The sequence below is a fragment of the Bufo gargarizans genome, chromosome 3, assembly GCF_014858855.1.
Source record: "Bufo gargarizans isolate SCDJY-AF-19 chromosome 3, ASM1485885v1, whole genome shotgun sequence".
Classification (NCBI taxonomy): Eukaryota; Metazoa; Chordata; class Amphibia; order Anura; family Bufonidae; genus Bufo; species Bufo gargarizans.
The window spans coordinates 269795984-270331048 of NC_058082.1; the positions used below are offsets into that span (position 1 = coordinate 269795984).

Sequence of the window (535065 nt, forward strand, 5' to 3'; positions counted from 1 at the left end):
ACAGCCAGGCCCCGAAGCCCTGAGGCAGACAGCCAGGCCCCGAAGCCCTGAGGCAGACAGCCAGGCCCCAAAGCCCTGAGGCAGACAGCCAGGCCCCAAAGCCCTGAGGCAGACAGCCAGGCCCCAAAGCCCTGAGGCAGACAGCCAGGCCCCAAAGCCCTGAGGCAGACAGCCAGGCCCCAAAGCCCTGAGGCAGACAGCCAGGCCCCAAAGCCCTCAGGCAGACAGCCAGGCCCCAAAGCCCTGAGGCAGACAGCGAGGCCCCAAAGCCCTGAGGCAGACAGCGTGGCCCCAAAGCCCTGAGGCAGACAGCGAGGCCCCAAAGCCCTGAGGGAGACAGCGAGGCCCCAAAGCCCTGAGGCAAACAGCCAGGCCCCAAAGCCCTGAGGCAGTCAGCCAGGCCCCAAAGCCCTGAGGCAGTCAGCCAGGCCCCGAAGCCATAAGGCAGCCAACCAGGCCCCAAAGGCACACACACCAGCCGCAAGAGCCAGCTGGAAGCCCCAGACCACCATCGGCTCCTAGGGTCCTGTCAGCCCAACATATGGGCGATAGACCCCAGCAGGTATGTACCTCATAGCTCTTCAGAGCATCTCTGGGACTTTCTTGCTATGGGTAAGAACCTGAAAGAGAAACTACAGGTCTCCCACTCCCGGGACAGGAAACCACTGAGGTGGGAGAGAGGCTCCACTTTTTTATTATGCAGGTTTCTTGTCCCTTGGGGCGGATCCACTCTCTCTGTGGTGCTGTCGTAGGGGAAGGGAAATATTATGTTACTTGTGCTTTAGGCTTGCATTTATAGCATTTAAAAGCGGCTCTGTCACCAGGATCAACCCTATTAAACCAGACATACTAGCTGGTAGGGCTGATCATGCTGATTAAAACCATACCTTCCTTTTGTCTGTACGTTAAACTGCTGCAGATAAATGTGCGTTTTTATTCATATGCAAATGAGCAATTTGAGCACTCATAGGCGGGGCTGAATATTCTGAGCACTGCTCTATAACACCCCCTGTGCTCTGCACACTCCCCTTGACTGACAGGGCTAGACATCAGGCTGAGCTGTGACCTGGCTTATACATATCTCCTGTATATATGCATATTATGCACACACTGTAGTATAGCTTCATCACAGTGAGATCTGCTCTGAAAGCTAATCTACATATCACTGCTGTATTCACAGGCAGAATGTATGAAGACACCTGTGCTATGAGTTTATAAGCATAAAAAAATGTACCTCTATGTGGTAATGCTATAGCTTGGTGGTATAGTGATCTGCCTTGAATATAGACATAAAGAGAAAGGTAGTAAAGGATGGCTCACCTTCTAACTGATGATGTATAGGTGCTCCAAACTAGTGTTACACCCTATTCACCAAGTAAAAGAAAATTATTAAGATGGATGGGCACTTCCCTAAAATTGAGCGTTGCGACACGATGTGCCATGTACACTGGACGCTATGGGGTTGTCTCGGATTGCCAAGTGCAGATGGGATACTGGGTTGGGATGTGCCATGAAGACATAGGGAACAACAACGTATTGCAACAGTATATCGTCACTGCATAACAAATGTATATCTATAGTAGAGGACATTAATGGTGACCTATAGCCATTGCCCTCGAATTAGAGTTATATAGCTTGACACCATCCTTTCACAGATATCCAAAACCGCAATAGAAACGCAATGGTATGTTCACCTTATTCACACATAACATATTAATGCCTATCTACAATTTTCCTCAATTAGAGTGATCTACATATAATATATCTTGGATAACCTATTCCCTTACACTGACTAACTTCACAAAACTATATCAGTAACGTATGATATCGATTAATTTTTCCAAAGCTATACCTGACTGTAAAACATCATTGTAAGATTAGGATAATATATACCTGACTACAAAACATCAATGCAAGCTCAGGGTAAAATATAATATCAAAACCTAATAGTTTATTACTATTGTATATTGACTGTATGCTAACACCGAAGCACACCAGTAGCCCTTATAGACTAAATCCCCGGATTAGAGTAAAATATATAAGGTATGCTCCTATAGACAATATTGTAACACCCTACACTGAGAGATACAGGCATCTGGACACTGTATAAAATACCGGAGTGGTGTAATAGCTGTTATGTTGCCTTTTATAATAGTTTTTATGAGAAACTTTTTAGCATGCAGCAGTTCATCATTAATGCAATGTGTCTAGCTGAAAATAAAACATAGAAACTCTACTACAGCCGATGAAGACGTCATAGACTAAAAAACGCATAAGTTCACAAAAAACGCATTCAAACCGCAAGAGAACCGCAATGATAAGAAATTGCCCAATCCAGTCCACTTTTTCCAGACATTCTGGAGAGCAGACATATAAAACCAGTCTGCCTTTCCAGACCAACCATAGCCACTGAGGAAGGAGACAGTAAAGTCCCCGAAAAGCGTCTGGCGTGGACGACATACTTGGTCATTAGATTGAACAGCCGGATACATGTTTGTAAACGTTGACTGATGTATTAACAAGTGAAGCGCTTCACCGAAGGTACCTAACAGTGGAAACCTGTAACCGGCACCACTATAGGAACAAGCACTCAGCCAGCTTACTCCCAGCACTTGGGCTCCGGATATCCCAAAACACGTGGGACGCCCAAGAAACAAAGCTGACAGTGCAACAAGTTGAGACACCGGGACAACGATCATTCAATAGCATGGTACAGTAACATACCTCTACAAAGTAACAGAGGAACATACCTGCTACACAGACGATTCTAGCGTAGGATTCCTACATTGAATAAAGCCGTAGGTAAGCTTACCTTTCAGCCATTCCACGTGGGACGCCACGAATGAAAGTTGAATCGTGAGTACCATCTACCTGTATTTTAAGTCTGATCAAATAGCCTGAGCAGTGATTGCCTATTGAAAAATATTCAACTCTCAGAGAAACACATCAATATTACAATCAAAGTGATACCTTGTATAGGTTCTCTCCACTCTAACCATCAACATGAGACACAAGGTTTGAGAATAAAGACTGACACTCTGTGATCACTATTCTTAAGATTGGCATTGCTGTACATTTTGGAACATACAAACTTTATCCCACCTCATACAGGAAGACTCATAAATCCCATTTAGGGGCCTTTTGCTCACCATATGTGCCTTTGCATCAAGGCGTTTTTTTTTTGTTTTTTTTTCTCATCATAAGATCAACCAGGCTGTCTGAATACTGCAAATATCTGGACCCAGTCCTCTGTAATTTTTGGATATTCTGGATTTTATCCTGCACTTTATTTTAGAAAGGACGAAGCAATCTTCAATTTTCTTATTTATATTTATTTTAAATTTTTATACCTTTTTTTATATATATTTTATATCTCATGTATTATATATAGGATGTCCTTTTGAAATGCAATTTTTTGGTAAGGATTTTTTATCTAGTATCTACATGTGTATTATTGTGCTACTGCTTATATTAAATATTTAATTGACCAATTTGAAATCTATGTGATCCCATCTATCAGAGTGCCCATCCATCTTCATAATTGAATATAGACATCCCTAGTTTAAGTACCAGGACAGGTATATGTTTTATTTTTTCTTTTCTTTTTTCTTTATTTAAAACCATATTAAAACGCTATACTATAATAAATATATAATAATAATAATTATAATAATAAGGCCTTACTATATTGAGAATAGTGTATTTTTTTTCTAAAACCTGTTACTGCTTTATTCATAAAGACAATACATGATTATGAAGAAACCATTAATATTTATGTGTTTTATAAAAAAAAAACATTCTCAAAATAATAAGGACAAAAAAACTATCTTAAGAAAAAAAAACTTAGATGTATCTACTAAGATTCAAACCTGGGATTAAGGTATAAGCTAACACATATTGCTAGTATCTTTATAATCATACATTCTGCTTGTAAATAATGCAGCAATTTGTAAATTAGCTTTCTGAGCAGATCTCAGTGTGGTGAAGCTATAGTACAGAGTATTGATAGGGTTTAATAGGTAGACTGGCACACTGTATCTGGTGATCAAGTGGAGGACAAACAGATGAATGTTGAATTAAATGATTGCTTTTACTATATTAGGAATAAACTATCTGAATATATAAAAAAGAAATGATGTGTAGGTGTCACGGCTGAGGATGGGGGAAATCCTCAGCCGTGCGATGATGTAAGATGTCCGGTCGCTACTAGGCCAGGACCACAGAATTAGGGAGCTGGTCACCTCCTAATGCGTCCCTAACGCTGACCCTGTCTCCTGTCTGCATGAGCCGACCTTGATGGTAGGAGGGCTCATACGCTGGAACCTTATAGTCCCTACAAGCCCTCAAGTCGGCCCTGAACTAGAGACAGAGTAAGACAACCCACTCCTCCTAGACACGGAGGAGCAGGAGTCTCACTGGCCAAGCAGCATGAAGAAAGGGAACATAAACAGGTCTATGGATAAGACAGGTGAACCCACACAGTTCCACACCTACCTGTCTCAGCCTAGCTGACTGGATCCCTGTGCTGGCATGCTGAAGATCACCACGCATCCACACACAGGGACCCAGATCCATAGCTGCACTAAAACACAAGGAGAGATGGGACATCAACAACACATCAAAGGAAATAAACTTATGACCGGAAGGGTGGCCCTTACAAGAAGGATGGAATCCACAGGAGGCTGCCTCAGCCAAGCATGACTGAAAGCAACCTACTGAGCTGTGCTCCAGACACAGGCTTTATAGGGCAAAGTGGCCACACCCACCGGTCAACCACACCCAGTGACACAACACACACACTGGGAAGGAAGTTAACCCTTCCAGCACACAGAAGGGAAAATACACATACAGGGGAAGTGACCAACCTGATCACCCTGTGGCTGTTGCCGCTGGCAACGACATGGGTGGCAGCCGTCCTGGGAGACAGCCCGAAGACCGAGACACTGCCACCACATGTACATAATACCAAACGTTGCCACGGGCAGCCACAGTGAAAGGACGATGTCCGTGCGCACCAAACAACAACAAGTGCACACCAGACATACAAACAAAGTGCATCCACACACACACACAACTCCCCGGGAACCGCACACATAGCTGTTGTCCGCGGCAACCGCACTGAGGCCGACTACAATATGCCTCAGCTGCAGTTGAAACAACAACCACAACCGCGGGCAACTGTATGCGGCTCCCAAGGAGTCACGACCATAACCGTGGCCGTGACAGTAGGATATAATAAACAGTATCAAAATAAGGTCACAAGGATATAAAAATCTAAAAAATATATAAATGTATAAATAGAGTCACACAAGAAAAATGTGGGGTAATCAGAGGGTTAAAATGGTGATAGTCAATATGTCCACAAAATGGTAAATGTTCAATACTCCTTTTAAAAACTCAGTAGACTCAGTAGCCAATGTGGTAACAGATGGTTATTGTTCAGTATTCCTTTACAAAAAAAAACTCAATAAATAGTTGATACGGCCACAGAGGGGTTAATAGTCAGTCCTCAGTAGGTCAATTCAGCTGATCAGTAATAAAGCATAGAAGATAGAGCACTCCTAAAACATTTGCTAGAGAGCTGTGACCCCCACAAGATTTCTTTCCAGGTAGCACGGGATGTGTATACCAAGTTTCATTGAAATCAATGCTTGGTTTTTGAGTGATGGCGGAACATACACACACACATATATATATACACTCACCTAAAGAATTATTAGGAACACCATATTAATACAGTGTTGGACCCCCTCTTGCCTTCAGAACTGCCTTAATTCTACATGGTATTGATTCAACAAGGTGCTGATAGCATTCTTTAGAAATGTTGGCCCATATTGATAGGATAGCATCTTGCAGTTGATAGAGATTTGAAGGATGCACATCCAGGGCACGAAGCTCCCGTTCCACCACATCCCAAAGATGCTCTTTTGGGTTGAGATCTGGTGACTGTGGGGGCCATTTTAGTAAAGTGAACTCATTGTCATGTTCAAGAAACCAATTTGAAATGATTCAAGCTTTGTGACAAGGTGCATTATCCTGCTGGAAGTAGCCATCAGAGGATGGGTACATGGTGGTCATAAAGGGATGAACATGGTCAGAAACAATGCTCAGGTAGCCCATGGCATTTAAACGATGGCCAATTGGCACTAAGGGGCCTAAAGTGTGCCCAGAAAACATCCCCCACACCATTACACCACCACCACCAGCCTGCACAGTGGTAACAAGGCATGATGGATGCATGTTCTCATTTTGTTTACGCTAAATTCGGACCCTACCATTTGAATGTCTCAACAGAAATCGAGACTCATCAGACCAGGCAACATTTTTCCAGTCTTCAACAGTCCAATTTTGGTGAGCTCATGCAAATTGTAGCTTCTTTTTCCTATTTGTAGTGGAGATGAGTGGTACCCGGTGGGGTCTTCTGCTGTTGTAGCCCATCCGCCTCAAGGTTGTGCGTGTTGTGGCTTCACAAATGCTTTGCTGCATACCTCGGTTGTAACGAGTGGTTATTTCAGTTAATGTTGCTCTTCTATCAGCTTGAATCAGTCGGCCCATTCTACTCTGACCTCTAGCATCAACAAGGTATTTTTGCCCACAGGACTGCCGCATAATGGATGTTTTTCCCTTTTCACACCATTCTTTGTAAACCCTAGAAATGGTTGTGCATGAAAATCCCAGTCACTGAGCAGATTGTGAAATACTCAGACCGGCCCGTCTGGCACCAACAACCATGCCACGCTCAAAATTGCTTAAATCACCTTTCTTTCCCATTCTGACATTCAGTTTGGAGTTCAGGAGATTGTCTTGACCGGGACCACAACCCTACATGCATTGAAGCAACTGCCATGTGATTGGTTGACTAGATAATCGCATTAATGAGAAATAGAACAGGTGTTCCTAATAATTCTTTAGGTGAGTGTATATAAATCATGGAGGGGTCTGAAATTTACATTGTAGATGCATTCCCACTCAGACAGAATAAAAATGTAAAAAAATTCAGGAAATCGCATTGTATGATTTTTTAAGAATTTGTCTTGCACTGCTGAACATAAGTATTTGAACACCTGAGAAAATCAGTGTTAATATGTGGTACAGAAGCCTTTGTTTGCAATTACAGAGGTGAAACGTTTCCTGTAGTTCTTGACCAGGTTTGCACACACTGCAACTGGGATTTTGGCCCACTCCTCCACACAGATCTCCTCTAGATCTGTCAGGTTTCGGGGCTGTCGCTGAGCAACACGGAGTTTCAGCTCCCTCCAAAGATGTTCTATTGGATTTATGTCTGGAGACTGGCTAGGCCACTCCAGAACCTTGATATGCTTCTTACGGAGCCACTCCTTGGTTATCCTGGCTGTGTGCTTCGGGTCGTTGTCATGTTGGAAGACCCAGCCACGACCCATCTTCAATGCTCTGACTGAGGGAGGGAGGTGGCTGCTCAAAATCTCACAATAAATGGCCGCATTCATTCTAGCCTTAATACAGTGCGGTCGTCCGGTCCACTTCGCAAAAAAGCACCCCAAAACATGATGCTACCACCCCCATGCTTCACAGTAGGGATGGTGTTCTTGGGATGCAACTCATCCCTTTTCCTCCAAAAAAAGACGAATGAAGTTCTACTCTCTCATCTGACCACATGACTTTCTCCTATGCCTCCTCTGGATCATCCAGATGGTCATTGGCTTTCACTTCAGACGGGCCTGGACATGTGATGACTTGAGCAGGGGAACCTTCCGTGCAATGCATGATTTGAAACCATGACGGCGTAGTGTTCTACCGACAGTGACCTTTGAAACTGAAGTCCCATCTCTTTTCATGTCATTGACCACCTCCTCCCTTGTAGTTCTGGGCTGATTCCTCACCTTTCTTATCATCAGTGATACCCCACAAGGTGAGATCTTGCATGGAGCCCCGGTCCGAGGGAGACTGACAGTCGTCTTTAGCCTCTTCCATTTTCTAACAATTGCTCCAACAGTTGATCTATTTTCACCAAGCTGCTTGGCAATTGCCCCGTAGCCCTTTCAGGCCTTGTAGAGGTGGACTTTTTAAAAGGCACAGTAACAGGTCTTTGAGAGCCAGAATTCTTGCTGTTTCTCAGGTGTTCAAATACTTATGTTCAGCAGTGGAAGACAAATAAATTATTTAAAAATCATACAATGTGATTTCCTGAATTTATTTGAAATTCTGTGAGAGTTGGAATGCACCTACAATGTGAATTTCAGACCTCTCCATAATTTTTAAGCGGGAGAACTTGCAAAATCACAGGGTGTTCAAATACTTCTGTTCCTCACTGTATATACAGTATGTATAAGCCAGAACACAGCTCTGCCCTCAGCCTGATGTCTAGCCCTGTCAGTTAAGGGAAGGTGGGCGTTACAGAGCAGTGCTCAGAGGTTTCACTTCCGCCTGTGAGTGCTCGAATTGCTCATTTGCATATTAATAAAAACACAGATTTCTCTGCAGTCGTTTAACATACAGATAAAAGGAAGGTATGGTTTTAATCAGCATGAGGAGCCCTACCAGCCAGTATGTATGGTTTAATAGGGTCGATTCTGGTGACAGAGCCGCTTTAAATGCTATAACTGCAAGCCTAAAGCACAATGACAGAGCCTCTTTAATTCTGAATTCAACAAACAGGATAAAGCACTGATTTTAAATGTAATTCCCATACATTGGGAAGAGTCATAAAGACTCTTCTAGGAATCAGTGGAATAGATTACACTAACCAATTCTTGATAGTATGGCTTTATTTTGCAAAAAGCTTGGATGGATCAACTCAGTTCACAGGTATCAAAGTGTCAAGACAACAGCTTGTGCAGAAAGAAAAAAAAATAGCTTGGCATGCAACACTAAATCTGTGCCAAACTGGTATCATGAATAAGATCATTAAGCAGTCCTCTGCAGGATGGCAGCGGTCGTGTTCATCTCGATTCACATTTCCCTGCTTACTGATCATTACTATTGTCAAAGGCCTCTCATATTAGCTAGAGATCAATGTGACAACCCTATATGAAAACATGAAGTATTCTATAGTCTGTTGAGGTGCAGACATAAAAATGTATAAGATGCTTAGCTCTGGCAAGGAAAATTTGCAATTGACCCGCTGCAAGAGAGAAGCCAACAAAAGTCTAGAAATGATGAAAGACAAAAGCTTTTAAAATGTAATGTCTTTGGTAGAAAAATTGCAGGGAAAGTCAATTTACTGCTAATATCATGGTTTGAAGGTAGAAGGTAGAATTTAGGAAGCATAAAGTAATCGGAAAGCCTTCAGGACTGACCCTCATTCATTCTGCACCAGCCAGACCAGCTTATACGGATACAGAAGGAGAAATTATTTTCTGTCACACAGTTATACAAGGTTATGTGAGATACATATTAATAGGGGTTTCTTCTTAGATGGGTCCCCAAACCATTAGCTGACCATAGGGTGTCCTACTGATAGACCTCCAATGATCTGCTGTTCTCTGTATGGAAAACTAGCCACTCATGTCACCATTGAACCCAAATACTCACCTCAGCAGAATATGACATGAGACTGTTGAGGACAGTAATTGGCTGCAGCAGTCACATGGGGTTTACAGGCACATCTGATGCCAGTAGATAAAAGATATGCCGGGCATATTAAAGGGGTTCTGCACTTTCATTTAACTGATGATCTTTCCTCTGTATGGATCATCAGCTTCTGATCGGTGGGGGTTTGACACCCGGGACCCCCGCCGATCAGCTGTTTGAGAAGGCAGCAGCGCTCCAGCAGCGCCGCGGCCTTCTCACTGTTTACCGACGGCCCACTGACATCACGACTATTATCAAATACCATGGGCGGGGCTAAGCTCCATTAAAGTGAACAGAGCTTAGCCCCGCCTACACTAATTGATTCTAATCGTGACATCAGTGGGCCGGCGGTAAACAGTGAGAAGGCCGCGGTGCTACTGGAGCGCCGCTGCCTTCTCAAACAGCTGATCGGCGGGGGTCCCGGGTGTCGGACCCCTGCCGATCAGAAGCTGATGATCTATCCAGATGATAGATCATCAGTTAAAACAAAATGATGAACCCCTTTAAGCTTTCCAAAGGCCTCGGACTGTTGCTCTAGCTTTGGCGCTATTCTTTACGGTCACTTTACCATGCTGACACTGTATATGCAACTCTCAACACATACATCAAACAAAGCCATAGGCCTCCATTGATCTGATGGAAGCCACGAGAGTGCCCTTGTGAACTTTTTTTTTAAAGCTGTATGGAATAGCGTAATCTACTTTAATAATCCACACAGAGGGAGAGTTACAAAAAACATACACTGCAGTATACATTATTTTTTTTTAACATAGAAGTCTATGGTCCACAGTGTTTTAGCAGACTGCAGGGCTTTTCATAGAATACAGTTTTTTGGGGGGGAGGGGGAGTTTTGAATTTTGAATTGTTATTCATTTAGGCAGTACTATGCCATTGAATATTAAATACAAAATACGGTCCTTCTGTAGAAGTCAACACAAATGATAAAGCCTCCTTTATAGACTGGCAATTATCAGTTTGCTGCTGGGAAGATGCTAACTGAAGGGTAATCCTCATGATAATAGTAGATATAGAATTTGGATAACAGCATGGCTGCTCTCTTAATAGGCATACAGAAAAATGTTATGCTCTAATTGAGTCTCTACAGGGGATTTCTCAGTGATGGTCTGAAAGGAAGTTAAGAAGTCCAGGAAGTTAAAGAGCCAGGACAGGAAGTAGAATACATGGCAAGACTTAAAAAAAAAAGTCTGCTAAGTGTTGTGCAAAAAAAACAACCAAAAAACTGTTAGTTACATATATTTCACTGTAGTGTTAAACCAAGAAGAAAAAGGGGAGCACGGACACACAGAATAAATGTCCCCCCACACACTTTTTGCTTGGACCCCTAAACGCATGGCTTTGGTGTAGGACAAATGTTTTATTTTACTGCATACCGAACGTCATATTGTGCATTTATCTGTCTAAAACCGTGCAGTAATTTTTATGCTTAAAGTGAAACTGTGGTTTTTGTTTTGTAAAGTGTAGGGGGAGTGATACTGACCATTTTTGTTATCTATTAGATCTATCTATGTTATCTGTTTTGTTGTCTATTAGAAAAAAAAGCTCTAAACTGTCCTATTTTGAGCTTTAGCAACGCTCCTCTGTCTTCTGTTTACATAACTGTGGAGACTTGCGCAACACTAACTGTGTTATGTAAACAGAAGACAGAGGAGCGTTGCTAAGGCTCAAATGGGCCACTTTAGAGAAATTTTTCTAATAGAAATGTACAATTTCAATAATTAAGGTATATTACAAAAAATGGTCATTATCACTGTCCCTGCACATTACAAAAATAAAAAAATAGTGACAGCTACACTTCAACCCCGGGCCAGTTTTCACCTTCCTGCCCAGGCCATTTTTTGCAAATCTGACATGTGTCACTTTATGTGGTAATAACTTTGGAACGCATTTATTTATCCAAGCCATTCTGAGAATCTTTTCTCGTGACACATTGTACTTCATGACAGTCATAAAATCGAGTCAATATATTTCACCTTTATTTATGAAAAAATCCCAAATTGACCCAAAATGTTGAAAAATTTGCAATTTTCTAAATTTCTATTTCTCTGCTTTTAAAACAGAAAGTGATACCTCAAATGATTTATTAATTAACATTCCCTATATGTCTACTTTATGTTTGCATCATTTTGTAAATGTAATTTTATTTTTTGGGGACGTTAGGCTTTTTAAGTTCAGGTCTGAAGTCACTTTGTGGGGCTTACATAATAGAAATCCCCCATAAATAAGCCCATTGTAGAAACTATACCCCTTAAGTTACTCAAAACTGATTTTACAAACTTTATTAACCCTTTAGGTGTTCCACAAGAATTTAACGAAAAGGGAGATGAAATGTCCAAATTTCACTTTTTTGGCAGATTTTCCATTTTAATCCATTTTTTTTCTTTAACACATCGACGGTTAACAGCCAAACAAAACTCAACATTTATTACACTGATTCTGAGGTTTACAGAAACACCCCACATGCGATCGTAAAATGATGAAAGGACTGCGGCATGGTTTTTGGCAGATTTTGCTGGACTGGTTTTTAGACACCATGTCCCATTAGAAGCCCTGATGCACCCCTACAGTAGAAACTCCCAAAAGTGACCCCATTTTCAAAACTAGGGGATAAGGTGACAGTTTTATTGGTACTATTTTGGTACTATTTTGGGGCACATATGATTTTTAATCGCTCTATATTAAGTTTTTTGTGAGGCGAGGTAACAAAAAAAATGGCTGTTTTGGCACAGTTTTTATTTTTTACAACATTCAACTGGCTGGAGGCGAGGTAACAAAAAAAATGGCTGTTTTGGCACAGTTTTTATTTTTTACAACATTCAACTGGCTGGAGGCGAGGTAACAAAAAAAATGGCTGTTTTGGCACAGTTTTTATTTTTTACAACATTCAACTGGCTGGAGGCGAGGTAACAAAAAAAATGGCTGTTTTGGCATTTTTATAGAGCAGGTGATATCAAATATGTCTACTTTCTTTGTTTCAGTTTTACATAAAGCATTTTTGAAAAAAAAAATATGTTTTTGTGTCTCCAGTTTCTGAACGCCATATTTTATTTTTATTTTTCTGCCAATAGTCTTCTGTAGGGGCTTATTTTTTGCAAAAAATTGCTTATTTAGTGTCTCCATGTTTATTTTTATTTTTTTGGGCGACTGTCTTATGTAAGGTATCATTTTTGCGGGATGAGATGACTGTTTGATTGGTACAATTATGGGGTGCATCTGACTTTTTGATCGCCTAATATTACACTTTTTGTGATGTAAGGTGAAAAAAAAAATGGCTTTACACCTTTTTTAATTTTTTGGGCGATTGTCCTGAATAGGGGCTGATTTTTTGCAGGATGAGGTGACAGATTGGTAATATTTTTTGGGGCATACGCCTTTTTGATTGTTTGGTGTTGCACTTTTAGTGATGCAAGGTGACAAAAATTGCTTTTTATTTGACAGTCTATTTTATATGGTGTCTATCGGACAATATATCTGTATTGTAATGCATTGCCTGTTAGTGTATTACGCTGGGTAATACACTAACAAGTTGCCTAGGAGACCCAACCTGAGGCTGAATCTCCTGGGCACCCGTAGAAGACAGGTCCTGAAGCCCTGCAAGGCATCGGGCTGCCTTCTCACCCATCGGGTCCCCGTCACAGCAGCGCGGGGACCCGATGGGCTCCCTCACCCACCGCAAATCCCTTCTATGCCGCAGTCAGCGCTGATCGCGGCAAGAAGGGGTTAATACGCTGGCATCGGCTTGTACAGCGATGCCGGCGGATACAGCAGGGGCCCGGCTACCAGGCCCCTGCAGTGATCGGGCGCACACCGCTCGGGCAAGTAATAGTAAATCAAAATGTGGGAATGCACCTGCCGCCATGACGTACTTTTATGTCATATATCGGGAAGGGGTTAATCCAATGTTGGTTTGGGTTTTCTTCCTTTTTTGTACATGGTTTGAATCCTTCTGTCTCACAAAGGGTTATTGCATACAGTATTTAAAGATTTGTTTTTTCTTGGCCTTAATAAATTCATTTAGGCCTCTTGCTCACAAACGTTGTGCATCCGTTCCTTAAATTTGGGGGCCGCAATTTGTAGTCCCCAATGCACGGGCAACCTCTGTGTGGCGGCAGGGACGGATCAAGACCAAGTCAAGTTCTTATTGTTTGCGGTGCAGAGGCACGGACAGAAACCCCACGGAAGCACTCCGTAGTGCTTCCGTGGGGTTACGATCCGTGCTTCCATTCTGTATCTTCACGATTGCTGTTCCCATTCAAGTGAATGGGTCCACATCCGTGATGCGGAGTGCACATCGGCCGGTGCCAGTGTATTGCGGATCCGCAAATACAGATAACATCCATGTGCATTCCGTATTTTGCGGAACGGAACAGCTGGCCTGCAATAGAACAGTACTATTCTTGTCCGTAATGCGGACAAGAATAGGACAGGTTATATTTTTTTGCGGAACGGAATGCACACGGAGTACCTATCGTTTATTTTGCGGACCTATTGAAATGAAAGGTACCGTATACGGTCCGCAAAAAAAAAAAAACTGAACAGACACGGAAAGAAAATGCGTTTGTGTGCAAGAGGCCTCTGTGACAATCTGGATGTGCAACTTTTTCTCTGTCAGCTCGGCTTGTATCTTCTGGTCCCATTGTAGTGTTAAATCTCGGTAACTGAATCTTCAATTTTGGCAGTTACCACTCTAACCTAAATTCGCACTGCTGACACATGGAAGATATCTCATTTCAAACCAAGTCACAATGTGTTGCTGCAATTTCACTCACGTCTAAAACCAAATGACAACTGGCTGCTCAAACACATTACATGTAACTTGATGTTTGATAACAGGGACATAACTAGATCGTGGCAGCTTTAACAAGGCATCATACAAATGTTAGATGTAATGTGATAGCAGTAATAATACAATGACATCTCTCTAATCTGGCATTTGATAAACCACAAATGTAATAATCTGGCACTCGTCTGTGGCACAGCATGGTGATAGTGTGGAATTTAGCAACGCCAGAAGGTAGATCAGAGAAAACCAATTAACCCCTTTAGTGACCAGCCTGTTTTGGGCCTTAGGCCTCTTTCACACAAGCGTGACGGATTGGCTCCGGATGCATTCAGTGAAACTTGCACCATTTTTGCAAGCAAGTTCAGACAGTTTTGTCTACGATTGCATTCAGTTTTTTTTGGGGCACGGGTCCAATGCGTTTTGAGGCGTTTTCCACACGCGTGATAAAAAACTGAAGGTTTACAAACAACATCTCTTATAATCACCTAAAGGTCCTAATTACACAAACAGATGAAGTACACCGGTACACTCCTCTAATAATCCTTCTGAATACTTGTGAAATTAGGGAAGATAGGCAATTCGTAATAATATTTGTGATCCTGTGCGTTACGGACCCGCAGCTAAATCATATGATGCACACTGCAATCAATAAAACACTGTAAAGCCACCTATAACCGTTCCTAAAAGTGACAGATCGGATGCCGATCTATGTTTCCCATAAACCCACAATAGAAAGATCAGGTACACATACCTAATTGAAAACGGAGGGTGTAGAGGCCGTGGCGCTCCTCGACGCGCATTTCGCGTGTTATGGCTTCCTCAGGAGGAGTCATCAACAACATCTCTTAGCAACCATCAGTGAAAAACGCATTGCATCAGCACCTGCTTGCGGATGCAATGCGTTTTTCACTGAAGCCCTATTCACTTCTATGGGGCTAAGGCTGCGTGAAAAACACAGAATATAGAACATGCTGTGTTTGTCATGCAACGCAGAACTCATGCGTGAAAAAAAAAAAAGCTTATGTGCATACACCCATTGAAATTAATGTGTCAGGATTCAGTGCGCATGCTATGCGTTCACATCACGCATTGCACCCGCGCTGAAAGATCTCTCGTGTGAAAGGGGCCTTACTGACCAAGCATTTTTATTCCTTTTTTCATTGTCACCTTCCAAGAGCTATAACTTATTTTTCTGTGTATGTAGCTGCATGAGGGCTTATTTTTTACGGGAAAAGTTGAAGTTTTAATGGCGCCATGTTGGGGTACACATAACTTTCTGATTAACTTTTATTAAGTCTTTCTGGGAGGGAGTTGTTAAAAACAGCAATACTGCTACTGAGTTTTTACGATATAAATTTTGCGGCGTTCGTTTTTCGGTATAAAAAGCATAATATCTTTATTCTATCTCCTATTATATTTATAAATTTTTTTATAAAATACATACAGTACAGACCAAAAGTTTGGACACACCTTCTCATTCAAAGAGTTTTCTTTATTTTCATGACTATGAAATTGTAGATTCACACTGAAGGCATAAAAACTATGAATTAACACATGTGGAATTATATACATAACAAAAAAGTGTGAAACAACTGAAAATATGTCATATTCTAGGTTCTTCAAAGTAGCCACCTTTTGCTTTGATTACTGCTTTGCACACTCTTGGCATTCTCTTGATGAGCTTCAAGAGGTAGTCACCTGAAATGGTTTTCACTTCACAGGTGTGCCCTGGGATTTCTTGCCTTATAAATGGGGTTGGGACCATCAGTTGCGTTGTGGAGAAGTGAGGTAGATACACAGCTAATAGTCCTACTGAATAGACTGTTAGAATTTGTATTATGGCAAGAAAAAAGCAGCTAAGTAAAGAAAAATGAGTGGCCATCATTACTTTAAGAAATGAAGGTCAGTCAGTCTGAAAAATTGGGAAAACTTTGAAAGTGTCGTTACAAAAACCATCAAGCGCTACAAAGAAACTGGCTCACATGCGGACCGCCCCAGGAAAGGAAGACCAAGAGTCACCTCTGCTGTGGAAGATAAGTTCATCTGAGTCACCAGCCTCTGAAATCAGGTTAACAGCAGCTCAGATTAGAGACCAGGTCAATGCCACACAGAGTTCTAGCAGCAGACACATCTCTAGAACAACTGTTAAGAGGAGACTGTGTGAATCAGGCCTTCATGGTAGAATATCTGCTAGGAAACCACTGCTAAGGACAGGCAACAAGCAGAAGAGACTTGTTTGGGCTAAAGAACACAAGGAATGGACATTAGACCAGTGGAAATGTGTTTTGGTGTGATGAGTCCAAATTTGAGATGGTTCCATCCACCGTGTCTTTGTGCGACGCAGAAAAGGTGAACGGATGGACTCTACATGCCTGGTTCCCACCGTGAAGCATGGAGGAGGAGGTGTGATGGTGTGGGGGTGCTTTGCTGGTGACACTGTTGGGGATTTATTCAAAATTGAAGGCATACTGAACCAGCATGGCTACCACAGCATCTTGCAGCGGCATGCTATTCCATCCGGTTTGTGTTTAGTTAGACCATCATTTATTTTTCAACAGGACAATGACCCCAAACACACCTCCAGGCTGTGTAAGGGCTATTTGACCATGAAGGAGAGTGATGGGGTGCTGCGCCAGATGACCTGGCCTCCACAGTCACCGGACCTGAACCCAATCGAGATGGTTTGGAGTGAGCTGGACCGCAGAGTGAAGGCAAAAGGGCCAACAAGTGCTAAGCATCTCTGGGAACTCCTTAAAGACTGTTGGAAGACCATTTCAGGTGACTACCTCTTGAAGCTCATCAAGAGAATGCCAAGAGTGTGCAAAGCAGTAATCAAAGCAAAAGGTGGCTACTTTGAGGAACCTAGAATATTACATATTTTCAGTTGTTTCTCACTTTTTTGTTATGTATATAATTCCACATGTGTTAATTCATAGTTTTGATGCCTTCAGTGTGAATATGCAATTTTCATAGTCATGAAAATAAAGAAAACTCTTTGAATGAGAAGGTGTGTCCAAACTTTTGGTCTGTACTGTACATTTTGGAAAAATTTGCAATTTTCTAAGTTTGAATTTCTCTGCTTTTAAGACCGATATTGATACCTCACAAAAGTTATTAATATTCACTATATCTCTACTTTATGTTGGCATTTTTTTAAATGTCTTTTTTTTTTATTTATTTTTTTAGGATTTTAGAAGGCTTAAATTTTAGAAGCAACTTTTCAAATTTTTAAAGGGAACCAGTCACCATGGAAATGCAATGTAAGCTACAGACACCATGTTATAGAGCAGGAGGAGCTGAGCGGACTGATATATAGCTTTGTGAGAAAAGATTCAGCAACTTAAAAAGATTAAAATAGATAAATCGCCGGAAGCAGATGGCATACACCCCCGTATCCTAAGAGAATTCAGTAATGTCATAGACAGACCCTTACTTCTAATACTTAAGGAATCCAGGGAATGTTCCACAGGATTGGCGTTTATCAAAATGTGGTGCCAATATTAAAAAAGGGGTCAAAAACAGAGCTCGGAATATATGGCCTGCTAAGTTTAACATGTGTGATGCTAGCTTGGAGAACCTCAATGAAAAAAGCAACCACCACCATATCAACATGACTTAATGAGGGATTGGTCATTTCGCACTACTTTAATCAGTTTATATGAGTAGGTAAGTTCTAGACTTGATGGGGGGGGGGGGGGGGGGGGTCAATGGATGTCGTATCTTGATTTCTCCAATGCATTTGATTAGGGCTGCAACGATTAATCGATAATATTCGATAACTGGATTAGTTGCCGATGAATCCAGTTATCGAATAATCGTCCGATTCATTGGCGGCGCCGTTTACCCACTTTCACCCGCCCCTCCATCAGACTTACATACACATCGCCATCCGCAACGGCCACCTCAGCCTCTTCCTCCTCGCTTGCTGCAGACTCCGCCCACCGACGCTGAAGTCATGTGACACAGGGCCTCTGAGCGCAGTGTGTGAGCTGCGCGAAAGTCTCCTCAGCTCAGTCCCATTCCCTCCGGACTGGCCCTCAAGGTAATGTCTGCATGTATGATGACGGGCCCCAATTATGTCTGCCCTGTCCTCCATGCTCCCTGCCTGCGTGCAACTAGCTGCAGGCACCACCACTGCAAATTTGAAATAGCAGGCAGTGGGGAATGGGGATGAGTCACCGACTGGTAGCAGACAAGTGACTGCCATGGGCGGTGGCAGACGCAGTGAGTGCACTAGTGCAGCACCTACAGTTACTGTATGAGGGGACCAAAAGGACTGCACTGCAGACATGATATGAGGCACATGCGCAGCAGCCACAATAGGAGACAGTGGGGGCAACAGCCACGCAGACGGTCTACTGGTATACTGTATGGGGGGCCACAAGGAGACATATTATGAGGGTAGCAGTCTGTACGTGTCTGCTGACCATAATGTCTCTACTCTCCAGTTGAATCATGTCTCCTTGTGTCCCCCATATACAGTAATATCTTGTTGTGCCTCGCTGCCTGCCCAATGTGCCCATACAGAATATGGTGGTGCCGCTGCTATCCAATCCAGTTTAGTTTATGGAGCCTCAGCCTGCCCTGGAGGACTTCACCCGTACTACCACGCTCAGCCCACCTGGCGTCGGTAGGCCAGTTGCCCGCTGTATAATGTGCCCTTTTCAGAGCTCATTATGTCACTGCTGCTTTTTCTGTCCCTATTAGGTGACAGTCTAGTAGGGTCTACTACTTCCAGAGTCCAGTGGCGTAGTACGAGAATTCCCCTGAGAGACATTGCAAGGTGAGGAAGGGCTGTGGTGGGTCAGGTGTGGGGAGTCAATAGTGGATAAATTTTAGTTAATATGCTGCTGCTCTTTTTTCTGTCCCTATTAGGTGACGGTCTAGTAGGGTCTACTACTTCCAGAGTCCAGTGCAGTACGAGAATCCCCCTGAGAGAGACACTGCAAGGTTAGGAAGGGCTGCGGTGGGTCAGGTGTGGGGAGTCAGTAGTGGATACATTTTTGTTAATATGATGCTGCTCTTTTTCTGTCCTTAAGTCTACTACCTCCAGAGTCCAGTGGTGCGGGACTGCGGTTGTGAGAGACAGATGTACACAGCTCTGCTGTGTAAGTTTTAGTTGTGTAATGCTACTTACAGGTTTCCTGCATATCCTAGTACTAAACCCCTCTCTCCCAACAGCACTAATTTTAAGCATTTGCTTCAACAGAACTGCATTATGGCTGATGCTGGTGAGACTGTGACCCCTGATAAAAGCGGGCGGACAAAGTCATGCAAGGCATGGGAGCACTTCACTCAACATCCGTCCAACAAGTTGGTTGTGTGCAAAATCTGCAAAGCAGCGTTGATGTGGCACAGAAGCACAACCGTGATGAACGAGCACCTGAGAAGGAAACACGTTGGCGTCACAGAGGAAGGAATAACCCCGTAAGTAATAATAAATGATGTGTATTATTTTATGAAGGTAAAAAGCTCTTTCTGTCAAACTTACTCATTTATGTAAGTTAGACAGAAATAGATTTTTACCAATATATTTCTTTTTCAATCATTTTCAGTAAGAAGCAGCGCTCCATGAGTGAATTTGTGCATGTAAATCCCCAATGTACACCAGCACAAGCTTCTGTTCTCACAGATGCTGTATTAAAAATGTTAGTCACTGACATGCGACCACTGTCCATGGTTGAAGACAAAGGATTCCAGAGCATGGTCAGTGCACTAAATCCTTCATACAAGCTCCCATCAAGAACCCATTTCACCACACTAATGGAGATGAAGTACAGACCTTTCAGCATGTGACGGATACCATTCACCATAATGAGAGCAGAATAGCGTTGACCACAGACATATGCACCAGCGTAGCAACTGAGGCTTACCTTGGCATAACATGCCACTACATACCATGCCCCTGGAGGAGAGACACACAGCTGCACACATTGCAGGTTGGTTAGAGCAGTGTTTCCCAACCAGTGTGCCTCCAGCTGTTACAAAACTACAACTCCCAGCATGCCCGCACAGCCAAATGCTGTCCAGGCATGCTGGGAGTTGTAGTTTTGCAACAGCTGGAGGCATACTGGTTGGGAAACACTGGGTTAGAGGAGGTTTTGGAGAGACTTCAAATTCCACCTAAAACAATTATTGCCCTTGTCCATGACAATGCTGCAAACATGGTGGCTGCTGCGAACATCCTGGAGGAGAAGCATGGATGGTCCAGTATCCGGTGCACTGGCCACACTTTGCAGCTTGTTATTAATGGTGCAATGAAAAATGCAGGTATTGATAGAGCTGTCAGAGGACTGGTTGAACACTTTTAAAAAAGTGAATTTGCCAGCACCAAGTTGAAAGAGAAGCAGAAGCGTACAGCAGAACATAAGCTTGTGCAAGATGTCAGCACCAGATGGAACAGCACTTACTTTATGGCTGACAGACTCCTTGAGCAAAGGTGTCCAGCTACTGCAACCCTGTCAGACCTATCAGTTACCATAAAGGCCCAAAATTATCGGGATCTAAAGACAGACCAGTGGACTGTTCTTGAGGAGCTTTGTACGGCACCTAAGCCTTTTGAGTGTGCCACTGTGTTCATGAGTGGGCAAGAGTATCCATCCCTATCTTCACTGCCTGCAATTGTCAAGGGGTTGTTGAGGTCCACTGAGCGTGCTTACTTTGAAACTGCGGCCATGAGGACCTTCCAAGCTACAGTAAAGGACCAGCGTCACAGCAGATGGCATGATATCCTATCAGAACAGGTTCTAAATCCTGTCATAATTTCCACTGCACTGGACCCATGATTTAGGAAGCTGAAGTTTCTGACACCTGAACAAATTATAAATGTGCAGGCAAAAGTGCAGACAGAGCTGCTTGCGCCAAGAAGAACCAAGATCCTGGAAGAGCAGCAGGAAACTAGCACATCTACTGCGACAGCTGATGCTGAGCCAGGACCTTCAACATCAAGAACATCCATACTGGAGATTCTCCTTGAGTCTGGTGGCAGCAGTGAAGAGGACACAAAGGAACAACACATGTAAGAGGATATTGTCAGAAATTAAGTACAGTCCTATTTTGCTGAGAAGCCTCTTCACAATGATGGCAACCCTTTGAGCTGGTGGAAGTCTAACGAAGACCGGTATCCTACATTGGTTAAACTTCCAAAATCATACTTGTCTATCCCAAGTACATCCACACCATCAGAACTCCTCTTCTCAGCAACGGGCAACATAGCGTGTAAGAAGAGAGCTAGCCTCAGCCCTGACCATGTGGATGTGTTGTCTTTTTTACATTTTAATGCAATTTTTTTATAATTATGTAACTCATAAAATTGTTTTAATATATGGCCTTTATACATATTTTTTCAAGTAAAATGACAGAATCCCATTATTTTGTGTTTTTGTTGTTTTTTCCGATCGTAGAAATTATCGTCAACTAATCGATTATTCAAATAATCATTAGCTGCAGCCCTACATTTGATACTGTGCCACATAATAGGTTAGTATATACAATGAGAATGCTTGGACTGGGAGAAAATGTGTGTAAGTAACTGGCTCAGTGATAGAAAACAAAGGGTGTTTATTAACGCTACACACTCAGATTGGGTAACCATTACTAGTGAGGGTAGCACGAGGGAAGGGGGGGATGAGACTGAACTGGATGTACAGATGTCTTTTTCCAGACTTATAAACTATGCGTTTTATTTAATTTCCTGCTCATTCTGGGCTTTAACGTCAAGAAGGTGGTCCTATCAGCCAAGGAGCTATCTCTGTATACACAGTCAGAGGAAGGAAGGATGTCAGTCACTGATAGGACCCCCTCCTGGACTTCAAAGTCCAGAATCAGCAGGAATTTAAATGAATGAATGAAACACAAACTTTACTGAATCTTTTCCCACAAAACTATATATCAATCTGCTTAGCTCCTCTGGCTCTAACATCCTGCCTGCAGCTCAGACACCATGTTCAATGTGACAGGTTCCCTTTAAGAAAATCTCCAAAACTGACTAAGGACCAATTCAGTTTTGAAGCGACTTTGAGGGACTTGCATAATTTAAACCACCCATAAATTACATGTGTTACGCAAATTAGCCCCATGGTGCAAATAGGGCATTGCTGTTAAACCCAGAAGCTCCGCTCATTTTCCCTGCCAGCCAAACCTGCACTGCCTTAATTGACAGGGCTAGGCAGTGTAGAATCTGTGCAATATGCTCAAGACTGTGCATTTTGCAATTTTCTCACACCTTACACAAGAACCACCTATTTTTATCCGCAAAACAGACAAGGAAAGGACATGTTCTATAATTTGTGCAATTGACACATGGATGCAGACAGCACATAGATGACATCCATATGCTGGATGTGGACCAAAACAAGTCATGTGCACAAGGCTTAACTTCCTATGAATAACTCAAAGGCAATATACAGTTGCAAGAAAAAATATGTGAACCCTTTGGAATTATATGGATTTCTGCACAAATTGGTCATAAAATGTGATCTGATCTTTATCCAAGTCACAACAATAGACAATCACAGTCTGCTTAAACTAATAACACACAAATAATTTAATGTTACCATGGTTTTATTGAACATACCATGTAAACATTCACAGTGCAGGTGGAAAAAGTATGTTAACCCCTAGACCAATGACATCTCCAAGAGCTAATTGGAGTAAGGTGTCAGCCAACTTGAGTCCACTCAATGACATGAGATTGGAGGTGTTGGTTACAGCTGCCCTGCCCTATAAAAAATACACACCAGTTCTGGGTTTGCTTTTCACAAGAAGCATTGCCTGACGTGAATGATGCCTCGCACAAAAGAACTCTCAGAAGACCTATGGTTAAGAATTGTTGACTTGCATAAAGCTGGAAAGTGTTATAAAAGTATCTCCAAAAAGCCTTGCTGTTCATCAGTCCACGGTAATTGTCTATAAATGGAGAAAGTTCAGCGCTGCTGCTACTTTCCCTAGGAGTGGCCGTCCTGTAAAGATGACTGCAAGAGCACAGCGCAGACTGCTCAATGAGGGGAAGAAGAATCCTAGAGTGTCAGCTAAAGACTTACAAAAGTCTCTGGCATATGCTAACATCACAGTTAGCGAATCTACGATACGTAAAACATTAAAACAAGAATGGATTTCATGGGAGGATACCACAGAGGAAGCCACTGCTGTCCAAAAAAAACATTGCTGCACATTTACAGTTTGCACAAGAGCACCTGGATGTTCCACAGCAGTACTGGCAAAATATTCTGTGGACAGATGAAACCAAAGTTAAGTTGTTTGGAAGAAACACACAACACTATGTATGGAGAAAAAGTGGCACAGCACACCAACATCAAAACCTCATTCCAACTGTGAAGTATGGTGGTGGGGGCATCGTGGTTTGGGGCTGCTTTGCTGCGTCAGGGCCTGGATGGATTGCCATCATCGAAGGAAAAATGAATTCCCAAGTTTATCAAGACATTTTGCAGGAGAACTTAAGGCCATCTGTCCACCAGCTGAAGCTCAACAGAAGATGGGTGTTGGAACAGGACAATGACCCAAAGCATAAAAGTAAATCAACAACAGAATGGCTTAAACAGAAGAAAATACGCCTTCTGGAGTGGCCCAGTCAGAGTCCTGACCTCAACCCGATTGAGATGCTGTGGCATGACCTCAAGAAAGAGATTCACACCAGACATGCCAAGAATATTGCTGAACTGAAACAGTTCTGTATAGAGGAATGGTCAAGAATTACTCCTGACCGTTGTGCACGTCTGATCTGCAACTACAGGAAACGTTTGGTTGCTGCCAAAGGAGGTTCAACCAGTTATTAAATCCAAGGGTTCACATACTTTTTCCACCTGCACTGTGAATGTTTACATGGTGTGTTCAATAAAAACATGGTAACATTTAATTCTGTGTGTGTTATTAGCTTAAGCAGACTGATTGTATGTTATTGTGACTTGCTGAAGATCAGATCACATTTTATGACCAATTTGTGCAGAAATCCAAATCATTCCAAAGGATTCACGTACTTTTCTTGCAACTGTATAAGACATTATAGAGTACTGAGCAGTATTGGTGTGAATAAGGCAGCTGGGTGAGACATATTGAGCACTATTAAATGGTGTGCTGCAGCCTGTGTCAATGTCTCTCTGCCTCTTACTTAAGCTCAGTACTCTTCTTTCTCCATAGACTTTTAAAAGCAACTGTAATTTCATACTTCAGTTGATGACAATCTGTCTGGGTCCTCAAGACTGATTTAGCACAGAATTTAGAGGGAATGTTATGTTGCTTTAAGCAGGGGAGGAGGGAAGAAACCTGGAATTTTTCTCTGATAAGATATATTACAAATTTTCTTATATTCACAAATACTATTGATTTACACAAAGTTTGCAGAAATTTTTATAGTAAATTATTAAAATTTTAGTCCATTAACACAATCTCTTACATGTACGTCATTATGCTTAAGGGGTTGTATATAGAGCAGACTGCTGCACTGAGCTCCCACCATACGCAGCAGATGCTGTATTTAGTCATTAAACCCCCTAAGAGGCTGCGGTCAATAGTGGTTACTGCAGGTAACCAGCAGTTTATCATTTAAAAAAGGTTCTCAACTTTTCCTATATTTATGACCTATCCGCAGGATAGTGAAGAAAAGCAGATTGACGGCAGCATCTCATGAAACGTAATTTATTCAAAGTGGGTTCATATGACACATGCAAAATTCGCAAATAAAAGGCTAGCAACAAGCCTTTGTCAAGCATACAGAGTAAATAACAAGAATATAAATACTATACACAGTACTGTCCCTAGGTGGCTTCAACCAATGGTAATCACGTATTATAAAAACAAACCACTGTTCCTTAATATCCACCAATAAGGTGTAAAATTCATGTGCATGTCCCCTCAATAGCCCAATAAAAAAAGACCACTATTCATTACCTAAGAGGGGGTGGCAGCATTCGGAACACCAGCATCATGCATATCGCCATTAGCGTCCCTCTAGTCCAAACGCGCATGTCCAGAACTTTATCCTATCAGCATAGTGATACCTAGCAGTCACGTGTTCAGTCAGTGGTCACCTGACCTAACGCATCATCAAAAGAGCGATCACCTAACTTCTCTGCACAGTCATGTGGCCACAAAAAGATTCTCTATTGCCATGGAAACTAATATATACGTTAAATATAATGATATATATCGTTAAAACAACTTAATAGTTACCAAATTGGCTTTATACTAGTAATGACTAATTAATCTATGCCACTCACATTAAATTCAATATTTAAACCGTGGTGGTGTAATGTTTTCAAAGTATAGTTCCACTTCAATTCCTTCCTTCTTAAAATCATCTCTCTACCGCCCCCTCTTCTCAATTTTTTGGGCGCTGATCTTTTTAGCGCAATCTTTTTATATCACCCAATACTTGCAGATACATGCCCTTTGATTGTAACGTTTGATTATACAAGGTTGATCAACCGATGATTTTTGTATAGATCCTTTGTTGATATTTTAGTTAGTTTCCATGGCAATGGAGACTCTTTGTGGCCACATGACTGTAGATAACACGTGACCTGGTCTCCATGGTGTGTCATACACACTTTGTAGGCATGTGGGCGGAGAAGTTAGGTGATGCGTTCATGTGTCCAGTCAGGTGATCGCTCTTTTGATGATGCGGTAGGTCAGGTGACCACTGACTGAACACGTGACTGCTAGGTATCACTACTCTGATAGTTTTGAATAGAGGGACGCTAATAGCGATAAGCACAATGCAGGCGTTCCGGATGCTGCCACCACCTCTTAGGTAGTAAATAGTGGTCTTTTTTTATTGGGCTATTGAGGGGACATGCACATACATTTTACATCTTATTGGTGGATGTTAAGGAACAGGTGTTTGTCTTTATAATACGTGATCACCATTGGAGATGTTGCCGTCAATCTGCTTTTCTTCACTATTCGGATGACCAAAGTGGATCTGAGGTCGTGATGGGCTGATGCATTCCGGTGTATGTCTTCACTGTACTGAGTGCTGCTCTGAACACATATCACTATCCTCAGGATAAGTCATCAATATCAGATTGGCAGTGGACCTGACTGTCGGCGCCCCATCGATCAGCTGTATGATGAGAATGCAGCATCTGTATGAGAACTGTGTACTCTTGAATATTTATCTGCAAGGACAGAGCCGTCCCATTGAAGTGAATGGGACGGAGGAGCAGTAATTACACTAGTTGCTGCTGCAAGGTCGATGACGAGCAGGTAAAAAGAGAAGAGAACACGGCGCTTGTATAAATTTGGGACATAAAAATTACATGTAGCCATGGCCTTAAAGTGAATGACCTCCATGTCTTTATCATTCTTAAGGTTTTTTTGTAGATAAGCTCTTATCAACACAGGTATTGTTAATTTGTTAACATTCTGCTCAGGACAAAAAATAAACAAACAATCTAGTAATTATTTTTTTCAGAAATATTACAAAAAAAGTAAACATATCCGATTCAACACAGTCACAAAATCTTAGCTTTATTTTTTAATTTGTGGGTACAACAAACTTTAATATTTTCCCCAGAGTAAGAGTAAAATAGAATCATTAAAAATAGCTATAAAATAATAAAACAATCATTTCCCAATGCTCAAAGAACCCACTTAAAAAAGTTTCATCAAAAGACATTCCCCCTACCAAAAAGATGCATTTACAGCACTGTAGTTTGACCTATAGTCGGACAGATTCCTTTTTGGGAACAACTGGTGTTTCACCTGAAACTAGAAAGTATGAAATTCATAGCTTTGAAATTTGCATGGTTTTCTAAAGTCTGTTTTCCTAAACTTTAAATGAATGGATAACACACAAAGTATCTAATAGTAAAGTGAAACTTTTTCCCACAAATGGCTCAATTACTCAAAGACCACGATTGCTTGTTAGCACCCAGAGATGTCCTTAGTTTTATTTTTACGTTGAAAACGTGTATCTACAGGATCAAAGCCTCTCTCATTGGAACCAAACAGAGCCCAATTGGGAGTTTTTGCCATGTAGTCCAAGGCTGTAAAGGTCTTGGTGCCTCCACTTTTCTCATATGTGCGAATCAGTTCTTGAAATCTCTCATAATCGATCCAGGTCCACCACTCATTCTCAATCTTGAACTGGAGGAGACAAGTATTATAGCATTAAGATGTGTTTGCAGAGGAAAAGAACCTAACTAGTGCCTCTAGAACACTGTTAGAATTTTTTTTTATTTTTTTTATAGTAATACTAGAAAATTTAACAACACAGTTTTTTCTTCATTAAAACATAATATAAAAAAACATGGCCACAGAATACGAAACAAGTGTTTTTTTTAAATAAGGTTTAAGAAGTTGAACCCAAATTCACTTTTTTCTAATTTGTGTTTACATCTAGTAATGCAGAAAACGAGCGATGAGAGCACTCTGCTAAATATAGCTGGTAAAAAGGTTCAGGCTGCAAGATAAATAGCATTATCTTCACAACAGAATAAGGCTACTTTCACACTGGCGTTTTGGTTTCCGTTTAGGAGATCCGTTCAGGGATCTCACAAGAGATCCATTCAGAATGCATCAAGGGCAAAACTGATCCGTTTTGGACAAGGATCCGCTCAAAATGCATCCATTCTGCTTTGGAGGCGGACGACAAAACGCTGATTGCAGCGTTTAGGTGTCCGTCTGACGAAGCGGAGCCAAACGGATCTGTTCGGACACACAATGCAAGTCAATAGGGACGGATCCGTTTTCACTGACACAATATGGCACAATAGAAAACAGATCCGTCCCCCATTGACTCAATTTTTTCGGCTATGTTAGAGATAATACAAAAGGATTGTGAATATTGGAAAATTGTGAATTGAAACAAAAAACTAAACAAAAACAAAAACCAAGCACAAGTTCATGAGAAATTAGGCCAAATTGCTTTGATGATAAACCTTCTGCTTCCAAAATATAAGCACATTGCTGGGAAATGTAGAAATAAAAATTAATGCTGCAATGAAACGTTAAAGAAAATAAAACCGTAAACATTGTGTATGTTGACATGGGAATTACACTGCAGATTTTATGGCTGGATTTAGTCAATGGAAAATCCACTACAGTAGCAGCAAAGTATATGAGATTTTACCAAATTTCATCCACATGCTGCTGAGAAATCTCTTTGGAAATCGCCCTAGAGACCAGAACTTTAATCTGCAGAAAGCTGGTTTACTGAATTTTCACTGTGGATTTTACCCTTTACAAAATCATAGGATGAATCCAGCATCAAATCCATGTGAAATCTGCAATAAATCTGAATGCAACTCCAGTGGAATAATCTAACTCCAAAATCCAGAAAATGTTTCTCCTGAATTTGCATTCTGTGTTTGAAGTACCCAAAAAGGTATCAATACATGCATTTAGATTTAACATTTCATGTAACATACTGTATGCACAAGAGAGCCTTTTACTGTATAAGATATTGAAAAGCCCCATAATAACTCATTTCTCACTGGGATGGCATCCTTCTTTCTATGAGCATTGGGCCTGATCCTACATACTAGCTTTTTTGCATAGCTTAGAAATGCATAATACTTCCTACTATAGCTTTTTAGTGGTGGATTTACGTATGAAAACTGTAATGGGATGTTAAAGGGAAACTACAATATGAAAAAAGTTTTTTTCTCTCCTCTCTAATGAAAAATTAGCTGTTCAGAGCTCTAGTAAATATTTTAGCCACGCAGTTTGACGTGGGGTGTCATAATGATTAGCCTTTGAGCTGTACCTGGCAGATGACCATTTTTAAAGAAGACCTTTCACTCCTTCTGACATGGTTGTTTTAATAGCTAGATGCATTCCCTATGTAACCATAATTCTGGAACATCTATTCTTATGGCTCTGTGTTGTGCTATTCCTTTATTTCTTCTACTAGAAGTTATATATGAATTGCTAGCAGTCTGCAGTAAGGGTACAGAGGGGAGGTAACAAGTTGGGGGGGGGGGTGTCTCTGCACAGTCTGAAAACGGCAGCACTGACTGGATAGAGTGACTTTGTGCAGGTACACACACCCCCAACTGGTTACCACCCCTCTGTACCCTTACTGCAGACTGCTAGCAATTCATTCATAACTTCTAGTAGAAATAATAAAGGAATGGCACAACACAGAGCCATAAGACTAGATTCTCCATAATTGTTATTACATGGGGAATGCATTAAGATATTAAAACAGACATGTCAGGAGTGGTGACAGGTCCTCTTTAAATATCCACATATTGTAAATACTGCCATTTAAGCTTAGTCTTCCTGGACTGTGCCACATTGCTAAAGATTTAAAAGAGATTGTCCGGGATTAGATCATTTCTAACAGGTGCCGGCATCCTACCTCCCCTACTGAAAGGATCATGCTTACCTGCCCCCAGCAGCTCTAATATACTGTGCTGGCTCCTGCGTCTCCATCTTCCGGTCTGGGGTTTATTTTCCTCCTCCCAGCCATGGTCACCTGATCCTTTTCAGCCAACCGCTGGCTTTAGAGGGGATACGTCTCTTCTGCAGAGGATCAGGTGACTACACCCATGCCGGGGGAGGAAGAAAGCAAACTGCAGACCAGAAGATAGAGACCAAAGCAGCAAGGAGCAGGTACAGTATATATGATTCTTTCTGTAGGAGAGGCAGGCTGCTAGCATGTTACAAGTTTTGTATTCGGTGACAATTAATACATTTCCAAAAGAATCTCCTATTAGTCTTCAGTGAAAAACAGACGCAACACGGATGTCTGTCAGCGATTTTCACGGATCCATAGACTTCAATGGGCGTTCTTGGTCCGCATCACGTATCAGAGTAGTACATGTCCCCGTCATTTTTTCACTGACCGGTGGTCAGTAAAAAAAAAAGAAATACTGAAGTGTGAACACACACACATTTAAATCAATGGGTCCTGTACGTGTACTTACTGCAGAGGCTCATCTCCCTGGAGAACAACAGGACCAAACTTCATCTGTTTTGAGAGAGTCAGGGGCTCCCTATGCACATATATATGTTATATTAGAATGTCAGCTGGTCTCACCAAAAACAGCGGGTTCGGCCAAAAATAGCTTAATGTGTATGGCGGCCTTTAAACAAAGAGTTTATATAGCAGACATGCTTTCTTCTGTAAATTGGGTCAGGACCATCGAATCAGGCAGCCAATTTGGAGGCTGTGGAGAGCTCTCCTTCCTCACCCATTCACAGATGCAACAAATAGGCATATTCCTGCTCTGTCTTAGCCCTATTTCTTCTTTCCTATTCCCTTTTCTGACAATTAAGACCTCATGCACACGACCATTGTTTGGGTCGGCATCCGAGCCACCGTTTTGGCGGCTCAGAGGCGGACCCATTCACTTCAAGGGGGCCGCAAAAGCCGCATCCGTGGCTCAGTTCCGCTGCCCCGCTAAAAAAAAAATATAACCTGTCCTATTCTTGGCCGCGCTTTGCGGACAAGAATAGGCATTTATATTGCCGGCTTCCGTTTTTTGCGGATCCGCGGTTAGTGGACCGCAAAAAAACGGTACGGCCGTGTGCATGAGGCCTAACAGCAAGACCTGGATCTGAGAACCCCATTTCAAATATAATTATACAGGTACGCAAAACATCTCTATCATCAATGTATAACAATTGATATGTAAAATTCCTAAATACCCAGCATATTAAAAAAATTTCACAAGTCTCCTAAAAGAGGGAGCAAATAACTCAAGAGCCATGGATTGCCATAAACCACATTCGACCCACTACAAACCTATGCACTTTAGCATTTAATCATCTGATTACAAGCGACCTATGCGTCTTCAGACTTTTGTCATGGGTGTTGGCTGCATTAAATTCAAATCTCTTAGGTCCCTTTCACACGGGCGAGTATTCCGTGCGGGTGCAATGCGTGATGTGAACGCATTGCACCCGCACTGAATCTGGACCCATTCATTTCTATGTGGCTGTGCACACGAGCGGTGATTTTCACGCATCACTTATGCGTTGCGTGAAAATTGCAGCATGCTCTATATAGTGCGTTTATCACGCAACGCAGGACCCATAGAAGTAAATGGGGTTGCGTGAAAATCGCAAGCACCCGCAAGCAAGTGCGGACTTGGTGCGATTTTCATGCACGGTTGCTAGGAGACGATCGGGATGGAGACCCGATCATTATTATTTTCCCTTATAACATGGTTATAAGGGAAAATAATAGCATTCTGAATACAGAATGCATAGTAAAATAGTGCTGGAGGGGTTAATATTTTTATTTTATTTAACTCCCCTTAATCCACTTGCTTGCGTAGCCGGCATCTCTCCTGTCTCTTTCTTTGCTGATTGCAGTCAAAGGACCTGTGGTGACGTCACTCCGGTCATCACATGATCCATCACCATGGTAAAAGATCATGTGACGGACCGTGTGATGACCAGAGTGACGTCACCACAGGTCCTTTGCCTGCAATCAGCAAAGAAAGACAGGAGAGATGCCGGCTACGCGAGCAAGTGGATTAAGGCGAGTAATTTTATTTATTTTTTTTAAACCCTCCAGCGCTATTTTACTATGCATTTTACATAGTAACATAGTACATAAGGCCGAAAAAAGACATTTGTCCATGCAGTTCGGCCTGTCATCCTGCAAGTTGATCCAGAGGAAGCCAAAAAAAACCTGTGCTATTATTTTCCCTTATAACCATGTTACAAGGGAAAATAATACAATCTACAGAACACCGATCCCAAGCCCGAACTTCTGTGAAGAAGTTCGTGTTTGGGTACCAAACATGCGCGATTTCTTGCGCGCGTGCAAAACGCATTACAAATGTTTTGCACTCGCGCTGAAAAATTGTGCGTGTTCCCGCAACGCACCCGCCTGTAAATAGTGCTGAGCCCACTATATACTTCTCCTGGAGCCAAATGGCTACTGGTAGGCGCTATGAAAGCAGACTCACTTTTATACTGACTTTAAAACCAGCCTTCAGGGCAGACTAACTGGTCAGCCCTGAAGGCTGGTTTTAAAGTCAGTATAAAACAGAGTCTGCTTTCATAGCGCCTACCAGTAGCCATTTGGCTCCAGGAGAAGTATATAGTGGGCTCAGCATGCATGTTGGCACTTGCATCCCTGGATCCGATGAAAGCTGTAATGGCACCGGACAGGGTTAAAAGCAGAGTGTGCTTGGCGTGCATGCTGTACCTGCGCTCCCTGGACTTTGTGTGGCTGTCATGGCCCATAACAGGTAGGAACTAGTGTTAGGGACCACTCAGAGGCGACCTTGACGTGGTGAGTGGCTTATTACGCTTTGGCCAAAATGTACACCAATGCCTCATTCAACATCCAGCATAGAGGCAGGGCAGAGTGCTGGTTGCAGAGTGTGATTGCATTTGTGTTTTTGCGTTTGTATCTGTATTTCGCCATAGCAATGTGCACCTGCATACAGGGTTGTGCTGATTGAACCCCACACATTTTTTTTTTCTAAATATGGATTTTGCTGACCTGAATTGGCAGACAAGGATTTTAGGTGTCAAGTCGCAATAAATTAATTCCTGAGGTCCCCAGAAATGAAAAACCCCAACAGGTGACCCCATTTCGGAAAAAAACACCCCCGTACGAACATTTTAAGTGGTATAAAGGGTACTTTTCAGCGAACAGATGTCTCACAGATGTGTGGCCCTTTCTCAAACATAAGACACAACACACCTTTTTCCTTCCCTTCTATTTTATTAATCAAGCTTCTGTATAACTTTATACATGCAATGCCTCCAGAAGTTATAGGCAGCTATGTGTTACTTTGTCATATTTGATCAAGGTTTCCGTACTCAATCTTTATGTTCTACCTTATGTAAACGTGCTTCATTTCCCCTCGATATTGTTCTCTGTTCATTGATTATTGTTGGCATTATATATGGATGTAAGTCCATGCTTGTTATTCTATTTATGAGGACTAAATAAAGTTTGATTTAAAAAAAAAAAAAAAAAAAAAAAAAAAAAAAAAGGGGACCTGTCACCTCTCCAGACATCTGTTTCACTAACTACCTGCATTCTCCATGTAGTAACAATTCTGGAGAATCTACTTTTATGACAGTGTGTGGATCTAATATTACTCCTGCTGACGGTTAATGACCAATTGCACTAAACGTCCAACTGGATCATGTTACCAGTTGGGGGGAGTGTCCCTGCAGTCTGACATTATCCAAATAGTGCTCACAGAATCAGATTGTTCAGGATCTGGTAACACCCAGCTGGACCTTTATTGCAGACTGCTGGCAATTCATTCACAAACTTCTAGAGTAAACGACAACGTCATAAGAACAGATGCTCCAAAATTGCTACGACATGGGGAATGCACGAGTTACTAACAAAGACACATCGTGAGAGGTGGCAGGTGCTCTCTAAATATTCAGAACCATCTTTCCCATTGTTTTCAGGTCCAGTGCAAGAGGAAGTAGCCAAAATGGAGGAAAGTAGCTGAACGAAAGCAAGAATTAATGGACAGAGCAGGAAGTCCATGTGGTGCAGTGATGTCAAAGAGCAGGTACTGTTTTGTTAACCCAGTAACCTGGAGTGGTGGACAGTACTGTGCTCAGAGCCTTGCCAACCTGCATTTGGGGTAACACCTGGTATGGCCCATTTCACTAATTAAATAATTTGCCCAGACTTTCAGCAATCCTAAAAGGACGACACAGGCTAACCAAGGAACGATTGGTTGGGGGGGGGGGGGGGTGAGCCACCAAAAGAAATGGATAAACAGATAATACCATCCAAGGCACAGAGAACAGTAAGCAGAAGTCAAGAAAATCGGTAAAAGCAATAAACCTGTTCATCCACTGTAATTCTCTATACATATGGAGAGACAGAGGTAAAGAAGAGCAGCGATTTTGTACTGTGTAACATAATGTAACATTTGGCTAAGAGAACAGCACTCCATCCTAACGTTTCATCAATGAAGAGGAAGTAACAGAGACGGCCTTTATGTGTGTCAGCGAGACCCACACAAGTAACCTGTGCTACATTTACTGCATAACCAATCTCTCAATAACATTTTATTAGACAACATTTTACATAATGCCTCGGTAATTGCCCCTCTGAACGAACAGTCTATACAGAAGATTTTGTATTCCATTTAGAAAAGCCAAATCATTTGAAAAGTAATAAGAAGGATGCTGATAAATTCAGGCTTTACACAGGAGGACCATTGTAGCCAAGCGGATAATAGACAGAGTGCTTACTTAGCTACCACATAAATAGCAAAGGCCTCTAAGAGCACAAATGTGAGGAAGGCTTGGCAAGATCTTGGCTCTTTCCATTAGGGCCATTCTGAGATGTATGCCAAAAATAATGGAACTGAATATTATCAGGAGAGTGGCTGTGACATTCACATTGTGAAGGTGAAATTCCATTACTGGACGCCAAATAGTCACCCTTCACGCTCTGCCACATTAGTTACAAAGCCAATGCCAATCCAGAATTTATCTACTAAAGATGTAACACAAATACATAAGGTATACAAGCTTTATGTTATGTTCAGACATGCTGCACATTTGTGTATTGCAAATCCTTAAAGGGTTTTTCCCAGGCATGGAATTCAGCCACTTCCTTAAGGTTCTCCAGATCCGGTTGTTATAATTACAGACGGATAGGAGAACCGTGTTACCGGCTGAAACCCGATCCGGTGCTCTGGCGATAGCAGCTGGAGATGAGCGCTCCCATTCGATAGTTTAGTTCCTTAGGCTTTTTAAAAGTTGGGTGGTATGTGTGTAGTGTATATATGGTGTATTTATCTGTATGTGTGTTGCATATATATGGTTTATGTATATGTAAACATGTATTGAGATGCCGCGAGTCCGCCATTGAGTAGGGAACCTGTTAAAAATTTGAATCCCGTTGTAGACATACCTGGCATAGCCATAACTGGTAGATGCGAGTACCACCTCTGGGCCCCACAACTATCTTTAAAACGGCCCTGCCCTGCCTGGATGCGGCTGGCAGAGGTGGACAGGACTACAGCGGAGCAGACTGCGCTAAACTGTGTTCTTATAAGAGAGCCTTATGACGTAAGACAACTCACTAGAGTACTGGCTGCTGCTTCCAGCAATGTGTACAGAGGTATTCAAAAGGACATTCACATGCATTGTGCTGATTTTTGGTGCAGAAGCCACAAAGAAGACCTCAACAAATGAACCATGTATATGCATTATATGACATGCCCATTGTACTAGTGAGTGCTACTCTGGTTCTTTCTGAATTAACCTGCCACACTGCTGAGTAAAACTAAAGTAACATGAATGACCTTGTTCTTAATCATTTTGATATTAAGGGCTTTTCTCATCAACTTTAATTACTGGAATATATAAAAGCTACTACAAAAGAAAAGCTATAATAAAATGACAACACGGAAAAATCCCAGACACCATCATTAAAGAGGACTCAACCTTCTAAAGCTCATTGCTCCAGAGCTTTAAATCTAGCATATTAAACTTGAGCTTTCATGAAATCTAGTTTTAATAACTGCTATAGCACAGGAACCACTGCAACACAGTATTCTTACAACTCATTTCTCCCATTAATTGAGTCTGTCTTCAAGAAATAGACCATGTAATAATATATCACCCCTCCCCAAATATGCCATGCGGCACTGGACAGACAAATAATGGCTAAAATCCTCTACTGCTAATGCACTGCATCCGACTCCTGAACAGCACCCACTGCATCTTCCTTATCCCGGCGAGTATCTTCATATTGGATGTCACTCACTGTATTTGATGGAGAAAGTATACTGTGAAACCTGATAACCGATCAATAGTTCTGTAAACTGTCACTTCTAAGGAAGATACCGATCAAACAATAATTCGTAGAGGCTACAGTAATGCGCTTGAACGTGCAGCACAGCATTTGCTGCTATCTTATAATTTCTAGGTTTTTATTTCCATTTAGTTTTCTTTAAAGAGAAAAATGATTTGATTCTTATCAGTAGTTTATGGTAATACAAGAGACGACAGAGGAATGTATTCTCCGCGATGCTCGCCACTGGATACTGGAAGATTCTCTTAAATGATATTACAGCCGTCAGTCATTGTACAGTTACCGTTAAATGAATAACCGCATTAATTCAATAGCTGCAAAGAAATGAGGTCTCACGTGGACACAGAGGACAAAAAATAATAAAAAAACTCAAAATGCACAGCAGACAAAAAGGACTATAATAGAAGTAACTGCATTTCAGATGTGTTCATTTCTCATGTCCATGGGAGAAGCTGCTGGTTCTCAACTACAGAAGTAGTGCAGTTCGGCATACGTCATGTGTCCCAGCACGGGTCCAGCAAGGGTCATCAGTGGAAGAGCCTGCCTGCCGCATAGACATCCTTCTCCTGTCCCAACCTCATTCTACATCCTACAGATGCTAGACAAAAATGAAATCTAGGGAATTTGGAGATTAAGTCAAACCTTGAACCCTTTGTCATGTTCCGTAAACTATTCCTGTTCTGGGATTTTTATATCATAGCCACCAGAAACGTCTTTAGGCAACTGTGCTACAGTAGTTATTCTGTGAGGTTGGACCTGACAGGCCAACTTTTCTACCCCAAGTGCATTAGTCAGTCTTGGCTGCCAATCACCCTGTTGCCGGTGTACTGGTTGTTCTTCCTTGGATCACTTTTGTTACGTATAACCACTGCATACTAGGAACACACTACAAGACCTTCCATTTTGGGGATACTAAGAGCCAATTGTCTAACCATCACAATTTGGCCTATGGCGAAGACGCTCATAGCCATATGCTTAGACTACATATATCCATTGTGAACTGTATCGACATAGGAGAACGTCACCACACACCAGCAAATCCCCACCAACTATAATGGAATTTTACAGGTTTCGGCATCAATGCCTGCTTTCGGCCAGACAAACTTTGCTCAATGCAGTGGTAAGTGCCTGGTCGAAAACCGGCTAAGACCCTGGAGACCCGGATTCTAATTGATGGGGATCAAGCAGTATCAGCTATACCAATACAGTGATTCCGGTAGTCTGTCCCTCTGCCAAAACAGACTACTACCGGAGTTCACTACCACACATGTGAACCTACCCTTATCCATTCTTCCAGTTTCTAACACATTAACTTCAAGACTATTTACTTGATACAAATCTCACACACAACGAATACATGAACACATTCATACTTACGGCCACAAAACGCAAAGTATATTTAAAGTGCTCTTAAATATAGTATATTCTTTAATTTTATGGTATATTTGGAAATAATTCTCTTTAACTTTGAAGTGATAGTTTGGGAAAATTTACATTGGTATAAGCAATTCTACACTCAGATCGTGAAATCAGCCATGAAATTCAATCTAACTTCTGGTTAATGGCCAAATTGAAGCTCATTTCAGTTCCTGACCAATCTCACCAGTGCCACCAAGTATTATAAAAAAGAACACACACACAATAGCTGACCACATTTAAAGGGGTTGTGCAGTAGCATAATTTTGATGACCATCACGTACATGACCCGGGCCGACTGCCAAGGGTCAATCTATTTCACACACTCAATCTCTCGCGCCCCTACACACAGGCCTCAGATTGAGCCTCGATCACACCCTGATACAGCCTCTCATGCACCCCAACACGCTGCCACCATCTATGACATTTAAATCAATACACAGATTAAGGGCTCATAGAAAACCCCACAGCGCCCCACTCGCAAGCAGGATCACAGTAGCACAGGCCGCACGTATAGCAAATACGCGGTAATGCAAACCGCACTCAAACACTTAAGAAATGGAGGTTACTGGGCTTGTTCAGGGCACAAAGCAAAACCATTAAAGATGTGCTTTAATGTACTAAAAAAAAGGTACAGTACTTATAAAAAGTTGAAAGAAATAAGACATACATAAAAGTACACAAAACTGTATAAAAATAAAAGTATAAAAGGCAGAGATGTTCCTGCTTGTTTGGTCAGAGTTCCTTCTGGTTTCGGGGGAGAGGAGAACACAACCCAATGTTGATTGGATCACCAAATTGTGTCCAAGAAATGTTCCCAATAGTTCATTTTTATCCCCATTCGGCAGAGGGTGGAGCGGAGAGAAGTCTCCCTTCTATTCTGTCCCAGCCTGGGATGGCCCTCATTACCTGTTCATGCTCTACCTCTCTCACTCAGCTGGCAGACATGAAATATTAATAAAACATGGCTTCCCGTCCACCCTAATGGATATTCGGGACCCATGTTTTAATAATGTATATTCTATCCGGCTGATAATTTTGATACCACACATGACCGGTGTGGTTTTTCCAGAAGGCGAGATACTGGTTATGTGAGAATGCTGGCTGTCACGGATGGGATGTATAGAACCCCTACAATGCCCACATCACGCGGAATGCAATGATAATTATTAATACACGAGTTGTACCAGAGATGAGTTATTGCTTATGAGATATTCTTCATCCTCTGGCACTGAATTTGAAAAGATTCTGGACCCCCTGCTGGGTGAGGCTCCATGCTGTCTGAGTGTCTAAATTTCCATTACCACTTGCAAAAGGCCAGTTTTTTTAACATTCAGGTGATAAACTGATTTCCTCCAAGGGAAGTGCGTATTCCACCTGCAGGCCCAGACGGGACGGCACGTACAATCACAGAATGTCATTAACATATATGGGATCACACGACAGGTATAAAACATACACAGATAATAAAAGTTATGAGAATCGTTGTCCATTTCTTACAATGATCTATACCTTAGGTGATTAATATCAGATCGGCGAGGGGTGTTACTACCGAAACCCCCGCCAACCAACTATTTGAAGGTGTCACGGCATTCATGTGAACACTGGTTCCTCTTCAAAATTTACCTACACACTCTGTCCCTTGCAGCGACAGCGCTTGTCCCATTTACTCCAAATCAATATTACGTTGCTGCACACCAATAGCCAATACAAATACATTTATAGTGGCCCTGAACTAGAAAAGGACTGCAAGGAAGCTACGGAACATAGTTTGGCATTTTGTTTTTTGCAACCAGACAACAAAAATCAAATGAAAAAGAAAATCAGGGAAGACCAGCACCAGCAATATGAAGTTATCACAAATAATGCAGCTACAAGATAGAGTAGCTTAAAGGATAACTGTCACACTTGGACCCTAATTTCAATTTTCATATACAGTACAGACCAAAAGTTTGGACACACCTTCTCATTCAAAGAGTTTTATTTTCATGACTATGAAAATTGTAGATTCACACTGAAGGCATCAAAACTATGAATTAACACATGTGGAATTATATACATAACAAAAAAGTGTTAAACAACTGAAAATATGTCATTCTAGGTTCTTCAAAGTAGCCACCTTTTGCTTTGATTACTGCTTTGCATACTCTTGGCATTCTCTTGATGAGCTTCAAGAAGTAGTCACCTGAAATGGTTTTCACTTCACAGGTGTGCCCTGTCAGGTTTAATAAGTGGGATTTCTTGCCTTATAAATGGGGTTGGGACCACCAGTTGCGTTGTGGAGAAGTCAGGTGGATACACAGCTGATAGTCCTACTGAATAGACTGTTAGAATTTGTATTATGGAAAGAAAAAAAACAGCTAAGTAAAGAAAAACGAGTGGCCATCATTACTTTAAGAAATGAAGGTCAGTCAGTCCGAAAAATTGGGAAAACTTTGAAAGTGTCCACAAGTGCAGTCACAAAAACCATCAAGCACTACAATGAAACTGGCTCACATGCGGACCACCCCAGGAAAGGAAGACCAAGAGTCACCTCTGCTGCTCAGGATAAGTTCATTCGAGTCACCAGCCTCAGAAATCGCAGGTTAACAGCAGCTCAGATTAGAGACCAGGTCAATGCCACACAGAGTTCTAGCAGCATACACATCTGTAGAACAACTGTTAAGAGGAGACTGTGTGAATCAGGCCTTCATGGTAGAATATCTGCTAGGAAACCACTGCTAAGGACAGGCAACAAGCAGAAGAGACTTGTTTGGGCTAAAGAACACAAGGAATGGACATTAGACCAGTGGAAATCTGTGCTTTGGTCTGATGAGTCCAAATTTGAGATCTTTGGTTCCAACCACCGTGTCTTTGTGCGACGCAGAAAAGGTTAACGGATGGACTCTACATGCCTGGTTCCCACCGTGAAGCATGGAGGAGGAGGTGTGATGGTGCGGGGGTGCTTTGCTGGTGACACTGTTGGGGATTTATTCAAAATTGAAGGCATACTGAACCAGCATGGGTACCACAGCATCCTGCAGCGGCATGCTATTCCATCCAGTTTGCGTTTAGTTGGACCATCATTTATTTTTCAACAGGACAATAACCACAAACACACCTCCAGGGTGTGTAAGGGCTATTTGACCATGGAGGAGAGTGATTGGGTGCTGCGCCAGATGACCTGGCCTCCACAGTTACCGGACCTGAACCCAATCGAGATGGTTCGGGGTGAGCTGGACCGCAGAGTGAAGGCAAAAGGGTCAACAAGTGCTAAGCATCTCTGAGAACTCCTTCAAGACTGTTGGAAGACCATTTCAGGTGACTACCTCTTGAAGCTCATCAGGAGAATGCCAAGAGTGTGGAAAGCAGTAATCAAAGCAAAAGGTGGCTACTTTGAAGAACCTAGAATATGACATTTTCAGTTGTTTCACACTTTTTTGTTATGTATATAATTCCATGTGTTAATTCATAGTTTTGATGCCTTCGGTGTGAATCTACCATTTTCATAGTCATGAAAATAAAGAAAACTCTTTGAATGAAAAGGTGTGTCCAAACTTTTGGTCTGTACTGTATTTAGTTACTAATAACATGATATTCCAGAATCAGTTACTATTAGACTGACTTACCCCATATTTAATAAGATTCAGCCCTTAGCAACCAGTCTGTATAAAACTGCAATTTCACTATTCAGTTAAGATGGCCGCCACTGCCCTCACCCTGAGGCTAATCCCGCCTGCCCTCACTAGCCAGTAACAATCGCCCCCCAAAAGTGTCAGTAACCAGAGCCCTCCCCCCTAAAGGGTTAATCTCCTGCAGCACAAAGGGGTCCTCTTACCACATGTTGCTTTCATTTATACACTGAGCAGATGGCAGATCTCCCTTCCCTGGTCTGCGCTGATTCAACTCTGCCTTCTCCAGCTCTGCTGAGTGAGGGGGCGTCTGCCAAGCGCAGGGACAGGGAGAAGTGCACACAGCCCAGGCACTGTTATCAGATGCTGCGGAGGACCTGGCTTTAATCATTTACTTACAGTCCCTGGCTGTCAGTAATGTGACCTTGCACGCTGCGTGCTCAGTCTATTAACAGATGGACGGACCATGCCTAGCAACCTTATTTTAAGCAGAGGTAAAAGTAGGCAGTACAGGGAACAAAACTGTGGAATTAGGGGGTAATTGAATACACAGTGAAAAGTTTAAATAGGGCCACCAAGGAGATATTAATCACCACAATCCAATACTCCAAAAAAAATATGACAGTTATCCTTTAACAATGTAATTCTACATATTGTGAATGTCATCTATTATCTATGCTATTATGTAGTCTAGGTCATATCGTCAAAAAATAGTGAATGCAAAAAATCAGTTCACCACATTTTATATTGTCACATTGGGTGCACTGTTATCAATGCCAGGTTTCAGTACAATGTATTACAGAGCAGAAATAGTGTAATGGGAAATGAACAGAAAGATTTAGTTTAGATTTAACATTAGAGGGGTCCTCAGTATCCGGGAAGCTTCCAGTTCTCATATTTCAGAAGGCCTTTGGAATATAATTGGCTGCTATGGGAAACCCAACTTCTCTATCACACTAGTTATGATAAATATCCACCAGTAATGTTTAAATTGAAACCCAGCATAAAAAAAGAAATATAAAAGGCTTAATCAGAACTTCAGGAAACCAATATATATTGGTCTAACAGGTCCCCAATGATTTTAGGATTTATTGTGCATGTGGAAACCTGAAATAAATGCTTTACAACTTATTTCCTTCTGTACCTTGCACTGCTCTAGTTGAATCATCATCACTAATACTTTACAGGGAAGAAAATAACCAGAGAGCAATCTGTGAAAAATGCCTATTCATACTGCCTACAGGGTGGGCCGAATTGTTAGTTAGGTCTAGGAGCTTGCCCTCTTACTTTCTCCAGTACAATCAGCAACAAGTCCTACCTATTTCCCTCTACTAGTCACAGCCCAGCTTAAAGGGGTCAGCCCCCCAAAAACACATACTACCCATAGGATAGGTGATCACTGGGGGGTCTTGACCGCTGGTTCCCACATTACTAGAACTAGTCCCAATCACCATCCTGAAGTGTTTAAGTTAAGCTGCAGTCACTCATGCAGCAAGCAATATGCATGGGGCTAATGGAGGTGAGCACAGCAGTTTCATAGACATTGAATGGAGTGGTAGTACATGCAGTAGTAACTGTTGCATGTATCGCTTTGCTTAGATCTCTGCCAAGATCTCAAGATCTGTACCAAAGGAGGCCACAAAAGTTTTTATCCGACTGCGAATTTGTGCTCTCTCTACCTAGCAGGAGCAGTCTGCGACTACCTCTGCCAGAAAGATTTCAGATGTTGTCAGTGACAGTATGGCTCCAGGCATACAGTACGTGCCAGCATGCTTGAAGAATGATTCTCCATGGCAATCATGTTTTGTCCGGCCAATGAAGACTAAGGTTATTTTCACACCTGTGTCTGGCTCTTCCGTTAAGAGAACGGTGGGAATCGGCATTTGCCTGGCCGATTTCTGACATATGGTATTGGTCAGGGAGAAGACTGATCTCTGCCAGATCCCATTATAGTCAATCCAGCTATTTGTTCAATGCCAGAACCCCCTGCCGGAGAGGCAGATGCAGGTGTGAAACTAGCCTGAGCTCCATACCCCTTTTAGGTTTGGGGTCTCTATGATCACACAAAAGATTTCTGGAGAACAGTAAATAAATAAAGGTTTAAATAAGGCTGAAAATGTTTTTAGGAAATCTAGAAAGTACCTACCTTTTTATGAGCAATCAGCATACAATTTGAATGCTCGTGTTCACATGCTATTTCGTAATCTGGAAGCATATCTGCCAACTCTTGGACAAAATGAACAACCTCTTCATGCCAAGGCACGTTTGCCATAGTTAAATTGCTAGCGGAACTCTCTCCACAGTAGGTCACACCCTATAATAACATAGTAGAAATGAATACAAGAACTCAACCAGGAATAAGTTCCATCAGTCAATTTTAGTGCTTTACAGGTTAATTATACAAGTCATACAAAACCTCTTCACTCACATAATTACATAAAACATAAAAAACACAATTGCAACTAATCAAGTATAAAGAACGCAGGAGTCGTCTGAAATTTACTGCACTGATTGAAGAAGCAGATATCACAAAACATGTAATGAAAATAGTTACATGAAACCGTGAGATAAGAAATTTAGTGAGCGAGCTTATAGTGGCTCTTGTATTTCAATGGAATTGTCCAGATGAGAACCTTACACCAGAAAAGAACTTGGTTCAGATTAATGAGCAAATAGATCATGAGGGCACTTTCCTCTACCTGAAGAGCTGCGTTGTATTAAAATTTCTAATTTCAAATAGAAAAATCCACAGTAAGGTGAACTCTCATAGAAGAGCACCCCTTTATTGGCTCATATATGGAAAGAAATATGCCATCTTAAACAATATGTGGTTCCAGTGTGCTGGTGTCAAAGCTCCCTGCAAAACAGAAGCAAAAACGTAGGAGATTTTTAGGCTAGTGAAACAGATGACTACCCGTCTAACACCGTTTGTTTGATTTTGCTTACTAGATAATAATTACTGTAGTCAGTGGTTGTGTCTGAGGTCTCCCAGAAAAATGGAAGAGCTGACCGCAGACAAAATGGCATGGCCCTTTCCTAGTGCTGCCATGACTTTGCTCTAGTGATCGTCAGGGGTCACAGTAGTCCGTTCTCTGGCGTTCGGATATTGGTGTTATATGCTAGCAATATCTTTGATGACAAAACCATTTCATGTAAGGCCCCATGCACACGGCCGTGTTTCACAGCCGTGTGCGGGCCGTGGAACCGCGGCCTGGATCCCTCCTGAGAGCAGGAGCGCACGGCGTCACTGGTTGCTATGACGCCGTGCGCTCCCTGCTGCCGCCGCAATACAGTGATACACTGGTATGATCTATACCAGTGTATTACTGTACTGTGCCGGCAGCAGGGAGCGCACGGCGTCATAGCAACCAGTGACGCCGTGCGCTCCTGCTCTCAGGAGGGATCCAGGCCGCGGTTCCACGGCCTGCACACGGCTGTGAAACACGGCCGTGTGCATGGGGCCTAATACACATGAATTTTACTGACTGAACTTCTCAGAGATCTATACTTTTAATAGAAGTTCAATAAACTTGCTGATGTGCAATATTCTGAAAACTCCATGAACTGAGAAGACAAGGCAGCTAATTAATTACCCTCGTCACTAAACATGCGCTATTTCAGTTTAAAGCAAACAATAATAATTACTCCGCTGGTTCTGCTCTCCATATAAAACTTGCAATGATTGCAGAATATTGACAAAATAAGGCAAAAATTATTAGAACATCAAATGTTGGACAAAATGTTTGCAATGATACGATTTTTCTTTGTCAGCAAGAGCATTGCTCTACAATAGAGGTACACATTTTCTGGTGCGAGGGCCACAATCATAATGAACAACTTAAAAAAAAAAAAAAAAAAAAGGGAAAGCAGTTCTTGTCCATATGAATCCCAGAATCCCTGGAAACTGGCCAAATCCCCCCTGGGTCCCATTAGAGTCAAAGGCCTCTGGTTGTGAACAGCAGTATTCAGCTATGCCGCTACTATGAACTTCGCCTCTGCAGGAACAGCCTGCCAGGTAACTAACCCATATGTGAAACTAGCCTTAATGGGGTATTACCACATTTATGGCATATCAAAAGTGCAGGTTCCACTTCCAGGACTCGCACCTATTTAGGAAATTTGACCTTCAGAGGGAGGAGACCTTGCATGCATGTATTTCACTAAACTGAATACTATGGGTGTTGCGGTAAGCGCCTAGAATTTCACAACTACCATAAACTACAATGGAGAGAACTGCATGCACAGATGACCACCTCTCTAATCCATATAGTTTCTGGAGCATCAAATAGGGGTCAAAATACTCCTTTCTCATGATATATAGGGACCCAGAAATGGATACACCATTAGTACTTTCTTATCCCTGCTGCTGGAGTTTGTCACTTCTCTTCTTTTGTGCATTGAAACTACATGCACAATATACATTTTTGTGTGTTAGATGGTTGGGGGCTGCAAAGAATGGCACTGAGGGTACCATGTGGCACCCATGCCGCAGGTTGTAACCCCTGCTCTACAAGCTAGTCACTAGATTTGCAATGTATCTTTTCCTAAATTAAATTTGCTTAATATTGCTGTTATTACTGCTTGCCATCACAGGAACTTGTAACCATAGGCTTTGGACAAAGGTCTTTTGACATTCAAGCATCTGTTGTATCCACCCTGATAATTATCAGTGTGGATACAACAGATGCTTGAATGTTAAAAATTTTATCAAGAGCCGTTTTGGTTATTCCACGTAATCTTTTGGTTTTTTGGTGCGATGAATCCAAAAATGACCTCCATTTTGTCATAGGACATCACGTTTCGTGACAATTTAGGTAACTATGTTAAATAAGGCAATACCTTAAAATAAATGGAAATAGACTTATAAAATTAAAGTTTCATTACAATTTTTTGCATGAAAATTCTTTTTTGAACTGAAATGAGCTCACCTACACACACTAATTGATTCGTCTTCCCTGTGAGGCTCCTCTCGGTGCATTTACGCTTGTGAGTAGCATCTGGAATGTGTCTCTGAAACATCCAACAGTAGTCTGCCATCATTGTAATGCTCCATTTTCCCTGGTATCTCTTTTCCATCTATTTAATGTCTTGGTGGAATCGTTCACCTTGTTCCTCATTCACAGCTCCCAAATATTCAGGAAAGTAGTCAAGGTGGGACTGGAGGAAATGCACTTTCAAATTTATCAGGCAACCTAAAGCTTGAAATGCTTTCAGCATTCGTCCGACGATCTTTTTGTAGTGAGGATCTTTGTTATTGCCTAAACATTTCTGTACGACTTCTTTAAATGCAATCCACCCTTCTTTTTGAGGATCCTTCATAGTATTGACAAACTCTTAATCAACTATAAGCCTTCTAATGTCTGGACCGACGAACACACCTTCCTTCAACTTTGCCTCCGACAGGCCTGGAAACTTGATGACCAAGTATTTGAAGCATTCTCCATCTCTTGGAAGCGATTTTACGAATTGCTTCATCAATCCCAATTTTATGTGGAGAGTTGGTAGAAGAACTTTATGGGAAGATACTAAAGTTTCTCAGAGGAATTTTTTTTCACTGACTGTTAGCACCCTCGGCTGCCGACTCTTCTTGGTCCAGCGATTTTGTCCCATAGACACAGAAAACAAGGGTTTTTGGTATACCCAGCTTGTTGCCTGAGCAGCATTCACAAGACCTTCAAGTCCCCACACACTTGCCAATCATAGTCTTCATATTTAAGTTTACGAAAAACCAATTCCAAGTTCTCGTAGGTTTCCTTCAAGTGTACGGAATGACCTACAGGTATAGAAGTGTAAAAACCACCGTTGTGGAGTAAAACTGCTTTGAGACTTCTATTTGAAGAATCTATAAAAAGACACCTCCTGGCAACAATAAATTCCTGCTTTTCAACCTTGATCCGAGTAACTCAGCGGCATCTTTGGGCTGATTAAAGTCTCTTACCAAATCATTAATCTCCTCCTGAGAAAACTATTTTGGTCTTGTATCATCTTCAAAGTCAGAACTTGATTCGTTATCTGGTTCAGTATGACTACACCTTCATCGGAGCTAGGCATCTCTTCCAAGGTAGCAGGGGGCTTGGGTACTAGTATATCTGTGCCATTGGGGATGGGACGAATTGCTGAGTGAAGATTGGGGTATGAAATGGAATGCTTCCATTTGGAGTTAAACCCTTTCACATCGCATGAACAAAAGTAACAGTCGTCCGGTCTAACGGATGACACCCCACCGTAGCAGGGAGAGAAGAAAAAAGGTAAAAACCGAAAAAACAGGACTAGGGAACCCAGAAGAGCTCCCAGCACCTCTCTGGCATTCCTTCCTTGACAGGACAGGAAAAACACTGGCGATGAGGGGTGGGGGTGGGGTTTTTAACCTCTGTGTGCTTTTTCCTGTCCTATCAGAGGAAGGCAACCTCAGTCTGTGCTGTCATGGAGACTGGGGAAATATATATACACACACACACACACACACACACACACACACACACACACACACACACACAGGTATACTTGTTGATCAGCATGAACCAGCACACAACATAAAAGAATTCCACCAGGGATCAAGTGCTGGAGTTCACCCAAATATATATCCATAGCCTGCTATGCTAATTTGAGTAGGACACATCGGATTGACCTTGCTCATCTACAATAGGTTATCTTGCTACAAAGCAGACTGTCTGAAAATAAAAAGTATCAAGCAATCAATGTTTTATTTGGGACCCTGTCCGGATTTCTAATGGATATGGCATGGATAAAATCAGTAGTCTAGCCTGCTAGTGTGAGTGTCACTATTTCCTGTCTTGCAGGAAAGATTACTGAATCTATGAAGTTTATGGACATGTGTAGAATAAATGCAGACACATTCAAAAGGTATTATTCCGTTTTATAAAAAAGAAGTTTGAACAAACAATTCTGACTTCTACCTTTCCACAAAAGCTCCTCATAATTTTTTTTTAAAATAAAATCAAAATTAGAGCTTAGGCTTTCCTGAAAATACTCCTCCTCTCGTGTGTCGTCACTCTTCACCTTGTGTTGATCTCTCTAGCTTACACTAAGGTCTCATGTACACAACCATATCTGTTTTGCAGTCCACAAACTGCAAATCCTCAAAACACAGATACCGGCAATGTGCATTTCGCATTTCCCATTACACATATTCTGCCCCATGTTAAAAATGCCTATTCCTGTCGGCACAACGGACAAGAATAGGACATAATCATATCTTTTTCACAGGTTGGCAGAATGGACATATGGATGTGGATACCACATGGTAAAATTGATGGGTCTGAATCCGACCTGCAAAATACAGTCGAGTGCATGAGGCCTAAAGAAGCCAGTTCTTCATGATTCCTCTGTGGACTCTAGAGTCCTTCTGATCCACGGAGCCCTGAAAGATGAAGCTGTTGAAGGATCAATTGCTGGAGAAAACAGATTGGAGCCTAAGGCCCCTTGCACACGGGCATCACGGTTTTTGTCCGGATGCGTTGCAGGTACAGTGCGGCAAACCCGCGAGAGTAGGCACACAATTTCCGTCAGTCTTGTCTGCGATTGCAATCCGTTTTGCACGCGCATGATAAAAAACTGAATGTGGTAGCCAAACCCGGACTTCACTGAAGTTCGGGTTTCGGTTAGGTGTTGTGTAGAGGTTATTATTTTCCCTTGTAACATGGTTATAAGGGAAAACAAAAGCATTCTTAATACAGAATGCTTACTAAAATGTCCAATGAGGGGTTAAAAAACAAAACAAACAAAAAACTTGCCTCATCCACTTGATCGCGCAGCTGGTATCATCTTTTTTCTTCCTGCAGGACCTGCAAAAGGACCTTTGATGACATCATCGCGCTCACCACGTGATGACGTCAGCGCAGGTCCTTTGCAGGTCCTGCAGGAAGAAAAAAGATGATACCGGCTGCGCAATCAAGTGGATGAGGAGTTTAATTTTTATTTTTTAACCCCTCATTGGACATTTTAATAAGCATTCTGTATTAAGAATGCTATTATTTTCCTTTATAACCATGTTAGAAGCGAAAATACAGTGAATTGACTTTAATGGGTTCCAGGGTTGCTCATTGCTATTTACTAACATCTCTTAGCAACCAAGTGTGAAAATCGCACCGCATCCGCACTTGCTTGTGGATGCTATGCGATTTTCATGCGGCCCCATTCATTTCTATGTGGCCTGCGTTGCGTGAAAAACGCAGAATATAGAACCTGCTGCGATTTTCACGCAACGCACAAATGCGGTGTGAAAAATAACGCTCATGTGCACAGCCCCACTGAAATTAATGGGTCAGGATTCAGCGCAGGTGCAATGCATTCACGTCACGCATTGCACCCACGCGGAATACTCGCCCGTGTGAAAGGGCCTAAAGAGAAATTCATACACAGTGTTTTTGTAGCATTTTTGCTGTGCATTATTATTTTATTTTTTTAAATGACAAGAGTACAGAATTGCAAAGATGGCACATGTGGACAAGCTACCTTTTGTCATCATAATTAGAGATGAGCGAACTTCCGCTTATGAAATTCGTTCACACTTCTTTTGTTGGTTAAAGGTGAATTGCGTTATGGATTCCGTTACCACAGACCATAACGCAATTCTATGACGGAATGCCTTTAGAGGCATTCCGTCATAATAGAAGTCTATGGGCTGCAAAACGGATCCATCCCGTTTTCGTTATGCATGGGAGGACTCTAAAGGCATTCAGTTATGCATTCCGTCATAGAATTGCGCAATGGTCCATGGTAACGGAATCCATAATGCAATTCACCTTTAACCAACAAAGTGTGAATGAAATTCAAAATATGAAATTCGCTCATCTCTAATCATAATGTGTTTGGGTCGAAATTCTGGCTTAATCATTTCGCAACAGTGGTCAAGCATTACCGACTGCTTAAAAGTAGTTTTTCAAGACCAGGAACCCCTTTTCATGTGTATAGGCAGGGTACCAGAGGCAGAGAGGAAGGGAGCTTGGAGATGGAACTGGAGCGTTAGTGACAGGCGAGTTATTTTTTTTGTTTTTCCTTTAACCATTACACTCTACATGCACAACAAATTGGGTTTCTGGTCTTTGAGAACCTTCTCGCCTATATTACTATTAGTAACATTATGATATGTCTAAAGATAACTAAAAGGGGTTGTCTGACCAAATTTTTTTAACATAAAATTCCCAGATAACCCCTTTAACATATAGAAAATTATAATAAGGCAAGGCAGATTTGTTGCAGAAATTTCTGCGACAGTCTTATTCACTTGAATGGGGCATACAGAAGTGGATGCAGGTGCGGCGGAAATAAAGCTGTAGGGAACAGATTTTCAGTCAAAAATGTTCTACAACAAATCTGCTGTGTGAGAACCTACCCTTAATAAGTATATTGATGTGGTATCTTACCTTAACTTCTATGAAGTCTGGATGTCCTAGTTTCACAAGGTCTGCATATGCTTTTAGCTCATCCACATTCCATGCCTTTACAAGGGTCAGCCTGTATACCGTCCGTTGTTGCTATAAACAAATAAAATTTATTTTTATAAATAAATGATGCATTTGGGTACAGGGAAACAAATAACATGTACCATACTACTGCAACAATATAAATGATCACTAAGTTACAAAGTTAGTTTAGGCCTTTGGACACGGACCCCTTGATTTCTGCGGGACCGCAAAAAATAATTATAGAACACGTCCTATTCTCAGCCATTTTGCGGACAAGTATAGGCATTTCTATAACAGGGACTATGGAAGGTGTGGGATGCACAGTCAGTATCCATGGTTTGCAGACCAAAAAAATACATACGGTTGTGTGCATTAGGCCCAAGTACAATAGAAACAGAAGAATGATTGCAGAAAAAAAGACCATGAGGTTCATCTAGTCTGCCCTTACATTACAGTATTTCTTTTTCATTTTTCTATTAGGACAGATATGTTCTTCCCAGGCATAAATTCACTTACTGTTGATTCTCCAACCACATCTGCTGGAAGTTTGTTCCAAGTATCTACTATTCGTTCAGTTAAATATTTTGTGACATAGCTGCTGATCTTTCTCGCAACTATTTTCAAATTGTGCCCCCTTGTTCTCATGGTCTGTTCCATATTAAAGGGATTTTCCGGAAGTTAAATACTGATGACCTATCTTCAGGATAGATGATAAATAACTGATCGGTGGGGATCCGACTCCCAGCACCCACAGCAATCAGCTGTTGGACATCGCGTCCATCAGTCACATAGCCTTTGTGCAGTTCAGTTGAGCTGCAATACCAAGGCACAGGGCTATTCAATGTATGGCGCTGTGTTTGGTATATGATGAAGAGGCCGCATAGCTTGTCAAAGTACTGTGGCCTCGTCAAAGAGCTGATTGGTGGGGATCTGAATACTGGCACTCCACCAATCAGATGTTGTTGATAGGTCATCAATATTTAATCCCAGAAAAAAATACTTTGGCTCCCCCCTCCACTTGGCCAGACCTGTAAAGGAAACATACCATACCTGTTTACAGGCGCCAGCTACTCACTACTATCCGGTTTGACACTGCCGCAGCCAATCACTGGCTTCGACAATGACTGGCTTCCATTACACTATGACAAATGGTCACATGATGCAAGAAGGTTAGGCCACCCGCCACTCTTTCACAACTACTTTAAAGATTTAAATCATATCCTCCTATCGCTTGCCCACAACAGATCGTGCTGTGTAAACAGCATCTGCTGCCGGCAAATGACTAGTCAGAGCGATGGCATTAGCAATCACTCCCTCCCATACTGTGGCGGAGATTGCGGCATGTAAATACAGTGGCCTCTTCCACCAGCAAGCAGGCAATTGTCAGGAAGGAACACTTCCTTCCCGACAATCTGCTGCTGTATCGTCCCATGTAAAGGGACCTTAAGTGTCATGTTTGGAGGAAACCAGGCACTTCCCAATACTATCCTTAAGCCTCCTGCAAACGACCGTATGGCTTTTTTTGTATTTTGCTGTTCACAAAAAACGGATTGGCAAAAACTACGGATAACATCCGTGTGCATTCCGTTTTTTGCGGAACGGGACATCTGGCCCCAAATAGAACAGTACTATCCTTATCCGTTATGTGGACAATAATAAGACATGTTCTATCTTTGAATGGAACAAAAAATACGGAAGCGGAAGGCATACGGAGAACCTTCTGTTTTTTTGTGTGGATCCATTGAAATGAATGGTTCCATATACGGAAGGCAAAAAACAGAACTGAAAAAAAAAAAAAAAATGTTCGTGTGCAGGAGGCCTTACAGTGAAGCTTAGTGGTCGCAGCATCATGCTGTGGGGATGTTTTTCAGTAGCTTGGGCAGGGAGACTGGTCAGACGTAAAGGAAAGCTAAATGGAGCAAAGTACACAGATATTCTTAAAAGGGGTTCTCCGGGAATTAAGAAAATAAAAATACTTAAATATTACTTTAATATAAATATATTCCCAAATACCTTTCATTAGTTATAATGGTTAATTTTTTCTGGGGAGCAATCATTAGGAGATATAAAATGGCCACCGTCCTATTAACATATACAGAACCTGGCCTAGTCACAGAGGAGGACAAGTTACTTCACAACACTGAGCTAAAGAGCTGCCTACTCCTCCTCTCTGCTCCACTTGTCAATGATTATAACCCTGAATACAGCTGATAAGATCTTCAGCTGAATCTCTAAGAATGGAGTTCATGTGGCGACATGAAGTACAGGGAGGACCGACAGCTGTGGTAATGGAGACTGCATACTAGGGCTTCTGATCATTATCTACACCCCCACTATCCTCTCTGTACTTAATGTCTCCTAATGAACTCCATTCCTACAGAGATTCATCTGATCATCATAATAAACTGCATTCAGGATCATAATCCCTGACAAGAAAGAGAGGAAGATAGCGCAGATCTTTAACTTGTCCTCCTGTGTAATTAGGACAGGTTTGTGTGGACTAGTAGGATGGCGGCCATTTTATTTTTCCTAATGATTGCTCTCTGGACAAAATTTGCCATTATAACTAATGAAAGGTATTTGGTGATATATATTTATAATCAAGTAATATTTAAGTATTATACATTTTCTTAATTCCCGGATAACCCCTTTAATGAAAACCTGATCCAGAGTGCTCTGGACCTCAGACTGGGCCAAAGGTTTAACTTCCGACAAAAAAATTACTCCAATCTCACAGCCAAGAGAACTAAGGCGTGACTTAGTGACAACCTTTTCAGTGTCCTTGACTAGACCAGCCAGAATTGAACACACAATTGAACATCTCTGGAGAGACCTGAAAATGTCTGTCCACGGATTGTCCCCATCCAACCTGATAGAACTTGAGAGGATCTGCATAGAAGAATCCCTAGAAGAATGGCAGAAAATCCCCACATACAGATGTGCAAACCATGTGGCATCATACGAAAGATGACTTGACTGTAATCGCTACCAAAGGTGCTTCAACTAAGTACCAAGTGAAGGATCTGAATACTTATGTCAGGACAAGATTTAAGTTTTTCCTTTTCAATAAATGAGCAAAAGATTTTGAACATTCTGTTTTCACTTTCTCATTATGGGGTATTGATTGTATAAGGTGAATGCCTTATATGCAATCCAAGATAAACACTGCATGGATGTTGAGCCTCTCAAGACTCAGAAAGAGATCAGATAAAGCATCATACAATGTTCCGTCACTGCTACAGCTGAGATTTTTACATTTTCTGACATTTTTAAAGTGGGAGAAGACCAGTCTGCTGGGAACCCTCTTAATGAGTTTCATAAATAGGCAAATATATTCAGCTTCATTCAATATAAAGATTTAAATTTACCGCACTGTATTAGCTTAGTTATGCGTTCTGCTGTACTTTATACCTGTAGCAAGTTTGTCAGAGACAGGACAGCATCTGGCATTTAATGACAAGTTTCCTCAAATTGCTGCTATCAACAGGGATCTGCAGATTGCCTAAGGCAGAGTCTGAGATGTCAGCTGCTGGGTATTTCTGCCTTGTCATACACAACTGCTAAATGAGGGCTCGCAAACTGATCCATTAGTAAAACGAACGCAAGAGCAGCTTTCAATTTTGAGATTTTAGAGTAATGCGGATGGAAGGAATAAAAATAGTTGCCCTCATGATAAATTAACTATGCAGACCAACAAGGACTAACCCAAGTCTTCCATGGAAATAATTGTAAATGTGATCATTTCAAATAAAACCAAAAGGCAGCCATCCAAATGTTAACCGGAATTGTAGACTAAGCTACCATATAGAAAATATTTCCACTCACAATAAAAACTCACTAATCACAAGCCAAGGACCTAAAAGTCAGTTTTTCTTCTCGTTTTATGAACCATTATGCCTACTTACAATCAAAAGATGATCACAGGTAACCTACACCATAGGCTACTACAATGGTTCCCTCAGGCTACAATATAAATTGGTTCTGAGATGACCATTGTAAGTTGAAACCATTGTAACCAGAGTCCATAACTATGGAAAACCAGTAATTTGTTCCCAAAAGTGTCATCCCAAAATATTTAAGTCACTTTCTATGGTGAAGACAGGAACTTCTTCAGGGCCTTGAATAGTACATACACGTACCAAAAAACAAAAACAATATCCAGAGCAGTTAATCCTGGTACACATATGTAGTACCTCAGCGGAGCTGCAACCATTAAAAAGGTTTTACTAGTGAAACGGCCATGTTCATTGGCTGGATCTGATTCCAAGGTATTTAATGTAAAGTCCAATTTCAGCTAAACAATAGACCAAAAAACGCCACTGTACGTTGAAAATATTGTATCCTAAGGCCATTGTATCTTGTGGGATAGTTCATCATGGAATGCATCCCTGGGGTGATATAGCTCTTCCCCTCCTTACTCCAGGTACCTCTGCTGAGCTGGTCAGTCACCTGCTGGTTTCTCTTCCTGTGTATACTCTACCATCTGCTACGGGTTGTGGCAACTTTGTGAGCCTTGCACTGATAATTGCGCTAGTAATGGTCACAAAGAGGTTCTCAGCAATGCACTGTATCCAAAGATGGTAATAGATGGGGACACCTGATCCATCTTCCATGCAAAAAAGTCTCTCCCTTTGCCATGCTAGCTCAGCAGTGCAGTATGTGCAAAGTGGAAAGCAGACAAAATAAAAGGCAAAAAAATAAATACATTAAAAGCTATCATCATGAATAAGAGAGCGGCTCATAGGGCACAAGAACAAGTTATTTGTTAATAAATCTTTCTTTCTACGTCCATCCTTTAATGTTTAAAGTGTACTTTAAAATGTTTAAAGTGCAGTTTTCAGAAAAGTTTGCATAATGGCTGTGGTTTGTACAATCATGTGAAGGATTAGTTGTGTTCGGGTCTCCCTAAAATTTCTTTCAGATGCACAGCTAGATGCTTTTCTCTCACAAGCAGTGGATTCTCCCTTCTGACTGCATACAGTGACCTCACTTCCATTACCTCCTACTAGGTTTGTTTTCTTCTATGGAGCTTAAAAAAAAAAAAAAGAAAAGAAAGAAAAATCACTAGGGCTACGTGCACACAACCTTATGTGTTTTGCGTTTGCAATCAGTTTTCTTTTGCAGATCCATTGCAACAATGCCTAAAACGGACAAGAATAGGAAAAATTAAAAAAAAAATTGCGAGCTACGGAACGGACATACTGATGCGGACAGTACACGGTGTGCTGCACGCATTTTTTTTGGACCCATTGAATTGAATGAGTCCACATTCTATGTGCATGTAGCCTTACTGAAAAGCAAGATGCACCTGTGGTGTTCAGGGACACTGAATAGGTAGTGCTTCTATCAGACTCTGAAGCTCAGCTAGCATTCACACACAAAAAAAGAGAGTCTTATTTGTTACAACTTCAGAGACATAAGCCTATTTCATATTCTGGTCCAGTCTTGACGGTACCCGCAGGGAGATGCTACTAGTAAAACATTCACACATTTCTGTGGGGCAATAAGCTCTTTTTGGTAATTGAAGAGAACTGATCATGATGTATAATGCAGTCCTGTCTATAGAAAGCATGTTATAGAGCAGAAGGAGCTAGCCAGTATTTTCATATTAAAAGTCCTATCCTCAGGGAGACTGTCTTCTTGGACTCCTGCCGATCAGCTGTTTGAGGGAACCGCAGCGCTCAATTTGCGGAACGGCACGGACAGCCTTAAATATAACGGCCTATTCTTGTCTGCAAAGTGCGGACAAGAATAGGACACAATATATTTTTTGCGGGGCCACGGAACGGAGCAACGGATGCGGACAGCACACAGAGTGCTGTCCACATCTTTTGCGGCACCATTGAAGTGAATGGGTCCGCATCCGAGTCAACCAATCACATGGCAGTTGCTTCAATGCATTTAGGGTTGTGGTCCTGGTCAAGACAATCTCCTGAACTCCAAACTGAATGTCAGAATGGAAAAGAAAGGTGATTTAAGCAATTCTGAGCATGGCATGGTTGTTGGTGCCAGACGGGTTGGTCTGAGTATTTCACAATCTGCTCAGTTACTGGGATTTTCACGCACAACCATTTCTAGGGTTTACAAAGAATGGGGTGAAAAGGGAAAAACATCCAGTAAGCGGCAGTCTTGTGGGCGAAAATGCCTTGTTGATACTAGAGGTCAGAGGAGAATGGGCCGACTGATTCAAGCTGATAGAAGAGCAGCGTTGACTGAAATAACCACTCGTTACAACCGAGGTATGCAGAAAAGCATTTGTGAAGCCACAACACGCACAACCTTGAGGCGGATGGGCTACAACAGCAGAAGACCCCACCGGGTACCACTCATCTCCACTACAAATAGGAAAAAAGGCTACAATTTGCACGAGCTCACCAAAATTGGACTGTTGAAGACTGGAAAAATGTGGCCTGGTCTGATGAGTCTCGATTTCTGTTGAGACATTCAAATAGTAGAATCCGAATTTGGCGTAAACAGAATGAGAACATGTATCCATCATGCCTGGTTACCACTGTGCAGGCTGGTGGTGGTGGTGTAATGGTGTGGGGGATGTTTTCTGGGCACACTTTAGGCCCCTTAGTGCAGGGCTCCAGATGCGACTTAGAATTTACAAATGGCGACAAGACTTTTTAGTCTTGTCGCCATTTGCGACTAGACCCGGCGCCGCAGCTCTGCCGTTGAATACAGCGGCGGGGCACAGGAGATGATCGTTCTCTGCCCCGCCACCGTCGATGTTCTTCTCAGCAGCGCAGTGGAGAAGGAGTCTCTTCCTCCCCCCTGTGCTGCTGTTGCCGCCACCGCCTCCGCCACTAAGAAGAGACGGGAGGAGGGGCTGTGGCCACTGCGCCACCAATGAAGAAAACTGACCTGTAATACAAATACAGGAGGCGGGTGCTGGAATCAAATAGCCAGCACCCGACCTTTGTGACAGCTGCAGTTCAGTTAACCCTTCAGGTGTGGTACCTGAGGGGTTAACTGCCGCTGATCGCAGCTCCCTGTACCAAAGATCAGGTGCAGGATATTTGATTCCAGCACCCGCCTCCTGTATTTGTATAAGAAACATTGGTGGCACAGTGCGCCCCCCCCAACACCCCAGTATAAGAAACATTGGTGGCTCAGTGGGAAGTGCCAATGAGGGTTAAAAAATAATTTAAAAAATAAACTCACCTCCTCCAGTTGATCGCGTAGCTGCCGGTCTCCTGTTCTTTTTTCAGGACCTGTGGTGGCGTCACTGAGCTCATCACATGGTCCATTACTATGGTGATGGATCATGTGATGTATCATGCGATGAGCACAGTGATGTCACCACAGGTCCTGAAGAAAGAACAGGAGACGATCAATTGGAGGAGGGGAGTTAATTATATTTTTTAACCCTCATTGGCACTGCCCACTGCGCCACCAATGTTTATTATGTTGGGGGGGGGGGGGGCACAGTGCGCCACCAATGTTTATCATACTGGGGTGTTGGGGGGGGGGGGGGGCGCACTGCGCCACCAATGTTTATTATATTGACCTTCTACTATGCATTCTGTATTAAAGAATGCTATTATTTTCCCTTATAACCATGTTATAAGGGAAAATAATACAGTGAATAGACTTTCATCCTAGCAACCATGCGTGAAAATCGCACCACATTCGCACTTGCTTGCGATTTTCACGCAGCCCCATTAACTTCTATGGGGCCTGCGTTGCGTGGAAAACGCATAACATAGAGCATGCTGCGATTTTCACGCAACGCACAAGTGATGTGTGAAAATCACTACTCATGTGCACAGCCCCATAGAAGTGAATGGGTCCGGATTTAGTGCGGATGCATTCCGGTATTTTGAATGCCAGATCTGGCACTAATACATTCCTATTGGGAAAAATGCTGGATCCGGCATTCAGGCAAATCTTCTGTTTTTTTCGCCGGAGATAAAACCGTAGCATGCTGCGGTTTTATCTTTTGCCTGATCAGTCAAAATGACTGAACTGAAGACATCCTGAACGGATTGCTCTCCGTTCAGAATGCATGGGGATATGCCTGATCAGTTCTTTTCTGGTATAGAGCCCCTAGGACGGAACTCCGTGCCAGAAAAGAAAACCGCTAGTGTGAAATTACCCTAAAATATTACGTTTAAATCCCCCCTTTCCCAATTTTACATATAAAATACATACGGTAAACAATAAACATATTACATAGCGCTGTCCAAACTATTAAATTAAAAAATCTCCTATGCGGTGAGCATTCGCCATTTTTTAGTCACCTTGTCACCCCAAAAAATAGGATAGGACTGTTCTATTATGGGCCGAATGTTTTATAAAAATGCGAAATGCACGTGGCTTTTTTTGCTTTTTTTTTTGCGTGGTATTGAGTATCGCAATACTTTTTTATGGTGATTAAAGCAAATCAAAATTTTGGTATCAAAACAACCCTACGCCGATCTGATCGGTGTAGCGTTGTCACGATACCAAAATTTTGATTCGGTTTCGATTTGGCGACTAAAAATTTGATTTGGCTCCTAAATTTTTCAGTTCAGGAGCCAATGGCTACTAGGTATTTTTTTTTGTCTGGAGCACTGCCTTAGTGCCAATTGGCCATCGGTTAAATGCCACAGGCTACCTGAGCATTGTTTCTGACCATGTCCATCCCTTCATGACCACCGTGTACCCATCCTCTGATGGCTACTTCCAGCAGGATAATGTACCATGTCACAAAGCTCGAATCATTTCAAAATGGTTTCTTGAACATGACAATGAGTTCACTGTACTAAAATGGCCCCCACAGTCACCAGATCTCAATACCAATAGAGCATATTTGGGATGTGGTGGAACGGGAGCTTCGTGCCCTGGATGTGCATCCCTCAAATCTCCATCAACTGCAAGATGCTATCCTATCAATATGGGCCAACATTTCTAAAGAATGCTACCAACACCTTGTATAAATATATAAACAGAAAAAGTAGGACTGCACTCCAAGATACTGGTGAAAGCAAAAAAGTTTTATTCACCCATAATGTGGCAAACCTTGCTAGATTTGCCACATTATGGGTGAATAAAACTTTTTTGCTTTCACCAGTATCTTGGAGTGCAGTCCTACTTTTTCTGTTTATACTATTGGGGCTTGCCGTTGCCCCATTTTGGACTCTGCACCGACACCTTGGCTGGTGCTCCCGCCGGACTCTTCCATACAGTGAGGAACAGAAGTATTTGAACACCCTGCGATTTTGCAAGCTCTCCCACTCAGGAATCATGGAGTGGTCTGAAATGCACAATGTAGGTGCATTCCCACTCTGAGACAGAATAAAAACAATTTAAAAAAATTCTGGAAATCACAATGTATGATTTTTTAAGAATTTGTCTTGCATTGCTGAACAATTCTGGCTCTCAAAGAACTGTTACTGTGCCTTTAAGGACTCTTTCACACGGGCGAGATTTCCACGTGGGTGAGGTGAACGCATCGCACCTGCACTGAATCCGGACCCATTCATTTCTATGGGGCTGTGCACATGAGCAGTGATTTTCATGCATCACTTGGGCGTTGCGTAGAAATCGCAACATGCTCTATTTTGTGCGTTTTCACATAACGCAGGTCCCATAGAAGTGAGGGCTGCGTGAAAATCGCAAGCATCTGCAAGCAAGTGCGGATGCGGTGCGATTTTCACGCACGGTTGCTAGGAGACTATCGGGATGGGGACCCGATCATTATTATTTTCCCTTATAACATTGTTATAAGGGAAAATAATAGCATTCTTAATACAGAATGCTTAGTAAAATAGTTTTTAACTCACCTTAATCCACCTGTTTGTGCAGCCCGGCTTCTCTTCTGTCTTCTTTGAGGAAAAGGACCTGTGGTGATGTCACTGTGCTCATCACATGGTCCATCACATGATCCATCACCATGGTGATGTATCATGTGATGAGCACAGTGATGTCACCACAGGTCCTTTGAAAAGTCCTGAAGAAAGAACAGGAGACTGGCAGCTACGCAATCAATTGGAGGAGGTGAGTTCATTATTTATTTTATTTTTTAACCTTCAATTGACCTTCTGCTAACCATTTTGTATTAAAGAATGCTCTCATTTTCCCTTATAACCATGTTAAAAGGGAAAATAATAAAATTTACAGAATACTGAACCCAAACCTGAACTTCTGTGAAGAAGTCCGGGTTTGGGTCTGGGTACCAAACATGCCAATTTTTCTCACGCGGATGCAAAACGCATTAAAATGCTTTGCACTCGCGGGGGAAAAATTGTGCATGTTCCTGCAAAGCCTGTGTGAAACCAGCCTAAAGTCCACCTCTACTCCACTCATTAATCTAACTTAGTATCACCTGTCTGTGCTCTTTAAAGACACCTGTCCACCCCACAGTCAGTCAGATGCCAACTACTACCATGGGCAAGAGCAAAAAGCTGTCAAAGGACACCAGAGACAAAATTCCACAAGGCTGGAAAGGGCTGTTCTTCTCTAGGTATGCCATTTTCATGCATCACACTCTTATCAGCATACCAGCCATGCTCCTGTTAGAGTCCCACAGCACTGTGCTGTGCGTGTGAGTCCCAAAAGGCTGATGACAGGTTCCCTTTAATGGCCCTTTAATCATTGTGCAATCCAGTCTAATGCTACCCTGACGACTGTACTGATGAAACAAATGGAAGATTGTTGGAAACCAGCACAGCATAGTTTTGCCCTAAGCCAAAATCAATGACCTTATAATTCCTATTTCTACATGGAGTCAAAATAACTTAACGGTCACAGTGAAAATCAATACTGCAACATAAAACAAAGTAGATTTACAGATTGGGTGGGAGCCGCAGCACTACCCCTATATACATAATACTGCTTATCCCCCGAACTCCTACATGTGATAAAGCAATTGCATAAGGAAACACAATTAGAACATTCTCTGGCTTTCATAGATCGTAACCCTGGTGTGCTTTTCTGCTTCTTTTGTTAGAAAAGCAAGATCATAGGTTCCAGTTATAGAAGTACTGGTCAAAAGGGAAGAAAAAAAAAATTAAAAAAAAATTCTGAGGCCATGAAGAAAAGAACAAAAAAATCCAGCATTGTTAATGCATTTCGCAGCACTAGCACGCTCATAATGGTCTGTTCACATATGAGTCACAAATTTTACCACAGGACATTGGTAATATTTCTGAAGCCTTGTTCATAAATAATCACCCTATGCTGGAGACGTGGGTGGAAGGCAGTGAAAAATTTCTGATGTGGGATATTAAAGCAGCTAGTGAATGCTTTATTGCAAGCCGCCATGGAATCTTTTCACTAGAGTACATGCTAGAAAACAATTACATCTGTGATACTATACGAAAAAAGCAACCAGATATTTTCTAAATGCTCACCTTATAAGGGTCTATTCACACGTCCGTTTTTTTCTTTCCTGATCTGTTCCGTTTTTTGCTGAACAGATCTGGACCAGATCTGGACCCATTCATTTTCAATGGGTCCTGAAAAAAAATCTGACATTGTGCTGTCCGTTTTTTTTCAGGACCCATTGAAAATGAATGGGTCCAGATCTGTTCAGCAAAAAACGGAACAGATCAGGAAAGAAAAAACGGACGTGTGAATAGACCCTAACACGCAGGACTTTTTTGTTCAGACTTTTCAACTAAATCTTTGATGGAGGGCCCAAAGCAGATGTGAACTCGCCTTCACATTGAAGGGTATATGGCAAAGTGGCAGTCTGCGATGAAAAATCCAGCAGGTTTGGATTGTTTCTACTGTTATATCGCCACACGACAACATTCACAATCATTACTTTCAATGGTACAATGCCTCTTTATTGTTCAGCAATCAAAATGTGCTATGTAAGTTCAGCCTAAAAAGGAGTAAAACATTGATGACCAAACTTCAGGAAAAGTTATCCATATCAGATAGGTGGGAGTCCGACTCTGGGCACCTCCGCCTCTTTCCATCATGTTCCTTGGTGACATGACCTGACCTAGGTCCCGCTCAGTCATATTTAAGTGAACGGGCCTGGGCTGAAATACCAAGCACTCCGACTATACAATTTACAGCACTGTGCGGAGGACACGGTGCTCTCCTGAGCACTGCATCCGTTTCATACATCCGGTGAAGGAATTGTAACCCTACTGATTTGATATTGATGACCCATCCTAAAGCAAGCAGCGTTTTGGTGTCCTCCTCCGGAGCAGAATGGAGACTGAACGGAGGCAAACTGATGCATTCTGAACGGATCCTTTTCCATTCAGAATCCACTAGGGCAAAACTGATCCGTTTTGGACCGCTTGTGAGAGCCCTGAAACGGATCTCACAAATGGAAACCAAAACGCCAGTGTGAAAGTAGCCTAAATTGCAGCACACAAACACATTCTACCAGACCTCTTCTTGCTATTTGGAGAGGACAGAAAAGCTGCAGAATTTAAATCAGCCAAAAGAAACCGTACGCACTCTTTGATAAGGCTTATTCTCCCTTGTACTTGTTAATGGGGCTCCAATATAAAAGGAAACTACAAAATAGATGGACAACCACAAAAACAGCACAAACCTGCTGTCCAGCTACATTCTGCAATAAAACTGGATCTTTGTTTCAAATCCGAAAAAAAAAGGCTAAATCTTTGGATTCATATAAACATAAAATGTGACTGCAACATATATGATGATAGATTTCCCCACAGAAAAGATTCTAAGAAAATGCCAGATGTTGAGAAACAATAAAAAAATAAGGACAACAAATCCACAAGATGCTTGAACATTATTTCTTATTCCCTTTATTTTTAGGATCCTTGGTAACACAGATGTGTTAGTACGATTAACAGTCTGCTTCAAACATTAATGCACCACAAAATTTACTTGGGAAAAACAAACCAAAAAGAAGTGAAACAGAACTTTCTAATTATCCCCTGAGCAGTCAAAAAGGGTAGAGACATAAAAAAAAAAAAAAAAAAGTGGTATCTGCCTTTAATACATTTAACAATTTTTGTTCCACTCTTGATTTGGGTTTTAGGATGTCCATCAATAAACCTGCATGTATGGCAGCACCTTCACTTAAAAAGGTTGTGGGAAGTATGAAAGTTATCCCTTAGGCTGTGTTCACACCGGCGTTGCTGGTAAAGATGCGGGTGCGTTGTGGGAACATGCAAGATTTTTCCACGCGAGTGCAAAGCGTTTTAATGCGGTTTTCAGGCGTGTGAGAAAAATCGGCATGTTTGGTACCCAGACCCGAACTTCTTCACAGAAGTTTGGATTTGGGTTCAGTATTCTGTAAATTTTATTAGTTTCCCTTATAACATGGTTATAAGGGAAAATAATAGCATTCTTTAATACAGAATGCATAGTAGAAGGTCAATTGAGTGTTAAAAAAATAATTAACTCACCTCCTCCAATTGATCGAGTAGCTGGCGGTCTCCTGTTCCTTCTTCAGGACCTGTAAAAAGGACCTGTGGTGACATCACTGAGCTCATCACATGGTCCATCACGCGGGGAAATCTCACCTGTGTGAATGAGGCCTTACTCATGCTTTATGGGACTGCAGGCGATAGTACAGCACTCCCATACAGAATGACTAGGGCAGCAGAGTGCGTGCCACTTCATCAGGACAGATCACACAGTTTTACGCAAATCAAAAAAATGAATGAATCTAAAAGAATCCAAAAAAGGTAAAAAGCAACTATTACAAATTCTAATGGGGAACCAACTCTGCATAAAGATGTAAATAATGTTTGTAGCAAACGGTAAATGGACATGGAATGCGTTACATACCATTCATTTCAGTGGCCTGTAGGCAGGGCCGGCACCTCCCATAAGCAGAGTAGGCCACCGCTTAGAGCGGAGTCCGAATCCCAAGCAGTAGCTCCCTGCCGCCGCCCCCTACTGACATCTCCTTCTTTCTGTTCTTGCCGGCCAGATGCGCTGCGAGTATGTTCAGTCACTTCGGGCAGAGCGTTCGCATCAGTTGACACATAGCTACGAGATCATTTAGAATGCCTTTCAGAAGTTTGTCCTGGGATTCGAACTCATGACCTCTACACATCAGAGGCAAGGCATTTACCCTCACAGCCATGAAAGCTGTCTAGCTAGTTGGTTTAAAAATAAATAAAAATAAATAAGACTTCTACTGATACCTAGTGTACTGATACCTAGTGTACAACCATACACAGTATACGCTGTCATGTGTATGGTTGTACACTAGGTATCAGTACACTAGGTATCAGTACACTAGGTATCAGTACACTAGGTATCAGTACACTAGGTATCAGTACACTAGGTATCAGTACACTAGGTATCAGTACACTAGGTATCAGTAGAAGTCTTATTATTATTTTTTTAAAGCAACTAGCTAGACAGTTTTCATGGCTGTGAGGGTAAATGCCTTGCCTCTGATGTGTAGAGGTCATGAGTTCGAATCCCAGGACAAACTTTTCTAAAAGTGTTTTTTATTATTATTATTTTTGTCTTTAAATACCGGACTGTTACTTTACTGCCACGGGGAGGGGGGCTATTGGCGCCATGATACTGGCACATGAAGGGGGGGAGGAGAGAGGCACTTGATACTGGCACATTAGGGGACAGAGGGAGAGGATGGCACTATGATATTAGCACATGGGGGGGCAAGAAATGGACATGAATCATGAGGGGCAGAAATGTGAAATGATTGGGGGGGGGGGCAAGAAATGGACATCAATCATGAGGGGCAGAAAATGGACATGAATCATGGTGTCAGAGGCTGCAGGACAGTGACTGGCAGCAGGGTGGCACACACTTGTGTACAGGGGTCAGGGCACACCTGCTGCTTGACTAGGGGCTATAGATTCTGACTGTAGCACAGTAGCAGTAGCACATGGAGCCTAATAGGTGGCACAGACTGTCTAAAGGGCTATGAATGGGACAGGGTGCAGGACAGTGCCAAACTGGCAGAGGGCACAGGGCAGCATACTGTTTTATGTTGCCCTGGTGGCATAGGATTTCAGACAGTGGCTGAATGGCGCCTGGCAGTGAATAGGTGGCACTGCTCGTGTTTGGTGTGCCAACCTGCTGATCACTGGGATGGTACAAGGTGGCAGACAATGGCTGGATATTACATATACATGACCATAGTCAGACTGGCACAGGGTACACGACCATAGTTAAATGTTACATGCAATAGGTGGCTGAAAAATGGGCGGGTAAAGGGGTGTGGTCAATGGGTGGAGTCAAGGGGTGGCAAAAATCCTTGCACCAGCCCTGCATGTAGGGCATGAAAGGACATAGGTCACTAGGGCTGCAGCTACTGATTATTTTAGTAATCAAGTATACTACCGATTAATCCAACTATTACTCGAGTACTCTTATAAGAAAAAACTAATTAAAAGAACGTTTTCTATAAAAAAAAAAACGCATCAGCCCCAGTGCCATCAGCTTTACCTCCCTTGTGCCATCAGCTGCTGCTCTCCAGTTCCCCCTTCAATTTCACAAGCTCCGCCATGTCATCAGTTGCTTGCCCAATGCCATCAGTTTCCCCACTCTCCCTCCTAGCCATCAGTGCCCAGCCGCAGTGCCAGTAAACTAAAATGTCCTGACTATGTGTGTACGTTAGGATCCAGTGCAGCATTGTGCGGGCAGGCGAGTGACCACGGAGCGTGAGTAATAGCAAGCTCTTCACTCACACTCCGTGGTCACATGGCACAAACAAATGATCGATGCCAAAAAATTGCATCGAGGATTTTCTGTGTCGAGTTAATCGATTAATTCGAGTAATCGTTTCAGCCCTTAGACAGTTTTATGCTGTTCTATCTTTGAATACAGGAAGCGAGCCGTCTATCATCCGCAGGGACAGCTCATTAATATAAAGATTCCCAAGCTTGCACTCTGTATTGAGCTGCACAATAGTGATTTTAGCAAAACGATTGCGTCAAATCAAGTAAGTGGCCAGCATTTTACTAAAGGTTCTCTGTGAGCAGTATAAGCTTCCCTCAGGATAAGGGCTCATGCACACGACTTTTTCTTCAGTGTGCGATCCGTATTTTTGGGCTAATAGCACACAGACCCAACCTTTCCTATGGGGCCATGTACATGTGCACTTTTTCAGGATCCATATGGCTGTTCTGCAAATTACAGAACATGCCCTACTTTTGTCTGTACGAAAATTGTCCCATTTCTATAAATGGGACAGAGAAAAATGTGGAGGGTATCCTTATTTTGCATATACACAGCTTGCAGACCGCAAAATCGATACAGTCGTGTGCAAGAGACCTAAAAGTTAAGACAGATTCCTTTAAGTGTCAATTTAACATGTGTTGCATGTGTGGCAAATACATGACAGTCTCTCTCAGTTCACATACAGTCATCCAATTTGTCCAAACCAAAAGGACCACCGCTACTGTGGATCCTGACAGAACCCCGATTGTGTGGTCTAGAATTTACATGATCCAAAAGATGGATATCCAAGGAGGAAAGAATTTGTGCTACTTTCTTATTTAGCAGAAGAAAACAAAATAGAAATGCCCCCATTTGAGGTTTATGTAAAGGCGACATAATACACTGAACTTGTAAGAAATTGTATTCGAAGCTGCAAACTAAGAGCAATTTAGAATCACTTAGAATTTACACAGAAACCGTTCTTCACAATTTCAGCTCATTACAACCAAGTAAGCAAATAGCATAATAACCATGGTGGGAGAGAACAGCTCAAAAGCGGATCATCACTCAGTAGTGTGGATAGAAGCATTTGTGAGTCCTCGTCGGAAGATTCTGCAGCACACTTTCCAAAAGATAAAGGACACATCTGATTGCAGGTGCCACAGATGATACCAGAATCCAATAGAAAAATAAAGTGACAATTACTTGATCAGTTCTCCTAATTAATTCATGAACTCTATTATCCTGGACACAGCTGAGATTCATACCCAGGAGAACTCTGCATGCTCAACATTCTGGTCCATTCTATAGACTAGATCCTAAATAATCATTGGAATTTTACAGCGAGTCTCATGACACCTGAATCCACTTAGTGGCAACTAAACCACAAATAGCATTTGATTTTTCCTAGCATTTTCCTGCATGACAAAAAAAAGAAAAAATGAAGTGGTTCCCTATTCAGATGATTGGCATCTACAAATATTTAAAAGGCTACGTACACCTTTGGGAGCAATTTTTTTTTATTATTGCTCTGTACTCATTTTGAGCTAAAAATCTTTTTTTTAAATGGCCTTAAAAATTTTGAACCACTTTCTTTGTGCAGCCTTGAGCTTCTCTAGTAGCAAGATCTCAATTTTTACTTTGTTCCATCAAGCAGCTCAGCTGACGAGCTCCTCATCTCTACCCTTCGGCTCCTTTCACCCAAGCCAGTTTTCCGCACGGCTGCAGTGCGTGACGTGAACGCATAGCACCCAAACTCAATCCTGACCCATTCATTTCAAATGGGTCTGTGTACACGAGTGTTTTTTTTTTCACGTTGCGTGAAATAAGCAGCATGTTCTATATCCTGCATTTTTCACGCAGCCCTGGCCCCATAGAAGTGAATGGGGCTTCAGTAAAAAAAAACGCATTGCATCTGGAAGCAAGTGCGGATGCAATGCGTTTTTCACTGATGGTTGCTTAGAGATGTTGTTTGTAAACCTTCAGTATTTTATCACATGCGTGAAAAACGCACCAAAACACATTGCACTCGTGCGGAAATTTTTTTACGCAACTGCAGAGAAAACTGACTGAACTTCCTTGCAAAATGGTGCGAGTTTCACTGAACGCATCTGGACCTAATCTGTCACGCTCATGGCACATCATCTGAATAGAGAGCCACATTTTTTATTTTTTTTTGTCATGCAGGACAAATATTAGGAAAAATCGAAGGCTGTTTGCGATTTAGTAGGGCCTTCTAGACACTTCTAGCTCAGTTCTTCTTTTATTGATAAGAATGTGGCCTAAATAAGTGTTTATGACCGTTTATGAAACGTTTAGCGAGGTTTATTAAATGATTGGCACAAAGTGAAAGTAATGCCTCATGCACAAGGCCGTTGTTTTGGTCCACATCTGAGCTGCAGTTTTTGCGGCTTGGATCCCGACCCATTCACTTCAATGAGGCTGCAAAAGATGCGGACAGCACTCCGTGTGCTGTCCGCATCCGTTGCTCCGTTCCGTGGCCCCGCAAAAAAAATAATATAACATGTCCTATTCTTGTCCGCGCTTTCCGGACAATAGGCAGTTATATCAAAGCTGTCCATGCTGTTCCGCAAATTGCGGAACACGCACGGACGCCATCCGTGTTGTGTGGATCCGCAAAACACATCACGGTCGTGTGCAGGTAGCCTAAAAAGTACGATTCACACAGCAAGAAAAAACAGGTAACTTTTTGTAACGGAACTGCTCAATAATTTATTTTTATAAAGACTAATTTGAAAAAAATAATGTTTTAGCCCAAAATAAGTAAAATGCAATTATAAAAAAAAATTGACCCCCGAAGGTATACATAGCCTTTAAGATGGTTAAAGAGGCTCACAGTCCACTTTTCTAACCTTAAGGCTATTTAACATAACCATCTCCGAGATGTGTACAAACTCTACATTTCCCAAAAAGAAGTGTTTCCCTACTTACCAGATGTGACGATTACCACACCTTGTGCCGGCTTGACGTCACTTATGTCGAGCTCAGAGACGTGGTATGGTCACGAGTTACCAAAAACGTGACGTTACGCCCTCCAGAGGAGCAGGTAAGGTCAGCTTGGTACAGTTTACACAGACACCTCCTGTCCACGCGGGCAGAGAGGCAACAAGCTGAGAGCGCCTTTTCACTGCCGCAGTGAAAACAGCGCTGTCTCAGCCCGGGAAATCTGCCACCAGCTCTCATTTGATATAAGCATGGTCCACTAACAGGATTATATAGGGTGAGAAACCAACCCGCAGTAGCTTATAACTAGGCCAAAACACAGACGTGGGGATTCGTGATCAAGATACAAGACAGCACAAGATTAAATTATATATTTAATCGCCGTAAGGGCTCACTAGATATAACACAATATACACAGAGAATATATACAGTGGTCTGAGGTTACAGATACAGGTGATATAGGTACAACAGGGTTAAGCAGAGTAAAAGTCAGTTACCGGATAGATGAAAGTTCCTTTGGGTCATAAGGGTGGAATAGTCCTTGGCTGCAGGCACGTGGGGGCAGTGAGGTCAGCTGGTTCCTGGTCTCTACAAACACATTGGCACAATGTGACCCCCAGAAAAGACACGGCCCTCTGGCTTGCCTGGGCTTATGACCTGTAGCCAGCCGCTCCCCTCCCCGCCTATGGGTAGGGTCTAGCCCTCCTTCTCTGGTGCTGGGAGCAAATGACCCATAGCCCCAGACCAGAATGTCGCAGGAAGATGGTTCCGGGCCTAATTGATCCGTCTGGGTTCCGGCTACAACTAGAGTTCAAACATGGTACCGTTATTTGGTTTCTGTGGGGAGATATGGATATCTCCCTTCCCTGGCATGCCCCCATCAAACAAAGCCTATGGGCCTGTTCACCATGGCCCCCGGGACAAAAATATGTATGCGATTTTCACCTGCGATGGCCGGGCGATTCATAACTCCTTATGAAATGTAGGTGCCAACATGTCTGGGAGGTAGCATTGATCCTGGCAAGGGCTTATACCTCCTGCTGGGGGAGGTTTTCCTGCAGGATTTAGCTTGCTTCCAAACTGGCTGATTGAGGTGCGACATTCTCCACCTGGGGCCTCCTTGAAGCTTGGACCCCTGAGGCTTTCTTCCTGGCTAGCTGACAATCAGATGGCTGGGGGGGTGGGAACTATTTGCATGCACACTGATGTACATGCCAAAAGGTGAATCAAATGACAATCAGGGCTGCCAGTAAATAATAATCCATTTTCCTCACACCAGACCAGAAGACATCACAGATTTAAAAAAGGACACAAGTCATTTACAGTATTCTGATCCTTTGTAAGCATAAAAAAATAAAAATAAAGTATACAAATTAGCTGTACTTCACAAGAAAGAATACCACTCTAGCAAGTAAACGTCCAACCCATTCAGTCCAACCCATTCAGTCCAACCCATTCAAAAACCTTAAACATACTTTACACTTGTGCTATTCTGCCAAATGCATTACAAACTCTACTCCTAAATACTCTTGGGCTCATTTATTAAGACCGCAGTTTTACACGCCAAGCCTGTCTGTGCAGCTGGAGGAAACGTCAAAGTTATGTTCAGGCACAGGCCTCTATATAAAACTTTGCCGCTTCCTCCAGCAGGCCATGTGACAAACTTTAGTCTATATCAGCCCCCTTGCTGGCATAGATTTAAAGGGAACCTGTCACCAGGATTTTGTGTATAGAGCTGAGGACATGGGTTGCTAGATGGCCGCTAGCACATCCGCAATACCCAGTCCCCATAGCTCTGTGTGCTTTTATTGTGTAAAAAAAAACGATTTGATACATATGCAAATTAACCTGAGATGAGTCAGAGCTTGAAAATATGACTCTTCTCTGGTCACACAGGTAAGATATGACTCTTATGTTAATTTGCATATGTATCAAATCGGGTTTTTTTTACACAAGAAAAGCACACAGAGCTATGGGGACTGGATATTGCGGATGTGCTAGCGGCCATCTAGCAACCCATGTCCTCAGCTCTATACCCCAAATCCAGGTGACAGGTTCCCTTTAAGCCATTTTCTATGCCAAAAACTGGTGAAGTAAATGATGAATGAGACAGGAATGCCAGCCTGCCTTCATCCCTGTCCACACCACATTCCCTTTTCTCGATCTGTTGGAAAAGTGGTGTGAGCGGGAAAAGTCACAGATTTTGCCGTAAAATGGCTTGTGACAAAAAATGTGAATGATATATGCCACAAAAGAGGCGTATATCAGTTCATAAATAAGTCCCTTTGTGTTCTAAAGGATTCAAGTGAAGCTCCATCTTTGGAGCAACTTTTAGGCCAAGTTTACATGTTGCAGCTGTTGTATGGTTTTTCAGTGTGATTTTGCGCAATCGCAGCAAAACTGTAGTATACTGCTGTGATCGTGGGAAACCACAAAATAAAAATTAAAAATAAAATAAAAATAAAAGACGACCACATTTCAATTCTACCATCAGGAGTAAGGTTTTTCATATGCTCTTCTTCGATATATAGATGTAACTGACATAGCAGAGACCCGGTAACTATAAACTGCTCTTGCTGTGGCTGACCCGGGTTGTCACTATATTACATGGCTAGCACGTAGACGCAGCGTCCCTCAACAGTAACCGATGGCTCGGTTGGCTTTAATTTACATTTGTGTTACAAGAGCCATTAGAGATTTGACACAATCAATTCCTTGATTGGGCTGGATCAGTCAGATTTTCATTAGTTACAGAATTTTTCAGCTGGATACAATACTGCAGCATGGTACGCTGTGTGTTCACAAAACGAACACAACAGGAGCACTGGATCCAGGAAATGACGGAAATAAACAGCTCCTGAGGGACCCCATTGACTATAAGGTGATCCACTAGGTTTCCATCAGTACTTTTTTTTATTAACCTTCTGGAAACAGTTGAAAGAATACTTTTTAAAGACTGAATACATGCTAATTCCATCAAATAAAAGAATTCTGCACGTAACCGTGTAGTCAGTGGGCTATGGTAAAATCTGTAGGGAAGAACGCAGACTTAAAAGTTGCAACCACAGATGAATAGGAAAACAAAACTAGGAGCTGAAAAAAGGATAAGGAGCAATAGCTCCCTCATTAGAACATTGCCTTCAAAGGTCACAGTTGCGAACTGTGACGGCTCATTTCATCTGTAACATGAACAGCAAAATGCCCCATTGATAATCAGCGTTTATCAAACTTGAAGCGGCTCTGCCTCAGCTGGATTCATACATCTCCGGTAATCAGCAATAGTAATAAAAACATAACATACTATACGCAAGGACACTGAAGGACAAGTAAGCAATGTGTTTGGTTAGTGCCCACAGGTCACTTGGGGAAGAGACGAGGCTTAAATATTTCATTCCCATCACTAAAACAGTAGTGCAGTAAAATACAATAGATGGAGGCTCAGGATTTATTTGACACAGCCGGGACATATATAAAAGGGTAACAATCCAACAAATAGAGACGTCAGATTAAAACAAAACAAAAAATGTGGCATTTGCAATAAAAAATGAACAGATAAAAATGAAATGATGTAAGTTAGTCTTTTTCATTCTGCCAATTTAAAGGAGAGAGAAATAAAGAAGTTTACATATCAACGCTCACGTATAAGACCCATTCGGCTGCCGGTACACAATGTAGTCTGGCAGCAGGAGCCACATGTGGACCACCACTAACTGCCGGGTAGCACCTGTACTTGTCAGCTTGCTATCTGTACAGGCTATCTAAAATAAAATTTAGTCAACATTTGAAATATTTGGCTGTAGCAAAAGGGCAGTTTGTTTCCTGTAGGGCTGGTGAGTGGTACAATAATGACTGTTTGCAGGCAAAATGAAGTGTGGTTAAAGTCCTTGCAAGAATGGGGCTGCATTTCAGCAAATGGAGTTGGGGATTTAGTCCCGATTAATGGTGTCCTTAATGCTGAGAAATACAGGCCAATACTGTACTTGTCAATCATGAAACAGCATCAGGAAGGTGTCTGGCTCCAAATTTATTCTGCCACAGGACAACAACCCAAACATACAGCCAATGTCATTAAGAACTATCTTCAGCGTAAAGAAGAACAAGGAGTCCTGGAAGTGATGATATGGCCCCACAGAGTCCTGATCTAAAAGTCATGGCAGCTGTCTGGTATTAAATGAAGAGACAGAAGGATTTGAGCAAGCCTACATACACCAGATCTGTGGTTAGTTCTTCAAGATGTTCGGAACAACTTTCCTACAGAGTTTCTTCAAAAACTGTGTGCAAGTGTAAGCAGAATTGAGGTGGTTTAGAAGGCAAATAGTGGTCACAACATACACTGATTTACTGTAGAATTCTCTTTTGTTCATTCATTCAAAACGTAACATACTATCCTTATGTGTCTATTATTTGCTCTAGTTTCATTAGAAATCACAACTAGAGACCATGAAAAATTAACTAGAAATGCAGTGCACTGTTCTCTCAGGCTGCAGCCATGTCTACGGTGCTGCGTTTTATTGTTCGGCCGCCTCTCGGCATGTTTGCCGTGCTGCGGCTGCATCTCCAACCAGTCCCCCATTATAGTCACACATGTGTGCTAGCGTTAGTGTGTACCTAGCAGGGTGTTCCGGCAGGACAATCCTAATCAGGGCTGTGGAGTCGGTAGATAAATGCTCCGACTCCGACTCCTCAGTATTTTGTACTTCCGACTCCGACTCCGACTCCCCGACTCCGACTCCTCTGTATTTAATATGCAAATGTATTTTATACATTCCTTGAAGGAAAGAAAGAAGTTCTTCTAAGCTCTTCTAGCACAGAGAGGTAGTTGGGCAGAAGCTGCTACCTTCTCCTTTGTGTGCTGATCTTCTGCTGAAGATAGGGCAGTGGGAGGATCCAGGAAGGGACATTTATTTTAAAACATGATTTCCCTAGAATAATCCCATAGTCATGTTTAAAGTTTAAGATAACATTCTGAGTTTACACGTTTTATAGCCTTAGGCCCCATGCACACGGCCGTGTGCGGGCCGTGGAACCGCGGCCTGGATCCCTCCTGAGAGCAGGAGCGCACGGCGTCACTGGTTGCTATGACGCCGTGCGCTCCCTGCTGCCGGCACAGTACAGTAATACACTGGTATAGATCGTACCAGTGTATTACTGTACTGTGCCGGCAGCAGGGAGCGCACGGCGTCATAGCAACCAGTGACGCTGTGCGCTCCTGCTCTCAGGAGGGATCCAGGCCGCGGTTCCACGGCCCGCACACGGCCGTGAAACACGGCCGTGTGCATGGGGCCTTAGCTGAATGACAGCAGTTTTTCCAATGGTTTACAGCTTCAGTCTTGAACTATTGACCCTCCATTCCCTTCACTTATACAAGTGTCTCTAGTCCTGCAAAACACATATTTACTTAATCCCTTATCAGTGAGAGGCTAGGTAAACCATGGGCATTGTGTTCCCTGTAACATCAGAACACAACACAATGGAAAGTATATGTATTGCCACTCCAAATTATGCATTGCGTGCCATATAGTGAAGCATATGAAAAGCATGCTTCTTCACATCACTGAACGCGTTTGTTTTGCGGTTACATGAGGCATGCATTGGCCTTTATTCTTACAGTAGAGAAGTCATTAATTATAACTGTTTATGAATTCGGACATTTAAACTTGCTTTTTTTTTTTTTTTATTCCAATTTAAATTTAGTAGGAGTCGGAGTCGGTTCATTTTTTGCCGACTCCGACTCCGACTCCAGGTACCCAAAATTGACTCCGACTCCGACTCCTCGACTCCGACTCCACAGCCCTGATCCTAATGCTAATGTGAAAGTAGCCTTAGGTGTGTGCACCATGTATGTTTGTTTTTTCAGGGGTTAGTACCCCATTAGTTCCATTTTTTTTAGGGGTTAGTTCCATTTTTGAAAGCATTTTGCACAGTACTGTAGAATCCATAGGGACATTAAAAACAGAAGTTTTTACTACAGGTGTGTACCCATGAAAAATAGAAGGTGGCAAAGACTTCTATTTCTCAAACCACATTGCACAACTACACATCAGCTTAGAAAAGACATAACTAAGGCTACTTTCACACTTGCGGCAGTGTGATCCGGCAAGCAGTTCTGTCGTCGGTACTGCCCACCAGATCCGCCGATTTGGATGTGACTGAAAGCATTTGTGAGACTGATCAAGATGCGGATCAGTCTTACAAATGCATTGCAAGAACGGATCCGTCTCTCCACTGGTCATGCGGACAGACGGATCCATCTTGTATTTTTTTTATTTTTTTACCGGTCTGCGCATGCGCAGGCCGGATCCGGCATTCCGTTATTTTGAATGCACTAATACATTCCTATGGGAAAAATACCGGATCCAGCATTCAGGCAAGTCTTCAGTTTTTTTCGCCGGAGATAAAACTGTAGCATGCTACGGTTTTATCTTTTGCCTGATCAGTCAAAACTACTGAACTGAAGACATCCTGATGCATCGCGAACGGATTACTCTCCACTCAGAATGCATGCGGATATGCCTGATCAGTTCTTTTCCGGTATAGAGCCCCCTGTGACGGAACTCTATGCCGGAAAAGAAAAACGCATGTGTGAAAGTACCCTTAAATGGAAAATCATTAGGTGAACAAACAGAAAAAAATATAGGGAATAGAAAATTAGTGCTCAGTAAGTTAAAATAAAGTTTCTGCAGAAAACAGTTTGAGAAGACAAGGTGGATAATGTGCACTGTATATTAACGTATATTCGGGTTACCATGGAAATACATCGGACACCGCCAGATGTGACCGTGCAGCTCCCCGTTCTGATGATGCATTTAGTCATATCAATTTATATTTACCTTTTTTTTTACTAAAACGTGAACATATTGATTCTACAGTGTTGGCATAAAAGGTGGCACTGCCATACCCTGCAGGTCCCATGCGCAAAAGTGACAGGCCAATTAGTTGTTGAGCAAATAAATATTTACATTACGATTTAGGTTTTTCAGCCATCAGACCTTTCTGACATGTGGAACTCTCCTTTAAAGGGGTTGTCCGGATCCAGAGCTGAACCTGACATAAGCTCTCCTTCACTCATTTAGCATGGACAAGGGCAGTTTGTTTACTGCCGGGGACGTACCCAGCTTTTCCTCAGTAGGTTAGGTGGAAGCTTCGCCTAGCAGTTATTACAGTCATGTTACTAGCACTAATGGGCAGTCTTTAGTGCTGCCCGAGCTTGTTTTCACACCATCCATTAGTGCCATTGACGTCACCGGGCTCAATGCTAAGCGGAAGCCTCAAACTAGCATACCCATTTGAAGCCTGGTACATCACTGGTAGAAAAGAAAAAACCCCTTCCCTGTGCTATGCAGCGTAGGGCAAGGGGGAGCATTGAAGCAACAAATGCCCTAATGCCCTACTCCTACATGCTTAATGAGTGAAGGGGAGCTTATGTCAGGGTTCAGCTGCCCTACTCCTACATGCTTAATGAGTGAAGGGGAGCTTATGTCAGGGTTCAGCTGCCCTACTCCTACATGCTTAATGAGTGAAGGGGAGCTTATGTCAGGGTTCAGCTGCCCTACTCCTACATGCTTAATGAGTGAAGGGGAGCTTATGTCAGGGTTCAGCTGCCCTACTCCTACATGCCTAATGAGTGAAGGGGAGCTTATGTCAGGGTTCAGCAGCCCTACTCATACATGCTTAATGAGTGAAGGGGAGCTTATGTCAGGGTTCAGCAGCCCTACTCATACATGCTTAATGAGTGAAGGGGAGCTTATGTCAGGGTTCAGCTGCCCTACTCCTACATGCCTAATGAGTGAAGGGGAGCTTATGTCAGGGTTCAGCAGCCCTACTCATACATGCTTAATGAGTGAAGGGGAGCTTATGTCAGGGTTCAGCTGCCCTACTCATACATGCCTAATGAGTGAAGGGGAGCTTATGTCAGGGTTCAGCTGCCCTACTCATACATGCCTAATGAGTGAAGGGGAGCTTATGTCAGGGTTCAGCTGCCCTACTCCTACTTGCTTAATGAGTGAAGGGGAGCTTATGTCAGGGTTCAGCTGCCCTACTCATACATGCCTAATGAGTGAAGGGGAGCTTATGTCAGGGTTCAGCTGCCCTACTCATACATGCTTAATGAGTGAAGGGGAGCTTATGTCAGGGTTCAGCAGCCCTACTCATACATGCTTAATGAGTGAAGGGGAGCTTATGTCGGGGTTCAGCTGCCCTACTCCTACATGCTTAATGAGTGAAGGGGAGCTTATGTCAGGGTTCAGCAGCCCTACTCATACATGCTTAATGAGTGAAGGGGAGCTTATGTCAGGGTTCAGCTGCCCTACTCAAACATGCCTAATGAGTGAAGGGGAGCTTATGTCGGGGTTCAGCTGCCCTACTCCTACATGCTTAATGAGTGAAGGGGAGCTTATGTCAGGGTTCAGCTGCCCTACTCCTACATGCTTAATGAGTGAAGGGGAGCTTATGTCAGGGTTCAGCTGCCCTACTCCTACATGCTTAATGAGTGAAGGGGAGCTTATGTCAGGGTTCAGCTGCCCTACTCCTACATGCTTAATGAGTGAAGGGGAGCTTATGTCGGGGTTCAGCTGCCCTACTCATACATGCTTAATGAGTGAAGGGGAGCTTATGTCAGGGTTCAGCTGCCCTACTCCTACTTGCTTAATGAGTGAAGGGGAGCTTATGTCAGGGTTCAGCTGCCCTACTCCTACTTGCTTAATGAGTGAAGGGGAGCTTATGTCAGGGTTCAGCTGCCCTACTCCTACTTGCTTAATGAGTGAAGGGGAGCTTATGTCAGGGTTCAGCTGCCCTACTCATACATGCTTAATGAGTGAAGGGGAGCTTATGTCAGGGTTCAGCTGCCCTACTCCTACATGCTTAATGAGTGAAGGGGAGCTTATGTCAGGGTTCAGCTGCCCTACTCCTACATGCTTAATGAGTGAAGGGGAGCTTATGTCGGGGTTCAGCTGCCCTACTCATACATGCTTAATGAGTGAAGGGGAGCTTATGTCAGGGTTCAGCTGCCCTACTCCTACTTGCTTAATGAGTGAAGGGGAGCTTATGTCAGGGTTCAGCTGCCCTACTCCTACTTGCTTAATGAGTGAAGGGGAGCTTATGTCAGGGTTCAGCTGCCCTACTCCTACTTGCTTAATGAGTGAAGGGGAGCTTATGTCAGGGTTCAGCTGCCCTACTCATACATGCTTAATGAGTGAAGGGGAGCTTATGTCAGGGTTCAGCTGCCCTACTCCTACATGCTTAATGAGTGAAGGGGAGCTTATGTCAGGGTTCAGCTGCCCTACTCCTACATGCTTAATGAGTGAAGGGGAGCTTATGTCAGGGTTCAGCTGCCCTACTCCTACATGCTTAATGAGTGAAGGGGAGCTTATGTCGGGGTTCAGCTGCCCTACTCATACATGCTTAATGAGTGAAGGGGAGCTTATGTCAGGGTTCAGCTGCCCTACTCCTACTTGCTTAATGAGTGAAGGGGAGCTTATGTCAGGGTTCAGCTGCCCTACTCCTACTTGCTTAATGAGTGAAGGGGAGCTTATGTCAGGGTTCAGCTGCCCTACTCCTACTTGCTTAATGAGTGAAGGGGAGCTTATGTCAGGGTTCAGCTGCCCTACTCATACATGCTTAATGAGTGAAGGGGAGCTTATGTCAGGGTTCAGCTGCCCTACTCATACATGCTAAATGAGTGAAGGGGAGCTTATGTCAGGGTTCAGCTGCCCTACTCCTACTTGCTTAATGAGTGAAGGGGAGCTTATGTCAGGGTTCAGCTGCCCTACTCATACATGCTAAATGAGTGAAGGGGAGCTTATGTCAGGGTTCAGCTGCCCTACTCCTACTTGCTTAATGAGTGAAGGGGAGCTTATGTCAGGGTTCAGCTGCCCTACTCCTACATGCTAAATGAGTGAAGGCGAGCTTATGTAGGGGTTCAGCTGCCCTACTCATACATGCTTAATGAGTGAAGGGGAGCTTATGTCAGGGTTCAGCTGCCCTACTCCTACATGCTTAATGAGTGAAGGGGAGCTTATGTCAGGGTTCAGCTGCCCTACTCCTACATGCTTAATGAGTGAAGGGGAGCTTATGTCGGGGTTCAGCTGCCCTACTCATACATGCTTAATGAGTGAAGGGGAGCTTATGTCAGGGTTCAGCTGCCCTACTCCTACTTGCTTAATGAGTGAAGGGGAGCTTATGTCAGGGTTCAGCTGCCCTACTCCTACTTGCTTAATGAGTGAAGGGGAGCTTATGTCAGGGTTCAGCTGCCCTACTCCTACTTGCTTAATGAGTGAAGGGGAGCTTATGTCAGGGTTCAGCTGCCCTACTCATACATGCTTAATGAGTGAAGGGGAGCTTATGTCAGGGTTCAGCTGCCCTACTCATACATGCTAAATGAGTGAAGGGGAGCTTATGTCAGGGTTCAGCTGCCCTACTCCTACTTGCTTAATGAGTGAAGGGGAGCTTATGTCAGGGTTCAGCTGCCCTACTCATACATGCTAAATGAGTGAAGGGGAGCTTATGTCAGGGTTCAGCTGCCCTACTCCTACTTGCTTAATGAGTGAAGGGGAGCTTATGTCAGGGTTCAGCTGCCCTACTCCTACATGCTAAATGAGTGAAGGCGAGCTTATGTAGGGGTTCAGCTGCCCTACTCATACATGCTTAATGAGTGAAGGGGAGCTTATGTCAGGGTTCAGCCTTGCAGCCATATCGTTCCCCCCCATTGCTAGTGCACATGAGCCAGGAAGTTTAGGTGGAAGGGGCTGGGCTCTGTCTGGATAAAGTTTGTCTACTCGGGGAGCGTGGCCATTTTGTTGGACGGAATCTCCTAGTTACTAATAGTACAAAATAGACTTGCTAACAGCCCTAGCCATAGTTCCAACTGTAGTATATACACAGACGAACAAAAGGGTAACAATGTTTTAAACTTTTGACTTTTAGACTCCATAGCTCACCATCCACTACAGCTTTGAAGGTGAAACTACCATCATTTTATAGACAAGGATGGATTCTCAATGTTGAGCTATAAGCATCATAAAAAAAAAAAAAGTGTTATTTTGCACACTGGAGTACTATGGGTATGAAAAGGACGACAATGTTCCAGCAGGACAACGACCTGAAGCATACGTCGAGATTGGAGAAGAAATTGTTCAATGACAATTAAGTGGAGGTGCTGGATTGGCCCCCCAGTCACCAGACCTCAACCAAATTGAACACTTGTGGGCAGAGTTTAAGAAAAAGCTGTATTTGTACCCAAGTGAGTTGACCAGTGTGCACCAACATTGGGAACGTGAAGAAGAGACCTGGGAACAGATTTCGGTGGAGACATGCTTAAATCTGATCGAGAACATGCCCAGAAGGATTCAGGCAGTGCTGAAAGCCAAAAGGGTGAATTTTCAAAATACTAACAAAATAAAATGTATAATTTTAAAAGCAAAACAGTAACAATGCAGTTACATAACAAGAAGCTGCATAACTAATCATATGCTAAATAGTTCCAAGTCCAATTTATATATGAGATAGCCAAGATAATAGTCTATAAAATGATAGTAGTCTCACGTTTAAAGCTGTAGTGGATGGTGAGATATGGAGCCTGAAAGTCAAAAGTTCATCGTTACCCTTTTGCTCATCAGTGTACACAGTACCAGCCATACTACATACAGCTAATCTGATTAGTCCCATCTATACTGCATTATTGTGTAGATTTGCCTTTTAGCAGTTTTAGAAAGCTAGGTAGCATTTGAAGGTACGCTAGAGACTAGGGATGAGCGAATCGATTTTGGACGAAACATCCAAAGTCGATTTGCATAAAACTTAGTTTATAGGGTCCATTCACACATCCGTGTGTGTTTTGCGGATCCACAAAACACAGACACAAGCAATGTGCGTTCCGCATTTAGTGGACGCACATCACCGGCACTTGCAGACAAGAATAGGACATGTTCTATTTTTTTCGGGATTGGAATTGCAGACCCGGAAGAATTTATTGAATATTATTGTACGCAGGAGCTTCATGCAGTATTAGAATGTATTGGCTCCGATGAGCCAAAGTTATTACTTTGTGAGGTATCGCGAGACTTCGCATAATAACTTCAGAAATTGATTTATACTGTGTAAAAAAAATTATAAAATAAAAAAAATAAACATTTCCGCAACTCTGGTTCGGTTCTAGGGTACAGAGTTTGGGAAATGTTTTTTTACAGTACAAATTTATGGAGTTATTGGGCAAAGTCTCGCGATAATTGGAGCCAATACAAAGTTTTATGCGAATCAACTTTGGATGTTTCTTCCAAAGTTGATTGGCTCATCCCTACTAGAGACCAAACTACATATATGTTGCCAATTCCGGTTTTAAGATCCGGCAAAGGATCTCAAAAGCAGAATTAAACAGATCCTTGCCATTTAATACATCCGGATGCATCCATTTTGTCTAAATCTGGTTGTATTAAATCAAAACTGAACAAACTGGATCCACTATGAAAAATCATTGTAAGCACCACAACAACAACAAAAAAACACAAAGGATGCATACTTATGCATCCTGATCAGTTTGTCCCCATTGACAATGAAAGGGGACAAAACGGAACTGTTTAATTCTGGTTTTGAGATCCTCTGCCGAATCTCAAAACCGGAAATGAAAACAGGGATGTAAAAATAGCATAAGCCCACTGCATCCACTATTGGGCTGCTCCCAGCGGTCCGATCGCAACAAACAGATAATTTGATCTATGCCAGACTTGACAGTATAACGTACTATAATTCAGCAGTATAAATACAGAAACCACATGCTGTGCACATATTTACTATCACTACCATAAAGCTTTTGTGGTTATTGGACAATATGATTCACAATCCTTTAGTCCAGAGAAACCCATAAATATCCATTATCAGAGCAGCAGGAGATCCTGAGATCTAATTAGTAACTGGGAACACTGCGTGCGTAAAACAGATTGTGCTTTTGTAAATTGGTTTTCAAAAATGCCACACAGCTTTGTAATCATGTGTTTTCTGATGCTTATTTTAAATAGAAAAGCTTTGCTTCAATCAAATCTTTCTTTCTGCAGTTTGATTGCTGTCCAGCACCCATTTATTCCTGTTCCAAAAAACTGAATATGAATCACTATACCCAAAACTTGAAAGGTCAGCTCCCTATTAAAGGGATAGCTACTTTTTAACATGTAAAATATATACTCCAGTTTGTGGACTGCTAGTTCACATCTGTTCATATAAGCCAGGATTAATAAAAGAATAAAGAAAATTATTGCAAAAGACTAAACCGAGTTAGGGAGACTCCTTAGTAAAGCCAGAGAGTGCTCAGTGTCATTGGAAAAAGTAACAATTAATAGACAAATCTTTCCCGTCTGAAGCATGCCTAGGAAGAGCAAATTAATTAGCCACAGAATCTATATAGTACATGTGCCCGTTAAAGCACCTACTTTCACATCTGCGGCATGTATTCAGATAGGCTTTACCGGCAGATAACAGCTTGCTAGAATTCTCAGGAACCTGCACTGCTGGATGTAACCAGAATGCCCGCCGGCCCCATAAAGTATAATGGGGTCTGGCAGAGATCTGATTTGCATCTGGCTGATTCCCAGCATTCTCTGCCAGAACAGGTGGCCGGATCACAGTGCCACAGATGTGAAAGCAACCTAAGGCCTCTTTCACACGGGCGTCGCGTGTGAGGGCCAGATAGGATGCATCGAGGGGAAATGCACGATTTTTCTGCGCTGGTGCAAAGCGTTTTAATGTGTTTTGCACGCACGTGAGAAAAATCGGCATGTTTGGTACCCAAACCCGAACTTCTTCACAGAGGTTCGGGTTTTGGATCGGTGTTTAGATTTTAGTATTTTCCCTTATAACATGGTTATAAAGGGAAAATAATAGAATTCTTAATACAGAATGCAAAGTAACTTAGAGATCGAGGGATTAAAAATGTAAAAAAAAATTTTTTTACTCACCTCATTTGCTTGTTCGCGCAGCCCGGCTTCTCTTCTTTCTTCTTTGAGGACCTGGGAGAAAAGGACCTTTGCGCTCATCACATGGTCAATCACCATGGTGATGGACATGTGATAAGCGTGGAGTCATCACATGGCCCATCACCATGGTGATGGACCATGTGATGTGCGCAGTGACATCACCAAAGGTCATCAAAGAAGAAGAAAGAGGAGAAGCCAGGCAGCGCGAACAAGTGGATGAGGGGAGTTTAATATATATTTTTTTAACCCCTAATTTACTTAGCATTCTGTATTAAGAATGCTATTATTTTGACATATAACCACGTTATAAGGGATAATAATAAACATTGGGTACCCATCCCGATCGTCTCCTAGCAACCATGTGTGAAACACCACACCGCATCCGCACTTGCTTGCGATTTTCTCGCAGCCCCATTCACTTCTATGGGGCCTGCGTTGCGTGAAAAAAAAAAAAAAAGGGATGCACAAGTGATGAGGGAAAAAAATCACAGCTCATGTGCACAGCCCCATATAAATTTATGGGTCCGGATTCAATGCGGGTACAAAGCGTTCACCTCATACCCAATAATCTGCCCAATAGTAATCTGGTGTATAGGAATCTTAAAGGGGTTGTGCAAGAACAGAGTGGTTTTGGGCAAACCCCCACACTTGGCAGGACCTGTAAAAGGAAGCTTGCTTATCTACTTCTCAGCACTGACCAGCCGCTCCTTTGCCTGGCCTGCCATGCTTCCCGAAGCTGGCTCGCTGCTCCTTCTCCTTTTGGCCGGTGATGCACAACTGGGCTCCTTTGCTGAAAACTTAAGGTTTGACATGGCTACAGCCAATTGCGGTGACCAGCTTCCTTACGTCATAACAAATGGCCACATGATGCAATGAGATCCTGTCACTGCTGCTGCAGCCATGGTCTACTGGATGTTTTCAGCAAAAGGAGCCCAGAAGGGCATCGCAGGCCAGGAGGAGAAGGAGCAGGGAGCCGGCGCTGGGAATCAGGCAAGTAAGCTTCCCTTTATAGGTTCAGCCAAGCAGGGAGGTTTGCCAACCTTACCAGAATATAAGAGCGCTATTATTTTTAACAAGATATATATCACAAAGCTTATCTTTGATTGTACTATTGATTTATGAAAAAAAAAGTGAGAAGTTAGTTACTCTTTAATGGAAAAAAGGGCAGTTATTACATTAGGGAGTGAACAAAGACAGGAAAGTCCATTTAAGGGTCCATTCACACGTCCTGTTTTTTTTCATCCTGAAAAACGGTCCGTTTTTAGCGGATCCGTTGTTCCTGAAAATGTTTCCGTATGTCATCCGTTTTTTGCGGATCCGCAAAAAACGGAAACATGTATACATTTCAATAATCAAATAAAGTTGTTTGGATTTCTTTGAAAAAAAATTGAAAAAAAAAAAAATAATAATAATTTGTTATGTGTTTCCAGGAACGGAATCCGCAAAAAACGGATGACATACGGAATGACATCCGAATGTCATCCGTTTTTTGCGGATCCATTGACTTTGTATTGTACCAGGATCCGATTTTTCAGGACAAGAATAGGACATGTTTTATATTTAAACGGACATGCGGAACGGAACAACGGAAACGGACAGCACACATTGTGCTGTCCGATTTTTTCCAGGACCCATTGAAAATGAATGGGTCCAGATCTGGTCCTGATCTGTTCCTGAAAAAACGGAACAGATCAGGAAAGAAAAAACGGACGTGTGAATGGACCCTAATAGTAATCAACCCCAATGCAGTGCTCCATTTGTCACAAATAATATTCTATCAAATCCTTCTTGGAAGACTATTCTGTACAGAGTGATGCTGCAATAATTTACAGTCATACTGAAACTATTCTGGTTCTTAAGCTTCAAGGTTTACATCCTGTGTCTTCAAAAATAAATGTCCTCCTGATGCGGAAGGCTTTCAATGTTTTGACAGGCCCAGAATGAAATTGAAAGTTCATCAAATGATTTACGATACCATGTACACAACTGCTCCATGCAGACATAAATTCAAAGTGTGTATCAAAGCAGACAAAATGACCTTGCTAAAGTGAACAGGAACAATTACATATACATAACAGTTTGGTAAAGGAAGGTAGTATACTCTGTGTGTGCAGAAGACCAGATATTATCCAGAGATGAGCACATTGCAAGTCTACTTCCTTTCGTAAATTATGATTTGCAGATATGGCAAGCCTCAGTAATATCCATTTTTTTTTAGGAAAGTAACATTATTGGTTGCAAGATCAACTTTACTAAGTTTGAAAAGAGAACTATTGTGCTTGTAATGCCTTAAGTAATTAAAAGGGATATCTTTCTACCAATTAAAACCCAATAGTGACGAAATATTCTATTTTTTAAATCTGGTTTTATTTTCTGATAGTTACATGGTTAATAAGGTTGAAAAAAGAGTTAAGTCCATCAAGTTCAACCAAGGGATAGGTGGGGACGCGAATCCCAGAAGGAATTGAAACTCAGGTGATTTCTACACATTTTCATAAGCATTAATGCTGTCCACTGTTCCTGCTGTGACCACTTCCTGATGAAGTCTATTCCACAGCTTCACAGTTCTTACAGTAAAGAAGTTTCAACGCTTCCAGAGACTGAACTTTTTCCTCTCCAATCGGAGGCAGTGCCTCCTTGTCTTTTGAGCACATTTTACATGGAACAGTTTTTAACCGTATTTTTTGTATGGCCCATTTATATATTTGTAAAGGTTAATCCCCCTTAGACGTCCCTTCTCAAGATTAAAATTAAATTATTTTAATCTTTCTTCATAACCAAGACCCTCCATGCCCCTATCAGTTTAGTTGCTCTCCTCTGTACTTTTTCCAGCTGCAGTGCCTCCTTTCTATGGACTGGTGCCCAGAACTGAACTGCATATTCCAGATGAGGCCGCACCAACGCTTTGTACAGTGGTAATATTACATCCCTGCCCTGCAAGTCCATGCCTCGTTTAATGCATGACAATATCCTGGTGGCCTTAGAATAGGCATGTCCAAACTGCGGCCCTCCAGCTGTTCCAAAACTACAACTTCCAGCATGCCTGGATAGCTTACAGCTATTAGGGCATGCTGGGAGTTGTAGTTTTGCAACAGCTGGAGGGCCGCAGTTTGGACATGCCTGCCTTAGAAGCAGCTGATTGACATTTTATGCTGTAATGTAATCCACCATCCACAAGGACACCCAAATCCTTCTATATAAGTGACTCTCCCAGTGCTACATCACCTAGGACATATGAAGCACAGAGATTATTACTACCAAGATGCATAACTTTACATTTGTCCACATTGAACCTAATTTGCCAAGTTGATGCCCAATCACTCAGTGTTTTCAAGTCAGCTTGTAGTTTATGGACATCTTCCATAGACTGTACAGTTCTACACAGCTTAGTGTCATCTGCAAAATTAGAAATGGTGCTATTAAAGGGAACCTGTCACCTGGATTTTTGGTATAGAGCTGAGGACATGGGTTGCTAGATGGCCACTAGCACATCCGCAATATCCAGTCCCCATAGCTCTGTGTGCTTTTATTGTGTAAAAAAAAACGATTTGATACATATGCAAATGAACCTGAGATGAGTTCTGTCCCTGACTCATCTCACGTACAGGACTCATCTCAGGTTAATTTGCATATGTATCAAATCTTTTTTTTACACAATAAAAGCACACAGAGCTTTGGGGACTGAGTATTGCGGATGTGCCAACGGCCATCTAGCAGCTCATGTCCTCAGCTCTATACCCAAAATCCCGGTGACAGGTTCCCTTTAATCTCGTCCTCGATATCATTAATAAATAAATAATAGAGAACCCAGCACTGTACACCACTTATAACCCAGGACCATTCTGAATAGGAATCATTGACCACAACTCTCAGGACACGGTCCTTCAGCCAGTTTTCAATCCAATTATAAAACTATACTTTCCAAGCCTATAGACCTTACTTTACCTATTAAACGTCTATTAGGGACAGTATCAAAAGCCTTTGCAAAATCCAGAAACACTACATCCACAGCCACCCCTCTGTTCAGGCTACTACTCACCTCCTCATAAAAACAAATCAGGTTAGTCTGACAACTTCTGTCCTTGGTAAACCCATGCTGGTTATCACTTGTTATTTACAGTCACATACTCCTGTATGTAGTCCCTTAAGAGTGTTTCAAACATTTTTCCCACAACAGAAGTTAAACTGGTCAATAATTACCGGTCAAGGACATTGATCCTTTTTTTAATATGGGCGCCACATTTGCCTTGCGCCAATTACTTGGCACTGTACCAGTACCTAGAGAATCTTTAAAAATTATAAACCGGGGCACAGCAATGACTGAACTCTAAGTACTCTTGGGTGTAATCCATCTAGAACTGGACCCTTGTTCACATTTACCTTATTTAACTTGTCTTGGACCATATCTACACTTAGCCAATTGAGTATATTAATGGATATACTAACAGTCCCAGCACCACATATATCAGCTCCTTTCTGTTCTTTTGTATATACAGAGCTAAAAAAAACATTTAGTAACTCTTTTCCTTATCTTCAGTGACTAACTCCCCTTTAGCATTATTTAGTGGACCTACCTGCTCAGACCTAGGTTTTTTTAGCATTTATATTAGGGCTGCAGCTAACGATTATTTGAATAATCGATTAGTTACAGATTAATTTCTACGATTAATCGGGAAAAACGACAAAATTACAAAACAAAAGAGGTTTATATGATTTTACTTGAAAAATGATGTTCAAAGGCCATATTAAAACAAAATTGTGGACGACACTATTATGAGGAGGATCTGTGGACGGCACTATTATGGGGAGGATCTGTGGACGGCACTATTATGGGGAGGATCTGTGGACGGCACTATTATGGGGAGGATCTGTGGACGGCACTATTATGGGGAGGATCTGTGGACGGCACTATTATGGGGAGGATCTGTGGACGGCGCTGTTATGGGGGGGATCTGTGGACTGCGCTGTTATGGGGGGGGGGGGATCTGTGGACTGCGCTGTTATGGGGGGGGGGATCTGTGGACTGCGCTGTTATGGGGGGGGGGGATCTGTGGATGGCGCTGTTATGGAGAGGGGGATCTGTGGATGGCGCCGTTATGGAGAGGGGGATCTGTGGGTGGCGCTGTTATGGAGAGGGGGATCTGTGGATGGCGCTGTTATGGAGAGGGGGATCTGTGGATGGCGCTGTTATGGAGAGGGGGATCTGTGGATGGCGCTGTTATGGAGAGGGGGATCTGTGGATGGCGCTGTTATGGAGAGGGGGATCTGTGGATGGCGCTGTTATGGAGAGGGGGATCTGTGGATGGCGCTGTTATGGAGAGGGGGATCTGTGGATGGCGCTGTTATGGAGAGGGGGATCTATGGGCATAACAGTGCACAGATCCCCCTCCCCATAGCAGTGCCATACACAGACCCCAATCCCCATAGCAGTGCCATAGACCGATCCCCCTCCCCACAACAGCCCCGGCCCCGCTGCTTAGTCGGACTAATCACATTCACTGCATCTTTATTTTACCTTTTACAATGACCCTCCAGTAACAGGCAGAGCGGACGGCGGCGTAACGTCACTTACTCACGTGATGCACCTGCTCCGCCCACTTTATGAATGAAGGAGGCGGAGCAGGTGCGTCACGTGAGTAAGTGACGTTACGCCGCCGTCCGCTCTGCCTGTTACTGGTCCTGGAGCGTCATTGTAAAAGGTAAAATAAAGATGCAGTGACCGCCCGCCCGCCTGCCCGCATAGCAACGAATCGGCGATTATTCGATAACTGGATTCGTCGACAACGAATCCAGTTATCGATTAATCGTTGCAGCCCTAATTTACATATTGTGGGGATTCGCTCTAGTAGACAGGGTGTGCAGACGCAGTACAGAGGCAAATTACCAGTTCTTAAACTTCTGTGTTTATTAACACATAAAGCAAAAACAAAACTTCACTTTGCAGTCTTGGTTTTAGTACACAAACAATGGAAAGTCCACGTAGCAGTCTTTTAGGACGGCCAGTTTCTCTTACAAACGGGTCTCAGCCCTCCAGCACGACAAGCCTCAGATCCCAGCACACATCTCCTGAGCTCCACTGTAAGACTGAGGTAATCTTCCCCACCTGGCAGTGCTGGCTGGTAGGCCTGGCAAAACCCAGCATGGAACATGGGGAGTAGTCACCCATGCAGCACTTTGACTACTCCCAGTAAAAGCAGTCCCGAATCGGCTATACAGCCATACTAAGTATTAAAGGTGTCAAACAGCAACTGCTGCTGACACATAAAAACCGTCTCTTACTCCACCAAGGCCAGGAACCTCGGTGACACGTACCTATCATTCATGATGATTCCTTGTACCTTCTTACAATATTTAAATAATTTTGGGGGATTTGTTTTGCCCTCTTTTGCTACCTGCTGTTCGTTTTGTATTTTTCCTAATTTTATCTCCTTTTTAGAGATTTTATGAAGCCCTTGGTAATCTTCAAACACCACAGCTGACCCAACAGATTTGCATTTTTTAAATGACTTTTTGTCTTTTATTGCCCTTTTTACAGTAGCTGTAAGCCATGGGGGGAGAGGGGGGTTAATTTTAGCCGATTATACTTGTTACCTAAAAGAAAAAAATTTTTAGTGCAATTAATCAATGTGGATTTAAAGCTCTCCAATTTATCCTCAGTATTTTGTGACAGTAGCTGCACCCAGTCTATGCCCTGAAATCCTGCCCTCAACCCAGGGAAATTAGCCTTTTTGAAATTTAGTGTATTTGCTCTGCCTGGCAGAGTTTGCTTCTTATAGTTTAGGGGCAATATAATTCTATATTGTGGTCACTATTACTTAGTGTTTCTCGAACAGCAACATTTCCAACAAGCTCAGCATCATTAGAGATTACCAGATCCAACAGAGCATTGCCCCTAGTGGGAGCTTTTACAAACTGGCCCATAAAGTGGTCCTGCAGCAAGTTACATCTACATGAAGTTTGTATGTTCTCCCTGTGTTTCCGAGGGTTCCCTCTAGGTACTCAGTTTCCTACCATACTCCAAAGACATACTGATACTGGAACTTGATGCCAATATCTGTAGAGCTCTGCAGAATATAGCAGCGCTTTCTAAGTGCGTAAAATAAATAATTATGCCACCTGATACACCCCAATATTCCAAACCTTCAAAACCTTACCACCTCACTATAACATTATTAACTGTAGAAATTGTTTCTCTCCTTAAAGTACTTATAGACATCAAGTCAGCTGAACCTGCTAGACGTGTACAGGGGGCTTCAGACTCGCTTTCAAAGGGAGATGTTGGGGAATAGAGTGATCAGGCATGTTGAATTTCAACATGACCAATCCTTTGTTCCTAGAGGAGATACGGTACTGACAATCTCATAATGCCTCAAACATAGCATTTCATGAGCTGAAGCAGCAAATACCATCTCTGTGAGCTGAGAATGTCCTTCACTCAATAGTTGTTAAGTATAAAGTCAGGGAGGCTGAAAGGTGACCTCTATAATAACTGACAGGAATTGGTCTAAAGCAACACCAGTAACTGTGACAGAAGTAGAATAAGTAGCCAGGAAGTAAAAGGACTAAGTAGGAAAAATGATATTCCAAGAATTTTTATTCATTAAAGGGGTTGTCCAAGTTATATTTATTGATTACCTATCCTCAGGATAGGTCAACAATATCAGATCGGCGGGGGTCCATCACCCAGCACCCCCGCTGATCAACTGTTTGAAGATAAGGCGCGTGCTGTGCCAGCGCTGCCTCCTCTTCACGGTTTACCTTCTCGCCGTTGCATCTGCAGAGGTGAGCAAGTGTAATTACACCTAACCGTCTCATTCATTTCAATGGGATGGCTCGTTCCTATACAGCGATCCGTACCATTGAAATTAATGGAATAGGCTTGTCAGGGTTGTGAGCGAGTGTGGAGTTATGCCAGAGGCAGCGTGGACCACCCTCTCTCTCTCCCCGTGCCTCCCTGTGTCCGCATGGACAGGAGGTGTCTGTGTAAACCGTACCAAGCGGACCATACATGCTCCCAGGGAGGGCGTAACGTCAAGTCTTGGAAAGCAGTGACTAATCTGTATCTCGTGAGCTCGACGTAGTTGACGTCAGGCGGGGCTGCGAGGTGCGGGATTCATCACACTGGCCAACAGAAGACACCAGTCTAATACAACCAAGAACAACTAGGTACACCACAAATGGCCTAATACATTTGGTGAAGAAATGTATAACCCAAACTCTATTATGCCCCAAGCAAAGAATTAAGACCTCTGAATTCATCTAGATCTGCCAGTTTGTATCAGTTATTTGCTTTCTATTTATAACATTGGATTTAACTTTTGTTTCCTTTAGCATTCTTTTCTAGCTATTCTTTAAGTCAGAATACTACTGTATTTTGCCAGAGCCACTGGACTTGCATCAGTTTGTACAGTAGAAAAATGACTGACTTAAATGCACATAAAGAAATATAAAAAATAAATTGAAATTAAAAAAAAATATATATACCCAGAGAGCCAGAGATTTTTTTTATCCTTCTAAATGTAGAATTTGCCAGTAAATATAGAAGGGAACTTACAATGATGGGACTTTTTGAAGACCGTTTGCTTTGACTTGGCAAAAGGTGTACCAGATTTGTCAAAAGTTGCATGAGGTTCGTAAAATTTGGCGCATCTTAAAGGGTAATTAAACCTTTGATAGAAAAAAAAAAAACACAACAGAAGAGCTGCTCAGGGCACTCTGCGCCTTTGTTTTTCATCATTTCTAGTGACATTTCAAGCATGTCAAGAACAGATCCCATAGGCTTTCGATGAATCCATATTCCATATGCTCCAAAAGCTGAGCCAATGCAAGCCAAAAGGGTCAGAGCAATTTGAGCAGCTATGTTGCCCCTTAGTTTCCTTCATTAAAAGGTTTAGTTACCATTTAAAACCTTACACTTGGTCTAGAAAAGCTACGCCACATTTGCTACACCACCCCCTTACTGCTGTGATTTTGTGACTATAGAAAGTTGCAATGATAAACACGTGAGGACCTTTTTCACTAAACCTAACGATGCCCATTTTTAACCCAATACTGAAAAGTGGTGAGGGTGGTGTAAAATGGCAAAAAGTCAAACACTAGTGCAAAATAATACGCGAGCTAAAAAAAAAAAAAAAAAAAAAAAAAAAAAAAAAGAAAAGCCTGAATTCAAGTCAAAATTAACATGTGTGTTTACCACAATATCTACAGTCTGTTGGTCTGCAGGATTTTCTTCATGTTCCTAAAACAGCGTGGACAAGTTTATCCCATTCACCCTCAACATAACTAAGCTAAAAAGAGAGGCTATAACTGCTCATAGATATAATATTCCAGCGATTGGCCCTCCAAAAGCACATCTCAGAGTTAGATTTATCACAGAACGTCTGCAGACAACTCTAAAAACAAGCCTCCTGATGACATCCTAAATTATGAGCGACATTTCCATGAAGCGAGCACTTCTACCACTGCTTCACTGCCCTAAAAGTCATGTTATACGAGGGAAGTAAGAAAGGACACCAGAGTTATAGATTTATTGGTGGCATCAGCTCTGATGCCCATCAACACTTACTATGGCTTTGAGGTTTCGAGCCATGGTTTTTCTTCTACATTTATGAATATGCTTACCTAATTATATATCTGCAAATGACAAAATAATGATTCATCATCAAAAGGGCATCTGTCAGCAGATTTGTGCTAATAAAAAACTGGCTGACCTGTTACATGTGCACTTTGCAACTAAAGGCATCTGTGTAGATCCCATGTAATATGTGCCAGCATTGCTGAGAAAAACTAAGTTTTAGTATATGCAAATGGCCTCTAGGAGCAACGGGGGCAGTGCTGTTACACCTAGAGGCTCTGCAACTGTCCTAACCTCTGCACTTTGACAGGGCCAGGCAGTGTAAACATGATCATGCCTGGACCCAACTTCTCCTAAATTCAAAATGCAGAGGGCATGGCAGTTGCAGAGAAAGCGGAGCCTCTAGGAGTATGGGCAACACCTTCATTGCTCTTAGAGATTCATTTGCTTATATTAAAACATAATTTTTGCGGGCACATATAAACATGGGACCAACACAGATTCCTTCAGCTGCCAAGTACACATGTACCAGGTCAGCCAGTGTTTTGGGTACAAATCTGCTGACAGATGCCCTTTAAGGCTCTATAGATTTACTAAACTGTAAGCTCGAGTCTGGATGAGTAAACATGCAATTTATAGTATGATTTATGAAATGAGAGAGTTTGACCAATTGAAAATATTTAACACTTTGGCATTCGTAAAGGTTCCTTTTCTAGATTTTTTTAGCGTTCAGTTTAAGTTACTGTATTGACTCGAGTCAATGGACTCCTGTAATTCAACAACTGTATGAACTACATGCCGAGCTTAGATTCCATGTGATAGAGCCTGTCTCCTCGACACTACAAGATTATATAGAAGCAGGATAGGATGGGGCTAATATGAATGCTCCTAAGGCTACATGCACACGTTCAGGATTCATGTGCGGAGAATCCGCACTGAAATCCGCAGGTGTTCGCAGGCAAATCTGTGCGGTCAATCTGCATCAATTGGTGTGGATTTTCCGCATGCGGATTTCACTAAGTGAATGAAGAAAATCCGGTCAGGAAAAAAATAAATTAATTGACATGTCGCAGATTTTAAAATCCGCACCACAGGTCAAAATCCGCGCGGAAAAAAATCAGCGCGGAAAAAATCCGCATCGTGTGCATTGAGAATTTCAAATTCTCATAGAATACAATGTACATGACAGCGGGCCAGAGGCAAAAGCACCGTGAATGCTGAAAATGCTACTAAATTAATAAAATGGTTAACTCTCTTAGGGCCCCTTGCAGACGAGTGTATCCCGCGCGGGTGCAATGCGTGTATGCGAACGCATTGCACCCGCACGGAATCCAGACCGATTCATTTCAATGGGTCTGTGCACATGTGCCCTGGTTTTCACGCATCACTTGTGCGTTGCATGAAAATCGCAGCATGTTCTATACTCTGCACGCAACCCTGGCCCCATAGAAGTGAATGGAGCCTCGTGAAAAATCGCATCGCATCCGCAAGCAAATGCGGATGCAATATGTTTTTCCACAGATGGTTGCTAAAAGATGTTGTTTGTATACAGTTTTTTTATCACACGAGTGAAAAACACATTAAATCGCATTGTACCCGCGCAATAAAAACTGGATGCGTAGACGCGCTCGTCTGCAAGGGGCCTTATTGGGGAATCTAAACCATCTTTGAGTTAGGACACCCCCTTCAACCAAGAACATTCTCACTTGCATAAAGAAATTACAGACAAGTTACAATTTATTTATTTTTTTGGCACATTGCGTCTCTCCATCTCCTAATAAATGTGTCTTTCAAGTAGTTAAATCAACGTCTTGGGGAAGATAAAGTTAGACGGTGTCAGACAACCACACAAATGATGATGCATTTTGGAGCAGATGTCGCTGAGGAAATTGGCCTCCTTATGTTCATATCATCTCATAATAAGCCATGCACCTGCTCAGGCAATTGACCACTTCTCCACTTTCTGCTCATTTGGATAATGGTAACAGCAATGAAAATAAAGAAGAACACCTCTAATTAGCTGGCTCATTTAGAGTTACTTAAGCCAATTTGGAAGTGTGACGCAGCACTGACAGCTGGAATAAACTGTGCAAAATTGCTGAATATTCCAAAAGTTTTTGGGGAGACAATGGCAGATGCAGAGTACAAACGTGCCACATTTTACTCACAGTTCTCCTCTAGGACTATTCTAGCAGATCTGCTTGCAATAAGCAGGACATACGTAATATTCTAATGCCACAGACCAATCATTTCTACAACTTGAGCAACAAAAGGTCACGCTTTCTGGCACCTCCTAGACAAATGGATGCGAGACTGAAAACAGAAATGCTGATTAATCAGAAATGAAACATGAGACTATAGCTGTAACTTCTAGCCATAGTAAAGTGCACCAAACACATTGCGGCTATTGTGCAGATAAAGCATGTACACAATCACTGGCATTGTTAAAGGGATTTTCTCAAGAATATATATTCGTTTAATGCGAGAGATCAGGCAAAAGGTAGAAAGTTTCCGATTAGAACCATTGTGCAGATATCGCTGTTACACACTTGTTATGTCGCCCCCTGCTGTTCTTTTGATGTAAACATACACAAAACAAGCTGTTTCTCCCAGCTACATTACAGCAATAATCAAACGCATATAAGGCGTCATCTTCAACATATTGTTCAGTTTTGGAGGGCTGACTGTAAAAGAGATATAAAGAGCCATGGGTAGTGCAAAGATGGGCAGACTAAATTACTGACTTGAAAGAAGAGCTTTTAACCCCTTCCACCAGTATGCATTTGAAGCCTTAGTGACCAAGCAATTTTATTTTCAATTTTGTCATCATTGCATTTTAATCACTAGCTGTATCAGGGCTGTCTTTTGGGGGACAATTTTTTTTTAACTCTTAACTGTTTCGATGCATGGTCGCTATTTACGGCGGCATACTAGTGGGTTAAACAACCCAGATCAGTGCTTCTGTTGATCCAAGCCATGCCCCTGCCCTCCTCTGCACAGGAGACCTGTGCAGCACTTATAAAGCCCGTTAATGACCACTGTAAAAATAGGTACTGGTAGTCATAAAGGGGTTAATCTGGACCGAGGAACACTCACTCCCGATAAATGTCCCCTGTAAATAAGCTGACGATTAGTCAATCAAGAAAAATACTAGTTTGTCAGATAATCAGTCATTTATATACAACACATAAAATCCTAATTTGTCAGCAGCTCATCATTCTGTAACAGATGTGCCGCCAACAAATAGTGATGGGGATGATAGATCATAGTAGATATGACTGCTGCATGTAACCCAAGTCATACAAGCACACATGCTTCATTTCCAATCGTCGCCATGTGTTTCGGCTCATGTAAAAGGATAGGTAGAAGTGAAAGGATAGAAAAATTAGGCCTGTTCCTCTTCGGAGGCAGATGCTTGAAGTTGTAGACCGTGCATGCCAGTGAGATCCAAGGGGATATCGGAAATGGACACAGAGAGCACTCTTGCCAACAGCCAACATGCACCGCTGAAAATACTTTTGTGCCACTTTTTCAGCCAGGCTGCTGCTCACAATGCTCCTCCCAACTGACCTTTCTAGCTGGATACAAGGTACCGAACCAAAACTCTGGTTCTGGCAGTTGAATAAGTGGAGCTTCTGGCACCCCTTACAAAGCCAAGTACATCTCATCAACAAGAGTTCTTCACTTGTGAGCGGCTGTCCCCACTGCTGAAGAAGTGCCCCCTGCTGCTTGCTTGACAGGTCCGGACATTTCAGTGGAGGGGGAGCGTCTTCAGCAGCCCATTGCAGGTGAAGAACACTTGTTCATGAGGCACAATGATTTGGTCATCACTACCTTCCACAATCAGAACACTAAGGCTAGAGGGCTTAGATCTTGTTATCATATTAAAAGGCAAAATCTGTTGAATGATACCAGCCTCAATACTGTAAGTCCAATTTTTGGGGCACGGTATGAAAATGTTTAAGGTGGTGGCCACACACATTAAAGTTAATAAAAATTGCCTATTTTACCCAAAACAAAATGTTTGATGGTTGAAACTGAACGAACGATGATACATAATCTCTTGCAAAGAAGTCAGCCGGGTTTAACATTTTTATCCGTTAGTCAAAATAAAAATCTTTCATTCAAACAAAAATGGTTTATGAACGAAAGCTTTTTTTGAAAGAATGTTCCCAGAAAGATATTTTGTCCATTGCCCCGTTTCACTGAAAGTGTACAGTATGGGTGATTTGAACAACAACAGGTTTGTTCATTCAAGTACTGTTCAACCATCAACCAATTTGTATCTAATATGCATAGCCACCTTTAGTGTGTGTATGTCAGTGGCGGACTGGCTATAGACCCTAAAGGGCCACAGAGCCTTCCTCAATACATCCAAACAGGTAACTAATGATCTGACGGTCACCTCCTGACTCTTTAATACAACTGAATTGCCGTCCTGAAGCAACTGGAGTAGGACGACAGAATGTGGCAGCTGGCACTGGCCACCACAGAGGGCAGTTACTGGGGAAGTATTTTGTGCTGCACTGTGGTATTTGGCTCTGCTGGGGCGGTATTATGTGCTGACCTCGCCTACTTGTGTTGGCCCTGCCTTCTGTCAAATTGGACCTGCCTACAACATGGGGCCATTAAGATTTTTTCCAGGGCCACTTTAAGTTCCCAGTCCACCCTTGGTGTATGTGTATGGCCACCTGTAATGTGTGTGTGTGTGTGTGTACACACACACACACACACACACCAGGGACGGGTGGGAGAGGGAATTTGTAAGCGACAAAGTGAACTGTAAAAACAGGCCAATAAGTTCACATGTACAACAAAGTAGTTGACTGAGGCACCTTGCTAATGCAGACAGACAACCCACCTAGCCTAGCCATTACTCACAAAAGAGAAAGAGTAGGGGAAAGGATTAGTGTTACATATGATTACAGGATCAGGGAACAACACAGCATAGGGTTGAGATATAACAGGATGGTTGTGAAGAAAGACTGTCTGCACTGGAAGTTAGACCCCTCATATAGGGAGCATGTGTCCTGGTATCGAACACCTTTGAGTGCAACCTTTTAACACAAGCATGGGTCAAATGAGGTCCTTAACCACTCCAGGACCGCCGTACGCAGGATTGCGTCCTGCCGGCGGCCCTGCTCTTCTGGGTGGACGCATATACGCGTCCTCCCGCGATACCCGAGATTTCCTGTGAACGCGCGCACGCAGGCGCGCTCACAGGAACGGAAGGTAAGAGAGTGGATCTCCAGCCTGCCAGCGGCGATCGCTCGCTGGCAGGCTGTAGATTTGATTTTTTTAACCCCTAACAGGTATATTAGACGCTGTTTTGATAACCGCGTCTAATATACCTGATACCTGGTCCTCTGGTGGTCGCTTTTGTTTGGATCGACCACCAGAGGACACAGGTAGATGTGTAAAATAGCACCAAACACTACACTACACTACACCCCCCCCCCCCCCTGTCACTTATTAACCTCTTCTGAACCCATGATCACCCCATATAGACTCCCTGATCACCCCCCTATCATTGATCACCCCCCTGTCAGGCTCCGTTCAGACTGAATGATTTTTACGGATCCACGGATACATGGATCGGATCCGCAAAACACATACGGACGTCTGAATGGAGCCTTACAGGGGAGTGATCAATGACAGGCGGGTGATCACCCCCCTGTCATTGATCACCCCCCTGTCATTGATCACCCCCCTGTCATTGATCACCCCCCTGTCATTGATCACCCCCCTGTCAGGCTCCATTCAGACGTCCGCATGTGTTTTGCGGATCCGATCCATGTATCCGTAAAAATCATTCGGACGTCTGAATGGAGCCTTACAGGGGGGTGATCAATGACAGGGGGGTGATCACCCATATACACTCCCTGATCACCCCCTGTCATTGATCACCCCCCTGTAAGGCTCCATTCAGACATCTGAATGATTTTTACGGATCCATGGATCGGATCCGCAAAACACATGCGGACGTCTGAATGGAGCCTTACAGGGGGGGTGATCAATAAAAGGGGGGGTGATCAATGACAGGCGGGTGATCAGGGAGTCTATATGGGTGATCACCCCCCTGTCATTGATCACCCCCCCTGTAAGGCTCCATTCAGACATTTTTTTTGGCCCAAGTTAGCGGAAATATATATATTTTTTTGTTTGTTTTTTCTTACTAAGTCTCATATTCCACTAACTTGTGTCAAAAAAAAAAAAAATCTCACATGAACTCACCATACCCCTCACGGAATCCAAATGCATAAACATTTTTAGACATTTATATTCCAGACTTCTTCTCACGCTTTAGGGCCCCTAAAAAGCCAGGGCAGTATAAATACCCCACATGTGACCCCATTTCGGAAAGAAGACACCCCAAGGTATTCCGTGAGGGGCATATTGAGTCCATGAAAGATTGAAATTTTTGTCCCAAGTTAGCGGAAAGTGAGACTTTGTGAGAAAAACAAAAAAAACAATTTCCGCTAACTTGTGCAAAAAAAAAATAAAAAATTTCTATGAACTCGCCAGGCCCCTCATTGAATACCTTGGGGTGTCTTCTTTCCAAAGTGGGGTCACATGTGGGGTATTTATACTGCCCTGGCTTTTTAGGGGCCCGAAAGTGTGAGAAGTAGTCTGGGATCCAAATGTCTAAAAATGCCCTCCTAAAAGGAATTTGGGCACCTTTGCGCATCTAGGCTGCAAAAAAGTGTAACACATCTGGTACCGCCGTACTCAGGAGAAGTTGGGCAATGTGTTTTGGGGTGTCATTTTACATATACCCATGCTGGGTGAGAAAAATATCTTGGTCAAATGCCAACTTTGTATAAAAAAATGGGAAAAGTTGTCTTTTGCCAAGATATTTCTCTCACCCAGCATGGTTATATGTGAAATGACACCCCAAAACACATTCCCCAACTTCTTCTGAGTACGGCGATACCAGATGTGTGACACTTTTTTGCAGCCTAGGTGGGCAAAGGGGCACATATTCCAAAGAGCACCTTTCGGATTTTACAGGTCATTTTTTACAGATTTTGATTTCAAACTACTTCTCACACATTAGGGCCCCTAGAATGCCAGGGCAGTATAACTACCCCACAAGTGACCCCATTTTGGAAAGAAGACACCCCAAGGTATTCCGTGAGGGGCATGGTGAGTTCCTAGAATTTTTTATTTTTTGTCGCAAGTTAGTGGAATATGACACTTTGTAAGAAAAAATAAATAAAATCATTTTCCGCTAACTTGTGACAAAAAATAAAAAGTTCTATGAACTCACTATGCCCATCAGCGAATACCTTAGGGTGTCTACTTTCCGAAATGGGGTCATTTGTGGGGGTTTTCTACTGTTTGGGCATTGTAGAACCTCAGGAAACATGACAGGTGCTCAGAAAGTCAGAGCTGTTTCAAAAAGCGGAAATTCACATTTTTGTACCATAGTTTGTAAATGCTATAACTTTTACCCAAACCATTATTTTTTTGCCCAAACATTTTTTTTTTTATCAAAGACATGTAGAACAATAAATTTGGCGAAAAATTTATATATGGATGTCGTTTTTTTTGCAAAATTTTACAGCTGAAAGTGAAAAATGTCATTTTTTTGCAAAAAAATAGTTACATTTTGATTAATAACAAAAAAAGTAAAAATGTCAGCAGCAATGAAATACCACCAAATGAAAGCTCTATTAGTGAGAAGAAAAGGAGGTAAAATTTATTTGGGTGGTAAGTTGCATGACCGAGCAATAAACGGTGAAAGTAGTGTAGTGCCGAAGTGTAAAAAGTGCTCTGGTCATGAAGGGGGTTTCAGCTAGCGGGGTTGAAGTGGTTAAAGAGGTCCGGTCACCTCCGCTGACATGTCTGTTTTATTAACTACTTGCAGTCCTCTTTAGAATTCTTGAGCATATATTCCTATCACCATGTTGATTCTTTCCTACATTATTCCTACCATATGGTAATGAATGGACAGCAGTCCATTAGGGGTGCCCCTGAAGTCTGCCACTATCCAGTAAGTGTTGCCAGTGGCAAACAGTACAGGGACACACCGCCAACTGGTAAAACCCAGCTGGATCTTTGTTGCAGGCAGCTGGCAAATCATTCACAAACGCCAAGTAGGAATAATACAGGAATAGTAAAACAGTCATAAGAACGGATGACCCATAATTGTTATATCATAGGGAATGCAAGTACTTACTGAAACAGGAATGCCACAAGAGGTGACAGATCCTTTTGAATGCTGGTTACAAGCATCATATTCAGTAGCCCGCTAGTACTAAAGAGCTACATTTTGTGACTCAGCTGATAACTTCCAGCCCAAATCAACCACCCACTTGCAAACAGAGCAGCTGACGGCAAGCCCAGGCCTGGAAGGATAGAGGAGAAAGTTAGTGCCTCGGCAGTGCCGGGTCTGATGACAGCACTGTCCAAACAGGAGGAGAACCGGACTTGAGGGGGGATAACAAAATGAACGTGATGTAGCGCAGTATTAAGTAAAATAGACAACACAACAGAATAAAAAAGAGAATAAAAAAGCTTTATGACTGCTAAATATGCCCTTTTTCTAACTCAAATATAACCTACACAATAGGATATTATTGACGCACATAATTACCAATAATTATCGATAAAGCCAATTAACGTGTGCATGACAAGAACATTTCTTTTTACGATAAATCTAATACCAGACAGATTGACAGGACAGGGTGATCTGAACATCTGGTCTATTTAGCTTTTGCTTAAAAATACAGCCATATAACTAAGGTTACATACACAGATGCCAAGAAGAGCAAGAAAACAGCTACTTACGGTACATTTGTGTCAAGTAGGACCCTGTTAATAAAATCCCATATTTTACCTTATCTGCCAAAGCCGTCAAGCTGTCAAGAAACCTTTGCCAAAAATCCTTAAAGAGTGGGCGATCAATTTTCTTAAGGCTGTCCTTAGTACTCGCATCCACACTCACATACAACTGTGTGACTGGCTCCAGAGACCTGAGTTACAAAATAGGGAAATAATCAAGATTACTAGTAATATAATAACCCATTATTATACATAAATATCTTAAACTGCATTCATACATACATAGCTAAGATCTCATCCGTTCAGGAAATTACTGCTTTGTAGATATGTTTAATAGATACCTTGAATTACAAAGCCATGCATTTACTAAAACGCAGTCTACTTCATAATACACATACTTCACCAATAAAAAAAATGAAAAACATCCCCTTGCTCGGATCAAGAAGAAGACCTTGATACAAAGTCTGCAAGGTGAGCTAAGGCAATTTCTGTATTCATTGTGTTTCCTAATGGCCACACTAGACACAAACACATTTACTTTACACCGTCAGCATAACCATAATAAGGAATGCAACATTTAATCGAGGAAAAATGGACCCCAATTTGTCTGAAACTCATCTCTGCAGCTCAAAGGAATCTGCGGAGTAATGAAAGGCATTCTTCAAATGATTGAATATTTTGTTGCTGAACTTTGATCTACAAATTTAAGGGATGCTTTATTAAACGGAATTATGTGAAGAAATACCCTAAATAAAGCAAGCCTTTTTCGAAGTCAGTATTAGGCAACTTTCACACTTGCGTTTTTGCCTGATCTGGAAGGGATCCGGTTGTATTATCTTTAAAATAGCAAGACTGATACGTCATGAACTCCATTGAAAGTCAATGGGGGATGGATCAGTTTTCTATTGTGTCAGAGTAAACGGATCTATCCCCATTGACTTGCATTGTGGGTCATGCCGGATACGTTTTGCTCCACATCCCATGACTGAAAGAAAACTGCAGCTTGCTGTGGTTTGCTCTCCGGTATCGGAACGCAACCAAACGGAACACTTTTTGGAGCATTCTGTTCGGTTACGTTTTGACCCCATTGACAATGAATGGGGACAAAACTTTATTTCCTCCGGTATTGAGATCCTAGGACGTATCTCAATACCGCAAAATAGAAACGCTAGTGTGAAAGTAGCCTAAAAGCCATTGAAAAGCAGGATGTGCAAGTCATTTCAGCAGTTGTGATGTAGCTGGCAAATTTTACATGTAAAAGTGGACATAGAAAAAAAAGGGGCTTACATGTAGTGCACCAGCATATAGTATCACAATCAAAGCATTTCCGATTATTAATCCTCCCCAGATATTGGCTGATTAAAGCGATCTACCCCACAGTTCTTTGTAGAGAATTTAGGAACAGGGTGGTTCATTGAAAAGAGACCACAACCCTGAAGAAACATCCCCATTCCAGAATCCAATATTCCACAGCACAGACCTCATGTAAATCCAGTGGCTGAATAGCTCAGTACCTGATTTCTTCTGGGAATTGAGCATTTGTAACCAGAAAACTAGATATTTTCTTGTTATGAAGTAATTTTAGAAATCTGTTGATCTCAGGATACATAATTGGTTCCCCCACTAAAGACAAGGCACAGTGCTTAATGGCCATGCCTTCCTCAAACCGTTCAGCCTTCACACCAGGTACTCCTGCAGGAAGAGAAAGAGAAAACTTCAAACTAAAAATGTGTTATCTTATATTTAATGACAAATGACAGGCTTTCAGATTCTATTCATTTCAGATTCATTTTCAAATGGGACCGAGTTGCAATATCGAGCACAGACATGGCCTCCTCAAACAGCTTGTCAGGCGGTGCTGGACCCCCAGTGGTCTGATATTGAAGATCTATCCCGAGTATAGTGCATCAATATAAACATTTCAGAAAAACCCCTAATTATGCTGGAACATTAGAGGATGAAAGCATAAATGACAGTGACTAAAGGGGCACAGGAGGCCTGGGAAAGCTAAAAATAAGCAGTTCCCTCCATCTTGCCAGTTCTTCCTTTATTTTTGTATTACTTTACATAGTCAAAGTTAAATATCAGACCCCAGTGTTCCAGATAGAAACCAAAATGGTTGCCAATGCGACTTAGAATTTGCAAATGTTGGGACACCAGGATGGGGAGGTTGTGTTGACAAGGTGGGGAGGTTGATGGGAAAATTGAGAAGTCTAACATGTCTGTGTAACAAACTCTGCAGAGACAAGACGCTGCCGAAAGAATGTCATGGAGGTCTGGGTCAAATGGAGGCGATGAGGAAAGAGAACATCTACAACACAGGAGATGTCACTGGATGCAAGAGGTACAGTAGATATAAAAAGTCTACACACCCCTGTTAAAGTGTCAGGTTTCTTTGATGTAAAAAATGAGACAAAGAAATATTTCAGAACTTTTTCCACCATTAATGTGACCTATAAACTGTACCACTCAATTGAAAAACAAACTGAAATCTTTTAGGTGGAGGGAAGAAAAAAATAAATAAATAATGTGTTGCATACGTGTGCACACCCTCTCAACTGGGATGTAGCTGTGTTCAGAATTAAGCATTAAGAAATCACATTCAAAATCTTGTTAAATAGGAGTCAGCATACACCTGAAATCATTTAAAGTGCCTCTGATTAACCCCAAATAAAGTTCAGCTGCTCTAGTTGGTCTTTCCTGAAATTAACTTAGTCGCATCCCACAGCAAAAGCCATAGTCCACAGAGAACTTCCAAAGCATCAGAGGGATCTCATTGTTAAAAGGTATCAGTCAGGAGAAGGGTACAAAAGAATTTCCAAGGCATTAGATATACCATGGAACACAGTGAAGACAGTCATCATCAAGTGGAGAAAATATGGCACAACAGTGACATTACCAAGAACTGGACGTCCCTCCAAAATTGATGAAAAGACAAGAAGAAAACTGGTCTGGAAGGCTACCAAGAGGCCTACAGCAACATTAAAAGGAGCTGCAGCAATATCTGGCAAGCACTGGCTGTGTGGTACATGTGACAACAATCTCCCGTATTCTTCATATGTCTGGGCTATGGGGTAGGGTGGCAAGACGAAAGCCTTTTCTTACGAAGAAAAACATCCAAGCCAGACTACATTTTGCAAACACATCTGAAGTCTCCCAAAAGCATGTGGGAAAAGGTGTTATGGTCTGATGAAACCAAGGTTGAACCTTTTGGTCATAATTCCAAAAGATATGTTTGGTGCAAAAACAACACTGCACATCACCAAAAGAACACCATACCCACAGTGAAGCATGGTGGTGGCAGCATCATGCTTTGGGGCTGTGTTTTTCTTCAGCTGGAACTGGGGCCTTAGTTAAGCTAGAGGGAATTATGAACAGTTCCAAATACCAGTCAATATTGGCACAAAACCTTCAGGCTTCTGCTAGAAAGCATCTTTCAGCATGACAACGACCCAAAGCATACATCCAAATAAACAAAGGAATGGCTTCACCAGAAGATGATTAAAGTTTTGGAATGGCCCAGCCAGAGCCCAGACCTGAATCCGTGGGGTGATCTGAAGAGGGCTGTGCACAGGAGATGCCCTCACAATCTGACAGATTTGGAGTGTTTTTGCAAAGAAGAGTGGGCAAATATTGCCAAGTCAAAATGTGCCATGCTGATAGACTCATACCCAAAAAGGCTGAGTGCTGTAATAAAATCAAAAGGTGCTTTAACAAAGTATTAGTTAAAGGGTGTGCACACTTACGCAACCATATTTTTGTTATATATTTTGTTCTTCCCTCTACCTAAAAGATTTCAGTTTGTTTTTCAATTGAGTGGTACAGTTTATAGGTCACAAAAGTGGAGAATTTTTTTTTTACATCACAGAAACCTGACATTTTAACAGGGGTGTGTAGACTTATATCCACTGTGGTGCTGTATTCTCCTGTATGTTTCGTAGTGCTAGCAGGCAGTATGCTGTAAACAGAGCTAGCCCACTACTGTGATCTGCATCTCAACCCCTACTCAAAGTCTTTTTTTAATTACAGTCCCCGACAAAAGTCTTGTCGCTTGTGTACAAATTGACCTGAAGTGCCACAAATATATTTCTAATCAAGATTTTGTTACAAGAAATGGGTTATTTTAATCCCAACAGCTTTTGTAATAATCTTTCAGTGCAAAACAAAACTGACAAAAAGTATTCTAATATTCACAGCTTGGTAAAGCCCATTGAGTACATTTTTGCCAAGACATAAGTGTTGTCGCCTTGTCATATGAGCTTCACCTGTGACTAATAATGGATCAATTAGGTCTCAGGTGTGTATAAAAAGAACCCCAGTACGCTAGACCTTCACATCAACTGCAACTAGACCTCTGCGAACATGCCTAAGATTCACCCGGAGACTAAAGTGTCGATTATCAAGAGGCTGAAAACCAGATCCACTGCTGATGTGGCAGACACCTTCAATGTGTCTCAGCATCAAGTTCAGAAGATAAAAAAAAAAAAGATTTGAAGAGACTGGAGATGTTTTGGACAAGGCTAGGTCAGCCCGACCCCGCAAAGACAACTGCTCGAGAGGACAGTTTGTTGGCTCGAAAATCCAAGGCCAGCCCATTTTCCACTGCAGCAGAGCTCCACGAGACCTGGTCACCTGAAGTCCCTGTGTCAACCAGAACAGTTTGTATGATTCTGGCTCGAAATGGCCTCCATGGTCGAATCAGTGCCCATAAGCCAGCACTAAACAAAAGACAATTGAAAAACCGTGTGGCATTTGCCAAGGCCCACAGCCTGCTAGAAGGATGGATGCTGGAAAAGCGGCAGAAGGTGGATTTTTCAGATGAATCACACCACAGTTGCCGCAAATATTGCAGGAGACAGAGATTTACCCAGAAAAACAGTGAAGTTTGGTGGAGGCAAAATCATGGTCTGGGGTTACATCCAGTATGGGGGTCAGTGGCGTCGCCAGGGGGGGGGGCCCAGAGGGGGCCATGGCCCCCCTTACATCATGCTGTGCCCCCCCCCCAACTAAAATGCCCCCCTCCCAAGTGAGCCGCCGCCGCACTGCTGCAGCCGGGCACAGGGAGATGAGCGCTTCCATTGCGTTCATTTACATAGTAATCTGCCTGTGCCAGCGGCGGTGCAGGGGAGGGAGAAGTGTGTCCCTTCCCCTTTCTCTGATAGCCTGCCGGCCTAGTGCCTGCAGCCTATCAGAGGCCGGCGCAGGCGGCGCAATGTCATCGCGCCACTTGAGCCATACAGAGTGGGACACAGGCCGGAAGAGGCTGCATCACATCGCTGACATGGAGTTAAGTATTAAGTGTTTTTTTTTTTTTTACAATATTGTTACAGGCACAATAAGGGGGGCTCTTGTTACAGGCACAATAAGGGGGGCTCTTGTTACAGGCACATGATGGGGGGCTCATTACTGGCACATGATGGGGGGCTCATTACTGGCACATGATGGGGGGCTCATTACTGGCACATGATGGGGGGCTCATTACTGGCACATGATGGGGGGCTCATTACTGGCACATGATGGGGGGCTCATTACTGGCACATGATGGGGGGCTCATTACTGGCACATGATGGGGGGCTCATTACTGGCACATGATGGGGGGCTCATTACTGGCACATGATGGGGGGCTCATTACTGGCACATGATGGGGGGCTCATTACTGGCACATGATGGGGGGCTCATTACTGGCACATGATGGGGGGCTCATTACTGGCACATGATGGGGGGCTCATTACTGGCACATGATGGGGGGCTCATTACTGGCACATGATGGGGGGCTCATTACTGGCACATGATGGGGGGCTCATTACTGGCACATGATGGGGGGCTCATTACTGGCACATGATGGGGGGCTCATTACAGGCACATGATGGGGGGCTCATTACAGGCACATGATGGGGGGCTCATTACTGGCACATGATGGGGGGCTCATTACTGGCACATGATGGGGGGCTCATTACTGGCACATGATGGGGGGCTCATTACTGGCACATGATGGGGGGCTCATTACTGGCACATGATGGGGGGCTCATTACTGGCACATGATGGGGGGGCTCATTACTGGCACATGATGGGGGGCTCATTACTGGCACATGATGGGGGGCTCATTACAGGCACATGATGGGGGGCTTATTACAATACTGGCACATGATGGGGGGGCTCTTGTTACTAGAACATTGGGGGGCTCTTATTACTGGCACGTTATTGGTGGGCACTATAGGGGCATCTACTGAGGCCACAAAGAAGGGGTATTTTATATGGGGGGCTCTGTACAGTAGCATTTTATACTGGGACACATGGTGGGTACTATGGGGAAGGGGGAGAGGAGTACTATGGAGTCATCTATGGGGGGCACTATGAAGGGGTATTTTATACTTGCAAATTATGGGGGCACTAAGGGGACATTACAAGGGGGTATTTTTTGCAATGTCACATTATAAGGAGAATTATTTTTACTAGGGGACATAATGGTGGGCTTTATTACTCCCCCATGGTATGACCCCCTAGTAGCAGCACCAGCCTCTCTTTGCTCTGCTATCCCTCTGCCCCTTCTACAAATCCTTATTATGAAAGCTTTCTCATTAGGATAAAGCAAAACATCAGCTCCGCAGAGCCCCCAGCCAAAGTGTTGAAGTGGCGTCCGAGATCCCCAAGGGCCAAGCCAAGTAACTAAGTTTTCATGTGAAATATGTTTGTTATACACATATAGCATACACTGTGCCACACAATATACAGTATACCTCTACACTGTGTAGTCTGTTCTATAAGCACCCTTGTTCTGTGGCGGCGGACAGAAAATAATCTGGAAGTGCCCCTCCCGAGACCAGGCTCTGGATCCGCCACAGTTTAGAAATGTCAAATGTACACTCCTGTGAGAGGCGGGGAGGGAGATCTGTGGATGACACTGTTATGGAGGGGGAAATGGGGATGACACTCATGGGGTGGATCTGTGGATGACACATAGCACAAGATGTTATATACAGTATGTGGCATCCACAGATTCCCCCCCCCCCCATAGCAGTGTCATCCACAGATCCCCCTCCCTATAAAAGTGTCATCCACAGGCAGCTAGGACATGTGGAAATCTGAGTGTTTTTTTTTTTTTAAACCACGGACAGCGGGAATTTTCTTCCCTGTGTCGGTTTTAGGAATTGGGTAAAGTATCGCAGCATTTCTAAGCGTACTTGTGTAAATATATCGTTGTTATAGCTGCCCCCCCTACTTTTGTCCAGGCCCCCAGTGTGCCCCCCCAAAATTTGAAAGCTAGAGACGCCACTGATGGGGGTGTGTGCGAGGGATCTGCAGGGTGGAAGGCAGCATCAATAGTCTAAAATACCAAGAAATCTTAGCTACCTCTTATATTCCCAACCATAAAAAAGGCCAAATTCTGCAGCAGGATGGTACTCCATCGCATACTTCCATCTCCACATCAAAAGTTCCTTAAGGCGAAGAAGATCAAGATGCTCCGGGATTGGCCAGCCCAGTCACCAGACATGAACATCATTGAGCATATGTGGTGTAGGATAAAAGAGGAAGCATGGAAGACGAAACCAAAGAATATTGATGAACTCTGGGAAGCATGCAAGACTGTTTTCTTTGCTATTCCTGATGACTTCATCAATAAATTGTATGAATCCTTGCCAAACCGCATGGATGCTGTCCTTAAAGCTCATGGAAGTCATACAAGCTATTAAATTTGGATCTCACAGCACCACTACTTAATTTGCTGACATATTTTTGGATTTGCAGTAAAGTTGTTCAATTTCTGTATAGGCGACAAAACTTTTGTCTTGCCAAAATTTGACCTGTCTTGATTAAATGATAAATCTTTTTTCAGTGAAACTAATTTATTTCAGTGCATTAAACATCATTTGGGAGGGCTTTAGCTTTTCATATGATTTATTTCTAATACCATTTGATTAATTAAAAGTCAGGTTAATAGCAGGAGTTTCTACAAAATAGAGAAGCGACAAGACTTTTGTCAGGGACTGTATAATTATATGCATTTTAAATTTGGCGACTAATAATTTGATTTGGCTCCTATATTTTTCAGTATAGGTAGTTATTTAAGTCTGAAGCACTGGACCCATATTCCTAGACAAACCATAATAAATATTTAGAAAGGCTCCACCAGCAAACTACTGGAGCTCAGCCTTTCAGTTACCAGCTGAAAAGGAACAAATAAATCAATAAATTTAGGCTGGCTCAAAGTATTTTTGCATATAATTTTTTTTATTAATCCACCAAATATTAAACAAGACTTCATTATCTCCAAATAAACCAATGTGTCCACTTGCCAATCCTGAGTGATGTAGCCTTTCCACATATCTTCCAAGTTCAGAAAACCATTTCACACTTCCCCTTATAATCTTAAGCCCTTAAAATAATCCAAATTCTGTCATTACTTTTAAAATCGTTTTATTAGAGTTATCACAATAATTATCATACAGTAATCCACAAGAAAGACTGATCTTCAACTCCTCGTCCTGTTACCTATTCTATTACTCTGTAACTCCATAGAGTCTCTCACAAAATTTGCCAAGTGTTTAATAGCGAGATTGAGCAACTAGGCTGACAAAGGACACCCCTGTCAAAAAGAATGTCACATCAGCAATATTATATTGGACTTCCAAATCTATGCCCCAAGTCTCTTTTACATAGATAAGGTGAAACAGACTATCTTGCCCTTACAGCTATTCTGTCTATTACCGCAAATAGCCAAGACCAGATGACATTATTGAAGGTCTTTTCTGCATCCACAGTGGCCAAGATTTAACTCTAAGGCCACTTTCACACTAGCGTTTTTTTCCAGATCTGGCAGGGCAAAAAAAGCTTCCACTACTGATAATACAACCGTCTGCATCCGTTATGAACGGATCTGGTTGTATTATCTTTAACATTGCCAAGATGGATCAGTCATGAGCTCCACTGAAAGTCAATAGGGGATGGATCAGTTTTCTATTGTGGCAGAGAAAACAGATCCGTCCCCATTGACTTGCATTGGGGGTCATGACGGATCAGTCTTGCTCCGCGTCACAGGACGGAAAGCAAACTACAACGTGCCGCGATTTGCTCTCCGGTATGAGAACGGAACGGAATGCATTTTGGAGCATTCTGTTCAGTTCAGTTTTGTCCCCATTGACAATGAATGAGGACAAAACGGAAGCTTTTTTTTTCCCTGGTATTGAGCCCGTATGACGGATCTCAATACCGGAAAACTTAAACGCTAGTGTGAAAGTAGCCTGAGCATTCTGAGCTCAAGTCAACTTCCATATTATTAACATCCACTCTGCCCTTTACAAATCCTGTTTAGCTATGGGGAAAAAAATGTGGCATTTCTGTGGCCATTATTTCGTCCAGTATCTTTGACAAGTATTCTTTCAACTTAAATTTCTTACTTTAGATCTTCACATTCTGGAGCATCTTTTCTTATGACTATGTTGTGCCATTCCAGTATTATTCCTGCTAGAAATTCACAAAGGTACTGCTGGGTGTTATCAGTTGTGGGTGGGTCTGACTCTGTCCAATCACCCGAACTTGTAACACTCAACTATACGTATACCATTCAACTTCGATCATATGTGGCAAGAAAGGGAGAGGCGCTCATAGGGTAGTACGTTTTTCTGATCGATTGGTGAAAAATATAAATACTCGAATAGGCAGGTGGTCGGTGTTGCCGGTATCATTTAGTCCTCGATTGTGGAGTTGCCAGTACTCCGGAAAAGTGATCTAGTAGACAATGGAGAGATGTGGACAAATTGAGTCCACAAATTTCGATACTTCCTGTCGCAAAAACACAACCTCAGTGGATTGAAGACTATTCCTTTTATTGAAATATAGGTGACAACGCATTTCGTTTCGTATGAACCGTGCTCCCTGGTGCAGAGGGCATCATACAAACTTGAAAAAGGAGCGTGTCAGCCCCGAAACGCGTTGTCACCTATATTTTAAAAAAATTAATCGTCTTCAACCCACTCATTCAACTTCATGGAATGGCACAATGTAGTGTCAAAAAGCGTAGAGTCAAAACATTGGATGCTCCAGAATGGTTATTACATGTGGACTGCAAGTAGATACAACAGACAAGTCTGGAGACGTGAAAGGCCCCCTTTAAGTGCGCCAACACATTTATCCTATAGCAAACACACTGACACAATAACCAACAGGTTGAGCAAATTTTAAGTGCTGCATTTATATTACAGAGCTCGACTTGGTTTTCTTTCCATAAACCTCTATATCGTGGTGAAAGTTATATTTTGTGCACACCAGATTTAATTGATAGTCGATCCGATAATGCCCTCTGCTAATCCCCCCATCACCCCAGTTCCAACACCAGACTCCACCAGATGGTCTCTGCCTCCAGGTCTCTCAACGCACTCAGTGGTTGCAGCAGTGACCTACCTTATCCAGTGACTGGATGAGCAGCCATTTCTTGTGCGTCAAGGGACGCCAGAAAGCAGATTCATGCAAAGGCATGGTAAGTGTTGAAACTAGAGCAGCAGAGGAATAGTGAGAAGCATATCCCTTCTTTATTGTATAATTCTGAGCCTAAATAAATATCATCTGGACAACCCCTCTAATTATTTACCACGGGAGCAGTAAAATGGAATCCAAAACAAGTAGAATAACGCATTTTTCGCCGTATAAGACGCACCGGCGTATAAGACGCACCTAGGTTTTTGGGGAGGAAAATAAGAAAAAAATATATTTTTGAACCAAAAGGTGCGCTTTCGAACTAATTGGGATCTGTGGGTGACGCACTGCTATGGGGGGGATCTGTGGGTGACGCACTGCTATGGGGGGATCTGTGGGTGACGCACTGCTATGGGGGGATCTGTGGGTGACGCACTGCTATGGGGGGATCTGTGGGTGACGCACTGCTATGGGGGGATCTGTGGGTGACGCACTGCTATGGGGGGATCTGTGGGTGACGCACTGCTATGGGGGGATCTGTGGGTGACGCACTGCTATGGGGGGATCTGTGGGTGACGCACTGCTATGGGGGGATCTGTGGGTGACGCACTGCTATGGGGGGATCTGTGGGTGACGCACTGCTATGGGGGGATCTGTGGGTGACGCACTGCTATGGGGGGATCTGTGGGTGACGCACTGCTATGGGGGGATCTGTGGGTGACGCACTGCTATGGGGGGATCTGTGGGTGACGCACTGCTATGGGGGGGATCTGTGGGTGACGCACTGCTATGGGGGGATCTGTGGGTGACGCACTGCTATGGGGGGATCTGTGGGTGACGCACTGCTATGGGGGGATCTGTGGGTGACGCACTGCTATGGGGGGATCTGTGGGTGACGCACTGCTATGGGGGGATCTGTGGGTGACGCACTGCTATGGGGGGATCTGTGGGTGACGCACTGCTATGGGGGGATCTGTGGGTGACGCACTGCTATGGGGGGATCTGTGGGTGACGCACTGCTATGGGGGGATCTGTGGGTGACGCACTGCTATGGGGGATCTGTGGGTGACGCACTGCTATGGGGGGATCTGTGGGTGACGCACTGCTATGGGGGGATCTGTGGGTGACGCACTGCTATGGGGGGATCTGTGGGTGACGCACTGCTATGGGGGGATCTGTGGGTGACGCACTGCTATGGGGGGATCTGTGGGTGACGCACTGCTATGGGGGGATCTGTGGGTGACGCACTGCTATGGGGGGATCTGTGGGTGACGCACTGCTATGGGGGGATCTGTGGGTGACGCACTGCTATGGGGGGATCTGTGGGTGACGCACTGCTATGGGGGGATCTGTGGGTGACGCACTGCTATGGGGGGATCTGTGGGTGACGCACTGCTATGGGGGGATCTGTGGGTGACGCACTGCTATGGGGGGATCTGTGGGTGACGCACTGCTATGGGGGGATCTGTGGGTGACGCACTGCTATGGGGGGATCTGTGGGTGACGCACTGCTATGGGGGGATCTGTGGGTGACGCACTGCTATGGGGGGATCTGTGGGTGACGCACTGCTATGGGGGGATCTGTGGGTGACGCACTGCTATGGGGGGATCTGTGGGTGACGCACTGCTATGGGGGGATCTGTGGGTGACGCACTGCTATGGGGGGATCTGTGGGTGACGCACTGCTATGGGGGATCTGTGGGTGACGCACTGCTATGGGGGATCTGTGGGTGACGCACTGCTATGGGGGATCTGTGGGTGACGCACTGCTATGGGGGATCTGTGGGTGACGCACTGCTATGGGGGATCTGTGGGTGACGCACTGCTATGGGGGATCTGTGGGTGACGCACTGCTATGGGGGATCTGTGGGTGACGCACTGTTATGGGGGATCTGTGGGTGACGCACTGTTATGGGGGATCTGTGGGTGACGCACTGTTATGGGGGATCTGTGGGTGACGCACTGTTATGGGGGATCTGTGGGTGACGCACTGTTATGGGGGATCTGTGGGTGACGCACTGTTATGGGGGATCTGTGGGTGACACTTATGGGGGATCCTCTCTGGATGGCACTGTTATGAGGATCTGTGTATGACAGTTATGGGGGGGATCTGTGGATGACACATATATAGCATCTTATGCTATGTGTCATCCACAGATCCCCTCCATAAGTGTGGGGGTCACATTTGCTTTTATAATGGGGGTGGGGGTCGCATCTGCATTTATAATGACAGCGGGGCCCGTGCAGTGACTGTATTCTACTACACGGGCCCCGCTTACTGTATAATCATATCCCTAATAGTTAATTGTTGTGTGCATGTAAAAGCATAATGAGCGATAATGATGAGCGCTGTCTATTACTTACAATTAGAAGCGCTCGCCGTTCGGAGCAGAGAGGGAGGGAGGAGGCAGGCCGGGAGGACGGGCACTGGCAACGTGAGTCATCCGTCATGCGCCCACGCCGCCTGCTTCGGCGCAGGCGCGTGACGTATGACTCACGTTGCCAGCGCCCGGCCTGCCTCCTCCCTCCTCTCTGCTCCGAACGGCGAGCGCTTCTAATTGTAAGAGACAGCGCTCATCATTATCGCTCTTTGTGCTTTTACATGCACACAACAATTAACTATTAGGGATATGATTATACAGTAAGTGTAGTAGAATACAGTCACTGCACGGGCCCCGCTGTCATTATAAATGCAGATGCCGCCCCCAGCCCCTCCTCCCTCACAGCTGATACACCCGCCGCATGGCATCGCGGCGGGTGTATCATTGAAAACTAGGCAAAATAGGCTACATTCGCCGTATAAGACGCACTGCTATTTCCCCCCCACTTTTGGGGGGGAAAAGTGCGTCTTATACGGAGAAAAATACGGTAGAATACTCTGTTATAGGATCCTCTTGCAAAAAAAATAAATAAATGGCGAGTCTAAATGCCAGATTATGGTTGCGAAGTCAATCAAGATCAAGGCAAACAAGTCAATCTACACAATTTTTAGTTCCTTAATACTGCAAAATATGATCCTTTACTCTACTCTTGATTTGTGACAAAGTGAATTGTTTAATGCACATGAAGATCCATATTCTAATGCAATATTATACTTAACCATGACATTTCAATTCTTGATGACTAAATAGCAAATAGAAACCATAAATGAAAGAATGGATCCAAAAATGTTAAATATGCAAAAGTCATCTGCTGGAAGTCAGAGTGGTAAACGGCCACAGCTTGAACAACATTGTTATTCTGCATCATCAAGGCAAACACTAAAGTCCACGCGTTGTGTATAAAGCAGATTTGATATCAGAAAATCCACAGAATAGTACAGTGCCAACAAAGCACATGCAATTCTAATAATATTCTGCTCCAATCTAATAATATTCTGCTCCAACTGAAAGGCAGTGTACATTTCCAAATCTGCAGCATGTCGATTGTTAAAGGGGTTAGCCACTTTCTGGTTACCGTTGCCCATTGTGTTTATAAGATGATTATATGGTACTTACTAATATACAGTATTTGATTCTGAACCTTGAACCGGCACTCCCGGAATATTATGGTGGCCATTATGGCACATAACACGTAGTATTTAGTGTTAAGTTTCCGTCTTATAGAGATTGCCTTGACGTTTGGCAGACGGACCCAAATAATTTTGTACAAAATATATTTGCCAATAATCTAAAATATGCAAATTAAGCGTAGCATTTGCACCAGAATGTTTTCTATAATTATGGCATTATTCATTTTACTTTATTTGTGTTTGCTGAGTGCTGCTGCATTGTCTTTTTTTCTGTGCGTTTCTAGCCATGGCAGCATGCACCTGCACATTCGGATGTGCTGACTGACCCCCTTCTTTTGCAGTTGTACTTTTCATTGCTTATGCCACCCTTAAAAGGGGTTGTCCAATGAAAAATATGCCACAGTTTTCAAACCAGCACCTGGATCTGAATACAAAATGTTGTATAACCACCGAGTTACTCAAGAAAACAGCCATCTGCTGATTTATTATTTATTTATTTTTTCATTTCCTTGTCTAGTTCACTGAGAAGGCCGCACATGCTCAGTTTCATATTTCAACTGCCTCCTAAACTATGATGGGGAAAGCATAGCCACGCCTCCTGCACTGTGATATGGAGCGCATGGACACGCCTCCTGAGCTGTGATAGGGAGAGCATAGACATGCCTCCTGAGCTGCGGCAGAATTCCCTTGAGCTGTCAGGTTGATATAAATCTAGCAGAGGCATCCTCAAACTGCGGCCCTCCAGCTGTTGGAAAACTACAACTCCCACAATGCCCTGCTGTAGGCTGATACCTGTAGGCATGCTGGGAGTTGTAGTTTTGCAACAGCTGGAGGGCAGCCGTTTGAAGGTGCCTGATCGATAAATAGGGAGATCTCTGGATCCATGTGGGGGACATGGCTGGTCCTAACTTTGTTAGGGCTCGTTCACACAAACTTATTTTGCGTTCCGTATACGGGCCGTTTTCTGCGTTCCGCATACATCCGTATACGGAACATTTCATTTCAATGGGTGCGCAAAAGATGCGGGCAGCACTCTGTGTGCTGTCCACATCCGTTCCGTTGCCCCGCAAAAATTATGAGTCCTGTCCTATTCTTGCCCGTTTTGTGGACAAGAATAGGCATTTCTTTAATGGGCCTCCTGTTCTGTTCCGCTAATTGCGGACTGCAAAAAAAGAACTTCATGTGAACGAGCCATTAGAAAGCAATTGTCTTGTACTATATGATGTCTGATTTTTATTTTTACATTACTCATGGGACAACCTCTTTAATACATAGGGTGAATTCCATAGCAAAGCTGCAACAAATTAAAGTGTAACTGCACGGTGGCTCAGTGGTCAGCACTGGTGCCTAGCAGCGCTAGGGTCCTAGGTTCGTATCAGACCAAGGGCAACATCTGCATGGAGTTTGTATGATCTCCCTGTGTTTCTGTGGGTTTCCTCCAGGTACTCCGGTTTCCTCCCACACTCCAAAGACATACTGATAGGGACCTTAGATTGTGAGCCCCATTGGGGACAGTTTGATGCCAATATAGTAGTGCTTAATAAGTGCTTAAAATAAATAAACTGCCATTTCACTACCAAAAATGAAATTCCTAACATATGTGATGCTGAAGGGAAGATATTCATGGAGCTTTATTTTTCAGTTAATTCGGTATTCAGCCCTTAGCAACCCTAATTCTCTGTGCCTCTATTTCAGCATCTTTCCAAGATGGCCTCTGCTGAAATTTCTGTAGTGATCTTTGCCAAGTCCTTTAGGCATCCTGTATTTTCCTCACTTCCCATAAGCCCTTGCTCTCCCTCACATGAACTAGCAGGATCAATCAGAATGCAGATAACCTCCCCCACTACCTCAGAGCAGTGTGCATCCTCTTGAATACAGCTAACCAGAGACAAACCCTGCAATTACATGAAATCAGTAAGCATTTGTTTTAGCCTTTTAATAGTTACCTGTCAGCTCTGCAGCTGCTCCCTCATTCTCCTCCACACTGCCAGGGAGGGGGGCTGCTTTAGCTGCTCATGTCTTTGGTCTGGAACCAGCTAGAGATATGCTTAGCATTGGCTGAAAGCTGACATTCCAAGCTTTCAGACAATACCAAAAAGACAGCAATATGTTCAGTACAGGGGATGACATCACTGATAGAAATCTGGATGCTGTGAATGCTGCTGAAAGTGAATATAAAAGCAGATTTTACCTGCGATTCTTGTCTTGTATAAAAGCCTGGAATGTCAGCTTTCAAACAAGACCAGTTGCATGTTTCTAGCTGCTACCATTCAGGAGCTATCACCATCTAAAGCAGCCCCCCTCCACATTCTGCCCGAGCCCAGGCACACAGGGCTGTGCTCCTCCCAGTGCTCTCCCAGGCTCTTGTTTATGTCAGAGAGGAGACAGCTGCACATGACAACGCTGCGAGAAGAGGCTGAAGAATACGAAAGTAGCACACATTTCTGGGAGTGAACAGGTAAAACTGAAAATGGATTACATTTTTAAGCACAAAAGCTTTTATACAGCAGGATGTACTATACAATTAGGGTATAAAAAAAATGAAACGGCAGTTACACTTTAACCATGTAGCACATGCAGATTCTGCTGCAGACTCATTGAAATGCAGTGAAATCCACATGCAAGTCCATAAAGAAATATAAAGAACATCTGCAGGTACCTACAATGTTATGTCACCATTTTAACATTTAAAGCGTCTGTGGTGACTTTTCAGAATTAGCTGTAGTGTTTAACACGAGGAGTAACACTATATCTGACCATATGACTTGTATTGGGCAGTTTTAAACATTTTCCCCTCTGTAAGCTCCATCTCTAATTGTAAGTTTTCTATCAGCTAATGGGTGAAGACTGGCTGCTATAATGTCTCCGCGTGGACACAGAGAAAGAGTAGGCCCTGCTCCATTATCTCTCTAGCACCCCCCCTTCCCAGAAGCAGCAGCATGGAGAACATTATACAAGAGTACTGGAGAGTGTGGATGTAAAGCCAGCACTGGAGTGAGATAGAAACCATAGAGCTAGTAGCATCTCTGTGTGCACCTGTCTTTGTCTCCCACCAGCAGCTCACTCCTCACCCTCAACTCTCCATAAACTTCCATGAACAGCATGGAACTTGATCCGTCAGAGTTTATAGTGAGTTGGATCTGGTCATTCAAAGATGTTTGGTATGAACAGAGGCTGAATGATAAGTTCAGGTGGCAAGTGATAAGAAGTGGCTCTAAAGAGGCAAGCCTGGCCATTTCCCTAATAACATCTCACAAACCTCCTTATATTTGTGAGTAATATTATTAATTTGTGCTAACTTTCAAGAAAGTACATTGACAATTTAGGATTTAAAAAAAAAAAAAAAAAACACACACCACAGACAAAAAAAAAAATACAGAGGAATCCAAAAACGTAAAAACAGAGACGAACCTCTTCAGTTAAAGTTGGAAAAATACTATATAGAAACAGATGGAACCGCGGCCTTGGCCTGCAGTCAGTGTCTGCAGCTCAAGACAAAGAAACATTGCTTAGGTGGACTGGGAATAAACAGCAAGCTGAAGTAAAAAAAAATCACTAGTAAAGTTCAATCAATTATCTAGTCTTCAGCAACCAAACAGAGTATGTAGTCAATAAGATACTGTTCATCTGTTACACTGATGCACATCTCCCTGACAATTATTAATACCTCTAACAGGCTGAAAGAGCCCCTCAGGAAGCAAGTCATCCAATTTCACAAGTCAGTGAAAGGCAGATCCCAGAACAGTTCCATTCAGATTTGCGGCTCTGTACTGTCATCAGCAGCGCCAGTGAGATTTCTCAATGATACCCTTACAAGCACCCACAAACCAATACTTCTGCATGCAGAGCAGGCACCGTAATTAACTGGATTTACATAATTCAATAACCCCAACCATCAGCTCCAAAATTCATTAACGGTAATTGTGCTGGAAGATGCAGAGATCTTCGAAACCATTTAACTGATTTAAGTTTAAGAGGACCCGTCGGCTCTCGTGACAAGTCTATTTTAGTAAATACTTGGAGAATACTTTTTTTTTAACCCCATGTTGTTCCCCATTATTCCTCCTACACATTTATGAATAAATTGACAACTAGAAGTCACCATTCCCACTGTACATATCAGAGGGAGGAAATGTGCGGAGTCCCACTACTCATTGGTTACTACCTACCAAAAATGGTCTAAAGAAGGTCAACCTGTGAGGTGGCAAAAGGGTCATGGGCACTTGAGGCTCATTTATGCACACGTGTTCCTAACCTAGCCCATCTGTTCTGATCCAACAGAGGAGCTACTATTCCACAAACTGCTGAAAGAGTTAATGTTGCAGACGGGGTCGTGTAGCCACAGACCAGTCAGAATGCTCACCGACTTGTCCACCACCAAAACACCTAAATGGGTAGTTAAGCGCCAGATTTGAGCCAGGGAAGAATGCAAGAAGGTAGCCTGGTCTAATGAATCATGCTTTCTATTACATCATCTGGAAGGCTGGCATCGTGTATCTAACCTACTTGGGGAAAAGATTGTACCAGGGTGTGACGGCAAGCTGACGGAGGAGCTGTGATGCCCTGGCAAATGTTCTGCTGGGTCCTGATCTAACAACAAAGAAAAAAGCTTTCTACACCTCAAAATAAAATAAAAAGTAAAGGCTTGACATTTCTCTTTAGAAGCCCTGTTTAAAACAAAGCAGTAGTGCAGCCACGTGCATCATTTATATCAGTGCGGACATGTACAGCTCACGCCGCTGCAATTTATTTTTATCTATAAAATGAAAGAATATCTTAGCGTTCACTCAGACTCATCGTTGCTTCTCCACCTATACAGGACTTTGCCCTCACTCTTTAGTTCTAACTACAGCTCGGACGCACAGGTCCGCACATTCAGAGCAGGGAAGGAAACAGCAGTGAGCATTCATTTAAACACATATAGGAGACTCGCTATTGGAAGTGATTTAGTGCTTCCGGGCTACTGTCAATCCATCATGATCCAGTTCAAGAAAACCAACTCCTCTGCTCCGGACAGTTTCCTCTTTATTCCCAGAATGGATTTGTTATAACTTATCAACTTAAAAGTTATGGACAAAAAAAACTTCAACAAACAAAAAGTACATTAACGCAAATACATTTTTTTCTATTTGCATTTGTCCTCTGCAGCCCTCAGAGAAGCTGCCCGACCGCTCGGTCTGCAGACATTATCTCTGCTCTCCCGAGAGCTCATACATAATCATTCAGGCCTCATGCACAACACCGGATTTTGGATCCACAGCAGATTCACATTTCTTGCAGATGGCACACAGACCCAAATTACAGTTGTGTGCACGAGGCCATTCTTTTTCATGGGTCAGCAAAACGAAAATGGACTGAACATAGACGCCTTGTGTGCTGTCCGCAACCATTTGATATCAATTCAGCTTAAAGGGAATGTGTCATCAGAAAATAACCTATTGTTTATATTCAACATACTGTATTTTTTATTTTATTTTTATGGTTACTTTTAATTTTCCTTAAAATCCAGCAGTTTTTGCACTGGCCAATAAGCCTAATAGGTACACAACTTACTGGCCTGTGCAAATGCACTTTACCTGCTTATCTGTCATTCTGATCCTGCCTGTAACGATATCACCTCTGTAAAGAGAACACAGGATCCACCATTCACAACTGGTCAGGTATGGCCAACCTGTGGCCCTCCAGCTGTTGGAAAACTACAATTCCCACCATGCCCTGCTGTAGGCAGATAGCTGTAGTTTTGCAACAGCTGGAGAGCCGCAGGTTTTCCATCCCTGCAATAGGTCACCGTCAAATCTTATCTATTCTTTTCTTGTACAACGCCCTCTGCCTATAAGACTCTCTCATAAGTCAATGAGGTCCCCTCCTGACCATTATGTCTATGGACCTGGGGGCTGCTGTAAATACATTTTCTTAATACTTTCTAACTGCTGTTAACAGCTCACACAAGATGGCCGCCCTCATAATCATGTTCAGGAAATAGAGTTAAAAAAAAGTGCAATCAGAAAATAAAAAGAGATTAGATGTGAAGGATCTAAGAGACCAGAGAAAAGCATTATAGACTGATGGGTTCTACTGTGAAGGAGAAAAACAAACTGGCAGCATTGGCAGTAATGGACAATTGAAATGTGTTGTTTTTTTAAAGACCAATTAAATATGGTTTTTAAACCAAAATAAGTTAAATGTAGTCGAATGGGGCCCATAGTCAATAATTTGTCGACGGGATCTGTTAAAGGGGTTATCCTGGAAAAGATAATGACAACTTAGGCCACTTGCAGGTTTCGTTCAGTGAAAAACGCGCAATTTCGCAAGCAAGTTCATGATCGCATTCAGTTTTTATTGAGTGCAAAGCGATTTGATGCGTTTTTCACATGGGTGATAAAAAAATGAATATTTGCAAACATCTCTTAGCAACCATCAGTGAAAATGGGGCCAGCGTTGCGTGAAAAAACGCAGACTATAGAATATGCTGCGATTTTCATGCAACGCACAAAGTGATGTGTGAAAAACAATGCTCATGTACACAGACCTATTGAAATGAATGGGTCCGGATTCAGTGCGGGTGCAACGCGTTTGCATCACGCATTGCACCCGCGCGGAATACTCACTCGTGTGAAAGGGGCCTTAGGCCTTGTTCACTCAGTTATTTCCATCAGTTATTGTGAACCAAAACCAGATGTGGGTCAAAAACACAGAACAGGTGCCGATCTTTCCATTATACCGAATCTCTGAGTAGCCTCCACTCCTGGTTGTGGCTCACAAAAACTGATGGAAATAACTGACGTGTGAACAAGGCCTTATACTCAGGCTAGGACATCATCATCACATCAGCGGGTGTCCAAGTCCCGACATCCCCACCGATGAGCTGTTTTAGCTCAAGCGCTAATGAGCGATGCAAGCTCCTGGCAGCTTTCACAGCACAGCGCTGTACATTGTATAGTGGCGCTGAGCTGCAATTAGGCCATGTGACCGATGTACAGTGAAGTCACTGGCCTATGAAGAGGCTGCGGCGCTCAAGCTGATCGGCAGGGGTCACGGGTGTATTATAACATCAATTTTGTCAACAATACGGGCACATATGAACAGAGGACCAACACAGATGCCCTTCAGCTGCCAAGCGCACATGTAACAAGTCAGCCAGTTTCATAGGTACAGATCGGCTGATCAATGCCCTTTTAAGCTTGGTTCACACCTTCTCCGTAATTTCCACTTTTCAGTCCACTTATGGTAACAGAAAAGCAAAAATTTTTAGTGTAGGATCAGTCATGTGACAGACACCAATGGCAACAGACAGAACCTAATAACTACGATGTGGTCAGTCACATTTCTATTTTGGTGTCTGCCATGTCCTCCTGACTAACAATCTATGATGGGGGCCAGTAAAAGAACCTCAGAGATGTAACAATCATAACTAGATCCTACCTCTAAATTGTTTGATCAGGTTTTGGTGATTTTCAATGGCCTCCTGTATAATCATCTCCGGCTGGTCCATCTTCCATCTCCATTCAGTTCCCACTGGATTGGTATGATGTCTACAATGTAAAGGTAACGGCAAAATTACAAGTAGCAAGCCAATAAGTAAAAAACTTCACGGCCGTCCCTGATAATTCTAATCTTAGAGATTGCTGAGGTTGAGCAGCGTACGGTTCAGATAACAGAAATTACTCCATATTGTATTTTCTCAATCAGTGAATATACGTACGGTATACATAATCCATAGACTCAAAGATAATGGTTAATTATCCAAATCAATTTATTGATACAATAATAGATTCCTCTCAAGTCAAAAATAAAATCTGCTTCAAGAGAATCTGTCAGCTCCAAAACACCCCCCAAACTACAGTAAGCAGTGTATAGTGTAAGTCAGGCATCTCAAACTGCGGCCCTCCAGCTGTAAAACTACAACTCCCACAATGCCCTGCTGTAGGCTGATACCTGTAGGCTTTCCGGGCATGCTGGGAGCTATAGTTTTGCAACAGCTGGAGGGCCGCAGCTTGAGATGCCTGATGTAAGTGATGCCACGTCCAGTTATGTCATTTTTAGGCCCCATTCACAAGACTGTGTGATGGCCTTATCCGTTTTGCAGACCACAAACCACAGGCACCGCCCGTGTTTATCCCGCTTTATGCATCCATTGAAGAGGCATCCATAGGAGATACAGCCAAAGATAAGACATGCTCTATCTTGAGTGCACACCGCCATGCTGGGTGAACATGGCCGGTGTCCATGTTTTGCGGATCCAGTTTGTGGCCTGCAAAACGGACACTGTCACCGTGAATGGGGCCTAATCTTCATACTCCATTGCATTCCAACGCTGTGCTCCGACAAACCAGGAGGGGACTCCTGTGCTCATGCACATAATGGCGAGGACTTAAGGAGTCCACTCAAAGCTGGTTTGTGGAACGCAAGTTAGTATGAAGATAAAAATTACATAGTAGGACTCAGCACCGCTTACTCTAGTTGGGAGGGTGTTTTGGAGCCGACAGACTCCGGGTATTGGTTTGAAGATTATCATGAGCGATGGTGGAAGAATTTGTTGTGAAGCGGGAATGCGCACACACTACAGTCATAGGGTTAGCTATGCGGCTCTAGTATGTGCACTTGAGGGTACGTTCACACGACCGTATATGTTTTGCAGTCAGCAAATTGCCGATACGCAAAACATGGATGCTGGCCATGAAAGAAAAAGATCAGCCCAGTGAAAGAAATGCCTATTCTTGTCCAAAACAGCAGACAAGAATTGTACATGTTCTCTCTTTTTTGCGGGGCCATGGAACGTTGATACGGATGCGGACAGCACACTTGGTGCTGTCCACATCTTTTGCTGGCCCATTGAAATTAATGGGTGCACATACGTTCTGCGAAATTGCGGAAAGATGCGGACCCATAAATATGGTCGTGTGACTGACGGAGCAGTTGCAGTTACACTGAGCTGTTGCAACAATGGAGATAATATGCACCACAATCGCTTTGAATAGCTAATCTGATACTGATAACCTATCCTGAGAAAGGGTCACCACGGCGGAACCCCTTTAAATGTCTACAGGTACATTTACTACACCAATGGTTACAGGAACCTGAAAGAGCAGGTTTACACCACAAAGTGTCCTTTGACTTGGGGAATACCCACTGATTCACTCCAGTAGAGGGCAAATGTATGGATAAGAATGTAAGCAAAAAAAGTAAGATATCTTATTTGTAGACTAGGAAAATGCTGCAAAAAGTTAAACAAAATCTAGCTAAATTTATTTATGCTTGATTAGCACAAGAATGTTTATGCATCTAGCCCGCCTACCTAGAAACATGCCTGAAGGAGCACATTTCTTAATCTTCAGATCATCTTAATTTACTGCAATGACTGCATATTAAAAACAAATGATAGATCACTGCAGGCTGAGAACGAAGAACGTTGGATTTAAAGCTCAGGTTTTATGTCCGTACTCCTGTTCTGACAAACTTGTCTTAGACTGGGGTGCTGCAGAAAGCAATGAATTGCTGTTGAAAGATGACTCTGAAGAACAAGGAAACATTCTTCTATTTGCCTCAGCCATCCGTGTATTAATCAATGTGTCCTACGCGTGAACTATTGGTCTTCTCATCAGATCAGATGTCTTCATGGCACTCTCCCAGAATTATCATGAGTTGCAAGAATTACTGCACAAAGCCAAGTTAGTGGAGGCCTCTGAAAACATTACACCGAGCGGTATTCATGGCTGGTTGCTTGAAATATACCCTGCAGCAACTGTCAGAAAGGAGGTAACTAACAGGGACTGAATTATTTATAGGAGTATCAATATGTTATAGGTATGTATGCTTTGGATTGGAACAAAGACAAGCAAAAGTTTTTTTTTTTTAAGTTTTTTTTATAAATAGAGAATATAGTTAGTGTCAATGTATTTAAAAAAATATGCGCAGAATTCTTACATAAATGTGGCGTATAATGGGTGTATAAAGCACTGTATTTATGGGGGCTCTCCATTTTAGACAATGACTTATTACAAGGGACTTGTAGGCTATGGCTAAACGACGATGTGTGGCGCGACAATTTTTAGAATGATAGTCTATGGTGTAGCACTGCGACACAACAGTAGCAAAAAATCCATCCAAGATTAATTTTTCTGCGACTGTCACGTCACAGTGCGACACCATAACCTATTATAATAATTGTCGCGCGACAAATGTTGCAGTCTAGTTGTGCCCTAGGTGTCACGGCGTCGTGTAGCACTAGCCTTAACAATCAGTAGATCACCGAGTGTCCCTCTGCTGAGATCCCCCAGTGTTATCTATGGAGTAACCTGGCAGTATGGGTAGAAACAAGTATTGGCTGCTGCTATTCAGCTGAGATTCAGAAGCAATGCAGCCGAAAACATGGCATGCAGTATTACAGCACACTGGCACAGGTTTTAATTGATTGTTTAAAGGGTTATTTGAGAGTGCTAAGTAATTTCCAAGGGTCCGGGCATAGTGTGGACTCACCTGTTCAAAAGTTTCCAGGTTCAGTGCTGAGCTCCTGTCTCCGCTGTACCTGAAGTGTGACACCCCATCAGCCAATCTAGGGCAGGTTAAATCAGATATACATAGAACTAACTGCTGTGGCATGGTTTCTCAGCCTGCCTCTAATAAATGCGCTGTTTTATATATAAACTATATTTAGAGCAGTTATCAAAACTGTCTAAAAGACCATAACTAATTATATATATATATATATATATATATATATATATATATATATATATATATATATATATTAGGCAATGTGAACATTGAGGTGTTTTCCCAGGTTCCAGTCCGGGACTTGAGGCATGCTCATGTCCAGGGATCCTATTTAATCCCGCTACTGGATCTTAGGTGGGGCTCACTCTGGAGTGTCTTATGAAGCAGAGTCCTGGTGAGGCTCTGTGCGAGTGGTCTCGGCCGGGTGGGCTGAGGGGCTACGAGGCTAGGAGATAGCCTGAACTTTGGGGGACGCAGTGACGCCTGTGAAACAAGGATCACGAGGCCAGAGTCGGGAGGACTACTGGGCCACAATCCCCCAAAAGGTATTGAAGTGTCACAGCCTGGAGGTTGCTGGACTGAATGGCTGAGGAAAGCCGCATTTGTGTTCCATGTGTGAACAGGGCTCTCTAGGTGAGTCAGGGGTACGCTTATGTGTTTAGTTAGAGCCTAGCCGGGCAAGGGTTTGTTATTTTGTGTGGATGTCACACGTGATAAGTTGAAGCTGCGACTTCTTAACCTGTGCTTTTGCTGAAGTGTCTGAAATAAAGCAAGGAGTTTGGACATTATAATCGTGTCTGCGAAGATAGCCGTGAGTGTGACCCCCTGAAAAGAGACGATCCCTTACAATATATAAATAGATTATCATCTCTATCTGAGTGTATGTAGGTGTGTGTGTATGTATGTCTGCTAAAGGAATCTGCACGGTCGCATTTACAATCACAAAATTTGGCACACGTACATCAGGTGTCCGGGAAGGTTTTAGAGCAGGTCTCAGCTCTCTAGGACATACCATTCTTGAGATATACCCCCAAAATGCATAAGCCAATAGAAGACTGGTCACATGACCCTTATCAGCCAAAAGAACCTCGCAGGTCCTTAGTCTCCACATACACAGTTTTAAACCAGGTTTCCATAACAAAGCCATTTTTTTTTTCACTGCTGTAGGTCAGCCTAAAGGGGAAGGGTGCTGTGGATGACACTGTTAAGGGAGCGGAGTGCTGTGGAGGTCACAGTTCAGAAGCAGGTAGGGTAGCCATTCAGGCCACCCTCAAAAGACAGACTTACAAACTCCACCCCCGCTAAGCCATGCCCCTGTAAAAATCAACTTCTGTCAGCTTCAGGGGTGGAGGGAGGTTGACTTTCTCCCTGCAGCTCAAGCTCAGACAGCACAGTGCTGCTGTCTGAGAGTGAGCTGTAAAAAAGGACATTCCAGTGTCCATCCAGGCCCTGTGCCAGATGGAGGACAGGAAGTCTGAAAGCCGGACTGTCCGGCACTAAAACCGGACCTCTGTCCACCCTAGGAGCAGGCTGTTGTGGAGGTCACAGTTAAGGGGACGATCTGCTATGGAGGTCACTGTTAAGGGGGCGGGATGTTGTGGAGGACACATTTTAAGGGAACGGAGCTCTGTGGAGGTCACTGTTAAGGGGATGGATATTGGTCAGGGAATGGTGCAGGTCACAGTTAAGGGGACTATAATCTATGGTCAGTGTTAAGGGGCGGTTGCTGTAGAGGTCACTGTCAAGGGGATAGGTTGCTGTGGAACTCCCTGTTAAAGGGGCAAGCTGCTGTGAAGGTCAAAGTTAAGGGGGTGGGCTTCTATGGAGGTCCCATTTTAAGGAGATGTGGCACGGTGGGGTCAGTGTTAAGGGGGCGGGGTACTGTAGATGTCCCTATTATAGTGGATACTGTCGATATCTTTAACGACACACACAAACATTAGGTGAAAGATTAAATTTATATATCTTTATTTATATTAAAGACACAAGTCCACTACTTAATACACTTCTTCTCTGCTACAGCATGGTGTGTTTTGAGTGGCAGGCTCAAAAGACAGTGTGCCAGTATGGGTGTAGAGCAGGTTACGATGTGCTAGTAGAAGGGAACCAAGTAGTGGATGCTCCCAGCGTGGAGAGAAGAGCGGGTTGCCTTGCGATCCTTTCTTTAATAAGCGAGTCGTGAGTGGGTGGAGGGGTCTATTACTGGAGGTCAGTGTGTCTATATAGTCAGTTTAATAAATATGAACATCCAAAAATAAATAAAATACTACGAAGCAACACATAAAGGCAGGCCCACGTCTCCTCCCTGGGAGGATTATCATCCTGCACATGCTTCATGAAAAATGAAAGAAAAGGACCAACGAGTTTTCTAGAGTGCATTGTATTTGTTTGCAGAGTGGTGATACACAGGGGACAGCAATGGCATACAGGGGACAAAGTGGTGGCATCCAAGCTGTGAAGATTTCTAGAATCTGGCATTTTTTCACAAAACAGGCTTTATTGCTAGCTATGTAATAAGCTACTGTACATTAAAATGATTTTTCTAAATTTGAAATAAACTGCAATGTTTACCTCCAGCAGAACACACATTTGTTTGCACAAGCCAGACTGGGAGTAGTTTCCATACATCTGTGACTTTCAATGCCATAGAATGTGTGCTTATAACAACCTCCTCTTCCTCTCAGCATTGACTAGGAGAGAAAAGAAAAGCAGTTGAGCAACATCATACTAGACAAGGGGTATACAAGTGTTTTATGTAAAGGTTCACATACCTAGGTCTGTTAGTTTTTTTTTGTTTTTTTTTACAATAAGCCACACCTCTAAGCCTACTTTCACACTGGCGTTTCGGCTTTCCGTTTGAGAGATCCGTTCAGGGCTCTCACAAGCAATCAAAAACGGGTCAGTTTGCAGCGTTTTGTTGTCCGTCTGATCAAACTGAGCCAAACGGATCAGTCCTGGCACACAATGCAAGTCAATGGGGACGGATCCGTTTTCACTGACACAATGGAAAACTCATCCGTTCCCCCGATGACTTTCAATGGTGTTAAAGACAGATGCAGGCGATTGTATTATCTGTACGGATCAGTCCATGACGGTTCCACACAAAACGCGAGTGTGAAAGTAGCCTAAGCCCACTTAATCTCTGCCAACCGCACAGTAATAGTGTTAGTTTCATACTAGTGCTGAGAGATACAGCAGGCTACTCCGGATACCACTGCGTTCCCATCCGGACCTTCTGAACATACAGGTGAAACTCGAAAAATTAGAATATCATGCATTTATTTTTTGTAATGAAACTTAAAAGGTGAAACTAATATACGAGAGACTCATTACATGCAAAGCGAGACATTTCAAGCCTTTGTTATAATTTGGATGATTATGGCTTACAGCTTATGAAACCCCAAAGTCACAATCTCAGGTCCCCTTTGCTCAGGGGGTATGGATTAATTAGCCGACTAGAGTGTGAGACTTTGAGCCTAAAAATATTGAACCTTTTCACAATATTTTAAGTTGCATTACTGAAATAAATTAACTTTTGCAGGCTATTCTAATTTTTTTGAGTTTCACCTGTAATGGGGATAGGTGGATATCCGGCAGCAACCATGGCGAGAATCAGCCAGATGAAAACTGCAGAGCGAAACAGCCTGCTGGTGCTAATAACGTTGATGTGAAAGAAGCCTTATATGAATTAAATCCAAAAATGAGATTTTCATTTGGTGCCTTGCACCCAGTTGGGTACTACAGTATGCCCAACCAAATGCAAAATGAACATTGAGGATTTTGTTTTGTTGTTGCTGCTGGTGAAGGACCAAAGAAAAGTATGTGTATATATATATATGTATATATATATATATATATATATATATATATATATATATATATATATATATATATATATATATATATAAAAATCAATAAGCAGAGTGGTTCAGGGGTTAAAACTGTTACAGCACTGGGGTCCTGGGTTTAAATCTAACCAAGGACAGCATCTGCTGCAGTCTGTATGTTGTCCCCTTGTTTGCGTGGGTGTCCTCCGGGTACTCTGCCATTTCCTTCCACAGTTCACATTGAGAGGTTACGTAGTTTACCATGAAATCATTCCGATGTTGAAAAGTGTTGCCAAAAATTAGAAAACACATTTTATTTGTTACATCTGAAACTTGTCGTTTGGTCCTTCACGAGCAGTGCTCGTTTTTGTTCTCTGGGCTCATCAGATGCAGCCATGGTGAAATACTGCAGCAAGAAGTACCCTGTGTGAACATGGACCAATGGTGTAATGGTCATTGAAACAACATACCTTTGTCCAGCGGCAAAGCTTGACACCTGAATGGCTTCCAATCAGCCTGTAACCTGGAAAGCAGAAGAAAGAATTCAGTGCAAAAATTGCAATTTGCTGGATAACCACTAAGCAGCTATTACTGGCTCCCAAGGTCAATCAATTATCCCGGCACTTTTATCTCTCCTCTTCTGAATTAAATCTGCAGAGCTCTTGGATTTAGAAGTGATACAATTCTCTGCCATTATTTTAATGCGGCAGTGGGAGTGACACAATCAAAACAGAGGAGAGAGACTTGCTATAGAACGCCTATGGAAGTGTCAAGATGAGAAGTCATTAGTCATGGGCCTAAATGAGTTTTCAGTATCAGCATATCACTACACAAAAGTTGTACAACTTATTACCGGTAAATCATATGGTTAACAAAAGAGAATTTGATGAAACGCTGAGGGGCTCTGAGGAAGAGAGCTGGGGGGCGCTCCTCCAGCGCTTCATACATAAGTCATGAACAGCACGTCACGCCAATTTAGATACGGAGGGCGAGCATAAGAAACCAACATCTGGATAGAAAATGTGAGTTACCGCAGCCTTGCTTTATTTAATACTGCCCTGACATTTACACATCTCCTTAAAGGTTACTTCCATATAATTATGTCACCCTTCCCCAATAAAATCATTCTGTTGTAATGGAGCCATTGTTGATAAAGTAATTATAATTCTTCATTAAGCATATGCTATGTCTGTGCTTTCCACGAAAAGCTAGGTAACCATTAGATGTGGAAAGGGCAATTCTCTCCCTCAATACATATAGATGACGACCTTAGTGGTGACTGAGGGGCAATAGGGAAATGAGACCAAAGAGGCCATAGCCATTCTTTCCCCTTAATATGATAAACTGTCTGATCTTTGTCCCGTGAATCAGAGTGTTGCATACATAAATATGTAATTCCAATGACATGAATGGTTTTAGCCAGAAAACTGGAGAAGACCCGGGCAAAAACCGAAAACTATCACTTGCTCCGAATTTCCCGTCTTAAGTTCATCACCACCAAAAACGTGTAAATGTGCGTAAAGTGTATCTGACAGTACGAAGATATTTCACCAACACTAGCAAGATCACAGATTACCCAGTATTAACGCCTAGATTACAGCGAATGCCCAAAACATCTGAGGCGGATTTGATATTCAGTCAGTCGTAAAGCAGATAATTGGAAAAGTGTCTGTACAGTGAAATAATGGATAGCATAGAGCACATTAGAGGCATTACGCAGACTTCATTAGAAATGCTCCACACTTTCCTTAATTAACTAGAACATGGCAAAGTGGGTGTAAGAGCAGTTTAGTAACCCATAATGGGGGTAAAATAGTTAATTAAAAGATAATTACCACTGTTCACTACACACAGAAATAGTGTTCTGCTATAGCCGAAAATTAACTATAGAAAGGTAGCAATCAAGCTTCATTTGGAATGTATTTAAAGCCTAAAATGATCAGGCAAAACGCAGATGATAAAATAGCACTTGTTACGGAATAACACCATGAGGCAGGAGCAGGGGCGTGGTACAGAGAGCTCTTGCCTCCATTCGCTCCACTACAAGACCTGCAGTGAGCGCAGGCAGGAGCGGGGACGTGGCACGCAGAGCTCCTGCCTCCATTCGCTCCACTACAAGACCCGCAGTGAGCGCAGGCAGGAGCAGGGGCGTGGTACAGAGAGCTCTTGCCTCCATTCGCTCCACTACAAGACCCGCAGTGAGCGCAGGCAGGAGCAGGGACGTGGCACGCAGAGCTCCTGCCTCCACTCGCTCCACTACAAGACCTGCAGTGAGCACAGGCAGGAGCGGGGACGTGGCACGCAGAGCTCCTGCCTCCATTCGCTCCACTACAAGACCCGCAATGAGCGCAGGCAGGAGCAGGGGCGTGGTACAGAGAGCTCTTGCCTCCATTCGCTCCACTACAAGACCCGCAGTGAGCGCAGGCAGGAGCAGGGACGTGGCACGCAGAGCTCCTGCCTCCACTCGCTCCACTACAAGACCTGCAGTGAGCACAGGCAGGAGCGGGGACGTGGCACGCAGAGCTCCTGCCTCCATTCGCTCCACTACAAGACCCGCAGTGAGCGCAGGCAGGAGCAGGGGCGTGGTACAGAGAGCTCTTGCCTCCATTCGCTCCACTACAAGACCTGCAGTGAGCGCAGGCAGGAGCGGGGACGTGGCACGCAGAGCTCCTGCCTCCACTCGCTCCACTACAAGACCTGCAGTGAGCACAGGCAGGAGCGGGGACGTGGCACGCAGAGCTCCTGCCTCCATTCGCTCCACTACAAGACCCGCAGTGAGCGCAGGCAGGAGCAGGGGTGTGGTACGTAGAGCTCTTGCCTCCATTCACTCCACTACAAGACCCGCAGTGAGCGCAGGCAGGAGCAGGGGTGTGGTACGTAGAGCTCTTGCCTCCATTCACTCCACTACAAGACCCGCAGTGAGCGCAGGCACATGTGATCTTGCTAGTGCACAGCTTATCCCTGATCCTGCTTGTAAATGTTTGTGAAAGCCTGAAAAAGCACACAGTAACGTCGCTTACCAAGGCTCCATAGTGGGATCCGTACAATGGTGGACGGATTCCAAAGCGCGACAGACACCTGAACTTCAGGGGTCTATTTTGTAAAGAAAGCTGCAAGAACAGTACATTATCAAAAGATTATCAAAATTAGGGTTATTCACCTTAGAAAAAAGACGACTGAGAGGATATCTAATAGCTATGTATAAATATATCAGGGGTCAGTACAGAGATCTCTCCCATCATCTATTTATCCCCAGGACTGTGACGAGAGGACATCCTCTGCGTCTGGAGGAAAGAAGGTTTGTACACAAACATAGAAGAGGATTCTTTACGGTAAGAGCAGTGAGACTATGAAACTCTCTGCCTGAGGAGGTGGTGATGGTGAGTACAATATAGGAATTCAAGAGGGGCCTGGATGTATTTCTGGAGCGTAATAATATTACAGGCTATAGCTACTAGAGAGGGGTCGTTGATCCAGGGAGTTATTCCAATTGCCTGATTGGAGTCGGGAAGGAATTTTTTATTCCCCTAGAGTGGGGAAAATTGGCTTCTACCTCAGTTTGTTTGTTTTTTGCCTTCCTCTGGATTAACTTGCAGGATGACAGCCGAACTGGATGGACAAATGTATTTTTTCGGCCTTATGTACTATGTTACTATTACAAAAATTTAGTTTTTAGTTTTTAAATACCTTTTTCAAAAGTTTAGGTACGGTTACAGTTGAAAACCAGACAAGTCCATTAAGCTCAACCAAGGGATGGAAAGGGGAGCGAGACCTAGGCTTCTACACAATAAACACATTCTACAGTCAGTTTCACAAGAGCCTGCATTGATGTAATGTGCAGCAAATTTATAAAATGTTGCATCTTTAAGGCCCCTTTCACACGGGCGAGTATTCTGCGCGGGTGCAATGCGTGAGGTGAACGCATTGCACCCGCACTGAATCCTGACCCATTCATTTCTATGGGGCTGTTCACATAAGCTGGGATTTTCACGCATCACTTGTGCGTTGCGTGAAAATCGCAGCATGCTCTTCACGCAACGCAGGCCCCATAGAAGTGAATAGGGCCGCGTGAAAATCGCAAGCAAGGATGCGGTGCGATTTTCACGTATGGTTGCTAGGTGACGATCGGACTGGGGACACGATCTGTATTATTTTCCCTTATAACATGGTTATAAGGGAAAATAATAACATTCTGAATACAGAATGCAAAGTAAAATAGTGATGGGGGGTTAAAAAATAAAATAAAAATTTAACTCACCCAGTCCTCTTGATCGCGTAGTTGCGGATCTCTGTCTTCTGTAATGTTGAGCTGCCGGCTAAGGACCTGTGGTGACGTCACATCACATGATCCAATCACATGGTCCCTCACCATGGTGATGAACTATGTGATTGGACCATAGTGACGTCACCACAGGTCTTTTGCCAGGTCCTGAAGCTATGGAGCAGGTAATTTTTTTTTGTTTGGTTTTTTTTTAACCCCTCCATCCCTAATTTACTTTGCATTCTGTATTAAGAATGTTATTATTTTCCCTTATAACCATGTTATAAGGGAAAATAATAAAATCTACACAACACCTAACCCAAACCTTAACTTCAGTGATGAAGTCCGGGTTTGGGTCTGGGTTCCAAACACTGCGTTTTTTCTCACGCGCGTGCAAAACGCATTAAAACGCTTTGCACTCGCGCGGAGAAATCACGCATTTAACCGCAACGCACCCGCATCTTATCAGGCCCTCACACGCCACGCTCGTGTGAAAGAGGCCTAATAGAATAGAAAAAAAAAATCCTACATTTACTGTGGGGGTGGGATATAACAGGGATTTTATGTAGGTAACTGCTGTATTTCTCATTAATTGGTGAGGCTGCAGTACAGGAAATTGGGATTTTTTTAATATAAATTTGTGCCTACAGATATGCATATGTGCATGCGCCGCTCATGGCCCGGAACAAGCAAAAAGTTGGCAAAAGCCAGGGTGGGGCTTGACAAACAGCGCCTTCTAATATATTTATATGCTTTGCATACTTATGTTTGTGAGTATGGAGAATAAATGACCCTGCTCTTAACCCATCCATACTGTCTACACTATCGATGTTCTACGTTTATCACTTAGCGGTTGAAGATTATATCACTTGTGAAGTGTATCTGGTTTACCTTTACTCCCATGTGTGGGATAAGTTTGAGAATTTGGAGCCTTGACGGAAAGGAGGATACGTTTTTTTGGACTGCTAGAGACCTATTGCCCACTCAACCTGGTCGGGTAGTGATGAATTGACCGACTTCTCTGCTGCTCCTCTGCTTAAATGTGGTTGGACATTTACAATTTTCTGATCCGTTTTGGACCAGTTCTGAGTTCAACTTGCACCATTTTTTGCATAATTGCAGATTGTGCCAGTTATTTTTATTGTTTGATGTATTGGCAGACCACTCAGTCTTTGTAAAGCTCACAGAACAAGTCAGGGTAATAGTCCATAACAGATCTTAGTTGTTCTAGAACTCAGTCTCTGGTCAAAAAGACCACACTTGGTAAAGGAAGCATGCTGGAAGTGGTTCAAAACAACTTGCGGGATCCACAGGGCCTTCTCTTCTGATGCCCAGTGGTGAGATGTCCAGGCACAGCAAGACTGTGGGAGTCATATAGGAGAAATACCACAGAGAACACTTTAACTCAGACAAACGTTTAAAGAATCCTGCCGAGCCTGGCCTCCACCTTTTAGTGATGTATACTTGCCAGTCTCAGGTGTTTTCTCCAGATCCACTCCAGTTCTCTGCTGCCCTATCAGTCTCATGTACAACACTCTTACGCTTCGCAGGCACTCAGGACTTCACTATACACTCTTTAGGAGGCTCACTACTCAAGATCATGAGGCGCATCAAACACCTTATATAGTCTGGTTTCACCTTGGCATGGAGCCTATGCAGCGCTACACCTCTGTATCTGCACATCTGACCAGAGACTTGTCAGGCCACTGCGTCTGCCCCATCCAGTGCAAAACATAACAAAGGCACATGAACAGCAAATGATATGATATTGCAATACAACATAAGTGTCCAAGTGGAGTGTTAAGTACAAGTGCAACCTTTTGTAAGGGTGCCGGTCAATCAAGGACCACCACCTACAAGGTTCTCTGACAGCAAGGCACAAGATTGTGAGAAGGAGGTTGGTATAAAACGGCTGATCGCTGTGGATGCAATCTCCTATTATCCTATCTATCATTATACAAAACCACTGGGTATGTGGAGAGATTCCCATCATAGTCTGGTGACAACCTCTGCAGCTGCAACATCTTCTCTGCTGGTCAGAGGGAATATTGTGCAAGTGCAGAGAGCGAGAAAACATTACTGTCATTGCATTTGCAGCCCTCCTGAGCGGCCAGAAGACACTGCAGCTTCAGAACTAGAAGGCTCACCACACAACTTAAGGAGCAGAGAGCCTGAGCATGTGTGTCCACCTCGGAACATCTACAAACGTGGACACAGGAAAGGCTATTCAATTACATGACAGGTGTCACTATGCTAAAATTTTTGGAAAATGTGATGATATAAAGCATTGTAAAAGAGTAAATACAAAAATTTTTTTTATATATATATATATATATATATATATATATATATATATATATATATATATATATATATATAATTCTGAGCTGGATTTATCGGCAAACAAAATTCTTCCTAGGATTACTCCTTTATAACTTGAAGACGACCAAAGGTCAATTACCGTACTATAATCCTTGTTATCCTCATATAGTATCATATTATCAGTGACTGCCAGACTATGGCTCCGTTCACATCTCATTTTTTGTACATCCAACATGTACATTCATCCCTCTAGGTATGACACTTGGCACAACTGCTGTAGTGTGCTTACGTCATAAACCTACGCTGGAACTCTATTTCATGAAAAAGGTTTAGTGCTAATGCAGAAGTAGTAGCAAGCTTGGATCATTGATCAATGCTAAAATAATGAGCTTCCAGTGGCTTTAGCAGCTGGAATAATGACTGCTGTGTGACTACCAACTTCCAGATCAACTGGGAATCAGATAAAATCACTGAGAGTGACTTGCAATATATTACCATTTCAGACACTTTCTAACTCTGATAACCTGGACCACAAACACGCACACTGCATGGTAAATTGCAGAATGCTTTTTTATTTTTTAAAATAGGAATGTGACATAGCTAAAGTGAAAAAAAATAATAAAAAAAATAAATTAAACTGCACACTCTTCTCAATGTTTCAATTAAAACATGTAAGGTCTTTACTAGCATGCAGTAAGAATGATCGAACATACTTTATATATTTTTAGGAACACAACCCACAATTATATAAATTATACCATACACCTACTAGAGCGGTGTTTGTTTTTAACAGGAAAAGTCACCAGATTTTCCAATAGAAAAAGCATACATCATTAAATAGATCTCATAGACCTGATGAGGCTGGTGGTAACATTCCATGTTAAGATGTCTGCACAAACTTTTTGCAGGTTTTCCTGCTTGATATTAAAATGAGCAGCAAGAAGAAGTTCATGAGTCCATCGTATTCATGAGCTAAACTTAAAGAGCAACTACATTTTTGATAACATACTTGTTAAAATGTCCCTAATGCCATAATAACACTTTTTGAAATATACTTTATTATTGCTTTTAGTATTTTTAAATAGTCTTCCCCCACCCCACCCATAAAAGCGCAGATTTCCCTGTGTGCTTAAATTGACTTTTCAGTACAGCGCTGACTATTTAGCAGTGTACGGAGTACGGACTCTACACTTTATGAATGGGGCCAAAAAGAATAAAGTACGGGTAGGAGCTGACATGCAGGACTTTAAGCTTAACGAAGCAGGAGCCTGCTCCGCTCAGCTAATCCTGGCATAGCACATGGTTACAGGCAGGAGCAGTAATGTGCACTCCTGTCTGTATTCTATTATGGCATTAGGGACATTTTAACAAAAATGTAATTAAAAGTTTAAATAATCACCATAAAAAGACCATAAGACACTTTGTAATATATCTTATCAGAGAGAAATGTCTTTTTCTAGAGTGATCAGCTGTCCACCCCCTTTATTTTTCAAAAATAATGGTCACAGATTTTTACACACAATCTGTCTTGGGAGACCAAGATAGCTGCCTACTCACTGAAGGGTCATATTACATCATCCCATACAAGTCTACAGTGGAAAATGGGGGGGGGGGGGGCTGATCTGGTGTTGATTGAGGCAGGACTCCAAGAAAGACACCAAAGATACTACCAGCTAAATTGACCTTTTCTATCTCTGCCCAAGTGCTTTACTGACCTCCATATGGGTCCAGTACTTTAGAATGTCCTCCATGATACTGGTGCGATTTCGGTGTGAGTTAGTAAGTGAGATAACTAGTTTCTCCTCTACTTTCTGGGTGCAGTAGATGGGAGCTACCCTCCACCCACCAGGCCTGGGAACTGCATAGTAACTAACAGCAACATTAAGATCCACGCACAAACACTGATTTGTGCAGTCTGTTGAAAAGTTAGGTATGCTTTAAACTCTGCAGCAGCGGGGGGGGGGGGGGGGGGGGGAGTAGACTGAAAAAAAAGATAGTTAACTAAACTGTAGGTAGGTACAGACTGAGTTTAGCTTGTGAATACACTGGACTCAAGCCCGGGAAAAACTCCAAAAAGATTATACAACCATTCTAATGCATGCGGTTTGTACTGTAAAATCTGTTGACAAATCCTATAAATAGGAGGTCTGACAGTGGGTCATCTCTCTCTTTACACTCTTGACTTCGGTATTACTAAATTACAACATTTATAGTTCCATATTAAAGAGGACCTGTAGCCAAAAAATGCAATGCAATCTGAAAGCTCTAGGTTATGCAGGAGAAGCTGAGCAGATTGATATATATTTTTGTGGGAAAAGATTCAGGAAAACTTCTAATTTATACATTTATATCTGCAGCCCTGTGAAGTGCGAGAGGGAGGTGTTATCAGTGACTGACAGCTCTCTCTCTATACACACACACACTATCACTGATAACCCCTCCCTCCTGTACCGATAGCTGTTCACAGGAAGTAGAAAAAGCAGAGATGTAAATGTGTAAGTTACAGCCTTTACTGAATCTTTTCCCACAAATATATACATGAATCTGCTTAGTTTCTCCTGCTCCATGACATGGTGCTTTCCGATCGCATTGCATTTTTTGGCGACAGGTCCTCTAAAGCTGTTATTACTCAAAAATGCAAAAAACTAATAAAACTGACCTTCATTGACTGTAAAGACCAACCAAAAAATGCAGTCTAATGCATATGGCAACAATGTCACCGTTTCGGAGAACCCCTTCAAATGCTAAACTTAAAAATTATAGAATATTGTAGCATATTTTACAACCAGTATTCAGACCTGGCACAGACACAAAGTGCATGGGGATTCAGGAATCATAACTGTAAAATTAAGCCTTTTTTTTTTTTAAGGAAAATTAAGTGCATTACAATTCCCTTCCATAACAGAGCATCTGCTTTGCTTGCAAGTGATTGATGTAAAATCATTTAAAATACACAAGCAGGTGTTTTCACTGGCAGAAAAAAAAAATTAAGGTAGAGGAGAATTAAATCTAAGGGGGAAAACTGAAAATATGATCATAATGAGATCATAACAGCATAAGACACTGGTCTACCGAGTTTTATAGTTATTACATTGTACAATGTAAATTCCCAAATCACAGATATGTTGAACCAAGAAAACATTCTCCTAATTAAAAAGGCAAGATGTCTCTATATGCGTTCATTTGTCGTCACTTGCAAGGCTATAGAGATCTGCATGTCACTTAAGCAAGAGCGAGACTGGTTTTCATTACTGAAGATGCAGACAACAACAATCGCATCACTGTTGGCTACAGTAGAAAAGATGACAACTACACTCAGTTTCTATATAGAAGGAATATTGAAAAACATTTTCTACCCCCATTTTTATAGAAAAGCCTGTATATTCCAAACTATCAAAATGTACCCTTGTGTTCCCAGATCTTTACGGTTCTAAGTAGTTTGCCTTCCTCTTAACAACACTTTTCCGTATGCTGCATTTAGGAGACTAAAACTAGTCTTTCTATCTCTACACCACCACAAATAATACCCATGAAACCACTAGTCACCTGGGATACTTTTTATTCAGACAATGAATCACCAAAGATAAAACTGTGGATTGCCAGTTATGGATACCAAAAGAGGCAGACATCTGGAGAAGGACACAAAACATCAGGTTGGCAGTATTTTTATATAGACATTATTGGACAAATTTTTATTGAAAGCCCAAGAACGTGACTTTCTTCAGCTCGAGCAACTAAAGTGCCGTGTGCCACACAAAAAGGGCACTAGGATGCAGTCTATCACAGGACCTCTCTGTAAGACCAATAAACCAATTCCCAACACTCCAGGCCAGAAGGCTCCTGCAAGGGTTGGGACTGGTGACCATCCTTAGCCAAAGTAGAGAGCCTGTCTTGCTTCGGCTTCCACCAAATCTGCCACTGCAGGTGTTTGCCAAGAACCGCAGTCGAGGTTTGTAGGGACGGGGGGGTGAGGAACTAGATGACCCCCCCTTCCCACACCCACACCCCAACCCACCCACCATGGTAAGGGTGCCGCAACCCTGGGAGTCCTAGTGACAAAACAAAAATGTGGAAAGTGAACCAACCGTTAACAGAAAAAAAAAAAAGTGAATGTGTGCCTTTACAGCCCAGACATTCTGGCCCTGGCAGAGGTGAGCATGCCCAATATTGAAAGTGAAGTGCATGTAAATATGCCAAGTGGGCTCTCACCCCAAGTGAGTTCAGGCAACCCAGGGTCACCACTTCTGGGTCACTTGTGGACCTTGGGCTTTCAAACATCTGGGCACATGACTCCTATGCAGAGGTCTGAGGTCACCTACGGGTGGCAATCATTCAGCCACCAGCGTATAAATCCAGTTAACCTCCATGTGTTTCTTTGCGCCATCTCAGGGGCTCTGTTCTACCACTGATAAGAACAGATACTCCACATGATCCAAGTCATAAGACCGAGAAGCCACCTTAGCACGGGAGAACCATCGTATGATTGTACTTTTTAATAGCAGGGATAATTAAAGATTGTACATAGAAGAAACAATGCAATCAAGGATAGAATATGCAAACATAAATCCACCATCCGTACTGGTAATCTTCTACTGCCTATCACTCACCACTTTCACAGCTCCGATATCAAGTGATTAAGCAAGTAAAGCTACCCAGAAGGGGTGTGGCATTAAACGTCTACTCAAAAGGGAGACCTATTGGACAGATAGCCTAGGCACACTATACTCATGGGGTTTAAATAGAGACTATGAGATTGGACATATAGATTATTGAGACACTGGTTGATTATAATATTTAGTTTACAGAGCTCGCTGCAACAATGAATTAAAACATGAACCTAAGACTTTGTAGTCTTGTCGGCATTTGCCTAGAACCTCCGCTGCTCTGCCTCTTAAAGAAATGTCATCCAGCAGACACACGCTGCTGGGTGAAGATCCGCCCGCCCCTCACACTACCCTGCATAGAAGGTGGTCGGGGCTTGGGTTCCCGCATCTTGTGCTCCCGCTTCCGGCAATTTTCCGCTTCCCAGCCATAACTCGCACGGTCACCGCCCCTTTACGTGTATTCGCTACTGCACAAACACTTGTTTCTATTGGACGGTTGCAAGTCTCCTCCTGTGTCCTGCTCGCTGATTGGCTTGCGAGTGTGGTGGGTGGAACAAGCGTAGCCTTGTGTAGTCCCGGCTGGCGTGCACATAGATACTGAGAAGGGAACTGGCCATGTCATGTGCTGGGTCAGTGTTTGCTATGCAAATAAAGTAAGGCTACTTTCACACTGGCGTTTTGGTTTTCGTTTGCGAGATCTGTTCAGGGCTCTCACAAGCGGTCCAAAACAGATTAGTTTTGCCATAATGCATTCTGAATGGAAAAGGATCCGCTCAGAATGCATCAGTTTGCCTCCGTTCAGTCTCCATTACGCTCTGGAGGCGGACACCAAAACGCTGCCTGCAGCGTTTTGATGTCAATCTGACGAAACTGAACCAAACGGATCCGTCCTGACACACAATGCAAGTCAATGGGGATGGATCCACTGACAATCTGGCACAATAGAAAACGGATCCATCCTCCATTGACTTTCAATGGTATTCAAGACGGATTAGTCTTGGCTATGTTAAAGATAATACAAACAGATCCGTTCTGAACGGATGCAGACGGTTGTATTATCTGAAAGGATCAGTCTATGACGGTTCAGCACAAAACGCGAGTGTGAAAGTAGCCTTACATGTTCTTGTGAAGGGATATGCTTGCAGTAGCCTATACGGTGTACATCGACACTGACCAGTCCAGACAAACCTTTATCTTCAAAATGGAACTCCCTACCCTTCCTCTTGTTACACTGCATCAAACTGAAGAGGTCTGTTTGCTGTTGGTGAATGCAGACGCTCATGCTTACATCCAAAACCTGCAATCTAGTGGTAACTGCCATGCTTTTTCTACACTGATAAATTGGAACAGAACCTCAGCTGTAATAAGTATAAGGTTAAGATAGCTTGGTGCTCCTGGTTGAGGGTAAGAGGGGTTGTGCCCCAGTGCCTCTTAGTGGTTAAAAGGTTGAAGAGGAGAACATAGCATCCAAATCTAAATTATGTGCTTTAGGGCTTATGCACACAACCATATGCATTTTGCTGGCCCCTAATAGAACAGTCCTATCCTTGTCTGTAATGCGGACAATAATAGCACATGTTCTATTTCTTTGCGGAACTGAAATACGGACATACGGAAACCGAATGCACACGGAGTGACTTCCATTTTTTTGCGGACCCATTGAAGTGAATAGTTTGTGTGCATGAGCCCTTACTCTGTCAAGGAAAGTTTTTGTTTGGATGAGATTCTTGAAAAAGCAGACAAGCAGCGGATTCCTGGGAGCGAATGAGCCAGGACCCAGCACCTAGGGATTACCAACGCAAATCGGTTGTCTAGTCTGACAGGTCATGGAAATGAGTGCACAACCCCTTTAACTGCATGTAGCTTAGAAAACCCCATGCCCCTAAACATCCCAGCTATATTATATGTATTTTAAATTTGGCAACTAAATATTTAATTTGGCTCCTAAATTTTTCAGGTTAGGAGCCAATGGCTCTGATATTTTTTGGAGTCTGGAGACCTGCTAATACAATGTATCCTTTAGTTCTGAGTTGTTAAACATAATAACAGAATGGACCCTGGTGAGGAATCACCTAGAATGGACTCCATTCCAGGTTTTCGATGTTCCCCTGAGCGTCTCATTTACAGGAACTTCTTTGCTGTGACCTGTATATAATGTGATTGTAACATTGTATCTTTATCAGTTGAAAAATGGCGACTGCGTCCTGTCCGTAATCTAGCATGATATGGAATAAACACTACTGAAGAATATAAGCGCTGCTGGGCTTTTCCTTATACAACGTGACTGCGCTATTCCCGACCGAGTCCTGGGCCGTTTCCGTTTTAGTGGTCAGTCAAGCTCTGTATGTTACACGTGACTAAACCCTTCCAAATACCAAGGATGGCAGGAAAGACTGGGGCACTGTTTACAGCACTGACGAAACCACATAAGCGCAAGTGCAAAGGTTCAATGTCAAGATTTGTCCTCTGCTTTTGGGGTGGGTCCTCCTTAATACATGAAATGGTAACAAATTCCACTTCCAGCAGCACTGAAGCATTTTTGCAGTAAAATGTCATCATCTCACTTTCTAAATCAAACCTAAGAGACACTACTTTATTAGCAGTGAACTTCCATCCCCATCCAAACCAGAACACGTACATAATTTCACGCATCATAAAAAGGATCTTAAACATCTACCTTGATTTATTAAATCACAGTATTGCTGTGGAAGTTGAAAAAGTTAGTATACCAACTAGAAAATCTATACTTTAAAACTAAAGCAAACCTGGCATCAGTTTAATGGTGGTCAAACCACAGACAGCAGGAGATTCTGGCTGGCGCCCTCAGTGTTTCGTGTCAGAGAAAACTGCTTTAAAATTGAGCTGGGAACAGGGAGCAGAGTCAAAGATTGCTCCCCATCAATTTCCCCCTGCCTGTCTCCGCCTGACTGACCTCTCTCTATTTGCATATAGCAGGGGTACTGTCTGGACCCCTGCATGTCCCACATTCAACTCGGTGTCCTGAGGACATAGATCCAGTTGAATAGAATGGTGAAGCAGAGAGCAGTCCGCTTCCTGCTTCATCATTCATGTGATGTACAGAGTTTTTACACCGGAGGCATTACTCAGAGGAGCTACATAACCCTTGGGGGAAGGTGGGGGCATATGGGGCGGCATAATCCTTTAAAGGACATCTAAGTGGCAAAACTGTGAGGGGGGGGATTTTTTACAAGGCATAACTGGGTACCTAAGGTACATAATTGTGAGGGGGCACTAAAAGATGCATAACTATGTGTGGGGGCCATCTAAGGGGTCAATTTATGAGGGGGGCAGCGCTGTGTTTGGGGCGCCACCTAAAGGGGCATCACTATGTGTGGATGCACTTGAGGGGTCAGCACTGCGGGGGCATAATTATGAGGAGGTGTCTAAAGGTGTATAACTCTGTGGGGGCCACAAAAGAGGCATAACTGGGTGGGGAGCTGGGTATAGTTCTGTGAGAAGGACCCCTAATGGGTGCATAATTATAAGGCAGGCATCAATATTTGTGGGGCTACTTAAAGGGGCATCATAATGTGTGGGGGACATTTAAGGGGCATCACTGAGGGGGAGCATCCATTTTAAACACGGACATTCAACCCTTCAGATTCCACTGCACTACACTACTTTCACCGTTTATTGCTCGGTCATGCAACTTACCACCCAAATGAATTTTACCTCCTTTTCTTCTCACTAATAGAGCTTTCATTTGGTGGTATTTCATTGCTGCTGACATTTTTACTTTTTTGTTATTAATCGAAATTTTTTTTTTTTTTTTTTTGCAAAAAAATCGTAAAAGACATTTTTCACTTTCAGTTGTAAAATTTTGCAAAAAAAAATAAAAAAACGACATCCATATAAAAAAAAAATTCGCTAAATTTATTGTTCTAAATGTCTTTGATAAAATGTCTCGCTAAATGTCTTTGGGCAAATAAAAAAATGGTTTGGGTAAAAGTCATAGCGTTTACAAACTATGGCACAAAAATGTGAATTTCTGCTTTTTGAAGCAGCTCTGACTTTCTGAGCACCTGTCATGTTTCCTGAGGTTCTACAATGCCCAGACAGTACAAACACCCCACTAATGACCCCATTTCGGAAAGTAGACACCCTAAGGTATTCGCTGATGGGTATAGTGAGTTCATAGAACTTTATTTTTTGTCACAAATTAGCGGAAAATGATTTTTTTTTTTTCTTACAAAGTCTCATATTCCACTAACTTGTGACAAAAAATAAAAACTTCCATGAACTCACTATGCCCATCACAAAATACCTTGGGGTGTCTTCTTTCCAAAATGGGGTCACTTGTGGGGTAGTTATACTGCCCTGGCATTTTAGGGGCCCAGATGCGTGAGAAGTAGTTTGAAATCAAAATCTGTAAAAAATGACCGGTGAAATCCGAAAGGTGCTCTTTGGAATGTGGGCCCCTTTGCCCACCTAGGCTGCAAAAAAGTGTCACACATGTGGTATCGCCGTACTCAGGAGAAGTTGGGGAATGTGTTTTGGGGTGTCATTTTACATATACCCATGCTGGGTGAGAGAAATATCTTGGTCAAATGCCAACTTTGTATAAAAAAAAAAAGGGAAATGTTGTCTTTTGCCAAGATATTTCTCTCACCCAGCATGGGTATATGTAAAATGAGACCCCAAAACACATTCCCCAACTTCTCCTGAGTACGGCGATACCACATGTGTGACACTTTTTTGCAGCCTGGATGCACAAAGGTGCCCAAATTCCTTTTAGGAAGGCATTTTTAGACATTTGGATCCCAGACTTCTTCTCCCGCTTTAGTGCCCCTAAAAAGCCAGGGCAGAATAAATACCCCACATGTGACCCCATTTTGGAAAGAAGACACCCCAAGTTATTCAATGAGGGGCCTGGCGAGTTCATATAATTTTTTTTTTGGCATAAGTTAGCGGAAATTGATTTTTTTGTTTTTTCTCACAAAGTCTCACTTTCCGCTAACTTGGGACAAAAATTTCAATCTTTCATGGACTCAATATGCCCCTCAGCGAATAACTTGGGGTGTCTTCTTTCCAAAATGGGGTCATTAGGAGTTTCTGCTATTCTTATATTGAGCATACAGGTAATAAGATTTTTTTTTTCCGTTCAGCCTCTGGGCTGAAAGAAAAAAACATGAACGGCACAGATTTCTTCATTCACATCGATCAATGTGGATGAAAAAAATCTCTGCCAAAAAAAAAAAAGAGGGGAAAGGCGTCTGCCAGGACATAGGAGCTCCGCCCTACATCCATACCCACTTAGCTCGTATGCCCTGGCAAACCCGATTTCTCCATTCACATCAATCAATGTGGATGAATAAATCATTGCCGGGATTTTTATTTCTTTTTTCTTTTTATATATACAAAGTGTTTGCCAAAGCATATGAACACCGCCACCTCCTCAGCTCATATGCCTCGTCAAACGTATCTTACTGCAGAGGAGAAATCTCGTCTTGCAGCACCGCATACACCGACTTGAGTGTAATCTGACAGCAGCGCAATGCTTCTGTCAGAATGCACATCAGTGCTGCAGCTAGTAGATCGTTTAGTCCACCTGGAAGGTAAAAAAAAAAAAAAAAAAAAAAAAAAAACAGGCCGCAATGCAATAATTTTATTAACTTTATAATAACTTTTGAACAGACCATATAAACTTTAACTTTTTGAACTGAACGTTAACCTTTTTGCTTACTGGTGATTTTTTTTTTGTCTTTTGCCTTTTACCTTTATAGGACAAACCTCTCCTTCCCCATGGGACAATGTGCAAAGCGCAAATTATGCACTTTGTCCCAGGTGAAAGGAGAGGTTTGCAGCAGCTGTGTGTAAACAGGCCCTAATAGCCCTGTGTGCCTGTCCTGGTGAGATGTGATCCCTATGCTAAGTGTACCTGTGTGTGGTACTTCTGGAAACACTCCCCTAAGCATTGGGCAGGATGGTCAGGGCAGTCAGGGCAGAAATAGCGGGTGTCACGCCTTATTCCACAACTGCTACAGACACTACATCTTTTTCGGGGTGACGGTTGGGTTGAGGTACCAGCAACGACATTAGGGAAATGTCGCTCATGTAGACGGCTAACTACACTGGTGGATGGGGCCACGGAACCTCCTGGGTACAGGAGGTTCTCAATCTCTTCCTGAAATTTGAGGAAGGATCGTGTTCTCCCAGCCTTACTGTAGAGAACAAAACTATTATACAGAGCCAATTGAATTAAATAAACTTCTTATACCAGCGTCTGGTGCGGCGGGACACTAAATACAGAGACAACATCTGGTCATTGAAGTCCACCCCTCCCATGTGAAGGTTATAGTCGTTGACTGAGAGGGGCTGTTCAATGACACGGGTTGCTCGCTCAATTTGGATTGTCTTGTCTGCGTGAATGGAGGAGAGCATGTAAACGTCACGCTTGTCTCTCCATTTCACCGCGAGCAGTTCTTCGTTACACAAGGCAGCCCTCTCCCCCCTTGCAAGACAGGTGTTAACGAGCCGTTGGGGAAGCCCGCTCGACTAGTTCGCGCGGTGCCACAGCAGCCAATCTGTTCTAGAAACAAATGCCTGAAGAGGGCCACAATTGTGTAGAAATTGTCCACATAAAGATAGTACCCCTTGCCAAATAAGGGTGACACCAAGTCCCAGACTGTCTTCCCACTGCTCCCCAGGTAGTCAGGGCAACCGACCGGCTCCAGGGTCTGATCTTTTCCCTCAGACACGAAATTTGTGGGTATAGCCTGTGGCCCTTTCACAGAGCTTATGCAATTTTACCCCATACCGGGCGAGCTTGCTTGGGATGTATTGTTTGAAGCCAAGGCGCCCGGTAAAATATATTAGGGACTCGTCTATGCAGATGTTTTGCTCTGGGGTATACAAATCTGCACATTTCTGGTTGAAGTGGCCTATGAGGGGCCGAATTTTGTGGAGCCGGTCAAAAGCTGGGTGGCCTCTGGGACGGGAGGTGGTGTTGTCGCTAAAGTGCAGGATGGTCTCAAATAGTGTCCTGGACATAGCAGCAGAGAACATGGGCATGTGATGAATTGGGTTCATGGACCAATATGACCGCAATTCATGCTTTTTAGTTAGACCCCATGTTGAGGAGAAGGCCCAGAAAAAAAAATTAATTTCGGAAACTTGGACTGGTTTCCACCGGAAAGGCTGGGCATAAAAGCTTCCCCGATTGGCGGTTATAAATTGTGTGGCATATCAATTTGTTTCTGCCACAACTAAGTCCAAGAGCTCCGCAGTCAAGAACAGCTCAAAAAATCCCAGGGCCGAACCGATCTGAGCTGTCTCAACCCAGCCTCCAGACTGGGCGGTGAAAGGGGGAACTACAGGTGCGGCTGAAGTTGGGGACTGCCAATCAGGGTTTGCCAGCACCTCAGGGATTCTAGGGGCTCTACGGGCCTGTCTGTGCGGCGGCTGCGATGGGGTAACTACTGCACGTGCCACCGTACCAGCTTCAACTGCCCTTCTGGTGCTCGCCACTTCACCATGTTGTACGGCAGTGCTGGTACTAGGTCCAGGATGGGCTGCGCTGCTGGTGTATGCCTCACCACGTAATCCGACAGCGCCAGCGCCACTCTGCGCAGGATCAGCTTCAAGGGCAGCAACCTGTGGTCTAGCGACACGGGGCCGGGTACTTTGAGTCAGACTGCCACTGCTTTCTACAGGTTCATATTCTGACCTGCTAGATTCATCAGATGAGGGTTCCCATTCCTCATCCGACTGGGTCAGAAGCCTGTAGGCCTCTTTAGAAGAATACCCCCCGTTTGACATTTGGGCAACTAAATTTAGGGGTATTCCCTGAGACTACCCAAGAAAAAAAAAAGCAAGCCCGTCTCACAAATGGGAGGCTAGCGAAGTACCGGAGGCCGCTGCGGTTGATAAAAAATATCAAAACTGATTTTTTTTATCGCCGCAGCGCTTGTGAAGTGAATGTGCAGTGATCAAAAAATAAAAAAAATTTGTCACTGCGGCGGGACGGGCGTGGGTGAACGCACGTGTGGGCGACCGATCAGGCCTGATCGGGCAAACACTGCGTTTTGGGTGGAGGGCGAACTAAGGTGACACTAATACTATTATAGATCTGACTGATCAGTTTTGATCACTTACAGATACTATAAAAGTACAAATGCTGATTAGCGATACGCTAATCAGCGAATAAGTAACTGCGGTGCGGTGGGCGCTAACTGATCGCTAAACTACCTAACCAAGGGGCCTAAACTATCCTAAAACCTAACAGTCAATAACAGTGAAAAAAAAAAAAAGTGACAGTTTACAGTGATCACTTTTTTCCCTTTCACTAGTGATTGACAGGGGCAAGAAGGGGTGATTAAGGGGTTAATTGGGGTGCAGGGGGGTGATCTGGGGCAATGTGTGCTGTTTGGTGCTACTCACTGTGAAGCCTGCTTCTCTGCTGGAACCAACCAACAGGACCAGCAGAGGAGCAGGAAAGCCATTTAACACATCATATTTACTAATATGATGTGTTAGATGGCTTCTGATTTGACATTTTAAAAATCGCCAGCCCGCCAGCCATGATCATTGGCTAGCAGGCTGGTGACGAAATGGTTCTCGTTCTCGCGAGATAACGCACGGATGCGTCCAGGAGGAATGAATCGACCACCTCCCGGACGCATCCGTGCGTTAAGAGGTCGGCAGGCGGTTAATATGTTGCGTCACTCGCTCCCATTCAAAAACACATGGGGCTGATATGCAAAGTCACATCAATTTTACAAAGGATGGAACCAAATTCTAGCTTAGAGAAAGAGCATCTTTCACTAATAAATATACAAGTGCGTAAAAAAATTAAAAAATAAAAATATTAGATTAGTGACCTCTCACAATTAATATTCGACAAAGGGAACTACAGTAAAAATGTTCTGAATTATTTCTGCAGCTATTTAAAGCTAAGCTTTAGTGTATGCTCCCAACATGGCCCACAACTGTCAGCCATTTACCATAACCCTTACTGGCTACATGGGTGGAGCCTCACTGGTCCTTAAAGGGAATCTGTCCCCTAGAGAGTTGATATTAAACTAAAAGTACATCCTTATAGTACTTACCATCTTTCCATAGTTTTTTTTTCCCCTTTGGAGCTGGTATTATATCTTCATAAAATCCACATTTATCTATATGCTAATGAGGCATTAAGGTGTCCAGAGGGGTGTTATTTTCACTTAAAGGTGCCCAGGAACACCCCCGTCAAGTGCCCAGGCTGACTTCCCCTACAGAACCCAAGCACGCCTCTCCTCTGCTCATACACTACACCTAAGCAGCGCTGTCGCCCCACCAACGTCATGAGAGGCTGATGACCCCGTCCATTCTTTCCCTTCAGCATAGCTTACAGACGCAGCGCCGAACACTACATGTGCCTGCGCTCTTCCAGTTCAACTGAGGGCATCAGCTTCAACTGTTTCATTGGGAAGTTTGCTGTCCGCATCCGTTCCAGCCCCATTTAAAATGAATGGGTCAGCACCCGTTCCACAAAATTGAAGAACGGATACGGATCCAAGTTGCGGACATGTGAATGGACCCTTACTCTGCCAGATGGCTATTTTTCCCAGCTGGGGCAAAGCACTTATGTGTTTTCAAGGGGACAATAAGCTATTGTAACACATTTCAAGCAGTGGATTATCTCCTGTGCACAAAAAAATAAAATAAAAGATCAGGCATGTTGAAATACAAATTGCCTGATCGTCCTTCTGGCCAAAAACTGCTATGGAGTGAGAGCTAGAACTTATATTGAACAATTGCTAACACTAGAAGTAATGTCATTTGATCATGAAAAAGACTAAATACCAGAAAGGGTCATAACAGCGGAAAATGACCACCTGTGTTACACGGCATATGTTCCAGCTGTTACATGAGCATGTTTTTCGCCGAAGTTGTCCATCCTGGTTAATATTCTTTGTATACCCAATGAAAGTCTAATGTATGTACATGACATTTTCCCACTGACCACGACGAATGATACAGCAGTAATACAAGGACCAATGTAATAAGAAACGGTACGCAGTTGTATCTTCTAGTGAAACAAAGTATGTGTAGAGGGAGTTGGTTCATAAGACTGGTCTTCACCATTCATCAGTAAACATTAGGCCATTCTGTGTAATATCTGGCCTAGTGCATGGGTCATGTCCAGTTAACCCATGTGTTTTTTTTTATAGTTAACATACCTTGCTTAGTTAGAGCCTCCTGGAGAGCAGGCGTAATCATTTCTCTTGGTTCCTCATTTGCTTTGTCAGAGTTTTGCAAAGATCTCCCCACAATTCCAGCTTCTCCATTTAATTCCTGGTCCTTCTGTGGAAATAATAATCAGTAGTGAGATGCTACAAAGCCCCCTTCTCCCCACTCTGGGTAAGAGCTAGAGTGGACTCTTGAAAATATGTTACATCAGTCTCTCTGAGCAGAGGGGAGTCAGTGAAGCTCTATATTCCGGACACTTACAGGAGCAGAATAAGGGTGCCTTCATGTATGGCGTAGAACATTTGCCAGAAGATACACAGGTGTGGATTTTATCCCCCACTGAGATGAAGGTGGAGATGAATGGTGACATTCTGCTTCAGAAAAGCTGCAGTACATCATTATGTATACTGTAGAATGTTATTTCACAGGGGGAACACATGGCAGGGGTTGAAACTTTAACCCCATAGAATATTTAGGGGGAAGTCTTTATGGCGTATTTTGTGCCACGTGTGAAGGCACCAGTTAGGCTGTCAGCCTGTGCCTACTACAACTGTCTGGACCTTCTGGCCTTCCAAAAGGGCTCAGCCACAGAACTCCATATTCCACTTAGTGCTGTAGGCCAGGGTCTGCGCTTCCTTGCCTAGTCTCTCCATTCTGCTTATAGGGCGCACTTTGCTCTAGCTTTAAGAGCCAGGGATACACCCTACTCTTCAACCGATGGTTAGTTAGCCCTAGGGAATGTGTTTCTAGCATGCCAATTCCTGCAAAAGGTGGTGTTCTGTTCCATATGTCTGCTCGTGTACAGATTCCCGCCCTTGATCACTGTATTGAACCTTTGTTGTCTGCCCTTATTTTTTAACAGATTTGCATATACTATGTCCGCCCTGACCTTGGCCTGTTACTGCCTACGAGTTTGCCCGATTTCAGTGTAGGCTTAGGAAAGTCCGAGAGGCGGTATATTAGTGTTGGGTACCAGTCTGCGGAAGCCACCTTGACGCCTGGTAGATGGGCCCGACACACGTTTGATCAAAAATGTGCACTAAGAGCTTCCATTTTTTCATTTATATTAGGCATGATACCACTTTAAATTAGAATGATCCCCATTTCTCAGCTCTATTGTTTGTATGTGTAAAGTTGTGCAGCCATTTTTTTTTTTTTTTCTTCATCAACTCTGATACCAGTAGGTCAGTTGTCAACCACATAGACCTCAATGGGCAATACCTGTAACTTGATGCCCCAGTGAAGCTAAAAACTGGTCTCATCTCTATCCCTCTCAAGATAGATTTTAGCAGTAAACACAGTAAGTGATCAATGCAGAATGCGGTGGGAGAAGAAATGGCTCATAGGAGGAAAATGACGCAAGATATATGTTAGGCTACTTTCACACTTTCGTTCGGAGCGGTTCCGTCTGGTATCTGCACAGACTGATCTGCTCCTATAATGCAAACGATGGTATCCATTCAGAATGGATCCGTCTGCATTATATTTCAGAAAATAAATCTAAGTCTAATTGTTAGTCAGACGGATCCGTCCTGACTTTGCATTGAAAGTCAATGGGGGACGGATCAGTTGGAAATTGCACCATATTGTGTCAACGTCAAAACGGATCCGTCCCTATTGACTTACATTGTAAGTCTGGACAGATCCGTTTGGCTCCGCACAGCCCGGCGGACACGAAAACGCTGCAAGCAGCGTTCGGGTGTCCGCCTGCTGAGCGGAACGGAGGCCAAACGGAGCCAGACTGAGGCATTCTGAGCGGATCTGCACCCACTCAGAATGCATTGGGGCTGTACGGGTCTGTTCGGGGCCGCTTGTGAAAGCCCTTCAAAACGGAACTCACAAGCGGAACCCCGAACGCAAGTGTGAAAGTAGCCTAACAAGATTCTGGGTCGGAAGACATCAAAATGTACAGACCGGTGGGGGACAAGGGAGCATCAAAATGATGGCCGGAGGGAATTAGGGAGTCATGATTTTTTATTAGTTTTAACCTACAGTATCCTAAGGCATTTATAAATATCTCTTCAAGTGGACAACCACTTTAAAGCAGATACCGTAATTACATCTGTAAACTCTGAAAATCCATCCTACTGATCTTTATAAAATACAGAAACTTTCAGAATTGTAGATGGGCTCCTATAAATACTGAAGTTATAACTATAATATGTAATCTGGTATTAGTCCTGAGCCCACAGTTCTTCTGAAATACAAGCAAATTTAGACCACATGTTTTAGTGAAAGAAAATTAATGGACATTTGCTGTTGCTTGCAGCCAGATTCTATATATCTAGGTTATTACAGATATCCACAAAAGGCTTGCCAGCGTTTTCGAACATATTTTCTATCTCTGTAAAAGATATATGTGCTAGCTACAAGTACAAATTAGGAAGAGTTAATGTTTCACTATAAATCCACAGGAATACCAAGTTCTTACTAGTTTACTATGATAAATAAAGTACAGAACAGTTCTAAACAGAGTCCCTGCTGAAATATACATTCTGGAGCATGTCAAAGTCACAACCATCCTCTTGTAGATTCCCAAACTATAAATTTCCATATGTATGCCCATGCCTGAAACACCACAAATGTGTTAAGACTAAGCACAATTTCCACTTCCTGGGGGGGGGGAATAAAAATTCTGTTCATATTTCCGTCGTAATTCAAGGAGTGTCCATGCCTCTTGGAAGACATGGATCCAGGATATTAGGGCAATGCTTCCCGGGAGAAAGTATGAAAAATAGCTCTCTTCCAGAAGTAGGAGAAAAAGGTTTTCTGCATATAATTTTAAGCCACTCCATGTCCTCTCCTTCCTGTCCTGGCTATTAACTTCTTCCTTGTTTCGACTATTAACATGCCAATTAGCCTGACTAGACTTTCAGAGTCAGACCACTCACTGCGACCAGAGTGAACCTTATTGAGTAACTCAATAAGAACATCACACATTGCATTGATAATTACAATGCTCTTCTGTCAGCATCTTTACCTAGGCCTATCAACTGAACTACAGAGCAGTCATACTATCACAATGCTATCAATCTACTATTATACTAACAGATAACATCTTCCCCTCACAGCAGCAGTAAACTAAATAATCGATTACCTATCTATATAGGAGTTCTCTCTGTGCTGAGCCAGATAATATTTTTTATTTAATTTTTAATGCTATGGCAGTGCGGAAAGGGGGGGGGGGGGAAGATTTTTTATAAATATTGACTGCAAAAGGAGAGGCCAGGGAGCTACTGGGATGGGATCTGGGACAACACCATCCATAAAGATATGCCACCACTTTACAAGATGAGAATAACCTGCTAGCACATCCGCAATACCCAGTCCCCATAGCTCTCTGTGCTTTTATTGTGTAAAAAAAAAAAAAAAAAAAAAAAAAAAAGATTTAATACATATGCAAATTAATCCTGTCCCTGACTCATCTCACATACAGGACTCCTCTCAGGTTAATTTGCATATGTATCAAATAGTGGATTTTCTTTACACAATAAAAGCACACAGAGCTTTGGGGAATGAGTATTGCGGATGTGCTAGCGGCCATCCATCAACCCATGTCCTCATCTCTATACACAAAATCCTGGTGACAGGTTCCCTTTAATAAAACAGGGCAACAATCTAACTATAAAAATTGATGCTTCATTTTCTATACAAGGCTTTGAGAGTGCACTCACTACTTCTCAAATCTGCTTTATTAGATGTGTAACAGGACTATGAGGACTCATTGTCTGGTAACATATCTGCAAGTACATCTGTATTCATTCATTTCAAACACTTTCATTCAGACCTAGTTTACAGAACTGTTGTTTCCATAGTAACAGAAAAACACTTAAAAATCAGCCAAAATTATAGAGTCGGCTGGGGATGAATTTCAGCATTAGGGACTTTTTCTCGCTAACAACAGGATTTATTTTTAATGCACATTGTGAAAAAAGAATTGCCCTTTCCTAATTTCTTCTATTCTTGCCCATTTGTTACACTTCAATAGAACACAACATTCTGTTCTTAAAGGAATTATCCCACGATTAATGTTTTAAATGAAAAATCTGACATCACACTGTAGATGCCAGTCAAGATCTAACAAAACTAGAACCAGCCCTGTATCTCAAATGGATCCAGAGATCTCCCCATTTATTGCTTCAATTGCTCTTCTAGATTTATTTCAAGAAGGCAGCTTAGGGGCCATGCTTTTTCTGCTGCAACTGTGGCAATTGAAGGTTGGAACAGAGAATGTGCTTCCATCTCAGTGAGCAGGACAGAGAAATTAGAAAAACAGCAAACAGCAGGTGGCGATATATAGATAGCTACTGAATTATTCAATATAATCTATAATACATTTTTATTACAAGCAATTACAAAAGTACTATGCTGGTTTGAAAAATGTAGAATATTTTTTGTGGGACTACACCTTTAACCCCTTAAGGACACAGGGCGTACAGGTACGCCCTGATGTCCTGGTACTTAAGGACACAGGGCATACCCGTACGTCCAATGTAGTTCCGATCACCGCCACACGACAGTGATCGTAACGGAGTGCCTGTCGAATTCATTCAGCAGGCACTCTGGCACAATGCCTGAGGGGGTTCCGTCCCCCCCCCACATCAGCAATCGCAGCAAACCGCATGTCAATTCAGACCTGCGGTTTGCTGCGTTTCCGGGTGATTCGGGTCTCTGGTGACCAGATAACCCGGAACAGGATGGTGATCGTGGTGTAATAATACACCACCAATCACCATCCTTAGATCCTGTGAGGTGATGGTGACATCACCTCACAGGACCTCTTCTGATTGGCTGCACAGGCGGGTGGGGGGTTAACTCCCCTGTTCTCTCCTCTCCTCCTCCATTCGGCCATTGGACTACGCAGAGAGAGCAACCTGCTGCCCGATCTCCAGACTACACCCCCTGATCTGTGCCCAGCACCCCCTCTTTCGATCCTCCACAATGCCATCTGGCACTAAAAGATAGGTTAGGGACAGGGTAGGGAAAGGTTTAGTTCAGGCAGGGAGACTTTAGGGAAAGTAAAGGTTTGTAGTGCTGCATCATCCTCTTAGGGTGTCTGGGGTCCACAGCACAGCCCACAGAGGTGCCCCCTTGCAAGCTTTTGGGGTGGGGTGCAAGCTTTTTTTTTTTGCATACGCTTTAGCGTCAGGCCACCGTTGGTGCATCGCCCACCCCACCGCTGATCAGCTTCGGACGGATGATCAGCGAGTTTGAATTTTTTTTTTTACATTTTTTGGGGCTCTTTTAGTTAGGTTTAGGAAAAAGTCCGGAAACACCCGTGCCCCCACACACACACCTAATAAAGATTTATATACACACACACACACACACACTCCCTATGGCACGCCGGACGTTCTCGGCCGAGGAGGCATGCGCCCTCCTTGTCTCGAGTAAGAGAGCCCCAGTGAGGATGAAGAAGACCCCACGTTCCTTTTGTCATCTGCGTCGTCCTCAAGCGATGATGAGCTTCCACAGCGGCGGAGACGCCGCCAGGCGGATCGAGAGGACCCCCGTGCTAGGGGCCCTGTACCCCAGTACGAGCAGCTCTGGGGCTCATACTAGTTTTCCAGCCCACCAGGTCAGTCCACCCGCAGGTGAACTTGGCTGGTGTACTCCAAAGCGATTTGAGCCAATGTTTCCTGATTTTATGGGACAATCAGGAATCCAGATTTACACAGTGGGCTTCACTGAATACAACTTTTTTAGTCATTTTTTCAGTGACCAACTGGTAAATCTAATGGTGGAGCAGACGAACCTGTACGCCCAACAGTGTGTCGCTCAAAACCCGGGCTCCTTTTTGGCTAGGCCCGATGGCTGGACCCCAGTCAGTGCAGCAGAGATGAGGACATTCGTGCTGCACATGGGCCTAGTCAAAAAACCTAGTGCCAGGCTGTACTGGAGTGGGGACGTCCTCTACCAGACCACTTTACAGTACGGCCATGACACGCTCCCGGTTTGAGGCCATCCGGAAATGCCTGCATTATGCAGATGATGCAGCCTGTCTCTCTCTCCCCCCCCCCCCCCCCCCCAAAAGGTGATCCTGCCTATGACCGCCTGTACAAAATCAGGCCGGTCATCGATCACTTTGGGGCCAAATTTTTGGAGGCCTACGTACTTGGAAGGGAGATTGCGGTTGATGAGTCTTTCATTGCATTCAAGGGGAGACTCATTTTCCACCAGTATGTTCCCTCAAAGCGGGCGAGGTATGGCGTGAAGCTGTACAAACTTTGTGAGAGTACCTCAGGGTACACTTACAAATTTTGTGTGTACGAGGGGTGAGATTCCCGTATTCAACACCCAGAATGTCCCTGCACTCTGGGTGTTAGTGGGAAACTTGTGGTGGACCTTATGCACCCACTGCTAGATAAGGGTTACCACCTTTACGAGGATAACTTTTATACTAGTATCCCCTTGTTCAGGACCCTCGCCGCCAGATCCACATCCGATTGTGGGACCGTGCAGAAAAATCAACGCGGCCTCCCTGCCCACCCCCTCCAGGTACCTATCACCAGGGGTAAGACTCGTGCCCTTACCAGTGAAAACCTGCTGTTTGTCAGATATAAGGACAAGAGGGATGTCTTTGTACTGTCCACAATTCACGGTAACAGCATCACCCCTATCCCTGTGCGAGGTACCGCGGGAACGGTCCTCAAGCCCGATTGCATCTTCGACTACAATCGGTATATGGGAGGAGTTCACTTCAAAATACAAACAAACAAATACATACAAGGCCATCCATAACCTGTCCCCTCCCTATATCTCTGAGCTACTTTCCCGATACAACCCCACACGCACTCTCCGATCCTCACAAGACCTCAGTCTCTCCTCTCCTCTTATCGCCTCTTCCTACAATCGACTCCAAGATTTCTCCCATGCATCCCCCATACTCTGGAACTCGCTACCCCAACATATCAGACTCTCACCTACAGTGGAATCCTTCAAAAGAAACCTGAAAACCCACCTCTTCAGAGAAGCCTGCAACCAGTGACCCTGCTGCCTCTATACCGCCATGACCAACTTAACCTGCACCTACTGTGTCCTTCTCCCATACCAAGTAGATTGTAAGCCCTCACGGGCAGGGCCCTCTCTCCTTCTGTACCAGTTTGTAACTCGTCTTGTTTATGATTAGTGCAATTGTCTGTATTATGTAGGTGCACCCCTTATGTCCAGCGCTATGGAATGAACGGAATACTAATAACACTAATAATAATACTAATAACCTCCAATCAAGAAGACCCTTAGGGTGGGTTGACAGCCCAAAGCACTTTAGTAGCGAAGGTTAAATCAGAAGAAGAATCTAACTGTAACCAGTAATGTCTGAAAAAAAGAGTGTCCGGAGAAGACCATACTGCCGCTTTACAGATATCCTCAATAGAGACAGAGGCCCTTCCAGCCCAAGAGGTAGAAAGAGCTCTTGTAGTATGGGCCCTAAGGCCTTCTGGAGGAGACTTTCCTGAAGATGATTAAGCCAAAGATACTGCTGACATAATCCATCTAGCCAAAGTATTTCTGGATGTGACATGATCTTTACTTTTTCCCTGAAAGACTACAATTCCGTTTTGGACAAGTACTGTATCAAACATCTCCTAACATCAAGACAATGAAAAGACTCTTCCTTCTCTGTAGTTGGTGTGTCATGAAAGGTTGGAAGAGTAATCACCTGAGACCTGTGAAACTTAGAAGCTACCTTTGGAAAGAATGCTGGATCAGGCCGGATGATTACCCTATCCTCTAAAATGTTAGTATAAGGAGGACTAATAGAAATGGTCTGGAGTTCACTAATTCTACAGGCCGAAGTTAAAGCTACTAAGAGACATAGCTTAAATTATAACATCTGATAGAAATCTCTTCAGTAGGTTCAAAGGGAGGTTTTGTTAAAGCCTTTAGAACCACATTTAAATCCCTATAGCTACCCTGGGAGAAAAATTCAGTGAAGATCTGGAAATTGATCTAAAAAAAATAGAAACCCATGGACCTAATGACACATTCTCATTAAAACAGGGCAGAGACTAAGTATAAGAATAAGTGCAATATTTGAGATGTTTCAGGTCTTTGCTAGACTGGTCGGAATAATAAATGTCACTCTTATCTAGGTATTGCCCAAAAACGAATACTTTGACGAGCGCTTGTTATATATGACTGTTTTTCTGTATTTGCAACTATGTGAAAAAGAATATATAACTTTGTACTATTCTGCCAAAAAAAAATAAAAAATCTGACCCACCGGAGCCGGGGAAGAGAGGTTCCTAAAATCTAAACCAGTAAAGCTCCAACCTTTTCCAGACCCTGGCATAAATGAAAATTGTAACCACCTTTCTACATTTTAGAAGAGTATTAACCAGATCTGAAGAAAACCCTTTATTGGTCAGCAAGGAACCTTTCAAATTCCATGCCGTCAGATGGAGGCCCTTTATCTGCAGATGAAAAACCGGACCCCGAGAAAGAAGGTCGTGGACTTCTGGAAGGATCCACGGGTCAGTCACAGACAACTTTGTTAACCAGGTGAACCACATCCTACTTGGCCAATAGGGAGCTATCAAAATAACTCTTGCGCAAGTCTCGCTTATCTTTTGCAAAACCCTGGGATTCAAGGGAAGGAGGGAAGGCATAAGCCAGAGGAAAATCCAACTGTGGAGGAAAGCATCCAGTCCACATGGGAATCCTTCTGGAGACAGGGAAAATCATTTGTTCACTTTCTTGTTCTTGACTTGCAGCAAAAAGGTCTATTGAAGGGAGCCCCCAACTGTCTGTAATCTTTTTGAAAATCCTGATTTAGACTCCACTCTCCCTGGGAAATCAAATGACTACTTAGAAAATCTGCCTGAACATTTTCGGTTCCCTTGAAGTGAATCGCCGAAATGGATCTGCAATTCTGTTCGGCTAACTGGAGAATCTCTCCCGTCATTAGCATCAAACTTCTGTTCCTAGTACCTCCCTGTTTGTTTATGTAAGAAACTGCAGTCCTGTTGTCTGACATGACTAATATGTCTGTTTGATACTAACGGGAGAACTTCCAACATCGCAAATTTTACAACCATTAGTTCTTTCATATTTGAGGAGGCTGACTTCAGACTGCCCCTCCAAAAACCCTAAATGGACTGGTTTAGACTGGTTGGCCCAGGGGCTTGCATCTGTTGGATTCTTCCTCCAAGGAGCCCCCGATTAAAATTGTCCTTTATCAACCACTATCTTAGATTTTGTAAAGTCCGATCCGATATTACCATCTTTGTGTCTAGAGATTTTTTGCCTCCTTCCCATGCATCCAGCAAGTCCCACTGCAGATCCCTGGAATGAAACTGGGCCCATACAATAGCGTGAATGCAAGATGTCAGGCTACCCAGAATCGACATGCCTTTTCTCAAAGATATCTTTGTGCTTTCGGTCAAGTCCTGTATTTTTCCCTCTTAGTTTTACAATCTTCTCCTCCATCAAAAAACACTTCTGTACTACATGAGTAACCCCAAAAAAATGCTGACTCAGAGGGTTCTGGTCTTGATTTTAATTTGTTCAGAATGCATCCCATCTTCTCCAGAATCTGAGACGCCCCCTGTACTGCTCTTCTGCAGGACTCTCGTGTTTCTCTTACTATTAAAAAAAAAAATTGTCTAGATAAGGGATAAAAAGAATGTCCTACTCTCTGATATGAGCCCTCATTTCTGATATCCCCTTTGTGAACACCCTTGGTGCCATTGACAGTCTAAAATGAAAGGCCTGAAACTGTAGATGTCCAACGACTCACCCTTAGGCTGAGTTCACACGGGCAAGATTTCCGCACGGGTGCAATGCGTGAGGTGAACGCATTGCACCCACACCGAATCCTGACCCATTCACTTATATGGGGCTGTGCACATGAGCGGTGGTGATTTTCACGCATCACTTGTGTTGCGTGAAAATCACAGCATGCTCTATATAGTGCGTTTATCACGTCAACGCAGGCCCCATAGAAGTGAATGGGGCTGAGTGAAAATCGCAAGCATCCGCAAGCAAGTGCGGATGTGGTGCAATTTTCACGCATGGTTGCTAAGATGACAGTCTATTCACTGTATTTTCCCTTATAACATGGTAATAAGGAAAAATAATAGCATTCTTTAATACAGAATGCTTAGTAGAAGGTCAGTTGAGTGTTAAAAAATAAAAAATTAACTCCCGTCCTCCTCTTGATCGCATAGTTGCCTATCTCTTCTTATTTCTATCATGAGCTGCCGGCTAAAGGACCTGTGGTGACGTCACATCACATGGTACAATAACATGTCCATCACCGTGGTGATTGACCATATGATTGGACCTTGTGATGATCTCAGTGACGTCACCACAGGTCCTTTGACAGGTCCTGAAGAAAGAACAGGAGACCGGCAACTACGCGATCAATTGGAGGAGGAGAGTTCATTTTTTATTTTATTTTTTAACCCTCAATTGACCTTCTACTAAGCATTCTGTATTAAATAATGCTATTATTTTCCCTTATAACCATGTTATAAGGGAAAATAATTACATCTACACACCACGAACCCAAACCTGAACTTCAGTGAAGAAGTTTGGGTCTGGGTACCAAATTCAGGTTTTTATCACGCGCGTGCAAAACGCAATGCACCCGCGCGATAAAAACAGAACGCAATCGCAGTCAAAACTGACTGCAATTGGGTACCTACTCCCGCGAGTTTGCCGCAGTACACCCAGGACGCATCCTGAACAAATCAGTCACGCCCGTGTGAACTCAGCCTTACTTTACCACTACTCGGAGAAACTTTTGATAATCCTGATGAATAGGGAGATGAAAAAAGAACTTCTTTTTAGTCCAGTACCACCATGAAGTAATTGGGAAAGAGCAGATTTATAGCTGATCTTCTGGCCTCCATTTTGATATTTTTTTTTTTTACGAGCAAGAAACAGTTTAGCTTTTTTTAAATGTATAATTCTTCTGTAGAAACAGTCTGGTTTTCTCCCTCCTGACCACTAGGAAACTATTAGAATTCTCTTTTTATCAACTCTAGAACCTCTCGTTCTATAGAGTCATTTCCCCCTCCAGCAGTCTTTGTGACCACAAACCTTACCAGAGGTGGAGTACGAAACTCCAGCTTAACCCCTGACATATGGTGTCTAGGATGCAAGTACTGTTGGAAACTAGTTGCCATGCAGGAAGAAAATTTGCTAACCCTCCTACATGGAATATGGCATCATTGCTGGTCGGACTTTTTCTTTTCACTCAAGGATTAACTTTAGAAAAAACTCCTTCCGCCTCTCCTTTGTGACCTAAACTTAAATCCCTTGTCTTTTTTATCTCCTTCTCTGCTACCTTAAAAGGAATGAAAGGGACGGTCAAAATTTCCCCTAGAAGAAAAAGCCTGAACCAGAATTTTTGTTTTTTATCTGCTGCTTTCTCTAAAAGCTCATCTAACTGAGAACTGAATAGATACTCTCCCTCACAGGAAATGGCACATAACCTCTTTTTTTAAAGTAAATCTCCACCCCAGCCCTTTAGCCATAAAGCCCTAGGGGCAAAATTTGCAAGGGCAGAAGGTCTAGCTGCTAACCTAATAGAATCCGCCAAGGCATAAGCTAAAAGGTCTGCTGCTTTTTTAATGGTGGGAAGCCCTGCTAAGATTTCCTCTTTGGTCCTCTAAATCTGAATACCAAATAATTAAGGAATGGGCTGTACAAGTTGACGCAATAGAGGGTCAGGCCCCTTTTAAGAATTCATCCGCTTTTTTATCTAACGGGTCTCTAAGAGAACCCATGTCTTCACAGGGAAGTCACGCCATTGTTACATTGTTTCTCTTAAGGTTTTAACTCTTCCCAATCTAAGACAAGTCTTTAGATATGACTCCCATAGCCACTGGGTTTCTGCTGTTTTACACAGCAGACAACCAGACCTAATGTCTGCAATTGGAGAGAACATCAATTGCAGACATTTAACCCCTCAGATGCCATGGTTAACTGTGACCACAGCATCTGAGAAGGCGATTGGGGGAACCACACATTGTGGTAACTTCAATCTTTCTGAAGAACCTGAGGCTACCTGCCGCATTGGAATGTATTGAATACCCTATAGGTTGCAATGGCAATTTATTGTAGTCTGTATATTGTGTGTGTGTGTGTGTATATGTATATATATATATATATATATATATATATATATATATATATATATATATATATATATATATATATATATATATATATATATATATGTAGAAATGGACAGCACATCCAATAGAGAAATATGTTCAAAAAATTTTTTTATTCAGCCACAGTGGCACAAGAGGCGACGTTTCGGCTCAAAATCCTGAGCTTGAGAAAGGCTCAGGATTTTGAGCCGAAACGTCGCCTCTTGTGCCACTGTGGCTGAATAAAAAAATTTTTTGAACATATTTCTCTATTGGATGTGCTGTCCATTTCTACATACAAAGGTTGGGTAAGCAGTGATAACCCTGGACATAGCACCCGTCACTTTGTTATGTTTTGGTGCTGCCACATTTTTCCTTTTTATATATATATATATATATATATATATATATATATATATATATATATATATATATATATATATATATAATCTATATCTCTCATTTAAAAAATATACAAATTCAAAAACACCTCATTTGCCCATTAGAAATAAAAACAAACATTAAAAACAAAGATCATTTTGCACTGTGGTGTCCCAAAACAACTAATAAAATCTGAATGTATTTATCCCCTATGGTGAATGCTGTACAGTGAAAAAAAAAAAAACTAAATGGCCAATTGAAAGAAAAATTGTATACGGGCATTATACCTAGGCCCACCTATATTTATATATTTTTTGGAATAAATATATAGTAATTTGTATATGTCTATATACACAAGTGTATTTTGAGATAGCAATATCGCAGAGATGTCTCCTTTAGCATACGACCTAATCGCAAACAGATGGAGAGAATATGAAAAACCGCATACAAAACGCATTGATGTCCAGGAAATAGGAAAAAAGCCGATTCCGGTCCAGATTTTCGTCAAACCCAGGTGAACTATAAAAGGAAGTGATATCTCAATGGGGGTTGAGCCACTGAGGAAGGGGAGAGCAGTGCCTGAAACGCATCTGGCAGAGTTCACCCCCATAAAGAAAGACCCGGATCAACTGTACAGGACCGAGGACTATATAACTTGTGGAGCGCTCCATATAAATCTTTCGAATTGATATTCGTGCGAAAGACCGGACCAAAACAGGCAAGTCCCGCGAGACCAATACCACGTGATGCGGAAGTCTCGGACGAGGACGCCAAGCGGGAGGAGAAGACGCTGGTACAAGGCGGTGAGTGGAAATTGAAGTGGCGTTCCCAATACAACAGGGGTAAGGAACTATTTCACGCCCTATCCACCAACTATACCCAACAACTACATAAACTGGCATACTAAGGTAACGCCCCCCCCCGACTTCATCCACAGTCCGTGCTGTCCCTATTTTAGGGAAAACCATCGAGGGAATGCAGTGATATTCAAGTAACTGATGTATACAAGTCTATTCTCTCCAGTCCTATACCTGGACTTATTTTCTATGAACCATACGCGATTTTATAATCCATCCAATTGAAGGACCAGATATATATGTACTTTATCTATTTCCATCAGTGTGCATATAATCTGCAATTATATATATTATTTTATTTTTAGTACTGGATTTTATTGTATGTTTATAAATGTGATTTTACATTAATGTATTGCTGTAATAAATTGCCACGTTCTATGTGATAATTCTATGTGATAATAAAGAGTCTGTAATTGGCCATTTTTTTCAGCGATTTGCCCATTTTTTTCAGCGATTTGGTCAAAGTCCTGAATGCTATGGTACGCGAATAGTAGAAGTTTTGGCCTAGTAACCAATTCAGATTTAAACAAATTTGGCACTCTGTGTTGAGTAATGTTCAGGGTATCCTGCAGCTTCCATAACCAGCTCAACTGCCAGATCTCTTCCCAATCAAGAATGTCTAAAATTGGATGGTGTGACTGCTCTCCCATGAACTACAGGACCAAGTTAAAAAGAGCTTGGAGTGACATAGCACAGGAGGATATCCAGCATCTGTATGACCATTACCATGCTAGAGTGGCAGCCTGCATGACAGCAAGGAGAGATGCCAGGGCTACACGGCAGTGTTGGATTTCTTGCGACTGGTACAGTAATCCCCCATTAATTTATATGGGATCACTAGGACGCTGCAATCCTGGCCATGACCAGTATCATTGTGTAGCTGTAGCCTTGATGTGATCCTGCATCAACATATACCCTGCTGCAAAACCCAAAATAAAGAGTGCACATGTTCGGCTGTGTGACCATTGACCAAGCACCACTAGCAGTGTCAATCTCAGTTCAATCACATTAAAGTTTTCCAAGTGTACTTCATTCATTTTCAGGTAGTGAGGTCCAAAGCTAATGTCACCATAAGACCAATCGCAGACATTTAAGCCATCAGATGCTTTGATCAAATGTGCCAATAGCAGTTGCGCGCTCCCTCTGCAGTATCTGCTTCCCCCAGCTGAGAATGGGAAAGCTGTTACCTTGTAGTGATAGGCATTGGAGCCTCAAGCAGGCTCTGGCCTATCAATGGTATATGCTAATACAGGCCTGCAGGTGGCAGCATTGCATTGGAATATACTGAATTTTGCATTCTTCAAAGAGGAACTTTCATGTTTTTTTGTTTTTGTTTAGATAAATACCTTTACTGATGATAAAATACCATTACAGAATACAAATGGCAAACTAATGACTACTTTTTATAGTCACCTAAGGTGGCAAAGTTAAAGGGGAAAAAAAAAAAGTCAAAAATTTTAAAATATTTGAAGGAAAAAAAAAAATTAACATAGGCATCATCACATTCAAAAACGCCAGTAATACTAAAATATAAAAATATTTATCCCATACGGCAAACTTTTTAACTGAAAAATAGTCTAAATAGCCAAAGTGAACAGTCATACACACTCCAAAATGTTGTCAGTGAAAAGTAGAGATCGTCCCACAAAAAACAGCATCGGGTTAATATATTAAGATCTATCACTCGCTTCCCTTTGACAGAATCCAGGGCAGAGCAACTGCTATGTGGTCAGATTTCGCCTCCTTAAAGAAGCATATCAGAGGGGAAGAAGGAACTAAGATGGCAGATAACCTATATGGCACAATAACTAAAACAGGTATACACATTTTTTTTTAATAGTCTATGCAGCAGTATATAGGCAAAACAAACTGCGAGTGCTTCTTTAACACAAGCTACTGACTATAAGCATCCCATTTTACTATGACTGCCTATTTATTTAGAAACCTTTTGTCTTTTAATGTATCTCACTCATTAACATTGGGATGAATTAATGTGCACAATATACTGAATGTTTTTCATACTTTGGTGCACAGGCTAAAAAAAAAACTATTATGTCACAGCACACTAATAGCAAACCAAATTGTACTTCAGATGATGGAATGTTTTAAGGAAAGTCATTCATTTCACTGCTGGCAGTTTTATATTGCCCTAATCCTAGCTGGTGAGCAATGCAGTCAATGCCATTACCGTCTGAGAAAGCACGCTGCAGTTATTCCATGTCTAGTGGCATCTAGTGGTCTAAAACCAGTACTACAATCCATTTCCTCAAATTTAAAATGGAGACTGCTCTTAGGCATTACACGTCAGTACAACAGAAAACGTTGTGTGTTGCCTTAGCCCCTGAATGGTGCATAAAAGAACTGTGCAAGAAAAGGCAAATGATCTAAAACAAAATAAACTACAATTACCTCTACAATCTCCTTCAGTCCCCTGCCAGCCATGACATGCTGTACCCACACAGTTACTGCAGCCATTCAGTGGTTGCATACCATATGTACTAGCATTGCAAAGCAATAAAAGCAAGTTGTGAAACACTGTTAGGGATAACCATTTTTTCAGCATCACATTTCTACTTCAATAACATAAGGTTGTCGTCAACGGGGGTGGGGTGTATAGGTGAAGATACATTCTAAAAGGTGGAACTTTTATAGCCATGGCTGCATAGATAAAACGCTGCGATCAGAGATATTGGTCTTCCGTTTTTCTTACACAACAAGTCAGGCTTTATGACCGTATCACATACACCTATCAGTGCTACTTACTTTAGCTTTCTTCATGCTGCTCATTGCCTTTCCCAAATCTTCAACATCTATAAGACCACCACTTCCTGGCTCCTTCTCCCCTTCCGATTCGGATTCGCTGGTCGTCTCATACAGTTCTTCCTGTTAAACATGTACTGGTTAAAGAGAAGTGCTTAAAGGGTCATCATCCTGTTGTAAACATTTATGGGATATTCATAGGAATGCCATAGATGTCTGACAGGCATGGGTCTCTTTGTGTATACACTAAATATTAGGGCCGGGCGATAAGGCCAGGGATTTACATGCACAGCTAGTCATTAATGTATTCTCATAGACTCTCAGAGTGGCCTAGGTCCTCATCCTTTGGCATTACCCCAAGGCTGGGCTCGAACAGGCACACAGCGCAGGGTGGTGGCCCAGCAGGTGTGAGAAGACATGCTCTCTGGACATGGTGGCAGGACTGAGAGTCTTCTTCCTGCACCATGCTAGACTCTCTGCTCTGTACAAGGTGGGGAGGGTGTGCAGCACAGTGAGGAGCCTGCAGTCTGGTGGTCTCAACACCAGGCAGCAGCTTCACTGTGGAGGAGCCTGCCCAGACCTGCTGCTCTCCAAACAGTGGGTGAGGCCAGCCACGGGCTTCTCCCTGCAGCCAGCTGGACTCCATAGCAGCCCCATCCTTAAGCACCCGGTCCACTGACGTGTGGAAAGTGGCTAATAACACAATTCTGATAAAAATCTGAATTGTGCTTCACAGAAAAGGCAAATGCATTCAATGAATCGCCCAGCCCTAGGTTTAGTGTATTGAACAGCTAATAACACAGATGTATCTGACCAGATTTACCTCAGATCCTTCCTGTTCCGACTCTCCATGCTTGCTCTGCTCTTCGTCCACAGAATGTGTGCCATCCTTCTTTGTCTTACATTTTCCTTTCTTACATTTACCACTACAGTTCTTTTTCTCCCCATTCGCCAGAGCCTTCAACCTGCTCAAGAACTTTGCCTTCCAGGCACTGAAGTCTGCTTCTATGCTGCCATGCTTACTATTCACTACGTTACAGTCTCCCTCCGCACGGGTCATCACCCGGCTGGCACTCAGCATCCACAGCCACTTATCAATGTTTTTACCAACCTGTTAAAGAAGCAAAGCAACCATTAGTAAATGTATCAATCCTACGACAATGTACATCTCATCACGAGAAGCTTTATACTAGGGCTGCACGATATGGAAATTTTGTGAGATTTTACCACATGACAGGAGGCTTCGTATTTTGCATTAAACTCTCTTTACTTACTCCACAGCAGTAAAGAAACAGTTAAAACAGTAACCAATCAAAATGCAATAGGAGGTAATATATTCTGAGCCGTGAGACTCCTCCTCCTCTTTCTTTACTGCTCCATCAGACAGACAGGTCAGAGTTTCTGCTCTCCCAATTATAAGGCTTTTGGGGTTACGTATTTCCATTTGAATGTTTTTCTATCTATCCTTGTGGTAATATTTACTGTCTACTACTACATTTTGGGGGGTTTGTGGCTCAAGCAAAAAATTTTCTCCTCAGTTTGGTCTCCCGTCCCTGTCTGGCCTTCTCACTCGGACGTGGAGGATAAGCTTTACTAGCCAATTTATTTATTTATTTATTTACTAGCACCCCCTTCCCCCCCCCCCCCCAAAGGATTATGGTAAGGGGTAACGTTCACCCCATCTGCGAATATCGCGTCGCGATTTTTTTGCCGCGATTTTTTCGCCGCACAATTTTCGCTCGCGGCAACGGCGGGAATTATACTCGCATCTCGCGAGAACTGTGGCCGCCATTTTGGATAGAGACTCCATGTCCTCAGTGCTCGGTTTTTGCGGTAAGTCCATTATAACCATTTCCTCTTACTATTTGATATTGTGCTCCGTGTCAGAGCCCTCACTGTGTCTCTCCTCCTTCACAGCTCGGATTGCATAAGCCTGTCAGACGACCAGGCAGGGCTCTCAAATCTGTGGCCGTTTGTCCAGGCCTCACCACTGCAGGGTTCATTCCCTGGGCTTTGGGGTGTCGCCCCGAAATTGCTGCTGCTACAGAGGTGTCAGACATACATCCTCTATTCCTGGGTGCTGCCCAGTGTAGAAATCCCAATTTACCCTGCTGGGGTTATAGGTACTGCTGGTACCATCTCTATACATCCTCTATTCCTGGGTGCTGCCCAGTGTAAAAATCCCAATTTACCCTGCTGGGGTTATAGGTACTGCTGGTACCATCTCTATACATCCTCTATTCCTGGGTGCTGCCCAGTGTAAAAATCCCAATTTGCCCTGCTGGGGTTATAGGTACTGCTGGTACCATCTCTATATACTTTATACTACCCTGTGCCGGGGTGTTGTTGGACAATGGACCAGAACGCTGCACAGCTTCAGGCCATGATTAATGAGGCAGTTGCTGCCTCGATGGAGAAGGCTTTCTCCAGAATTCTGACGGCGGCTGATGGGCCAGATGACCTCGCTGAGGTCCCGCAACAGGACTACGATTCCGAGGCTTCGGAGTCACAGGTTCGTGCCGACTCTCGGCCACAAAAACGCCATTGGAAAGGAGAGAAGGGCTCTGCTAATCCAGACAGGGGCAAAGCCCCCGCCAAGCGCGACAAACCGTCTCCTCTCGCTCCCTCGCCTGAACATCAATACTCCTCGGACGAGGAGGATAAGCTTTCTCCGTCCATGAATATTCTGGACTCGTGGCAGGCCGCGGACTCCGACGTTCCGGAGGACGCCTGGGGCTCAGATGAGGGCGCGTTTTCCGGTGACCAAAAGGGCACCTTTCTCGAAACCGCCCAGCTACCCGACGACTCGGCGCCACTGCTGGAGGATGAGGAAACCATCCTGGACCCCTCCGGCCAAAGTCTCTTCGATCCGAGAAACATCCGTCATCCACGTTCTGGGAACTGGACGCCTCCGGATCACCTCGCAAAGTTTATGCACCTATGGCTACGCAAACCTATGGACAAAACGATTCGCAACCGTTTACGATCCGAATGCCCTCGCCTTCTGTTACCCGACTTCGTGGCGCAAACTCCGGAGTTCGACCAGATCATGACCATCTTTATGTCTAGGGGTGGTCAGGACCCTCGCAAAGGGGTTGAGAAGGCATTCCACGGCGTGCAGGATAAGCTGTTGGACTCCATTGGTCCACTTTCCCGCATTTTGTATTTGGCGGATGATGCCCTAGCGCGATCAGAGGAGTTTGACGCTAATATGGTTCGTGAATGGGCTCACGACATTAGAGAATGGGCTCAACGGTGCTTCTGCTTTGTAGGCAACGCCAACGTAGCCCTCTCTTCTGAGAGGAGGAAAGCAGCATTACTCCGTCTTGACGGAAAATCGGTGGAATTGGGCACCAAAGAACTAGGACCTCTGGCACAGGGCAAGCTATTTGGTGAGACTTTTCTGAAGGAGCTCAATAGACATGTGAATGTCTTTACCTCGCTTAACAAAGCACAGACCTCCATGAAGCGGGTCTTCCGAGCCAACTCCCAAAGGGGTGTTTTTGGAAGGGCTGGCCGCCACAGAGGCCGAGCAGCCAGCCGATTCTGGCCTTCGGGCCCCAGTTCTCAAAGGCCTCAACCGTTCTACCCAGAAACAGGCTATAGACAGCCTTTCTCCTTCACCAGAGGAGCCGACAGAGGTCGTGGATCACGTGCCCGGGGCAGGGCTCGCTTCAACTCCATCGGTAAGTCGTCACTGGTTGCAGGTACCTCTTCTCACTCATACAGCAGGTCGTATTTCCCTTTGATTTCAGAACTGGGCGGCTATATCGTCGGACGCATGGATACTCCAGACGGTACAGGGTTACGTCATAGACTTCGTGGGACGTCCAGACCAGTCGATCCTGCCGCATCATTTTCTCTGCTCCGCAGAGGACTACAGGTTGATAGCAAACGAGCTACTAGACCTCCACTCCAAGGGTGCGGTGGAGCCCGCACACGATCAGGGAGGCTTTTTCAGCAATCTTTTCTTGGTGAAGACAAAGACCGGGGATTTCAGACCAGTCAAACTTAAAAAAGCTCAACTCCTACGTGCGATACAGGCACTTCAAGATGGAGGGCATACACCTTCTGAGGGACCTCCTTCGAGACGGAGATTGGTTCACGAGACTGGACCTCAAAGACGCGTACTTGTCGGTACCGGTCCACTCGACCTGCCGACGTTTCCTCAGATTCCTGTGGCAAGGTCGACCATGGCAGTTCACGTGCCTCCCTTTCGGCCTCAGTTCAGCCCGTGGTGTTTCACCAAGTTGCTGAAGCCTGTGGTCGCACATCTTCGTGCTCAAGGGATTCGGTGCATTATATACCTGGACGACCTGCTTCTGTTTTGCGACGACAGGTCCGGACAGACTCGGCACACACGTTTTACCGTCGACTTCCTGACCTCCCTAGGGTTCGTGGTGAACTTCTTGAAGTCGGAGTTGTCCCCGACTCAGACTGTCCAGTTTCTGGGATTCGAGATAGACTCCAGGTCCAGCACACTACGCTTATCAGCGACGAAGATCGCGGCTATCAAGAAGGAATTGCGCAGAGTCATCCGCTGCTTCTCCATTCCACTCCGTACTCTGGCTCGGATCGTAGGTCTACTATCCGCTTCCATTCAGGCCATTTCTCCCGGGACCGTTGGAACGGCCGAGCCATCTTCGGGAGCTCTCCCAACGTCGTTTTGGAGTCGGACGCCAGCCTTTGGGGCTGGGGCGCGACGGGCGGAGGCAGATCAACAGGAGGCGCCTGGACCGCTCAAGAGAGTCTTCTGGTGGCTTGGGCTCTTTCCGGGGAGCCTGGCAGACCAGCGATTTATCGCAGGCAGCTAGAGACCTCATATGGGACTCCTGGGCTCCTGGAACTAGAAGATGTTACTTATCAGCTTGGGGTTCCTGGTCCTCTTGGTGCTGTGAACGGGACTTCGATCCATTTACGGCACCTGTGACCGCCATATGGAATTTTCTGTCACATTTGTTCTCTTTGGGCCGCTCCTATCGTTCTCTCAACGTGGTGCGCTCCGCTATTTCGGCGGCGCACGTTCCCTCTCTTGGTATCCCAATCGGTAGGGATCCACTTGTTTGCCGTTTACTTAGGGGTATAAGGTTGCAGAGACCTCCAGACCCCAGATATTCTCGGCTCTGGGATGTGGCCTTGGTTCTTCGTTTTCTGAGAGATTGGCCAACTAATACCTCCCTCTCTCTAAGACAACTGTCGGCCAAGTTGACTTTGTTACTTTGCCTCGTTTCCTTTCGTCGAGTTTCGAACGTACGGGCTTTCGACGTCGACGCCTTTTCGGTCTCTCCGGAGGGAGTTACCTTTCGGGTGTCTAGACGTACCAAGTCCAACTCTACGTCGGTCTTTTATCCCTTCTTTGCCTCAGAACCGCAACTTTGTGTCGTTTCTACCCTTACTCGGTACATTGAGGTCACTTCCGCGCTTCGAACTTCTGCCTCGGGACAGCTTTTGGTGTCCTACCGAACGTTCCCGTCTCAACTACTACACTCGCCAGGTGGATACGGTGGCTTCTGTCTCCGGCGGGCGTGGACCCCTGTTTTGGGGCACATTTAGTTCGTGGGGCGGTTGCTTCCTCGGCCTTCTCGGCAGGCGCTTCTCTGACAGACATCCTACATTCGGCGGACTGGTCGAGGGAGTCTACCTTCAGGACATTCTACTTTCGTCCAAGCACGGGGGCGGCTAAGTGTCTTGTGAATCAGCGTTAAAAATGCAAAATACGAAGCCTCCTGTCATGTGGTAAAATTGAAGATTATGCTAGCGCTAGTGTACTTATAATCTTAATTTTAGTAATGACAGGAGGCGAGTATTTTCCCACCTCTTTCCCACCCTTGGTAAGTGCTCGTGGGTAAGTATATGGTTTCACTCCCTTTTGCGTTTTAGCAGCCAAGATCCTTTTAAGTGATGTCATTTACTGTCATTTTATGTGGGTCATGCCTGCAAGCAGGTTCAGTTTCGGTTCCTAACCCATTTCACATTGTTTTTCAGTATAAATGCTTGAGGTTTCCGGTCCAACTTCAGGGAGTTTCTTCGTGTCGATCGGACTTCGTCTCACGGAGATCTGAGTGCGGACAGAAGGTCTTTTGATTCCGGTTACAGTTCACTCCGGATTTTCGTCATGCTTTACAGTTACAGGACAAGGAGTTCGTTCGGTGGTTCGTGGTTTAAGAGACATTGACTTTAGTTTGTTCAGTTTTTCTGATGTCGCATGCGAAAGAGGAGGAGGAGTCTCACGGCTCAGAATATATTACCTCCTATTGCATTTTGATTGGTTACTGTTTTAACTGTTTCTTTACTGCTGTGGAGTAAGTAAAGAGAGTTTAATGCAAAATACTCGCCTCCTGTCATTACTAAAATTAAGATTATAAGTACACTAGCGCTAGCATAATCTTCAATTGTGATTAGGGCCCTAAAAATTGCGATAACGATATGCGATGCAATATTTTAAGGGAATTGTGCTAGAGGTCTATTTGCTTGGATTTTCCCATATGAGCAGCTGAAGCGGCTGGGTATGACAGTTGTGGGGGGGGGGGGGGAATCTGTGGAGGACGCCGTTATATGTGGGGGGGGGGGGACCTGTGGAGGACGCCGTTATATGGGGGACGAACCTGTGGAGGACGCCGTTATATGGGGGACGAACCTGTGGAGGACGCCGTTATATGGGGGACGAACCTGTGGAGGACGCCGTTATATGGGGGACGAACCTGTGGAGGACGCCGTTATATGGGGAATGTGTGCTATGACACATAGGGCCATGAGGGGGGCCAGCATAAGACATATAGCATCTTATGCTGGTCCCCCTCATGTGTCCTACACTGCGCACATAACTGGTTTTGCGTGTAAAGTATTTTACTAGTGTGTGAAACAATCTCTCTCCTATTGATAACAGGTCCGGCCTCTGTACTCAGTGTCACTATGAATGCACTGCAGCGAGCGGCGCGTGACTGACGTCACTTAGTAACGCTCCTCCCACTTCAGGAAGCAAGGGCGTTATTAAGTGACGTCAGTCACGCGCCGGCCGGCCCGCTCGCTGCTGTTCGCTGCAGTGCATTGCATTCATCGTGACAGTGAGCACAGAGGCTGGACCTGTTATTAATAGGAGAGCGCTTGTTTCACACACTAGTAAAATACTTTACACGCAAAGGCAGTTATGTGCGCGGGGCCCCTTTATATATAATCGCGGCATTTTCAGGTCGGCCAAATTGCCATATCGCATTTGCCGCTTATCGCGATTCAATTATTTCAATTTATCGTGCAGCCCTACTTTATACACACATCAACACTGCACTGTAACAACTCAGCCCTGGATTTACATCTAAAAGCTGGCACTACTGATAAATCCAGTGAAGATTAGAAAACTGCCAGTGCAGCGAGACGTCACACAGACGTCGCCTACATTTTGCTGGATGTAACTTTGGTAATTAGGGGGACAAATATGGACGCAGAGTTCCCATACATGAAGCTGGCTGACCTGCTGCATGAGCACTTGGCAGCGGAAGGCATAGTCTTGGTCCCATAAGTGCATGTTCTTTCAGGGGGTGTGTGCCCTTTCTGAACCAGCTGTAATGGTCACAACTCCTATCAGTAGACGTGGTCCGTAGCAGCTGAAGGATGGAACTGAGCGTTTGTCACACATGCTCAATGATTTATCTTTTTTTTGTCGCCATATTCTGACCCCATAACACTTTTATGGTTACGTCTACAGAACTGTGTGAAGGCTCTTTTTTTTCAGGACGATCTTAAGTTTTCAGTATTAGCATTAAGGTTCAGTAAATCGGTTTCAGATTGCTGTATCCGAACCCCATTCATTTAAAAGCCTTGTTAATAATATGGGCTTCATACTACTGCAAAATGCATGTCCTCCACATGTTTCCGAAGTCTCTGCAAATATCGAAGTCTCGCGAAACTTCACATAATAACTTGTAAAAAGAAAAAATCCCAAACTCGGGTTTGGTTCCAAGTGGTACTTTTTTTAAAGTGGAAATTGATTTATGAAGTTATTATGCGAAGTCTCATGAGACTTGACGTAGCAATAAACTTTGGCTCATAGGAGCCAATACATTCTAATACTGTACAGAATTCAAATGAAGTAATATGCGAAGCGACTTCGGATGTTTCATCCGAAGTTGATTCGCTCACCCCTGCCCAAAAGTTCAGGGATTTCTATCAATAAGTTACAGGTAAAGCCTCATTCACACGTCAGTGTTTCACGGACGTGTTTTCCACAGACAGCACACATCCCCATTCATTTTCATGTGTGTTTTCAGATATCCGTGTTTTTAGCATGGATGCATGCTCTATTTTGTACATGTTCACGGATCCATCACTTCCATTATAGTCTATGGGTCTGTGAAAACCACGGATGCAATCGGTGTTTCACGGATCATTAAGAAGAGATGCTTTGAAAATTATTTTTCAGCTGTTCAGTGTCAGTGAAACACGGATGCCACACGGATAGCAAAAAACGGACACACTGACCCAACATGGATCCTTCACGGACAGCTTCACGGATGTATCACTGACCACCTGCTCATGGATTTGAGCATGGACGTGTGAATAAGGCTTTATACGGAATCTGTTTTACATGCAACTGTGTACCAATCTTCTTAGCACTTCCTGCTTGAAAACATTTACGGTGACATGTCCCCTTAAAATTCCAATTTTTTTTTTTATTCATTTAAATGAAGCACTGCCACTCTCACTCAATACACAGGACACTCAGACATTGCTCAGAGGGTGGCTCTAGAGCAGCAGTTCCATAGACTGTTAAGTGACAAAGCAGGGACAGAAATAAAAAAAAACATAACCCGGAGAACCATTTTAAAGGGATATATAACGACAAGAGACCCACAAAGACCACAACAAAAAAATACAAAAAGTCAAATATTACCGTGTTGAAATGGCTGCTGTATACAGAGCTCCCTAATCCAAACACTGCATATCTCAGGCCTTTAAGGAAGGTTTTTCCAAAACGAAAATCATTGGAGGCTTCTTCCAGCCATTTGGAGAACCACTCCGCACCTTCAGGAGGCAATCCATCAGTGTAAGTAGCAACTAGGAAGACACAAATGTTTCTACTTGTTGTCTACAAAAGGGGGAAAAAAAAAAAAAAAAAAAAAGCAAATATTATATGGGTTAAATACTCAGGGTCTTCTTCCTAGGTTTAACAGAACAACAGTACTATGTAGAGTTGTATGTACACACAAAGAAAACCCAAGAAAAACACACAGCAACTAAAAAGAATTATAATATCAAATGGCATTATAATCCTGACAGACATGTGCGAGCATGACTGGGATGGGATCCAGAAGGCATCTGGTAGGAGAATGGACAGGAATAAAGCATTAAGCCATCTGTATAGATGGCTCACAGGACAGGTCGTTGAACTGAGTTATTACTGAATATTACACACAAACCTCCCAGGAACCATGCAGAATAGTAAAGGTCTATGCCCTGAAGAAATAGAGAAGTAACAAACTGAAGACATTGTGGATTGATGGGTAATGAAGAAGAATGAAGAAAAGTGCATCCAAAAGGTTTGGGAAGAAGCCTATGCAAGGAGAGTAGGGGTTGTCCGGGTTCAGAGCTGACCCCGGACATAGACATATTTTCACCCAGGCAGCCCCCCCTGATGTTAGCATCGGAGCATGTCATGGCTCTTATTTACAATAACACACTGCCTGTCAGAAGCTTCCGCCCAGCAGTGTATTCGGTGACGCCACTGGCTCTGATGGGCAGGCTTTAGCGCTGCCCTAGCCGTTTTACAAGCTAGGGCAGCGCTAAAGCCTGCCCATCAGTGCCCGTAACGTCACCGGGCTCACTGCCAGGTGGAAGCATCCGCCTAGCAGCCCGATGGACTGCTCCAATGCTCGAGTCAGGGGGGCTGCCTGGGTAAAAATGGGAATATGTCCAAGTTCAGCTCTGAACCCGGACAACCCCTTTTATACCAAGTCAAGCAACTCTGTATATGGGATCCAGTTGAGATATTGCCATCTATGAATGAAATCTAATATTCTGCTCCAAAATCTGTACGTAGAAACCAATATTTAAGCAAGAAAACTAGAAGCCATTTTTGCTCAGTTATTCCATGCATCTTTATGGAGAGAATATGTATAGGACATATAAAATATCTAATATCAGAAAATACTCCAAAATAAATAGAAGCGGTGTGTGATCTTAAATATGTAGACTATAATCAGGTCTGCCTGTATGGTGCCATGCACTGCACGTGTACTAGCTTCCAATGCCGTGCACAATGCTAGTCAATGGAAGCCACCGATAGGTGCGACCAGTCCTGTCAATCTCCTAAACAGAGCCCCGCAAAGTGGTGACTGGAGGATTTAGGTCTGGCCACCACCAAGCGTTCTCCCTATAGAAGTGAATGAGAACGCAACTCGTATGACCGGCCACCACTTCCATTCGCTTCTATGGGCCCGACGGAAATAGCCGAGCCAGCACCCTGGTGGCCCCATAGAAATGAATTGAGGGCGGCTGCACATGCGCAGTGCGCCCTCCACCACTTTCGGGGTTCCGTTCTTGGTATAGCGACAACACCTTTAAAAGGGGTTCTCTCATGACTAATGGAAAAAAAAAAAAAAAGAAAAATCAGACATCATATAGTACATAGTAGCACTGGAGTGGATAGCTCACCTCCTTTACAGTATGGAACTGGTGCTCTAGTCTGCAACTGATCACCCAATCAGTAAAGGAAATGATTAGAAACAAATGGTATGAGACTGGCACTCAATTATGTGGGTCATATAGAATGTGGCAATTTATTACAGCAATTAATCACACTTGAAAGGGTATACAATAAAATACAATTGCATACAATAGAATAAAATCTTACATAAAAAATGGTAATAAAATCAATACTGTAAGATGGAACCGCAGGGAAAAAAAAAAAAAAAAAAAAAACACTGGCAACACTGAATCAAAGTGTGTGCTATATGTCCTTCAATTAATGGAGTTTATGCGTATGGTTCATAACTGGAAAATTCCGGGTCCAACACTGTTTTTTGAAAAGACGGTTACTTCCTTAATGGTCACAATATTCTCTCAGAAGTATTCCCTTGTTTAGGGACAATAAAGACAGTAGTAGAGTCCAAAAAACGGGACCTTGGTATTCCGGTAGATATTAGTATAAACTAAACGTGGTGAGTAAGGCGAAAATTGATCCCGATACAGCAGGGGTAAGAGAACGCCGCTTGGAAAGGACTTGTCTCAAGTCTCCACTCGCCACCTCGTACCGGCGTCTTCTCCCGTTTGGCGTCCTCGTCCGAGACTTCCGGGTCACGTGGTATATGTCTCGCGGGACTTGCCTGTTTGGTCAGGTATTGCTTACGAATATTAATTAGAAGATTCTTGTGAAGCGCTTCACGGATCAAATTATCATCGGTCCTCTGCAGTTAGTCCAGATCTCTCTTTGTAGGGGTGAACTTACGCCAAACGTGTTTCGGGGACCTCTCCCCCCTTCCTTGGGGCCACTGACTAACTGCAGAGGACCGATGATAATTTAATCCGTGAAGCGCTTCACAAGAATCTTCTAATTAATATTCGTAAGCAATACCGGACCAAACAGGCAAGTCCCGCAAGACATATACCAAGTGACCCGGAAGAAGACGCCGGTATGAGGTGGTGAGTGGAGACTTGAGACAAGTCATTTCCAAGCGGCGTTCCCGATACAGCAGGGGTAAGAGATCAATTTTCGCCTTACTCACCACGTTTAGTTTATACTAATATCTACCGGAATACCAAGGTCCCGTTTTTCGGACTCTACTACTGTCTTTATTGTCCCTAAACAAGGGAATACTTCTGAGAGAATATTGTGACCATTAAGGAAGTAACCGTCTTTTCAAAAAACAGTGTTGGACCTGGAATTTTCCAGTTGTTATGAACCATACGCATAAACTCAATCAATTGAAGGACATATAGCACACACTTTGATTCAGTGTTGCCAGTGTGTTTTTATCCTGCGGTTCCATCTTACAGTATTAATTATTGATTTTATTACCATTTTTTATGTGAGATTTTATTCTATTGTATGCAATTGTATTTTATTGTATACCCTTTCAAGTGTGATTAATTGTTGTAATAAATTGCCACATTCTATATGACCCACATAATCGAGTGCCAGTCTCATACCATTTGTTTCTAATCATATAGTACATGACAATCTCTTTCTAACCAACCTAGAACCAGCTTTGTACCTCACACCAAAAAATAAAATAAAAATTGCTATGCTTCTAGGAAGGCAGGGAAGAAAAAAAAAAAACAATATGAAAAAATTTATAAAAACAGCCTATTCCTTAATGGGTTAATGTAAAAAAAAAAAATCTACATTTCAAATGGCAAACAATAATTGACTCAAAAACAATTATGTTTGCTGCTTTCTGACACGTAAAAGGTGCTTTGTTTATATAATCAGAACACGCAAATTAATTGGAGCAAAGACAAATTACCGTCCACTTTTATTATCACAGGCAGAGAAGCTCATTATCAAGGCAAGGTCACGTCAGGCCAAACACAATGCAAATGCTAACGTGCCATTAAATTCACTGGCACTACTGGCAATTTCTAGTCCATAAAAATTCAAAAATGCGAAACTAAATCAATTTGGCTGTAGACAGCTGATATGTAGGTCAGGTGAGATGTGCCGTTCAGAAGCAGAAAAGCGATAAGCAAGTGCTGACGCACCACAGTAACCGTTTTAGTTGAAAATGCCTAAAGCTAAAAAGTTTTGGTTTACTTTTGATACGCCATTTTTGTCTCTCCGCTAGCCATATGTTAAACTTATTCTCATTTTCTCATTCTTGAATTTTCTATTTTTACTACTTAAAAGTAGTACATTTCTTCCTTATTGGATTTTTCATGACAGCACAGTTTTTTTTCACACCACATGTCTTGCTGATATTTGGAGTCCACCCCATGAAGGAGTAGTTGGCGCTTAGTTACCATTGTGGTACTAATAGAGCCCTTTAGGGTGTAAATATATTATATACAGTTCGTTCCAAGCCAGATGACAGTGCCCTGTGAAATCTGCTTAGATCCCTGGTACAGTCGAATCGGGGGGTCCGGTTCCCATATCCCTGTACATCTCCTCCCCGGGACAGAGTGGGTGCCCCATAGATCATGGGTGACACCCTCCTGTCTACTAGTGAGATGTTAGGGCCACATTGATAAGTACCTTCCCATTATCCCTAAATTAACTGTATATAAAACCTGTATTAGACCTGCAGATTTTGGAGGCAATTGTCAGAAAGGAAGTGTTCCCTCCCAGCAATCGTCTGCTTGTTAGTGGAGTAGACTGCTACTATAACATGCAGCAATCTCCTCCTCAGTATGGGAAGGAGTGATCGCTGATGCCACCGCTCGTGCCCATACAGAATAATTTGCCAGCAGAAGCAGATCATCATTGGACAGCATGATCTGACACCGGCAAGCAATGATTTTTAAACCTGCCAAAAGATTGAGATTGCGCAATAAACAGGCGTTTGTGCATTCATCGGGTAATCGGCGGGAGAATGACAGAGGGAAATCAGCGCTATGATATGCCCAACAATCGGCTGGTGCAATACAGCCTTTACCAAATGCTGATGATACAGCACACTTGCCCTGTATGCCCTCAATCATGGTGACTGATGATCATCTGAGTGCCCTTACTTGCATTATGGTGGTTCCTAAATCAGTCTGTGGGCAGCACAGTGGCTCAGTGGTTACTAACGGTGCCTTGCAGCACTGGAGGTCCAGGGTTCAAATCCAACCAGGGACCTGCATAGAGTTTGTATATCCAACCCAGAGGAAACCCACAAAAAACAGGAAGAACTCTGGTATCCTCCCACAGTCCAAAAATAGGTAAACTAGCTTCCTATGAAATAGACCTTGACATTGAGTGTTGAGGTCGGGGTGCCTATATGGAAGCCACTGACATCCCAGGGAGGCGCCCCGGCCACACAACTATCTCTGCTTTGAGTCCCTGTGAGAAAAGTGCATTACAAATGTTTGTCTTTGTTATTATGCTCTCATTTCCACTATGAATTATATGATTTGATCTGCCCAATGTTGTTCTCTTTATATGTCATTTATACCTGGATACTGCGATTCTGCACTTTGCCCATAGACAGATTCCCTCATTATGCCTGGTAACATGAGCTCTGCATTTTGCTTATAGATAAGTGTCTGATGGTTAGATAATGAGTATCCCGTATACAAACATCTGTATACTTATTGGGATCGTATCATGCCTTTTAGTAACGGAAGTTCAGTTTGCACACATGAAGAGGGGAGAAACCATGTCGTGTCGTACAATAAAATATTACAGTTCTTTAACCCTTTTATAATAAAATCCTTGGGCCATCAAGTGTTCTGATATATCTAGTAAGGATTGTTTAACGCTAATATACACTGAGGTGACCATCACTTATGCATATACATTGTGAGATTAAAAGGGATTCTCCAGGAATTCATCAAATAAAATTACTAAATATACTTAAATTATAATTATATTACCAAATACCTTTCATTAGTTAGAATGGCTTGTTTTGCCTAGGGAGCAATAATCGGAGGAAATAAAATTGAGGCTTGCTGTACCAAGTGGCTGCTGATTACCAAGTTTTTCGCTTTACGAGATGCACTTGATAATACGCACCTAGATTTTTGAGGAGGAAAATAAGAAATTTTTGAACTAATGGGGGACCTGTGGGTGACGCACTGCTGTGGGGGGAGAAGACCTGTGGGTGACGCACTGCTGTGGGGGGAGAAGACCTGTGGGTGACGCACTGCTGTGGGGGGAGAAGACCTGTGGGTGACGCACTGCTGTGGGGGGAGAAGACCTGTGGGTGACGCACTGCTGTGGGGGGAGAAGACCTGTGGGTGACGCACTGCTGTGGGGGGAGAAGACCTGTGGGTGACGCACTGCTGTGGGGGGAGAAGACCTGTGGGTGACGCACTGCTGTGGGGGGAGAAGACCTGTGGGTGACGCACTGCTGTGGGGGGAGAAGACCTGTGGGTGACGCACTGCTGTGGGGGGAGAAGACCTGTGGGTGACGCACTGTTATGGGGGGGGGACTTGTGGATGATACACATATAGCATCTTACGTAATAGGGGTCACTATTCACACAGGGACAATATACTGTGACACATATGATACTGTGACCAGCATAAGATGATCTTATGCTGGTCACAGTATCATATGTGTCACAGTATATTGTCCCTGTGTGAATAGTGACCCCCCCCATTACACCACAGGGCACACAGTAGACTTTATATGCAAAATCTTTTAATGGCTCTGCTTTCTTCTATAACAGTACTCTCTATAAAATCACCAGTGCGGCCAGCACGTGACGTCACTCAATCACGCTCCTGCCAGCTTCATTAATGAAGTGGGAGGAGCATGACCGAGTGAGTGAGGTCACAAGCCGGCTGGACTGCTGCTTTCATAGTGAGTACGGTTATAGAAAAAAAGAAGAGTGTAATGAAGCAATTTTCATAAGTCTATAATCTTCAAGCAGTGTCTCTGCTTTAAACTAGGGCAATCCTCTGTAGTAGTACAACTCACTATGAAAGCGGCAGGCAGGGCGGCAGCGTAACCTTGCGATGCTCACTCATTCACGCTCCTGCTCCTCCTTCATGAATGAAGGAGGAGCGTGAATGAGTGAGCATCGCAAGGTTACGCTGCCGCCCTGCCTGCCGCTTTCATAGTGAGTTGTACTACTACAGAGGATTGCCCTAGTTTAAAGCAGAGACACTGCTTGAAGATTATAGACTGTACATATGAAAATTGCTGTGAGCGGGACCCCACGTATTACAGTACAGTGACTGCATCGGGCCCCGCAGCGAGTGTTGCCAGCCTCCGTCCCCTCCCCCCACCCTCTGATACATCACAGGCCGCAATGTATAAGCGTCACCAAAGTAAACATGGCAGCGTTCGCTTTATAAGACGCACTGCCATTCACACACACACACACTTTTGGGGGGGGGGGGGGGGGGGGGAGAGTGCGTCTTTTAAAGCGAAAAATACGGTAAATGAGTTTAAAGAATCAGAGTTTAAGACAAGGAGCAAGAAACTAAGGTTTGATAGGATTTCCTTGTGTGTTGTTGGCTTAATTCTAGCTAGTCCTCCAACTACAGCAGACAGGGTCTAATTCTATATCATATTTACTGTTTTCCTTCTTTATTGTTCATCCCCATTTAAACATGTGCGCCATGGACAATGCTACTAAGTATGTGTCCTATGCGATGTATGCGCGCCTTGAAGAGCCTTTTGAGGGTGAATACATTTGCACTAGATGCAATCATGTTGCATATTTGGAAGCCCAGATCTTGGATCTAAAATAGCAGCTTGAAATACTGAGGAGCATTGCAAAACTGGAGAAAGGCTTAGACCTCACTGTGCAGGCACTGACTGGGGTAATTGAAATGGAGGTGGGAAGAGGAGGGCAAGATCAGGACTATTAGGTGAGCAATTGGGTTAATGTAGGAAGGGGTAAAGGGGAAAAGTGCCAGGGAGAGTAGTCCTGAGCAGGCCCTAGGAAATATGCCTGTATGAAAGCCCAGGGCCAGCAACACTGCAGCAGGGCATTTCTCCTAGCAACCAGGAGGATGACTGATGTAGGAACGATAGGAAAAGGAGTGCAGCAAAGGTCAGGCAGATGCTGGTGGTAGGGACTCTAATTATTAGGAGGACAGACAGGGTCATCTGTCACAGAAACCATGAATGCAGTGTGTTGTCTTAAGGGTGCTCGGGTTCGGCATATTGTGGATCGGATTGACAGATTGCTGGGTGGGGCTGGGGAAGACAAGTCAAGGTACACATTGGCACCAAAGACAAAGTCAGTGGGAAATGGAAGGTCCTTAAAAACTATTTTAGGGAACTAGGTGAGAAGCTCAAGTCCAGGACCTCCAAAGTAGTGTTTTCAGAAATACTACCAGTGCCAGGAGCGTCACCAGAGAGACAACGGGAGGTTAGGAAGTTAAATAGGTGTCTCAGAAGCTGGTGCAGGAAGGAAGGGTGTGGGTTCATGGAGAAATGGGCCGGTCGGTTACAGGATCTACAGTAGGGATGGGCTGCACCTTAATGGGGAAGGTGCAACTGCACTAAAATGGTTAAACGGCTGGAGGCGCTTTTAAAACTAGGATCTGGGGGGAGGGGATCATACTAATAAGGGTAAGATAGTGGGTGGGTAGTCGGGACCTTATGTGTATATTAGAGGGGGCGGGAATGCATGGGGGGAGAGATAGGGTCCTAATTATTGATCTTATGAAGAAAGTGTGGGCGACGGTGAAGCAACTTAGAGGTGTGGGTGGTGTTGGTGAGCTTTCCCCAATATGGGATAATAATCTATTGTCAGAGTTCACTTCACTGTCAGGACTTAGGAACTGGGAGTCTAGGGAGGTGATGAGGATAGGTCAATTACTTGAAGGCACGGTATTCAAATCCTTTCAGGAAATGCGGCATGAGTTTAATGTCCCAAAGAGATGGTTTTACCAGTATTTGCAATTAAGGCACGCTTATGATGTCACGGTAAGGAAAGGGTGTCGTATAGCTAAAATGGATGTGGTACAGAAGCTTATTCTTTCAAAAGGTGGGAGGAGAGGACTGATTTCACAGGTGTATACGTTATTACTGGATAAGTTTCTGGATGGGTTCCCTAGGTCACGGATGTTAAAGTGGGAGAGTGATTTGGGTGCAGTTTCGAAGGATCAGTGGGATGCTATATTAGATGCAGTTCCCAGAGTGTCTCTGAGTGAGCAGGCGAAATTATCACAACTCTTTATCATCCACAGAGTTTATAAAACACCAGTATTTTTACGAAAAATAGGAGTCAGGACTGATGATAGGTGTCCGAAATGTATGAAGGAAGGACCGGATCTGGTGCATATGTTGTGGTCGTGCTCTGTCATAAGTAGATATTGGGATGAGGTGCTGAATATGATTAACTGTAAGCTGGGGCTGAAGTTGCAAAATGATCCTAAGGTGTGTGTGCTGGGGTATGTGGCAGAGATTGGAGGAAGCGAGTTGGTTAAGGTGGCGGTGGGAAGACTGTTATATGTGGCCAGGAAACTGGTGGCGCAGAGGTGGATCCAGGGGAGTCCGCCAGCGATTGAAGAGTTTGAAAGGAAGGTGAACGACATGTTGATATTGGAGAAGAGTGTGTTTGTTAAGCGTGGCTGTCCTCAGAAGTTTGACAAGTTGTGGAACGAATGGATGTCACATACTCATCTAATGCTATAAGCTAGGTTAGAAGGCTTCTTACTCCTTTCATCGGGGGGGGGGGGAGGGGTGTTAACATGTTGGTCTAGGGAGCATCGTCATGATTAGTGGTCTTAGTGGGTTATGGGGGGTGTATTTTATGGCATTTCAAGTACTCGAGATTGTATAATGTGTGACATTGTAATAGTCATTTTTGCCAATTGTGAGATCTATGATGGTATTGTATTATGATGGTGGTAATGGCATATTGTGAACCCTGATATTGCCTTCTTAATAATTTTCAATAAAAATGATTTGATTCAAAAAAAAAATAAGGGTAAGATAGTGTAGTGTAGATAGAGAGTGGTATATAGGAGGGGATAGTGGGGATTTAGTAGGGGCTTGGGTTAGCAAGGAAAACAGGGAGAAGACTGGGCATAACTATACATTTATGAAAAATAGAACTGCTGGTAACAAGAACCTGTTAAATACAAAAATCAACCAAGGTAACCCGAAAATCCCAGATATTCATTTTACAGGTAATAGTAATTTAAAATATATTTTCACAAATGCCAGAAGTTTAGCCAGCAAAATGGGGAAGCTGGAGGCTATGGTACTAGAAGAACACATAGCTGTAGTTGGTGTGGCTGGTTGGACTCTTCGCATGACTGGGCTGTAAATATTAAGGGTTTTTACACTATTTAGGAAAGACCGGGTCAATAAAAAAGGCGGTGGTGTGTGCCTGTATGCGAGGAGTGATCTGAAGACAAGTGTGAAAGAGGCCGTTGTGGGCGAGGATGTGGAAACCTTATGGGTGGAAGTTCAAAGGGATATAAAACACTGAAAAAAATAATACTTGGTGTAATCTATAGACCCCTAACATCACAGAAGAGATAGAAACGCAACTGTATAACCAAATAGAGCGGGCTGCACAGGCTGGTACAGTGGTCATAGATTTTAAAGTGAGTCTTTCACACAGATTCACCCCATTAACCTAATAACAGTGTTATGTCCACGCATCCCCCCTATTAAAACGGTGCTTACCGTTTGTTCCTTGCTAGCATCGTTGCGGAGAAAAACACTTTTAATCCGCATGCAAATTAGTCTGTGAAGGTGCCCAGGGGCAGCGTTACAACGGCCGGTGCCCAGGACCTTGGGCATACGAAGGCATATCCCCTCCACCGCATCTGCCAGCCCTTAGTCTCTGTTCTAACCTCCCTCCTCCCGCCCGTAATCCCGCGCATGCGCCGATTAACGCAATATCAGTACGTGCGCATTGAATGAGCACTGTCAGGCCATCGCAGTTTAGCATGTGCGGGAGGAGGGAGGTTAGAACAGAGACTAAGGGCGGCAGACACGGCGGAGGGGGAGTGCATTCATATGAAAATGACCCAGGGGCCTGGGCACCGGCCGTTGTAACGCCGCCCCTGGGCACCTTCACAGACTCATTTGCATACGGATTTAAAGTGTTTTCCTCCACAACGATGCTAGCAAGGAACAAACGGTAAGCACCGTTTTAATAGGGGGGATGCCGTGGACATAACACTGTTACTAGGTTAATAGGGTGAATCTGCGTGAAAGACTCCCTTTAACTTCCCAGACATTGACTGGGGTCACAGTTCTGCCTCAACCGCAAAGGGGAGAAAATTCCTCAACTTGCTGCAGGACCACTTTATGGGCCAGTTTGTAGAAGCTCCCACTAGGGGCGATGCTCTGTTGGATCTGGTAAACTGTTGAAGAAACACTAGGTAATAGTGACCACAATATAATTATATTCCCCCTAAACTATAAGAAGCAAACTCTGTCAGGCAGAGCAAAGACACTGAATTTCAAAAAGGCTAATTTCAGGGCATAGACGGAGCAGCTACTGTCACATAATACTGAGGACAAATGGGAGAGCTTCAAATCCACACTGAGTAATTGCACAAAAAATGCATCCCTTTAGGTAACAAGTATAAACCCCCCATGGCTTACAGCTACTGTAAAAATGGCAATAAAGACAAAAAGAGCATTTAAAACACAAATCTGAGGGGTCAGCGGTAGTGTTTTAAGATTACAAAGGGCTCAATAAAATCTGTAGAAAGAAAATAAAAATTATCAAAAATAAAAAATGAACAGCAGGTAGCGAAAGAGTGCAAAACAAATCCCACAAAAAATCTTTAAATATATAAATGCTAGAAAACCTAGGTCTGAGCAGGTAGGTCCACTGAATAATGGTAAAGGGGGGTTAGTCACTGAAGATAAGGAAAAGGCAGAGTTACTAAATAGGTTTTTTAGCTCTGTATATACAAAAGAAGGGAAAGGAGCTGATATATGTGGTGCAGGGGCTGTTAGTACATCCAGTGATATACTCAATCGGCTAACTGTAGATATGGTCCAAGATAACTTAAATAAGGTAAATGTGAACAAGGTTCCGGGTCCAGATGGATTATACCCACTCAGTTCAGTCATTGCTGTGCCTCTGTTTATAATTTTTAAAGATTCTCTAGGTACTGGTACATTGCCAGGTGATTGGCGCAGGGCAAATGTGGTGCCCGTATTCAAAAAAAAGGATTAAAAGGTCCTCCACAGGTAATTATAGACCAGTTAGTTTTACTTTTATCGTGGGAAAAATGTTTGGAGGACTCATACAGGAGTATGTGACTATAAATAATATTACAAGTGATAACCAGCATGGGTTTACCAAGGACAGAAGTTGTCAGAGTAGTAGTCTGGACAGAGGGGTGGCTGTGGATGTAGTGTTTCTGGATTTTGCAAAGGCTTTTAATACTGTCCCTCGTAGGCGCTTAATAAGTAAAGTAAGGGCTCTTTCACACCTGCGTTCTTTTCTTCCGGCATAGAGTTCCGTCGTCGGGGCTCTATGCCGGAAGAATCCTCCATTCTGAATGGAGAGAAATCCGATCAGGATGTCTTCAGTTCCGGACAGGAACGTTTTTTGGCCGGAGAAAATACTGCAGCATGCTGCGCTTTTTGCTCCGGCCAAAAATCCTGAAGACTTGCCGGAAGGTCCGATCCGGAATTAATGCCCATTGAAAGGCATTGATCCGGATCCGGCCTTAAGCTAAACGTCATTTCGGCGCATTGCCGGATCCGACGTTTAGCCATTTCTGAATGGTTACCATGGCTGCCGGGACGCTAAAGTCCTGGCAGCCATGGTAAAGTGTAGTGGGGAGCAGTATACTTACCGTCTGTGCGGCTCCCGGGTGCGCTCCAGAGTGACGTCAGGGCGCCCCACGCGCATGGATGACGTGATCGCATGGCACGTCATCCATGCGCATGGGGCGCTCTGACGTCATTCTGGTGCGCCCCGGGAGCCGCACGGACTGTAAGTATACCGCTCCCCAACTCCCCACTACTACTATGGCAACCATGACTTTAATAGAGTCCTGGCTGCCATAGTAACACTGACAGCATTTTGAAGACGGATCCGTCTTCAAAAGCTTTCAGTTCACTTACGTTTTTCCAGATCCGGCGTGTAATTCTGGTAAGTGGAGTACACGGCGGATCCAGACAACGCAAGTGTGAAAGAGGCCTAAGGTCTATAGGCTTGGAAAGTATAGTTTGTAATTGGATTGAAAACTGGCTGAAGGACCGTGTCCTGAGAGTTGTGGTCAACGATTCCTATTCAGAATGGTCCCAGGTTATAAGTGGTGTATTCCAAGGTTCAGTGCTGGGCCCTTTATTATTTAATTTATGTATTAATGATATTGAGGACGGGATTAATAGCACCATATCTATTTTTGCAGATGACATTAATGAGGTTCAATGTGGACAAATGTAAAGTTATGCATCTTGGTAGTAATAATCTCTGTGCTTCATATGTCCTAGGTGATGTAGCACTGGGAGAGTAACTTATATAGAAGGATTTGGGTGTTCTTGTAGATTAAATTACAGCATACAATGTCAATCAGCTGCTTCTAAGGCCACCAGGATATTGTCATGCATTAAGCGAGGCATGGACTCGAAGGGATGTAATATTACCACTGTACAAAGCGTTGGTGTGGCCTCATCTGAAAAAAGTACAGAGGAGAGCGACTAAACTGATAAGGGGAACAGAGGGTCTTCATGATCAGAACAAGGTGCCAGCTCAAATCATTGAGCAGGCACCATGGGACAATGCGGAGGGAGTCCCATGCCCCGCATCGGTGATCGCCACAAATCGCAGGTCAAGTCAGACCTGCGGTTTGTGGCGGCGTTTAAGGGAGTTGCGGCGGGCAGTCGACAGTGCAATCGGGTCCCCGTGCGGCTGTAATGGGCGACCCGATGGCATGAAAGGCAGCTGCCTTCCGGTGGACCTGTGGTGACGTCACTGCGCTCATAACATGGTCAGTCACATGATCCATCCACACTTTCTTCCAGATTACAATGTGTCTTTCACTGAAGCCCCATTCACTTCTACGGCGCCAGGGCTGCGTGAAAAACGCAGAATATAGAACATGTTGAGTCTTTCACGCAACGTAGAACTGATGCAAGAAAAATATAAATAAATTCTCATGTGCACAGACCCATTGAAATGAATGGGCCAGGATTCAGTGCGGGTGCTATGCGTTCACGTCACGGATTGCTCCCACGCGGAAAACTCAATTGTATGAAAGGAGCCAGCATAGTTTTTTTAGTTTTTCAAGTATTGGTGCCACACACTGCCCCCCTTAGGTCCTGCACTAGGCATAACATAGGGCATTAGTGCTGAATGGATAAAACAATTTAGAGTTTGGCTGGCACATATTCTGTACAAGTAGCACTTTCCTTTACAATTGCACTTACAAACTTCTGGGAAATAGAAAGCCGGATTGCTGACTTGCATGTGTCTTGTTTGACATCATGATAATGACATTTCAGTATCTCAGCAGAGAACAGAAACAAACGTGTGCTGCCCCATTTCATAAGAAGTTTTTAAAAAGATGTCATTGACCACCTGTCAAAAACCAAGGCACTTAAACAAAATAAAATAAAAAGGAGGGGGGGGGGGGGGCGGGGGCGGGGGGGTTTGGTCTAAGGCAAATAGATAAATGTTAACTACTACAACCCACGTTCTACACCCTTTTAGGCTGGTTGCTCACTAGCGTTAGAGATGCGGCAGGCTGTATTGGTTTTCAAGGCTCCGTACAGCCCCATTCACTATAATGGAAACTGGCAGAGATCTGTCCGCATTCCGGCAAATATGTCAAGACTCGGGCACGCAGCAGTTTTCTTCGATTCTCAGCATATTTTCCGGAATGCAGCTGGATCTTCACCGGTCCCCATTATAGTGAACGGGGGTCAGACAGACCCTTACAAACCTCAGCCAAAACAGCCTGCCGCATCTTTGACGCTAGTGTGCAACTAGCTTCAATCATCACCATTAGATAAAGGAAGCCCCGTTTTCTACCATAATGACATTTTTGGGTAGGGAGGCTCCATTGGGCATATATGGCACAAAGAGCGTTCCTATTCCAAGAAAGAAAAAAAAAAAAGTGATTAGGAATCCTCTGCCCATTGGGCAAAAAACTATTCATAAAAAAAAAAAAAAACACCACACACATCTTGTTGGAAGTCCAGAATTTTGGCTCCCAACTTCAGGCCTTTACAGCATAGTGGAATTGGGCCATGAATACCCTAGAAACTCTCCCACAAGTCTTACGTGCTCAACAGACAAGTGACACTGAGAAGTGATGTAAATTATGCTGAGAAGCCGTTATTAGATAAAAGCATAGGATTGAGGATGTGCAATCCAGTTTCACTCCTATATTTTACATGTCCTGTAGAATCTATTCTTTTTTTCCCCCCTCTTGGTTACCAGCACTCCTTCCCATTCGGCCCAGGTGATTTTTTTTTCGCAGAAGCCTGCATGAGGGTATCAATTCCTACCAGCTCTCAGTTGGAGTTCCTGAGAGCATGTGATAAGGTAAGCTTTGACAACTGTTCACATGGTGTGGTGCTGTGCGGCGGCCATTGTTGCTATGGTGCTGCCAGACAGCAGGGGCGTTGTTTGGCTGCTGGGTTCCGCTGCCTGCTGGTGCAGTGCTGCAGCGCCGGTGGTCACCGCACAGTGCCACACCAAATTTAGAGTAGGTTCCTACTCGAGGAGGCAACCTTGTCAAGGTGAGTGGGCCTATACTTTTTGATCAAATTGTATACCAATGCCTCATGTACAGTATGCAACATAGGGGTAGGTATACTATAAATTGCGCTGAGAAGCAGTTATTAGCTAAAAGCATAGTATGGAGGCTATTATACAGACAATAGACACTGCTGTTTAATCTGGAAAATCAAGAATCACCGTGCCTAGCAGACAATACAGGGCCTTGCCCCCTGTGGAGCACACCTGTGAACACGTGATTTCTTTATGCTTCCAGACCTGGGGGGGAGCCACGGCCTGCGGTGACCTGTTCTGCAAGTCTGCTTGACCTTCAGAGGAAGAACAGCTCAGGACTCAAGGATACCACCTACAGAAAGGTGTAACCGCTACAGAGATGTCTACACACTATAAATGAGCTGTGATGATTGGCCAAGAGGTGCCTGGGAGGTTTCCAAAGCACCGTTGGGCCCTGTATGGGCTATGTTTGTGTGTGTATGTAAGGCTAGTATATAGATAGCTAGTTAGGCACTTCCCACCTAATTCATTATGTTCCTATCCTTTAGTTAGTAAACCCTTCATTAATAATCATTTAGTTAGTAAACCCTGAACCATTAATAATTCCCTTTTTAAAGATCCACTACATACCTTTGTCAAGTTACAACTAATTGGCACCCCAAGACTCTACATCCTCATGAACAGACACAAAGACATAACATTACAACCATCGTATAGTATTGTACTGTTAACCCTATAGCCTCCAAAACAACTTGACACGTTGAGGCATGGGCCACATGAACTCTGAAGATGTTATTGTATCTAGAACAAGACGTTAAAAGTAGGGGCTTCCATGGATTGTGTACGTTCAATACATTTGAGTTATGGAGAATTTAGAGGCTAAGTCAACACTTTGAAGTTGTTGTCATACTTCTTCAATCATTCCTAAACACATTTTCAGTATGAGAAAGGGTGATTCCATGTACACCCGAAACGTGCTGCTGATGTTTTATTCCACCTCATATGGCTGAACAAAAAATAAATAAAGAAATGCATATTTAAAAATGCAAAGTTGAAGTGCCTTCCCAAGGGTGGAGAGTGCCTAAAAAAGGGACGTGCGCCCAATAAAATCCTCCTTTGGATGAGTGCTGTGGCAATGCCAGTTTAATGATTGCTCTTGCTTGGACCACTTTTAAGAACTACTAACTACTGGCTAAAACAGTCTAGACTTTAGTAACCGGTTGACATCAGATTTAGTGTTCATAGCAACTTTTCATGCCACAAAGCTATGAAACAGTCCTTCCTGACTAGCTCTACCACAATGCACATTTGTCTGGGGCATTGCAGTTTTGAGACTCACCTCTATAAGCCTCTACTGTAAGAGGTGGCAAAAAAAAAAAAGAAGTTAGAAGAGATATCATTGGATCGCCAGGCCAAGTTGTCTTGATGAAAAGGAGAAGAGGATATTACTAAAACAGAAAACTGTTCTATAGAAGCTTAAAGGGGTTATCAGGGCTCAGCGCAGGTCAAGGGGGAGCACAAAATGCTCCGATGCTCCACTCATACATGGTAAATGAGTGAAGGGGAGCTTATGCCAGGGGTCAGCTCTGAAACTGGACAACTTCTTTAAACTTATATAGTTGGTATAGAAAATGTTTGGCCATATACATATAATTACTATGAGAGAAAGCAATGGACGTCAAATTATTTTATGTACATATTTCCTCACCTCTTCGACCAAATGGTCGTCTGGATCATAGTCCTTCATGTTTAGAATTTCAACAGAAATGTTCTGAGAAGTGATGTCTTCAGCAAGAGCACTGGCAAAGCCCTAAAACAAATCACATTACGTCACTTTATTCACAATCTTATGTGCACTTTCAATTATACGTCCTTCTAGAAATGACACGCAGAGATAATGACCCATATAATAACTACAGTATATACATCTTTTTAACTGCATCCCATCAGAATTAAAAGAAATGGATGAGGATAAAGGATTTAGGGTAAGTCGAGCTGCAGGCTGAATTATCCACGTTCCATGTGGATTTGGTCAAGGATTTGCCGCTAATTTTACTGTGTAACCCACTGGGTAAATCCAGGCTATTCTGCAACATATTCAGAGACAGATTCTTTCTGCTACATGTGAATGGGGTTTTGGGTACATCATGTATTGTACTGTAAATTGCCACAGGTTTGCAGAGCAGAATCCATACTGCAAATACATGGCAATTCTGTCGCATCTGGACCCGGGTTTGCCTTGCTAGGATTCCTACATCAGTGTCAGAGTGTCTTCCATGGAATACAATTCTAGACGGTAAAATATTTGGGCCAACAGGCCACTTATGGTTTGCTCCTTCTCAAGAGATCATAATTATATTTTCTTTAACCTACCTTGGCAGTACCAGTCTGAGAGCCATAGAAGATCTTGACACCTGAAACAAAGACTTCTTTCTCTTTACGTAGATCAGAAGCGCTGTTTTTAACTGCTTTACTTGTCAATGAGGGCACGTCACTGTGTGACAAGTTTTCTACCTGTTATGATAAAAAAAAAAAAAAAAAAAAAAAAAAAATTGTATATAAATAAATACTGGGATCAGTATAACTTACCACAAATAGTACCCAAGTCTCCCAGATATAATTGCAACTAGGAGTCCTGGCCACATTACCATTTAGCCAATGCAAAGGAGATATATCTAAGAATCTAACCCAAAATTCTGCTCGGAATCCATTGTGAAATGATCATTCCAGAATACTCTATCCCACTGGTGCAGGGGCGCACAACCTTCACCTAGTAATGCTGTTCTCTGAGGTTTCCAACCATATGGACATACATACAGCTGTGTTCTATTCTAGAGATCGACAGATATTGATTTTTTTTTTACAGCCAATACCGATAATCTGTAAACTTTCAGGCAGATAGTCGATAATTTATACCGATATTCTGTGCGTTTTCATTTTTGAAAAAAAATAATGCCTGCACAAATCTGCTGAAAATGAAGCTTTTTTTGGAAAATCTCTCTTTTTCAATTATACTTCATATTTTTTTTTACTAACCATTAGCCCCCTTAGGGGCTAGAGCCCTTGTCCTATTCACCCTGATAGAGCTCTATCAGGGTGAATAGGACTTCACACTCCCCCTGCTGCCCTGTACATAGTGCACACAGCAGCAGGGAGCCGACTAATGGCAGCCAGGGCTTCAGTAGCATCCTGGCAGCTATGGCAACCGATCAGAGCCCCAGGATTATACAACTGGGGCTCCAATCAGAAGCTGCCACCAATGAGGAGGAGGAGGGGACCCTGTGGCCATTGCCACTAATGACCAATACTGGGGGGCGCACTGCGCCACCAATGTTTTTAATACTGGGGTTGGGGGGAGGGGGGGGCGCACTGCGCCACCAATGAAGATAATTCGCCCATTAATTAAAATACAGGAGGCCGGAGCTGTCTGCTGAATCATATAGCCGCACCCGACCTCTGAGTGGTAACTGCGATCTGCGGCAGTTAATCCCTCAGGTGCAGAAGGGGGTTAACTGCCGCGGATCGTAGCTACTTGTCAGAGGTCGGGTACAGCTATACGATTCTGCAGCCAGCTCCCGCCTCCTGTTGAATTTGAATGAATGAGTGAGTTAACATCATTGGTGGCACAGTGACCACAGCTCATCCCCTCCTCTTCTCTCTCCTCTCATTTGTAGAAGCGGCACCGGGGGGAGGGAGACACTGCTTCCTTCTCCTCTGTGCTGCTGAAGGAACATGGATCTCACCGACAGCAGCTGATCCATGTTCGCGATTCGTTATCGGCATATCGACAAGGATAGATGCCGGTAACTTTGAAAATCCCGAATATGGTAAAACCGATAATCGGTCGATCCCCATCACCTAACTGCATTCAAACAATACAAAGCCCATATCTCTATCTGCTACCTATCCAGGGATATGAGCAGTTAAAGTAGCCAACCTTCCCCCCCCCCCCCCCCCCCCCCCCCTTCAGTCTGGAGGAGGAGGTTGGTAGTTAGGTAGCCGACAGCCTGCAGGAGAAAAGAAGAATTATTGTGGTATAAAAATTTGTCCTCATCATTTTACTGACCACATAATAAAAGGTATGTTATTTAAACCAAAGTGAAGGCGGTAAATAAATATTGCTCTTTCCCCCAAAGTTAAAATAATATTTACTACACTATATACACACCACAAAATGGTTTCCAAAAAACCTACAACAAAGCCAGCAAAATAAAAAGAAAAACATTTTGAAGAAAAAAATAAATACAAAGAGAGATAGATAGATATATAGATAGATATTATATATAATTTAAAAGTTTGAATGCTGGAACAAGAGAGAACATTTTTCTAGTCCTTAAGGCCTCATGCACACGACTGTTCCGTTTTTTGCGGTCCGCAAACCGCGGATCCGCAAAGAACGGAAGCCACCGCAATTTTCAGAACGGGCGGCCCATTGTAGACATTCCTATTCTTGGCTGCAAAACGGAAAAGAATAGGACATGCTATATTTTTTTGCAGGGCCTCGGGACGGAGCAACGGATGCGGACAGCACACATCTTTTGCGGCCCTGTTGAAGTGAATGGGTCCTAACCCGAGCCACAAAAACTGCCGCTCTGATGCGGACCCGAAAAACGGGCGTGTGCATAAAGCCTAAGACTAATATTATGTAACTAAAGGGGTTAAAAATGCAATTGTGTGCCATGATTTACTTCAGACGCATATTAAAAAGCTACAATAAAAAAAAAAAAGTTACATTTTTGGGAGGGTTTTTCCAATTTTAATATGACGGGCTCATCTTGCACTTTAGTGGCATATCGCTAGAGGTGGGATCCACACCTCTCTCTATACACGAAGGAGAACGCTTCAGGCATACACTCCAGTCACTTCTATGGGAGTTCCAAAATGAGGCGAGAGCACAGGCTGGGCTATTTCCAGAACTCGACAGAAGGGAATGCAAATGCTGCCACATCTCCATTAACCTCTATGGGAGTTCTGGAAATAGCCATACCAGCACTCTGCCATTTTCGGCACTCTCACAGAAGTGAACGGAGGGTGGCCACGCTCCCATGGTGCACCCTCTTTCACTTTCGGGGCCCTGTTCTAGAAACAGATGTGGGTCCAAGAGGTGGGACCACACTTTTAGGACACTGGTGACGTATTGGTAGGATATGCCACCAAAGTGCGAGATGAGCCAACCTCTTTAAGCAACTTAAAAGGGAACCCTTCACCTAGAAAATGCATATAAAATGCGCCAGCATTACCTTATTGTGGTTTGTGATTACAAAGTTGTTTGTGTCTTTGTTGTTTGATGTGCCAAAAGTCTGAAAAAAATGTATTCAACAACCACCCACACGCTAGCCTGTGCATCGAGCCGCTGAAAACTAGCTAAAAGGGGCAGGGAATAGCGCACAGACGTGGAAATGGTAGAGACATGACGCATGCGCAAGGACTACATACTGGCGTCCAGCATTGAGGAAATGAGAACTTCTTCAAGATGACAATTTACATAGCGCAGGCAGATGAATAAGTCTTTTATCAGACTTTTGGCACATCAAAACAATAACCTAATGCTGACGGTTTAAAATGCGTTTTCTAGGTGCAGGTAAAACGGTCACTGTGTCATGCTAGTGCAGACTATTACTGGCATCCCCTCTGAAACCTTACATCATGCACTAGGCATAAAACAGTACGTACGTTTCACCCATATTTCTCCTTTTAAAAGATGTGTTACCTTCTGCATCATTTATGGCATATGTACAGAATATACTGGAAATGTCTGATCAATTTGGCACTAGAGAAGGAAAGACAAGATGGAGGAGCATGCCTGTGACTACCTTAATGTAGCTTCTGGGAGTTTTCAACTGCTAAGCTATTACAATATCTTCCAACTAGAATGGCCAACTCGTCTTCTCCTGCCAAGCACCTTGTCTATCAGACATTTGTAACATACTGCTGATATGCTGGGTTTCGGATGGGATTACTCCTTTAGGACTCTTTCACACGAGCGAATGCTGAGTGGGTAATCCGCTGCGTGAAAAAGAGAGCCAAGCCCCGCTCGGGACAGCAGACACACGGAGAAGTAACATGACTGATAATGTTCTGTGCCTCTCTGCGATCTTTTTACTACAAAATCACAGTGAGCGTTGTCGCCATGATTTTGTAGTAAAAAGATCGCAGAGAGGCACGGAGCATTATCAGTCATGTTACTGCTCCGTGTCTCTGCTGTACGGAACGGGGCTTGGCTCTCTTTCACGCAGCAGATTACCCGCTCATGTGAAAGAGTCCTTAAAGGGAACCTGTCACCAGGATTTTGTGTATAGAGCTGAGGACATGGGCTGCTAGATGGCCGCTAGCACATCTGCAATACCCAGGACCCATAGCTCTGTGTGCTTTTATTGTGTAAAAAAATAATTATGATTTGATACATATGCAAATTAACCTGAGATGTGTCCTGTATGTGAGAGGAATCAGGGACAGGACTCATCTCAGGTTAATTTGCATATGTATCAAATCGTTTTTTCACACAAAAGCACACAGAGCTATGGGGACTGGGTATTACAGATGGGTTGCTAGATGGCCACTAGCACCCCATGTCCTCAGCTCTATACCCCAAATCCTGGTGACCGGTTCCCTTTAAGCTTAATCTAACAATGTGGCCCTTGAAACAGATAAGTTTAGCACCCCTCCCCAAGAGTACTGGAATTTGATTCAGTATGTGGATACAGAACATATCCATCCCCAATGGGTTAATCCAGTTACACCTTTATTTTTGACGTCCAAATATGGAAACTCTCCATACAAATATCTTGACGTTAAGGGTTAATTAAAGTACTATGTGAATTGCAGAGAAATATTTTCAACACTTCCTCTCCCCAAAGAGTAATCTGTCCAGCAGAAGTGATTGCACTGAACAGCACATAATCCATTTATCAGGTCCTTTGTATTCTCTAATAATTGCTTCATTTCCTACACAAAGGACGTATTATTCTAAGGGATGAAAGGAAAATACTTCCAATTTATCACCTGAGGTCTTCTGAACCAATATTTTAATTCATTGGCGACATTTTGCTTCTACAGCTCACCAATATAAAAATCAAACCAGCTACCTCATGAAACCATTCACTGCACATGCCAGAGATGTCATGGTCTATGACAGGTTTTCTAATTGAAATGTCCTGCTAGAAGTCCCCAATTCTCTCTGATGTTCCTTCTGGTGGTCCATTGTTGGTCCTGCTTGAATCCAACCTGGCCTGCCCTCAAAAAGGTGGGCTTCCAAACCCATCACTAATTTATTCCCTCACCGATTACCTCACACTCTGGCATTACAAAGAGATTATAAATCTACAATCTTCTCCAGTTAACCCTTTGCTAGGTAACCCTCTTTTTATATAGGGTCTTTAGACACATGATTTTAAATGATGGATGTTCACCAGATAACCGTCATTGCACAGTTTATGTCTGAATCTTACTTTGTGACTCAAATTCAACCTCCTTTGGCTGAATCTTAAAAGAGTAAAACTATTTCTCTTCTGGAACTTAACTTTAGGATCCCATATAGAGGTGGAGTATACATTTTACACATGCCTGAAAAGAGAGGACTTCTAGCCCTAGTTCATAACTCCATAAATGAACGCCCTCAGGATGTTAGACTGCCTTTTATGCTGCATTGAGAGGAGGACATCCACCTGAAAAATGGACGATGTTATCCCTAGAAGAAACCTCACTTAAGACGCTACATAGGCCATAGGCTCCAGGGAGGCTTCATGTTATATACAACTGCTGTCTCAACATTATGTTTTAGAGACTGCTCAGAAAGGCCCCTTTCACACGAGAGAGTTTTCCGCACGGCTGCAGTGCGTGACGTGAACGCATAGCACCCACACTGAATCCTGACCCATTCATTTCAAATTGGTCTGTGTACATGAGTGTTTTTTTTCACACATCAGCTATGCGTTGAGTGAAAAAACACAGAATGTTCTATATTCTGCTTTTTTTTTCCCCGCAGCACTGGCCCCATAGAAGTGAATGGGGCTTCAGTGAAAAACGCATTGCATCCGCAAGCAGGTGCAGATGCAATGCGTTTTTCACTGACAGTTGCTAGGAGATGTTGTTTGTAAACACATCAAAATGCATGGCACCCATGCGGAAATAAAACTGAACACAATCGCACACAAAACTGACTGAACTTGCTTGCAAAATGGTGCGAGTTTCACTGAACGCACCCGGAGCCAATCCGTCACGCTCGTGTGAAAGAGGCCTAAGTGGCAAGATACCTGGTGGTCATGTCCTATTGAAGCCAGTTTTTGGACCTGTATAACAAATTTACTAGTTAGGCCTCATGCACACGGCCGTTTTGGTCTGCATCCGAGTCGCCAAATTCAATGGGGCCACAAAAGATGCGGACAGCACACGGAGTGTGCTGTCCGCATCCGTTGTTCTGTTCCGTGGCCCCGCAAAAAAATATAACATGTACTATTCTTGTCCGCGCTTTGCGGACGATAGGCATTTATATTGAAGGCGGTCCATGCTGTTCCGCAAATTGCGGAACGAGCACGCACGCCATCCGTGTTTTGCGGACAGCAAAACACACCACGGTCGTGTGCATGAGGTTTACGTCACATGGTGTTCATTACCAACTAGACCCTGGGTTTGGCTTTATTTAGGATAAAACCATTATGATGAACAGAACAAACAAAACATACCTTACTGGCTGCTAAATGGAAAGCACCCATCCTGCAAGTACCAGTTGTCATTTCACGTATAAACCCAACCATGTTATACAACAAGTTACCTGCTCCAACTCTTGACCTGATCAAGCATTTTAATAGGGTATAGTCGCCCTGGATGTCCTCGCCTCATGCTCCTGATATCCAATGTTAATGTAATTATATGGTCAGGATGGCATATACTGATATTCTCTGCTGGTAGACTGGTCTTAAATTCTATATCTAAACAGGTCAACAGATTTCAATAGCGTGAAAACCCGTCCTGCCAAGTGCACAGCGTCATTGGTTGCCATGACGCTGCGCGCTTTGTGCCACTGTACAGTAATACACTCATATGAGCTATACGAGTACTACTGTACAGCAGTGGTGGCACGCAAAGTCATAGCAACCAATTACGCCGTGCACTCAGCAGGACGGGATTTCACGGACCGTGGTCTGTGGAAATCCCCGTATGTGTGAATGAGGCCTTAGGTTGGGTCACTTAATTCCAGTGGCGGGATAACTTAAAACTACAGTATCTAAATTCACAAACCATTCCCAATACAAAATTGTAGGAAATAAAATACAGACCTGTTTTTTCCTCCCTGTAATCACCTGACTGCAGATCCAGACAGTGAGACCAAATGCAGCAAATGAATAAATGTAGAACCTGTTGAGCCATACCACCATCAAATATGTATGGAGAAGATCCCATGGTCCAGCGGATCCATCTAAAAACAAGAGACACACAATGGATGTTAAATGCTTCCTTTAGGCCTCATGCACACGACCAGATCAGTTATGTGGTCTGCAAAACACAGAAGACGGCAGTTTTTAGCTTCAAATATTTTTTTTTTTGCTTTGTCTGGCTTTTTAGCCCCATAGGCATCCGTTTTTTCTTTTTTTTTTTATCCCCCTGCTTGAAAAAAAGCAATGTGTGTTGCTTTTTATATCAAGGCATCACTGTATATATATCATATATAGTATGACATTACACCCCTAAAAAATTAAAAAATATTTGTGCAGAAAAGCTGGTGTCCATTTTTTGCCTGTTTGAGCATTACTATTTTTGGTGCATTTTTGTATGCCAATTTTTCAGTCAGAAAAATGCCAGTTCCAGATTACATGGACGTCTACTGGAAATATTAAACACAGCACACTAGTGTTTTTTTAAACAAATGTATGTGCTTTTTTACAAGAGTACACTACCGACATGTGGCTGGTCTGCACCTCGTCATAAACTAATGCCTACTCTGGTGGCACAGGTCCCATCAAGACTAGCGTAGCACACTGCTGTCTGGATACATCAAGGACCCGGGTTCTTACAAGGTCTTAAAATTAGTTCTCATGCACAGAACTGTATTTTTGTTCCGCAGACCCGTTCATTTCAATGGAGCCACACAAAAAAAATGTGGGCCGCACACTGAGCTGTCCGCATCCATATGTCCATATATATAGGAATCCATATTTTGCAGATTCGCAGTTTGCAGACCACAAAATACATACAGTCATGTGCATGAGGCCTTAGGTAAACCCAACCTCAGATGGACACTACATGACAAATTACAGTGTGTTATAACGTATAACAAAAACTAAGCCAAAAGGCAGAAGCTGTGTGTGAAAAATTAAAGGGCTTGTGCAGCCAGTACATACTGAAGACCTATCCGAACCGATTGGTTAGGGGGTCCAACTCCCAGCACCCCAGGCAATCAGCTGTTCGAAGAGATCGCAGCACTCGTGTAAGCACTGCGTTCTCCTCACTGTTTACCTGTTCACCATCAACTTCACAGTGGTGAGCGGTGGAATTATAGCGGATCCATCCTTAACTACAACTGCTCCTTTCCAATTAAGTGAATGGGACAGCAGAGTCGCAATGTCACTGCTCACTACAGTGAGTAGATAAAAAGTGAAGAGAACGTAGTGTTTGCACGAGTGCTGGGCTCTCTTCACACAGATGTTCCAATCTAATATTGATGACCTATCCTGAGGAAGTCAGACAAGGAGGAAAGGCATCAGCAACGTTCCTAGAGAAACACTTCTTGCTGCCCATCAATCTAGGAGGGGCTATAAAAGCTCTGTACTCTATTTCGGACCACCCCCTCAGTTCATTTCAGGACGGCTCCACAGGATTTGAGGCCCCCACTGATCTAATAGTTAACTCCTATCCTGTGGATAGGGGATTACTTGATATAACCAGAATACCCTTTTAAGTTTTCAAAATTGCATCTAAACAAACCACAAAGCTTTAGGAGTAATGTTTTTTGGACAGACGAGATGAAAGTGGAGATGTTTGGTGAGAAGCAAATACTGCATATCAGCTGAAACACCAGGCTTGGTGGTAAAGGGGTGATGATTTAGGCTACTTTCACACTTGCGCTTGATCGGATCCGTTCTGAATGGATCTGATCATATTAATGCAGACGGAGGCTCCGTTCAGTACGGATCCGTCTGCATTAATAACTTAGAAAAATTTCTAAGTGCACAAGATGCCTGAGCGGATCCGTTCAGACTTTCAATGTAAAGTCAATGGGGGACGGATCCGCTTGAAGATTGAGCCATTAGGTGTCATCTTCAAGCGGATCCGTTCCCATTGACTTACATTGTAAGTCTGAACAGATCCGCTCGCCTCCGCACGGCCAGGCGGACAGCTGAACGCTGCAAGCAGCGTTCAGCTGTCCGCCTGGCCGTGCGGAGGCGAGCGGAGCGGAGGCTGAACGCCGCCAGACTGATGCAGTCTGAGCGGATCCGCTCCATTCAGACTGCATCGGGCTGGACAGAGGCATTCGGGTCCGCTCGTGAGCTCCTTCAAACGGAGCTCACGAGCGGACCGACGAACGCTAGTGTGAAAGTAGCCTTAGGCTGACTGGTTGTGCAGCCACAGGACCTGGACACCTTGCAGTCAATTGAGTCAACTATGAACTCCTCTGTATCCCAAAGTATTCTAGAGTCAAATGTGAGGCCATCTATCCAATAAGCTAAAGCTTAGCTGACACTGGGTCATACAATAGGACAATGATCCCAAACACACCAGCAAATCTACAACAGGGTTGCTGAAAAAGAAAAGATTCAAGGCCTTGCAAGTACCCCGTCAAGTCCATACCTCAACCCAACTGAAACGCTGTGGAGGGACATCAAAGGGGTTGTCTCACTTTTGAGCAAATGGTCCTTATCATGTAGACAAGCTTAACACAAGGCACTTAGGGTTGTTTCGGGTATCGAACTTTCGATACTTTTATGCCAGTATCGATTCAGTATCAGGATGTTAATTTTTCGATACTCCTCTTATGGCGCTCACGCAGCAAGGAGGGAGGGGGTCCCTCCCTTCTATGACGCAGCTGTGCTGAGCCTAATGAAGTGAGCAGGCTCTGAAGTTGCCCGCACCACTACCACTAATGAATGTGCCGCTATTGAAGCAGGAGGCGGGACAAGGGAGGGAATACACCGCTGCGCCGTCTGAGCTAGGCGAACAGCAGCAGCCTCCTCCCGAGTGCCCTCCCCAGTCAAGCAGCTAGCATAGCAGGTGCCTGGCCACTGTGCCACCAATGATAATTAACCTATAATACAAATAACGGAGGTGGGTGCCAGCAATACCCACCTCCTGTATTAAAGGTTAATTATCATTGGTGGCGCAGTGCACCCCCTCCCCCCCAGTATTACAGTCATTGGTGGCAGTGGCCCCGTCCCCTCCTCTTCAATCAATGGTGGCAGTGGCAGTGGCAGCTTCTGATGGGAGCCCCAGCAGTGTAATCCTGGGGCTCTGATCGGTTACAATAGCAGCCAGGACGCTACTGAAGCCCTGGCTGCCATGGTGAGCTTCCTGCTGCTGTGTGTACTATGCACAGGACAGCAGGGAGAGTGTGAAGTCCTAGTCACCCTTATAGAGATCTATCAGTGTGCATACGACAAGGGATGAAAAGATCCCAGGTTCTAGTCCCTATGATCCGCATTTTTGCGGAACCATAGACTTGAATGGGGCTACGGAACGTTTAATGCGGACAACTATAGAACATGCGAGTTTATTTTTGCGGACCCCGCGGAACGGAACTACGGCTGCGGACAGCACACGATGTGCTGTCCGCATCTTTTCAGAGCCCATATAAATGAATGGATCCACATACCATCCGCAAAAATGCGGAACGGATGCGGATCCGTTCATACGGTCGTGTGAATGGGCCCTAAGGCTGGGCAGGCTTAGGCAGTTAGAGTGAAGTCCGGCCACGCCTCTTCATGACATCACACTCAGCACTCAGTCCTTGCGTGGTTGTTCATGTGTCTCCTATGGCCACTGCTTCTCTCCCGAATCCCCGGGCCGCACTTGCGCCGAAGACATGTTTTTTTTCACCCAGCCGGCCGCTCATTGCAGTCCTGAACATGCACACTACCGCGCATGTGCAAAGCTTATTGTTTTAGTGCCGCGTCTCATACAGAGCCGCGCTGAATACAGGGCATGCGCAGCTCTGTATGAGACACGGCACTGAAGAAATATACCTTGCGCATTCAGGACTGCAATGAACGGCCTGCTGAAAAAATAAAATGTCTTAAGCGCAAGCGCGGCCCATGAGTTCAGGAGGCGAGCGGTGGCCGTATCTATGGGATAGCATATTACAATGAGGTATGAGGGAATTTACCAATACAATATATTTACAAAAATGATCACTGGCACATCATTAACAGATTAAACAGTGATTATTGTGATGAGAATACCCCTTTAACCACCTCCTGTCCGTCCGTTGACTATAAACGCCCGGGAGGTTGATCTTAGTTTCTAAACGTTCATTCAGAGATGGCAGCTGCACGCTAACCGTGCAGCTGCAGAGCGGGTTGCCCGCTGTCAGTGACCGCAGGGCAACCCAGAGAGAAGGCAGGGACAGTTCCCAGGTGTCCCTGCCCTCTAGATCGCTGTATACATAGCGCTCACTGAGCGCTGTGTATACAGATCAGGAAGTGCTAAGCGCTTCCTGTCCCGGCCGTCACGTGGCATATAGACATTTGGTATTGCCGCGTCCGCGACTGTCTGCTCTATAAATATATCACTTGATCCACCCAGTCCGATAAAACACCATAAAAAAAATTATGAACAGCGTCAAAAAAAAAAAATAAGCTATTTTCGTCATCTTACATCACGAAGTGCAACAACCAAGTGATCAAAAAGGCGTACAGTTGCAAGAAAAAGTATGTGAATCCTTTGGAATGATGGATTTCTGCACAAATTGGTCATAAAATGTGATCGGATCTTCCTCTAAATCACAACAATAGACAATCACAGTCAGCTTAAACTAATAACACACAAAGAATTAAGTGTTACCATGTTTTTATTGAACACACCATGCTTTGGGTCGCTGTCCTGTTGCAACACCCATCTTCTGTTGAGCTTCAGCTGGCCTTAGTTTCTCCTGCAAAATGTGTTGATAAACTTGGGAATTCATTTTTCCTTTGATGATAGCAATCCGTCCAGGCCCTGACGCAGCAAAGCAGCCCCAAACCATGATGCCCCCACCACCATACTTCACAGTTGGGGTGAGGTTTTGATGTTGGTGTGCTGTGCCTCATTCTCCACAAATAGGGTTGTGTGTTTCTTCCAAACAATTGAATCTGTCCACAGAATATTTTGCCAGTACTGCTATGGAACATCCAGGTGCTCTTGTGCAAACTGTAAATGTGCAGCAATGTTTTTTTTTTTTTTACAGCAGTGGCTTCATCTGTGGTATCCTCCCATGAAATCCATTCTTGTTTAGTGTTTTACGTATCATAGATTCGCTAACAGGGATGTTAGCATATGCCAGAGACTTTTGTAAGTCTTTAGCTGACACTCTAGGATTCTTCTTCACCTCATTGAGCAGTCTGCGCTGTGCTCTTGCAGTCATCTTTACAGGAAGGCCACTCCTAGGGAGAGTAGCAGCAGTGCTGAACTTTCTCCATTTATAGACAATTTGTCTTACCGTGGACTGATGAACAGCAATGCTTTTGGAGATACTTTTAGAACCCTTTCCAGCTTTATGCAAGTCAACAATTCTTAATCGTAAGTCTTCTGAGAGCTCTTTTGTGTGAGGCATTATTCACATCAGGCAATGCTTCTTTTGAAAAGCAAACCCAGAACTGGTGTGTGTTTTTTATAGGGCAGGGCAGCTGTAATCAACACCTCCAATCTCATCTCATTGATTGGACTCCAGTTGGCTGACACCTCACTTCAATTAGCTCTTGGAGATGTCATTAGTCTAGGGGTTCACATACTTTTTCCACCTGCACTGTGAATGTTTACATGGTGTGTTCAATAAAAACATGGTAACATTTAATTCTTTGTGTGTTATTAGTTTAAGCAGACTGTGATTGTCTATTGTTGTGATTTCGATGAAGATCAAATCACATTTTATGACCAATTTGTGCAGAAATCTATATCATTCCAAAGGGTTCACATACTTTTTCTTGCAACTGTATGCCCCCCAAAATAGTACCAATCAAAACTGCCACCTCATCATGCAAAAAATGAGACCCTAACTAAGACAATCGGTCAAAATAAATAATAAAAATAAATATGGCTCTCAGACTATGGAGACACAAAATTTTTTTGTTTCAAAAATGCTATTATTGTGTAAGACTTAAATAAATAAGAAAAAGTATACATATTAGGTATCGCCACGTCCGAAACGATCTGCTCTATAAAAATGTCACATGACCTAACCCCTCAGATGAACACCTTCCTCCTATAAAGTGTTATAATGAATGATCAAAAAATTATATGTACTCAAAAATGAAACCAATAAAAACGTTAACTCTTCCTGCAAAAAAAGTAAAAAAAATAAAAAGCCATTCAGAATATGGAGACACAAAAAAAAATTTTTTTTTAATCATAAATGCTTTATTATGTAAAACTGAAAACAAACAAAGTAGACATATTTGATATCATTGCGTCCGTAACAACCTGCTCTATAAAAATAGCATATGATCTACCCGTCAGATGAATGTTGTAAAAAAAATGAAAAATTAAAAACAGTGCCAAAACAGACATTTTTTGTTACCTTGCCTCACAAAAAATGTAACCGAGCAATTCAAAATCATATGTACCCCAAAATAGTACCAATAAAACTGTCACCCTATCCCCTAGTTTCCAAAATGGGGTCACTTTTTTGGGAGTTTCTACTGTAAGGGTGCATCCCGGGGGCTTCAAGTGGGACATGGCATCTAAAAACTAGTTCCGCAAAATCTGCCTTCCAAAAACCATATGACACTCCTTTTCTTTTGCGCCCTGCAGTGTGCCCTTACATCAGTTTACGACCACATGTGGGGTGTTTCTGTAAACCGCTGAATTGGGGAAATAAATAGTGAGTTTTGTTTGGCTGTTAACCCTTGATGTGTTAAAAAAAAAAATATGAAAAATCTGCCCAAAAAAGTTAAATTTAAACATTTGATCTCCTTTTTCCTTTAATTCTTGTTGAACACCTAAAGGTTAACAAAGTTTGTAAAATCAGTTTTGAGTAACTTGAGGGGTGTAGTTTCTACAATGGGGTGATTTATGGGGGGTTTCCACTATGTAAGCCCCACAAAGTGACTTCAGACCTGAACTGGTACTTAAAAAGTGGGTTTTGGTAATTTTCTTAAAAATTTTAAGAATTGCTTCTAAATTTCTAACGTACTAAAAAAATAAAATGACATTTACAAAATGAAGCCAACATAAAGTAGACATATGGGAAATGTTAAGTAATAAATATTTTATGAGGTATCACTTTCTGTTTTAAAAGCAGAGAAATTGAAATTTTGAAAATTGTAAATTTTTCCAGATTTTGGGCAACTTTGGGATGTTTATTTTATAAATAAAGGTGAAATATGTTGACTCAAATTTATGACTACCATGAAGTACAATGTGTGACGAGAAAACAATCTCAGAATGGCTTGGATAAGTAAAAGCGTTCCAAAGTTATTACCACAAGGTGAGATATGTCAGATTAGCAAAATGAGGCCTGGTCAGGAAGGGGGCAAATAGCCCAGACGTGTAGTGGTTAAATAAAATATAAGAAAAAATAAATAAAAAGGTATCGAGTATCGCAATACTTTTTTAAGGTATTGAAACAGAATCAAAATTTTGGTATCAAAACAACCCTACAACTTACTAATGTATTGTATTATCCATATTATCATATTATACACTGCTCGTTTCCAGGGTTACGACCACCCTGTAATCCAGCAGTGGTGGCCGTGCTTGCACACTAAAGAAAAAACTGCTTGACTATGCGCACACTCACTATCCCAGCCACCGGAGCGGTCAGCGCTTTTTTCTATATTGTGCACGTATGGCCACAGTTGCTGGATTGCAGGGTGGTTGTAACCATGGAAACGTGCAGTGTATAATGTGATGGAAACGTGAATCCATACAGCAAAGGAGGCAATATGGGTAATAACAATACATTAATAAGTGCCTTGTATTAACTTTCTCCACATTAGGCCTCGGTCACATTTCCGTTTTCACTAACGTGTGCTGTCCGCATGTTGCACGAACATCACATGTACACATTTATTTTAGTGTGTCTGGGCACACACCAGTAAATTTTTTCAAATCACTACTACTTTGGTGCGTGAAGCAGACCAAACACGCCTGTTGAAGTCTATGGGTCCGTGATTATCACACGCGGCCACAACTGCCGTCAAGGGGTGGGGTGGGGCACACGCGGCCACAACTACTTTGTAGTGGCATAAAGGAGAAATAATTGTGGGGGCATTGAAGGGGTATTCCCATCACAGACAATGGATATTGCCACCATTGTCTGCTAGGTGCAGGTCCCACCTTTGGGACCCAGCCCTACTATGAGAACGGAGCGGGGAAATGAACAGAGGGCGCACTGCGCATGCGCAGCAGCCCTCCATTCAATTCTATGGGACCGCCGAAAATAGCCTTTCCGTCTGCCCCATAGAAATGAATGGGAGCAGGAACCACGGTGCACTCCCATTCACTTGTATGGGAGCAGCGCTTGGTGGTGGATGTACAGCATTCCCCACTCCGTTGTCCTTGTAGGTGGGACCCGATCAGATAATGGGGGCATGTCACTAGAGGACCTCCATTTGACAATTGTTGTTGTTTTATTCATATTATTTCCTTGTATGTCTATACTTAATGCATGAACAAACTGTATGCATTTCAGCAATTATTCTTTAATGTAACCAGATGCTTTTACGATGATGAACATATTTTTCAATAAAGCATTTGAAACATAATGGAGGCATGTGCTAGCGATATGCCCCCATTGTATGTGATGGCAATACCCCTTTAAGATTGGGTGTATACAGTTATGTTTTGGTCAGTTAGATGCCTACCCTAGTATGAAATAATCTGCACCGCACATTTGGGCTTTTCAAAAGTTGCGAGGCATGGCTTCACCTTTGCAAACTCCTCCGTGTGAATATAGGGTTAACAGGGAAGAGGCTGCAGGAGAAACAGAACATGCAGCCTGCCTGGTAGCTGTGAGCTGAGACACAGGCGTCCACACGGAGGCCTCGGTGACTGTACCTACCTTCCTCTGGCTGAGCGCTCACCCAGGCCGCTGACAGCAGCAGTACCAATGTCTCACACCCGCCCGTCATCGTAAACTAAACCCGCAACGACTAACACAAGACCGGCAGCTCAAACGCCAGAGCTCGGCATGAACTTCCACACGCTCATGCCACACTGGGGGCAGACATATTTGTTTGCTTGCGTAAGCCTTCGCTTTTTTTTTCTTTTTTTTTTCTGACTTTAAACTAACTTTATTACACACACACGAACAGTGTCTTTTTAGCCTATGAGGAGACGCGCTTCCGTTAATCCGTCGCTGAATGCGCATGCGTATAGAGCGGCGGCCGAAAGTGAAGAGTTGCGGGGCTACATCAGTCCCTGTACAGAGCAGCAGCCTTAAGGTGTAGTTAGAAGAAGGTGCAGACGCGACCATGTCCATATTCACACCCACTAACCAAATCCGCCTGACCAATGTGGCCGTGGTGCGCATGAAGAAGGGAGGGAAGAGATTTGAAATCGCCTGCTATAAGAACAAGGTTATGGGCTGGAGGAGCGGAGTGTGAGTATACTGCGTCATGATGGTGGCAGTCCCCCAGAGGAACACTGCAGAGGGTTAATTATTAGTGAAAGGGGTTGTGCAAGAATGTGGAGATTTTTGGCAAATGTTTAACCCGTGCCTCCCCTCCAATTGGCCAGACCTGTAGAGGGAAATTTACTTGCCTGCTCCTTCTCCTCCAGACCTAGGATACTCCGCTGGACTCCCTCGCTGTAAACATATTGAGACCCCTTACGTCTCGACAAATAACCGCATGACAAAAGGGGTCCGGTCACCCCCTTGGCTGCGGAGTTGTCCGACTGCATGTTTACAGTAAGAGGGACCAGTGTAGCATTGCAGGTCTGGAGGAGAAGCTGGTAAGTAATCTTCTCTTTTAAAGGTCCAGACAAGTGCCCCCCCCCCCCCCCCCCCCCAAATCTTGTCACCTTTTGTATTGGATTAGTGTCACATGTGCTGCTGCAGTCAATGATGTCAGTGACTTGTCCCTCAAGTGGTACATGATCCAGTGACATGCCAATTGTGGACGCATCACTGCTGCAAACAGTGACTGGCTGTAGCGGCACACATGAGAGTTGGCAAGCAGGGATCCCAAAGAAGGCAATCCAAAGGAACCAGAACCGAGGAGTGGGGAGCAGGTAAGTACGCTTCCCTCCACAGGTCAGGTGGGGGGGCTGCCAAAAACTGTTTCAATGCTGGAGATAGAGTTGTTGCGATACCAAATTTTTTATTTGGTTTCCATACCATGAAAAAGTATTGCGATACTTGATAATACCACGCGAAAAAATAAACCAAAAAAGCTACGTGCATTCCGCATTTTAAAAAATGGCAAATCGTGCAGTTTTTATCTATTTTGTTTCTGTTCTGGCGTTCACCGCATATATATATTTTTTTATATTTTAATAGTTTGGACTTTTTTGACATGGTGATATGCAATATGTTTATTTATTTATACATTTTATATGTGAAATTGGGAAAGGGGGTGATTCATACTTAATATTTTGGTGTTGTGTATTTTTTGTACTTTTTATTTAATAACTATTCCCACCCCTCCTCCGCCCCTCTCTCCCCATTGGTGGCAGCGGCAGCACAGGGGGGAGGGAGAGACAGCTTCCTTCTCCCCTGTGCTGCTGAGGGAACATAAGCGCGCTGACAGCAGCGCGCTCATGTTCTGTGATACTAGACTGCACAGCCCAGTATCGAAAAAAATGAAAATCCCGGTAGACAAAAGTATCGATTGGGTATCGAAATTTTGATACCCGCAACAACCCTAGCTGGAGAACCTTTTTAAGAACTTGTATCCACTAATATAAAAGCTGCAGGAGAGAACAGTTTACTTGACCTCTGGGCCATGCTGTGTGATTCTACATCCCTCCATCTGTTCCCATATTATAGCGAGCGGTGAAGCTAGTAGTGTGGGATGGTGTCAGCGTGCCTGCTCGGCCATCAGATGGACATTGATGATGTGGCAATCCACTTATGTCAATTATTAATATACTGGCATTTTCTTTTCCAGGGATAAAGATATTGATGAAGTCTTACAGACTCACTCTGTATTCATGAATGTGTCTAAAGGGCAGGTTGCTAAGAAAGAGGATCTTCTCAAAGCATTTGGGACAGAGGATCAAACAGAAATCTGCAAGCAGGTACCGGAGAACGCAAAGACAAAATGTGATCTATCCCCTTGTACTTACTGATATGAATCATGTCTGGGGAGACGGGGCTACTTATCACTGACTCATGTTCTTTGTCTACTTTTATCTGTCACTTCTGCTGTCCCTTCATTGCATCTAACATTAGACATGCCACAGATTCTATGCATGTCATACTACACATGAAATTCATTTTTAGATTTTTATTTAATTTTTTAAACTTTTTTTTTTTTTTTTACTTTTTAAGTCCCCCTATGCGATATGAACATGCAATCATTAGATTGCTTCTCACCTACACTACTATGAATTAGTAACATATGTGTAATTCAGTATATTCCAATGCAGTACTGCCTAGAGTTGCACCGGGTATCGAAGTATCAATACCCAATCAATACTTTTAGACACGGATCGATACGATACTGGGTCTAACTATTTACCGATACTAGGCTGGGCTGCTGCTCCGCCTAGTATCAGTTAGAGAACATGGCACATGCTGCGCCCTCCCCCAGTATTATGAATTCATTATTGGTGGCACAGTGCACCCTCCCACCGCATTGTTGTATTCATTGGTGGCAGTGGCCACAGGGTCCCCTCCCCTCCTCTTCATCGGTGGCAGTGGCATTTCCAATCGGAGCCGCAGCAGTGTAATCCTGGGGCTCCGATCGGTTACAATGGCAGCTAGGATGCTACTGAAGCCATCCATGGTAAGCTCCCTGCTGCTGTGTGCACAAAGCACAGGGCAGCAAGGAGAGTGTGAAGTCCTATTTAAATTGCCCCTTTCCCAATTTTACATATAAAAATGTACAAACAATAAAAAATAAACATAATACATATCACCACGCCTGAAAAAGTGCAAACTATTAAAATATAAACGCGGTAACAGCAATAAAAACATGCGATTCGCCATTTTTAGTCACATTGTCCAAACCCACCCCACCCCCCAATAATTTTTTTTGCATGATATCAAGTATCGCAATACTTTTTTTTTTATGGTATCGTAATCGAATCAAAGTTTTGGTAGCGTGACAACCCTAGTACTGCAACCTTCAGGCCTAGGTTGGAATATAACTGATAGGCCTGATAGCCTATACAGGCTCCAGCATAATACAAACCATGAACAGCTTCCCCGAGCTCGGAGCAGGGAAGCTGTCCAGGCCCCAGTTGCACAGCGTTTCTGGGGAAAGCCAACTCGGATGCTTTGGCCCCAACTGACCAAGGCATCTTAGCAGTTAAATGTCTGCAATTTGTGTTGTTGCCGGTCACAAACATTAGCCCAGGCTAACTGCTGTGTGAATTAGCAGAAACCTAGCTGCTATGGCACCTGCTCCAGAGCGAGCACCATCTTTAAAAACATGAACTGCACCATTTGTGTATGACACAAGTCAGGAAGGGGTTAACACAATATACATTAAAGGGGTTATGCCATGATTGATATAAAAATTGACATCAGACGACATATAGTACATGACACTCTTTCTAACAAAGCCAGAATTATCCCTGTACCTCACAGATCTCCACATTCACTGCTGCAATTGCTCTGCTAGATTATCTTCAGCCTGGCAGTTCAGGAGGGTGTCCTTTCTGCTGCGGCTCACTACCTGTAACTGCCACAGCTTCTAACAGAACATATGATTAGTGACAATTGGAGATTTAAACTGCGCAAGTTAGAACAGCTCAGTGAGATGGACAAAAAATAAGGAAAAGAACCAACAGCAGGTGGCGCTATACAGATACATTTTATTGAATAGCTCACTGACTTTAATACATTTTTAACTACATGCAATTACAAAAGTATTCAGATTCAGGTGCTGGTTTGAAAAATATAGAATATGTTTCATGACACAACCCCCTTAAATTAACAGCTTTTCGTACATATTTGTTACAAGCATCGTACAATCTTAAATCTTTTTTGTGACAGATTTTGTCAAAGGGAGAGTTGCAGGTCTCTGAAAAGGAGCGGAGTACCCAGCTAGAACAAATGTTCCGGGATATTGCGACCATTGTAGCAGAAAAGTGTGTAAATCCAGAGACCAAGAGGCCATACACGGTCAACCTGATTGAGAGAGCTATGAAAGACATCCACTACTCGGTCAAAGCAACCAAGAGCACTAAACAACAAGTAAGTGGACGTCCCCTTCCCCTTGTATGCTTCTGTTCCAGGTACAAACATTTGGGGTCATTTATCTGGTATAAAGTAGAATTGGCCTAGTTGCCCATAGCAACCAATCAGATACCAGCTTTCATTTTCCAAAGGAGCTGTCAAAAATGAAAGGTGGAATCTGATTGGTTGCTCTGGGCAACTAAGTCAGTTCTACTATACACCAGTTTCATAAATGAACCCAATTATCTACAAGAAATCACCACCAAATATCTGCTGCTCTGATTGTGAAGGTCCGCTTGCTTCGAACCTCTTATAAGATGGTGATATACCGCTAAGGCCGGCGATTGGCTGCAGCCAAGCGAACAAAGCAGCGGATTGGTGGCACTGGAAGGGAGGGGGTCTTAGATGTGAGTATTGGTTCTTTAGGTATTTTCTCATATTGCCCAAAGAAAGGTGAAAGTCATAAAACGGAAAAGGGGTGGAGGCAAAAATTGTTAAAAAGCTGGAGAATCCCAATAAAAGAAATGCAAATGACCTGTTTATATAAGTATTTGTGATAAAGGGAGTCAGCCACCAGGTAATTCACTGTTAAAAAGAACCTGTTGCCTGCACGGTGTGACAGACCCGCTGACTTCCGTGGTCTGTTATGGCAGTCAGTACTTTCAGAGTATTGACATGCTGAACCCTGCATCACATAGGAAAGAAACCTGTCGCTGTAATCTTCGGGAGGTGTGCTAGAGCAGGCGTAAGCGTCGTAGGACTCATCTCCTTCTCAACGCTGGGTGATTTGGCCTGTCAGGACATGAGTCCTGTCCATTATGCTGGAACCGTACAGCAGTCCGGACTGTCTGTTTTAGTGCAGGTAGAAGGAAAAAAAAATAGTGACATGGACTCCTTATAGTCCAGATGACCAGGCACGATGCCTTGTAGGGCCTGCTCAGCTGAATGGAATACCTTTCACTTGGCGATCCATTACTTCATTCTGGAGAAAAAGCATTTTTAATCCATATGTAAACAAGCAGTTAAGTTCACTGAGGGTGGGCCGAATCCATTCTGTGCACCCTTACTCCTTCTGCCATCTCCTCCCTCACAGGGCCATTAAACATGACTAAGGGAAAAATGGGTCCGCATCCATTCCGCAATTTTGCGGAACGGGTGCGGACCCATTCATTTTCAATGGGGCCGCAAAAGATGGGGACAGCACACTGTATGCTGTCCGCATTCGCACTTCTGTTCCGTGGCCCCGCAAAAAAAATAGGACATGACATATTATTGCCCGCAGCCACAGACAAGAAAAGCTATTTCTATTACCCTAAGTTCACACCTGAGCGTTTTACAGCGCGTTCAAACGCGCTGTAAAACGCTCAACACATGAAAACCAATGCTTCCCTATGGGAATGGTTCTCACCTGGACGTTTTACAGCGCGTACGATCGCGCTGTAAAACGCCCGACGCTCAAACAAGTACTTGAGCTTCTTTGGGGCGTTTTGACGCGCGTTTGTGGCCATAGGACACTGCAGTCAATGACACAAACGCGCGTTTACTATTACAAAAAACGCGCGTCAGAAACGCGCGTTTGACGCGCGTTTGGGAAACGCTCAGGTGTGAAAGCAGGGTTATAGTGCGAATCGCAAAACGCTTGCGGACATGTGAATGGACCAAAAGGCTAGTTTCACACTAGCTGAACAGCCTATCGGAAGACATTGTATCCAGCATAGCAGGAAAAGGTCTGAGCATCATTAGGCCCCTTTGACCATAATGGGACTCAACGGGGATCAAACCTATTTCCGGCATTAGTACCCTGATTTGGCCGGACAAATACCAGTACAAGCGGTTGTTTTTGTCCGGCCAAATCTCCGCACTAATAGCAGAAAGAGGTTGGATCCCCACGAGTCCTATTATAGTCAATGGGCTGCAGGTAGTATCCGGCTATGCTGTTCAGGCAGAGGAACAGCCTGCCAGAAACCTTTATCGCTAGTGTGAAACTAACCTAAGCAGAAATTGTGCCCTGTCAATCAAGACGTAGAGAAAGAGGCTGGCAAAGGATGCAGGAGGATTGGATTTGGCCCACCCTTGGTGCACTTAACTTCTCTATGGCATTCAGATTAAAAGTACTTTCTCTCCAGAATAAATAGAGATGAACAAATTTCCCAAAATTCTTTTCCAGTCTGAATAAATTTCATCCGAATCAAAAGTGCCCCAGTTGCCCTGAAAAGTTGTGGATGACACAAAGTTCTCCTAGAACTGGATCCAACCCCTTTCGAGCATTTTTAACACCAAGACAGCATGATATATGGCTATGTTAGACAGAGAGTAGCTGGTGGTAATAAAAGAAAAAACCTGTTTACACAGTACACACTGTTCTTTTTTTTTTTTTTTATTAAAAAATGGTACAAAAATGAGACAGGAAGGAAGCGTCTGTTTATTATAACATTTCTTATATTTTCTTGTACTATTCATTTATGAAAAAAAAAAATTAACAAGTTCCTCTCTAAGGGAATACGCTTTTAAAAGAATTGGACAATAGATGACTTTGAAATCCCATGGAAACAAGAATGATGAGAGTTAGGCCTCATGCACACAACCGTTGTTTTGGCCTGCATCCGAGCCGCAGTTTTTTGCAGCTCGGATGCGGACCCATTCACTTCCATGGGGCCTGCAAAAGATGCGGACAGCACTCCATATGCTGTCCGCATCCGTTGCTCCGTTCCATGGCCCCGAAAAAAAAAAATATAACCTGTCCTATTCTTGTCTGTTTTGCGGACAAGAATAGGCAGTTATATCAACGGCTGTCCGTGCCGTTCCGCAAATTGCGGACCGCAAAACACACCACGGTCGTGTGCATGAGGCCTTATAGTAAATGTATTACAATGTAAAATCCTTTGTATCATTAATAATCGTTATGTCTATGACAAGCCTTCATATATGCACACATTTTTTTCATAAGGCACTGGAAGTCATAAAGCAACTTAAAGAATCCATGCAGATCGAACGAGCTCATATGAGGCTGCGTTTTATCCTACCTGCCAAGGATGGGAAGAGGTTAAAAGAAAAGTTGAAGCCACTGATGAAGCACATAGAAAGTGAAGACTTTGACCAAGAGCTGGAGATTGTAAGTAATGCAAATCCTACATTACAAAGCAGACTACACTTCAGTAGTTAATTTTATAATATGACTCCCAGTGATTTCTTATTTTTGACCAGTCCTTGATTTATTTGGAGAAGTGGCTATGTATGCACACTCGCTTTCTATTGAAATGAATATAAGTTAAAGTGTAATGCAGAAATGACTCAGTATAACTTCTTCTGAAGAGGATATGCAAATGAGCTCATGGCAAGCTCCGCCTCTAATGCTACCGTATGTAAGGTAGCTATCCTATAAGTCAATGTTCAGCCTTTTAAACAGGCCTGGAGGCATGACTTGGATAATAATTAAGCCAGCATCTCATCTGCTGATGGCTGTTTCAGGGTGATTGGCCCTCATCAGTGCAGAGCAGAGAGTACTGGCTTCTTCCAGGACTAGTATGGGTAGCGGTAGAGTTGTAGGAGTGAATGCCTTGGAAGTAAGGTGCAATAGTGCTAATGTTATAAAACGGGCTCCTCTGCGCCTAGTAGAATAGTTGAGACATTCTGGATCTGTTCTCCTGCATCTTCACTAAAGGGTCTCCAATATGGACAGAGTTAGGTTTGACCCCATACCGAAACTTCAAATGGAGCTGCAGACAAACTTGGTAACTGCCGTTCCCTTCATTCTCTCTGGAACTGCTAGATATCTCCTAAAGTCCCATAGTGAATGAATGCAGCAGTAGGATTGGGGCTTGACTGCCACTCTGTACATTAGGGAAACTTGGGAGCCCCTTTCTTGTGATCTGTGGGGTCCCAGCGGTTAGCCCCCACCTATCACATTTATGTCTTGGGACAACCCCTGTAATGGTCACAAATTATATGTCTTGGCCCCTGGCACACTACATAAGGCTAAGCACTGGAGATGCCTACAAGCAGAATTCAGAGGTTGCCTATTGTAGGTCTATACATAGCTAATATGGCACGGCCTCGTAGTACAGCTCATGATTATTGTTTTTTATTCAACTGTTAGAATAATTATATATGTATTTCTGATCCATGTTACTAGGTATGTTTGACTGATCCTGGCTGCTTCAGAGAAATTGATGAGCTGATACGTTGTGAAACGAAAGGGAAAGGCACCCTGGAAGTTCTCAGTCTGAAAGATGTTGAAGAAGGAGATGAGAAGCTGGAATAAGAACACTGACATAAAGATCTGCCCCATGAGACTGGTTTTGTAGTAAGACTGGTTTAAACCCTTCTTCAGCTAACAGCCTTTGTATTCACGACCACTAACCTTTGCTCTTCAAAAAGACATGTAAACAGTGGGTATGAATTATTCACTTCTAAGTTTCTAATATGGTGTCAAGAAAATAACTACAAATATTCTACTTTTTTCTGTAAGTTTGCTTTGCAGCTTTCCAAATACTTAAAGACCTTAGCAATCTTACATTCAGAGCAATTGAGGGATTTTCATAAAGGGGATATACTGTATATATGGCATACTGCTATTTATACTGCTTTATCTTGAGGTGTGGTGGGATGAACTGCTGGGTGCAACGATTGCCCTATTTACAGGTCCCAGGACTGAAGTTTTGATGGAGGCCGTATAATGTGCCACACATGTAGGCTGTAAAGGACATTTGCAAGGAGCATTGTTATCAACATTGCGGAGAATCATTGAGATAATAGCAAATGATAGCAATGTTCCTCTGTTATGCTCTTCTCAGCTGGATGCACACACTAGTTCAAAAGGAATGTGTCATCAGATAATGACCTATCGTTAAAATGAAGTTTTTATGTTAGGCTACTTTCACACTTGCGTATTTCTTTTCCGGCACAGAGTTCCGTCCTAGGGGCTCTATACCAGAGAAGAACTGATCAGTTTTATCCCCATGCATTCTGAATGGAGAGCAATCCGTTCAGGATGTCTTCAGTTCAGCCTTATTGACTGATCAGGACAAAGATAAAACCGCAGCATGCTACGGTTTTATCTCCGGCCAAAAAACTGAAGACTTGCCAGAATTTTTTTCCATAGGAATGTATTACCGGCATGCGCAGACCGAAAAAAGGTGAACAAAATAAATGCCGGCTCCATTTTTCCAGATGACACCGGAAAGACTGATCTGGCATTTCAATGCATTTTTCAGACTGATCAAGATCCTAATCAGTCTTACAAATGCCATCAGTTGGCATACGTGTTGCAAGATCCGGCAGGCAGTTCAAGCGACGGAACTGCTTGCCGAATTATTCTGCCGCAAGTGTGAAAGTAGCCTAAAACATATTTTTTATGATATTGATTTGTTGTTTTTTTTCATGCTACAATCTTTACAATATTACAGTTTTTTTCACTATGGCTTCACAACAGGCTGACCCTTCCTGTAGAGATCACATCTCAGGAATCATCATTATCATCACAGGCAGGATTACAATGAAGGGTATCACCTACAGTATGTATCAACGACAAAGGATCACAGCATTCACAATGAGTGACAGTTTACCTACTCCCCCTTCCGTTACACATGTCAAAAAGCCTTTCTAGAAAACTCTGCTATAGACGTCAATTACCGTCTTGAAGGCAGTGGGTTCCTATGTCCATGTGACTGCTGTAAAGCATGTCTCTGAATATTGTTAACAGCAGCTCAGGCAAGATAGTCACGCCATGATCTTGTACAGAACATCTACAATCGAAAAAAAAAAAAATTCCAAAAAAGAATACTGACTATATTCTCTGCTGCTAATTAGTAAAAAGATATAGGAGATAAATTCCCTTTAAAGAAGAGCATCTATAAAACCGGCATGTGTCTCTTGACCGCGTATCTTTAAAATCGTATCCTTGCATACGTAGTATCTGGATGGAAAAATCTGATTGCTCTGTGCTTTTATCCAAATTTTAGACTGAAATTGCAGGCTGCTGTAATGGTAATGTATAATGTATGACTATTCTTATAAGTTCTTAACAAAAGTATAGATTTATATTTGTATGGAAATGAGCATTATTTAATTTGTGTCGCCGCTGCATGAATACCCCCTTAAGAGATGGGGGCTGATAGTTGAAGGAATCGGTGTTGGAGGAGTGCACTGCCCTTTAGAGAGACGGCCTGGTGACGCTGGATCGCAATGGTGTTTTTGCTTCATACGAGATGACAATAGGATGTTATTAAGAGGAGCATCTTGATCTAGTTCAACAAAAGCAGTATGTGTTCTGAGCGCTTTGTAATCCTGCTTGTCACAAACACTTAATAAACTGATGAATTCACAAATTGGCTTTGTTCTGGCTTTTTATTAATGCATCTGTTAAGTGGTTTTACCGGGTGTTTAATATTGATGGCCTATGGGGGTCGGACTACCGATCAGCAGTTGAAAAGACCGTAGCACTCTAAGCTTTGCGGCCTCTTCCTAAGCCTATGACATCACATGGCCTAGGCACAGCTCAGTCCCATTTAAGCCTGAGCTGCAATACCGAGCACAGCCGTTAGGGACTGGATGCCGCTGTGCTTGGTAAGTGGTAAGGAGACCACAGCCTCTTCAAAAAAGTTATCAGCAAGGGGGCCGAGTGTCGGACCTCCACCAGATGTTGATGACCTATCATGAGGATAGTTCATCATTGTTGAACACCTGGAAAACCTCTTTAAGGGTCCATTCACATGTCCGCAATTCCGTTCCGCAAAATGCGGACCCTTTCATTTCTATGGGGCAGCACATTGCTGCCCGGATACAGAATTGCGGACCCCCACTTCCGGGTCCGCAATTCCGTTCCGTTCCCGAAAAAAATAGAACATGTCCTATTCTTGTCCGCAATTGCGGACAAGAATAGGCATATTCTATTAGTGCCAGCAAAATGTGGAACGCACATTGCCGTTGTCTGTGTTTTGCGGATCCATGGATCCTCAAAACGCGCTATGGACGTCTGAATGGAGCGTAAGTTTCAATCTATCTTTTGGTTTTGACAACTGCAATACTGTGTCTTTTGCTGAAGATTTCAGGCCACTCCTTTTAAAATCAGTGTGTGTTTATATCCTTAAAGATATGATGTTAAAATGTGGACAGTCACTTTAGGCTGGGGCTATACAATGACATGAGAATCTCATCATTGAGCCATTGCATATATTGATTATCAATGGGGTTGTGATGCATCAGTCGAAAAGAATCCAACATTTTTGGGTTTTTGGTCACAAGTCTCATACCACCATAGACCAATGGGTGTCACGTGCAGTGTGCGGCTTAGGCTACTTTCACACTCGCGTTTTGTGCCGATTCATCATGAACAGATCCGTTCAGATCATAACCGCATGCATCCGTTCAGAACGGATCTGTTTGTAGTATCCTTAACATGGCCAAGACGGATCCGTCTGGAACACCATTGAAAGTCAATTGGAGGACGGATCCGTTTTCTATTGTGCCAGATTGTGTCAGAGAAAACGGATCTGTCCCCTTTGAATTTTACATTGTGTGTCAGGACAGATCCGTTTGGCTCAGTTTCATCAGACGGACAACAAAATGCTGCAAGCAGTGTTATGGTGTCCGTCTCCAAAGCAGAATGGTGACTGAACGGAGGCAAACTGAGGCATTCTGAGCGGATCCTTTTCCATTCAGAATGCATTAGGGCAAAACTGATCCGTTTTGGACTGCTTGTGAGAGCCCTGAACGGATCTCCCAAACGGAAAGCCAAAACACAAGTGTGAAAGTAGCCTTATCTGTATTTTACAGCTAAATCACAGTTTTAAAATAGTCCCACAACAGCAAATTGCAGCCAAGTCGCACAAATGTGTTTTTGTTGCGCAACATTTCTGAGATTTAATGTTGTCCTTTTAAGGGATTCTGTCACCAGTTTTATGATACTTTTATCTGAGGGCAATATAAACTGATGACAGATACCCTGAGTAAAATGCTGGATCACTTGCTTAAAACTGCCCCACTCTTTTTCTAAAATCTACATTTAGCAGTGTGAAGCAAACTCTGCAGTCTGCTCAGTACAGATCACATGCTAGTGAGTCCTGATATTCTTGAGCTCCCCGTTCCTCTTCCTGTTGCAGTGAGCAGGGGCGGAGAGAGCCTGGAGCTCATGAATATCAGGACTCAGGTAATGGTCACCATCTTATTTATTTTCTTGAGTCTGTTCTAGAATAGATTATCTTCCACTGCTCAATATTAAAAGCTTACGTTGGCTAACATAATTTTTAAAAGAACATGAGTAAAAGACCATCTTATAGAAGTCCAATTACAGTGAATAGTGAAATAACAGTACCCTCAATAACTTCTGGGATATGTAGATTTATTTATTTTTTAGCTGGCCTCTTTATTGCATGCACTTTATGTGCATTCTCCGTTTTCAGAACAAATTCTTGGTGGTAGAAACTTTCCTTAGGCCAGTTTCACATGAGCATATCCAGTCCACAAAACCTGATGTCAAACATAATGACCTATGATGCCGTCAGTTCCTGCCTGACCTTGGGGCTTCTGTCCAGTTAAGGAGACCCACAGTCGGGCAGGAATCCACAGCATCATAAAGCATTGAGGCTGAGAGCTTGTGTCAGAGCAGAAGTGTTCAATCCAGGAAATTAAACAGTCTCATGTGAAACTGGCCTTAGGACGGTGTCACTCACAGCTGTTTCTGGCCGTTTGTGAGCCAAAGCCAGAAGTGGCTCCATCAGTAAGAAGTAGAAGTCCACATCTGCCTTTGGCTCCAAAAAACTGCCACAAAATGCTGTGGGTGCACCACCCACAGGGCAGTTGCTCACATATTATTATTATTATTATTTTTTTTTTTTTTGTTGCTCCTATGAAAAAAAAAAAAGCCACAGCCAGATGTTACATGTTGGTCAATGGGAAAGTATAAAACAATATACAAACACTACTTTCTTTGTAGTGGTGTAGACTTCTCTATAGAATGTTTGCATCACCCCCAACAAAACACTGGTGACATATTCCTGAATTTCATGGCAGTCGGGCAGCACCTGAGAGGGCATGTTACTGAGGCATCACAGCGTTGCTAAAGATCAGCTAACGGCACACTGCTGCAAAACCGTCATTCCACATTATAGTGCATTTTTGACACATCTCATTTTAGATGCATTTATAAAGCAAGTAAGCCAAAAACGATAATCCTCCACGCCTGTCTGCCGAGGGGTATGTGGGAAAGGGGCATGGCTTCAGGAGAAAAGTGACTTAGGATGGAACATTTTGTGCCAAACTCTGGCTCAAATATTTTTTCATAAAGTTAGCCAACCAATAATGGTATGAAGTTAGATTAGACCATCGGCAGGGGCCCAGCATCATCCGGCACTGTGATAAATTGTTCGGATCTTGCCTGTTGTGTGATACCTTGTTAGTCAGAAAAATCCCTGTGATGTTTAAATACGGTACTTTTGTATTAAAAATGGGAAAAGTATTAAGCAGTGATAGCTTTATTGGCTCACCCAAAAAGTTCTGTTTGCAAGCTTTCAGAGCACCAAGGTTCCTTCAGGCTTTTGTATACTGCCTGATGAAGGAGCCTCTGTGCAAACAGAACTTTTTGGGTTACCCAGTAAAGCTATCACTGCTTAATACTTTTCCTATTTTTAACACAAAAGTACTGTATTAGGCCTCATGTACACGGCCGTGACGTTTTTTGCGGTCCGCGGATCTGCAAAGAAATGGAAGCCGCCCGTGTTGCCTTCCGCAATTTGCGGAACAGAACGGGCGCCGGCAATATAAATGCCTATTCTTGTCCACAAAGCGCGGACAAGAATAGGACCTATTATATATTTTTTTTAACGGGGCCGCGGAATGGAGCCACGGTGCAGACCGCACACGGAGTGCTGTCTGCATCTTTTGCGGCCCTATTGAAGTGAAGGGGTCCGCATCCGAGCCACCAAAACAGCGTCTCGGATGCGGACCCAAACAATGGTGTGCATGAGGCCTTAGGAAGATTTTTTTATTTATTCCATTTAACAGGTTAAGGCCTCCCTCACACGACCATATGGCTATTTCAGTGTTTTGCAGTCCGTTTTTCACGGATTCGTTGTTCCGTTTTTTTTCTTATGGCATATACAGTATACAGTGATGACATAGAAAAAATTGGGCTGGGCTTAACATTTTCAATAGATGGTTTCGCAAAAACGGTACGGATACGGAAGACATACGGATGCATTTCCGTATGTGTTCTTTTTTTTTTTTGCGGACCCGTTGACTTGAATGGAGCCACAGAACGTGATTTGCGGGCTATAAGGGTCCATTCACATGTCCTCAATTTTCATTCCCCATTTTGCTGAACGGAATTGCGGAGCCATTAATTTCTACGGGGCAGCAAGATGTGCTGCCGGATCCGGAATTTGCGGATCCGCACTTCCGGGTCCGCAATTCCGATCCCGGAAAAATAGAACGTGTCCTATTCTTGTCCGCAATTGCGGACAAAAATAGAACGTGTCCTATTCTTGTCCGCAATTGCGGACAAGAAAAGGCATTTTCTATGAGAATGCCGGTGTCCGTGTTTTGCGGATCCACAAAACGCACACGGACGTGTGAATAGACCCTAATAGGACATGTTCTATCATTCAACGGAACGGAGATACGGAAACGGAATGCATACAGAGTACATTCCCTTTTTTTCTCCGGAACCATTGAAATGAATGGTTCCGTATCTGGACCGTATACGGAACGCAAAAAACGGCCCGCAAAACGGAAAAAAAAAACGGTAGTGTGAAAGAGGCCTAAATAGGGCAGATTCCACCTGTGACAGTTTGCCAGACATGCTATGAAGAATAGATATATCTGTTCCACAATGTGTGCAATGACCATATTAAACCATTACTTTAAATTGGTAGTTTATTATGCTTTTGCATTGATCACATGGGCAATTGCATCTTAAAGTGAATCTGTTGCCACTCTTACTTGCAGTATTACATAGATAGTACTGCTGATAAGGAGTCTGTTTCCTACTGCTCCCATGTCCCCCGGTGCCAGATCTCAGCTGTGCTGAAATACACGGTGCAGACTGCTGTGGTGGCACATGCATGGTGGTCCCAACGGTGTATTTCAATGTGGCTCTGAGCACTGAAAGCGGGGAACTGGGGGCAGTAGGAAAATGAAAAAAAAAATAGTGATCCAGACTCCTTATCTGCAGCACTACTCATGTATTACTGCAGATGATAATTCCTGATCATGTTGTCAGATTCCTTTTAAAGGAGTTGTCAGACTTATTTGAAGGCGTCTGTATAGTCTTTACAGTCTTGTTTGCTTTATGCAATTGACACCAAGATCCAGTATTGATGTAATCTTCATCCTCCAGATGGATGTTGTGCAGTTGCGCTTTGTTCATATTCTTTTATGTTTAGTCTTCTGATCATCTAGGCTTTGGCCCACAAGAATAGTATAAAATGACATTATTTACACTATATACATTATCAGAAGGGCACATTTACAGTCGTTTTATGTGGTCAGTCTTCGTACCACTCCACATTTTGCTCCAAATTACCGATTCTTCCAGAAGAGCTCATCTAAGGCCTAGCAACACACCAACTCAACCAAAAAGTGCTGTTTCGCTTGCAATTAGGCTGAAAAATAAGATAAATATTAAGCAATTTATTATTGGTTCACTTTAATCTAAATCATGTCATCCTAAAGGGTAAAGATAATTTTCTCAACACTGAAATTATTAAAGGGGTGTTCCAGGTTATACGTATTGATCACGGAGGAGGGGGTTCCAGCACCCCATCGTTCATCTGTTTGGAGCAGCCCCTGGCACTGGAATTGACACAGAGAACAAAGCCATATCTGCATTCTGTGTCTTGGCTGTGCTGGGTTCCTGCAATAACCAGGCACATTCACGACACAGAGAACAGACCCGTGCTTCCAGCTCCGTTTTCTGAGTTAGTTATACTGCAAACATCTGATCGGTGAGGGTTTCGGGTGTTGGACTCCCCGAGGACATGAACTTATTTAGCGTCTTGTGCAGTACACATGGTGCACCAGAAATATTAAATTCTCCAAAGAAGCAGCTTACTCCGTACATGTAAAGCTCCAATGACAGATTATAATCTGGGTGGCAGCATGATGCTCCCAGGGTGCCTATGGCTGGCCAAGCACAATGCAAATTGTAGTTTTATTTTTGTTTTTTACGGGAATCTCAAAAACCACCAAACTGATTTGTGTGATGCTCACTGACCCCAAGTCTTAAAGCACAGCTTTTTACTGTAGCTACAATGTGGATAAGGTTTAAATCTGACCCACAGTCCACAAAATCAGTGCAAGACCTGAGTGCAGTACACATGGTGCACCAGAAATCTAAAATTGAACTGCAGTATAGGTTTTAAATGTACATTTATGCAGTTGTGTTGCGCTGCAGATTTCACCCTTTGCCATTCATAGTGTCAAATCGACTGACAATCCAAAGAACAATTCTCATAGAAGCCATGCAGGTTTTTGTTTTCTGATGTGGGTCCATGGCTAAGTACAGAAAGGTGGTGTTGCCTGTGGATCCTAGGCTGCTGGGTGTTGACACCCTGAATTTACAGACGTAAACGTTCTTAAGTATGGTATTGTCAGACTAAAAGGAAAAAAACTGGAAGGAGATACTTACCAATCTAGAAATATTCCTTGTGCTAGGAATCCTTAAATATATATGATGTCTAAATTGCATTTCTCTCCCTATAATGATAGAAGAAATCATGTATTACTCTCTTGTACTAATAGCTTATAATGGTTCCCAGGTTCACAGGTGCTGATGACATAAAGGGAATGTAGCCGTTACCTTCCTGGCATGCTGTTTTCTTTCGCTTCCATTAATGTTGCTCGGTAATGTGTGTACCATGCGGACAGGAGCACTATAGGGTATCCGTTCTGGATCCATACAACTATGAATAGGGCTAACTGGAGAAACGGAGAAAGGACTTGCTGGTTCCCACTGGTATGCCTGCGTCAGGAAGGTATGCTTGAAAGAGAAGACCATTCAAGATATAAAAGGATCTAAAACATTGATGGGCAAAACATTTAGGGCACACCATGAATGTGAGCTTGCCCTATTGGTGTTGTAATTGTGTCAATTTCTGGACCACTATGAGATGAACTTACACTTCCATGTATATTATATTGGGATCTTAGATTGCCGTTCCAAAGGCAGGGTGTATTCATATGCCGGTCCTCCTGTTTCAAGGTCTGAATTTCTAATTTGAGTTCATTTAGCTGATTTTCAAGCCGTTTACTCTTTTCAATGTAGTCCATTCTGCACAAAGCATCAACATAGTTCACTTGGTTATGTAGGTTGGAAAAAGTCAAACATTTCAAAGAGCTTCTTGACCTTCAGACAATTTCTCCAGATTAAATAAATATCATGGCTTGATATAAAGTTGACTATACACCTTCAATAGGTGTCAACCGGACGTTCAGTTGGTCGACAGCTATCTCTCCCTTGACTCCCCCATACACATGCAAACTAGGTTCATTTGTTTTTAATGGGGATAGAGGAGAAAGCTGCTGCCAGAAACCTCTGATGGTGGCTTTTCTCCCAGGTGAACTACATCTGTCGGAGGAGAGTCAAGAGCTTCCTGTACACTTTAGATCAGGCATCCTCAAACAGCGGCCCTCCAGCTGTTGCAAAACTACAACTCCCACTATGCCCGAGAAGCCTAAAGGTATCAGCCTACAGCAGGGCTTTGTGGGAGTTGTAGTTTTACAACAGCTGGAGGGCCGCAGTTTGAGGATGCCTGCTTTAGATTGTCTGCTGGTCCCACAAAAACAGCAGGCTCACCCAACGATTGTCTAATGTGTATAGGGACCTTTATTTCCTGTCTGTAATGACCCATTTAATTTTAACTTTGATTCTTTCCAACAAAAATACTGTGTATTATTAATATTGTATAATTACTTTATGGAAATTTCTGAAATGGTCATACAGTATAAGTAAATATCATATGTTCTCTCAATGTAAGCATATTTATCAAAGGGTGATAAATAGGATGTTCTAGCGGCCATTGGTTATCACGTGTGCTTTGTTCTCACCCTTGAGACAATTAAATACCCAATTGATCAGCCTACTATTGAGCAAAAGCCCATTTATGTGGGCATAAAAATGCTCGCTAGTCAACATCACATTGCCCCGTGTAAACAGGGGTGCTGCTGACACCATACTAATGATAACGCATCTCCCTTTCAGTTTGCATTGGCTGATGAGAAGGCCCTTTAAATGAGTTCTGATCGGCTCATTATATCAAGTATCTTCATGCTTCTGCTCCAATGCACTTCATTATAATGTCTAATTCTGGGCTGTATGTGCTCCATAGTAAAGTCCTATCTAAGTGGCCTGATTATTTACACGATGGTGACAAAAAGCCCATTAGAAGTGGGAGAAATGTGTGTAGAAACCAATAATTATATGCAGCAATATAATAGACACCGTACAATTGCATAGGTCAGGGCTATGCAGAGGGCATACCTCTCCCTTTCTATTTCCAGTGATAACCTCTTGTATTCAGTATCTACATCTCGTCGCACCATCTTATTGTCATAACCATTTTCTGAAGTATCCTGAGGAAGACTTTTTGTTGGTAACTAAAATAGAAAGAGAAATTATTCATTTTAACATTACAACTAGAGATGAGCCAATTTCATATTTTGAAATTCGTTTGCGCTTCGTTTGGTGGTAAAAGCAAAATTGCGTTATGGATTCCTTTCCGTTACCACGGATCATAACGCAATTCTATGATGGAATGCATAACAGAATGCCTTTAGAGGCGTTCCGTTATTCATTCCGTCATAATAGAAGTCAATAGGCTGCATAACGGATCCCGTCCTGTTTTTGTGTGAAAGTAGAAAGTATAGTGACTGTTTTAGGAGTATGGTCCCATAAGCAAATATGAAATCTCTATGTAAAGATGACATCTTTACCGTTGCAGCTTTTACCACAAGCAGATCTTTATTAAAACTAGTTGAGTGCCCCGGGATAGGGTATGGTAGCAGAAACAGTCTTATTAAGGCCTCATGCACACGACCGTTGTTTTGGTCCGCATCCGAGCCGCAGTTTTTGCGGCTTGGATGCGGACCCATTCACTTCAATGGGGCCACAAAAGATGTGGACAGCACTCTGTGTGCTGTCTGCATCCATTGCTCCGTTCAGTGGTCCGCAAAAAAAAATAATATAATCTGTCCTATTCTTATCCGTTTTGCGTACAAGCATAGGCAGTTATATCAATGGCTGTCTGTGCCGTTCCGCAAATTGTGGAGCGCACACGGACGCCATCCGTGTTTTGCGGATATGCAATTTGCGGACCGCAAAACACACAACAGTCGTGTTCATGAGGCCTAAGTCATATATGCAAGTAGTACATTTATTTATCTTACTTATATAGCACCAACATGTTCCACAGCACTTTACAGACATTGGCAATGCTCCTGGTCACATTGGGGCTCACAACCTAGATTCCCTATAAGTATGTCTTTGATGTGCAGGCAGGCAGAGACCATACAAACTCCATGCATACTTTGCCCTTAGGGCTTGTACACACGACCGTATGGCTTTTTCAGCATTTTGCATGCCATTTTTTACAGATCTGTTTTTTGTTTCCGTAGTGGTTCCGTTCCAGTTTTTCCGTATGGCATATACAGTATACAATAATTACATAGTAAAAATTGGGCTGGGCATAAAATTAGCAATAGATGTTACGCAAAAACGGAACGTATACGGAAGACATACGGAGTACATTCCGTATGTGTTCCTTTTTTTTAAGGACCCATTGACTTGAATGGAGCCATGGAATGTGCTTTGCGGGCAATAATAGGACATTTTATATCTTTGAACGAAACGGAAATCCCAAAACAGAATGCATACGGAGTACATTCAGTTTTTTTTGCGGAACCTATTGAAATTAATAGTTCCTGTATAATATACGGAACTAAAAAAATGGCCCGCATACAGAACGCTAAAAAAACGTTTGTGTTCACGAGCCCTTAGTCAGATTTGAACCCAGAACCCCAGTGCTAACCACTGAGCTAATTATCTTGGCACATTTTATTGATTTCTTAATCCACTCCTACTATTAGGACTCTACAAAGCCCCATTCATGCCCAGTTGAACATCATCATGTCTACTTACAGGTTGGCAAGTAGTGCCATGTTCTAGAAGCCTTTGCTTTGCGATCCGTTCAGCTTCCCTGGCTTTCTGTAACTCCTGCTCTAACAGCTCAGCTTCCTTCGCTCTGTCAATAAAGCAAGAATAACATTTAGAATATCTAATATATAAAGCTGACTGTATGTGTGTGTATGTATGCTAAAGGAATCCACACAGTCGCATTTACAATCATGAAATTTGGCACACAGGTACATTAGGTGTCCGGGAAGGTTTTAGACTGGATCTCAGCTCTCTAGCATGTACCGTTCCTGAAATATTCCCAGAAAAATGCAAATATGGCACATCACATGTCCTACATTAGCCAATAGAAGCCTGCAGGTCTTTCGCTTCATATCCCAACTGCCATACACACGGACACGTCCCTTAACAGCCAATAGAAGCTCTCAGGTCCTTATTCTCCACATACACATAGTTTTACACCAGGTTTCCATAACAACCCAGTCATTTTTCTTCACTGCGGCAGGTCAGCTTTAAAGGGGCAGAGCGCTGTGGATGACACTGTTAAGGGAGCAGAGTACTGTGGAGGTCACAGTTCAAGGGGAAGGTAGGGTGGCCATTCAGGCCACCCTCAAAAGAGGGACTTAAAGACCCTGCCCCCAGGTCCAGCTAAGCCACGCCTCCTCCTAACCAATGGGGACTGAAAAAATTAAGATAAAAATCTACTTCTGTCAGCTGCAGGGGTGGGAGGGAGGGTGACTTTCTCCCTGCAGCTCACACTCAGACAGCACAGTGCTGCTGTCTGAGAGTGAGCTGTTCAAAAGAACATCCCTGTCCAGGCCCTGCGCCGAACAGAGGACAAGGAGTCTGAAAGCCAGACTGTTCGGCCTAAAACCGGACCTCTGGCCAGGTGCAGGCTGCTGTTGAGGTCACAGTTAAGTGGACGATCTGCTATGGAGGTCAATGTTAACGGGCAGATTTCTGTAGAGGCCACTGTTAAGGGGCCAGGGTGTTGTGGAAATCATTGTTAAGAAGATGGGGTATTGTGGAGGTCACTAAGGGGCGGCCGCTGTGGAGGTCACTGTTAAAGGGGCGGGATGCTGTCAAGGTCACTGTTAAAGGGACGGGCTGCTGTGGAGGTTACTGATAAGGGGGTGGGATGCTGTGGATGTCACTGTTAAAGGAGAGGGTGCTGTGGATGTTACCGTCAAGGGGGCAGGCCTCTGTGGAGGTCACTGTTAAAGGGGCGGGGTACTGTAGATGTCACTGTTATATTGGATACTGTTGACATCTTTTAACAACACACACAAACATTAAATTAAATAGATGAAATATACCCGTGCGAAGCCGTGTCCTTCTGCTAGTTAATAGAATATAAATGGGTTGGGTGACTACATAAGTCTGCATGAACCATAAATTACATTTCTACTGCAGCAAAGGGAAGTAATTATATGCAAATGAAGAAATACTAAGCCTATGACAAGGAATCATGAAATTAAAAAGATACTGCACATAATATACCCACATGCATTCTATTCCATGGGTATTTAAAGGAAAATTCTGGGTTACAATGATGTACACCTGTTTATGCTTACTATTGGAATAGATCCAAAAAAGGAGAGGATATGTATATCAGCATATATATTCCTCTAGTAGTAAAAAGCGCCACGCCCCAAATAAAATACTAAGTACACAAATAAAATTCCAGTGAAGTGGCTATTTAAGATAGAAGATAAAAATTAATCATAATGATTAAATACAAACAGTATTCTGTTATGATAGAATATAGCTATGAGGAGTGAATAGAAATAATCATATGGTGTTGCGGTCCGCAACAACAATTTAATTGTTCACTCACTTCACTGGGGAGTTGTCCACAGGTTAAACTCAAGACGCCCGTGACAATATCCCTGCGGCCAGGATCGCTTAGTAGGTCTAAGGCTGGGTTCACACCTGAGCGTTTTACAGCGCGTTCCTACGCGCTGTAAAACGCTCAACAAGGAGAAACCAATGATTCCCTATGGGAATGGTTCTCACCTGGGTGTTTTACAGCGCGTACGCTCGCGCTGTAAAACGCCCGACGCCCCAAGAAGTACATGAGCTTCTTTGGGGCGTCTTGTCGCGCGTTCCCGTACATAGACTTTCGGGAACGCGCGACAATGGGCGTTCGCTTGTCCCTGTATGCGCGATTGCAAACGCCCGTACAATCGCGCATACAGAGCGCTCCATCGCGAACGCTTAGGTGTGAACAGGGTACAGGGTACCCATGTACTATGCGAGGAGTTAGTAATCCTCTGGGGTACAGGCAGGAGCAGCAATTTGCGCTCCTGTCCGTACTCCCTGCGCTGCTGCTGAGTTTTAAGCGCACACTGAGTGATGACTCCTGGTAGCTGCAGCATTGCAAAGCAGCGGCGATTTCAAGTCGTCTGGAATAGAATTATCAAGGAAAAAAATAAAAAGCTTAACACTCTGCGAGGCATTGGCAACTGGTAAATATTCTAATCGCACATTTATTTAAGATATAAAGTCACAAAATTACCTTCTGTCAGATTCCTGGAATAGTTTCATGGTGATCATATCAGATTCTCTCATCTTTTTCTCCATCATCCGCATCTCCTCCTTACTCTTGCGCACTGCCAACTCAAGGCGTTGCAGTTCTTGCCTGGCCTCCACTGCATCCTGAGCTAGTAGCTTTGCTTCATCCTCCACAATCTGTACTTTTTCTGCTAGTAACTCAGCTGTTTCATTAGACCGGAGCTTGGAACATAACCCAAAAAAAATAATTTCAGGCATACGGTCTCTTATGGCAGCTAACAAGTAGTCATCAGGCACATTACCAAATCTTGGAAAGGAGGCCCATGGTACCCAGACCACCATTCAAGATTTACTATATATTCCACTGCCAAATCCACTCTCCTGTTCCATCATGCACAGTAATCACTGCTGGTGATGGCCCTCCCATAACTGCTGGCCCCAAGAGTAGCTGTTATAGATGCTACACAAGTAAATGCGTTTCCCAAAGAAGAGAAGACTTGACTTAACCTAATGTATATACTTACCAAAGCATCATTGGCTTGCCTTGCCTCTTCTTCTACCTGGAACAGCTTTCTCTCAAGATCTTCTTTAGCTCTCTCTGCTTCTTCCCTCAGCTGTTTTTCCATCACCAGTCTCTGATGCTCGTTCTGTTAAACCAGAGTCTGTTAGTTTCTAATGTTAATATGAATGTTGTACCATTAGAAATGAATGTCAAAAATAATATTACATATTTATGTAGCAATTAAGATGTTAACAAAATGAGATAGATAGATAGAGTCTTGCCCAAAGTTGTTACCTTTTTCCTAGCTCTTTCTTCTTTGGCTTGCATTTTTATTTGCTGCATCTCAATTGAATCCACCTTCCTTTTCGTTAAGAATAAATTGTGATTTTCAATGCAGAGATGCAGAATCTACATATTCATAATAATAGGTTAAACAAACTTTTCATAATAATTACATGTTCAAATAGATAACTTTATCATATAGTCCTGATAATAAAAAAAATAAAATCATAGAAACTGTATAACAGTAAATCCAAATTTATGGTCAGACAGAATAGGTCAGCGTTCAGGGCTGTAAGTCTGAAGGAGGCATCTGTTTGTGAGGTATGATGCATTTTTCTGCACAGAGAATTACTGTATTTCCACTATAGGTTCTTGGGGAGCTCAAGACAACCAGTGCTTGGGACCTGAAAGAACCCACCCCGCCCCTTCTGTACGAAGACCACCATAGATCTCTGGAGTGATAAGCATAACTTTGGGAGAATAACTCGGGACAAAGTAACATTTTCTGTTTTTTCTCAGATGAAGACATTTTTTGAAACCTTTCCAACATGAATGTTTACTATTGCACAATGATATACAGTTGTTACTATTTTAGCAATAAGTGCTTTTTTGAAGCAGTAAAGCACTTTAGTATAAAATACAAGTTATCTTCTGGTCTTCTTATCAGATTGTATCTGCAGGAACTTTCTCTCTTTAGTTACGGTACTTGGGGAGCAAAGAAAATATAAATATACTGAACATTGCATTTGGTCTGAAAAATGGAAGGCCACACTACCTTCTAATATTCATACACAGAAATCTCTATAGTGAACACTTTTTTAATGCATCTATGGATCCTACTGTGTTGTACACTTTCATGAAATGACTCAATTAGATGATATCTCTTACTGTCCCAGTGTCCTGTGGAACAATTTTTCAGGAAGTTTGGATCTAAGATGTTGTCATTTGTCTCAATGAGTCTAAAGGCTGGAGCTTCAGTCATGGATTTGACAAATTACATTGACTGTGGCATCACTCGCCCCCTAATTTGTGGGTTGAGCAATGTTTATTTGAGCATTATATGATCTACCATAATGAGATACCACACAGTGCACTAACCAACCTAATGCAGGTTGTGGGTCCAGAAATGAGATTCAGGAGGATCACGGTGTGAGTTCATAGTCCAGAATATAGGTATTATATCATTCTAGTAGGATTTGTGCAAACTCTAACATGCTAGCTTTCTGTCTTACATTTTATATTGACTTACCAGTTTATTCACATTTTGCTCTTTAGAATAGAATTTGATAGTTTCAGCTTTTTTATCAACTGGTGTAAACTTCAGCTGAAATATAAAGTAGTAATATTGTACCATCAGTAGCATTCATCCACATTTCAACTTTTCTATACACTAGAACAGTCTGTATCCATCTAACAGTCTAACTTTGTTTCATATAGATGTTTTGGGATTAGAATAGCCAATTATTTCACTAACTGTACAGATCAAATTACCTAACAATCCCTTAATAAATGCTAGATAGTTAGATGTACATTATCTTTATATTAATTGCAACATATGTTTACTCACTTTCTTGGAATTATAAGAAATATTTCGAATGTCACCCCATTTGAAAGACTTTAATGGGGATATTTTGTTATTTCTACTGTAAATATGGATTCCTTTGGCATCTACTCCAAGCAGCATATCAGAATCATTCTTAGTTTGCTGGAAATAAAAAAAAATAAACAACGTAAATATCAGTATTTCATGACATATAGAATGATCATGATAACCATGATTTTTTTTTAAAACTGTTAACAAAAGAAACAATGAGAAGATGAATTTGTCTAACTCTGGGTTTCTCAACTCCAGTTCTCAGGACCCGCCTACCGGTCGGGATTTGAGAATATCCCACAAAATATATACCTGTGGTAATGCATGGACACTAATTATATCACCTGCTCAATACTAAGGAAATCCCGAAAACATGACTGGTAGGTGGGTCCCGAGGACCGGAGTTGAGAAAGCCTGGTCTAACTGCATTTACCAAGTGAAACTCCTGTTCCATCATAATTTCTTTCGGATTTTTATTTTCCTCCGAGTGGATTATTTTCTGGTTTGAAGAAGGAGTCTAATCATAGAATATGCTTTTGATACGAGTGCCGCCAAGAAACAGCTTATTTTGCTGCAGGAAGTTTTTGTCACCTGCGCAATATAGTATTGAATGCAGCTGGTTAAATTTAGATTTAGTCATCGACCAGAGCAGGAAGTCACTGCTTGTTAGCAGTGCCATATTCTGGCTTTTACAGGGGGTCCCAAGTGGAGGACCCACCTCTATGACATCCAGATACCTTAAAAGCGAATATGGAAAGGGATTGTCAGAATGAGACAACTGCTTTCACTTATTTGTATAGCCAGTACTGTAAAAAATATTAATAAAATAATGGGACACTCACTGAAATAGGAAAGTAGTTCATGCCATACATGTCCAGGTCTTGTGCAATTTTTAAGTAATTCATCTCTGCTTCATCTCTAAAAGATTATAAACAGCATAAAAAAGAAATCATACTTTAGGATATTCCTTGGACCATATAACAACAATCAACTATTTCATAAATACATTATTTTTAACAACACAAACAAGTAGCATGATCAATGTGATGCACTGTTAAATATTGATATTGACCTCAAAATATACTCAAGATTAGCATAGAACATTGCATAATAACAGCTACAAATAGTGATAATAACCAGGCCAACTCTTCTTGTGACTGCTTCTGTTAGGCCTCTTTTACACGGGCGTCAGTTTTTTTGCCCGGATAAGAGGCGGGTGCGTTGCGGGAAAATGTGCGATTTTTTCCGCGCGAGTGCAAAACATTGTCATGCGTTGCACTCGCGTGAGAAAAATCGCGCATGTTTGGTACCCAAACCCGAACTTCTTCACAGAAGTTCGGGCTTGGGATTGATGTTCTGAAGATTGTATTATTTTCCCTTATAACATGGTTATAAGGGAAAATAATAGCATTCTGAATACAGAATGCATAGTAAAACAGCGCTACAGGGGTTAAAAAAATAAAATAAAAATTTAACTCACCTTAGTCCACTTGATCGCGAAGCCCAGCATCTCCTTGTGTCTCCTCTGCTGAACAGGACCTGGGTGAGCTGCTGCATTAAATAGAGGTTAAGGACCTTTGATGATGTCACTCCAGTCATCACATGGTACGTCACATGATCTTTTACCATGGTGAGTCACCATGGTAAAAGACCATGTGATGACCGGAGTGACGTCATCAAAGGTCCTTAACCTCTATTTAATGCAGCAGCTCACCCCAGGTCCTGTTTAGCAGAGGAGACACAAGGAGATGCCGGCTTCGCGATCAAGTGGACTAAGGTGAGTTAAAAAATTTTTTATTTTTTTTAACCCCTCTAGCTCTGTTTTACTATGCATTCTGTATTCAGAATGCTATTATTTTCCCTTATAACCATGTTATAAGGGAAAATAATAATGATCGGGTTTCCATCCCGATCGTCTCCTAGCAACCGTGCGTGAAAATCGCACCACATCCGTTCTTGCTTGCGGATGCTATGCGATTTTCACGCTTCCCATTCACTTCTATGGGGCCTGCATCGCGTGAAAATCGGACAATATAGAGCATGCTGCGATTTTCTCTCAACGCACAAGTGATGCGTGAAAATCACCGCTCATGTGCACAGCCCCATATAAATGAATTGGTCAGGATTCAGTGCGGGTGCAATACCTTCACCGCACGCATCGCACCCGCACGGAAAACTCGCCCGTGTGAAAGGGGCCTTATAGTAGATCCACTGGACACGTGTCGTGTCACACTTTTTAGTGTATGTTAGCCATGAGTATTAAATAATTGTTGGCTGAAAGATCTGGTACTGCTTATCTTGGGAGTAAGAACTGGGCAAGGAAAATGGGAATTTGCTGATAGTGACCATAAATACTAGATTATTGGTAGACCAATCAGAATATGTATTATAAATGGTTACGTTCAGACACTTGAGACTGGAGGACAGCATTTTACCAGTTTAGCAATACAATGGTGTAGCTCCAGTTCTTGTATTTGTGCTGTTGCTTTGACATTTTAAACTGAAAGAAGATACTGTATATGATAACAGACTTGTTCACACAGGCATCCGTTATTCCAAAACACAGGTTCCATTATGACAAAAAATTATTACAGATATGATGGGTCGTTACTCGTTAGGACAAATCTCATAGACTTACAATGGGTCCATAAGATTTTATCACGTCACAGAAAAAGATGGAAGTGTGAACAGTCTTAGAGATGCTGGAGCATTTTTTACAAGTGAATAATTTCCAATGGCTTTAGAATAACCACTTCCAAAAGTTTCCTTGGCATACCTAGCAATTCCTCTGTGTTCTGCATACCATGCAGTTATTTTATCCTGCCACATTTCTGATGTCATCTGATATTGTTGGAGAACCTACAGAAATAATTCCATTCATATTAGTATAATCTGTGCACAGGATATATTACTAACGTAATACAATATATATATTATATATGTTAGCAAATATTATAGTATATACTTATAGTATCTTAGATGCCTGATGCACAATATAATGTCATTGAAAACAAAGATCCCAATAATTTACTCATATGAAGTTTGTATTCTTTCCCCATGTTAAGGCCACTCAGGCCGATGCAGCAGTCAATTATTGGGAATAATCTGTTCATTCCTGATAACTGCCTGCTCATCAGAAGAAGTGAGAGCTGCATCTACATGTATCAATCACCTCCGCAGTATGGGAAAAAGGGATCACTACTGCAATTGCTCATTCCCCAAAGAGAATCATTGTTTCTGGGCAGCAAATCAATGTTTAGGGTGGACAATCAGCTGCCAAGAAATTGTGCTTTAGGTGACCGCATCAGGGATGCCATCAGCCTATTAATGTTTGCTCATTCATCGGGTGATCGGCAGCACCTTTACAAAGGGTAATGATTTGGGCTGAGAGTTCCTAGGCACGGTACTTCGCAATATTTGCCCCAGTCATTAGCCTATGTAAAAGACACTTAAGATATCATACTGGTAGGTTAATTGGCTTCCTATATAGTTGACCCCTGCACCTGTGTGACTGAGATAAGAAATATTACATTGTTAGACCCATTGGATGCAGGGACTAATGTGTGATGGCAATCTACTGTACACAGCTGTAGACTATGCCCCAATACTGAGTTATGGCACCTATGCTCCTTCACAGGGTTTTACTAAAATGGTCCTGTATCTGTCGATGTACATTCAGTTAAAGTAAAAAATATATATTTGTACCGTGTTCTTTACCACAAACCAACTAGCTGCACAACATACCTCAGATGGGATAGTTTCCACCTCAAACACATAAAAATGTCCATCATCTACAGTCAAGCTATCACATACAACCGCAAGGAAAAACACTTTAAAAAACCTCAAAAATAAATTTTTGAGTCAGGGATACCATCCAACTACAGTGGAAAACCAAATTCCCAGAGCCACCAGATTACCAAGAAGTGAGCTCCTACAATACAAAAAAATATATATGAAAATCATCGGGTAGTCACCTACAACCCAAATCTGGAAATTCTAAGGAGGGTTGTTCTGAAGCTACATCCAATGATACAAAAAGATGACTGTTTAAAATCCATGTTTCCAGACCTCCCACTCATGTGCTACAGACAGCCCACTAATCTCAAAAACATCATTTTAAGAAACTCACTGTCCTCTTCAACAACAGGAACATTCCCACATACCAAATGTAAGACCTGTCCATACATAATGACCAGTGACAAGGTACAGGTCCCCAATACACGTCAGGACACCAGTACGTTGCCAGGTACGTCAACCTACTCCACGTCAAATGTGGTCTATTTGATTGTATGTACCAAATGTCCTACTGGCGGTCTCTGTGTCTATAAAACTGGTCAAAAACTTAGAACAAGAATGATCGCTCATCGCCACACAGTAAAAGAAGAAAGGAAAGATTTGCCTGGACCTAAACCCTTTTGCAGCCATGACCACAACATGACAGACATGACAGTATTGATACTAAAAGGCAATTTCAAATCTCAGAGGGACAGGAGAATCTGGGAATACAAGTTTATGACAACCTTAGACACACAGATCAGGAATGAATGTGTCTTATGGATTTATGTCCTTCTACATCTCTTAATGATTGTGCCCCTTAGACCTCTTGGATTCATTGCATTCATGGACTTATTCTCTATTAGAGAACAATACAACTTTCACACTGCTTATCTATAATCCTCATGTATAAGTGCTCCAACAATTTACTGCTACAAATGTTTGATTACTCCTCCACTCATTCATCTGCTTTACATCACTTGTCTCATCTACCTCATCATGCCTATGTACTTTGGTGTATAAATATGTGAATCTTCAGATACTGTCTTAAGAGACGCCTGAAGAAGAGGCCCAAGTAGTCTCAAAAGCTTGCAATTTTGTCATCATCTTTTCAGTTAGGCATTAAAAGGTATCAACTACTGAGAAATGTGCATTTATTAATTTGCAGAGACCCGGGTGATCATTGTGATCAAAAAGGTGAAGCTATTACTAATGCTATAGTATATCCTAATTATATGCTAGAACATTACTAGATGGGTATACCCCTTTAACCAATTCATCCTAAACTGTCAGGAATATAAGGTGTTAAAGGGGTCGTTGAGGGGAAAATATCTTAAAAATGGCTGTACCTGGTGTAAATAAAAAAAAGACATACCTCACCGCCATTCCTCCTATGAGAATGCCCAGTAATAATGCCATCCCAACACAGTGGCCTGTGAACACTGCAGCCAATTAGTGGCTATAGTGGGTCGCCCCAAAAAAGCACCACAGGTAGAACCACTAGAGATATAAGTTACTGACCTGTAATATACTCTAGACCACTAGGGATATTCCGCCATAGACTGCTACTCTTTTTTATGTGGTGTATGTTGTCTAGATTCACCATGTGGAGTCTTCTTCGTGCAGGTAATCTGACATATCACACTACAATCCATTGGTTGTCACTCAAGTAAAAGTAATAGGCCGCTGTCTGCATTGCTATAGTACATTTTATTATCCACAAAATGTGATTAATACTCACTCTCTTTGGTAATAATTCTTCTTGAGACAGAAATCCAGGCTGGTGAATGTTAGGATTGTAATTGCCATACTACAAAAGACACATAGGTTAAATATTCCTAGTTTTTCTGTTCAAAAAGCACTATATGTAAATGATATTCATGAAGGAAGGCAGAACAGCATTATGTAATTAATGTGTATTATATCCTACTATACAATGTACTGTACTGTATATGAAGTATAGTAAACATGTATATGCATAAAGTGCCAAGGAAATTAAAGGGGTTTTCCAAGATATTAATACTGATGACCTATCCTCTGGAAAACCCTACGGTAAGTGATTCCAATCTGTGTACAGTGATGTTGAATACTATTTCATTCAAAATAAAATAACTGGAAAAAAAGAATTGACCAACCTCATGTGTATAAAATGCAAACACTTTCCAGCACTTAATATGGGCACTAACCAGTGCTCTTATAGTATAGACTTTAGATGGTATTGACCAGGGATGCTCAACCTGCGGGCCTCCAGCTGTTGTAAAACTACAACTCCCACCATGTGCTTCTGTAGGGTGATAACTGTAGGCTGTCTGGGAATGATGGGAGTTGTAGTTTTGCAACAGCTGGAGGGACGCAAGTTGAGCATGCCTGGTATAGACTTTAATCTTATTAGTAAATGTTCCTACCTTCGCTTGGACAGCATATGATGCTAGAAGAACTGATGCCTCTGGAGAGCAAATGATTTCTTCATCCAGGATTTGCTTTTTAACCTAGTGCAACATACAACAGGGAAACTCATGTAAGTCTATCAGATGTAAGTCTACCAGATTGTAAAGCCAACGAAAAAAATTAATAAAACATTTCAACACCATTCCTTTCATCAATATTAATTGTACCATACCATTTCCAGCTATTTTGCATACTAATATGTCTCCTACATTATCCCCTTCTCCCACTTGTTGCAATGCCAAACTTCCTGGATCATCCTGGAGCATCTTCCTTCCATCTTCCCTGCAAAGCTGCCATTACCTACAAATGCCTCTTAGTGTCTGAGGATTAAATCGTTCATGTGATTGCAGCCCCTTTAGCGGAGGTACCTGATGACGTCCCCAACACAAATGGGGCTGAGCTGCAGCCCACCATGCTTATGGTAACATGATATGGGGGTTATGTTGTCATGCCATAGGGGGCTCTGGCTCCACTTCGCGTTGGGTGAGTTCTTCAGTGCCAGAATGGGGGAATCATGGTGATCATCTGTCAGTAAGTGTTATATCATGTCATTTTAAAGACATAGAGAATTTATTTTTACTGACCAGATAACCCCTTTTAATGAGAAACATATTACTGTTTTGTGTATATAGCATGTAATAGCTTACAGTCATGTTCGACTCTCTTGTATCTGACCCCTGCATCTCATTCTCAAAAAGCTGATCGGTCATCAGTATCTGATTGCCGATCAGCTGTTTGAGAAGGCACCAGCACTTCTGTGAGCACAGCAGCCTTCACTCAGCTCACCAAGCACAACGCTGTACATTGTATAGCGGCTGTGCTTGGTATCGCACCTCAGCCCCATTCACTTCAACGGGGCTGAGCTGCGCCTCGACCACGTGACCGATGAACGTGTCTTCACTGGCCTACGGAAAGCTGTGATAAGGCAATGGAGCTACTGCAAGCGCTGCTGCCTTCTCAAACAGCAGATCGTCTGGGACCTGGTTGTCGGACCTCCACTGATCTGATACTAATGACCTATCCAGGGGATGGATCATCAGTATTTAAGTCTTGGAAAACTAATTTACAACACACAGTAAAAGAGGGGCACATAGAAGAGAATACAACTGACTGCAGGATCAGACACAATAGTCTGCTAGCATAGAGACACATAGGTCTGAATAGGTCAACAGCATGTGATTGGTGGGGGTACGATACCTGGGACCATCACCGATCATCTGTTTGAGAAGGCAGCAGCACTCACATTAGCGATGCGTCCTTTTTGCGGCTTCCCACGGGCCAGTGTCATCACGACTATAGGTCACGTGGCCTGGGTGCAGCTCAACCCCATTGAAGTGAATAGGACTGAGCTGCGTCCAGGCCACGTGACCTATAGTCGTGATGTCACTAGCCTGTGGGAAGGCCACAGTGCTACTTTTGAAACAGATGATCGGGGATGATTTATCCAAAGGATAGATCATCAGTAGGTAAAAGGCAGACAACCTCTTCAAGTTTATGTAGATTGTGTGCAAGGCCATAAATATTCTGTACAAGTTGCCAGAACTACAGATACATTTGCAAACTGATGAAAATCCAGTGTACTGCGTATTTCAAAACACTGGCAAATCAATAAAAGGAAGTTACTTTATATCATTTAACCTACATAAGCTTTATGTTGGTCCAGAACAAATCACAAGAGGCTTGCACATCCTGTATGGGTGGTCGGGAGCTGGATAAGCATTTAACCGGGTTATCTGCACTCCCAATATTGATAACCTATCCTCAGGATAGGTTGTCAATATCTAATCATTAGGGGTCCTACACCTGGCGCCCCCACAAATCAGCTGTTCACTGCAGCCGCTGGAACTACCACTTTGAACAGAGCTGGAAGCATACTCCATTCAAAGCAGCTCCCATTTAAGTAAATGGAATTGTGCTTCTGGCTCTGATCACTGCGGGCTGCAGTGAACATCTGATCGGTAGGGGTGCTGGGAGCTGAACGCCCACCAATTGGATATTGATGATTTATCTTGAGGAAACATTGCACTGCATGGAATTCTAGCGAAAGTAAAGTGTACAAAAAAAATCAAAAAAATCAGCAATGAGTGAAATTTTTCACATCCACAAATCCCCTAAACAGTGCCATCCACAGATCCCCTAAACAGTGCCATCCACAGATCCCCCTCCCCTAAACAGTGCCATCCACAGATCCCCCTCCCCTAAACAGTGCCATCCACAGATCCCCCTCCTTTAAACAGTGACATCCACAGATCCCCCTCCCCTAAACAGTGCCATCCACAGATCACCCTCCCCTAAACAGTGCCATCCACAGATCCCCCTCCCCTAAACAGTGCCATCCACAGATCTCCACCCTAAACAGTGCCATCCACAGATTCCCCTCCCCTAAACAGTGCCATCCACAGATCACCCCCCCCCCCCTCCCCGACGCTCACAGGAGTACATTTATAAACTAATCAGTAACTTTAACTTTAATCAAAATGACTTGTTTGCCCCTTGTAACATCCGTCTTATATGCCGGTATACTCAGAAGATCCGATGGTATATTCTAACCCCCAGGCGTTCCCATGGTGACAGGGACGCTTGCCTGGGGGTTAGAATATACAGGGCCACGCCGCTCACAGGAGTACATTTATAAACTAATCAGAAACTTTAACTTTAATCATTGCTTATCTCTTTACTTGGATACCTTACTCTGTCTTAGCTCCGGTAACAGCAGGCAGTGCGGGCGGGCGGCGCTCACTCACTGACGTCACGCGCCTACGTCGCCTAGTGGGAGGAGCAGGCGCGTGACGTCAGTGAGCGCCGCCCGCCCCCCGCACTGCCTGCTAAAGTTTCTGATTAGTTTATAAATGTACTCCTGTGAGCGGCGGGGCCCTGTATATTCTAACCCCCAGGCAAGCGTCCCTGTCACCATGGGAACGCCTGGGGGTTAGAATATACCATTGGATCTTCTGAGTATACCGGCATATAAGACAGATGGGACAAGGGGCAAACAAGTCATTTTGCCGCCCCATTGGCAAGTGCCGCCCTAGGCAAATGCCTTGTTTGCCTCGTGATAGATACGCCACTGCCTATAATATAGGTAGGCTGCTAATCGCGCAAGTAGTTGCTAACATGCAGTCCAGTGGTTTACACAAGCCTTAATTACATATTAAGTATCCGTATCACGTACTAATACTAACAAGTTTATAAATCAAGTTAATTTGCACTTACAATAGTTACAATATGTACGTTTTAAATATATATTTAGTATTTAACTGGAAAATTTAATTAAACTTTATGATCAAGTATTGAAATCCCCTTTGAAAAAGAACAATATAAACGCCTTAGGATGAATAATATGTTCTGCATGAAGCAGACACTTTCAGTTAATCATTAGCTTTCAGAGACGCTAAATTAGTCTACAGTTACCATGCACAGTTGATATTTCCAGTTTACTGTCAAATATTAGCAACAATTTTATGGCTCATTAGCAGCCGGTGTTAGAGTACAACCAAGCGGATGAATGCAGAGCCATAAAATACGTTCATTAAAAGGTAATTACGCTGTGTTCAAAAACCATATCGAGACAATATAGGCCTCTCCCAGTCCTAGGAACCATGACAAATCTGACCAATTCACTGAAAGTTCTGCATTATGTAATATCTCCCCTTAAACAATACATCATATATAGATAATATAATGGCAAAATAAAACGTTTCTGTAAATGGAGATATATTTGTTTATTTGCCAGTGCTTATAGAGCACCAACATATTCCATAGGACTGTACAGAGATTGTCACCATCCACATAAGTCCCTGAAGCTCACAATCAAGCATACTAGGGACCATTTTAAAGACAGACAATTAAGCTACTGCTATGTCTTTAGAATGGCATGGGAGGAAATCCATGTGAACATGCAGTAAACATACAAAATCCTTGTAGATGTTGTGCGTAATATCTGCTTTGCATTTGGACAATATTGCTACACCCAGCTTTCCACAAGCCTTAATTATGCAGCTTTCATCTCCTCTGGTATAGAACTTTGCATATTCATCAATGTATACTATTTTCTGCATGTGTGATATCCTTGTCATTAGTCCTAGAGATGTTCTTCCAATTGACCTGTGATTTATGTGACTGCTGTAATGCTTGTGATCTGTAGTGATTTTACAGCCCATCCAGATCCATAGCTTTGTTTGTTTGCCTATATATAGCATCTCTTCTCATGTGCCTTACTTCAGTGATTAATTGATTAATGAGCTAAATTACCCCTAGTTCTCTGATAACACGTCCTATAAATATAGACCCAGTCTAAGGGGAAGCACGAGCCAAAAGCACCATCTCTGCCAAAGCGCCATTTTTCCTATACGCTTGGCAGTTAATCATGGCAGTTAGACAGGGCAGGAGACGGAGATGCTATGTGTACTACTCCAGCACAGGTATGCTACAATATTGTCTCACTCAGGCTCTGGCTGCTCTTCTCATCACTATGGCTGTCTACTTTCAAATTCAACCACACCTTCCACCCTCTGTCCCTTCTCTCCACATCAGTCATTCCTTCCCTCACCCTTGTTCAGTTCCCATACACTTTATATGATCATACATTACACTGACCCATCTTCCTCCACGGTGCAGCATAAAAAACACCAATATAAATCTTTCACCCACTTGCTGTCTCTTCCTGTTCTCCTGCTACTAGCTGCAGGGGATATTTCACCAAACCCTGGCCCTCCGTCTGTTGCTAACTTCTCCTCTGCCACACACAGAAACTCCAAAAATCTGATTAATGTTAACTGCACATCCTCTCCAGTCTCTTTTAACTGCGCACTCTGGAACACACGGTCAATCCGTAATAAACTACCCACAATCCATAATTTCTTCCTCTCACGCTCTCTGAACTTGCTAGACCTTACAGAAACCTGGCTTCAACCCTCTGACACTGCTTCGCCTGTTGCCCCATCCTATGGTGGACTTCACTTCTCCCATACCCCCAGTCCTGATGACAGGAGGAGTAGGCATACTACTTTCTCCACAGTGCACATTTCAGGTCATTCCCCCTGTACCCTCTCTCACATTCCCCTCTTTTGAGGTTCACAACATTAGACTCTTCCATCCATTCCCCCTGAGAGTTGCAGTTGTCTATCGTCCCCCAGGCTCCCCCCACAAATTTCTGGATCACTTTGCAGCTTGGCTTCCTCACTTCCTATCTTCTGAATCACCAACTCTTATTATGGGTGATTTTAATATCCCCATTGATGATCCTATCTCCCCATCAGCTGCTCACTTTCTTTCTTTAACCTCCTCTCTTGGCCTATCACAACTTACTTCCTCTGCCACGCATGAACAGGGCAATATACTTGATCTAGTCTTCTACCGTCATTGCTCAGTCTCAAACTTTAGTAACTTATCCTTCCCACTTTATGACCACAATCTTCTTTCATTTACCATAAAGACCTCTCACTTTTATCATGGTAATCCTACTTTTCACACTTACAGAAACCTACATACCATTAACGACCAACAACTTATTAACACCCTATAATTAGTTCTTACCCCAATCACTTCCCTCCCCTGTCCAGACTTGGCTGCCAGTCATTACAACCAGACCCTCAAAACCACCCTAGATGAAGTTGCTCCAATATCAATCCTTCCCTCTCGACACAGAACACGGCAACCCTGGCACACACCTGAAACACGTTTTCTACAGCACTGCTCCAGATGTGCAGAACGCTTATGGAGAAAATCGCGAATATCAGCAGACTTCCTCAATTATAAATTTATGCTCAAAACATTTAATTCAGCTGTCAACATAGCCAAACAAAAGTTCCTCACCTTTCTCATCTCCTCTCTCTCTCAAATAACCCAAAACAACTCTTCATTCCCTTCTAAGCCCTAAAGTTCCAGAACCTGTCACTGACCTCTGTGCTGATGGCATGGCTACTTACTTCAGAGACAAGATTGGACGTATCCTGCAGGAAATAATTTCCCAGTCCCCAAATAATTTCAATCCTCCTCCCTTCAATTCCTCCACATGCTCTCTCTCCTCTTTTGACCCTATAACAGAGGAAGAAGTCTCCAGGCTTCTCTCTTCTCGACCCACAACTTGTAGCAGTGATCCTATTCCATCACACCTCTTCCAGTCCCTCTCCCCGGCTGTCATCACTCACCTAACCACAATTTTTAACCTCTCTCTTTTGGTATCTTTCCCTCCTCTTTCAAACACTCTATTATCACCCCACTACGAAATAAACCATCTCTTGATCTGACCTGTGCTGCTAACTACAGACCTGTTTCTAACCTCCCCTTCATCTCCTAAACTCCTTGAACATCTTGTCTACTCTCGCTTAATAAGCTATCTCTTTGCAAACTCTCTTCTTGACCCCGTACAATCTGCCTTTCGCCCTCTTCACTCTACATAAACTGCCCTTACTAAAGTGTCTAACGATATCCTAACAGCAAAAAGAAATGGTGACTATTCGCTATTGATTCTGCTGTATCTCTCTGCAGCGTTTGATACCATAGACCATAAACTTCTCCTCACTATGCTCCACTCAATTGGCCTTAAGGACACTGCTCTCTCTTGGTTCTCTTCATATCTCTCTGGTTGCTCCTTTAGTGTATCATTTGCTGGCTCTTCTTCTTCTCCTCTTCCTCTTGATGTTCCTCAGGGCTCAGTACTAGGTCCTCTACTCTTCTCCCGCTATACAGGCCCCATCGGACATACTATCAGTAGATTTGGCTTTCAATACCATCTCTATGCTGACGACTCCCAACTATACACTTCATCCCCTGACATCACCCCTGCTTTACTCCAAAACACCAGTAATTGTCTGGCAGCTGTCTCTAACATCATGTCCTCTCTGTATCTAAAACGGAACCTTTAAAAAATTGAACTTCTTGTCTTTCCCCATCTACTAACTCACCTAAACTTGATATTTAAATTTCGGTCTGCAGCACTATCATAACTCCTGCGCAACATGCCCACTGTCTTGGGGCCACATTTGACTCTGATCTTTTATTTGTTCCCCATATTCAATCACTTACACACTCTTGTCGTCTGCACCTCAAGAATATCGCCAGAATCCGGCCTTTTCTTATGGTGGAAACGGAAAAAACTCTTGTTGCCTTGATTCATTCTCGTCTTGACTACTGCAACGCATTTCTAATCGGTCTCCCTCTCACTAAACTCTCCCCCCTTCAGTCTGTCCTAAATGCTGCAGCCAGACTCATCTATCGATCCAACCGCTACACTGATGCTACTAGTCTGTGCCAGTCACTCCACTGGTTGCCCATCCACCACAGAATACAGTTCAAACTTCTCACCCACAAAGCTCTCCACAGTGCTGCATCTCCATACATCTCCCTAATTTCCATCTATCACCCTACTCATGCTCTCCTTTCTGTTAGCGACCTAATATTAATAACCTCCATAATTCGTACCTCTCACTCCCGTTTTAAAGATTATTTTTCTCGAGCTGCACCTACTGACTATTCCCCGACTAAACCTTCCCCCACCAATTCCTCTGGCCTGAACTTGATTCTCTAGTGGTCCCAAACCCGAAGCAGATCGTCCGGCACCACTCTGGTCAGTTCAATAATGGCTCAAATCCTACTTATCACAATCAACTACCTTATGTGTCACCCCCAATTCCTCATAGATTGTAAGGTCGTGCGAGCAGGGCCCTGACTCTTAGTGTTTCAGTTGCATATTAGCCAGTTACTTTTGTTTTGTACATGAACCCTATGAATTTGTAAAGCGCTGCGGAATATGGTGGCGCTATATAAATATTTTTTTTTATTATTATTATATTAATATGAATCCAACAAAATGTGAGCACCATTGTAATCAGGTGAGAAATACCTATTTAGCACTGGGCTTGGTTGCATAAGGATGTGATATGAAGTAAGTTCCTACGTTAATGCCAGAAGGATTTGGAGCCCCAGGCTGAGATCTGCACAGATATGCTGAGGATTGGTTATTGCTCCTGGCCCTTAGACAAAATCTGAAAAGGGTCTCCAAAATATTTTATAGCACTGGTGTCATCATATGGGGCATTTGGGGCCTCTCAGACTTCACCCGGGAGGAATTTGCAACCCTTGCACCCCTTATAGTCTAGTTACAACTATAGTTACTCCTCCTGGTTCTTAGTACTCGGAAAGCAGTTTCTGAGCCATTCAGGGAAAACATTGTTAATGTATATCATAAAATTCCTTTTGCCACCACTAGGGGCACTCACTGCATAGTAATTTATTGTTCAGGGAGGGCTAAACCACACTAGCCCACCAGGAGCACTACCAGAATACTATAACTAACTCCTAAACCACTCCATGTAACACGTGAAGAATATGTTTAGAAAGGTGTCAACATGAGTAGGACTAGTGAATTTTATTGTCTCCAACTCACTTTGGAACAAACTGACAATAAAATCTTTTAGTCCTCCTCCTAGGTGGCCCCAAAGCAGCCGCTTTCCCTATAGCTATGCCCCTGAACACAATGTGCTGTAAGTAAACTAACAGCACATGAGCAGCTGTACCTTTCATATCTTTCCCTTAGTGCTTTGGAATGATCTTAGCAGGATGTGGACTCCTAGGGAAAGTAGCAACAATCTTGCATTTGTGGATCATTTGTCTACCAAATGACTGATGTATACCCATGTATTTAGTGAGGCTTTTGTAGCCTCTTCCAGCTTCATGCATTTCTATAACAAGCCTTCTAAGGCTAGTTCACACGCAGTGTTTTTCTTCCGGCCAATTCTGAGCATATTTGCTAGCTTACAGCCGGATCTTTGCCAGTCCCCCTTTATAGTTAATGGGGTCAGACGGGAACATTAAAGCTTCCGGCAATGCCGGAATGCAGAGAGATCAGGCAGCCTGATCCCTGCCGAAGCACTCTGCTCCCTAGTGCTAGTATGAAACTAACCTTAGTTCTTCTGACTATTGTTTGCATCAAGGCATGGTTCACAATAAGCAATCTTTCTACAGAAGAATAGATATTTCCGTAACCAGGCTCTGTGTGCCTATATTTAATGGGCAGAGCACTTGTAAAACTTCATACTGTCATACGTCCAACTGCATCTCCTTGATTCAGAAGAAGAAGAAGAAAATCCCTTTATTGTCCCTCAGTGGGGAAATTTTGGCATAACAGAAGTAATCACATTCACAACAGGAGCAAAATAAGAGTAATTAGAAATTAAAGAGTAAAATACAAGAAAAACATAACACAGAATTTACTTAAAAAATTCACTACTGGGTTTCTGGGAACAGTGGTGGTTATAAATCCTAACCGCTGCTGGGAGGAAGGACCTAGGATGCAGCAGTCTGTCACTGAAGGAGCTCTCCAGCTCCACAACAGCTTCGTGCATGGGGTGGGAGACATTGTCTAACAGTGATGTTATTTTGCTAGAGTTCTTCTGTCACCCACCTCTTGCACTGGATCAAGGGGATAACCTAGGACAGAGCTGGCCTTCTTAATGAGCTTATCTAATCTTTGTCTCTCAGCCACAGATAAGCTGCTCTCCCAACAAATCACACCATAGAATATGGCTGATGCCACCACTCAGTCAAAGAAGGTCTTCTGGAGCGTCCCCTGCACTCCAAAGGACCTCAGTCTCCTCAAGAGATAGCGTCTGCTCTGACCCTTTTTGAAAAGAACATCAGTGTTATGGCTCTAGTCCAGTTTGTTGTTCAGGTGAACACCCAGGTACTTATAGGAGTCCACCACCTCAATGTCCGTTCCCTGTATGTTCACCAGAACCAAAGCAGAGGGCCTGTGCCTGCAGAAATCCACCACCAGCTCCTTGGTTTTGCCCGCGTTGATCTGGAGCTGGTTCCGCTGACACCAGTCCACAAAATCCTGTGTCCCCTGTCTGTACTCTGAGTCGTCCTCACCTGTGATAAGGCCGACTATAACAGATTCAAACATCTTTTCACAATTAGCTCTTGGAGAGGTGATTACTTTTACTCCCTGCACTATAATTGTGACTTAGGGAACAAACTACATTTAATAGTAATCAATGTGGAAATCCAGGTAATTTTATAGGGTTCACCTACTTTTTCTTATAACTGTAGATGGTAAATGATTTATTTCCTACTGACACAAGTCCCCGAGTTTGAAAACAAACCATGTAGTTTTACTAGTATCTGTGCCTGGACAAGCCTTTTGCTTGTAGCACTGAGATGTCACACTCCCTCTCAGAGCAAGTCTCAATCTGCTAACCTGGAAATTGGAATAATGTATTTGCATTCCTGTACAACTATATTTACATTAAGGTCCACTACGCCAGTAACACAAAATTAAACACATAGGCCCACATACAGTACAGACCAAAAGTTTGGACACACCTTCTCATTCAAAGAGTTTTCTTGACTATGAAAATTGTAGATTCACACTGAAGGCATCAAAACTATGAATTAACACATGTGGAATTATATACATAACAAAAAAGTGTGAAACAACTGAAAATATGTCATATTCTAGGTTCTTCAAAGTAGCCATCTTTTGCTTTGATTACTGCTTTGCACACTCTTGGCATTCTCTTGATGAGCTTCAAAAGGTAGTCACCTGAAATGGTCTTCCAACAGTCTTGAAGGAGTTCCCAGAGATGCTTAGCACTTGTTGGCCCTTTTGCCTTCACTCTGCGGTCCAGCTCACCCCAAACCATCTCGATTGGGTCCGGTGACTGTGGAGGCCCGGTCATCTGGCGCAGCACCCCATCACTCTCCTTCATGGTCAAATAGCCCTTACACAACCTGGAGGTGTGTTTGGGGTCATTGTCCTGTTGAAAAATAAATAATGGTCCAACTAAACGCAAACCGGATGGAATAGCATGCCGCTGCAAGATGCTGTGGTAGCCATGCTGGTTCAGTATGCCTTCAATTTTGAATAAATCCCCAACAGTGTCACCAGCAAAGCACCCCCACACCATCACACCTCCTCCTCCATGCTTCACGGTGGGAACCAGGCATGTAGAGTCCATCCGTTCACCTTTTCTGCGTCGCACAAAGACACGGTGGTTGGAACCAAAGATCTCAAATTTGGACTCATCAGACCAAAGCACAGATTTCCACTGGTCTAATGTCCATTCCTTGTGTTCTTTAGTCCAAACAAGTCTCTTCTGCTTGTTGCCTGTCCTTAGCAGTGGTTTCCTAGCAGATATTCTACCATGAAGGCCTTATTCACACAGTCTCCTCTTAACAGTTGTTCTAGAGATGTGTCTGCTGCTAGAACTCTGTGTGGCATTGACCTGGTCTCTAATCTGAGCAGCTGTTAACCTGCGATTTCTGAGGCTGGTGACTCGGATGAACTTATCCTCCGCAGCAGAGGTGACGCTTGGTCTTCCTTTCCTGGGGCGGTCCGCATGTGAGCCAGTTTCTTTGTAGCGCTTGATGGTTTTTGTGACTGCACTTGGGGACACTTTCAAAGTTTTCCCAATTTTTCGGACTGACTGACCTTCATTTCTTAAAGTAATGATGGCCACTCGTTTTTCTTGCCATAATGCAAATTCTAACAGTCTATTCAGTAGGACTATCAGCTGTGTATCCACCTGACTTCTCCACAACGCAACTGATGGTCCCAACCCCATTTATAAGGCAAGAAATCCCACTTATTAAACCTGACAGGGCATACCTGTGAAGTGAAAACCATTTCAGGGGACTACCTCTTGAAGCTCATCAAGAGAATGCCAAGAGTGTGCAAAGCAGTAATCAAAGCAAAAGGTGGCTACTTTGAAGAACCTAGAATATGACATATTTTCAGTTGTTTCACACTTTTTTGTTATGTATATAATTCCACATGTGTTAATTCATAGTTTTGATGCCTTCAGTGTGAATCTACAATTTTCATAGTCATGAAAATAAAGAAAACTCTTTGAATGAGAAGGTGTGTCCAAACTTTTGGTCTGTACTGTATATCAATAGTGATGGCATTTTAGCCACTGCCCATGTTTAAACTTGGCTAATTTATTGACACATTTATGATGGCATACATCACTTAAAGAGGTTTTCCGAGATTTTTTTTCTGATGACCTATCCTCAGGATAGTGAAGACAAGCAGATTGACGGCAGCATCTCCAGAAACGTAATTTATTCAAAGTGGGTCCATATGACACGTGCAAAATTCGCCAATAAAGTGCTGCAACGTTTCAGCTAGCAAATAGCCTTTTTTTTGTCACTTTTGTCACCTTACATCACAAAAAGTGTAATAGCGAGCGATCAAAAAGTCATATGCACCCCAAAATAGTGCCAATAAAACCCTCCTCTCATCCCGCAAAAAATTAGCCCCTACCTAAGACAATTGGCTAAAAATATTTAAAAAACTGACTATCTATGGAGATACTAAAATGTTTTTATTTTTTTGTTTAAAAAAGGATATTATAGTGTAAAACCTAAATAAATTTTAAAAAGTAGACATATTAGGTATTTGCCGCGTCCGTAAGAATCTGCTCTATAAAAATAACACATAACCTAACCCCTCAGATGAACACATTCAAAAAAATTAAATAAAAAGCAATTTTTTACACCGTTTTTATTTTATTTTTTTTTTGACTGTGTTTATTTATCTGAGGGGTTAGGTCATGAGAGCCATTTTTTTTTTACTGGGCGATTGTATGTGGCCAAATAGAATTAAAATTGGGGAAGGGGATTATAAATTTAGTACTCCATGGAAGTGTGGTTCTCCCTGACGCAACCGTCAATGCAGAGGCCCGGATGATTGGGGTCACACTGAGTGGTGGTATCCTTCCGTATACCCCTCCTGTGACACACTCTGCACCTGGAAAGTGTTGGCCAGGGACGATCCGGGCGCCTCCAGTTCCCGATGTACTCCGGCCTGCTCTTTCCCGCTCAGAAAAGATCAGGGCCTTGAGGACTGCCTCATAGAACTACAGGAATTTCCCTGTGTTGCCAGCGCTCCGGGACAGCACAAAAGAGTTGTACAAGGCAACCTGTACCAAGTAGACTGCAACTTTTTTGTACCATGCCCGGGTTTTGCACATGGCATTATATGGCTTGAGGACTTGATCAGAGAGATCAACTCCTCCCATATACCTATTGGTATATCGGGCTTGAGGAACGTTGTCGCAGTACCTCGCACAGGGACAGGGGTGATGCCGTTACCATGAATTGTGGACAGTAGAAGGACATCCCTCTTGTCCTTATATCTGACCAGCAACAGGTTTCCACTGGTAAGGCCATGGGTCTCACCCCTGGGGATAGGTACCTGGAGGGGGTGGGTAGGGCCACGTTGATTTTTCTGCACGGTCCCACAAGCGGACGTGGATCTGGTGGCGAGGGACTGGAACAAGGGGATACTAGTATAAAAGTTATCCACACTCAGGTGGTAACCCTTATCTAGCAGTAGGTGCATAAGGTCCCACACAAGTTTCCCGCTAACACCCTGAGTGGGGGACATTCTGGGGGTTTAATACGGGAATCTCGCCCCTCGTACACACGAAACTTGTAAGTGTACCCTGACGTACTCTCACAAAGTTTGTACAGCTTCACGCCATACCTCGCCCGCTTAGAGGGAACATACTGGTGGAAAAAGAGTCTCCCCCTTGAAAGCAATGAGAGACTTATAAACAGCGACCTCCCTTCCAAGTATATAGGCCTCCAAAAATTTGGCCCTGAAGTGATCGATGACCGGCCTGATTTTGTACAGGCGGTCATAGGCAGGATCACCTCGGGGGACATGCTGCATTATCTGCATAATGCAGGCATTTCCGAATGGCCTCAAAATGGGAACGTGTCATGGCCATACAGTAGAGTGGGGTCTGGTAGAGGACGTCCCCACTCCAGTACTGCCTGACACTGTTTTTTTTGACTAGGCCCATGTGCAGCACGAGGCCCCAAAGCGTCCTCATCTCGGCTGCACTGACCGGAGTCCAGCCACCGGATCTAGCCAAAAAGGAGCCCGGGTGTTGAGCAATGAACTGTTGGGCGAACAAGTTTGTTTGCTCCACCATCAGATTCACAAAGTGGTCACTGAAAAAAAAAACTAAAATAGTCATATTCAGTGAAGCCCACTGTGGGATTCTGGATTCCTGGTTGGCCAAAAAAGTTAGGAATCACAGGCTCAAAATCCTCTGGGGTACACCAGACAAGTTCACCAGTAGGGAGCTCAGGTGGACTTATCTGGTGGGCCGGAAAACTAGTACGAGCCCCAGGGCGGCTCATACTAGTGTGGGCCACAGGGTCCCTGGCACTCTTGCTCCGCCGCCTTGGGGGCTCATCATCATCACTAGATGATGAGGAGGACGCGGATGACAAGGGGAAAGTGGGGTCATCCTCATTCCTCACTGAGGCTCTCGGAGTCGGAGGCAAGCAGGCCGTATGCCTCCTTGGCCGAGAACATCTGGCAGGCCATAGGGCATGTGTGTGTGTAAAACTTTATTTAGTGTGTGTGGGGGGGGGGGGGGGGGATGGATGTTTACCTTCACTACCGTAACCCACCCTAAACCTAACAGAAAAAAAAATTAAAAAAAATGAAAGCCTCAAAAATGTAAAAAAAAATAAAAATAAATTCAAACTCGGTCCGAAGCTGATCGATGCGCTAACAGTGGCCAGAGGCTAAGAGTGCCGGCCACAGTCAGCGCACGCATAAAAAAAACACCAAAAAAAAAAAACGCTGCACCACCCCTGGGGGGTCTAAGGTCGCACAGCTCAATGTGTGCTGTGGACCCCAGACACCCGATCAGGGTGAATCCCAAAAATAAAACTTTTTTTTCCCCTAAAACTATCCCTCAGTCCCCCTGCCTAATCTAACCTTTCCCTAAACCTGTCCCTGCAAACTTTGGTGGCTCACGTGGAGGGTGCTGGGCTCAGTGATGGATGGACGGACGGGCTCCTCTCTCCACGGAAGCAGTGTGGAGGAGGAGAGCAGAGCTGGGGGAAGCTAACACCCGCCTGCCCGCCCAGACAATAGGATGCGAGGTGAGAGAGGTGATATCACCGCCACCTCTCAGGATCTAAGGATGGTGATTGGTGATGTATTATCACACCACCGATCACCATCCTATCCCGGGATATCGGGTGTCCTCAAGGACTCGGACATCATGGCGTACAGGTACGCCCTGTGTCCTTAAGAGCTTAAAGGGGTTGTCTCACTTCAGCAAATTACATTTATCATGTAAAGAAAGTTAATACAAGGCAATTACTAATGTATTGTGATTGTAAATATTGCCTCCTTTGCTGGCTGGATGCATTTTTCCATAATGCTATACACTGCTTGTTTCCATGGTTACGACTTGTGATGGACGAACATCTGCCGGGACGGTTCGCGATAAAATGTTCGCAAACCACAAGTTCGCGACAGTTCCCATTCATTTTAATGGCAGGCGAACCTCAAAAACCTTCAGCTCATATTTGCAGCCAAGAAATAATTACTAGACGTGCACAAATAGTCCCACAACATGGACAGTGACATACCAGATTTGATATTCGAATTTGCGATCTCCATTCATAATTTTTTTCAATGCGAAATATCGGCAATATAGTTTTCGCATACGCGCATGCGCAAATGCACTATACAGCACCCAAATGCACTATAAAGAAAGTATATTGGTATATAACACCCCGCTTCAATCAGTTTTTTGGGGGGGGCGACTGGTATATGACACCAGTATAAATTATTTGTTTCAATAACGCTTGTCCCTCTATATACCTGCAGTATCGCAGCAGAACCGCACGCCACTGCCGCACAATACAAATGCACTATAATATACTTTCTAACATAGAAAGTATATTATAACATTGTACAAGGAAGGCAATCCATTAGAATATACATAAAGATAAAACATAACCTTTAATAATGTTACTATGAGGGTCCATTCACACGTTCGTAACTGTTTTGCGGACCGCACATCGCCGGCACTATAATAGGAAATGCCTAATCTTGTCTGCAATTGCGGACAAAAATAAAACATGCTCAATTTTTTTTCGGAAACGGAAGCACAGATGTGGAAGTGCAGATCCGCAAATGCGGATGCGGACAGCACTTTCCGGCCCCATTGAAAATGAATGGGTCTGCACCCGTTCCACAAAATTGCAGAATGGATGCGGACCCATTTTGCGGAAGAGTGAATGGAAAAGATATCCCTCAAAATGAAAATAAATTTAATTATTAAAGTTAAGCAAAAAGCATAGAAGTGGTAGGCAATAACAAGTGCTCGTCGGCACTAAATCAGGTGCTCAGTGGCACCAAATCAGAAACCATATGTCCTACCACAATCCGGGGGGTTCCAGTGCACATCCATGAATCCCGGAGGGAAAGCAAAAAACATCTATTCCTGGGCTAGATGATGATGTGGTATTGAAGGACAGGGTGGGCAAAGAACTGTCCCTGATATTGCCCTACAGGGGGGTGCTATTCTGGCCCTGATAGCCTAACCACAGACCACCCGCCCTGATAAGAGCGACCGCGTTCGGAACCTTACCCTATATAAAAATGGCCCTAGCCCCCTGACTTCCAGGTGATCACTATATAGATCTATGTGTTTTTGACTCAGTATAAAAGTATATTATAAGTATATCGCACCCCTCTGTGTATCACACATATCGATAGCACACCTATACCAGTCCTTAAAAGGACTTTTGTGGCCCTATTAGCTAGCGTTTGGTGTCCCTAACAGCCTGTCCCTGCTCCACACAGCAACCTCTCCCTACACTGGCAAAACACTGAACGTAAAATGGCTGGCAGATCGGGTTTATTTATAAGGTAGGGGGTATGTCCATGTGCTGAAACGTCTCAAATAGCTGTCCTGTACCACCTGATGGATGTGTCATGGGTCAAAGTTCTTCACAATGTAAAAGAATATGGGGGGCCCGAATATCTCCATATGTTCGCATGTTTGGCGAATCGCGAACACGCAAAGTTTGCCGTGAAACAACCGCCGGGCGAACCGCAAGACCATCTTTAGTTACGACTAGGGATGAGCGAACTCGAACTGTATAGTTCGGGTTCGTACCGAATTTTGGGGTGTCCGTGACACGGACCCGAACCCGGACATTTTCGTAAAAGTCCGGGTTCGGGTTCGGTGTTCGTCGCTTTCTTCGCGCTTTTGTGACGCTTTCTTGGCGCTTTTTGAAAGGCTGCAAAGCAGCCAATCAACAAGCGTCATACTACTTGCCCCAAGAGGCCATCACAGCCATGCCTACTATTGGCATGGCTGTGATTGGCCAGAGCACCATGTGACCCAGCCTCTATTTAAGCTGGAGTCACATAGCGCCGCCCGTCACTCTGCTCTGATTAGCGTAGGGATTGCTCACTGTTTTTAGGCTGCCCAGACCGTTTGTCAGTCACATTTTTCTGGGGTGATCGGCGGCCATTTTGTGTCTTGTGGTGCGCCAGCACAAGCTGCGACCAAGTGCATTTAACCCTCAATGGTGTGGTTGTTTTTTGGCTAAAGCCTACATCAGGGTGAAGCTGTCACACCAAGTGCATTTAACCAGCAATAGTCTGTTTATTTTTTGGCCATATACTACATCAGGGGCAAGCTGCGCCTGTCACCAAGTGCATTTAACCCTCAATGGTGCGTTTGTTTTTTGGCTAAAGCCTACATCAGGGTGAAGCTGTCACACCAAGTGCATTTAACCAGCAATAGTCTGTTTATTTTTTGGCCATATACTACATCAGGGGCAAGCTGCGCCCGTCACCAAGTGCATTTAACCCTCAGTAGTGTGGTTGGTCAAGCTATCACACCAAGTGCATTTAACCAGCAATAGTCTGTTCATTTTTTGGCCATATACTAAATCAGGGGCAAGCTGCGCCCGTCACCAAGTGCATTTAACCAGCAATAGTCTGTTCATTTTTTGGCCATATACTACATCAGGGGCAAGCTGCGCCCGTCACCAAGTGCATTTAACCCTCAGTAGTGTGGTTGGTCAAGCTATCACACCAAGTGCATTTAACCAGCAATAGTCTGTTCATTTTTTGGCCATATACTAAATCAGGGGCAAGCTGCGCCCGTCACCAAGTGCATTTAACCAGCAATAGTCTGTTCATTTTTTGGCCATATACTACATCAGGGGCAAGCTGCGCCCGTCACCAAGTGCATTTAACCCTCAGTAGTGTGGTTGGTCAAGCTGTGACACCAAGTGCATTTAACCAGCAATAGTCTGTTCATTTTTTGGCCATATACTACATCAGGGGCAAGCTGCGCCCATCACCAAGTGCATTTAACCAGCAATAGTGTGGTTATTTTTTGGCCATATCCCAGTCTAATTCTGTCACTAAATCCATACCGGTCACCCAGCGCCTAAATACTAGGCCTCAAATTTATATCCCGCTAAATCTCTCGTTACCGCTGTCCTGTTGTGGCTGGGAAAGTTATTTAGTGTCCGTCAAAGCACATTTTTTGTTCTGGGTTGAAATACAATTCCCAATTTAGCAATTTAAAAATTTAGTGGTTTCTGCTGTATCAGAGCTATTTGAAATCTATCCCTAAAAGGGTATATAATATTCAAGGTGCACATAGGGTCATTCAGAATAACTTCACACACCCGCTACTGTGCATTTCCAAGTCTAATTCTGTCACTAAACCCATACCTGTCACCCAGCGCCTAAATACTAGGCCTCAAATTCATATCCAGCTAAATCTGTCGTTAGTGCTGTAGCTGGGCGAGTTATTTAGTGTCCGTTCAAGCACATTTCTTGTTCTGGGTTGAAATACAATTCCCAATTTAGCAATTTCATAATTTAGTGGTTTCTGCTATATCAGAGCTATTTGAAATCTATCCCTAAAAGGGTAGATCATATTGAAGGTGCACATAGGGACATTCAGAATAACTTCACACACCCGCTACTGTGCATTTCCAAGTCTAATTCTGTCACTAAACCCATACCTGTCACCCAGCGCCTAAATACTAGGCCTCAAATTTATATCCAGCTAAATCTGTCCTTAGTGCTGTAGCTGGGCGAGTTATTTAGTGTCCGTTCAAGCACATTTCTTGTTCTGGGTTGAAATACAATTCCCAATTTAGCAATTTCATAATTTAGTGGTTTCTGCTATATCAGAGCTATTTGAAATCTATCCCTAAAAGGGTATATAATATTCAAGGTGCACATTGGGTCATTCAGAATAACTTCACACACACCCGCTACTGTGTATTTCCAAGTCTAATTCTGTCACTAAACCCATACCTGTCACCCAGCGCCTAAATACTAGGCCTCAAATTTATATCCTGCTAAATCTCTCGTTAACGCTGTCCTGTTGTGGCTGGGAAAGTTATTTAGTGTCCGTCAAAGCACATTTTTTGTTCTGGGTTGAAATACAATTCCCAATTTAGCAATTTCATAATTTAGTGGTTTCTGCTATATCAGAGCTATTTGAAATCTATCCCTAAAAGGGTATATAATATTCAAGGTGCACATTGGGTCATTCAGAATAACTTCACACACACACGCTTCTGTGCATTTCCAAGTCTAATTCTGTCACTAAATCCATACCGGTCACCCAGCGCCTAAATACTAGGCCTCAAATTTATATCCCGCTGAATTTGAATACAATACATTGGGCCAAATAATATATTTGTTGTTGTGGTGAACCATAACAATGAGAAAAACATCTAGTAAGGGACGCGGACGTGGACATGGTCGTGGACATGGTCGGACATGGTGGGTGACGTGAAGCCTCATTCTCTGCTATGACATGCAGACTGATTCTCTGCTGTCATGAAGCCAGATTGTCTGTTACGGGACCTCTCTGCTCTGCCTGTGTGCTAGGCCTAAATATATGCCAATGGACTGTTGCAGTGGTGGGTGACGTGAAGCCTCATTCTCTGCTATGACATGCAGACTGATTCTCTGCTGACATGAAGCCAGATCGTCTGTTACGGGACCTCTCTGCTCTGCCTGTGTGCTAGGCCTAAATATATGCCAATGGACTGTTGCAGTGGTGGGTGACGTGAAGCCTCATTCTCTGCTATGACATGCAGACTGATTCTCTGCTGTCATGAAGCCAGATTGTCTGTTACGGGACCTCTCTGCTCTGCCTGTGTGCTAGGCCTAAATATATGCCAATGGACTGTTGCAGTGGTGGGTGACGTGAAGCCTCATTCTCTGCTATGACATGCAGACTGATTCTCTGCTGACATGAAGCCAGATTGTCTGTTACGGGACCTCTCTGCTCTGCCTGTGTGCTAGGCCTAAATATATGCCAATGGACTGTTGCAGTGGTGGGTGACGTGAAGCCTCATTCTCTGCTATGACATGCAGACTGATTCTCTGCTGTCATGAAGCCAGATTGTCTGTTACGGGACCTCTCTGCTCTGCCTGTGTGCTAGGCCTAAATATATGCCAATGGACTGTTGCAGTGGTGGGTGACGTGAAGCCTCATTCTCTGCTATGACATGCAGACTGATTCTCTGCTGACATGAAGCCAGATTGTCTGTTACGGGACCTCTCTCCTCTGCCTGTGTGCTAGGCCTAAATATATGCCAATGGACTGTTGCAGTGGTGGCTGACGTGAAGCCTCATTCTCTGCTATGACATGCAGACTAATTCTCTGCTGACATGAAGCCAGATTGTCTGTTACGGGACCTCTCTCCTCTGCCTGGGTGCTGGGCCTAAATTTATGACAATGGACTGTTGCAGTGGTGGCTGACGTGAAGCCTGATTCTCTGCTGACATGAAGCCAGATCCTCTGTTACGGGACCTCTCTCCTCTGCCTGGGTGCTGGGCCTAAATTTATGAAAATGGACTCTTACAGTGGTGGGTGACGTGAAGCCTGATTCTCTGCTATGACATGAAGACTGATTCTCTGCTGACATGAAGCCAGATTGTCTGTTACGGGACCTCTCTCCTCTGCCTGGGTGCCGGGGCCTAAATATCTGAGAATGGACTGTTCCAGTGGTGGGTGACGGGAAGCCAGATTCTCTGCTATGGAACCTCTCTCCAATTGATTTTGGTTAATTTTTATTTATTTAATTTTTATTTTAATTAATTTCCCTATCCACATTTGTTTGCAGGGGATTTACCTACATGTTGCTGCCTTTTGCAGCCCTCTAGCCCTTTCCTGGGCTGTTTTACAGCCGTTTTAGTGCCGAAAAGTTCGGGTCCCCATTGACTTCAATGGGGTTCGGGTTCGGGACGAAGTTCGGATCGGGTTCGGATCCCGAACCCGAACATTTCCGGGATGTTCGGCCGAACTTCTCGAACCCGAACATCCAGGTGTTCGCTCAACTCTAGTTACGACCACCCTGCAATTCAGCAGCAGTGGCCGTACTTGCACAATATAGGAAAAAGCATTAGCCTCTCCGGTGGCTGGGACAATGAGAGTGCGCAAAGTTCAGCGCTTTTTCCTATATTGTGCATGCACTGTCACTGCTGACGTGCAGGGTGGTCATGACCATGAAAACGAGCAGTGTATAATGTGATGGAAAAATGCATCAACCCAGCAAAGGAAGCAATATGGATATTCACAATACATTAGTAAGTGCCTTGTATTAACTATATCTACATGATAAATGTCTTTTGCTGAAATGAGACAACCCCTTTACACCTGCTCACTGCGATGGTGAGCAGGTAAACAATGAAAAGAAGGCAGCACTCTTATGAGCACTGCCTTCTCTTCAAACAGCTAACTGGTGGGGGTGCCAGGAGTAAGACCCCCGCCGATCTGAGGATAGGTCATTTATATAAATAAAGCTCACAACCCTTTCAACGTGCCTTTCAAAGGTACATGTGGTCATGTGACATGAGGTCGTGAAACCAAAAATTGTGTGATTTGTTGGCTACTATTTTATGTGATTTGACTGTCAGGAAAAAAAATGCTAATATGCTGCATGTAAGTCACATACAACTTATTTTGGGTTCTATGCTAGAAAACTCACATGTGACTTGTGACCCGCAACCAAAAATCCAGCCGGGTTTGTTTTGTGTGCGACCATCATGTCACGGTTCCGTTATAACATGCGTCAGAACACAACCACATTGACAATGATTATGTGCAATGTTGCAAAGGCAACACTGCGTATATGGCGCAAAAGGCCCAAGCCTATGGCACATATGGTTAATAAGTATATTGCTGAGCTTATGAAATACTATTTTAGATGCACATTATACAAATATATATACAGACCGATGCTTTTTAAGTACATCAGCGACTTAAAAAGATTAAAATAGACAAATCGCCAGGACCGGATGACATACACCCCCGTATCCTAAGGGAATTAAGTAATGTCATAGCCAGACCCTTATTTCTGATATTTGCAGACTCTATACTGACAGGGAATGTCCCACAGGATTGGCGCATGGCATATGTGGTGCCAATATTCAAAAAGGGGCCAAAAACAGAGCCTGGAAACTATAGGCCGGTAAGTTTAACATCTGTTGTGGGTAAACTGTTTGAAGGTTTTCTGAGAGATGCTATATTACAGCATCTCAACAGAAATAAGCAAATAACGCCATATCAGCATGGCTTCGTGAGGGATCGGTCATGTCAGACTAATTTAATCAGTTTCTATGAGGAGGTAAGTTCTAGACTTGACAGCGGCGAATCAATGGATGTTGTATATCTGGACTTCTCTAAAGCATTTGACACTGTACCACATAAAAGGTTAGTATATAAAATGAGAATGCTCGGACTGGGAGAAAACGTCTGTAAGTGGGTAAGTAACTGGCTCAATGATAGAAAACAGAGGGTGGTTATTAACGGTACACACTCAGATTGGGTCACTGTCACTAGTGGGGTACCTCAGGGGTCAGTATTGGGCCCTATTCTCTTCAATATATTTATTACTGATCTTGTAGTAGGCTTGCATAGTAAAGTATCAATTTTCGCAGATGACACTAAACTGTGTAAAGTAATTTACACTGATGAGGACAGTATACTACTACAGAGGGATCTGGATATATTGGAGGCTTGGGCAGATAAGTGGCAGACGAGGTTTAACACTGATAAATGTAAAGTTATGCACATGGGAAGGAAAAATGCAAGTCAACCGTACATACTAAATGGTAAAACACTGGGTAACACTGACATGGAAAAGGATCTAGGAATTTTAATAAACAGCAAACTAAGCTGCAAAAACCAGTGTCAGGCAGCTGCTGCCAAGGCCAACAAGATAATGGGTTGCATCAGAAGGGGCATAGATTCCCGTGATAAGAACATAGTCCTACCACTTTACAAATCATTAGTCAGACTACACATGGAGTACTGTGTACAGTTCTGGGCTCCTGTAAACAAGGCAGACATAGCAGAGCTGGAGAAGGTCCAGAGGAGGGCAACTAAAGTAATAACTGGAATGGGGCAACTACAGTACCCTGAAAGATTATCAAAATTAGGGTTATTCACTTTAGAAAAAAGACGACTGAGGGGAGATCTAATTAATATGTATAAATATATCAAGGGTCAGTACAGAGATCTATCCCATCAGCTATTTATCCCCAGGACTGTGACTGTGACGAGGGGACATCCTCTGCGTCTGGAGGAAAGAAGGCTTGTACACAAACATAGAAAAGGATTCTTTACGGTAAGAGCAGTGAGAATATGGAACTCTCTGCCTGAGGAGGTGGTGATGGTGAGTACAATAAAGGAATTCAAGAGGGCCATGGACGTATTTCTGGAGCTTAATAATATCACAGGCTATAGCTACTAGAGAGGGGTCTTCCTCTAGATCAACTTGCGGGATAACAGGCCGAACTGGATGGACAAATGTCTTTTTTCGGCCTTATGTACTATGTTACTATGTTACTATGTATAAATTATCTATGGAAAATCTGTGTCAATTGACTTACAAATGTTTGACTATTACCAAGTAAATGTGAAGTTAGCCAAACTAGTGTTTTGGAAGTAAATGGTTAATTCTTTGTGGTTGTGTAGTTAGAAAGATTGACTAACCAAATGTGTCTAGGAAGAATTTGGTCCCCCAAGCCCACCACCCGACACCGGCAGGTCACAGGGAGATGAACGCCTCAGGACAGCGATACAGATGGCTGTGCTGTGGGGAAGGGGAGGGAGAGGCATCTCCCTTCCCTGTTCCTCTGATAGGCTGCCGGCACAAGTCCCGCAGCCTATCAGAGGCCGGTGCAGGCTGTGCAATGATGTCATCGCGCCACCTGAGCTGTACAGCACAGGACACAGGCCGGAAGAGGCCTGCATCGCATCGCTGTGTGATGGAGGTAAGTATAAGTGTTTATTTATTTTTTTATACTGGACTTTTACTGCCACATGGGGGAAGCGGGAGGCACATAATACTGGCACATGGGGGGGTTGGCACTTGATCCTGGCACATAGGGGGGCTTGGCACTTGATACTGGCACATGGGGGTGGGGGGTATGGTACTTGATACTGGCACATGGGGGGGTTGGTACTTGATACTGGCACATGGGGGGTTGACACTTTATACAGGCACATGGGGGGGTTGGCACTTGATGCTGGCACATGGGGGCGGTTGGCACTTGATACTGGCACATGGGTGGAGGCACTTGATACTGGCACATGGGGAGGCACTTGATACTGGCACATGGGGGAGGCACTTGATACTGGCACATGGGGGGAAGAGAATAACTTGTTACTGGCACATGGGGGGGTTTGACACTTGATACTGGCACATGGGGGGTTGGCACTTGATTCTGGCACATGGGGGGTTGGCACTTGATACTGGCACATGGGGGGGTTCGGCACTTGCTACTGGCACATGGGGGGAGGCACTTGATACTGGCACATGGGGGGAGGCACTTGATACTGGCACATGGGGGAAGAGAGGCACTTGTTACTGGCACATGGGGGGTTTGGCACTTGATACTGGCACATGGGGGGTTGGCACTTGATACAGACACAAAGGGGTTGGCACTTGATACTGGCACATGGGGGGTTGGCACTTGCTATTGGCACATGGGGTGGGGGGTTTGGCACTTGATACTGGCCCATGGGAGGTTGGCACTTGGTACTGGCACATGGGGGGTTGGCACTTGATACTGGCACATGGGGGGTTGGCACTTGATACTGGCACATGGGGGCGGTTGGCACTTGATACTGGTACATGGGAGTTGACACTTGATACTGGCACATGGGGGTTGGCACTTGATATTGGCAAATGGGGTGGGGGGTTTTGGCACTTGATACTGGCCCATGGAGGGTTGGCACTTGGTACTGGCATATGGGGGGTTGGCACTTGATACTGGCACATGGGGGGTTGGCACTTGATACTGGCACATGGGGGCGGTTGGCACTTGATACTGGCACATGGGGGGTTGGCACTTGATACTGGCACATGGGGGGAGGCGCTTGATACTGGCACATAGGGGGAAGAGATTCACTTGCTACTGGCACATGGGGGGTTTGACACTTGATACTGGCACATGGGGGTTGGCACTTGATACAGACACATGGGGGTTGGCACTTGATACTGGCACATGGGGGGTTGACACTTGATATTGGCACATGGGGTGGGGGGTTTGGCACTTGATACTGGCCCATGGGGGGTTGGCACTTGGTACTGGCACATGGGGGGTTTGCACTTGATACTGGCACATGGGGGGAGGCACTTGATACTGGCACATGCGGGGGAGGCACTTGATACTGGCACATGGGGGAGGCACTTGATACTGGCACATGGGGGAAGAGAGGCACTTGTTACTGGCACATGGGGCGGTTTGGCACTTGATACTGGCACATGGGGGGTTGGCACTTGATACTGACACATGGGGTTTGGCACTTGATACTGGCACATGGGGGGAGGCACTTGATACTGGCACATGGGGGAAGGCACTTGATACTGGCACATAGGGGGAGGCACTTGATACTGGCACATGGGGAAGAGAGGCACTTGTTACTGGCACAAACAATCCTCAAAAGGAAACAACAACAGGAGTGAACTGGAGATCCAACACCTCCACAGCAACTCCAACTCCACCAGAGGTCAGAATAGAAGATCTGGAAAGAAGGTCTATATCTGGCAACAAGGGAAGCAGAAAGGGAGAATATATAGTAGCTGGGAGTGGCTGACAGAGAACAGCTGAAAGGAAAAGCTTCAGATTCCTAAATGTGACAAAAAGAATTGCAAATCTAGGCAGGAAAACCTGGACCGGAATCCATTCCCACCACTAGGTCATGGAGCGATCTCTTGAAACAGAGTGAGTAGCCACCTGCTGCGACCTTCTGACCCCAGGCACAACAGGGTTAGCGATAGGTCGTGACACCCTCGTGACAATACACCTATATTAGGCGTATTTCTGGCACAGATTGCAGCACAATGTTTATTTGCATCGCAATCTGCGACTTTTCCCCGCTCAAGCAAGGTCTAAAAAAGTGGGTGTGGGTTTGGAAGTAGGCGGGGCAGCAGACACGTCTCATTTATCATTTTCTACGCTTGTTTTAGGCATAGAAAATGGTCTAAGTGTAAGCCAGCAAGGAAGCGTCTAAAATTCTAGTCTTAATAAATGACCCCCTATATCTGTCATTTAATGGCACAAAAGAAAGGTCTAAGGTGTATCATGAAAAATAATGTCAAATACATGTAGGTTGGCTCAGAAATTAATTAGTTATTCTCAGTTAGGTAGGTCCATTGCTAAAACTGAAGAATTGGCCTAGCAAGGGGGTAAAACCTCTGGTGATGAAGCTAAAATATCTGCCCCAGTGTTGTAGAAGTGTTGGAAGAAAGCCATGGTCAGTTATGTACTAAGTTCTGTGTAGCTATGAAGATGAACTGTGTACAGAAGTTTTCATACAACCATATAAGAAATATTAGCCATAGGTACTACTGTACAGTCGTGGCCAAAAGTTTTGAGAATTACATAAATATTGTAAATTGGAAAAGTTGCTGCTTAAGTTTTTATAATAGCAATTTGCATATACTCCAGAATGTTATGAAGAGTGATCATATGAATTGCATAGTCCTTCTTTGCCATGAAAATTAACTTAATCACAAAAAAACCTTTCCACTGCATTTCATTGCTGTCATTAAAGGACCTGCTGAGATCATTTCGCCTTGTTAACTCAGGTGAGAATGTTGACGAGCACAAGGCTGGAGATCAATATGTCAGGCTGATTGGGTTAAAATGGCATCAACAATTTATAGGATCATCAAGAACTTCAAGGAAAGAGGTTCATTTCTTGTTAAGAAGGCTTCAGGGCGTCCAAGAAAGTCCAACAAGCGCCAGGATCGTCTCCTAAAGAGGATTCAGCTGCGGGATCGGAGTGCCACCAGTGCAGAGCTTGCTCAGGAATGGCAGCAGGCAGGTGTGAGCGCATCTGCACGCACAGTGAGGCGAAGACTTTTGGAAGATGGCCTGGTGTCAAGAAGGGCAGCAAAGAAGCCACTTCTCTCCAAAAAAAACATCAGGGACAGATTGATCTTCTGCAGAAAATATGGTGAATGGACTGCTGAGGACTGGGGCAAAGTCATATTCTCTGATGAAGCCTCTTTCCGATTGTTTGGGGCATCAGGAAAAAGGCTTGTCCGGAGAAGAAAAGGTGAGCGCTACCATCAGTCCTGTGTCATGCCAACAGTAAAGCATCCTGAGACCATTCATGTGTGGGGTTGCTTCTCATCCAAGGGAGTGGGCTCACTCACAATTTTGCCCCAAAACACAGCCATGAATAAAGAATGGTACCAAAACACCCTCCAACAGCAACTTCTTCCAACAATCCAACAACAGTTTGGTGAAGAACAATGCATTTTCCAGCATGATGAAGCACCGTGCCATAAGGCAAAAGTGATAACTAAGTGGCTCTGGGACCAAAACATTGACATTTTGGGTCCATTGCCTGGAAACTCGCCAGATCTTAATCCCATTGAGAACTTGTGGTCAATCCTCATGAGGCGGGTGGACAAACAAAAACCCACTAATTCTGACAAACTCCAAGAAGTAATTATGAAAGAATGGGTTGCTATCAGTCAGGAATTGGCCCAGAAGTAGATTGAGAGCATGCCCAGTCGAATTGCAGAGGTCCTGAAACAGAAGGGCCAACACTGCAAATACTGACCCTTTGCATAAATGTCATGTAATTGTCGATAAAAGCCTTTGAAACGTATGAAGTGCGTGTAATTATATTTCACTACATCACAGAAACAACTGAAACAAAGATCTAAAAGCAGTTTAGCAGCAAACATTGTGAAATCTAATATTTGTGTCATTCTCAAAACTTTTGGCCACGACTGTACATCTAATTTATATTTTCTCCGAAATACTTCAGACATTATTATACAGAATTAGAATGCGGAGAGGAGAGAAGAAACATTTTATGTCAAATAGTACATATTGCTCTTAATTTTATTTGAATGAGTATTCTTTTTATTATAATCTATAAGACACGATGTAAACAACGCAGTAAATACAGTTGAAACTCGAAAATTTTAATATTGTGCAAAGTTCATTTATTTCAGTAACGCAACCTAAAAGGTGAAACTAACATATGAGAGACTCATTACATGCAAAGCGAGATATTTCAAGCCTTTGTTATAATTTGGATGATTATGGCTTACAGCTTATGAAACCCAAAAGTCACAATCTCAGGTACCCTTTGTTCAGGGGGTATGGATGAATTAGCTGACTAGAGTGGGACACTTTGAGCCTAGAATATTGAACCTTTTCACAAAATTCTAATTTTAAGCTGCATTAATGCAATTCCTTTTAGTTTTAATTACTGAAATAAATAAACTTTTGCTGCTTGCAGTCCAGTGCTATAGTCGGGCCTATCCCCTCACAGCTGTTATCTGTCAGCTAGGGGGAGGTCCAGACTACACAGCCTGACTGCTATTCAGCAATCTACTTTTTTATTTTATTATTATGACCAGGAAATGATGTAAAGGGCTTGTCCCACCATTACATTAGCTTTTTCTTTTAGCTGCTCTGCAGTGATCGGAGGAGATCGGAGATGTAGCTGTGGGGATGTTGACTGACCATTGCTATACACTGTGAACACCAGATGGCACTATAGTTGTTCAGTAAAAGACATAGCACTTTACTCGATGTCTTTTTAACAGCATAACAATGGCAAAAGTGCTTCATGTTTTATCATTTATACAATGAATATGATATGTAATGGTAGGATCTTTAAATGAGTCTATGAACCTATACTTTGCAGTCATACATACATCTGAGATCCAGTCAAATAAATTACCTGAAGGAAAAACAGATGCTGAGTTATGTCCTGAAACAGCTCCTCAGACACATTCTCTGGGTAAAATCTGGCCAAAAAGCGGAACTTCAGGGGATCTTCCTTAGGAACATCCTGTTGTAAAATCTGATGGTATAATATGTAAAGTTTACTTTGTCAATCTGATTTTTTTTTTATTAACTATGAAAATGGTTTATAATGTTAGTATGAAATTTTCAAAACATTTGGTCTAGCCATCCATCCTAAATATTATCCAAAATAACAACATAAGGGTTCACGCACACGGACATATTTTTTTCAGTTTCAGTGCAGTTTTTTTTTGCGGCCCGTATGCAGAGCCATTCACTTCAGTGGGGCAGCAAAAAAACGGAAATTACTCTGTGTGCATTCAATGTCTGTATGTCTGCATAGCCGTTCTGCAAAAAAATAGAACATGTCCTATTATTCTCCGTATAACGGACAAGAATAGGACTGTTCTATTATAGGCTAGACTTTCAGTTCCAAAGAATGTGGAATGCACACTGGCTGGTATCCGTGTTTTGCGGCTCACACAGAGTTCACACAGTCAGTGTTCGGTCAGTGATTTCCATCAGTGATTGTAATTAGAGATGAGCAAATTTCTAAAAAAAAGATTTGCCGGTTCGCGAATCCCGTTAAAAATCGGCTATTTCCTGGCTGCAGAGAGCCTTTATAGTGGTATAGAACACTTGTGCCTTGCAGTAACATGCATAGGGAGTCTGCTGTGGTAGTGAAACAATACTGTGAGTCAGTATGACATGTAGATGACAGGGGTCACTCTTAGAATCACTGCACACTTCACTTATTTGGGCAGTCACGGGGCAAAAACTGACCAAATAACTCAAGTATGAACTCAGCCTTACAGGTCAATGTTAGCGCCAGGTATAAAGAACCGTGCAGAGCCTACTATACTACTATAGCATGAAGGAGCACGCTCCTTTTAAACCAATTCACTGATTCCACATAGATTTCTACAGAACCTGTTCTATTAAACACTTATACAACTAGAGACCCCCGACAGAGTGGAGAGGGTGTCAGCAGTAAGTTTGTGTTGACGTCACTGATTATTTTGCCCTTCCTCTGATCCTTCAGAACAATAAGCCCCAAAAAAAGGATCGTGTCTGTGGAGCATCCGCCTTCATTCGGTCAGCATTTGGTCAGTAATTCATCAGTATTGCTAAAGCTAAAAAAAAGCTGGAGTGGAGCCAAAGCAGAGATGACACTTGAATGGAATATTTGCATGTGTTCTGTGTTTTGTACCCACTCCTGCTTTTGGCTACCAAATCATAAGCCAATTCTGATGGGACCATACAGGCCTTACAGCTTTTACATAGACAGGATCCGATGTGCGTCTCATTTTTCCTTCCTTCTGACAGATCAGAAGAAGGGTCAAATAAATGACGATGTTAGCCAGGCCGAGAAGCAAAATAGTGGTCCAATCATGAAGTGAGGAGGGTGGGAACAACATGAGAAGTCCACAGAGTGGCCCTATGACATAGTGGTGAGGTGGAAGCAGCATGAGGAGACCACAGAGTGGCCCAATGACAGAGTCTAGAGGTGGCAGCAGCATCAGGAGGAGGCCACAGAGTGGCACAATGACAGTGTGGAGGTGTCGGCAGCAGCAGTATCAGGAGTAGGCCACAGAGTGGCACAATAACAGTGTGGAGGTGGTAGCAGCAGCATCAGGAGGCCACAGAGTGACATAATGACAGAGTGTGGAGGTGGCAGCTGCAGCAGCATCAGGAGGAGGCCACAAGGTGGCACAATGACAGTGTTGAGGTGGCAGCAGCATCAGGAGACCACAGGGTGGAACAATGACAGACCGTGGGGGTGGCGGCAGCAGCAGCATCAGGAGGAGGCCACAGGGGGTGGCACAATGAAAGTGTAGAGGTGGAAGCAGCATCAGGAGGCCACAGAGTGGCACAATGACAGAGTGTGGAGGTTGCAGCAGCAGCATCAGAAGGAGGCAACAGGGTGGCACAATGACAGAGTGTGGAGGTGACAGCAGCATCTTCAGGAGTCCACAGAGTGGCACAATGACAGAGTGTGGAGGTGGTGGCGGCAGCAGCATCAGGAGAAGGCCACAGGGTGGCACAATGACAGTGTAGATGTGGCAGTAGCAGCATCAGGAGGCCACAGACTGGCACAATGACACAATGTGGAGATGGCCGCAGCATCAGGAGGAGGCCACAGGGTGGCACAATGACAGTGTGGAGGTGGCAGCAGCATGAGGAGACCACAGAGTGGCACAATGACAGAGTGTGGAGGTAGTGGCAGGAGCAGCATCAGGAGGAGGCCACAGGGTGGCACAATGACACAGTGTGGAGATGGCTGCAGCATCAGGAGGAGGCCACAGGGTGGCACAATAACAGTGTGGAGGTGGCAGCAACAGCATGAGGAGACCACAGAGTGGCACAATGACAGAGTGTGGAGGTGGTGGCAGCATCAGGAGGATGCCACAGGGTGGCACAATGACAGTGTGGTGATAGCAGCAGCAGAATCAGGAGGCCACAGCGTGGCACAATGACGCAGCACGGAGGTGGCGGCAGCAGCAGAATCAGGAGGAGGCCACAGGGTGGCACAATGACAGTGTGGAGGTGGCAGCAGCAGCATCAGGAAGCCAGAGGCTGGCAAGCTGACATAGTGTTGAGGTGGCAGCAGCATCAGGAGACCACAGAGTGGCAAGGTGACAGTGTGAAGGTGGCAGCAGCATCAGGAGACCACAGAGTGGCAAGGTGACATAGTGTGGAGGTGGCAGCAGCATAAAGAGACCACAGAGTGACCCGGTGACAGAGTGGGGAGGTAGGTGGCAATACCAGTACCAACTGAAGATGGTGGGTGAAAGAAGGAGCACTTGGCATCAGATGTGTGGCATCAGGCGGGTGGCAGCAGCAGAATAGTAGCTGAGGCAGGTAGCCAGAAAAAAACGGTCTCTTGTCAAGTGTGTGTTGATGTGGCACCATGGATGATCTAGTCTGATGCATCAGGCATTGGTGGGTGGAAATCCTGGCTGATCCACGCCTGATTCATCTTGACAAAGGTCGGTCTCTACACATTTTGGGTGGACAGGCGAGTTCTTCTTGGGGTAACTATTGCCCCCGCCGCACTAAACACCCACTCTGATGCCACACTACTGGCCCGGGCAGGACAGTTTTTCCAGGGCAAACTCTGCCAGTTGTGGCCACAAATCCAGTTTGGCTCCCCAGTAGTCCAGCAGATCTTCAATGTGGGGTGGCAGGGTGCTGTCCAAGTATGCCACCACCCGCTGGTTCAGGTCCTGCTTCAGGTCTATCTTCTGCTGGTGAGTAGTCTGTTCACTAGTCGAAGAAAGAAAGCTGCTCATCAGCGACTCTAGACTCAAGTTGCTTCTGATGGAGCTGGAACTGCTCCTACCCCACCACCCTGCCACAGCAGCTATGGCTGAGGAACATGAGCGCAGAAGGTCCCTCAACGTGAGCGCAGAAGACCTGCGATAGGATGGATGATAGCGCAGATAGGCAGCGGTCAACTGACTACATAGGATGTCTCTATAGTAGTTCAGTTTGTCCTTCCTTTTCAGCGGGTGTAAAAAAGGCCCCCATTTTGGACCAGTAGCGAGGGTCCAACAATGTGGAGAGCCAGAAGTCTTCCCTCTGCCGAATGCTGACAATTCGGCTGTCACTACGCAAGTAAGTGAGCATGCATCGGGCCATTTTTGCAAGTGACTCGGAGGGACTCCCTGCCTCCATCTCCACTGCATACTGCCACGGTGTGTCTGGGTCCTCTGCCTCATCTTCCTCATTGCCCTGTAGCTCCTCTGGCTCCTCCTGCTCCTCCTCTCCTGTCACCTGTGTATAAAAACCACCCAATTCGCTACACATTGCTTGTGCTCCAATGTCCTCCTCCTCCTCCAGTTCACCCCCCACAGGGCTCATGTGACCGTGAGATCTAGGCACCACCTCTCCAGTCCCCTGACCAGCCAGATCCAGATTTACCAGCATCTGTTCCAGGACATGAAGCAGTGGAATGACGTTTATCCCGTAGTCCTGGTGACTGACAAATAACATGGCCTTCTCAAAGGGCCTGAGCAAACGGCAGGTGTCACAAATGAGCTGCCACTGGCTGACATCGAAGTTACACAGGGGAGTACTCCTATCCGCTTGAATCATCAAGAAATCGTTTATGGCATTTCTCTGTTCATATAGTCGGTCCAACATATGAAGGTTGGAATTCCAACGGGTGTAAACGTTGCATATCAGGCTATGTTGGGGGATGCCGTTTTGCCGCTGCAGCTCAAGGAGGGTGTGCTTTGCGGTGTACGAGTGGCTGAACTGCATGCAAAGTTTTTAGGATGTCTTGCAGATGGGTGGAAGACTTCCCAGATTGAACCCGTGTGCCATGCAGGGCGCATGGCTCAGCCCTCCTTGACGCAGCGACAACACCATGTTCTTCCTGTTGTCGGTCACCATGCTTTCAGTTTTGAGTTGTCGCGGAGAAAGCCAGGATTCGATTTCTTGATGAAGGACACGGAGCAGTTCCTACCCTGTGTGACTCCGTTCGCCCAGGCAAACGAGGTGCAGAACAGCGTGACACTGCCGTGCCCTACACATGCGGTATGCTGGAGCTGCGCTGTGAATTGTCCCTGCAGTGGAGGCTGAGGACACGGTGGAGGATGAGGAGGCAGAGGCGGACATTGTCGCAGGACCAATGGCATGAGAACATGGAGGCAGAAGCGGCATCACCTGGCCAAGTTGCTGGTGTGGCTGTGCAGGAACCACATTCACCCAGTGGGCCGTAAAGGACATGTATTGTCCCTGACCATAGTTACAGCTCCACACGTCGGCACTGCCGTGCACTTTGGCAGACCCTGACAGGCTCAAGGACTGGCCCACCTTCTGTTCTACATACGTGTGCAGGGCTGGTACTACCCTTTTGGCAAAGAATTGACGGCTTGGGACTCTCCACCTCGGCTTGGCACAAGCCATCAGTTCTCTGAAAGGTGCAGAGTCCACCACTTGCAAAGGGAGGGACTGCAGCACCAGCAACTTGGACAGGAGCACATTCAGCTTCTGCGCCGTTGGATGAGTGCACACATTCTGTTGTCTTTTGGCAATCGCTTCAGTGACTGATTACTGACGAAATGACTGACGTGGAGTAGGAGGAGGAGCAGGAGCATCAGGACCAGCAGATGATGGGAAGGACAGGCAGTTCCCTTCGGCTGAGTTGGTGGAACCTTGACTGCCTGAAATCGGGTGCGTGCCACTGGATGATGCAGTGGTTGCTGCGGCAGGCTGGACCACCACATCGGAGCCACGGTTCTCCCAGGCCACTTTATGGTGACACTGCATATGTTGACGCAGGGCCGTGGTGCCAACATTGGCACCCTGGCCACGTTTCACCTTCTGCCCACAGATTCTACAAATGGCCATTTTCACCTCCTCCGGCGGCTTAACAAAAAACTGCCACACCGCCGAGTAGGTGATTTCACCCCCAACACTCCGCACTGACTGCTACTGCCGCTGCTTCCGTGAACCCCTGCACCACTACTTTCTGGGCAGGTAGGCTCCTGCGCAGTGGGTGGTGTACCCCGGGCACGTTTGGCTCCCGACCTCCCACTGCTGCCACCCTGCTGGCTCCACCGCTGCCTCACAGGCAAGCTGCCTCCCTATTCTCCCGATGATGGGGAAACCCCTAATTCACCCGGCTCCCAAGTGCAATCAGCTACATCATTATTATCGAGTACTGTCTGCACATCACTGATGTCCTCCTCAACGGTCTCTGGGTCAGAAGCCTGACCACTCGCAACACCAGCTCCCACGCCACTATCCTCATTACTACTTGCCCGCCTACAGGAGGAAGTGGCGGATGTCTCCTCCACATCTTGGCTGGTCAGTAATTGCTTACTGTCCTCTAGTAGCTCGTCCTCGCTGTATAGTGGAGCTGAGCCCACAGCATACAATACTTCTCTGGCTAAGGGAACAGAAAAGGACAGAGGCAGGTTGAGGACAGGTGAGGGCACAGGGCCTGCTCCTGGGCCATGCCAACTAAGAGTTATGTATGATGAATCCATCGACTCTTGGCTGGGTGTGTCTGATGTCATTTGGGACGAAGTGGATGACCTAGTCAAGCATTCAAGAACCGCTGGGTTGCTGGTCAAGACACAACCTCTAGATGACACCTGGAGCTCAGGCCTCTCGCTGCAACTCCTGCTGCCACGCCCCCTTACTCTGCTGCGACCTGTGCCTGCGCCAGAAACATTTAGGCCTCTGCCACTCCCCGGTGCATGGCCTGGCACTTCTCTTTCTGACATACTGTTAGATCAAACAAATAAATAAATAAAAGGAAATTAAAACTCCCCAAAAAAGTCTGTAATTTTCTCACTTCAACACACAACAGCTAATAAGCCCTTTTTTTCACTAATACACGCAAAAGAAGGCTTTAGAACATATAACTGCACCGCTGAACGGCAAATAGGTCTTTATTTTTTTCCACTTATACACGCCACAAAAGGCTTTAGAACATATAATTGCACCGCAGAATGGCAAATATATATTTTTTTGCCACTAATACAAACCAAAAAGTGCTGTAATTTTCTCACTTCACCACACAACGGCAAATAAATTTTTTTGTGCCACTAATACATGCCCAAAAAGGCTTTAGAACATATAACTGCACCGCTGAACGGCAAATATATATATTTTTGCCACTAATACACGCCAAAAAGGGCTGTAATTATCTCACTTCACCACAGAACGGCAAATACTTTTTTTTATGCCACTAATGCATGCAAAAAAGGGCATTAGAACATATAAGTGCACCGCTGAACGGCGAATAGGCCCTTACTTTTTTCCACTTATATACTCCAGAAAAGGCTTTAGAACATATAACTGCACCCCTGAACGGCAAATAATATATATATTTTTGCCACTAATACACGCCAAAAAGGGCTTTAGAACATATAACTGCACCGCTGAACGGCAAATAATATATATTTTTTTGCCACTAATACACCCCAAAAAGAGCTTTAGAACATATAACTGCACCGCTGAATGGCAAATAGGCCCTTATTTTTTTCCACTTATACACGCCACAAAAGGCTTTAGAACATCTAACTGCATATAAGGGCTGTCATTTTCTCACTTCACCATACAACGACTAATAAGCACTTTTTTCCCACTAATTCAAGCCAAAAAAATGCTTTGGAACATATAACTGCACCGCACAAGGGCAAATAAGACATAGAAATATTTCCTTGTAAAAAACCCTGTTAATGGCCTTATCAAACAGCACTTGCACCCCAATAACAAGAACGGTTTGCTGGAATGACAGAGCTGTATAATGGCAATTTGGATCCCCAGTCAGTGCAGCAAAGTGTAATAGGATTGTTCCTAATACCCAGGCTGTAACCTCCCCTACTGAACCCTGTTCTGCTTCAATACTGTGGAATGAACCCTCCCTATCCTTTCCCAGCAGGAAAATGTATTTATTTGATCTAACAGTATGTCAGACAGAGAAGTGCCAGGCCCTGCACAGGGTAGTGGCAGATGCCTAAATGTTTCTGGCGCAGGCACAGGTCACAGCAAAGTAAGGGGGCATGGCAGCAGGAGTTGCAGCGAGAGGCCTGGGCTCCCGGTGTCATCTACAGCAAAATAAAAGTTTTAAAGTCTTTTCTACTATTGTCCCTAGCGCCTGCTGACGTCTCTCCTGCACTAAGTACACTGGAAAATGGCTGAATCCAAGATGGCTGAGGCTATTTATAGGGCTGTGGCATCACAGGGCTGGCTGGCTGCTGATTGGCTGCATGCATGGCATTGTGGGTGATCCCTCGTTCACAGAGTTCCTTGCCTCATGTCCTAACGCATGCAGCAGCCATTTTAGGGAAAAAATGTGATTCGTTACCACAAAGAGTGAGGAAATTCAAATTCGCTGCGAATCAAATTTTTCCTGAAACTCGGGTCGAATTCCACTTCGTCAACTTCGATTTGCTCATCTCTAATTGTGAGCCAAAACCAGGTGTGGGTCAGAAACACAGAAAAGGCGCAAGTCTTTCCATTATACCGTATCTCTGTGGAGGCTTCACTACTGATTTTGGCTCATAATAACTGACGGAAATAACTGATCAAATAACTAAAGTGTGAACTAGGGCTAGGTTCACATTAGCAGAGCTTTCGCCATGTTTATGTTCCTGTAAAGGAGCACAAAATCAAAAGGGAAATGTTGTATCCAGCATACGTTAAATACCAAAGACACCCAAAGGATTCCATTGTTTGTCAGAGTCTCCAACTGGAACATCTTCCACAGATGTGAACATAGCCTAACAGTTATATTTCATTTCTACTATGTGCAGTGTAGAAAAGTCGTAGGTTCAATGCTGTTGATAGATCTTATTATGATATTGATCAGTAATGCATAAATCCTTTAAAAGTATTTATTTTTATTTATGAACATCCAAATATAATGCTACGTATACGAGAGCCTAAATACTTCTATTGAGTCCTCTTTAACTGGAAGTTTACAATGTTGACGAGCAGCAAGTAGCTTTTTGTTGGTTTCTAGTTAGGAATGCCTTATTGAACAAAGTGAAAACAGTAAAGATATATATATTGCAAAGATAATAGATCTTCTTTATCTTATATCTGCACACCTACATGCTCAGCTTGTGTTAATCAAACATACTTTTTCATTTTTAAAGAGGTTAATTCCTGTTTTTGAAAACACCATAGCAACGAATATAAAGAAATGAGAACATTAGAATACACCGTGCAATAACAGAAAACCATCCAGCCGCCAGAACATCAAAGTCCTGAAAAAAAACCTGACACGCTTTGGGCAGGATGTTCTAAATCATGTCTGCACAACTTTATTTTCTGTGCTTTTCATGCACCCACAATTGCCCGATATTGCCCTGTAATGGCACTTTCTAACTATTTCCCCCTAACGTCTTAGCCATTAGCAATTATTCAATGTCTAAAACCCATGAAATCCATTTCAGGTGACTACCTCTTGAAGCTCATCAAGAGAATGCCAAGAGTGTGCAAAGCAGTAATCAAAGCAAAAGTTGGCTACCTTGAAGAACCTAGAATATGACATATTTTCAGTTGTTTCACACTTTTTTGTTATATATATAATTCCATGTGTTAATTCATAGTTTTGATGCCTTCAGTGTGAATCTACAATTTTCATAGTCATGAAAATAAAGAAAACTCTTTGAATGAGAAGGTGTGTCCAAACTTTTGGTCTGTACTGTATGTATACAGTATGTACAGCATGTACATGAGGTGGAATAAAGAAGAGTAGTATGTCTAACTTACCTACCCAGTTAGTAAAATATATCATGTTCCTATGATATTATGCACAACCTAGATTGCAGTTATGTGTGGTCCCCAATCGGCATGTCCGTTTGTGCAGAGAGTGGGTAGACATGGCATATAGTGTAGTTTATTGTAGTTGTGAATGCGGCACGTTTATATAACTCCCGTTAACTACAGTGGTGTGGGCAGTCTCCTCCTCTTTGGATTGCACAGGGGAACAGGGTACCCACATTCTACATCCAATATGTGGCAGTCCCAAAAGTGAAACATCCACCTATCAGACATTTATGGCATACACTGCTGATATGCTGTAAGTGTCTCAGAAATGGCCAGGAAATGTGCCCCTCTGACCAGATAAGGTTATGCCTTATGCTCAATTAGGTATATTTTGGGCAATATGAGCCCTCATCACAGTCACACAAACTGATGCACCCTACAACGGTAATGTCCAGTGTTCTGAGAAAATTATAGTTGCAAGTCAACTTTTGTTGATACTTTTTAAACAAAGGTATATATGAGCCCACCAAAGCAGAGGCTATAAGGTGGACACAGGCTGTAAAACAGGGACAGGTATATACACACAAGTCCCTGCACTGATACAAATACATTTTGCAATGTATCCGTGCAGGGACTTGTGTGTGTGTACCTGTGTGGTAGGTGGTTCGTCTTCCTGATTGCGGCCACAGATGCATGGGGGTACTGTGCTCATGTTTTAGTACAGGCATGCCCAACCTGCGGCCCTCCAACTGTTGCAAAACTACAACTCCCAGAATGCCCGAACAGCCTACAGCAGGGCATTGTGGAAGTTTAAGTTTTACAACAGCTGGAGGGCCGCAGGTTGATCATGCCTGTTCTAGTACATGCAGTGAATGTACCATTCTGGCCAGCATGTTTACAGAGCCAGGTATGTTGCTCTGCTGCCCTCCTTCCCTTATACTAACCATTACCACTTCACTGCACGTCCCTGCTTTATAGCCTGTACCTACCGTATAGCCTCTGTTTGGTGGGCCATTATATACAGTGCCATTGGTTAATCCAGTATTAATAAAGTTGCATTTTAACTGTTTCCTTCCAGGCTAGTATTTTTCTACATTGTATTGGAAATCTCTTTTCACATTACTTTGTTAGTATCAAATGCATTTACCTTTTTATCCAGCTTTAGCCAGGTGTCTACCCCACTTGCCATATATTGTAGACCAAAAAACCAAGTCTCTTTCAGTACCAGATGTTTGCACACCAAATCAAAGAGGTCTTTTCCCTTCCAGTCCATCTTAAGAAAAAATAGATTATTTTGTATGAAAATTTCACAAAGCAAGTATAGAGTCCATAAAAAAACTTAACACAAAGTTACTGAATTCAATGATATAGCCACTTACACTGTTTCTCACTTTCTGTAGGGACATTATTATAATTTCCATGATGTCTATTAACAATTCAACCTAAGCCATTATAGGGATTGTCTAGGATTTTTTGAAAATTTCTACCACCTTGTGGATCCTGTGAAGAGAGTTATACTTACCTGCTCCCTGCCACTCCGTTTGGGCTCCGTGGGTCCTGTGTACATATGTAAACATTCTGCGTGGACAGAGTCATGTATACCTCTGCATCCAATGACTGGCCTCAGCGGTGACATGTCCCCAAGCTGTGTCATGTACCACTTTTGGACATATCACCACTGAGACCAGTCATTAGCTGCTGTGGCACATGTGACCCTATCCATGCAGGAAATTTACAAGTGGGCCCCAGAAGTCCATTAAAGACAGCCCAAGAGCCATGGAGTCCAAATGGCAGCAGCGGAGAGCAGGTAAGTATGGCTCTCTTCATAGGTCCCGTTGGACGGGAAAATGGATGTTAAAAAAAATCCTGGACAACTCCTTTTATTTTAAACTTTGTGTCTAAATTGTCATCAATCCAGTTTACCTTACTATCTCACAGAATTGCCTACTGCCACTGAGCCAGCCCATTGCTACTAGCATCTAAAGGCTTCATGTAGAGTTGGTGTAAACCTACAGTAGGTCTTTCAGTTGTTTATTCAAGTTTTAACAATTTTCAAGGGAAACCACATTACAAAAGACAGGAGCCCAAACTTTGCTAAAAATGTGATATGTGGGGTTCAATTTTTTGCCCATGGTTGGTTGAAAATACATATGTATGATCATTTGCCACTCTGTGCAGTCCACTGTGATGTCTTCTTTTTCTGTAAGCCGACTCCCAGTTTAGTCTGGCCTGTGGCTGGTGAGAATGGGTATATGAACAATGCCAGGTATGATTGACCAGCTTAGAGGTGCCCATACAGTTTGAATAGCTATTGGCTAAATGCTTGTTCGGCCAGCAGTCATCCCTGTTGACTTCCCCCACAGTGGCGTAGCTAGAAATGACTGGGCCCCACAGAAAATTTTTGAATGGGGGCCCCCCTCCCCCAGTAATTTTCTTTAGTGACCTCTTTCTTTCATGCCGCAGCTATTCCTGTGGCTAGTAAAGATCGCTCTCTCAGACCAGGCCAGGCAGCTGTTCCATCTGTCTACTGTCACTGTATATCATTTCATTGTGTAATATTGTTGAGGGGGCCCTGACAAAATCTTTTAGTCCTCCTCCTCCTGGATGGCCCCTTGTGGGTCAGGGCCCCAAAGCAGCCGCTTCCCCTGCTTCCCCTATAGCTACGCCCCTGCTCCCCCATACATATGCATGCTTGGCTTATCTGAACATGTAGGCCTATTCAATGGGGAGAGAGGAGAAAGCTGCAGCCAGACACCTCTAGCGGTGGCTTATCTCCCAGGGGAACAAAAGTATCAGGTGCTGAAATTCAACTCGGCAGACCATTTTGAACCCAACATCATCTGCCAAGGGAGAGGCAGGGGCTCCCCATACACATCGGATTGTCGACTGGTCTCAAAAAACAGCAGGTTAGGCCAACAGCAATCTACTCTGTATGGGGTCATCAAACAAACGATGAATTGAAGGTCATGGCAATAAAAGGTTACGTTACTTCTCCAGTACAATGGCACATCTCATTTGCATTTATGAGGACAGAAGACTGTGATATCCATCCTAGGTACAGAAGTAAAAGTATATCTAATAAAACGCCATTAGCTCATTAGTAAACTGTAATGCACTAGTTTAGCAATTGTGACAGATGTTGTGTAGTGTAAATCTACGCGTTTCAGACCTTACAATCCTGGTCCTTACTCACATGAGTAAAATCCAAAACGCGTAGATTTACACTGTATTTTGCCTATAGATTTTACTGCTTGAAATAAAGAAAATTGCATTTCAAAGAAGCTGGACTTCATCTATTTGTTTGAAAGTTGTATAAAGGCTGAGTCCAGACTGTGTCCGTGCTTCGGAAGCATTTAACGCAGGTGAGAGCTGCAAAAATATTCTTGTGTTTTGATACATATTTTTCATGTCTAGTCATGCTTCCTCTCAGTAGGTGGATCTTTAGATTTTGGTTTATTAATCTTTTTTTATCCGGTAGGACAATTCTGTCACAGAGTTACTAATCTAACGCCAAAGATCAGAGTAATATCATAATGGTATTTTTTTATGATCTTTTATGAATTGGCTTCAGGGCCTGTCAATGGTGCCAACAAGCAGCTTCGTACAAGTCAACAAGTGTACATGTTTTAACAGGTTGTAATGTATTACAGAAAGCCAGCAGAAAAAACATGTATTAGTCATGAAGAGAAAGTTAGGGATGGAGCACGTCCTATGTCATGACAGTGCTTTGTGAACTTTACAAAAGTGATATCACTCTCTAGTATGAACAATGAGATCTATGTGGAAGACATGCTGACCTTTAAAGGGGTTGTGCCACTGGTATAAATATATCATGTCCAACAGATATCCCCAAATACCACCATTTATCAAAACTGCCTTATTCTAAAGTTGGTAGCCTACCAGTGCACCCTGCTTAGACTTTAGTTACGTCATGCACTGGAGACTTATAATGTAGGGAGCAGGAAGCCTCATTGGTAAGATGGAAAAAATAAATGAGTTAAATTTAAAAAATAAAATCCAAAGGGTTTTCCCAGAAAATAATACTCTACAGTTTTCAAATCAGCACTTGTATCTGAATACTTTTGTACTTGTATATAATTAATAATTAAGTATAGCCACTGGGTTATTCAATGAAATCTATCTGTATAGCGCCACCTGCTGTTTGCTCTTTTTGAGGTGGACGCACATGCTCAGTTCTACCCTTCAACTTTCAACTACCACCAGCTGCAGCAGACAGGACATGTGTCCTAAGAAAGGATAACTGCCTTAACTGCCAGCTTGAAAAAAATCTAATCCTCAGAATAGATTATCAGATTATCAGTCCAACACTTGGACAACCCCTTTAAAGATGTTTTCCAGGAGTTTAATATTGATAACCTTAGGGCAGTTCATCTGTATCATATTAACAGGAGTTTGAATCCTGCCACCCCCACCGATTAGCTGTTTGCATGAGTTACTGTACACCGGAACACACAGCTCTGTACACTGTGAATGGGAACAGCTCTCAGTAACTCCTGCAAACAGGAGTCCCTGGAGTTGAACCCACATTGATCTGATATTCATAACCTAAGGCAGGGGAAATGTCCCCACCTTGAATACAGCGCCATTTGCCCATTGTCCTGAGCGCTGCTGCCACTCTGACACTATACTGCTCTCTCTGCCAGGAAATAGAATGGAAGGTAATGATGGCCCAGTCACAGTTTGTCTACTGGATGGTGATGTTGGCCCATTAATGGAGCTGCTGTTCAGTTTCAGACCCCCTTCTAATGACAAAAATGGGCTGGACCTTTCGAATAATGAGCAATGACATGGCTAGTGCATCATCCACTCATGGAAGACAGTAGGCAGAACCTCATATAAGTGTTGGTGTGCCAGTCATATGCCACATGGTGCACTTCCGTCTCCGGCTGGGGGTGGGAGTAAAGTGGATCCTGCTGCAGTGGTAGGTGTGGCAGAACAAAACAGCAGCTGAAGAGTTGTGACAGTCAGACATAGGAAAACAGCATATCCTGCAAGAAGGTGTACTCTCCTGCTGGGATGATGAGTGCACTGCAAAGCCCAACAAAGGGTGTGCCAGAGTATCTGACAAACTGCTGAGAAAGTATTATAGGAGAGCCAGAGGCTGAGTGCAGCCCCCAGCCAGGGATTCACCAAAGATTGGGCCAAAGTTCAAGCCCAGATGCACCGGCTGCAGGCCAGGCCTAGAAGCAAGGTCCTGACTGGGACAAATGCTGGCAGTGTTGATCAGGAGACAGTCACAGGAAACTGAGCACCACAGTGGAGTCTGCAGGAAAATGGAGGAGAATGTCCAGCAGACTGTTGGGCTGGTAAGATACCTCCAGTCTGCCTGCACTATGCCACAGTTAGCTGCAAGAGAATGGGTGCCCCTGCCACAGGGAGGTCCCCTCAAGACTCATGTATGGACTACATTGGGTGACAAAGAACTGTACCTTTTGATGAGCACCATTGTGAGTGCCATGACTCCCATGAGAGTGACTGTAATCATGAAATGCCCAATGTGTTCAGAACCACCGAGTATATATGTTTCTGCAACTGCCCTGACCTCTGCACTTTGATATACAGGACCAGGCAGTGTACAGGTGATCACGCCTGGCCCTGACTTCTCCTTAGTCAATCAAAATGGAGAGGGTGCAGCAGTTGCAGAGAGAGCAGAGCCTCTAGGTATGACAGCAACATCCCCATTGCTCCTAGAGGCTAATTTGCATATACAAAAACATCATTTTTCTCAGCCACGCAGACACATATGAATATGGACCAACACAGAAGCCTTCAGATGCCAAGAGAACATAAAACCGGTCAGCCAGTTTTATAGGTACAAATCTTCTGACAGATGCCCTTTAATGTTGTATTTAAATACATGCTTCCACCTGCCATTTACTCCACACCATTCCTCACCTGCTCCTTACATAAGTCATAAATATTAAAGTCCTGGATAAGCCCTTTTATGCTATTTAATCTAAATTGGATTTATAGAGGTTGATTTTCTGATGCATTGCTCCAATCCCATGCTTGTAGTGGTGTCAGAAAGATTCTTTACTTTAACTACAACTTTATTACTGAATTTCTCAGAGGGAAGTTTATGGGTACGAGGAACCCCTATCCAAGTGTACCCCTGGTTATATAGTTTCTTGATTAGCAATTTGCTCTTCATTTGTGGAAATGACACTGATTTCAAGCCAACTATAATGATTTTGTCCTCTTAAGTTGCCTTTAAACACAATTTTTTTTTAACCATTGACAAATTGGTAGTTCAGAAGATCATTACCTAGTTTTCCAGGATGATCCTGACAGCCAGCAGGGAGTCATCCCCCAATACATTAGACAAGTAATGTCATAATTGCCTTACGACAGCTCTTGTGTGATCCACGCACTACAAAGCAATGGCCATTATAAAGGTAAATGCTGCTTTGAGGTCCATTTACATTTATAGATTGTGTTGCTGATAGTTTTATTGTTTATTGTTAACCAGGTCCGGATCGCCCATAGACTTTAAATTATCTCTGCAAAGACGTTTCTGAAGTTCTTTCAGAAAAGGCAGCTGCACACAGATTGTTTAGTTGCAAGAACCGGTTGTCAGTGAGAAGTCAGACTTGTTTTTTTTTTTACCATCCTTGCCTTCCTCATTGCTCTCTACAAAGTCTTTGATGAACACTGTGTATGCAATTCAGGAAGTGGCCATGTTGCTTCCAGCTCTGGTCCTACTGATCATGTAATCTCCATCGCTGGGTAACTATAGGACCTGCTGGGTCTTAGCAGATCCAGATTAGCTCTACAGTGAGACCTTTGAAGCTGTATACCCCCAGTTACAGAAAAAAAATCTGCAAAAAGAAAATGTAACTACTCCAAAGGTCAATGTGTAAAAAAAATAAAAAATTTATGCTACCACTACATCTTCCAACCCTGACAATAAATGATATATTCCCAATACCAAAAACACTGTAATGGAAAGGGGACTCAATTTAAAAATGTGCTACAACAGTGTGAAAAAAAACACTATTTTTCCCAGGTATAAAAAAAAAAAACTAAAAAAAACCCAGTAAAATAAAAAAAGGAATACAGAAAAATGAAACTCATGTACCATTGAAAAAAAAGAAGCAAAAATTAAGTGATAGAGAAAAATAAAAAAAGATCTAGACTGTCAAAGCTGCATGTACTGAAAAAAAACAAAAATGTACATGGTCGTGAAGGGGGAATGGCCCGATCTTGAATTGGTTAATCTTCATTTGCACTAGTTATTTGACTAAATGACTTAACTGCGAGGTAATGTTTATACATGGCGGATCTGCAGAATAGGCAGAAAATCTGCAGCATATTACAGTACTAGCAAAGTGGAGGACATTATGTCACCATCCACAGAAAAGTCCATGACAAATCCACATGTAACACATGCAGAAAATCCACCCCATGTGGCCGTACCCTAAAGCCTCTTTATACTGACCAATTGTCATCATGTCCACTTATTTAAGAGTAAGTACCTCACAATGTAACTCCATGTCTGTTTCCATTGTGACAATCTTCACTTTGAAGGTCTTCTGCTGCTTCTTTTTCAGACTCCGGATGGACATATTGTAGCTTATAGTATATCACTAAGTCCTGCAGAAAAAATAATATGAAATCTACAAGTTTACAAATGCTTATATCAAGCTGAACATTATTTTTTTACCTCACAAGCATTGTGAGTTCACATATACGTTACTTGTGTTCTGGCCACAAGTTTACCACAATTGCTAGGTGTCATGTACGTACATTTAACCCTTAGTGATATGACAGGTGTCAGTTATCCAAAGAGATGAAAATCCTGCTACTTTGCCACCATAGTGTTACTACAATTTATTCATGCCTCTACAGGTTGAGAGTACGGCCACATGGGCAGGTTTCCTGACGCAGATTTGGAAGCCAAAATCAGGAGGGGATCATAAAAGGAGAGAAAGTACAAAGGACAGATACATAGTATAGATTTATAGTGGCTCACCCTTCTAATAGCTAGGGTAGGTGCTCTAATTAAGGTGTGGTTCAGGTATAGCAATAGATATTGAGTGCCCACTATAACATACCTATATCTTTCAAAGGACAGATACATCTGATCTTTTTTGAATTCACTTTTGGTTTTGGCTTCCAAAACTGCATCAGGAAACCTGACTGTGTGGCCGCACACGAAAGCCTTGTGCACATGATCGTATTTTTCATTCATGCGCAATCCGCATTTTTTGCAGATAGCACACTTATCCATTCATTTCTATCGGGCTATGCACTTCAGTGTTTTTTGTGGATCAGTTTTTCAGTTCTGTAAATGATAGAACATGTTGCATTCGGTCAGTTTTGGTGGATGAGGATAGTCATTTCTACTGATAGGAGTGCGAAAAATACAGCATGCACACAGCAGCTATTCGTACATTGCAGATCCTTTGTTTGCGGGCCGAAATATGTACACTGTCGTAAGCATGAGGCATAGAGATCCCATAGTAAAACGAGTTAAATGTATTATGATGGTTTCTTTATGCATTTTGTTAAAGGGGTTATCACACAAAGAAGTATTACTGTGCAATGACTAGGGCATTTAAAATAAATGATTGCAATATACATGCAATAACAATATTCTTGTTTTTATGTTTATTACAATTTCCTCTCTGGTAGCGCCCCCTGTGGTTCATCCTTCGGCTCTACCTTCTCCTGCATTCAGTGGTGGACTACCATGCTCAGTATCTTCCCCCCTGCTCTCTTCTCCTCCCCTCAATGCTGGTGCATTGCTCTTATAAAGGGGGGATAAGCAGCCCAGACACCTCTAATTCATTCATCCATACTTCAAAATGTATGGAAGCATTACATACCACATGGATGTGAGGGACTCTTTTGTATGCGGGGAGGAAGGGCTTAACAAGAGCTAACTGCAATACATCCTGGGAGATGTAAGTGCTTGATGAGCTGCTGCCCACCCACAGAAAGGGAAGAAACTGCACCAGATCATTGAGTAAAGTGTAAAAACTTTAATATCAAAGCCTTATATCAAAATGGCTGACAAACAGATACTGTATACTTTAGCCAGGCTGCCTGAGCCTTCCATATGTTTTGACTCACTTAAAGTTTGGCAGGACTCATAGAACATATAGGCATGCAGTGTATCTGACCAAGCCTATAAACTAGGTAATGATAAATGACTAAACAACCAGTAGAAAGTATGCCAGTCATTTAATACAACATTCCTATAATGCTGGTAGAATGAATCATAAGATGAAATAGATTCATAGTTGAAATTGCTCTCGCTGTGCAATATCATTCGTAATGAAGAAGATTAAAGGGGTACTACGGACCGGGAAGTCTTTTTCATATATGCAGGCAGGGAGCAGTGGTTAAGAAAAGACTCTCCTGTCACCAGCGCCTTCGCTGTACTTTAAGTGTTACATGCCAACCTATGGCAACAACAGCCCAATGGTAATGTCGCTGTTAAGGCCATTGATTGGCTGTCAAAAGTAACCTGTATGTAGATGGTAGATCACGCATTTGGCCCAGCAGGAACCAAAAGAGGTCGAGAAAGGAGTGCTGGACTTTGATTTAACCCTTGCACCCTGCCTGCATAAGAAAAGGTGTTCTCAGTCTCTAAGAACCCCTTTAATACTCTCCTAAGAGGGCTGTCCAGTCTACTGATGCCCTATTCTTAGGATAGTCCATCAATATGTGATTGGTAGGGGTCCCAGACATTCAGCTGTTCCCGAATAGCTCTCAGCTGGTCCACTGTGTCGTGGATGAAGCTGGTTACTGCAGTGCGGCTCTTCTTAGGCCTAGTCCACAGTTCAGTGATTTCAACCAAAACAAGGAATGGAGTCTCCATAGATAAGGTAGAATGGAAAAATCTGCACTTGTTTTGTGTTTTGGACCCGCACCTTGTTTGGGCTGAAAATCACTGATGAAAATCACTGACCAAACACTGAAGTGTAGACCTTAAAGTGAATGGGAGCAGCACTGCAGTAACAGACAGAGCTGTGTAGATCAGGTGCCTATTTTTGACACTGGAGCTACTGAAAAACACCAGCTCCTCAGGGTTGCTGGGTGTCGGATTCTCGCTGATCTGATATTGATGAGCTATCCTAAGGATATACCGTGAATAAAAAAGTCCTGGAAAAACCCTTTAAAGGGATTTTCTGCTTTCCCCATATTGATGCAGCCTCGGGTAAGTTTAGCAATATCAGATCAGCGGGATCCGACTCCTAGTACCCCCGTCAATCAGCCGTATGAAAAGAACGCAACGCTCAGTGGCGAGCCGGTATAATAACCGCTCCTCCATCCTATTCATTTCAGTGGGGGTCTCTGTCCTTTTCAAGAGACCAGGAGGGAGCCTGTAATTAAGGGAATTTATTTTACTGTCGACAGAGCTGTATGAGGGGTGTTTTTTATTGATACCTTTTCTGGGCTACATACATGTATATTGATTTTATTTTAATGATTTTTTGGGAAGGAAGAGGAGTAAAAATTTTTTACATTTTTTACCAAATTCCTCATGGGACAAATAACGCATTCATTTAACTGGTTGTTATGGTTACAAAGATACTGATTATGTATTTTTTTGTTTTTGTTTTATTTTTACCATAATAAAATATTTTATAAAGGAAAAAGATTTTTTTAAGCTTTGGGTTTATTTATTTTTTTAAACATTTTATTTTACTTTTGTTTCCAAAAGGTACGTAACAAGCTGCCTTCTCCTGTATTGCATTGTATTATGCCTGTCGATAGGTGACAGAGGAAGCTATCGAGCACAGTATCAGAGGGGTTAAACTGCCAGGATTGGTGTTGTGTTACAGCTGCCGTCCGCTGACTACGCCATACGTTTACGACGCTTGGGGCAAGGTACTAAAAATATTTTGAGCAAAAAGTTTGTGCTTAAACACTTGAAATGAGTTACTTAGACTAATATAAATAGTGAAGAAATAGATAAGTATGGATTTTGACAATTTCCTTCCAATGTTCCTTCATTTCAATCATTGTGTTAAAATGCCATTTTTTCTTGAAGTAGAAGAGCTTAGGTCCTGTTCACACCATATGTATATGATGAATATACCCATAGACCTCTGTGTGTCTGATGCCCTATACTAGTTTTCCAGGATTACAGTATTGATGGCCTATCCTCAAGATATGTCATCAATATCTGATCGGTGGGTAAATAATACAAAATAAAGAAAATTTAGTTAACATTTTAATCATTGCATAGTTAATGTTTTTCTATTTTGGCAAATTTACCATAATTCTCTTCTTCAAGAGACGGTATGTACATATTGTTTTCTGGTACTGAGGGGAAATACAGCAGCACCCTGGATAAGTGGTGCAACATTCCCCAACCACTTGTCTGATACTAGATAAATTACATGATAGATAGGTAGGTAGATAGAAAAGAGACAGATCTAATATATAAAGCTGAGTGTATGTGTATGTCTGTTAAAGGAATCCGCACCGTCACATTTACAATCATGAAATTTGGCACACGTATATCAGGTGTCCGGGAAGGTTTTAGACTGGGTCTCAGCTCTCTAGCACGTACCATTCCTGAAATATTCCCAAAAAATGCAAATATGGTACATCACATGACATTAGCCAATAGAAGCCTGCAGGTCTTTCTCCTCATATCCCAACTGCCATACACATGGTTACATGTCCCTTATCAGCCAATAGAAGCTCGCAGGTCCTTAGTCTCCACATACACACACTTTTACACCAGGTTTCCATAACAATCCAGCCATTTTTCTTTACTGATGTAGGTCAGCTTTAAAGGGGCGAGCAGCTGGGTAGGGTGGCCCCCAGTACCCACTAAGCCCCGCCCATGATCCAGTTAGTCCACGCCCACTCCCACTCCACAGCCAACAGGGATTGAAAAAATGAATGTAAAAATCAACTTCTGTCAGCTGCAGGGGTGGGAGGGAGGGTGACTTTCTCCCTGCAGCTCACACTCAGACAGCACAGTGCTGCTGTCTGAGAGTGAGCTGTTCAAAAGGACATCCCTGTGTCCGTCCAGGCCCTGCGCCGGACGGAGGACAGGGAGTCTGAAAGCCGGACTGTCTGGCCTAAAACTGGACCTCTGGCCACCCTAGGGGCAGGCTGCTGTGGAGGTCACAGTTAAGGGGCCGGGGTGTTGTGGAAACCACTGTTAAGGAGATGGGGTACTGTGGAGTTCACTAATAAAGGGGCGGCAGCTGTGGAGGTCACTGTTAAGGGGGCAGGATGCTGTGGAGGTCACTGTTAAAGGGGCGGGTGCTGTGGAGGTCTCTGTTAAAGGGGCAGGGAACGGTGGATGTCACAGTTAAGGGGACGGTCTGCTATGGAGGTCAGTGTTAAGGGGCGAGGTGCTGTAGAGGTCACTGTTAAGGGGGCGGGGTGTTGTGGAGGTCACATTTTAAGGGATCGGAGCTCTGTGGAGGTCCCTGTTAAGGGGACGGGTTATTGTGAAAATCACTGTTAACGAGAATGAGTACTATGGAGGTCACTAATAAAGGGGCGGCCGCTGTGGAGGTCACTGTTAAAGGGGAGGGTGCTGTGGATGTTACTGTTAAGGGAGCAGGCCACTGTGGAGGTCACTATTAAAGGGGCAGTGGGGTACTGTAAGGTCACTGTTAAGGCAGCAGAGTACTGTGAGCTCACTGTTAAGGGAGCGGGGCACAGTGGAGGTCACTGTTAAGGCAGCGGGGTACTGTGGCAGTCACTGTTAAAGGGGCAATCATTGTGGAGGTCTATGTTAAGGGGGCCAGGAATGATGGAGGTCAGTTAAGGGTACTGTAACCTATGGTCAGTGTTAAGGGGTGGGTGCTGTAAAGGTCACTGTTAAGGGGGCGGGCCCTTGTGGAGATCATTATCAAGGGGGTGGGGTGCTGTGAAACTCACTGTTAAAGGGGCAGGCTGCTGTGAAGGTCAAATTTAATGGGGTGGGCTGCTGTAGAGGTCCCATTTTAAGGAGACGGGCACAGTGGGGGGGGGGGGGGGGTCAGTGTTAAGGGGTGGGGGGCTGTGGAGGTCACTGTTGAGGGGGCGGAGTGCTGTAGATATCACTGTTATAGTGGATACTGTCGATATCATTTAAAGACACACACAAACATGAAATGAAATAGATGAAATATACCCGAGCGAAGCTGAGTCCTTCTGCTAGTATTAGATATAAGATAGCTAGACAGACAGACAGATACCGTACATATGAGATAGATAGGAGAGAGATAGATTAATAAATAGATAGATAGATAGATAGATAGATAGATAGTAGATAACTTAATAGTAGATAGATAGATAGATAGATAGATAGATGACCGACGGACTGGCCCACCAGAATACTAAGAGGATCCTCCAGTGGGCCCAGGCTCTGATACCATAGTGGGCCACAAAGGTCCAGGGGAAAAAAAACATTTGGCTTTGATTATTTCCCCCTAGGGTTTATTTCTTTGATTTTAAATGATTAGACTTTATTGATGATATGAGTGTTGGGTGGGCCAAGGAACCTCAGTCTGACACTGATTAGATGATCAGTGCATCGCACCAAAAGTGGATCCGGAATGTAATGTGTGTGGCATTTGCAAGAGCTGTCTAGTAACAAATGCAACCACTGGATGAATATGCAGCATTCTCAAGAGCAAACCATTTTATCTGAAAATGAAAAACATAGCTTCATGAGGTTTTTGTGCGTATGTTAATAGAAACAATTAGATAAAAAGTTTAATAGCGTTCCTAAGCTTAGTGATTTATAGGGGAATATTATAATCATCTAACTATTTTCATACAATCAATCAGGGAGCAAAATAAATATGTTGTATATGTATATACAGGATTATGACCTAGAACACAGGGGCAAAGCTGGGAATAGGGGCTAGTGGGTAAATTTCCCAGGGGGGCACAGAAAATCCACTCTTAGCCAGGGTATATAGATATAGAGTCAGAGCAGTATATTGAATCTTTGCCCCAGGTGAAGTCACAAGACGTATATGTCAACGGGCTTCCCCTCTCACAAGAGCAGACAGGGTAGGCAGTAAATAGGAGACACGTGTAAACTACTGGTAGGACAAAGTCCTGCTGAAAACAATGGCACAGGTACATGACCCATGCTTAGTATCTAAAAGAATGACTTCTCGAGAGGAGTCCAGGAACAGTGATTCGTTTTCTCAAAGGGGTGACACTAAAATGCACAGTACCTCATGACTGATGGATGTTATACATATATATATATATATATATATATATATAATCATTATTAGTAATAAGATAAGTATTCCCATGTGTAGCACTGACCCACATGACTCATAGACACTGGTATTCTCTAGCATTGCCCTTTGATGTCGTTCCATCAGTGAGGCTACATAATAGGTAATATAGAAAACAAATATAAAAAAGCCCTAGTCATTGCTGTTCTTTATAGTCTGAGGCTAGACGGTTTACTTTACCAGGCTTCACAACTGAGAGAGGTTAGTAGTTGTTCCATGCAGCATATTCAGCGGGGACGTGCCCTCTTCATCAGCTCCAGTATATATTACATTCAGGTAATCCAAGTCCCAGTTCCACGGTATAATCTTCAATGGTCCCTCAAGTTGCAGTATATAAAATCTTATCCTGTGCTGGACTCTTCAGGTGATTTCAGAAAGTAGACTCGATGACAAAGAGCCATTTCTCAAGTTCTGGCTGCTGCATATCATTCGGATAAATCCATTGTACCCAACAAACTGGCAATCTAATTTAAAATATGGCTTTAAAACGATATCTTGTGATTCCAGGAAGTTGCGTCTTATTGTGCTGACAGGAGACTGCACACTGCTTCCCACAGTTGAGGAAGAAATCCATGACACATATGTAAAGCCAATAATGGCAGGAGTGTCAGCCAATGAAGGAACGGGGAGGAATCTGTATAACCTGAAAGGAATGATAGGTGAGTCAGGCTGCGGCGCAAGGAATGCTTCTATTGTAAGCATGTCATTAGCTCCAGCAAAGTAGGGGGTCCGCAGGCAATGGCAAACACAGCTAGAGATAGCCTGTGCATTATAGAACTGCTCATGGTTCACCGGAATATATATATATACACACACAATATATGTAGACATCTCTGTCCTGACACATTACTCTCACAGTACTGAATGTACAAATGCTCACACAACAGTGCCAGCCACAATGGTATCTACCTGTACATACCACCTGCAATGCTCCTAGGCGGGTGCCAGCTACTGTGCCCCTCAATGGTATTTCCAAAAGAGTGCCAGCTAGTGTTCGTACATAATAATACCAGACAAAGCACTTCAATAAAAATGTGCCAACCACAGAGCTTTCACCTATCCTAGTTTTTCCGGGAGTCACCTAGGTTTTGGGCCCCCTCGCCTGTGCACCCAGTCACTGAGTTGATTCATCCAGTACCCTGCATTCAATTGTCTCTGCGTCCACGGCACTCTGATATACTTAAACATCTGCCTCAGCACTGGTAGGACAGGGGAACTACCTTCCATTTGGTACTTTTTTGTGATGCAGGCAGCGTGATGAAAAGAGGCAAGGCCTGCATCGCTGGATGACAATGTGGGATCGGGAACAGGTGAGCATCATTTATAGGCAAGAGTCACTGTATAAAGGGGGCACAGACTATATTACAGGGGGCTCAGAGCAAGAGGCACTATCTATAGGAGGTAAAGACTACTATACTCGAAGCTCAGGGGAAGAGTCACTGTATAAAGGGGGCACAGACTATATTACAGGGGGCTCAGAGCAAGAGGCACTATCTATAGGAGGTAAAGACTACTATACTCGAAGCTCAGAGGAAGAGTCACTGTATAAAGGGGGCACAGACTATATTACAGGGGGCTCAGAGCAAGAGGCACTATCTATAGGAGGTAAAGACTACTATACTCGAAGCTCAGAGGAAGAGTCACTGTATAAAGGGGGCACAGACTACATTACAGGGGGCTCAGAGCAAGAGGCAATATCTATAAGAGGTAAAGACTACTATACTCGAAGCTCAGAGGAAGAGTCACTGTATAAAGGGGGCACAGACTATATTACAGGGGGCTCAAAGCAAGAGGCACTATCTATAGGAGGTAAAGACTACTATACTTAAAGCTCAGCGGAAGAGTCTCTGTATAAAGGGGGCACAGACTATATTACAGGGGGCTCAGAGCAAGAGGTGTGCCGGCATACATACATAATTCCTCTGGGTAGCCATCTTATATGCTTCTGGCATATGTAAAAAAAAAACTGTGAACTCTCATCTTCCTGAAGCCTGGGTCACATATGATATAGATGGACACTTTCATTACCACTACTCTGTGAGGCCGGCTATAAAAAGGTCATAAAGACTATACCAGGCCCAGCTCATCCTGTCCTGTAAGATAAGATCAGCTCGCTGTCAAGCCTGGCTGGAGCGTGACGTCATTAATTTCCAGGTCTGGTTTGAGGAGAGCTAATAGCCCTTAATTAGCTCTGGGCATAAAACCAGTCCACTTTCATATTTCATTTATGAATCAACTTATGCCCTTTCTGACACCAGATCCAGGCTCTACAGAGTATTGTGGTTAATTGGGTATCAAATATGACTAGAGGATGTGATTCTGTAGCTGACCTATGGGTGGTAGAAGAACTACAGGTCCCAGCATTACCGTGTGTGGTCTCATTCTGTAGGTAAATAAATAAGGATCGCAAATATGTATTCTGTATAAAAATATGCTGATGTATCAAGGAGATACGGGCTTAAGTATAATCCTCATTGTAGGAACTGAACTTTGATGGGGTCATAAAACACTTGGAGGCCAATCCCTAGGATTGACAGTCACTCTGCTGCCATTGGCTGACAGGAGTAAGTCTCCTGCCCACGGGAGAGTTCATAAAAATCCATGCACAAGGACAGAGGAGGGAGACCCATGGAACATCACCAGACACTTAATTGGACATTGACGGCATATCCCTGTATCAGAAGAACTTTGAGGGTCTCCCCTGATACATACTGAAAAGGGGTTTGCAAGGATTCAAAAAGGACATATGAACGACCATCTGAAACCCTCCAGAGAAACTAAGTATTCTTTCATCTTTTTCCCTTTCATTTGAACTGTCGTGATTATTTATATTATTATTCTGTAGATTTATAGTCATTTTCATTAGACTTGTATGCACTGCTTTTTACCGCTTATTAAAGATTATAAAATCTAAGTGGCCAAGTCTTCCATATTCTAAGCTGCTGAACAACGTACCTTGCCTTTGAAGAGACGTTACCAGGTAGTTAGTCAAATTGCATTTAGGAATTGTAGTTGGGGGTGATTGACTGCGGTTGGTCAGTAAGTGATATCCGGTTCATCCACTGATCTGTGTGATAGTGAATTACCCGGATAGTCGGCTCGTGGACCGGGAACCCACGTGGTGGCAGTTACCGAAGTGTAGTGGGGGGTGTTAGCCGGATGGTAATACCCCGGTCACGTGGGGTCTCTGTGTGTGCGCAGACTCCGTCACAGACCACTACGTCACAGCTGTGGGATCCGGAGCGATCGGATCCATAGTTCGTGACAAGAGGCACTATCTATAGGAAGTAAAGACTACTATACTCGAAGCTCAGAGGATGAGTCACTGTATAAAGGGGGCACAGACTACATTACAGGGGGCTCAGAGCAAGAGGCAATATCTATAGGAGGTAAAGACTACTATACTCGAAGCTCAGAGGAAGAGTCACTGTATAAAGGGGGCACAGACTATATTACAGGGGGCTCAGAGCAAGAGGCACTATCTATAGGAGGTAAAGACTACTATACTCGAAGCTCAGAGGAAGAGTCACTGTTTAAAGGGGGCACAGACTATATTACAGGGGGCTCAGAGCAAGAGGCACTATCTATAGGAAGTAAAGACTACTATACTCGAAGCTCAGAGGATGAGTCACTGTATAAAGGGGGCACAGACTACATTACAGGGGGCTCAGAGCAAGAGGCAATATCTATAGGAGGTAAAGACTACTATACTCGAAGCTCAGAGGAAGAGTCACTGTATAAAGGGGGCACAGGCTATAACACAGGGGTCTCAGAGCAATTGGCACTATCTATAGGAGGTAAAGACTACTATACTCGAAGCTCAGAGGAAGAGTCACTGTATAAAGGGGGCACACACTATATTACAGGGGGCTCAGAGCAAGAGGCACTATCTATAGGAGGTAAAGACTACTATACTCGAAGCTCAGAGGAAGAGTCACTGTATAAAGGGGGCACAGACTATATTAACAGGGGGCTCAGAGCAAGAGGCACTATCTATAGGAGGTAAAGGCTACTATACTCGAAGCTCAGAGGAAGAGTCACTGTATAAAGGGGGCACAGACTATATTACAGGGGGCTCAGAGCAAGAGGCACTATCTATAGGAGGTAAAGACTACTATACTCAAAGCTCAGAGGAAGAGTCACTGTATAAAGGGGGCACAGACTATATTAACAGGGGTCTCACAGTAAGATACACTATATAGAGATGGAACAGAAACTGGCACTATATATAGATGGCACAGAGCATGAGGCACTATACAGGGGCGCAGAGTGTGTGGCACTACCATTAGGGGCACTGTGTGCATGGCACTTTATTTTCAGGGGACATAATATGTGGCATGATTGTATTCAGGGACACAGTGTATGCTACTGTTATATTCAGGGTACAGCATGTGGCACTGAGAGGAGTTTTTGTTAGTATATAGGATGCAGATATGTTGGTAAAGCAAGAATCTGAAGACATCTGGTCGGCAAACTCTGCATAGACAACTCGTGCCTGAGAGAAAACATCATGGTGGTCTGAACTAGATGGAAAGCATAGCTAGACACCACAAGTAAGTCACTGAATGTAAATGTTTATTTTGCCACTGTGTTAAATTGGCAGTCCATGCATGCCAATATATCTCTGCTCCCCATAGGCACAGCCTCTGGAACCTTTACCTGTCTTTCTGCTCCAGGTCTTCGGTGGTCTGGACCAGCCAGTGTCCTTCTCTTCCTGCTTAGTGGGCCCAGCGACTGAAGCAGAACTCTTTGTTCACTCCACACAGGCTGAAGCCTGCCTCCTGTCTGCACTCTGCTTCCCTGCCCATAGGGCACACGCACTTACCCTAATCTTCCCGAGCCTTTAGCCTTCATACCCTGGTTCTAGTAGTCTATTATCTTGGTTTTGTGGCCCATGAAAAAGTAGCTGGCCTCCAATATTTCCAAATCAAACTGCCTAATATTAAATCTGTCTTAGTAGTCCATAGAAACTAAACAGAGCTTAGCTTTCAGTTCCTACAGTGGTCTGAAAAATAAAAGCTGAGCTCTGATTGATTGCTATGGACAACTAAGAGTTACTGTTAGGCAGTTTGATTTAGAGATTAGAGGCAGGCTACTTTTTCGTGGGCCACCCTGTATAAAGGTACACTATTTGTCTTGTTCTTTTTCCTGTGTATTGATTTCTGCCTATCTCCAGATTTGACCCTTTGCTGCCTGAACCGACCTCTGCCTGATCCCCGGACAGACCATGAGCTGCCTGCCTTGATACTTGGACTGACTGTGGCCGGCACAATCTCTGCCTGCTCTAACTTCCTTATGTCAATGTATTGCTGACTAAAATTTTGCCTGCAGTTATAAAAGAAAAATCACAGAAAATAACACACTAACACAATAGATGTAAATATTATATATGGACTAAGCCCTCACTCTGATATGATAAAATCTGAGACTCTCAGCCAATAAAAGATTTGTCAGGGCCCCTGCAACAGTATTATTACCGAGCCTTGTCTGAGAGTGCAATCTTAACTAGCCACAGTAGTGGGGGTTGCATGTGAGTTGGGGGTTGCAAAGAAGTTTCTGGCGGTGGGGGGGGGGGGGCATTCAAACATTTGCTGTGTGGCACAGTGAATTGTAGTTATGTCAATGGTTGCGCGACTTATTCGCCGCGTAGATCTTCCCTTATACTATCTGAACACATATGTAAATATGTATTTACTGTTTTATAGGCAGTTTCAAAAATTTGCCAATTTTTGGGAAATCAGCGCATTTGGGAATTCTCTGAAGCGATTTTACAAAGTAATCAGCCGCAAGGAAGAAGTGTTAACTTATTATTTGTAGTCTGTATCTTATTCAATATGGCCGCTGTCATCTTGAGACACTGCTTGTGATGTCATCATTAGAATCCTGGCAGATGATTCACCTACTTGTGATGTCATAATGGGGTATATATTGAGATGACGCACTGACCCAAGCCTCAGTCTCCTGGGCTGGCTCTCACCATTAAGGGTCGTCTGACGAGCAGCACAGACCATTTCGGGTAAGTTTGGCCGTTTTTCTCCTCGGGTTTGGGAATTGTTTTACTGATCTTTATTTTATTTCTCTTCCATACAATCTGAGATCTGTGTGTGACCCACTCCGACCTCCAAATATCTGCCTGAGGTGAGACACTCAACCTACTTCAATGGAAGAAGAAGGAGGAGCCACAGAAATCCAAGACCATTTTATAATAAATAAAGGTTTTTGTGTGTGTTTATTTAAAAAATAGGATAATTGTGTTTTGTTTTGTTTTTAAATACTAAATTGTGCCATTTCTACTGCGCCTCTATAGGTATCCTAGGGGTGTGTTAAAGGCTTACAGGGCTGAACCCTTGAAGGATGGGTAACCAATAAACCCTAGAGAAGAAATTTATTAAAGGGATATTGCCATCAGGGACATTTATGGCGTACTGCTAGGATATTTCTGTGCGACTGTCGTGTCGCAGTATGTCGCACCATTGGCTATCAAAGAATGTCATGTATTATTGGTGCGACATGAATTTCGCCATGTACTTCTTCCTTTATACTATCTGATCAAATATGTAAATACAGTATTTCCTGTTTTATAGGCGGTGTCCAAAATTTGCTAAGTTTTTGCAAATCAGTACTTTTCGGAATGCTCTGAAGTGATTTTACAAAGTAATCAGCCACAAGGAAGAAGTGTTAACTCATTATCTGTAATCTGCATCTTATTACAATCAATATGGCTGCTGTCATGTTGAGACCCTACTTGTGATGTCATCATTAGAATTCTGGCAGATGACTCACCTACTTGTGATGTCATAATGGGGTATAAAGTGAGATGATGCACTGACGCAAGCCTCAGTGTCCTGGGCTGGCTCTCACCATTATGGGTCATCTGATGAGCAGCACAGGACCAGATCGGGTAAGTTTGTCCACTTTTCTCTTGTTTGGGAATTGTTTTGCTGATCTTTATTTTCTTTCTCTTCCATACAATGTGAGAGCTGCATGAGGTGCGAGACTCAACCTACTCCAATGGAAGAATCCCAGGAGAAAGTGAAGAAGGAGCCTCCACCTCCCTTCAAGGGCCAGAGCCACAGAAATCTAATTCCATTTTATAACAAATAAAGGTTTTTGTGTGTTTCTTTAAAAAATATGATTATTGTGTTGTTTTTTTCTTAAAGGGCTTCTACCACCAGAAATACTGTTATGTAGCTGACTGACATTAGCGATGCGCCCATGTCAGCACTACATAACAGTATGTTTCTAACATTTGTCCCTGCAGCCGTTTTTGTAAAAAAAAAAGCACTTTTATTATATGCTAATGAGCCTCTAGGTGCTATGTGGGCGTAAAATCAGCACCTAGAGGCTCCGTCTACTCACGCTTTATCCTGCCCAGGTCCCCTGTTCTGCCCACCCAGCTCCTCTTAATTGATGCCACGGTCCACCGCATCGTTGACGAAATCCCGCGCCTGCGCCGTTCACTTCTATATTCGGCACAGGCGCAGTGAGTGAATGATTCGCTCCTGGTGCCGGATTCCTCACTGCGCCTGCGCCGACTTCGCCACAGTGTAGAAGCCGGCATCAGGAGAGCGGCCTTCACTGAAGACAGAAGTGAACGGCGCAGGCGCGGGATTTCATCAACAGACCGTGGACCGTGGCATCAATCAAGAGGAGCTGGGCGGACAGAACAGGGGACCTGGGCGGGATAAAGCGTGAGTAGACGGAGCCTCTAGGTGCTGATTTTATGCCCACAAATGTTAGAAACATACTGTTATGTAGTGCTGACATGGGCACATCGCTAATGTCAGTCAGCTACATAACAGTATTTCTGGTGGTAGAAACCCTTTAAATACTGTACTAAATTGTGCCATCTGTCCTGCGCCCCTGTTTTCCATGAGTATCCTAGGGCTACTTGAATGCGTACAGGGCTAAACCCTTGAAGGATGGCTAACTAATAAACTCCAAAAAGGAAATTTATTAAAGGGATGTTGCCATCAGGGACATTTATGGTGTACAGCTAGGATATGGATCCATGGATTTCTGTGCAATGCAACACCATTGACTATCATTACAAAAAATGTCATGCGTCAACACATGTCGCATGGAGTTGTACCCTTTTTGTTGCACGCAGGGGGCGTAGCTATAGGGGAAGCAGAGGCTTTGTGGCCCAGACCAACATGGGGCCCCTCAGGAGGAATACCAAAAGATTTTGCTGTCAGTGCCCACTCAAAAGTATTACACAATGACATTATATACCAGGCCTTGTCTGAGAGCTCAATCTTGACTAGCCACAGGAGTGGGGTTTGCACGTGAGTTGGGGGGTACATTTAAAAATTTGCTGTGGGGCCCAGTCAATTATAGTTATGCCACTGGCACCATCCATAAGAAACAGAACTCCAACCAAGGCCTCCCAAGCAAATTTTTTTTTTTTTTTTTTCTTTAGCTCTTCTAAAAGGTAGTTTCCCAGAAAGAGCTGGGTTACTAGTATGAGGCACTTTTTAAACTGTTAGGGACATAGGGTGTACAGGTACCCCTGATGTCCTGGTACTTAAGGACACAGGGCGTACCTGTAAGTCCTGTGAAGTTCTGATCACCGCCACCGGCGGGCGGTGATCGGAACAAGGTGCCTGCTCAAATCATTGAGCAGGCACCTTGGGTCGATGCGCGGGGGGTCCCATGACGGTCAATTCAGACCTGCTGTTTGTGGCTTTTACTGGAGGTTGCGGCGGCGGTAGGAGGTACCATCGGGTCCCTGTGCGGCTGTAAGGGGGACCCGATGGCATGGAAGGCAGCACGATGCCTTTCTTAGGCATCGGCGCTGCCTTCCGGTAACGAGCCTGTGAGATCTAGCCGCCTGGATCTCACAGGCCGGAAGCTGTATGAGTAATACACACTGTATTACTCATAGAGCCAATGCATTCCAATACAGAAGTATTGGAATGCAGTGTAAAGGGGATCAAACCCCAAAAGTTGAAGTCCCAAAGTGGGAAAAAAAAAGTTTAAAAAAAAAGTTTCAAGAAAACAAAACAAAAAAACAACATAATTTCCCCCAAATAAAGTTAAAAAAATTGGTAAAAAATAAGGAAAAAATAAAAGTTGACATATTAGGTATATTTTTTGTTTTAAAAAGCTGTTATTGTGTAAAACTTAAGTAAATAAAAAAAAAGTATATTAGGCATCGCCCCATCCGTAATAACCTGCTGTATAAAAATATCACATGACCTAACCCCTCAGATGAACACCGTAAAAAAATAAAAATAAAAACGGTTAAAAAAAGCCATGTTTTGTCACCTTACATAACAAAAAGTGTAATAGCAAGCAATCAAAAAGTCATATGCACCCCGAAATAGTGCCAATCAAACCGTCATCTTATCCCGCAAAAAACATACCCTACCCAAGATAATCTCCCAAAAACTGAAAAAACTATGGCTCTCAGACTATGGAGACACTAAAACATGATTTTTTTGGTTTCAAAAATGAAATCATTGTGTAAAACTTACATAAATAAAAAAAACACGTCTGTGAAAACATGCTCTATAAAAATGCCACATGATCTAACCTGTCAGATGAATGTTGTAAATAAAAAATGGTGCCAAAACAGCTATTTCTTGTTACCTTGCCTCACAAACAGTGTAATATAGAGCAACCAAAAATCATATGTACCCTAAACTAGTACCAACAAAACTGCCATTCTATCCCGTAGTTTCTAAAATGGGGTCACTTTTTTGGAGTTTCTACTCTATGGGTGCCTCAGAGGGGCTTCAAATGGGACATGGTGTCAAAAAACCAGTCCAGCAAAATCTGCCTTCCAAAAACCGTATGGCATTCCTTTCCTTCTGCGCCTTGCCGTGTGCCCGTACAGCAGTTTATGACCACATATGGGGTGTTTCTGTAAACTACAGAATCAGGGCCATAAATATTGAGTTTTGTTTGGCTGTTAACCATTGCTTTGTAACTGGAAAAAAAAATATTAAAATGGAAAATCTGCCAAAAAAGTGACATTTTGAAATTGGATCTCTATTATGTAAGCCTCACAAAGTGACTTCAGACCTGTTCCTTAAAAAGTGGGTTTTTCAAAATTTCTGAAATATTTCAAGATTTGCTTCTAAACTTCTAAGCCTTGTCACATCCCCAAAAATGTATTATAGAAGTAGAGAAATTGAAACTTAAAAATTTAAAAATTTAATATTTTTTTTGTAAATTAGGTATTTTTGTTAAAAATAAAAATGATTATTTTTTACTCTATTTTACCAGTGTCATGAAGTACAATATGTGATGAAAAAACAATTTTAGAATGGCCTGGATAAGTCAAAGCGTTTTAAAGTTATCACCACATAAAGTGACACTGGTCAGATTTGCAAAAAATGGCCTGGTCCTTAAGATGAAATATGGCCTCATCCTTAAGGGGTTAAGAGAAGCATTATTTGGGGTTGCAGACACAGCAATAGATAAAAATAGTATCACGAAAAAGCACTGATTGAACACTTTGAGGCTACCACCTGGGAAGAATCTTGTTATGAAAAAGCACTGATTAAAGAATTTGGCTACCACCAAAAGCTTAGTGGGGAAAATCTTAGGAGAAAAATAATTTATGAAGTACAAGGAGATATGTATAAATATGCATACAAGAGATGAGCAAGTCAATTTTATTATTTGGAATTGATCCTGAGTGTACCAAAAAAGATTGTGTTTAACTAGAGATGAGCAAACATCTACAAATTTGCTTCAGGTCCTATTTGTCACACATTTTGAAACTCAATTCAGACCCGAATCAATTCTGAACTAATTAATTAGGCTCCAATTAACCTAAACATCAGTCTAGTCTCCTAAAACCTCAGCAAATTAACTTGAGTCTAGGAGAAGTGAGAACTTTCAGTTAAATATTATGTTGGGAGTCTCTCTCTTTTTTGTCTGGAACAAATCCCACAAATTTGGTCTTATTAAAATCTAAATTTTTTGGGGAAAATTTGTCTGAATTCCAAAATGGTAGAATGAATTTGCTGATCCTTAATTTTAACAAACCCAAATATTTTGTAATTCATTTCAGGGAAATAAAGAGACATCCAAATGTGAAAAACATGTGCAATTGAGCTTTCTTTTCAAAAGGATTAAAAAAGCTGAGTGTTTCACAACTACGGCATATCCATCCAGTTATTGCTCACCAATTTAAACTTACTTAGATAGCAAAACTAGGAAAATAGCAAAGCCTGCCTCATATCTGCAACTAGCTTTTATTAGGATAAAAGCCATTTCTCAGAGCAGCTTTTCTACTAGAAAGGCCTTAGAGGAACCTCTGGGTGGGTACTATTTCTATTATAGAGACAAGTTAAAGGGAACCTGTCACGTGGAAGATATTGTCTGAGCTGAAGAGAGTATGGTATAGGGTAGGAGGAGCTGAGCAGATTGATACATAGTTTTATGGGAAGACCTCTGGGTGGGTACTATCTGATGCCAGCTGATGTTAGAGATGCTAATTTGCATATATTTTTCCCGGAAACCAAGACAAGCATTGCATAGCCTACAATAGTCATCACATATACTAAGTGGTCTCCATAATAGAAATGGTACCGAGCCAGAGGTCCCCCCAAAGGCCTCTCAACTAAAAAGCTGAATAAAAAAAACTAGGGTTTGTAACTTAGAATCAGAACTTTTTGGGAAATTAGGTACAAATTCCAAACCATTAGAATCAATTTGCTCATCCTTTATAGACTTCTCAACTTTGAAAATTGCAATAAAAAGTAAAAGTCGTGGAAGTATGGAAATCACAGGATCGATAGACATTTTAACCCCTTCCCGCAAAATCACATACATGTACGTTGGGGAATGTGGTGCCTTACCGCATTCCCACGTACATGTACGTGATGGGATTGGGCGGGTGCAGGAGCTGCACCCGCCCATTCCGTAGCACGGGCCCGGCTGTTACTGATAGCCGAGCCCCTGCTGCATCTGCCGGCATCGCTGTATGCGGTGATGCCAGCGGATTAACCCTTTCACATGCTGTGGTCAACGCTGACCACAGCACATGCGGGGTTTAAGAGGGAGGGGGCTCCCTCTGACTCCATCGGCCCCCTATTTCCCAAAATAAAGTACTTTTTTTTTTTAAATAGGAAAAATAAGAAAAGTAGACATATTTGGTATCACTGCGTCTATATCGACCAGCTCTATAAAAATATCACATCACTTAACCCCTCAGGTGAACACTATCAAAAAATAAAAACTGTGCTAAAAAAAATCATTTTTTTGTCACTTCACATCACTAAAAGTGCAACACCAAGCGATCAAAAAGGCGTATGACCCCCAGAATAGTACCAATCTAACTGTCACCTCATCCCGTAAAAAATGAACCCCTACCTAAGACAATCGCTCAAAACATTTAAAAAAAACGATGGCTCTCAGACTATGGAGACACTAAAACATGATTTTTTGTTTCAAAAATGCTTATATTGTGTTAAATGTAAAAAAGAAAATTAAAAGTACACATATTAGGTATCGCCGTGTCAGTAACAACCTGCTCTATAAAAATACCACATGACCTAACCCCGTAAAAAATATAAAATTAAAACGGTGTCAAAAAAGCAATTTTTTGTCGCCTTACATCATAAAAAGTGTAATAGCAAGCGATCAAAAAGTCATATGCACCCCAAACAAACCAAACCCCAAAAAGTTGTCATATTTGGTATTGTCGCGTCCGTAACAACCTGCTCTATAAAAATGCCACATGATCTAACCTGTCAGGTGAACATTGTAAATAACCAGAAATACAAACGGTGCCAAAACAGCTATATTTTGTTATCTTGCCTCACAAAAAGTGTACGGTAATATAGAGCAACTAAAAATCATATGTACCCTAAAATAGTACCAACAAAACTGTCACCTTATCCCGTAGTTTCCAAAATGTTTTTTTTTTATGGAGTTTCTGCTCTAGGGGTCCTCAAATGTGACATGGCAACTTCAAATTATCCCAGTGAAATATGCCTTCCAAGAACCATATGGCGTTCTTTTCCTACCATGTGCCCATACAGCAGTTTACGACCACATATGGGGTGTTTCTCTAAACTAAAGAATCAGGGTAATAAATATTGAGTTTTTTTTGGCTGTTAACCCTTGCTTTGTTAGCCAAAAAAAATGGATTAAAATGAAAAATTCTGAAATTTCATCTACATTTTCCTTTAATTCTTGTGCAACACCTAAAGGGTTAACAAAGTTTGTAAAATCAGTTTTAAATACCTTGAGGGGTGTAGTTTCTAAAATTGGATGATTTATGGGTGGTTTCTAATATGTAAGCCCCAGAAAGTGACATCATAACTGAACTGGTCCTGAAAAAAATGGGTTTTGGAAATTTTCTTAAAAATTTTAAGATTTGCTTTTACATTTCTAAGCCGAATGTCCCCAAAAAATAAAATGTCATTTTTAAAATGATCCAAACATGAAGTAGACATATGGGGAATGTAAAGTAATAACTATTTTTGGAGGTATTACTATCTATTATAAAAGTAGAGAAATAGAAATTTTGACATTTGAAAATTTTTCCCAATGTTTTATAAATTTAGTATTCTTTTATAAATAGAAATGAAATATTTTGACTAAATTTTGCCACTTTTTTACTATAACACAGTCAGCACTCCGCTGTCTGTTGTGTGGTGCGCGTGTCCAGGGTCGGCGTCCCATATATTTTACTTCACGACATATGTGGCAATAAATACACAAGAATTGCATTCAATCTGCGAGTGCCGGTCCTCTTCTTCTTATACTTTTAATTTTGCCACTGTCGTAAAGTAAAATAGGTGACGAGAAAACAATCTCAGAATTACCTGGATAAGTAAAAGTTATTACCACATAAAGTGACACATGTCAGATTTGCAAAATTAGGCTGTGTACTGAAGGGGTTAAAGTTATGCAAATGTAAGAAAATGAAAACAAAATATAATTTTATTTATTTATTCAGTATCGTGTATGAGAAATACACACACTTACATACCTTGGAATGCTATCAATGAGGTTAATAATGGTCATTTGAAGAATGTTCTGCCATGCTGATTGCGCTTGGGCATGCAGATCATCAAGATTCAAGATTCGCAGGGCTCTGGTGGAGCTGCTAATAACCGTGCATTGTGACTAGGGTGTCTGCCTGCAGGCTTCCACTGTCGCAATTCAACCCATTAACAACAGCGCAAATTCATTGGATCGGTAGGTCTGTGCAACTGCAAATCAAGGTGGCAGCCTCCAGAAAATCAGCATGGCAGCTCCATGCTAATTTACTTTGATGGAACACTGCATGTCACAGCAGGCTCCCACAGCATCCAGGGACAATGACATCACAAAGGACCCTCCTTCTGTGGGATTTCATACATTTAATAGATTTTTGGGCCAGGCCGATAAAGAACAAGCCTGATCAGTCAGACCCACAAACTATGCTGGTAGGGCATCTCCCCAAAACCTTTGCACTCGCCCTTCATTCTGCAGGTATCTGAAAGCTGGATCCACTTCCGTGGTTGGAAAGAGCTTCAAACAGCTGTGTTTGGTGAATATGGCGCCTGCTTAAGTGCTTCCCCTGTCACAATACAACCCATTCATAACAGTGCTAATTCAAAGTGGCAGCCTCTAGAAAATCTGTATGTCAGCCTTTTATAAAAATTTGCATAGATGGAATACTCCACTGGCCGCAATGGGGCCCCTCAGCATCAAGGGACAATGACATCACAAGAGAGCCTGTCTACCAAGCTCGCTGCAGACATGATGGCTTCATTCGTCAGTGAAGTATGTCTGGAACCATGGACATTAGCAGGTAATGACGTGTGTGTGTGCGTTCATGTGTCACCTGTGGGTGTGCGTCAATGAAGGGAGGAGAGTAGTCCGAAAAGGGGGTTTTGTGCAGATTGTAATCCTACTGCAGGCTATTTTGGCAAGCACAGAACAGACAAGAGGCTTCACCTGTTTGTGACAGGAAGGCCCTTTGGGTTGAAGAAGGGACCATGTGCACCCACTCTGGCTTGATGGGGTAAACCAAGAGGCCACTGCATGTGTAAAACCATTTCTGGCTCTTAATTCTTAGCCTCTAAGTTGACTGCTCACATCATCCTCCTTCTTTGGAATACCATACGTTCAATCGATTTTTGAGCCAGGGAGATGTTGAACAAACCTGATCTGTTCGATCAACACACTGAAAGCAAGATCCAGTCCAGCACTCCAGTGGGGCTGCAAACAGCCATGTTTGGAGACATTGGTGCCTGCTTAAGTGCTTCCGCTGTCGCAATTCAACCCATTCATAATAGTGCCAATTCAGTGGATCAGCAGGTCTGACCAACTGCAAATTAAAGTAGCAGACTCCAAAAATCAGTATGGCAGCCTTTTTGAAATGTGCATAGACAGAACACTGCAGTGTCACAATGCGGACCCTCAGATCCAGGGGTAATGACATTACAAAAGGGCCCTAGCTGTCTACCACCCTTTCAGCAACCATGACAACTTCATTCATGGGTCCAGTGTGCAGCTACATCAAAAGCAAAACTGATGTTAACCTGCAACTTACAGTCTAAGAAGCAACAACCAGAAATAGGGCCCTTTGTGATGTCATCGTCCTTGGATGCTAAGAATCCCAACATGATACACAGAGTGTTCCATTAATTATGAGACACACAGTGTTCCATCCCAATTATGACACACAAAGTGTTCCATCAATGCAAATTTTCATGGGGACTGCCATAGAGATTTAATGGAGGCTGCCACATTGATTTGCAGTTGGCAGACCTGCCAATCTAATGAATTAGCACTGTCATGAATGGGTTGGATTGTGACAGCGGAAGCTAGTAAGCAGACACCCTTGTCTAGGGTGCCTGCTCACGATCTTCCATTGTCACAATTTGTCGTTCTGTGGGGAAACAATACGGTCGATGGATTTTTGGCCCAAGGAGATGGAGAACAAGTCTGATCTGTCTGATCTACGCACTGTGCTGGTACAATACGTCCCCAGGACTGCTGAACCAGCCCCTCCTGATCCAGGTTATTGAAGGCAGAATCCAGTTCAATGCTTCGGTAGAGCTGCAAATAAATGTGTTTGACGACAAAGGTGCTTGTTTGCTTCTGCTGGCGCTCCTTCAGCTTCTGCTGGCGCTATCCAACCCATTCATGGCAGTGCTAAATCACTCGATTGGCAGGTGAGTCCAACTGCAAATCAATTTGGCAGCCTCCATTAAATTAGTATGACATCCCCAATGAAAATTTACATAGATGGAACACAGCACATGTCACAATGGCGCCCCTCAGCATCCAGAGAAAATGACATCACAAAGGTTTTTTTTATGTCCACCCCACTGGCAGCAGCCACAATGGCTTCATTTGTCAGTCAAGTGTGCAACCATGTGTCCATGAGTGTGGGTAAAGAAGCCAGCCGGCACTCGCTGTGTGCACGCCGCACGGGAAAGGAGCGGACTCCAACGTTTAACATATAAGGAATCCCAGCAGCTGTGTCTAGGTTACTTGTTGTTTGCCGAAACGCGTCCTGGCTGATTGTAGGACACACTGAGAAAATATTACAATAAAAGAATATATGTTTAAAGACACAGCTGCTGGGATTCCTTATATGTGTCCATGAGTGTGTCTGCCCAGGGTGGGCATCCATGCATATCAGCAACTAAAGGCGAGTCTACACTGGACGGGTTCCTTCCCGACAGTCAGCTGCTTGTACAGTAAAGGAGACCGCTGCATTTATAAGAACGAGGGACAGCTATAGCGATCCCTCGTTCCCATACAGAATCATTGTTTCTGGGCAGCACGCCATTACTTCAAGGGAGGTGCCAAGCAGCCACTGCCAATGTGGAATCTTTTCTATCTATTGCTTTTTCTGCGCTGCAGGTTAACATCAGTTTACTGTTTGAATCATCCCCCCTCTGTTGGATATCATATGTACAATGAATTTTTTGACGCGAGAGATAGAGATGCTAATACAGCATTTCTCCTAGGACCGCTGCACCCACCCTTCCTGCTCCCGATATTGAAAAGCAGAAACCTCAGGTTTCGCTGCAAACACATGTGTCTAGAAACTAGGGTGCCTGCTTACGAGCATCTGCTCTCCAACTCCAACCCATTCATGATAGTGCTAATTAATTGGATTGACAAGTCTTTCCTACTGCAAATCAAAATGTCAGCCTCCAGAAAATCTGTATGACATCTCCCATGAAAATTTGCATAGACGGAACACTGCTCATGTCACAAGAGGCCCTTTCAGCTTCCAGGAATGATTACATCACAAAGGGTCCTTGCTGCCTACCACCCTGGGTTCATCAGCAGGAGAGAGTGTGTATGTTTGTGTTAGCTGAGGGTGTGTGTCCATAGAGGGAAGGTAGTGGTCTGAAAATGCTGTTTTTGCACATTTAAATTCTGCTGCAGCATATATTGGCAAGCACAGAACCAACAAGCCCCCTCAACCATTTGGGACATGAAGGCCCTCTGTTCTGGGGGAGTGCCCACATGCACCCTCCCTGGCTTCAAGTGTGACTTCAAGTTGCTACTGCTGGTTCAAGACCATGCCTTGTTCTTGCTTAGCAAGATGTTGCTGGAACACATCAGTTTTGCAATCCAAAACATTCATGAAAGTGCTAATTCATTGGGTTGACAAGTCTGCCAAACTGCAAATCAAGGACGATGACTTTATTCACCAGGTCCATTGGAAGAGGGTTTTATGCAGATTGAAATCCTGCCACATGACTTTTGGCAAGCATAGAACAAACAAGCTACCTCACTACCTTGTGACAGGATGGGCCTCTGGGCTTGGGAAATGCCCGGGAGCACCAAGCGGCCACAACTGTTGCAGAACCTTACTGGTTGTTGTTTCTTGGTGCCTGCAGTACAGAGTGATAAAAGCTTAGCGTTTGCAGCCTTCCCTTCCCCCTTCCTTGGGATACCATAAGTTCAATGGATGTTTTGGCCAGGGAGATAAGGAACAAGCCTCATCTGTCTGATCCATGCACTTTGCTGGTACCACACTTTCCCCAGGACCTCCTCAACTGCCTTTCCTGCTGGATCCAGCCTGGCACTCCAGTGCAGCTGCACACAAGTGTGTGTGCAGACTAGGGTGCCTGCTTGCAGGATTCCTCTGTCTCAATCCAACCCATTCATAATAATGCTAATTGATTGAATTGGCAGGTCTGTCCAATTGCAAATCAAAGGGGCAGCCTTTAGAAAACTAGCAACCTTGCAAATTTGCATAGACAGAACACTGTGTATGCCCCAATGGGGCCCCTCAGCATCCAGAGGCTATGGCTTCAGAAAGGGCCCTTTCTAGTTACCTCTCAGATGGCAGCCATGATGGCTTCATTCATTGGTCAAGTGTGCATCCATGCACATCAGCAGGTGAATGTAGATATGTGTGTGGCATTGTTTGTGTGTGTGTCAGCAGCAGGTGCAAGACCATGGAAGGAAGCAAATGGTTTGAAGAGGCAGATTAGTACAGAGTGGAATCTTGCCACAGTGTATTTTGGTAAGCAGAGAACAGACATACTGTACCACCTCCCCTATTTGCAACAGGGTGACTTTCTGGGCTGTAAGAGTGCCAGATGCGCCAAGCCCTCACCGTCAATGCGGAATCACTTGCTCCTGGGCTTCTGCATTACAGATACACATCGTTGTACCTACCCTTCTTGCTCTAGGGTTTCTGAAAGCAGAATCCAGCCCAGTGCTCAGGTGCAGCTGCAAGCAACCATGGGAGGAGACTAGCGTGTTTGCTTGCAGGCTTCCACTGTCACAATCCAACTCTTTCACCACTGCTAATTTATTGAATTCGTACGTTGGTTGAAAAAAATCTGTCTTTATACAGATGACACTCTTCTGTATTTAGTCTTTCCTAAGCCTTTCCATCAGCTCTACATATAAAGAGAAGATATGGCATAATAAAATCAATTGGAATAGGTCTACTCTTGCCAGTTGATATAGGAGCACCCTTTCCAGTGTCTCACTCCCTTCAATGGAGCTGGGAATACACTTATCCAGATCAGTTTCACATTTTTATGCTGTCAACTTCCTGCCCCAACTAGACTTTGTCAAAAATAAGATATGCATGGTCGAGGTGACTTCTGTCAGTCCCTGCCTGAGACCCCTTAAGGTTTTATGCTTAGTACAACTGCCCTCTGTGTACAGTATATTCTTTTTTTAATTTCTTAAGAAAAATCTACATATTAATTAAGCTTCCTTTAGTCATTACTCACCTTACATTAAGGCAGGTTATCTTAGTTTGGACCTGGCTTGCTACTTTGACTGTAGGATAGGGTTTAACCACTTCAACCCCGCTAGCTAAAAAACCCCTTAATGACCAGGCCACTTTTTACACTTCTGCACTACACTATTTTCACCGTTTATTGCTCGATCATGCAACTTACCACCCAAATGAATTTTACCTCCTTTTCTTCTCACTAATAGAGCTTTCATTTGGTGGTATTTTATTGCTGCTGACATTTTTACTTTTTTTGTTATTAATCGAAATTTAACAGCGATCGCCCCTGGCAGGCTGGAGATCCACTCGCTTATTTTCAGTTCCTGTGAGCGCGAGCGCCTGTGTGCGCGCGTTCACAGGAAATCTCGGCTATCGCGAGATGACGCGCGGATGCGTCCAGGAGGAATAGATCAACCACCTTCCGGTCGGGAGGTGGTTAAAGGGCTTCTGTCACCCCACTAAAGTCATTTTTTGGGGGGGGGCTAGTTACATTCCTTATAGTGCGATATATGAGAATATAATGGTGTTACTTACTTTCATTCGGCCGTTTCTTATAAAAATGAAGTTTTATAATATGCAAATCAGGTCTCTACCACCAAGTAGGGCGTCTACTTGCTGGTAGCCGCCGCAAAAAACCGCCCCCTCGTCGTGTTGATTGACAGGGCCAGCCGCGATCTCCTCCTCCGGCCGGCCCTGTCAGCATTTTAAAAATCGTGCACCTCTGTTCATTTGGCGCAGGCGCTCTGAGATGAGGAGGCTCGTCTCCTCAGAACTCCCTCAGTGCGCCTGGGCCGATGACGTCTTCTCTTTCGGTGATGTCATCGGCGCAGGCGCACTGAGGGAGTTCTGAGGAGACGAGCCTCCTCATCTCAGAGCGCCTGCGCCGAATGAACAGAGGCGCGCGATTTTTAAAATGCTGACAGGGCCGGCCGGAGGAGGAGATCGCGGCTGGCCCTGTCAATCAACACGACGAGGGGGCGTTTTTTTGCGGCGGCTACCAGCAAGTAGACACCCTACTTGCTGGTAGAGACCTGATTTGCATATTATAAAACTTCGTTTTTATAAGAAACGGCCGAATGAAAGTAAGTAACACCATTATATTTTCATATATCGCACTATAAGGAATGTAACCAGCCCCCAAAAAAAAAATGACTTTAGTGGGGTGACAGAAGCCCTTTAATATTTAGATTCCATTTGTGGGATAATCCTCCCCTTGGCGAGTTACTCTCTCTTCCCTGTGCTATTATATGGGCAAGGTATGACCCGGGAATGTAATCAAATCCTTTCAACAACTTAGGTACAATACTCCAGACCTGGGGGTATCTGCAATTGTTATACGTTGTGTCATGTTTTGCATTGTAATGAGTTGCATTGTAATTGTTATGCATGTACACCAAATAAAGCGGTATGGTTGGCAGTGACAGGGTTAGCCACTCTGTTCCTCCCCTCTTGGTAAGACTGGGCTGGTCCTGCTTCCTGCCAGGAAGGGGGGGGGGGGGCTAGTCTAGACTGTGGAGGAAGGAAGCACATGTTTGAGCTCCTTCTCAAAGAGACCTTATCCAGATCTTCTGTGAGGTCACTACTTCACTACTTCTTATAAGCACACTTAGTCAGCACAGTGACCAGCAATCTCAGCATTAAAGCCCCTGCTCCATAGTGAGGACAATTATCCATAAATAACATGGAACAGTGGTGAACCTTCTCAGGAGAAGCTGGCCTACCAGAATTGAATTGATCATTTATTCAAGGGATGGTGATAGTGGTGTGGTCTGGCGCTGCTTTGCTTCTGCAGGGCCTGGGCAACTTGTCGTAATTGATGGAACTATGAATTCTCCCCTCTATCAGAAAATACTGAAGGAGAATGGTCATTTAAAGCACAACACCCATCGTCACCCACTCTCATCACAGACTGTTTTACAAGAGATAATGACTTTTTGGGCAGATTGTGGAACCTGTGAAGCAATACTGTAACCATTATATTTAGGAACTATTAGTACATGAATCTGTAGAAAATGAGGCAGAAATTTAAAGCTGACCTTGACATTTCTGCTGCAGATTAGCATTTGGTAATTTTGCAGATCTGCACATGAGATTTAGCCCCATTCAATGGGATTAATCCACTTATTATTGTCAGCCGTTGTTTCCATACATAAACCAAAATAGGTGAGCTACAGTGCAGATACACATAAAAACAATGCAAAGTTTATGTTAAAGGGGTTGTGCAGCGAGTACATATCCTTAGTATAGGTCATCAATATATGATCGGTTGGCATCCAACTCCCGACACCCCTGCCAATCAGCTGTTTGAAGATGAGGTGGCACTCATAAAAGTGCTATTTCCTCTTCAAGATTACACTTTGTGTTGTCTCAGAAGTCTCGACGGTGCAGTGTCATTAAAAGTGCTTGTTCCATTCATTTGAATAGAACTTGCAATTACACTGCGCCGCCGCTGCAAGCAAGACGACACACATTGTAATCTTGAAGAGAAAGTAGCACTGAAGTTGGACCCCCAACCATGAGATATTGATGACCTATACGGAGGACAGGCACATAAAACACACGAACATCTTTGCCAGAAATCCGCCTTGTGAACATACCTAAATCAGCATTTTGAATACTACTACTATATAAATTAATAAATTCTTTATTTAACATTTCAAACATACAGACAAATAATGTCAAAAGAATGTGTAAAAACAGGAAATACAAGCAAAGACCAGGACTGGGAAGTCCTAGCACTTAGTTACATAGTTGTTATGGTTGGAAAAAGACAAAAGTCCATCAAGTCCAACCGGTAATCCTGCTATATTGATCCACAGAACTAATCCCTGGATCAATGTCCATCTTCCTTTTAAAAGGGGGATGGACATAAGGGAAAGGGTGTGTAGAACATGAGTTCTATACATTGTTATAAGCCTCAAAGTTATTTTGAAATAAAGTAATCTAAACCTTTTTTGAAGCCATCTACTATATTTCCTGTGACCAACTCCTGTGGCAAGCTATTCCAGAGATTCACAGTCCTTACTGTAAAGAATGCTTGCCGCCTCTTGTGACTGAATCTTTTTTTTCTCCAGGCATAGGGAGTGGCCCCTATTTTTTTTTAGGGGGTTTAACACAGAATAGCTTCCCTCGATATTTTTTGTATGGTTCGTTTATTTATTTGTACAGGTTAATCATGTCCCCCCTTAGATGTCTTTTTTCAAGGTTAAACAAATTAAATTAGTTTAATCTTTGCTCATGGCTAAGATCTTCCAGGCCCTTTATGAGTTTAGTTTCTCTCCTTTTGCACTTTTTCTAACTCCAGAGCATCCTTTTTATGAACTGGTGCCCTGAACTGAACTGCGTATTCCAGGTGAGGCCTTACCAAACCTTTGTATACTCACAATATTACATCCCTGTCCCCGCGAGTCTGTACCTTTTTTAATACAAGACAAAATTCTGTTGGCCTTAAAGGCAGCTGACTGGCATTGCATGCTATTAGTTAGTCTATGATCTACTAATACACCCAGTTTTACTCTCCCTAGGACATATGCTGCATGCAGATTATTAGCCCCGAGGTGTATAACTTTACATTTATATCTATATTGAAACTCATTTGCCAAGTGGAGGCCCAAACAGTAAGTTTGTCCAAGACAGCTTGTAACTTATTAACATCTTTCACTTCCACTATACCATATTACAAAGTTTGGTGTCATCTGCAAAAATAGAAACAGCACTATTAATCCCATCCTCTAGGTCATTAATGAATAAGTTAAATAATAGAGGACCCAGTACCGAACCTTGGGGTACACCACTTATAACCGAGGACCATTCAGACTAGGAATCATTGACCACAACTCTTTGGATACTTTTCTGTTCTTAGTAAAACCATGTTGGCTATCACTTATTATATGTCACGATCAGTGTGGGGGAAAAACTCCACACTAAACACAGGAGGGAAGGGGAACAGTAACTGGCCCTGGAAACTAGGGAAGAAACAGGACACCTCCTAAACAACCCGAATCCGGGCCCTAACTACCTATCAATATGAATAGACCTTGAAGGTAGGAATATTCATATGCTGTATACCTAGGCCCTTATATCCCTATAAGGCCCTGGAATGAGGTTAGTACCAGAGACAACCCATTCCTTCCCAGATGAACAAATGGAAGGCTCTGTCTTAGGTCCAGATACAAACAACAGGGAATATAACAAACATATAACAATAAGAAAAGACAATACTTATCTGATATGAATAGACCTGCTCACATCTTTCACAGCCGTATGAGGGTTTATTTGTTGTACTTTCTAATGGCACCAATTACGGTGGCATACAATGTAGTGGGAAGTGGGGAAAAAATTCCAAATGTGGTGGAATTATAAAAGAAACACTGTTAGTTCCATTCTCTGGGTCAGATTAAAATACCCCACATGTAAGTTTGGAAGAAACACATTTTTTCTTTGCATCACCATATTCTTACCACCACAACTTTTTATCAGAGCGATCTGTACTTTTCATTAATACCATTCTGGGGTATGTATGACTTATTGATCACTTTTTATTCAATTTTTTGTGGGAGGTGAAGCAATATAAAAAACAACGTATTGGCCATTTGGACTTTTTTCCATTTCGCCATTTGCCATAGGGGATAAATATTTTTATATTTTAGTAGAACAGGTGTTTTCGCACGTGGTGATACCCATAATGTTTTTTTTTTTAAATGTACTTTGGGGAAAGGGGGTGATTAAAATTTTTATATTTGCTTTTTTTTTTTTTTCAAAAACGTTTTTCTTTTTTATAGTTCCCTAGGGAACTATGGCAAGCAATCAATAGATCAATGCATTATCATTGGAGTTTATAAGAATTACACTATGTTCCTATGGAGCCATGCCACAGGCAGGGGCTCCATGGGAACTAATGTGCAGCAGCCTCCTTTCACACAGGAGGACAGGGAATGCCACACACACACTCCGGCTCCCCCGATCTCCGCCTCCATTTTGCACCTGAAGGGTTAAAAGTCCGCAATCAGCATTACCGCTGGTCGTGGACATGAGTCCCAGATGACTGCTGTTTAAAACCGTCCTGATCGCCGACGTAAGTATAAGTAAGGCGGTCAGGAATGAGTTAAGCTTCTTATGGGCCAACAAAAGAGCATTCCGAAGCGCATGAGACCACTTATGAAAGCGTTCAGGCGAAGCAATCTCACTTAAAGGGGTTGTCCAGGTTCAGAGCTGAACCTGGACATACCCTTATTTTCACCCAGGCAGCACCCCTGATGTTAGCATCGGAGCATCTCATGCTTCAATGCGCTCCCTTGCCCTGCGCTAAATCGCGCAGGGCACAGGCTCTTTTGTTTACAATAACACACTGCTGGGCGGAAGCTTCCACCCGGCAGTGTGTTCGGGGACATCACCGGCTCAGATTGGGCATTCTTTAGCGTTGCCCTAGCAGTTTTACTGTCCAGGGCAGCGCTAAAGCCCACCCATCAGTGCCGGTGACGTCACCGGGCTTTCTGGCAGCCCCATGGAAAACCCGGTACGTCACCGGAACTCTTGAAAATGCCTTTGCACTGTGCGATTTAGCGCAGGGCAAAGGAGAGCATCGGAGCATGAACTGCTCCGATGCTCAAGTCAGGGGGGCTGCCTGGGTGAAAATGGAGGTGTCCAGGTTCAGCTCTTAACCCAGACAACCCCTTTAACCCCTTCTATAGAAGGCTAGTTTTCACCTTCCTGGCCAGGCCTATTTTTGCAAATCTAATTGCAAATTTATTTATCTAACCGATTCTGAGATTGTTTTCTGGTGAAATATTGTACTTCATGTTAGCGGTAAATTTGCAACAATATTTTTTTCCTTTATTTATTAAATAAAATCAAAATTTACTGAAAATTAGAAAAAAATTCACAATTTTCGAAATTTGACTTTCTCTACTTTAAAGGGATTCTGTCATGACATTTTAGGCCTATAATCTAAACATATGGCCAGGTCCGTCCAAATAGCATGAATCCGAAACTGTACTTATTAAATGTGCCTGTGGCTCTATTAGCACATAAAACAGGTTTTTATAACCTGTCATTCACCTACCTAAGGTGCCCAAGGGGACGTCGCTTCATACAGGGTGCCCGGCTGCAGCCATCTCCGTCTGGTGCCCAGCGCCGCCTTCCCACTAGAAATCGCCGCCCTCCCTGTCTATAGTGCCGCCTAGTGCAGCCTCTGCAATCGTCCGGGTCTAGTGGGAAGGCGGAGCAGGGCACCAGACAGAAATGGCTGCAGCCGGGCACCCTGTAGGATGCGACGTCCCCTTGGGCACCTTAGGTAGGTTAATGACAGGTTATAAAGACCTGTTTTATGTGCTAATAGAGCCACAGGCACATTTAATAAGCACAGTCTCGGATTCGGTCACGGCTGAGGATGGGGGAAATCCTCAGCCGTGCGGTGCCAGGAGATGGTAGGGTTACCCCTTGGCCGGGACCACAGAGTTAGGGAACAGGTCACCTCCTATTGCGTCCCTAACGCTGACCCTGTCTCCTATCTGTATGAGCCGACCTTGGTGGTAGGAGGACTCATACGCCGGAACCTTAAAGTCCCTACGAGCCCTCAAGTCAGCCCTGTACTAGGGGACAGAGTGAGACGACCTGCTCCTCCTAGGCACGGGGGAGCAGGAGTCTCAACGGCCAAGCAACACAGGGGAATACAATAACAGAACTTATGGCAGTGACAGGCAAATGGGACCAACACATCACTCACCTGCCACAGACAACAAACCCTGGATCCCATGTGCAGGTGCTGCGGTTCAGACACCAACGAACACAGCACACACCAGACATCACACAGGAACCCAGGACCACAAGCTGCACTAACATAAAACCCCACACACACCTGGAACACCATGAAACATAAGATTTACTGACAAAGGTTTTATGACCAGAAGGATGGTCCTCACCAGGCAGATGGAGGAGACAGGGGGCTGCTCCAGCCAGCATGGCTGAGAGCAACCTACTGAAGCCTGCAAGAGACTCAGGCTATATAGGCCAAAAGGCCACACCCACCAGTCAACCACACCCAGTGACATCACACACACTGGGAAGGAAGTTAACCCTTCCAGCACACAGAAGGGAAAACACACATATAAGGGGAAGTGCACATAATACATAACCCACACCAACCCACTCACCTGTTACCGCCAGCAACGGCATGCGTGGCCACCATGTACTGGGGAACAGCCCGCAGGCCGAAACCCTGCCACCACATGCTTACAACAACAGACGTTGCCGCGGACAACCACAGGTGAAGGGAGGTGTCTACGTGCATACAACACATAACCTCGTGCACCACAAAACGACAAAGGGAGTGCACATAAAACACGTTGCCAAGGGCAACCGCACGCATGCCTATTGTCCTCGGCAACCGCACCTGAGGCAAACAACTAAGTGCTCCCAGCTGCGGTTGACAACGGCAAACCGCGGGCAACAGCATGCGGCTCCCAAGGAGTCACGACCATGGCCAAGGGTCGTGACAGATTCATGCTAGTTGGACGGACCTGGCATATGTTTAGGTTATAGGCCTAAAATGTCATTTACGGAGAATCCCTTTAAAGACAGATAGTAATACCTTATAAAATAAAAAAAATCAACATTCCTTATACACTCACCTAAAGAATTATTAGGAACACCATACGAATACGGTGTTGGACCCCCTTTTGCCTTCAGAACTGCCTTAATTCTACGTGGCATTGATTCAACAAGGTGCTGATAGCATTCTTTAGAAATGCTGGCCTATATTGATAGGATAGCATCTTGCAGTTGATGGAGATTTGAGGGATGCACATCCAGGGCACGAAGCTCCCGTTCCACCACATCCCAAAGATGCTCTATTGGGTGGAGATCTGGTGACTGTGGGGGCCATTTTAGTACAGTGAACTCATTGTCATGTTCAAGAAACCAATTTGAAATGATTCAAGCTTTGTGACATGGTGCATTATCCTGCTGGAAGTAGCCATCAGAGGATGGGTACATGGTGGTCATAAAGGGATGGACATGGTCAGAAACAATGCTCAGGTAGTCCAGGGCATTTAAACGATGGCCAATTGGCACTAAGGGGCCTAAAGTGTCCCCAGAAAACATCCCCCACACCATTACACCACCACCACCAGCCTGCACAGTGGTAACAAGGCACGATAGATACATGTTCTCATTCTGTTTACGCCAAATTCGGACTCTACCATTTGAATGTCTCAACAGAAATTGAGACTCATCAGACCAGGCAACATTTTTCCAGTCTTCAACAGTCCAATTTTGGTGAGCTCGTGCAAATTGTAGCCTCTTTTTCCTATTTGTAGTGGAGATGAGTGGTACCCGGTGGGGTCTTCTCCTGTTGTAGCCCATCCGCCTCAAGGTTGTGCGTGTTGTGGCTTCACAAATGCTTTGCTGCATACCTCGGTTGTAACGAGTGGTTATTTCAGTCAACGTTGCTCTTCTATCAGCTTGAATCAGTCGGCCCATTCTCCTCTGACCTCTAGCATCAACAAGGCATTTTCTCCCACAGGACTGCCGCATACTGGATGTTTTTCCCTTTTCACACCATTCTTTGTAAACCCTAGAAATGGTTGTGCATGAAAATCCCAGTAACTGAGCAGATTGTGAAATACTCAGACCGGCCTGTCTGGCCCCATCACGTGCCAGTAACAAGAGCCCCCTATCACGTGCCAGTAATAAAAGCCCAGCCCCCCATCACGTGCCAGTAATAAAAGCCCAGCCCCCCATCACGTGCCAGTAACAAGAGCCCCCCCAATGTTCCAGTAACAAGATCCCCCCCAATGTTCCAGTAACAAGATCCCCCCCAATGTTCCAGTAACAAGATCCCCCCCATCATGTGCCAGTAATAAGCCCCCCATCATGTGCCAGTAATAAGCCCCCCATCATGTGGCAGTATTGTAATAAGCCCCCCATCATGTGCCAGTTATAAGCCCCCCAATGTGCCAGTAATAAGCTCCCCCAATGTGCCAGTAATAAGCCCCCCCAATGTGCCAGTAATAAGCCCCCCAATGTGCCAGTAATAAGCCCCCCAATGTGCCAGTAATAAGCCCCCCAATGTGCCAGTAATAAGCCCCCCAATGTGCCAGTAATAAGCCCCCACAATGTGCCAGTAATAAGCCCCCCAATGTGCCAGTAATAAGCCCCCCACCCAATGTGCCAGTAATAAGCCCCCAATGTGCCAGTAATAAGCCCCCCAATGTGCCAGTAATAAGCCCCCCCCATGTGCCAGTAATAAGCCCCCCCAATGTGCCAGTAACAAGAGCCCCCCTTATTGTGCCTGTAAAAATATTGTAAAAAAAACCAAAACACTTATACTTACCTCCATGTCAGCAATGCGATGCAGGCCTCTTCCGGCCTGTGTCCCGCGCTGTATGGCTCAGACGGCGCGATGAAGTCATTGCGCCGCCTGCGCCGGCCTCTGATAGGCTGCAGGCACTAGGCCGGCAGCCTATCAGAGGAAGGGGAAGAGACATGCCTCTCCCTCCCCTGCACCACCGAAGCACAGGCAGATTACTATGGAGATGAGCGCAATGGAAGCGCTCATCTCCCTGTACCCGACTGCGGCGGCTCACTTGCAAGTGGCATTTTAGTTGGGGGGGCACATGGGGGGGGCACAGCGTGATGTAGGGGGGTCGTGGCCCTCTCTGGCCCCCCCCCCTGGCGATGCCACTGAGTATACAGCACCCCACAGTATACAGTAGCTTACAGTATATTAATATAACAGCCCCTGTCACCTTTTCTTGATGTAATCTTCACAAAAAAAGCTCCACAATTCTGTCAAACTTCTCCTGCAGCAACACTCTTGGTAGAAAGGACCTTTGATTACCTCATAGCCATGTGACCAGTAATATTGCTAGGTTACTGGTCACATGGTGATGATGTCATCTAAGGTCCTTTCTCCTAAGCGAATCACAGCTCTCACAGTTCTCTCATTGGTACCATTTTGGGTTACATATGACTTTTTGATAACTCAATGTTATGCATTTTGTAAGGTGAGGTGACAAAAGAGCGAGCTTCCAGTTTTTCAGGATTTAGATGCTGTGGGCGGTGCAGGAGCTGTAACAGAGACAGAAAAAGTACATCATGGGTTTGGTTGGGTACATCAACAGGTATTTCTACATACAGGGGGATGATGTACATCAGGTAAGCAACTACATAAACATATCTGATTATCTGATAAAAAAAAACACGCTAAGAGGGACAGAAGGACATTGGTCAAAAGCAGGAAATGCCACATGGCGACACTTGGACGGTGTGGGTTAGACATGCCCTTTAATACAAATCTTGGAAAGGCTGCACGATACGTCCCCATTTAGCGAGACAGTCCCAGATTTTGTCGGCGGGCCCATGAGGGTTGCAGCATGCCCTGATTTCAAACTGTATCTGCATCCTGCATGATGCAGTGACGTTATCGCGTCTGATAAGCAGAGCAGGAGAGAGCTGATGTGCTCCATTCATTGGGGGAACGGTACTAGGTGAGTATTGCTTTTTATTTTATGCAAACTATAGGGGCTTCACTATTGTAAGAGTGTATTAGCACTATTTTAACCCCTCAAGGACAGGTTCAATTTTTGTTTCTCCCCACTTTCCAAGAGCCATTATTTTTAACATATTCCATTCATATAGTAATATAAGGTCTCTTTCACACTTGCGTTGTTAGGATCCGGCGTGCACATCCGTTGCCGGAAGTGCACGCCGGATCCGTAACACCGCAAGTGAACTGAAAGCATTTGAAGACTGATCAGTCTTCAAAATGTGTTCAGTGTTACTATGGCAGCCAGGACGCTAGTAAAGTCCTGGTTGCCATAGTAGTAGTGGGGAGCGGGGGAGCAGTATACTTACAGTCCGTGCGGCTCCCGGGGCGCTCCAGAATGACGTCAGAGTGCCCCATGTGCATGGATGACGTGATCCATGCGATCACGTCATCCATGCGCGTGGGCCGCCCTGACGTCACTCTGAAGCGCCCCGGGAGCCGCACGGAAGATAAGTATACTGCTCCCCCGCTCCCCACTACACTTTACCATGGCAAACAGGACTTTAGCGTCCCGGCAGCCATGGTAACCATTCAGAAAAAGCTAAACGTCGGATCCGGTAATGCGCCAAAACGACGTTTAGCTTAAGGCCGGATCCGGATTAATGCCTTTTTTTAATGGGCATTAATTCCGGATCCGGCCTTGCGGCAAGTGATTTTTGGCCGGAGCAAAAAGCGCAGCATGCTGCGGTATTTTCTCCGGCCAAAAAAATGTTCCGGTCATGAACTGAAGACATCCTGATGCATCCTGAACGGATTTCACTCCATTCAGAATGCATTAGGATAAAACTGATCAGATTCTTCCGGCATAGAGCCCCGACGACGGAACTCTATGCCAGAAGAAAACAACGCAAGTGTGAAAGAGCCCTAAGGGCTTAATTCTTACAGGACAAGGTGTATTTTTAGTTTCATTTACTATAGCTTGAATTGGAAAACAGGAAAATATTGTTTGTGCCACTATTCTGCCGTGGTTTTCTAGTTTTTTTGTTTATGGTATTCATTGTGTGCTAAAAATAACGGCTTCATTGTGTGGGTCGATACTATTACGACAATACCAAATTTATATAGTTTATATTATGTTTTACTACCTTTAAAAATATATATATATTAAAAAAACACATTTTTACTTTGCATCGCAATTACTTTTTTAGACTTCTGTCCACAGAGCTGTGTGAGGGCTCATTTTCACAGGCCATATGTCCCGAAGTGGCTTTGATCGTGTGCACGGGAGTACACAGCATCATAGAATACAATGATGCTGTGCACGTCAGGCCGCCCGCGGGACAACAGACGGGACAACAGACCCACGGGTGCCCGATGTAATCTATGAGGCTGTGTACTCCCGTGCGCATGATCAATGGCGCTCCGAGACATATGGCCGGCTCACGGAGGACGTACGGTCGTGTGCAAGGGCCCTAACCCCACAGATGCAGAGGTTGCTAGTGGCAGCAGCATCTGATGGGTTAAATGACTGGAATTGGTGTTTTCTCCGGTCTCTGTCACTGCCATCAGGTGTCAGCTGTATTATGCAGCCGGCATCCACCACGTATGGCGCACAGCGTGTGAGCCCCCTCCATACAACCCCCTAACGTCAATCACATACATGTACATAATTATGTGTTAAGGTGGCACTAAGGGAGCAACATTTTTTTAATTAGAGCACTAACTAAGGGGGCAGTACTACAGTGTGGGGGCACTAAAGGGGCATTCTATAGTGAAGGAGGCACAAGGGGTACTGGGTGGGATTGGGCAGATGGGAACTGGGTTGAGTTGAGGCATAGCTTAGTGTTTAACGTATTGGCACAGCGCACTGCTGATATTGTCCCTCCTTGGGCTTGTCAACATTTGTGCCAGTCCCCACAGGTCCAGTATCACTGTGCATGGCTTGCAGGTTGGCATCTATGAATACTATAACATCCAGTCTGTTATCCATATAAAACCTAAAAACAACCCAAATTTAACATGGAACAGAATTACAGCTACCACATCTGTTCTCTTTACATGAAATAATACGCTTCCATAAAGTTCATTGCGCCGCAGGTTTCTAAATGTAAAACATCATGACGCCAGCAGAGGGCGATGTGGGCAAGCTGCTATGTAATGGTCTCTCCAGCTGAATGCGGGGCCATAGATGCCGCTGACGTCATCTATGCGACAGAGGTCGGAGGGACAGGAAGTGGCGGCTGGAGGTGAGTGGCAGGCAGACGGGAATGGTATAGTGGTGTGCGTCCTGATCGTTACAGTGTATCAGCCTCTGGTAGTGTGGCGTCCTCTGCTGCCTCATACACTGCTGCTGATGGCTCTGGCTGCGACCATACGTCCTTACAAAGCCAGTCATTTTCTCATTGTAATGTGTATTTCTGTAAGCAGCTGCTCGGCTGTAATTCTATAATAGTCCACAGGGTGGATGTTCAGTTATAGATACAAGAGGAAAAGCCCACCTATGAAGATTGACATGGTCGTTGTGGTACATGGTTTCATTAGCTAGAGTTTCAGCTCTGCCACTTCCATCCTTCATAAGGAATAATAGCTGCAAATATAAATAAAATCTCCTAAATGGGGTTATTCAAGACCAATAGAGTGCCCCCCATGGTGGTGATCATACTTACCTGGTCCCCGCCACTGGGTTTGGTCGCTATCGATCCCGGACTATTCCTCTCTCTCCAGCGCTGAAAACATCTGTCAATGGGGTGGGGGACACGACTGCTGTAACCAATCACAGGCTGCAGCAGTGACCTGGTCCCCTTGTGTCACATGACCAATTGTGACCGAAGAGGACCAGGTCACCGCTGTGACCTGTGATTGGTGGCAGCGGTCATGTCCCCCACCCCATTGACAGATGTTTTCAGCGCTGGAGAGAAAGGAAGAGCCCCGGATTGATAGCGACCAAACCCAGTGGTGGGGACCAGGAGCCGGCCACTCTGGGAGGTCTTTATTAGTCCTGGATATCTCCTGTAAGGGGATTGGCTACTTCAGGCAGATCTTAAGAAATGCATTGGAAACTTGAGTTTAATAAATGTATTAATATGTCATTATCAGAAGTTCTGCCCCGTTGTCACGTGTGGTCACACACTTCTCCACTGTGGCTATTATAGGCCAGAGCTCTATTTATTTGTAAAAACCGATATAAAAGAAAACTGGCTTAGTTGCCCATAGCAACCAATTTAGATTTTGTCCTTTGGAAAATAAAAGGTGGAATTTGAAGCCAGTTTTCCTTTATTCCAGTTGTTATTTCTATTCCGTGCATTATCACAATTATGGTGATCCCAAATTTCGATTATATATTGTTTGTTTTATCAGTGGCACAAGGTATGTAATGTAAAGGGTTTCCTGAAGCTAACCGTAGAATAGGTTATGCCGTCAAAACAAAAACAACCTTTTGTTAAGACCAGATTGACAGGAGAGCGTTCAGTCCGGGAAACATGCTCTGTGTGATGGCCGGATTTCCCAGACCAAACACTGCTCCACTGACCCAAACTCACAGCCTACCCTACTGCCATAATGCCTTGACACGGCAGAGTAGCACCGAGGTCAGGCAGCAACTCACAGAATCATAAATGATTAGGATGCTGTGAGGTTGGTTCTGTGGAGCGGGAAATGCCGCTGTCACACACAGCATGTTTCCCAGACTGAACACACTGGTGTGAAAATAGCCTAAATGCCCCACCACTCCAGAGTTTGCTCACCTTGCTTCAGCCATCATGTGCCCTACAGCTAGTCAGTTACGTCAGTGGTGATGCTTGTGTCTATAGCATGAGACCGCTGAGGCCACTGACTGGCTGCATTGGTCACATGGATGCACAACACATCACAGCAGAATAGAGGACGATAGGCAACAGATTATCACAGGTGAGTAATGGTGGTTTTTATTTTGTATAGCCTTTTCGGCTAATTTCTAGAACTCGCTGGCGACCCCTTTAAATGTAAAGGCATTAGCGGACATGTCAGTTCTGAAATAGTAGTAGGCGTGGAATGTGTAATTCACTATGAGCGGTCTCTCCTGGTTTAGGTGCCCTTAATCATCGCCATGTCGGTTGTGCGCACCTCTGTTCATGCCAGATGGATTGTAGGGAAAGTAATCGGAACAAAGATGAAAAAGACGGCTAAAGTAAGGGTGACGAGGATGGTGCTGGATTCCTACTTGCTCAAGGTAGGTGCAGCTTTTGTGTTCTTTCTCTTCAGATATTACTATTATTTTCTCATGTACATTAGGATATTTGTGTTATTCTATCGCTGCTCCTCACTGGTGGAAATCTAAAGTGTACTGGCCAGGAGAAAGTCATTTAAATAGAGATATGCTGGCTAGGGTTGTCACGATGCCAACATTTTGATGCCATTGTAACTGATCGGAGCCCCAGGATAACCCTGCTGGGGCTCCGATCAGAAGCTGCAACTGCACCGCCAATGAGGAGGAGGGGAGGGGACCCTGTGGCCACTGCCACCAATCATTTTTATACTGGGGGGAGCAACACTGCACCACCAATTATTTTAATACTGGGGGGTTGAGGGGAGGGGGCGCACTGCGCCACCAATGATTTTAATGCTGGGGGGGGGTTCAGGGGAGGGGGTGCACTGCACCACCAATGATTTTAATAATGGGGGGGGGGTTCAGGGGAGGGAGCACACTGCGCCACCAATGATAATTAACATTTAATACAGGAGGCGGGTGCGGCACCTGAGGGGTTAACTGCCACTGATAGCAGCCCCCTGCCAGCACCTGCCTCCTGGATTTGTATTAAACGTTTACTTTCATTGGTGGTGCAGTGCACCCGCCCCTCTGTCTCCTCATTGGTGGCAGCGGCACAGAGGGGAGGGAGAGAGTGCTTCCTTCTCCCCTGTGCTGCTGGAGATCACTAAGCACGCTTCGAGCAGTACACTCCATGTTCTCTGATACTAGACTGCACAATAGTGAAGCCTAGTATCAAAAAAAGGCAAATCCCGGTATCGAGGTCGATACCAGACAAAAGTATCGATTGGGTATCGAAATTTACAAATCTGAGGACCTTCTCAAGATGGCTCCTCTGCTAGTTCTCTGAGGACAAAACTGCTTTCCCACACTTCCCATACACACTTGCTGTAGCCAGCAGCTCCCTGACATCCAATCAGATTGGATTACTGGGAGACACGCCTCCTCACTCTGAAGCCTAATGCAGGCATGCAGTGTAAAGGACCGCCCCTCTGTCTTCCTAGCCGGAGACAGATGACCCATAGCAACTGTCTTTTAAGGGAGCAGTGGAAAGGGACAGGAGACATTAATGAAAGCTGTTGTTATAAGGTAATTACGGATCTTTTGACAATCATTGACAGACTAATACATGCCTATCTCTAATAAACTAGCAAATAAAAATATGACAGTTACACTTTAAGAAAAAAAAAATCTGACTAGTTGTACTTCAACATGTTTCTGGCTCAACTGCCTTTTAAAAGGTTTTTCCAAGAGTTTGATTTTGAACATCGGTCACATGGCCTAGGTGCACCTCAGTCCCATTCAAGTGAAAGGGAATGAGCTGCAATAATAAGCACAGTGACTTCCTATGAGTCAAGATCCTGACTTGGCTATATTCTCTTGTCAAATCCCAAGGCTTGTTGGAAATTCAGATCTTGACTCTTAGGGGGCTGTTTCCAATAGGTGGCGCTGGCGAGGTGGTTCTCGTTCTTGGGAGATACCTTTTTGTATGTTCGTTTCCCATGGGGCATTGCCAGTAAGTCTCTCCATACCATGGAGTATTTCCAGTAAGTCTCTAAACAGGACTGGTCTCTTTTAAAGGCTATGCACACATTTGGGGGCAGTTTTTTTTATAGCATTTTACTCACTTTGGGCTAAAAATCAATTGGTCTTTATCAAAATATATTGAGCCGTCACAAAGGGTTAACTATTTTTTTAGCTGTGTGAATCCTGTTTTCACTTTGTGCCGGTCATCTAATAACACTTATCGCTTAATTACCTAGAGGCCGTAAAAACACTTATTTAAGGCCTCATGCATGTGGCTGTCGTGCAGCCGTTCCTTGTATTGGGGACCACAATTTGAGGATTGAGGTTTGATAAGTGTTTATAAGGTGGGAGATGAGGAGGGTGCTGATGAAAAAGAGAGAAAATTCAGGTCCTGCTAATAGAGCATCTCAGCTCTGTACAGAGAAAAGGGCTCCATATATTTAATGAAGACTAGTTCAAAAAATTATTTTTTGCCTAATAATGAGTACAATGCAATAATAAAAAGAAAATGCCTCCAAATGTGTACATGGCCTTTAACAGCACCCTACCTAACCTTCACACTTTTTTTTATTTCCTTTTGCTAGTGTTTAAATGCTTTATGAACCTCCCTCAGGGTGTTGCTTTACTTTACCCTTAGAATTCTACCGTACTAGTTCTGGCTCTCCTCCTGTATTAGTGCATGTACATACGTAAAGGAAACTTAATGTCCTTTCTTTTATTCTAGTACTACAACAAGCGGAAGACTTACTTTGCTCACGATGCAGAGGAGAAGTGCACAGTAGGTGATGTTGTGCTGCTGAAAGCCTTACCTGAAAGAAGAAGCAAGCACGTCACGCATGAACTGTCTGAAATCATTTTTCAAGTCGGCAGAGTGGTCGACCCTCTAACCGGGAAGCTATGTGCAGGCAGCAAATTTCTGGAAAGTTTAGAGGACGTTAATGTAGATGATCTGGATAAGCATCTCCAGAGTCTGCAAATTTCAGCTGGAATAAGTGAAGAGAAGAAAGCGGATTCATGAAGAAGTACAGCTCTTCTCTATGGAAGCTTTGTGTATTATAAATGTTACCTCAGACAGGATTCATTAAAGTTATTGCCTTTTTTTACTTTTGCCTTAATTATCACAGAAATATTTGTCCTAATGATTATTTTATTACTTTATCAGAAGCTGCTACAAATTATACAATACCCGTGATATTATAACAAGGTACATTGATCTTCAGATTCCCATCTACAGGTAACCACAGCTATGCATATAGTGGGTCTAAGGAGAAAAGCATCCCCCATGATGTCCATATTGCCCAATATAGGATATTATGTCCAGTTCAATACCAAGGTTGCTAAGCTATTGCTCAGCTTAGTAGAAGTCCCTATAACCCTAAGTTCACACCTGAGCGTTTTACAGCGCGTTCAAGCGCGCTGTAAAACGCTCAACACGTGAATCCCAATGCTTTCCTATGGCCCTGGTTCACACTTGAGCGTTTTACAGCGCGTTTGAACGCGCTGTGAAACGCCCGACGCATAAGCAAGTTCAGGAGCTTTTTTTGGGGCGTTTGACGCGCGTTTGGGCCATAGACTCTTTGGACAACACTGCTGTCAATCACCCAAACGCGCGTTTACTATTACAAAAGACGCGCATAAAAACGTGCGACAAAAACGCGCGTTAAACGCGCATATAAAATACGCTCAGGTCTGAACCCAGGGTAAGTGAACATGGTGCATGCATGCTATGGCCACAGCCTATGTACATAGATCACTCACAAGTGTCCGCTGCTGCAGTTGGTGAGCTCTACTGTGTGCCATTGATCTTCGCTATGGTGGGTTTCATGGATCTTCGCTATGGTGGGTGTCGTGGATCTTCACTATGGTGGGTGTCGTGGATCTTCACTATGGTGGGTGTCGTGGATCTTCACTATGGTGGGTGTCGTGGATCTTCACTATGGTGGGTGTCGTGGATCTTCACTATGGTGGGTGTCGTGGATCTTCACTATGGTGGGTGTCGTGGATCTTCACTATGGTGGGTGTCGTGGATCTTTCTTTACTATGGTGGGTGTCGTGGATCTTTCTTTACTATGGTGGGTGTCGTGGATCTTTCTTTACTATGGTGGGTGTCGTGGATCTTTCTTTACTATGGTGGGTGTCGTGGATCTTTCTTTACTATGGTGGGTGTCGTGGATCTTTCTTTACTATGGTGGGTGTCGTGGATCTTTCTTTACTATGGTGGGTGTCGTGGATCTTTCTTTACTATGGTGGGTGTCGTGGATCTTTCTTTACTATGGTGGGTGTCGTGGATCTTTCTTTACTATGGTGGGTGTCGTGGATCTTTCTTTACTATGGTGGGTGTCGTGGATCTTTCTTTACTATGGTGGGTGTCGTGGATCTTTCTTTACTATGGTGGGTGTCGTGGATCTTTCTTTACTATGGTGGGTGTCGTGGATCTTTCTTTACTATGGTGGGTGTCGTGGATCTTTCTTTACTATGGTGGGTGTCGTGGATCTTTCTTTACTATGGTGGGTGTCGTGGATCTTTCTTTACTATGGTGGGTGTCGTGGATCTTTCTTTACTATGGTGGGTGTCGTGGATCTTTCTTTACTATGGTGGGTGTCGTGGATCTTTCTTACTATGGTGGGTGTCGTGGATCTTTCTTTACTATGGTGGGTGTCGTGGATCTTTCTTTACTATGGTGGGTGTCGTGGATCTTTCTTTACTATGGTGGGTGTCGTGGATCTTTCTTTACTATGGTGGGTGTCGTGGATCTTTCTTTACTATGGTGGGTGTCGTGGATCTTTCTTTACTATGGTGGGTGTCGTGGATCTTTCTTTACTATGGTGGGTGTCGTGGATCTTTCTTTACTATGGTGGGTGTCGTGGATCTTTACTATGGTGGGTTTGTGGGTTTGGTGGATCTGTACTATGGTGGGTTTGTGGGTGTGGTGGATCTGTACTATGGTAGGTTTGTGTGTGTGTGTGGTGGATCTGTACTATGGTGGGTGTGTGTGTGTGTGTGGTGGATCTGTACTATGGTGGGTGTGTGTGTGTGTGTGTGTGGTGGATCTGTACTATGGTGGGTTTGTGTGTGTGTGTGTGTGTGTGGTGGATCTGTACTATGGTGGGTTTGTGTGTGTGTGTGTGTGTGTGTGTGGTGGATCTGTACTATGGTGGGTTTGTGTGTGTGGTGATCTGTACTATGGTGGGTTTGTGTGTGTGTGTGTGTGTGTGTGTGGTGGATCTGTACTATGGTGGGTTTTGTGTGGTTTGTGTGATCTGTACTATGGTGGGTGTGTGTGGTGGATCTGTACTATGGTGGGTTTGTGTGTGTGTGGTGGATCTGTACTATGGTGGGTTTGTGTGTGTGTGGTGGATCTGTACTATGGTGGGTTTGTGTGTGTGTGTGGTGGATCTGTACTATGGTGGTTTTGTGTGTGTGTGGGTGGATCTGTACTATGGTGGGTTTGTGTGTGTGTGGTGGTGGATCTGTACTATGGTGGGTTGTTGTGGGTGTGTGGTGGATCTGTACTATGGTGGGTTGGTGTGTGTGTGGGTGGATCTGTACTATGGTGGGGTTGTGTGTGTGTGGTGGATCTGTACTATGGTGGGTTTGTGTGGTGTGTGTGTGTGGTGGATCTGTACTAGGTGGGTTGTGTGTGTGTGGTGGATCTGTACTATGGTGGGTTTGGTGTGTGTGGGTGGATCTGTACTATTGGTGGGTTTGTGTGTGTGTGTGGTGGATCTGTACTATGGTGTGTGTGTTTGTGTGTGGTGTGTGTGTGTGTGGGGGATCTGTACTATGGTGGGTTGGTGTTGTGTGTGTGTGTGTGTGTGGTGGATCTGTACTATGTGGGTGGGTGTGTGTGTGTGGTGGATCTGTACTATGGTGGGTGTGTGTGTGTGTGTGTGTGTGGTGGATGTACTATGGTGGGTTTGTGGGTGTTGTGTGTGTGTGTGTGTGGTGGATCTGTACTATGGTGGGTTTGTGTGTGTTGTGTGTGGGTGTGTGTGTGTGTGTGGTGGATCTGTACTATGGTGGGTTTGTGTGTGTGGTGGATCTGTACTATGGTGGGTGTGGTGTGTGTGTGTGTGTGTTGTGTGTGTGTGTGGTGGATCTGTACTATGGTGGGTTTGTGTGTGTGTGTGGTGGATCTGTACTATGGTGTGTGTGTGTGGTGGATCTGTACTAGGTGTGGTTGTGTGTGTGTGGTGGATCTGTACTATGGGTGGGTTTGTGTGGTGTGTGTGTGTGTGTGTGTGTGTGGTGTGTGTGTGGTGGATCTGTACTATGGTGGGTTTGTGGGTGTGTGGTGGATCTGTACTATGGGGTTTGTGTGTGTGTGGTGGATGTACTATGGGGGGGTGTGTTGTGTGTGGGTGTGGTGTGTGTGGTGGATCTGTACTATGGTGGGTTTGTGTGTGGTGGATCTGTACTATGGTGGGTTTGTGTGTGTGTGGTGGATCTGTACTATGGTGGGTTTGTGTGTGTGTGTGTGTGGTGGATCTGTACTATGGTGGGTTTGTGTGTGTGTGTGTGTGTGTGTGGTGGATCTGTACTATGGTGGGTTTGTGTGTGTGTGTGTGTGTGTGTGTGGTGGATCTGTACTATGGTGGGTTTGTGTGTGTGTGTGTGGGTGGTGTATCTGTACTATGGTGGGTTTGTGTGTGTGTGTGTGTGGTGGATCTGTACTATGGTGGGTTTGTGTGTGTGTGTGGTGGATCTGTACTATGGTGGGTTTGTGTGTGTGTGTGGTGGATCTGTACTATGGTGGGTTGTGTGTGTGTGTGGTGGATCTGTACTATGGTGGGTTTGTGTGTGTGTGGTGGATCTGTACTATGGTGGGTTTGTGTGTGTGTGTGTGTGGTGGATCTGTACTATGGTGGGTTTGTGTGTGTGGTGTGTGTGGTGGATCTGTACTATGGTGGGTTTGTGTGTGGTGGATCTGTACTATGGTGGGTTTGTGTGTGTGTGTGGTGGATCTGTACTATGGTGTGTGTGTGTGTGTGTGTGGTGGATCTGTACTATGGTGGGTGTGTGTGTGTGTGTGTGTGGTGGATCTGTACTATGGTGGGTTTGTGTGTGTGTGGTGGATCTGTACTATGGTGGGTTTGTGTGTGTGTGTGTGTGTGTGGTGTGTGGTGGATCTGTACTATGGTGGGTTTGTGTGTGTGGTGGATCTGTACTATGGTGTGTGTGTGTGTGTGTGTGTGTGTGTGTGTGTGTGGTGGATCTGTACTATGGTGGGTTTGTGTGTGTGTGTGTGTGTGTGTGGTGGATCTGTACTATGGTTGGTGTGTTGAGGCTGCATGTCTGTCATTGGAGCTGGGTGAAAGCACAGGAGCTGAGAAGGCTGCAAGGATCAATGATAGTGAGAGTGTAGGAATCAAGGAGGCTGTGGGGGTGAGATGGACTTTATATTTTGATACTTTACCTGTTATCGAAATTGACATTCAAATTCGGGTATCATGGCAACCCTATCCCTAATAGGGCATATGGGTAGGGGTTGTCCTGATGAGACAACATCTTAATGATGGAATCACACATGCAATATTTGGAAGGGTTTGTGTGGTGGATCTGTACTATGGTGGGTTTGTGTGTGTGTGTGTGGTGGATCTGTACTATGGTGGGTTTGTGTGTGTGTGTGTGTGTGTGTGTGTGGTGGATCTGTACTATGGTGGGTTTGTGTGTGTGTGTGTGTGTGGTGGATCTGTACTATGGTGGGTTTGTGTGTGGTGGATCTGTACTATGGTGGGTTTGTGTGTGTGTGGTGGATCTGTACTATGGTGGGTTTGTGTGTGTGTGTGTGGTGGATCTGTACTATGGTGGTTTGTGTGTGTGTGTGTTGGTGGATCTGTACTATGGTGGGTTTGTGTGTGTGTGGTGGATCTGTACTATGGTGGGTTGTGTGTGTGTGTGTGGTGGATCTGTACTATGGTGGGTTGTGTGTGGTGTGGTGGAATCTGTTACTATGGTGGGTTTGTGTTGTGTGTGGTGGATCTGTACTATGGTGGTTTGTGTGTGTGTGGTGGATCTGTACTATGGTGGGTTTGTGTGTGTGTGGTGGATCTGTACTATGGTGGGTTTTGTGTGTGTGGTGGATCTGTACTATGGTGGGTTTGTGTGTGTGTTGTGTGTGTGGTGGATCTGTCCTATGGTGGGGTTTGTGTGTGGTGGATCTGTACTATGGGTGGGTTTGTGTGTGTGTGGTGGATCTGTACTATGGGGTTGGTGTTGGTGGTGTGTGTGTGTGTGGTGGATCTGTACTATGGTGGGTTTTGTGTGGGTGTGTGTGGTGTGGTGGATCTGTACTATGGGGTGTTTGTGTGTGTGTGTGTGGTGGATCTGTACTATGGTGGGGTTTGTGTGTGTGTGTGGTGGATCTGTACTATGGTGGGTTGTGTTGTGTGTGTGGTGGATCTGTACTATGGTGGGTTTGTGTGTGTGTGGGGGATCTGTACTATGGTGGGTTTGTGTGTGTGGTGGTGGATCTGTACTATGGTGGGTTTGTGTGTGTGTGGTGGATCTGTACTATGGTGGGTTTGTGTGTGTGTGGTGGATCTGTACTATGGTGGGTTTGTGTGTGTGTGTGGTGGATCTGTACTATGGTGGGTTTGTGTGTGTGTGTGTGTGTGTGGTGGATGTACTATGGTGGGTTTGTGTGTGGTGGATCTGTACTATGGTGGGTTTGTGTGTGTGTGTGTGGTGGATCTGTACTATGGTGGGTTTGTGTGTGTGTGTGGATCTGTACTATGGTGTGTGTGTGTGTGTGTGTGTGTGTGTGTGGTGGATCTGTACTATGGTGGGTGGGTGTGTGTGTGTGTGTGTGGTGGATCTGTACTATGGTGGGTGTGGTGTGGTGGATCTGTACTATGGTGGGTGTGTGTGTGTGTGTGTGGTGGATCTGTACTATGGTGGGTTGTGTGTGTGTGTGTGTGTGTGTGTGTGTGGTGGATCTGTACTATGGTGGGTTTGTGTGTGTGTGTGTGTGTGTGTGTGTGGTGGATCTGTACTATGGTGGGTTTGTGTGTGTGGTGGATCTGTACTATGGTGGGTTTGTGTGTGTGTGTGTGTGTGTGTGTGTGGTGGATCTGTACTATGGTGGGTTTGTGTGTGTGTGTGGTGGATCTGTACTATGGTGTGTGTGTGTGGTGGATCTGTACTATGGTGGGTTTGTGTGTGTGTGGTGGATCTGTACTATGGTGGGTTTGTGTGTGTGTGTGTGTGTGTGTGTGTGTGTGTGTGTGTGTGTGTGTGGTGGATCTGTACTATGGTGGGTTTGTGTGTGTGTGGTGGATCTGTACTATGGTGGGTTTGTGTGTGTGTGTGTGTGTGTGTGTGGTGGATCTGTACTATGGTGGGGGTGTGTGTGTGTGTGTGTGTGTGGTGGATCTGTACTATGGTGGGGTTTGTGTGTGGTGGATCTGTACTATGGTGGGTTTGTGTGTGTGTGGTGGATCTGTACTATGGTGGGTTTGTGTGTGTGTGTGTGTGTGTGTGTGGTGGATCTGTACTATGGTGGGTTTGTGTGTGTGTGTGTGGTGGATCTGTACTATGGTGGGTTTGTGTGTGTGTGTGTGGTGGATCTGTACTATGGTGGGTTTTGTGTGTGTGTGTGGTGGATCTGTACTATGGTGGGTTTGTGTGTGTGTGTGGTGGATCTGTACTATGGTGGGTTGTGTGTGTGTGTGGTGGATCTGTACTATGGTGGGTTTGTGTGTGTGTGTGGTGGATCTGTACTATGGTGGGTTTGTGTGTGTGTGTGTGTGGTGGATCTGTACTATGGTGGGTTTGTGTGTGTGTGTGTGTGTGGTGGATCTGTACTATGGTGGGTTTGTGTGTGGTGGATCTGTACTATGGTGGGTTTGTGTGTGTGTGTGGTGGATCTGTACTATGGTGTGTTTGTGTGTGTGTGTGTGTGGTGGATCTGTACTATGGTGTGTGTGTGTGTGTGTGTGTGGTGGATCTGTACTATGGTGTGTGTGTGTGTGTGTGTGTGGTGGATCTGTACTATGGTGGGTGTGTGTGTGTGGTGGATCTGTACTATGGTGGGTTTGTGTGTGTGTGGTGGATCTGTACTATGGTGGGTTTGTGTGTGTGTGTGTGTGTGTGTGTGTGGTGGATCTGTACTATGGTGGGTTTGTGTGTGTGGTGGATCTGTACTATGGTGTGTGTGTGTGTGTGTGTGTGTGTGTGTGTGTGGTGGATCTGTACTATGGTGGGTTTGTGTGTGTGTGTGTGTGTGTGTGTGTGTGTGTGTGTGTGTGTGTGTGTGTGTGTGTGTGGTGGATCTGTACTATGGTTGGTGTGTTGAGGCTGCATGTCTGTCATTGGAGCTGGGTGAAAGCACAGGAGCTGAGAAGGCTGCAAGGATCAATGATAGTGAGAGTGTAGGAATCAAGGAGGCTGTGGGGGTGAGATGGACTTTATATTTTGATACTTTACCTGTTATCGAAATTGACATTCAAATTCGGGTATCATGGCAACCCTATCCCTAATAGGGCATATGGGTAGGGGTTGTCCTGATGAGACAACATCTTAATGATGGAATCACACATGCAATATTTGGAAGGAAAATAAAGGACCTTTGCTTCCACTCTCTCTTATACATTGAAGAACGAAACAGCTGGCCCCTAATAGAACAGTACTATCCTTGTCTGTAATGTGGACAATAATAGGACATGTTCTATTTTTTTGCGGAACGGATATACGGAAACAATGCACATGGAGTAACTTACGTATTTTATTTTATTATTTTTTTTTTTGAGGACCCATTGAAATGAATTATTCTGCATACGGTCCACAAAACAAAACCGGAAAGGACCCAGAAAGAAAATACGTTTGTGTGCATGAGCCCAAACACTAAGGCCTTAGAGCACAAAATAGATTTGGTTGTGTGCTTATATCTTTTATGCGGAATGGACACACATACAGACAGGACACAGATGACATGTGCGGTCTGTTTTTGTGTGGACCCATAGAAATGGATCGGTCCGTGTGCAATCTGCAAAAAAATGCGGATCGGACACGGATACAAAATATGGTCGTGTGCATGAGGCCTTTAAACAAATAACCTTAAAGGTAACCTGTCACCGGGATTTTGGGTATAGAGCTGAGGACATGGGTTGCTAGATGGCCACTAGCACATGTGCAATACCCAGTCCCCATAGCTCTGTGTGCTTTTATTGTGTAAAAAAAAAAAAAAAGATTTGATACATATGCAAATTAACCTGAGATGAGTCCTGTCACTGACTCATCTCACGTACAGGGCTGTGCTAGCGGCCATCTAGCAACCTATGTCCTCAGCTCTATACACAAAATCCCGGTGACAGGTTCCCTTCAATACAACTGTGAGCAGGAGCCATACATTTAAAGCCAAAAAACAGATGTCGTCTACCATGGCTTTGTTTTTTTTTTTATAGTAAATGCTTTTAAGGTTATACATGATAGGGTCCAATCTCATTTGGGAATCAACACCCCACAGGCTTCAGGGCAGCTGCAGCTTTCTTGGTGTCATGGCTTAATTCCATCAGGTTTTCATTGCTTCTTAAGTGGCAAAATTGTGTGTTCTGCTGGATTATTCTGCTCAGTAAGGAAAGCAAAAAGAAAACACCCATTATATAGACCAGGGATGCCCAACCTGCGGCCCTCCAGCTGTTGCAAAACTACAACTCCCATCATGCCCAGACAGCCTACAGCAGGGCATGTTGGGAGTTGTAGTTTTGCAACAGCTAAAGGGCCGCTGGTTGGGCATTCCTGATATAGACCAGTGATGGTGAACCTTTTAGAGATCGAAAGCCCAAAATGCAACCCAAAACCCACTTATTTATGGCAAAGTGCCAATACGGCAATTTACCCTGAATACTACAGTCCAATACAGTATATCTTCCATGTACTTTATCATTTAGCTATAATAGCCTGCCTACATTCAATGCTCTGCCTGTGCCGTTCATAGTGCGTCCTTCGCTGATGAATGGCAGGAAAAGTCTAAGGCTTATTGGTACACCTTGGACTTTTTCTTAGTGGAAACATGGCCACATGCAAGCGTGCTACCTTTTCACTGAAGTATTTGAAGAATGCAGCGGTTGGAAATTTGTGAACAGTGGTCTGGTAATATTTGCATGTAGCTGTACAGGGGACCCCCAGAGTCTATGTAGATCAGATATTGCAGTCGCTTGCGCAAAGCCTGCCCTCATGTATTAGAGACACTGGTGACCTTCTTACAAAACTAGAAGGCATTACAGTGGAACCAAACTGGTTTTTAGCCTCAATAGATACTGGAAGCACTTTATTCTTCAATCCCACATGAGGCAGGGATAATATTAGCTAATGCTAATTTTTTTAAGGCTAGAGGTCAACAATTTGTAGCACACAATGCTTTTGTGGAGCTCTTGAGATTTATTCTTTTCAGAAACTACTTTCTCTTCGATGGACGATTCTACCACCAGCTCAGGGGTGCGGCGATGGGCAGTTCTTGTACGCCAATTTACTCCTGGGCTGGTGGGAGGAGACCATGGTTTTTGGTGAGGTCCCCATCGAGGGGTTAAATAATGTGGTTCTCTGGTCCCGCTTCATGGACGACATTTTCATCATTTGGAGAGGTAGGCTTTGAGGATTTTGTTACAAAACTAAACTCTATGAATTTGAGGTTTACTTCGGTATTAATGAAAGACTGTCTACCATTTCTGGACATACTGATTCATAAAAATGACCAGGGAGTCTTAGAGACTACCATATATCGGTAGCCCACCACGACAAACTCATTGTTAAAGTGGGAGAGTAACCACCCAACCCCAATTAAACGCTGAATACCCATTGGACAGTATTTGAGGATGAGACAAAATTGCTCTGAACAAACAATTCTACGTGCGTCTTGCCAGCGATCACTACAACAGACACATACTACCCTGTTGCACCCACTGGTCAGCCTGGCCAGACAACACCTGATGTGATAAGACTGATAGGGACATTTGATGCAGCAGCAGTAGAGGTTAGGAATATTATCCGTCACAAATGGGATACTCTATTGATGGACCCAGACCTAACGGACATAGTGGGTCCCCAACCGGCCATCACATACAGAAGGAGCAAGAGTTTGAGGGACCATCTTGTGCATAGTCACTTCACCCCACCGGATAGACCACGTTCAGTACATGGCTCGATAATCCAGTGAAAGGAAGCTTCAGGTGTGGCAACTGCAGTTTTTGCAACTATGTACAACCTGGAAAATCCTTTTCTGGTGGAGGGATGGAATATGTCCACCTCATTCATGATTTTATCAACTGTCGCACTACGGAAGTCATATACTTAATAATCTGCGAATGTGGTATACAGTACATAGGAAAGACATGTACAATAGAGAGATCCCGATAGCTAGACACGTCCATGCGATCCATGATGGACGTGTAACTTGTGCCATTCAATTTAATGGGATTGAACGTGTCCACAGGTCACCACACGGCGGCGACTGGGAGAGACTTATATTACAAAGGGAGAGCTGGTCGATTTTCAAATTAAATACCTCTAGTCCCCTCAACGAGCGGCTAAACTTTGGTTTCATTTGAGACATTACCCTATATATGTGTCCCTTCAGACCTATGTTGGATTTATCATATTTTGTATTATTTATTTACCTTTTCCTTTATTACATATGCATCTTTTAATTTCAATTACTTCATTTGTTGGGACTTGTTAGTCAGAGGACCAGCCTGTAAATGTCCAATTATTGCCCAGAGCGCTTGTTAAGTAACTAGACAAATAAACGCTCATTGACACCTAGCCCACATAAATGATAGGGTCTAAGGATGTGAAAGGGAGGATTTTACCATGGCACAAGTGCTGCTCTCCCTTTACCCTATTATGCAGACGGGTTAACACCTTGGTACAAGGGTGTCCCCGACCACGCCCCCTCCCGGCTTCCTCCAACCGCTATGCTCATGCTCCAACGTGACGGGGAAACGTGGTGACGTCACGTGATGGAGCGTAAGGCAGGTACGTTTGGGGCTTTGGGGCCGTGGTTTCAGGTACTGCCAGACACACAATGTGCCAAGCAGGGGCACTATAAACCAGATATCGCACGCTATCATCCTCAATATAGAGTAGGGATCGTGACTCTATATCCCCTCTGTGGTTCTCATTTTTGGTCTCGGTCACTTATACTTCCCTCCCCTACTAGGGATCACATTTGTGAGTTGCAATGTACCCAGTACTGATGTACTATACAATATCCTTTTTTACATAGGACACATTTTAGCCCCATGTCCCCTGATGAGTCTGGGGCTTGTAACAATTGGATAAAACGTGTTGGGACACTACATTTTTGTTTTTGCATTTTTTGTTTGACTTTGTTTGAATTTTGGCAGTACTCCATAGCATTTTCTTTTTTTTTTGTTTTGCCCCCCAGTTAGTGTATCCACGCATAGTGATAGGGCTCTCCAGGGTGTATTAGGAGGTCATCAGGGTATACTAGCCTGGTTAGGGCACACTAGGGACAGGACGGAGCCACTGATCATCGAACCTGGCCCAGATCTACGTCTACCCTGTGCAGAATCATTGGACCAGTAAGATCTATCCATATTCTACCAGTCCACCCTACATCCCTTTATTTAGGGTGATTTTTTTGTGTATACAGTGAGGAACAGAAGTATTTGAACACCCTGCGATTTTGCAAGTTCTCCCACTTAGAAATCATGGAGGGGTCTGAAATTCACATTGTAGGTGCATTCCTACAGGTGCATTCAGGAAATCCCATTGTATGATTTTTAAAGAATTTATTTGTCTTGCACTTCTGAACATAAGTATTTGAACACCTGAGAATTCTGGCTCTCAAAGACCTGTTACTGTTGCTTTAAAAAGTCCACCTTTACTCCACTCATTAATCTAACTTAGTAGCACCTGTCTGAACTCTTTAAAGACACCTGTCCACCCATAGTCACTCAGACACCAACTACTACCATGGGCAGGACTAAAGAGCTGTCAAAAGACACCGGAGACGCAATTGTGGACCTCCACAAGGCTGGAAAGGGCTACAGGGCAATTGCCAAGCAGCTTGCTGAAAATAGATCAACTGTTAGAAAATGGAAGAGGCTAAAGATGACTGTCAACTCCCCGGACTGGGGCTCCATGCAAGATCTCACCTCGTGGGGTATCACTGATGATAAGAAAGGTGAGGAATCAGCCTCACCAGAACTACAAGGGAGGAGCTGGTCAATGACATGAAGAGAGCTGGGACCACAGTTTCAAAGGTCACTGTCGGTAGAACACTACGCCGTCATGGTTTCAAATCATGCATTGCATGGAAGGTTCCCCTGATCAAGTCATCACATGTCCAGGCCCTTCTGATGTTTGCCAATGACCATCTGGATGATCCAGAGGAGGCATGGGAGAAAGTCATGTGGTCAGATGAGACCAAAGTAGAACTTTTTGGTCTAAACTTCACTCGTCATGTTTGGAGGAAAAAGAAGGATGAGTTGCATCCCAAGAACACCATCCCTACTGTGAAGCATGGTGGTGGTAACATCAAGCTTTGGGGGTGCTTTTCTGCAAAGGGGACAGGACAACTTCACTGTATTAAGGAGAGGATACATGGGGCCATTTATTGTTACATTTTGAGCAACAACCTCCTTCTCTCAGTCAGAGCATTGAATATGGGTCGTGGCTGGGTCTTCCAACATGACAATGACACAATGTCACGGGAAGTACGGGGAATGAAAGACAACCAAAGGGAACCACAACTAAACAACAACAGACTAGGCCCCAAACCTAGGGAACAAAGAGAACACCTCCTAGCAATCCTTGAAACTCTCCCTAAGCTGCTAACAACATGTGCAAAGGTAGAAATGCACATGCACAGGAACCTGAGACTGCTGAAACACTGCACCAAACCCTCAGCTTAGGTAACAGGGAAAAAGGCAACCGGCTCCTTCCAAACTGAAGGAGCTAGTGTCTCCCTGAGGCCTAGTCAGAACAGACACACCAGGAAAAGGGAAAAGGACTTAACTTGAGATGTAACTGGAACTGGAGAACCACCACACAAGCAGAGCACTCCACAGAAGAACTATCAGCCGCAGGGAAACAAGTGAGAGGCGGAACATATGAACAGCCACCTGACTGATAATGAGCAGCATCTGCGAAGGGGTGGAAACCTGTCAGCAAAAATGAAAACAAGAGAGATCTGTCAGATAGACTCCTGAGTCTTTCGTCTATCTGAACTTCTAAGATCTCTCCCACGGCCGACAGTGACACCCGAAGCACACAGCCAAAATAACCAATGAGTGGCTCCGTAAGAAGCACATCAAGGTTCTGGAGTGGCTTAGCCATTCTCCAGACCTAAATCCAATAGAACATCTTTAGAAGGAGCTGAAACTCTGTGTTGCTCAGCGACAGCCCCAAAACCTGACAGATCTAGAGAAGATCTGTGTGGAGGAGTGCCCCATAATCCCTGTGCAGTGTGTGCGAACCTGGTCAAGAACTACAGGAAACGTTTGACCTCTGTAATTGCACACTTATTTTCTCAGGTGTACAAATACAGTACTTATATTCAGCAGTGCAAGACAAATACATTCTTTAAAAATCATACATTGTTATTTCCTTAATTTTTTTTATTTATTCTGTCTCTCAGAGTGGGAATGCACCTTCATTGTGAATTTCAGACCCCTCCATGATTTCTAAGTGGGAGAACTTGCAAAATTGCAGGGTGTTCAAATACTTCTGTTCCTCAGTGTATATTCTGTGTATTTTTATTTTATTTTTTGCTTTGGATTGGGGGTTCGTGTTTCAGGGGATTTTCATATTTCACTCCCCATTTTTATTTATACATTAAAAGTTACGTTTTATGAGTTACTACTGCTCCCTCTTTATATAAATATTTTACTGATGTACCCTAAGCACCTCAGTCCAACACTGAATATGGGTGTTATTTATTGCACTATTTCAGTAAAAGGTATGCCCACTAGTGACAGACCACCCCATAAGGAAGAGTGGTTTGGGTCCATAAGGTAGCGGTGCGCATCACAGTGACCCATGAAGGCCCTTGTAGGTAGCATAGTACAAATTTTCCAAAAATGTGCCTCACCCCCATTTTATCAGCTTCTATGAATGGTCACTAAACATTCATAATTACATTTATCATACCCATAATATGCCAACCACTGCATACATATAGGTAGGTTTAGGTGTCATTTAGCTCTGCCATTACCACCTTTTTTTATGTTGCTACCATGAATTTCCACAGTCCCTATTAGGTAATATCAGTTACAATATGTTCCTTATTGTGACCAATAAAGACACTCTGGTTTGATTTACAAGACACTTTGAATTACACTAATTCACACAAATATAACCCAGAAGGAGTGTGAATGTAATGATGAGATATGTAAGTGATTACAAGATTAGAGCGAAAGGATGTTTTTTGGGGAAAACTGTACAATAGAAAGGAGGCTATAGAACACTGTGGGGCCATCTCTAGCCTGGATACAAGATGAGATACAGTTGGACATGGGGGCATATAGTTCTGTATGGCATCCTGTAGCACATTTGCCCACAGATGGGCCTGTAGATCCTGCAGCCTCGTAGCTCGCTGAAGCTGATGAACCAGCTGGTCCTATAAATGTTTGATTGGCGATAACTTTGGAGACTGTGCAGGCCAAGAGAGTGTTGTAATCTGGAGGAGACATTCTTGGGAAACACCAAAAATTGACTTTCCACACCCTATAGAAACACAGAATTTTAAGCAATCAATGAACTGCAGTAGCAGAAACATCATTCACCTGCTCCAATGCCCTTGCACCCACTACTATGATGGCCGCACCACACAAACCCTCCGTGAATGCATGAACTGAACACCGATCCTAAATCACCAGGAAGATTCAAACACACAGGGCCAGATTTATCATTAGCTCAGATCAGAATAATGGAGTGAAAAAGTCCCCCAAAAAGTCCCAAATGCTAAAATTTGCATTTTTTTCTGCTCTGCACTATGCTCGCCAGTTTTCTGAAAGTGGGCGTGTTTTCTTATGTAAATGAATCTCTAGACAGAATTACTATTGGACTATAAAAAGTGGCAAAAAAGTCGCAATTTCACTCCAGTGAGGACCATGCTTATCTTATGAGACTTTTTAATAGAACATGCGACTTTTTCGTAAAGATGTGCGACTTTTGTAAAGCCGCTTACTGACGGATAAACTGCTACCGTCAAACCACATTTATTACAGTCTTAAAGGGCCGATCATAAATCTGACTTGGCTAAATCTGACTTTAGCCATATGTGAAAGTGGAGTGAGCTGTCAGAGTCATGATAAATCTGGCCCACAGTATATCGCAACACTTCTCTCTAGCACATGAAGGCAACCCCACTGGCCTTACCCTAAGTTCACACCTGAGCGTTTTACAGCGCGTTCCTACGCGCTGTAAAACGCTCAACAAGGAGAAACCAATGCTTCCCTATGGGAATGGTTCTCACCTGGGCGTTTTACAGCGCGTACGATCGCGCTGTAAAATGCCCGACGCTCAAACAAGTTCTTGAGCTTTTTTTGGGGCGTTTGTTGCGCGTTCCCGTACATAGACTCTCGGGAACGCGCGACAATGGGCGTTCGCTTGTCTCTGTATGCGCGATTGCAAACGCCCGTACAATCGCGCATACAGAGCGCTCGTTTCAGAACGCTCAGGTGTGAACCCAGGGTTAGGGTAACCCCTCTCAAACAGGTCACATTGTGTTTTCAACAGCTCTGCCAGAAAGAGATGTTTGGATCTATTGCCTGAACACCTTCACCCCCTTTGGCCTAAATGAAATGTTGGAACACACTAATTAATAATGACAATACATACAGTCCCCCACCGCCTTTTTACTATCACATACAGATCCGCTCTGAATCGGAGTAACATACCCTGACGTACGTGCACCCATACACACTTCGTCCCAACACCCAACATCTCACTACCACTTAGTAATTTTTCACATACATCCATGTTTTAGGGCTCTTTCACACTTGCGTTCTTGTCTTCCGGCATAGAGTTCCGTTGTCGGGGCTCTATGCCGGAAGAATCCTGATCAGGATTATCCTAATGCATTCTGAATGGAGTGAAATCCGTTCAGGATGCATCAGGATGTCTTCAGTTCCAGACCGGAACGTTTTTTGGCCGGAGAAAATACTGCAGCATGCTGCGCTTTTTGCTCCGGCCAAAAATCCTGAAGACTTGCCGCAAGGCCGGATCCGGAATTAAAGCCCATTGAAAGGCATTGATCCGGATCCGGCCTTAAGCTAAACGTTGTTTCGGCGCATTGCCGGATACGACGTTTAGCTTTTTCTGAATGGTTACCATGGCTGCCGGGACGCTAAAGTCCTGGCAGCCATGGTAAAGTGTAGTGGGGAGCGGGGGAGCAGCATACTTACCATCCGTGCGGCTCCCGGGGCGCCCCAAGCGCATGGATCACGTGATCACATGGCACGTCATCCATGCGCATGGGGCGCTCTGACGTCATTCTGGAGCGCCCCGGGAGCCGCACGGACTGTAAGTATACCGCTCCCCCGCTCCCCGCTCCTACTATGGCAACCAGGACTTTAATAGCGTCCTTGCTGCCATAGTAACACTGAAAGCATTTTGAAGACGGATCCGTCTTCAAATGCTTTCAGTACACTTGCGTTTTTCCGGATCCGGCGTGTACCTCCGGCAAGTGGAGTACATGCCGGATCCGGACAACGCAAGTGTGAAAGAGGCCTTACACAAATTCATTTTTTCCAATGCCATCCTCTGTCAGTATCCCTCACGTTATATAAACCCTCGTATGTGCTTTATATTTTATATCGTACACATTTTTATTATTTATATATATCTACATGTCTATTTCCCTGTGTAATTTTAATTTTAATTACAATTTTACCTATTCATCTATTTATTTTTACATATATAGTTATTTACATTTCCTTTATTACCCCCATCACCTTTCTTCACCCCCACAGGTGGTGCGATCACACTCATGACCAATATACAATTATAATCATCCATCCACAGCTTATAAAATACACTCATTTCCATATGGGTCACCACCATGTTCCGAACACCCTTGCCAGTCCTCATTTCCACCCCTAAATGACAGGCTTACTGCCACCCCACCCTTAATTCCCAGTACAAGCGTCCTCCGGGCAGATTCTGACAGCTGCGGCGTCACTTCCGGTACATGCGTTCCAACCTAGAACTCATAGGGCCAGATTTATCATGACTCTGACAGCTCACTCCACTTTCACATATGGCTAAAGTCAGTTTTAGCCAAGTCAGATTTATGATCGGCCCTTTAAGACTGTAATAAATGTGGCTTGACGGTAGCAGTTTATCCGTCAGTAAGCAGCTTTACAAAAGTCGCACGTTTTTATGAAAAAGTCGCACATTTTTATGAAAAAGTCGCATGTTCTATTAAAAAGTCTCATAAGATAAGCATGGTCCTCACTGGAGTGAAATTGCGACTTTTTTGCGACTTTTTAAATAGTCCCAATAGTAAATCTATCTAGAGATTCATTTACATAAGAAAACACGCCCACTTTCAGAAAACTGGCGAGCATAGTGCATGTGCAGATTCTGACAGCCGCGGCGGCACTTACGGTACATGCGTTCCAACGTGGAACGCATTGTTCCCAGCCACCACTTCCGGACATGCGCAGTAGGCCCCAAATGCGCTACGGTCTTACAAATAACACACAGAGAAGCACCTCACCTCTGACGTCAACACAGGTGAAGCAATCTGAGCGGCCGAACACGCCCACTTACTTTGTCGCCTTTTCTGACCACTCCCTCATCTTTTTGGCGCTTTTTTCCCCTGTTTTAGCCCACTACCCAGGCCATATATAGCCCCCACCTTCCACACCACATGCAAACTGCTCCTAATGAAGGGAAATCGTGTCCCGAAACGCGTTGAGACGGATTTTACACAATAGCATAAAAGAAAGTTGAACAGAAGCTTCCTGTCTGTGGCTGCCTTCATCTTCCACCATCTTGAGGCGATCCTGGCTGAGGGGGTAGTGGTTTATCTGTGTATTATGCTTATCCGAGTAACCCCCCCCCCCCCTTCCCGTGAAGTGAGTAGAATCTCATTGTCCATATATACACAGAAGAATATTTTCTCCCACCACCAGTGGGAGTTTTTTAACCTTTTATACATTGATTTTAACCTTGTATATTCTTTTTATTTGTAAAATATAAGAAAAAGAACTGGATCGCACATCCTCAAGACTATGCTTTTATCTAACTGCTTCTCAGCATAATTAACATCGCTTCTCAGCGCAATATATCGTATACCTACCCCTATGCTAAACACTGTACATGAGGCATTAGTATACAAAGTGATCAAAAAGCATAGGCCCACTCACCACGACAAGGTTGCCTCTTTGAATGGGACCCTAACCTAAATTTGGCGCAGCACTGCACGGCGACCACCAATGCCACAGCACCGCCCCAGCAGGACCCAGTAGCCAAACAGCGTCCCCGCTGTCTGGCAAAGCCACCTTGGCACCGGGCCCCACCAACCCATCAGGACAGCACCAAAGCAAAAATGGCCGCCGTGCAGTACTGCACCATGTGAGCAGGTGTGAAACTCACCCTATCACACACTCTCAGGAACTCCAACTGAGAGGTAGGAATTTATACCCTTATGCAGGCTCCTGCTAATTAAAAGCACTTGGACCGTGGTGGCAGCCTTGTCGTGGTGAGTGGGCCTATGCTTTTGGATTACTTTGTATACTAATGCCTCATGTACAGTGTTTAGCATAGGGGTAGGTATACGATATATTGCGCTGAGAAGCGATGTTAATTATGCTGAGAAGCAGTTCGATAAAAGCATAGTATTGAGGATGTGCGATCCAGTTATTTATCTTATATTTTACATTCTTTTTATTTGATCTATTATTTCCTCCATATCATATTGTTTTGCACATTATTGTACCGCATTCCAACCCCTCCTTTGTTAGTCCTACCAGCCATCACACCCAGTAGATTGGCGCTATCCCAGGGTCACCTTTCCGGGATATTGGGGGTGTCCACACACCCAATTCCCCCACCCTTTTTGCAATCTGGAGAAGACATTCTTGGGAAACACTTGCTATGTGTGGGCGAAAAAGTAACACTCAGCTCTCAGCTTCTTGTACTAAGGCGTTTTATGTTTAAACAGCACCCAGCAGTTCAGACCTTTTTTTCTGCTGGAAACCCCCTTTAAACTTTATAGTACCTTAAACAAAGCGTTTTTTAAGGGGGCTTTGTTTTGTGTTTAAATGTTACTAATTATTTTCTAGAATAGTAAAAATGCTCTAGATATGGCAGTTTTATCCATACGATTTGAATAAGCCCAGAAAAAAACTCATGTTTACAATGTTAGCATAAAAACCACAGATAAAAACACAGCCAAAAGCACATAAAAATTGCCACGAAAAGTGCTAAAAACACAACCCCCCCCCCCTCCACTTCCCCCCCAAGAAATACATGTGAAGAAAGCAAATTTGATCCAAAGCCAGTAGATTTGAATGCAGGGGTGCCCATCCTGCAGCCCAGAGCCCACATGCAGTCCTCAGCGCCATTCTGAGAGGCCCCCTAACATCTGGTCACAGATAAGCTTCTGTGTGTCTGGTGGCTGTTCACATGTATTTTCCATGTCAGAGAGAAGAGAAATGGGTGCAGTTTTGGATCACAGACAACTGTGTGCCCATATCTAGCACCTAGATATTGGCAAAATGGGGATCTTGTGACCCCTGTATGGCTCTTCAGGAAAGCCAAAATCAGAAGTGGATCATAAAAGGAGAGAAAGTATAAAGAGCAGATACAACTTATCTGCCCTGGTTTTGGTTTCCAAAACTGCACGCAGAAACCTCACCGTGTGGCCGTACCCTAAAATAAAGTAGTTGAGGTGGAGTAGTAGCCGGACATAAGTGCGGCTATCTTCAGTGTAGTTTATGGAGAAGGAAAACACTCCCATACATAGCCTCCTCTTTTCTTGAGTGTGAATGGGCCTCTTCATTCTCTACATAGGTAGGTTTCCAGAATCTGTGGCAGAAACCTGAAGCTGACTCTAGGGATTTTGCCACAGTTCTGCATTTTAAATGTGATGGGTCCCCCTCATCTCCGTCCAGAGGGGCTAAGGCTAGGTCTACATGCCAAAATGTGTCACTGAAAATTCCCGTGCTATTTTTTGTAATCATAGTCAATGGTGTCACACTGCAAATTGTGATAGGCTGTGACTGCAATGCGATAGTCACAAAAAATCCATCCAAGTTTTTTTGGGGACTGTTGAGTCGCAGTTGCAGCATGTCGCACTGTGACACCATTGACCATTATTACAAAAAATGACGTAACCCTAGCAAGATCCATGAGCGGACACCCACTGTGGTTTCTGGATGGAGACTGCACTTGGAAAGGACATCTCCTTTCCTGACGCAGTCTGGAAATAATCTGAAGTGGTATGGACAGAGGCAGTGGTGTGCCACGGGAGTGTGGGGCGTAATCCGCCTCGGGTACCAGCTGTCAGTGGGGTATCAGATGCAATAGACAGGAGCTGAGGTCCTTTGACTTACTGACCACTCAGCACCCTGTGCTCCTCCCCTCCTCCAGCCTTCTGCTCCCCGCTCCACCATTCAGCCCTGCAGAAATAGATCACACTGTCAGCCTGTGTGGGAGGAGCCTGCAGGCTAGGAATCTTCCAGTGCTCCTCCCACACAGTGCTGCAGCACTATCTGTGCCTGGCTGCCTGCAGGGGAGAGCTGGATCTTATCATCAGGACAGTGGCGTAACTGCAATTGACTGGGCCCCACAGCAAATATTTGAACGGGCCCCCCCAACCCCCAACTCACATGCAAACCCCACTTCTGTGGTTAGTCAAGATTGAGCTCTCAGACAAGGTTCGGTATATAATGTCATTGTGTAATACTTTTGAGGGGGCCCTGACAGTAAAATCTTTTGGCATTCCTCCTGAGGGGGGTCCCTTGTGGGTCTGGGCCACAAAGCCTCTGCTTTCCTTATAGCTACGTCCCTGCGTGCAACAAAAAGGGTACAACTACATGCGACGTGTTGACGCATGACATTTTTTGTAATGATAGTCAATGGTGTTGTACTGCGCAGAAATCCATGGATCCATATCCTAGCAGTACACCATAAATGTCCCTGATGGCAACATCCCTTTAATAAATTTCCTTTTTGGAGTTTATTAGTTAGCCATCCTTCAAGGGTTTAGCCCTGTACCCATTCAAGTAGCCCTAAGATACTTATAGAAAACAGGGGTGAAGGACAGATGGCACAATTTAGTACAGTATTTAAGATTTTTTTTTTTTTTTTTTTTAAAGAAACACACACAAAAACCTTTATTTGTTATAAAATAGTCTTGGGTTTCTGTGGCTCTGGCCCTTGAAGGAAGGTGGAGGCTCCTTCTTCACTTTCTCCTGGGATTCTTCCATTGGAGTAGGTTGAGTCTCGCACCTCAGGCAGATTTTCGGAGGTCGGAGAGGGTCACACGCAGCTCTCACATTGTATGGAAGAGAAAGAAAATAAAGATCAGAAAAACAATTCCCAAACAAGAGAAAAGTGGCCAAACTTACCCGATCTGGTCCTGTGCTGCTCGTCAGACGACACTTAATGGTTAGAGCCAGGCCCGGACACTGAGGCTTGTGTCAGTGCATCATCTCACTTTATACCCCATTATGACATCACAAGTAGGTGAGTCATCTGCCAGAATTCTAATGATGACATCACAAGTAGTGTCTCAACATGATAGCGGCCATATTGATTGTAATAAGTGTGGGGATTTGCTCTGGTGAACAGGCTAGCAGACGCAGTATAGAGGCAACGACAACGTCTTTAAGTTAAACAGTTTGATGTTTATTAACACATAAGGATAAGCAAAACAAAAAGTCAGTTTCCAGATAAACTGTCACCTTGAGTCTGGTGTTTGTTCACACCATGCAGCAATGCAGAAGTCCTTGGACCTAGCAGAAACCACCTGCTCTCACGCCAACAAGGTAGCAGGCCTTTACCCAGGCCCAAACTCTCAGGTCCCATCACAGAGACTGACAGAGCTTCACTGTCAGAGAGGAGTAAATTCTCTCCACCTGACAGCGCTGCCTGTGTTTATAGCCCAAACCAAGACCCGCCTGGAACGTGGGAAGCAGCCACCCACCGCTCCCAGTAAGAGGCGGCCCGGATCGGCTTTACAGCCATACTAAATAGCAAAACCATGTCAGCCAGCACTAGCTGCCGCTGTCACATGAAATTACCGACTCTTACCTCGCCGAAGCCAGGAATCTCGGTGTCACATACCTTCCGTCAATGACGGACCCTTGCGCCTTCCTACATACGATACAGACTACAGATAATGAGTTAACACTCCTTCCTTGTTGCTGATTACTTTGTAAAATCACTTCAGAGAATTCCGAACTGTACTGATTTGCAAAAATTTAGCAAATTTTGGACACCGCCTATAAAACAGGAAATACAGTATTTACATATTTGATCAGATAGTATAAGGGAAAAAGTACATGGCGACATGTGTCGTGCAACAATAAGTTGCGCAACAAAAAGGGTACAACTACATTGCGACGTGTTCCGCGACATTCATGTCGTACCAATGACGCATAACATTATTTGATGGTGTTGCACTGCGACATGCTGCGACAGTCGCACAGAAATCCATGGATCCATATCCTAGCAGTACGCCATAAATGTCCCTGATGGCAACATCCCTTTAATAAATTTCCTCTCTGGGGTTTATTAGTTACCCCTCCTCTAAGGGTTCAGCCCTGTAACCCATTTAACACACCCCTAGGATACCTATAGAATACAGAGGCGCAGTAGAAATGGCACAATTTAGTATTTAAAAAACCACAATAATCATATTTTTTTAATAAACACACACAAAAACCTTTATTTATTATAAAATGGTCTTGGATTTCTGTGGCTCTGGCCCTTCCATTGAAGTAGGTTGAGTGTCTCACCTCAGGCAGATATTCGGAGGTCGGAGTGGGTCACACACAGATCTCAGATTGTATGGAAGAGAAATAAAATAAAGATCAGCAAAACAATTTCCAAACCCGAGGAGAAAAACGGCCAAACTTACCCGATCTGGTCCTGTGTTGCTCGTCAGACGACCCTTAATGGTGAGAGCCAGCCCAGGAGACTGAGGCTTGGGTCAGTGCGTCATCTCAATATATACCCCATTATGACATCACAAGTAGGTGAATCATCTGCCAGGATTCTAATGATGACATCACAAGCAGTGTCTCAAGATGACAGCGGCCATATTGAAAGTAATAAGATACAGACAAATACTAAGTTAACACTTCTTCCTCACGGCTGATTCCTTTGTAAAATCCCTTCAGAGAATTCCCAAATGCGCTGATTTCCCAAATTTTGGAAACCACCTATAAATCAGTAAATACATATTTACATATGTGTTCAGATAGTATAAGGGATAAGTCGCGAAACCAGTGACATAACTACAATTCACTGTGCCCCACAGCAAATGTTTGAACGCCCCCCCCCACCCACCCCGCCCGAAACTTCTTTGCAACCCCCAACTCACATGCAACCCGCACTCCTGTGGCTAGTTAAGATTAAACTCTGACAAGGCCTGGTAGCCTCTACATCCGTTTCCTACAGTGCCCATGTATATAATCATTGTATATTACTGTTGAGGGGGCCCAAATCTTTTAGACTTCCTCCTGAGGGGACCCCTTGTGGGTCGGGGCCCCAAAGCAGCCGCTTCCCCTGCTTCCTCTATAGCTACACCCCTGCATCAGGAACAGGACAAGATGAGTAGTTAACAGGTTTTTTTTTTTCCCCCTTCATTTTATTAACACTGAGGGGCACAGAGAAGGCATTATTACTGTAAAGGAGGCACAGAAAGGGAATAGGAATAATTACTGTGAAGGGGGCACAGAGAGGGCAATACTACTGTGAACGGGGCACAGAAAGGGAATTATTACTGTAAAGTGGGCACAGAAAGGGAAATACTAACAGAAAGGGAATTACTACTGTGAAGAGGGCACTGAGAGGGCATTACTACTGTGATGGGGGCACAGAAAGGGAATTATTACTGTGAAGGGGGCACAGAAAAGGGAATTATTACTGTGAATGGGCACTGAGAGGGCATTACTACTGTGAAGGGGCACAGAAAGGGAAATACTAACAGAAAGGGAATTACTACTGTGAAGAGGGCACTGAGAGGGCATTACTACTGTGATGGGGGCACAGAAAGGGAATTATTACTGTGAAGGGGGCACAGAAAAGGGAATTATTACTGTGAATGGGCACTGAGAGGGCATTACTACTGTGAAGGGGCACAGAAAGGGAATTATTACTGTGAAAGGGTCACAGAGAGGGCATTACTATTGAGAAGGGGGCACAGAAAGGGAATTATTACTATGAAGGGGGCACAGAAAGGGAATTATTACTGTGAAGGGGCACTGAGAGGGCATTACTACTGTGAAAGGGGCACAGAAAGGGAATTATTACTGTGAAGGGGGCACAGAAAGGGAATTATTACTGTGAAGGGGCACTGAGAGGGCATTACTACTGTGAAGGGGCACAGAAAGGGAATTATTACTGTGAAGGGGGCACAGAAAGGGAATTATTACTGTGAAGGGGCACTGAGAGGGCATTACTACTGTGAAGGGGCACAGAAAGGGAATTATTACTGTGAAAGGGTCACAGAGAGGGCATTACTATTGAGAAGGGGGCACAGAAAGGGAATTATTACTATGAAGGGGGCACAGAAAGGGAATTATTACTGTGAAGGGGCACTGAGAGGGCATTACTACTGTGAAGGGGCACAGAAAGGGAATTATTACTGTGAAGGGGGCACAGAAAGGGAATTATTACTGTGAAGGGGCACTGAGAGGGCATTACTACTGTGAAGGGGCACAGAAAGGGAATTATTACTGTGAAGGGGGCACAGAAAGGGAATTATTACTGTGAAGGGGCACTGAGAGGGCATTACTACTGTGAAGGGGCACAGAAAGGGAATTATTACTGTGAAGGGGGCACAGAAAGGGAATTATTACTGTGAAGGGGCACTGAGAGGGCATTACTACTGTGAAGGGGCACAGAAAGGGAATTATTACTGTGAAGGGGGCACAGAAAGGGAATTGTTACTATGAAGGGGCACAGAAAGGGAATTATTACTGTGAAGGGGGCACAGAGAGGGCATTACTACTGTGAAGGGGCACAGAAAGGGAATTATTACTGTGAAGGGGGCACCGAGAGGGCATTACTACTGTGAAGGGGGCACAGAAAGGGAATTATTACTGTGAAAGGGTCACAGAGAGGGCATTACTATTGAGAAGGGGGCACAGAGAGGGCATAACTACTGTGAAGGGACATAACTGTTATGGGGGCAGAGAAAAATCATATCTACTGTGGGGGGGGCACAATGATGGCATAACTACTATGAAGGGGCAAATAGAGGGCAACTGTGAGGGGTAAAAGTTTTTAAAGTATGGGGGGGGGGGTGACACTGGACAGAGGTGTCATCATGCAGCGGTTTAACAATGGGAACGTTTCAATGCGGTTTTCATAATCTGCACACAGTCCGTGCAAACATGCCTGATCACCAGTAATTTAAAATTGATTTTATGGCTTGTAGCGGGGGGCACAATTTCCTATATTTAGACAAGGCACCAAAATATCACGTCTCCTCCCTGCTAGAGTCATTTCCATTCCATCCCGGCACAATGTCAGCAACACAAAGGCGTGACCTCCCTCTAGTGGCGATTTCTGGTATCACAGCTGGCTCCAGACAGCAGTTCGCCACCTGGTGGTGTGTGTCAGTATTACAGCCCTGCTCCTCCTCTTTTTCCCTGACGTTCACTGGCAGCGCAGGAGGTTGTTCAAGATGGCGAGCAGAGCCATGTCCGCGGCATTGAGCAGGGCAGTGAAGGTCCAGGCCTGCGGGCCCAGCGTCCTGCTGGTCAGGTGAGAACAGCACTCGGCACGTCCTGCAGTGCCATGCCTTCGGCTCGCTGTGCTGTGCGCCTTTTCGTAAGACTTTTAGGAAGAGCAGACGACAACGTGTGGTGATTATAGGAGGAGGCTGCGGTCACTGTGCGTAGGTGTGTATGGCTGCAGAGTCTGCGGATGCGTTATTTTATATGTGTGTGTCCTTATGTCCCATGTAGTATGCTCCTGCCATGCATGTGCCTGGCACTGCTGACAGCTGCACCCAGCCTGCTCAAGGTCACTGCCCATCCCCCCAATCTTATGGGCACCCCAGACCTGTCAGTGGTGAGCCCCGTCTCCTCAGCCTGCGACATTACACGTGTTCTGTTCTGGAGGGCTGCAGCTAAAAGGAGACATTGACTAATTATTAGAAAAAGAGTGAATAATGGATAGATCTATTAAAAATCATACACGGGGGCACTGCTTCCTTCTATGGGGTGGAAAGTAGTAAGAATTGCACAGCGCCTATTGCCCTCCTTGCAGGAGATATGGATCCTGAGGGGGTCTCACATGGAGGGGGAGGGGGGTCGTGGGTCCTGTATAAATTATAGGGATTTAAAAAATAAATAAAAGTAGCAACAAATGTTGTTAAAATGATTCCTGAGCTGTAAAGTGCTGTGGTGCCCGGGTGGATGCCCGTCTGCCCTTCTCTACTTCAGAGCAATGACCTGCTTACTGGCAGTTTCCCTGTCGACAGCGGCCCTTGGGTTGTGGAGGATCTGACTAGCTACGGGGTATCAGAAATGTGGCGTCAGAGGTGAATTCACGCGCAGCGTTTCTACTAGTCTATTCTTATGTATGGGGCAGAAACTCTCGTCCTTCAGATGGACGTACCTGATTATAGGCCCCTTAGGGGTCAAACCAGGGGGGGTCTCACTGTTGTGTGGCATTGGTGCCCCTTCAGTGTTACGTTGGCCCACGGAGGGGGCTTCATCTACTAGCTTCACTGTGACAGAGCTACAGACCTCCGTACTATACCTACCAAGAAGTGGCTGATCGGCGAGGGGCATCTGATCCTGGAAAACCCCTTTAATAAGCACTGCTGTGGTTTTGCACATTCCCATCCTTATAGCAGCCTCTGTGTAGGCTGCTGTACGGAAATGTACAGGGACATATTGATGGCATATCGCTAGGATACACCACCAATGTCAGATAGGTGCAGGTCTGAGACTCGCTCCTGTCTCCAGAGCGGGGCCCCAAAGTGAAGGAGAGAACCCTCTCTATTCATAGCTATGGGAGTTACGATAATAGCTGAGTGAGCACACCGCTATTTTCAGTAGCACTGAACGGAGAGGCATGCGCAGGCATGGCCACCTCTCCATTCACTGCTATGGGACTGCTAGAAAACAACAGCATGTCATTTTTGTGCAGATTTTGCTCTTTTTAATGGAAATCCGAACAAAAAACAGCAAATAACACATACAACCTGCATGCAGGACTTTCGTCTCCGCTCAAAAACCATATTCTGAGCGGACACCGAACGGACCCAATTATAGTCTATGGGGTCTTTAGGCTCCGTTACGCTCGGTTATCTGCAGAATCCGTCCTTTCCGTTCTCCGGCTTCTCAACGGAGACGGAGAACGGAAAGGAGAAACGGTGATGTGAAAAAAGCCTTACACACACACAGCGAGTTTCTCACATTGAACTTGCTCTTCTGAAGCTAACCTTAGTGCTCATGCACACGAGTGTAATGGCTGTACGTAAGCGGCCAGTCCGCCATATACGGGCACTGGCCATGTGCACGCCAGATTATTCGTCAGATATGGCCAATGATTGTTAATCGCCTCTCTTTTGTGGATCGGAGGCACGGATTGGTATCGCTAGTAAGTGCTTCCGTGGGATTAAGGGTCTGTGCCTCCACACCGCAAAAGATTTTTTGTGACCCATTTAAGTCAATAGGTCCGCATCCGTACCGAGTGCACGTGGCCTGTGCCCGTGCGTTGCGGACCACTTTTTGTTGTCCACAGCACGGGCACAGAGCCCTTATGTTCGTGGGCATGAGACCTTAGGATCCTTGTTTGGTCCACCTGTCAGTTTTTACTCAGTGTGTCGTCCGTAATCCACTAATCCACGGACGTTGCACAGATGAACATTCCATGAAAATCTGACGCATCACGGATGCCATCCGTGTTGTCTCCATGATTTTCACGGATCTCTTGGGTGGGTTCACCAACTGTGTAGACAAGGTTTTTAGGTCCAGTGCTCAGATAAGGACAACTGAGTAATCGAGACATTGTATATACTGGCAATCAGTTCTTCAGTGTTAGTGTTTGGGTATTTTTTGTATAATAGGTATTTTGTAACTATTTCTATTAAAATAATAGTAAAAAAAAAATCTACAAAACAGCAAATACTATTAGGGTATTTTCACACTAGCAATAAAGTTTTCCGTTATTGAGTTCCATCACAGGGGCTCAATACTGGAAAAAAAAAACACTTCAGATTTGTCCTAATGCATTCTGAATGGAGAGCAGTCCATTCAGTATGCGTCAGGATGTCTTCCGTTCCGTTCCGTCCCTTTTACGGTATTTGGCCGGAGAAAATACAGCGGCATGCTGAGGTATTTTCTCCGGCCAAAATTCCGGAACACTTGCCGGATTGCTGGAAATGTATTAATTCCAGATCCGGTACCAAGCGATCAGTAAATTGCCGTACTGACGGAACCGGTTTTCTGGTCTGCGCATGCGCAGACCTTTAAAAATGTGAAAAAAATAAGTAAATACCGGATCCGTTTTCCGGATGACACCGGAGAGATGGATCCGGTATTTTAATGCATTTTTCAGATGGATCCGGAAACAAATTCTATCCGTTTGCATCCGGATTTCCATATTCTTCTAACGCAGTGTGGTGAAAGTACACTTAGCACAATCTAAAAGCCATATAAAATGTCACAAAAATCTATTGAGCGTCAGGATATCGACCAGCCTTGTCTAGGTCCAGGAGGCCATTCAGTGGCAGGGACCTTACAGCAGGCAGCCCCGTTTTGTGACTTTTTAACGCCCGTATGACAATATTTTGTCACATGCAGCGTAAAATGCCCCCTAGAAAGAAGGTAACCAGGTTTTTCTAATCTCGTAGATGAATCATTTTCCATTGATGTCCATAGGGGTCCTGTCTGATGAATCGTCCAGTTATCTGTCAGTACCTGGTTAATGGCAGTGTGAGTAATGCCCGTGCCATGCTCTCTCTAGAACCATCGCTGTGTAATGTGTTTGCTCTCAGATATTCAATCCCATTTATCTTCTTCTCGCGTTACTCAGTTTACTGGTAATCCACCACGTTCAGCCCAGGACTATTGATTTTAGGTCGGGTTCATTTACTGCAAATGTCATTGCTGGCACTGATGTGCTTTAGCTATATCAAACTGAAAGATATGCCAACCAAGTGAATCACAGCGCTTGGTAGGCCACTTAGGAACATGTGGGCACATAAACGTTTTCTGTTCAATCAAAACACTATGAACTACAAAGGAAAAAAAAGTTATCGCCACAAGTGCCCTGGGTCTCAAGGCTGGCAATGGCAAGTACTCCAAGTCCAGCTGTAAACCTCTCCTAATGCCTCCTGACTGGCGCTGATTGATGGTGCCCTTCTTTGACAACGTCATTATTAGCTGCCCTGAAATCCTGTGCATGCGCTGTTTGTTCTCAGCTCTTTTTCTTTTGTTGCACACTTTTATCATGGATTTTACCTCTTCAATGAAAGCTGCTGGAACCCGGAGCAAAATTCACATGTAAGGGTTCTTTCACACTTGCGGCAGAGGATTCCGGCAGGCAGTTCCCCTGACAGATCCGGCAATCCGGACGCAAACCGATGGCATTTGTCAGATGGATCCAGATGTGGCAAAAAATAAAAACTTCCATGAACTCACTATGCCCATCACGAAATACCTTGGGGTGTCTTCTTTCCAAAATGGGGTCACTTGTGGGGTAGTTATACTGCCCTGGCATTCTAGGGGCCCTAATGTGTGGTAAGTAGTTTGAAATCAAAATGTGTAAAAAATGACCTGTGAAATCCGAAAGGTGCTCTTTGGAATATGTGCCCCTTTGCCCACCTAGGCTTCAAAAGTGTCACACATCTGGTATCGCCGTACTCGGGAGAAGTTGGGGAATGTGTTTTGGGGTGTTATTTTACGTATACCTATGCTGGGTGAGATAAATATCTTGGCAAAAGACAACTTTTCCCATTTTATTTTTTTTAATACTAAGTTGGCATTTGACCAAGATATTTCTCACCCAGCATGGGTATATGTAAAATGACACCCCAAAACACATTCCCCAACTTCTTCTGAGTACGGCGATACCAGATGTGTGACACTTTTTTGCAGTCTAGATGCGCAAAGCGGCCCAAATACCTTTTAGGAGGGCATTTTTAGACATTTGGATCCCAGACTTCTTCTCACGCTTTCGGGCCCCTAAAATGCCAGGGCAGTATAAATAGCCCACATGTGACCCCATTTTGGAAAGAAGACACCCCAAGGTATTCAATGAGGGGCATGGTGAGTTCATGTGAGATTTTATTTTTTGACACAAGTTAGTGGAATATGAGACTTTGTAAGAAAAAAATAATAATAATTTCCGCTAACTTGGGCCAAAATAATGTCTGAATGGAGCCTTACAGGGGGGTGATCAATGACAGGGAGGTGATCACCCATATATGCTTCCTGATCACCCCCCTGTCATTGATCACCCCCCTGTAAGGCTCCATTTAGACGTCCGTATGTGTTTTGCGGATCCGATCCATGTTTCCGTGGATCCGTAAAAATCATACGGACGTCTGAATGGAGCCTTACAGGGGGGTGATCAGGGAGTCTATATGGGGTGATCAGGGGTTAATAAGGGGTTAATAAGTGATGGGGGGGGGGTGTAGTGTAGTGGTGTTTGGTGCTACTTTACACAGCTACCTGTGTCCTCTGGTGGTCGATCCAAACAAAAGGGACCACCAGAGGACCAGGTAGCAGGTATATTAGACGCGGTTATCAAAACATCGTCTAATATACCTGTTAGGGGTTAAAAAAAATCGTATCTCCAGCCTGCCAGCGAACAATCGCCGCTGTCAGGCTGGAGATCCACTCGCTTACCTTCTGATCCTGTGAACGCGCGCGCCTGTGTGCGCGCGTTCACAGGAAATCTCTGCTCGCGCCAGATGACGCATATATGCGTGACTCTGCGCAGGGCTGCCGCCTCCGGAACGCATATTTGCGCTAGGCGGTCCGGAGGCAGTTAAAGGATAACTCACATTTAGACCCTAATTTCAATTTTTATATATGTAGTTACTAATAACATGATATTCCAGAATCAGTTACTATTAGACTGACCTACCCCATATTTAATAAGATTCAGCCCTTAGCAACCAGTCTGCATAAAACTGCAATTTCACTATTCAGTTAAGATGGCCGCCACTGCCCTAACCCTGAGGCTAATCCCGCCTGCCCTCACTAGCCAGTAACAATAGCCCCCCCAAAAGTGTCAGTACCCCTAAAGGGTTAATCTCCTGCAGCACAAAGGGGTCCTCTTACCACATGTTGCTTTCATTTATACACTGAGCAGACGGCAGATCTCCCTTCCTGGTCTGCGCTGCTTCAACTCTGCATTGTCCAGCTCTGCTGAGTGAGGGAGCGTCTGCCAAGCGCAGGGACAGGGAGAAGTGCACACAGCCCAGGCACTGTTATCAGCTGCTGCGGAGGACCTGGCTCTAATCATTTACTTACAGTCCCTGGCTGTCAGTAATGTGACCTTGCACGCAGCGTGCTTCTGCGTCCTTCGTCCTTCAACAGATAAACAGACCATGCCTAACAACCCTATTTTAAGCACAGGTAAATGTAGGCAGTACAGGGAACAAAAATTTGAAATTAAGGGGTAATTGAATACACAGTGAAAAGTTAAAATAGGGCCACCAAGGTGATATTAATCACCACAATCCAATACTCCCAAAAAAATAAAAAATACAACGGGTACACTTAAACTCAGAGGCCCATCTGGCCATGTATTTGTATCTCAAATCTCTGTGGGCAGTGCTGGATCAACCTAATCTTTCCCCAAATGCTCCTGTCCATACACAGAGTATCTATACGGGTATGGGAGGCTAGTAAGGGCGTACATGGCTTCCAGTGACATATGGCTGAAGCCCCTCTGTGGGATAACCCTGCCTGTCCCCATTTACTGCCTCTTCAAGAGTCTGGGTTCTGGAGAACTCATGGGGTGTTCTCTCTGGGTGATGTGTTTCAGAGCAATGTTTTTTTTGTACTTTTGCCGACTTCCGAGAAAAATTCTCACTGCTTCGGAAAGCTTTTGACAGATATTTGCAACTATAATATGCCATACATACACACTTTTCGAGCACTTAGGTAAAAATTTCGAACTACCCCTTAATTGGGGTCTTCCGATCATAGGGGCCACGTGGATTTATATCTGCTTTATCAGTTGGGAACTAAACTGCAGAAAGTACAAATACAGAGGAGGACATCTTGGACCTGCTAGAATCCCCCCTCTTTGTATCCCCCTGCTGTCAACAAGTTCATTCAAGTATGCATTCTTCATCATAGCTATCTGTCGCCATCCCGATTTATATAAAATGGGAAGGTTAAACCATACACGATGCCATAGGTGCTCTAGAGAGGATGCAGACTTTTGGCACCTCATTTGGGCTTCCCCATATATACACAAATATTGGGAAGATGTTGTTAAATTCCTCTCAGACCTTCTGAGCCTTCCAATCCTGTTTTTATTTGGAGTTTTTAGATGAAGCCACATACCCTCATTATGTCCGGATACTTCTGCTTGAATCCTTATTTCTGGCATGCAAAGCTATTGCTCTAATTAGATGGATGGGTGAGAGAAGCCCCTCCTTGTCTCAATGGGAAATTCTCGAATACAATTATTCCATATGAAAACATAGTATATAAACACAGAGGTTGTCCTGCCAAATTCTGGGGGATGGTGGGGATCATGGTGCTCCTCTCCGCGTACTTTATACTCTGCTCAATCACTGAATACTGCCTTGGCTTCTATTGCTTAAAAGTTGTTTATATATGATTATGTGCATTGATGTCAGTGTGTACCTGTATATTTTACTTGGGTCTGTGTACTCACTCAATATTGATATTTCTATGTTTAATGCATCTGTTCAATAAAGAGTTAAAAAAAAAAACAGATTAATATATATATATATATATATATATATATATATATAATTTTTTATTTTTTTTGTTAGCTCACCTCCCAAAAAACATAATGTTAATGTATCAGAAAGTCATATGTACCCCAAAATGATAGCAATAAAAACGTCATCTCGTCCCGCAAAAAACAAGCCCTCACACAAGACCATAGCCAGTAAAGTAAAAAAAATAAAAAAATATGGCCCTAAGAAAATTGCATCACAAAAACATGCTTTTATTTTCTAAAAATGCTTTTATTGTGTAAAGCGTAAAAAAAAAAAATTGACATATTTGGTATCACCGCATCCGTAACAATTGGCTTTACAAAAATATCACTTGATCTACCCCATCAAGTGAATGGTGTATAAAAAAAATAAAAAAATTACGCCAAAACGGCTTTATTTATTAGTTTTTTTTCGCCTCACAAAAATCAGATTGTCATTCAAAAAGTCGTATGTATCCCAAAATGGTAGCAATAAAAACGTCATCTCGTCCTGCAAAAAACAAGCCCTCACACAAGACTATAGCTAGAAAAATTAAATAAATAGGGCTCTAAGAAGATGGCAACACAAAAATATATGATTTTTATTACATGGGAAATGCTTGTAGCTATTAAAACACACGTCAGGAGCGGTGAAAGGTCCTCTTTAATTAACAAATATTTTATTAGGTATCGCTGTCTCTCTCTCCTTCTTTTTTTTTTTTTTTTTTTCATAAACTTTTGGATTTTTTTTTAAAATAAATAAAGGTAAAACCTATTGACTCAAATTTACCATTAACATGAAGTACAATCTCTGAATGGCTTGGATAAGTAAAGTGTTCCAAAGCTATTACCACATAAAGTGACACATGTCAGATTTGCTAAATTAGGCCTGGTCAGGAAGGGGGCAAATGGCCCGGTCTGGAAGTGGTAAAGAAGGGTCATTGGTGAGTAGATGTAGAGATCACTGTTTTACTGCCACTGGAGGATATGGAGGTCTGAATTATTGATGGGGAGTAGTTGAGTGTACAGAATAGGATAGACCCATGAAGTAAGGGGAAGACCATGATGGTGGCTGACTTGTATTGGTCCTGCAGATACATAGAGTTCTTATTCATGTCATGCTTAGGGTGAAGTATTATGTTTGAAGCCTACAACTACCACAATAGCAGCAACTATTATTTTTCTTTTTCTCTCATTTAGGGATAGCTGTGTGATTGCATGGTTTCATCAAGGTCATGAAGTCCAGTATTAGTTTACTATAGTGATCATAAGATTATTCAAAGTCCTCTCTCAGGGTAATTATTGACTACATGGAAACACTGGATTCCACACCAAACTTCTAGTATTTGCAAACCCTGTCATCAAGCTTCCTAAATGGTTTTCTTTTTGTTCCTGTGGTTTAAGTGATCATTAGTATGGTATGTTGTCATTGCGGTATTAAGGGGTTTCCTTAATTATTAAGCATTAGGGAGTCTTTTTATTTCCGTTGCCAGGGAGAGGAGAATGGCAGCTGGGACCCAGCACTGGACCTTCGTGGTAGTGGGGTCACCAGTGAACTTTCTGGTTTTCTATAACCTCATTTTGAACGTCCTTTAGGACTCATTCAGATGACAGCACCAAAACTGAACACTAATCCATTATCAAAAGTCAGTATCCAATTGAGCGAAGCAAGACAGAAATGAGTCTCCTTCCAAAAGAAAAATATAAACTAATATACAACTTGCACTGCAACCAATCATAAAGATAATTCCAAAAAGGATAGCTAGTCCAAGTCACCTGCCAATTCTCTATTCCATCTCCAAAAACTAGGATTTTTGTATTAATGTCTTGAATCCAGCCACTTTTTTGCTATAGATTACTTTACTTTACCTCCAGATGGTTTCCTTGAGTCCCAGTGCCATTAAATCCTTTCAGAGGAAAGCAGTGACCTCAGACTAGGGCCTCTTTCGCACAAACGATAGATTGGCTCAGGGTGCATTCAGTGAAACTCGCTCCGTTTAGCAAGTTCAGTCAGTTTTTTCTGTGTGGGTGCAATGCATGTGAAAAAACGGAAAGGTTTACAAACAACATCTCCTAGCGACCATCAGAGAAAAACGTATTGCATCCGGATTAAGCCTCATGCACATGGCCGTGTGCCGCGGCCGAGAGCGGACCGTGGAAACCCGGCCGGGATTCCTCCTGACAGCATGAGTGCGCGGCGTCATTAGTGTATTACTGTACAGCAGCGGCTGCATGAAGCGCACGGCGTCATAGCAACCAATGACGTGCGCTCATGCTGTCAGTAGGAATCCCGGCCGGGTTTCCACGGTCCGCTCTCGGCCGCGGAACACGGCTGTGTGCATGAGGCCTTACAATGCGTTTTTCACTGAAGTCCGATCCACTTCTATGGGGCCAGGGCTGCGTGAAAAACGCAGAATATAGAACATGATGCAATTCTCACGCAACGCAGAACTGATGTGTGGGGAAACAAAACGCTCATGTACACACACACTGTTCACACATTGCACCCGCGCGGAAAGCTCACTCATGTGAAAGGGACCTAATAGTAAAGCGTAATCGGTGCAACATTAAGAACACGCGGGATTCATTATACTCCTGCTTCTTTTGGGGCCAATTCACACAGGTGATTTTCATGTGCAGAACGAGGTCATGGGTAAATAAGCACTTAGTAGAGGTTTTTGACCTCTCAATATTGATGATCTACCTCAGGTCTCTGAACAGAGCCAGAAGCACCGCTCGGCTCCCATTCATCTCAATGGTAACGGGGTACGGCCACTACACTTTAATCGAAGTTGCGCTTTCAGCTCCCTTCAAAGTGGTAGTTTTGGCACCAGAGACTGCAGGGAACCGCTGATCGTGGGGGTGTCTGGTGTCAAACGCGCACTGATCGGATATTGATGGCCTGTTGTAAGGATTGCTCATCAGCAGCTGGAGCCTGGAAACCCCCCGGTGTTACAGCACAGTGACAAATGAGCAAGTTGCCATTCATGAAGAATGGTCTGTTACCAGATGTTAGGAGCCATTTTCTGCTATTTAATTACATACCATCCAATCTCTTCACAGGGGCCTCTCTGCCTCCAGTTCCAAAGCCAGAGAAGACAGTTGGCTGAGATCACTGTTCGTACGTAAAGTAGATCCTCGTAAAGATGCTCATTCGAACCTACTGGCCAAGAGAGAGACCAGCAACCTCTACAAAATACAATGTAACTAAGACCGCTTTACATCATTATTCTTTATATATTGGTAACCTATTTAACACTCTCTTAGGGAAGTATTCTAACCCGTTAGTGACTGCCAATACTCCTTTTTACGGTGGTCATTAGCGAACATCCTCATCCGCTTTATGGTGGCCTCTAATTGCTGTATGGGTTTTCCGTGTAGCAGAGAGCCGGAGCTTGGCTATCGCATGACAGCGAGATCCTGCTGTAATGGCCCCCAACAGCAGAAGTGCTGATATGGGCCATTTAACCCATTAGATGCCACGGGGATGAGATCACAGGGTGCTGATGTCTTAGTATGGCAGCTGGGAGCCTAATCAAGGCCCCTAGGTTCACCCTCAGTGATTGCCTATCAAACTGTGCCTTTCAGTATTGCACTGACCTTTAAATCTGTGAAAAAAATAAATTCCGTCTGACACCGGAGAGACGGATTCGGTATTTCAGTGCATTTGTAAGCCTTTGTTGGGCTGTTCTCGGAACTGCCTGCTCCCGGTGACCACATGTGTTTCAGAGCGGCTCGCGGCGCAGGCACAGTTAAGGACTTACCTCCGCATCGCCAGGCTTGGGAATAAAGATGGCAGATCGCGTGTGTTCGTCGGCGAACACTGCGAACTGGCCATCACTGCTTATAATAAACTGGCCACTGAGATTGCTCTGTTTTTGTTATGAGGAATCCAGGACCAATAAACTTTTTTTTTTTCTGTACATCGTGACATATTTCTTCTACATGTACAGTTTTCACAGTTTGCTATGTGTCAAAGTGTCTGTTAGGGTACTTTCACACTAGCGTTAAAGTTTTCCTGTATTGAATTCCGTCACAGGGGCTCAATACCGGGAAAAAACGCTTCAGTTTTATCCTAATACGTTCTGAATGGAGAGCATTCCGTTCAGTATGCATCAGGATGTCTTGACTTCAGTCCCTCTTTACGGTATTTGGCCAAAGAAAGTACCGCAGCATGCTGCAGTATTTTCTCCAGCCCAAATTCCAGAACACATGCCGGTTCCGGCATTAATTTCCATTGAAATGTATTAATGCCGGATCCGGGACCAGGTGTTCCGGAAAACTGAATCCGGTTTCCCGGTCCACCTTTTTAAACTTGTGAAGAAAAAAAATTCTGGATGACACCGGAGAGACGGATTCGGCATTTCAGTGCATTTGTAATCCGGATCTGGAAACAAATGTTTTCAGCTTGCATACGGAACTGCCTGCTGGAATCCTCAAACGCAAGCGTGAAAGTACCCTTAGCTAGAATATTTTTAATATTTGTCAGATCTCACTTGACATGTTTTTGACATAGTAAAGTTATTGTGATGTGTTTGCATTGTCTGCTATTTCCTTTTCATGCTTTGTTTCCTTTATTTGATTCCAGTTCACAATGTAAAACCAGAATGCCTTGAAGCCTACAACAAGCTCTGGTAAGTTACCTCTACATTTATAGTAACACTGCTTGGGAAGAGACAGAATGACCTAATGCATGTCATGTATATGTCAAAGATCTCTTCATATGCAGGACACTAATCCATCATCATCCTAGAGGGGAGTATTTACTGATAATATAATACTTAGTACAGCACGGGCTAAGTAGATCAGATTTTCTAAATCTCATCTACACAGTTCAGAAATTTTGCATACGTCCATTGACTGTTGCCGATTTTGAAATCCACAGCACGTCAATTGTTTGTACAGATTTCACTCAAGGTGACGCATGCGTGTTTTTATGCAGATTTTTTTTCCATTGAAAGCTGCATGCAAATCTTGCAGAAGATCAGCATAAAGTACACTGCCATGTGCATGCATCCGAAGAGCAGGGAGAATAGTGCGCAGTGAACTTTCTGCCAGAACGTATGTCTAATTCACTGAAAGACTTCAATGGATACCTGGATACGGTTCTTCCTGACAGTAATGATATGCCCAGTTATATGTACGAGATCACTAGTGATGGGTCTTTGATCCGGGAATCTGTTCTTGTATTATTTGGATGACTGAATGAAGTTGGCTTTTCCTTCCTGGAGTTGCTTTGTCTTTGGCTAAAAGGCTTAGGGATAACTATTAGGTCAGTTGTGGGGTCCCAGCAGTATGACCCCTAGTGGTTATGAGAACTGGAACCCTGTATCCCTCGGAGCACCCCAAAATGAATAGAATGGCAGGTTGGACATACAAACTGCTACTCCATCTCTATAGATTCTCCAGGAATGGCCAAAAGCTGTACTCTGCTGTCTCCCATAGAGATGAATGGAGCGGCAGAGCGCTACAAGGGATACCGGATCCCCGTTCCCGTGATCAATGTGCGCCCCAGTGGTAGGGCCTCTACTGATCTACTTTTTCCCCCCTATTGTGGGGACTTAAAACATTTATTTGGTCAGGACGCTTCTAAATGTCCTTGCCAAATCTGGAGCTGCATAGAGATCCTGCAGGTTTTAAGAGACAGCCAGACTAGGGTTATCACAATACCAAAATTTTGATTTCATTTCGATACCATAAAAAAATACTGCGATACTCGATACGACATGGAAAAAATAAAACGCCAAAAAAGCTGTGTGCATTCCGCATTCTATAGAACTTCCGGCCCATAATAGAACAGTCCTATCCTATTTTCTGTGGGGACAAGGTGACAAGCAAAATGGCAAATCGTGCGTTTTTTTTTTTTTCTGTTACAACGTTCACCGCATAGGAGAGATTATTATTTTAATAGTTTGGACTTTTTGGACGTGGTGATATGTAATGTTTTTTTTAATTTTTATATGTAAAATATGTAAAATTTTATATGTAAAATTGGGAAAGGGGGTGATTTATACTTAATATTTTTGTGCTTTTTTGTTTTTTTTTAAACTTTTATTTTATTTTATATTTTATATTACTTTTTATTTAATAACTATTTTCCCCCTTAGGGGCTAGCACCTGGGATCTTTTAATCCCTTGTCCTATTCACCCTAAGAGAGCTCTATTAGGGTGAATAGGTCGTCACACTCTCCCGGCTGCCCTGTGCATAGTACACACAGCAGCAGGGAGCTTACCATAGAGGGCTTCAGTAGCATCCTGGCTGCCATGGTAACCAATCGGAGCCCCACAAATTCACTGCTGGGGCTCCGATCGTAAGCTGCCACTGCACCACCAATGATTATAGTTTATAATACTGGGGTCGGGGGGAGGGCGCACTGCACCTCCAATGAGGATAACTAACCTTTTAATACAAATATAGGCAGTGGGTGTCGGCAGAATCACATACCCGGCCTCTTTGACAAGGCGCTGCGTTCTGCAGCAATCAACCACTCAGGTGCAGGACTATTGTGGATGGTGTAATTTCTGAATGTAAGATTTTACACAATTGATTGTGATTGTTGCGTTATGCTTTGGAAGACTTAAAGGGGGTATTCAAGATGCACGATCCTGTGTGGCCAGCAAATGTACGGCACGTGATCGCATCCTGGGATTACAACCTTCAGTACATACGTAAATCTGAATCTCTCGCTAGCAGTTTAGTGAGAAATTCAGACTCGTGCACGTGCTGCCGGTTCTAATCCCAGGCTGGGATCATGTGACCCATGTACAGCACGTGATTCCAGAAGTGCCAGCCACACGGAATTGTGCGACATCTCGGATAACCTCTTTAATAAAGTTTAAACTAAGATAGATGGCTACAACACTTACTGCTACATTTGAATTAAAACTAGTGCCCTGATCTGCAGGTGTCTGTCCCGGAAGCTCCACAGGAGAGTGTGACCTGTGGCATGCCATTCTCAGTCTATGCTTTGACCGTGACACACAGCACTGTGGAGCTGCCGAAACAGGGGCTGGCGTTAGATCGGGGTGCCTTTGTTAATTTAAAGGAAACCTGTCACCATGAAAATGCAGTGTAATCTGCAGGCAGCATGTTAGAGCAGGAGGAGCAGAGCAGACTGATATATATTTTTGTGGGAAGAGATTTACTAAAACTTCTTTTTTTTATTTTTAGATTTTTTTATTTTAATTTTTTTTTTTTTCTGGGTTTGGGTCAGTCCTATCAGTGATGACAGTTTTCCCTCTATGACTGTGTATACAGAGATAGGACCTCCTCCATACAGCTATCTCTGTATACACAGTCATAGAGGGAAGGCTGTCATCACTGATAGGACCGTCTCCTCCATACAGCTATCTCTGTATACACAGTCATAGAGGGAAGGCTGTCATCACTGATAGGACCGTCTCCTCCATACAGCTATCTCTGTATACACAGCCATAGAGGGAAGGCTGTCATCACTGATAGGACCGTCTCCTCCATACAGCTATCTCTGTATGCACAGTCATAGAGGGAAGGCTGTCATCACTGATAGGACCGTCTCCTCCATACAGCTATCTCTGTCTACACAGTCATAGAGGGAAGGCTGTCATCACTGATAGCTGTATGGAGGAGACGGTCCTATCTCTGTATACACAGTCATAGAGGGAAGGCTGTCATCACTGATAGGACCGTCTCCTCCATACAGCTATCTCTGTATACACAGTCATAGAGGGAAGGCTGTCATCACTGATAGGACCGTCTCCTCCATACAGCTATCTATGTATACACAGTCATAGAGGGAAGGCTGTCATCACTGATAGGACCGTCTCCTCCATACAGCTATCTCTGTATACACAGTCATAGAGGGAAGGCTGTCATCACTGATAGGACCGTCTCCTCCATACAGCTATCTCTGTATACACAGCCATAGAGGGAAGGCTGTCATCACTGATAGGACCGTCTCCTCCATACAGCTATCTCTGTATACACAGTCATAGAGGGAAGACTGTCATCACTGATAGGACCGTCTCCTCCATACAGCTATCTCTGTATACACAGCCATAGAGGGAAGGCTGTCATCACTGATAGGACCGTCTCCTCCATACAGCTATCTCTGTATACACAGCCATAGAGGGAAGGCTGTCATCACTGATAGGACCGTCTCCTCCATACAGCTATCTCTGTATACACAGTCATAGAGGGAAGGCTGTCATTGCTGATAGGACAGCCTCCTCCATACAGCTATCTCTGTATACACAGTCATAGAGGGAAGGCTGTCATCACAGATAGGACCGTCTCCTCCATACAGCTATCAGTGATGACAGCCTTCCCTCTATGACTGTGTATGCAGAGCTAGCTGTATGGAGGAGACGGTCCTATCAGTGACTGGCAGCTTTCCCTCTATGACTGTGTATACAGAGATAGCTGTATGGAGGAGGCGGTCCTATCAGTGATGACAGCCTCCCCTCTATGACTATGTATACAGAGATAGCTGTATGGAGGAGGCGGCCCCATCAGTGATGACAGCCTTCCCTCTATGACTGTGTATACAGAGATAGGACCGTCTCCTCCATACAGCTATCTCTGTATACACAGTCATAGAGGGAAGGCTGTCATCACTGATAGGACCGTCTCCTCCATACAGCTATCAGTGATGACAGCCTTCCCTCTATGACTGTGTATACAGAGATAGCTGTATGGAGGAGGCGGTCCTATCAGTGATGACAGCCTTCCCTCTTTGACTGTGTATACAGAGATAGCTGTATGGAGGAGGCGGCCCCATCAGTGATGACAGCCTTCCCTCTATGACTGTGTATACAGAGATAGCTGTATGGAGGAGGCGGTCCTATCAGTGATGACAGCCTTCCCTCTTTGACTGTGTATACAGAGATAGCTGTATGGAGGAGGCGGCCCCATCAGTGATGACAGCCTTCCCTCTATGACTGTGTATGCAGAGATAGCTGTCAGTCACTGATAGGACCACCTCCTTGACATCACAACCTAGAATGAGCAGGAATATAAATTACCTTAAGGCCTCATGCACACGCCGTTGTTTTGGTCCGCATCCGAGCCACAGTTTTTGCGGCTTCGATGCGGACCCATTCACTTCAATGGGGCCACAAAAGATGCGGACAGCACTCCGTGTGCTGTCTGCATCTGTGGTTCTGTTCCGTGGACCGCAAAAAAAATATTGTCCTATTCTTGCCCGTGCTTTGAGGACAAGAATAGGCAGTTATATTAAAGGCTGTCCGTGCCATTCCGCAATTTGCAGAATGCACGCGGATGCCATTCGTGTTTTGCAGACCGCAAAACGCACAACGGTCGTGTGCATATAGCCTAATACAACTTATACCGAATCTTTTCCACACTAAACTATATATGGATCTCTTCAGCTCCTCCTGCTATATAACATGCTGTCTGCAGCACAGACAACATCTTCAATGTGACAGGTTCCCTTTAAGTTTATTAGAAAGTGGTATATCTTTTTTTTTTTTTTTAACGCCTATAAACATTTTTCCAGCCATATTTTTTCCATTCTATGCATACGTATTTTTGTCATATCGTTGCTTTATGTTGATAGTTTTGGAATAAGGCCTCTTTCACACAAACAATACGGATGCGTACAGTGAAACTCACCATTTTGCAAGCAAGTTCAGTCAGTTTTGTGTGCGATTGCGTTTAGTTATTCAGTTTTTTTTCTGCGCGGGTGCAATGTGTTTTGATGCGTTTTTACCGCGTGTTATAAAAAAATAAAGGTTGACAAACAACATCTCTTGGCAACCATTAGTGAAAAACGCATTTCATCTGTACTTCCGGGTGAAATGCATTTTTCACTAAAGCCTGTGGGGCCAGGGCTGCGTGAAAATGCAGAATATAGAACATGATGCGTTTTTCATGCAACGCAGAACTGATGCGTGAAGAAAAAAACCGCTCATGTGCACACACCCATTAAAATTAATGGGTCAGGATTCAGTGCTATGCGTTCACGTCACTGATTGCACCCGCTAGGGAAAACTCGCTCGTGTGAAAGGGGCCTAAAGAGGTTGTCTCAGTTCAGGAAATGGCATTCATCATGTAGAGAAAATTAATACTAGGCACTTACTAAGGCTATTTTCACACTTGCGCTTTCCCTTTCAGCTATTGAGATCCATCATAGGATCTCAATAACGGATGTAAATGCTTCCGTTTTGTCCCCATTCATTGTCACGGGGGACAAAACTGAACGAAACGAAATGCACCAGAATGCAATCAGCGTTTTTCTGTCTGCGATGTGGTGTGGCGCAAGACGGATCCGTCCTGATTCACAATGTAAGTCAATGGGGACGGATCAGTTTTCTCTGACGCAATAGAAAACGGATCCGTCCCCATTGAGTTTCAATGGAGTTTATGAGGGATCCGTCATGGCTATTTTAAAGATAATACAACCAGATCCGTTCATAACGGATCTATTATCAGAACGGAAGTGTTTTTGCTGGTCCATAACTGATCCAGCAAAAACGCTGGTGTGAAGGTAGCCTAATGTGTTGTGATTGTCCATATTGCTTCCTTTGCTGGCTGGATTTGTTTTTTACATCACATTATACACTGCTCATTTCCATGGTTATGACCACCCTGCAATCCAGCAGCGGTGGTCATGCTTGCACACTATAAGAAAAAGCACTGACCTCTCTGGTGGCCGGGACCACGGGAGTGCACATAGTCCAGCACTTTTTTCTATTGTGTACAAGCATGGCCACCGCTGCTGGATTGCAGGCTGTTTGTACCCATGGAAACGAGCAGTTTATAATGTGATGGTAAAATGAATCCAGCCAGCAAAGGAGGCAAAATGGGTAATAACCATACATTAGTAAGTGCCTTGTATTAACTTTGTAAAGAAACCTACAGTGAAGTCGCAGCCCTCACATTCTTGAATCAAATCCTTGTGTTTATTCACACCGAAAAAAAACAGCAACGTTTCGACACACGTCTTCCTCAAGCTACATATGTAGCTTGAGACAGACCTGTGTGTCGAAACATTGCTGTTTTTTTGGTGTGAATAAACAAGGATTTAATTCAAGATTGAGAGTGCTGCGACTTCACTGTAGTTTTCTTTACATTTGAGGGGTCTCTGAGGCCGGAACCTAACGTCGCGAGCACCGCCGCCATAACACAGACTAGTTGTTCCAGTAAGTAGTGCTGTCCTACTTCATTTCTTGTATTAACTTTGTCTACATGGTAAATGCCATTTTCTGAAGTAAGACAACCCCTTTGGCTATGGACACATTTGGGGGTAATTTCTCTTTATTATTCCATTGTACTCCTTTTGAGCTAAATATCATTTTTTTCAATTGGTCTATATAAGAAAAAAATAATAATTTGAGCCTCTTCCTTTCTTTGTACAGCTTTTGAGATTATCTAGTAGCATGCTCTGTATTTTTACTGTGTTCCATCGGGCAGCCCAGCTGATGACTCCTTATCTCTGACCTCCTAAATACTCATCATAGCTCAATTCTTATCTTACTGATATCCACAGGCGCTTTAGGACCACCGCCGATCACGAGAAATGGGGCTCTGCAGCCCCCCTGAAATGAACGGAGCGGCCGCTCTGGAACTCCCATATAAATTAATGGAGCAGCCACACTCGTGTGACAAGGCGCTCTGTTCATTGCAGGGGGTACGGGACCCCCGTTCTCATGATCGGTGGGGGTCATACCGCTGGGATAAGGGATAACTTTAAACAACCAGAATACCCTTTTAACCTTTTGTGACAATTGAAAATATTATTTTTAGCCCCACATGAGTGAAATGCAATAGTGGAGGTGTACATGGCCTTTAAGTTTCGTAGCAGCACTGTACTTATTTTAAACACTGTACTCCAATCCTATTTGTACATTGTTTTTAAGTGAGGAGGTACTGCCAAAGGTCTATGGAGGAGGGGAATATCCGTGTACATTGGTGGGCACTTGGAATACATGGTATGGCGAACAAGATCAGGCAGGTATGTGCACTTTCATCTTGACGTTTACAGCACAGCTAGCTAACGTGCTTTTATAGATCAACGCTGATTCTTGTCCTGTTACAGTTCACTTGTGGCGGTATGAAGGAGGCTATCCAGCACTCACAGAGGTGATGAATAAACTTCGGAAAAACAAGGTAAGGCCAAAAACGGCAAATAAGGCTTTTTCATTACAGTATTCACCACACAGGAAAAATATTTTTATATTTTAATAGTTAGGACATTTCTGAGCATGGCGATACCAGTTTTATGTTTCCTCGGTTTCTTTATTTTTTTTTTTTGTGTAAAATTTGTAAAGGAAGGTGATTACTATTTTTTTTAGATTCTTACATTTTTTTTAAATTGTTTTACTTTTCATGGTAAGTTTTAGTCCCCTAAGGGTAATTGCAGATTATGTGCATTATTTTCCTTGCGGAGACAGTAATAAAGTAACACGAAAGTGAATGAGATTTGTAAAATCTAAACTTGCTTTTTCTTTTGTGCCGAAATTGACCTGCCATGTGTATTTCCAAATCTGCAGCTTGTCAATTCCACACCTTTTTTATGTAGGGTGGTTTTACATATAAACTTCAATGGGGTATTAGAATAATAATGCAGTCTATGGGATTGTGACTATTAGGCTATGTCACATGCACAGCTTAACAGACAGTTTCCTATGACAGGCCTGGGATCCTTCACAAGGCCCCAGGCTGTCAAAGCAACATATCAGAGCCCTGCAATTTTGCCACAAGGGGCTCCAATTGGAGGACGGAGAATGTGTGTGTGTGTGTGACAGCCTCCGATCAGCTAGTGATGGCCTATCCTGAGGATAGGCCATCACTTAGAGAACAGTGGACAACCATAAAATACTTACATAGGCTAGGACTGCCAAAAGGGGTAGCCATTGTTTTCCGTAGCTCTGGCTCAGAGGAGGACCTCCCCGTATGTATAGCATCTATATGTCCTAACACCGTATATAGACAGGGGTTGAGACAAAATCTATGACCACATTTGTGTCATGCTTTGGTTATAATGCAAACCACGTTTGCAGATCTGTTGCACAATGGTTACCAGAAGTGTTCAGTGGACGCATTGACTTATAATGTTGCCCATCTGGGTTTGGCTGTGGTGTTTGTTGCCCTGCATGCGGCATGATTCTTACCATCCATCTATGACAGAGACTGTGACGCAAATAAACAGAGCTTTGAATGGTTTAAGAGTTATCCGTACATTGTATAGCGGCTGTGCTTGATATGGCAGCTCAGCCCCATTCACTTGAATAGGACTGAGCTGCGCCTAGGCCATATGAACGACGTACAGTGACATCAATGGCCTAGGAAGACGCATAAGTTCTGTTGGAGTGCCGCGGCCTCTTCATAAACAGCTGATCGGCAGGTGTGCAGGGACTTGAATGCCCACCGATTTGATAATGATGGCCTATCCTCAGGATAGGCCATCAATATCAAATTCCCGGATAACGCCTTTAAGAAAAATTCTCATATTTCTACCTTCTTCTGAGTATTTATATATTTTTTTATATTTTATTTTGTACATGCATAGGAATTTGCAGAGTTTCGCAAAGAACGGAGCAGTATGTTGCTATCCCGTAAAAATCAGCTACTACTTGAATTCAGCTTCTGGAATGAGCCTGTCCCTAGACCAGGGCCAAATATTTATGAGCTGAGATCTTACCTACTTAGGGTGAGTTCTGATTCTGCATGATTATATACATGTGTTACTTGGTACAGAATTGTATAGTGGTGGCATGGAGGACAGTACTAACAAACAACGCTGTGATATTACATGCATCACGTTACTTTATTATCTCTGATTTTACTGCATCTTTTTGAAACCTAAAAGCAACATAAAATCCTAACTGGTACTAAATGTTTCTTCATTTTCATAAGGAACTGTTAGAATCTGTTTTACCATTCTCCTAAATTATGTAGGGTCCTGGTGATTTCTGAAGCACTAACATCTTTAAAGGTCACTGCTTCGTTTGGCTCTCTTCACTTGTCTTCCAATCCCAGTCTGTAAACTTCCAGATGGTTGCGGTCATGTGTGCACTGCAGCCAATAACTGGCCTCAGTGGTAAAATGTCCCCAAGAGACATGTGATCCAGCAGTGACGTGACTAGTGGGGACACATCACTGCTGAGGCCAGTTTATTGGCTGTAGTGGCACACATGATCCCATCCTTCTGGAAGCTTACAAGAAGGGGACCAGACCAATAAAGGGACCCAGGGAACGGAGTGGTGGGGAGCAGATGTGTATTCATTATCCCACTTGTACAGAAGCTTGGGTTAAAATTTAAAGTTAAATAAAAAAAGAAGACGAAAAACCCTCTTAAGGGGGTTGTCTGCTTTTTACTATTGATGTCCTATCCTCAGGATAGGTCATCAATATCAGAACGGCGGGGGTCTGGCACCCACACCAATTAGCTGCCTTCTCTGCTCTGTTTACTAGCTCACTGCAGCAATTGCAGTGGTAAGTTTATAATTATAACTGGCATCCCCATTCACTTCTATGAGACGGCTGTCTGTTCAAGTGAATAGGAAGGAGCCATCCCATAGAAGTGAATGGGGTTGTCATACTTGTAATTACATTGCCCACCACTGCAGTTGCTGCAGCAAGCAGGTACACAGAGCAGAGAAGACAGCATTTGTACCAGCACTGCCTTCTCTTCAAACAGCTGATCAGCGGGGAGCTTGGAGTTGGACCCCCGACGATCTGATATTGGTCATTGAGGTCATCAATAGTAAAAAGCAGACAACCCCTTTAAGGCATATTTCTAAGTTGTGAACACTTTTTTTTAATGAGATTATATAACAATTGACAGAATAAACAAGTAATCAATAGGTACCCCTCAAAGAGTCCCTTTGGTGGCCTGCCTTTACATTCTTTAATCATGTATACTGCATGTGTCGGACCACCATTTAAAGAGGGTGTCCCATCTTGCTGTTTCTACAACAAGATGAGACTTGGTACTGGCCCTAGTTGGTCTGGCTTACAGAAGCAGCCGAGCAGGCAGGCACATTGCTGTTTCCGTAACTCCCATTGTAGTGAATGAGAACTATGCAAACAGCATAGCAGAACAAGGTACGCTGCTTCCATAAATCCGAAAAAACTGTAAGATGGAACAACCCCTTTAACCACTAAACAGTTTTGCCTGAGAGGGCTGCTTTAACCCCTCATATCTCAGGACTTGTAGCAGCTAGAGATATGGACCTGGTCTTATTTGAAAGCATTCTTAATTGACACTCTCAGCTTAAAAACAAGACCAGAACCACAGCATTATTTCCTGTACTTCAGAAGGTGTGACTGTTAGGCCTCCTGTGCGCCCCGTTGCCGTATTGCAGACCACATTTGCGGATCCGCAATACACAGGCGCCGTTCCGTGGGTATTCCGCATCACTGATGCGGACCCATTCACTTCAATGGGTCCCGAGATGCGTAACGGAACCCTACGGAAGCACTACGGAGTGCTTCGTGGGGTTTCGTCCCGTGGTACAGTTCTGCAAAAAGATAGAACATGTTCTATCTTTTTGCGGAACAGCCGGATCGTGGACCCATTAAAGGGAATAGGTGCGCGATCCGCTGCGGCTGCCCCGCGGTCGGTGTTCGTACATTGCGGCCCGCTGGAGGCCTTCGAAATTAGGTTGGGAGTGATGGCAACTGAAAGTGAAAGCAGGTTTCAGCTGCATTAACTCCCTACCAAATTTCTAACAGTCATATACCCCGATCTAGTTGAGATACTGCTGTAGATTTACTTACGACATAAATTCAAAGTCTGCAATATAAAAAGTGACATTTCCATGAGAGTTTTTCCAATTTTAATGTGACTGTTAAATAGTTAATGCAGAAGATGAGGCAGAATTTCTGCCGCAAAAATTATTTTCCGTGAGTATTCGCACATTGACACATGATTGAAACATGTAAAGGCATCATTGGATTTTAGTAGTCACAAGAAAATTGTAGTTGGTTTCCAGTGCTTTAGAGAACAGTAGAACCCACTTATTGTAGGTGAATGATGAAGGTTCTACAAGGGGGATTTACGGTAATGTTTCTTCACCACATCTGTAAGATATCCATAAGGTATCATGGGATTTTGGATGGATGAACTGTACACTACTCTACACTACAGTAGCTTTTGGTAAATGGCCAATTCAGCATTGCCAATAATTATACTGGAAATGCTGAATTTCCCCATACACATTAGTGCATTGTCAGACAAACCCACCATTTTTTGGCAGGACTGGCCAACAATCTAATGTGTATGTGGAGCTCCTGACTCTCCTCTACAGATTATTTTGGGGAAGAGAAGTACTGGGTCAACTGAATTTTTGCCCCATTCTTTTGTTCTGGGAGATGACACCTCCAGAATTGTCTGGCAGCTCTTCCTCCTCTCTCCCCTTCGAAATTGCATACACGCTTGGCCAAATGGAATGTGTATATGGGAGTCGGGAGAGAGTTGTTGGCCTAACAAGTGTTTGGCCAGTAGATATTGAAGCTGTATGGGGAACTTAAAGGGGCATTCTGATTTTACTTGAAAGAGAGAGCTGTAATTACAGTGCACCATTGCTACAGAGTAAATGGCACGCAGGTAAACATTGAAGAGGATGCAGCACTCGCTTGAGCTGTGACCCCCTTAAAACTGCCGATCAGCGGGGGTGCCAAAAGTTGGACCTCCATTCTGATTTTGATGACTTGCCTAGAGGATAGGTTACTAGGGGTGCACCGAAATTCCGGCGGCCGAAAATGGGCCTAATCCATTTCGGCCGATATTGGTACATATCGGCAGAAAATATGGTTGGTTATATACGTTCGGGCGGCCGGCCGGCGGCGCCCCTCATGCTGTGCCTCCTAAACGCTTGCCGCTCTAAAGAATCTCCGGCTCAGTGCTGCGCAGCCTGCTGTGTCTGCTCTGTGCTACTGCTGTTGTTAGTGTAGCGTGGCCAAGCTCTGTTCGTTCCGCGGTACAGGAGCTTTTGTTTCCTGTACCCGGCTGGACTGACAGGAAGTGCTCACTTAGTGTGCACTTCCTTTCAGTCCGGCCGGGTACAAGAAACAAATGCTCCTGTACCGCGGACCGAACAGAGCTCAGCCACGCTACACAGGCTACACTAGAGGTGACAAGGGAGGGGGAGGGGGGGGGGGTGTAAAATGAGAGTGACAAGGGTGTGTGTAAAATGAGTGACAAGGGAGGGGGGGAGTAGAATGAGAGTGACAAGGGAGGGGGGGAGAAGAATGAGAGTGACAAGGGAGGGGGGGGAGTAGAATGAGAGTGACGAGGGAGGGGGGGAGTAGAATGGGAGGGGGGGAGTAGAATGAGAGTGACGAGGGAGGGGGGGAGTAGAATGAGAGTGACGAGGGAGGGGGGGAGTAGAATGAGAGTGACGAGGGAGGGGGGGAGTAGAATGAGAGTGACGAGGGAGGGGGGGGAGTAGAATGAGAGTGACGAGGGAGGGGGGGAGTAGAATGAGAGTGACGAGGGAGGGGGGGAGTAGAATGAGGGTGACATTTTTTTTTTTAAATAACCACTTTGGGTGGCATTGTGTGTATAATATCTATGTATCTGTTTAACTTTATATTTTAATTCACTTTCCTTTTTCGGTTTCGGACCAGAATTTTCATTTCGGTGCACCCCTATAGGTTACCAATATCGTGAAACTCTTTAAAGGGTAACTGTCATATTTATTTATTTTTGATTAGAGCTAGGCATACCTGAGTTAGTCTGTCAATGATTGTCAAAAGATCTGTAATTACCTTATAATAGCAGCTTTCATTAATGTCTCCTGTCCGATTCCACTGCTCCCTTAAAAGACCGTTGCAAGGCTTGTCTGTCTTCCTTTTAGTATAAACAGAAGACAAGGGGCGGTCCTTTACACTGCATGCTTGCATTAGGCTTCAGAGTAAGGAGGCGTGTCTCTCAGTAATCCAATCTGGCTGGCAGGGAGCTGCTGGCTACAGCAAATGTGTATGGGAAGTGAGGAAAGCAATTTTGGCCTCAGAGAACTGGCAGAGGAGCCATCTTGAGAAGGTCCTCATATGCCAAATGTTTAAGCAGCCGTAACTAAGGGAAAAACTCAAGGAAAACTGTGGTATGTGAAGAAACTAAAGATTGCTTTATAAATAATGCTGCTGCAGCAGTAACATATGCTAAAGAAATGACAGTTACCCTTTAAGAGCTACAGAAACAAGGCTTCCCTTACATTTTGCTGTGTATGCAATATGGTGCATTGATGCAGTGTATGGCTCCAATTCTGTTGCAGGGGCTGTATAGCAGGTACTGTTACTGCTCACTAGCTTAAAGGCTTGTCTCGCTTCACCAATTGGCATTTATCGTGTAGACAAATTTAATACAAGTCACTTACTAGTGTATTGTTATTGTCAATATTGCCGCCCTTTTCCATCACATTATACACTGATTGTTTCCATGGTTACGACCACCCTGCAATCCATCAGTGGGGGTCGTGCTTGCACACTATAAGAAAAAGCACCAGGTGGCCAGGGCCGTGGGAGCGCACATAGGCTAGTGCCTTTTCCTATAGTCTGCAAGCACAACCACCACTGATGGAAACAAGCAGTGTATAATGTGATGGAAAAATGAATCCAGACAGCAAAGGAGGAAATATGGACAATCACAATACATTAGTAAGTGCCTTGTAGTAACTTAATCTACATAATAAATGATATTTGCTAAAGTGAGACCCCTTTAACAGCTCATGGATATGTTATAGATGTCTATATCCATGATCTGCATACTTTTTACCCAGATGCAGTAAATATTTTCCCACTATAATTTTGACATGTTTGCTGTCTGAACGTTCCATACACTATACTTGCACTGTACTACTGATCTCATAAACATCAGATAATTACTAATAATTAGTATATGTGCATGTTGAAACAATTTGCGTACAGTTGTGAAATGGTACATGGAATGTGTTTGCCTGGATTTTGGACACCTCAGCAATGCACAGCTCTGCTTTATGTGCCGATACTGTGATGCCATGTACAGCAGCTACTGATTTTTGTGTTTAAAGGAGTTGCCCAGGATTTATTTTCCAAATTTGAATCCACTCGACTCTGCGCTACTGCAGCTACCTTCCTCTCTTCACTTGTCCTCCTGTCCCTGGACAGGGTCACATGTGCGGCTGCAGCCAATGACTAGTCTAAGCGGTAATGTGTACTTAGGCGGCATGTCGCAGATGTGTCTCAAGCCACTTGGGGACAAGTCACTGCTGAGGCCCGTTATCGGCTGCAGTGGTGCAAATGATCCTGTACATGTGGAAGTTGACAGACTGGGACCAGAATACCAGTGAAGGGAGGCCAGAGCAGAGCGGTGAACAGTAGGGGAGTATGGATTTCTCCTCGGGTATTTTGGACGGAAGTCCAAATTTAAAAAAAAATCCTGGAAACCCCGTTTTGTCACTTAAAAAATGGCTTTTATTATGTAGAGAATTTTTAATACAAGACACTTACTAATGTATTGTTATGGTCTATATTACCTCCTTTGCTGGCTGGATTCATTTTTCCATCACATTATACACTGCTCGTTTCCATGGTTCCGACCACCCTGTAATCCATCAGCACTGGCCGTGCTTGCATACTTAAAAAAGCACAGGACTATGCTCGCTCCCACGGTACAGGTCCCCAGAGAGGCAGACATTGTTTCCTATAGTGTTCAAGCACGACCACCACTGATTGATTGCAGGGTGGTCTGAAACTATGGAAACGAGCAGCGTATCATGTGATGGAAATATGAATCCAGTCAGCAAAGGAAGCAATATGGATAATAACAATACATTAGGAAGTGGCTTGTATTAACTGTCTACATGATAAATGCCATTTGCTGAAGTGAGACAACCCCTTTAAGCCTTCTGCCTAATTTAGATTGAATTGTTAGTACTGCCCTCTTAAAACTTTCCATTTTGCTACATGGGACATGCTTTTGTTTCTTTTCCAGCCTGGAACCATGATTGAATGGGGTAACCACTGGTAAGGACACAACACATTGGACCAATAATTGCTATTCAAAAACTTGTAAAAATGTTTGTCTTAAAGAGGACTTGCAGCCAGAGCGTAACATTGGCCATTTATTAGTAAATCAGAAGTTGGGGCATCAGCCACAACTTTTACGTTTCTTTTATGTACACTGCCATCTTTGTATTCAGTAGCAGTCGCCATTTATGACAAATTAGAAGTGTAGCCATGTTGTTTTTTTACTTTAAATTAGCCCTGTGGGAACTCATAATTAGGCTGCTAAACACGATCGTGGGACTGCCGTGCCCATCTTGCTGACCGCAAACCATTAGTTTGCTAAACACGGGGACCAGCCGTGTGCATCCTCGCATTGCGGTGCGGAGCCTTTGACTTCAATGGGTCAGCGAACCGCAAGATATGGCAAAAGATAGGACATGTCCTATCTATTGTGCTGTGGAGGCAAAGACTCAGAAGCACTTCTGTACTTTATTCGTCTGCTTCCCGGACAGTTGTGGTCCGCAACACAGGCGCAGTCGTCCCACTGTCATATGAATGCACCGCTAGGCTACATCATGCTTGTCATGTGTAGACAGGGAGAGCTCCCAGCACATGTCTTTGGCCCCCATCAATAATTGTTGGCTTATCACAAAAAGGGTGTAGAATGCTGTTTTGATACAATGGTAGCCAGTTGGATACCATGATATGCATTTCTGAGAAGCTACTACAAAAATGCAAATAACAAATAGGCTACTGCTTAGGCCAGTCATACACATCAGATAGCTGTCACCTGAATGCTTGTTCAGCTGACACCTTCCTCTCCAGATTGTCCCATACACATTAAAATCCAACTGCCTAAGCCGTATCCCCTTTGCTCTTGGGGAAAAGTTGGAGGCTCCTTTACACATTATATGGTCAACTGCAGTGGCGTAACTGGAAGTGACTGAGCCCCACAGCAAATTTTTGAACAGCATTATACATCGATCTTATAAATGATTGCAGCCTGTAGTATACATCCAGCTTATAAATTATTGCAGCCTGTAGTATACATCCATCTTATACATTATTGCAGCCTGTAGTATACATCCATCTTATACATTATTGCAGCCTGTAGTATACATCCATCTTATACATTATTGTAGCCTGTATTACACATCCATCTTATACATTATTGCAGCCTGTAGTATACATCCATCTTATAAATTATTGTAGCCTGTATTACACATCCATCTTATAAATGATTGCAGCCTGTATTATACATCCATCTTATACATTATTGCAGCCTGTAGTATACATCCATCTTATAAATGATTGCAGCCTGTATTATACATCCAGCTTATACATTATTGTAGCCTGTAGTATACATCCATCTTATAAATTATTGTAGCCTGTAGTATACATCCAGCTTATAAATTATTGCAGCCTGTATTATACATCCATCTTATACATTATTGCAGCCTGTATTATACATCCATCTTATACATTATTGCAGCCTGTAGTATACATCCATCTTATACATTATTGCAGCCTGTAGTATACATCCATCTTATACATTATTGCAGCCTGTAGTATACATCCATCTTATAAATTATTGTAGCCTGTAGTATACATCCATCTTATAAATTATTGCAGCCTGTAGTATACATCCATCTTATACATTATTGCAGCCTGTAGTATACATCCATCTTATACATTATTGTAGCCTGTATTACACATCCATCTTATACATTATTGCAGCCTGTAGTATACATCCATCTTATAAATTATTGTAGCCTGTATTACACATCCATCTTATAAATGATTGCAGCCTGTAGTATACATCCATCTTATACATTATTGCAGCCTGTAGTATACATCCATCTTATAAATGATTGCAGCCTGTATTATACATCCAGCTTATAAATTATTGCAGCCTGTAGTATACATCCATCTTATAAATGATTGCAGCCTGTAGTATACATCCATCTTATAAATTATTGCAGCCTGTAGTATACATCCATCTTATACATTATTGCAGCCTGTAGTATACATCCATCTTATAAATTATTGCAGCCTGTAGTATACATCCATCTTATACATTATTGCAGCCTGTAGTATACATCCATCTTATAAATTATTGCAGCCTGTATTATACATCCATCTTATAAATTATTGCAGCCTGTAGTATACATCCATCTTATAAATTATTGCAGCCTGTAGTATACATCCATCTTATACATTATTGCAGCCTGTAGTATACATCCATCTTATACATTATTGCAGCCTGTAGTATACATCCAGTTTATAAATGATTGCAGCCTGTAGTATACATCCATCTTATACATTATTGCAGCCTGTATTACACATCCATCTTATAAATTATTGCAGCCTGTAGTATACATCCATCTTATACATTATTGTAGCCTGTAGTATACATCCATCTTATAAATTATTGCAGCCTGTAGTATACATCCATCTTATACATTATTGCAGCCTGTAGTATACATCCATCTTATAAATTATTGCAGCCTGTAGTATACATCCAGCTTATAAATGATTGCAGCCTGTAGTATACATCCATCTTATACATTATTGTAGCCTGTATTACACATCCATCTTATACATTATTGCAGCCTGTATTATACATCCATCTTATAAATTATTGCAGCCTGTAGTATACATCCAGCTTATAAATGATTGCAGCCTGTAGTATACATCCAGCTTATACATTATTGCAGCCTGTAGTATACATCCATCTTATACATTATTGCAGCCTGTATTATACATCCATCTTATAAATTATTGTAGCCTGTAGTATACATCCAGCTTATAAATTATTGTAGCCTGTAGTATACATCCATCTTATACATTATTGCAGCCTGTAGTATACATCCAGCTTATAAATTATTGCAGCCTGTAGTATACATCCAGCTTATAAATTATTGCAGCCTGTAGTATACATCCATCTTATACATTATTGCAGCCTGTAGTATACATCCATCTTATACATTATTGTAGCCTGTATTACACATCCATCTTATACATTATTGCAGCCTGTAGTATACATCCATCTTATAAATTATTGTAGCCTGTATTACACATCCATCTTATAAATGATTGCAGCCTGTAGTATACATCCATCTTATACATTATTGTAGCCTGTATTACACATCCATCTTATACATTATTGCAGCCTGTATTATACATCCATCTTATAAATTATTGTAGCCTGTAGTATACATCCAGCTTATAAATTATTGTAGCCTGTAGTATACATCCATCTTATACATTATTGCAGCCTGTAGTATACATCCAGCTTATAAATTATTGCAGCCTGTAGTATACATCCATCTTATACATTATTGCAGCCTGTAGTATACATCCATCTTATACATTATTGTAGCCTGTATTACACATCCATCTTATACATTATTGCAGCCTGTAGTATACATCCATCTTATAAATTATTGTAGCCTGTATTACACATCCATCTTATAAATGATTGCAGCCTGTAGTATACATCCATCTTATACATTATTGCAGCCTGTAGTATACATCCATCTTATAAATGATTGCAGCCTGTATTATACATCCAGCTTATAAATTATTGCAGCCTGTAGTATACATCCATCTTATACATTATTGCAGCCTGTAGTATACATCCATCTTATACATTATTGCAGCCTGTAGTATACATCCATCTTATAAATTATTGCAGCCTGTAGTATACATCCATCTTATACATTATTGCAGCCTGTAGTATACATCCATCTTATACATTATTGCAGCCTGTATTACACATCCATCTTATAAATTATTGCAGCCTGTAGTATACATCCATCTTATACATTATTGTAGCCTGTAGTATACATCCAGCTTATAAATTATTGCAGCCTGTAGTATACATCCATCTTATACATTATTGTAGCCTGTAGTATACATCCAGCTTATAAATTATTGCAGCCTGTAGTATACATTCATCTTATACATTATTGCAGCCTGTATTATACATCCATCTTATACATTATTGCAGCCTGTAGTATACATCCATCTTATACATTATTGCAGCCTGTAGTATACATCCATCTTATAAATTATTGTAGCCTGTAGTATACATCCATCTTATACATTATTGCAGCCTGTATTACACATCCATCTTATAAATGATTGCAGCCTGTAGTATACATCATCTTATAAATTATTGCAGCCTGTAGTATACATCCATCTTATACATTATTGTAGCCTGTAGTATACATCCATCTTATAAATTATTGTAGCCTGTAGTATACATCCATCTTATACATTATTGTAGCCTGTATTATACATCCATCTTATAAATTATTGCAGCCTGTAGTATACATCCATCTTATACATTATTGCAGCCTGTAGTATACATCCATCTTATACATTATTGCAGCCTGTATTATACATCCAGCTTATAAATTATTGCAGCCTGTAGTATACATCCATCTTATAAATTATTGCAGCCTGTAGTATACATCCATCTTATAAATTATTGTAGCCTGTAGTATACATCCATCTTATAAATTATTGTAGCCTGTAGTATACATCCATCTTATACATTATTGCAGCCTGTATTATACATCCAGCTTATACATTATTGTAGCCTGTAGTATACATCCATCTTATACATTATTGCAGCCTGTATTATACATCCATCTTATAAATTATTGTAGCCTGTATTATACATCCATCTTATACATTATTGCAGCCTGTAGTATACATCCATCTTATACATTATTGCAGCCTGTAGTATACATCCATCTTATACATTATTGCAGCCTGTAGTATACATCCATCTTATAAATTATTGTAGCCTGTAGTATACATCCATCTTATAAATTATTGTAGCCTGTAGTATACATCCATCTTATACATTATTGCAGCCTGTAGTATACATCCATCTTATAAATTATTGCAGCCTGTAGTATACATCCAGCTTATAAATTATTGCAGCCTGTAGTATACATCCATCTTATAAATTATTGCAGCCTGTAGTATACATCCATCTTATAAATTATTGTAGCCTGTAGTATACATCCATCTTATAAATTATTGTAGCCTGTAGTATACATCCAGCTTATACATTATTGTAGCCTGTATTATATTTGATAAAAGACCCCCGTTTGTGCTTTTTGGCAGTATGTTAGTGATTGATATGCAGTTGGTGTATGACCTGTGCGGTTTGTTTCTGTGTCTCAGGGCTCGTGCAATTCGATATCGGCAAGACGGTAGTGAAGCTGTAGCCGGATTTTTCTCGCAGATTGGACAGCTATACATGGTCCACCATTTATGGGGTAAAATATGTATATATAGTCTTTCTTCTGCCAAAAGGACCAACACTTTAAAAGTGATGGATTGTCTATCTACATGATGTGGGCCATAAGCTCCATACTGTTACTTGCGCAGTAATTGATGCAATATCTGGTAACATGGTTCTTAGCTATCTCTGTCCTTTTATTGTAGCATACAGTGATCTGCAGTCCAGGGATGACATAAGGAACTCGGCCTGGCAGAAAGATGGCTGGGATGAATGTGTCTACTACACAGGTACCACACTCAACTCTCATTTATGGACTTGACAGTCCAAGATCTGGAAAATCTTAGATTCTAAGTGAGCATTTAGTTTTAGTATTATTTTGGAAGTGGAAAAGCTGTACTCTTTGGACAGATTCTGAAGACTGGCTGCAATGGGATTGGTTGCTATTAGCAATGGACAGTTTGATAAATCTACCCTTTGTTTCCAAGCTATCTTCCTTTTTTTTTTTTTTTTAGCAGAATTCCAGCTAGGTTACCTTACCAAATAGAAGACTCCAAGGGGGCATTCACACTAATGTATTTTCGGTCTGCATCCAATCCATATTTTTTGCAGATCGGATGCGGACCCTTTCACTGGGGTCGCAAAAGATACGTATAGCATCCATATGTCTCCATATGGGGTCGCAAAAGATTCAGTCTGCATCCATATGTCTCTTCCAGGGGTCCACAAAAAAGATATGACATGTGCTATTGTTGTCTGTTTTGCGGGCAAGAGTAGACATTACTGACAAAGGGAAAGATATGCTGATCCACAAAAAGAACAACGCACACGGCCAATGTTCATGTTTTGCAGACCACAAAATGGATTTGGTCGTGTGAACACCCTCTAGGAGACGGAGCTCCATTCTGCTCAGATTTTAAGTTTAGGCTAAATGCACAGCACCGGCCATTTGCAATATTTTTTAATTGGCTGAGTCTCCCATAATGTGCTAGGCTGTCTACCGCTGGCCTAGCACCGTATAGTGTGGTACTAGCACTATATTCTGGTGCAGTCTTCACAGCTGTGAGAGCCAGTGCATAGGAATTCTTTGGCCAGGTTCACATCTGCAGCAGAAGTTCTGTTATTAGATTGCGGCAAAAATGCAGGACAAAATGCCGCAACAGGCCGCCTCACTCGGGTACAAGAGTATGCATTACTGACAAAGGCCAGGACGTGATGAGCCGCAAAAAGAACGCACATGGCCAATGTCCGTGTTTTGTGGAGCACAAAACGGATACAGTCGTGTGAACGCCCTCTAGGAGACAGAGCTCCATTCTGCTTAGATTTTAAAAGTTTAAGCTAAATGCACAGCACCGGCCATTTGCAATATTTCGTAATTCAGTGGTTTGGTATATTATGTCTAAGGTGCTGCTGATCAGTCATCCCTCGGATGTTCTCGGGAGTAATGTCATCCCCATTTAGTGCAAGTCGGAGTACACCGTGCTAGTCAGTTTATACCAACAGATGTATTAGTTCAAACTTCATGCCACATTGAAATCCTACACTAACTGCTTCATTCGTTTCAGTCCCTCTCATACAGGAGATGGACTCCAGGATTATGATCCCATTGAAGATTTCTCCACTCCAGTAATGCACAGTGTCTATACCCACATTTCAAAGAGTGGCAAACCTTTTGGTCGATGACATCATCAATGAATGATCACATTTGGGCTCCTCGTGCATAATTCAGAACATAGCTATTCCTATGGGCAATTCATGGATTGGTTTAATCTCCCAAAGAATATTGATTTGGGTATACTCCCTCCTGTAATTATGGTCTGGTAAGCATTGCTTAGCAAAGTGGTGGTGATAACTTACTGAGTAGGTTGACCTCGTGTGAGGCCACCTTTTTATGCTTCACATGTTATGTGCAGCCCTCTGAAGTAGTCAGTAGGCATTTGAGTCTCTCACCCTGTGCTAGGCCAGTGATGCCCAACCTGTGGCCCTACAGCTGTTGCAAAACTAATACTCCCAGCATGCCCGGACAGCTTACAGCTATCGGCCTACAGAAGGCCATCGTGGGAGTTGTAGTTTTACAACAGCTGGAGGGCCGCAGGTTAAGCATCCCTATGCTAGGCTGTCTACCATTGGCCTAGCACTGTATACTGTGGTACTAGCGCTATATTATGGTGCAGCTTCCCAGTATTCACAGCTGTGAGAGCCAGTGCATAGGAATTCTTTGGCCAGGTTCACATCTGCGGCAGAGGTTCCGTTATTAGATTCCGGCAAAAATGCAGGACAAAATGCCGCAACAGACCGCCTCACTCAGGTATATGGGGGGGAGGGGTAGAGCTTTACAAAGCTGTTCCATTCAAAATTACATGTTTGGTAGAATATGATGGTTCACAAACTTCCTGAAACATTGAGATCTGATATTGGCAAGCCATAGGCTAGCTGGATTCCAACCTGGCTAGTATGAAGTGGCTTATGAAGGACAAACTTGCAAAGGAATGATGGATAACGGACTGCAGTATGTTTATGGCCACTGATGCTCTACGCAAAAAATTAAATGTAATTTTTTAGGTGAATTGCCGTAAAATAACTAGATGTACTATACTGTATTGCGTTGTACACAGAATCACCACACATAAATATATAATGCTTAGTGAAAAAATCCTGGCCGGTACCACACGGACTGTGTTCCACGGACATGTGAATGCAGCCTAATACAGAGCTTTTAATATTCTGTATAGCCATAAATTTGAAAGATAACATGCTGGCTATCTACAGCCACCACTAGAGGCTGCATGGGAGCTTACTTCAATCTCTGTCTTATCATTGCAAAATAGTATGCATGGAGCTACTGAGCTCCCTCTAGTGGCGGCTGCTGGTAATCAGCATTTTGTGGGAGATTTATCATCTCCCTTGCGCCAGCAAAGTGGCTTTAAAAAGTTGAATGCTGTGTGTTTGCACCTTTTTTAAATGTGACCTTTATAAAATAAAAAAAAAGCAAGTGTCGCTTTTTACGCCGCCCTTGCCACTTTTTCAAAAAGAGCCATGGCCAACAGCGGACACAAATTTATCTTCATTTACACCAGTTTTTTGGTTGCAAATGAACCCAGAAATCTATGATAGCTGTTGTAGATTTCTGGTTAGGTGCACTGCCAGAGGCTGCACCTAATTTATGACAAGGTGTGCGCCTCATCATAAATGTGGCGCATCTTCCGACAATGCAGGGGATATCAAGGCAGGTGTAGAAAGCGCATGGCTTGATAAATATCCCCCTTTGTTTTCAATCTGTCTATGAAAGGACATAGGAGCTCTGTATCAGAAGAACAAATATAGATTAAGAAATAATGAGCAGAGACTTTTTTTTTTAAGTCCCCTTTGATGGAGGGGCGCGTGAGTAGACGCAGCCTCCATGGAGTAACACTACATGGCACAGGTACCAGGTGTGATGGACTTCAGCACATGCACATTGCCATGCAGTGTTCCTGGAGGCCGCTGATGAACTGGTGTACAGTGATGGCCAGTTCGCATTGTTTGCCCGCGAACACATGCGGGCTGCCATCTTTTCTCACAAGTCTGGCGATGCACAGGTAAGCCCTTGCCTGTGCCTGTGCCGCGAGCCGGTCTGAAACAAATGCGGTCAGCGGGAGCAGGCAGTTCCGAGAACAGCCCGATGAAGGGCCCCGGCGGCTGTTCTCAGAACTGCCTGCTCTCGGTGACTGCATTTGATTTCAGACCGGCTCGCGCACAGGTAAGGGCTTACCTGTGCTTCGCCGGACTTGTGAGAAAAGATGGCAGCCCGCATGTGTTCACGGGCGAACAATGCAAACTGGCCATCACTGCTGGTGTAGTCTTTCCATCAGCAGCCATATTTGGGGGAGGATTGTCAGCTGTCAGCACAAGGGACTGGCACTGCCTAGAAGGGAACAGCAACACAGAAGCCCTTCTTACAGCCTATTAGTAAGTTGATTTTAGCACATTTCAGAAAGTTAGCCAACCCCTTTAAACCTCCTGCCCTGAGGAATACAAACCCTATATGCGGTAGCCTGTATTCTGTAATGTAGTCACGGCAGGACTTGCCACAGCTAATTGACTGCCCTGTCGAGCAAACACAGGTGTTTTCGCCTACTTTTTAAAATTTGCAACCACTTTGCTGCGTCAATGCATTACAAGTCTCTCCACATTCAGACAGCTTAGGGTACTTTCACACTTGCGGCAGGACGGATCCGACAGGCTGTTCTCCATGTCGGATCCGTCCTGCCGCTATTTCGCCGGACCGCCGCTCCGCCCCCATTGACTATAATGGGGACGGGGGTGGAGCTCCGGCGCAGCACGGCGAAAGCCACCGGACTAAAAAGTCGGACATGCAGGACTTTTTAGTCCGGCGGCTTTTGCCGTGCTGCGCCGGAGCTCCGCCCCTTCCCCATTATAGTCGATGGGGACGGAGCGGCAGGACGGATCCGACATGGTGAACTGCCTGTCGGATCCGTCCTGCCGCAAGTGTGAAAGTACCCTTATAAATAGCGCTTTTCCAGGTCTTCTATATTGATGGTGTATTCTCAGGATAGGCCATCAGTTGGGGGTCTGACACCAGGCCACCCCGACAATCTCCTGTTCGAAGAGGCCTCGGCACGCTAGTGAGCTCTGTGGCCTCCTCTGTTCCATTGCTTTATCTAGTGTATCTGTTACCAATAAAAAAAAATATTTTGCGTGGTGTTGAAAAGTTACAGATAATTTTCTTTGTGTAATTTAATTTGTGTACAGGTCATGCCACTTGTATTTATGGGGATTGCCTTGTAGTCTTCCCTTTTAAAGGGAACCTGTCACCTGGATTTGGGGTATAGAGCTGAGGACATGGGCTGCTAGATCGCCCCTAGCACATCTGCAATACCCAGTCCCCATAGCTCGGTGTGCTTTTATTGTGTAAAAAAAAATGATTTAATACATATGCAAATTAACCTGAGATGAGTCCTGTCCCTGACTCATCTCATGTACAGGACTCATCTCAGGTTAATTTGCATATGTATCAAATCGGTTTGTTTACACAATAAAAGCACACAGAGCTATAGGGACTGGTTATTGCGGATGTGCTAGATGCCATCTAGCAACCCATGTCCTCAGCTCTATACACAAAATCCCGGTGACAGGTTCCCTTTAAATGCTGTTTTTTCAGTTATGTCCTATGTGTGATGCAGAAATACATCTGATGATTGCCATTAATATGGACACCAGCAATATCTGTCGAGTCACCCTCATTCTACTACATATTTGTTTGCCAGGCGGATCTTGGTGTTTTCTCTAGAAAATGGGATATTGCTGTACACGGTCATTATGTGGAGATGCAGTTATATAATGAGAAGTAAATTCTCTCTAATAGGTTTGTAAATTGTTACAATATGATGTCATCATGTCAGTACATATGTTAACTGGTTTTCTGCAAACGATGGTAATAAAATCCTTTTATTTGACATGACTTTTCCTTGTGTTGTGGGTCCAATGTTTTGTGCTGATTGAACGTGTTTTCCAGGGCTAACTATCCTTAGGATAGATCAGCAATATCAGATCAGCGAGGCCCTGACTCATACAGCCACTGCTAAGATTACCTTACTACATCATATACCATTCTAATGGGCAAGAGAATAACATATTTGTGGACAGGGACGTGGAGTCAGTTCCACAGCTGATTTTGGGTAGAAATTTACTGACTCCAGCCTAAGGCCTAATGCACATGAACATATTTTCTTTCAGTGTCCGTTATGGTTTTTTTGTGGACCTTATGCGGAACCATTCACATCAATGGGTCCGCAAAAAAAAAAAACGGAAGTTACTCCATGTGCATTCAGTTTCCGTATGTCCGTATTTTCCCCGGCGCCTCCACAACGGCATTCACAGGAGGGTGTCCCCGCCTCCAGGACAGGAAACAACGAGGAAGCACAGGATTTAAGGAGCCTCCTCCCCTTACCTTACCAGTCGTTGTTTCCTGTCCTCGGACGTGCGTGGAAGCCACTCCTGGGGTTGTCCAGGAATTTTGGATACCGCACCGGCCTGGTCCTTTCCCTGTCGTTCAGGAGGGCCGGTGCAGGGGTTGGGGGACTCCGGGGACGCATTGCCTCCCTTCCTCGATCCTGCGGAGTAAGCTCTGATTTCAGGCATCCCCGGGCTTGCGAGTCCGCCGGAACTCGCGCGGGATCAGGTGTGGTGACGTCAGCGGAGTGAGATCTCCTTGGGCAAGAGATTCTCGCGAGACGGCTCCTGCGCGCGGCGGGAGATTTAAAAAGAAGCGTCACATCCACCTCCGCCGGTGATCTGCAGAGATGCCTTCCAGCGACAGAGTCGTCCAAGCGCTCCGGTGAGCCCGCTGTTTCGGCCCTCAGCCCGGTAAGCCTCCTCCCGGGGGGGGGGGGGGGGGGGCGTAATCCCTATTCCTTTATGTCTTTTCCACATAGGTATATAGGGTGTCCGTAATTTTACTATACTGACCCCTCACCACCCTTACTCCGGGTCCCTCCTTTGTCCTATACAAAGTTTGTTTTATTCCTTTTAGGACAGTGAGTCCAGAAAACTTAAAACCAAAGGGGATTCGGGGCGCAGGAAGTGTGGTGGTTGCCGTAAGGGCTTAGTGTCGGACCCCAAAAAGACCCTCTGCCCTAGATGTATTGAAAGGGTTATCGCTGAAGAATCCCCTTCCTTCGTGGAGTCCATGCGAACCCTCATTAGAGAAGAGATTAAGGCTGCAGCTGATTCTAGAAAATTGGCGCCTTCCCCTGGGCCTTCCCGTTCCCTAAATCTGGAAATATCAGAACAAGTGGATCTGGATGAAGGGGAGTTGCTGGATGATCAGGTCTCCTTATCCTCTGAGGAGGCTGCAGGGAGGCCTATGTGCTTTCCCGAAGAGACGCAAACCCTACTGAAGGATATTAAATCTACCCTAGGATTGGAAGATGTAAAAGAGACTCAGTCCCTTCACAATCAAATCTTTCAGGGCTTGGGGGAGAAAAAGAAGAGATCCTTCCCCATCCACAATAATATCAAAGCCCTTATTTCCAGGGAATGGAGGGATCCTGATAAAAGGTGGACTGTATCGGCCGCCTTTAAGCGCAAGTACCCCTTTTCAGAAACTGACTGATTTGTGGGATAAAACTCCCAAAATAGATGCGCCAGTGGCCCGTATTTCAAAAAAATCCTCGCTGCCTTTTGAGGATATGGGTCTCCTAAAAGACCCAATGGACAAAAAATGCGAAAATCTATTAAGTCCTGGGAGACAAATACAGCGATGTTGCGCCCCAGCATAGCATCCACTTGTACGGCCAGAACCCTCTCGGTGTGGCTAGATCAGCTAGAGAGCAATCTGTCGGGGGGTACGTCCAGAGAGGAGATCTTAAACTCCCTTCCCTCCCTAAAAAGAGCATCCAATTTTCTAGCAGACGCCTCGGCCGACTTGGTTAGACTCTCTGCAAGAAGCAGTGCTTTAGCCAATGCGACCCGTAGGGCGGTATGGCTCCGTTCATGGACGGGGGACGCAGGTTCTAAAAACCGCCTGTGCTCCATCCCATGTGAGGGAGATAGATTGTTTGGCTCCGCTCTTGATGACATTCTGGAGAAGGCCTCCGATAGGAAAAAAGGTTTCCCCTCTGATAACCGTTACTACCAACAGAGACGCTCCTTTCAAAATCAAAAAAGGTCAAGATCAGATCAGAGTAAAAGGGACAGCTCAAAAAAATGGCAACCTTCTAGAGGTAGAGGAAGGGGATACCTTATTAAGCCAGAAGCCTCTACCCGCCCTACCCAGTGACACGCTAACCCAGGTAGGAGGCAGACTAAAACAATTCTCCTCCGCCTGGCAAGAAATTCCCCTTGGGTCACTCGTGCCGTAAGAGAAGGCCTAAAGCTAGAATTTGTTTCCCCACCCCCAAAACATTTTTTTATCAACCGAAGGCAACTGCCCGACAAACAGGCATCCCTAGAGTCAGAAATAACTACATTAATCCTCAAAGGAGTCCTCCTCCCTGTACCGGAAGAACAACACGGCAAAGGATTCTATTACCCTATATTTTTTATAAAGAAACCAAACGGATCCTTTCGCCTAATAATAAATTTAAAGTCCTTAACCACCTCCGGACCGCCTAATGCACATGTGCGTTCCGGAGGTGGCAGGCTGGCGCACAGTCACGCATATATGCGTCATCTCGCGAGACGCGAGATTTCCTGTGAACGCGCGCACACAGGCGCGCGCGCGCGCGCGCTCACAGGAACGGAAGGTAAGCGAGTGGATCTCCAGCCTGCCAGCGGCGATCGTTCGCTGGCAGGCTGGAGATCCAAATTTTTTAACCCCTAACAGGTATATTAGACGCTGTTTTCATAACAGCGTCTAATATACCTCCTACCTGGTCCTCTGGTGGTCCCTTTTGTTAGGATCGACCACCAGAGGACTCAGGTAGGTCAGTACAGTCGCACCAAACACCACACTACACTACACCCCCCCCGTCCGTCACTTATTAACCCCTTATAAACCCCTGATCACCCATGATCACCCCATATAAACTCCCTGATCACCCCCCTGTCATTGATCACCGCCCTGTCATTGATCACCCCCCTGTCAGGCTCCGTTCAGACGTCCGTATGATTTTTACGGATCCACGGATACATGGATCGGATCCGCAAAAAGCATACGGACGTCTGAATGGAGCCTTACAGGGGGGTGATCAGTGACAGGGGGGTGATCACCCTGATTACCCTGATCACCCCCTGTCATTGATAACCCCCCTGTAAGGCTCCATTCAGACGTCCGCATGCGTTCTGTGGATCTGATACATGTATCCATGGATCCGTAAAAAATCATGCGGATGTCTGAATGGAGCCTTACAGGGGGGGTGATCACCCTGATCACCCCCTGTCATTGATAACCCCCCTGTAAGGCTCCATTCAGACGTCCGCATGCGTTCTGTGGATCCGATACATGTATCCATGGATCCGTAAAAAATCATGCGGATGTCTGAATGGAGCCTTACAGGGGGGGTGATCAGTGACAGGGGGGTGATCACCCTGATTACCCTGATCACCCCCTGTCATTGATAACCCCCCCTGTAAGGCTCCATTCAGATGTCCGCATGCGTTCTGTGGATCCGATACATGTATCCATAAAAAATCATGCGGATGTCTGAATGGAGCCTTACAGGGGGGGTGATCAGTGACAGGGGGGTGATCAATGACAGGGGGTGATCAGGGAGTCTATATGGGTGATCACCCCCCTGTCATTGATCACCCCCCTGTCATTGATCACCCCCCTGTCATTGATCACCCCCCCCCCCCCCTGTCATTTGTTTGTTTTTGTTTTTTCTTACCAAGTCTCATATTCCACTAACTTGTGTCAAAAAATAAAATCTCACATGGACGCACCATACCGCTCACGGAATCCAAATGCGTAAACATTTTTAGACATTTATATTCCAGACTTCTTCTCACGCTTTAGGGCCCCTAAAAAGCCAGGGCAGTATAAATACCCCACATGTAACCCCATTTCGGAAAGAAGACACCCCAAGGTATTCCGTGAGGGGCATATTGAGTCCATGAAAGATTGAAATTTTTGTCCTAAGTTAGCGGAAAGTGAGACTTTGTGAGAAAAAAACAAAAAAAAATCAATATCCGCTAACTTATGCAAAAAAAAAAAATTTCTAGGAACTCGCCATGCCCCTCATTGAATACCTTGGGGTGTCTTCTTTCCAAAGTGGGGTCACATGTGGGGTATTTATACTGCCCTGGCTTTTTAGGGGCCCGAAAGTGTGAGAAGAAGTCTGGGATCCAAATGTCTAAAAATGCCCTCCTAAAAGGAATTTGGGCCCCTTTGCGCATCTAGGCTGCAAAAAAGTGTCACACATCTGGTATCGCCGTACTCAGGAGAAGTTGGGGAATGTGTTTTGGGGTGTCATTTTACATATACCCATGCTGGGTGCGAAAAATATCTTGGTCAAATGCCAACTTTGTATAAAAAAATGGGAAAAGTTGTCTTTTGCCAAGATATTTCTCTCACCCAGCATGGGTATATGTAAAATGACATCCTAAAACACATTCCCCAACTTCTCCTGAGTACGGCGATACCAGATGTGTGACACTTTTTTGCAGCCAAGGTGGGCAAAGGGGCACATATTCCAAAGTGCACCTTTCGGATTTTGCAGGCCATTTTTTACACATTTTGATTGCAAGGTACTTCTTACACATTTGGGCCCCTAAATTGCCAGGGCAGTATAACTACGCCACAAGTGACCCCATTTTGGAAAGAAGACACCCCAAGGTATTCCGTGAGAGGCACGGCGAGTTCCTAGAATTTTTTATTTTTTGTCACAAGTTAGCGGAAAATGATGATTTTTCTTTTTTTTTCTTTTTTCCTTACAAAGTCTCATATTCCACTAACTTGCGACAAAAAATAAAAAATTCTAGGAACTCGCCATGCCCCTCACGGAATACCTTGGGGTGTCTTCTTTCCAAAATGGGGTCACTTGTGGCGTAGTTATACTGCCCTGGCAATTTAGGGGCCCAAATGTGTGAGAAGAACTTTGCAATCAAAATGTGTAAAAAAATGCCCTGCAAAATCCGAAAGGTGCACTTTGGAATATGTGCCCCTTTGCCCACCTTGGCAGCAAAAAAGTGTGACATCTGGTATCGCCGTACTCAGGAGAAGTTGGGGAATGTGTTTTGGGGTGTCATTTTACATATACCCATGCTGGGTGAGAAAAATATCTTGGTCAAATGCCAACTTTGTATAAAAAAATGGGAAAAGTTGTCTTTTGCCAAGATATTTCTCTCACCCAGCATGGGTATATGTAAAATGACACCCCAAAACACATTCCCCAACTTCTCCTGAGTACGGCGATACCAGATGTGTGACACTTTTTTGATGCCAAGGTGGGCAAAGGGGCACATATTCCAAAGTGCACCTTTCGGATTTCACCGGTCATTTTTTTACAGATTTTGATTGCAAAGTACTTCTCACACATTTGGGCCCCTAAATTGCCAGGGCAGTATAACTACGCCACAAGTGACCCCATTTTGGAAAGAAGACACCCCAAGGTATTCCGTGAGGGGCATGGCGAGTTCCTAGAATTTTTTATTTTTTGTCGCAAGTTAGTGGAATATGAGACTTTGTAAGGAAAAAAGAGAAAAAAAAAAATCATCATTTTCCGCTAACTTGTGACAAAAAATAAAAAATTCTAGGAACTCGCCATGCCCCTCACGGAATACCTTGGGGTGTCTTCTTTCCAAAATGGGGTCACTTGTGGCGTAGTTATACTGCCCTGGCAATTTAGGGGCCCAAATGTGTGAGAAGTACCTTGCAATCAAAATGTGTAAAAAATGGCCTGCAAAATCTGAAAGGTGCACTTTGGAATATGTGCCCCTTTGCCCACCTTGGCAGCAAAAAAGTGTGACACATCTGGTATCGCCGTACTCAGGAGAAGTTGGGGAATGTGTTTTGGGGTGCCATTTTACATATAACCATGCTGGATGAGAGAAATATTTTGGCAAAAGACAACTTTTCCCATTTTTTTATACAAAGTTGGCATTTGACCAAGATATTTTTCTCACCCAGCATGGGTATATGTAAAATGACACCCCAAAACACATTCCCCAACTTCTCCTGAGTACGGCGATACCAGATGTGTGACACTTTTTTGCTGCCAAGGTGGGCAAAGGGGCACATATTCCAAAGTGCACCTTTTGGATTTCACCGGTCATTTTTTACACATTTTGATTGCAAAGTTCTTCTCACACATTTGGGCCCCTAAATTGCCAGGGCAGTATAACTACGCCACAAGTGACCCCATTTTGGAAAGAAGACACCCCAAGGTATTCCGTGAGGGGCACGGCGAGTTCCTAGAATTTTTTATTTTTTGTCGCAAGTTAGTGGAATATGAGACTTTGTAAGAATAAATAAATAAAAATCATCATCATTTTCCGCTAACTTGTGACAAAAAATAAAAAGTTCTATGAACTCACTATGCCCATCAGCGAATACCTTAGGGTGTCTACTTTCCGAAATGGGGTCATTTGTGGGGGTTTTCTACTGTTTGGGCATTGTAGAACCTCAGGAATCATGACAGGTGCTCAGAAAGTCAGAGCTGTTTCAAAAAGCGGAAATTCACATTTTTGTACCATAGTTTGTAAATGCTATAACTTTTACCCAAACCATTTTTTTTTTTTGCCCAAACATTTTTTTTTTATCAAAGACATGTAGAACAATAAATTTGGCGAAAAATTTATATATGGATGTCGTTTTTTTTGCAAAATTTTACAGCTGAAAGTGAAAAATTTCATTTTTTTGCAAAAAAATCGTTACATTTTGATTAATAACAAAAAAAGTAAAAATGCCAGCAGCAATGAAATACCACCAAATGAAAGCTCTATTAGTGAGAAGAAAAGGAGGTAAAATTCATTTGTATGGTAAGTTGCATGACCGAGCGATAAACGGTAAAAGTAGTGTAGTGCCGAAGTGTAAAAAGTGCTCTGGTCATGAAGGGGGTTTCACCTAGCGGGGCTGAAGTGGTTAAACAAATCAATCATTTACAAGAGATTCAAAATGGAAACCATAAAATCTACCACACAGATCCTCCCGCAGGACTGCTTTATGGCTACCGTCGACCTTCAGGATGCTTACTACCACGTCCCAATATACCACAGGCATCAGTGTTTTCTAAGGATTGCAATTTATTATCAAGGAAAATTGTCCCATTTTCAGTTCACAGCCCTTCCTTTCGGCCTATCCTCTGCCCCCAGAGTTTTTTCAAAAATAATGTCAGAAGTCACGAAATTTCTTCACCTTCAGGGGGTACAGATCGTTCCATACCTGGACGACTTTCTGGTGTTTGCGGAGTCGCGCCAACTTCTACAATCTCGCCTCAAGCAAATCCAGGACTGTCTTACAACTCTAGGGTGGATAATAAATCCCAAAAAAATCAGACCTTATCCCCAGTCAGGAAAAGGTGTTTTTTGGGGTGCTGTTGGACTCAAGGCGTCTAATGTCTTTTCTTTCTCAAGACAAACAATTTCACTTAATCCAAACAGTGTCTCTTTTTTCCAGCAGAGATCGGTCCTCGATAAGAGACATCATGGCGGTACTGGGACTGCTAACAGCCGCAATCCCGTCAGTAAGGTGGGCCCAGAGTCACACAAGAGTCCTTCAGGCCTTTCTCCTATCCTCATGGGACGGAAAGAACTCCTCTCTAGACAGAAAGGTTTACGTTCCCAGACAGGTAAAACAGTCACTAACTTGGTGGAGAATAAAAGGAAACCTGAGCGTAGGGGTTCACTGGCGCCCAAGAGATGTTATGGTCATTACAACAGACGCCAGCAACTCAGGGTGGGGAGGTCATTCTTCAGGATCAGTAGTTCAGGGATCCTGGGAGAAAGACATGCAGGACGCCTCCTCAAATTTAAAAGAGCTGTCAGCTGTCCACAGAGTTCTCCTTTCCCTTTACAAAGTTTCCTCTCCAAAACACGTAAAAATATTGACAGACAACACTACAGTTGTGGCGTACGTAAACAAACAAGGGGGAACCAGAAGTCGCTCACTGGCGGAAGTATCAAAAACATTTTTTGTTGGGCAGAAAGAAGCCTTCTATCCCTTTAGGCGGTGCATATCAAAGGGGAAAAAAATTTGGTGGCCGATTATATCAGTCGACATCTCATAAGGGAAGCCGAATGGTCCTTAAATCACCACGTCTTCAGCCAGATCTGCCAAATGTGGGGGACCCCAGTGTTAGATCTGTTCGCCACCAAAAGCAACAGGCAGGTCAGAAAGTTCTGTTCCTTCTCGCAAAAGGATCATCCGGTATGGCTAGACGCCCTCTCCCGGCCGTGGCCGAATCAGCTCCTTTATGCCTTCCCTCCATTCAGCCTCATTTCAAGACTCCTGGTAAAGGCTCAGGAAGAAAGGGTCCATGTAATTATGGTGGCCCCCTTCTGGCCAAGAAGGGCTTGGTTTCCACTCCTGCTCAAACTGTCAGCCGGTGTTTATTGGACACTGCCATCAAACCCGGACCTTACTCCACCAGGGACCAATAAATCACCCCAGTGTAAAGCAACTCAGTTTGACGGCCTGGAATCTGAACGCCTCCTGCTAAAACAGAAGGGCCTGTCGGATGCGGTTATTTCCACGATGCTCAAAAGCCGGAAACCCGTAACTTCCCGGATCTACCTGAGAACCTGGAATGCCTTTTTGTCCTTCTTGGGAAGTGTAGATTTTCCTGATGTTCCTCAGGTCCTCCAGTTCCTGCAAGCTGGGCTAGAGAAAGGCCTCCGCCCGTCAACTCTAAAGGTACAGATCTCCGCGCTCAGCGCCTTCCTGGACGTAAAACTGGCAGATTCCCCTCTGATCAAACGTTTTTTGAGGGGGGCAGTAAGAACTTCGCTCTTCCCTCGTCCGGTGATTCCTCCCTGAGACTTGGGCCTGGTTCTTTCTGCTCTCGCTACTCCTCCGTTTGAGCCGATTGATAATATCCCTCTAAGGCTCCTCACCATGAAGACGGCTTTTTTAGTTGCCATAACCTCTGCCAGAAGAGTTGGGGAGATTCAAGCATTCTCTTGCAAGCCTCCCTATCTTACAATTCTGGATGATCGTATAATCCTCAGGCACTGTCCTGCCTTTCTCCCAAAGGTGGTATCCAGATTTCATCGTGAACAGGAAGTCTCCCTACCTTCGTTTTTTCAGTCTCCATCTACTGATTCGGAGGGAACTCTCCATAATCTGGACGTCAGGAGATCAGTCCTTTCTTACCTACAAGCCACTAAGCCGCTAAGAAAATCGGACAGCCTCTTTTTGCAATTTCAGGGCCCTAATAAGGGGCAAGCGGCTAGCAAATCAACCATAGCTAGGTGGATTAGGAACATAATATCCTCTGCCTACGTTACCAAGAACTGTCAGCCACCAGAGGTATTAAGGGCTCATTCTACAAGGGCAGTAGCCTCATCCTGGGCAGAGACGAAAGCAGTCCCTCTGGAACAAATCTGCAAAGCCGCCACATGGGCCAACCCTATGACTTTTTTTAGGCACTATAAGCTAGATGTAGTAAGGGATCAGGACTTGTCCTTTGGTCGTGAGGTTCTATCTACTGTGGCCCCCCCCTGATATTGATTACTCTGTTAGTCCTCCTGTGAATGCCGTTGTGGAGGCGCCGGGGAAAAGGGTAAATTACTCTTACCGGTAATTGGATTTTCCAATAGCCTCCACAACGGCATTGGTTTCCCTCCCAAACTTTAAATGTAGACGAATGATGTAATTTGTTTACTATAATATATAATTTTTTATGCATCACTTCTGTGTCCTCTCTTATTGACTGGTAAGGTAAGGGGAGGAGGCTCCTTTAAATCCTGTGCTTCCTCGTTGTTTCCTGTCCTGGAGGCGGGGACACCCTCCTGTGAATGCCGTTGTGGAGGCTATTGGAAAATCCAATTACCGGTAAGAGTAATTTACCCTTTCCGTTCCGCCAATAAATAGAACATGTGCTATTATTGTCCGCATTACGGACAAGGAGAGTACTGATCCATGAAGGGCCAGCTGTTCTGTTTTGCAAAATATGGAATGCACACGGATGTCATCTGTATTTTTTGCGGATCCGGTTTTTGCGGACCACAAAATACATTAGGTCGTGTGCAAGAGGCCTAAGGGGTTTAATCTGTGAAAATGTCAGTTTTTACCATCCGTGTGCCATACGTAATGCACTGACATTGCTTAGCTGAAAATTAATTTCCAAAGAATCTATTAGTCTTTAGTGAAAAACATACACAATATGGATGCCATCCATGTTGTGTCAGTGAGTTTCACAGACCTATAGACTTCAATGGGCGTGCTTGGACCACATCATGGATCAAAATAGTGCATGTCCCGGTGATTATTTTTTATTTATTTTTTACTGACCAACGGTCTGTAAAAAAAAAAAATACTGGAATGTGACAACCCCTTAACCCTGGTTTCACACCTAAGCGTTTCGCAAACGCGCGATTTTGTCGCGCGTTTTTATGCGCGTTTCTTGTAATAGTAAACGCGCGTTTGACGCGCGTTTGGGTGATTGACAGCAGTGTTGTCCAAAGAGTCTATGGCCCAAACGCGCGTCAAACGCGCCAAAAAAAGCTCCTGTACTTGTTTGAGCGTCGGGCGTTTTACAGCGCGTTCAAACGCGCTGTAAAACGCGAAAATGTGAACCAGCCCCATAGGGAAGCATTGGTTTTCATGTGTTGCGCGTTTTACAGCGAGTAGGAACGCGCTGTAAAACGCTCAAGTGTGAACTTAGGGTAAAGGATTTTAGAGGTAGGCAGAGGTTGGCTGTATTTAATTGAAATGCCTTTCCACATGAGGGAAGCAGCCAGTACCATGCCCTAGTTGGGTTTTGAGGTGCTGGTAGGTCTATGGGGGACTCTGCTCCTTACCTCCCGCTCTGCGCGCTGGATGTGGGGGTCCATGTGCAGACCGGACACTCAGTTCCTTCAGTCGTGTAGAAGCTCCTCATTGCAACCCTATAATTTCGGCGCTTGTGATTAAGTCACCGGAAGTCGGATGTGGTCCATGTGCGTTCCAGCAGGTACTTCCGGTATGCAGATGCCCTCTGAGAGGGCGGAGCTACAATTGGCACATGGGATCAAGGCTAATGTCTCACTCTGATCTGAGGGCTGCTGGTAAGAGATATTTAAAGGGGTCAGATGTCAAGAGGCCAGACAATGTCTGAACTTGGTACAAGTCAGATGGAGACGTCTCAGGGGGATGTGGTATACATTGACTTATGCTAACCCCTTGTACCTCTGTCTCCCTCTCTTCCTGTATGAATGCAGAGTGATAAAGATGGGGCTCAGAGAGCTAAAATGAAGAGATGTGTAATATGTTCGGTAAAATTACCTGAAACATACAGTAAAAAATGTACTGTGAATATGAAAAAGGACCTGGTTCCTTCTATAACAGAAATTAAGGGATGTAATCAGGGAAGAGATGTGGGCAGCCCTACCTGAAAATCCTGGGCCTAGGCCTGGTTCATCTACCACAAAGCATAGGGAACCTAAGTTGGGCTACCCTAGTTCCTCCTCAGATTCAGAAAGTATCGGGATCCGATACGGAATTTTTAAAAGTTTTCTCTTTTCGTCTGAGGATACGAAAGTTAATCAAAGCGGTCAGAGTGATCATGGATCTCTCGGATGAGAAGGTCCATAGACCCGTCCAGGACCAGATGTTTAGCGAGTTTTTCCAGTCCACAAAAACATGCAGGAATTAATAGAAAGAGAAGGAAAATTCCAGATAGAAAGTTAATCATTCCAAAAACTATTAGACGTCTCCTAGCCTTTTAGTGAAGATGATGAGGCCTTATTGACTTCCTGCCTGAAAGTAGATGTCACTATCAAAACTAGTGAAAGGAGCAAATACTCTTTCCTTTAAGGACATAGGGTCCCTAAAGAACCCCATCGATTTAAAAGTAGATTCAGGTCTGAAGAAAACCTGTGATTCTGCTGCTGCCCTGTTTAAACCAAATGTAGCTGCCACCTCAGTCGCTAGATCCCTTAAAGGATGGTTATTGCAGTTAGAATCCCTTTTGAAAGAAGTTGCTACCTATGAATGAGCCTTTCCCTCTTTTATTAAAAGCAGTTGATTTCTTATCTAATTCCACAGCGGAATCGGTTAGGATGACTGCAAGAACGATGGGATTAGCGGTTGTGGCTAGAAGGGCACTTTGGTTGAAATCTTGGACAGGTGACATCAGTTCCAATATGTAGTTTGCCATTTCATGGTAACCTGATATTCGTCTAAGACTTAGAAAGTATTCTAGAAAAGGCATTGGATTCTAAAAAATCCTTTCCTCGAGAACAGAGTAAAAGAAAATTTCCCGTTCGCCAAGTTAAACAAGGAAGTTCCTTTCAGGCCAAAAGATCTACCAGAGAAGGACAGTGGTCCAGGGGGAAAAGCCAGAAGAGTAGAAACAGAGGGTTCCTGTTTAATGCCAAAAATACTGAGACTTCCAAACAATGATGCCAGGCTTCAGGTGGGAGAAAGACTCAAATTTTTCATAAAAGAATGGGAATAAATTACCGTAAATCCTTGGGTTCTAAAATTTGTATCAAGGGGTTACAATATTTCCTTTCATCTTCCTCCACCCTCTTCAGAGTAACACCAGTTCAAAAATCGGTGGTTCTATAAAGAAAACTAGAAGGTATTCTGAATCTGTTGGCTTAAAAAGCTATTGTCCCGTTTCCCTTCTACAGCAAAAGTTGGGTTATTGCTCAACCTAGAGGCTCAGTCTACTCACACTGTATGCCCGCCCATCTCGTCTTGAATGCCTGCCTCCATCACAGCCATCGGACGAATTCACGCGCCTGCGCCGTTCACTTCTGTCTTCGGCACAGGCGTAGTGAGTGAAGGCCGCTCTCCTGATGCTGGCTTCCTCACTGTGAAGTAGTCGGCGCAGGCGCGAGAATTCGTCCGATGGCTGTGATGGAGGCAGGCATTCAAGACGAGATGGGCGGGCATACAGTGTGAGTAGACCGAGCCTCTAGGTGCTGAAAAGATGCCCCTATAGTACCTAGAGGCTCATTTGCATAGGAATAAAAGTTAGTTTTTTAATGAAACGGCTCCACACAAAGGTCTAAGAATTGCATGGTTATGGAGATCAGACACTAGCAGATCGCTAGTGTCTGAAAGCTAATTTGGTCAAACTGAAGTGGTAGAAACCCTTTAAACCGATTGTTGCTGCAGCTGTCCGGGTGGCTGGTCTCAGACGATCATGAAAGTGAACATGCTGGTGTGGTTACACCTGGTCTGTGGTTGTGAGGCCGGTTGAATGTACTGCCAAATTCTCTGAAACTCCTTTGGAGACTGCTTATGGTAGAGAAATGAACATTCATTGCATGGGCAACAGCTCTGGTAGACATTCCTGCAGTCAGAATGCCAATTGCACGCTCCCTCAAACGTTGCGACATCTGTGGCATTGTGCTGTGTGATCAAACTGCACATTTCAGAGTGGTCTTTTATTGTGGGCAGTCTAAGGCACACCTGTGCAATACTCATGCTAATGAGCACCTTTTGTGTATGTAGAAAATGTTTCAGATCTTTGAGTTCAGATCATGCAAAATGGGAGAAAAACCGAAAGTGTTGCTTTTATATTTTTGTTCAGTGTATATAAATAAAATATATGTATAGTTACATACACATTATATGACGTTGATAGGTGAAGGTATATATATGTGTGTGAAAAGAAAAAAAAGGAATAAAGGCTCTCTAGGCTGTCGGTTCAGAAAAACACTGAGGAGGAGCTGGAAGAGGGTCCTATTTATTCTTCCTGTCCCTACCTGGTTGGAGGCGGGTCATCTCTCATGGTATGCCATCATGGAGTATTCATGAAAGGGAAATTACTGGTAAGTAATATGGTTTTCTGCCACTTCTGACAAGGGGGCAAGGCTCAGTGAAAAGGTGTGGTTTAGTAGGAAACGGGTCATAGCTTAAGATGCAAACTTGGGATAAACTTCTAGTGAAAGTAAGCCAATTAAGGCCACTTACACACAAACGATACGGATTGTGTCAGGATTCACTTCTATGGGGCCAGGGCTGCGTTGAGAAAAACAATCTAGAACATGCTGCGATTCTCACGCAACGCAGAAATGATGCGTGAAAAAAACGCTCATGTACGGATCAGGATTGAGTGCGGGTGCTATGCTTTCACGTCACACATCGCACATGCGCAGAAAACTTGCTTGTGTGAAAGGGGTCTAAGAGGTAGTATGAGATAAGACTAGAGAGTGATTGTGCCTGGTTTACCAGTGAATTTCCTGCTGACACATTCCCTTGGGTACATCTCTTATTAGTGGGGCATGTCCCTACACAACCTGAAGCTGTTCAGTCAGTGCTGATAGCATCAGACTGTATATGGACACATCCAGCGGTCAATTTAATCATATATTTTCAGTAAGAATAACTGAGGAATGGCAAAAGACAGAGGTCCAGATTTACTAATGTGTCTGTGTCTAGAATGTCTAAAAAGTAGGACAATTTTGGTGCAACTCCGACTTGTTCAACAAGGAGAGAGGGGGCTGAGATGCACCATTTTACATCAAAAATGCACCACAATTCTGGCGAAAAGTTCTATCTCAAAGTAAGTCTGCCAGTAGTTGGTATAGAGTCAGAGAACAGTGTCCATCCCTGCACCACATTCATCATCCAGCCTGAGCCCCTGTGATACATCTGGTGCTGGTTGAGGGTCTGTTCATACAAACGTGTGTGCCCCGTGCCGTCGACCACAAATAGGGGTCCGCAACGCATGAGCACTGTTCGTGTGTCCGCCATTTGCGGACTCATTTACTTAAATAGGTCCGTAAGAGAGTCCGCACCGCAAAAAAAATAGGACATGTTCTGCGGCGTGGAGGCACGGACCAAAATCTCATGTAAGTGATTCCGTGGGCATCCGATCCATGCCCCTGTTCCATATCTTGACGATTGTGGACCCATTTCAAGTCAATGGGTCAGTGATATGGAGTGCACAGGGCTGGTGCCTGTATATTGCGGACACGATGTATGCAGGCCGCAGTACAGGCATGGGGCACACGCATTCGTGTGCATGAGCCCTTAGACAGCTGGGCTAAGCTTACACCATCTATAGGATTAGTAAATCTTGGCCCAAAAACACAAGGATTGCTTTATTACAGGGAATAAACGTACTTACTAATACAGACAATTTAGGAGAGCTAACAAGGTCATCAATATCAGATTGGTGGGGGTCCGACTCCTGTTACCCCTGACGATAAGCAGCTTGCCGTCTATAATAGTAGTGGCAGTGCAGGGTAACTGTAGCTTCAGCCCATTAAAAGAGTTCTCCAGGATACACATAAGGGCGGCCTATCGTCAGGATAGGTCATCAATGAGATTGGTGGGGGTCTGACTCCAGGAACCCCGCCAATAAGCTGTTTGAGGAAGCCTTGGCGCTCACTGGAGCTCTGGTAAGCTCTATGGCCTTCACAGCGCCCCCCATTGGATAGCAACCATGCTTGGTATTAGAGTTCATCCCGAGTCACTTGAATGAGACTGAGCGACACCTAGCCCTGTTTGGGGGCATTCCCAGGGTGAAGCTTATTTGTCCCAAATTTCGATACTTGCCAACATTTCGTTTAGTAAAATTGGGGCATTCAAAACCACGCCCCAGAAACACCCACTTATTGTCGGAGTTATGGTTAGCTCTGTCCATTTTCGTCACAAATTTGCTGGGAGTGTCTCTGAAAATCAGTTGGCAACTATGAATTTACCAATTGTGAAGTGGGTAAGTATGCTATTGTAGAGGGCATGTAGGTGATCAGGACAGAGGCTGCAGCCCCTCCAAGTAGCAGGGGGTACTTGTGAATCCAGAATAACCCTTTAGCTTTCAAGAGAAGAATGTGAAATAGAAGCTAGGCTGTGATTGGTTGTGACAGACAGCCGGGGCGTTTTCTTTTAGACCGTTTTCACGTCTTTTTTTTTAGGGATGAGTGAAGTTAAGTTTTTGAAGTTTGGGTATATGGTGAATTGGTTATGGATTCTGTTACCACGGACCATAACGCAATTCAAGGCCAGAATGCATAACATGCCTTTAGAGGCATTCCGTTATAATAGAGGTCTACGGCCAGCGTAACGGATCGGTCCGGTTTCCGTTATACTGGAGAGGACTCCTGCATAACGGATCTTTCCAGCATAACGGAAACCGGAAAGATCCGTTATGCAGGCCTTAGACTTCCATTAGGACAGAATGCCTCTAAAGGCGTGAATTGAGTTATAGTCGAGGTAACTAAATCTATAACGCAATTCACCCTATACCTGAACTTCACTCATCCGAACAGACGTGATCTGCCGAATGTTAGCGGAGGTCTGCAGTCCTCATCTTTACTGCTAAGCTAACAAAGGCATCAGCCTGGAAGATTGTTAAATTCAGTCCTATTCACGTGAATGGGGTTGTTATGGCGGGAAGCACATGGATTTCTGCAATAGACTGGTTTTCTGTCACAGAAATTTACTGCCACTTGTTCAGATTAAGCATGTCTAGTGCAGAAATAGAAAAATGTCTGCTCCAGGTGTCTATGACTGACAATAGCCGCACACTTTCTGCTGCGCAGCCGCCTCCCGCCTGGTAACGTAACAGCCACTTCCTCTCACCGGTTATAACGTTCCTTTTAGATCTCGCGAGATTAGCTAACACGTCCTCCAATCACAGAGCAGCGCCTCTTGCCGCAGCCAATCAGATAGAACGCTGGGCGGGGATTCCTGGCCGAGCATGCTAGATTGTTCTGGAAGAGCCGGCCCCAGTCTCTTGCCATCGGGACGTGCGGCAGACGGTTCTTCTCTGACTCTCCCGAGCCTCCTGCCCCACCACAATGTCCGCCGTGAAGGCCCTGAACCCGAAAGCCGAGGTGGCCCGGGCCCATGCGGCTCTGGCCGTTAATATCAGCGCCGCCCGCGGGCTACAGGATGTGCTGCGGACCAACCTCGGGCCTAAGGGGACCATGAAGATGTAAGACGGCGGCTCGAGTTTTCTGTCACGTGCCTTTTATTGCAGGTTGTGGGGGTTGAATGGGAGCAGCCGACTGAAGTGCGGGCGGTGCCACCCCTCGTTCCTCGCCTATTTTCACATAGGGTTACTTCTTTGTATTGCAGTACACTGATCTCCTCACTCCTTCCCTTCTCTGACTCCTCCTTCTGGAAGATGCATGAGGTCTTATGTCTGGGTGACCTCATGGAATCCCATAGGGAAACATTAGATCTGCGCTTTGGCTTTTTGTAGCACTATTAGGCTACTTTCACACTTGGGGGCAGAGTGATCCGGCAAAACGTATGCCAACTGATGGCATTTGTAAGGCTACTTTCACACGAGTTTTGTGCGGATCCATCTTGTATCTGCACAGACGGATCCGCACCTATAATGCAAACACTTGTCTCCATTAAGAACGGATATGCTTGCATTATTCTTTAAAATAAAGTCTAAGTCAAAACGGATCCGTCTTGACTTACATTGAAAGTCAATGGGGGACGGATCCATTTTCAATTGCACCATATTGTCAGTGAAAACGGAACCGTCCCCCATTGATTTACATTGTAAGTCAGGACAGATCTGTTTGGCTCCGCATCGCCAGGCAGAAACCAGAACGCTGCAAGCTGAGTTTTAGAGTCCGCATCTAGAGTGAAATGGAGCCAAACTGATGCATTCTGAGCGGATCCTTATCCATTCAGAATACATTAGGGCTGAACTAATCTGTTTTGAGCCGTTTGTGAGAGCCCTGAAACTGATCTCACAAACTGAATTCAAAATGCCAGTGTGAATGTAGCCTAAGACTTATAAGGATCCTGATCAGTAAGAAAAATTGCATTGCTATCCGGCATTCATGCAAGTCTTCAGTTTTTTTTGGGCTGGAGATAAAACTGTAGCATGCTGCAGTATTATCTCTGTCCTGATCAGTCAAAAAGACTGAACCGAAGATATCCTGAACGGATAGCTCTCTATTCAGAATGCATGGGGGTATAACTGATCAGTTCTTTTCCGGTATATACCCCCTAGGATAGAATAACACAAGTGTGAAAGTACCCTTTTTTGATCTTAAAGTGTAATAGTCATGTTTTCATAAAAAAATCAATTTTAGCATATATTACTGCTGCAGCATTATGCATAAAGCAATCTCTAGTTTCTTCACATACCACTGTTTTCCTTGAGTTTTTCCCTTAGTTACGGCTGTTTAAACATCCACAATATGAGGACCTTTTCAAGATGGCTCCTCTGCCAGCTTTCTGAGGCCAAAACTGCTTTCCCTCACTTTCCATACACATTTGCTGTAGCCAGCAGCTCCCTGCCAGCCAATCAGATTGGATTACTGAGACATGCATTCTCACTCTGAAGCCTACTACTAATAACATGATATTCCAGAATCAGTTACTATTAGACTGACTTACCCCATATTTAATACGATTCAGCCCTTAGCAACCAGTCTGCATAAAACTGCAATTTCACTATTCGGTTAAGATGGCCGCCACTGCCCTCACCCTGAGGCTAATCCCGCCTGCCCTCACTCCCCCTAAAGGGTTAATCTCCTGCAGCACAAAGGGGTCCTCTTACCACATGTTGCTTTCATTTATACACTGAGCAGGTGGCAGATCTCCCTTCCCTACTCTGCGGGTGATTTATTCTTGATATTTTGGTGTTTATTTTTTTTTTTTTTTACTTGACTATTTTCCCCTTAGGGGCTAGAACCTGGGATCCCTTGTCCTATTCACCCTAATAGAGATCTATTAGGGTGAATAGGACTTCAGACACTCTCTGCTGCCATGTGCATAGTGCACACAGCAGAAGGGAGATTACCAAGGCTGCCAGGGCTTCAGTGGCGTCCTGGCTGCCATGGTAATCGATCGGAGCCTCAGGATTACACTGCTGGGGCTCCGATCGGAAGCTGCCACTGCACCACCAATGAAGAGGGGACCCTGTGGCCACTGCCACCAATGTTTTTAATACTGGGGGGAGGGCGCACTGCGTAACAAATGATAATGAATGTCTAATACACGATGCGTGTGCGGCGGCAGACTCGCATAGTGGGCACCCAACCTCTATGACGGCGCTGCGATCAGCTGCGGCAACAAGCTCCCTGTCACAGAGGTCAGGTGCAGGCTACGCGATTCTGCCGCTGCACCCGCCTCCTGTATCTGTATCAGACGTTAATTTTCATTGGTGGCGCAGTGTGTCCGCCCCTCTCTCCTCCTTGGCAGCGGCGGCGGCCCAGGGGGAGGAAGAGCGACTCCTTCTCCCCTGTGCTGCTGAGGGAACATGGCGTGCGCTGACAGCAGCTCGCTCCATGTTCTGATACTAGGCTGCGCAGCCTAGTATCGATAAAAAGGCAAATCCCGGTACCGAACCGATACCAGGACAAAAGTATTGATATTTCGATACCTGCAACAACTCTAGTAAGACCACAGCCTTCAGCATGCCACCATTGCCAGACATGACACATGAAGTCAGTGTATGTACGAGGAGTAGTTATCCTGAACATCAAACCCTCTTCGTAGGGTAGAACTAGTTTTGTGTGAAATGGTCACCTGCTATGGTTTCTTTTGAACAGGTTGGTCTCTGGATCTGGGGATATCAAGCTTACCAAGGACGGCAATGTCCTCCTCCATGAAATGGTATGTATAAAGATGAATTTTCGTCTGGTATCACACGTGCAGTTTTTCTGGCCACTTTCTTGAACCCTCTACAGAGTGGCAAAAAAAGTATCAGTCTTCATGGAACCACTAAATGGCTTTGGGTGAAAACGGTGTGTGATCCTAGCCTTAGGGCTTATTCACACATCAGTGTTCTCCGGGGGGGGGGGGAGAATGATACATTCAAGCACTATAGTTTTTTCATGGACTGTTGGTCTGTTACTTTGGTCAGTCTTGTGGCCGGAACGTGCCATTCTCTTCAGTGTGGTTTGTGAAAACCACAGCCTGCAGATGGTATCACCTGAGTGGAGGGTTCATTTTTTTAAGTTTGTAGAAATTGGAAAAATTGCTATTTATGTGGATGCAAAAAATGGATCATCCGCAGTGATAAAACAGCCTGAACTTGGACCTTTTGCGAATGGAAAGCAGACGCAGAATAAGTTCCTACAGAAATTCTGTTTTTGTGTAATTTTTTTTTTTTTTTTATAGCAAATTCAGCATCCAACAGCCTCCTTGATTGCAAAAGTAGCCACCGCCCAAGATGACATTACCGGGGATGGAACAACCTCCAATGTTTTGATCATCGGGGAGCTGCTAAAGCAAGCTGATCTCTACATATCTGAGGTAAACCAGGAGCTGGACAGTGTATAGAGGAGGAAGGATAAGCCCTGCTAACTGAAAGCCCTGACTGCAGGATATGATCAGGAAGTGCACAGAGCTTGGTGTAGCACTATCTGAGGTAAACCAGGAGCTAGACGGTGTATAGAGGAGGAAGGATAAGCCCTGCTAACTGAAAGCCCTGACTGCAGGATATGATCAGGAAGTGCACAGAGCTTGGTGTAGCACTATCTGAGGTAAACCAGGAGCTAGACGGTGTATAGAGGAGGAAGGATAAGCCCTGCTAACTGAAAGCCCTGACTGCAGGATATGATCAGGAAGTGCACAGAGCTTGGTGTAGCACTATCTGAGGTAAACCAGGAGCTAGACGGTGTATAGAGGAGGAAGGATAAGCCCTGCTAACTGAAAGCCCTGACTGCAGGATATGATCAGGGAGTGCACAGAGCTTGGTGTAGCACTATCTGAGGTAAACCAGGAGCTAGACGGTGTATAGAGGAGGAAGGATAAGCCCTGCTAACTGAAAGCCCTGACTGCAGGATATGATCAGGAAGTGCACAGAGCTGGTGTAGCACTATCTGAGGTAAACCAGGAGCTAGACGGTGTATAGAGGAGGAAGGATAAGCCCTGCTAACTGAAAGCCCTGACTGCAGGATATGATCTGAGGTAAACCAGGAGCTGGACAGTGTATAGAGGAGGAAGGATAAGCCCTGCTAACTGAAAGCACTGACTGCAGGATATGATCAGGGAGTGCACTGAGCTTGGTGTAGCACTATCTGAGGTAAACCAGGAGCTGGACAGTGTATAGAGGAGGAGGTGGAAGGATAAGCCCTGCTAACTGAAAGCACTGACTGCAGGATATGATCAGGGAGTGCACCGAGCTTGATGTAGCACTATCTGAGGTAAACCAGGAGCTGGACAGTGTATAGAGGAGGAGGTGGAAGGATAAGCCCTGCTAACTGAAAGCACTGACTGCAGGATATGATCAGGGAGTGCACCGAGCTTGGTGTAGCACTATCTGAGGTAAACCAGGAGCTAGACGGTGTATAGAGGAGGAAGGATAAGCCCTGCTAACTGAAAGCCCTGACTGCAGGATATGATCTGAGGTAAACCAGGAGCTGGACAGTGTATAGAGGAGGAAGGATAAGCCCTGCTAACTGAAAGCACTGACTGCAGGATATGATCAGGGAGTGCACTGAGCTTGGTGTAGCACTATCTGAGGTAAACCAGGAGCTGGACAGTGTATAGAGGAGGAAGGATAAGCCCTGCTAACTGAAAGCACTGACTGCAGGATATGATCAGGGAGTGCACTGAGCTTGGTGTAGCACTATCTGAGGTAAACCAGGAGCTGAACAGTGTATAGAGGAGGAGGTGGAAGGATAAGCCCTGCTAACTGAAAGCACTGACTGCAGGATATGATCAGGAAGTGCACAGAGCTTGGTGTAGCACTATCTGAGGTAAACCAGGAGCTAGACGGTGTATAGAGGAGGAAGGATAAGCCCTGCTAACTGAAAGCCCTGACTGCAGGATATGATCTGAGGTAAACCAGGAGCTGGACAGTGTATAGAGGAGGAAGGATAAGCCCTGCTAACTGAAAGCACTGACTGCAGGATATGATCAGGGAGTGCACTGAGCTTGGTGTAGCACTATCTGAGGTAAACCAGGAGCTGGACAGTGTATAGAGGAGGAGGTGGAAGGATAAGCCCTGCTAACTGAAAGCACTGACTGCAGGATATGATCAGGGAGTGCACTGAGCTTGGTGTAGCACTATCTGAGGTAAACCAGGAGCTGAACAGTGTATAGAGGAGGAGGTGGAAGGATAAGCCCTGCTAACTGAAAGCACTGACTGCAGGATATGATCAGGGAGTGCACCGAGCTTGGTGTAGCACTATCTGAGGTAAACCAGGAGCTGGACAGTGTATAGAGGAGGAGGTGGAAGGATAACCCCTGCTAACTGAAAGCACTGACTGCAGGATATGATCAGGGAGTGCACTGAGCTTGGTGTAGCACTATCTGAGGTAAACCAGGAGCTGAACAGTGTATAGAGGAGGAGGTGGAAGGATAAGCCCTGCTAACTGAAAGCACTGACTGCAGGATATGATCAGGGAGTGCACCGAGCTTGGTGTAGCACTATCTGAGGTAAACCAGGAGCTAGACGGTGTATAGAGGAGGAAGGATAAGCCCTGCTAACAAAGCACTGACTGCAGGATATGATCAGGGAGTGCACCGAGCTTGGTGTAGCACTATCTGAGGTAAACCAGGAGCTAGACGGTGTATAGAGGAGGAAGGATAAGCCCTGCTAACTGAAAGCACTGACTGCAGGATATGATCAGGAAGTGCACAGAGCTGGTGTTGCACTATCTGAGGTAAACCAGGAGCTAGACGGTGTATAGAGGAGGAAGGATAAGCCCTGCTAACTGAAAGCCCTGACTGCAGGATATGATCTGAGGTAAACCAGGAGCTGGACAGTGTATAGAGGAGGAAGGATAAGCCCTGCTAACTGAAAGCACTGACTGCAGGATATGATCAGGGAGTGCACTGAGCTTGGTGTAGCACTATCTGAGGTAAACCAGGAGCTGGACAGTGTATAGAGGAGGAGGTGGAAGGATAAGCCCTGCTAACTGAAAGCACTGACTGCAGGATATGATCAGGGAGTGCACTGAGCTTGGTGTAGCACTATCTGAGGTAAACCAGGAGCTGGACAGTGTATAGAGGAGGAGGTGGAAGGATAAGCCCTGCTAACTGAAAGCACTGACTGCAGGATATGATCAGGGAGTGCACCGAGCTTGGTGTAGCACTATCTGAGGTAAACCAGGAGCTAGACGGTGTATAGAGGAGGAAGGATAAGCCCTGCTAACAAAGCACTGACTGCAGGATATGATCAGGGAGTGCACCGAGCTTGGTGTAGCACTATCTGAGGTAAACCAGGAGCTAGACGGTGTATAGAGGAGGAAGGATAAGCCCTGCTAACTGAAAGCACTGACTGCAGGATATGATCAGGAAGTGCACAGAGCTGGTGTTGCACTATCTGAGGTAAACCAGGAGCTAGACGGTGTATAGAGGAGGAAGGATAAGCCCTGCTAACTGAAAGCCCTGACTGCAGGATATGATCTGAGGTAAACCAGGAGCTGGACAGTGTATAGAGGAGGAAGGATAAGCCCTGCTAACTGAAAGCACTGACTGCAGGATATGATCAGGGAGTGCACTGAGCTTGGTGTAGCACTATCTGAGGTAAACCAGGAGCTGGACAGTGTATAGAGGAGGAGGTGGAAGGATAAGCCCTGCTAACTGAAAGCACTGACTGCAGGATATGATCAGGGAGTGCACTGAGCTTGGTGTAGCACTATCTGAGGTAAACCAGGAGCTGAACAGTGTATAGAGGAGGAGGTGGAAGGATAAGCCCTGCTAACTGAAAGCACTGACTGCAGGATATGATCAGGAAGTGCACAGAGCTTGGTGTAGCACTATCTGAGGTAAACCAGGAGCTAGACGGTGTATAGAGGAGGAAGGATAAGCCCTGCTAACAAAGCACTGACTGCAGGATATGATCAGGGAGTGCACCGAGCTTGGTGTAGCACTATCTGAGGTAAACCAGGAGCTAGACGGTGTATAGAGGAGGAAGGATAAGCCCTGCTAACTGAAAGCCCTGACTGCAGGATATGATCAGGGAGTGCACTGAGCTTGGTGTAGCACTATCTGAGGTAAACCAGGAGCTGGACAGTGTATAGAGGAGGAGGTGGAAGGATAAGCCCTGCTAACTGAAAGCACTGACTGCAGGATATGATCAGGGAGTGCACTGAGCTTGGTGTAGCACTATCTGAGGTAAACCAGGAGCTGAACAGTGTATAGAGGAGGAGGTGGAAGGATAAGCCCTGCTAACTGAAAGCACTGACTGCAGGATAGGATCAGGGAGTGCACCGAGCTTGGAGGTAGAATTGCAGATTAATGGATGTCTGAGTACAAATCCCTGTCAATGCTTGGTCAGACACTGATGGAAACATTGTACTAGGAAGGTTCTATAGATTTCAACCTATATGAAGAAGTTGCTGGTCCTAGGCTTTCAGAAGTATAGGTCACAAAATGCATTTATCCAGTTCTATGTGTTAATCACATTGCTTCTCCCCTTTGAGCTGTGAGTTTTGTTTTTAGGGCCTTCATCCCAGAATTGTCACTGAAGGATTTGAAGCTGCAAAAGAAAAAGCACTTAAAGTCTTGGATGAGATTAAGGTATCTAAAGAAATGGACAGAGAGACCCTTATTAACGTGGCCAGGACTTCACTCCGCACCAAAGTTCATGCTGAGCTGGCTGATGTCTTAACAGAGGTAGATATTGTCTGATTCTTTTCATGCGGGTATAATATTGTAGCTGCCGATATGCTCTAAATAGGCGCATTTTTTGTTAAAGGGGTTTTGAGTGTGTTATACTGATGACCTCAGGGTAGGTCATCAGTAATGTTGAGCAAAGCGAGCTTCGAATGCTTCATCCGTAGTCACTTTGTTCAAAATTTCAGAATACTACTGTAGAGATCAGTCTCCGTACGATATTAGAATGTATGGACTCTGATGAGCCGAAGTAAGTTATTCATAACTTTGGTAGTTGAGTTTTAAGGTGGAAAACCAAACTCAGCTCTCCGTTCCAAGGTACGAGTTCAGTTTCAAGTTTTAATGTGGTTTTCCACTTTAAAATCAACTACTGAAGTTATCCAACAAAGTCACGAGCGACTTTGTGAATAACTTCGGCTCATCAGAGCCCATACATTCTAATATTGTATAGACAGATCTCCGTACAGTAGCTTTCGGAAGTTTTGAAGCGTCCGAAGCTCGCTTCGCTCAACACTAGTCATCAGTATCTGATCAGTAAGGGTCTGAAACCAGGGACCCTTGCCATTGAGCTGTTTGAGGAGACCAAGTGCCACAGTTTCCTTGCAGCTTACCAAGCACAGTGCCGTCCGTTAGATGGCGGCTGTGCTTGGTCTCGCAGCTCAGCCTCATCCACTGGCTTTCAGTAATCGGGAGCCTGCTGGTCAGTCAGACCCTCCCCACCAATCAGATATTTGACCTATCCTGAGGATAAAACACTTGGCAAAACCCATTAAATACTTGAACATCTAAACCTCATTGACTGCATTGTGCTTACAGGCTGTTGTGGACTCTGTTTTGGCCATAAGGCAACCCAATGAACCAATTGACTTGTACATGGTGGAAATTATGGAGATGAAGCATAAAACGGACAGTGACACTAAGTAAGTAGTAGTAATTTGGTATGTTAAAGATTATACATAGATTACCTGTTAAAAGATTCATACTTGCCTGCTGGCTCCAGAAGATGGACAAACAGGAGCCAGTGCGCAGGAGTGGCAGGGAGCAGCCATGTATGAATCTTTTTCAATAGGTGATGCAGGCTATGGAGCATGGAGGGGGGGGGGGGGGGGCAGAAACTAATTCCCAGAAAATCTCTTTAAAAGGGTTATTTGGGAATTTATATTGATGACCTATCCTCTGGATAGGTCATCAATATATCAGATCAGCAGGAACCGGGACCCCACCAATCGAGTATTAAAAGAGGCTGGAGCTCTGAGCACCGGCTTAGTCACATGGCTTAGTTGCTGCTCAGCCCTACTGACTTAAATGGGGCTGAACTGCAATGCCAAGCCTAACTGCTATACACTACAGCGCTTGAAATCCACAGGAGCTGGCTGCGCCCACCAGAGACAGCTGAAAAATCATTACTTCCTGGATAACCCCTTTAACTTGTATAGATGCTCTTAGAAAAAGCCAGTCTGAAAAACAGCTGCATGGATGAATTCTGCATTACCTTGTGGTAGATTTTGCAGTCAGACACCATGCTAAAGTAAAAGACATGCGTGCTTTTGATAGTTTGCTTTCCATTGTTGGCAGCTTACTAGCACAATTGTGGACACTCGTAGTAATACAGTATCGGTGATGCATTGCTATTCCTGTTAGCTGAATGGTTCCATTTCTTCTAGGTTAATACGAGGACTTGTACTTGATCATGGGGCTCGTCATCCAGACATGAAGAAGAGAGTGGAAGATGCCTTTATTCTCACTTGCAATGTGTCCTTGGAGTATGAGAAAACGTAAGTATGTGTGGGTTTGTAGTCTACATGAGGACCTATTGGGTATGAGAAGACATTACATAAAAATGGGAAATTCCTATTTACATGCCTCTGCTCACTTTCATTTTTGGCTGATTAGGATAGCCTTGTGATGTGCTTTTACATTGCCTCAAATGTATCCTTATAGTCCGTTAAAGGGGTTGTCTGGTCTCTCATAGTGACCTATCCCTAGGATTGGTCATCAATATCAGATTGGCACGGGTCTAACTCCTGGAACTCCCACGGATGAGTTGTTTGGAGACACCATGGCGGTGATGTGAGCACTGCCTTCTCCACCTTTTACCTGCTTTCTGTCGACATTGCAGTGGCGGGCAGTGTAATTACAGCAGCTCGGTTGTATACAAGTGCTGCAGTGAGGACAGCGAGCAGGTAAACACTGAAGTGAACGCAGCGTTCGCACCAGCACCATGGTGTCTTCAAACAGCTGATCGGTGGAGGTGCTGCCAATCTGATATTGATGACTTATCCTGAGGTCAGCTCATCAATATGAGAAATCCCATAACCCTGTTAAGATTGCTGGACCCTAGCATACCAGATCCATCTCCCGTTGTTTGATAGAGAGGATAAGAGACTGAATATGAGAGAGAAAAAAGTATATAGTGTCGGGATTGTTGATGCCTACAACATTCAGCACGTCCATGGCTGCAAGGCCTCCTGCATCTGCTCATGTCCTGAACGTTCTCTGCACCTTTGCAGAAGACACAGCCAGACAGGCTTGCGACTGGTTGCTGCCTCTTTTTATTGGTTTTTATATTATAGAACAATTAAATATTCTAGAAGAGTCTTTGGGGGGGGGGGGGGGGCGCTCTTTATTGTATCCTCATACTTAACTGGAAAATGTGGGAATATTGTGTTTGTAAAATGTGTGTATTTCTTCCCCTCCACACACAGTGAAGTCAATTCTGGATTTTTCTACAAAAGCGCAGAGGAGCGAGAAAAACTAGTGAAAGCTGAGAGAAAATTTATAGAGGAGAGGGTAAATAAAATCGTAGCCCTGAAGCATAAAGTGTGTGGAGATTCTGGCAAAGGTTTCATAGTGCTAAACCAGAAGGTGAGATTTGGCCAACCTTTTCTCTGTACCCCATAAGCTGCACAAAGAACACCCAAGTGTGATTTGTAGCACCCTTGGCATTTATCTTGTGCTAGAGTGATGCTGTTCTTTTTCCTCTGCGTCTGGTGAAAACTTGATTTCCCGGGATGTATTCAGATGAACAGTACATGCTGACAGAAGTGCTTGGCGTAATACTGTTTGCTTACGAAGCAAACTTTCCTCTAAACTCTAGTGTGGATCACTGAGAGGTCGGGCAGGTCTTTGTTCTGCATTTGTGCGGCTGCTCAAACAGGGTAAAACTGGCTTAAGAAGGGGTTTGTCTAGGTATTGGGTGTGGAGACGTTTCAACTGTACACTGCCTGGCCCGGTTGCTGAGACAACTATTCACTGCCCAGCGAGTCTTGTGCACTGGGCCCGTTAAGGCTTTATGCACACGACTGTATTTTGTCTGTCCGTTAATATTTTATTTTTATTTTTTCACGATTGCACACTCATTCGTTGGAAGTTGTCTGTGTGCTGTCCGCACCCATGTTTGGATATTTGGCTTTCTGTTCACTTACAAGCAGTCTTCCTGCCCCTTTTAGGGAATTGACCCATTCTCATTGGATGCTCTTGCTAAAGAAGGGATTGTAGCTCTCCGTAGAGCGAAGAGAAGAAACATGGAAAGGTGAGTGGAGTCCTCCACTGCCGTCAGTTATGTCTTGTATGTACATGTTACAACTGGAGCTTAAGTGCTGCCATTTTCCTAGGCTTACCCTGGCCTGTGGTGGCACTGCAATGAACTCTGTGGATGATCTCACCCCTGATTGCTTGGGTCATGCTGGTCTTGTTTATGAGTACACCTTGGTATGTATCTTAGCCCCCAATACATACTAGAACTGCGTTCATTTGTGTCTATGCCCTGTAATGTTTATAGACTTTAATTTTCAGGGTGAAGAGAAGTTTACGTTTATAGAAGAATGTGAAAATCCACGTTCTGTCACCCTGCTGGTCAAGGGGCCAAATAAACACACTCTAACCCAAATTAAAGATGCCATTAGGGATGGCCTGAGGGCAGTTAAAAATGCCATAGAGGACGGTGAGTTGAAGTTATAAATTAAGTTTTCCATTACGCCCCATGACGGCACTTGTGAGAGATCCTCCCCATTTTGGACAGGAAACGGGAACTTCCCAGATCTTTAAAAGGTTCCTCTGTATTCCACTGCTTAGTTTCTTCCTGTCCATAGGCACATTTACTTATGGAGTACGTATTTAATGTCTAAAATCAATCAATTACACTTGTAAATACATAAAATTAGGGTAAAGGAATACATGCTAGCAGCAGGTATATTAGGGGGCTGCAGGACCTCTAGGTTAATTGCCTAAAAACCTATGGGAGGTACATGTCGGTGTAAGTCTCTACTAGGAGTTGCTGTAAAGCCTGGTCGTTCCCTCTTCACACAAGCCATGGGGGGGATCCCTGGTGGCACCTCGTACACTTTGGTCTGCGACTGCTGAAGTTCTGTGGGGTGGGGGTGGAGTCATCCTCTTCTCATGCTATCGGCAGGCCTGTTACGGGTGCACGCGCCAAGTGATGCGTGCGTTTCACCTGAACAAGAAGGGGAGGGGCTAAGAAACATGGCGGGCAGTGTGGGGCCTATTCAAAAGGGGACACCGGCCAGCCAACATGGAGGGAGCAGCAGTGCAGCAACAGGTTTTGACTGGACAGCCAGATCTTCCCTCCATACCCCTTGAAGGCATACAAAATGCAATCTTTAATTTTCCAACTGATGGAGGGAAAGATTCTATCCCTCTGAGCAGTACACCTAAAAGGCTCAGAACTGCCATGCAGACTTTCTGAGCAGGCACACAGATAAAAGCTCTGTGTGGATCCCCCAACGCTAGACCTGTTTGCATCCAGAGAAAACAAGAAATGCCCAAAAAAAAAATTGTCTGTCAGATCTGTCCCTGGGGATAGATGCCCTGTCTCAACCTTGGGGCAGGGATCTGGTTTATGCTTTTCGGCCTGTTACCCAGAGTAATTCAGAAGATCAGGAGGGAGGAGGCAACTGTGTTCTTAATAGCCCCATTCTAGCCGAGTAGAGTATGGTTTGCCTGGTTAAGAAGGCTATCTTTCAGATCCCTGGATACTGCCAGAGAAGGACTTGCTAATAGGGGCCTCTACGTCACCCAGAAGTGAAGAAGTTACACTTAACGGCCTTGATTTTGAGAAGCAATTCTTTAAGGCCAGGGGTCTATCGGAACAAGTGGTAGAAACTCTACTAGCTAGTAGAAAGGTTACCTCTAACATTTATTTGAGGGTTTGGAAGACCTTTATTCAATTTGTAGATTCAGGCATAGATCTGGGCTCACACAATATTCCATTAATTATAGATTTTCTACAAAAGGGTCTCAACAAGAAATTAAAACCCAGCACTCCAAGTCCAGATCTCTGCCCTCAGTGCGCTATTTGACTGCAAACTGCAAGTTGGCTACCCATCCCTGGGTTAAAAGGTTACTTAAGTGGGGTCATTCATGTTATTCCTTTAAGGTCAAGGCAGCTCCCTGGGATCTTAATTTAGTACTGTCTGTTAACCAAAAGTCCATTTGAGTCCCTAGATTCTATTTCCTTCAATATATGTTGTCTTACAAAACTGCATTTCTGGTAGCGGTTACATCTGCTAGACAAGTTGGGGAGCTTTCCATCTTAGGGCTCTTTCACACCTGCGTTCTTGTCTTCCGGCAGAAGACAGAGTTCCGTCGTCAGGGCTCTATGCCGGAAGAATCCTGATCAGGATTATCCTAATGCATTCTGAATGGAGTGAAATCCGTTCAGGATGTCTTCAGTTCCGGAACGTTTTTTGGCCGGAGAAAATACTGCAGCATGCTGCGCTTTTTGCTCCGGCCAAAAAACTGAAGACTTGCCGCAAGGCCGGATCCGGAATGAATGCCCATTGAAAGGCATTGATCCGGCCTTAAGCTAAACGTCGTTTCAGCGCATTGCCGGATACGACGTTTAGCTTTTTTAGAGTGGTTACCATGGCTGCCGGGACGCTAAAATCCTGGCAGCCATTGTAAAGTGTAGCGGGGAGCAGCATACTTGCCATCCGTGCGGCTCCCGAGTGACATCAGGGCGCCCCACGCACATGGATGACGTGATCGCATGGCACGTCATCCATGCGCATGGGGAGCTCTGACGTCACTCTGGAGCGCCCCGGGAGCCGCACGTATGGTAAGTATACCGCTCCCCGCTCCTACTATGGCGACCAGGACTTTAATAGCGTCCTAGGTGCCATAGTAACACTGAAAGCATTTTGAAGACTGATCAGTCTTCAAATGCTTTCAGTACACTTGTGTTTTTCTGGCGTGTAATTCCAGCAAGTGGAGTACACGCCGGATTCGGACAACGCAAGTGTGAAAGAGGCCTTATCTGCCTCTTTACCTTACACCTTTTGTACTAGAAGATAGGATAGTGTTTAAATCGCATCCTGCTTTCCTACCAAAAGTTCTTGGATTTTCATACATCCCGTGAGATAGTTCTACCCAACTTTTTGTTCAGTTTCAGGGTCCATATAGAGGGTTAAAAGTTACAAGCTCTACTTTAGCAAGATGGATCTTGAAGACAATAGGCTTAGCCTATTCTCTAGCAGGTCTCCAGGTTCCTACAGGATTCTCTGCCCATTCTACGAGGGCACTAGCTTCATCTTGGGCAGAGAACGGGTGTGCCACTATTGACCAAACTTGTAGAGCTGCATCTTGGAGCTCTGTCTGCGTTTTACAAACATTACAGATTGGACTTATTGTCCATTCAGGACCTGTCCTTTGGGAGAAAGGTGCTACAGGCGGTAGTCCCACCCTAAAATTATCTATATCTAATCTCACAGGTGCTGTCATGGGGCGTAATGGAAATACATTGATTACTCTTACCGGTAATACGTTTTCCCATGAGCCTGTTGACAGCACCTACATTATTCCCCTCCCCCAAATTATTATTTATAATTTTAGGTTCATAGAGGTTATCTTAGGAGATATGCTGAAAGAGCAAATATATATGTATGATGTACTAAGTTTCACTGTATACAGGTGTTTTGGCGGTCCTAGGAATCTTGTCACAAACTGAGCAGTGGAATACAGAGGACCCTTTTAAATATCTGGGAAGTTCCTGTTTCCTGTCTGAAAGGGGGAGGATCTCTCACAGGTGCTGTCATGGGCTCATGGAAAACCTATTACCGGTAAGAGTAATTGATGTATTTTCCACACCAGTGTCATTGAGGGAAACACAACCATGGGTATGGCTGCTGCCGCTAGGAGGTATATATAAAATCCTCTTAATTGCATTTGTTTTTTGCCTTTGCAAGTAATTTTATCCTCCAGTAATGGTTGCCATGTGATAATCTGACAGCTATATTAGCTAACGTGTTTATAACAAATATCATGCATCACCTTTCTATACCAGCTGAAGGCTGTCCAGAAATGCTAGACTACTTGGTTACATGACTGTAAAGTGACTAGCAAGGGCCAGACATTCCTGTAATTGTATGTGGTAAGAGATGCATGTGGAGCTGGAGGCTTCTAGATATTAATATAGTGTTCTCTAATCTTTTTCTATTCAGGCTGTGTTATACCCGGGGCAGGAGCCGTAGAAGTAGCAATTGCTGATGCTCTTGTCAAACACAAGCCAAATGTGAAGGGCCGAGCCCAGCTTGGTGTGCAAGCATTTGCTGATGCTCTCCTCATCATTCCCAAGGTATTAAGAGTGATTACTGCCAATTGTTAGGGTTTTGTATAAAGTTTTTTTAAATCCCGCAGGTTTAGAAAGTCAAAAATGGACAATTTTTATATTTTGGTGCCACTTATTTGTGGAGACAGATCTGCAGCACTCTAGCTGTTGAACTACAACTCCCAGCATGCATACTTGCTCTACTCTCCTTAGAACTCTCAGAAATAAATGGAGCATGCTGGGAATTTTTGTTTCACAACTGGAGTGCCGCAGGTTGCCCACCTCTGGTAGTTGATATTCATATTGGGCCCAGTTAGGAGCAAATTGTGTAGCAGTCGACTGTCATTGTTCCTCCACTGTTGTGCAGTGTCATGGTATTGATGACCTTTCCTGGGGAAACGTTGGCAGTATCGTGAACCTGCACAACCCCTTTAAAGGGGCCTGGTTTTGATAATGCACCTGCATTTGCCTTTCACTTTGTAGATACTGCATTGTTCTCTGGAGCTTACATCTTGTTTATTTTAGGTTCTTGCACAGAACTCTGGATATGACGCTCAAGAAACATTAGTAAAACTTCAGACAGAATATGCAGAATCCAGGCAGCTCATTGGTGTTGACCTTAATACAGGTATCGTTTGCTTAAAGGACTCTTAACCTTTTTCATACTTTGTCTTTTTTGACTCTGCAGTGCTACCTGTCCTTTGCTTACAGTGGCTCTTGGCAGGGTTGGGCGCACTTACAGGCTTATATTTTTTTATTTTATTTTTTTCATGTTGTGTCTTGAGTTTTTAAAGTCATTTTTCAAAGGTTTATTTTGTAATTCATTTTTTTTTCTTTTTTTTTTTTTTCTTCACCTCCCTGGTGTTAGTCCTGGAGAGACTAGTGACTACAGGATGTTACATTTGGGGGGAAAATGGCCCCTGACCCCTAAATGCTGTCCCTACATACATCTAAGATCATCAGATATGTGTAGGAACGGAGTAATGTGTGTTTTGAGTCATTTTAGGCCTTATGTATTTGGAGGTCTGTAAATGGATACAGACTGTGCATCCGGCCCTTTCCTTAGTATTTCTAATAGAAATACCTGATGTCCGCAAATTGGACAAGAATAGTATGTCTGCCTTTTTTTGAAGAGCATTCATTGTCCCAACCGCTAAAAATGTAGATCAGACATGAACCAAAAATATGGTTGTGTTCTCGGCTCCGGGGACATGGATACATTTTACCCCTTACTGTTGTAACCCCCAAAATTAGCTTTACGGACTGATAACATGTCCGTCCCCCCCCCCATTTTTTTTTTTTTATAACGCCATAAATAACATAACTATTCTGTGGGTCACTACGATTATGATGTAAATTTTTATTTTCTCATACTGCAGGCTGTCAGCTTTCCCCTTTTAGACTGGCTGTGATCTCAAGGGGAGCACTGCTTTAACTCTTGCAGCAACTAATCTAAGTTTTAAAATGAGACCGGGATAACAGCGTTCTCCCCTCTGCATCGGGAGATACAGCTATTAGAAATGGGGTTGGAAGTGATTAGAGATGAGCGAATTTCCTATTTTGGTAAAAGCAGAATTGTTATGGATTCCGTTACCACGGACCATAACGCAATTCTGATGGTCTTTAGAGGCATTCAGTTATTCATTCTGTCATAGAAGTCTATGGGCTGCATAACGGAAACGGGATGGATCCGTTATGGAAATATGTCTGTTTTCCATAATGTTGCACAGAGAACACCCAAGCGTGCTCCGTGGCTCCCTTGGTTATAGTTCTGTGCTATATCATTCTGTTCTCTTTCCTCTGCGTTGGAAGATGATGTTCTTCTGCACGTATTCAGGAGAACAGCACATGGAATGTTTTGTGACGTGTTAGCTTTTTGTTGTGCTTTATCCCACAGATCCCTGCATTATTTTAACTACAATAGCTATATAAATGCAAAAAGTTCTCTGGTGTAATTTTCACCGCATTTATCTTTACTTGCCCCTCTGCATCTCTAGGTTTTTTTTTTTTTACTTTTTTGGCATTGGGCAGTAGCTTGTCACAAGTCAGTCAGCTCTTAACATCTTCCTTGCATAGAAAATAGTCCCTCTCACTCAGCACTAGATTCCACTAATAAATGGCACCTTTCTACCCAATTTCATTCTCTGCTGTCTAGAGAGATGTAGTAATCTATTTCTATGAATTTAGAAGTAGAGATCAATGAAAGATGACTGCAGGGAACCTACCAAGCATGTGTTGTTCACCACAAAATGTAGAAGGTAGACCAGAATTGTGGCTGCCGAGGAGGCAGGAAAATATCATGTACATTTAAAGACTCTCTCGTTGCATGTGTATTGCAGTAATAATGATTCCCTATTCATTGCATAGTAATACTCTTCCTGGAGAACCCCTGTATGTACTGAATGCTTGCTCTGTGGAGAGATCCATGTATTGCTATAAAATAATCCCTCAACCTAAAGTTATTCCTAACAAGTGTTAGTGTGTACAAGACTTGTCATTTCTTTCTTCTCTTCCAAAGGTGAACCAATGGTGTCGTCAGAAGCAGGAATTTGGGACAATTACAATGTTAAGAAGCAGCTGCTTCATTCCTGGTAGGTCTAGGCCACATGTAAACTGGTAGAACATGATGGAGCCACGATACTCTGCTGAATGCTCTCCTAAACTGGGGTATATTCTGCGTGACATTTGGAGTTTGCCTTTTTACATTACTGACCCCCTTTCTTTTTCTTCTAGCACTGTTATTGCCAGCAATATCCTGTTGGTGGATGAGATAATGAGAGCAGGAATGTCCTCTCTGAAAGGATGAATAAAAAGCGGCTTTCTGCATTTCCTATGCTCCACTTGATTTGCTGGTGGCTCCAGTGAATTCACGTCACTTAAAACTGCAAAACGATAGCACCTATTAATATGTTTGATTTAACGTTCAGAATTTATTTATTTCAGTTTTTTATGGCACTGAAGTGTACAAGCTGACCCCCCAGTCTTTGTACTCAATAAAAAGAAGTCTAATCTTCACGACGTGTAGGCTTTAAACTCCTTGTCAGTTATTTTTGGTATGTATGGTTGCTACAAAGAAGTCGAAAGTAGGGCTGCAGCTAACGATTATTTGAATAATCGATTAGTTGCCGATTAATTTCTACGATTACAAAACAGAGGTTTATATGATCTTACTTGAAAAATGATGTTCAAAGGCCATATTAAAACAAATTGTGGACGACACTATTATGGGGGATCTGTGGACGACACTATTATGGGGGATCTGTGGACGACGCGGTTATGGAGAGGGGGATCTGTGGACGGCGCGGTTATGGAGAGGGGGATCTGTGGACGGCGCGGTTATGGAGAGGGGGATCTGTGGACGGCGCGGTTATGGAGAGGGATCTGTGGACGGCGCGGTTATGGAGAGGGGGATCTGTGGACGGCGCGGTTATGGAGAGGGGGATCTGTGGACGGCGCGGTTATGGAGAGGGGGATCTGTGGACGGCGCGGTTATGGAGAGGGGGATCTGTGGACGACGCGGTTATGGAGAGGGGGATCTGTGGACGACGCGGTTATGGAGAGGGGGATCTGTGGACGACGTGGTTATGGAGAGGGGGATCTGTGGACGACGTGGTTATGGAGAGGGGGATCTGTGGACGACGTGGTTATGGAGAGGGGGATCTGTGGACGACGTGGTTATGGAGAGGGGGATCTGTGGACGACGTGGTTATGGAGAGGGGGATCTGTGGACGACGTGGTTATGGAGAGGGGGATCTGTGGACGACGTGGTTATGGAGAGGGGGATCTGTGGACGACGTGGTTATGGAGAGGGGGATCTGTGGACGACGTGGTTATGGAGAGGGGGATCTGTGGACGACGTGGTTATGGAGAGGGGGATCTGTGGACGACGTGGTTATGGAGAGGGGGATCTGTGGACGACGTGGTTATGGAGAGGGGGATCTGTGGACGACGTGGTTATGGAGAGGGGGATCTGTGCACTGTTATGGGCATAACAGTGCACAGATCCCTTTCCTCATAACAGTGCACAGATCCCTTTCCTCATAACAGTGCACAGATCCCTTTCCTCATAACAGTGCACAGATCCCTTTCCTCATAACAGTGCACAGATCCCTTTCCTCATAACAGTGCACAGATCCCTTTCCTCATAACAGTGCACAGATCCCTTTCCTCATAACAGTGCACAGATCCCTTTCCTCATAACAGTGCACAGATCCCTTTCCTCATAACAGTGCACAGATCCCCCTTCCCATAGCAGTGCCATACACAGACCCCCCCCTCCTCCCCATAGCAGTGCTATACACAGACCCCCCCCTCCCCATAGTAGTGCCATAGACAGATCCTCCCCCCTCCCCATAGCAGTGCTATACACCCCCCCCTCCTCCCCATAGCAGTGCCATACACATACCCCCCCCCCTCCCCATAGCAGTGCCATACACAGACACCCCCCCCCTCCCCATAGCAGTGCCATACACAGACCCCCCCCCCCCCCTCCTCCCCATAGCAGTGCCATACACAGACCCCCCCCCCTCCTCCCCATAGCAGTGCCATACACAGACCCCCTCCTCATAGCAGTGCCATAGACAGATCCTCCCCCCTCCCCATAACAGCCCCGGCCCCAATGCTTATAAGTCGGACTAATCACTGCATCTTTATTTTACCTTTTTTACAATGACGCTCCTGTAACAGCCAGGCAGAGCGGACGGCGGCGTAACGTCACTCACTCACGTGACGCACCTGCTCCGCCCACTTCATGAATGAAGGAGGCGGAGCAGGCGTGTCACGTGAGTGACGTTACGCCGCCGTCCGCTCTGCCTGGCTGTTACAGGAGCGTCATTGTAAAAAGGTAAAATAAAGATGCAGCGCCCGCATAGCAACGAATCGGCGATTATTCGATAACTGGATTCGTCGACAACGAATCCAGTTATTGATTACATCGATTAATCGTTGCAGCCCTAGTCGAAAGGTTTCCTCACGTGGGCGTTTATATTTTTTCACATCTGATAAGTTTAGTAACAAATACCCGCAAAATCACAGTACCAAGACAATGCTGTTTTGGGGGGAAAAAGCCACAAGCCCCTAAAACACTTGTGTAATAATTTGTATCAGACTTTGAAGCAATGTCTGGCTGCAGCATTTTTGACCCAAAAAAGCAAATGAAAATGCAGCAAGACATTTGGGGGGGGGGGGGGGGGTGTGATGATTTATCAACCCCCTAAAGTCAAACCGTGGGTTTTGAAGCTTTTTAAACACTATTTGGGCAAAAAATGTGATGTTTTACTGCACCTTCACCACTTTCTGAATTTGAGGAATGGTGTGGGCAGGGTGATCATCCCCAGCAGAGCTATCGTTCAGGTTTTTTGGTTTAAATAATGACTGAAATCTGTGCCAGCTTACTGGCTGTTGTAGATTTCATTCAGAGGATGTGCATAATCTGACATAGCATTCACATCATCAAAAATGAAGTGCATCCTCTGGCTGTGCCAGGAATAGCAAACCCAGCGAAGAAAACACTGATCGTCATAAATGCTTGGTGTCTGAATTGCACATTAGCAGATTTGAAGGAATTTCCAGTTTACAAGTGTGGTTAAAATTCGTGATCCTAATTAATGTTCCAGCTAGGACAGCCCAAAAATTAAGGGATTCAGTCAGCCATTTCTTCTGTATCTGAACAACGGTTGTGCAATTACATTAGTCTAGCATTTCAACCAAATCTTTTATCTGCCCTTTCAAATTCAGAAAATGCACTTTTTTTGGCATGCAAATGTGCTTCAAAGTGCCCAGCAGGGTGTCGCCAACAGTTTTGAGTCTGACCGCCTCTTCACGTCTAGCATTACCTCCCCATGCCCTTTCCACACACTGGAGGTTGAGCGCACGCGCTGTTCCTCTGAAGCCACGGACAGAGTTGAAGGGGAGGTAGTGCAGAGATGTAGACGCGAGCTTGGGCACATGGAGGAGGCAGTCCTGGGTGCTTGAAACCATTGGTGACACCCTGCTAGGCCCTTTGGACCTCATTTGCATGCCAAATCAATTACTTTTTCTGGAGTTTAAAAGTACAAATAAATCTAACAGAGGTATGGTTGAAATGTTAGACGGATGTACATTGCACTGGTGTTAATGACATCTAGAAGTAGTAGCTGACAGATTCCCTTTAAGGGTACTTTCACACTTGCGTTGTTGGATTTGGAAATCCCTATGCAAACGAATATCATTTGTTTCCGGATGCTGATCGGGCTGACAAATGCATTGAAACACCGGATCCGTCTCTCCTGTGTCATCCGGAAAACTGGATCCAGTATTCGCATTTTTGAAGGTCTGCACATGCGCAGACCGGGTCCATCAATTGGTACCGGATCTGGCATTAATACATTTCAAATTAATGCTAGAACTGGCATTCCGTCAAGTGTTCCAGAATTTGGGCTGGAGAAAATGCCCTTAGAGGGACTGAACTAAAGACATCCTGATGCATACTGAACAGAATGCTTTCCATTCAGAATGCATTAGGACAGGGATGGCCAATCTGCGGCTCTCCAGCTGTTTTAAAACTACAAATCCCATCATGCCCTGCTGAAAGCTGTAGGCAGACTGGGAATGATGGGATTTGTAGTTTTACAACAGCTGGAGAGCTGCAGTTTGCCCATCCCTGCATTAGGATATAACTTATTTTTTCTTCCGGTATTGAGCCCCTGTGACTGAACTCGATGCCAGAAAGCTTTAACGCTAGTGTGAAAGTACCCTAATATATTCACAATTGTACAGATCTTTATTCTAAGTTGAGCAACTGTTCAAAATGCTGTGGACCTTAATGTTGCTGTATGAAAGTCAAAGCTGAGGCATAACCCCCAACATCTTATTTATCATGGTCTTGATCTCTGCACACTCCAGTTATTGTCAAGCCAGCTTACTACAGAGTGTGTGAACTTTGGAAGGTCATGTTTGAGGACAGGACTGCTGGAAATCCCCAGCAGAACATACTACTAAGTTCTGATTCTAACATGTCTAGAAAGTTCCACATATTGGTAATTCATCCATGTGTTGTGCTGCACAATATTGTACATCAGTCGGTAAACGGCAGCTCTCATATTACCACCACAGTCTTGTGTGGCTTTGGATCTAGGACCATATTGTCGTTGTGCGGCCCTATGTCCTGCTCAGGTGTCTGGTCCAGAACTGGATCTGTGAAGTTTTCTGTTAAACATTTCTTCCTGCCTCTCCGTTCTCTTTGCTGATAAATCTTTATCTTCTTGTGAGCAATTTCTAATTTCCTTTCAAGGTCCCAAATCTTTCTTTTAATTTCAGCAGGTCTTGGTAGGCAGTAACTGTGGTCACCATAAGAGGTGGAGTTCTGTATATCTGTTGCAGATCCAGCGGGAGGATTCTCACCAGGCTTTGTACCGGTCGCTTGTTTAAGAGCTATCTGAAATCAGAATATAGTCTGAGAAACATGTATGCATCAGACTGTAAGACCTGCTTCCCCAGCTGGAATCACATGTGGTGCTGTAGCAGCCAATGACTGGCCTCAGTGGTGATGTCTCCTGAGGGGACCTGGCATGGCTCAGGCTACACATGACCCCATTCGTGCAGAAGTTTGACAGACTGGGGCTGGAAGCTGAGTGAAGGGAGGCAGAATGGTGGGGTGCAGGAGAGTGTGGATGTCTCCTTCAGGTACAGTTTGGGGGGGGGGGCACATAAAAAGAAAAATAACCTTTAAGATACTAAAGTTGTAGTGAGACAAGACCAAGCCTGGAGTTGCTTACCTTTTCCACCATATGCTCTGGATAGATGAATATGGTAGGCACTGCATTCGTTCTTAACCGCACAGTTTGCCCTGTTCTGTCAAAACACGACTCTTCAAAATGTTTAGAACATAAAAAGGTATGCAGGCTTGGTGAGAAGTTTTCTCTGTTCACAAGGTTAAGCCACTGTTTTCTTCTTTCTGGGTTAGAAGGAAACCTGTATAATACACAACACTTGTCAGTACGTGGCCACCAACCGTGTACAGACAGACAACTGACGTTTAAAGTGACCCTCCAAGCCCCCCCCCCCCCTTTACTAAGGCTTGTACTGTTAAGTACAGGGGTGGAGTCACATGCACCATGAATTTATGCCATGGTCAAATCCTCTCGGCCGTGGACTTCACATTTGTAATGTATTTACAATCTGCATGTAAGACGTAAACTTTCCATCTCAGACGATGGGGGTTGTCTGCTAGGTGCAGGTCCCACCGCTGGCACCTACAATGAGAACAGAGCGGGAAAATGGACGGAGGGCGCACTGCACATGCGCAGCTGCCCTCCGTTCATTTCTATGGGGTTGCTGAAAATAGCCGAGCACTGGCTTGGCTATTGCCGTCTACCTAATAGAAATGAATGGGAGCATGGGCTGCGGTGCGCTCCCATTCACTTCTATGGGAGCAGCACTTTGTGGCGGACTGACCCTGGGAAATCCCAGGTCCTCCAGCCACAGCGATCACCGATTCATTCTCGTTGTAGGTGCTGGTGCCAGCGGTGGGACCTGCACCTATCAGACAATGGGGGCATAGCCTAGTGATATGCACCCATTGGATGGGATGACCCCTTTTAAGATAAATCTATTAAAGTGGATAAATTAGACGGGCCATTAAAGGGTGTTTTAGAGATCCCAATTTAACAGGCGATTGTCGGGAGGGGAAACATTCCTTCCCAGCAATCATCTGCTTGCCAACAGAGGAGACCACTGCTATTACATACAGTGATCTCCTCCTCAGTATAGGGAGGAGCGATTTTGGTTAGACACCACGATCTGCCATCTGCAAACAATGATATTTTTTTTAACCAGTTAAAAGATTTCAATTTCTTGATGAACGAGCCTTTTAGTGATCATCTGGCAGTGTAATACTGTTGCCAATTGCCCGATGAACAACTGTTACTATGAACTCTCATTAGCGATCATCTGCTGAAAAATTGGCAAGTGTAATATACCCTTAAATCCACATATTAGTCTGCTGGCTCCATAGGTGCAAATAAACTAACAGTGCACATGGGGGGGTCTTACAGAATCATTTTAGTCACATGCTCAAAGTGACAGATTCAACGGTACAGCGTGTTTAAAGAAGGCCTGGTTTACTCGTCCTGATCTATCCCTCCTTGGCCTGGCCTAAACTTGACATCTAAGGGTGGCTTCGCACTAGCGTTATGCCATTCCGTTATAGGTTTATAAAGGAATGCAAAACCGAAGCCTTTAAGAGGCATTCTGTTTTGCTCCGTCCTAATAGAAGTCTATGGGAAAGCATAACGGATCTGTCTGGTTTCCTGTTGACAGGACCCCCCCCCCCCGCATAATGGAAACCAGACGGATCCATTATGCTTGCCCATAGACTTCTATTAGGATGGAGCAAAACAGAATGCCTCTTTAAGACTTCCATTTTGCATTCAGTTATAAATGGAACAGTATAACACTAGTACGACATCACCCTAAGTTGGCAGAGCACCCACCCTGAGAAGAGCTACTCCTCTGGACCGTCCCTAAACTCGTTAGAATAGCATAAATGTGTCCCTAAACAGGTGCCAGATTAGTGTATGGGGAAGTGTCAGGGAAAACTGATGTTTCAACTGGACTGTACCATCCAATTTCAGCGGGGGACTAATAAGGCAAAACAAGTTATACTTGTTTATGGGCAGTATATGCTCAGATAAGATCAAAAGATCCAGCTGATATAGTCCCCCACTTAACTAAAGCATATGGCTACTGTATACAGGAGGGGAAAGTTGTCAGACAGGTGCGTGTTTAACCACTTCAACCCCGCTAGCTAAAACCCCCTTAATGACCAGGCCACTTTTTACACTTCGGCACTACACTACTTTCACCGTTTATTGCTCGGTCATGCAACTTACCACCCAAATGAATTTTACCTCCTTTTCTTCTCACTAATAGAGCTTTCATTTGGTGGTATTTTATTGCTGCTGACATTTTTACTTTTTTGTTATTAATCGAAATTTAACGATTTTTTTGCCAAAAAATGACATTTTTCACTTTCAGCTGTAAAATTTTGTAAAAAAACGACATCCATATATAAATTTTTCGCTAAATTTATTGTTCTACATGTCCTTGATTAAAAAAAAATGTTTTGGCAAAAAAAAAATGGGTAAAAGTTATAGCGTTTACAAACTATGGTACAAAAATGTGAATTTCCGCTTTTTGAAGCACCTGTCATGTTTCCTGGGGTTCTACAATGCCCAGACAGTAGAAGAAACCCTCAAATGACCCAATTTTGGAAAGTAGACACCCTAAGGTATTCTATTCGCTGATGGGCATAGTGAGTTCATAGAACTTTTTATTTTTTGTCACAAGTTAGCGGAAAATGATGATTTTTTTTTTTTTTTTTTCCTTACAAAGTCTCATATTCCACTAACTTGTGACAAAAAATAAAAAATTCTAGGAACTCGCCGTGCCCCTCACGGAATACCTTGGGGTGTCTTCTTTCCAAAATGGGGTCACTTGTGGCGTAGTTATACTGCCCTGGCAATTTAGGGGCCCAGATGTGTGAGAAGTACTTTACAATCAAAATGTGTAAAAAATTACCAGTGAAATCCGAAAGGTGCACTTTGGAATATGTGCCCCTTTGCCCACCTTGGCTGCAAAAAAGTGTCACACATGTGGTATCGCCGTACTCAGGAGAAGTTGGGGAATGTGTTTTGGGGTGTCATTTTACATATACCCATGCTGGGTGAGAGAAATATCTTGGCAAAAGACAACTTTTCCCATTTTTTTTTTTTTATACAAAGTTGGCATTTGACCAAGATATTTCTCTCACCCAGCATGGGTATATGTAAAATGACACCCCAAAACACATTCCCCAACTTCTCCTGAGTACGGCGATACCACATGTGTGACACTTTTTTGCAGCCAAGGTGGGCAAAGGGGCACATATTCCAAAGTGCACCTTTTGGATTTTGCAGGGCATTTTTTACACATTTTGATTGCAAGGTACTTCTCACACATCTGGGCCCCTAAATTGCCAGGGCAGTATAACTACGCCACAAGTGACCCCATTTTGGAAAGAAGACACCCCAAGGTATTCCGTGAGGGGCACGGCGAGTTCCTAGAATTTTTTATTTTTTGTCGCAAGTTAGTGGAATATGAGACTTTGTAAGAAAAAAAAAGAAAAATCATCATTTTCCGCTAACTTGTGATAAAAAATACTAGGAACTTGCCGTGGGGGGGGGGGGGGGGGGTCTCAGACTGACAGCTGTAGCTAAGCTGCTGTCACAGATCAAAGGTTTAATGAAGCTGAGCTAAAAAGTAACCCAGGAGCGAGCACTGAGGAAAATGTATAGCAGGTAAGCACCCAGGCTAGAGACTGAATTAGTTATCAGTCATAAGAAAATGAATGGACGGTTGCTTTAAATTTTATTTTACTTTATGGCCGGGTAGAGAAGAAGATTTTGAAGTACATTTAAAAAAAAAAAAAAAAAAAAAAAAAAACTCAGCCACAGTAGCCCATTCCAAGTTCTGGCCACACATGCTGTGTGTTTATGAGGAATGACACTAAAGCTACCCGTTATACAATCTGTATTATGCTCCAAACTGCATCTATAATTGTCAGTCTGAGAGAGCAAGTGGAGACTAGCTATGATGTCTCCCATACACTGCACCTACAGGAAGAAGACCAGATCCTACTCTCCTATAGAGCGCTTACTAAAGGCAGCATTGTCTGTGCCTCTGCAGCAGCTGTAACCTGATCCTTCAGTGAACTGCCAACATGCCTTCACTAAGGATGCATTTTAGCAGTGAATTGTGGGATCGGGGGGAGAGGAGTATTTTGCTCTTGTAAGATATATCACTAAGTATCTTATATCTGTTTGTGATTGATAAAATAAAAGGTCAATTGTTCTTTAAAACTACCAGCACACTATTAAGGCTACTTTCACACTAGCGTTCGGTTGTCCGATTGTGAGCTCCGTTTGAAGGGGCTCACAAGTGGCCCCGAACGCATCTGTCCAGCCCTAATGCATTCTGAGTGGACGCGGATCCGCTCAGAATGCATCAGTCTGGCACCGTTTGCTTCCGCTCCGCTCAGCAGGCGGACACCTGAATGCTGATCTATACCAGTGTATTACTGTACTGTGCCGGCAGCAGGGAGCGCACGGCGTCATAGCAACCAGTGACGCCGTGCGCTCCTGCTCTCAGGAGGGATCCAGGCCGCGGTTCCACGGCCTGCACACGGCCGTGTCCATGGGGCCTAAGACTGCAGAATAGCAAATGGATTTTGAGACACTATTGTCATGGCAACTCACGAGTCACGACAAGGATTCATTCACTTTAACTATCCTTCGATGTAGTATAGTGAGAGTGCGTAATCTTCCATCATGTGATAGGTGTTTTGCAGCCAAGATTTTGGTGCTGCCCCAGCCTAAATCTGAATAGCCTCCGTGTAAGGCTGTGGCTGTTGCTGGAAATTGCCTGGCCACGCGGCTCCGCCTGGGTTGCAGAAGACAGACTAGCTTCCTCCTGGAGGTTGCCTGAGATTTAGATATTGATCAGTATAGGTTATCAATATCAGATCGGCAGGGGTCCGACACCCGGCACCAGTGTCAGACTAGGGCCTTAGGGCTCCTGCACACAAACTTATTTGTTTTCAATGTCTGTACCATTTTTTATTTTTGTGGCGTGTATGTGAAACCATTCACTTCAATGGGGCTGCAAAAAACGTGTGCATTCTGTATGTTCACATAGCCGTTATGCAAAATGATAGGACATGTCCTATTATTGTGGGCATTACAGACAAGGATAGGACTGTTCTATTAGAGGCCGGCTGTTCTGTTCCGCATAATGTGGAATGCACACACGCGGTATCCATGTTTTGCGGACTGCAAAACATCCGACGGTCGTGTTCATGAGCACTTACAGTGATAACAAATATTAAAGATGTATGATGGCCGACATTCATAGCAAAATGCACAGACATACATGTGGCAGAATTTAGGCTACTTTCACACTTGCAGTAGCAGGGTCTGCAGGATGTTCCGGCGGGGGAACAGCCTGCCCCATCCGTGCTAACACTAGCCCACCATGCCGCCGGAAGTCCGCTGTAGTTTTAGTCCGGCTGCCTCTCGGCATGTTCGGCGTGCTACCTCCGGCCCGGCCCCATTATAGTAAATGGGGCCGGAGCGTCTCTCCGGCGGGCTAGCGTAAGCACGGATCTACCAGGCTGTTCCCCCACTGGAATAGCCTCCCGGTCCCTGTTACCGCAAGTGTGAAAGTAGCCTTACAGATATATGGATATCCTGTTCTTAAGTCAGTCAGAAACAAGACACATGCAGTTCCTATCACACATAGGAAACACGCACCAAAACTTTTTTGTCTAACCCTATTAAAGGGGTTGTCCGGGTTCAGAGCTGAACCCGGACATCCCTCCATTTTCACCCCGGCAGCCCCCCTGACATGAGCATCGGAGCAGTTCATGCTCCGATGCTCTCCTTTGCCCTGCGCTAAATCGTGCAGGGCAAAAGCATTTTTAGGAGTTCGGGTGACGTACCGGGCTCTCCATGGGGCTGACAGGAACCCCGGTGATGTCACTGGCACTGAAGGGCGGGATTTAGCTCTGCCCTAGCCAGTAAAATGGCTAGGGCAGAGCTAAAGCCCGCCCCTCAGAGCCGGTGACGTCACCGAACACACTGCCGGGCGGAAGTTACCTGCCCTGCGCGATTTAGCGCGAGGCACAGGAGTGCATCGGAGCATAAGATGCTCCGATGCTAGGCTCAGGGATGCTGCCGGGGTGAAAATAAGGGTATGTCCGGGTTCAGCTCTGAACCCGGACAACCCCTTTAAGTGTAGCACAGTTAAAGGGTTTGTCTCACTTCAACAAATGGCATTTATTATGTAGATGAAGTTAATACAAGGCACTTACTAATGTATTCTGATTGTCCATATTGGCTCTTTTCCATCACAGGCATGCTCAACCTGCGGCCCTCCAGCTGTTGCAAAACTACAACTCCAGCATGCCCGAACAGACTTCAACTATCAGCCTGCAGCAGGGCATTGTGGGAGTTGTAGTTTTACAACAGTTGGAGGGCCGCAGGTTGAGCATCCCTGCATTTCACACAGCTCGTATCTGTGGTTACGACCACCCTGCAGCAATCCAGCAGTGGTGGTCGTGCTTGCACACTATAGTTAAAGGTGTTGGCGTATGCGGACTTCCAGTCTTTCCCTATAGTGTGAAAGCACGGCCACCGCTGCTGGATTGCAGGGTGGTCGTAACCACGGATAATAACAAATATAAGTGCCTTGTATTAACTTTCTGTATATAATAAATGCCACTTTCTGAAGTGAGACAAACCCTTTAACCCCTTTAAGCATAAATGTCTGGCATGAAATTGACCAAATCTTAACCTCTTAGTTAACCCTGCAATCCAGCAGTGGTGGTCGTGCTTGCACACTATAGGCAAAAGTGTCAGCCTCTCTGGCGGCCGGGACCATTGGAGCGCGCATAGGCTAGTGCTTTATCCTATAGTGTACAAACATGACCACCACTGATGGATTGCAGGATGGTCATAACCATGGAAACGAGCAGTGTATAATATGATGGAAAAATGAATCCAGCCAGCAAAGGAAGCAATATGGACAATCACAATACATTAGGAAGTGGCTTGTATTAACTTTCTCTACATGATAAATGCCACTTACTGAAGTGAGACAACCGCTTTAAGACCATGTTCCCTTGATTATGGCGGTCCCAGCAGTCAGACCCCCACCAATCAGAACCTATTTACCTGTCGTGTCCTAGCTGTTTCACCTTTTCACATTCCCTATCCTTAAAGGTTTTCTTTGGGTGTAAAAATAAATATTAAAAATCTGGCCCAAAATATGTGTCAAACTAAAATAGAAATGCTAGCCTGTTAAAGGGCCTGTGTCCATTTTTCTAGTTATCCTCTATCCACAGGATCGGGGATAACTAAGTGATCTGTGGGGGTCTGAACGCTGGAGCCCCCTTCTTGATTGAGTGGCAGGTCGAGCATTTACCCTGCCTCTCCATCCATTCTCTATGGGGTCGCCGGAGATGGCGCAGTATAGCGCTGGTTAATTCCAGTGGTCCCAAAGAGAATGAATGGAGCAGCAGGGCGTATGTGTAGCCTGCCACACCATCAAAAAGGGGGAACAGGACCCGTTCCTGGGATCAGTGGGGGTCACAGAATTGGACCCCCCTAATCATAGTTATGCCCTATGGTGTGCAGAGGATAATTTGAAAACCTGGACAACCCCTTTAAATCCTCCACCACCAGTATCTCTTTACATGGCAGCAGTGATGCCTGTAAATACGAAATATCATCACTACCGCCATGTAAACCATACGTGTCAATACTGGAGAATGTGACGCACTGGGCAGAATTTTTTTGGCATAAGTCCAACCCCCTTTGCAGGTCATGACCTTTAACAAAGCCCAAGCAAAGGTTCTAGAGGAGCAACATGGGTCAAAGGGCACAAATGGAGGGTCATAACTGAAACAGAGGCATTAGGGTCACCTGAGGCAGGGTAATAGTAGGGATCCTGGAGCAGGGGTAACTGGAGAAGAGGCAATATTAGAGGTGCATTTAGAGAGGGGGCATATGGATCTGGGGCATTTATGGGGGTACACCTAAAGCAGAGGCATTAGGGTCGTCTAAGGCAAGGTAATAGTGGTGATCCTGAAGCAGAGGTATTAGGGGGCAACTGGAGAAGAGGCAATATATGGGGTTCATTTAGAGTGGGGGCATTTGGAGCTGTGGCACTAATGAGGGTGCACCTAAAGCAGAGGCATTCTGAACTCTGCAGAGAGAACATTCATAGATCTGTCTGCTATAAACAAATCCACTATTTCCCCTTTACAGTAGCTACGGCTCACTACTGTCACACACCTGAGAAATCTGCCCAGCACCAGGAGTCCTTCTCCCCAGCAACCAGAGTTTCCTGACAGCAGGGAGGGCAGGAGGATGGCCAGACATGTTCTCTCCTCCTTCACAGCCAGCAGCCCAAGAAGTCTAGAAGATACTGAGGGGCCTGCTATAAAATGTACACCAGTAGGAGGCTGCATCACTGTGCGATACTGACACCTAGTGGTTACAATAATTATAATTCCTGAGAAAGAAGAAATAATTACTTCTCCATCTTATCTCGGGTGCAGGAGACTAGGGGCCCACCGAGGAATCCCCTGTGGGCCAGTCCGAGCCTGCCCGTCACTTCCCACCACTGATCAGCTGTTTGAGGCCAAGGCGCTCAGGTAAGTGTTGCAGTATCCTCCCAGCTTACCTTACACAATGGATAGCTCATCCACAATCACTTAAATGGGGCTGAGCTATGCCTAGGCCACGTGATCAAGGAATGTGACATCACGTGCTGTGGCACTCAAGGGAGCGCTGCTGTCTCCTCAAACAGCTGATCAGTGGGGGTACTGGGCACCGGACCCTGCCAATCTGATATTGATAACCTGTCATAAGGATAGGTAATCTATTTCTGGATCTAGGAAAATACTTTTCACATCATCCACTCTCCTGTGCCGCGCTAACACGGGAAGATTGGGGGTATAAGTGCCACTGCCACTTCATGCAGTATGTCCCTCACAATCAAATGCACTTAGAGGGTGACCACATCAAATATGGCAGCCAGTGAGTCACACTTTGGAGCTATTAGCAGGATAAAGCTTTGCACCAGGTCCTCGGGCTACTATGAGCATTTTTACCTGTAGGTCTCACTCGTTACCTACCTATGAAAGGTAACCTGGTTGAGCCTAGAGTTGTTGGAACACCCAAAGGCTGCACAGGTAGTGGGCATTGCTATAATAGCGATACGTCCACCTCCGTTCCCAACATGGCCGCCGCTAGCTTCACACAGCATCACGTGATCGCTGCTTTTTCACCCAGGACCCGTGACGTCACTGGCTTTAAAGACGGGGGTAATTTGATGCCTGAAAGAATGAGACTGTTGAAGGTTCACCTCCCCAAATGACAGCTTGCTCAGCAGTCTGCCGCCTGACCAGTGAGCTGCCAGAGCCGCGCTGTCTGCGCCCAACTCAAAGGTCTCTGCACGTTGGACTTCAGGCACCGGCAGCGGCGGATACGGTAAGTCATTCATCGCACTGACCGCCGTCACCTGCGGGGCTGTCTCATGTCCGCCCTTCGATGCGATGTGCAGTGCAGAGCCGGGAGCTGATGCAATCGGGAGCGGCGCAGACATCATCTGTCCGGGGCTGCTGTAACTTTGCACCGGCCGGTGCTCCAGCCTCTGCTTTCCAGCAGCCATAACTATTTTTATTTTGGCAATTTTATGACGCTGTTCCAGGGTACATTTGAATGAAAGTGTTATTTATAGAATTTTTTATTTTTTTTTCCTGCGGAAATATAGAAAAAAAAATACAAATTTTTGGTGTTTTTACATATTATTATTATTATTATTATTATTATTATTATTTATTTTTTATGTTACACCCTTCACGTTTCACACTAAATTACTTAATTAAATTGATCGGATTTTTCTGGTTGTGTGGATACTTTCGCACTTGCGTTTTTCTTTTCCAGCATAGAGTTCCGTCACAGGGGGCTCTATACCGGAAAATAACTCATCAGGCATATCCCCATGCATTCTGAGTGAAGAGTAAGGGCCCTTTCACACTTGCGTTGTCCGGATCCGGCGTGTACTCCACTTGCCGGAATTACACGCCGGATCCGGAAAAACGCAAATGAACTGAAAGCATTTGAAGACGGATCCGTCTTCAAAATGCGTTCAGTGTTACTATGGCAGCCAGGACGCTATTAAAGTCCTGGTTGCCATAGTAGGAGCGGGGAGCGGGGGAGCAGTATACTTACAGTCCGTGCGGCTCTCGGGGCTCTCCAGAATGACGTCAGAGCGCCCGATGCGCATGGATGACGTGCCATGCAATTACGTCATCCATGCGTGTGGGGTGCTCTGACGTCACTCTGGAGCGCCCCGGGAGCCGCACGGACGGTAAGTATGCTGCTCCCCGCTACACCTTACCATGGCTGCCAGGATTTTAGCGTCCCGGCAGCCATGGTAACCATTCAGAAAAAGCTAAACGTCGGATCCGGCAATGCACCGAAACAACGTTTAGCTTAAGGCCGGATCCGGATCAATGCCTTTCAATGGCCATTAATTCCGGATCCGGCCTTGCGGCAAGTGTTCGGGATTTGTGGCCGGAGCAAAAAGCGCAGCATGCTGCGGTATTTTCTCCGGCCAAAAAACGTTCCGGTCCGGAACTGAAGACATCCTGATGCATCCTGAACGGATTTCTCTCCATTCAGAATGCATTAGGATAAAACTGATCAGGACTCTTCCGGCATAGAGCCCCGACGACGGAACTCTATGCCGGAAGAAAAGAACGCAAGTGTGAAAGAGCCCTAATCCGTTCAGGATGTCTTCAATTCAGTCTTTTTGACTTTTCAGGACGGAGATAAGGGTACTTTCACACTAGTGTTTTTCTTTTCCGGCATAGAGTTCCGTCACAGGGGCTCTATATCGGGAAAGAACTGATCAGGCATATCCCCATGCATTCTGAATGGAGAGTAATCCGTTCAGTTTGCATCAGGATGTCTTCAGTTCAGTCGTTTTGACTGATCAGGCAAAAGGTAAAACTGCAGCATGCTACGGTTTTATCTCCGGCGAAAAAAACTGATCCTGCATTTTTTCCCCATAGGAATGTGTTAGTGCCGGATCCGTCCTTCCGGTCTGTGCGTCCTTGAAAGACGGAAAGACGGATCCGGCATTTCAATGCATTTTTTTCGACTGATCAGGCATTTTTTAGACTGATCAGGATCCTGATCAGTCTTACTAATACCATCGGTTTGCATACGTTTTGTCTGATCCGGCAGGCAGTTTCGGCGGCAAAACGAATCCGGCATTGTGGTCTGTGCATGCTCAGACCGCAAAAAGTGTGAAAAAAATAAATGCCGGATCCGTTTTTCCAGATGACACCGGAAAGACGGATCCAGCATTTCAATGCATTTGTCAGATGGATCTGCAGTAAGGGTACAAAGGGGTCGTAACTAGTTGGGGGGGGGGGGGGGGGGGGTGTACCTGCACAATCGGAAAATGGCAGCACTGACTGGATAGAGTGACTTTGTGCAGGTACACACACCCCCAACTGGTTACCTCTCCTCTGTACCCTTACTGCAGACTGCTAGCTATTAAAGCAGAGATGTCAGGAGTGGTGACAGGTCCTATACATGTTGTTGTTATTATTATTATTATTATATATTTTTTTTTTTTTGCAGAGCAGAATAGTGTGGTATACTATCCTGTCCTAAAATAAAAGTATAGAAACGTATTTTTGAATTATGGCTTCCCAATTATAGTCCATGGATATGTTGAGCAATACCTTTCAGTATATACGCTCGACAGAAAATAAAATGAAGATACAAACAGCCCCTTATTTTATACTGGAGCTGCCCTTTAATGTAGGGGTTCCCTGATGTCTTATGGGTATGGGTTCACATCACATTTTTGTCCCACGTTTAAAGAGGACCTGTTACCTCTCCTGACACGCCTGGTTTAATATCTTCATGCATTCCCCATGTAATAACAATTCTGGAACATCTAGTCTTATGGCTCTGTGTTGTGCCATTCCTTTATTATTACTAGAAGTTATGAATGAATTGCTAGCAGTCTGCAGTAAGGGTACAGAGGAGAGGTAACCAGTTGGGGGGTGTCCCTGCACAAAGTCACTCTATCCAATCAGTGCTGCCATTTTCTGACTATGCAGGTACACACAACCCCAACTACCGTATTTTTCGCCGAATAAGACGCACCTAGGTTTTTGAGGGGGAAAATAAGAAAAAAAATATTTTGAACCAAAAGGTGTGCTTTTGGTGGGTTTTGAACAAATTGTGGTCTGTGGATGGCACTGTTATGGGGGATCTGTGGGTGACGCACTGTTATGGGGGATCTGTGGGTGACACATATATAGCATCTTATGCTATGTGTCATCCACAGATCCCCTCCATAAGTGTCCCTGTAGTGAATGACCCTCAATACAGGGCTGGGGGCTGGCATCTGGTTTTATGACAGCGGGGCCTGTGCAGTGACTGTATTCTACTACACCGGCCCCGCTCACTGTATAATCGTATCTCTAATAGTTAATTGTTATGTACATAATGAGCGCTGTGTATTACTTACAACTACAAGAGCTCGCTGCTCGGTAGGTAGCAGAGAGGAGAGAGGAGGCAGGCCGGGAGGACAGGCGCTGGCAGCGTGAGTCATACGTCATGCGCCCACGCCGCCTGCTTCATTCATAAAGTGGGAGGCACAGGCTCGTGACGTATGACTCACACTGCCAGCGCCCGGCCTGCCTCCTCCCTCCTCTCTGCTACCTACCGAGCGGCGAGCGCTTGTAGTTGTAAGTAATACACAGGGCTCATTATGTGATTATGTACATAACAATTAACTATTAGAGATACGATTATACAGTGAGCGGGGCCCGTGTAGTAGAATACAGTCACTGCACGGGCCCCGCTGTCATTATAAAACCAGATGCCGGCCCTCAGCCCCTCCTCCCTCACAGCTGATACGTGCGGCATCGCGGCGGGTGTATCATTGAAAACTCGCAAAATCAGCAGCATTCGCCGTATAAGACGCACTGCTATTTTCCCGCCAAAACTTTTGGGGGGGAAAAAAGTGCGTCTTATACAGCGAAAAATACGGTTGTTACAACCCCTCTGTACCCTTACTGCAGACTGCTAGCAATTAATTAATAACTTCTAGTAGAAATAATAAAGGGATGGGACAACATACAGCCATAAGAATAGATGTTCCAGAATTATTACATGGGGAATGCATGAAGCTATTAAACCAGGCGTGTCAGGAGCGGTGACAGCTCCTCTTTAACTTATATGTTGGGAGAGAGCGGTGCTGGGCTCCTTCACAGGCGGGCGTGGCTGGGCACCAGGAAGGTTCGTACAGCCCCTTGGGCACCTTACAAAGCTCATTTACATATCTCTAAAATCATTTTTTTAAACAAAATAAAAGCACACAGACCTATAGGGCCGGTATTTTGCGGACATGCTAGCGGCGATCTAGCCGTGCATGTCCGCAGCTCTATAACCAAAAACGAGGTGACAGAATCCCTTTTAAATGTAGCAGTTCTACAAATCCTAAGTCTTTCTACATCCATAGAATGTGAGGGGGTGTATATAGCATGGAAGTGCACTGCAGTACCCCGGCTTCTGTACATGGAGAAGCAGAGTATTTATGATGAGCAGCTCTCCTAGATGGATCTTTTCCTTTACAGATTGTACTGCTGACACCTGATATATGTGCACACGTATCAGGTAAGTACTATGATAAATTCACAGATTCATATATGCATATAGTACATTTGTAACAATAGCTAGTTCTCATCCGTTCTCTCAGGTGTGTACTTTCTATTAGTAAAGGCAAACTCAATGTAACTGAGGAATGTGTGTGCATACTATATTTTCTATATAAAATGCAAAGCAAATATATTTTAATAAGAATCATTTGTGCCCGTCCACAATGTCAAGGTAACCTGGTTCTGGATAGAAACCTACTCTATTTGACATCTCTCTCTGTGTTGAATGGCCTCTTAAAGGGGGTCTCCGGGCTTTAAATATTGATGCCCTTTTCTTAGGAGCAGGAAGCGAAGAGAGAGACAGCACGCACGCATGCCTTAGCTTCATACAGCTGATTGGTGGGGTGGTACCTTGAAACCGAATGCGAGTTCGGGAAATGGTATTTTACAGTATAAATCAATTTCTGAAGTTATTATGTGAAGTCTCGCGAGATATCGTGAAGTAATAACTTCGGCTCATCAGAGCCAATACATTATAATACTGTACGGAGCTCCTGCTCCATACAGTATTGAAACAAAGTTTTATGAGAACCGACTTTAGATGTTTCATCCAAAGTCGATTCGCTCATCCCTAGTTATAAGTATCTGATCGTTAGGGGTCTGAGCTGTTTGAAGAGGCTTCAGTAAGTGCTGTAGGCCCTTCCTAGGCCAGTGACGCCAGGTTCATCATTCGCGTAACCTAGACGCAGTTCATTCCCATTCAAGTGACTGGCCCTTGGTTGCAATATCAAGCCACAGCCACTATACAATGAATGGCACTGGGAGGAAAGTGCAGTGCTCACTGGAGTGCCCCAGCCTCTTCAAACAGCTCATCAGTGGCGGTGCTGGGTATCGGACCCCTTCCCGACCAAATATTCTCAACCTACCTTGAGTATAGGTCATCAATATTCTACTCCTGGAAAACCCCTTTAAGCCTCAGGATTACATGGTGCACAATACTTTGTTCCTTAATAAACTTCTATCTCTCGTTCTCCTGACAGAAAGGTGCACCACAGAATGTCTTCCCTCTCCCAGCTGAAGGAACTTTTCCGTAGGGCGGATGCAGTTTGCTTTGATGTGGACAGCACGGTTATTAAAGAGGAGGGCATAGATGAACTGGCTAAGTTCTGCGGAGTGGGAGATGCTGTGGCAGAGATGTAAGTGCATACGTCATGAAACTGTTGCTATTTTTAAGACACATTTGACAATATTTTATTGTAAGATATACTCACTGAATGGTTGCTTAAAGCTTGTTACCTTTCTTTTGTTGATGTAATGATGATCAGATGTCCCTGACATGTACACAGCCAAAATGTACAAACAGCTGGAGTGTAAAGCATGGTTGAGAGGCAGCGATTCATTTTAATGGGAGCCATTGACTGTCTGATATGTGAGTGCCTAGGCATGTACAGCCTATTGCATTAGGGCGTAGCACCCTAATGCACAAACGCACACACCGCGGGCGTGTATATATTATAGCCTTTATGCCATTAGCATTAGTCCCCATTATCAGCCCTTATGCCTCTCATTATCCCTATTATCAGCCCTTATGCCTCATTAGTCCCCATTATGCCTCTCATTAGCCCCCAGCAGCCTCATTTTTTTATAAAATAAGAAACCACTTACCTCTCTGCTCCTGGACGACCGTCGCTGGCCGGAATCCTCTTCCTCCTGCTTTCAGCTGTGCTCTGAACTGGCGCGCACACAGCGTGACGTCACAAAGCGCCTTACGCTGTGCACAGCCAATGGCAGAGAACCAGGAAGCGGTAAGTACATAGCGTTCACCGCTTCCTGGTCCTCCGGTACTAATGAGCGCTTCTAAAATGGAAGCACCTCATTAGTATTCGCCGGCAAGCAGGCTTGATTAGGGTGTGCCCAGGCACACCCGGCACACCGTGTGCACGCCTATGTGTGAGTGTCAGATCCTTAGCCAAAGATTGCCTTAAGGAGAACAATTCATCACATTCTGAAAAATAATCTTGCTGTGCACATGACAAAAACCAAAATAATGGGAATAACTTAAAGCCTCATGTTCCACTTTGATGCCTCTTTAATGGAAAGGATCCGTGTTTGTTCCAGGTGTTTGCTTTTTGCCCTCTGTGTGTCATGTGTATTCCATGTGTTCAGCTCACCTGACAAAGGGATTTCCAGAGTATCTCCTACTAATCGTCGGTGAAAACCACTGACCCATACCATTCATTGTCAATGGGGAAAAAACGGAACAAAACGGAATGCACCCAAATGCATTCTGTTCTGTTTGGTTGCATCCCCGTCGCGGACAGAATTACGCTGCAAGCAGCATTTTTCTGTCCTCGATATGGTGCGGAGCAAGACTGATCCGTCATGAACACCATTGAAAGTCAATGGGGGACGGATCCATTTTCTATTGAGAAAACTGCTACATCCCCATTGACTTACATTGTGTGTCAGGATGGATCCATTTTCTCTGACACAATAGAAAACTGATCCGTCCCCACTGACTTTTAATGGTGTTCATGATGGATCAGTCTTGGCTACATAAGACATAATACAATCAGATCCGTTCATGATGGATGCATGCGGTTGTGTTATTGTAACGGAAGTGTTTTTGCAGATCCATGATGGATCTGCAAAAAAACGCTAGTGTGAAAGTAGCCTAAACTGTTTGGTTCTAATTGGCCAATATGATCCTCCTTCGGCTTGTACGGCCAGCAAGGCAGCCATGTCCCAACCACAGCACAGGTGCGTCATGTGTGGCGGTAACTTAAAGGTTAGTTACCCTTTAACTATTCTATATTGGCCATAATTAATTTTTGTGATATTCTTTATTTGCTTATTGTTCTATTTTACCGACCTAATAGGCACCCGAAGCTCAGGTGTTTATAGTGTTCTGGAATCGGTAAACTGGTACGCCTCTGTGAGTGTTGTACTGGCTGCTCCTGCCTGTGCCAGCTACAGTCTGATAAAGCCTTGTATAGCGTGTCGGTACAAGGTCTCCTATGCAGAGCTTTTATTGAACGGAGCGGCCACAGGCAGGAGCTCTGCATGGCACATTGCTGCTTCTACATGTGCTATGCAGGGCTTTAGCGCGCAGGAGCTCTGCATGGCACATTGCTGCTTCTGCCTGTGTGCTATGCAGGGCTTTAGCGCGCAGGGGCTCTGCATGGCACATTGCTGCTTCTGCCTGTGTGCTATGCAGGGCTTTAGCGCGCAGGGGCTCTGCATGGCACATTGCTGCTTCTGCCTGTGTGCTATGCAGGGCTTTAGCGCGCAGGTGCTCTGCATGGCACATTGCTGCTTCTGCCTGTGTGCTATGCAGGGCTTTAGCGCGCAGGGGCTCTGCATGGCACATTGCTGCTTCTGCCTGTGTGCTATGCAGGGCTTTAGCGCGCAGGGGCTCTGCATGGCACATTGCTGCTTCTGCCTGTGTGCTATGCAGGGCTTTAGCGCGCAGGGGCTCTGCATGGCACATTGCTGCTTCTGCCTGTGTGCTATGCAGGGCTTTAGCGCGCAGGGGCTCTGCATGGCACATTGCTGCTTCTGCCTGTGTGCTATGCAGGGCTTTAGCGCGCAGGGGCTCTGCATGGCACATTGCTGCTTCTGCCTGTGTGCTATGCAGGGCTTTAGCGCGCAGGGGCTCTGCATGGCACATTGCTGCTTCTGCCTGTGTGCTATGCAGGGCTTTAGCGCGCAGGGGCTCTGCATGGCACATTGCTGCTTCTGCCTGTGTGCTATGCAGGGCTTTAGCGCGCAGGGGCTCTGCATGGCACATTGCTGCTTCTGCCTGTGTGCTATGCAGGGCTTTAGCGCGCAGGGGCTCTGCATGGCACATTGCTGCTTCTGCCTGTGTGCTATGCAGGGCTTTAGCGCGCAGGGGCTCTGCATGGCACATTGCTGCTTCTGCCTGTGTGCTATGCAGGGCTTTAGCGCGCAGGGGCTCTGCATGGCACATTGCTGCTTCTGCCTGTGTGCTATGCAGGGCTTTAGCGCGCAGGGGCTCTGCATGGCACATTGCTGCTTCTGCCCGTGTGCTATGCAGGGCTTTAGCGCGCAGGGGCTCTGCATGGCACATTGCTGCTTCTGCCCGTGTGCTATGCAGGGCTTTAGCGCGCAGGGGCTCTGCATGGCACATTGCTGCTTCTGCCCGTGTGCTATGCAGGGCTTTAGCGCGCAGGGGCTCTGCATGGCACATTGCTGCTTCTGCCCGTGTGCTATGCAGGGCTTTAGCGCGCAGGGGCTCTGCATGGCACATTGCTGCTTCTGCCCGTGTGCTATGCAGGGCTTTAGCGCGCAGGGGCTCTGCATGGCACATTGCTGCTTCTGCCCGTGTGCTATGCAGGGCTTTAGCGCGCAGGGGCTCTGCATGGCACATTGCTGCTTCTGCCCGTGTGCTATGCAGGGCTTTAGCGCGCAGGGGCTCTGCATGGCACATTGCTGCTTCTGCCCGTGTGCTATGCAGGGCTTTAGCGCGCAGGGGCTCTGCATGGCACATTGCTGCTTCTGCCCGTGTGCTATGCAGGGCTTTAGCGCGCAGGGGCTCTGCATGGCACATTGCTGCTTCTGCCCGTGTGCTATGCAGGGCTTTAGCGCGCAGGGGCTCTGCATGGCACATTGCTGCTTCTGCCCGTGTGCTATGCAGGGCTTTAGCGCGCAGGGGCTCTGCATGGCACATTGCTGCTTCTGCCCGTGTGCTATGCAGGGCTTTAGCGCGCAGGGGCTCTGCATGGCACATTGCTGCTTCTGCCCGTGTGCTATGCAGGGCTTTAGCGCGCAGGGGCTCTGCATGGCACATTGCTGCTTCTGCCCGTGTGCTATGCAGGGCTTTAGCGCGCAGGGGCTCTGCATGGCACATTGCTGCTTCTGCCCGTGTGCTATGCAGGGCTTTAGCGCGCAGGAAAAGCGGTGAGTGCTCCTGCCTGTACATCGCTCACTGCGGTCCCACAATGGAGTGCAAACAGCGGTGTACAGATTCCGAAGGGCAACAGACACCTGAGGTGCTTGATATGAAAGCACAATGAAATTCCAGCACTCACGATTTTGGTAGCTAAAATCTTCGTCTTTTATTCAGGCAGTAGACATATAAACAGGATATCCACCCACAAGTGCAGCAACCTTGACGCGTTTCGAACAGTAGTTCTTAGTCGTAACAATGAGCAGTGTCTCCTCTGGCACCTTTATACCAGTCTGTACTAAAATGTAATTGCTTTTCCCCTCCACCTGAGGGGTGGGGGAGTGTAGGAGGCAGGAAACACTTTAACCTCTTGTTTTCCAGGTGAGGCACTGCTCATATGTTTCACAATAGAAAATTCATGCATCTATACAAAGTCACTGATTATTACAAAAATTTGTGTTGAAAAATAACCATTGAATAAAAACAGTGAACATATTAAAATTGTCAAAGAATGTCCATTGTCAGGATAGCATCAGAACACCATATTGGTTATATATAGCCAACTTATTTGTATGGATCCACATATATTAGTGCTGTGTTGCTAATTCTGGCATGGATCCCTTTTCTCTATTACTGCTCTTGATTGAATTGAAAAAATGCATGCATACATAGCTATGATGAAAGGAAATGTGAAAAAACAGGAAAGTCATGAGTTAGTAGAAATACATAAGTTCATTTTTCTTATTGAGGCCATTTGGATGTCTGGTATTCAACTTAAAAATCCAAAAAGCCTCTCTGAGTCTCACTAAACGTTTAAAATCTCCTCCTCTGTTAGGTAATTTCACCTGTTCAATTGCAAAGGCTTTGAAATTGCGCACCTGGCTTTCGTGTTTACTAATAAAATGTTTAGCCGCATTGGATGTGTTCACACTATGCGGATTTTTTATGTAGTTGAGGTGCTCTAGAATTCGGACCTAAATTTTCTAGTGGTACATCCCACATATAACATGTCACAGGCTATACATTTTATGATATATACCACCCCCATAGAATTACAATTAATATAAGATTTGATTGGATATATGTGTGAATTATTCGCATCGTGAAAAGTTTTGGTATTTACTGCGTATGTACAAGTGCGGCAGCGCAAACTTCCGCATTTAGTGAAACCCTTGTATATAAGCCAGGGATCCCGTTTATATTTGTTTCGATGTATATACATGGAGGGTGATAAATCATTCCCTATAGTTCTTGGCCGTCTTGACACAATTCTACAACCTTGTTTTAGCGCACAGTGCAATATTTCGTCATCATGAAGAATAGGTAAATATTTTTTAATAATTTGTTGAATTTTTTCAAATTGTTTACTGTACGTCAAAACAAGTGTAGGTAAATTATCTTTTTCGTTTTTATTTACATTTATATCTGAACTCTCACTTTTTGATATCTGTTTAGAGATATTTTTATTTTTAGGAGTTGAAAAGAGTAAGGCTTCTCTATTTTTCTTTTTAGTTATAGCCAGGCCTCTGGATATCATCCAGTTTGGATATGCTCTTTGTTTTAATCTATTTATAATAGTTTGAGCCTCTATTTCAAAAGCCGTGTGAACACATCCAATGCGGCTAAACATTTTATTAGTAAACACGAAAGCCAGGTGCGCAATTTCAAAGCCTTTGCAATTGAACAGGTGAAATTACCTAACAGAGGAGGAGATTTTAAACGTTTAGTGAGACTCAGAGAGGCTTTTTGGATTTTTAAGTTGAATACCAGACATCCAAATGGCCTCAATAAGAAAAATGAACTTATGTATTTCTACTAACTCATGACTTTCCTGTTTTTTCACATTTCCTTTCATCATAGCTATGTATGCATGCATTTTTTCAATTCAATCAAGAGCAGTAATAGAGAAAAGGGATCCATGCCAGAATTAGCAACACAGCACTAATATATGTGGATCCATACAAATAAGTTGGCTATATATAACCAATATGGTGTTCTGATGCTATCCTGACAATGGACATTCTTTGACAATTTTAATATGTTCACTGTTTTTATTCAATGGTTATTTTTCAACACAAATTTTTGTAATAATCAGTGACTTTGTATAGATGCATGAATTTTCTATTGTGAAACATATGAGCAGTGCCTCACCTGGAAAACAAGAGGTTAAAGTGTTTCCTGCCTCCTACACTCCCCCACCCCTCAGGTGGAGGGGAAAAGCAATTACATTTTAGTACAGACTGGTATAAAGGTGCCAGAGGAGACACTGCTCATTGTTACGACTAAGAACTACTGTTCGAAACGCGTCAAGGTTGCTGCACTTGTGGGTGGATGTCCTGTTTATATGTCTACTGCCTGAATAAAAGACGAAGATTTTAGCTACCAAAATCGTGAGTGCTGGAATTTCATTGTGCTTTCATATCAAGAATATACGGGCTTGCCGGCCTTTTCCGTGCACGCAGGTGGTGGAATAATTGGGTGAGCTGGACTTTTCTTTGTGCATATTCACACCTGAGGTGCTTATTAGGTCACTAAAATAAGTTAAGCATAGTAAAAAAATTAATTATGGCCTATTTAGAACAGTTTCAAATAAACTTGCATAATAGATTAGTTCCCCATAATGATTGCTTTCCACATTAGCTAATTCCAGTTACTGAAGCGCTCTGTTTTTCCCATGATGCCACTTACCACACAAATGATGGGGCAGACTGCCAGGAATTCTTAAGCATTAGTCCTAGACGGAGGATTATGTGAGGGACGGGGGGACGGGGGGGGGGGGGGGGGCCGCAACCACCATGTAAACATTCTTCTCACAGCCGCACAAACTCAAACAGTGAAGACTGGCCGAATGAAAGAACATCTAAAGAACAATCTGAGAATACCTGTACATCCTATAGATGGTGTCTAGACCAGCAGCAGATGTATCACAGGGGCTCACGCTGGATGATAAATGTGGTGTATGGAGAGACCCTTTGTCTGTACCAACTTTATTGGTGGTCTTAATTTGAGAGAGAATGTGGCCCCCTTTCCCACAGAGCTCCTCCCCTTTCAAAGTTGGATTTTTTTTTTAGAAAGAAACCCTAGTTGTACTGCGACAAAATTGCACATATTTGCACCAGTTTTTAGACCTAGACACATTAGTAAATCTGGGCAATGTCTACAAAATTGCTCCAAGTTTTGGCGCTAAATCTTTACGCAAAGTAAGCCACTCGAGGTGGTGTCTAGCTAGACAAAAATATCCAAAGATGAAAGAAATGTGTGATCTGGCCCATGTTTACATTGCCTTATGCCAGATTACCCTGTCTAAGGCATCATGCACACGAGCATATCCTTGTGCTGTGCATATCCGTAAGCTTGTTCCGCGGCCCCACAAAAAAATAAAACCTATCCTATTCTTGTCCGTTTAACGGACAAGAATAGGACTTTTCTGTAGACTAGGGGAGAAAAAGGTGGCGTGCTCTCAGACTGGCTCTGTTTGTGGACTGCAAATCGCTTACGGCCGTGTGCATGAGGCCTGCATGTGAGATTGGGTTAGCACATCTACCCCGCTGCTTCTGTGTTCAGGGTTCTCCAGCTGAATCTCAACCTGCAGCATTTAGCTGATGATCTAGTGTGCTCTGATTTAGGCTGGGGTTAAGTCGCGTGACATTGGATGTAATGATTTTTTTTTTTTTTTATGGTGTCCCAGTGCATTATGCGACATGCCACGACACAACAGTTGGTGAAAATCCACGCCTGATGGATTTTGTCACAAGTCAAGTCAACTCTATAACCATAGTCCACAGTAGAAGTCGTGTACAATATACAACTTGCGTGCAATTCTTCTGCTACTTCCTGTCGCGTGACACATGTAGCCCTACATTCATGATATATATATTTTTTTTTTTTTGGGGGGGGGGGGGGGGGGGGATGCATCTTTTGAACCTGGTGAGAAATTCAGAAAAGTAGTATCTGTCCTTAAAGGGAACCGGTCACCATGAAAGTGCAGGCAGGATTTATTAGTGATTTTACTTTAGAATTTTATTTTATTTTTTTATAGGACAGGAGGAGCAGCAGATTGATATTGATAGTTTTATGGGAAAAGATTCAGTAAAACGTGTGTTTTATTGATTTACATCCCTGCTCATTCTGGGCTTTGTAGTCAAGTAGGCGGTCCTATCGGTGATTGACAGTCTCCTTGACTTCACAGCCCAGAATGAGCAGGAATTTAAATCAATGAAATTCAAGTTAGACTGAATCTTTACCCACAAAATGATATATCAATCTGCTCAAACTCTATAATATATACTGTTGTACGTGTACATCGCCTGGATGTGGACTTTAAGCTTCTCAGCTTGACATAGTCTTGTAGCAGCGGTCTTGTCCAAGCCCCTTTTTTGCATTGTGATTTTAGTTTTTCTTGTTTTTGCTCAGGACTCGCAAAGCAATGGGAGGATCTCTGACCTTCAAGGCTGCTCTGACTGAGAGGCTGGCATTAATTCGCCCATCTAGGGAACAAGTACAAGCTTTGATAACGGAGCACCCTCCAAGGCTCACCGAGGGGATAAAGTGAGTTATCTTTTTTTGGCCAATGTCATTCTAAGTACATGGAAAGATAAAAACTAATGGATTGATAGCTTTACCATGTGCAGTGTTGGCATTTTACCAGACGGGCTGGTGACTGCTGGGTGGGTGAGCGTTCTGTCATGGGACCATCTACATGCATTCCCATTTGTTACGATACCATAATATACAATGTCGGCCTGAAAAGGAAGAGTGGCAAACAATGATTTCAGTTTATTTTTCAGAAGTGTTTTGTATTTAATAATATGCCAGCCCAAACCCACAAGTGACATTTTAGAGGAAAAAAATGAATGGGAACATTCTTGTTTGCAGCTTGAGGCTGAAAACCCATACAAATCAAATACTGCAGACAGTTTGCTAGAACAGGCAGAATTCTATTACCTAAAACATGGGCACGATAGATTTTTCTGTGGTCCTTAGCAGCAGACTGGCCATAGAACCTATAGGGAAATGCCCAGGGGGCTATGTAAGGCCTCCTTATGATTGCCAGCCTGGTCCATGGTGTTCTGATGCTCTGTGTTAGCTGAGGGAATTAGAGAAGCTACAAGTGCTCACTCCTTACAGTACTTGGTCTACATCACTGCTCTCTCTGAGTGATCTCCAGAGAGAGAACCATCTCTACTTCATGGTACTCCAGAAAAAGAGAACGTCAAGAACTAGAGCATTGGAGTCCATCAGGAAGATATTTGCTGTGTAAAGTCGATACAGTGAGAGGAACATTGCTAAAACACCTTTTTCACTTGTCTGGTCAGTTGTATCCTAATCCTGTACACCTCAGCTGGGAATTAGTCAAGTTTACAAGATACTTATTGCCAGCCTTAGATTCTGCTGAAAGAGACTTTGGACAGATACAGGAAAGGAGAACTACAATCCCTATCCTGGCCTATAGCTATACATTGCTATCTGGAAAAATTTGCACTGTGAATTGTTGGGAACTGTGTTTTGATACTGATGTACTACAAATCCCGTTATCCACTTTAGTAAAGGGAGACTTGTTTATTTTCTACAACTGGCCTGGTTACTGACTCTAGTACCATTCGCAGGCCGCAGCACCTACAACTCCTGCGCCCGCACCAAACCCAAAACACCAAGGGGACCCCAACTATTATCAGACAGGAGACCCAACAACATAGTGTGTCCCGAGGGAAGAAATAGTGCACCCTCCTAACAATGCCCTGGCCCAAAGGACCATAGGTGTGAGGATTACTATTTCAGCCAGAGCCACTAAGGCGGAGTTCACACGAGCGTGTCCGGATGCGTCCCAATGTATTGCAGCAAACCCACACGAGTAGGTGCGCAATTGCAGCCAGTTTTCACTGCGATTGCATTCCGATGTTGTTTTTATCACGCGGGTGAAAATAATAGCATTCTGAATACAGAATGCATGGTACAATAGGGCTGGAGGGGTTAATAAAATAAATAAAAATATTTTAACTCTCCTTAGTCCACTTGTTCACGCAGCCGGCATCTCTTCTGTCTTGTTCTGTGAAGAATAGGACCTTTGATGACATCACTACGTTCATCACATGATCCATCACCTCCATTTTTTATTTTATTTTTTACCCCTCCAGCCCTATTGTCCTATGCATTCTGTATTCAGAATGCTATTATTTTCCCTTATAACCATGTTATAGGGGAAAATAATAATGATCGGGTCCCCATCCCGATCGTTACCTAGCAACCGTGCGTAAAAATCGCACTGCATCCGCACTTGCTTACGTATGTTTGCGATTTTCAAGCAACCCCATTTATTTCTATGGGGCCTGCGTGGCAGGAAAAACCCACAATATAGAGCATGCTGCGATTTTCACGCAACGCATAAGTGATGCGTGAAAATCACAGCTCAAGTGCACAGCCCCATAGAAATGAATTGGTCTGGATTCAGTGCAGGTGCAATGCGTTCACCTCCCGCATTGCACCTGCGTGGAAAACTCGCCCGTGTGAACTCAGCCTAACACTTCCATCCTCCGCAGTTTGTGGCTTATTTGCCCCCAATGTATTCATTTAACTACATTTCAGGTTTTAGTGATCATGCTCACTTTCATAATTTTAACTATCTTTTACAGAGACCTCATTTATCGACTGCACCAGCGAAATGTCCAGGTTTTCCTGATATCTGGAGGATTTCGTAGCATTGTGGAACATGTAGCCGCAGAATTGGACATCCCAATCACTAATGTGTATGCAAACAGGCTCAAGTTTTATTTCAATGGTATGGCTTGGCCAGCTTTAGACCATTTCTTCTTGCAATCTGATTCATAAATACTAATTACATACTTTACAATGCAGCGTTCTTCTTCTCCCATTTAATTTTTAGGAAATGTAATCAGTAGTGTGTGGATTTACAATGGATAGTTTAGAGAATTGGCTTCATGGAGATTGTGCGATTCCTGTCTACCCAAGCACTTCAGCAATGTGCTGCTTATTTTAGGACTAAGGGTCCATTCACACGTCCGTTATTTCTTTCCTGATCTGTTCCGTTTTTTGCGGAACAGATCTGGACCAGATCTGGACCCATTCATTTTCAATGGGTCCTGAAAAAAAATCAGACATTGTGCTGTCCGTTTTTTTTTTTTTTTTTTTTTTTTTTTTTTTTTTTTTTCTTTTTTCAGGACCCATTGAAAATGAATGGGTCCAGATCTGTTCCGCAAAAAACGGAACAGATCAGGAAAGAAACAATGGACGTGTGAATGGACCCTTATTGTTCTGAGAAAAAGCACATTCTCCATGTAAAATCAGGAATATGAAACAAGAGTAGACTCTTAGAAGTCTTACTCAGTACAAACATGACGCGTGAATTAAATCAGAACCTATGGTCCACTAGGCTATTTTCACATCTGCGTAATAGATTCAATTTGGATCATCCCTTGTCCATTCCATCATACTTGAGGGCAACAGTAGTAGTGCATGCAGCGCAATCTCTCACATCAAATTGGAGTAACCTGACAAACCCCATTATAAATGTAATAGTTCCTTCACTGCACAATGTATGTTCTTCATGTGATGGATTCTGCCGTGCATTGTGTAGATAAATAGAATTAAATATCCCTAGGATATGCCCCCAGTCTAAGATCGGTGGAGGTCTGAACACTAGAACCCACATCGTTGTAAGAATAAATTTGCAGAGCTATCATTCACAGATCTTGTGAGTGGGGATTCTAACATTTGACCTCACACCAATCCTATATTAAAGGGGATCACTGGGAATAATTTAAAATGATCACCAGCAACCTATCCTAGAATGTGAGTAGCACTGGTTGCTGCCTAGGGGGTCAGTAGGGTGGACCTCACTACACTCTGGCACTTGCATATACTACATATTGGTGAGTTCTCCTGTCGGGCTGCTCAGCCATGATAGCATATCATTAGCAGGATCACAACATTACCATCTGTTGTATAGCATTTTAATGTGTAGTGAGGCTCCCCTGCCACTCAACCCCTAGACAGCTCTAGAAGTGGTGGAAACCAGTCCTGTTCACATTCTAGGATAGGTTGCTGCCAACTATTTTAAATCCTTCACAGAGAACCCCTTTAAAGTCAAATTCTATCGATCTGATATCCGTGTTTAGGGTTATACAGCCCTGTAAACTTCCAGTCTCCTTGACTTCAAATTGTGTTCACTAGCATTATGTTTCCTGGAGTTTCCTAACTTCTTCAGAGCCTCCACTCCTTTTCAAAGATTACTGTAATCCGTTCATTATCCCTTTTATACAGCTCCTATTAGAGTGAATAAGGGGTTGTTCAGACTACAGATATTGATGATCTGTCCTCAGGATAGGTAATCAATATAAAATCGATGGTGGTCCAACACCCCGCAATCGGCTGTTTCTGGCCACCGGAAACTATACAGTGTAAGGAGCTGGAAGCAGAAGGCTCTGTACACTATGTAGTTTCTGGCCCTGGCATACTACAGCTCAGCTACCATTGACTTGAATAGGAGGTAAGCTGCAGTATTCCGGCACCGCCACTACACAGTACACTAAGCTAGTGGCCAGAAACAGCTGATCAGTGAGGTGCTAGGTGTCGGACCCCAACTTAACTGATATTGATGACTCCAGAGGATACATATCAATATGTAAAAAGAAAATTGAGAATTGACGTGCTTAATTAAAGAAACTTGATACCTTTATTAATGAATGGGTATGAGCAAGAGTGATCAATACACTCAGATGCTCTTGATATAAAAATGCAAACAGCGAACCTCCTATTAGAGATAGGTGGTACAAGTAAATCACTATAGTGACGGGGATGATAATGGGTAAGTCTGTGGGAAAGTTTCTCTCCCTAGACGACCCTACGGAACTATGTCCTGAAGCACAGGGATGTCCCCTAATGGTGGAGACACCCTGCCCCCGTACCTAAGCCTAGATATGGCCCTAGTGATGCCCTACTTAGCAAAGCTGGATCGAGAAATATTAATCCAGAGAAGCAAAACAAAAAAATAATAAGTCAAATGTAAATGATAGAAAGACAACCCCTTGTCTTTCTATCATTTACATTTGACTTATTATTTTTTTGTTTTGCTTCTCTGGATTAATATTTCTCGATCCAGCTTTGCTAAGTAGGGCATCACTAGGGCCATATCTAGGCTTAGGTACGGGGGCAGGGTGTCTCCACCATTAGGGGACATCCCTGTGCTTCAGGACATAGTTCCGTAGGGTCGTCTAGGGAGAGAAACTTTCCCACAGACTTACCCATTATCATCCCCGTCACTATAGTGATTTACTTGTACCACCTATCTCTAATAGGAGGTTCGCTGTTTGCATTTTTATATCAAGAGCATCTGAGTGTATTGATCACTCTTGCTCATACCCATTCATTAATAAAGGTATCAAGTTTCTTTAATTAAGCACGTCAATTCTCAATTTTCTTTTGACCTATTTCCTACGTGTAACCTATCAATAGATATCTCGTTAAGTGTCTTTAAATATCAATATGTAACCATGTTATATTTTAAGGTGAATATGCTGGCTTTGATGAGGCACAGCTCACGGCAGAATCTGGTGGTAAAGGAAAAGTGATCGGCTTATTAAAGGAGAAGTATGGCTTACACCATGTAGTAATGATTGGTGATGGAGCTACTGACATGGAAGCCTGTCCTCCTGCTGTAAGTATTATTTCAAACTGGGTTTTTGTTACTAAAACTTTTTAAGTTAGAGGAATTTAAAAAGTTCTTGAGGTGGATGAAAGAGATGGGAATTTTTGTCCACAAAGAAGGGTTGGAAAAAATGAAACTCGGAGATAATGCTGTTAGGGTTGTTTTGGGTATTGAAAATTTGATACCCAATCGATACTTTTGTTTGGTATCGACCTTGATGCCGGGATTTGCCTTTTTTCGATACTAGGCTTCGATATTGCGCAGTCTAGTATCAGAGAACATGGAGCACGCTGCTCTTAGCGCACTCCGTGTTCTCCCTCCTCTCCTGCCACCAAAGAGGAGAGAGGGGCGGGCGCACTGCGCCACCAATGACAGTAAATGTTTAATACAAATCCAAGAGTCGGGAGCTGCGATCAGCACCGCCTCCTGTATTAAATGTTAATCATCATTGGTGCGCCCTCCTCCCCAGTATTAAAATCATTGGCGCATTGCACCCCCTCCCCTCAACCCCCCCAAGTATTAAAATAATTGGTGGCGCAGTGTGCCCCCTCCCCTCAACCCCCCAAGTATTAAAATCATTGGTGGCAGTGGCCACAGGGCTCTATTGTGGTGAATTGGACAAGGGATTAAAAGATCCCAGGTTCTAGCTCCTAATGGGGGAAATAGTTATTTAAATAAAAAGTTAAGGAAAAAAAAAACTAAATATTGAGGATAAATCACCCCCTTTCTCAATTTTACATATAAAAAAAATATATAAACAATAAATAAACATATTACATATCGCCAGGTCTGAAAAGTATAACTTTTAACATAATTTTAAAAAATCGTCCTATGCGGCATACACCGGAACAGAAAAAAAATAAAATCGAAACAACCCTAAATGCTGTATGATGTAAGAAATCCCTTACACACAGAACCGGGAAAGCAAAATGTTTCCTGCTGATCTACAACATCAGAAGTGTTGCTTCTCTAAATATTGCACCCAGAATCCTGGTATCATTTGAAAATGTATATTATATTAAAGGGGTTTGCCAGTTTCCAGTATTGATGACCTATCCTCAAGATAAACAATAGTACAGTCCTGATCAAAAGTTTAAGACCACTTGAAAAAAGGCAAAAAATCATATTTAGCATGGCTGGATCTTAACAAGGTTCAAAGTAGAGCTTCAACATGCAACAAGAAGAAATGAGTGAGACAAAACCTATTTTGAGCATTCAATTAATTCAAAATAACGATTAAACTGAAACAGACTGTTTTTCAGCTGATCCAAATTTTAGGACCACATGCCTTTTTAAAAGGCCAAATCTGTGTAAAGATGTGGATTCGTTGTCATTTTCTGTCAGTCACACGTTGTGATGGCAAAGGCAAAAAAACTCTCCCTTTTTGAATATGGTCGCATTGTTGAACTGCATAAGCAGGGTCTCTCACAGCGCGCCATCGCTGCTGAGGTGGGATGCAGTAAGACAGTCATTTGGAATTTCTTAAATGATCCTGAGGGTTACGGAACAAAAAAGTCAAGTGGAAAACCCAAAAAAAATTCATCGGCACTGAGCCGGAAGATCCAATTGGCTGTCCGTCAAGACCCTGGACGATCCTCGACCCAAATTAAGGCCCTTACTGGTGCTGACTGCAGCCCCATAACCATCAGACAGCATATGAGCCTGAAGGGCTTCAAAAACAAAAAACGTCTTTAAAGACCTTGTCTCCTTGAACGCCACAGAACTGCTCGTTTGGACTTTGCAAGCGAGCACCAAACATGGGACATTCAAAAGTGGAAAGTTTTATTCTCTGATGAGAAAACATTTAACCTTGATGGTCCTGATGGTTTCCAACGTTACTGGCATGACAAGCAGATCCCACCTGAGATGTTTTCTACGCGCCACAGTGGAGGGGGTGCCATAATGGTCTGGGGTGCTTTTTCCTTCAGTGGAACAATGGAGCTTCAGGAAGTGCAGGGGCGTCAAACGGCTGCTGGCTGTGTCCAAATGTTGCAGAGAGCATTCCTCATGACTGAGGGCCCTCGTCTGTGTGGTAACGACGGGGTTTTTCAACAGGACAATGCTACAGTACACAATACCCGCAGAACAAGGGACTTCTTCCAGGGGAATAACATCACTCTTTTTGCCCATCCTGCGTGTTCCCCTGATCTAAGTCTAATTGAGAACCTTTAGGGATGGATGGCAAGGGAAGTTTACAAAAATGGACAACTGTTCCAGACAGTAGATGGCCTTCGTGCGGCCGTCTTCACCACTTGGAGAAATGTTCCCACTCACCTCATGGAAACGCTTGCATCAAGCATGCCAAAACGAATTTTGTGAAGTGATCAACAATAACGGCGGAGCTACTCATTACTGAGTTCATGTTTGGAAGTTGGATTTCTGTTTTTTTTTGGGGGGGGGGGGGGGGGGTTAGTGTTTTTGGAGTTGTGGTCCTAAATTTTTGATCAGCTGAAAAACTGCCTGTTTCAGTTTATTCGTTTTCACTAAATTTGAATGTTTTTTGTCTCACTCCCATTTCTTCTTGTTGCATGTTGAAGCTCTACTTGGAACCTTTTTTTTTTTTGCCATTTTTCAAGTGGTCTTAAACTTTTGATCAGGACTGTATATGAAGACTGCACCAATGTCTCAACTTTTTGCAAGAAGCGCAGTCACCAGCAGTCAGGCTCTTCTCCATTACAAACTGTAAAGAATAAAAGGAATCGTGACCAGCATCTTCTCTTCTCCGCAAGTTTTATTCCAATTAACATACAGTTGTAAGAAAAAGTATGTGAACCCTTTGGAATGATATGGATTTCTGCACAAATTGGTCATAAAATGTGATCTGATCTTCATCCAAGTCACAACAATAGACAATGACAGTCTGCTTAAACTAATAACACACAAAGAATTGAATGTTACCATGTTTTTATTGAACACGCCATGTAAACGTTCACAGTGCAGGTGGAAAAAGTATGTGAACCCTTGGATTTAATAACTGGTTGAACCTCCTTTTTGGCAGCAATAACTTCAACTAAATGTTTCCTGTAGTTGCAGATCAGACGTGCACAACGGTCAGGAGTAATTATTGACCATCCCTCTTTACAGAACTGTTTCAGTTCAGCAATATTTTTGGGATGTCTGGTGTGAATCGCTTTCTTGAGGTCATGCCACAGCATCTCAATCGGGTTGAGGTCAAGACTTTGACTGGGCCAGTCCAGAAGGCGTATTTTCTTCTGTTTAACCTGTTTAGGACACAGGGCGTATAGGTACGTCCTATGTATTTCCGATCACCGCTGCTCGGCGGGCGGTGATCGGAACAAGGTGCCTGCTCAAATCATTGAGCAGGCGCCTTGGCTAAATGCGAGGGGGAAGGCGATGGCCGCAAACTGCAGGTCAATTCAGACCTGCGGTTTTACCTTATGTGGTGTTGCCATCGGGTCCCCATGCGGCTGTAGGGGGGGCCCGATGGCATGGAAGGCAGCGCGATGCCTTCCTGAGGCATCTGCGCTGCCTTCCGGTGATAAGCCTGTGAGATCCTAGGGAGAGTAGCAGCAGTGCTGAACTTTCTCCATTTATAGACAATTTGTCTTACCATGGACTGATGAACAGCAAGGCTTTTGGAGATGCTTTTATAACCCTTTCCAGCTTTATGCAAGTCAACAATTCTTAAATGTAGATCTTCTGAGAGCTCTTTTGTGCGAGGCATCATTCACATCAGGCAATGCTTCTTGTTAAAAAAACAAACCTAGAACTGGTGTGTGTGTGTGTGTGTGTGTGTGTGTTTATTTTTTTAATAGGGCAGCTATAACCAACACCTCCAATTAGCTCTTGGCGATGTCATTAGTCTTTTTCCACCTACACTGTGAATGCTTACATGGTGTGTTCAATAAAAACATGGTAACATTTAATTCTTTGTGTGTTGTTAGTTTAAGCAGACTGTGATTGTCTATTGTTGTGACTTCGATGAAGGTCAGATCACATCTTATGACCAATGTGTGCAGAAATCCATATCATTCCAAAGGGTTAACATGCTTTTTTTGCAACTGTATAACACAAGGCAACGTTTTGGCTTATCTCAAGCCAAATTGTATGTCGCCTAGCATCAGATTTAAATACATACAAAGTGTATTGAATCCTCCACCAATCAACAGATTGGTATTGAGATAATAGTAATTATACACAATCACAGATATTTGCATAATATGAATTAAAATATCCTCCAAACAAAAGAGACCTTCTTAACATGACGCTTGTTAAAATGGGCCAGTGAACTGCAAGATGGCTGCAAAGGCGTTTCTACTGTACATCTGCGCATGTCTAAATACCGCGCATGTCACGTAACCTGAGCTTCAGAAAAGTTTATGTATATGGACAATCATCTTAAGCTGACTTTCACAGCATTTCCTGCACTACTCCTCATGTGAGCATGCTCCAGCTGACACCCAATAGGTAGCAGGTGCCATGTTCGCATGACAACCTAACCTCTATAGGGCTGCACTTTAGACAGATACCCACATCCTGTGTGCTCCGGCTCACCGCTCTCACATCACAGAGAATCTGTGCCATTTTACCATTTGCCACTTGTACATAATATTCCTCTTGTCCCTTTATTTCACCAGCCATACTGTATGCACTTCAGTATCAGTCAGCTCGCCCTTATACAAATGGACAAATTGTTATATATCCACTGTGTTTAATTGGCTTCATATCACCTATATGTAATTTAAAAGTATCAACACCTAAAGGGAAAAAAACAAATCCACCCCCCCCCCCCCTATAAATACATATACAGTTGCAAGAAAAAGTATGTGAACCCTTTGGAATGATATGGATTTCTGCACAAATTGGTCCTAAAATGTGATCTGATCTTGATCTAAGTCACAACAATAGACAATCACAGTCTGCTTAAACTAATAACACACAAATAATTAAATGTTACCATGTTTTTATTGAACACACCATGTAAACATTCACAGTGCAGGTGGAAAAAGTATGTGAACCCCTAGACTAATGACATCTCCAAGAGCTAATTGGAGTGAGGTTTCAGCCAACTGGAGTCCAATCAATGAGATGAGATTGGAGGTGTTGGTTACAGCTGTCCTGCCCTATAAAAAACACACACCAGTTCTGGGTTTGCTTTTCACAAGAAGCATTGCCTGATGTGAATGATGCCTTGCATAAAAGAGCTCTCAAAAGACCTACGATTAAGAATTGTTGACGTTTATAAAGCTGGAAAGGGTTATAAAAGTATCTCCAAAAGCCTTGCTGTTTATCAGCCAACAGTAAGACAAATTGTCTATAAATGGAGAACGTTCAGCACTGCTGCTACTCTCCCTAGGAGTGGCCATCCTGTAAAGATGACTGCAAGAGCACCGCGCAGACTGCTAAATGAGCTGAAGAAGAATCCTAGAGTGTCAGCTAAAAACGTACAAAAGACTCTGGCATATGCTAACATCCCTGTTAGCGAATCTACGATACGTAAAACACTAAACAAGAATGGATTTCATGGAAGGATACCAGAGAGGAAGCCACTGCTGTCCAAAAAGAAACATTGCTGCACATTTACAGTTTGCATAAGAGCACATAGATGTTCCACAGCAGTACTGGCAAAATATTCTGTGGACAGATGAAACCAAAGTTGAGTTGTTTGGGAAAAAATGATATTATTAACAAACAAAAAATCCCGCAGGAGGTTACCACGCTAATTTTTGATAAACAGAAAATATTTAAATGGTCTCTTGGACCTGAAGCGTGTGTCTGCAACCTCTCTGATAATATAACTTAAACTACCGTATATACTCGAGTATAAGCCGACCCGAATATAAGCCGAGGCCCCTAATTTTACCCCCAAAAAATGGGAAAAATTATTGACTCGAGTATAAGACTAGGGTGGGAAATGCAGCAGCTACTGGTAAATTTCAAAAATAAAAATAGATGCCGTACCAATAAAATTACATTAATTGAGGCATCAGTAGGTTAAAGGTTTTTGAATATTTATTTCAAAGAAAAACAATATGGTATCAACAATAACTTTAACAGTACAAAAACCAACTAAAGCGAATATTCGATTTTTGGGAAAATACCAGTTCATGCGAATTTTTATGTGAAAATTTGAATGCGATTTGTTTGCGAATTTTCGCAATCAAGACCTAGACTCAAGTATAAGACGAGGGGGCTTTTTGAGCACAAAAATATGTGCCAAAAAACTCGTCTTATACTCGAGTATATACGGTAAATCTAATAATAATTCTTTATTGAAATCCTTAGATTACACAAATGTATAATGTACACTTAGGGACAAACATTTAAAACTATCAGGTCTGGGTAGATTCCAAGGTGAATGAATCTGCTGCTGATGCGTGTTTCACATGTGCATTCATATCCTCCCCATTGGGGGAAGGGGACCGCACTCTGATACTTTAGTGATAGGTATGTCTGAATCTACCCTACCTGCCTAAAAGCTATAGACCTGCTTCCCAGGTCTATAGCTTTTAGGCAGGTAGGGTAGATTCAGACATACCTATCACTAAAGTATCAGAGTGCGGTCCCCTTCCCCCAATGGGGAGGATATGAATGCACATGTGAAACACGCATCAGCAGCAGATTCATTCACCTTGGAATCTACCCAGACCTGATAGTTTTAAATGTTTGTCCCTAAGTGTACATTATACATTTGTGTAATCTAAGGATTTCAGTAAAGAATTATTATTAGATTTAGTTTGGGAAAAAACACACAACACAATGTGTGGAGAAAAAGAGGCACAGTACTCCAACATCGAAACCTCATCCCAACTGTGAAGTATGGTGGTGGGGGCATCATGGTTTGGGTCTGCTTTGCTGCGTCAGGGCCTGGACGGATTGCTATCATCGAAGGAAAAATGAATTCCCAAGTTTATGAAGACATTTTGCAGGAGAACTTAAGGCCATCTGTCCACCAGCTGAAGCTCAACAGACGATGGGTATTGCAACAGGACAACGACCCAAAGCATAGAAGTAAATCAACAACAGAATGGCTTAAGCAGAAGAAAATACACCTTCTGGAGTGGCCCAGTCAGAGTCCTGACCTCAACCTGATTGAGATGCTGTGGCATGACCTCAAGAAAGCAATTCACACCAGACATCCCAAGAATATTTCTCAACTGAAACAGTTCTGTAAAGAGGAATGGTCAAGAATTACTCCTGACCGTTGTGCACGTCTGATCTGCAACTACAGGAAACGTTTGGTTGCCAAAAGAGGTTCAACCAGTTATTAGATCCAAGGGTTCACATACTTTTTCCACCTGCACTTTGAATGTTTGCATGGTGTGTTCAATAAAAACATGGTAACACTTAATTATTTGTGTGTTTATTAATGTAAGCAGACTGTGATTGTCTATTGTTGTGACTTAGATGAAGATCAGATTACATTTTAGGACCAATTTGTGCAGAAATGCATATCATTCCAAAGGGTTCACATACTTTTTCTTGCAACTGTACCTAGGAGGTACAGGGACCCCATGGCTACTACAGATGACTTACATTAAAAGCAATATTCAACCCTCCTGGTTGTAATGATTGCAGTGTATGAATCCACTCCAACTCCTTCCTTTTTATGTTTTCATAGTATGAACATTTTGGGAAACAGCGATACCTATGATCATTTTTTGTTTATTTTTAACATGGGAAAGGGGGTGATTTGATAGATAGATATATATTATATATATACTCACCTAAAGAATTATTAGGAATACTTGTTCTATTTCTCATTAATGTAATTGGTTGGCTAGATAATCACATGGCAGTTGCTTCAATGCATGTAGGGTTGTGGTCCTGGTCAAGACAATCTCCTGCACTCCAAACTGAATATCATAATGGGAAAGGAAGGTGATTTAAGCAATTCTGAGTGTGGCATGGTTGTTGGTGCCAGATGGGTCGGTCTGAGTATTTCACAATCTGCTCAGTTACTGGGATTTTCACGCACAACCATTTCTAGGGTTTACAAAGAATGGTGTGAAAAGGGAAAAACATCCAGTAAGCGGCAGTCCTGTGGGCGAAAATGCCTTGTTGATGCTAGAGGTCAGAGGAGAATGGTCTGACTTATTCAAACTGATAGAAGAGCAACGTTGACTGAAATAACCACTCGTTACAACCGAGGTATGCAGCAAAGCATTTGTGAAGCCACAACACGCACAACCTTGAGGCGGATAGGCTACAACAGCAGAAGACCCCACCGGGTACCACTCATCTCCACTACAAATAGGAAAAAGAGGCTACAATTTGCACAAGCTCACCAAAATTGGACTGTTGAAGACTGGAAAAATGTTGCCTGGTCTGATGAGTCTCGATTTCTGTTGAGACATTCAAATGGTAGAGTCCGAATTTGGCGTAAACAGAATGAGAACATGTATCCATCATGCCTTGTTACCACTGTGCAGGCTGGTGGTAGTGGTGTAATGGTGTGGGGGATGTTTTCTGGGCACACTTTAGGCCCCTTAGTGCCAATTGGCCATCGTTTAAATGCCATGGGCTACCTGAGCATTGTTTCTGACCATGTCCATCCCTTCATGACCACCATGTACCCATCCTCTGATGGCTACTTCCAGCAGGATAATTCACCATGTCACAAAGCTCGAATCATTTCAAATTGGTTTCTTGAACATGACAATGAGTTCACTGTACTAAAATGGCCCCCACAGTCACCAGATCTCAACCCAATAGAGCATCTTTGGGATGTGGTGGAATGGGAGCTTCGTGCCCTGGATGTGCATCCCTCAAATCTCCATCAACTGCAAGATGCTATCCTATCAATATGGGCCAAGATTTCTAAAGAATGCTATCAGCACCTTGTTGAATCAATGCCACGTAGAATTAAGGCAGTTCTGAAGGCAAAAGGGGGTCCAACACCGTATTAGTATGGTGTTCCTAATAATTCTTTAGGTGAGAGTGTGTGTGTGTGTATGTATATATGTATATGTATATACTTTTTTTTAACTAGTTTTTAAAGTCTCCCTAGGTCCCTGATTTAAAGGGTAACTGTCATATTTAATTTTTTATTTGCTAGTTTATTAGAGCTAATGCTCCATAGGCACATAGCTATGCCAGGCTTCGGATCCTTCAGAGGCTGCCTAAACAAATGAACAACTCTTTCAGTCGCCATGTGAGGGAGCCATTTGGGCCACAGGAGCAAATGGCTCCTGGGCAAAGGCTTCTCAGATGCCATGGTTGCAATTGACCACTGCATCTGAGGGGTGAAATGTTAGTGATCAGCGTTTATTGCCGATCACAGACATTGCCTCTGGGTGTTGCTGTGTAGAACAGCATGCACCCGGTGGCTATGGTGCTCACTCCGGAGTAGGCGCTATCTTTAAAGACTCGACATGCACCATATATGTACAGCACATATTGGGAAAGAAATTTGCTGCATGTATTTATGAGCGGTAGATTACTGATAAAAGAGCAGGGGCAGGACAGTCAATGCAGCCATGTTTTCCTGCAAATCGGTCAGCTGAATACAGGTTACTGCAGGCATAGTCTACAACAGAGGTCAGCAACCTCTGGCACTCCAGCTGTTGTGAAACTACAATTCCCAGAATGCTCCATTCATTTCTATGAGCGTTCTTAGAGTAGAGACCGTATGCATGCTGGGAGTTGTAGTTTTACAACAGCTGGAGTGCCAGATGTTGCCTACCCCTGGTCTACAAAAATAGCTCAACTACTGACATACTTACTAGGAAATTGATTTCTCTCCGTTTACCTACCTTTTTGATGGCAATAAATAAGCTTATCATCATTCTGTGGGATATTCTCAAATCGTGATGGGGTTGAGGAACACTGTTCTAATAGAAGGATATTAAAGTGTCCCTCCTGGCTCCCCCTTAGGGCTCATGCACACAAACGTTGTTTAGTTTCGCATCCGAGCTGCATTTTCCACAGCCCCGTAAAAAAGATAAAGCATGTCCTATTCTTGTCTGCAATCACAGACAAAAATAGGCATTTCTGTCATAGTGCCGGCCATGTGTGGTCCACAAAATGCAGAACGCGCACGAGCGGTACCCGTGTTTTGCGGATCCCTTAGTGAGGCTCAGCTGCCTCAGTACCTCACACTCCCTGTATATATTGTAGCTAAACTGCAGTCACAGATCACACTTCTGCCCTACGGGACCTGAGGGAAAAAGCTACCAAGCAGGAAAGTAAATAGCAGGTAATCATCTCCATTTTAAGCTCTTGACTAGACAGTTCTGTTAACCACTGCACATCCTCCCATAGGATAAAAACATCCTATGGGAGGATGTTTATCACTGAATGGACGTCCATTCAGAGATGGCAGCTGCACGCTAATCGTGCAGCAGCCGAGCAGTGGGCCTGCTGTCAGTGACAGCAGGGAAACCCAGAGAGAAGGCAGGGAGAGTTTGCCTCCTGTCCCCGCCCGGTGTTCATGTGACCGCCAGGGCCGGGAGAGTGCAGGAGCTGTCGTGTCTTCCATAGACCTTGATCAGCCCTGCACTGAGGCTGTACAGCATTGTATTCTCTGGGGGCTGTATCCCCTATAACTGGGGCTACTATGTCAGCCCCAGTTACAGGAGAAATCAATAATGGGGGGGAAAAAAAAGGTGAAGTTAAATGTCCCCCAGATGTCTTTTATGACCTTATGGGCGACGCAAAGTGTGAAATAAAAAAATGTTATGTTTAAAAAATAAAATAATCACATGATCCACCCTTCCGATAAACACTAAACAAATAAAAATAATAATAAAAAAATATATATATATATATATATATATATATATATATATATATGCCCCTACAAAAGAAAATCTCTTTAAAAAAAAAATTAACTATAGCTCTCAGAACATGGACACATTAAAACATCATTTTTTTTTTTGTTTCACAAATGCTATTATTGTGTTAAAGTGAAATAAAATTAAAAAAAGTAGACATATTATTAGGTATCGCAGCATCCGTAACAACCAGCTCTATAAAAATATCACATGACCTAACCCCTCATGACCTAAAATAAAAACAGTGCCAAAAAAGCCTTTTTTCTTTTGTCACCTAACATTACATAAAGTGCAACACCAAGCGATCAAAAAGCTGTATGCCCCCTAAAATAGTACCAATCAAACCGTCACCTCATCCTTCAAAAAATGAGAGCCTAACTAAGACAATCGGTCAAAAAATAAAAAAAAGTTATGGCTCTCGGACTATGGAGACACAAACATATTTTCTTTTGGTTTAAAAAATGCTATTGTGTAAAACGTAATATGTATACTTTTTTTCTTTATGTATTGCCACGTCTGTAATGATCTGCTCTATATAAATGTCACATGACCTAATCCTCAGGTGAACGCTGTAAAAATAAATAAAAAAAAACTGTGCTAACCCCTTGCCCCATAAAGTGTAATAATGAATGATCAAAAAATCATATGTACCCAAAAATGGTACCAATAAAAACATCAACTCTTCCTGCAAAAAACGAGCCCCTGCAATAGTCTTTATTGGCAGAAAAAAAAAATATGGCATTCAGAAAATGGAGACAACCTGCTCTATAGCACATGATCTACCCTGTCAGATGAATGTTGTAAAAAATAAAAACAGTGCCAAAACAGATTTTTTTTTGGGTTACCTTGCCTCACAAAAAACTTAAAATAGAGCAATAAAAAATCATATGTACAACAAAATAGTACCAATAAAACTGGCACCTTATACCCTAATTTCCAAATGAGGTCACTTCTTTCTTTCAAATGGGAGATGGCATCTAAAAACCAGTTCTGCAAATTCTGCCTTCCAAAACCCATACAGCGCTCCTTATCTTCTGCGCCCTGTTGTGTGCCATTACATCAGTGGGGTGTTACTGTAAACCGCAGAATCAGGGTAATAAATATTGAGTTTTGTTTGGCTGTTAACCCTTGATGTGTTAAAGGAAAAAAAAAATGGAAAATCTGCCAAAAAAGTGAAATTTTGAAATGTCCTCTCCATCTTTCTTTAATTCTTGTGGAATACCTAAAGGGTTATCAAAGTTTTTGAGTAACTTGAGGGGTGTAGTTTCTACAATGGGGTCATTTTATGGGGGGTTTCCACTATGTAAGCCCCACAAAGTGACTTCAGACCTGAACTGGCTTCTAAAATTCTAAGCCTTCTAACGTCCTAAAAAAAATAAAATGACATTTACAAAATAATGCCGACATTAAGTAGACATATTGGGAATGTTAAGGTATCACTTTCTGCTTTAAAAGCAGATAAATTGAAATTTTGGTACGATACTCAAATCCTGTTTAAAAAAAATTGGAAAACAGTACTACAGGCTAACCTCCTCATCAAGAAAGATGTGTAGTATTCAGGGGATCACCCCTCTCTCCGGGAATCTGACTGGTGGTGGTGGTGTTGTGTTTCAGACACTACACCATTGAGTGCTTGTGTTATAATTGGCTGCTGCCACTTGTCTTCTCCGGGCCTCCTGGGTCCGTGGAATACTGGAACATACAGGGAAAATGAAGGATCTCTCTGAAGAATTTCAGATGATCAGTCTGGTACAATAAAATTTATTGGTGCACAGACATCTACGTATTTTAAGACCAAACAGGTCTCTTCATCAGGATTTTGCACATAATTTCTAGAAGAAGGACCCGGCTTCGCACGGGTAAATTTCATCTATTTAATCTTATGTTTCCGTGTGTTGTGAAAAGATATTGAGTTTCCCCCATAACAGTGACCTCCATAGTGGCCACCCCTTTAACAGTAACTGCAGCTTTAACAGTGACTTTCACAGTGACCTTTACAATGACTGCCCCTTTTAAAGGGAACCTGTCACCGGGATTTTGGGTATAGAGCTGAGGACATGAGTTGCTAGATGGCCACTAGCACATCCGTACCCAGTCCCCATAGCTCTGTGTGCTTTTATTGTGTAAAAAAACTGATTTGATACATATGCAAATTAACCTGAGAAGTCATATTTTCAAGCTCTGACTCTTCTCTGGTCACACAAGTAAGATATGACTCTTTTATGTTAATTTGCATATGTATCAAATCGTTTTTTTACACAATAAAAGCACAGAGAGCTATGGGGACTGGGTATTGCCGATGTGCTAGTGGTAATCTAGCAACCCATGTCCTCAGCTCTATACCCCAAATCCTGGTGACAGGTTCCCTTTAACAGTGGCTGCACCTTTAACAGGGACCTTCATAGCACCCGCCCCTTTTAATAAGTGACTTCCACTGTGCCCACCCCTTTAAGCCGTAAAGAAAAATGTCTGGGCTGTTTTGGAAACCTGGAGTAAAACTGTGTTTATGGCAGATGGGGTTTGAAGAGAGAGACTTGCAGGCTTGTATTGGCTAATGTGGGTCATTTTTTGGGGGGGAATCTCCCAGGAATGGTACCTCCTAGAGAGCTGAGACACCTGATGTACCTGTGTGCCAAATTTGGTGAAGATCGGTCCAGTCGTTTGGTTGCTCATAAAGAACAGACAAACTTGAGATATATATATATAAACAGTACAGACCAAAAGTTTGGACACACCTTCTCATTCAAAGAGTTTTCTTTATTTTCATGACTATGAAAATTGTAGATTCACACTGAAGGCATCAAAACTATGAATTAACACATCTGGAATTATATACATAACAAAAAAGTGTGAAACAACTGAAAATGTCATATTCTAGGTTCTTCAAAGTAGCCACCTTTTTGCTTTGATTACTGCTTTGCACACTCTTGGCATTCTCTTGATGAGCTTCAAGAGGTAGTCACCTGAAATGGTTTTCACTTCGCAGGTGTGCCCTGTCAGGTTTAATAAGTGGGATTTCTTTCCTTATAAATGGGGTTGGGACCATCAGTTGCGTTGTGGAGAAGTCAGGTGGATACACAGCTGATAGTCCTACTGAATAGACTGTTAGCTGCTTTTTTCTTGCCATAATACAAATTCTAAGTAAAGAAAAACGAGTGGCCATCATTACTTTAAGAAATGAAGGTCAGTCAGCCCGAAAAATTGGGAAAACTTTGAAAGTGTCCCCAAGTGCAGTCACAAAAACCATCAAGCACTACAAACAAACTGTCTCACATCCGGACCACCCCAGGAAAGGATGACCGAGAGTCACCTCTGCTGCGGAGGATAAGTTCATCCGAGTCACCAGCCTCAGAAATTGCAGGTTAACAGCAGCTCAGATTAAAGACCAGGTCAATGCCACACAGAGTTCTAGCAGCAGACACATCTCTAGAACAACTGTTAAGAGGAGACTGTGTGAATCAGGCCTTCATGTTAGAATATCTGCTAGGAAACCATTGTAAGGACAGGCAACAAGCAGAAGAGACTTGTTTGGGCTAAAGAACACAATGGACATTAGACCAGTGGAAATCTGTGCTTTTGTCTGATGAGTCCAAATTTGAGATCTTTGGTTCCAACCACCGTGTCTTTGTGCGACGCAGAAAAGGTGAACGGATGGACTCTACATGCCTGGTTCCCACCGTGAAGCATGGAGGAGGAGGAGGTGTGATGGTGTGGGGGTGCTTTGCTGGTGATACTGTTGGGGATTTATTCAAAATTGAAGGCATACTGAACCAGCATGGCTACCACAGCATCTTGCAGCGGCTGTGTAAGGGCTATTTGACCATGAAGGAGACTGATGGGGAGCTGCGCCAGATGACCTGGCCTCCACAGTCGCTGGACCTGAACCCAATCGAGATGGTTTGGGGTGAGCTGGACCGCAGAGTGCAGGCAAAAGGGCCAACAAGTGCTAAGCATCTCTGGGAACTCCTTCAAGACTGTTGGAAGACCATTTCAGGTGACAACCTCTTGAAGCTCATCAAGAGAATGCCAAGAGTGTGCAAAGCAGTAATCAAAGCAAAAGGTGGCTACTTTGAAGAACCTAGAATATGACACCTTTTCAGTTGTTTCACACTTTTGACCTAGTCCTCAGGTGAGGATGAAAAGTCATGAAAATAAAGAAAACTCTTTGAATGAGGGGTGTCCAAACTTTTGGCCTGTACTGTGTGTGTGTGTATGTATTATATTTTTTTATATAATTTTATTGATAAGAAGACCTGCTTGGTCTTTAAAGTGTAGCTGTCTCTGCACCAATAAACTATTTTGTATCAGATTGATAATCTGAAATTCTTCACCAGCTCCACAAAGAGAAATCCTCCAATTTCCCTGCATCTTCAAGAAGGATACATGGCACTCTTGGATGCACTTGCAGTGGGATAATGTCATATAGGCTGGGTAATTTTTTTTTGTATAAATACCTTTTATCAGACCATCCATTATGTTGGGTCTTGTGTAGTGGATGCACGTTATGGGCACAAGTGTGCTTCATGTAGGATCCTGGATGGTCTGTTGAAGCTAATGGTTTGATATGTGAAACCCCCACATCTCCATGTGATGCATGTATTTATTAAGTGGTTTCTCGTTTCAGGACGGTTTCATTGGATTTGGAGGAAATGTTATCAGACAACAAGTAAGGGAAAAGGCCAAGTGGTACATTACAGACTTCGAGGAGCTCTTGAGGGAACTGGACAATAACAGCATCAAAATGAACCACAATGAAATAATTGACTAACAATATGCTCCCGCTTAGTATAGGATTTTCTTCAAATTGCAGTGTGGTCTGTACACTGCTGAAAGACAGAAGGAAATGGATATGGATGATAGATAGTCCTTATAGTAATATGTAACAGGTATGGTCTAGTCTGACAGTTAACACTGAGCATGCTGTCATGGTATGACCATCTGACCAGCTATCCGTTTTAAAGCAAAACTCCACCCTAAACAAGAAGGTATGGCTGGAGCTAAGCTTAATATCCCATTCTTCCAAGTCCTACTCACTGGGATCCATGAATTGGCTACCTGGATTGCTGTATGTAGTGAGGAAATGTTATCTGCTTCCTGCACCTTTTTGACTTGGGTGCTTTAAAGGGGTTTTCCAGGAGTACAATATTGATTAGGTCATCAATATCTCATTGGTGGAGGTTCCTACTTCCGACACCCCCACTGATCAGCTATTTGAAGAAGCTATCGCACTCTAGTGAGCTCTGTGGCCTCTTCCTAGGGCAGTGATGTCACATTTATTGTTCACATGGCCTGTGTGCAGCTCGGTTCAATGTAATGTACGGCATTTCGCTTGGTATGCTATGAGAACACTGAAGCCTCTTCAAACCCTTCATCAGTGACAGTGCTGCATGTTGGGTCCTCGCCTACTAGATATTGATAGTGAGATGCACAAGGGAGAAGGTCAATTGAAAGGAGTTCAACTGACCAAGGCAAATGGAGAAACGTACGAAAGCGCCTGTATTTTACTTGCTCCTGATAAAGGGGAAACCTTGATCCCCCGAAACGCGTTGAGCCATATATTGTACATTTAAAGGTGATTTGATCAGAAGCGCTGTGCCTCGCTGCCATCATTCACTGTGATTCTACAAACGATCCTGGCCAGGGGGGACCCGTCCCAGGTGTCGTGCTTATCCTGCTGACTACCCCCCAGTGAAGTAAGTGCCTCACTGGATGTTTCCCATCCATTTTATCTCATGCTTTTATCTCTTGTCTTTAACCTCGTGTTTTTAATCTCCTGCTGTTGCTGGAAGTGACCATTGTCTGTTTTAATCTACCCTTTATTTTGTGTACCACTGAGACAGTACATTCTCCACCTACTCTCAGCTTGGATTGGCGCTTTCGTACGTTTCTCCATTTCCCTTGGTCAGTTGAACTCCTTTTCAATTGACCTTCTCCCTTGTGTATCTCATTTTTGCATAGAGTGCCTTCATTGGACACTTCTTTAGCTGCCTTCCTTGCGCTACTCTGACCTACTATACCACTCTGTACCACCACTAGCGGCGCCTACTTTCACACACTCTGGGGTTTATTCCAGATCCTTGAGTGGTTGAATTAACTAACTTCTTTTATTTTCCCTTCTATAGATATTGATAGGTCATCAATATTCTACTCCTGGAAAACCTCTTTTAGGCCTTTTTCAGACTGGCATTAGGATTGTCCGGCAGAGGAACAGCCTGCCGGATCTATACTAACGTTTGCATGAGTGTGCTGCTGGAAGTCTGCCCTGGCCTCATTCACCATAATGTGGACCGGCGGGAGATGCGGCTGCAGCACGGCAAACATGCCAAGAGGTGGCCGGACAAGCCTAATGCCAGTGTAAAAGAAGCCTTAAAGTTGCCATCAACATTCCAATAATTTATACAATTCTATTGATAAAAAAATAATAATTATTCTTAAATTTTGGGAATCTTTTTGGTTAATCATAAAACTGTCAAGTTATTATGATATCGAGTATATAGTGAATTACTACAGCGTTCTTCATCAATGGAGTGTCTCAGATGAGGCTCAATAGAAAAATGGAATTGTAAATGGTTTGTTATGGCAGAATATCTGAATGCACTAAGAATGAGCGCATGCATTTTTTTTTTCCCACCTGTGTTACTACGTTTTTTCTGGGTATATTTTGCAGGATGGGAGATTTATCAAAACTTAAACAAAGAAAAACTAACTTAGTTGCTCATAACAGCCAATTGGTTTCCACCTGTCATTTTGCAGAGCTGCTTGGGGAAATGAAACTATTGATCGGATTGGTTGCTTTGGACAGTTAAAGAGGTTGTCCCATGACTAATGTAACAAATAAAAAATATATAGGACATGACGATCACTTTCTAACAAAGCTAGAACTAGCCCTGTACCTCACATGGATCCAGAGATCTCCCCATTCATTGCTCTGTTAGATTTATATTAAGCTGGCAGCTCAGGAGGTTGTGTCCATGCTCTCCCCATCACAGCTCAGGAGGTTGTGTCCATGCTCTCCCCATCACAGCTCAGGAGGTTGTGTCCATGCTCTCCCCATCACAGCTCAGGAGGTGGTTGAGGGATGAAACTGAGCATGTGCGGCCATAGAAGTGAATTGGAGCAGAACAAGGAAATAAAAAAAAAGAACAAAGAGCTGGTGGCACTATAGAGATACGTTTTATCGAATAACTCAGTGGCTATGCTGAATTTTTAATTACATGCAATTACAAATGAATTCAAATCCAGATGCTGGTTTGAAAACGGTTGAAAATTTTTCAGGGGTAAACATGTTTTTCCTATCTCCGACAATAGGGGCATATCACTAGGATATGCCCCTGTTGTCTGATAGATGCGTGTCCCACCACTGGGACCCGCACCTAAATAGAGAATGGAGCTGGGAAGGTGGCGTTTTCTCCGGGTCCGGCCACCACCAAGCACTCTCCCATAGAAGTGAATTGGAGCGCACCACACTCGCATGGACACCGCTCCCATTAATTTCTATTGGGCCGACGGAAATAACTGAGCCAGCGCTCTGCTATTTTCGGCGGCCCCATATGAATGGAGGGCAGCTGCGCATGCTGCTTTTACAAGGTAGCCATATGCCCCCATTGTCTGAGATGGAAATACCCCTTTAAGTCAGTTTCCCTTTGCACCAGTTTTGATAAATCTCCCTAAGGCCTCCTACACACAACCGTATCTGTTTTGAGGTCCGCAAATTTCGACTCTGCAAAATACAGATATCTTCCGTGTGCAAACCACGTTTTTCTCTCTACCATTTATAGAAATGGCTATTCTTGTCTGCAAAATGGACAAGAATAGGACATGTTCTATAATTTCTGGGACAGACAGACAGATGCGGACAGCACGCGGATGACTTCCGTGCGGTGTCAATTTGCTTGCAGACCCACAGAAATTAATGGGTCCGTGTGCGATCCACAAGGTCAGACAGACCAAAAATATGGTCGTGTGCATGAGACCTGTGTGTTTGCCCACTAGCATTTTTTAATGCTGTCATACTTCCCAGAAACCTTCAGCTAACAAAATACGCAAAAAATACGGATGACATCTGTGTGCATTCCGTATTGTGTGGAATGGAACAGCTAGCCCCTTATAGCACAGTCCTATCCTTGTCCGTAATGCGGACAATAATATATGTTCTATTTTTTTTATTTTTTTTTGCGGATCCATTGAAGTCTCAAAATGCTTGGAAAAACAGAAGTCAAATCTTACAGCATGCTGCATTTTATTTTATTTTTTAAACACAGACCTTCAGCTAACATCTGGAGCTGGCATTTTTGCAGCAAACAATGCACCAAAATACATATAATATAAAAAATGCCTCTAAACAAGTACATGTGAAAGCACCCTTTGGCGCTATTAAACAAGCATATGGAAATGTCTTTGGGGGGGTTTCCTCCCAGACTCCAAACACGGGGAGAACATAGTCTCCATGCAGATGTTGTCTTTGGTCAGATTCAATCCTAGGACCCCAGTATCTGCAGATACGCACAAAACTAGGACAAATACTGGGGTCAGTTATTTCTGAGGGCAACGTCCTATTTTTGGGGGAATTTGCCCTCAGTGATATTGGTATTGTTATAGCAACTGTCTGCGAGATATTCTTTTTCAGTGATATATATATATATATTTTTTATGTAAATTAATCACCTATGTGAATATCCCTATTCATTAACAAGAGTAGCGGATTCCAGTACATAAAATCCAGGCAATAATATACGGTTTGCAGCTGCGGTCGTGTGACAGCAGACTTCGAGTAATTTCAGTGCAGGAGGCACGCTGCGTGTGGATTATAATGATTGATCATGCTTTGTGTCTCTGCCAGTCCTTGAATCTACTGAACTGTACCGACATATTGCAGTCACTATAATCCAGGAGATGCAAGGTTGGACTGACACACACTATTATAAATCCGTATAAGGCCTCATGCACACAAACGTTGTTTGTTTCCGTGTCCGTTCCGTTTTTTTTGTAGATAGGATGCTGACCCATTCATTTCAATGGGTCCGCAAAAAATGCGGACAGCGCACGGTGTGCTGTTCCTTAGCGCCGCAAAAAAAATAGAACATGTCCTATTCTTGTCCATTTTAGGCATTGTTGCAATGGATCCGCAAAAGAAACTGATGGCATACGGATGTCATCCGTTTTTTTTTTTTTTTTTGCGGACTGCAAAACACATACGGTCGTGTACATGTAGCCTAATGCTGTGCTCTCCTGAGAAATGAGCAGTGTCCATAACGGGAACTCGCACTCACACACTGAGTGTGCCTTCTACACTGGACAAGCTTCAAAACCAGTTCCCAGCAGGATGCATTGTGTTCGAATTACAGCGATAACGCTTTGTCACACGGTAATGTGGGTGCACCAGGTTAGCCAACAACCCGTTGGTGACATCCACAGTATTAACCCCTTCCTGACAAGGCAGTTTTCCATTTTTGCTATTTCATTTTTTACTCTCTGCCTTCCCAGAGCCAACACTTGGCTAGGTGCCTTGCTGCGAGTCCGTGGGATACCGGCCTGGATTTCTTCTGAGTGCAGGAGCGCATGGCGTCCTTGTTTGCTATGACGCCATGCGCTTCCTGCTGCCGCCGCAGTACAGTAATACGCTGGTATGATCTATATATCTACCACTGTACAGCGGTGGCAGCAGGAAGCGCACGCCGTCATAGCAGCCAAGGACGCTATGCGCTCCTGCACTCAGAAGAAATCCAGGCCGGTATCACACGGACGTGTGAATCCAGCCTAAGTTGTACTTTCTAATGGCACCATTTAATATTGCATACAATTTATTGGGAAGCTGGAAAAAATCCAAATGCGGTGGATTTGGGAAAAAAAAAAAGGCTACAGGTTTTGTTTTCATAGCATTCCGTATGCAAAAAAACTGACCTGTTACCGTCATTCTCAAGGTTAATACTGGAAAAAAAAAAGTGGAAAAATGTATTTTTTTTTCTGTTCATCGCCATATTCTGATCCCCATAACTTTTTAGTATTATGTCGGATGCACGTGTGTGAGGGCTCATTTTTTTGCAGGACGATCTGTGGATTTTATTGATGTTTAAGTGTGCATGACGTTTTGATCAATTTATATACAATTTTTGGGGGGAGGTTAAGCACTGCTTTGTCCACTTACTCCGGCACTGCTCCCATTCACTTCAGGAGTTTAGCCTGCTCTATATGTGGTGGGTGCTGGCCGGATAATACAGCCAGTAATAGTTCTATAAAAATATCACATGATCTATCCTGTCAGGTGAACGCCATAAAAAAACTAAGAAATAAAAACTGTGCCAACAGCCATTTTTTGGTTACATTTATTGAGCGATCAAAACACCTGTGGGGTTAAAATGTTCACTACTCCTTGGTAAACTCTGAGGGGTGTGATTTCTAAAATGGGGTCAATTTTTGGGGTTTCTTTCTTTTATTTAACCTTCATAGCCTCTGAAGTTGGCAGTGAATATTGTGTAAATCACCAAACTAGCCCTGAAATGCACATTTGAACTCTGCTGTGTGCCCTTACACCATTTTACAACCACATAGAAGGCATTGCTGTATTCAGGAGAAAATGAGTAACAAATTATGGGGTGATTTTCTCCCGTTACCCATTGTAAAAATGAAAAACATGGGCCTAAAGCGACATGTTCTTGGAAAAAAAAAAAAAAAATTCATTTTCGCAGGCAAGGGTTTCTAAATTTTTTGAAATGCCTGCTGGTCCACGGTGATAACAGCACCTCTTTAAAAACAAAATTGGATGTGTAGTTTCCAAAATTAGGTCAGTCTTGGGGGGCGGAGTCTAGTGGCCGAGCCGGATGCAGGCTGGGTGAAGAGCTCCGTCGCTGACCGAGTCCTCTAGAGCATTTTAAAGCTATTCTAACAGCCTCAAAATGGGAAAGCTCAACCAAAGAAAGACCTAAAGAAAACCTAGGGAGACTGAAAACTGCTAATCAAAGCGATTTGGACAGGTTTGTCCGGAGAACAGACATACGGTCTGAATCCAAGATGGGGCCGGGGCGCCTTGCGAACCCAGCGGAGGACAGAGATGCTGATTCGAGGGGAGAAGGAGACAGTGAACAGGAACAACCCAGTGTGGCTGATGACTTACCTCTCTCCAGGGCGTTCATGAAAGATCTGCTACACGAGGCGCTGGACCCAATCGGGCAAGCTCTCTCTGAAATAAAGAAGGATATGAGACAGTTAAATGCCAGGGTGGATGAGATAGAAGCCGTGCAGAATATCATTACAGAATTCAGCGGCCAAGTGTCCCACAATCTGGATAACGGGCAAGCCCATATTAACTATTTTTGTATTCCTTGATAGAAGATAAAGCTAACAGGGGGAGCCACAATAACATAAGGCTGAAAGGCCTACCGGAATCAGTGCCACAGGAATCCCTGCCACATGAGGTTACTCCGTTTTTCATCCGTCTCATACCAGACAGCCAAACAGAACTCTTTGAAATGGACAGGATCCACAGAGCTCTCCGGCCATTACCAAGACCACTAGACCCCCACATGACTAATTTTGCGGTGAAGGAGAGAATCGTGACCGCCGCAGGAGGAAACAAAACAGCAGAAATCGAGGGTTCTACAGTAGCACTATACCAGGACTTATCACCTATGACCCTGAAATAAAGAAGACACCTTAAACCGCTCCTAGAAGTTCTACATCAGAAGAAACTGACATACTGCTGGCTACATCCGTTCGGACTTCTGATTAACACGCCACTCCGCAAACAGGTAGTCAGAAGCCGGTGGACATTCCGGACTAGTGCCCAGCACAGAATGTGTCGGATATAGCACCATTACCTGATAAGGACACCTGGCAGGTAGTTAACACAAAGCAACTAAGATCCAAGAGGATCCCCTGCCATAATGCCAAATGAAAAGGGAAACCACAGGAGTGGGTCTTTAGTTAATAGGCAGAGTCGCTGGACCTTCTGCTGCCTTATTAAGGGGTAACGTACTAATGTGAGACATGCATATGCGAATTAACTGTCACGGAAGGTGTACAGAAAACTAGAAGACACAAAATGAAGATCCGACTGACTGGATCCAAAACTAAGGAACCAAAGGGTAAGCCCTGCAACAGACCTGGCTCTCTCCCTAACTGCTCAGCCTATGCAAAAATCTCAATGGTAGATGATTGCATATCCTCGTTCCTCGACTGTATAACACCTGAACACCCTATAATAGTGAGGGGACACTACCACCGGCTCCCTACACTTGATACGGAGGGAGTCAGGGTCACCTGGGATCCAGCAAACAGGAAAACAGAAATGAATGAACAAAACTTATCGGTAGAAGACTCAGTAGTAGCATTCAGCATGCACACACTCCAGGAAGTTGTATAAACCGCAAAGTGATGCAGTATGGGAAGGGATTTAAAGGGATGCAATCAGTGCAACTACATGACAGCTGAGAGAGGCTAACGAGATGAGAAAACGAAAGCAAAACAAAAAGGAACCTCAAGCAGGAGGTTCTGAAGAACGTCTGACAGAGCTTCTCAGATGTCTGGTGGTGACATTAACCCTCTGTGTTATACATGTTTCCTTTTTTTTTTTTTTTTTTTTACACTGTCCCTTTTATCTGTAATGTCTATTTTATTGCTGGTTTATTATCTCTACACTTGCCTTCTTTTTGATGTGTTGCTCTTCCCCACTGCTGTAACTATCAGTCTGCGACCGTGTTAGGACAATGGCGTGCAATATTCACATGAGCCATTGCAAAACTGAGGTTATGTGGTCATAGAGCACCATCTAGTGTCCGGGATGAAGAGGGCGGCCTGTTTCTCGCTCTTAAACTCCGGCGAATATGTCTCCTCCCGGGGTGCCCCTCTCTTCCTGACTCTGCTATTGTTGTCCTTCAGATCTTTCTTATTATAGAGTTTAATATAGTAATATCTATTTTCCCAAGATAGCAAGCTCAAGGGGGCTTATGGTCGTTCAAGTCTGACATCTCCCCCATTCACGTATGATTACTAATAGTTTGTTCTTTTTTGTTAAGAACTGTACCCGGTTGATTTGTTATTATTGTTTTCCATACCCTCTATTCTTTATTGTAGGGTACTTCCCTTCCCCAACCCCCACCTTCACTTACTCGCAGGTCGGACTAATCCATTCTTTACTGGATCAGGTATGGCAAAACTCACTACTCAAATACTTGACCGAATATGACTAATCTACACATATGTACGTTTAATGTTAAGGGGATGAATGCCCCAATCAAGAGGAGTCAAATCTGTCAGCACTTACACAAGTTAAAAGCACAGGTAGCCCTGTTACAGGAAACTCATTTTCGAGCAAACCATATTCCTAGGTTGTCTCATCTACTTTATAATCAATGGTTCCACAACCCCTCCCCCACGTCTGTGTCTAAAGGGGTTAGTATTGCCTTTCACAAGAATACCTTATTCTTACACCATGATACGCTAAAAGATGAGATTGTTAGGTTTATTTTTGTGAACGGTTCAATAGGCCCACAACTGTTCACTTTTGGTAATATATATGCGCCCAACACTGGGCAAGCTACCTGGCTCATGGAAGCCATCAATAAATTTGGAGACTTCACAGAAGGAATAGCCTTTTTAGGAGGCAATTTTAATATCGCCTTGGTACCTAATTTAGATGCATCATCGGGGGTATCTGCACTGTCAAAGATAGCTCTAGGTAAAATAAACACATCCCTGTCCCAATTTGGATTAGTAGATATCTGGAGGGCAATGCACTCTAATGAAAAGGATTATACCTATTATTCAACAGCCCACCAGTCATACCAATTTATTAGCAATTGTGTCTCTTCAAAGATTAGGAGTATTCTTCTATCGGATCACGCTCCAGTTATCATCTCCTTCACCATACCTAATATGCCTAAGGCAGAATTTAGATGGAGGCTCAATGAGACTCTTTTGAGTAGCCCTCACATAGAAAAGTTAACTGGTCTGATAGAGGAATACTTCCGGTTTAATGAGTCTACAGATATATCCCCAATGACACTCTGGGATGCCCATAAAACTATTAGAGGTCATTTGATAGCTCTTGGCGTGTATGTAAAAAAACAAAAACAGAAAAGAATTACAGAATTTACCTTGGAAATTTCCAGGTTGGAAAAGTATCATAGAAGATCGTTGGATACGAATACTTTGGCACTCCTGGAGACCCTGAGATCTGAATAAAAAAAAACATATTAAATGCTAACTCTTCCTCTCAACACAATATAAATACTATGCTCATGGCAATAAAGCTTCAAAGATAATATTTTCCCACCTTAAAAAAAGAAAAGCAGCGTCCTATATATCTGGTATTCTCAAATCTCAAAATTCGCAGCTAGTCCATAAGACAGATTTAATAGCAGAACAATTTTGCATGTACTATAAACAGTTATCCAATCTAAGAGGTGATGTAACCCCCGACCAGACAAATGTGAGGAAACCTAACATACAATCGTGGCTGAGTACATTGGACATACCCTCCCTGTCGAAGGACCAAATAACCAAGCTAAACTCCCCTTTCACGTTGACAGAACTGCAAACAGCTTTAAAAAACTCTCCCCTCCATAAGAGCCCTGGCCCTGATGGTCTACCAGTCATTTATTATTCTACCTTCAAAGAAGTACTTTTACCCAGATTATTACATGTGTGCAATAAGGCACGGGAAGGCTTAGCCTTTTCCAGTGATATGCTATCGGCACAGATCACTATAATCCCCAAACCTAACAAAGACCATACACTCTGCTCGAATTACAGACCAATTTCCCTTTTAAACAACGACTTAAAATTATACGCTAAGCTGCTAGCTAATAGGTTAAAAGTGTTTTTACCAGATCTTATTTCGGCAGAGCAAGTAGGATTCATCCCTAGTAGAGAAGGAAAAAACAATATAATCAGAGTTATTCAACTCATGCAAATTGCCAATAAAAAGGAAACACTGTTGGCCATTCTCAGTATGGACGCCGAGAAGGCCTTCGATAGGGTAGACTGGCTATTTATGTCACAGGCTATGGCCAAATTCGGCATTCCGGACACCTTCATAGCGGGAGTCATGGCTATGTACAAAGAACCCACGGCACGCATCCTAGTTAATGGTACCCTCTCCCCAAGGTTCCCCATAACAAACGGCACAAGGCAAGGCTGCCCTCTGTCACCATTACTATTTGTCCTAGTAATTGAAACCCTTTTACAGTCATTCAGACAAAACATAGACATCAAGGGTATGTCGGTGGGAGACACAACTCACAAAACTGCTGCCTTTGCAGATGTTTTGTTATTGATTACAAATCCAAAAATTGCGTTCCCAGCCATTGTGTCAACCCTCCAGACATTCCATGAACTCTCCAATTTCTCAGTTAATATATCTCTAAATCTACGGTTTTAAATGTGTCTATCCCCACAACGTAGTTAAATGAACTAAAGAATCTCACCTCTTTTCAGTGGATCTCTCACTCAATAACATTCTTAGGGGTTAAACTCACTCCTGAATTTTCACACCTGTTTAACCCCTTAGGAACCCATGACGTACCGGTACGGCATGGATCCCGAATCCTTAAGGACCCATGACGTACCGGTACGTCATGGCTTTAACCACCTCCGGACTGCCTAACGCACATGTGCGTTCCGGAGGTGGCAGCGCTGCGCACAGTCACGCATATACGCGTCATCTCGCGAGACGCGAGATGACGCGACTATGCGCGCGCGCATGCGCAGTTCGCGCCGGCATTTCGCACAGAAGTATTTCGTCAGCAACCTGCCAGCCAATGATCGTGGCTGGCAGGTTGCTGATTTTTAAAAAATCCAATCAAAGTGCCAGATAGCAGATCATATTAGTAAATATGATCTGTTATATGGCTGCCTGCTCCTCTGCTGGTTCTTTTCGTCGGTTGGATCCAGCAGAGGAGCAGGCTTCACAGTGAGTACACCAAACACTACACTATAGCCCCTGATCACCCCCCTGAACCCCAATTAACCCTTTGATCACCCCTGTCAATCACAAGTGAAAAGAAAAAAGTGATCAGTGCAAACTGTCACTTTTTTTTTTCACTGTTATTGACCGTTAGGTTTTAGGTATAGTTTAGGTCCCTTGGTTAGGTAGTTAGCGATCAGTTAGCGCCCAGCCCACCGCACCGCAGTCCGTTATTCGCTGATTAGCGTATCGCTAATCAGCATTTGTACTTTTATAGTATCTGGAAGTGATCAAAACTGATCACGGTCAGATCTATAATTGTATTAGTGTCACTTTAGTTCGCCCTCCACCCAAAACGCAGTGTTTGCCCGATCAGGCCTGATCGGTCGCCCACACGTGCGTTCACCCACACCCGCCCCACCGCAGTGACAAAAAAAATTTTTTTTTTGATCACTGCACATTCACTTTACACGCACTGCGGCGATAAAAAAATCAGTTTTGATATTTTTTATCAACCGCAGCGGCCTCCGGTACTTCGCTAGCCTCCCCTTTGTAAGACAGGCTTGCTTTTTTTTTCTTGGGTAGTCTCAGGGAATACCCCTAAATTTAGTTGCCCACATGTCTAACAGGGGGTATTCCTCTGAAGAGGCCTACAGGCTTCTGACCCAGTCGGATGAGGAGTGGGAACCCTCATCTGATGAATCCAGCGGGTCAGAATACGAACCTGTAGAAAGCAGTGGCTCTCTGACCCAAAGTTCGGACGAGGAGGCTGAGGTCCCTGATACCACCAGGCGTACCCGGCCCCGTGTCGCTAGACCGCAGGTTGCGCAGGATCCGCTTCAAGAGCAGCAGAGTGGGGCTGGTGCTGTCGGATTACGTGGTGAGGCATACACCAGCAGCCCAGCCCTCCCTGGACCTAGTACCAGCACTGCCGTACAACCTGGTGAAGTAGCGAGCACCAGAAGGGCAGTTGAAGCTGGTACGGTGGCACGTGCAGTAGTGACCCCGTCGCAGCCACCGCAAAGACGTGCCCGTAGAGCCCCTAGAATCCCAGAGGTGCTGGCAAACCCTGATTGGCAGTCCCCAACTTCAGCCGCACCTGTAGTTTTCCCTTTCACTGCCCAGTCTGGAGTTCGGGTTGAGATGGCTCAGATCGGTTCGGCCCTGGGATTTTTTGAGCTGTTCTTGACTGCGGAGCTCTTAGACATAGTTGTGGCCGAAACAAACAGGTATGCCACACAATTTATCACCGCTAACCCGGGAAGCTTTTATGCCCAGCCTTTCCGGTGGAAACCAGTCCAAGTTTCCGAACTTAAAACTTTTCTGGGCCTCCTCCTCAACATGGGCCTGACAAAAAAGCATGAATTGCGGTCATATTGGTCCACGAACCCGATTCATCACATGCCCATGTTCTCTGCTGCCATGTCCAGGGCACGTTTTGAGGCCATCCTGCGGTTCCTGCACTTTAGTGACAACACCGCCTCCCGTCCCAGGGGCCACCCTGCATTTGACCGGCTCCACAAAATTCGGCCCCTCATAGACCATTTCAACCAGAAATTTGCAGATATTTATACCCCAGAGCAAAACATCTGCATAGACGAGTCCCTGATGCATTTTACCGGGCGCCTTGGCTTCAAACAATACATCCCAAGCAAGCGCGCCCGGTATGGGGTCAAATTGTATAAGCTCTGTGAAAGGGCCACAGGCTATACCCACAAATTTCGGGTCTATGAGGGAAAAGATCAGACCCTGGAGCCGGTCGGTTGCCCTGACTACCTGTGGAGCAGTGGGAAGACAGTTTGGGACTTGGTGTCACCCTTATTCGGCAAGGGGTACCATCTTTATGTGGACAATTTTTACACAAGTGTGGCCCTCTTTAGGCATTTGTTTCTAGAACGGATTGGCGCCTGTGGTACCGCGCGAACTAGTCGCGCGGGCTTCCCCCAACGGCTCGTTACCACCCGTCTTGCAAGGGGGCAGAGGGTCGCACTGTGTAACGAAGAACTGCTCGCGGTGAAATGGAGAGACAAGCGTGACGTTTACATGCTCTCCTCCATTCACGCAGACACGACAATACAAATTGAGCGAGCAACCCGTGTCATTGAAAAGCCCCTCTCAGTCCACGACTATAACCTCCACATGGGAGGGGTCGACTTCAATGACCAGATGTTGTCTCCGTATTTAGTTTCCCGACGCACCAGACGCTGGTATAAGAAGGTGTCTGTATATTTAATTCAATTGGCTCTGTACAATAGTTTTGTTCTCTACAGTAAGGCTGGGAGAACTGGATCCTTCCTCAAATTTCAGGAAGAGATCATCGAGAACCTCCTGTATCCAGGAGGTTCCGTGGCCCCAACCACCAGTGTAGTTAGCCGTCTACACGAGCGACATTTCCCCAATGTCGTTCCTGGTACCTCAACCCAACAGTCACCCCGAAAAAGATGTCGTGTCTGTAGCAGGAGTGGAATAAGGCGTGACACCCGCTATTTCTGTCCTGACTGTCCGGACCACCCTGCCCTATGCTTTGGAGAGTGTTTCCGGAAGTACCACTCACAGGTACACTATTAGCATAGGGATCATCTCACCAGGATAGGCACACAGGGCTATTAGGGCCCATTCACTCACTGCTGCTGCAAACGTCTCCTTTCACATGGGACAAAGTGCATAACGCACTTCGCCACATCTTTGGGCGATTTGCGCTTTGCACATTGACCCATGGGGAAGGAGAGGTTTGTTCTATAAAGGTAAAAAAAAAAAAAAAAAAAAAACACACCAGTAAGCAAAAAGGTTAATGTTCAGTTAAAAAAGTTAAAGTTTATATGTTCTGTTGCAAAGTTAATAAAATTATTGCGTTGCGGCCTGGTTTTTTCTTTTTTTCTTTTTTTTTTTTTCTTTTTTTACCTTCCAGGTGGACCAACCGATTGACTAGCTGCAGCACCGATGTGCATTCTGACAGAAGCATTGCGCTGCTGTCAGATTACACGCAAGTCGGTGTATGCGGCGCTGCAAGACGGGATTTTCTCCTCTGCAGTGACAGATACGTTTGCCAAGGCATACGAGCTGAGGAGGAGGCGGCGTTCCTATGCTTTGGCAAGCACTTTGTGTATATATATATAAAAAAAAATCCCGGCAATGATTTATTCATCCACATCGATTGATGTGAATGGAGAAATCTGGTTTGCCAGGGCATACGAGCTAAGTGGGTATGGATGTAGGGCGGAGCTCCTATGTCCTGGCAGACGCCTTTCCCCTCCATTTTTTTTTTTGGCAGAGATTTTTTCATCCACATTGATCGATGCGAATGAAGAAATCTGTGCCGTTCATTTTTTTCTTTCAGCCCAGAGGCTGAACGGAAAAAAAATCTCATTACCTGTATGCTCAATATAAGGAGAATAGCAGAAACTCCTAATGCTGGCCATACATGTAATGATTGCGGAGACCCTCAAATGCCAGGGCAGTACAAACACCCCACAACTGACCCCATTTTGGAAAGAAGACACCCCAAGGTATTTGCTGAGGGGCATATTGAGTCCATGAAAGATTTAAATTTTTGTCCTAAGTTAGCGGAAAGTGAGACTTTGTGAGAAAAAAAATAAATAATCAATTTCCGCTAACTTATGCAAAAAAAATAAAAAATTCTATGAACTTGCCAGGCCCCTCATTGGATACCTTGGGGTGTCTTCTTTCCAAAGTGGGGTCACATGTGGGGTATTTATACTGCCCTGGCTTTTTAGGGGCCCTAAAGCGTGAGAAGAAGTCTGGGATCCAAATGTCTAAAAATGCCCTCCTAAAAGGAATTTGGGCCCCTTTGCGCATCTAGGCTGCAAAAAAGTGTCACACATCTGGTATCGCCGTACTCAGGAGAAGTTGGGGAATGTGTTTCGGGGTGTCATTTTACATATACCCATGCTGGGTGAGAAAAATATCTTGGTCAAATGCCAACTTTGTATAAAAAAAATGGGAAAAGTTGTCTTTTGCCAAGATATTTCTCTCACCCAGCATGGGTATATGTAAAATGACACCCCAAAACACATTCCCCAACTTCTCCTGAGTACGGCGATACCAGATGTGGGTACACTTTGATGCCAAGGTGGGCAAAGGGGCACATATTCCAAAGTGCACCTTTCGGATTTCACCGGTCATTTTTTACAGATTTTGATTTGCAAAGTACTTCTCACACATATGGGCCCCTAAATTGCCAGGGCAATATAACTACGCCACAAGTGACCCCATTTTGGAAAGAAGACACCCCAAGGTATTCCGTGAGGGGCATGGCGAGTTCCTAGAATTTTTTATTTTTTGTCGCAAGTTAGTGGAATATGAGACTTTGTAAGGAAAAAAGAGAAAAAAAAAAAAATCATCATTTTCCGCTAACTTGTGACAAAAAATAAAAAATTCTAGGAACTCGCAGTGCCCCTCATGGAATACCTTGGGGTGTCTTCTTTCCAAAATGGGGTCACTTGTGGCGTAGTTATACTGCCCTGGCAATTTAGGGGCCCAAATGTGTGAGAAGTACCTTGCAATCAAAATGTGTAAAAAATGGCCTGCAAAATCTGAAAGGTGCACTTTGGAATATGTGCCCCTTTGCCCACCTTGGCAGCAAAAAAGTGTGACACATCTGGTATCGCCGTACTCAGGAGAAGTTGGGGAATGTGTTTTGGGGTGTCATTTTACATATACCCATGCTGGGCGAGAAAAATATCTTGGTCAAATGCCAACTTTGTATAAAAAAATGGGAAAAGTTGTCTTTTGCCAAGATATTTCTCTCACCCAGCATGGGTATATGTAAAATGACACCCCAAAACACATTCCCCAACTTCTCCTGAGTACGGCGATACCAGATGTGTCACACTTTTTTGCTGCCAAGGTGGGCAAAGGGGCACATATTCCAAAGTGCACCTTTTGGATTTCACCGGTCATTTTTTACACATTTTGATTGCAAAGTTCTTCTCACATATTTGGGCCCCTAAATTGCCAGGGCAGTATAACTACCCCACAAGTGACCCCATTTTGGAAAGAAGACACCCCAAGGTATTCCGTGAGGGGCATGGCGAGTTCCTAGAATTTTTTATTTTTTGTCGCAAGTTAGTGGAATATGAGACTTTGTAAGAAAAAATAAAAAAAATAAAATCATCATCATTTTCCGCTAACTTGTGACAAAAAATAAAAAGTTCTATGAACTCACTATGCCCATCAGCGAATACCTTAGGGTGTCTACTTTCCGAAATGGGGTCATTTGTGGGGGTTTTCTACTGTTTGGGCATTGTAGAACCTCAGGAATCATGACAGGTGCTCAGAAAGTCAGAGCTGTTTCAAAAAGCGGAAATTCACATTTTTGTACCATAGTTTGTAAATGCTATAACTTTTACCCAAACCATTTTTTTTTTTTCAAAGACATGTAGAACAATAAATTTGGCGAAAAATTTATATATGGATGTCGTTTTTTTTGCTAAATTTTACAGCTGAAAGTGAAAAATGTCATTTTTTTGCAAAAAAATCGTTACATTTTGATTAATAACAAAAAAAGTAAAAATGCCAGCAGCAATGAAATACCACCAAATGAAAGCTCTATTAGTGAGAAGAAAAGGAGGTAAAACTCATTTGTATGGTAAGTTGCATGACCGAGCGATAAACGGTGAAAGTAGTGTAGTGCCGAAGTGTAAAAAGTGCTCTGGTCATGAAGGGGGTTTCACCTAGCGGGGCTGAAGTGGTTAATTCGCGATTCCGGCGCCGCGGGGGTTAATCGGAACGGGATGCCGGCTGAAATCATTCAGCCGGCATCCCGTAACAACGCAGGGGGGGGGTCATTTGACCCCCCGTATAGACGATCGCAGAAAACCGCAGGTCCATTCAGACCTGCGGTTTTCTGCGTTTCCGGTCCATTCGGGTATCCTGTGACCCGATGAACCGGAAAAACACTGCGATCGGTGGCGTGATTACACACCACCAATCACAGTGCGAGGATTTGCAGAGGCGGTGCTGGCCCTGGTGCTGAACACTGCTGTCCAGGGTGCTGATTGGTGCAGCTGAGAGAGGCGCGAGATTCAAACTTCCTGCGCTCCTCTCTCCCCTCCTCTTCCTGTCCAGCACCCTGACCGTGCAGCATCGTCCAGCACCAGCTCCTGTGTCCCCCTAATCGGCATCCATCACCCTCCTGCACCCATCGCCACCCAGGTAGGTTAGGGTCAGTGAGGGAGAGGCACCATTAGGAAGGGAAAGAAGGGAAAAGTTAGTTAGGAAAAAAAAAAAAAAAAAAGAGTCTCTCGTTGCGTTCAAGGGGAGACTCAGTTTCCGCCAATATATTCCCACAAAGCGGGCGAGGTATGGCGTGAAGCTATACAAAATTTGTGAGAGTACCTCAGGGTACACTTACAAATTTCGTGTGTACGAGGGGCGAGATTCCCGTATTCAACCTCCAGAATGTCCCCCCACTCTGGGTGTTAGCGGGGAAACTCGTGTGGGACCTTATGTACCCACTGCTGGATAACTGTTACCACTTGTACGTGGATAACTTTTATACCAGCATTCCCTTGTTCAGGTCCATTGCCGCCAGATCCACGTTCGCTTGTGGGACCGTGCGGAAAAATCAACGCGGCCTCCCTGCCCACCCCCTCCAGGTACCTATCCCCAGGGGTGAGACCCGTGCACCTACCAGTGGAAACCTGTTGCTGGTCAGGTATAAGGACAAGAGGGATGTCCTTATGCTGTCCACAATCTACGGTAACAGCACCACCCCAGTCTCTCTGCGAGGTACCACGGCAACGGTCCTCAAGCCCGATTGTATCGTCAACTACAATCGGTATATGGGAGGAGTTGATCTCTCTGATCAAGTCCTCAAGCCATATAATGCCATGCGCAAAACCCGGGCATGGTACAAAAAAGTTGCGGTCTACTTGGTGCAGGTTGCCATGTACAACTCTTTTGTACTATCCCAAAGCGCTGGCAGCACAGGGACATTCCTCCAATTCTATGAGGCAGTCCTCAAAGACCTGATCTTTTCGGACCGGGAAAGAGCAGGCCGGAGTACCTCGGGAACTGGAGGCGCCCAGATCGTCCCTGGCCAACACTTTCCAGGTGTGGTCCCCCATACTGGAAAGAAGGGACGAACCCAAAAAAGGTGCAGAGTGTGTCACAAGAGGGGGATACGGAAGGACACCACAACTCAATGTGACACGTGCCCCGATCATCCGGGCCTCTGCGTTATCGATTGCTTCAGGGAGTATCACACTTCCATGGAGTACTAAATTTTTATAATCCCCAACAGTCCACTAGAGAACATAAAACACTATGGCTCTTAGACTTTGGAGACACAGAAACAATTTTTTTTCCCCCAAAAAATATTAGTTTTAGAGCAGGCATCCTCAAACTGCGGCCCTCCAGATGTTGTAAAACTATAACTCCCAGCATGCCCAGACAACCTACAGCCATCAGCAGGGCATGGTGGGAATTGTAGTTTTACAACATCTGGAGGGCCGCAGTTTTTAGGATGCCTGCTTAGTGTCTCCAAAGTCTGAGAGCCATACATATTGGGCATCGTCGCGTGCGTAAAAGTCGTCGCTATAAAAATAACTTTTGACCAAACGCCTCGAATGAACGGTGTTAAAAATATAAAACAAAAACGGTGCCAAAACACCCATTTTTGGGCAAAATTTCAATTTGAATCCCTTTTGCCGGTAATAAAGCAAGGGTTAACAGCCAAACAAAACTCAATATTTATGGCCCTGATTCTGTAGTTTGCAGAAACACCCCATATGTGGTCGTAAATGGCTATATAGCCGCACGGCAGGGCATAGAACGAAGAGAACTCCATACGGTTTCTGGAAGGCAGATTTTGATGGACAGTTTTTTTTTTTTTTTTTTACACCATGTCTCATTAGAAGCCCCCCTGATGTAGCCTAGACTAGAAACTCCAAAAAAGTGACCCCATGTAAGAAACTACACCCCTCAAGGTATTCAAAAGTTACTTTACAAACTATGTTAACCCTTTAGGTGTTCCACAAAACTAAATAGCGAATGTAGAAACATTTTTAGAATTTAATTTTTTTGTTACATTGCCTCAAAAAAAGAGTAATATAGAGCAACCAAAAATCATATTTACCCCTAAAATAGTCCCAAAACAACAACCACCTTATCCCGTAGTTTCCTAGATGGGGTCACTTTTATGGAGTTTCTACTCTAGGGGTGCATCAGTGGGCTTGAAATGGTACATGGTGTAAATAAACCAGTCCAGCAAAATCTGCCTTCCAAAAACCATATGACGTTCCCCTCCTATGTCCTGCCGTTTAGCCAAATAGTAGTTTACGACCATATATGGGGTGTTTCTGCAAACTATAGAATCAGGGCAACCCATTTTGAGTTTTGTTTGGCTGTTAACCCATTTTTTCCAGTAATAAAGGAAGGGTTAAAATGGAAAATTTTCAAAAAAATTGAAATTTCTAAATTGTTTCTCCATCTGCCATTAACTCTTGTGGAACACCTAAAGGGTTAACAAAGTTTGTAAACCCAGTTTTGAATACCTTGAGGGGTGTACTTTCTTAGATGGAGTAACTTTTTTGAAATTTCTATTCTAGGGGTGCAACAGGGGGCTTCAAATGGGACATGGTATAACCAAAACCAGTCCTGCAAAATCTGCCTTCCAAAACCCATATGGTGTTCCCCTCCTTCTATGTCCTGCCGTTTGGCCAAACAGTAGTTTACGACCACATAATGGGGTGTTTCTGCAAACTACAGAATCAGGGCAACCCATTTTGAGTTTTGTTTGGCAGTTAACCCTTGTTTTACTCCTGGAAAAAATTGATTATATTGGAAAATTTTTCCAAAAATAGAAATTTCTAAATTGTTTCTCCATCTGCCATTAACTCTTGTGGAAGACCTAAAGGGTTAATAAAGTTTGAAAAAACAGTTTTGAATACCTTGAGGGGTGTAGTTTCTAGAATGGGGTCATTTTTGGGAGGTTTCTATTATCTAAGCCTCACAATATGACTGCAAACCTGAACTGGTCCATAAAAAGTGGGATTTTGAAGATTTCTGAAAAATTTCAAAATTTGCTTCTAAACTTCTAAGCCTTGTAACATCCCCAAAAAATAAAATATCATTCCCAAAATGCTACACACATGAAGTAGACATATGGGGAATGTAAAGCCATGACAATTTTGGGGGGTATTACTATGTATTACAGAAGTAGAGAAACTGAAACAAAAAAATGGTAAAAATTTTATTTTTTTGTGCAAAAAAATTTAACTTTTTTGACCCAATTTTAGCAGTGTCATGAAGTACAATATGTGACGAAAAAACAATCTCAGAACGGCCTGGGTAAGTCAAAGCGTTTTAAAGTTATGAGCACTTAAAGGGACACTGGTCAGATTTGCAAAAAATGGCCAAGTCCTTAAGGTGAAATAGGGCTGAGTCCTTAAGGGGTTAAGGAAAATGTCCTCACACTACCTAAAAGGCTTGAAGACCTGATGGGCTCATGGAATATTCTCTTTATATCATGGTTTGGCCGTAGAGTATTAATTAAGTCCGTTCTCATGTCCACTATCCTTTACTACCTCCAAGCCCTAAAGAATTTTTTATGAAACTTCAAAAAATGATCTCAAGATTTCTTTGGGGAGGAAAGAAAAAAAGACTGCCATATAAACAAATAATACAGCGAACTGCTGTGGGCAGTCTAGGAGTCCCAGATCTTTACACGTACCATAAGGCAATAGTGTGCTCCAGGTGCCTAGACTGGTTAAGACCATACAAGAATAGATTAGACATTGATGTAGAGAATAGCATATCCCCTTTACCGATTAGATCTTTGCTCTTTCTGGACAGTCACCAAATAAATAAAACATTACGCTCTCACAGCCCTATCACGGGTTACACATCACACATGTGGAAGGAGTCGGATTGGCTGACACGATTATCTCCAAACTATCAAACACTATTGCAAGTAAGAGAGGTGTTCTTCAACTCCACTGTCCACTTTCAGGAAACTCTACCAGAAAGAGCAAAAAATTATGTCAACACCAGCCCTAGACCTATGCCCAGATAATGATGTTCCATCACTAGAGATCCTGAGGGAGAACCCTTTAATGACCAGCTTGTCTACCTTTCATTTGATGCACTCTAGTAAATATATGAAAAAACGCCTAATAGGGTTATCCAACACCCCAGAACACTCTCTTTTTGAAAAATTTGCTTTACAGGTTAAAGAACCAAAAGGCAAAATTTCAAAGCTGTACAATCTCATATTATCTCTAATGGGTTAACTTACGACACACAACCTTATATTACCAGATAGGAAAAAGATTTAAACATTACACTCATCCCCAACGAAGTCAAAACTGCATTATCGAACCCATCCAGGGTGTCCAGGTGTGCCAAACTGCAGGAAAACAGTTATAAGATATTAACACGATGGTACTACACACCGTATCGTCTTAGCAGCATGTTCCCTGAATGCACTACAGGGTGCTGGAGGTGTCGGGGGCAAGTGGGTACTCATTGACACATTTGGTGGTCCTGTGATAAGATAAAGCCCTTCTGGCAAAATATATGTAAAACCATTTCTGACCTCAGTATGACTACTATTACGCCATCCCCGAAATTGTGCCTTTTTGGGATATACAGTGATATTCAGTGCTCAAAGCACGCTCGCACCCTTTGCAACATTCTGTTAGCGGCGGCTAGGTTATTAATCGCGGTGATTGGAAATCTATAGATCCACCCACGAAGCCACATTGGATACAGAAATGTGATCAGCTATACCGCCTTGAACAAATAGCACACTGGGACTCCTGCACTACTCCTATATTTAAAAGTATATGGGGACCATGGAAAAATTGCAGGAAAGTCTCCAACACCTAAAGATAGAGATAATAAAGAGTAGACAGACCTCAACACTTTGTATCTTTTGATATAAAACTTAGACCCCCCCCCCCCCCCTTTTTTTGAACACCTGCAAAGTATTAAACTACTAGCTCTAGTCTAAATTACTCTTGCCTTTCTTCTTGTTACACCGTCTATTTCTCCAGGCGAAGTGACATATGTAGTGCCGTACCTAAGAAAGTATCACACACTCAATCAAAACTAGCCTTGGACCGCCCACTCCTGCAAATTAGTTTTTTATTTATTTTTTTTTTAAATCAGATCTTTTTTTATTGAAAAATGTACAAAGTAAATGCACACTATAGCGTGTCACAACCAATATGACATACAGACACATTTTTCAGCAAATCTGGTAACACACAGGATACCAATCCATGAGTAAAAATCAAATTTCCGCCCAACTCCCCAACCCCCCCCATCCCACCCATCCCGCCCCCTCTTAATCTACACAATACATAGGCGCACTAACATATATTCCTATGCAGACGTCGAGACGACAGCCACGGTTCCCATAATTTTTCAAATTTTGCTGGGCATCCACGCTTCTGGTATACCATCCGTTCATAGCTTAACATTGTGTCAACAGCACTTAGGAATTCACCTAGGGTTGGCGGCGCTGTCTGTATCCAGTGCAGAGCGATCAACTTCCTAGCAACATATAACACTCTACCTATAGCTATTTTATGCACCTGACTAGTGGCCAGTTCAGATACGTATCCCAACACACACACTTTCGGATCAGGCGGCACCGGCACCTTATAAACGTTCTGTATCGTCTGAGATACCATCTCCCAGTATCTCCCTAATCTCTCGCACGTCCACAACATATGCAACAGATCAGCAGAAGCCATAGAGCACCTTGGACATTCATCCGAGGGTCTAAACCCTATGCGAAACAAAAAAAACGGTGTCTTGTAGACCCTATGGACAATGAACAGTTGCGAGAGTTTACGCCCCTCACTCAAGGAGGAGAGAGGTATCGCCTCCAGTATGTCAGACCATTGGTCATCAGTTAACTCGCCAACATCCTTCTCCCATTTACCTTTAGCCGCAAGCGGATGTGACAGTAGGAACTTATCAAGCAGCAGCTTGTATATACATGAGATCATACCTCTCCTTGCCCCCCTGGACAGAATCTGGTGCAATGCAGCATCTCTCCCCGCCATCACAGTCGTACCTTTAAATGTGGAATTGTGCGCATGTCGCACCTGAAGATATTTATAAAAATGTGTTCTAGGTAGGTCATACAATTCCTGAAATCTGGTAAAGGACATGAACTTCTTTTCTTCCAGAAGGTGGCCCAACCTCAGAATACCCTTCCTTTTCCACTCCCCAAAATCAGACAGAGAGAGGAATTCCGGCAGCACGGGATTATCCCACAATGGAGTGTATTCCGTGCTGCCGACAACCCCCCTTAGGATCTTAACCCTGTTCCACACAGAATGCATCAAGTAACCCAAATCTCCCAACAGACCATTCTTCCCAGCTCCCCTAGTCTCAAGAATCATCATTAGGTCCTTAGATGACAAACAATGCTGAAACAACTGACACGACACCTCACTCACTCGTTCTATCCACCCTTTAAAATGCTGGCATTGTGCAGCCAGGAAGTATACCCAGGGGTTTGGCACTGCAAGGCCCCCTTCCATCTTAGGATACTGCAGCGTTTCAAGCTTAATCCTCGGTTGCCCCTTCCGCCATATGAGCTCCCTGAAAATAGCATTAATTGGAACAAATTTGGACTTTGGCAGCCAGACCGGGGAGTTATGTAGAATATAAAGCAGCTGAGGCATCAACACCATTTTAATGAGATTGGCTCTTCCCGCCACCGACAGATACAATTTACACCACGCCTTAGCCTTGTTCCGAAATTTACCAACCAGCGGGTCAAAGTTAAGGCGCACAAAGTCCCGGATTCTAGGCGATATATGGATACCCAAATACTTAAAGGACGCTACACATGGAATATTTCTGTCCCTCACTATCTGCGACTGCCCCTGCCCGTCCAGCAGCATAATTGCCGATTTACTCCAGTTAATAGTCAGACCCGACAGGGCACCGAAGCAGTCAATAATTTTCATAGCCGCTTCCAAAGATGGACCAGTGTCCCCTAAAAAAAGCAAAGTGTCGTCTGCGTACATCGCCACTTTATTATTAACTGTTCCATACCGGAACCCCCGAATGTCCAGTGACTGACGAATCGCTGCAGCTAACGGCTCAATCGCCACTGCAAATAGCAGAGGCGACAGCGGGCACCCCTGTCTGGTACCCCTGCCCAAGCAGAACTTGGGAGATACCCCTCCGTTCGCCCTGACACATGCCTTGGGATTAAAGTATAGCACCCGGACCCAGGATATATACTCATCCCCAAACCCCATAAACGCCATAACTCTCCACAGAAAGCGCCACTCAATGCTGTCAAAGGCCTTGGCCGCGTCTAAAGAAAGGATAGCTCTATCTCCAACATTCTCAGCTGGCATTTGAATACTGGCAAACACTCTTCTAATATTAAGTGACGTCGATTTCTGAGGCATAAAGCCGGTCTGGTCAGAGTGTATGATAGACAAAATCACTTTAGACAGACGCATGGCCAATACCTTTGCAAGCAACTTAACGTCAGTGGAGAGTAACGATATCGGTCTATATGAGTCTGGGAGAGAATGATCCTTGTCTGGCTTAGGAATGACTACAATTAATGCCTCCTGCATAGACGGAGGAAGCACCCCTCCTTCCTTGGAATAATTGAATACCTTCAGAAGTTCCGGGAGTAACACATCCGCGAAGGTCTTATACACTTCCGCCGGAAGCCCATCTAAACCCGGAGCCTTGTCATTAGCCATAGCTGCCAACGCCGCCCTCAACTCTTCTAGCTCAATCGGCTCCTCTAACCGCATACTGTCCTCCCTGGAAAGCTTAGGAAGATTCAATGTGGTTAAAAATGCGTCAATATCCTCTTCCGAACATGTCACCTTAGGAGCATACAGAGAAGAGTAAAAATTATTCAATATGTTCAAAATGTTGTCAGTATCACGCCTGAGGACGCCATCAGCATCCAGCAGGCCAGGTATGCATTGAGACCCCTGTTGCGCTTTTGCGATAACCGAGAGCATATGGCCCACACACTCCCCTTCAGTAAAAAACTGCTGCCTATAAAACAGTCTTTTCCTCTCTGCTATTTCCAAGAGGTGACACCTCAGTTCCTCCTGTCTGATTTTCAAGGCACTGCTAGTTAGGGTAGATGGATTCAGCACAAATGCTTCCTCCGCTAGCTTCATGTTATCGTGTTTCTGCAGATCAAGCTCTCTAGATTTAGATTTAATCCTATTGACTGTTTTAATAAGGGAGCCCCTGAGGAAGGCCTTCATCGCCTCCCAAACAATTATCGGAGATGCAGTCCCCTCATTTATACAAAAATACTCCCTAAGGGACTGAAGCAACTCGGACGGGTCACCTATCAATTTCAACCAAAAGGCATTCAATCGCCAGTATCTAACCCCCGGCCTGGCCGCCACAGAAATATCAAGAGCGATACTAAATAAGGAGTGATCTGATAAGGTTCTAGCCAGATACTCCGAACTCTGCACCAGCGGAAACATATGGGCATTCACCAAACCCAGATCAATGCGTGACAGGGAACCATAAGACGAGGAGCAGCACGAGTACTTCCTGTCCAGGGGGTGGGTCTCTCTCCATACATCCATCAGACCCACTTCCCGGAGTAATCTTGCAAATGGGGTCTCCCCCGTACTACTACCACTAGGTGTGATCTGGCATCTATCAAGCGAACTGTCAAGTACATTATTAAAATCGCCAACTATTAACATTGGAAGTTCTGAAAATTCTGCCATAAACTCCATGAGCTTCCTCAAAGGCACCGAGGAAAATGGCGGGGGTATATAGATTGTCGCCAGCGCCATCCTCATCCCTTGGACCACACAATGCACTCCTAGAAACCTGCCCTCCTCATCCACACATACCCTGAGGCACTCAAACATGACATTCTTATGAACTAGGATACTAACACCCCTGGAATGCGAGGAGAAGACGGAATGCACCGAATACCCCAACCACGGCTTTTGCAGAACATGTATAGATTGTTTAGTCATATGCGTTTCTTGCAAGCATACTATTGCTGGCTGATATCTAGATAGGTAACGGAACAGACCATGTCTTTTTGTAGCATCCGCCATTCCCCTCACATTCCAGCTAAGTACTCTCGTAACAGGTCCCATAAGAATGCATACATAGATAAAAGCACAATTGAGAGCCACACATCCCCACCTCCCAGCAGCTGCAAGGAAAAACAATGTTAATCACCAGAATACAGTCTCCTAACTCCACTCCAAGTCCCCCGTATAGGTATGAGAGGACTGTACGTTTCAGCACCTTAGTATTGCTGTCAATAGTACCCCTGACAGTATTACCCCCCGCTAACCTCAACTCCCCTCCCCCCCCCCACCCAAACATCCCACCCCACAAAGTAAACATATGCAGCATATGTAGAATCAATATTGACTCTGGGGCCAACCTTGCGAACCTGGCCCAACAGCGCCTGAAGCAGCACAGCATCCAGCAAGATACCATGTGCAGGCACATTGAAAAAGTGGGGAGCAACCGAGGGCGTATGCTCTACCCACAAAGTGTCTCCAGCAACCGGCCAGAAACAGAAATAAAATGTCCACAACGGTGGGTGGACAGTCCAGGGGACATCAGAACCTCAATCAGGAACAGGAATGTCCATCAGTCTCAGGTGTCCGTTGAAGGGATCCTAAGGCGGCGCTCATTTTGATCCAGCCACTTGACCGCAGCGTCCGGGTCCTCAAAGAACACAGCGGATCCAAACGCCACCACCCTGAGCCTTGCCGGGAACATCATGGAATACTGTACTTGCAAGTCTCTCAGTCTCCGTTTAATCTCCACAAAGCGGGCCCTCTTCTTTTGTACAGCCGACGAGTAATCCGGGAACAGGGACACCTGAACCCCATTAATTTTCAAATCAGGATGAGATCTCGCAGCCCTCAGTATAGTGTCCCTGTCTCGATAGTGCAGGATTTTAGCAAGTATTGGGCGTGGCGGCCGCCCTGGCGGCAGGGGCCTAGTGGGGACCCTATGTGCCCGCTCAATCGCATAGAGTGCAGACAGTCCTTTATCACGGAATTTTTCTGCGAGCCATTTTTCAATAAATTCAGTCGCCTCTGGGCCTTCAGACTTCTCAGGAATGCCCACCAGTCTAATATTATTGCGGCGGGAGCGATTCTCAAGGTCGTCAGTCTTTGCATAAAGCGCCTCTATATCTTTTGACGCAGCCCTGCTCACTCTCTGCAGGGTAGCAGCCCCATCTTCCAGGTCAGAGACCCTCCTTTCTACTTCTGAGGTGCGTTCAGCCACCTTATGCAGGTCATGCCGGATGATGGATATGTCCGCTTTTAGGCTTCCAATGTTAATGTTCATGGACTGGAGGGTGACATTGCAACTAGCTATAGCTGCCATCACGTCTTTCAACGTTGGTTCAGGGGCAGTGACCACTGGCAGGTCTTTACCAGTGCAGCACAGGCCAGGACTCGCCCCCCCCTCCTGCTGAACAGAGGGTTGTTGGTCTTCATCACAGGGGCCATCCTGCTCCCCTAAACCTTCCTCCACTGGCGTCAGGGTGTCATCTCCCTCTCCCCACACATGACTGGGGGACCGCTGTGACTTGTGAGCAAAGCGCTCCAGCCGCGCTGCAGCTCCCTGACTCACCGCCGCCCTCAGGTCAGGCCAGTCCTCCTCCTCGGCGCCATCTTGGGACCGGGTCTCTCTCTCAGGACGGCTCGGCGTCTTGCCTCTCTTCGCGGGCATAATGTCGGACTCCTGCGCCGGACCACCTCCCGGATCTGTCCCCAGTTTTTTATTTTTACATTCCCTTCTTGCCCCTTCCCCCTCTTACCCCTAGACTTTACCCATTATTGTTCATAACTGTTTATGATATTGTAATGCAATGTTATATAGATTTGTACAGCTATCTATAATTGTACTTTATCAGTGCACTTGGATACCTTACTGTATGAATACCCAACAGTAACACGAAGTACCTAATTGTTATAATGAACGATGTACCAACTCGTTGACTTGGTGTAATGTCCAAGATGAAAGAAAACAATTTAAAAAAAATTTACAACCAAAATGAGGTTAGTCTTTGGAGTCAGTCTGCCGGATCTCAAAACCTGAAACCAAAATGCATCTGTGAAAGTAGCAGAAATTCCGTGAAATGCCTTTTGGAAAAAGGTGCTCTCTGCACTCTTTGAAAAATTCCTTGGAGTGGGGGGTAGTTTCCTTAAATAGGGTCACTTTTCAGAAAATTACAAGTTTTTCCAATTTTTGGGTAAAATTTGGTTTCTTTTATGAATAAAGGTGAAACATATCAACTCAAATTTACCACCCTCATGAAGTACAATGTGTCACGAGAAAACAATCTCAGAATGGCTTGGATAAGTAAGGTTCCTATCACATCTGTGGTTTTTCCGGCAGAGCATCTCAAAATCAGAATAAGACCTCTTGCACACAAACGTTTTTTTTTTTTTTTTTTCAGTTTCCGTTCCGTTTTTGCGGATTCTGTTTGCGGTCTTCATGCGGAACCATTCACTTCAATGGGTCCGCAAAAACAACTCAAGGTACTCCGTATGCATTCCGTTTACGTATTTCCGTTTAAAGGTAGAACATGTCCTATTATTGCCCGAAATCACATTCCGTGGTTCCATTCAAGTCAATGGTTCCGCAGGAAAACGAAATGCATACGGAATGAATCCGTATCCGTTCCGTTTTTGCGGAACCATCTTCAGAAAATTTTATGCCCAGCCCAATTTTTTTTTGTACTTGCTGTTTAAACATTATTGTATGCTTCCGTTTGCGAAACGGCAAAACGGAACGGAAGCGGAAACACTACTGAAACAAAAAAAAACAGATCCGCAAAATACAGAAAAAGCCATACGGTCGTGTGCAAGAGGGCGAAAACGGATCAGTTTAATTTAATACACTATGCATGTGTTTCATTCGTATGCAATTGTATCAAATCGAAACGGAACAAACCGATTCTGGCATGAAAATCATTGTAAGTCAATGGGTGATGTTAACAGTTTTTTTTTCCATACTGGACACCAAACGCAACTGATGCATCCTCATCAGTTTTGTCCCCATTGACAATGAATGGTGACCAAACTGAACTGTTTTGAGACCCTCTGCCAGATTTCAAAACTGGAAAGCCAAAACGCTGATGTGAAAGTAGCCTAAAAACGTTCAAAAATCCTTACCACGTAAAGTGGCCTGGTCAGGAAGCTGAAAACTGCCCCGGGATAGAAGGGTTAAAAATACAAAACTGGAGCCCACACAGCTCCATAGACAAAAATATAAATGTATGGGTTTCATAGTGAGTTTAAAGAAATATTAAAACATAACAAAAACGACATACATTTCATACCGCTGTAATCATACGTAACAAAAAGATGGATAAGGGCTCGGCTACGCTGGTTGCACGAATTCTGTCGCGGCCAGTATAGCAGAGTAGTGCACTATCCCATTCATTTCCATGGCTCACTGCTGCTCTATAAGGCTGGGTTCATACGTGTCCGATTAGCGGCATTATTTCTGCGTCTAATTTGCAGCAGAAAAAAAAAACATACACAAGAGTGCATGCACACGCTGCGGATTTTGTTGCAGAAAAGCTGCTGATGAATGCGGTTTCAGCCTTTGCATTAGGCCTCCTTCACACGAAAGGGTGCGCTCCGTGGCCGTATTGCGGGCCGCAATACACCGTTCCGTGTGCATTCCGCATCACAGATGCGGACCCATTCACTTCAATGGGTCTGCAAATCTGGAGATGCGGAACGGAAGCACGGAACGGAACGGAACATGGAGTGGTTCCGTGGGGTTTCGTCCCGTACTTCCGTTCCACAAAAAGATAGAACATTGAATGTAGCCTAAGGCCTCATGCACACGACCATGTTTTTTGCAGTCCGCGGAACGGAACAGCTGGCCCCTAATAGAACAGTCCTATCCTTGTCCGTGATGCGGACAATAATAGGACATGTTCTATGGAAACGGAATGCACATGGAGTAACTTCCATTTTTTTTTTTTTTGCGGATCCATTGAAATTAATAGTTCCGTATACAGTTCGCAAAAAAAAGGACACAGAAAGAAAATACGTTTGTGTGCATGAGCCCTACAGGTGACGTGACATTTTTACCGTCCAGTGAACTTGTAAAAAAGACAAAACAGCATTTCAATTGGCTTTTTTTTGCCCTACTGATATTAAATGGTGCCATTAGAAAATAAAAACAAGCCCTTGTATAAGTGAATGGAAGGCGGCATGACAGGAACTTCATTACCACAGCTGCAGCCCGCGGCCGATTCAGAGTCACGTGACCCCAGCCTGTCACGTGGCCCTGTAAAGTCAGGCTGCGCTTGGCCGCGCGCGGAGTTTCCACACTAGTGATATATGTGGAGGTGATGGCCCCGAGAGCCGGCGGCCGCGTCCTCAGCCTGCTGCTGCTGCTGCTGCTGCTGCTGTGGGCGATACAAGGTGAGGGGGCTCACACTGCGCCTGCGCGCGGTACCTCACACTCCTGTGCAGGAAGGGGGTGTCCTCCTGCAGATCCCGGTGTCTGCTCCTGACCCTCTTATTTTAGTCTATGGGGGCTGAGTGGCATAACTGACACCATATGTGCCAGAACTGCTCCTGGTGCATTTATCTCTTGTGTATCTGGGGTATGCGGACAAGATGCGTCCTGGACATATACCCATGGTATACCAGGCTGACGTTAGGTGCCCACTTTGATGCCAGTTCTTGTGCACAGAACCTGTTTGGGCCAGGGTGAACTCCACTGTATGTGATGTGGGGCGCTGCCCTCTGTATGTTGGCAGTGTGTGATTGGAGGCCCAAATGCATTTAACCCTTTAAATCACACAGTTTTTCTTGCCCATTTGTGTGCCAGTCATTTCTAGTTTCATGCCGCTTTCACTTTATTACTGGCAAAAAAGAAAAAATACAAATGATGTCAATGAGAAGCTGGCCTCGTGTGGTGTACTTGTATGGGTCATCCTATCTTCTGTTAGGGCTCATGCTCGGGCTCAGTTTTGGGTCCGCATCTGAGCCGCGGTTTTTACGGGTCGGGTGTGGACCCATTCACTAAAGTTGGGCCGCAAAAGAGGCGGACGCCGCTCCATGTGCTGCCCACACCCTAACATGTCCTATTCCTGTCCGTATCACAGACGACGATAAGACTCTTTTTAAGGCTCTTTTGAGGGCCGGATATTCTGCTCCGCAAAATGCGGCGCTCGCATGGCTGGCATCTGTGTTTTAGCAAACCGCAAAACGGACCCAGTCGTGTGCATGAGGCCAAGTGTGTACAAGACCTGATCTACAACTGTCGGCCTTTACCAGCAGAGATCTTGGGGATCATGACTGCACGGACTCGCTGGTTACAAGGGACATGGCTTATTAACTGGTGCACCATCTGTGACCCCAGGCGTAGACCATGGGTAAAAACAGTCAGGGGTCTCCGTCCTATTACTTCCAAAGGAACAGGACCATGCATTCATAGTTTGGGGTCTGTGCATATGGGACTAAGAATGGCTATAGACACCATGGCTGCTGCGTGCGGCCCAAACCCATCCGTCTGCAGTGGCTAGAACAGCGTTATTACCTTCACAGTCATGCTACCACCGGCCGCATGATGGAAACTCAGCCAAAGTCATGGCGCACAAGGCGTAGGGAGTGCACTGTACAAGTAGTGGGGCGAATATGAATCCATATGAAGACTGTAAAAAATAAATAAAAATGAGGTGTGTGAAGTATAGCATGGCCGTAGACTTCTATGACATTATGGCTCTGTATCCTGAGCTTGTGAAGTGTGCGATCACACGTCAGGAGTGCTGATTGTCGGGGGTCACTGATCGCCAAGGAGAGGGGCAGAAGTACTCTAAACTGTGACCCTCAATTTATATTCGGCTATGCTATGTTCTCCATGCTCGGAGGGTTGAAAACAGCCAAAGAAAGAAATAAATCGTACTGAGCCCAACCGAATACTTCTGCCCCCTCTCTTTAATGATCCAGACCCCCACCTATCAAAAGTACAGAAAGAAAGAAGAGTACTGGCCCAGATGACAAGGAATGGGTAGCCTCCTAGCGAGGGGTAAGGAACTCCAGAAAGACAGCCATACCTGCATAATGTGGGAAGTGTATTACGCCTTCCTGGTTCGCTGACATGTGGCTCCAGTGCCTTAGAAAACATGCTGCGCATGTGACACAGTCTAAGGCTACTTTCACATTAGCGTTTTTCTTTTCCAGCACTGAGTTCCGTCACAGGGGCTCAATGCTGGAAAAGAACTGATCAGGCATATCCCCATGCATTCTGAATAGAGAGCATTCCGTTCAGGATGTCTTCAGTTCAGCCATTTTGACTGATCAGGCAAAAGAGAAAACCGTAGCATGCTACGGTTTTATCCCCAGCGAGAAAAAAATAAAGACCTTGCCTGAATGCCGGATCCGGATTTTTTTTCCATAGGAATGTATTAGTGCCGATCCGGCATTCAAAATACCGGAAAGCCGGATCCGTCCTTCCGGTCTGCGCATGCGCAGACCTTTAAAAATGGGGAAAAAAATAAATATCCGGATCTATTTTGCCTGATGACACGGGAAAAACGGATCCGGTATTGCAATGCATTTTTCTGACTGATCAGGTTCCTGATCAGTCAGAAAAAATGACATGCGTTTGCATACAGTTTGCAGGCAGTTCAGGCAACGGAACGGCCTGCCGGAATCAAACAACGCAAGTGTGAAAGTACCCTAAGTGCGGAGGAGCGTCAGACCAGGACCTCCCCAATGGGAGGGGGCAGATAATGTGAAGTTACAAGAGACAATGGGCCAGATTTATCATTAGCTCAAGTCAGAATAATGGAGTGAAAAAGTCGCAAATTTTTGCGCAGTCACTAAAACTGCGCAAAAATTTGCGACTTTTTTCTGCTCTGCACTATGCTCGCCAGTTTTCTGAAAGTGGGTGTGTTTTCTTATGTAAATTAATCTCTAGACAGATTTACTATTGAGACTATTTAAAAAGTCGCAAAAAATTGCGCAATTTCACTCCAGTGAGGACCATGCTTATCTTATGAGACTTTTTAATAGAACGTGCGACTTTTTCGTAAAGACGTGCGACTTTTTCGTAAAGACGTGCGACTTTTTCGTAAAGACGTGCGACTTTTTCGTAAAGACGTGCGACTTTTTCGTAAAGACGCTTACTGACGGATAAACTGCTACCTTCAAACCACATTTATTACAGTCTTAAAGGGCCGATCATAAATCTGACTTGGCTAAAACTGACTTTAGACATATGTGAAAGTGGAGTGAGCTGTCAGTCATGATAAATCTGGCCCAATGTCTATACACAATTGCTAGAGGAAATAGGATGTATGGGCAACAGTATGATAATGGAAGTATGAAGGTTGTGGTATGCAAGATGAATATAGTATGCATCTATCAACAAGATGGACATCGAAAAGAATAAGATAAATGGATGAAAAAGAATAGAGAAAAATTTATTAATGAAAAATTGACCATAGCTTAGTTAGGGGAAGAGAAGGGGGGAGGAGAAAAGAAAGGAGAGACTAGAGAGAAGAGAGGGAGGAAGGTGAAGAAAAGAAGGCGAAAGTAACAAGAGGAGAAGAGGAATGGAATCTCGCCCTAAACTAGACCTGCACCGCGTCTGAGAAGAAATAAAGGAGAAATCATATTAAGTAACAAATACATATGAGGTAAACATTTTATGTAAAATAAAATATTTTAAAGATATTTTTACAAAGATCACATTCCTGGGTCAGACCCCTTGATGAGAGAAGCGGATGCCACCCTCCTGGGTTGGGGGACATGCAACCACGCTAGCAATTCTTACAGTCCCTTAGGGACAGGTGCGGACCCATTCCTTTTCAATGGGGCCGGAATGTGCTGTCCGCATCTGTGGATCCGCACTTCCATTCCACCAAAAAATAGAACATGTCCTATTCTTGTCCGCAACTGCGGACAAGAAAAGGCATTTTCTATTAGAGTGCCGGTGATGTGCAGTCCGGAACGCACATTGCCGGTGTCTGTGTTTATGCGGATCCACAAAACACATATGGACGTGTGAATGGACCCTAAGGTGTGGTACATTTCCATATTTGAACGGAACGGCGCGCAAGATTCCAGTTTTATCGGGAATTCAGATTCAACACCTACATGCAGGTCAAAGCTTCACAATCAAAGATGACTTGACCTTCTGAAATGTCCATGTGATTTTGTGTATGTCGGGGAGTCCACCCAAGATATAGAGGACAACATTTCTAAGCATTAGTCCACCATCCATCACAACTACACTTTTACCTCTGCCAGCCCACCCTATCAGCATGAAACATCAACATTTTCAACTTGGATTCCAAGTATTGGACCATGTCCCCCAACCCAGAAGGGTGGCACCCGCTTCTCTCTCCTAAGGGTACTTTCACACTTGCGGCAGAGAGATCCGGAAAGCAGTTCTGTCGCCGGAACTGCCTGCCGGATCAGGCAAAATGTATGCTAACTGATGGCATTAGTAAGACTGATCAGGATCCTGATCCGTCTTAAAAATGCCTGATCAGTCGGGAAAAAAAATTTCTGTCTGCGCATGCGCAGACCGGAAGGACGGATCTGGTTTTCTGAATGCCGGATCCGGCACTAATACATTCCTATGGGAAAAAATCCTGATGCAAACTGAACGGATTACTCTCCATTCAGAATGCATGGGGATAAAACTGATCAGTTCTTTTCCGATATAGAGCCCCTGTGACGGAACGCTATGCCGGAAAAGAAAAACGCTAGTGTGAAAGTACCCTTAGTCAAAGAGGATCCTTCTGAATTCAGAGACTGGACACATTGACCCATAAATGAAATCTTTGACATAAAATATTTACCTTGTGTGTATTTGTTTTCCGAGGCTTTTTAACTGATGACCTATCCTCCGAATAGGTCATCAGTATCTGACTTTGAGAAGGCACCAGAGCTCGTAGCGCCACGGCCTTCTCTTGGCTTATTAAGCGCATTGCTGAGCTGTGTCTAGGTCATGTGACTGAACGAAACATCACATGGCCTAGGCAAAGCACCGGTGCCTTCATATTCATAAATAGCTGATCTGCGGGGGACCCCAGTGATCATATACTGGATAGGTCATCTCTGAAAAAAATCTCTGAAAACCCAATTAATATTAGTTCTTTTTATAGCTTTCAAATGTAGGCAGATACAGGGAAGCCAAGGGGAATTTGAAATGCTATATTCTTGCGATCGTTCCATCAGCGAATGTATTAATGACTGGACCATATTCCTCCTATAATTGCAGGTCAGGGAGAAAATGATTTAATGGTGCAAATCAGAGGTGGAAAGTTCACTATGGGATCAAATGCTCCAGACAGCAAAGATGGAGAAGGACCAACCAAACAAGTGACTGTAAAGCAGTTTGCAATTGACAAGTTTCCTGTCACCAGCAAGGATTTTAGGTAAGTAGACGTTGATGGCTCCCATAGGCATCACTATATCTAGACAGCCCTGCACTCTTTACTTAAGGCCATCTTTAGCACTTTTAAGGTCTCTTTACGCAGGAAGACACATCGGCAGATTGTCATTCCCGCCAATCGCCTGCTTGTCAGCAGAGGAGACTGCTGCATTTACATGTATGGGGAGGAATGATCGCTAATGCCATCGCTCTTCACCATACAGACTCGTTGTTTGCCGGCAGCAGATCGTGATTACACAGTACTATCTGCTGCCAGTAAACGATAATTTTTGCGTGCACACAAATGATTCACTCGTTCATCAGGTAATCGGCAGTACATTTACACCGCCAGATAATCGCTAACAAGTGTTCCTATGATTATCTTTAGGATTCTCTGGCCGTCTAAAGGGCCCTTTATTGTAGGATCGATATTATGGAATTGCGCTGGCCGCTAGAGTGGATAAAATTCCACATTAGCAGGCAGGAAAAAACGGATTATAACATGCTGGGCTTTCTGCATGTAATGTATAGCATGCATTTTTACTGAAACTAAGGCCCCTTGCAGACAAGCGTTCCTCCCGAAGCGAGTCCGCTACGCAGCTCACGGCCTGACCTTCCAGCGCTGCCGGGGGTCACTTGGCATTATATTGATTTATGATGCTATGTAACCCCTAGTTCTGGCATGTATTGGATAACACTGGCATAATGCTGTCAGAGTTATCCAATACATTCCAGAACTGTAAGGGTTACATAGCATCATAAATCAATATAATGCTATGTGAATCCCGTCAGCGCTGGGCGGTCGGGCCGGGTGCTGTGATGCAAACTTGCTGCTGTAGTAACGCTTGTCTGCAAGGGGCCTAAGATAGCGTTTTATGACAAGATCAGAGAGATTTTACCATTTCTACTGGCACTTTAAATCTAGGGAATTTGTAAGAGCGACAAAGTACAAGTCAGAAGCGGAGACGTTTGGCTGGAGCTTTGTGTTTGAGGATTTTGTATCGGATGAGCTCAAAAAGAAAGTAACCCAGAAGCTGGAGGTAAGTGCCAGTTTTCTTCAGTGGGTGAGTACACCAGGAAAATAGTGTCATTTTTATATGGGAATGCAGTATTTTCATAGTTTTTGTTTGAAAGAGGGTTTACATGACCTATCCCAATATTTGAGTAGGATTGGTGGAGGTCAGATTCCTGCTGTTGCCCTATCACAGACTCACAAGGCACATCCGCTGTGAATCTTTAAGGATCTGCATTTGATACTCTGATTTCTTCTGCATGTTAGCCCCTGGAACCATAACGGGATTAGCCTCTCTGAAATGTATTGGAGCTAACGCAAAACGGCGGTTGGCTTATGTGACCCGCTATTTTTACATAGATTTACAATGAAGTACCAGGGTTTTAGCGCACATCTTCATACTTGTTCTTAAAGGGAATCCGTCAGCGGTGACCTCCCTATCCAGCGATTTGTATAGACACATAGCTGTAGTTCACCTGATTAAAACACTGTGCCCTGTTCCCCAGTTATACTTTAGCTTAGGCCTGTGGTGCAATGAGGCGTTGCCAATGCTCTTGTTCCACCCAAGGTCCATTCCTTTCTGTGCATGCAGTACTTTTATCCATCAAAAAAAACGGATCTCTAACATAAATGGATGCTAAATGTACAGGATCCTTGTGATGTGAACTCTCCCTTACAGGTAATAATCTTGTTTTTTTGACAACAGTCCATTTGTTGACTAATCTGCATGCATAACTGGAGAAGCAAAGGATAGCTAAATGCTCAGAAGGGTTATTCCTATTATAGTCATTTCCACAGCAGATGCTATAAATTTGTGGCAGGTGCAGGTCCCACCGGTGGGACAGGAGTCGGGGACCCCTTTAATCACCTGTGGCAGCATTAATATGAACATTACCCTTATTAGCTTACTACATTGATTGTATGGTAAAACCAAAAATATCGCTGAAGACTATATAAGAAAATAATACTTTGATAGAACGTGGCGAGATCGCGTTATCAAAGAGCCTTTACAAATGAAAGGCGATACAATTTAGAAATCATCTTGTAGCAATTCCCAGCTTCCCTCCGGTCCTCTGTGTACCCGTGGTGAGATTTGCCTTCCCCTGTTGTTCACATAGTCTAACTTATCTTGTTGGTCTGTTTCTTTTTCAGTCGGCACCATGGTGGCTTCCTATAGAAAGAGCCTTTTGGCGTCAGGTATATTCTATATTGCCAATGGTTGCTGCAGAACATTGTGCACATTAGTTCCTACACCCAGTTATAATCAAATTTTTCCTGTTCCATTCTCTTTAGCCAACTGGACCAGGATCGAGTATCAAGGAGAAGCTGGATTTCCCTGTGCTGCAGGTTAGCTGGAATGATGCCCAGGCCTACTGTAAGTGGCTCGGGAAGAGGTTGCCAACAGAGGAAGAATGGGAATTTGCGGCCAGAGGAGGACTTAAAGGTATGCCATCATCTGGTTTGGTTATTTAATTTTGCGTTGTTCTTAATGGGTTTTAATTAAAGGGGTTAACCCCTGATTAATGTAAAAAATAAGAATCTGACAACATGTAGTACATGAAAATCACTTTCTAACAAAGCTAGAACCAGCCCTGTACCTCACATGGATCCAGAGATCTCCCCATTCTGGATCAAGCTGGCAGCTCAGGAGGCGTGTCCATGCTCTCCCTATCACAGCTCAGGAGGCGTGTCCATGCTCTCCCTATCACAGCTCAGGAGGCGTGTCCATGCTCTCCCTATCACAGCTCAGGAGGCAGTTGAGGGATGAAACTGAGCATGTGCAGCCATCTCAGTGAGCCGGACAAGGAAATAAAATAAAAAAAGAACAAACAGCAGGTGGCGCTATACGCATACATTTTATTGAATAACTCAGTGGCTATATAAGATTTTTAACTACATGCAATTACAAAAGTATTCAGATTCAGGTGCTCATTTGATGAGAATGGAAATTGTAATATCGTCATGCTATACTCACAGGGAACACCTATCCGTGGGGGAACACCTTTGAGAAAAAGAGAAGCAATCTTTGGCAGGTAATATGTTACTTTCACAATTGTCTTGTACAACTCCGACCAAAATAGTTTGATCTGTTTAGAATATTTAGTAAGAAATCTATGAACTCAGTGCAGATAGATTTATACAGTCATGTCCATAAATATTGGGACATTGACACAATTCTAACATGTTTGGCTCTATACACCACCACAATGGATTTGAAATTAAACTAACAAGATGCCCTTTAACTGCAGACTGTCAGCTTTAATTTGAGAGTATTTACATCCAAATCCTTTAAACGGTGTAGGAATTACAACAGTTTGCATATGTGCCTCCCACTTGTTAAGGGACCACAAGTAATGGGACAATTGGCTTCTCGGCTGTTCCATGGCCAGGTGCGTGTTATTCCCTCATTATCCCAATTACAATGAGCAGATAAAAGGTCCAGAGTTCATTTCAAGTGTGTTATTTGCATTTGGAATCTGTTGCTGTCTACTCTCAAGATGAGATCCAAAGAGCTGTCACTATCAGTGAAGCAAGCCACCATTAGGCTGAAAAAACACAACAAACCCATCAGAGAGATAGCAAAAACATTAGGCCTGGCCAAAACAACTGTTTGGAACATTCTTAAAAAGAAGGAACGCATTGGTGAGCTCAGCAACACCAAAAGACTCGGAAGACCACGGGAAACAACTGTGGTGGATGGCTGAAGAATTCTTTCCGTGGTGAAGAAAACACCCTTCACAACAGTTGGCCAGATCAAGAACACTCTCTAGGAGGGAGGTAGGTGTATGTGTGTCAAAGTCAACAATCAAGAGAAGACTTCACCAGAGTGAATACAGAGGATTCACCACAAGATGTAAACCATTGGTGAGCCTCAAAAACAGAAAGGCCAGATTAGAGTTTGCCAAACGACATCTAAAAAAGCCTTCACAGTTCTGGAACAAAATCCTATGGACAGATGAGACCAAGATCAACTTGTACCAGAACGATGGGAAGAGAAGAGTATGGGGAAGGAAAGGAACTGCTCATGATCCTAAGTATACCACCACATCAGTGAAGCATGGTGGTGGTAGTGTCATGGCGTGGGCATGTATGGCTGCCAATGGAACTGGTTCTCTTGTATTTATTGATGACGTGACTGCTGACAAAAGCAGCAGGATGAATTCTGAAGTGTTTCGGGCAATATTATCTGCTCATATTCAGCCAAATGCTTCAGAACTCATTGGACGGCGCTTCACAGTGCAGATGGACAATGACCCAAAGCATACTGCAAAAGCAACCAAAGAGTTTTTTAAGGGAAAGAAGTGGAATGTTATGCAATGGCCAAGTCAATCACCTGACCTGAATCCGATTTAGCATGCATTTCACTTGCTGAAGACAAAACTGAAGGGAAAATGCCCCAAGAACAAGCAGGAACTGAAGACAGTTGCAGTAGAGACCTGGCAGAGCATCACCAGGGATGAAACCCAGCTTCTGGTGATGTCTATGCGTTCCAGACTTTATGCTGTCATTGACTGCAAAGGATTTGCAAACAAGTATTAAAAAGTGAAAGTTTGATTTTATGATTATTATTCTGTCCCATTACTTTTGGTCCCTTAACAAGTGGGAGGCACATATGCAAACTGTTGTAATTCCTACACCGTTCACCTGATTTGGATGTAAATACCCTCAAATTAAAGCTGACAGTCTGCAGTTAAAGCACATCGTGTTTGTTTTATTTCAAATCCATTGTGGTGGTGTATAGAGCCAAAAATGTTAGAATTGTGTCTATGTCCAAATATTTATGGACCTGACCTTTGTTATTACAAAATTTTTAGACCCAGGTAGAACTTAAGTGCGTTCCTGTCGGTCTTCATGTTTCCATGCCTCCATGTTTTTTCATAAACGTTTGACCTGACGTGTGATGTGAGATCAAGGACAGCTTTGATATTTTCAGTTTTCCTCGCCATAATGTATTTTATCTTGTGGGTGTGTGAAATCTATGAATTCCCTCAGCATTCAGAAAAAAATGGCTAATAATTATTTTTAATTTTTTTTTATGCATCCAAACGTCATATTTTGAAACCCCAAACCCAAGTGATAGTATGGTTTGTCACCCATACCATGCTGTATGCAGCGGCAATTAGGACTGGCTTAACAACCATCTCTTGGGGTTCATTGTGACGTGTCCACAGATTTTCCAGTTTTACTAAAATTGCAGACAACCGAGGGGGATAACGTGCCATTGTTTAGTTGGATTGGAGGTTTTTCCTTCTTTCTACTCTGATTGTGAGAATAGCCAAAAATGAGGCTCTATTCTATCCAGAATATTTACACTGCACCAATGAGATGAGTGTTGTGAAGGAAGTGTTGCTTCTCGACAATTTCCTGCTCATTGGTGGAGGTGAAAAGCATTTACATGTAGAGATCATCTTCACAGTATGAGAGAGAGGTATTTCTACTGCTATCGCTCCTCCTCATCCGGATCCGTCTCACAAATGCTTTCAGTCAGCAGCGGATCCGGCGGCCAGTTCCGACGACTGAACTGCCCGCCGGATCACACTGCCGCAAGTGTGAAGGTAGCCTAAGTCAGCCTAATAACACACAAGCGTTTGGATTTTGTCCAATTATATACCTACCTCCTGATAAGCCTGACGAGTCTCAGGTGAAACGCGTCAAGGTTTGCGTATTGGTCTTGAGAGGGCGGGTGGCGTCCCTTTAATTTGGACCACCTTCCTTTCTCCATGTATCGTGTGTAATTATTTCCGTATCAATTTATTTTCCATGATTAGGGTTTGCGTAGGGACTGGATAGCAATAGGTTCGGGGACAGGGAGCCTCCACCATCAGGGGGTCACCCTGGGCTAAGCAGGTTTTAGGGCATTTAGGGTAAGCCTTCAAAGAGAGACCTGGTGGATCTTTGAATTAAAAACTGTCCACCCACAAGGACTAAACGAACAGCTCTCATTTAGCTGCTTTATTTGATACAACCCCACACCTCCTGCGCAGCTACCCGCCCCGGTGCAATTCCGGGTTATTTTGCCATTGCATGTGTTAAAAACATTGAGACTCACTGACGTGAAATGTCTCATGATGTTTGAATGCTTCTATGTTACCCCTGTATAACAAGATAGGGGACTTAGTGAATTAACATGGTCTTGGCTTTTCCACTGGCCAAAATACTCTGGGTAACGCCGCGCCACCCAATGTGCAAGCTACAGCGGTGTCCCGCTCCTGAATGGGGAACTTCATTCATCTATTTGGTCGAGTGTGGGGTATCCCTATCCCTGTAGGGCATCCCCACACATTGTTTATCCGCCCTGGTCTCAAGAGCATAAATTATACAGATATTTTACTGAGATCCAAGTATAGGGGACAGGCGGGCGTGGCTTGAATAATCTGAGCATGCCCCTCCACCATGACAGCCTCCCCAGCAGCCTCTCCCGGTTCAAGTGTGGTTGCAGGACCTGCGATCACATGACGCCCCACGTGACCATGACGTTGTGACCACGTGACGGGTCAGGTGATCGGGAGGATGGGCGGAGTCACGATGACGCGAACGGCTTTAAATGGCGCAGCTGTGCCGGCGTCGTCTGCGGTACTGCCACACGCGGGAGCCAGCGCACAGACTGGTGAGGAACAGGAACCAGTCTGTACCGTGGGAACAGGTCCACTGACCGGTCGCTCCTAACGAGATAAGTAGAGTCTTTCTGCTCAAACCCCCAGTTGTGATTGCGGCTAATGCTACACTGCCACACAATGGGAGTTTATGAAGCTTGATTTATATCTACAGTTGTTGTCATCAACCACTGCCGAGCATTTTTATGAAATTTATAGTGACCCGCCCCCACCTGAGGGTGAGTCATTGACACTGATGCTGACATCAATTTCTGTAGGCCCCTGACTAACTGAAATACATCAGAGAAACGCGTCTGGCTATCTTATTTATTATTGATAATCTCAGCATTATCCAATTTACGAGTGTCGGGTGATTTATGGACGTGACACCCGAATACATTTTCTCTTGCAGGACATAGGTCATTCACTGGTCTAGTGTTGCATTACACAGTCGCTTCCCAGGGCTCTGGGAGCGTATCTGTGGGTGGTATATGATCTGTCACTAGGGATTTCCCCCCCCCCCCCACCACCACCTTTCCTACCCCTTCAGGACGAAGCTGGGCAGTCAGAGCACTGCACAGGGACTCATTTAGGGGCGGTGTAGGAGGTTGTGGTGTAACGGGAGAAGGGCCCTCTGATTAGGGTAATAATAGGGGCAGAGACCCAGCACCCCCTTTCCCCTCTTCACCATACCCTCCCTAGGAGTACCGTTTACCCACCTCTGATTTTGCACTATTATCGAAGGGCATTTATTTTATTATAAGTAATAATAAAAGTTACATTTTAAGGTTACCATTTTTCCCTCGTCTGCCCTGCCCTCTGTTAGACCATGATTCGTTTGTCTCGAACCTATAGGCCTATATATCTCGTCACCGTTGAATGTTTTTTGTAGGGGCCACTACTCCCCTTTCAAAAAATAATTTTTGTTTAATTGTAGTACACTATGTTGGTATATGCATACCTATACCCGCACTATCATGATTAAAGGTATTTTTAAAAGTCACTAATTCTAATTCAATTTATTTAAAACTTGTGTGATAAAGATATCAGTAAGAATCTAACTATTTGGTAATTAATAACACACAAAGAATGAAATGTTACCATGTTTTTATTGAACACACCATGTAAACATTCACAGTGCAGGTGGAAAAAGTATGTGAACCCCTAGACTAATGACATCTCCAAGAGCTTATTGGAGTGAGGTGTCAGCCAACTGGAGTCCAATCAATGAGATGAGATTGGAGGTGTTGGTTATAGCTGCCCTATAAAAAAAAAAACCACACCAGTTCTGTTTTTTTTTTTTTTCAAGAAGCATTGCCTGATGTGAATGATGCCTCGCACAAAAGAGCTCTCAGAAGACCTACGATTAAGAATTGTTGACTTGCATAAAGCTGGAAAAGGTTATAAATGTATCTCCAAAAGCATTGCTTTTAGCTGCCACGATAAGACAAATTGTCTATAAATGGAGAAAGTTCAGCACTGCTGCTACTCTCCCTAGGAGTGTCCGTCCTGTAAAGATGACTGCAAGAGCACAGCGCAGACTGCTCAATGAGGTGAAGAAGAATCCTAGAGTGTCAGCTAAAGACTTACAAAAGTCTCTGGCATATGCTAACATCCCTGTTAGTGAATCTACGATACGTAAAACACTAAACAAGAATGGATTTCATGGGAGGATACCGCACAGGAAGCCACTACTGTCCAAAAAAAACCACTGCTGCACGTTTACAGTTTGCACAAAAGCACCTGGATGTTCCACAGCAGTACTGGCAAAATATTCTGTGGACAGATGAAACCAAAGTTGAGTTGTTTGGAAGAAACACGTAACACTATGTGTGGAGAAAAAGAGGCACATCACACCAACATCAACACCTCATCCCAACTGTAAAGTATGGTGGTGGGGATATCATGGTTTGGGGCTGCTTTGCTGCGTCAGGGCCTGGACGGATTGCTATTATCGAAGGAAAAATGAATTCCCAAGTTAATCAAGACATTTTGCAGGAGAACTTAAGGCCATCTGTCCACCAGCTGAAGCTCAACAGGACAACGACCCAAAGCATAGAAGTAAATCAACAACGGAATGGCTTAAACAGAAGAAAATTACGCCTTCTGGAGAGGCCCAGTCACAGTCCTGACCTCAACTCGATTGAGATACTGTGGCATGACCTCAAGAAAACGATTCACACCAGACATCCCAAGAATATTTCTGAACTAGAACAGTTCTGTAAAGAGGAATGGTCAAGAATTACACCGTTGTGCACATCTGATCTGCAACTACAGGAAACGTTTGGTTGAAGTTATTGCTGCCAAAGGAGGTTCAACCAGTTATTAAATCGAAGAATTCACATACCTTTTCCACCTGCACTGTGAATGCTTACATGGTGTGTTCAATAAAAACATGGTAACATTTAATTCTTTGTGTGTTATTAGTTTAAGCAGACTGTGATTGTCTATTGTTGTGACTTAGATGAAGATCAGATCACATTTTATGACCAATTTGTGCAGAAATCCATATCATTCCAAAGGGTTCACATACTTTTTTCTTTTAACTGTACATGTATACAGTATTTCACTGTTCAAAAAGATTCATCTTAACGGGATGCTTAATCACCTACAGGGTAAATTCCCTACTCTGGATACTGCTGAGGATGGTTATCATGGTGTATCACCAGTAGATGCATTCCCTGCCCAGAATGCTTATGGTGAGTAGTCCTTTACAAACTTGGTAGCCTTAACTCTTGGACATTCTTCCCTCATGATTCTAATTCTGTCTTGTAAAGAAGCATTGCATACACATTATGATGTCTGTGCTTTTCTAAAACTGTGTATTTAAAGGAGAAAAGAAATTCACTTGCGTGTCCTCCATTTCCTACTCTCTTCTACCCCCCCCCCCCCCCCCCGTCTTTTATAATCACCGGTCCTTGCTTATCTTTGCGTATTTTTCAGCATCTGTGACACACCACGCATCCACGTGACCCAGTGCAGTGTCAGCATAGCCCTACCTGTATGTTTGAGTGCAATGATACCACTTAACATAGACATTTGTCCGTGTATACCAGGTCTATATGATATGCTGGGGAACGCCTGGGAGTGGACATCTACGGAATATATGCAAAGTGGGCAAAAGATGTATGTCCTACGTGGGGCGTCTTGGATTGATACACAGGATGGTTCAGCCAATCATAAAGCTCGAGTGACCACCAGGTGTGAATCCATCAGTTTCATAAATGTTTATATCGCTGTCAATCACTGTTTAAATCAAAGAGGGAGATTTATCATAGACCGGCATTTTATGGCAATCTTTGAAATCTCCTGAGATGCCGGAGTATGTGCCTAATTTCTGATGAGGCACAGAGAGGCACATCCTCTGGCAGTCCGTGCACCAGAATGAAGTCTATGGCAGCTCCGAGCTGCTGTAGATTTCTGTCTTATTTTGAGCCAGAAAACTGGCACAAGTGAAGCTAAATATGTCAGGCCTGCAGGTCCCACCCCTGTCCTCGCCACTGTCCCTTTCCAAAAAGTGCCGAGGGCAGCATTAAAACCCCACGTCTTAAAATTGGCACAGGGAGATGATAAATACATTAAAAGCATGTCTAGAATAGAAACAAAATGGATTTTCAATATGAACACACTGGCACTTATTGGTTTAAATGCCAAAATAGAATTGTTTGTGTTTTGAATAGTAATGCAGAGAGATACAATGGCAATATTGAAATCATGCCATTGTGGAAAATCATGCCATTATGGGTAATACAATGCACAGTTAGGCGGCAAGTAAAGAGTTGAAGGCTTTTTCCTCATCTCCCAAAGATTTTTTTAAAGAAGGCAAATATGTCAAATATGGTAAATATGTATATTTCCCTAATTATATATTTTTATATTCATATTTGTATTTCTTTTTCTTTACTATAGAATGGGCAATACCCCAGACTCTGCTTCAGATAACCTGAGCTTTCGCTGTGCTACTTCCCAGTCTACAAATCATGGAAAAGAAGACCTTTGAGCCAAGTGCATAAATGATGGCTGAGTTTAAATCCATCACAAGACTCCTCTTGAACAGTCCTGGCTTCGGAGAAAGGTTTTGGTGTAATGTATGGGTTCTGTAAGGACTGCAGTATACACATGATGTGGAGACCTCAACTGGACTCTAATACTATGTCACTATGTGAGAGATTAACAACTCTTTAATCTGTTGAGACTCGAAGGAGTTGTCCAGCTTTTAATAAGAGATGGCCTTTCCTCAGGATGGGTTATCACTAGCTGATCAGCAGGGGTCTGAAGCCTACTGATCAGCTGTTTGGATGTAGCTCCATCAACTGAGTAGTGGCGAGAGCGTGTTACTACAGTGCTGCAGTGACTAGCTCTCTCCACTACACAACTGAATGAGTTACACCCCAAGAGCTGATCGGTGGGATGTCATACCCATGCTGGTCAGCTAGTCATGGCCTGTACTGAGGGAATGAGTTACACCCAAGAAGCTGATTGGCCTAGATGTAGGGTGTCAGACCCCACTGATCAGCTAATGATGGTCTATCCTGAGGATCAGCTGTCACTTAGTAAAAACATGATGTCCCCTTTAACAGGTAGAATATTTTGTAAATCTCCCAGTGTACAAGTCACAGGAACAACTATATTAAGATGCATATATGAGTTTAGCTTTTCGAATTAATGTTTTCCATTCCCTGATGTTTTTTATTTTGTCTCATCGGTCACCTTTTTATTTTTATTTTTTTTAAAGAGGGACATTTTGGTTGTTTTTCCTGAAATGTGTTTTCTATAGGTTCAAACAAAAAATATGTACAATAAAACCAAATGTACTTGTTAAAAACTCCTATCTTTCATTTATTTTTCTGCAGTCATGTCCCAGGCTTCCGGCTTTATTTCTGTAATTTCTGTTACCCAAATAGGTGACAAAGGAGTTAATTTCTGTTTAATCTTATTAACTTGATCTTGGGATCCAGATCATTTTCACCCTCTACAGCAGTGATCACTTCTTAGAATGAGAGCCACAGACTATTAGGGCATGCTGGGTGCTTTAGTTTTGCAACAACTGTTGGACCACAGGTAGACCACATCTCTAAAAGGGTTTGTCGAAGAGAAAAATCCTGGGCAAGCCCTAAAAATATGAAAACATCCTATACTCCTCCTTTTCCCCAGCATCATTCTCTGTGGTACTGGTCTGATTCTCATCGGTGGTTATCTGTTTGGGTAAGACATATGACTGCTGCAGCCAAGTACTGTCCTCAGCATTACCCTCCCACTAAGCTTCACTCCTTATCACTTGAAAAATCTCAAAGTGTAAAAAGACTCAAATTATAGTGCAAATATGTTGTGCACCATAATTTACCACTTATTTTACACTACAAAAGTGGCGTAAATGCTTTGATAAATCTGTCCCAGTTTATATCAGAAAGTTCTTTTAGCTTGATTATTGCTAAATGCAAAAATGTATTTATCAGATATATTTGCACCTCATTAAAGAGTTTGTCCAACCCCCACAGAAATCACTCTTCCAGTCCACAAGGGATTGACCGCAGCGGGGACAGGACCCTCTGCCCTGTAACAGAGCAACAGTTAATAGGTTTTTGTTTTTAGCCGAAGCAGTGTCAGAGCCTTTACTAAAATTTCTGTGGGGGTCCATACAACCCCTTTAAGTTATTGTTGAGTTGGCAGAAACAACATCACAGTCAAAGTATCAGAATGAAAAAGAAAATACTGGTTGGGGGACAGTATAATTAGAGGTAAAGCTCATAATTAAACATCTCTGTATAACCTTAGTATGTGTTCAATCCAATCCAAGGCAAGTGAAGCTCACTATATGCTTTATTTAAATGGGAACTACAATGTGTAAATCACTTTGCTTAAACATTTTCATGTTATCCATCCTAAAATTACTTCTCTCTGCCACTAGGGGTCTCCTTTCTAGCAATGTTGCTGTCCACTCACTGTTACTGGGGGAATCTTGTCCTTAGCAGCATAGATGGACTAAAGGAAGTGGGTATGTCTTTCTCCAATGGCTAGGTCCAGAGCTCAGTGAGATTCTGAGCTCAGTGCAGAGGCTCCTTCCCCATCCAGGGATCAGAGCTTAAAGCTCAGTATCTTAGGCCTCTTTCACACTTGCGTTGTCCGGATCCGGCGTGTACTCCACTTGCCGGAATTACACGCCGGATCCGGAAAAACGCAAGTGTACTGAAAGCATTTGAAGACGGATCCGTCTTCAAAATGCTTTCAGTGTTACTATGGCACCCAGGACGCTATTAAAGTCCTGGTTGCCATAGTAGTAGTGGGGAGCGGGGGAGCAGTATACTTACCGTCCGTGCGGCTCCCGGGGCGCTCCAGAATGACGTCAGAGTGCCCCAGGCGCATGGATGACGTGTACATGCGATCACGTGATCCATGCGCTTGGGGCGCCCTGACGTCACTCTGGAGCGCCCCGGGAGCCGCACGGATGGTAAGTATGCTGCTCCCCACTACACTTTACCATGGCTGCCAGGACTTTAGCGTCCCGGCAGCCATGGTAACCATTGAGAAAAAGCTAAACGTCGCATCCGGCAATGCGCCGAAACGACGTTTAGCTTAAGGCCGGATCCGGATCAATGCCTTTCAATGGGCATTCATTCCGGATCCGGCCTTGCGTCAAGTGTTCCGGATTTTTGGCCGGAGCAAAAAGCGCAGCATGCTGCGGTATTTGCTGCGGCCAAAAAACGTTCCGTTCCGGAACGGAAGACATCCTGATGCATCCTGAAGGACGGACTGTCCATTCAGAATGCATTAGGAAAATCCTGATCAGTATTCTTCCGGCATAGAGCCCCGACGACGGAACTCTATGCCGGAAGACTATAACGCAGGTGTGAAAGAGCCCTTAGACTTCTGTTTTCTGCATATGACGGCCACTTCTTCCCTCTAATACATAGTAACTTCATTTCATACTCCATTCATAACAAAATGTATTTATTAAGTAAATTAATGCCTGTGCATGTGTTGGTTTTAGCTTGTTGTTGTTAGTCAGCATCCCTCACTGTACTAGATGGTCCTTGCCCCATATGTACTGTAATCAATGTGTACTTGTGTTCTGGATCTTTCCCCTCTCTATGCTGTCATGATGATGTGTATTCTGAGTCCTAGACCTAGAAGTATGGAAAAGGAAGTCTAGGGCAGTATAGTACTGGCAGACGGACTGCCTGTGTTCGGACAGCCACCAGGCTTGAGTAGAACAGCTGGATGCAGAAGCAGCACACTTGGGCAGCTAGAAATCAATATAAGCAGACCAGAGCATCGGGGCAGGCTGAAATGGATCCTCACACTGGCCCCCAGCAAAAACAAAAGTAATTTTTTTGAGAAGTTCTAAAACTCCATTCCTTTTTAAATATGTAAGAACCAAGATGTTTTTATGCTTTCAGGATGTTAATGATTGACATAAGAATAGTAGTAGACAACTGGTGCCTACTTGTCATATGGCACGTCTTTTATCTTCCATCTGTTACTTATCCAGAAGTAATTGTCTTTAATTACATTTATGATAAGTGATCTCTTTCTTTACATTGCATGTGTAGTCCTGTGTATGTGTTGATATTATTATTTGTTCATTTTAATGGTAATTAATATACATGGGATTGTGGAAATGAGACTAGGTATTACCATAATGTAAAATGCTAAGGAGTAGATTTAATTTAAATATTATCAATAGTATAAGAAGGCTAGCACATGGTTTATATTTGGTACTCTATCGTAAAGCATTATATATTCACCTGTCCAAGGACACAGGTTTGAAAAACTACCCATCGAGTTAAAATTATTTCTGCAGCCACTAGGGTGCGCTCTCTGCATATTAATTTGTTAGTGTGTTTAAAAGGAGCTGTATAATTTCCAGTGCGAGATCCCCTAGTGGAGGCTTCAGACAGAATAGTTGGTTGTGTGAAGGGAAATGGGGAATAAGAGGTACATTCTCCTGCTATAGATCACTAGAATTAACAATTTTAGCATTTCATACCACTAGGAATATTGATTAACCTCCAAACCTCCCAAGAGGTGCAGGGGTAATACACAACTCATCATTAAAATTGCCCCACCAAGAAGGACAAGATGTAAGATTATGCAAATTGAGGAAGTAGCAGGCATTGCTAGGATCTGCCAATCACATTTTCAAGCACCTAGCTCCAATCTGTGGCATGTGGGAAGGGCATAAAAGCCAGACTGAAAGCAAAGTTTTAAAGCTACAAGAAACCTAAAAGGTCGAATCAAGTTGTGTGGGATCAATGCCTGCTGTTTGTCAACATGCCAGTTATTGCCGCTTGTCACAAACTGAAAGGCACAGAATGCTTGAACTAAGAGACCTTGGTTTATCACTCCAGCAGATCACAAAGGGCCTAGGCTGAGGTGTCGGCACTGTTCAAGGTAGCACATCCTGGTCTTTGGAAGATCATCAACAAACTGGAATGACAGCAAAAGGTGCACAGAGATGAACCTCTGCACAGACTGATTGATTAGAATAATGGTACATAGTCATCCATTCTGTACTGCAAGTAAAATTGAATGTGACAGCCAAAGCCTAGGATGGCAAACAGTATCTACACAAACCATCAGAAGGAGTTTACATGACATTGGGCTACAAACCAGATGTCCATCTCTAGGTGATCCATTGACCTCACACCAGGGCTGTTTCTAGGGCTGGGCGGCCGCCCGGGGCACTGTCAGAAGGGGGGCGCCCTCTTGTCGTTTCTCTGCCTGTTATTACCGGCCGTGCGCCCTGGCTCCCTCCCTCTGAGATCTCGCCTGACCTGCGACCTGCGCCCGAGTCCTCTCACTCTTATCTACCGACAGTGTCCGCACGTACCGAGTCCAGTCACTCAGCTCCGGTACGTGCTGACGGCACTTACTGACGTCACGCGCCTGCTCCTCCCACTAGGCGGCGCAGGCGCGTGACGTACATTGAGTGAGTAAGCACCGCACTGCCTGCCTGTTACCGCCCTGAGCCCCTGAGCACTGCTGATTGCTGAAAAGAAGCCGCCTGAGTCTATTCTGTGGATCCAGGACAGTGGGTCGGGTGCAATGTGGTTAAATTAAAAACAAACAATTTTTTTACAATGGGGACAGTGACACTGTGGATGGTCTGTGGGGGGGGCATTAATTACAATGGGCGCGGGGGCCACTGTGGGAGACATAAAAATGGGGGCCACTGTCACTGTGTGGGACATTTTAAGTTTAATAAGGATCACTGGACATTATTTAGAATGGAGGCTGCTGTGGGTGTCATTACTCATTATAACTATAATGTCTGATAGGCCTAGTCCTGAGCTGAGTTATATTACCCTGCCCATGCCCTGTATAATAATGTACCCATCCCTGTTCCCCCTTAGTTATATTACCCCGCTGGGGTATAACTAAGGGGTATCAGGGTACATTATTATACAGGGCAGGGTAATATAACTCAGGACTAGGCCTATCAGACATTATACAGTTATAATGACACCCACAGCAGCCTCCATTCTAAATAATGTCCATAGTGATTCTTATTAAAAATGTCCCCCACAGGCAGGTTCTGGGGGCGGCGGCACTCACTGTACGCCACGCGGCGCGTGACGTACAGTGAATGAGGTGGGCACCGCCGCCCGCACTACCTGCCTGTTACCGCCCGCCCAGGAGCAGTGCTGAGAAAGAAGCCTGCTGTGAGTGAGAGCCTGAGTCTATGGGACAGTGGGTCACTGGGTGCATCACTGTGACCGTCCGTGCAATGTGGTTACACATTTTTTACAATGGGGAGACACTGTGGGTGGGCATTAATTACAATGGGGTGCAGGGGCTGATGCGGGGGACATGAAAATGGGGGCCACTGTGGGAGACTTTATTTTTAATAATGATCACTATGGACATTATTTAGAATGGAGGCTGCTGTGGGTGTCATTTAGGGCTGCAACGATTAATCAACGTTATCGCTAATATTCGATAACTGGATTCGTTGTCAACGAATCCCGTTAGCGAATAATCGACCGATTCGTTGCTATGCGGGCGGGAGCGGGTGGTCAGACGCTATGCCTGCGGGTCCTTGACCTTTAGATCACCGCATCTTTATTACCTTTACAATGAAGCTCCAGTAACAGGCAGAGCGGGTGGCGCCGTAACGTCACTTACTCACGTGACGCGCATGCTCCGCCTGCTTCATTCATAAAGTAGGTGGAGCAGGCGCGTCACGTGAGTAAGTGACGTTATGCCGCCGCCCGCTCTGCCTGTTACTGGAGCTTTATTGTAAGGTAAAAGAAGATGCAGTGATTTAAAGTAAAAGTAACTGCTGGTTAAGGAATACTGCTGTGAGTGGCGGGGCCAGGACTGTTATGGGGAGGGGGATCTGTGTCATAAGATGCTATATAGTGCCGTCCACAGATCCCCCTCCCCATAACAGAGCCGTCCACAGATCCCCCTCCCCATAACAGAGCCGTCCACAGATCCCCCTCCCCATAACAGAGCCCTCCACAGATCCCCCTCCCCATAACAGAGCCCTCCACAGGTCCCCCATAAGTGTCATCCATAGATCCCCCCCCATAGCATAGTCGTCCACAGGTCCCCCTCCCCATAACAGTGCCACCCACAGATTGCCCTCCCCATAACAGTGCCATCCACAGATCCCCCCATAATAGTGCCATCCACAGATCCTCCATAACAGTGCCATTCACAATTTGTTTTAATATGGCCTTTGAACATCATTTTTCAAGTAAAATCATATAAACCCCCTTTTTGTCATTTTGGTGTTTTTTCCCGATTAATCGATGAAATTATCGACAACTAATCGATTATTCAAATAATCGTTAGCTGCAGCCCTAGTGTCATTATAACTGTATAATGTCTGATAGGCCTAGTCCTGAGTTATATTACCCTGCTGTGGCGAAACCAACCTCGCCACTGGGTTTTGGAGGGGCCTGGTTGCCAGCCTCTTGCCCCAGGATTATGGCCCATACTAACTTTTTGGTTAGTTAATTAATGACAGTTTTTTGGTTTTGCACATTATTGATTGTATTTCATGACTACTCTTCTAAGGGTATTGCCTTCCTTTATACTGCAGTTCTCCTGTACCACTCTGCCTGCAACCTTTAGCAGTTTAAGCACTAATTTATGATTTTCTTTTGCTCTAAATAAATCTTGTGTTCGGCATAAAAAAAATAAAAATAAAAAAATTGGTGAGACGGTTGCAAGTACTCTTCTGATATTATTTCATCGAGCAGTTTTGATAAGGGGGGGATTTCTTTTTTGACGCTCGCCCTGAGAGAAATTTTACCTAGAAACTGCACTGCCTCACACCATCACTCTCAAAGGCTGTCATGGTGCACAGCAAGAAAGCAATGGAGAATGGAGGTCTATCCTCTCTCCACCGATGAGCCCCGCTTTTGTCTTGGACACAATGATAGCTGTTTGGTTGTCCTTCACAAGGGACGTCACACCTGTCCTAGGACTATGGTATGGGGTGGCATAATGTACGGTAGCCGGACCCCTGTAGTCTTCATTTCAGCAGGTATACTAACAACTTAGTGTTAAAATGGACTTGATCATGGAACCAATAGTTCAGCAATTTCTCTTAGGAGCCGTTTATTAACAGGGCAACGCCAGGCTGCATGTTGCTCATGCTACTGCGAGCAGCCTGCGTGACCTAAAAGTGCTACAATGGTCTCCATACTTGATGTCCCAGATGTGCTCGATGGGAGACATCAGTCAGCAATCGCAAAGGGAGCTGCCAGCACCGAATATTGATGATTTGCAAAATCTTTTGTGGCAAAATGTAGGGCATATTCTATCTTTTCCGGAAAGAACATATAAATGCGTACAGCCTACTAATTGCATCCGTACTTTGCCAATCAAAACCACAAAATATATGAAGCCATGTGAATGCACCCTAACGGCTCTTGAACTTGACCATACTGGTTTGGGCACTGGCCTTGTGCACCCTGTGGTGTGGATGTGGACCCATTGACTTGATAGGGTCCATGATACGCAAAATACAACCAAGGACAGGACCTCACCTATCTTTTGTGGAGCGGAGGCATGGATTGGAAGCACTACGAAGGGGCTTTCTGGTCCATGCCTCTGCACCGCAAAAAGATTTTTGTCCGTATGTTGTGGATCACTGACCCATTCAAGTCAGTGGGTCCGCATCTGCAAATATAGTAGTGCATACGGACAGTGCCCGTGCATTGAGGACCGCTATTTGTGGTCTGCTGCAGCACTGTCACCGAGCCATTACGCTTGTGTGCATGAGCCCTAAGAAAAGAAGTACTTCTATTTGACCTTTTAAGTCAAGGACATATTGGACAAGGACATATATTTTAAGAGAGACTCCCAAGGAATGTTCAGCAACTGTTTCTTAAATCTAGCTATTTAGGAATGTGTTTTAACTATAAAGGTTGTGAATGGATACTAAAATTAGTGTAAATCAGATAATTATGGGAATTAAATGGGACGACTTGCATCTAGAGCTTCCTTCTTGATGGACACCTTCTGGTCAACATTCTTTAGGCATATGTATTTGGTTATCAACAGCATACTGCTTTTTTGCTGATTGCTTTGTTTTCTGTAGGTTTACAATGCAATATGTCTTTTTAAGAGATGTTAGGGAACTGTGGTTCTGTAACTGAAGATTGCTGACTAATATAAACCAGGGATACACGAGAACTTGTGAGATGAAGAACATGGAAGGTCAGACGGTAGTTAGAGGCTGAACAAGGACCTATGACTTATCAAGTGCCACAGTTTGGCTGGCATATAAGATCACAGAATTTACCGTAGCGCTGCGTCAGGGCTTGACTGGATGAAGAAATATTCCCGACTAAAGGGCCTTTTACATTGAGTGAAGATCATTTGCATGATGGTGCCCTGTAAACATGTCAACTGATAACCTGACAAACGACCTAACACTTGTTGTCATCAGTCTCCTCTGTCAGAATGTTAATCATCATTTGTTGGCTACACATTCCCTTGTGTAAACGGGCCGCATACCTCTAGGTCACTGCTGCAGACAGGTATACGAATCCTGGGAGGAGGACCAGAGCTGCAGAGCAGGAAATGGTGGTGGAGAAATAGGTGAGTATAGGATGATTATTTTGTCATATTTGGTGTCCATTCACACAACCATGTCCGTTTTGCAAACGGCATGCTTCCGGGTCCATGCAGCTGTGCGGCAAGAGATGAGATTCTTTGCCACATCTTGCAGATCTCGGACCCTTTGAAGTCCACACCACAATGCAGGGTGCACAGGGCCGATATCTGTGTTTTACATATCTGTGGAGTGCGGTCTGCAAAACAAACACTCGTCGTGTGAATAGAGCCTTACTGGCATGGGACAACTCTTCAGTTAACTTGGACAACCCCTTGTGTCCTGTCAATGTATTACAGTAATGGTTTGCGGCGGGAAAGTGGGGGAGAGTATACACAGTAGTAATCCGGAGTCAGACAGGAAGTTCTTGTTTCTAGCACTTGATAGAAAGAAAAGCTCAGGGGTGTAGCTGAGAGGGGGTTTGGTAGGGGATGTCCCACTGGTGCAGGGTGCCTTACCAGTTTTTTATTTTATTAATCTGTCCCCCCAGCCAGAGGTACCTGCTCCCCATTGCTCTGTTCCAGATCCCAGGCTCTCTTCCCTGGACTTCTGGTCGCTGACTGTCAACTTCCACATGAATAGGGTCATATGCGGCATTGCAGCTAATGACTGACCTTAGTGGTGATGTGTCCCCAAGCAGCATGTCACTGCAGGATAACGTGCTGCTTGGGGACGTCACCACTGAGGCCAGGCATTGGCTGCAGCGGTGCACATGAACTTTTCCATCTGGATATAAACAAATAGGGACCAGATGTCCCATGAAAAGAGCCCAGGAGCTGAAACCAAGTAGCAGGGAGCAGGTTAGTATGGATTTCTCTGGGGCGGGGGGGGTTTAGGGGAATTTGACGTGTCACTTTATGTGGTAATAAATTTGGAATGCTTTTACTTATCCAAGCCATTCTGAGATTTTCTCGTGACACTTTGTACTTCATAATAGTGGTAAATTTCTGTATTTTTCATTTTTATTTTAAAAAAAATCCCAAATTTCGCAACTTTCCAAATTTCTATTTCTCTGCTTTTAAAACAGATAGTGATACCTCATATAATAGTAATTACTTTACATTTCCCATATGTCTACTTTGGATCATTTTGTGAATGACATTTTATTTTTTGGGGACGTTAGAAGGCTTCGAAGTTTAGAAGCAAATCTTGAAATATTTCAGAAAATTTCCAAAACCCACTTGTATAAAGACCAATACAGTTATGAAGTCACTGTGGGGCTTCCATAATAGAAACCTTCCATAAATGACCCAATTTTACACCCCTCAATGTATTCAAAACAGATTTTACAAACTTTGTTAACACTTTAGGTGTTCCACAAGAATTAAAGGAAAATTGTAGATGAAATTTCAGAATTTCACTTTTTAGGGAGATTTTCTATATTTTTTTTTCCATTAACAAAGCAAGGATTAACAGCCAAACAAAACTCAATATTTATTACCCTGATTCTGTAGTTTACCATATGTGATCGTAAACTGCTGTACGGGCACACGGCAGGGCGCAGAAGGAAAGGAACGCCAAATGGTTTTTGGAGGGCAAATTTCACTGGGATAATTTTAAGTTGCCATGTCACATTTGAAGACCCCCTGATGCACCCCTAGAGTAGAAACTCCCAAAAAGTGACCCCATTTTGGAAACAACGGGATAAGGTGGCAGTTTTGTTGGTACTATTTTAGGGTACATATGATTTTTGGTTGCTCTATATTACATTTTTTGTGAGGCAGGGTAACAAAAATAGCTCTTTTGGCACCGTTTTTTATTTTTTGTTTTTTTTTGCAATATTCATCTGACAGGTTAGATCATGTACTATTTTTATAGAGCAGGTTGTTATGGACGAGAAAATACCAGATATACAACTTTTTTGGTTATTTGTTTCAGTTATACATAATAAAGCATTTTCAGTCTCCATATTCTGAAAGCCATTGTTTTATTTTTTTGGGGGCTCTTTTTTTTTCTGGATGAGATGACTGTTTGGTACTATTTTGGGGTGCATATGACATTTTGATTGCTTAGTATTACCCTTTTTGTGCTGTAAATGGCTTTTTTGTCACTTTTTTTACGATGTTCACCTGAGGGGTTAGATCATGTGATTTTTTTTTATTTTTATATATACAGCAGGTCATTACGGACGTGGAAATGCCTAAAAAATACATTTTCGTTTATCCATATTCACCATAGAGCCATATTTTTATTTTTATTTATGAAAAACACTTTTTGTTTTAAACTTTTTATTTTGGTCCCACTCTGGGACTTCAACTTCTGGGGTCTGAGTCCCTGTGCAATGCACTACAATACATCCGGTATTGTAATGCATTCACTGTCAGCTTGTATTGCTTCCATAGAAGGCAAGCCCCAATGCCTATGAAAGGCATTGGCCTGCCTTCTCTGCCATCGGGTCCCCGTCACTGCAGCGCAGGGACCTGATGGAGATGCAGAGGGCACTCGTACCCTCTGCATGCCACGGTCAGCTTTGACCGCGGCAT

The 535065-nt window shown here is 43.8% G+C and overlaps 9 protein-coding genes, 2 long non-coding RNA genes and 3 other non-coding genes across 15 annotated transcripts; 10 read left to right on the forward strand and 4 right to left on the reverse strand.

Moving 5' to 3' along the window:
• Positions 1-26815: 26815 nt before the first annotated feature.
• LOC122932614 (S-adenosyl-L-methionine-dependent tRNA 4-demethylwyosine synthase TYW1-like) lies at positions 26816-209750 on the reverse strand. Its single transcript, XM_044287122.1, has 16 exons — positions 209562-209750; positions 200653-200792; positions 193751-193891; positions 193086-193187; positions 176004-176198; positions 167940-168227; positions 167120-167239; positions 151005-151128; positions 130107-130159; positions 128381-128499; positions 122738-122847; positions 102909-103086; positions 101450-101585; positions 50497-50607; positions 43257-43424; positions 26816-27454 (listed from the first exon to the last, which is right to left on the reverse strand). The coding sequence occupies exons 1-16, from the start codon at positions 209629-209631 to the stop codon at positions 27233-27235; spliced, it is 2277 nt and encodes a 758-aa protein (XP_044143057.1). The 5' UTR covers positions 209632-209750; the 3' UTR covers positions 26816-27232.
• LOC122932615 lies at positions 117732-173341 on the forward strand. Its single transcript, XR_006388325.1, has 3 exons — positions 117732-117773; positions 166058-166173; positions 173102-173341. It is a non-coding gene; the product is annotated as an uncharacterized LOC122932615 (long non-coding RNA).
• Positions 209751-209858: 108 nt separating the features above from the next.
• Positions 209859-218213, forward strand: SBDS (SBDS ribosome maturation factor). Its single transcript, XM_044287009.1, has 5 exons — positions 209859-210101; positions 211612-211741; positions 213666-213866; positions 216796-216960; positions 217981-218213. The coding sequence occupies exons 1-5, from the start codon at positions 209974-209976 to the stop codon at positions 218107-218109; spliced, it is 753 nt and encodes a 250-aa protein (XP_044142944.1). The 5' UTR covers positions 209859-209973; the 3' UTR covers positions 218110-218213.
• Positions 218214-224698: 6485 nt separating this feature from the next.
• LOC122932689 (merlin-like) lies at positions 224699-294219 on the reverse strand. Its single transcript, XM_044287251.1, has 19 exons — positions 293853-294219; positions 286926-287043; positions 280577-280702; positions 270128-270250; positions 241043-241126; positions 240379-240447; positions 237640-237722; positions 235706-235781; positions 234837-234974; positions 234519-234593; positions 233282-233395; positions 233010-233132; positions 232490-232707; positions 229978-230080; positions 228322-228437; positions 226962-227112; positions 226642-226821; positions 226471-226538; positions 224699-225445 (listed from the first exon to the last, which is right to left on the reverse strand). Exons 2-18 carry the CDS (start codon positions 287013-287015, stop codon positions 226503-226505), a joined length of 1905 nt encoding a protein of 634 aa, XP_044143186.1. The 5' UTR covers positions 287016-287043; positions 293853-294219; the 3' UTR covers positions 224699-225445; positions 226471-226502.
• A 31289-nt stretch (positions 294220-325508) lies between these two features.
• MRPS17 (mitochondrial ribosomal protein S17) lies at positions 325509-330210 on the forward strand. Its single transcript, XM_044286966.1, has 3 exons — positions 325509-325587; positions 327408-327548; positions 329836-330210. Exons 2-3 carry the CDS (start codon positions 327426-327428, stop codon positions 330127-330129), a joined length of 417 nt encoding a protein of 138 aa, XP_044142901.1. The 5' UTR covers positions 325509-325587; positions 327408-327425; the 3' UTR covers positions 330130-330210.
• A 25691-nt stretch (positions 330211-355901) lies between these two features.
• On the forward strand, positions 355902-391400 carry NIPSNAP2 (nipsnap homolog 2). Its single transcript, XM_044285297.1, has 10 exons — positions 355902-356027; positions 366252-366391; positions 367777-367822; positions 375048-375142; positions 375227-375297; positions 376700-376840; positions 383108-383139; positions 388324-388418; positions 388588-388671; positions 389947-391400. Exons 1-10 carry the CDS (start codon positions 355948-355950, stop codon positions 390009-390011), a joined length of 849 nt encoding a protein of 282 aa, XP_044141232.1. The 5' UTR covers positions 355902-355947; the 3' UTR covers positions 390012-391400.
• Positions 391401-410609: 19209 nt separating this feature from the next.
• On the forward strand, positions 410610-429043 carry CCT6A (chaperonin containing TCP1 subunit 6A). Its single transcript, XM_044285298.1, has 14 exons — positions 410610-410859; positions 413447-413510; positions 414018-414152; positions 418293-418466; positions 419283-419386; positions 420131-420241; positions 421172-421331; positions 421916-421998; positions 422081-422177; positions 422262-422409; positions 425924-426057; positions 426556-426658; positions 428549-428621; positions 428764-429043. The coding sequence occupies exons 1-14, from the start codon at positions 410723-410725 to the stop codon at positions 428834-428836; spliced, it is 1596 nt and encodes a 531-aa protein (XP_044141233.1). The 5' UTR covers positions 410610-410722; the 3' UTR covers positions 428837-429043.
• Positions 419937-420066, forward strand: LOC122933537. Its single transcript, XR_006388489.1, has one exon. It is a non-coding gene; the product is annotated as a small nucleolar RNA SNORA15 (small nucleolar RNA).
• Positions 421369-421502, forward strand: LOC122933542. The gene has a single exon (XR_006388494.1). It is a non-coding gene; the product is annotated as a small nucleolar RNA SNORA22 (small nucleolar RNA).
• On the forward strand, positions 427753-427882 carry LOC122933541. The gene has a single exon (XR_006388493.1). It is a non-coding gene; the product is annotated as a small nucleolar RNA SNORA22 (small nucleolar RNA).
• Positions 429044-432618: 3575 nt separating the features above from the next.
• LOC122932437 (THAP domain-containing protein 2-like) lies at positions 432619-442917 on the reverse strand. Its single transcript, XM_044286835.1, has 3 exons — positions 442745-442917; positions 433785-433980; positions 432619-433444 (listed from the first exon to the last, which is right to left on the reverse strand). Exons 1-3 carry the CDS (start codon positions 442873-442875, stop codon positions 433106-433108), a joined length of 666 nt encoding a protein of 221 aa, XP_044142770.1. The 5' UTR covers positions 442876-442917; the 3' UTR covers positions 432619-433105.
• Positions 442918-442929: 12 nt separating this feature from the next.
• Positions 442930-479483, forward strand: PSPH (phosphoserine phosphatase). Of its 2 annotated transcripts, XM_044286832.1 has the most exons (7): positions 442930-443099; positions 447278-447317; positions 448339-448494; positions 456621-456755; positions 458837-458982; positions 461729-461877; positions 477229-479483. In XM_044286832.1, the coding sequence occupies exons 2-7, from the start codon at positions 447301-447303 to the stop codon at positions 477370-477372; spliced, it is 747 nt and encodes a 248-aa protein (XP_044142767.1). In that variant the 5' UTR covers positions 442930-443099; positions 447278-447300; the 3' UTR covers positions 477373-479483. The 2 variants fall into 2 exon arrangements, with proteins under 2 accessions (XP_044142767.1, XP_044142768.1); XM_044286833.1 differs by lacking the exon at positions 447278-447317 and having other exon boundaries at positions 442933-443099; positions 477229-479481.
• On the reverse strand, positions 443309-486776 carry LOC122932438. The gene is made up of 3 exons (XR_006388305.1): positions 486695-486776; positions 483715-483780; positions 443309-443368 (listed from the first exon to the last, which is right to left on the reverse strand). It is a non-coding gene; the product is annotated as an uncharacterized LOC122932438 (long non-coding RNA).
• Positions 486777-507790: 21014 nt separating this feature from the next.
• SUMF2 (sulfatase modifying factor 2) lies at positions 507791-524330 on the forward strand. The gene is made up of 9 exons (XM_044285340.1): positions 507791-507932; positions 512752-512908; positions 513830-513944; positions 515069-515113; positions 515210-515360; positions 515894-515949; positions 522125-522209; positions 522567-522711; positions 523420-524330. Exons 1-9 carry the CDS (start codon positions 507860-507862, stop codon positions 523508-523510), a joined length of 918 nt encoding a protein of 305 aa, XP_044141275.1. The 5' UTR covers positions 507791-507859; the 3' UTR covers positions 523511-524330.
• The last annotated feature ends 10735 nt before the right edge of the window (positions 524331-535065 follow it).

What these genes read in the sequence shown, in the direction of transcription:
- LOC122932689 (XM_044287251.1), bottom strand. Translation starts at nt 287,015, where the DNA reads ATGTCCATCCGGAGTCTGAAAAAGAAGCAGCAGAAGACCTTCAAAGTG. An exon ending in ACATGGAGTTACATTGTGAG is followed by an intron (nt 280,703 to 286,925) that starts GTACTTACTCTT and finishes TTTTTTCTTAAG; the next exon opens with ATGGACTGGAAGGGAAAAGA. An exon ending in CATATGCTGTCCAAGCGAAG is followed by an intron (nt 240,448 to 241,042) that starts GTAGGAACATTT and finishes TGTCTTTTGTAG; the next exon opens with TATGGCAATTACAATCCTAA.
- NIPSNAP2 (XM_044285297.1), top strand. Translation starts at nt 355,948, where the DNA reads ATGGCGAGCAGAGCCATGTCCGCGGCATTGAGCAGGGCAGTGAAGGTC. An exon ending in ATAAACTTCGGAAAAACAAG is followed by an intron (nt 375,298 to 376,699) that starts GTAAGGCCAAAA and finishes GTACATGCATAG; the next exon opens with GAATTTGCAGAGTTTCGCAA. An exon ending in TGAATGTGTCTACTACACAG is followed by an intron (nt 388,672 to 389,946) that starts GTACCACACTCA and finishes CATTCGTTTCAG; the next exon opens with TCCCTCTCATACAGGAGATG.
- LOC122932614 (XM_044287122.1), bottom strand. Translation starts at nt 209,631, where the DNA reads ATGACGGGCGGGTGTGAGACATTGGTACTGCTGCTGTCAGCGGCCTGG. An exon ending in ACAGCAGCCATTTCAACACG is followed by an intron (nt 168,228 to 176,003) that starts GTAATATTTGAC and finishes CTTCTTTAACAG; the next exon opens with GTTGGTAAAAACATTGATAA. An exon ending in CCTGATCAAACAATTTAGAG is followed by an intron (nt 103,087 to 122,737) that starts GTAGGATCTAGT and finishes CTCTTCCTGCAG; the next exon opens with GAGTACCTGGTGTGAAGGCT.
- LOC122932437 (XM_044286835.1), bottom strand. Translation starts at nt 442,875, where the DNA reads ATGCTGTGTGAAGCTAGCGGCGGCCATGTTGGGAACGGAGGTGGACGT. An exon ending in AACCAGGTTACCTTTCATAG is followed by an intron (nt 433,981 to 442,744) that starts GTAGGTAACGAG and finishes TGTATTATACAG; the next exon opens with GTTTCCTTCTAACCCAGAAA. An exon ending in CAGAGCATATGGTGGAAAAG is followed by an intron (nt 433,445 to 433,784) that starts GTAAGCAACTCC and finishes TTCTGATTTCAG; the next exon opens with ATAGCTCTTAAACAAGCGAC.
- SBDS (XM_044287009.1), top strand. Translation starts at nt 209,974, where the DNA reads ATGTCCATATTCACACCCACTAACCAAATCCGCCTGACCAATGTGGCC. An exon ending in ATGGGCTGGAGGAGCGGAGT is followed by an intron (nt 210,102 to 211,611) that starts GTGAGTATACTG and finishes TTTCTTTTCCAG; the next exon opens with GGATAAAGATATTGATGAAG. An exon ending in AAACAGAAATCTGCAAGCAG is followed by an intron (nt 211,742 to 213,665) that starts GTACCGGAGAAC and finishes TTTTTGTGACAG; the next exon opens with ATTTTGTCAAAGGGAGAGTT.
- SUMF2 (XM_044285340.1), top strand. Translation starts at nt 507,860, where the DNA reads ATGGCCCCGAGAGCCGGCGGCCGCGTCCTCAGCCTGCTGCTGCTGCTG. An exon ending in GCTGCTGTGGGCGATACAAG is followed by an intron (nt 507,933 to 512,751) that starts GTGAGGGGGCTC and finishes CTATAATTGCAG; the next exon opens with GTCAGGGAGAAAATGATTTA. An exon ending in AAAGAGCCTTTTGGCGTCAG is followed by an intron (nt 515,114 to 515,209) that starts GTATATTCTATA and finishes CATTCTCTTTAG; the next exon opens with CCAACTGGACCAGGATCGAG.
- CCT6A (XM_044285298.1), top strand. Translation starts at nt 410,723, where the DNA reads ATGTCCGCCGTGAAGGCCCTGAACCCGAAAGCCGAGGTGGCCCGGGCC. An exon ending in TGGCTGATGTCTTAACAGAG is followed by an intron (nt 418,467 to 419,282) that starts GTAGATATTGTC and finishes TTGTGCTTACAG; the next exon opens with GCTGTTGTGGACTCTGTTTT. An exon ending in TTGTTTATGAGTACACCTTG is followed by an intron (nt 422,178 to 422,261) that starts GTATGTATCTTA and finishes TTTAATTTTCAG; the next exon opens with GGTGAAGAGAAGTTTACGTT.
- MRPS17 (XM_044286966.1), top strand. Translation starts at nt 327,426, where the DNA reads ATGTCGGTTGTGCGCACCTCTGTTCATGCCAGATGGATTGTAGGGAAA. An exon ending in TGGATTCCTACTTGCTCAAG is followed by an intron (nt 327,549 to 329,835) that starts GTAGGTGCAGCT and finishes CTTTTATTCTAG; the next exon opens with TACTACAACAAGCGGAAGAC.
- PSPH (XM_044286832.1), top strand. An exon ending in AGGCTCACCGAGGGGATAAA is followed by an intron (nt 456,756 to 458,836) that starts GTGAGTTATCTT and finishes TATCTTTTACAG; the next exon opens with AGACCTCATTTATCGACTGC. An exon ending in TGGAAGCCTGTCCTCCTGCT is followed by an intron (nt 461,878 to 477,228) that starts GTAAGTATTATT and finishes TTCTCGTTTCAG; the next exon opens with GACGGTTTCATTGGATTTGG.